The following is a 529985-nucleotide window of genomic DNA, read 5'->3' as shown; positions in this document are numbered from 1 at the left end:
CCAATCCAATCCACTATTCTTTAGTTTGTGTGAGTACTACTATTTTTTAAAAAGACCCACAAGACATCTGATGCCACCCAATCTCCATCATAGTCATGGAGAATTGGATAACATTGCTTGGCCTGGGCAAGTTAGTATCATCTCAAAACAAAGATCAATGCCAGCATTCACTTTCTGAAAAACCAGCTTTAAATTTTCGGGCAATTGTGATTTCCAAGTCTTCTTCACACTGAGGTGCTCACGAGCCAGATGTATGACAAAGCTCTGCAGGTTGATATCAGCCGCTCTGAAAAACCCTACAATAGCATGTACACATACGAACTTCCTCGTACTCCAATGGAGACCAGCCTAATGTCTCTTGCAAGTTGTAGCCCCCTCATTTAAGACGACTTACTTTGCCTGGAGGCTTCAATATTCTAGGGGGTAAGGAAGGTATAAGAGGACCGGGCAGTAAGTCCAATTGTGTGACAGCGATTGAATTGACACCTCTCTGAAAAACTTTGTGCTGTGTTAACAGGGGAGGGCTCATTGTGCGTTCTGGGGAAAAATTGCAATGCATGGTGAGTGGCGAGAAATGGCGAGCATATCACCAGTGTGAGTAAACTTTAGGCATGAGATACAATGTCAGATGAACGCCAGCTCCACACTCAGTTTGATGGCACTATTTATGTCAGTGGTTCAGGTTGATGAAGTCCCTGATCCCAATCCGGTCCATTTCACAATAGAAGTGGTCACCTTAGATACAGACAGCAATATAGGGAGGTAAATAAATACAATGTGCAAGAGCGAACAACATAATCACACCCACAGAGTACAAGAGCACTGTATACAAGGAATACCAAAGAAGATGTGGCAATACAAGGAAGATATGGCAATGCGACAACTGTAGATATACATGAACAACAATCACATTGAAGATTGTTCAGTGCCAGCATTCACTACAAAATGGTGTCTGGAAGTGATTGGTTTCCTCCCTTCTGCATTGCAGGATAAGAGAGTAGCAAAACTAAGTTCCAACTCGAGCCACGAAATCTGCACATCAAAGGTACTAATGGCAGATGACGAAGATTTTGCCAGGGAAATCTTCAGGATAACCTTGGAAGACAAGGTAGCAGTAGAAAATGATGATTATGTGGATTCAGAAAGTGTTGCCTTGGGCATGTCATGGATGAGGCTTGCAGACAAGGCCATCAATGATAGAGAGCCTTCAGCTCAGCATGAAGATCAAGCTTGGTAAGACTATCGTACACTCTACCTCCTTGATCATGAAGCCGACTGTCATGTCTGCACAGTGACGGATGTCATAAACACACTGGATTCGATTGGGGATGAGCAAGCACTGGTGACACTCTCAGAAGAACATACATGGTTAGAGAAGTCATTGGAAAAAATTATGAATATGGATGTAGGAACTGACACTTGTAATGAGCAATTTCGCCATGTACAGCTCCAGTTGTTGCAGGACACTGAAGAGGCAGCAAAGAGTATTATGTGTGTAATTGCTCGCAGGACGAAACAGGATCCAAATCTGAAGAACAATGCATCAGAGGCTGTTGAAACAGGTGAGGAGGTACATATACCTATAACGAACACACTAAATCAGCATTCAGGCCACCACTTAAGAAGATTTAACAATGCCAAACCTGCCTTACTCCTGGCTATGTTCATTGTGCTAGTATTGAATATCTTGGACCATGTTACCTGGCCATGGTGTAACACAGCTCTTGGACTCTTAAATCTTCTCCTGAAGACTATGCTTGGTAACGCTCCAGAAGGACATGGGTCAGAGGGATGGATCCCTCATGATATCCATTCTGTGAGAAAGAAGTTCGACCTGGAAGCCATTACCAGGACATTTGCCACCTGTGCCAGATGCTTATCCACATACCCTCTGACCATAGGGAAGACATCACCAGCCCTAAGAAAGAAGTCATCTTACCCCAAACACTGTTCCTACAAGAAGTACCAAGGAAGCAAGCCATGTGGGCAATTACTGGTGAAATGTATGAAGGAGGGCGGTCAAATATCATACATACCTGTACAACCCTACATTGTGCAAGACTTCAACTCATTTCTGGCCAGTCTACTCAGCCGTCCTGGCATGGAAGAAGCCATGGACCAAGGAACGATGCTCAATGATGATCTACAAATATGGGACATTAAGGATGGCACAGAGATGGGAGAGATACTCGGTCCTGATGGGAAACCATTCATGGATGGTTTGAAGAGAACTGATCTCAGGTTAGCATGGAGTCTCTCGGTAGATTGGTTCAACCCCTATGGGAATAAAACCTCTGGCAAGAAAAAGTCCATTGGGTTGATCGGGGCTCCTGAATCTTCCTCCAAGCCTCCAGTACAAAGCAGAAAATATGTACCTGGTCAGCATCATCCCAGGGCCCAGAGAACGCACTCTTGAAGAGATTAATCACTTTCTTCAGCCGATAGTCGACTTCTTCCTACCATCCTGGAAAGATGGGATCTGGTTCACCAAGACAATAAACCATACAGCTGGTAGGCTCTGTTATTGCAGTTGCAGTCAATGATTTGCCGGCTGCACACAAACTGGCAGGCTGTGCAGGTCCAACCGCAAATAAGATGTGCGGGCTGTGTTGGCTCCCAAAGTCAGATATTGCAGACTTTGACTGGGAAAAATGGAGGCAACATACACTTAAGGAACATAATGCGCCGGCAGAAGAGTGGGTAAGTGCAGAATCAAAGGTGGAGCGCAACAAGATATTCAAACAACATGGGGTGAGATGGTCAGAGCTTTTGCGGCTGCCATACTGGGATCCAACAAGGTTCATTGTGATTGATGGCATGCACAACCTATTCTTGGGATTAGTTCAACACCACTTCAGAGGTTTAATTGTAATAGACAAGCAAGCAAGCAAGGAGTTAAGGAAGGGCCAGCAAAGACATGTTGAGTTGAAGGACTTACAGAAGGGCAGAGATACTTTGATTTCGAACCCTACTGTGTCCGCCATAACCTGGCTCCGTGTAGATGTGCTAGAAGCACTAGTTCAAGAATATGGGGTGGTCTTGCTGGATACACCACACCCTAGGAAAAAAGACATGGTTGAAGCGCTGCTAGTAAGTTTATACTTCAAGCGGTGAAAAAATTACTCACTGGAACTTTACAAAGTATGCACTCCCTGAATGTGCCCCTATAGATGTTAATTTTGGAGATGGTCGACTGGGTGGTCATGATCAGGCATTTATTGCCGATGAATTGGTACAGGAATATGCTGCACAAAGGAAATCAGCAAAAGATGGACCAAAGGGATTGGAAGTACTGTTGGACAATGAGATAAATGCTATCCAGGAAAAGTTGGGAAATGTTCAGAGGCCAACATGGCACTGTGGCCCGCCAAAAAACCTAGGGGATGCAGAACATGGCAAGCTCAAGGTAGAACAGTGGAAATCGTCAATTGAATTTGACTTACCAGTGGCCCTGATGCAATTGTGGGGATATGAACATACAGCCGATGTCACCAATGATGATCGCAAATCTCAGCTGCAGAAGTTGGTTCACAGCACAATGCTGCTGGCAATTGCAATCCATTGGGGAACATCACATGTAACATCATCACATCACGCTCAGCAATATACTAGATATATGAAGGTATACCTCGAGTGTATCAAAGGAATATTCCCGCATCATTCTTGGCAGCCCAAATCATAATGCTGCTCTTCACATCTGCGAGTTCCTCTTGAGATATGGTCCTATGCATGGCTGGTGGATGTTTCCATTTGAGAGAATCATCAGTGCACTCCAAAAAACAAACACCAACTACAAGATAGGTGAGCGAGCTATACACTAAAATACAAGAAGAGTATGAACAGTGTAACAGGAGAACTAGAGAAGACAATGCTGGAGACATTTTGCACAGCCACAAACATTAAAGCCATGGTACAGGATCCTACAGGACCTGCCATCCTCAATGAGGCTGCAACAATTTTGGGTCAATATTATGACCCATTCACAGGAGGCAATATCCATACCAAAATGGATATCCTGTCTGCAGGCAGGACACGATGGTGGTTCTCACTGGGATATCCATGTCCTCAAGACCCCCAGTTCCCGGGGATCTCCTAAAAGCATGGAAAGCAACTCAAGCTCACCTATGTGAAGATTGTCCTGACTCTAAAGGCACCTCCATTACACTCTACAAACGATTGGATATCTCAGGCAGGCAGTACTGCAGTTGCTCCTGGTCAAATTGTGACTCAGGTGTGTTCTTCTGGTGCAAGCCCCAAGAATTTGTGCCTGGAGTGATTGAGCATATTTTCTCCATAGAAGAAAATTAGGACCAGAAATATTACTTCGCAGTACGGCATAACTTACCTCTAGTGAGAGGACGCCAGGATCCTTTCCGATTGTACAGTGACTTCAGTGCTTCACTGTGGTGTTCTGCCTACCACCAGGATCTTGACATTTTCCCAGTGAGCACCAGTCACATTTGCCACTCTATCTCAATGAAGTGGGGGGAGGTTGACGTTGTTCTAAAACCTTTGAACCAGGTAAATATTAGGACACAGATTGAAACATTATGACTGACCAAGTTGTCAGAATTTCGGTGCAGTATTTCCATAGGATGGTACACAAGCGATGAGAAGGAAGTTCATGCAGACATTTGTGTAGAGAGGAATGGCGTCTAATAAAATCACATATTTACATGAATGTATCCCTGCAAACAGAATCAGATTTTTTTTAAAAGTGAAGGTAATTGTGAGTGTGCAAACCTCAGGGCATACTGTTATTTCATCTATCATTCATATGATATTGGTAGCAGCATGTAATATGATCGCCTCAGCAGTTTTCATAAGGAAGAAGCAGAATCAAAATTCTGTAGTAACACACTAGGGTACACTCTGCAGTAATAACATATACTATGGCTACTACATGGTGTGAGAAGGAAAGGAGCAATGTTTGATGATTTCGGGGTTTAAATAGTGAACTGAATATTCCTGCATACAGTGATCAGTAAGAATGCAAAGTGTGAAAACTGCGATTCTACAGTGAGATATTGTTGACTTGGTCGACAAAGAACAGGTACTTAGTTGGTAATCTATAGTTATAAGCAAGTTATCATGTTTCTGGCAGAATCATCTATCTCATTCTGGGCACTACAGGCATAATGTACATTTTGAGAGGGCGGTCAATCACAGCATATAATATAAAATCTTTGTCACAGCATTGAAACTAACACACTTAACCTTCAGTTACCTGCATTGCTTGGACATTGAACTCTTTGCCCACATTTTCCTGCTCATCGCCATCCGCAAAGTGATCTGGAATGTCCTGCACCAGGGAGAATCATGTCCTCTTTCCCTCTTTATATTTATGCCAGAAAGGTGTGTCATAGCTTCACAGAAATGTGTCGCAATGAGAGTAGCCTACAATGGTATACAGCCAATGGGCAAATGGGCAATTGACAACTGCGCAAACAAGACTTCATCATTCATCACTGGAAGTTCAGTGTGCCGGCTGAAGAAATGAGCTAAGATGACCACAGTAGCATCTTTCCTGGTATGGCAGGAAGCTTTGCGGGACACTAGAGTCAGTGCAATAGACCAAGGTAACTTGTGCAACGTGTTTTGAACAAACATTTCATTATACATGTATCATTGGGACTAGGGTCTAAGAATAGCATTGGGGGGTTGTGGGATTATTGTGTGATAAAACAGAAATCTGGTATGAGTGGGGTGGAATAATTGGTGATACAATCAGCAACAGTATGAATGCCAAACGGGCTAGAATGCGAAGCTATCATTACAACTTATCCACTGGGATCAATTGATGTCCATCTGACCGGAGTCAGCATCAATCTGCATCGCCTCTCCACTCTTCATATTTTCCTGGATAGATTGAAAGTCAAACAGAAAAACAGTACAAAGTGTATATACAGATCAAATAGAATTCATTCATGTCAATGTCCGCATTGACGCTTGCATCAACATCCATAAGATGTGTTCCCTGCACTTGATGAATTGCAAATAAAAAGGATTGAGATGCACGAACCGTGTGTGCTTCGTTTAATTTGATGTTGACGTCCATATGGTCTGGTTCCTGAAGTGTTCCCTGTAACAATTTCAGTGTTCCTGAGTGACTTGTAAATAATATGAATTAAGAAATACATACTGGGTGTGTTTCTTCTAAGTTGATGTCGACCTCCATAGGATCTGGTCCTTGAAGTGTTCCCTGCATCAACTTCAGTGTTTTCCTTAGTGAGTTGCAAATAAATTGTTAAGATACACATACTGGGTACACTTCGTGTAAGTCGATGACAATGTCCATAGTGTTTGGTTCGTGAAGTGTTCCCTGCATCAACTTGAGCATTTCCCTCAGTGAGTTGCAAAAGAAACAGATTGAGATGCACGTACAGGGTATGTTCCATCTAAGTTGGTATCAACATCCATAGGGTCTGGTTCATAAAGCATTCCCTGCGTCAACATTCATTAGTGATTTGCAGAAAAAAATAGCTGAGATGACATACCGGGTATGCGTGTTTTAAGCTAATGTCAACGTCCATGTGGTCTGGTTCTCGAAGCATTCCCTGCGTCAACTTCAGTGTTCCTGAGTGAGTTGCAAAAAGAAACAAATTGAGATGCACATACCGGATACATTTCATCTACACTTACATCCGAGTGGACCTTCATTGTTACGACACAAGGTTGTGTGCGACTTGGATAGTTCTAACAGCAACAACCACGACAGTGGTACTGAGTGCTGAGAGTTGTCGGCCTTTACAGACAAGCAAAGGTTGCGTACTCAAACGTAGCTCATGTAGGAATGAGGGGTTATGCAGAGATAATAGTGAGGTTACAGACAGAGAAAGGCGTCTCTGAAGGTATGAGTCGATGTTGAGCAGGTAGCTTTAGCAGGACAAGGAGTTCAAGGGAAAACCAAGTAAGATTAAAGTAAGGAACATCTACTTTAATCTTCGACCTTATATAAGGCTACTCTATCGTATCTAAGCTCAGCCTGAAGCTGGGTTCTAATCTGCTTATCTATGAGTCAGAGATAGTGTCCATGAGGTAGGCTTCTATCTTAAGATAGGATCCATGAGGCATCCTTCTATCAGTACATGAGGCAACATGAGGCTTGCCTTCTATCTTGATAACATAAATAGGTCTTCTAGACCTATGTCGTCATATGCGGTCCAGACCGCTTATCTAAGCCAGCAGTTGCCGCTTCTCTTCTTCTATCATCTTCTATGGCCTAAAGGCCTGGGTGTCGTCTATTGTCTATAACCGTGTGCGGTGGCAGAGGGGACTCATGTAATGTGTTGTAACATTCATCACATCAGCCCCTTGTTCTTGTTGTAAGTCTGAGAGCTCATTAAAGCAAGGTGATGATGACAAAAAATTAGAACATACACATATTAATGTTGCGTCTTGTATGTGATGTGAGACGACAGAATTGTATTGCGATAGCTGGACTGTATGAACTTGTATATGTCATATGTTTTGCGCCCATTCAACTTATGCCTCCACAAATATATAAGTACAAATAATAATATTAGTTCTATCATACCGATGTAAAGAGTTGGTTCTATGTGGGCGCTACAAAAGTGTTACCTTAAGACTCAGAGTGCGAGTGAGATGTTCATCCCAAAGAGACTGCCTATAGAAATGCTCCTTGATAAAAAGCAAGGGATATCTTGTTAAGATCGAAGTGAGAGAAGGAAAGTTACCAAGAATGCACTCGGTGTTCCGAGGATATGTCCGAAGTACTGAAGTACTCGTCTGAAGTGGTCTGAAGGTGGTCTGACATCAAGAAATGAAGGTCTGAGGTTGCGCAAAGCGTCCGAAGAGCTTTCGATGAACAGCGAAGGTTCTGAGAGAAGTACGGCGGGTGTGTCGAAGTATAAGACTCGCGAAGTATAACTAAGCAAAGTCTATCGAAAGAACTCAGAGACAGTGAGATGCGAAATGGCAGCGGTCAGGCCAAACAATCATTCCGAATGAACAAAAGATCGATTGTGTGAAGTACAACTATCCGAAAGTGACTCTACTAACTATGACTCATAGCAGGGAAAGTGAAGTGAAGTGCAAGTAGCTAGCGAGGCAGATTATATCCTACAGCGTGAATGTCCGGAAACTGCATAGGCAAAAACAGTAGCGAGATAAGCCATTTGAAATGTAATAAGACTCAAGGTGAGCCACTACAGAGATATGCATGTAATAATGCACAAGGTGTGTTGTTATACATATAACCGACGGGCTGACAACATATGTGCCCCTAGACATAATCAATAATAGATAACCAAGTGAAAAATGCACCAGCAAAGTCAAACGGATATGGACGGGACATGGTACGGAGGATCAGAACTGTATACATGCCTCGGAAATGGACAGACGACCTTTGGATGACTTGGATGAGCGCATGGAACTCTCGGAAGGTAAATGGAGTGTCGAGGAATATGTGTGTGGGATACCTATGGAATTGGCAGGATACGAGCCCAATGCCGATCCGAGTGCTACACCGATGTTTTCTGATCTGCACTTGCTACTTAGAACAAATGCTAGCCAATCAGATTTATTTGTGCAAGATGTAAAAGTATGGCCTTGAGGAAGGACATGCAAGAGCATTGCACTGATATCATAAAAACCACGAAACTATAAACACATAGTGAGTTCACATTTGATAAACAACTAGACCATGATACTCACCTTTCAGACTCTGAGTATGGGCTGAATTAGTTGATCATTGATCTGGATCAGATCAACATGATTGCCAAGCATCATTCCAGTGCTTTGCATCAGTGTTGAGACACTTGACTACCTTGTGCTGTACAAGATTTGACGTACATTATTGTTATTTGTTACTTCGTCAAATATATATATAATTCTACATCAATAGTACATATGTATGATAGGATTTGGGAAAGAAAACACAAATGTGCTCATGGCCCAGTGAAGTAGTGAATGAAACTCCATTGGAAATTCCTGGTTCACTACTTAGGGCCAGTGAGGACAAACCACCCTTTCACAATTGGTTTATAATGTTGCTTACTCTAAATTTTGCCAACTACTTGATATCCATTTGAACACCCTGTCTCTGGTGATGAGTTGCTGCAATCAAAAATGGAAACCGGTGCCAAAAGCTTCCCCAACTTCGCCCTGCTCCACCCTACAAGTGTCATTTGGGGAGTTATGGGCTCATGGGCACTGTAAAATACAAGGGATAATGAGGATCTCATGAATACCACATAAAGAAATGGCTCAGACTGGCAGTGACTTGCCATGAACTAAATAAATGAGAGGTATTGCAAGTTGGTGTGTGGATCAATCCAAACCTAGATCCGCTCGCACTGGCACTCCTCAATGGGTATGAGGATGCAGATCCAGCACTGTATCCAGAAGATAGAGTGCAAGAGAAATAGACGTGCCTTGGCCATCCATCTCCCTTGGTTTCCATTTTCATCACTGCGACATATAAACCACTCCAGTTCATCACCACATGTATCGCATGCTACTGTCCAATCCGGCAGAGGACCATCACCCACTAAGTCGCCTGAAATTGACATAACTAGAAAGATATGGTGGACCAGAGGCGGGTATCAATCAGTTAAGATAGAAACCTGTATAGGTTTACTGAGTGTGCATCAAAGATGGAAAGGCAAATGACATACTTGAACAACCATACAGGCAAACATACCGCTGTAGGTCACAAAGAACAGGTAGTAATGTTGACAAAGAATGAGGCAGGTAAGCCAGCGGGCACCTCACTGGTGAGGACGATGGCAGTTAGAGCAAGAAGGCAGCAACCTGGTGCTGCATCTAGTATCTGTCCTAATTGTGTTGTTTGGTTGCGTTGTCAAAATGCAAGACCCGACGGACGGACAGACAGACGGACAGGCGGACCTGGCGGACTTTCGAGAATTCCGGTTTCTTGGGTCATGTAAGCCTTGTTTTGTTTGCACTGAACATTTAAAACTTACCATCTGATGCATGCAGTCCGAGACTTTCACCAGGGAAGATGCCCGCATAAGCCTCGCTTTGCACAGAACTTTTCAAGCTTACCATATGATGCATGCAGGCCGAACCTACCACAAAGTAAACAGGCCACGCGTGAACCTTGTTGTACGCAGGGACTCTCTGGAACCAAGCCCCAATGGTTAGTGAGACTTGTTCCGCATCTAATCTCATCGTGTTGACTCACAGCGCATGGTACATAGGGCAACTGCTATGCGAAATCAGACCTATATGCAAAACCTGTTTATAAGACATGTCAAATACCATAGATGTAGCGCTCACGAAGATACAGAAGAATTTGTCAGATGTACTGTCGATTGTGTGTCTGAGCCTACGCGTCTATGAATCTTGTGTGAAGCTCCGAAGTCCAGGGACAAGTACTTACATCTTATGATGATTTAAAGCGGGAGTAAGCCCCCTGCAAATAAGGCTGTGTCCTACATAGGGTCTTCGACCCAAATGGACAATAATGTTTTTTAAAAGTACTTACATGTATAAAAATAAGTGCTCAAATGCTGCAGGGAGTATAAGTGGAACTAACGTGGAGTGAAACTCACCTTGTCCATTTGAATCGTGGTAATCCACATACACTCATAGGATACAAGCTGCTGTCCTTGAATACATCACAGAATGATTTGGATGGTCGAAGCATCTTAAATGAATAGAAGTTAGCGGAAGGGAAAATGCTGGGTTGGGCCATACATGGACTGTAGAGCATGATTTGAACAAGCTGGGCCAGAAGAGCATTGATAGCATCAATCGGATTCGACTGCATTGCAATGATGAACGCAGCATTGATGGCAACATCTACTATCAGTTTCTCATGTCAACAGAAAAATGCGCACGATTTCACATAAAAAGATCATTGTTATATACATATTATTGTTGTACTCGCACCTTTCTAACATCTTGTCGTCATATTTACCGGTCGCTTTTTGTATGCCAAACAAAATCTAGAATGGGTAGTATTTCCTCTCAGCAATTGTTGGATATCGAGAAGGTCAACCTGCTGGAGAAGACCATTGAGCTAACCATAATTAAACCAACACATTCCATTCCTACGCGCAATTACACCATTGGCTAAGAACTCACTTCAAGTTAGACTTGTCTTTGCTTGCTGTGTGTTTCTTTGCGTTGGGATCACCCAAATCCATGTTGAAGACCTTGAACTTTGAGGTGGCGTAATAAGGTAGCAGTGACGGAATATGGGCGCAGAAAATAGCGCTGGTAGTACTATAGTACTAGTATGAGATCTTCACAGGTTAGTACTAGCTGGTCGGGGCCACATACCTAGTAGTTACCTAAGTAACTGCAAGTCCGTGACAACACCAACACACACGAAGTCTGGAAACTCCGAGGTCGACCACCACAACATCACAATTGCTACCAGCTATGCTCTAGTTACTCTAGTCAATGAAACTTCCAGTTAGGCATATGACAAGTTGCGAGTGAATCCTCAGGCTTGATGAGGGTGGTAAGTGCAATCGTCGGAATGAAGACTGCAGATTATCGCCTAAATACCTGGTATGGTCACCACGTTGACACCCAAGAAGTTTTGGCCAGATAGTGGGTGACTATCCGTAGGCTGAAATAATGCGGAATAAAATAAGATAGAATAAAAAAGACCATTTAAGGAAGTTGTGCCGCAATGCCGCTGTTCATTTGCATCAAATTTGCAAAACATTATTTTTTGACCCCCTTACAGATTATTCTGGATTATAAACGACGGATTAAATCCATTTTGGGCCACTACGCCTAAGCTATCTGCTGACTAATCCATGACTTGAGGTCTGCCTGACACATGTTCAGCATGGCGATGGTCACCACCTGGTCCAAACATTTTCCAATATACGGAGTCCCATCCCTGAGCTCCCTGGCGAAGTTTTTAGCTGAAATTTTAAGATTGCTATCAGCAGACAACACCAACATGTACCACTGCGACTGGCCAGGGTACAAGGTGAGCAGTGCTGACAACATTCTCTCCCTATAAGTCTAGAATTGCGAAAACAACTCGTTCCCCAAGCTACTGCGACTGTTTCTTTTTCATTAAAGACTTGATTTCATGTGTGTACTAACGTATTCCTGCGACCACCGCTGGGCACGACAAAGGTACAGCCGCTTAGGGTTCCGGGTTTCAACACGATCAAGTCGAGCTAGCTCTATTCCAGCAACGAGTGTAGCTGCTAACATCCTCGTGTCTTCTTCGTCGTCAAGAAATGCTGTCTCTTCTCTGTCATTCACCAGATTGTGGTACTGTACTAGTAGTAGATCGTCCATTGCAGTTTTGACCAAATTATTTTATTCCAGATGCGTTACGGTTGTGTTTTCTGTACAGATTATCTTTTGCAAATGTCTTTCAAAGTCCGTCATAATCTATTCCGCATTATTTTGCCTACGGATAGTCACCCAGTGCCTTGCAGTATCGATTAGGCTACTGATTACATATCAACGTTAACCGTTGCGCCACACGAGCAACGGGCCAAACAAAGTTCAACAACTTATACTGCAGTATTAGTGGCAACATATATATTTCTCTTCTTCATGGACACCTGGCGTGTACAATGCTCACAGACGACTCGGATTCACGTCTGGCCATTGAAACTGTTTCTGCTCATAACTTATCATATGGGCACGACACATTAGATAGCCTAGTTGGTGGTGACGTATGACACCACTTTCTTGGTGGTTTATCACGATGGGTTTTATACCCTTCATGGCATGTTGTGCGTCCCTCCCAGATTGGCCGGGGCCACCGTCGCATGCGACGCCTTGGCACTCTCCTCACGCACCCGACACAGTTCCTGCCACCTCATCAATAGAGACACACAGTCCACACGCCGTGCTCATGGCATCCTGGTGGTAAGCACCGCATTTACTGAAGGTCATCATCGTGTGAGCTCAATGACCCCCAGATGACATGATCATTCTGTTGCAATTGGTGAGATTTCGCTGTCATATTCGCATGATGCTGACCTTTTGCAGGTCGGGCTATAACAGATGGAAACGTAGTCAAATTTCCTCTCCTCTCGCCTAAGTTCAACCTCCCACCGACTTCGCTCATACCCCTCATTTAAGTTCTAAGGTCATACTTAGTATCACTTTGTCCGTCGTCTTCTTTTCGGCGCGGCATACCGAGGTGGTTTTGAAGGCGAGGTATCGCGCATACGCCACTCATCAAGAGTGTGTTGCTATGTTCGTGTTTCTGCTTACCCCCGCAGCGCTACTGAGACATCAAGGAAGCCAAGAGGCTATTGAGGCGCCGGTTGGTACTGGATCGAGCTCCGAAGGAGAGAGGACGCAAGGTGTCTTTGTAAATGGACGAGACGAAGATTCCGGTATTCCACCAGCAATTTCGGGAGTGAGCAGAGCTGAGTAAGATTTTGCAACACATTCATGTCGTATTCGATTTCTTGGTCCATCTCCTTCTCTCGCCCTCACCATTGTGATATCTTGTTACTGGCTTGAAGTTATTGTTTTGAATCTCTTGATGCACGCGGTCTGTAATGGTGCCGCACAGTGAGTCGACCTTGTATCACCGTGTAAAATTATTATCAGCGCTGATGTCTCAGCTGCTGCCAGTAAGTGCTGGATGGATGGTATCAATGAACTCGAGAAATGCATCGGTGTCAAAATATATTCATTGTGATTCACTGCCTGCACGCTTATATTTGCAAGTCACGTATCAAGATGCACATGGTATACATGTAATATTCAGAGGGAGTTACAGCAAAAAATGAGGGCTCGAATATGTACAACAGAAAGTTAACGAAGGTGTAGCTGAGTCGAAGATATGCAAATCCAGTGTTGTGATCCCTAGCAGCCTTGGCATACCGGATGTAAGTACCACTGTCTACCAAAACGATAGATAAAAAAATACATAATATCCGTCAACTGTGACAGAATGTGGCGAATTTTGCGAACGAAGACCGGTTAAATGAACCGTACAATGAGAGTGATAATGTACAGTGATAATGACGCGGTTGCGAGAGATGAGCTGTAGTGGTCAAAGAGATACAGACTCAGTCGTGGGCAGCAAGGAAGAGAGAAAAGAAACATACCGGTGTGATGCTGATCATGCGATGACGCAGTAGCAGTTGGCATTGCCGTAGTGCTCCTGGTCAACTGGTACTTGCGCTTGTGTCTCTTCAGAAGAGACAGGCGCTGAGGAGAAGGCAGAAAGTGTGAAGAACGAATCCATGGCTTAATACAGGAAGACTCAGGAGATAAGTCGAAGTTGTAGAGTTTGTAGTACAGTAGAGCTCAGGAAGCCCTGATATTGTTAAAGGGGAGTCGCAAGTATTGGTGGGGAGTCCTCCTCTTAACTCTCATATATTTATCCGCTTCGACCAGGCATCGCCACCGGTGAATTCGAAGGAACCAGAATGCTAACAATTAGCGCGGTATGCCATGTTCGTCGCCAAACATGGATTTACCCGCGGATATGAAACCGGTGAAAGAAACGCACTATTGTCTATGAAACACGATTGGCCCAGGTGCCGTGAGCAGAGTAAGCCATATTAATGCGCCTCGTTGGTCAATCGTTGGTCTGCAACTTTGCACCATGTCAACCCGGGAAGACAAAAGACTAGCACCCGATTATGTAAGCTACAAAGTTTTCAGCCAATCAAAGTTGATTTACTATTTATCTCATGCAGGGTATTTTCTATTCTTATTGTTCGGTAGCTCCGGGTTTCCTTGGAATCGACGAGTAGTCGGCGAAGTTCGTTGGCAAAACGGTTGACAATAAAACGACTAGTATGAATCGGGATTGGTTCTGAGAGAAATGAGGATCAGAAGCAACCCGTGGTATGCTGGTTCTTTTGTCTCTGGTTATCTAGACTTTGGAGTGCAGACACTAATTGTTTCGTGGCCAAATAGGTGGGTGCAATCACTGTTGGAATAGCAAGTGCGCACGCAGTTTCGTCATTGTCCAGCGACATGTATCTTTCTGCTATTTGTTCCCTCATTGATTATGTTATGATACTACCTACCATTGTATACTGAATTCTTTGATTGCTTTGGCCAATGCCTTTTGCTATGGTCCCACACACTTACAAGATCACTCGATGTATTCAAGCTACTACTGATACGAGCCGTTACCTCAGACGTTTGCCTTCGCGTGCACGATATGAGAGTCTACTTGATTTAGGCCCACGTGAATTGTTTAGATCCTTCAATCACCGGAACGCATGCTATCCCGATAGTCATTTAGTAAATCGAGCTCCCTCCAATGTCCTGAATGAAGTCAGTGTAGGAAGAAAAGCAATCCTCGGGTACATATATGTAGTCAGTCTCGTCCTTTAAAAGAGACGTTGTCACGGGGTTGGTGGTCACTTTGGAAACAATAGAGGGAATTAGTGCGATAGCTGATATGACGTACAATAAGATAGGAGCACAGTGCACCATCCATCTTTTAATCACTAGTGGCTAATCGGCAACTACGTGGGTAGAACGGGCCATATGCCCGTAATGAATTAGCGAAATGAAGTTTACTGTACATGAGTCACGAATCACCTTAGAACTAGTAAATTCGTCCTCATTTGGAGACCCGACAAACGTCGCACACGAAGGCGAGTAAAAACCACCGCCAATAGGTCGTAACTGCACTAAAGACTCTTTCCACTTCACGAAAACGCAGACGAGCTCGAGAAAGCGTGACAGACTTAGTTCTGTCCTAAATCTCTGACCAGCAATTCTTGGCATGCGACAGGAAAATGCCTGCGGCAAGTCAAGGTTCTCGCTGTGATGTAAAAGCCGACACCAGATCACAAGTGACATGCCAGTAGTGACACACGTCAGGATAAAAGTAGTAAAAGATCTAGAAGGCACACACATCTCGTTCGTTTCCCATCGTCCATCCCCGAAAACCTTGCCCACAAAGTAGTCCTCCAACGCTGCGTTCAGATTGTTGCATTGTCATCAAATGCACCGTAGTACTAGCGTTCCTTGGGATAGGACTGATTCGGGGAGCAAAGGTTGTCATCCTCATATCATTCTCGATGTTAGTCAATGCATCACTGCTAACCCACCGACACTGGTTAATGAGGTTTGATGTCATCTTCAGCTTCGCATATAACGTGCCATCGCAATCCACATATTTGGTTTTGCTACAACAATACAGTTAGTTTAAGTCTCTAGAGGACGAGGGTTGCGATGTTTGTCGAATGGGTAAAACGGACAGTGCAAATGCATCCACGGTGTGACACTGGATGGAGCTGAGAAAACGAAAAGAGCACAATTTACTGGCCCATCCAGTTGGTCATCACCCTTATATCTTCAGTGTTTCAGGAAATAATGGTCCTATAGGAATCGTTTACGTCATGGCCGTGAATGAGTCGGGACAGATTTAAACCTGCCCGTCAGGAACAAGTGTGTATGAACTTTTGTTGCCATTGTAGAATTACAGTCCTTGAGATGAGGGATGGACGGCTATATTGGCCTCGGAATTGGGCCCACTGGATGCACTAGAAGGCTGAACTCCGAACTGCAGACCTGTCAGGAAGTAAAGGAAAATCAGGGCTCGCTATCGATAGCCAAGAGTGCCTTGCCTTTCCCTGCACCCGGCTGCCCTTGTCCGATTGTTGCGAAGGATGGAGTGACGCGCTTTTTCATCATTTGTCTAGACCTGACCAGAGCCTAGAGTGTCGGCGTGTAGGAGCAGATGTAGAGATCCTCCAGGCATGGCTCCTTAGAGCGATCTGCGTTCGTTCGAAACGGGTGAGCTGCGTGGAGAGGAATAGATGTGAAAGCTGCAGTTGGACACAGCCAGATTCGAGAGTGGAATTTTAGTTTCAGATCATGCTGGAGGACGTTGACGATGGGTAGTATTATTTCGTCCCATACTGTCCGCAAGAGGACTATTAAATCGTTCCGCGGCAATTTTGGGTCCATGATACATGCGTGTCGTATTGCCCTGGCGAAGCTATCCTTGAGATTAGTCAGCTCTGTGAGAGTGACAGACAGCAAGGGAACATGACGGGGGTCCCCTGATGTCGGCACGATGACGGCGCTGCATAAGTATTGACTGGCAATCAGGATGATGACCGGGCCCTGCCGAGCTGCCGCTTGTAGGTCTTCATACGAAGGTGGAAGCAGGAACCGCGAGTACTCCTGAAGATCACGTATCTCAACTACCACAGCTTCCCATTGCCTTGTAAGTCTCCTATAGTCTGTTACTGCCCGATCAGAAGTAGCTCTGTCAGTACCAACCGCGGAACCCTGAGCATCGATAGATGTTTGCTAAGCTGTGAGAACTTGCGAGCCAGTTCGGGACTGATAGACTCGAGGTCTTCGAGTGGTGTCCTGAGTCGCGATGCCAGTGACCACTGCTGGCCACGGCCCTGCTCCACGAGCTCGACTGCCCGTCGTAGATTGTCACGACGTATGGCACATGAGGCTGCATCTACAGGAAGTGATCGTGCATCACTGAAAGCGGTTGCAGCCTCGCGCCGTGAGATGATGGACGATCGCGTCATCACATGGCTGTCGAAAAGCTCAAAGCACGTTTGGTATGCTTCTAGGGCAGATTCATGTTGATGAACCTCTGCTTCGCGAGCCCAGTCAACAGCCTCTATGATACGCCGAGGAAATCCTTGAGTAGAATGTCTTGATGCAAGTCTGAAGTTCTCCATAGCGAGCGACAAATCACCAGGGTCGTGTAGAATCTCATAACGAGACAAATGAGCCTCCTCCAGTCGCATGTAGCTGAAAAACCTGTCCGGGTGCAGTGAAGACAGAGCTGCCAATGATTCTTGACCAAGAGTGATAGCCTCCTCGATGTCTTCATTCTCCTCAGTTTGTGTGAAACGAGAGCAGAGCGCCGAGCTCAAATTGTGTAGAGTTACGTGGCGCTCTAGATCGTCAGGCCGCACTAACCGAAGGGATTCGCGATACCAATCAATGGCCTCGTTAAGGTCCTCGCTGATATCCAATTTGTCGTATCATGTGTCGAGCGCGAGGGCAAGGTTGTTAAGCGTGGTGTCACGATGTGGATGCCCAGGTGGGCGCAACGTCAGTGCCTCCCGATAGAGGCTGACAGCTCGGGTAACGTCATCAATGTCGTCGCGTTTGTTGAAACGGGCAACGAGGGCGAGTCCTAGGTTGTCCAATGAGATATCACGATATTCGTACCCAACAGGGCGTAGGCGTAACACTTCTTCATACAAAGAGATGGCATCATCAAGGTCATTAGGGCTGCCTTGATGATGGAAGTGGGACACGAGTGAGATAGCCAAGCTGTTCAGGTAGTAACCGTGGTCATCATGTCCCTCGGGGCATAAAGATACGGCTTCACGACCAAGTTGTATGCTCATGTCAAGATCATCGATGCTACCGTGTTGATCAAAACGTGCCTCAACTGCTCGCGCAAGCTCGTCAAGGGCTCTGAGACGAAGTTGATGGCCCAGAGGACAGAACTCAAGGACAACTCTTCGAAGCTGGATACCTTCATCGGATGCGTCTACCGGAAGATCATTGCATTCGTCGATTACATATTCGACACCATCTGGCCCTCCTGCAATACTACGAAGGTAGGTGCCTTCTGGACAGAGAGGCAGTAGCTCATGATAGAGTTGGGCGGCTTCGCGGATGTCGGTAGCAGTATCGTTCTTGTCGTGGCGCCAAGTCAGCCATTCAGCGAGATTGAATAGAGATAAGTGATGATCGGGGTGGCGCTGCGGACGCAATGCAAGGGCGTCGCGGAAGAGGGAAATAGTGGCATCGATGTCTTGGAGATCATTTCGGATGTAGCCCTTGAGGCGGGCCCACGCGAGGTTGGTGAGAGCTGTTGCGTGGTCTGGATGGCTGACCGGACACTGGTCCAGAACCAACTGAAAATGCTCTACAGCATCGTGCAGGTGAGAGACATTCTCGCTTGTCACATATGCGTAAAATTGTGCGTGGCCCGCATCTGTGTCTCGAACAATATCGCGGTCTACGAGGGACTACAGTTGGCATTCTGTCAGCAAAAGCTAACAGGACAGAAACTAGTGCACTCACATCAACCAGAATGCAGTCGTCATCTTCGCAAGCCTGTACAACAGCGGCCTTCAACGTGAGGGAAGGGTGGACATTGCAGACGGGTGGGAAGGATAGATCTACGAGATATCAGTATATGCATAGATGAGAAGTAAGTTACTCACCGAATGGCTCATCTCCATGATCGAGTAGCTCATCCCACGACATTTCAAGTTTCCCGAAGACTTCTCCACCGCCTAGCATTCGACCAAGCTCAAAGGCCGCCCTGATCTCCAATGACAACGTAGGTGAGGCATGTGATGATCTATAAACCCAAGGTCAGTTCTCGCATCGCGTCAGAAAGTCTCCATGGATTTTACAGAGTTACAGTATTTCCCCACGCTACAGATTCATCAGATGATAAGACACTGATGCTTGATTTCCAGCATCTCTTCAAGTCGACATTGATGAATATGTAGATACCAGCGGGAATGCGCCCGGAAGCGACCCGAAGATTCTTTCCGTTGATGACTGTAGTCAGAGTGTTGAGAATCATGAAACAAATACGAAGGTAATATGGAGGACTGGCCTTCAAGTCTGATATATCGGCTTTCTGAGTTACCAGTCATGATGGTGCGATGGAGCAAAATAATGAGGTTCGAGGATGGGCTGAGTGGTGGACGAAATGAGTGGGAGGGGAAGATGGAGAGTAAGGATATGGAGACTGAATGGAGTTCGGCTGAGAGTCCAGATCGTGCTGCGGATGTATTTCCAATGTTCGACACGATAGACACTGGTATACATGATTGCAACAAGCGCTGGGAATCGAGCCAGATATCACCAACCAGGTTTAGCGGAAGAATCTGCCTGTGTGCAAAAGAAGTAGATGATGTCATGAACGATCTTCAGCGAAAGTGGCCCAGTAAGGTTGAAGGGGACGTGTGCGCCTCGGAGTGATTGCTACTCCTGGACTCGTATCGTACACTCAGTTGGCACACAAAGAGAATGAAATGTATTTCACAATGTAATCAAACGATTGAAGATGGTGCGCAAGAAAGAGTTATTCCATACGATTGTGTAGGGCAGATGAGAGCATATTTTCAAAGGATGCAGTCACGGTCGACTGAGCAAGTAGACTTGATTAGCGCCATGTTCAATTATTGCAAAGGCATTACATAAGCAGACTGTTTTGATTTTGAATTCTTCTGTTCTGCTGGTCATGCAGCCTTCGCTCATTCTACGGTCTGGGCGGTCTGCTTGGAAAGGTCTGTCTTGTATTCACTGCGCGGTCGATCTCATATTCACGCGTGATATTGTCCAGGCCCATATTTCGTAGCCTTTCCAAACCTGAAGGAGGCACTAATTAACAATGTTGCTATAAGAACGCAGGCTCGTGCTTGCACTATCCTCCCAAATTTTGTTGGGTGAGACTCTCAAGCTTCGTCTGTGCTTATTCTAATTTAGATATGTCAGTATCCGTTTCATGGTGCACAATGGTAAAGACTATGCTCCTGTGATGATCACGCAGGATATGGTCGGCCATAAGCTCGGTGAATTCGCGCACACCAAAAAGCGCTTTACTTACAAGTGAGTTTCAGACTAGACAATTTTCATTTACTAACAATCCTACAGGATGACAAAGAACAAGTAGCTGGTCACGTCGAGTTCATCTTATTTGAACACCTTCGGCTCGAGAGTCAATTATAGGCGGTCTCTTAATAGATATCGAACTGCCTCAGAAAACAGGATTGTAGATGTGATGTGAATCTTAGAACCAAAATCATGTAAGGACCGTAGTTAGTACCTTTTCAAGGACCAGTGCTACCAGGTGTTACCGTGGTGATGATATGCCATATCCCCCTTGGCGGACAGATCCGGACAGTTGTTGTTGTCCGTTTTGGGGGTATCAACTTGAATTCGAAAGCCTCCGTTCAATCAGAAGAAGACCAACTCTTGCTCGACGTTGTGTATAGTCCCGCCATCATTACGAACGGCCACAAAGCTCTCAATCTCGCCGTTCTCGCTAGCGAGGAACTCCCACTCCATTCCTTGTCTCACTCCATCACTCTTCTCACCCACCATGGCCTTCAATCAAGTAACAGCAACGAATCTGACGCCTTCTCGACCTGCACCCCAAGCACCTGTCCGAAGAGGAACGGAAGGTCCCATATTTCCCCATAGTGCTCTCCAAAGTTCAGGCTACAACACATCCTTTTCTTCTGGCTCGTCATACTCAACTGATTACACTGGGATAGGCGGATCGCCCAATCGCAACTCCCAGGCAGCGTTCAACACCCATGTCGTAAGAACTGGGATGGTTAGCATGAAGGAAGAGGGGTTTGCAAGTTTCATCTTTCTCCGAAAATGGCTCGTATTGAAGGAACAAACGCTTTCCATACACAAAACCGAGGTAAGTCCATGGCAAATTGGCTGATTGCCTTATGCTTCGAGGAACGAGGCACTACTATAGCGTACTACTAGATGCACGATATCTTCATTGGTTTTCTTCTTAATATCCTACTGGGTAGGCCATACATACTGACGGATCATCTCGTAGACGTCACCACAGCAAAGCGTTATCCCTCTCAAGGATATCACGAATATCGAACGTGTCGATCTCAAGCCTTATTGTCTACTTCTTGAGACCAAGGACAAACGATATCATCTCGCCCTCAAAAACGACGAAGAACTTTACGGATGGCAAGATGATGTATACTCTCGCAGTCCATTGATGGGCTTCAGCAACCCGACCAACTTTGTGCACAAGGTCCATGTCGGATTTGACCCTGTATCAGGTGCTTTCACTGTGCGTGGATACCAAACCCAAATTTTTGTCTCGCTCACGTCTATGTTCCAGGGCATGCCCGAGCAATGGAGCAAGCTTCTTACAAAGTCTGCAATTACTCGTGAAGATTACGCTAAAGACCCTCAAGCCGTCCTAGACGTCCTCGAATTTTATACCGATCACCAGAAGCGTGAGTTGGAAGAGATGGGTATGAACTCGATATCACGGTCCGTCTCCGGGCCATCTGCAGCTTCCACCCTCGTCGGCTCTACCATAACCAGCAACACCCTTTCGCCATATGGTGTAGATGCGCCTGCTCGATTCGGCGGCACAGGTCTCGGCGGATCTAATCTTCCAAAGATCACATCCCCGCTCGACACAGCCCGCAAGCGACAGGACTCCGCTCCGGCAGAGACAGGGACAAACGGGCTCTCTACAACTGCCCTCGCCGCTGCGCGCGTTGCTGAGCTCGTCAATGGCTCACACGCTCAGCACGCCAACACTATTTCCACCGCCTCGCCCTCTGCACCTCCGCGACCCCCAATGCCTCAGATACTGCAAGCTTCAACCTCCTTGCAGCCTTCCCGACCTGCCCCTCCACGACCATTATTGGCAGCCACACGACCCGCACCTGCCGCTCCCAAACCCCCTGTACCAGATCATACACCTTCGACCGCAGACCTTCGTGCGCGAGCGCAAGCTCGTGATCAAGTGGCCGGGAAACCTTCGCTAGACCAGGGCCCCAAGCGAAAGGAGAGTATGGATGCTATTGGACAACAAGAACGGGAGCGGAAGGACAGGGAGTTGCGGGAAAGGGACCGTCAGCGGCGCGAAGAACGTGAACGTGAACGCCAGCAATTGAAAGAGCAACAGGCTGCCGCTGCGGTCGAACGACCTCCCTTGGTACCTTCTAAATCCTCCCCGGCTACTTCTGAACCTGCGACTGAGCCTGTGGCAGGCGCCGCAGCAGCTGTTGCTGGTCCTCCACCTGTAAAACCTCTGCAGACGATGAAGAAGAAGGAGCCGCCGACACCTGATGTTACTGTCACTGCACCCGAGGGCGAAGATCCAGGTGTTGCAGCTGCTGCAGAGGCTCTGCAGAAGAAAACCAAGGAAAAGGAAAAAGATAAAGAGAAGCGGATTAGTGCGATGACCGAAGCGCAGATCATGGAGAAACTCCGGAGTGTTGTGTCTGACGATGATCCGAAGACCTTGTATAGTAAGATTAAGAAAGTCGGACAGGGGTGAGGCTTTCATTGCATTGGCCGCTGGCAAATATTGATAAGCTATCCACAGCGCATCTGGACATGTGTATGTCGCAAAAACGCTTGCCACAGGCAAGAAGGTTGCTATCAAAGAAATGGACCTCTCACACCAACCACGCAAGGAACTGATCGTGAACGAGATCCTCGTCATGAAGGAATCCCAACATCCCAACATAGTCAACTTCCTCGAGTCATACCTCGTGAAGAACAATGAACTCTGGGTCGTCATGGAATACATGGAGGGCGGTGCCCTTACAGATATCATAGAGAACAATACGCTGGAAGAAGATCAGATCTCGAGCATAAGTTTGGAAGTGTGTACCTTTTCGATTTGTCATGATTCATGGGTGATACTCACGCACTGCTAGACATGCAAGGGCCTGTGTCATTTACACAGCCAATCTATCATTCACCGTGATATCAAATCCGATAATGTCCTCCTCGATGCGCAGGGTCGCGTTAAAATTAGTGCGCATCTTTTTATGCAATCCTGCACTGGTTTCTGATGTGTTGCACAGCCGACTTCGGTTTCTGTGCTAAACTCACTGATCAGAAGTCCAAGCGTGCGACAATGGTTGGTACTCCATACTGGATGGCACCGGAGGTCGTGAAGCAGAAGGAATACGGTGCCAAAGTCGACATCTGGTCACTCGGCATCATGGCGATTGAGATGATTGAGAACGAGCCTCCTTATCTTGATGAGGAGCCGTTAAAGGCACTGTACCTGATTGCGACGAACGGAACGCCGACGCTCAAAAAGCCCGAAGCCCTCAGCAAGGAGTTGAAGAGCTTCCTGAGCGTGTGCTTATGTGTCGATGTCAAAAGTCGCGCCAATTCAAGCGAGCTCCTACAGGTACGTAAGGTTGTCCCTCCCACGTCTCATTCCTTATGTTTCTGTGCAGCACGAGTTCTTGAAGAAGGCTTGTGCGCCATCCGGTCTTGCCCCTCTCCTGAGATTCAAGACCAAACCATCATCATGAGCTTTCGTGCTGCCAGTCTCGTCAAGGTTTTTGGACTTACTCAGCTTCATTCGTCGGCTTGTCTCTGCACCACCTTCCTTTTGTTTGTTCCACGTCCACGATCTATGTATAATCCGATACTACCCCCACTTTCACTCGTCTCGGTATTTGCTGTTCATAATGTTTTGATGCGTACCAAAATGCAATGGAAGCCTGTTGTAAACTTTGTAAACTCGCTGGCTGCTGGCGTTGTGCGTCTTGCGTCATGCGACATTCACCATTTGTTAATGCTACGAGCAGGGTATTTCACTTGTATGTTTTCCTGCTCAGTGGTCCACGTTGGAATCGGTTGGAGGGCGCTAATTCTGAAGATGCCTGGGGCACGTACGTAGCATTTGTCCCTGCCGACCGTACGATCATTACTGACATTTCCTCATAACACGAGTTTTTGATGAAGGCTGATGGGCCATTTACTCTCATCCCTCCTGTGAGACGCAAGACCAAATCATTATCATGAGGTTCAATCTCGGTCTTCATAAGTCGGTGTCTTTACACCCACTCAGCCAGATGCTGCCCCCACTTTGACGTATTTCCGAGTCGGTTTTGTTGATCACCAAACTTCAACGATACGATCGACACCACCGAGTCCACGTATGGTCTTTCCAGCATATGTGCCCTAATCGGTGCAATCTTCGGTGTCGAGAGTAGGTGAACATGAAACAATGTCTTATATACGGAGGTGTCGAAATCTCAACTGAATACTCTACATGGTCAATCAATGTCCCATGACCACGCAAGCAAGCTTCTCTAAATAAGCCTAGCGCTCTACAATATCTATCATACCCATTTTCTCCTTGGCTTCAGGCTCGATCGCAAGCAACCCTATCACCTGACCCTCACTTGGTTCGCCGGTTTTAACTTTCTCATCCTTGAATACATCCTTATGTGTCACAACGTACTAGGATAGCAGATAATATCCGAAGTTCTGGATCAGTTCAAGGTACTATTTGAGAACATCATGGTACCATACGATGTTCTCGACTGATTTACGCAGGCTTGCGCAGCTGGCTCATAAACTTGGATAGTCGAGCTATTATGGGATATAACATTAAATCTTGTGACAAGTATCACCAGATTGACCCTGAGTATACAAGCTTCATCCTTATTTCAAGCGTACGCCTGTTAAATGAAAAGCACATTGCAGTATTGAAGCTTTGAAGACTGCTCAATTTGCACGAAGTACTTTATCTTCAGATCAGGTTGAGCTTTAAACCGTTGGATTTCATCTTCCCTAAACATACCTGCATCTGGATTACGACACTATGCAAACAGCTAAATGAGTCATGGCATGAACCGGGATCATATGAGTGCAGGACATATAGCTAATTGTAAAGGCATATGGTAAGTAATGACGTGCGACCATGGAACGAGATGAAAACATGCGTAGGATAAAACAAAAATTGCTATATCATAGCGGTGTAGAAAGGGTCAAATCTACCTGATGCAAGGATACAATACAGAGCGTTTGCTTCTTCGAAGCGTGAGTGGCGCAAGGTGAAGTGCGACATTTCAGCTGAGTCTGTATCGGAAGCGGCGTCCACGATCGAGAGCTTGAGCAAAGAGGAATAGAAACGACAAAGCTGCAAAAAAGTAAGGTGATGTGCTTCGAAGATAACGTGAAACCAACATTTTGAACTCCCTTCGCAAATCGGTCATCACTGACGAGCCCCTCGCGTTCGTCTCTCTCAGCATTATCAAGCCACTTGATGCTTTCATGAATAAAGCGTCCCAGCACTTCAGAGCGTACGATGTCCGCTATCGTAGTTTTACCACCAGTTGAATAATCTGGAATAGTCGATGTATCACGAAGGAGACGGCCAAGGAGGTCAAATGATGGGAGCGTTGGGGGGAGTATTGTCAGGGCGTCCAAATATACAGAGATATCTTGTGCAAGGTTATTAGGAAGTGCCATCAGTAAAGCGATGACAATCTGGTAAGCTATGTTAGGATTATACGAGACAATGGGGGGTAGGTCCACGGAAGTTATCATCGTGGGAGAGGTCAGGCGGGGTATTAAAGGCGTCAAGGTCTGCAATGAATCGTCACAGCGGATATCAAATTCATTCATTCACAATACTTACCCGTTGTTCTGTGAGTGTGAGTGCTCGATCACGAGCTGCGAGTACAAGTTTCATTGCTTGGGCGATGCGTTCATTCTCTCGATCTGCTTCTCGTGTAATCTTGGTCTCCGTGGCCGGCGGGAGTGATGGTAGCAAATTCTTGGAAGCACCTTGCTCGGCAAATTGCTTCGGTTCTCCTGCCGTGATCGTGGATTTGGCAACAGAATGGTCACTGACGAATTAGGGTATAGAAAGATCGACAGGAGTGAAGTTACTGCTTACGGGTCATTCTCCAAGAAAGTTTCTTCACCCAAAAACAGACATGAAGCCCTCAACTCCGGAGGCAGGGGTGATTTTGTCAAGGTACTAGGAGAATAGGGACCAATCTGGGCGACTGTGAGAGAAATAAAAGGTAGGACAATATCGGATTTACATCATTACCATCCCCCTTCAGGATCTTCCAGAGAACCCAAACCAATTGCTCCCTCTCGCTGAACCCGCCCTCGGTTGAAATTTCTATGGCGAGTTCTCTCTCCTTAACGAATGTAGCGTACAAGACAGACTTGAAGGGATTGAGAGAAATCGGATAAGGAGCATACATGGAATAAAGAATAAATGAAACCGGGATGCGTTGTGCGAGCTGCCACATCGCAGCAGAATAGTTAGAGGTCAGTGAGAACCTTAATTACTGTCAACAGAACTCAACTGACATCAGCGGATGAAGTAAGGAGGGGCAGTAGCAGATCAAGAGCTAACTGAAACCTTGCAGTAGGCTGCACGAGCTGCATGAATGCCTGAAAAGCTGCCGAACATGGAAGAGAATGAGCCCTAGCCAAGAGGTGAACTACAGACGCCCGAGTTGGATCCCCTGAACCTTTCTGAGTGGTAAAAGTTTGAGAGGATGTGAAGGATTTTGGGAAGAAACGCGAGCCAGCCATTGTAATGACCGGGCTGGCCCTGGAGGTCGACATGAGCGGCAACGACGAGCTCATCCAAGTCAATTTATTGTTCCTGCCTATTAGACTTCGTTGAGTTTCCCATTGCCGGTAGAAGCACTCACGTGCGTGGCATATTATATTGTGGTAGCTTTGGTTTCTGTGGCGTGTGCTGCTACACTAGGACTAAGTTAGACTTAACTCTGGTCACCAGTCACCGACCAAAATAAACGTCGTTCACATGGCACATGCAGCAGTTAGTGATTGTAGGAAAATGCTGCGCAACCGAGTGTGAAGTCGACTAGCAGCCTCTCCAAATGACTTTTATCCCCTTGAGTGCTTCCATGGCGCTCATGGGTCGCTCGGAACTTTTAGCAACCGAGGGCTCCACTGAGAATCTGAGTAACAAGGTCAGCTATCATCAACTTATCACTTTCCGACGAGCCGCTGACCATCATGTGAATCTTCGAAATTTGTTTCTATAGTCCATTCTTCAACACCTCTACTTTATCATTGCTGTCACTGCATTGATGCTCTTGGTGGCAGCAAGGTGCGGGATTTCACGTGAAGCGCATACAAGATATTTACTAATCTTTGTCAAGGATATGTGTCTTGCGAAGGAGAAACCGACCTCTCACAGAATTCTTCTCTATCAAGACATCAAATTTTTACGACAACTCTCAAGCTCCTGGAGAAGACTATACATTCAGTTCTTCATATCAGCCCTCTCGTCGGATGCACCACCATCTTACTCCTCTCCCATCGGCTCATCGCCCCGATCGCAGAATCCGCCCCGATCGTAGAGTCAATGCTGCGGATATTGATTCTGCTGGGCGCAGAACTGGAGGGCCTGATGATCCAGATTGGGATGGGAAAGATATACTTCCTGCCTACAATATATATGATCGCCCTCCCAAGTACGAGTTCGGTGGATCAGTGCCTCCCGTTCAAGAATGTACACCACCCGCTGTCAGTCACCCACCCGACGACGCAGTTGTGGAAAGCACTGGAGCCATTCCTGCTGTAGAAGATTAATCCTTGGTTTCTGTAAGGACTGGTGGTCGCTCTGATGGGAATGATTTCGTGTTGCACCATGAATATCCACAGGCACCTGGCTAATGTTATGATTTGTAATCGTTACAGTGCCGCACAGACTCTGTACTTTAGCTTTAGCTATACTTAACTACCAGATGCCCTTTCCGGTTTCTCTAACACGATTCTGCGGGTTGTAATACATCACTGACTTCTTCTGTTCTGAACCTTGGCCATATTATTACACCTGATGCTTGAAGGAGTGCCAGTTAGATTCAGCTTGAGCTAACCCCCACCCTTGTTTCAAACCAACAGTCACGGTGCTCCGATCTCTCTCACCACTTACACATAGAACCCTTCGAAACTCCAAATTCTCGCCTCTTCCCCTTCTCTAGCCCATCCCACATAATCTGCAGTCAACGCCGCTGCTCGCACGAACAACGAGCCGTCAAGTTTCCCTGTCCCATCTAGTTCAGTTTGAGCAAATATCCTCGGCCGGATCCCGTAGATGGTGGAAAAGTGTGCGAAAGCTCATTGGATCTTGGGGTGATGCTCACTGGGATGCATCATGGATGATTGAACGAGAGGAAGTAATGAGTTAGATGTCTCTGTTGGAATACCTTCCACTGATGGGACAGCGAGGCTGTTGGGGGGTTCGGTATCGTGGGTGTCGACTCAAAGAAGGACTCGAAATTCAGGAGGGGGGTCGGCTGCGTGCCACGAACCAAGCAACAACACTTGAAAGGTATGTGCGGAGAAGTAGGGCTTGTGCTTTGCACCAACGTGTGACTTACCCTCAGCAAGTGCGCTCTATAAACCAAATTCGACGCCATGTCCACAATAAATCAATGGATGCATGACTGCATCTACGAATCGGCACAACATCTCCGGCTGGCTTTTCGCGTCTCTTCCAGGCTGGAAGTTATACTTCTCGGAAGAAATGATTCATCCAAAGTTGCAGAGGCGCCCTTCTCTTCGATGGCCTTAGCGAAGAAAGTGATATATGCTTCGTAGTAGCTGTCGATTCCGAATATAAGAACATGAAGGTCAGGGAATGTGGGGCAAGTACTTGCTCACTTTTCATCAGCGAGATGGTCAACAAAATTTTGCGCTATGATTGAGTGGGGTGATACAAAGGCATCTCTGAATCATGCGCTTGTACAATGCTTGAATTACGGGGCCGCTCTCTCCTAACGTGTATATCGCAAGCGCTCGATGAGTAATGTGGCTAGGATATCCCGCGAATCATCGCATAGTGTAGTTTTTCCATTGCTCACTTGTGAAACTTAATGTAATTCCTGAAGATGTGATATCGAGTGTGGTTGTCGAACAATGCGTGCCGCACCGCAGTCAATGATTCGAGGTTGCATCCTGGCCACCTCTGTGAACAAAGTACCGTCGGTGGAGGAGACGGAGTTGGGAAGAGTCTTTCTGCTTTCTCAGGCTCGTCGTAATCCTTTTCGTTCATCATTTTATTGTGAGTTGACTGATAATGACGTAGGTTGTTCGCTTCTTGGAACACTCCCTTGTGTAATTAGCCCAGAATCTCAACGATGGTTTATTAATATCGCACCTTCGCCTTCCAGTTGAGAAGCTTCAGCAGCCATGCCTGTCGCATAAATGACTCGGGGTGAAACACACCCACCCAATGAAGCAGGCCAAGGGCCATCTTTGGTTATGTAAGTAGATGCGCCTCGTCCTTTAATATTATACATCTCCGTGTAGTATGCGGGAGGTTTACATACCTGCGTAGCCAAACCACGGAAAAGGCAGACATTCATTCCTTCTATTGTGTAAAGCGGGAATCGAGCGCACTACGCGATATCGACAGCGCCGAAATATGTAGACTTACCGAGTTGTATGTAAACAGTGAACACTGCCAAGTGGTTCAATTTCAGACACCGTGACTTGTCGTTAACAACTTGAAAGTTTGCATATTGCCGCAGTATTTCGGGAATCGGCAAGCACTCTACTAGTACCACTCGGAAGTTCGAGTCGGAAAGCGCCCCTTGCTTTGTCCCCATTGAAAACGTGCTCCTAATGCTAATTCGCTCGTTGCCATTGTCGACAGCGTGTCCTAGAACTAAGAAGATGCTGGATTTGTCTGAATTTCGTACATATTTCCAGCCTGGTGGCGGCGAGTCGTGAGCAAAACTGACATAACCCGCGGACGTTTCCGTTCACCGTCCATTGAATGCATCTTTATTAGAAGAAACGACCACCCTCCTTCGTCTCATGATATCGATAAACCTACTGATAAGAGAGATCATCCTCTTCATACTATAATATCGATTGTTCCGTTTTGCAGATAGTTGGGTCCGGAAAACGCCCCACTTGCAGTAAGCTACCATTTTCTTTCCCCGATGAGCTGGCGAAATTCTCACTATGCACATGTAGTATCTGAGAATGCCCACTGATAGTTAGCATGTGCAGCGCAATCAACATGATTCATCATTCTTCGACTTGAGACTTACAAGCACCATGGCCCCCGAAGCGCCGCGTACGTTTGTGTGATCAACCTGATTCATCTATTGCAACATCTCCACGGGACCCGAGTATCATTCATGTGCCGGTGCAATCTGTAGTCTGTCTTCACTTGGCTGATGAATTATCCTGGTGAGGTTCTTGCAGCAATATGCGGAACCTCGCTTCACTGATCATTCGTGTTCGATATTCTTCAGGCGTGTGGTACTTGACTTTGTTTTATAAGCAAGGGTGGTATCTGCATGTCCACAGTGCTTGCGTTCCTGGACAGTCATCACCTGAAACCTATCGAAGCCTGGCCTGGCTGGTTCCTCACCAGTTCACTGATGGACCGACGGCTCTGGGCCGTCCGGTCTCTTGAATAATCAGCACGTTCTCAACCCTGAAGGGGAGCCCACCGCTATCGTCGACTCCTGTTTGGGTCGGCCAAGCCTTGCCCTCGATCACTGTTTTTGTTCAAGGTCCTGTTATGTTACTTTGGCTATTTGATTACAAACAATGTTCTACCGTCGACAGACGGCGTTCAGTCATCTGCCTTCCGGGAAACATTTAATACCGATGACATCGCTGATTGAAAGGAACTTTCTTTATCTTTCGAAATTAGTTCGTTCAAGTATGATCTGATATTCTATCGTGTGTTTCGAGCTTGCGTTTATTTGCACACTAACCAGTACTAGGGGTATGCGGACAGACTTACGTGGATGAGACATCGCCGGCATGATGGCAGCTGGACTGTTGAGGGACAGCGTCCACCACGGCATCTAATGCCCTTCTGACGTTATGGCCAAGATCAAGGCCATCACATCATTGTCTTGATGTCATGCAGGTGTCACACACTTTTGGTCTACAGTATGCAGACTGCCCTAGTAAGTAGGAGACCTTCGTTCCTGTATTTCATCGTGTGACTATTACGCAGGTTTTTGGGTCGGAAGGGTTTATGAGCCGCGACATCCATTGTCCTCCATATAGATTAGATCATCCGTTCAATCCACATGCTATTCAAATTCGATTTTATGGGCGCTGCGCAGCAGATCCGACCAGTGTTTTCTACCCCATTCTCTATCAATTACCACATCATCTATCTGTGCTAATCAGTCACCTATGAGAGTCGCCGATCGGCTCCGCGCAAGGCGGCTTTTTCTGCGCGCCTGTTGTGTGTATATAAATGCAGCTGGTCAAACCCGATTTGTTACCGCTCTCTGACCCACTCCAACAATGAGCTCCGTTGAATACCACTATCCCGTGATCGGCCGCAAGGGCACTGGAGGCATATTTGATCGCTTGCCTATCCAGACGCTGGAGAAGGACCATCCCTATCAATTTGCATTGTTCATCCTTGCTTTCAGTGCAATCCAGCAGCGTTCCGATGCTCCCCAAGTTGTAGAAGAGCCTGCAGCCACCTTCATGGAAATTGCGTCAATTCACGGCAAGCCCTATGTTGAATGGGCTGGTGACCGCAACAAGGATATCTCAGCCGACTATAGCGCCAATGACAAGAAAGATACCAATCCCGTCCCTTCCAGATTTGGAGGTATGGCCATCGTTTCCGCTGTTGTTCTCTATAGCCTGACAATATTGTGTGACAGGTTATTGCAAGTAAGTTGATATACCTCCTCTCGCTCTGTTGATTTGAAACCTTTCTTCAGCCATGGCGCTGTTGTGTTTCCCACCTGGCACCGCCCATATGTTATGCTTATTGAGGTATGTTTAATGCACGATCATACCTGACGCGCTATTCAATTCAGTTCTATTGGGTTCCAGCAATCGATCGGAAACATTGCTGAAAAATTGGCCCAAGACATTGAAGCTAATAACCCGGATGAAAGTGGAGTGTGGATCAAAGCTGCAAAGGAACTACGTTTTCCGTGCGTGATAAATCATTCCCGACACTGATACAGCCATTTATATTATGCGCAGATACTGGGACTGGGCCGGTAAGGATGTGCCCGAGAATGGCCTTCCTCCTGTTCTGTACGAAGAAAAAGTCGAAATTATGGCTGTTGGTGGTCAAAAACAAATCGTCAATAATCCACTCTCATATTTCTCGTATGTCGGTGGAGTCCCATCCGACTTTAGCGATGAGAAAGATGACTCGGTAATGTCACCTTCTCCTTTCCAGATCACTGAACTTGCTCAAATGTAGTCTGTAGACAGGACAAGTGGCGTATTTCTCCAAGTGGCAGAGGACATACCGCTACGCTTCTAGCACCCCGGACCCTGAAGGCAGTCATACAGACTTGTTGCAGAAGTGAGAATCTACGGGGACATGTTGCGCGAAACTGGTGCTGATTTTGTATTTGTAAGGACATTCAAAGCCGGGGCAAACGATCTAAGACGCAGAGTCGCTCAACTCTTCACGTTCAATGATGATGAAAATTCTGCGATAGCGTACGTTTTAGTTTCTGCCTGTATCATGAATGTATTGACAAATATGCTGAAAGCTGGGATGACTTCTCTAATCATACCGCGGAATCAAAGAGAGATATAGACTTCGTCAACCGTGGGTCGCTTGAAGGCGTGCACGACACTGTTCATATATTACTTGTAGGTGGAATACATTTGTTCCAACTTTAAAGTATGCTTACTCCAGCGATGAGTTAGGGCGGGAATGGACAAATGGTTAGTTGCTTGCGTGCGAATGAAGCTTGTTGATCTATATTAACCAAATTTGCAGAGTTACCCAGACTACGTGAGTAATTCCTTTTGACCCTCTGCGATGATTTTGGCGCTCATCTTCACATAGGCCGGTTTTGATCCTATCTTTTTCCGTACGTGAATAGGTGCAAATTACCCGTCTGCATTACTTACGTGGTTTCCTTCAGTTCACCATTCGAATGTGGACAGACTATGTATGATTTCGTTCAAGGGTGTTATCTTGTTATTGAATTTTTTTAAGTCGCTCTGTGGGAGTGGTGCTACACCGAATATTGGATGGGAAGCGGGTATGAACAGGATGGGGAGCAATACCCTTGGACACAGGTATGGGTTGGACGATGTTCTCGCACAGATACTCAATAATTGTCGTTAAGGCACGTGGCACGTACGCGCAAGTTTACAACGAACAACTCCTTCCAGACGGGGCGCTCCAACCATTCCGAACGCAACAAAGAGACTACTGGACCTCTTCTCAGACCCGATTTTTGCACGAACAAAGCTACCCCAAGTGTGCGTAGTGATCTTATCTATTGGATGACACAAGTTTACGTTAAATAGATTACTCGTTTCCCGAGTTTGAGGGAATTAAGGTGGATCAAGCAGCCATGTCATCCCAAGAGCGTGCCGAGGCGCGCAAAAGGGTGCAAGCTTACTATGATTTTGATCCGCAAACCAAGGCGAAACAGGTGACCTCGCAGGCTTGGAAACACTTACCTGTTCCAAACAAGGAAGATCCTGCCGTGCCAAGTGATCATACCGTTATTCCTCACTACCGCACATTTGGTGTGCATGTGAAACTTCTGGAGCATGCATACAACCGCTCCTACTCATTCCAGCTTCACCATAAAGGGAATGCTCATTCGAGTCCGCAGCTCGTAGGTACCATTACAGTCTTTGCAAGGCCAGATCATTCTCCTTGTAAAGCATGTGCTATACGCCGTGAGGCAGGATCCATAGTTCGCGGGCTGATTCCCATTCCTCCCGAATTGATCGACAGTATCATCAGATCCAACGGAGGCGGAGACTCAGGGGTTTCGTTCGACCAGACTCTCGCTCACATCAAGGGCGAGTTCGTTGGAAGGCTTGTGGATGCTACTGGCTCAGAGCTTGCTGGGGCTGAGGGAGGGCTAGAGGTGACACAGGTACCACAACACCGTGCCGCTTCTCGTAGAGTCACACCCGTGGAAATTTCTCTGGTGTCGGCTGCTGTTGCTGAGCACGTAGAGGACAAGAATCGTCCTGTCTACCTATGTGACTGGCAGCACCATAACAGCATCTTTAACGTGAGCTTGTTTTTCTTTATTCTGGCAATTCGCTGAATATGACTTTTGGCAGGGTGGATGGCTGGCGACTCACAAAGATTCAGAGTGATACAACGCGCTTGGCTGAGTTAACTTGTGAAATACTTGGATTCAATTGGCCAAATTCACCACAATGTCGAAGTAGTTTATCCGTGTACAATACGTAGTATGCTTTCGATTATTTATTAGGGTTCTTCCCTTGATTTGGTCTTGGACGGGGATGTCAAATTCTGACGCATGTCGAAGAAAGTGTAGGAGGCAGGTCAAAGGATAGGAAGATCCAAGGAATGGCTAATACATAGAGCACAGAAAGGAAACGCAAGGGTAGAATGGTAAGAGACAGCTGCGGTCACTCACTGAAAGTCCAGGGGTTGTCGGACTTCCTCTCCAACCCTATCAACACGTGTCAACTTGTCCCTTCGACAGTTTTGTCTATGTCAGCAGTCGTTGATATAACAAAAAATGTTGCGAGAGGGCCAACATCATTCTAGAATGTAGCGGAGCCGATTCTTCACCGACGTTGTCGGCTTGTCATTGGTTCGTGCAGCGGGTCGGTTGATTACTCAGTTATTCAGTGTAGACTTGAGGTGACGAGATGCAAGCTTAACGTCCTAACATTCATTAGTTTGCTCGCAGATAGCCGCATCGGCGTTACTTACCGTAAGAAGTCTGCTATGAAGCCTTGGTGTTTTCCCCATCTACGAGTAGAGTAGAGGATGGCGTTGGTCTGAATGCGTATTCCGTATTGCGTTCGATTTCACCTGGCTGTGACAAGTCGATTGCGTTCACCGTAGCGCCATATATCAGCATCTTACTCCAACAGGTTACAACAGGCCGTTATATACATACCATTGCTTCCTCATTGTAAATTCTGAATACATGAGCTTTTCACGAGAATAGAGAGAGGGTACAACACTTGATAGATACCGATGTATTGAGGGAAAGCGAGGCGAGCCTAGTTGTTACCTCTACTGCACTCGTGCCACCAGACCTGAATAGGAAAGGGGGAAAGGGTCTCTCTGATTAACGTTCAAGTTGTTAATGCACGCAGTACTTTCGAGAACCTCTAATTAAGGATCTGTTTGCGATAGTTTGTTGCGACACCTCCAGCAGCAGAATGTCAGTGGCCATCTGGGCCAAAAGTACAAGCTAAAGTGTGGGACACGATGGCAGCCAATGGCTGTGTTTAAACCACGCTCACTGTTTCAACGGCCATGTCAATCGATCCCGCCCAAGCGCCCGCCGCTGTCGCCTAGTAACATCCCGTTGGCTTCTCCTTGCCCGCCCATCTCCTTGCCACCACGTCAAAGAGAAAGTCAGTTATTGAGGGTGCAGTACATCAGGAAAGGCGGGCTCGTTGTGTCGCTGCATGGCAGCAAAAAGGCTCCCAACATCTATGGAGGTAAGTCCTTGGCGCTGTTGCAGACAGAACAGCAGCAACATTCATACTCCGCTTGGAGGTGCCGAATCTGCCGACCGATTATGGGCCTGTGTTCCAGACGTTGTCCGGAGATGCCCTCTTCAGCAGCCAGGATTCCGAGTCCAAATGATTTCTGTCACGCGTCACACATAAATTACTCGGGGTGGACATCCCCCACTGGCAACATCTTTGGCTAAGTGAATGCATGATGCATCTCGTCCTTCAATGTTGTACACCTCCGTGTACACGGAAAGCTTACTTGTATAGTCAAACCACATAGAAGAAAGACAATCATTCCAGGAATCGAGTGTATTACACGATCGAGATTCGATGGCGCCAAAATATGCAGACCTACCAAATCGTATGTATAGTTGTTCAATTGCAACTGAGACGCCTGTCGTTAGCAGAAAGTCTGCATTGCAGCATCTCGACAAACACTCTAGTGCCACTCGGAAGTCGGAAAGTGCTTCTTGCTTTGTCTCCATCAAAAACGTGCTTCAGGCAAACCCCGATGTGATTCGCTTGTTCGTCCACATTCCACAACATCACATTTGATGTCCTAGACGACGCTTGATTCGCATACACTCTCAGCCGGACGAGGCCGGAGTCTTAAATCTATACACAATGCAGAAGAATTGTGTCCACAGAGATTTGTCCACAGCTGCAGTGAGTGGAGATCACAGAATAAATGGAGAGGCTTCAATATGCGTGCATTTTTCATCCGCCCAACTTCTACCTGCTCGACTTGCCTCGTATATCTCTCCATCTGCATCCCCAGCAGAGGGGTTTCTATCTATTACACAACCCTCGTCGCTCTTGTCGCCTCTACTTGATCACTGATCCATATTCCGCTTGCGCACAGCTCACTTTCCAGCGGTCGAGTTTATCTTGGAGTTTTTGGTGTCACCATGAAGCCCTTTTCATCCCCGAAAGCGTCCTCCCGCCCCGTGCTTAGAATTACTATTCCAAAGGTTAAAAATACAACTCCATGGCGCTCCGTGGCACTAGTATTTCAATCTTCGAGAATTTCTGCGGTTTCGTGGAGACGATTGCTTCGTCCCTCACGAAAGAACAAGTCCTGTGATGGCGAAACACATCTCACCGAAGATCTTACCTCACCGTCTGAGACACTTGTCGGGTCTCCGATCCAGGAGAAGTTGACTAGTCCAAAAGTGATTATTACTCTTGTATTATAACTGATAGTTTTCTAATTCGTTCTGCACAGCTGGTCCGTTTCGATGAGTCGCCGACGTACTTCCGCACCAGGCGCCGAATCAAACCTCACAGGTCTCCCACTCCAAAGGGGGCATTGCGATCCTGTCTTATCATAAATGTTTGTGTACTATTCGACATTGTTTCTTACATCAATTGACGTCACTGCTTCCAGAATACCGACCCCTTCAGAGAGTTTCTTTCGGATGATGATGACGACCATTCCGTATATGAAGACTGCCTCACATCCTACCCTGGCTTCTTCAGGGACATGGAGGATCTTCTAGAGCGCGAACATCTCGAGCAGATGGAACTTGAAAAGTCTCGCTCTCCTTCCTGGGAGCTCACTGAATTTGGCTGCACGAAGATGGATCCGCAAGATTATTTAAGCTTCTGCTTGGCTAAGCAAGCAGAGAGAAAATTACGACAAGACATGGAAGGGTGTAGGAAGGTCGTCTACGACCATCCGATGACGTTACGCTGGCCTAGCCGGGAGATTACTGAGCGACCAGTTCAGGAACCTTCAGTCATTCTGATGACACCCCCACGACTTTCCGTTCCAGAGCCCACACCCGTAACTCTCAGTTGGCATGAGCAGACTGCATGCGATGTCACTGATATGCTGATTTCGCTATGCATTGGACTTACCATTTACATGTGCATTTATATTTGGGGCATCTATTGTTTCTTTAGTGGCGTTTGTCTGGATGAAGAGTAGCTGCCATCTGTATTCAGGGGATCGAGAAGTCTATTATCTAGCGCTTAGCACCTTCCTATTGCTATGTATTATTGTGTAAATCAATACTTGTTATGCCCGGTCGGTTGCCAGTTGTTTGTTTGTACCTATTGAAATCACAAGGTGCTGCCTTCCTTATTCGATACATAGATTTCTATTTAGTTACCGTAGTGTACTTACCTGTATGATGACAGCCCATATCAGTCTACCCGTGTAACATGTCAGAAACAAATTCCCCATCAACCTCCGAAGCATCGCGCGCTCGCGGCAGGGGTCGTGGAAAGTCCCGTGGTGGGCTAGGAAAGTACCTCCGCGCACGAGGCCGTGGTCGAGGTGGCCGTCCAGCAGAATTCCACCAGCGCCTAGTGCTGGAAGGCGAAGAAGTGGTCGATCTAGACCCTGATTCGGAAGAGGCGAAAGAGTTTCAAAAGAAGTACTCACGGCGGCAAGTTGGATCCAATGCCGATCGTTATGTAGAGCTCGAGCCTGAGTTGGATTCTGACGGTTAGTGATCAGTGAATGATGTGTTGAGCTTATGTTTAACACTGTGTAGGAGAGGAGATTTGTGAGCCGGAAGTAGACCTATCGTCATTTCTTGCGAGACAACGGTTATCGGACGTGTCGGAGACGACTGTGGTTGCGGTGCCTCAAGTCGATGATGATGATATCGACCATGAACTCGCACATATCTCATCTCATCGTATCCCACCTCCAACGTCTCAGAAGGGACGCGTACAGGTCATTGAATGGGATTCAGAACTTGAAGAAATGAATCGTGAAAAGGCCGCTGCAGATGCAAGTCGAGGTGACTTCAATCAACGATAGCCGGTGTGTAGAAAATTGATTATAGTCCATAGATCTGAGAACACGATTCCGTGCAAAGTCGGAGAAGCTCAAAGCAAAACCTCCATTTGCACGTGATAGAAAACAAGGTAGGGTCTTCTCGTCACACTGCACTGAAATTCATCGACACTCCGGCCAGATGACAACTACGCTGAGGCACCAGCCCTTCCCACCGATGCACCAAAGGCACCCAAAGTGGAAATGGAAAATTTTCTTGATGAGTTGCTTGGCTGATGATCTTACACTCCAAAAACGCATTACTTTGGGGAATGTGCCTCAAGGCGCCTTTTTTACTGCGACCAACTATCACAACATAGGAAGATCGTCATCCCTCTCTATGGCTCTCAGCCAAATATTATGCAGGGTCCACGAAGATTGGCGAAAGGTGATAGTTCTCAATGCTGGCGTATCTTTGTAGTTTATTAGCCAGTGGTGGGTTGGCGTCCATCCCATCTCAAAATATTTGTCTTGTGATCTTGAAAATTCATAGCGAGTGTACACCAATCCTGACCATCAACGTTCTGACCACCGAAGACTCATCAGGTAGAAATAATAGGAAGTATGAATGTTCGATATTCAATTGGGTGAGCAGTGAGCGTGCGAGACATGGATGTTAAACGTCCAGGGGTACTGGTAGTAATTTGATGTTCTACATATGTAAGGACAGTGCGATGATGTAACGAGCTATGAAATATGTAAGGACAGTGCGAAATTATGTAACGAGCTATGAAATATGTAAGGACAGTGTGATTATATGAAATATGTACATGAATGCGAAATAGAATGTTAAGGAGCGTGACAAAAGGGTTACATGAAGACACAGACGAGAATATCCTCTTGTGACCAGTAGGCTCGGGTTGATCTATAACGTCAGCGCCCAAGCGCTCGTGACGCTGATCTATCACTGCGAAGAGGCAACATAATTGGCGGGCTCCAAGGCCTGACATAAGGATATGAAGGCTTAGGACCAGCCCCAACAATGGTTGATGTAGTCAAGGCACGTGAATGAGGGCTGCTGAGATGACTGCGATGGGATGAGCGTTCCAAGGGTATGAGACAGTCAGGTATTTCCGAAAGGCCAGCCAGCTTCAATGTCGGGAGTGTATTTGGAGGGAGGAATATAAGATGCATTCGGGAAAGTGACCTTGTAGGGTCTAGACGGAATTGTGGTAGAGCGTGACATCCCGTTGTCGGCAAGAGGCACCAAGGGAATAGGTGCAATTTTTGGACCACGATGCCTGGAACAGATGTTAGCAAATGAGATTCTGAGCATGATATGAGAACCTACCTGGCGCTTGGCAGATTTGATCCATGAAAGCTAACATCCTTGTTCGACTGTCTTAGGACATGTTTTCGGAAAGCTTTGATGATCTTGCCGTACTCCTTCCTCGCATCCTCGCTGAAGCCAAAGAACAAAAAGAATATGTATGCACTGGCAGGCATCGCCCACCACAACAAGAACATGCTTCTAATGAACGAAGGCGACAGTTCAATGAACGCAAAGAGGTCGACGCGGAGCCAATCAGAGTGGACGTTCTGCCAGCTGATCCAAGGTCGCAAGCCCACATGAATGTTGTTGTAGAGGTTGAAGGCCGTCAAACTAGTCCCCCACACGATTTCTGTAACAGCCATGGCCATAAGGCGAAGATAACGGTGTGTTGTGAGGACTGAGTTGGCATTCTGTAAATGTGCTGCAAAATCCATGCGTCTACAAGCAAAGTTATACAGCGCGAGAGCTGAACAGTGGAATTGACATCAATAACATTGTACACCGATGCGCTGCCAAAAAAAACTGACCTGCGTACATAAGCGTAGCCGTTGCCAAAACCAGGGGCGGCAACAAAACAATTATGATACCTTCGGTGGAAAAGTATGTTGCAGGTTGGCAGCCAAAGTTCTCAACGATGTCATACCGGTGACCTTGCACAATATAGTCTGTGGTTCCATGAGTTGTGAGTTTAATCGCGCAAAAATACTACCAAGAGACTTACGCAAGGCCATAAAAATCAAAGGAATTCCAAAGCATATCACTGCGTCGAAGATCATGCGACGCCGTTTATCATCGCGATCGAGGCGTGCTACACGTTTTGACGACACGAGTGCAAGATGTTTACAAACACACATAGTCGCCAAAGGCAGCGCGGTGTTTGCACCGATAATGAGCTTGGTGGCTAGATATACGTCAGTTTGTTGGCTCAGCATGAGCAGTAAATTTTGCAGCTCACTGATATCGCACCAAAGTGGAGCGGGGTTGTTGACATTTGCATCCCATACAATGGTATTAATGGCATAGATAATGTTCACAATAAATAACCATGCTATGATGGACAGGGTCCCGATGTTACGAGCCTGCCAATGCCAAGGCAAAGGAACAAGGACCAGAGCGGCGGCAAGGAAGGCGCCTGCAGGAAGTGACGGATATTGCATTCGAATCAGAATCTTTGAAGAGGATTATAGGCAGGGGGGTGCGAGATTCCATTGTAAAAGGCCTTTGGTTTTAAGATTTTAAAGACAAAGGAAAACTACCGTGGACTGTGGATCGCTTACGTTATAATGGACAATGACTTATCAACTCCGCGGCAGTGTGGGCGACCCCACTGTCCCACTGAATATTATTATGTAATAAACAATGACTTATCAACTCCGCGGCAGTACTATGTGGGCGACCACTGAATATTATTATGTAATGGGCATACATGTACAGGCAGTTATGACCCTCAATCTGCAGGCCTCATCCAGCATAAATTATGTTCGAACATGCGATCGTAGTTCAGCAAGACAATTGTTGCTTCTCGAGACAAGATTTATAGTACTATTGCAGCTACAGCTTCACACAAAGTTGCTCAAAGAACATGAAAGAGGCTGGAATTGGCGCAGACGTACGTACTAGTAAATTGTTAAGAGGACAGAGTATACAACGGTCAGCAGTAAGGTATTGTGCAACACGGATCAGAACTGGACTACGTATACAACAGTAGAACGAAAGTGGTGACGAAAGAGTGGACAGCATATGAGCCGGGGTTTGGTAACGATAGATGAAATGTGAAGTAGCTTTGGGTGTTTAATGACTGCCATAAAGCTCTTCAGCGTTGAACGAAGGCAACAAACGAAAGCAGCAGACTTGCATTGTTGCATAGGCAACGCCATGACGATAATCGACATCAAACGATGACACAAAATCCACCCGCTAAGAATTGGGAACTTTCATGGTCGACGGGTAGCCCGTCATAATCTTCTGGATGATTGTCATTCTCCAGACTTGTCATTAGATGAAATTGCTCGACGATGGATAGAAAAGTGTCCATAGCATGAATAAAGCAAGTGGGTTGTTTGAGGAGCGAAGTTAGGAGTCAATGACGGTGGGTTCAAGGCCTTGTAGAGGTTATCAGCTGACGAAGGAATTGGAATAAAATGACCATGCGCACTGGTAGTTGCGACTTTTAAAGGCCTTAGGAATAAAACTATAATGGAGTTGTGTTTTGCCATTGTTTAATAGAACATAGCTTATTAATTAAGCTTATGTAAATTAAGGTTTAGTATTGTTATTTTGATAGTGGCTATCAGATTCAGATAGCGGAGCCGAATCAACACCGTGTCGACACCTGCCGAAGGAAATCATCTCGCATTAATATCATGACCGTGATGTGTGGACGCGTTATGTTATAATCGTAGGGCCCTCATGCGGCGACAGAACCTCTACATTCATGATACACCTCTGCGCATTCTGCTGTTGTCCGCTCGATTGTTCGTGCCCCAGGAATAGCGCCTAAAACTGAAAAATTAATGTGCACGGGATGTACTACTAGTGAAGAGGATCGCAACGGTGTGAATCACCCAATTGTAGCATGATGAGCACATTGGCTTGGTCTCGTTCCTCGGCCAGCCGAATGCTCGCCACGACGAGAACCAGTAAGTCCGGTTTTCGATGCGGGTAACAATTCTACACGAAACTGGTATCATGCAATCTGGTACAGTTCAGAAGAAGTTGCTAATTCTTATGCCACGTCACTTAGAAATAGCAAAAATCTGCATTGATACCTGGAGCGAGCTCTTGACATCCATTTTGTCGTTGCAAGTCCGTTTAAGTCATTGCGCAAATGTGCTAATGTATATAGAACGGGCTTTGCCTCGATCAGGTGGATTTGCCTCATGGAAGACACGGCAACTGAAGCTGAGCGTCGAGTGGTCACGCGCGTCATACCAAATGACGAATAGTCCAATACTCCATCAGCCCAAGTCCCCGACTCTCAGGGTATGTTTAAACCGGGAGGCAACCCGCACCAACAGACAGGAAGGATCCAAAAGAACACTAACAACTTTAATGAACGAAAACACATACATAGCATAGAGCGAGAACAGTACTTACTGGTATTGAATGAGTCAGTTAGCAGGCAAGCATGCGATACTGCGCCACTTCGGGAGGATAATTCATACAAAACTGACTGACAAAGGGACAACCAGAGACATACGAGGCTGAGTTTGGCACTATTTAAATGTCATCATACGAAGGAAGGCCAAGCAAAGGCCACTACTCGAAGCCTGAAAGACCTCAGGTGGCGGGAAAATTGGCGGAGTGAAACTAGTCTCGAGCCAGGCGTTCTCAGAAAGTCTGTTTTTCGACAGGAAACGAGACGTCCTCGACGTTCTGGCAAGTCTAATCCAGATTGAAAACAACGCCGCTAACGCTCCGTGACTCGATACGGACCGGACGTATTCCCCCAAGGTGATCCTAGACGGTTTGGTTCGAGACTAGGCGAAGACGAAACTTGAAAGCTTCACGAACCAATATATTCTCAGACAAAGAACGAGCACTTCGTGACAGACGAGGGAGGTGGGAGAAACAAGGCTACTTTTGAATCGTGATTCAGTGAATCAATCAGGATGCAGAAATGGCAGAAATGAGTCGTTTGATGGACAAACCGAACACAGGGATTATTAACGGTTCTAACATAGTGGATTGTAACGCTTGAGGACTCTTGCAGTAATCCTTCGTTGCATATACTCCCCAAAGGAAAAGAACAAAAGCAACAAAAAAGCGGCATGCATTAATATTAACACTGGGGGGCAGATGCATGCGTGAGAATCTCTAATAAAGGTCCGCCATTTAAATATTTATGATTTGACTCCAGGCTTGTAACTCCAAAGTTACTCCAAATTGTATATTGTTCTGTGCTGAAGGAGCCCACCTGCAACCAATCTGATGTTTCACTTGTGAAGTAATGTTCAGTTACCGATCTTAACTAAATTGCTGGCTTCATTTCGCTCCTCCAGGGGCTGTACGAAACTGTCTCCCTGCACTTAATACGCTTCAGGACTCGGTCTTTACTTAGAATAGGTCTTAATTATTGAGTCCTCAAGGTCACACTGGCTACCCACACAGCAGGAGTATTATTTGCATTCTGCATACCCGCTACAAGACGTTTGAACCGAAAAATGAAAGTCTTTCAAGTTCCCACATCACTCAACGAGTACAAATATCTCACAACACCAATCAGGCAGTTCAGATTCTTGTCCACTAATTAGTGGATGATTTAGTCCCATCGCGAGAACAATGGACAATACAGCTGTGCCACTTTAGGGTGATAATGGAGCTGGCTGGTCTCATAAAAGAAAGCTCTACCGGTCAGTGGACTCGGTAACCGTAACCAACCTCAGACCTTTGTTTTGCGTACGCAACAGTCCTGACCATACTATCATCATGGACATATTGGCCTCAATATCTGATTTTATTGACACTGTATCCCTGGACGGCGATACCTCAAGTTTCACTGTGGCTAACAACGACCCCATACTCGTAGACGCCGAATATTATCAGGGAAGTTTTTCGCAGGGTGGTTTCTGTACAATTATTTAGTGGTAAGCAGCCGTTACCTTTCACCTGAACTGGTCTGACTATGCGTAGTTATAATTTTTCGTCTCAGCTTGAAGCTCGAGACCTTTTTTCTTCGTTTGCGCAAGGCGCGACGGGTAGGGTGAGTTTCCGTACGCAACTCCACAAGCAAACCGGATTGATTGTTTTCACAGATCCATCTCTTGACCACACCCTGGTCGCCATTATACCCCATTTGACCTTCGTCATGTTCGTTGTTTATTTACGCCCTTCTCCTGTCTCACTTGAAGCGGGAGACCCTTTATTCGTTTGCACATGACGCGATGGGCCAGGTGGGCAGTCATTCGTGACTACACAAACAAGTAGGATTGATTGATTTCCAGACCTGTCTCTTGACCATACTTCCAGTGGTCGCCAATATACCCCATTCTCCATCGCCATCGTTCGTTCTTTGATTGAGCTTTTCTCTCATGTCAGCTTGCAGCGTGGGACCCTTATTTCGTCTCCACACGACGCGATGGTGATTTGCCATTTGTAATTTCATAAGCAAGTAGGACCGATGGTTTTCCCAGACCCTCTTCTGGCCCTACTCTGGTCGTCGATACATTTATTTGACCTTTATTTTTGTTCATTGGTTTACTCAACCACCACCTTTGTTCGTTAATCATTCGAATTCTGATCATTCTGTGCTTTAGTCTAGACCCTGAACACCGCTTTATTATTTTGTGGTTGATTGATACTCACTGTGTCCCGCTTGATCGCAGAATACGGTGGTTTGATTGATCCTACTACTTTGTCCCACGTGGGTGCGAATTACGAGTGCTGAATTTTAAACTAGCTAGTGCCAGCTGGAGCTCCCACCCTCGGGGGCTCATTCTTCCAGTAGTGTAGTTGAGTTCAGAGGCTCTTTAGTTTAATTACGTAGTATTCATCAGGAAAACCTTCCCGAGGCAAATTCACATAATTTACATAGATTTGCTAAGTTTACATAAAGTTGTGACATTTGCATAATTACAGGTGTTTATGAATAAAGTTGCTAAGGATGATCATGTTAGATAACTGAATCAATCTATGCTTAGGAATGGTCTCATGTTTAGGGCATACAGAGACCCCCAGCTCCACGCTCGGCACAGAATACAAGTACAGACAGTTACAGTCAAGGACTTCGAAATAGAGGCCCAAGAGACTTGGGGAGAGACAGATGGTGAGTCAGGCTCGACCATGGGATGGTGGGTGGGAAGCTTAAAAACGCAGTTGAGCAGATAGTGCTTTGCAAAAGCAAGAATGACAATGGGAAATCTTAGCTCATCAGTAGGTATATATGTTTTGATAGAGGGGCCTCATGTGTAAGCCGTGGAGGCTGAGTCATGAATAAGATTTGACCGGTGTTGCAAATTGATTCAACTTGGTCAAATGAGTTAAACCACGATGAATCAATCTACACTTAAGAATGGTCTCATGTTTAGGGCATACAGAGACCCCCAACTCCACGCTCAGGGGTCCCGGTCACATTTATATTGGAGTCAAGGTCATGGAATACAAGTACAGACAGTTACAGTCAAGGACTTCAAAATAGAGGCTCGAGAGAGACAGACAGAGATGCAGAGGCTTGAGAGACTCAGGGAGAGATGAATGGTGAGTCAGGCTCGACCATGATGCTAAAGGGCTATTTTTATTTTTTATTTTTATTTTTATTTGGCTTTTGTAGAGAGTCAATTGGAGCGAAGATTGGAGCGAAGATAAAGACCATGACTGGTGAACAATGACCGATGCCGAACAGAGGAGAGTCGATGATGAGAGCTGAAACGAGGTGGCTTCAAGGCACATGAGCTGTGCCATGCATGAGAGTGTGCAACAAGAATGGATGGTGCTGTATATATTTGTCAAATTCGTCGGATGACCAGCATCCTGCCGCACGAATGAGGTCTCCAGACATTCCAGCACTCGCGAGAGCAGTTGCACCTCCTGCCCTCAATGAATGACCGCTAAATTCCTGGAGTCTGGCCAAGCAAGCTCGCCCAGACGTTGTAAACTCTTGAAGCCAGTAATCAGCATAGCAATGAACAGGGAGTTGTCATAATCGGGATGCAAACCAACAGCTTCAATGATACAAGTGATGTCATGTTCTCCAATGGGCATCTTCTGACATATGGGTTTAGATAGTTGCCGCTTGTGTCCTTGTAGAGTACGAGTGACAAGAGGTGAACACTGAGTGGCACACACATCTGGCAACATGAATTTGAGTTTGTTTGTGATACCTGAAAGATATGTATCGACTGAGTGAGGTTCTATATGGTGTGAGAGCCACACCACATAATAAGACAAAGTGTCTGGTGTAGGATCGGTGAGGCGATGGTGTAACTGGCAGAAATTGATAAAGGAATTGAGATGTGAGTTGTATGTGGATGATGTGGAGGATTCAATGGCCAGTCCAAGAGCAATTGAGTGTTGGAGGAACAAACACTCATCTGTCCAGGCTTCCCTCACAGATTGCCTGGACCTTCATCAGTAAACTCCTATGTACTGTACAGTGTCCAAGGGTGACAGCTTGGTCCCTTTTGGACAGAGACTCAAAGAAGCACATGGCTCTGTTGCACTCTGCACAGACGCTCACAGATGCCCACAGATGGTCCAGCAACTCGCTCGTGCACAGGACTCATGCTAAAATATGTCACTACTACTAGTATACTAGATATTATTGATCACACACTGATACAAGAATAAGATGCAAATTAGATCATATTGATAACACGTTAGTAAAAGATCAACATAATAAAACACGGTAACAGATGTATGCAGATATACACGAATAGGAGGTATGATGGATAAAGCAGCATCAGAGCGGGAATACATGGAATGTTCAATCAAGAATAATCTGGAGGTGGTTGTGTCCCGACTCTATGGCGCCATTGATCTTCGAAATTTCGGCCCTGTATGAATGAAATTAATATCATAATGTTTGAACAAAATCAATTCCTTACCACCCCACTTGGGCCCATTCCCGGAGCTGCACTAACAGGATAGGGCCGTGATAACGATCCTTCAGAATATCCTTCAGCAACTGGAGCATTTTGCGGTAAATAGGGCCATATTCCTTCGCGGTAAATTTTGGGTAGTATTTCCCGTTACCGTTTTTTTCTGAGACCGTCGAGGATACAATTGAACTGTGATAAAAAACGAAATGAAAGTCAATATGTCATAATGTTAGTTACTAGTAGAGGAAAAGTACTGCGGTGCCAACCAGAGCCAAGCATGATAAGGGTAGCTGGTTTCGGAAAATGTCTGGTTGCCTCTGTGCAATTCAATACGGTCCAGTATAAAAGAAAGCGGTAACACCTTCCCGAAGCACTGGATGTGCAAAGTTTCTTGTTTTTCCCTAGCATTCTTCCTTAGTATAGTCCAGGTTGGGGATCGTCCACTCACCATATTGTCAACTCCATGACGTAAGAAGAGTGAATTCGCAAGTAATGCAGCAGCGGCTTTTTCAATCCACTCTGCACACAGTTGAGTGGGAACCAAAGGCAGGGGAATGAGTGAGTATTGTACAGGTGCAATGCTCATAACAGACTTCTTCAAGTCAGATCGCCAAGTGGCGAGGTCGTCGTATAACTAGTATAGATCCCAATGAATCAGCGAGGCCTTGATGTGATGAATAAAAACGTACCAGCCGAGCCATGTTAGGCTTTTGCTGTGGCCAAATTCCTGTATCGCAGTATCAAAATGTATCAGTTCAAAAAATGAATGAGTGCTTACCAGCCTTGAATTGTTTACCTTCCTGATCCCATGCGACCAAAACTGCAACCAGAACTTCGGTGACAGACGCTGGTAGATCTTTGATGAGGGTCGGAAACGGATTCTGCAATGCATGTTCCGTGCGACATTCTCCTTTAGCATCCTCAAGAAAACTTGTCCAGTGCGGCCCGTACCAGGTGAGTTGAGTGGGCTTTGGTCCATCATTGGGTTCCTTCGATCTTTTGATTCTAGAATTCTGAGTAGGCTTGTCGGACTCCGTTACTTGATGCAGGAGCTCCAGGGTGTTGGGGTCAGGTAGTCGGGGCTGCCCATTTTTATTGTGGTGGCGCTTCAAGGCATCCTGGGGCTTTGAGGTGACGGCCGATAAAAAAACCATGAGCTTCATTTGTTTCAATAGAAATACCGTCTCCTCACCTCAGCATCTTGTAGCTGTTGCCTTCCTTGCATGCTATCCAGAAGGCCCTTGAAAGAAATTAAAGACACTGAGCACAGTACAAATAAATCTAGTCATCACATACCTGGGAAGCATTGTACCACTGGACATCTGAGGGATCTCGAGACTCCATTCCAGGTTGCCTTGCAGAGTTAGCCACCCCACCAAGGCTCGCTTGGGTTGCCATGTCATCCTCATCGCGGGAGAATGTAAAGTCAAAATCAGGCGTAAGACAACAACTTGGAGGGAGGCGGGTATGCAAAGGGGGCTCTTCCCTGGAAAATCCTGTGATTTCGTATCAGTCAAGTAGTTTCAACAATGAGAGTAAAGGCGATCAATTCTCCTTCATGCAGGAGAGTTGGTACCATATGGCATCAATGCCACAGTAGAATGAGAGTCATAAGTGCAAGAATGTTACCTGGATGGTCACTGTGACGTCTACCAACCTCCCCCCAACCAATCTCCTGCTCTCTCATCTCTCCCTCTGGGCCCGCATTCTGCTCATCTCCATTGTCTGGGTTGTCTCCATCGTTTTCATTATGCAGCACTGGGTCCAGGGTCCATTCTAAAAAGCCAGTAGTTGGTGGTGCTACCAAATGGGCTGCAGTATGACCAGTACCAGTATTCTTGGCAAACTTTTTGGGAATGTTCCTGCCGACAGCATCATACGGATGGTTTAGACTTGGCTTGGGAGGAATGATAAGCGAGTTGTCAGCGAATCCAAACCTAGCTCCTTGTTGACGCAATGAGAAACCCGGCAGCTGTAAAGGCTCCACAATACTGCATGGCTTGGAGGTGTCTGGAACACTGGTGTAAGGTGGTGGAGCTGCCTGAATGCGAACTATCAGCACAAGTAATAAGGTCCCTATGCGACAAACCTTTGAACGAATTTTTTGGCCTTTGCAACTGCGAGTCAGTTCTGGAGCCTGAGGGTTGATGGGGATGTTGGGACCAAGTGATGTTGAGCCCTTGCGTTGGTTGGTTCAAGATGGAGCCTCGAGCAAAGCACCTATCTTTTCCAACTGTGCAGCCCTACCTCCTGTTCCTGCTTTGGACCGCACAGGATGCCAAGGAGCGTCAGTACCTGCCATGTTTGCATGGACCAGACCAAGAGATACAAGGGGCATACTGGATGCTTCGACACTGGTCTCTTGTGCCTGTGACTTCTTCGCTATGTTCTTGGTACTAGCATCTGAACCTTTACACTTCATTGGCCTTCTCTTTTTAGGGCTAGCAAAGGCGCGAGGAGGCATGACTGCAACAAAGAAGCAGAAAGAAAAAACGGGTAAAGAAACAATCCAAGACTCACCAGTATTTATATGATGCCTGCCCTCTTGAGATTTATCAGAAAATTTTCTAAGCAAGTGACTTGAGGCATATCGAGAGTAATATTCAGACATGTGTCTTATTTGACAAGATGACGGTGTAAGGAAAGGATAATATCATGTCCTAAGTGATGTGAGGCAGGTAGTATCAGGCGCGTGTTGACCTTAAAGTGTTAAGCACATGTTCAGGTACAAAGACATATTAATGATTACCACTACTACTAGTAAGACAAAACCTTGAGTGCAAATGATGCTACTAGTACCAAGAAAACATGGAGAGTACAACTACCACGCTAACACAAGATCGAGAAAAAAGTAACTTATGAAGGTCAAGGTTCCTTCAACCATCTGAGTCCACCATGAGTATCAGCCGCTTTCGTCTTCTGCTTCTGCTCTCTTCTGCTTTAAGTTAGCCGAATGCATGGAGATAGGTGACTCTGTTCCGATAGATGACTCCCGCTCGGCAACATGCTTCGAGTGTTTGACAAGATCATCAAGACCAACAGCAAATTTCTTGAGGTTCTCCTTGGTGGATGAGAACAAAGAGATGTCTTCAAAAGAGTGGCAAGATGATGCTCTAGCATATCAAGAACACTGTCAAAAGTCACCTGTATCTCCATGTTGTCTTTTAGCAATGTATGCCACTCTTTCGCCAGGGGGATCAGGTCGGCAAAATATGGGTGAAATTGATTGACAATACAGGCTTCCTCAGATGAAACCGCCAGAAAATATACTTTTTTTTAACTTGCAGGCATTTAGGTCGAGGGTCATCCAGCTATCTGGTAATATCTCGTGTGGCGGGTCCTTTGCAGGCTCTTGACGCTCCTCACCATGAGGGCCGCTGTATTTGATGCAAATGTAAATGAACACGTAAAAGAGGGACTCAAGGTCGTCCGCATAGCTTTGTGAGACGCGAGATATCGGCAGCGTGGGTGTGTTGGAGGATGATTTTCTAGATTGTTGCTTTGTAGCTTGCACCTGCAGATCTGCAACCTGGGCGAGAAGCCTGTGTGACATAAAAGGAATTGTGCCCTGATAAACAAGTCAACAGAGCTCTATGCAGTTAAGGGATGTATTTACTGTGCCACCTATAGAGTATTCACCATTTTCGGAAATGAACACTGCGAACTCCCAGTCAATCAACATCCCTTTGCTGTCATCCAGTTCATCTACAATCATCGCATTGTAGAGACTACAATTGCGATGCAAAACATTGCGCTCTAATACTGCCGTACGTTGGACTATGATCCAAGACATTTAACCTAAGACTTGTGCTCAACAAATTAAAGACTCACCAATAACAATGTCCCTAAGTGCTTTCACAAACTCCCTGAGTGTTTGGAACTCAGTAAGGGGGCGGGTGCATGGCTCCATGATGAGGCAAACATGGGTACGATAGGTACCGAGGATGCTCGTGGCATCCGCAACATCTGGATGACAATATTCTTTCATTCTATCGACCTTTCCATCTGACCTTTCAACTATCCAGTAATCCACGAGTTTTGGAACACCAGGAACACCGTGCATTACCTCTAACATCTTGATCTCGTTCATGACCTTGTCCTGGTCGCCCTGAACCCAGTGATCTTTGATTATAAACTCTCGCTTGTCCAAACTGACAAGATAACAAACGGTCCCATGACCAACAAGGCCCTTTGTTGTAAAAAGAATCTTCTGGATGGTGTATATCTTATTGTTGATGCAGATCTTGCCACAGGGTTCCGCAGGCGATTGAGGGGTATGGGGATACTGGGAAGGATGAGGTGTAGCGCTAAAACTAGAATCATCTCCCCCCACAGGAGCTCGAGACACGAGGTTCAACAAGGAAGCGCTAGTGGCTTCAAGGGGTGGAAGTGGAAGTGGAAGATGGGGGGATGGGGAGAAAGGGGAGGAAGGGGAGGAAGGGGAGGAAGGGGAGGAAGGGGAGGGAGAGATGGAATATTCTTCTCTCGAGTTGTGAGAAGAGTCGCGAAGAGGCATTGGTTTGTGCTTGAGGGCGCCACTAGAGGGTCCTTCCTGGAGATCCTCAGGGAACACATCAAGAGATGGTGTGATCGACATGTCACAAGTAGTATTGGCTCGAGCAGGAAGGTTTTTGAATGGATGGCAGCCAGGCATATGTGCACCCGGGGGTGGAGGAAGCGGAACATTTTTCCAGAAAGTAATTGTGGCATCATACCCGATACATTCTGGACTACCAAAGATGACAGTAGCAATGATTTGGGCAAATATGTTAGGCTGGTGGTTGATGTTACAGTAGGGAGACACGATGCCACCGGAATGGTCATACAATAAGACTCTGAGGTCATTATAGCCACTGGTGAAGGATAAAATGAGTGTGAAGCATCTCCAGGGCTGATTGCTCAGCAATAGATATGCTTGAGTGTCTGCAGCTCTCACAAGCCGCTGTGCAGGCTTGTAGCTGCTGACTGTCAACTCAGCACAGACCCTGATGTTGCCCCACTTCGGCTTTATATCGTCAGACAAGACGAGATCCGGTTTGCACCTGATTTCGGTGCCTTCCACGGGAGTCGTTGAATGAGCTGCACTCCATATTCGAGTTGCAGATGGTGTGAGCAGTTTCAGCTGTGATTCAGCCATGGAGGTAGCAAAAGCATTGATGAATGTAGCAAATATTTCTTCGTGGGTGCTTTTCTCAACACCTGGCAAAGGGATGCAGTCTTCTGCTACACCACCACCGTTAGGATACGATAGCGGAAGCCCCCAGTTCCAAAGCCCTGCATTGGTATCATACAATGGCACCATATTATCTGGGCTGTTTAGGCGAAATGTGTTGTTAATGTGTTTGTTGCGATATATGATTTTACTGAGTTTGATTGTGAGTTTGGCTACTAATGGAATAGGGACTGTGAAAGGTTTAAAAATGAGGGGGAGTAGGTAGCCTAGCGAGTCCTCCTCAGGTTGAGGTTCGGTTGTAACTGATCGATCAAGTTCAACGGAGGTCAATTTGTTCATAGTAGGGACGTCATTGAGTTCGGGGAGCAATATCAGTGATGCTAGTTTGATTCCGTCACCAACCATTCTATAAAAGTATGCCATATTGACAGGTAGGCACTCAGTGCTTCAGCAAGAGGAAAAGTGAGACAGCAGAGGGCTTATCACCGCCACATAGCAACTAAAGATATCCTAGACTGATACAAAAGTAGAAAGAAAAGTGCATAAAAGGCATAGAACAGAACATTGGGCCTATTGTGCTACATCGAAAGAGGGAAAATGTGTTTTTGTCCCAGTACCTATTGAGCCAGAATTTTGATGAGTGTTTGGTGCTGTTATATGGGGTGAGATGATTGTCTGCACTTGCACCAAAGTGAGGGACAATATTAACGGGCGCCCTGAACTGAGTGACTGGAATGATATCACCAATCCGAGTCCCGTTCGACCGTTTTGCCCTCTTGAGCAAATGTAACCTCATAGCTGGTTCACGATCCACCAATGTCAAATCATTGCACATAAGTGAGGAAGCGATCCTTCCACAACCATTCTGCACCTCTCTTTCCAATTGGACACATAATAAGCCTGATTTGGGCAATGCTATGACCTAGATATTCAATGAGATAAGGTTCAGCATGACAGCAAGACATAATGACTCACCGTGAAGACCATCAGCAGGCCATGAGTACCCCTCCTCATGATTGACAATGACTGTGTTGTACCGGCCAGAGGTCCAGAGGTGCACAGTTCAGGGTCTGTGCAGGCCGCACAATGCTGGCGTTGTGAATGTCCATGTCCTGGAGCCGAACTTTGAACCAAATTTGCATTTTATCAAAAGGAAGCGAAGCATCGGGCCCGGCTCTCCTAGCCCCACCAATTGTGTGAATGTGATCATTTCCGTAGGTATCTTCGCGACGAAGGAAGTCAGCAAGAGCTGGTTGTAAGTCGGGAAGGTTAAATTTGAGAGCAGTGTCATCGATGGAGAGGGCTCTGATTGATGGGTCATAGGCAAGATGAACGGCTATACACTGTACAACAATGAAAGTGCGTAATGGCTGAGGGATTGTCCCCACCTCCTTGTGCAGAAGGGTCTGTGCGATTGTGAAGTAGTCAGTAATTGGCCATGAATAACCGAGGTGATTGACTGTTGCCAGGATGTCACGATCATCATCGACGTCAATATTGATATCGTCGTCATCTTCATCTAGGTATGTGTGTTGGTTCGACAAGTCTAGTAGATTCACAGCGAGCTCAAAATGATGGCACTTGTCAGCACAGTCAAGGTGGCGACAAATCTGCGCATCGTAGTTGTTGTTGTTACTGGCTCGTGCGGGGTCCTTGATCTCAGTGACATGCGCATGCTCTGTTACGCACTCAAATAGATCTGTTAGGCGGAGCCCTAAGAGGGGCGTCGTCCGCTAACGTTCGTGACGTAACCGGAAGGATCCGGTATGGCAAGTGAGACTGGCGACGACGAGTCAGCAGCGATCACAGTACGCGCATGTCACGTGACTTCGTAGACGGATGTCGTGAGAAGTCACTCAAAGTAAGGACAGTCTTGTCCGAACGATGAGGTTGATCAAGGTAGACTTAGTCGCGGTGAGCGGCTAAGAAAAGATACTAGAGACTGAAGCTGAGGGGGCTTCAGAGGGAAGTATGTTCCAGGGAAGATTGAGTAGATTCAAGTTAGGGAATCTAGTACAGTGTGACCGACTACTTATACTAAGTGGAGAGGGTTAAGGGCAAGGCTACCGCACAGTAGGTAAGGGTAAAGGGGAAGCGAGAATGGTATAGGTGCGCTGGCATCAGAGCCGGATTAGTGGTGGATGGTCGAATGTGGAATGAGACCGAGAAACGTTGGAACGGACCAACGGTAAGAATACAACGTGCGGGAATCCGCAGTCAGGGGAAACAGAAAGAGGAAAGCCACATTGGTGGCATGAGTCAGACCGAGTCATAGGTGCGGGACCACATTGGTGGTCGAATCAAAGGAGGAACGTGCGTGCATGTGCATAGAGGCGGGCGATGCGAGGGATGGGAATGGTCCCGAGGATCCGATCAACAGAAAGGCGGTAAAGGAGGACGAGCCGGTAGATGGTGAGGGCGAGGATGAAGGGAAAATGATAGGGGGGCCACGTGACCGATGTTACTTGTAACATGCTCCATAGTGTCTGCAGTGCACTGCATGGCAACGCCAGTATTGCGAATACTGGGAGTGATACTCTGCATGAGTTCTAATTTTGGGATGTACCAATTATCGATGACTTTGCCACTCTTGCCTCGACGGAACCCAGCGTCTAAGATTGCCTGCGTGTTGGCATGAAATTCAACCAACACTGTCGAAATGCACTGAAGATCACAATCGTCAATCCATGTCAACTGTACAAGATAATGGAAATCCATCAATGCTCGTATGGCAGTGATCACGATGCTAGGTACTGCATCTGCAGCGGCCGCAATGATTGAGCATTGGATGTCACGTTGAGCATGCCCTGTAACTTGCTTCAGCTTTGAGATCCCGCTATGGAAATGGTAAAAGCCCATCACAGGCTGCAATACAGAGAAACAGAAATCAATTTCCGCTTCCCCAACTGCACATATGATCCATTTGGCGTCGTGGTCGTAAAACGCTCAGTGAGGATGGTGAAGAATTTCCAGAGTGAGGAAATGCGATGGTTCAGCCATGACCCAATCCAACCAGAAAGGTTTATTGACTCCATTCAAGCGAAACTTCTGTGCTTCACGAAAGAACACTTCAATATTGTTGGGGGCAACCCTTTCCCGGACAACAGCTAGTTGCACAAGGGTAGTTGACCAAGTTCGAGGTTTGTGGAGGAAATTATCTCCAAATTGCTTGTATGAGGCCATGGTGACTGGAGATGTTTTCCCACCAACAGTGGCAAGCATCATGGCCTCCAGGGTATCAATGACATAACTCGCAAGTGGGGTGAAACAATAACGACTATGCCCAACTGGATCTGATAGCATTACCCCCTCGTGAGCAGCCTGCTTACGAGGCGCCAGAACAATATCCAAGCATTGATGAATTAGATGATCCTCCAGCACACCTCGCAAGTGTTTCTTCTTATGAGTGAATTTGGGCATGGGGAGTAGGGCAGTGAGCAAGAAAGCACCCGACAATGCCTTGAGTCGAGTAGACATGCGTATGTTTGCGAGGCTGATGAGGAGCGGGTGGGCAACTCTGTCACCTGTCATCATAGATATATTGGTCTTGTCCAATGACAAAATAGTGCCTAGCAGGGTCGCACCACTTTGTAGATTCGACTGTTGGAAGCAATAAGTACTTAGAGCGGCTTGAACGACGAGACTACGCACCTGCATCTTCCAGGCATCATCGGCTGTCATCCACTCGGAGTACACACAATACAGCTGCTGTGCAGTGGTATACACCCTGCGAGGCATAAAGTCTAACTCTCTGTGAAATGTAGGATGCTTGAGTATGCTTGAGATACAGTCCAAGGGGTCACACCAGTATAATACGACAGGTGATTTTGTGGGATGAGCCGTAGGAATTACTTGAGACATCCAGCACGGACCGCTGGGCAACATTTCAGCCCTACCTCATAGCTTTTTAGCAGAAGAGAACAATAATGAAAGATCCTTAATCTAAACGGGCACTCTGTCAGACTTCACCAATGAAAATGATTGAGCACTGACCATCTCGAGTGACAAAAAACTATTAATCTTCCCCATGCTCAATCTCGAATGCAATAGCCATGACACAACTTCCCACTCCTTCTGACCACTGAACAGGTAGTAAAGATTCTTTGTGCGATATACACTATTTTCATCGGAGTGAAATAAATCAAGAAATGTATGACCCTTGCCATATGTCTGAGAGGCATTGGGAAACAAGTCGGTGGTCGGTAGCGTGCCTGCCTCATTGATGTGACCAGTAAAAATGCCTTCGTCTGAATTGGCAACTCTGAGGCCCTCAGGTTGATTGTGATAGTAGTCTTGATGTGACTCCGAGTCAGAGTCGTGCGGCATGTGTGGGTCGTCGACGTTCATAGAGTAGTCGGTCTGAAGCTGTATTATATCCTGTAGCCATGTGCTACATCCCGAGCGGGGTTGGTTCATATGACGGGCAACAGCAATATCATCTTTGAATCCTCCTTTGCCACATGAAGGACACTGAAACATACTATCGAGATTCGAGACATTAAGTTAGAAGCGCGTGAAATCAATGTATACTTAGCACATCTTCGAATTCTGAGAAGTTGGCATGAATTTCACTGAATGCTATACAGTCTAGTCAACAGTGGCAATGTTCGATCAACAAGAAACTGAGTAACCAAATGTCAAACCCACTCGTTAGTCTTAATCTTACAAACAATATCCCCTCTACCTCAACTAAAACATTCCCTCGCTACCGGCGTCATGGTTTGTATCACCATACTACCTCAAATTCAGGTGGTTGCGGTCTCCCAGATCTGTATGACATTGCTGACGGTATTGGCACAATAGTAAGTGCTCCCATTTCAAAATTATATTAATAACATCATACATTGTATTTATGTAGACGATCAATGATGCCGACAAACTCGAAGCCAACCTAGTCATGGAGCTTGTGAGGGCCAGACGAGACCTCTTCAGGGCTGAACAGTCGCTCACTGATTGCGTGGTCCGCGAGTGTGAACTGATGGCCAGTCTGTTGAAGTTCAAGTCCAACATTTCTGCACAGAAGCTCAACAAGGCAGACCTCGGATTGGGATGTATGCGGATTACCTTCAAAAAACACAGTCTTTCTCATCATGTGCCTGCACATGACACCAGCAAGTCCGCCAACAGTATCATAGTGTATTAAGGTGCTAGTATGCGATACAAGCTACAGGCTCTTCCATCCATTTGGGGCCCAACCATAACATTACTATTCAGCTCAATTGATGTACTGATGATGCAAGATTTGGACTCAGCGTTGTGCAATTTTTGTCTTAGTAGTCTTACATATATTCGAGTACGTTTATAACTCTGTTTGTATTGTAACTTCACAAGAAACTAGTTGTAAAGTCTCAAGTGTTTTTTGTCTCGTTACTATTAGTATTTGAACATTCTGCGTGGTGACTATACTACTAGTAGTAGTACTTAGTAACTTGAAAGCATGTAATGTCTGTTAGCTTTGGGCAAAGTTTGGGAATTGTGTGAATAGGCCTCTGTGCACGTATGTAGGTCTGTGAGCCTCTGTTCGCACTGTGAGGTACTGTGGGAAACTGTCCAGTAGCCCATGTCTGTGGGAAAATTTGTGGTTTACTGATGTTACAGACTGTGTCATCATTTTTCTGCTCCCCCCAGTGCATTTTGAGGGGGTTCAAAATTGTAAATCTGCATGTTTGGTGTGAATCTGTATACACGTTCATTCTGGAAACACGACAAAGCATCAGCAACATTGTTTTCTACACCACTGACATGTTCCACCCACAAATCCACATCATGCTTCAGAAGCACATCCGTTGCTGACATCAGGATTGAGTTATATGGAGGATGCACGTGCAGGGAGTTAAACATGCAGACCACATTGGTGTTGTCTATGTAAATGAGCATGCATTGTGGTGTTTTGGGCATAGTCTCAATGGCGTGAATGGCTGAACAGACTGCCAAAGCCTCTGCAAAGAAAATGGTGTCCTTGGGGCTGTCACCCGGCAATAAGCATTGGCAGGCAAAGTCTTCATCAGGGAACCAAAGTCCCAAGCCTACTCCAGATGCATCTGTATAGGCCACAATGATGTCGTCCGAAGCCAGGCTAAAGTCCAGAGATTTGTACAAGAGCAAACTCTGCGAGTGATCCACATGATCGGCCATCCAGAGAAGCTCATGAATGATGCTTTTATTGACGTGCAGACGTGCAAAGGGTTCTGTCTTGCCACATATTTTCTCATATATGGCAGACAGTCCTGGTTTGAGCAAAGGGAATATGTTAGAACTCCACTCACACAAACCTCCCAACTGTTGATATTCCCGGAGCAACCATCTGAACCCTTTTCCTGCAAAGCGACGCAAGTGCGCAACTAACTCTCTCTTCTTATCCTTGGGCAGCATAGCTGACATTGCATTTGAGTCCACATCGAACCCGATCACAGTCAGCAGCAAACTGAATATTTGTTTGGGACACTCATGGGGTAACCCGATGTTGTCCCATAGCCAAAGCAAACATGTTTGCTTTGCTGGAAAGTAGCAGGCGTAGGGAGCATAGTAGAGCTGGCATGATGCAAGGTCGTAGGAGAAAGAATCATCCATGTATGTCTTTAGTGCATCAATCAGGATTCGATGTATCACAATCCAGGACATGAGGGACATAAAGGAGATCCATGGCCTCCAAAGTTATTATTCCGATCAACATGTTGTTCCCCGTTGATGGTCAGAATCTGCTTAGTCTGCCACAGCAGATGCATAGGTAGCCTATGAAAGGCTTGCGAGACATCAGATTTGAACATGACAAGTTCATCTTTAGGATGTGTCTTGTGAAAACGAAGGAGTGATGCGCCAAGTGAGTGCAAACCATCCAGTTTCATGCTTTTGATGGCATCCAAATCAATCATAGAGTTCAGTGAATAATCACCAGCTGTGTGATCAACGACAAGGCACAGCTTGTCCGAGTTTGGCTTTGGAACTGTGTGCATTGGTACACTATACATTCCGGGGAGTAAGTCTCGCCCGAAACTTTCTGAGACCTGTCCTAAGCATATCTCCTTGAGCTGCATTTCTATAAAAGCCAGTTATTCTTCAGACTTGTGACAGGTATGCATGGAGTTGTCATTAATGGATGGGTAGGAATAGTCAGGTACTCCAGCCCATGGCCAAAATCCTTCTTGTAAGGCATGACACATGGACAAAACAAAAGGCTGATTTGGGTGGTTGGATCATAGTTACTGAAAATGGTCAACATTGATAGGGCAGATGATTTTGAACAAGTCTGATTGGCTTGTGACTGCATGTTCCGAGTCACTCCCAGCAAGACCACTGGGAGCATCAGGTACAGGGTCAGCATATTCAGTTGAACGTGCGGTGTCTTACTAGGATGTGATTGGCAATAAAATCACCAGTTCTCACTATCCTCCATGGTCAATGGTTCAGACAAATACCAACAGTTGTTAATGTGGTTGTTCATGGGAGGAGGCACAAATAGCAGTGTCGATCTAAGCAAACTTCTAATGACTTTAGGTGGGTTGAGACAGTGACTGTTAACTGGCTTGATGCAGTGCTTAGGTACTTGAAGGTCGATGATCCGTTAACTGGCTTGATCCAGTACTTAGGACGCTAAAGACAAAGATCGTAAATGGTGTAGCCGAATTGATAACTGGCTTGATGCAGTACTACGATGCTACTAGAAGAGGATTGCAAAGGTGTGCAATATGAAGATAAATATATGGATTACAACAGTACACAATGAATCAGAGTAATATCTTGTAAAACACTCCCTATTCTCAAAAATTAGAGGAGATCAAACTAAGCCTCTAACACAATTGAATCAACCGAAATATGTGGCTTTGAAACTAACTTCTCTGCTGCTCAGGCACTCACGATGAGTATGATGCAGAATCAGAACAGAGTACACCCTCTTGATGTAGTCTTAAAGCAGCCAAGCTCTTAATATTGTTGAATAAAGCGCTAGTTCTATTTGTCGTCCTTCTAATCGTTAAAAATACATAAATTCTCCCAACAGAAAAGGTATCCTGTGTTTGTAAAGAGAATGTGACAAAACTACAACTAGACAACTGATAACTGTGTACCAGCTAGTGTAATTCAAGGATTGTCTCAAAGTAGGCCTCAGAAGATCAGTATGTTGTGGGAAATGATGACAAAAGAATGGAGGGAATAAACTAATATTCACTCAGATGTTCACACAAATATAGGGTGAGAAATTCAGGAAGATACTCAAATCCTCCTCTCTCTCTCTAAAAGGGGGATGTCTGTCCTCTCAAAGGAAGCTTATTTCAAAGGAGAGATTGTCATTATTCAGAGGGGAAACTGGGCCCCTTATATGCTACTCTAAATGTGGCTGTGTAACTATCTAATTAAGGAAATATGACTCATCCTGACTCATACTGAGTCATATTAAAGATGACTCATAGTGACTCAGACAGAAAAATGACTCATAATGACTCACACTGAGTCATAGTTGAAATGTCCCATGATGACTTGTTCACTTCTCAAATATTCCCATCTATTAACTTTCTTCCTTCAGTTTCCTGACTAATCCATCTCATCTTACTGATCCATTTCATCTGACTAAGCCATTGATCACACATGAACTGTTGAAATGTTGGAATGCTACCGTAAATATGTTTCAGAACATACAGAAAAAATGTGAAGAATTGTAAAAAAACAATCATAAGATTGTGAGAGAATGCTGAATAATGTGTTGTGGTATGTTTGGAACTTATCTTTAAATTGGATAAGTGTTAATTGAATTATTATGTAGTATTATGGGTTTGTTATGTCTGAAAATTACTCAAATCAAATCATAATGTGTTATAGAAAATTCTTAGTAATTTCATAAAGTATAGTAGAGAACGTCACAGCTCAAAAGTAGCCATGACCATGCACAAAACAAGTTTGGTGCGTTGAAGGTACAACAATTCAGATGGTGAGTCTGAATAATGTTGGGTCTTGCAGAACCTAGCTGCTATTCGACCCTAAAGGGTTTCTGGACCAGGCTCAAGGCTCAGAGGAGAGGAAATGTCATAAAAACTGCTCAAGACTCAGACTCATACTGGTAACTGGTGAAAAGATAACTTCCTTATGTAAGCTACAAAGTGCCAACATAAGGTAAGGTAAAGACAGTCTCTACAAGCCTAGCCAGAAATGAATCCCTACAGCATGTCAGTGGTTGGACTAAAACTGGTGTTCAAGGAAATGAGGCCATGACGGTGATATGGATGCTTCAAAGGTCTCTCAATTTGACCTGGACTTTGAATCCTCAAGATGTTTTGCTTTAACGTGGCACTGCCTCCAGCAGTGTCCATCTTGTTCATATGAACAGACATGTGCATAGCAACAGGAGCCTGCACTGCGAGTGCATTCTCTGGAATTCCATTTACGGCAAGGGTCATGTTTGTTATTGGGAGCTGAGGTTCTGGTGATGGGTTTGGAGTTGTTGGGATCAGTGTGTTGTCTTCCATCGGAGTTGAAATGCGAGAAAATAAGGTCCTCGAACTCATGGAAGTCTGTGAGCTCAAGTCTCCTTGAGCATCCGACCCTGTTCCTAACAGCTTTATCAAAATGAATGGCTCTTACATGAGCCAATGTGTTTGCTTGCGAGAAGTATTTGGAGATGAAGGTGAAGTATCCATTAAGTGGACAACATCAAGGTTGATACACTCACCTGCAACGATCTCAGTCCATCCACTTTTGTGGAACTCTGGTGTGAATTTGTGATACATGAGGTATTGGTGTACTTCCTTTTGGTCTTGCAACCAGTTTTTGAGTATTTCATTTGTTTGTTCAAGGTTAGGAGAGAGCAGTTCATACTTCCTGCTTTTAATCACTGCCTCAATAGATGAGTAGTTGAGCTTTGAACCTTTGCGAGTAGGTTCTCCTGGCTCGACTGTCCCTGCTCTGCTCCTATTCTCAAGTAAAGGGGCTTCTTCGTCAACAAGCGCTGGTTCATCCAAGCACGCTCTTTGATTCCCTGCTGATATGTCGCTGGCTTGTGTGAATTCTGCTTTGACTTCATCGAGCATGGCAATATACGGTCCTGCAACTGCTGAGACCCGTTGACCGGGTAACAGTTCTTCTGAAATGGTCTCAATGAGTCCAACATTGGCATCAAGCTTGCTGATGTGTGAGCATCTGTAGCCATCAATCTAGGCGAGACAGGCTGTTGCCAAGATTTGTTGGGGTGTATGCGCTGTGATAACATTGGTCTGAGATGTATTCCCAGATGTTGCTGGTCCTGTGGCTGTAGATGATCCAGCAGTTTCTGCCATTTTTGACAATGCACTGGCATTGTTGGACATGAGTGTGAATGATCAAATCAAGGATTTATTTTTATAAGCTTAAAAACACAGTTGAGCAGATAGTGCTTTGTGAAAGCAAGAATGATGATGGGAAATCTTAGCTCATCAGTAGGTATATACATTTTGATGGAGGGGCCTCATGTGTAAGCCACAGAGGCTGAGTCATGAATAAGATTTGACTGGTGTCGCAAATTGATTCAACTTGGTCAAATGAGTTAAACAACGAGTTAGATGTGATTATTTGAACAAAAACAAATAATTAGCAAGAATTATCTAAATGTTGAAAAAGTATGTCTATCTACAATCTATCTATCTATGTATCACTAGCCACTGTGTTACCACTGCGCAGTGACCTTGAAAGTTTATCAAGTCCACTATTTCACTCAGGAGCAGATGGGAAAAATTTCAGCTGAGACTAGAACATTAAAATTTTGTTGAAGTTCATCATTTGCACATATTTGTTTTGCTCATGTGACTGTAAAAATTGATTGATATCAAAATCAAACCATTTGCGTGTATTTGTTTGACTCACATAACTTTGGTTTGAAAACTTTTGAACTTCTGATGTCGATCCCACATTCCTCAACATTGTCAGCCTCAACCATCAAGCTGATAGGTATGTCTTAGGGTTTTTTTTAAAAAGTTCTATTTAACATTTATAACTACAACTAGGTATTGAGCTCATATCAACTTTGCCATTCATGCCCACCGTTCGCAGGATGTGAGTGTGTTGATCATTTTGTTCAAGCAAGAGCCATGCTGATCCAAATCATTGCCCACTGTCTGCAGGATGTGAGTGTGTTGGTCCTCGTTCCAGCAAGAGCCACACTGATCCAAGCCATTGCCGGTTGTTCGCAGGATGTGAGTGTGTCAGTCCTTGTTCCAGCAAGAGCCACACTGATCCAAGTCGTTGCCCATCATTCACAGGATGTGAGTGTATTGGTCCTCATTCCAGCAAGAGCCACACTGATCCAAGTCATTGCCCGCTGTTTGCAGCGGGTGAGTGTGTTGATCATCATTTGAGCAACAGCCATGTTGATCCAAGTTGTTGCCTGTCATTCGCAGGATGTGAGTGTCAGTCCTTATTCCAGTAAGAGCCATGCTGATCCAAGTTGTTGCCCGCCATTCGCAGCAGGTGAGTGTGTCGATCCTCCTCCGAGCTCGAGCCATACTGATAGAAGTCGTTGTCTGCTGTTCACAGCAGGTGAGAGTGTCAATCCTTCTTCGAGCTCGAGCCATGCTGTTTGAAGTCATTGTCTGCCATTCTCAGCGTGTCAATCCTCCTTCGAGGGGTCACAGTACATCTTTTCTATAAATCCACTCATGTATTTCACTAATGTAGCTTTATTAGCTCATGCTCATCCACACATGTTCACACTTGTATGTGCTTGTCCGCACTTGTTCTTAGTATTTGTGGTCAATTGTAGCTATACAGTAATTACTTTTGTGTGTATATATTCTATGTAATCAAATATCAGTTGTTTTTTCTTGTAACATTGTCTGACCATTGTGGGTGATTTGCAATGCAAAGTTCAAAATGAACTTTCTGCAATTCACAATAATTGTGTCTAATATTAACTAATTTTTGATAATTATAAATCATGGAGAAGGGAGTAAAAAAGTCTTCCTAGAAAACATAATTTGAAATAATTTGAAATAATGTGAAATAATACTCCAGATTTATTGAAAATTATCATGATTTATTGGAATTTCAGGAGGGACAGATTCCCTGATGTTTTCCTCTGCCAAAGATATGATTCAAATCAAACATTTCGTTCCATGTCTCCCATGATTTATGTCATAGTGGTTCTCAAAGTTAAATTTACGAACCATTAGAAACATCCAACCAAAACTAGGGTTCGGGGAATTAGGGTTCCCTCTCTAATTGACTGGCAAATTTGCATGACCCTCTATGAAGGCCTAATTTACAGGTGTAAATTACACCTAATTGACTCAAATTGACCCATGGCTTTTTGACACTGATTTGTGCTAATTTGCAGGTAAATTTGCTCTAATTGACTGTAATTTACACTGCCTATCACCATTTCTCCCACTTATCATCCTTCGGCATTGAGGACAAAGATGTACTTTGATCAGCCGCCACCTTTGCTGTCAATGGACCTCCACAAGTAGGGATCCACACGGGTAAACCTGCAGGTGTCCCGAGGTCAACCCGTACCCATACCTGCCACAGGTATGAATGTGGGTACATACCTGTGGTGGGTGTACTCGCCCCCACCCAATCCCAACAGCCACCAGTGCTTAGCACACACGCCTGGTGCATGTCAGCGAATGCTGACATGGCTCAAACATATGCAGAGGACACTGGAGAGCACCAGAAGAGTGGAAGGAGGGATGAGACAGGAAAAACAAGATGGAGGGTAGGATGCAGTGTAGGGCATGAGTGGTGGTAGTAGCACACTGCAAGGTTAAAGATGGTATTAGTAGTAAATGAGAAAAAAACATGCGCACCTGGAACAAGCAGCGAACAACTGAGAGCAATGAGCAAATGCGCGAGCAGTGAATGACTGAGATCAGAAAGCAAGAGAGTGAGAGCAGCGAGAAATGCACCTTTACCACTTAGAGCCTTAACTGCACCTGTAAGAGTTAGCTTAAAGGCTGGGAATCGGTGTAGGTGAGGAATGTAGAATGCTATGTAGTGGGTAGTATGAATATACTCAGATGGTCCTCTGTGCGCAAATCTAATGTCGGCCCAAGGGGATTGCTACTGAGAAGGTTCCTCTATATATAATAGTGGAGGGAAACACTGAACTGGGCTGTTGGATAAGCCTGGTGAGGCACACGACGATGAGCGAAGTACGATGAGCGAAAGTGCTATGAAGCGCTACTGAGCGACGAGTACAATGGTGCACGCTGAGTGTGAGCGAAGCACGCGTGCGGGTGGTGGAGTGCAGCGACTCTTAAGTGAGTTGGGAGACAGGTAAGATGATGTTTTTATATAAAGAATATGAGAACTGGCGCTTAGTGTCGGTCGGCAGATATGACAGAGATTTTAGACTTAGAGTCCAACATTTTGTGCGGGAAGAAGAAGATAATCATTATACATCGAGGCATGAGTATATATATTGTAAGTAGTGTTAAGCGCTGTCAAGCACTAAAGCGAGCCGGAAAGCGAAGTGAGTACGTGATGATATGTAAAATAAGGGTCCGTGACGAAACATACAGAATATGTGCGCAAGCGCCGGAGATATGTCAGAATACATGAGAATAAATTAGGAACACGCACCGACGAACCGAACGGACATGGAATGGATAAACGGAGGATGAGCGATGGAACCAAAGGTGCATGCGCCGATGCGTGACTGAGACGCCTGTGCACACTGTCTTGTTACTTAAGGGTCTTATATGAAAGTTGTGTATAATGACAACACAATTATACATGGTGAAGACTTCTTGCCAGTCCTTAAGTCCACGGTCTCCGACTTTTCTACTTCGTGGGAGGTAACGTGGTGAGTTCTTGGGAGGATTTAATTTGTTGTCCTCTTCCTGAAATCTCAAACAAATATGTTCTGTGTTCTGGATAATTTGTTAGGTTTGTTTCAGCCTAGTAGGTCATGTTTCAACCTATGAAAGTCTGTTTCAACTTTGTTGTCCTTAGATTTGTGTCTCACTTTCCATTGAAAGAGAGAGTCTTATATATACATGTAAAGCTTAGAATGAGAGCTGTTCAGTAGTTATATAGTCAACCCCTGTAAGGTATATATATAACCTAGAGTAAAATAACGATAATGAAAGTTATATAGTCAAACCCCTGTAAGGTAGTATATAACTTAGAGTAGATAATGATATCTTAGATGTTACCTCAAGGCACTTATATTGGCCTGCACTTTATGTCTTAGTGATCTCACACAGTTTGAGACAAGAGTCAAGTGGGAGGATTGTTATTTCATGGAGAAAATGGGGTCCTTTTATACCTTTTAGGAACCCCCTTACTAAGCATGATTTATCAGATGGGATTGGTAAGAATGTGGCTTACAAACCAGGTGATGAATCAGCTTATTACTAAGTACATTACAAATACAGTGTAATCTTACAAAGAATTTACAAAGCATGATGAATCATGACAAAACATGATGAGTCATGTGAATGTTGTTACAAATCAGATTATTTTCCAGTCACATGATGTGCTGACAAACAAATCTGGTGGCTGAAAGAAGCCAAATAAAAATAAACAGTCAGAAATAAATAGAGAGACACAAAACTTTAACAAACAAATCTGTGGCTGAAAGAGGCCAAATAAAAATAAACAATGAGAAATAAACAGAAGGTCACATGTTCATAAAAATACAAGGTAAAACAAGTCTGAAAAGTGAGAAATAAAATATAAGACAATGAATCAAAGGAAAAACAGAGAGGTAACTCAGTGATAGAGGGCTAGACAGTCTCTCATACCTTCCTTAGCACTCTCTATATATAACTGACATGGTATGAATCACATACCATGCATGACATCACGAGCAGCCGACGAAGCGCCAAGTGCGCAGAAATGAGATACGGGTCATGCTATGTTTGGGAGGTGATTGGGACATTGGAGAATTAGACCTCTACGAGGCCACAGAGATGTTAGTCTCTACATCTCATAGGAACTTAGCTTCTGACTGTCCCCAGTCAGCGTACATAGGGGTGGATGGACTTAGCGAATTCTCGACGAGGAAAGTCACGTGATCATGGGCGAAACATGCCAAATCGGATGTGGAGCAGATCCACTGTGGTCGTGAGGATTGTGGTGAGCGGGTGGAATTGTGCTGACATAATGTGGTTCATTTCCGGCATAAAAGCTGGCCACGCATCGCGCTTCTCTTCTTTCATTCAATACTCCATCGCATCTTCGCGATTATCTTTTATCACCTGCTATCATGTCCTCTGCTATTTTTGATCCTGCCATGCTTACTGCTTCTCCCTCACCCTCTCCTGAGCCTGAGGAGTGTGTCCAGAACAATGGCGACACATCTTTGGATGACGCCACTCTCGACACTGCGCCTCCGAAGGAGCCACAGGAATCCGTTGCTGATCGGATTGAACAGTCCTGGGCTGCGGTGCTCACTACCATGCGCGTTTGCGTGAAGACGTTGCCTCCTCCAAAACCGGAGCTCCTGGAGGAGCAAGAATCGTGGTTCCATGATTGGAATACCGCTATGGTAAGTTTCTCCTCATTTTCCACTTACTTTTTATCTCATTGCTCTTGTTCTAGGCTGATATGACTTCCGTCTTTGAACAGGCGTGTGCCGTGCAGTTGCACCTTTCGATCGGCGATGCGGATTCCATAGAGCTGAACGAAGGCAAACTTGCCGCCAAGACTTTGGCGAAGGCCGTCAAGGCATGGAAGGAGAAAGCGGAGGAGTCGGCTTTGACTGCGCGCACGGCGCATGCTGAGAAGGTGAAGGCGGTAGAGAAATTTTCAGAGAAGGGGAAGGGGAAGGAGAAGGAGACCAAGAAGGAGAAGGAACCTTCTCCTGTTGTGACTGATATGGGGCGACCAGTGAGTTTGCTTCTTACTTTTTCTACTCTTTTCGGCCGTACTGACGCGCTCTTTAGCGTTTTGGCGGGCGCATGACCGCTTCTTCAGTCACACAACCGGCGGAGGCGTGTATGCGGTGTGCCGCATCTGGCGCTAAATGTGTCCTTGAAGATTCGAACACAAGGTGCAACCCTTGCATCAAGGCCAGGAAGGGATGTTCCTTTGGTATGTAACTTTCTTCTTTCATTCTTCTTTATCGGGTCGCTGATTCTTTTGAGTAGTCATGGCCAAGAACAAAGAGCGTGCGCCTGTCCTGACCAAGGACAAGGTTGTGCCTCCTTCAAAATCGACCGTGCCGACTGTCACCACTGACACTGGCACTGTGCCTGATGCTGGCGAGTCAGAGGTGGAGATAGTCAGCGAGACTACCGCCGATGAGGACGTCACTGGTACTGGTAAGACTATCATGGTGCAGCGTGCCAAGCGTCCGGCTGCTGCTCATTCTGGGCCTGCGCCACAGCGCCCTCGCCTCGACCTTGAGGCTCAACTCGAGGAGGCGTGGATTGAGTCTGTGCAGCTTCGGCTTTGAAACGCCGAGTTGGAGACAGAGGTTGCCAAGTATCAGGAGATGCTCGTCGACTTGCGACAGCACACTTGCATGCAAGAGTTGGAATTGCTCCACATGAGCAACCGATTGTATTCTTTTGCGTGCGACTGGGGTTCTTGGGAGAAGGAGATGGGCGAGATGCTAGAGAAGTAGAAAGCCGCTGGTCCCTTCTTAGATACTTTCTTTAGTTTAGAACTGCTTGTCGGTGCCAAAGTGCCTTGTACTATAGTTGCTCCTGGTTCCGCACGGCGCTTGTGCGCCTAATAATATCTCGTTTGTTGCATCCGTCTGTGTCCATATCCATTTCCAGTGTCCGTATCGATTCGCCGGCCTGATTAATTAAGAAGAAGTTTGTGAGTCACTGCATGTAGGATTATAGAGTCGTATGGAAATATGGCGGTCACGCAAGTTGCGCACTTGTCTTGTCTTCTTCGGGCGTCCTTTTGCATCTATTCCTTCGCATGTCCCTGTGTGTCGCTGTTATTAGATGGTGTCGGTGTATAGTCTATGAGTAAAAGGGGCGCGGCGCGGCTGCGCGTGTTAGAAATGGAAAGTCTATGGGGTAGTCATGCGCGTGCTTCTAGGTAACTTATCTTCAGTATGTACTTGACGGTTTTATTATCGCCCGATCGGCAGTATAGAATAGAGTCTGCTGGATGTATGTTCAATGCAATGCGCGCGTTATGAAACATGATAAAAGGAAACTGAGGTCACCAGTTGAAACCCGGGGTCAAATGGAGAGAATGGAAATTGACGGTATGTTTTTGTGATTGTTTTGTTGTTATATTTTGTTTGTGTTTTTGTATGTGATGCGGAAAGCGGGAATATGTGGTTAGGATGTCGGGTGATATGCGGGAAGTGTTTGCGCCCTACACGTCGGGTGTGCGCTCTGGTTCGTCTTCATCGGGTTCTTCAATATCCTTGTTGGCTGAATGATCAAGAGTCTCGTCGTCTTTACCAGTGACGCTTGTCACCATAATGCGCTCATCGCTGCGCGGATGATAAGGGATGATGCGGAACGCTGCGTAGCGTAATTTAGAGATAGCGCCGTCCAACTTGGCCAGCAGATATGAGCCTCCTTTCGTGCGGCGCACTATAATCATAGGTCCCAAGTATCATAACTTTGTCTTCTTGCTCAACTCGTATTCAACCTTTGAATTGCGCACCAGTACTAAGGTACCGGGTGCATGGTTGTAATCGCGGATCGTCGTGCGAAAGCACTTCTCAAAATCGCAGATAGACACGTAGCGTGCCTTCATTACCTTGTCCCTGATGGCGCTGAGATCCTCTATGTGCTTCTGTAACTGCTGTGCGTGCCAAGCAATGAGTTCTGCAGTGGTAAATGGCGCGCGCGCTGGCGTCGGCACTAAGAACGTAGCTTCTGCGAGGTCAAAGGGGAAGATCGGCTCAACGCCGTGCACCATAAAATAAGGCAATAAGCCCGTTGACTTGTGCACGGTGATGCGCTCAGCCCAAAATACGGAATGAACAACTTGATACCAATAAGTATCATCTCCATCGCAAGTTTTAATGATGGCCTCCCGGACATCACGGTGCCGGTGCTCTACTATACCGTTCACTTGCGAGTTATAGGGTGATATGCGGATCAGATGGATATCATATCTTTCCGCGAGCATGTCCGCAGCGAGTCTATAAGCGGGCGCATTGTCAGTAATGATCTTGGTGATAGGACCCCATCTGCATAGGAGCTCTTCGTATATGAAGGCCATGAGCGACTTGGTATTCTCCTTGCGTAACATGCACCATTCGGGATATGACGTGAGCGCGCAGTGCACCTGTACTAGATACTCGTATCCGCCTGCTCTGGGCATCTTCATCGTATTGATGTGTACTCTGCGAAACAAGCCTCCAGGCGTCGGTACCATCGGTGGTACTTGGAGCTTTAGTGTCTGCCTGATTTGACATTCATGGCATGTGCGCATATACCATTTGATATTGTCATCAATGTGCGGCCACCAAAGGCGCAACAGCAGCCGCGAGCGAACGGCATATACACCCTTATGACCTAGGTCATTGTGCGCTTGTTTTAGCAATTGATACAAGCTCACGCCTGTTGTGCCTTTGGCACAAATCGAAGAAGCGCGTAGCGCTCCTTCAGGGGAGGAAAATGAGTGTTGTTCCTTCGTCACAGGAACCCTCCTTTGGCTTCCTGGCCTCAGGCTGCATCCTAATAAATTGTGCATTTTGAATAATTTTGAAAATACATTTATGAGCAGTTCAAAAAAACTAAAAATACAATCTACCACCACATAAAGTACATAGTAAGATCAGTCAGTTCTACATTCTTTGAGCAGGATTCTGACAAAATTACAAAATATATAACAGTATCATTGAATGTATTTATTTTCCCATCTTTGCCTGTCGGAAAAAAGTTCCCAGGGTTTTAAGGCCTTGCAAGACATTTTAATGCTCTATTTGGAGGGTGTCCTTATAAGGGCTTTTAAACAGGTAAGATAATATTTTAATGCCCATTAAAAGGCACTTATAAGGGCCCTTTTGATGACCTTACATTGAGTTTTGCCTCGCTGTGCCTCAGAATGGCCCGTTAAAATGCCTTGTAAGGCCCTCTTAAGGTGCCAAGCCAAACTTGTAATCCAGCAGTATTACAATGGTACCTAACTTTTTTCTGACACCTACCCATCTCCCAATTGTCTCCTACATCCTCCCGTCTCCCGTCTCCCGTCTCCCGTCTCCCGTCTCCCGTCTCCCGTCTCCCGTCTCCCGTCTCCCGTCTCCCGTCTCCCGTCTCCCGTCTCCCGTCTCCCGTCTCCCGTCTCCCGTCTCCCGTCTCCCGTCTCCCGTCTCCCGTCTCCCGTCTCCCGTCTCCCGTCTCCCGTCTCCCGTCTCCCGTCTCCCGTCTCCCGTCTCCCGTCTCCCGTCTCCCGTCTCCCATCTCAGTTTCCCAGTTTCTCATTTTCCAGTCCTTCTGTCTCCCGTTCTCCCGTTCTCCCACTTTCCTGTCTTCCCATTCTCCAGCTTTTGAGTCCACATTGTCTTTGTCTCCTTTGATTTTTGATTTTTCACAGCCTTCTGTCATTCATCTCCTGTCACCATATATTTGTTTTCCCTCTGTCTGTAATTGTATTATATGTTGTTTCATTATTTGCTGTGTGTATACAGATACTACTATAACAATTACAGTAGGGAAAAAACTCATATCTGCCTTCCCTGCTCAAACACATCTTTTATTGTTATTTAATGCCATGTACATATACAGTTACCAACGTCGTGCTAAGTTCCCAATGGGCGACGTTATTCGAGTCGCCGCTCGCAACATAAATGAAAACCACGCGAGTTGCCAAAAAGAGGTCTAAGCGAGCTAAGCGCTCCCATGTGGCCTTTAGCGAAATACGCGAAATACATGAAAGCCACGCGAGCGCCCGTGCGTTTCCGAAAACCGTCGTACTTTACTTCTTAGATTGCTTATGCGGTTTCACCACGAGCTGGTGTTTACCGTTCGCTTCGCAGCGCCAAAGATTGCCTTCGAGAACGAAGAAGCGCGCCACGTGATTGACGAACGTGGCGAATGTATCATTTGTAATGTCAGTGGGTCTTTTGTGGTTGAGAAGGAATTGCTCTATTATGGTCATACGCTCATCTATCGCTTGTGCTTTCTCAGAGTGCGGGACTTGCGGATCATCTGGTATCGGTTCTGCAACATCAAGAAAAGTGCATAAGACTGGTAAGCGCCTCGGCGGCTGCGTGAACAGCACTAAGTGCGTGGAAAGAGCATATTTGGCACCAGCTGCCTCTACTTGGAGTGTCCTTTCGTTTAGGATTGCAACTCCAAATGAGTACACGCGGTCAATCCAATCCTCGTGATCATCGGCTTCCTCTGGATCCTCATCTACGCGCGGTCTCTTTGAGAGACCATCAACGCCTGCATGCTTTGCGGCGGGTACGTGAACCAGATTGAATTGGAATAGAAGAATACCCGCGATCCATCGATTGATGGTCGCATTGGGTTGCAAATCGGGATTATTGATCATACCTTTGATATACTTCGCGTCCACTTCGACCGTCAAATTGACGATGCCAAATATGTAGACGCATATGGCGCGTAGCGCGCAATACAGGCTGTAGAGCTCGAGTTTCACTTGTGAGTAGCGGCTCTCCACTTCATTGAGCGCGATTGATCTGAAGCGATTGGGGTAGCGCTTTCCGTCTTCGCCTACTTGCAGCAGAATATATCCGATTGCGATGCACGATGTGTCTACCGCTAGGATGACTTCGCGGCTGCTTTCGTAGTCTATCCGCCGAAGCATGGGAGAATCTAGTACTGAATCCTTGAGTGTTTGCATCGCTTGACGCTGTTCTTCGCCGAACTCGAATGGAACATCTTTCTTGGTCAAATTGATTAGCGGGCGCGTGATGCGCGAGAAGTTACGAATGAAAATGTGCAAAACGCTGCATGTGCCTAGGAACCCGCGCACATGCAACTGGTTTCTCGGCTCAGGCCAATCCCTAATTTTTTGTACCTTAAATTCATCGGGCATGCGCCCTTCAAAAGTACACTTGTGACCGACGATGGTCACGGATGGTGCGGCTAGCACGAACTTGGTTGCGGATACCATTGCGCCTACGTTTTCTAAGCGCTGCAAGATGCGATTGACGACAATGCAGTGTTCCCATATAAAGTGCTGTATGCCTGGATTATCCGGTATGGTCTCGTAAGAGCCATCCTTGTTCTGGTATCGGGTTTTTACTGATTTGATCGGCACATCGTCTATGAACGGCGACGTGAATTCCGGGATTTCATGCTGTAATATGAATGCGGTGTCGCCTTGGTAAACCTGTACAGCGTTAGCGTGTCCTTGCGGAAGCATCGTTAAACGATGCGGCCCTAGGGGCATTCTGAACATAGTCATATCGCGCGAATCAACGTGAAGCACGCGCTGATCTTAACCGGCATACAAATCCAACATAGCATACACCACGTATCCGGCGAACATTTCCGCTAAAAAGTCGGGAAAGGGCGGAACCGATGTGTCGCAAATAGTGACATCGTTGAGCGGTTGTAGGTCGTGGACTAAGCACAAGGAATGGCCGTCCTTCTTGATGACACAGAACCAGCGCGAACGATAGGCGGCTGTCGACAGCTCATATATGCTGGATGAAATCTTTTCCTTGATAATGCGAACAACTTCACCGGTTATTGCAGGTGGGATCGGAATATTGTGCTGTGACCATGGGGTGTGCAGTACTGTCGGGATCTTGTACAGTGGAAAATATGTTTCATTGAGGCGGCCCAAGCGAACGTGAGTTTGTGAACCCTAATGAGCCAGTGTACTAGCTTGAGCTCTTCGGGCCATAGCCAATTGGCTGGATCTAAATCTAACTTTTCAGCATGTTCGCGCATGAAGCGGGTTCCTGGTTCAAATTCTGGGGGGTGAGTCGGTAAGTCTGGTAACCCGGCGAGCGGGTTTTCGGGTAACTGGCGCACTATCCTATACTCTGGCGGCATAGTGGTAGGCACCGTGCGCACTTTCTTCGCGACTGGTTTATACACCAGTGCGTGAAGCATGCGATCATAATAATAATAAGAATTAAAAGTGTTTATAGACACCTGATCGATAACGGAACGGGTTGACGATAAATGCGCATAATGCGCCGATGGTTGCGATGCGATATGAGAAACGGAAGAAACGGTACTTTGTGCGAATGCAGAAAATGATGTGGGGATGCTCCTTAAGAGCGATAATTGGGCGCTTGAAGCGCACACACTTTGCGGCACTTCAGGAAGCATGCGAGAATGATTGAGACAAGACAAAGGAAAATACTGGTATTGGAATGTATGCGGGGTATTGTCTCCCCATGGATAATGCAGATCATTGATGATTAAAAACCCTTTTCTTCCTTGACCTTCGACGGGTGTTCCTGACATGGGAGACCACTGGTGCAGTGCTTGCAGCGCTTTACCCATGTAAGCGTCGGGATGCGCAGTTCTTTGCACATATTAGGATCTGTAACCAAAATGTCCTGCTCCCTGTCAGGGAGGTCAAACATGTGACATGTTGTTAGTTTGAAAAACGGGCGCCCGAGAGGGATCTCGAAGCTCGCGTGGGGTATGACTTGTACTTGAAAGTACAGCGGTCCTCCTCCGAAATCGAGCGGTACATTCTCGATAACACCTAACGTTGCGTCCTTGTTGGTGTTAACTGATTCCATGTTTAAGCGATGGCCTGACTGCAGACCCACGCCGAGCGATTTCCATACAGCGGCTGGCATTATGACGACCTCGGCACCTTGATCTAGGACGCAGGTGACTACCCGCCCTCCGATCATGGTCGCGCGGATGCAGCGCAATGGTGCGAAATGGTCTGTGACTACTCGGCCGTCATCGCTTCACAAGCGCTTAGCGTCGTAGTCGTGTATCCATTCATCTGAGACTGGGTGTCCTATTAGCTCATTGACCAATACTGTGCTGACCATGATGCGCTTGGTAGTGGTAAGATCATGGAATTGTTTGCGGACATCGGGCGGTATTGCAAATAATTCCCTTGTCGAAATGCTGATGCTGCTATCCAGGAGGTGCTCAAGGATGCACTTGTCGGCGTCTTTGTCTTCCAGTCCATGCGAGTATCGATATGATGCCGTTTTTGATGCCGAAGGTGCTGATGACGAGGGTGTTGAGTCTGCGGGGTCAGTATGTGTTAAACCGGGTGAGGATGAAGATGAAGTTGCAGGAGCGGCAGTTGCTTTCTCCGCATCCTTTGTCTGGGGCGCAGTTGTCGTGGGCGCGGTTATTGCCTTCATGACTTCTGGCGCCTTGCCCTTGCTCGACGAAGCTTGAATGGCAGGAGAGACGATCTCCTCTGTTTCGGCAGCTTGCCTAGATGCGGGCGCTGGTTTTGCGTGATACTCGCTGACGAGTTCTATGCCATCAAACTGGACGTTCTTTCTCTTACCTTCGCCTTTTGCAGTACCTCGCTTGGTATCGCATCTGGCGGTTGCTAGTGCAAGCGCTTGTGCTGCGCGTAACACGTCTACTTCCTCCTCGTCTATGTCAGATTTGGAATCCGCAATGGTGTGAATAAATGTGGATGGGTCGACGTCTAGTACGACGTCGACTTCGGATGATGCACGGACATATAGCACCGTGGTTACACTGGCGCTAGGGAGCGCCTCGTTCGCCTGCTTGTTAGTATGGTATCTGTTGAGGCGATCTTTCAAGGTACCATCGCTTGCGCGACCGTGGATCCAATCTCCGCTTGTCAATATGAGCTTCATAGAAGTCTCGTGTACCTTACACTTGCCGGCGCTGATATATGCGTCCTTTTCCTGGCAGCGGCTCAAGAAATGGTCGTTCTTTCTGCAGAACATGCAACCATGCGGTGGTGAATTGCCAGGACGTCTCGCTTGATACTCCTGTTTTACAACTGTACCTTGCGCCGGTTGCTGCGGCGCTCGAGCCATTGTCGCAGAAGCGCTCGGGTACAGGCGTTAATACCGGCGTACCAACGGTTTCTGGGGCCGATGCTCCCATTCCTGGAATCAAGAATTTGGCGGCCTGTCTACATCTGCGAAGGGATAAGGGTCGCGCGGGTGATGATCCGGAACTTGATCATTAAGCGCATGCAAATAAGCGCTTGGATGTCGCTGGGAAAACCTTGTAACCACATGCGATTCCTCTCGGACGTCCCTATGTGATCTTTTGTGATCAGCGAGTCAGCAATTTCTCGGAAGGCGCGACAATAATTGCCGAGCTCCGTGAGCGAAGACATAGGCAACCTCGCATATTTGTGCGTTACTGCTTGGAGGTCAGATACTGCGTATCGCTTTTCGCCTTCGCACCTGGGGTACATTTCCATTACCTCTTTAATGAATGTGTCATAGTCGCTTAGCTTTGCTTCGGGCATACCGGCCCAAAGCGCGCACTCGCTATTTGGCAAGTAGCGGATGATACCTTTGATGTGGTTGTTCCCTATTAGGTTTGCATCATCGGCGCATGCTTCATAATCCTCGATGAAGGCGAGGAGGTTCTCTGTGGCGCCATCAAACTTTGGCGCTTTGACTGAGCCGCGGACCGGCATTCTAACGGTTGTTGACATCTTTACTGGTTGGGGAGTGTTGATAATGGGTGCGAGTTGTGTGGTTCTTATCGGAGGTGTTTGCGGGGCTGGGGGAATATATATAGCGGTGCGGTTCTGAATTGAGTTTGGCACAATAAGGGATTCCTTTTCTTCTTTCTTAATAGTTGGCGCTTCGATTGATATGGGCGCGCGTGACCGCAATAAGGGTTCTTCTTTGATGGTTGCACTAGAAATGGTTAGCAGGGTAAGCGGAGAGAGGGGAGCAAAATTAGGATCTGATGGGTTCCTTGGCGTCTCTACAAAGGCGCCCAGCGGTAAGTTGCGGGGGTGGTCGTGTGATTCAAAGTCGTCCGAGGATTCGCCGTGTACTGATTCTTTAGGGGACAGCATGACTGGCGATGCAGGCGCGAATGGGTTCGGCGAAAATGGAGATAGATCTGGGCGTGCGGGCTCTGAGAAGTTCCGAGGGTGATTGCGCTTAACTGGAGTCAAAATTTCCTGAATGGTTGATAAACATGAAGAGGCAACTGCTCTTCTAAATTCTTCTAAGGCTTCGTTTCTTGCTATGCAGTCTTTGGTAGGCCTGAGTACCCTACCGGCTTTCTCAGATGATTCCCTCGCGATGGGCTCCAGTTGTAGGTGAGGAATGTAGAATGCTATGTAGTGGGTAGTATGAATATACTCAGATGGTCCTCTGTGCGCAAATCTAATGTCGGCCCAAGGGGATTGCTACTGAGAAGGTTCCTCTGTATATAATAGTGGAGGGAAACACTGAACCAGGCTGTCGGATAAGCCTGGTGAGGCACGCGACGATGAGCGAAGCACGATGAGCGAAAGTGCTATGAAGCGCTACTGAGCGACGAGTACAATGGCGCACGCTGAGTGTGAGCGAAGCACACGTGCGGGTGGTGGAGCGCAGCGACTCTTAAGTGAGTTGGGAGACAGGTAAGATGATGTTTTTATATAAAGAATATGAGAACTGGCGCTCGTGTCAGCTCTGGCGCTTAGTGTCGGTCGGCAGATACGACAGAGATTTTAGACTTAGAGTCCAACATTTTGTGCAGGGAAGATAATCATTATACATCGAGGCATGAGTATATATATTGTAAGTAGCGTTAAGCACTGTCAAGCGCTAAAGTGAGCCGGAAAGCGAAGCGAGTATGTGATGATATGTAAAATAAGGGTCCATGACGAAACATACAGAATATGTGCGCAAGTGCCAGAGATATGTCAGAATACATGAGAACAAATTAGGAACACGCACCGATGAACCGAATGGACATAGAATGGATAAACGGAGGATGAGCGACGGAACCGAAGGTGCGTGCGCCAATGCGTGACCGAGATGCCTGTGCGCGCGAGCGGCCGATGAAGCGCCAAGTGTGCAGAAATGAGATACGGGTCGTGCTGTGTTTGGGAGGTGATTGGGACATTGGAGAATTAGACCTCTATGAGGCCACAGAGATGTTAGTCTCTACATCGGGTGTGGTTATCATGAGATGAGAGTCAAGCGGTGGTAAAAGTGTGAACACAAATATTTGTAAGCACACTCAGCAGTACCTGCACAGGTAACAGGTACTCAAGACTCTGACCCGTACCCATACCCGTGACCCACACAGGTTACCCATATCCATGCAGATCCATCTCTATCCACAAGTAGCCATGGGTTGTATGGGGTGGTCTGACAGAGGAGGTACATGGATGATATATCAATATGTTTACCCACATCGAACTCATTATTAGCTGGGCAAATTTGCACACCCCAAATTCCCTGAACCCTAACTGAAAGAAAACTCAAAAGGTATTCAAGCTCCACCAGAATACAATAGGTATCAGTTCTATTGCCAAGTACAATCGATGATCACAATAATAAACATCATGCCTCGCACATGCACTCGACAACAGATCTTGCAGGCACTGCATGCTGACTTACTAAGCAACTTGATCTCCAATATGCTTGCTACTTTGAACTTGTCAAACTCACTATGGAAGGACTCGAAGACTCAGATGATAGTGATCATTCTGATTCTGATTGCCAGTCCACATTGTCAGAATCCTCACTTAGCAAGTCAAATTTCTCCTTTGCGACATCCACAGATGGAACAGAGATACTAACATACTCATGTCTCTTCATCAAATTCAGTAACACAATGTGGAAACAAAAATCTTGCTGGGTGGCAAGAAAAGGTTGGGTCAAGCTAATGCCTAGCTGCTATGTCTAAACAACACGTTCAATCCTAAAGGAAATTGCTACTAGAACAATGATGGATGTGTGTGACCCGAGAGTGTGCTAAGCGTGGGAAAATAGCGGGCAAGGTATGTGCAAGGTGCGGGAATGTATCCGAGGCTATTCAAGGTGTAGGAACACACAGCTGAAGGTGCAGAAAGTGCAGGAAAGTGTGGACAAGGTATAGGGAGGTTAAGGAACAAGGTTTGGAGAGAGTGAGGGCAAAGGTATATTGCGAGGTGAGGAAAGTCTAGGTATAGAGAGGTATAAGGAACCTAATAGGGGTTGAAAAGTGTTGATGTACATTCACGCATTCCCAATATGTAACTCTTCTTGCCTTTTGTTATGTACTGTACAGCACCTTCACCACTCAGCCACAGATCCTCTATAGACCCATATGTACCTGCTTCACATCTCTTCCCATCTCAGCATTGTTCTATTAACATCTGCTGAGTCTTTGTTAGCTTTGTACAAAAAGCACACACTACAAGGGACTACTTCAAAGGTAAACCTATAGAGAGAGGTATCCAGTATGAGGGAAGTAAGTCAGTAATACTTAGAAGTAGTCAACTTATACTATCAAGACTCTCACTCAGAGAAGGAAGGGATAGGAAATATAGGAAATATGTAAGGACATGTAATAAGGCTGCAACACATTTTACAAGCCTTGAGGTAAGGAAATTCACATACCAATGGGGTTTGGATAAACTATGGATAGACGAGGGACCTTCCTAATGCATTTCTGAGGTATCCAAAGCGCAGGAATGTGTGTCTGATGTGGCTGATGCATGGGAAAGTGCGGGTTCGGCTTTGCACAGGGGTTACTCGTTGTATGAGGGATGAATAAGGATAGAGAAACTGATAGTGATCTATACTCCTTGACATTAATATGAAAATAGGCTCTTTCCTGCCCAGCATGGGTCCAAGTGTCACAACAGTCCAAGCCTTAGCTGATGGAGTGGAAAAGTCTTGGATCCTCTTCACTTGTCCAAAATTTAGCTGTGCTCCACAGCTACATCTGCTTAAGGAGTGGGCGCTGGATAAACCTGAGAAGTTCTGTCATAAGCTTCATGTTGATCCCCCAGTCTGTTACAGTAACATGAGTCCCTGCTCTACGATTCATTTCCTAGACCTCCAATTTACCAGAGCAGTGCAGCTGCCCTCCCACCTAGATCTATCTGCTCATATAGATTGATTGAAGATATCCTGAGCAGCAGAGATATGCTGGCTCTGTTATGCAAGCAGTCTGGACCGCTATGACCTCACCACAGCCCAGAAGGCCAGTTCCTGATACTGGAGGCTGTCCACCTCATGTCCTACCTAGAGGGATTGCCTCATGTACCATTATCTCTGACTCACCATGACTTAGACAGATTCCCAGTGTAGAGACTCATGCCTCTCCTTGTGCAATATTGCAGTTTTCACCAAGGAGTATACAGCACGAACTTGTAGCATCACTCTGTATGCTTCCTACAGCTATTCCTACATGAGGCGCAGCTTTCCTGCGCTTCACGATGTATATGCGTGCGAGCTTTCCCACGCTTGAGCGCCCTATAGCGCCAGCCATCCGGAAGCATCCATCCACTGTCCACCAAGTTCCCTAGTGCGTATATTTCCATTTCTCACATTTGCATATCATTCCATCTTTATTTTTATCATGGACCCTTACTTACATATATTCTTACATACCTTACTTGGTAGCACTTCGGCTCCGCATGACAGCGCTTAGGCGCCATACTTAAGCGCCAGCAGTACATACTATTACTCACTTACTCACCCACGAGAACGACGGAGGACTGAACCAGAACAATACCCATTTACTACCCAGCAGAGCATAGTTGAAATCTATTCCTCGGCACCTCACATATAACATCTCTCAGCTTACATCTCTCACCTCTTGTCAAGTGTCTAATCATCACTTAAGCAAACTCACTCTTACTCTCTCTTGTTTCCGCATACACGCACACACATTCCTGCGCTTCGCGCATTCTTGTGCCGCGCGCACCTGCGCTTTCCCGCGCTTCACATTCACCAACCAGTAGTGCCTTCGGCGCCTACTACTAGATCCTTGCTGCACTCACTTCCCCTTTAGGGTCGAACACACTTGTCGTCTCAAGTATAGCAGACTAGGCAATGCGCGACCTTACAACATTTATAGATACAGTCAGGAGCATTGTTTGTGCCTCACTGTATCATTGAACCTTCACCAGATATGACTCATATGAGCTCAGCTTGAACACTTATGTACAGACGTATAAGTAGAACTAGATTACTGTTGTATTCTTTACTTTGATCTACTTGGTAGTATCCCAGAACTAGTCTGATCAACTAGGATTTCCCTTGAACCATTGCACAACTAAAGTTTCCAACTTAGTCATCTTTGACTGCACTTCTAAGGCACACTCTTGCCTTAGCCATATACTGTACCTCCATTAGCCCTGTATCTTGATGAGCTACTATGCTTACTAATATAGCTGGAGGAGAACCTCTACTTCATTGAGGCACTATACAAACCTCCATCCACAGAACATCTATTCCAGACCTTGATGGCTTGACCTATCTAAGTCATAATAGTCTTTGCAGAGACTATCAATAAAATTGACAATCATCTTATATTCCATAACAACTCATGCAACCCTCAATTGCCAGTCCCAGTACAGCTTGCTATATTCTTGAATAGCACCAGCCACTATGGAAATGCTCCAACAACAGAAGATATTGTGGATTGGGCCAGTGAGATGGTATACAATTATCACTGTTGTGTCGTGGTTGCTATCCTTCAGCACCGTGACAATGTAATCTACTTTGATCTGCTTGATTATGATGATCAAAACGAGCGAGAGAGAGCAAAGGACTGGGTTGAAGAACAGACTTGTCCAGAGTGGAGAGGTGGATTTCTTAGTGTTAATGGCACACCATTCAATCTGTTTCAGAAGTCTGGGTGGCATGGTGAGGGATTTTATGACCATAAATTGAATTATTCATTGTCAGCCCAAGTGCATCATAAGTTAGAGCAGAGAAAATCAAACTAACATTTTCAGAAGGTCATAATTATGCCCCACAACCTGCGCATTGTTGATTATAAGACTGGAGTCCCCAGGAGTGTCCACAACTCAAATGTGTTTGCAAAAGCTTGAATTGTATGTCATTTATAAACATTTTTTTTGGGAAAATGAGTGGATCTGGGCAGATTCAGCCTATGGTGCTCACCCATGGTGTGTTGTACCTTTTAAGCAACCAGCAGCTGGTAGATTGATGTATGATCAAATTATCACCTGTTGAAGGTAGTACAAACTGTTCTCTGAGTCACAACTGTCAACTCAACATCTGTAGGTCCATGTTTGCTCTAAGCATTGCTATGGTTATTTGAAAGGGCAATTTATGAACTTTGAGTTCAAATATAGGCACAAAAAGACCTTTATGAAGTAAATATGTGGACATGTTGCTGCTTTATTCTGCATAATATGATTGTCGATATTGAGGAACAGCTTAGCAGTACTGGTACGTTCAATCATTTTCCCCAGGAAGCAAGGCAGTGGGGTCATGGAGTATAGGGCAGTGAACAGGAGGATGAGGATGATGCTGAACAAGAAGGAGCTGGATCTGAAGGTTTTATTGGGTCTGAAGGACGGATTTTTTGAAACATGCTGATGGGCCAGTTACTATGATATCAACAGTGACAGGTAGTAGATATATACTTTAGTAAATTTACCTAAGGACCTAGAATAAGTGATGTGAGGAAAGTGTGGTAGACAGGATAATAAGGATAATAAGGACAAAAAAGCCAAGCCACCAAAGAAGAAATGAGAACTGCCTCTGCTGACTCATGTTAGCAAGAAGAAAAGATGAGGACCAGCTATTACCTTAAAGCTTCAAACTCAAGGAAAATACAGTGGCCAGAGTGACTTCAACTAACACACATTATATTCTTCTAGCATACATCATAATTTTTGAACCTACGATAATGAAGAATAAGCCTAGAACACAGTAAAGAATTTGTGAGCTAAAATGTTAACAGTGAGGAAAGGGAAGCAAAAGCAAAACAAACATTAGGCAATTAGTTGTAATTTTTAGCACTGGGATCCTGATGAGCCAAATCTCTTTCCATAATCAAACATTCCAATCTTACTTGCTCAAGCTTGATCTCCAATTCCAGCTGCTTTATCCATTTATCTGCCGTTGCATGCTCATGGTTTTGAATAGCTATTGTGCTCTGGAGTCCATGTTCATGCTGTAAAGAGTTGATTCTGTGTAGGCGCTACAAAAGTTGTTACCTTAGAACTCAAGGTGCAAGTGTAATGTTCATCTCAAAGAGACTGCCTATAGAGCTATCTCTTGATATACAATGCAAAGGATTATCTTGTTAAGATCAAAGGAGAAAGAACAGAAAGGTCACTCATAGTGCATTTGATGTTCTGAAGATATGTCTGAAGTACTGAAGTACTTGTCCAATGTGTCTAAAGGTGGTCCGAAGTCAAGAAATGAAGGTCCGAGGTTGCGTGAAGTGTCCAAAGAGCTTCTGCTGAACAGTGAAGGTTCCAAGAGAGAAATACGATAGGTATGTCAAAGTATAAGACTTGCAAAGTACGACTAAGCAAAGTCTATCGGAAGAACTTAGAGACAGCGAGATGCAAAATGGTAGCAGTCAAGCCAAAAAATCGTTCTGAATGAACAAAAGGATTGATTGTCCGAAGTACAACTATCCAAAAGTGACTCTACTAACTATGACTTGTAGCAAGGGAAGTGAAGTGAAGTGCAAGTAGCTAGTGAGCCAGATTATATCCTATAGCATGAAAGTCTGGAAACTATGTAGGTGAAAGTAGTAGTGAGATAAGCTATCCAAAATGTAATAAGACTTGAGGCGAGCCACTACAGAGATATGCATGTAATAATACACAAGGTGTGCTACCATATGTACTATTCAAATAAACGAGGCTTTAAATGGGCCAATGATATGTGTGCCCCTAAGACATAATCAATAATAGACAGACAAAGTGAAAATGCGCCAGCAAAGTCAAACAGATATGGACAGGACATGGTATGGAGGATCGGAAGTGTAAACAGGCCTTGCAAAGGGATGGACAACCTTCAGACAACTCAGGAGAATGCACGGAACCTTCGGAAGGTAAAAGGAATGTTGAGGAGTGCAATGTGAGATACCTGTAAGATTGGCAGGATATGTGCCCAGCACCAATCCAAGTGCTACAACACTCAACATGAGATTCGCGCATCTTCAGCTCTTTGCTTGCCAATTGGGTCTCTAGCTTGAGGAATTTGTGGTCAGCCTTGACTATGGATGCCTCATGTATGTACTGAACGAGTGTATCTAATGCTTCATTCAGCTTCATAGTGAGCTCAGCTATTGGGTCTCATGGCCGTTTGTGAGATACTGATCAGTTATGAGATGTAGTCAGTGATTGATCTAAGTCTTGATCAGATGATACATGACCACCAGAAGTACAAGAAGTATGAACACTAAGGCTGGCCTTGTGTGAATGCATAGTAAGTGATTTCATCATGTAGCTTGCAATAGTGTCAGAGTCCTCAGAGGTATCCATCTGCATAGACACAGCTCTGGCTTTGCTACCAGTGGTATTAGTGGATGGCAAGGGGTATTTGGGCCTATTCTCTGATTTGAGAGAGTTGAGGGAGATCTCATTGGATTCTAGTGGTGAAATGCTTTGCTGCATTGTGTCGAGATGGGTGATAAATGGGCATTGGTAGTGGTAAAGGTTAAATAGTTGAAAATGAATTGAAGAAGCAGATGTCAGTGCCTGGGGAAGTTGAGGGCAAAGGAAGCATGAAGATGGAGAGCTAGAGGTATCATCTGGACTATCCCAGCCTAAATCTTCATCATCACAGAATATATATAACTTAGAATTATCAACTCATACAGGAGGATCATCATCTTTATAGGCCTTGCCATCCAAAATTTCACCTGGCTCAAGGTTCCTATTGAGAGCATCTGCATCTCCTCCCTCATTATCCTCACGATCTGCATCATCCAGAGTCTCTTTTCCTTTTCCTTTGCCAAAGACATCCATTGCCTCAGCCTTGAAATCCTGACCCGGTTGGCAGTCGAAAATAATATATTATAGGCAGGATTGGTTCTCCACCACCTGTGGAGGTCAACCCACCATGTAAATGTTTGTAAGAGGCAGTCTACAAAATTGTTAGAGTGTATGCCTGCAGAAAAAGAGTGTACTAACCAAGAAGCCTCCTCGTTTTCTCATTCTCATTGAGCTTCTCAAATGAAAGCCTAGCACCTGTTTGACTGAGTTGTAGATTGATGTCATTATACTTTTTGCATAGCCTAAAACATCTTGTTAGTAGCCAGGTCGACACTGAAGGACATAGGAACACTGGAAGCAACTCATGATGTAAATCAGCCTTGAATAGGCTTCATAAAAGTGAGAGGGTGTGCTTGAAAGTATTCCCTAACCTTCGGATCTTTATTGCTTGCAAAAACAGATGCTATGAGCTACTGCATATAGGTGTTCTTCTGAATGGTCATTTGCTGACATATGTGCCCTTCCTCCTTTGCATCCTTAGCAGAATTGGAGAATATTTTTAATCGAGCATCTTGGTTGATTTTGCACCACTTGATAAGGCAAGCAGTACATGGACTGTTCTTCTTCTTCCAGTATATAGTAGGCATCTTAAGTGCTGAAGCTGATCCAGTGCTGGCAGGTGGGCTGGCACTGGGAAGAGCAGAGGAATCAGCTATCAGTTCATGACTACTACACTTCATTGAGTGACTTCAAGATCAACATCTATGACCAGTCACAACTCCTGCCATGATGCGCCATGGGACACAGTGAGGAGCCACATCTAGTGTAGATGATTCTACTGGTAAGTCTAATCATTGTGATACGTCGGAGTTCAAAGCTCCTGAAATTGCCATGTAGTGCCAAAGTTTTTTTCACAGTTGGTATTTCATGTAGTTACTCTAAGACTCATTATGGGTTCATGAGTTATACAAACTACTTTGTTCCATGTGGGTGCAAATTATGAGTGCTGGATTTTAAACTAGCTAGTGCTAGCTGGAGCTCCCACCCTTAGGGGCTCATTCTTCCAGTAGTGTAGTTAAGTTCAGAGGCTCTTTAGTTTAATTATATAGTATTTTCCTCTGCCAAAGGCATGATTCAAATCAAATGTTTTGTTCTATGTCTCCCATGACTTATGGGTTCATGAGTCATACAAAAAATTACTAATATATCAGTGAATCAGTGAACAGATAAGAAAGATATATATAAGGCAATATAATGTCAAACATTACAACAATCCAGGCTATACTATCCATATTATATATAATTGAGTCTGATAAGAAATTATATGGTTATGTATGGTGCTCTCTAGTCCTTGATGAGTGACTCCTGATGTATAATGAATTCCCACCATACATAATGCTATCCGCTCCATCATTTCTCAATCCAGCTACCTATTTTGGGTATTTCCTAGCCTAATTCAGTCATTCTCCTTTTTGCATACTCTCGGCAGGATCTGCCATATATCTCATGGTTCTCCACATCCTGAATTAGCAAAAGATTGAGATTTTGTGTTGTAAGGCAGGCTTCTCTATAGTTTGCTGTACCTTTGATGGGCTAGGCCTTGTTAATTTCTGTGTTAAGACTGGTTGCTCTTGTGCCTGAATATGTCAAATTTCACACTATGTCCTGTCTGCCTTGAAATCAGCCTTTCACTCTCACAAATTACAATGTCTCAACCAGAAATATGCTAAAATTCAATAATACAAGACATGTAAACATTACTAGACAAACTTGGTATTACCAGTGGTACTGGTACATGAAACTAACAGAACACACTGCAGGCATGTTCACATTTCCCTTCACCAAATATCCAAAAAACATTGATTGAGAAGATAGAATTTTACTCTCATTTTATCTATCAAAACATTGAAAAAATTTAATCATGTTCCTTCAAGGATAATGCTGTATTTTCCATCTACTGCCCTGTAAATAGCAGCTTACAATAATGTTCATTTTCTTGTCTGTGTTTTCAAATATACACAGAACATTCAAAGAATATAGTATATTTGAAAAAACACAGAGAATAAATTTAATATTATTGTAAGCTGCTATTTAAAGAACAATAGATGGAAAATACAGCACTATCCTTGGAGGAACATAATTAATTTTTGCATTATGTCCCACACACAGAAAATCATTGAAACATAAATTACTTTTTTCAATATTTTAACAGACAAAATGAGGGGAAAATTCTATTTTCTCAATCAATGTTTTTTGGATGTTTGGTGAAGGAAAATAGGAAAATACCTGCAGTGACATGAAACCAACAAAACATGAAATATATGTAGTATAGTCTCACATAGCCTTTTTCTTCCTAGAAATTGAGTTAGTGCTTGCAAATACTAAGGACTCTCAAAAATAACAAATCTCTTTGGAACATCTGAGTCACCTATGTTATCAGCCTGTGCCAAACATATCATCTACTGGTGCATACACTTCGTCTTCCTAACGGCAGGAACAACTGCATCATCGACTTTAGCAATGCAATGACCAGGCGCAAGTCTAACACTACCAGAACCACTAGCAGAAGATACTATGAGTGCCAGCTATTCTACAACCTGGGTAACCTCAATGATAGATGACATAAGAGAAAAATCCAAGTTCCTAACATTAGAGGCACTAGCAGAGGATACTGCTGGTGGAACCAAAACCAGAGTGCCTCTAGTGTTGGGTAGATATATAGAAGAAAAGTCATCAGAAAGGAGACACAGAATAGTGATAAAATAGCAATAGTGGGTGTAGTATGGAAGTGAAGGTAAGGAGGTGTTTCAAAGGCAGGTAGAATATACATACCTTTCCTCCATGATGTGATTGGAGTGTCTGGCAGCAAGTGTCCCATAGTGGATGCTAGTGTAGTTGCACCAGATAACATAGAGTGGTCAGGTAAATTAAAATCAAAGTTGGATGCTAGCATGCTGGTTACACTGGTGTTGTATGAATAAAGAGATATAGATGTTGGTGCTGAAGTCAGTGGACATTTGGTTGTCGAAAATAAGGCAAGCACTTAGGTCATCAAGGTTATGAGAGAAATTGTCAAAGATGTCATCAACACTTGGTTGGATGTCATCCTAAGACAGGGTGCCTGAAAACATGATAGGAGCATGCAGGACAGCTTCATATGATGCTGAAGTTGGTGAGATATCTTCTGGTGACCTAGGTTCCTCATCCGAGAGAGATGGAGTCATAGGTGGGGTATCATTTGTGAGTGGGGCAACAAAGTTAATGACACAAGACTTTTGAATATGTTCTGTTATTGAATCCAATTAGTATGCATGACCAGTCATCAAGGAAAACATCACTCACAGAACAGTGTTTCAACAAATTCTAAGTATGGATTGAGATGCTTCTCGACAAACTTTGGAGTCACTTGCTTCCAATTGAGTCCATCTTTATTCACTCCTGTATGGTAACTAAGAATTCCAATTTGAGCTTTTGAGTGTTCTGAAAACAAGCAAGTGAATATGAAATGCATCTCATTGCATTTAGCTGACCATCAAGATGAGGGTCAGGCCCAACACCAATAACAGTCCATTTCCACCCTGTTATGTCCTTGATGACTTATAAGAACTATGTGATGAGAGCAGTATACTTCTGGAGAGTCCTGGTAATAATGCATAAGCAATGTGAAATTAGTTTTACAGGCAAAAGCCAAACTGATATTGCATACTATTTATTGGTAGGTATGAATTTGTCATCTTACACATTACAGGTGACTTTTGCTTGATGCTCTTTTTGTACTTTCTCCTCACATTGTTACAGTAACATGGCATGAGTCCCCTGCCAGCAGACAGCCCTCTGCCACCGCACGGCTACAGACGATACCGGAGTCTCACCAGCTCTATGACAATAGATGATGATAGATGATAAGCGGCAACTGCCGGCTTAGATAAGCGGTCTGGACCGCACGTGACGACACATGACGACATAGGTCTAGAAGACCTATTTATGTTATCAAGATAGAAGGCAAGCCTCGTGCTGCCTCATGTACTGATAGAAGGTACCTCATGGATCCTATCTACGATAGAAGCCCGCCTCATGGACACTATCTCTGACTCATGTAGATAAGCAGATTAGAACCCAGCTTTAGGCTGAGCTTAGATACGAAGAGTAGCCTTATATAAGGTTGAAGATTAACAGTAGACGTTCCTTACTTTAATCTTACTAGGTTTACCCTTGAACTCCTTGTCCCGCTAAAGCTACCTGCTCGACATCGACTCGTACCTTCAGTGACGCCTCTCACTGTCTGTAAACCACTATCATCTCAGTGTAACCCCTCGTTAACCACCACGAGCTACGTTCGAGTACGCAACCTTTGCTTGTCTGTAAAGGCCGACGACTCTCAGCACTCGGTACCACTGTCGTGGTTGTCGCTGTTAGATTATCCTAGTCGCACACGACCGTTTGTCGTAACACACATAAGGCTTGGATATCTGCTGATGCAGCTTTATATGCTTCATGTGTAAGTCTGTGAACAGTAGACAACTTTTCATGTTTAGTCACAAGTTCATCAGACTTAATAGCATCTTAAACCTGCTCTTATACTTCCTCCTTATAGGCAATAGTTGAAAAAATCTTAGCAGAGGTATGAACTTGAGTTCCTTTTGCTTTATTCATCAATGTCTTCTGAATGACTTTAGTCATTGAGTTCACAGCCAAACAACCACTCTGTTGCAACCTATAATTGAACCAAGTTCTTATTTGCTGTTTCAGGTGCATTAGTATGTACATTATGATTGATGAGGTCCCTGTCATGAGGATATTCTAACTTGTTTCTACTTCTGAAGTGCTTCCTGCAGAACTTTATTCTCATTGGTATGAGGATCGCCAACAGGATTATTTTGAACACTACATCCTCTTCTGGCTACTTTTTGAACCATTCAAGGTATATTGGATCCTAGTACTGTGAAACCTTAGCCTGTAGTTGTGCTAACAGAAACCCGCTGTAGTATGTCTCTAGGAATTCCTTTTGCTCAGGCACAGTCCAGGTTGCTCCTGCCATCTTATTCCACTATCTAAGCTAAATTAATCGTGACTTGGTGACATGTCACACTTACTTTGTGGAGGTATGTTTTTTTTTGAATAACAGGCTAATCACATTTTGTATATGCCTACTACTATTACCATGAGCCAGTCTGAAAATTTTATATTGACCATGTGGAGTTGCCTGCTACTATTACTATGAGCCAACCTAAAATTTTTATAGTTGATGACACATCTTTAACCAATCAGCAAGCATGCACTCTGAAGTGGAGTTAAAATCACTCAGTAACTACTGTCATCTGCTTGTTCTCTATTGTCTTTTACTCACACTCCACCTATTCTGTTTCAGATGCAGAGCTTAAGGAGTGACAGTGTAACTCATTCATTGACATTCACCATACTATCTTTTGCCCAGAGTTGCAAAATGTTCCAACCAGTTTTTGAGAACACAACAACAACACAACATTAAAATAAGAAAACAACAGGAGCATACAGGGTTTGGTATATATTCTCATGCTATGTAAAAAAAATACAGAAATCTGACAAGGCTATGTTGCCAGAGAGAAGCCAGTATGAAACAGTGTTTGAGCCCAGAGTTGCAAAGTTTCTCCACCTAGTTAGTCCAATTAGTAAGCCTTATTAGGCTTAATGATCTTGTGCCTCACCAACTATACTTAGGCTTGGATGTAGTAATATCCTAACACCAGCATTAAACCTCGCCCCAAATCATCTCATACTGTTAAGAACGTGCTCAATGGTTCGGATCCAAAGGGCTTGGCTTTAGCTCGTGTGCTGCACCCCTTACCTGAGTACATGCCCCTAACTTCTGAGGGCTAAAGGAAAATGTCTGGAGTCCGGAGTCCGATGCGCAGGAATTCCAGTGAACATTCGGGAACAAGTGATAAGACTAATCCAGACAATGTCCAAACTAGAAAGGAAACAGCAGATGACTACCTAAGATAGAGGCGGAGGTGGTAAGTCAATAGGAGTCGATCCTAAGACTGTTGGAGATGACAAGAAGAGACTCAAGTCGAATGGAGGAGGGAATGAGCAGAATCTAAGATAATATTTGAACTGAAGAAATACAGAGAATTTACAGGGTTTATATACTATGAAGGACATAATAGAGAATCAGTCAGTGCAGTGCGAGGCTATGGATGGAGCATGTGAAACACCTAACACTAGTCTATTGGAACTCAGTAAAATGAAGACGGAAATGAATAGGGGACAGAAAATAAAGCATACTAACTGATAAAGGAAATACTAAAGGGAAAAGGCACAGAAGATAAAAGCTAACCAGATCCGGAAGTCTGGAGATGATTGTGTGATTGGTCCGGGTCCGGAATGCGGGATATGACACATACCTTCTCTATACCACTACAATAGCTAGTACCTATCCTGCCCCGCCTTTGATTCTGGCACTTTCCGCAGGTGCGCCTGCCTTTGTTATAGCTGTTGATCTGGCAGGTTCTCACACCTCCTTCCTCACTGCTGCTCACTGCAGACAATCGCTCCCACCTCTACAACCTAGTAGCCACTATCCTGGCTCTCACTGTGCTCTATAATGACCACTCCCTTCAAAACTCTGGCACTCAAGTGGTCTGTATGTCCTTGCAAGTTGCCCCCAGGCACTGCCTGCCTCCATCATCGTTCTCACCTCTGCCTCCTTGTCCCACCAGTTCCATTGCTCAATTGGTCTGTGCGCCCTCACAAGTTGCCCCTAAGCACTGCCTCCCTCCCTCCATCATCGTGCTCATCTCTGCCTCCTTGTGTTACGCTGACCGTCGGTCAGCGTGTGCGAACTTGGATAGGTCTTCTCAGTGTCGGCTCGAGTGAGCCCACCAACGTTGAGGGTGTTCGGCGACTTGACGGAACGTCAAGGGTTCCTCCGGTTATCTCGGTAAGACGGCGCTCGTCAAGATACAGGGCTAGTGGATATGGCTAAGGCGCGGGGAGTGACTTAGAAGTGCAGTTTCAAAGTAGAACCAAGTGGATTAGACAAGGCTAACTCTAGGGATGACCAAGTAGATTAAAGTAAAGTCTAAGTACAATAATCTGTCTACTTATAGGGTCTAACTATAAGTGTTCAAGCTCAGTCTGTAATCTATAGTATATCTAGAATCTATGATAACAAGACATGAGGGTCAGATAAGGTACATGAGGCTTTACCTCTGATCAAGCATGCAGCGCCAAGTGCGACTGCACATAAGTACATGAGGCGCCAAGGGCGCTCCGGATCTTCATGAAGCGACATGCAGTATGCATGCACTGATCTAGGGTGACCATGAGGTGTACAGCCTCCATGGATCAGGTACAAGGCTGTCTAGGCCAGGGGTGGTGTCACAGCGGTCCAGACCGCTGTCTTTCTAAGTGCTGGCAGTGTGCCGCCGCGTCGGGAGTCTAGCAGAGCGGGGGCTGGTGTAAGTGGAGTGGGGGCTCCTGTAGGTGTTACAGATGCCTGTAACACCTTATCCCATCAGTTCCTCATGTCTTGTGGGTGAAGTTACTTCAAGCTCAAGGGCCTCTCCCATTCAGTCATCGCACACAACTTTCAAGGGTGACAGTGCCCATTTTAAGGTAAGTCCTATATATTTTACTATCTATCACTTCCAATGATATACAGACACCATATGACGATGCTGATCAATGCACCATTCTACTTAGGTTTCTATTGGGATATGCTGGGGGGGTGGGGGGCGGAATATTGAATCAGCATTTGAGTATGCAGAGCAACCATATATTTTCACTGGGTACTTAAGAACTATGTATGCACAAGTCTATTAACATGCTACCTTCATACTACCTTTGCAAACTGAATGACACATAACTCCAAATTGAAACTATGGAAGTGAGGGAGATCTTACTCCAACAGTGTACTAGGTGCAGGGCCGAACAATCTTTCTAAGTTGGCCAAAATGGCATTGCAGTCAAGGGTGTTGAGGCTTATATACTGATCAAAGGACCCAGAAGCACTGAAATTTCTGTCCAAAGGCTGAGGAGATGTGGTATCTGGAGAGGCAGAAGCAGTAGCAACCACAGATGGCACTGCTGACTCGTGAATGGCCTCATCAGATGGCACTGCTGACTCACGAATGGCCTCATCAGATGGTGCTGCTGACTCCTGAACGGCCTTATCAAATGGTGCTGCTGGCTCGCGAATGACCTCATCTCCCTCCGCATCACTGTTGTCATCACCAATGGTCTCTGTGTGTTTCTTTCCTTTGTCTGATTGAGGTCGATGATAATGGTCAGCTAGCTCACCGCTCTTGAGCTTCTCTTTGCACTCCTTACAGAGTTCCTCAAATTCTTCATCACTCAAGGACTTCCAGTACATTGCACCAGACTCCCACTTGTGCAAAAGCATTTGAAGGTCTAGAAGTGTGCTCGATACCTGACTAAGGTTCGTAAAAGGAATCTTCTCAGGCCACCCTTCCACGACGACCTGGTAGTGTTGGATAACATTGTGGAAATAGTAGACCCATTGCATCTTTGCACAATTATCACCAGTGATCTCTTCTATAGAAAAAAAATTATTTAAACCATTGTCGAGAAGCCCCAAAAAAACTACTCATGAAGCTTGCGGTTGATGATGTCGCAGATTTCTGAATGTGTGTTGGAGACACATTGCTTGTGGTTTTTCGCAGCACCTGAATGAAATTAGACTGAGAACACAATAGTATGCAGGACACTAACCTTTCATCCCTTGGACCGCAAAACCTTCTATTTTGCTTACTAAATCTTGATTATCAACCCCCATGACAGTACCCATGAAGTTTTCGATGCCTTCAGTAGCAAATGCAATACCATGGAGAGGATAGTCTCTGCATCTGTATGACAATGTAAACTGTTGAGCTAGTATTCATGGGGCTGTGTCAGAGAAACAGAAAGAAAAACGAACAGAGTCAGAACACACCTCATTTTCCACCGCCTTTAAAGTGTGTGTGATATCATTAATCTTTGATTTCATCGAGGTACAAACACCAATAGTCTTTGTCTCCTTGAATTCAACAAACTCAGTAAGCAGTTTGTCTTGTTCCTCCTTTGAGAGGGTGAAGTATTCATCCTTGTTATCGTGTACGAGCGATTGGAGCGCAGCTGTACCTAGGCTATCTGAAAAAAATCATCTGTGAGCACGATGAAGCATGACAGTGTGATAATAAAATAAACTCACAGTTCTCTTTGTCCTTGTTCTTCTTCCAACAGAATGTGTTCCATAGATTGAGCTTTGAGTGTTTTGACCGAATAGGTCCACGACTTATGTATAGATCATTTTGAACATGGTGGAAAGAGCGGTGCGAGCTTCCTTCCTAAGCACAACCTTGGGACATTGACGAACAGGGTGGCTGAACATGCCTTGTGCTTGAACTGCGTTTCTGAGAATAAAAGGACTGGGTAATCATTGGCTACGAGGGAAGCAGTAGATACTAATCAGCAATGAATGGTCAAGTTTTGATTTAGCTATTTAATGCACCAAGGATATGATTTTTTGAAGACCAGCATTCTCAAGTGTAAGGCAAAATGACTCATTATTCTATACTAAGCAAGGGCAAAACATTTGATATCTACAGTAATAACAAACCAAAAAGGTAAAGCGCACACAGCAATATGAGAATGCCGAGAAGCTTGAAGATGGAGGTAAGCCATGATGATTAGTGCTTTGCGGACATTAATACAATTTGCTTCAGAAATTGAGAATGGAAGATACCTAACTTTCAAGCTGGTGGCGACCTCAGGGTTAATGGACCATATATCCACTTGTAGGTCTGCAAGAAGGGCACTGGACAAAATAGCTGCTTTTTCGTACTTAAGGTCCCATGCCAGTGACCTTAATATGGCCTCCCAATGGCTACTGCATATGGTTCCAATCAAAGTTTGGAGCTTCAACACATTTTTGTCACCCAAGTTCAGCTGATCAAGTGTGGCATCTGTGTGAGGCCCAATGCTAATAAGCAGCATCCCAAAAGTTGTGGGATCACTAGTGACTTGACTCTGTGTGTGTCACCACCAGTGGGCTAGACTTGGCAAACATATCGGCTGGACAGCATTGACAGATCTCAGAGCATGGGGTCAATGGTGTAGTTTTTTTCGCACATCCAGCAGCCAATTCTCCTCCATAACAAATGGCTGCAGAGCTCAAAGAATCCAGAGAGGACTGCATACTGGTGAAAAAGACCTTGGGGGCTTGCACAGAGCACTGGATGCGAGTTCCTGTGGCAACCATAGGCGCAGGAAGGTGTTGTGGCCCATTAATACTAATATGAGCTGCAGGGACTTCAGAGCCACATTAGCAATGAAACAATGAGATAAATGATGAATTACTTACAGTTCCTACTGGGTTTCATATTTTTAACAATGCAGCGTACAGCAAAGCACTTGAGGTGAGGTACCGCAAACTCCTGCACAAATGCCTGCACCAAGACAGTGACATCTTCGCCAATTCTCTGTGGTGTTTCTTGTAGCTCATGGGGTGTGATATAGATGTCGATAGGAATTTGTTCAGGTGAGATATTTGGGGTTGCTTTACCACCAGCGCATCGAATGATGAGGGATATCCCACCATCCAGGCGGTCTTGCAAAGTGATCTGAAACATATTGTGAGGTTTAAGAAAAGAAATATGGGAACAACTGACTACATCAAAAACATCTTGGAGGGCTGCTTCAACTAGCTCGCTGTGAGTAAGGGTCTGCTCCATCTCATTCCCATCGATTGACTGATTGAAACCAATGTATGATGGGTGAAGACCCCCTGTGGTCCTCATCTGGTAATGTGTGCCGTCAATATGAGCATCATTCCTAAGTAGAGCCTATGCGGCAGCTTGCTGCTTATTATTGCTGAAACCTAGTGCAAAGGTAGGAGTACACAAAGCGGCAAGACCTGATATAGTGAAGCAGCTGAATTCTACCAGTTTGGCACCTGGAGGTTTGAAGGGCAGTGGAGGGGAGGTTGGTTTCATGGGCACAAATTTCTTGATGCTAGGTGCAGCAGAAAAAGGAAGTGCAGGTAAGTTGCAGTCAAAGGGTCTATTAATGCATAATGACTACTAGTCATGGTATTATTATGTACACCGATCAGCGACATTATATCACTATATCTACAAGTGTATGCGCATTTCTATATCTACAAGTGTATGTTACATTACCACCAGTTCTATATCTACAAGTGTATGTTACATTACCACCATTTCTGTATACACAAGTGTATGCGCAGTTCCGTCCGTGTCAACAGTTGTACACTACATTATCACATTTCTGCTAAGTTTCCCACATCGTTCATGGAACAATCAATTAATTACAACCAGACATACAAAAATACAACACTAATGATCTAAAGGTAAGTAAGAGGTGTCCAAGTGCGGTAGTAGGTTGTGCCCAAGTGCAGTAGTAAGTGGTGCTCCAGTTAGTCGATAATCAACTGTAAATAATCAGCCATGTCCTCCGTCAATGTCTCTTGTTCTTCATGATCAATGGTGTCAACATCAGTATACTCGGGATTAACAATGGCCTGGAGATTCACAAGATTGTCAGGTCACCCTGTGAGATACATCAGTATTGAATCCATGTGCTCCAACAAAATGTACCACTGTGGGCAACATCAGCATCATGCGCAAGGCGTATACCAACACCCCTCACTCCAGAAAAACCTGCAAGTTTCTCAATGCAATCCAATTGGTAGTGATGCACTGCATTAATAGCTGCACATGAACGGTATTGGTGCTGGAGCTTGCGGGCAAGCTGTGGATCTGAAATAAGAATGTCCTGTACAATGGCAGACATTCTGAGCTCTTCATCATGCATGGAGGTGTGCAGGTATTGAACTTCAATATTCAGATAAGTGGTTTCCTCATGGGCTCGGCAAAGCTTGAAGAATTTGGTAGTTGCTTCTCGATGACCCAGCTTCGACCAATCACTGGTTCAAATATCATTGCAAGAATATCGCAGAAGATCGAATTCACCTAGAAAACCATAGTCAGCAATATCTTTCCATGAAATCTTCGGTTGTGGTGGCTTGAGTGCTACAGCTTGAGTGTTGTAGCGATTAATTGCATTATGGATTGCATCCGGACAATGTTGTAGAGCCTTTCCAATCTGCTGCCGTAGCTTGTACCCTATCAAAAAATTAATTTTAGTGTACATATTTTGACATAAACAAACTTGCCTGTTTCCAATAATGATAGTTTCGAGAGTTCAAACAGCCTCATCACAACGAGGCACTCTAGCTCATCCAGGGCAGTGCAATACTTGCCCAGGGTTGCTTTCTCCTTGAAATGCTGGTACTCCGGTCTGCCAATCTCCCACTGCTGATCAACAGCCAATTCAACCTCAATGTGTGCAACAAGCACCTCGGCATTCTGTAACTTAGTGTAGGCAGTGTCAACTTGAATGGAAGCTTGTGTGAGGGCACTATTTATCTGCTCCAAGCTACCAGTGGGAATACTAGTAAGGGCATTGTTGTCAACTTCGTGGGCTGCATCCCAATCGGTTCTAGATCAATCAAATTATCAAAGCCTTAATTACAGTATGAAAGCTTTACTTACCGTCGTTCTGCAAGCTTGTCGAGGACCTCAACATAGTGTATGCAGAGTTGGTCTCTAACTGGTGGCAGCTTCAAACTGTCTAAGTGATCATATTCTTCTTTGTAAAATCAATGGAAGTCTTCATCAGTCAGAGATAACTCAGCCTTGATGGTCGTGAGCTTGGCAGTGAGTGTCTGAATCGCTTTCAACACTTCTTGATAATGATTCCAAATAAAATTGCCTGAACAAATCATTATTTGCATAATTGAAAGACTTGAGAAAAAAATACACACTGAGTGTGGCATACTTATCAGCATCCCAGAATGAAAAATGCTCACACTCTTTGCCCTCAGTGTCTGATTCCTGGAATGTACATAGGATGCCAGTCAAGCTGGCATCTACGATTATGAGCATGTCCATGAAATGCACCCACCATGAGCTGAAAGTCCAATTCGTGTGCTTGTGTACCCAAGGAACTATTACTTAGCATCTTCGAAAATGTGCATCTGATGTCATAGGCACATCCTCCATTCTTCCCATATACTGTAAGGAGCTTTTCGATTATGGCTAGCAGATATTTTGCCCTGTTAAATTAGCTCAGTAGTAGCAAAGATGAATTGAGAAATGACTTAACAATTCCCTGCTCCGGATCATGTCGCAGGCTAGAAGAATGCACCAATGATGACATGCTGCAATAAAAATGCCTGATTCGTCAAATACTGAAATTGTGTTTTTACGAGTTTTGGGTCCAGCATTGCGCCAGCGGTTGACGCACATGAATGTCCCACCGGCTTTAGTTCCGACTGTGTCGTCCATCCAGTTATCATTATTTGACTCCCTCTGCAGGGCATTGTCAGACTGTAGTTGCACGAAGAGAAACATCTTACTTCTCGTGTCCTTACTTCATCCTTGAACCTGTCTACATCACAGGCATCAAACCAGTAGTCAGACCGTGCCTTATGAGAATCTGGGCACCTTTTTGAGCCATAAATTGTCGAGTCCCACTGTTTCAAACTGTTATTGCTGTCGATAGATACCAGCCAATCAAATTCTAGTGCTGGCTCATCCTCCAGCTTATAGAAGCAAGCTGGGCATGAATTGAGCATGCACCAATGCAGCATGTCATGTTTGAGCACCATGCAAAGCCACTGATCCACATGGTGAAGGATGTCTAAATAAATGTCATAAGCAACTGACAGTTGTACACTGAGGTATGGTCTGTAGGGAATCTGATGACAACATTGTTAGCTAAGCTAAAAAGAGTTGTGTGGACATATATCATGAAGGAAACATAGAGATTTGACTTGGGCTTGAATGCTGAACCTAGGACAAGAGCGATGGATTTGACAGTAGGTGGCAAGAGTGCACAGTGATACAGCAACTGTTGGATAGATTGGTGTGCACCTGATGTAGCCATGATATATCAATGTCTCATTGGGGTATTTGTGGAAGGGCTGCGATCGAAGTGAGAAGTAGCTTTGTTCTGCAAATAAATTAGGGCATATAGAAGTAAAAAATTCATTTTACATACTGAAGAGATCAACAAGTTCTATGTTAGTCAGTGAAACACTGGGAGAATTGTCTAAAAGTGGTTCCAGAAGCTCATTGTCCAAGGTTGGCATGCTGTCTCCAGAATCATGAGAACAGTAATTGAGGTAAGATAGGCCTCACTCAAACACCACCAACGTCATGTGATGTATTTAGTCATGCTACTGCAATTTTGAGGGAGAAAAGGGTGACATTTGCTTATTTCAGAGGCTACACTACATTAAATAGTAATTGGCTTTCAGGTGTGACAGCCCATATGACCCTCCAACTATTCATAGGAAGCAGATTTGCGATTAGTGCCTGTAAATTGATGTAATAACACGATTTGTGCTCTGTCTTGCCTGACTAAGTTAAATACTTACTTGCTAGCCATGGGCAAATGGACTCACGCAGACTCAGCAAGGAATGCCAATCTTGCAAAGGCACTCCTCAAGAAGAATAAAATCAATGACGAGAACAAGGAGAATGTGAATACTCACATTAATTACAGCCAAAATTAGCTTTCTGATGTGAAGTTTCACAGGTTAATGATTCAGCGCAAATTTTGATGCCCAACGCGTCTGATGTGTCAAACGCGCCACTTCATGTGTTGAACATGTCAAACACGCCTGCCACATCCATCTGTGACCTATGGCAAGTGTTGGTCAATGAATCTGAGCAGCAGTCTCTCCAGTTAGACTCTGTGCCAGGGGTTGAGCAATACTTACCATTGGCTCAAGAGGAGGAGATATCTGAGCTCATACATAGTACAGAGACCAACTCGGAAGAGGATTTTGATGCCTCAGATGATGTGGCTGTGGGAGAAGAGACACAAGACTCTGTGCAAGATAATGAGCTGCAAGAAGGCCATGGTCGCACTTTACCCACCATTCCTGCCTGTCAATCAAGTATCATGGTCACTGCACTCTCCCATTGTCCATTTTCAATGATCTTGCTGAGCTCAATTAAAGCACCTAATATACCTACATACAAGCAGCTACTAAGTTACTATATACCTTTACATTAGGCATCTGTAGATTCTGTACCCTCAGCTTTTACTTAGTACACGCTGCAATATTTGAGTAGAGGGTCACACCATTGTCACATCACGTGATGTTGGTGGTGTTTGAGTGAGGCCTATCTTAAGTGTTCACAAGTAAGTCCAGCTGAAGATGCCAGTGTTTGGTTTGATTTTCTGTTCAGTCCTGTCGAGTGCGGAGATCAACATAGCGACTGGTGGATGGCATGAGCAAGAAGGTGTAGAGATAGGAAAATGATACATACTAGCCACTGACATCCGCTATTTTCTCAGCGAGTCCTTTAAAGGCTTCATATTCTCCACCTGCATGACTCATGTCCATCCCTTCCTCTACTGGAGGTGCAGTGCATGGTAGTCTGTCGACATCCATTCCACAGTTGGCCATCATATCCTCCACCAACTGATGATCCTTGTTTGGCATCTCTAACATGAGTAATATATGGTTGGTTAGAAGTGAGCAAAGTTAGAATATGAAGAAATACCTAGGATTTCAGCCTGATGGTGTGCATCCACAGCTTCTTTGCATTAAAACTGCCGGCTAGCTGCTAAGAAACAGGATTGGCGCTGTAGAGATACAACAATTGCTGGGCACTACACGAAGTAAGTAACCAGCAATATAAAAATATGTTGTGATTGTGCACAGCCTAGTCTGCTATACTTGCAAGACAAGTGCATTCGACCCAAGGGGCTTGCTGTTTGGTATTAGAATAATCAGTTATATGAAAAGGAAGATAGTCCGAGGCACAGGAAACAAAGTCCGAAGGTATAATTTTGAGTCCAATGTCAAAAACATCAGGTCCGATGTTTTCAGGTTTCGGGTTAGCAGGTTTCATCGTGTTTGCATCAGGAATATAGTGAATGTCGGGGATAGCAAATGTCAGATGTTTTGGAGTGTTTTGGATAAAGAATGGATGATATTACGGAATTCAGCTAAGAACTACTAAATATTGAATGACCTCCTCCTACTTGGAGGTAGAAAGGTAAGTCAAATAGGTAGGAGGTATGCGAAATATATAGTGTCTATGTAGAATTTCGGAGTGCTATAGGTGAAAGTAGTACCACTGATTTTCGGGTCCAATGTCCTATGTAATAAGTCACAATGTACTGTGGACATGTAATAACATGTTCTACAATGTTTAGTGATGTGAAAACAAGTAACTGTGCACCTAGTGGGGATAGATATGACAGGACAGGACATAGGGAGGACAAGTGCACGGGAAAATATCAGGTCCGATGCGACCAAAACATCAGGTTCATCAGGTTTCGTCGGATTAGCGGATTAGTATTGGGTTTAGCAGATAAACATTGGATTGAGCGGGTAAGTGTCGGATAACATTGAAAGTGATTCATGTGCAATGGATATTTGATATGCATGGGAAAATAGCTGAATACAAGCCTAGTGCGAGCTCAAGTGCTACAGTGCTGTTGCCCTCGAAAGTTGTATGTGATGACTGAATGGGAGAGGCCCTTGAGCTTGAAGTAACTTCACCCACAAGACATGAGGAACTGGTGGGACAAGGAGGTAGAGATGAGCATGATGATGGAGGGAGGGAGGCAGTGCTTGGGGGCAACTTGTGAGGGTGCACAGACCAATTGAGCAATGGAACTGGTGGGACAAGGAGGCAGAGGTGAGAACGATGATGGAGGCAGGCAGGCAGTGCCTGGGGGCAACTTGCAAGGACATACAGACCACTTGAGTGCCAGAGTTTTGAAGGGAGTGGTCATTATAGAGCACAGTGAGGACCAGAATAGTGGCTACTAGGTTGTAGAGGTGGGAGCGATTGTCTGCAGTGAGTAGCAGTGAGGAAGGAGGTGTGAGAACCTGCCAGATCAACAGCTATAACAAAGGCAGGCGCACCTGCGGAAAGTGCCAGAATCAAAGGTGGAGGTGGGATAGGCACTAGCTATTGTAGTGGTGTAGAGAAGGTATAAGATGATTTGAGGCAAGGTTGCTATGCATTGATCCTCCTTTAGAATCATTATTTAAAGAAAATGAGTGAAAGACAAGTGTGCTACATTATGATTTGTAACTTAAGGCCATTTTGCAACTCTAGGCAAAAGATAGTAAGTTAGTTAGCTGCAGCATTGACATTGATTAGGAATCAAAATGGTGAATTTTATTTTCTCAACAATTCATCTGACTGCTCATCAGACTTTTTGCTGCAGACCAGCACCAGGGATATTGTGAGAACCCTCCAGCATTCACACTGCACAAGCTAGGAGGAGCATTGTCATTAATTACTGACTAAAATTGTGAGTTTCATTGTTTTAATTCATCTGAATCTTGAAGCTAATTGCTTATTATACTCTCATTCAATAGAAATATTTACTGTGCACAAGGGTCATGATTTGGAGGAGTTGCTAAGTCCACTGACTGAACAATACCCAGCATGCATTTTATGTGCACACTACTGCCAATGCTATGTCTGTGGGATACCAATTGCATCAAGCCACATCACAATAGGCTTGGATGAAAGCAAAGGTGAAGCTATGCAGGAGAGAGGGAGCCAAAATTGTGATGTACTTATATGATGTACTTATAGGGACTTGTAAACATAGAATTCCGCCACATATTCTATATTATATTCCTTCTGAGCCATCTCTGCAGTATGATGATCATAGTGAAGGTCTGAGTTCCATGTTAACCTCAAAACAAGTTACATCCCAACTTCCTACACTACCTCAATTCCTGCTGGACCATTTCTGCAGTATAGCAATCATAGTGATAGCCTGAGTTCCATATGGGATGCTGTATGTTTTGAGATTGATTTCATCATTAACCTCAAAACAAGCTGCATCCCAACTTCCCACCCCACATCGCATATTCAAGCCCGAAACTCCCTGAAAGTTCTCATTCTGTTATTGTTCAGGAGTATATCAATGACTTAGAGTGATGACATGTACAAAACCTGTTTTGTACATGAACATGGCAAATATCTGGCTTATAATACCTTTCACAATAGCCTATGGTTCTACCCAGAATTTTCTATGCATTGTCCATATTTTATTTGAGTATTTTTGGGCTCAAATTGACTTAGTACTACTTAACTGTTTAAAATAAAACTTATTCTTCTGAAAGATTGCCTTCAAACATGTGAATTTTCAATTAGTCAGCAGTTTCTCACACCTCCTAGAATTTTCTCACACATTTTCACATATTCTAGGGTATGTTTTGTATTATGTTCTGACATATTCACATACATAGGTTTTTCATTTTTTACAGTAATGAGAAGAAAGATTGAAAGACTTCAAACTTCATTACATAATCAGTCACATGTGACTTGGTGGCACATTATGACACCCATGCAAAGCTTCTTCATAGCAAATATATAAGACCAACACTATAGTATTTAACAAGTTAATATCAGACTGTGAGAATCTCAATAAAGTTTGAATACAACTTTGGAGTATAGCATTTAGGCAGTGCAGAGGCAGTGTACATAGCTTTGTAGCACAGGTTAGCATAGCCACAGAGCACAGCCACTAATGTTAATTTGAAAGGTTTAGGAATATTCTATTAGACAACACCGGAGTTTGGTGGAATAGTCTGGAAAATTCTATGGTATTCTTTGAAACTTTAATAGTAGATTAGTAATCAGTAGCACAGCCACCTCTAGTAGTATATAAGGAGCCCAATTTTCCCTCTAATAAAGAGAGCTCCAAGCCAAGTTACAGAGAGCCCATTTCTATATTATCTAAGCTTGAGTGTGAATAAGTGAGTGAAAAATAAAAAGTGTTCATAAAGCTCTTTTTAAATTCTCACCCCTAAGATACTAAGTGACACACTAAGTGAAATATTAAGTTATTTCATTCCATTTTTTGACACTATTTCCCATAACATACAGAAGCATATTTGAGGCCACCATTGAGCCATACTTTTTACACTAGCTGGTACATGGTTATCAGTCATCTAGTGCAGATATATTCCAGTTCTCTTTTAGACACAGAAAATCTATTCTGTGGGGAGAATATACATATTTTCATCAGCAAGAGAAGACAAATAAGACTAACAGTCAGTCACTAATGAACTCATGCCTGTTGTGCTTTCAGCACAAATTGAAGGAGCGCTATGTGCTCCTTCAGGGGAGGAAAATGAGTGTTGTTCCTTCATCACAGGAAGCCAAGGAGGGCTACGCCCTCCTTTGGCTTCCTGGCCTCAGGCTGCATCCTAATAATCACAGCAGATAGAGATCACAAATTTCAAGATAAGTTACATTCTTTGAGCAAGATTTTGACAAAAAGTAAAAGTACAATCTACTACATAACATAAAAGTACAGAACATGTAAATCAATCATCAATAGGATCAGTCAGCCCTCTAAGTACTTCTGTATATACTACATTGGTTGTATTTGAGCCTTCTTCATGCTCAGGAAAGATAGCAAACACCCTGTCTGGGTGGGTGCAGTGAGATAAAGCCACATAGAGTTGTCCATGGCTGAAGACAGGAGTCCGCAAATTAAGGCCAACCCACTTGACGCTTTGACCTTGCGCCTTGTTGATTGTCATAGCGAATGCAAGACGAACAGGAAATTGGCGATGCTTGAGGGGGATTGGGTTCTCTTCAGAACTGGATTCCATAGTGATGTGAGGGATTAGGACTGTGTTCCCATCGACCTGCTGATCTTCATCGTCTCCATCCCTAAGAACACAGCACCTAAGGACATGGGTGGTCCAAGACAGGAGGATCATGCGAGTGCCATTATAGAGTCCCTGCAAGGGGTTCAAATTGTGCAAAAGCATCAGAGAAACACCTGCTTTGACCTCCAATTTGTGCAAAGGGAAGCCTGATGGGGCGAGGGTATGAAGGAACTCTGGTGGAATGTAATTGTATTCTCTCTCCGTGACTGAGTCCGCGCTGGTGAAGACTGCTTTTCCTTCAGGGAATGATTCCAGGATAGTGGCATTGATTTCATCCACATTAGTGTTTTTTGCAGAAAGAATGGTGCGATCCAGGAAGTATGAATCATTTAAGGGAGGATGATCAGGGAGCAGAATTCTTGAGTATAGGGCATTGATGAGAGACTGGAGATCATTGTTGGGACACCGCATTTGGGCAGGGAAAGTCACAGTTCCATCTTCATTTGTGCCCCTACCAGCTCCAATCTCAAGAAGCCACCTTGCAAAATCATCAGAAGTGGGATCTTGACCAAGATACATATTTCTCTTGAGATGGAATATATGAAGCCTTGACCAAATGCAAGATCTGCAAAAGGTAGCACCCACTATCTGCTCCCTGGATCCATGAGGCACCACCGGCAGGGGTCTGTCTGAAGTCTTCTCCAAAGAGCATTGTTTTTCCTCCAAAATCAGCATCAACATTCAGAAGATCACATAATGTGCGGTCAAGGCATTCCAGGATGTGGTGGTGTAACATCAGAATTTCATCACAAATGATTAGGGAGGTGGCCTCGAGAAGCTCATGAAGAATGTCTTCTTTCTTTATGTTGCAAGAGCTGTCTTCGTGAATGGGAATAGGGATCTTGAATCACGAATGAGCTGTACATCCACCTGGCAGGAGGAGAGAAGCGATTCTGGAGGAAGCCACACATAGGACAATCTTGCCTTCAGCACAGAGTTTTGAAGCGATGAGCTTGCAGAGATATGTCTTGCCACATCCACCTGCACTGTAGACAAAGTATAAATGTCCTGGTCTGCGCTCATCCCAATGCATTGCATCATTGACCACCGCATCAAAGACCGCCCTCTGCTCTTCATTGAGAGAAGGAACTCCTCTATCCACCACTTGCTGAAGCTCTTCTTGGTTGTACTGGAGCTGCTCAGCAATCAACTGGTTACCCTCCATGGCCCCCCCCATCTTGCTGCCATTTGAGAGACAGGCATGTGGGGAATGGCATCCAAAGACTTTCCATTTTTGTGAAGCACTCCATTGATGATATGGAGACCATAGTCATAGACCTCCTCCTCAGTAGCATCTGGCATGTTAAATGGTGTGTGAGTGAGACGACGGCACAGATCATCACAGAGATTGTCCTTGAAGCAGTTCCAAAGGTCGTCAGGGCTTGTAGGGTTGCAGAAGAGGAGGATGATGGCAAATAGATTTCATGTATGGTATCCAGTGCACATATGAGAGGCATCCTGCAAGCACTAAATCCATCCATTATCATTATCTAGCAGACCCCTGAGCTGACATGCGTCCTTGAAAGTCTCACAGACAACATCATTGACAGTCCGCAGGTGTTCATAGGAGGTAGCGCCTTTGAAAAAACACATTAAGTTTGATTCATACAAATCATCGCAGAAATCATATCTTTCACTACGGTCAAAAGCAATCTCAGATAAAATTTCTCTCCAGAGCTGGGGGCAGCAGAATACATCCTTCCAATTGCAACTCCACACTGACATATCTTCCAAGCAACTTTTTGCCACACAAACTTTGAGGGGAAATCCTGGTAGAGGAGATCATGGTGTAGCACTCGGATCGGTTTTGGGCTCGTATCCTGCCAATTTCATAGGTATCCCACACACATATTCCTCGACACTCCATTTACCTTCCGAGAGTTCCCCGTGCTCATTCGAGTCATCTGAAGGTCGTCCGTCCATTTCCAAGGCCTGTATACAGTTCCGATCCTCCGTACCATGTCCTGTCCATGTCCGTTTGACTTTGCTGGTGTGTTCTTCACTTGGTTATCTGTTATTGATTATGTCTAGGGGCACATATGTTGTCGGCCCGTCGGTTATACGTATAACAACACACCTTGCACCTTATTACATGCATATCTCTGTAGCAGCTCGCCTTGAGTCTTATTACATTTCAGATGTCTTATCTTGCTACTGGTTTCGCCTATGCAGTTTCCGGACTTTCATGCTGTAGGATATAATCTGCCTCACTAGCTACTCGCACTTCACTTCACTTTCCCTGCTACGAGTTGTAGTTAGTAGAGTCACTTTTGGATAGTCGTACTTCATGTAATCGATCTTTGTTCATTCAGAACAATTGTTTTGGCCTGACCGCTGCCATTTCGCTCTTTGCTGTCTCTAAGTTTCCCTGATAGACATTGCTTAGTTATACTTCGATACACCCGCCGTACTTCTCTCAGAACCTTCACTGTTCATCGGAAGCTCTTTGGACGCTTCGTGCAACCTCGGACCTTCGTTTCTAGACATCAGACCACCTTCAGACCACTTCGGACGAGTACTTCGGTACTTTGGACATATCCTCAGAACACTAAGTGCATTCTTGGTAACTTTCCTTCTCTCACTTCGATCTTAACAAGATATCCCTTGCTTTTTATCAAGGAGCATTTCTATAGGCAGTCTCTTTGGGGACGAACATCTCACTCGCACTCTGAGTCTTAAGGTAACACTTTTGTAATGCCCACATAGAATCAACTCTTTACAACAGGCTCCAGCTGCCACCATGTTTTCATCAGCATTAGCTTTGAACCATCCAGTGAGGTGAGTCTCCTTTGCTGCTGCATGCTCAACAACATCCTCGAGATTATCCTCAGCATCATAGACAACCATGTGTTCACCTGGGAGGTGGACTGGCAAGCGGTAGACAGCAGGCCATTCAAGGTGCATCTCATTTTCCATGATGTGCCATGCAGCCTGAATTGAGCTAATATACCTGGAGTCAAGATATGATTTGACCTCATCCACTGGTCCTTCCATCTCCAAAGTCGCACGGTCATGTCCTTTGTAGATGTACTTATGAATATACTTGACAGATTTGATTGAAGTACAGACTTCCAAATTGATGTGGCAGTTGAATTCAACCAGCAGTTCCAGAGGGTGAGGAACGACATCTTTATTGGTGAAGACATTGTTATTCTTTTGGATCATGCGAGCATTATCTGATCTTGCATACTCTGGGTAGCCATCATCCTTCAAGGATGTCTGATCATAGAAAGACTTTGGAAAGTGCTTTTTGCACTGTCCATTCTCCAAGCAACACTCTGGATTGCATGGGCCATGAAGCATGTATTTTGATACAGCTTCATAGAGTTGCAGGTGCACATTTCTATCTGGTATCTGAGTGGAGATGAAGGAGTTGATTTGCTCCACAGTCCTTATCTTATGATCTGAGTTGAGGAAGATAAGCAGATGCATGTGAGGGAGACCACACTTCTGATATTTGATGGTGTACACCAATCCTGCAACTTTTCCATAGTAGCCCTTGCAAACCTTCTTCAAGAGCGCTGTCTTCTTAGATAGATGATCTATAGATAAACACCTACAAAATCAAAAATCTCCACGGTCAGTGATTCAGACAAATACCAATGACTGATAATGTAGTTGTTCGTGGGTGGCTGTTTACACTTCCCCAAGCTATGTTCAGACAAAAGTACTTCCTGTGAGGTCGGTAGCAATACCAGTCAATCCAACAGTATGGATGCAATAGAAAATAAAATAAACAGAATGTAGTCAGCCCAACGGTATGGTGATGACAAGAAGAAAATGATTCACTCCAATGGTATGGCAGTGATTGGAGAACAGAGAAAAGTCAGCCCAACAGTATGGTACTGATAAAAAATAGATTGATAAGAGAAACCCTTCCTTCAGTAACAATGCTTCTCATAATAAATTTACTACAGAACGTTGTGCGAAATTATAACAATCACCCCCTCAGCACAAACAGGTAGAATCAAAGGTCAGGACTAATCAGTGATCAGTAGAACTCTTAGTTCACTATTGAACCTGCTGCCAAGGAACTCACGATGAGTATTTAAACAGAATCAGGAACGGACGTCCTTGGATTTCAGTACCAAGTCCCCTATTCAACAACTAAAGTCTAGCAGACAAATAAAACCCTGGCTCAGTATCACTACTCAGATGAGTGAGGTCAAGCATCACTATCAACTTCTGAAGTCTTCCCACTAAGCCAGTGCTTAGATGGACGTAAAGACAACACAAAGATCTTGAAACAAATTCAGACAATAACACTAAGACGTGAACAAACTGAACAGAAAAAGAGACAAATGAAAAGAAACAAACAAACAAAGAAACAGAAAAAGAAAGAGAGAAAGAAGAAAGAAAAGAAAAGAAAGAGACTAGAGGTTCACCAGTAGAAAATCAAAGAAAAAGTTTTGCTCACTGTTGAGCACAGTGAGCTCAAGATATTTGACAGTTGTTGACAATGAGCTAAAGGTATTGCTGGATGTTGCTTACAATGACCTCTCAGTTAGTTGCTTAACAGCTCTTGTCACTGTTGTTGATACTGATCACACTTCACACTCAAATTTATTTTGTGGGGCTTAAAAGTTCCCTCTATACCTATTTTTATTGGCAAAAAGTGGGGTCTTATATAGATAAATTAGGGTGGCTGTGCTACTATTTCCCACATTCTAAGGGAAATAGGCTTAGTCAGATTGTACCAATACTATTGTACTGTTAGTCATGTGCTTTATAATTTGTGTCATCAAGCTTTAGTCATCTCAAAAGGTTGCTTTGTCATGATTTGGTTTAGGATCATAGGTCACCTGAATGTTAGAGTCATATGACTTAGTATCATGTGACAAATATTAAGTAACAGACTGATTATGTTATTTGTTGGTGTCTTGTTATGATGTTACTTTATTGACCGTAGAAATGACGCGAGCCGTGTATTTAGGGTTTTAAGAAAGTTCCCACAAGGCAACTTATGCAAGAACTATTTTTCACTGTTACTTGACATGTGTGGGATTCAGTCTGAGTCATTTTTGCTGCTGACTAAGCAGAATTTACTGCAAAATTAAATATACAAAAATATTCAGCCTATCTGAGTCTATCTGAGAAATGAAATGAAAATACTATCTGAACTGCAGTCTGAACCATAAAGTAAAGGAAGATTGTTCATAATGATTTCTAGGGTATCGGGCTCGTGGGAGAGCATTAGTCATCCATGCACCGAACCGGTTTGGTGCAGGTCAGCGCTTGTTGCCTTTGGTAGAAGATGCGAGCCACCAAGTCTGGACGATCCACAGCGCTCTGACCTACATAAGCAATATTAGCAACAACATCATAAATCAATTATTAAAATTTACCTGGAAGGAGGTTTTCAGTGATCTCAGGCCAACTCCCATTTGCAGTCATTGTTAGGAAGAGGTCGGGCTTCTTGCAGGCACGGCAAATGGCCAAGGAATCCTGAAGCAACTGGTGCATGTAGCGGGGGCTTCCAGTATGTGATGATGGAAGAATGATTGAGCGACCTGTCTGAGCCAGATCATCTGTGCCATAATTAAGGATGTTGTCTGCCAGGCCTCGGTAGCAGTCCGCCCTAAGTTTTTTTTTGATTTTTGGTGACCCAATTCAGATTGCTCTGTTCGACGGAAGCCCAAGCATCAATGACATACTGCTGAAACAGTCTTCCACCACAAAAGATGTTGTTATCAATATGGATGGGGCGGGGTTGAAGATGGAAGGTGTAGTATAACAGCTGGGTCACTTCTTTTGAACATGTACGTCCGCCTTGAGGAATGTTGAGAGGTATTCCAAGGTGCCAGCCTTCCTCGCCAGAAGGAAAGAGAAGTACATAGTGAAGGGTCAAGTATGCATGGCTGAGCTGACTGATGCGTCGCAGCTGACCACCTTGAAGTCGCAAGACAATATCTCATTTGTCGGATACCTCCTCAGATCCATCTCCAGGAATGATCACAGCAATTTCATCAGCAGTGGGAAGATTATATCTTCAACCATCTGTGCCCTGCTGAAAGTGAATGTGTGCACAAACTTCTGTGTGCTGCTCTGGAGGCTTCTCACTCATAACTTGATAGGCCTGCTTATAAAGAGCCGCATAGGGATGATTTCGATAGATCATATCATGGAGGTCTCTGAGAATACAACAATCAAGGCCTTTGTTTCCTGGTCAGTTGGTGTGGATGTCAGTGGCACATTCAGGATCATAAATGTAGATTTGAGCATATGAAGGCCGAATACCTTCAGGGGGAATTAGGCTGCCCATAAGGTGGTGAAGAGATCCATAGATACGAAAAGCATTTGGGCCAGAGCCTTGAAGGGCCCTATCCTTAATGGTGACGCCTACAGATGTGAATGCAAGAGCACTGTTGTACTGGCGAATCTTGGAGACAAATGTTCTGTCTCCATATGCCTGTTGCAGCTCAAGTGGCCATGCTGGAAAGGGAGGAAGGTTGACTTTTCCCTCCAAGCAGCACGTACCAAACTGTGGATTTTGTGCAGATGATTTGGTGAGTCTTTCACATGCAAAATGCATGGCATGGCAGTTGGGGCACTCCACATTAAGAGGACCAAGAGTGTGGCGATCAATGAGCTCTGTGTATGGTTGAGCTCCATCTGGGATAGGGATATTTCGGACAGGCGCCTGGTTGATATTTTCATCATCCTCTGCATCGTGCTGCTGGTGATGTTCTTGCTCCTGAGTTCTTCTTCTTTCCTCGTCATCTTTATGCTGGTGCTGAGAAGCAAGATTATCATATTCGCGCAATGCCTCTTCAAGATGCTCCTATTGCTCACAATCCTTCTGCTCCTGGCGGTGTTGGTGCTCTTCTGCCTGTTGACCTGCTTGCTGAATATCCTGAGCCTGTCTATTAGCCCACTCAGCTTCCTCTTGCTGTAGGCGATGAGCCTCCTGAGCTTGTCTATTAGCCTGCTCAGCTTCTTCCTGCTATAGGCAATGAGCCTCCTGAGCTTGTCTATTAGCCCACTCAGCCTCCTCCTGCTGTAGGCGATGAGCCTCCTGAGCTTGTCTATTAGCCCGCTCAGCCTCCTCTTGCTGTATGCGATGAGCCTCCTGAGCTTGTCTATTGCGCCACTCAACTTCCTGCTGCTGTATTTCAAAAGCATACTGAGCCTCTCTATTTCTCCACCTAGCTTCCTGCTGCTGCAATTCCAGCTGAATCTGCTGTTGATGAAATGCCTCTTGTGCTTGTCTCTGAAGAAAGTCATTTCTAATCTGTTCATTTTCCATCTCTTCTTGCTGGAAATAGTGATGAAACTGGATGTTAAACTGATGGTAATCAGGTTGAGGCAGAGCATGCAAAGGTGGTGCAGGATTAGGTGCAAAGTAGCAGAGGGGATCATTAAAGTTCTGAGGTCCAACTGCATCCTCATAATGAATAGGGCCATATGCAGGAGCAGGAGGCACGGGAGCAGGTGGAGCAGGTTTATTAGGAATGTGAGGTACCTGTGGAGGCTGTATTCTAGCTGCCATAACCTCTGCCTGTGCCTGCTGTCTTATTTCATCTCTGTCCTGTTGCCAACGGAGATTCCACTGATGGCGCCTATCATTTTGAGCAGTATTCATTTGCTCATTTAAGTGAGCATTATAATCAACAGGAGGAAACTGATGAGCACGCTCCACATGCGCAATCACATTTCTTGGCAAGCCAGGATATCGCTCAACTGGTAGTGGTTGATGTGGGAAGTGTGTGGGAGGTTGTCATGCAAAAGGTCGTAGAACAGGGCCTGCTTGTGGCTCATTGGCTGGCACAAAATTTGGCTGTGGTACAGCAGGCGGAGGTCTGTCCTGATTATCCTGGGCAGCCCGACGGTGATTGCATCTGGTGGGAGATGTCATTTGAAGTCTGTTAATTCTATCTTGTTCACGTTGTGACTGGCAGTCACGTTCTGGTGTAATCTGTGGTTGTTGTCTAAATGTGCAGACATCAGCATCATGCACCTTGCAATGTAGCAATTTTATAGTCAACAACTCATGGAATAGGAAAATTTTGATCCATCTTTGTTATATTATAATATTCAAACTGTTGTTTGGCAAGTGTGAAAATTGCCTGAACTCATTGATAAGTCACTTCTATTCATTGTTGATAAGAAATGAAACCCACAAAAAGTGTATTACACTTTATTACACTTGGCTGCAGGGAAAGGCAATTTAACTCGAGAATTCTATTCAAAAGCAGCAGCCAAGTTGTGTAATGATTTGTGTAACCAAAAGTGTAATCAAATTTCTATTATTGCTTGTGTTATTCTCGATGCCTTTCCCATATAGTAGGAAAAGTCTGTTGTTTGTCCATTGCATTCCCACGGCACAGTAGGCGTGAGGATTACTGTCCACTATATCGTGTTTGGCAGTATTTTCGGACTTGTAGAAATTTCTCTCAGATTTTTCGTTCACACTCTTCTTACTTAGTCTTAGTCTTAGTCTTAGTCTTAGTCTTAGCGAGTCCACGTGAGAATTCCAAATTGAGGTTAAGCGAGCTAAGTGCAAACCACATGGCCTTTGGCGAAATACACAAGATAAATGAAATAAACGAAATACTTGAAATAGGCGCAAACCACGTGAGTGCCCGAACGTTCCCACAACCGTCGCACTTTACTTCTTAGATATTAAGAACTTGGCCCACTTAAGACTACATCAAGAGGGTGTACTCTGTTCTGTCCTGCATCATACTCATCATGTAGTGCCTGAGCAGCAGAGAGTAGGTTTTGAAGCCACATATTAGTTTGGGCTGATCCATGTTAGAGGCTTAGTTTGATCTCCAATTGGTTTGTGAAGATAGGGAGTATCATTATAGCTCTAAGAATCATCGCATAGACATATATCTGTATTTGTTGAAGTCATAGCACTGCATCAAGCCAGTTATTGATTCTGTTCCTCCTTTAGTCACTGTGTACTTCCTTTGAGAACTCAACATACTTTTCCCATGAACAACCACATTATCGACCATTGGTATTTGTCTGAACCGTTGACTGTGGTAGGATACTGAAAATCAGTGATTTTACTGTTTTCACATCCTAGTAAGACACTGATAGTAGCATTGCAAACTGAATACAAACTGAATACAGCAACTTGAAAGCTTATCTATACCTTTTCACTTGGAACATCTCTACATGACTAAGTACAACACAACTGAGCAGTGTCATCAAGCTCATTTAAGTTCTAAGAGAAAACATTATGCCAGGCAAGCTGGTCCATTCTTTGTATGCAACACTGAACACACATCAACAGGCATCGGTACCAAGAACATATCAAATCCTGCACTCACTGGCATCACTGAGGTGGAGCCTCAGATGTGGGCCAATCTTTTTTGAATGATTTATCAAAATTCAATCCATTATTTGTAGGAGACACTTGAACTCCTGAAAGATCTAGATGATATCTGGTTCAACACTAGTTATGAACCAGGCTCAAATCTGTATCAGTGATTGGAGTCTTAAGGATCAAACACCATCTGTGCTACTGACCGCTATGAAGAGTTGATTCTATATAGGCACTACAAAAGTTGTTACCTTAGAACTCAGAGGTGCAAGTGTAATTCATCCCAAAGAGACTGCCTGCAGAACTATCTCTTGATATACAAATGCAAGGGATGTCTTGTTAAGATCAAAGGAGAGAGAAAGGAAAAGTCACCTAAGGTGCATCCGATGTTCCGAGGATGTGTCTGATGTACTGAAGTACTTGTCTGATGCGAGTGAAGGTGGTCCAAAGTTGATAAATGAAGGTCTGAGGTTGCATGAAGCGTCCAATGAACAGCAAGGGTTCCAAGAGTGAAATATGGCAGGTACATCGAAGTATGTTGAAGTGTAAGACTTGTGAGAGTACCAAAGTACAACTGTGCAAAGTCTATTGAAAGAACTCAAAGCCAGCAAGATGCAAGATGTGAAATGGCAGTGGTCAAGCCAAACAATTGTTCCAAATGAACAAAAAGGATTGATTGCACAAAGCATGACTATCCAAAAGTGGCTCTACTAACTATAACTCATAGCAAGGGAAGTGAAGTGAAGTGTGAGTAGCTAGCAAGCCAGATTATATCCTACAGTGTGAAAGTCCAGAATTGTGTAGGCAAGAACAGTAGCGAGATAAGCTATCCAAAATATAATAAAACTTGAGGCAAGCCACTACACAGATATGCATGTAATAACGTGTGAGGTGTGCTGCTATACATACTATTCCAGTAAATGGGGATACCGACATAATAGGTCCTATGATATGTTCAATAACAAATGAACAAAGTGGAAAACACACCAGTGAAGTCAAATGGACATGGACGGGACATGGTATGGTGGATTGCAAGTGAAAACAGGCTTTGGAACAGATGGACAACCTTCAGATGACTCAGAAGAACACATGGAGCTTTCAGAAGGTAAAAGGAGTGTCGAGAAGTGCAATGTGAGATATCTGTGAGATTGGCAGGATACGTGCCCAGTGCCAACCTGAGTGCTACACCAATGTAGTGATACAACTTTGGCTGAGCACAACACACAGTAAGCACTCAGCCAAATATAATAGTTGTGGTCTTGCACAGCCTAGTCTGCTATACTTGTGAGACAAGTGTATTTGACCTGAGGGATTTGCTGTTTGATATTTTTAGAATAATTAGTTATATGAAAAGGAAGATAGTCCAAGCATGGGAAACAAAGTCCGAAGGTATAATTATGAGTCCAATGTCAAAATGTCGGATCCGATGTTTTCAGGTTAGTGGGCTACCTTGGGTTGCATTGGGTTAGTGTCGGGAATGTAGTGGGTGTCAGAGATAGTGAATGTCAGATGTTTCAAAGTATTTCAGATAAAGAAAGGATAATATTGCAGAATTCAGCTCAGAACCACTAAGTATCAGATGACCTCCTCCTACTTGGAGGTAGAAAGGTAAGTAAAGTAATAGGTAGGAGGTATGAGAAATATATAGTGTCTATGTAGAATTTCAGAGTGCTATAGGCAAAGGTAGTAGCGATCATTTTCGTGTCTAATGTCCTATGTAATAAGACATGTGGTACTGCAGACATGTAATCACGTGGTCTACAATGTTAGCGACATGAAAATGAATAACTGTGCACCTAGTGGGGATAGATATGACAGGACATGACATAGGGAGGATGTTTTCATCGGGTTAGCATCGGGTTAGTTTCGGATTACATTGGATTAGCATTGGATTACATCAGATTAGTGTCAGGTTAGCGGATAAACATCGGATTGAGTGGGTAAGTGTCGTATAACATTGGAAAGTAATTCGTGTGCGATGGGTGTTTGACATGCATTAGAAAATAGCAAAGTATGAGCCTAGCATAAGCTTGAGTGCTGCACTGCAAAGGATGGAATTCACTGAAGCCAGAATATAAGAATGATGTTCATGAAGCACGCAAACTCTTGGAGAAAGCACACAACTTATCTGTGTTGGCTGGGAGCTTAGAGGGACCTTATACTGAGAAACTACAAGTGGGGGTATGCTCAGTGACTTGCATCTTACAGTTTCACATCCAGGCATATGAGGAAATGATCCATAAAATGGACTTATGTATGGATTCATACTTTGAAGCTCTTCATAAGGGGACACTCAATTGGCAATTAGCATTGGCAGGTGCTTAGTCTATTGCACTAGTACTTTGTATCTAGGTTGTTGAACATCACATGATCTCAGCACTGTATGCTTAATGTCAATATTATGTCTTCAACATTGTAGTCCTTATGAGAAAAAGACACTGGGAAATCGACAAGTTTATGTGTGACTGGCATGTTCTTAATTCAAAACAAAACATCAAGCATCTCAGTCACAAATGCAATACATGACTCCTACCACTGGAACTGAGGATACCAAAAAGTCAACTCACAAACATCAATCTTACACTGTGAAAGGACCAGCATAGGTCTCAACTCAGATGGAGTACTTTGGTGCTACAAGAGGTTCTCTTACTATATATGACATCACAATCAACTACTTTTAATACTTCTAACACTATCACCTTTAATTATGAAGATCTCCTGAACTCTAATGTGGACCACAATTTAGCTGTCTACAATAAACACCTGGCTAAAACATCATTCGAAGTCAATCTTTCATGATGCAATTGACATTTAGGAGTGAGTGAAGAAGATTAGTCTCAGATGAACTTACTCACATGTTCTTTGAAGGATCACCCTTTGTTGACTTGGATGGAGGAATAGGATTATTTTCTTTTAGAACTCCTTTATCTAGAGGGTCATGGGGATTTCATACTTCAGTAAACATGCCAAGGTTCTGCAGGATGCATGAATGCCCCTGAATTTTGATGTGAGGATTGTCTTGGTACTGAGCTCTACTGTAAGGCCTGCATGGTTGGAAGGCATGTAGAAAATTTAACTCACAGAGTTGAGGTAACAAAAGGCCCTTGAACTTGTACCACCACCTGCTACAGTTCTCCCATGCTAGAAAAAAGCACCAAGAACGAGTCAAAAAAAACTTTTAGGGTCTCCTCCCTAGCCTCCTGATGAAAGTAAAAAAGAAAAAGACAACAAAACAAATGTCAATCACACAAATGCGTACTACGCTGTCAAAAGACAAAACATCCAAGTTACAAACCATACTGATCACAAAAATGAGAAAACAGACACACACCGCCCACCCATCAAACAACCAGAAAATATGTCAGGAAAACTTGGGAATACGCCTTAAAGATGTAAAGATAAGCAACCTAAAATGAAAAACACCCTATACACATAATAAAAAACGAGTACTAACACCTAAAAGACTCAGAACCACACCCTCTGAGATCCCCGCACATAGTATTAAGACCAGAAATTGAAGACATGACACCATAATACATCCAACACAGCTGCTCCAATAACAATAACAACTGTCTACCTTGGCCATGAAAAACATGCCTCCGTCCCCCCCCCATGCTTCGCTTCATCATAACTTGTGCAAAGAAACCACAGTATAAAACCCTCCCATCCACAGAAAAGATAAACTTGTCCTCCTCTACAGACATGAAAGAACCTTCCAGCATCAAAAGCGCTAGCATCGCTGCTTGTCCCTCACCATTAGGTTCTCACCATACCTCTACTAGAGTGTCCTGCTCAGGACCACAATTCTTCCCCAAAAATATCCTGGAAAACAAAGGAGACTCAGACATAAATGCAGAGACCACCCAACCACCTGCCATGCCCACAACCTCTCCCTCACAACCTCCATCCATCTCGCCGCCTCTCCCCAACCCGAGGGCCATCTGCAAACCCTCTACCAATAACTCTGGGACTGCCCCAGACACCTTTCCTATTCTAGGTGCTGCTGAACCAATCCATGCACCGGAGAACAACGAGGACTCACAAATGGAAACCCCACCACCGAACTCCCCACTAGACCAACAGCCCTTGGTACCCTCGCAATCGAGGAAATGAACTTGTGTGCCCATATTGCTATGACAGAATATAACCGCTCTATAATTAAGAGCAGCACCCTGAACGCAACCATCCTCTTGCCCTAATTCACCCCAATCCCAAATGGAAGTTTCCCTAGCATCCATCTTGCACATGCTGCCCAACTCTTTGACTACCAAGCGCCCAAAGTCATCAACACTTGGCTTAAAGTCCCAAACCCTAAGATCCTCTTCCGAATCTTTGATTATGATGGAAAAAACCCAAGCATTGTCACACTCATCCTAGTCAAACACACCCGCAAAGCCTTTATACAGATCAGAGAGTCCCTCAGCCAGGACCTCCAAGATGTTAAAATCTCCCTGCCCTGCCCAGAAGCAGGGAAGGAGGAAAAGGGCTACCTCCTGAGTTTCCTAGCATATAACATCATTTCAGATGTCTTATCTCACTACTGGTTTCGCCTATGCAGTTTCCAGACTTTCATGCTGTAGGATATAATCTGCCTCACTAGCTACTCGCACTTCACTTCACTTTCCCTGCTACGAGTCATAGTTAGTAGAGTCACTTTCGGATAGTCGTACTTCGTGCAATCGATCTTTGTTCATTTGGAATGATTGCTTGGCCTGACCGCTGCCATTTCGCTACTCACTGTCTCTAAGTTCTTTCTGATAGACTTTGCTTAGTTTTACTTCACGAGTCTTGTACTTCAATACACCCGCCATACTTCTCTCAGAACACTCGCTGTTCATCGGAAGCTCTTCGGGAGCTCTGCGCGACCTCAGACCTTCATTTCTTGATGTTGGACCACTTTCGGACCACTTCAGACGCATCCTCAGAACATCGAGCGTGCTCTTGGTAACTTTCCTCTCTCTCATCCTCGATCTTAACAAGATATCCCTTGCATTATATCAAGGAGTATTTCTATAGGCAGTCTCTTTGGGATGAGCATATCACTCGCACATTGAGTTCTGAAGGTAACACTTTGTAGAGCCCACACAGAATCAACTCTTTACACTGAGCACCAGCTCGACTCGAAAATGCTCAAGCAATAGAAGCCCTAAGAAACATGAGATCAGCGCTCAACGTACAAGACTCGTGGAGACACTCCTACCCAAACAACAGACTGTTCACATACCACAGCCATAACAATAAGCTAGCCCGCCTGGATAGAATATACATGAACTCATCAATATACGAAAGCCTATCCTCATGGGAAGCAGGACCAACATCAATAATAACCGACCATAAGTTAGTTGCAGTCCGTTACGCACCCCCAAACACACCTTTCACAGGGAAAGGAAGATGGACCTGGCCACTAGACCTTTTACATGACAAAGAACTACAAAAGAAAATACATGAGTCCGGAATAAAAACACAAGAAAAGATAAAAGAAATACGCACAAACCGAAACGAAACAATCAACCCTCAGACAACATGGGAAGACTTCAAGACACATATAACACAACTAACAAAACAAGAAGCAAAAAAAACACCTAGTCAAAATCAACACAAGAATCAACCAACTAAATAAAAACTTATGACGATTCAACAAAAACCCAAATGAACTAGACACAAATGAAGACCAAAGAAGACATACAATCTTCCTGGAAAGCGAGATAAACCACCTAGAAAAGAAGAAATATAAAAACAACCAAATCAAAGCACAAGCACAATGGTCAAAAAACAGAGAAAGAATAGGAAAATACTGGTCTAAGATAAACAAACCAAAAAAACCAAGGGACATAATACATGCACTAAGAGACCCAAACACAAACAAACTCATAAACAGATCAGACCAGATGGCGGAGATCGCGAAAACACACCATGAAAACTTGCAAAAAGACCCTATCCCACCAATAATAAGAAGAATGGCGAGACATGAAATACTTCAAAACATACCATCAGAACAGAAACAACCAAAAAACTCTCCACTCAACACCCATATTAATGAATCCCACATCCTCGATGCTCTATACTCTTCAAAAAGCAGAAGCATGACCGGAATAGACAGAATTTCATACGAATTCTGGAAAACAATGCATGAAAAAAATCTGGAAGACATAAGAAATGACGAACCTAACTTCGACATAATAAAAACACTCACGAAAGTTATAAACAATATCCAAGAACACGGAATTGACACTAAAACAAAATTCTCGTTAGGATGGATGTGTCCAATCTTTAAAAAAAAGAACACACCAAGATAGAAAACTACTGCCCAATAACATTACTTAACACTGACTACAAACTCCTAACCAAAGCGTTAGCAATGCAAATAGCCAAAGAAATATCAAAAATGATCCACACGGATTCATTCCAAAAAGATCTATCTTCAACCCAATAAGATTAGCACAAACAATGATAGAATATGCCGACATAATGGAAGAAGACGGAGCCATCATAGCTCTAGACCAAGAAAAAGTATATGACAAGATAAACCATGAATACCTATTAAAAACCCTAGAAAAATTCAACATTCCCCCAATCTTCATCAACACGGTAAAAGCACTATACAAAAATGCCCAAACCCAAGTAGTAATAAACGGAGTTTTCAGCTCACCTTTCAATGTAACATGAGGCATCCAACAAGGTGACCCACTATCCTGCCTCCTTTTCGATCTAGCAATAGAACCATTAGTGTGTGCACTAAGAAACAACAAAAACATACAAGGTTTCAAAATTCCAGGGTAATCAACCAACTAATAGTAAACTTATATGTGGATGACACAACAATATTCCTAAAGAAAGAAGATCGATTTGCCGACCTAGAAAACACCCTGAAAAAATGGTGTAACACCTCAGGAGCTAAATTCAATACCGAAAAACTGAAATAATCCCAATAGGCTCAAAAGAACATAGAAACAGAGTACTCACATCGAGAAAACTTCACCCAGATGATACCCCAATAAACGAAGATATCAAAATAACAAAAGATGGATGCCCAATAAGATCACTAGGTGCCTGGATAGGTAATGGAGTAAATAATGCGACTCCATGGGAACCAATACTCAACAAGATAAAACTTACATTAGACCACTGGAACAAAGGACACCTGACACTTGATGGGAAACAACTCATAACACAAATGGTAGCTGGAGGAATGTCGCAATTCCTAACCAAAGCCCAAGGGATGCCAAAAGAAATCAAAAAAGCTTTAATCAACATAATTAAAAACTTTATATGGGAAAATGCACGCTCACCACCAATAAGCCTAGAACATCTATATCACCCAAAAAAAGAAGGAGGAATAGACTTATTAGACATAAAAACCAGAAACATAGTGATCAAAGTTACCTGGCTAAAATCGTTCCTCGACCTCTCACCCAGTAGACCAGCATGGGCATTTGTCACAGATGCACTAATAAACAACCAATGACAGGATCAAATCAAATGATGATATAAACACATTCTTACAAACCTGGAACCCACCTACACAAGGTCCCAAATCAAAAGGAATCCCACAAAACATAAGAAGAATGCTAAAGACAGCGAAAACACTCAATCTTAGCTTTGTGCCTCCAAAACTATCAAGAAACCTTAAATTACAACTACCCACCTGGTTTCATCTCGGAGCTCCCCCAAAAATATACAACAAATCAAAGGATAAATGCCTTCAAACAAACCATGAAAAAAACACAATCAAAGACTTGCTAATAACAAGTAAAAGAATACACACCAACATGACAACACCAAAACACTCGCCCAGGAAAAACTGCACATGCCAGACATGCAAACAGACAGGAATAACAGCTGCATGAACCTGCACAAATGTGCAACATTAGCAAACATGATACTAAACAAACTATCCCCAAAACTAAACCCACTAACAAAAACAAATGTAGATGATCTAACATTAACTCACCATCAAAAAGAAAAAAACAATCAAACCCTCATAACGATGAAAGGCAAAATAACCTTTGACCCATCCCTAACAATAAGAACATATCTGTCGGACTGCTTCAGAATCTTCAGAAACGACAAAAACACAAACACAACACCCGCCCTTAGGTTAGAAAAACCAACTAGAGGACTAAACCTCGTTGAAGATAAAATAATGATTTTCACAGATGGATCGTGCCTAAACAACGGTAAAGCTGACGCAAAATGCAGAAGTGGAATATGGATAGCAGAAAACCACAAGAAAAACAAAGCAATAAGAGTACCAGGTCAATCACAATCAAACCAAATAGGAGAACTCACCACAATACTAGTAGCCTTACAAAACACAGACCCCTTCATCCCAATTAATTTTAAAACAGACTCAAAATATGACATCAAAGGACTCACAAAGAACCTAAAAACCTGGGAAGACAACAGCTGGACAAACATTGAAAATGCAGACACCTTTAAAGCCACCGCATATCAACTAAGAAAAAGATCAGCGCAAACGACATTCAAATGGATAAAAGGACACTCAGGCAACAAAGGAAATGAAGCCACAGACTCCCTGGCAAAGAAAGGAGCTGAAAAAGAAACATACGACCAAATTGACCTAAAAATACCAATCGAATTCGACATACAAGGAGCAAAACTCTCTAAAATGACACAAACATTAGTATACCAAAACCTCAAAACTATTCAAAAATGGAACAGCAAAGAACAACAAAAAGAAACCTCGAAATAAAAAGATACACTATACAAGAAATTTCAATGAACCTAGAATCAGATAAAACAATCTGGAAAGATTGCAGAAGAAAAGACATACAACGGCCAATACAGCAATTCCTGTTCAAAGCATTACACAGTGTAGAGATACAACAATTGCTGGACACTACACAAAGTAAGTAGCCAGCAATATAAAAAGTGTTGTGGTCATGTACAGCCTAGTCTGCTATACTTGCAAGACAAGTGTGTTCAACCCAAGGGGTTTGCTGTATGGTATTAGAATAATCAGTTATAACAAAAGGAAGATAGTCCAAAGTGCAGGAAACCAAGTCCGAAGGTATAATTACGAGTCCAATGTCAAAAACGTCGGGTCCGATGTTTTAGGGTTTCGGGATAGCGGGTTTGCCTTGGGTTGCATCGGGTTAGTGTCGGGTTTGCCTCGGGAATATAGAGAATGTCGGAGATAGCGAATGGTGGGTTACTGTCAGATGTTTCGGATAAAGAAAGGATGATATTGCGGAATCCAACTAAGAACTATGAATATCGGATGACCTCCTCCTACTTGGAGGTAGAAAGGTAAGTAAATAGGTAGGAGGTATGCAAAATATATAGTATCTATGTAGAATTTCGGAGTGCTATAGGCGAAAGTAGTAGCACTGATTTTTGGGTCCAATGGCCTATGTAATAAGACACAATGTACTGCGGACATGTAATAACATGTTCTACAGTGTTAGCGACGTGAAAACTGATAACTGTGCACCTAGTGGGGATAGATATGACAGGACAAGACATAGGGAGGACAAGTGCATGGGAAAATATCGGGTCCGTTGAGTCTGATGCACGGGAAACGTCAGGTTCGTCGGATAAGCGTCGGGTTTAGCAGATAATCATCAGATTGAGCGGGTGAGTGTCGGATAACATCGGGAAGTGATTCGTGTGCAATTGGTGTTTGACATGTATTGGGAATTAGCTAAATACGAGCCTAGCGCGAGCTTGAGTGCTACAACAGCACACATAAAATAGGTGACTTCTGGTCAAACATACCTCAATATGAACAAAGAGCAAAATGCGCCATCTGTCACGATGAAATAGAATCTATGGCATATATATTAACAACATGCCACTCAAATGAAAGAAGAAAAATCTGGAAACTAACAAAAGATATATGGCCAAGAAATACGGCCCATGGCCAAGAATAACAATTGGCACAATACTGGGATGCGGATCAATCCATATCAAAAAACAAAACAACAATAACAATGAAAACATCACACCAACAAACAACAACGTACCAAACTTAAAACACATACCAGGCACCTCAAGACTCTTCTGAATTTTAATATCAGAATCTGCACATCTAATATGGGCCATTAGATGCGAAAGAGTAATAGGAAATAAAAACATCTCGAATAAAACAATCGAAACAAGATGGGCAAACAAATTAAACATGAGAATAACAATTGATAGAATGATCGCTAACAAAATAGACAAAAACACATGTAAACTAGTCAAAACAACATGGTCAGAAGTAATATCACCAACAACGCATATTCCTGAAAATTGGGTAACAAACCAAGAGGTTTTAGTGGGTATTAAACCACCCAGGCCCTCCACCGAACGAGGTCACCAGGTGTATTAAAGTCCCACACATCCCATACAACACAAAGAGTGTGTAAAGGCATTTTTCCTCAGACCAGTGTTTTCTAAATGGTCACCGATATAGTGTGTTTAGTAGAACTAGATTAGTCAGTGGCTACTAAACTAAGTGCTTGTCTAGAAAAAAAAGAATTGAGGTAAATGTGAATGAGCAGTGTGCACTACTTTGCCCTGATTATCATGCACAGTACTGGAATGGCCAACATTTTGAAGACACTAACCTGTGAGATCTTGGACTGTGACTTCAGCTTGGACACCCCCTTGAAGAATGTTGCTCTAATCCATTATTAATTCATAATGACTTTGCCATCCTCAATATTAATGGAGTACACAATGTTATACTCTGCTTCTGTGAATGTCAAACAGCTCAATCTCATACTACACAAGTCCTTTACATGCATTGGTTCCCAGCTACTACACTGGAACCAAAGACTGCCACAACATTTCAACTTTTCCACAACTTCCATATACTTTCCTTTGAATTGAAAGCCTCCACTTTTGAGTACTGGCAAACACTTGCACACTTGACTAATAACACAGGCCTTAACCCACCAAAAGTAAGTTCTCAATTTAATCTAATTTATTCATTCCTAATAGTTGCTTAAAGGATCGCTATAATGCTCCCTTATGGATGGTGAAGGAATGGTGAAACCTTACTCTACTCAAATATTTAGGATGAGGCTATGATTCTGGTAGGGTTGATGTAATGCAACTTGGTGCATGTGCGGTACTATATCCTGCTTGCCCTCAGCTGGACAAGAATCTTCCAGATGGCTGAGAAGATACACCATCTGAGGATAGGTATATCATATGTTGGTCCATTCTGTATACCTTATTCACACATGAAATAATCTAGATGGAAATATTCCTTGTTCTTGCAATAGATGCTAACTTCTGCCTTACACACAAAAATAGATCATCTAACAAGGCTGACCCTAGTCTTAATAAAGGCTGGGCATACTTTGTCAAAGAGAACACATTCAAAAAATTTCTCCATGACACTGGCAAGCAGCCACAAGAGGTATGGAACATTTATCTGTACCCTCCACCCTTACTGCACCCTCAATTACCTAGTCCTGCTAGTGCATGCCTGCAAAACATGCCAGAGATAAAACTACAATAACAAAACCCACTCATGGATCCAGTTTAAACCTTTTGCATATCCTAGCAGACACTCAGATGCACCTCAATAATGAACAACCTCATGAGCTAATGGCAAATGCTTTTAATCTACATGAGGGGTTCAGTTCATAATATGTGTCTCTCTCAACATTCATCAAACACTTATGCTAGTCCATCAAGCACACATGCTAGTTATGCACTCTTTAATCCTGCTCATGATATTCTCTACACTCACACTGGTCCATCAAATGTTTATGCCAGTCCATCAAGTGCTGTCTTGTTACTTAAGGGTCTTATATAAAAGTTGTATATAATAACAACATAATTATACATGGTGAAAACTTCTTGCCAGTCCTTAAGTTCACAGTCTCTGACTTTTCTACTTTATAGGAGGTAATATGACGAGTTCTTGAGAGGATTTAGTTTGTTGTTCTCTTCTTGTATAGTCTTATGCAAAGTATAGTGGAATGTTCTGTATTCTGAATAATTTCATTAGATTTGTTTTAGCCTAGTAGGCCATGTTTCAACCTATAAAAGTCTGTTTCAAATTTGACATCCTTAGATTTGTGTCTCACTTTCCATTAAAAGAGAGAGTCTCATGTATATATAGTCAACCCCTGTAAGGTAGTATATAACTTTTAGAATAGAATAATGATGTGTTCTAGTCTTACTTCAAGGCACATTGTCTGCACTTTTATTCTTACATACTCTCACACAGTTTGAGAGAAGAATGAAAAATAGGAAGCTATATTTCATAGGTGAAAATGAGGTCCTTTTATACCTTTTGGAATCTTCTTACTAAACATGATTCTGTCAGATGAATTGATAAAAATGTGGCTTACAAACCAAGTGATAAATCAGCTTTTACTAATATACATTATAAATACTATGTAATTTTATAAAGAAATTACAAAGCATGACAGAAAGGTGCTAACTCTTCTCAGGGATTGGTCATGCAGAAGCTGACAAACCAAGCCTTTAGGTGAGCTAAATCATCCTTCTTACTAACTATATTATAAACAAAGTTTAGTGTCTTACAAAGAACTTACAAAGCATGACTAACTATGACTGAACATGTTGAGTCATATTTAGATATTGTTACAAAGCATGATGAATTATAACTAAACATGTTGAGTCAGCTTAAATAATGTTATAAACCAGAATATTTTCCAGTCACATAATGTGCTGAAAATAAAATCTGGTAGCTGAAAGAAGCCAAATAAAAATAAATAGTCAGAAATAAATAAAGATACAAAACTTGGTGACTGAAAGAAGCCAAATAGAAATAAACAATTAGAAATAAACAGAAGGTCACATGCTTAATACAAATACAAGACAATGAATTAAAGGAAAAATAGAGAGTTAGACAGTCTCTTATATTTTCCTTATCACTCTTTATATATAACTAATATAGACATACCATGCATGACAGCATGCAGGCTGATTATGCACCCTTCACCTCTGCTTACCTCAACACTCACATTAGTCGAACATTATTGAGTACTCACACTGATCTATCAAATGCTCTCACTGACTTATCAAGCACTTATATTTATCTATTGAGCACTGCTGATACATTCTTCAACCCTCAATATAATTCACCTCATGGGCTTTTAGGCTTTAATTATGAAGACTATGGTGAGTTGTTTGAACATCAATATAACATTGTAGCTAATGAATCACACAGAATCATATAGTCCCAGGCATCTTAATGATCTGTCCTATTCCAGTAGTATACAGGCCCCCAATCTGCATCACATATAACTTCCACAATTGTTTGACAACAATGAGGATGAACCGATAAAGCCTCAATATGGTCCTCTCTCCATCATGATGGGTGAAATATCACAATTGCATATCATACATGTAAGTAGTTTTAATTATCTTTCACATCCTTCACTGAAATTCTATATTATGGATAGCAGGATCCACTCATTATCTAACACATGACAACATACTTGAAAATTACCTGTAACCCTATATATTGCTCATGAGACCATTATTTCTGCAACAACACAGACAACTGTAAGCCTTGCAGGAGCACTGGACGACAACAACTATTATTTCTAGCTACAAAACCAATGCACAAACAGATTTTCAAGTGTTCAAAAAAACTTGTAATAGACATTGTGTTTATGGAAGATGTGATAGCTTTGTACTGCCAACAAAAAATAAATCATTAAGTCTATCATTTAAAATACCACACCCAAGATTCCAGGCCTTTGTGATATATTGACTTAGAGTCTGTTAATTGTTTTTTAACTAATTGACTAATAGGAATATCCTGCTGGAAGAATTAAAACAATAATCCTATAAAAATCTGGTGGGCAGTTGTTGTTATGTGTACAGTACTTATGATACTTACTTGAGAAGACATGTCAGTAATGGCCTGTAAATTTTTCCCTCTGTAGAGTAGCCTGATTTCCTCTAAGGCCTTTTGTACTGATCATGTGAGACATCTGGCTCAAGAGAACAAGTTTATGCACAAATATTCATTCAATGTGGTACTTTTTTTCTCACTTCAAATCACATACTGACTTGTCAATAGGATGGAACACTGTCAATTCACTTGAAGTTCAAAAACTCATTCATTCTTTACCTTGTCCAAAAACTGGTATAGAACATATACTTCCAACTGAACAATTTGCTCCTCTTGCCACATAAAAAGTTGCACTTCATAATAGGAGCAGCTGGTATAATTACAAAACATGTACTGTTGAAACAGGGACACATGATACTTACTGCATCTAAGTTATCCTCAGATGCAAATTCTTCTACCTTTCAGATGATCTGCTTGGACATAGATAGTCTTACTAATGAGAAGAAAGCTGATTTGGACAAGTAGAAGGATCATATGGTCATTTATAGGATTTTTCAACAGCACATTAGGAATGAGCTCTTATATTTTGACTTGAGCTCCACAAACTTAGACCATGGCTCAGATGCTGATGCATGACATGTATATTATAAACTATAATACTTGTATTATCCAGTATATTTCTTTTTCATATATATATATTTTGAAAATGCAATTCTTTTTCCTTTGCAAAGTTAATTATATTTGACTATCCCACTTACTTAAGCACATCTGGTTGAACATCTGTCTCAATTAAACTAAGATGAGTACTTATGAACACTGTCCTAAGCTACACCTAATGTAGCATATTCAGAACATGTTTTAAAGCTTGTATCAACTGACTTGAGTTTTTTAAATATAGTGCAGGCTTTTTTCCTGCCACCTCCAGCCATGTCATCTGTCCCATATAATACAATCTATCCTGACCCTGGCCCCATACCTATTTCTATCACAGAGTCCCAGCTTTCTAGAAGTATTGCAAAACTAAGTCCCTATAAGGCTCCCAGACCAGATAGAATCTGTAACATCATATTCATCTGTTGTGCTGCTTTACTTGAATCATATCTGCTTCACCTTCTTAGGGCCACATTCACACTCAAGACTTTTTTGAAAGAAAACAAATTAATTTTATTGTCCTTTAAGGTCGAAGACCCTATGTAGAACATAGCCCTGTTCATGGAGAGCTTACTCCTGCTTGAACTATTGTATGTATAGGTGCTGGCATGATATCAATGGAAATAAAGTACTTTGCCAGCATAATATTTGGCAATCACTCAAGCCTTACTACCCTCCTTAGCATGATTTTACAACAGTTGTCCTGCAGAAGTCAAGCAAGCTCAACTATACTGTCACAAAAGCTTATCAATCAATCACCCTTCTAAATACAACTTGCTAATGGCAGTAGTCACCTATCAAATGACTTACCTCCTCAAATATCCTAACCTGCTCTTTAGTACCTACTTTGTGGAATGCCCTAGAAAGCAACTATCAAGGACACATGGCAGCAAGAGAAAGTAGTTTTAGCTTTGTTCTTAGATATTGAGGGTGCATTCCTGAATGCAGTTACTAACCTGCTTCTGTACAACATGAGATTATGGTGCATACCTAAATCTCCTGTAGGCTTCACTGAACATTTACTGATAGGTCAACACACACAGCTCAAGTTCAATGGTTATCTCTTGGAATGAATCTGACTCTGACCTCATAGATATAGCATTAGGGTGTGGCAAGAAAGAATAAACCCTGGCCTTTGTTGATGACACCCATGTGTGTGAGGAATAATAGCTAGATGAGAAGGGGTGAAAGGAGAAGAAATAGTAAAGTGGGGTAAAAACTCAAATAGACCTCTGGATGCGAGTGTAGATTTGGCCCAAGGGGATTGCTACTGAGAACAATTCCTCTAAGTAAAAATATGAGGGGAAACTTAGTGATTAGTAAGAGTAACTGAGAGTAGAGGGAATGCAAACATTAGCACCAATGCAAAGTGAGCGTGAGCAAACTGCTGAAAGGCATAATGTGCTGCAAGTGCGAGTGAGCTGCCAAAAGTGTGATGCAACATGAAGCCATGCGGCCAAAATACAACCAAGCACAGAAGCGCACAATTGGGCTGAAGAGTTAATATGAAAAGTCATGAATGCTAAGGTGAGACAGTGCAATGATAACAGAGAGGACATCTGACGATATGCAGGTGTATGAGGGTGAATGTTAGGGCCGCCAATGAAGATGTGCACACAGAAGTATGCTGAAGGTTTTAGATTTTAAATTGAATTTATTAATGCATGAAAACAGATGATAGATTCCTTCCTGGGAGATAGATGATACATAAAAATTGTAAGTACAAGTATATATGAGAGCATGCCAAAGTGCTATTCAGAGCCAAGTAGGTAGCAATAATATGTAAGTGGGGTCCATAACGCAAGTAATGAGAATATAAAGGAAATAGCTTCGGGAATATGATCAGTCTAATATGAATTGAGTAAAAATATGCACCAATGAATGAGCAGAGGAAGGACATGCAATGGTGTAGCACTCAAGCTTGCGCTAGGCTCGTATTCAGCTATTTTCCCATGCATGTCACACACATGAATCACTTCCCAATGTTATCCGACACTCATCTGCCTAATCCGATGTTTATCCACCAAACCCAATGCTAGTCTGACGAACCCGACGCTAGTCCAATGAACCCGATGTTTCCCGCGCATCGGACCTGATATTTTCCCATGCACTTGTCCTCCCTATGTCTTGTCCTGTCATATCTATCCCCACTAGGTGCGCAGTTACTTGTTTTCACATTGCTAACATTGTAGAACATGTTATTACATGTCCGCAGTACATTGTGTCTTATTACATAGGACATCGAACCCGAAAATCAGCGCTACTACTTTCACTTATAGCACTCTGAAATTCTACATAGACACTATATATTTTGCATACCTCCTACCTATTTTACTTACCTTTCTACCTCTGAGTAGGAGGAGGTCATGTGATATTTAGTAGTTCTTAGCTGAATTCCGCAATATCATCCTTTCTTTATCCGAAACATCTGACAGTAACCCGCTGTTCGCTATCCCTGACACTATATTCCCGAGGCAAACCCAACACTAACCCGATGCAACCCAAGGCAAACCCACTAACCCAAAACCCAAAAACATCGGACCCGATATTTTTGACATTGGACTCATAATTATACCTTCAGACTTTGTTTCCCACACTTCGGACTATCTTCCTTTTCATATAACTAATCATTCTAATACCTTACAGCTAACCCCTCGGGTTGAACACACTTGTCTTGCAAGTATAGCAGACTAGGCTGTACACGACCACAACATTTTTATATTGCTGGCTACTTACTTTGTGTAGTGCCCAGCAATTGTTGTATCTCTACAATGAAGCTGAAGAAAAGTCGACATGCATGCATGAGCCATGGCCATCAGCTGATAACAGAATGATTGCATGCCACATTAGCAATAGCACATGCAATGCAAGGACCTAAGGGACACTGCAAAAATAGCCTCTACAAGGTCACAAGGACTCCAAGTCCTACACCACATTCATCACTATAGGGACATCTTTCCAGGAAATCCACACTATCCTCAAACACATGCTAGAAAGGCTAGGGAAGCATATGAATGGGCTAGCAACCACAACTTAAAGTTCGAAACCTTCAAATTTGTATTAGTACACTTTTCCATGAACACTACTAAGAAACACCTATTTCTCATTACTTGTAGCACCACAATCACCCCCACTGCGACTCACTACTTCTTGGGAGTCATCATAGATTAGGCACTATGTTGACAAGAGCACATTTCTTATGCAGTGGCAAAAGAGACTGCCTATATTCTCCAGCTACACTACCTTTCTTCTACTTCAACCAGAATTCTACTTTCACTCATGCATCAATTGTATCTAGCAGTAGCTCTCCCAAAAATGTTGTATGCTATGAACATATAGTTCTGCCCTCTGTTTGTGAAAATTCATAACAGACCTCAATGTGGATTGATTGGTATAGTCAACTGCTTGTACAGAGTTCAACACATTGCAGCCCTTAGCATCATAGGAGCCATGTATACAACAGTGACCAACATATTAGAAACACATGCAAAAATGCTCCCTCTCAAATACTATGCACAGAACCTATGCTACCAGGCTACCATCTGCCTGGCTGTACATCTCATCCCACCTCCTACATAGACCAGTGTGTAGGGCAGCCAGGAAGTTCATCAAACATCACATATCCTTGCTTCATTATCTATACCATGTCACTGAGCTTAACATCAGATATGTAGAGATCATCACGCATAGTAGACACTCACTAAGCTCATCAATCCCTTACCAAATTGTCATTGCCACCTTACAAGAACAAGTCATTCAAGACCACAACAACATTAATGACAAAATCAAGATCTATTGCAATGGATCTGAGATTGATAGTAATATTAGTACAGCAGCAGTACTCCTTCAAACTGGACAACTTCAGCCAAAGACCCTGAGATATCACTTGGACATGGCAGTGGCTTCATATTAGATATATCTCTCTGAATCAGCATATATTTCATATCAGAAAGAGCTTTACACTTGATTGCCTATACTGCAAATGAACAAAAGAAACTGTGCTCCATTACCTGCTTTCTTGTCTCCAATATGCTTGGACATGACATATCCTCATGAGAACCTTTGGCCATCACACTTTCTTGCTATCTCATCTGCTCTCAAATTTTTTTTGAATCCTTGTTTATTGTTCATTAGAGTGAAGCCCTATGATAAACAGTACATGTGGATATTGGTAGTTGCATATTTGTAATCATGGTATGTAACTTGTAATATTGGTCCAAGTGTGAATGAGAATGGTAATGCCTACTTAAGGTAGAAGCTTTTCATAGTGGTAACTTCCCAATATATCTATACACACCTTTCTTTTTTCTCATACAACCTGCCAGCATATTTTTTTCAAGGATAGTAAATGGTAAATCATGTGACCCCTCAACCCCCATGTGACCTCTAAACCCTTTTCACCACCTGACTAACAATAGCACTGATGTGGCCTCAGTGCAGGGGCAAAGTTGGTATTTAGATAGCTCTCAGATTAACCACTTCTGGACATGTGGGCTCTTCACTCTATATTCTACCATCAGATCCTGGTAGCAGTGGCTGCTGATTTATCCACCCATACTCATCAATGAAGGGAACAGTACTCATATAGTGGTTCAACTGGTAGCTCAGGATGGTATTAACTTAGTTAAATAGAAAGGAGTTTCACTTTTGATGCAAGATGAGATACACAGAGAATTAGTATGTCAGACCCAGATACTATAGAGGCGCCCACTCACTCACTCAGCCTACCTATATGTGCCCACAAAACAATCCTCCTACTCTCTTTTTATTTAGCATTGCACTCCATTATTTCCATGGTATCCAATCACATAGTGATTCAAGTACTTGTATCATCCTTAACACATGCCAGGTACCCTCACAAACACAAACTGTACATAGTGATGTTCTGGCTCAGCTTCAGATGGCCAAGGCTTTGAGAAATCACAAGCCAGGCCCAAGCCCTCAACAACAGCTTGGTCCTGGCCTGGCCTGGCCCAAGCCACAGCCTGAGTACATAAAAGGGTAAGTGTCATATCCCACGTTCCAGACCCGGACCTATCACACACATTATTTCCGGACTTCTGGATCCGGCCAACTTCTATCTATTGTCCAGATCCAACCTGTGTCTATCTTCCGTGCCTTATCCCTTTGTACGTTCCTTCTCCAGTTAGACTATACTCATTTTCTGTACCTCGTTTCATTTCCGCCTTTATTTTCCTATGTTCTCATCTCCGTCTTCATTTACTATTTTCCAATAGACTAGTGTTTGACTTTTCTATACACTCCGTCCACAGCCTCACATAGCTTCGGACTGTGCAGACTGATTCTCTGTTAAGTCCTCAGTAGTATATAAACCCTATAGAATCTTTGTACTTCCTCAGTTTGAATATTATCTTAGACTCTGCTCATTCCCTTCTCCGTCCGACTTGAGTTTCTCCTCTTGTCGTCCTCCGCTAGTCTTAGGATCGACTCCTATAGACTTCTCACCTCCGCCTCTACCTCTGGTAGTCCTCCACTGTTTCCTTTCTAGTTCAGACATCGTCTGGATTAGTCTTATCCCTCGTTCCTGAACGTCCGCTGGAATTCCCGCACATCAGACATCGGACTCCGGACTCATCCGACAACCTTTGGACATTGTCCAACAGCCCTCAGAAGTTAGGGGCACGTACTCGGGTAAGGAGTGCAGCACATGAGCTGAAGCCAAGCCCTTCAGATCCGACCCTTGAGCACGTTCTTAACAGTAGGTAAATGAATTCAATGATTCACAGGTAAATAAAACAAAATCAATTAATATCTACGTCATCCTCATCATCCTCCAGCAGCGAGACATCCTAACCATCTTTGCCATTACCTTTACTCATTATGCTACCATGAGCATCCAGTTCAACATCAACCTTGTCAGCTTCTTCAGTGGATGATGATGGACTGGGCAAGTGGAAAAGGAGGTCATGATGGATGGCGCACTTGACACATTGCAGTACCTCAACAATGTTGCATTTGAGGCAATTATGAGGCTTGCTAATAGTGATACCCCCCTGGGAGAATGCACATTCATTTGAAATGGATGTTGCCATAGTAGAGAGATAATCTTGAGTGATGGAGGACCATACTGGTCGATATCTGTATGTGTTCATCTACCAAAAAGTAAACATCAGTAATGAGGAATGTACTTAATATTATATATGTACTCCCCACTATTTAACTGTGCTCATTCCAGATGGTGGTTTTGCCTCGACAGTATTGAGATAGTGTCTGAAATCAATGTACCAGTGTCTAGAAGGATCAATGTTGGCTGCTGATGCACAAAAACTAAGGTTATCATCTTCATCTGAGCTCTGAGCCTTGCAAATGAGTTTCTTGAGGTCATGGGCTTTGCCTTTCTTCACAGGTAGTTGCACAGCCATCGCTGACTTTCCCATTGCAAGATAGTGAGTCTTGAACTAAGTTCCAGATTAGTAATGCAAAATGAGCAACCACATAATCAAACATACCTCTAGTTCTGCACAAGCAAGGTCCTCATCTTGCAGGTTCTCTGGCCAATGCTTCTTAAAGTACGCCATCTTACCCATCGGATTAAGTACTGTATACAAATATCAGTAACATGTAGTGATCCATGAACAGAACATCAATATGAGCCTATTTACTGCTACTAGTAGGTGTAGATATTGTGGGCTATGCCATGGAAGGCTCTAGTGATGGACCTGGGGTGGCAGCCTATGGGTTTTTGGTAGTAGACTTAGTAGCAGCCTCTGCAGCCTGGAAGTCATTGATAGCCTTTGTTTGTGATGGGAGGTCTGCCTTTTCTGAGTGCTCAAGAAGGGCAGCTGTCGGTTTTGTCCAACATATCAGACATGCTGCACGAAGCTCATTGGCATTAGTAGAGGTTGCGGTGTCTGAGCTAATCATTTGAAGGTAGTCAGTAGTAGATGGATAAGGATGCACGTACAATAAGAGGTTAGCAAGAAATATAAGTTAAAGTCTTGATGGACTGTTAGGCCTCTGAACAAATGATAGAGTAAATTGAAGGATCTATTTTGATATTGGAGTGAGAAATGTCAAAAGAAACATGGTGACTCACTCATATATCAACAGAAACATAAAGATCCACATGTCTGGAGGATGCAAAAGTACCTCAGTGATTGATTCTGACATGTGGTGATGGTGGTGCAAAGCAGAAAACAAAGGTAAAAATAAAATATGTCTGAGGTAGTACTGTACCTAGAAGCCCTGGCTTGGGCCAGCAGCTTGGGCTTTGCAAAATGATGGGCCAGGCCCAAGCCCTATGCAAGCCATGAATTTGGCTTAGCTTGGCCTGGCTCAATGAAGGCTGGCTTTGGCTGGCCTACAGCCCAAAGCCGGGCCATACATATTACTAACTGTACAGTAACAGTCCCGTGAATTGGAAGACTTGTACATCTAAAATGGCCAGCAGGAACAGCAGACTGGTGGAGGTCACTCCTCCACTAGGGCATTTGCAAGTCAGAGATGTGGTGGGGAATACAGGTGTCCCCTATTCCTAGTTAGTAATGTCCTACATATGGTACTTCACCCCAAATGAACAGAATTTTTTTTTTAAATCATAAATAGTTTTGTTATTGAAAAATTGAATTACAGCAGATGAGCATGTTTAACAACCTGGACACAATCACCCCATGATCCCTTGCTGGTGGTGATGATGTCCCAATGTCCCAATTAGTGATGTGCGGGCCCGGCTTGGCCTGAATGCCCCGGCTTAGGCCCAGCTTTGGAGGGGCTTGGGCTCAATGATGGCTTTCAAGAACAAAATGATCTAAAATTCAATCTAAGCATATTTGTAATGGTGAGCGATCAACGACATGTGCATACCAATGCCACTGCCAATTACTACATAAATCAGTACTCCAAGTCGCGCGTGAATTCACCCAGGTTGAGAAGCTCCACCACACCATTTCCAACACCACAAACACCATGCACAAATGCCCAGTGCACGTCAGCAACTGCTGACATGGCTCAAACAAGTGCAGATGACAGATGCGAGTAGGAGGAGGGAAGAAGATGAGGAGATCTCATGAAGGGTAAGTAGGCATTGAGAACATGGCAGTGTCAGGATGGTGCTCTAGGGGACTTGATCCGATCTTCTTGCTGAGATGTCAGATTATTTAAATATCGTCAACAAAAATTTGTCACGGGCGGCAGATAAACACACATATGGTTTGCATGAGACTGCACAGTGCATGAAGATTCTTGGTGTTCTCTAAGTCCTCTGCCAGCGTGAAGACAATCTTTGCAATATATGCCTGCTAAAAGCTTAGCGGTCCATCATGAGGAATTTGATGATCTGATGAGACCTCGTGCAGAATATACTCATATATTCTCTCCCTAATCAGACCCTTGCAAATATATATATCAAACAGACCTTGGTGACAAGCTTGAGGCTCTTGAATGGAAATGATGGTGCCAGCAGTGTTGTGTGGATGTTGATTCACCTGCCAGAGATGGTGGTGCATGCGCATGGCGAGGATTGCAAGAATCAAGACCTGAAAACTATGGTTAAAGGTCTAACGAGACATATGAGAAAAGTGAGGTTGCTCACAATTGGTGGGCGCACAACTCTTGGTTGGGCTGGATGAGTGGCAGTACACGTCAAATTAAGATGTCATTGAGTCCATGGAGGTCTGTAAAATTGATATCAATGAGGGACAAAAAGCTGTGGCCTGAGCCGCCAGCTCAGGCTTTTCAACACCTCAAGCTGGGCCCTGGGCTGTGGTCAGGCCCTGACTTGGGCCAGGCTTGGCTTGGCCTAATCAGGCTCAGCTTTGGCCAGCCCACGGCCTGAAGCCAGGCCGCACACATCACTAGTCCCAATGTTTTCACCAATTCCTCATCATACTAGCATAGATTTGCATTCATTCATGGATATGTATTAGCAAGTCAAATTTACTGTATAAATAGCTATATTTAGCAGAAGCAAAATTATATATGTCTGTAGTTATCATGGCTACAATATCATGAACTCATGAATTCACTGATGTAGCAGGCACGCAGTAGCCATCACAAGAACTAAGTGATGGAAAGCAAACTGACAGTTTGTCTGAATCGACTAGATTGGGCTGCCTTAAGTGAAAGCCTGGACTTAATCACAGTGCTTCATATACAAGGTGGCTAGTGGACATTAGACAATCATCGGTGGGTCTATATTTTCTAAGACAAATATTGACCCTTGTCTCACAAGATGGACCAGCTCCACAACAAATAAGGGAATAGAAGATAAATAATGCGTCAAATGAGGTACATATACAGTGAAGGGACTTGGAAAATGTAGGGACAGTGATTGTATCGTCAGATGTGAAGTTCGAACGAATGGAGAGAAGTTTGATATACAAATGATAGTAAAGCCAATGAACGAATGCAAAGTCCTCGTCAAATGAGGCACATCATACGGGTACAGTGAAGGAACTTGGAAAATGTAGGGACAGTGATTGTATCGTCAGATGCGAAGTTCGAACGAATGGAGAGAAGTTTGATATACAAATGATAGTAAAGCCAATGAACGAATGCAAGGTCCTCATCAAATGAGGTACATCATACAGGTACAGTGAAGGAACTTGGAAAATGTAGGGACAGTGATTGTATCGTCCGATGCGAAGTTCGAACGAATGGAGAGAAGCTTGATATACAAATGATAGTAAAGTCAATGAACGAATGCAAAGTCCTCGTCAAATGAGGCACATCATACGGGTACAGTGAGGGAACTTGGAAAATGTAGGGACAGTGATTGTATCGTCAGATACGAGGTTCGAACGAATGGAGAGAAGGCTGATATATAAATGATAGTAAAGCCAATGAATGAATGCAAAGTCCTTATACTGCATGCATACCCGAAGGGCGACCATCACGGTCACTTCCGCGAGAATATTGCTCTTGGTATTTGAAATAATTTGATGCTGGAGGGCTGGTATACGGGAGAGCCGGCGTACAGTCCGACTTGAGCGGGAGGCCAATGCCTCTGGCTAGGTCGATATGGCAGGGAGACGTGGAATAAGGCATTCCGATGGGGGTTTCCTTTTTCTTGTTGCGCAAATCGATGTTCGAGGACTGAGGCATGTTACTTGGTCTGATCAAATATGTCAACAGACTGGGAGGAGCTATGACAAAAAAAAATAGATACCTCGCCACCGTAATTAGTGGGTAGAGACCTGGAGATGGTCGATCTTGAACCCGGAGGACATGACGCCGAATCCATCTAAAAGTAGCACCGTACTCTTTTACTGCGTCTCGGCCGAACGCAAAGAAAAGGAAGAAGAAAACGGACGCAATCGGTATCGTGAACCAAAGAGCGAATGTCCAGGCTAATTCCGAAGGAGGGATGATGGCAAGGGGGAAATAAGCGACTTCTAGCCAGTTAGAATGCACATTCTCCCAACTAATCCAAGGACGAAGGCCTGGTCGCATGGTCCACCACATGTTGAGTATAGTCACCAGCAAGCCAAAGAACATCTCGACGATTGCCATACTCATAAGGCGAAAATAGCGACTAGGGGTGAGTGCTGAACCAGTATTTTTGAGATGCTTGGAAAATAATGCGCGACGTTTCCAGAAGTGCGAGAAGGCGGTTGCTGGGCATTTGTGAGGTCAGAATGGATAGTGCTTTGAGGCAGAAAAATATTCACCTGCGAATATGCCAGCGCCAAGAGAGAAAACCAATGGCGGAACCCAAATCAAGAAAATAGAAGCAATAGACACATAGATTGTTGGACGACAACCAAAACCTTCGACGATATCAAATCTGTGTCCCTGGACAATGTAGTCTGGGATATGTTAGTTAAGACAATGATATGAAAGGCACGAGACGCACGCAAGGCCATGTATATGAGAGGAACTCCGAAGCATAAAGCAGACTCCACTATCTGGCGACAACGCTTTTTAGAGTGCGTCAGGCTGAGGTCTCGAATGGCGGCCACACGTTCAAGATGCATGCAAAGGCTGAACATGGCAGCAGGTAGCGCTACCGTGCTGCCAACTTCAAGCTTGGTCGCTGTAGAAGGATGAGCAAAAAACAATACAGGCGGCGAGCGGCTTACTGATATCACACCATACAGGAGCAATGTTTTGAACAGTATTTCCCCAGATGATAGCATTTATACCGTAGATGATGTTGCCGACGAAGAGCCACAAACTGATGGCAATGGTTGAGATGTTACCAGCGCGCCAATGCCATGGAATGGGAACAAGTACAAGGGTGGCACAGACAAAAGCAGTTGCTGGCAATTGGACGAACATGATGTGAGGGATGCAAGGTGAATTTTTGGCGTAGAGACATACTTTTATATAAGATTGTGGTTTTCCACTTAAGGCGAACAGTGGACTGTGGGCCTGTGGAGTCTCGACATTGTGCATTCACAATGGCGATATTTGACTCCGCGAATATTATATAAGTAATACTACTGTCCGAGTTTGTCTTTGAGATCGACCACTCTTTCGATATTCGCGTGCCTGACTAATTTCCTAGTAGTACTAGTATGATAGCCTTAATTACTGATTTTTGTCTTATATGGTCTTCTCTGCAGACTGAAGATCGTGGTTCTAACTGTCATCGATATCATTCTTACGTATACAGACGTCATAGCTATCATTCAATGCTCTTACCTTCATACTGCTGTCATTTGACACCACGTTACGATACCCCAAACCTCATCATGATTCTTGATGCATCTCAAACGTAACCCAATTCGAGGTCTGTTCACTCTCAAATATGACAGAAATACATATAAAAACCGAAAGTCTTTGGCGTGGGGGCTCGAAATTTGACCCTCACACCCGTTGCAAGCAAGTCACGACTGTCGGAAAATGTGATCGTGTTGTTGCATAGTCAAGGACAGCATATAATTGTCATATTGAATGTATATACGCGTAACGTAGTATGTCTGGACGAATACCCAACAGATGTACATGACTAGACTCGTGACTAGTTCTCACTATGCGGCCCGCTTGCTTCGTAGCAAGGACTCGTCACGAGTCTAGTACATGACATAACTTAGAGGATGAATTGGAATCTCACCCACAGCTATTTGGTACATGTAAAGTGACCGTGATGATTAAGGAGTGTAAATGACTACGAAATGAGTCGAGTCGTCTGTATGTATGTCAACATACGTGCAAGACGGATAAAAAGTGCCAGGACTTGTGAAAAGTCGACGAAGATAAGAGGGAATGTTGGGTGCAGACAAAGGAAGCCACGAGAGAAGATCGAAATTGGGATAATAGTGGCCACGAAGCAGTGTCTGTGAACGAAGGACAAACGAAGCAAATAAAGCAAAGCCTCGAAAAGTAAATAGACAGATCCCATTCGTCTCTTGCGAACGAAGCATGACTTAAAGTCATAAGCTGTACGTCGATTCTGTCAGCCTGATGAACGAGTGAAAATGAAGGCGAGCGTACATCGCAGATAGTTTTCGAAACAGTAACAGGCGCCGATACCTGCGACACATGCTTCATGCAATGGTACAATAGAAGCTAGAGTTGCTGCTTGCGTAGGCGTGTTCGAATTCCAAAGGAACTGATTCAGCGGGATGGGAGGTGAGAGATTCAGGAAAGGATAAGGACTCGAGAACGTCGAATGAGTCTGTTACCGGGTTTGATGGTAGACCCGATGGCGGGATTGTCTGTGAGCGCATAAATGGGTGGCGCGAGAAGGCTTGCAAGGCCAACGTCGATATTAATGTCGGTGAGGTGGCGCTGAGTAGCGCGATAGAGGTTACTGGCCTGGGTGCTAGGCGCAATGTTATTACAAAGGACAGAAAATTGGCAGTCATGGTAACCAAGCTTTGTCTTCCTTTATACCATGTTGAGAACAATGATATTTATTCTGCATTAACCGGCATCCATTGTGGAGTAGAAGATGTCGCGGGAGTAACAAACAATGAGCGTACTGTGGTCACTTGTGGTCAGCTCAGCGGCTGGGTATGAGAATTACCATAGTCGGTCATCAATTTGCAATCCGTTGAACTCTTGCTTGTTCGCCCTTTAATATGATGAGCTCATAGACGTTCTTAGTGTCTCCTTTGGTGGGATATTGTCATCACACCTTTTACTCACACGAGTTTCGCCAGTTGCGTTCCTCGCAGTTATGTTGCTGCTGCTGCTCCCTCGAGCTGCTATGGCATTGACGAACCCAAAATATCGTAACTCTCCTTGTCATGGCATTACTTTTCTAAAGTTGTCCTGAATGTTGTGCACGATATCGATGTTACTGTGTTTGGCTAACAATGTGAACATTGCCATCTTGGTGTGGTGCAATATCAGTGAGTTCAATCTCGAAATGGCCTTGCGGCTGATGACCCTCGAACCAGCAGCGCCATTGCAGGGTCTGCATTGGCACTCACTCAAGTGTATCAGTCCAATTCGATAGATTACTGCGTAGCACGACCAACGCAACCGCCAGCTCTTCGAACTATCAATACACCTTGGAGTCTTGGACTATGGTTTTCATGGGACTTTGTATGGGCAGTATTATGAAACGTAATGCTATGCCTGCTACATTTTCCATGGTCCCTTCGCGATCCCCTGGACTATCGTTACGGTCCTATATGTTCACATTGGTGCTACATCGTCCCTCATAGGCACCCCTCAACGTTAACCTTGTGGTTCTCTTGCAAATTTTCTGGATTTCTATTTCGTATTCATCATTAACATTTTCCTTGAAAAGAATGCCTATGAGCGACAATATAACAATATGAATGGGACCGCACGAAAGCGGACGGATCACACTGCTTCGATTAGATACAATCGATTTCAAGGCGCTCAGTGAGAGAGGAGCAATCTCAACATATTCATGTCCGGAGAGTGGTAGAGTAATGTGTTATGCAATGATGGAGTGCTATCCTGTACTAGTAGGTACCTGCGCTTGCTGCACCAGACAATCGGATCAAATGATAAGTCCGTCTCCTCGAGAGACTGTTGAACAGACGATGTCAATCATCTGGTTAGTTGGCAGGAGAAGCGATAATTCGCTTAGTTGTACTGCATCTTCCTTTTGTCGATGGATAATATTTATTCGTCTGCTGTGATTTGAGACGCTGCATTCAGCAGCTGAGTGTGCAAATCCGAGCGGTGTTTCAAATTGTTACTTACATTGAGCGCGACCTTTCAAGCCAACAATGTGATCCATTGTCCCTAATGTCCGGCTACCGGAGTGATCCACAACTGAACCACAACTGATGCTCTATTTAAACCGGTCCTATTTTCCATGTGCGTTCAATCAACACCCACCATATTATACATTACGTTAAGAATATACCCAACTTTGTACGCTCTTTGACTCGGAGCGTTGCGACACTCAATTGCTAGCCTATACACCTCCATTGCGAATCCGATACTCAGTCCCACTCACACTCATCACCCTTCGTTTAGCACTTGGCACCCTTCAACTCGCATTCACTGCCTTCCACTTCACATACCTCCGAGTTCTCCTACCTTGCTCTCACTACCTGCTCGTCTACCATGGACTCATTCGTCACGATTCTGGACATATCTGAGCTCTTCGATCCAGATCCGCTACTATTCACAGATGAGGGTTATTGTAGTGGTGACGAGTCCAGTCACTCCAGTGATGATGAACAATGTTTAGTTAACACAGATGCAAAATGGACTTATACAGGATATTGCGTCATAATATAACTGGCGATGCCATCTGTCGCGTCCATCGTAAAGTAAGTGACGGTCTCTATTGTCTGATCATTGATTCACCTTCTTTCCATAGACATCATCTGGGTTACGATATTGAAGCATGTTGGCTTAAGGCTGGCCAAGCAAGGCGACGCCGCAACGGCCAGCTTAACTATTACGCGGTGCGAGTGAAAATCTCGTACCCCGAATGGGCCGACTCAGTAGGGCCGACTACGTCAGTTGCTTGAAGTCTTCTGAAGCCATAAGGTTTCACCTCAAAGATCAACAAAAAAAAGTTGCGCAGTCGTGACGAGAAACTTCTGTCTCATCTGGTGGACACAAATGTTCGAACTTTCGGTTCTTTCGATTTCATTTTGGCCACTTTTCTTTTTCCCACTTGTGGGTTTTTCTCTCGAACTATACTGTACCACATAGTATATCGAAGATGCAGCAATGTATTTCCTTGCGGCTGTAGAATCAGCGCACACCCATGCGATTTGAACTTTGAAGTAATCAGAATTACATAAATGCAAATTCAATGACATTCTTGATTATATAATCCCATAGGCCCCACAAACACCACCCCCCGCTCACTCACTCGCGGCGCACCACCGCGACCGTACCACTTCTCTTGCGTTCGGCATCAGGCGACGACAAACTCATCTGCATATCTCACGGCTGGGACGTTTCATTTTCTCTGGCGCGATCAAGCTTATTGCCTAACTTCAGTCACGAAACCATGGACCACTATCCGGAGGTCAAACGATCATTTCTTGACACAAGAGTTTTATCTTCCCCGCTTGATCAGGAGTCAGAGAGTGAGTCTAGTCAGGTCTCCGGCTCCGACACGCCCTCTCCATCGATTAGAACTTCTGCCCGATTCCCTTCGGCCACTCCTCCGCATGAGGAGAATGGGAGCTCGGAAAGGTCCTCAGGTGTTGAACCCGAGAGTAGTAAGGGGTGGTATGAATTTGACCTTTCGGTCATACTTGCGCTAGTTTCGCCCATCGGAAATTGGTTGACAGGAGGAGATCACGTCAAGAATTTCCTTCTCATACTTCTCTTGATATTCTATTTGCACCAAATTATCGAAGGTAAGTGTCTTGTTTTCATTCTGAAACAGAAAATATAAGTAAGTATACACAGTACCGTGGAGCCTCTATCATCTCTCGAGACCCAGACGTCGTTCCCCTGATGTCCCACCCCGTCAAACGTCTGAGCAAGATCCATATCATGAAGTTGCTTCATCAGAGTTACGCAAGCTCGAATTTTTCTACCTGTTCCTCACTGTATTATCGCCGTTAATCGGAGTCGTAATCCTTCGTATCGTCATCATATCTGTGGCCGGTCCGGAGACTATATCATGGTTCAGTACCTCCCTCTTCATTCTCGCCACCGGTATTCGACCTTGGAAACACGCGGTAGAACGTCTCCATCAACGCACACAAGATTTACATACTGTCGTTCATTACCCTCCAGCCAGCTCACCAGACACGCACTCGCAGATTGAAGTTCTGAATTGCGCGCGTCACCGAATTAGAGACTCAGCTGAATAAATGCAATGACACCGTGAAAGTTCTCACTGAAGACGTTTTTGACCACGTGGAGGGAGCCGTCGAGGGGATAGAGAAATCCTTACGGAAACAGGAGAGGAAGAATGATGCTGTCTACTCGGCGCAAGAATCAAGAATCGCGACGCTTGGAACAGAACATGCAAGCCTTACTGGAAAGGAAGGAGATTTCAGTGCACGGTTCGGCTTTATCTTATAATCTTGCTTCTGCATTCCACACAACCTTGGTTGAACCACTTGGACTTGTCTTTCCTGAGTGGGCACGCAGCTCTCGCCGAGACAAACACCCACCATCTCCTCGTCCTTCCCCAAAAATCGGTCGTTCCCGTACTGCCACTAAGCTTGAGACGATACCAGAAGGCGCCACTTTCACACCCAAGGGAGCTCCATACCGCTTTCCCTACCTCCGTATTCCTGGTTTAAAATTCGCCCTGCGCATCGGTGATCTTGCAACCCTACCCTGTCCGTCGGGTAGTGGGGTATCTTCTCATGGGACGCATCTATGCGCCCAACGCGCCCAATTCCTCTCTTTAAACAGTGTTACCGCTCAAGCTTCAAGGTTCATTTCTCACGACCATTGTTCTATTAGCATTGCATAGGACTTGTTCCCACGTCTCCTCGCATTTTATCCCCGCATTGGCATGCCGATGATGATCCGTTTTGCCTCATAATTATTATAGTATCCAGGAATAACCGTATTGTACGCTCGTGCGTCGAATTTTGTATCAATATTCCATTGTAAGCAGACTTTTGTCGTATCTCCCATGAAGTTTAGGCTGCTCTATAATTTACCACAGACGTCTGTACCAGGTGAGATTCATTTTCTTATTCTTCTATACCGTTACCTGTACAGCTTCCTTCGTACAAAAATCACACGGTCTTCTAAGCCTAAAGCTTTAGAACATGCCTTATTGGGGCATTTGCTTGATGCTTACTGATTGTAATTATCCCCTATCATGTGGGTGTTCTTCGATCAAGTATGCCATGGTATGTGTCCTTGTACTTTCTTCGGCCGAGAGCTTATCAAATCTAGAAAAGTCAAGTATACAGATTTTGTGGCATCGCGTCCTTGTACTTAATTCCATACTGCTGTCAAAGGCGCAGCTCAGTGATTAAAAGAAATGCAGGAGGCCTTCACAGAGATCTGCATGCCCTTTTTGTCTCCCCAGATTTCTTTCATTATTGAAATGCAAACAGAGATACCAGTACTTTCGTTCATTTCCGCAGCACTGGTTCTCTTTCCATTGCCTTGGTATTGTCGGGCTGGCAACATCGCTGCAATGTCTATTGGAACTTGGCTCTTTGTTGTAAACACGATCAATGCTATAGATGCCCTCCAATGGACTGGGGCCTACCAAATACCATTCTTATTCTGGTGTGACATCAGTGAGTGTTTTGATATCGATTCTATACTAGAACTCACAATTTCTGTAGCTTCAGCGCTGGTAACAGCCTGTAAATGTAGCGATACCCGCAGCGTGCCTCTGCATTTGTATTCACCTGGAACGGATGGCGTCTTTCTGTCAAACGCCCGCCTCTGTAACAAAGCGACGCCGTATCTTACTTGAATGTTTAATGTGTTTCGGAGTTCCATTAGTATATGCAGCATTGCGTGCGTACCTGCTACGGGCTTCCCCCACGACGTTTATTGATATTATCAATAGATATAATTGTTCAACCTCGACGTTTTGATGTGTATGAAAATTTTGGATGTCGCTCGGCGATATATCCCACTGCGGTGGCTTTGTTCGTGGTCTGGATACCGCCGCTTGTACTTTCTCTTCTTACTATAATCTTTTGTGGCAAGTCACTTCATGGTTTGTATCCTTACGAGGCTGAGTTTTGCTAGGCATTACTTGGCGTCACTTTCTCCTTCATGGCGTTCAATTTTCGAGGACACGTCCATCTTCCTCGCTTACTTCCGGAGCCTACATTCGGCTCGTCAGTATGGCCGTTTCAGAAGTCATCTGCACTATTGCCGCGACCGTAGTAGCCATGTCATTTAATCTAAGCTCAGGGCTGGCTCCATGGGCGGACTTCACCCGAGATTTGACGGAGGTCTCGTCGTTCAGCTCCGCTGCGAACACCTAAATCAATCACCGCGATGCTCATCACTGAATGGGCGATCATTGTCGCAGCAATCGTTCTTCTTTATCGGATTGTTTTTACTTGGAGGGGAGGGGCGCAGTCGATTGCGTGAGGCTGTACAGGTGATGCGCAAGGCTCTCAGCTTTTTTGAGAGACGATCTACCTGTATTGCTGAACTCAAAGGTACATCTGTAGCAGAATGGTATGTTCCTTTGTATCAGCTAGCAGATTTCTCCTGAATGCATCTCATTAGCGACTTGACACCAGTTCCGTCTCTGACTGTCCCCGAGTTCAAGACTACTACCTCTCAATCTAGTACAGCATACACTTATCAGTGGGTATCCATGTGATAAACCTCTTCCGCCTTCGCCTGCCCCCTCGCGGCCCCCATCACTCGACCTTACAGATGCGAAACGATTGGAAAGAAGTCTGAATTTCTTGATCCCGCGCTCCTCCCTCTAGATTCACCCTCCAACTACTCTACTGTCTCATCGTCACACAATTCTCTCCAATCAAATTTTGACCCGCAACAACTTTTTTTACCTTCGACGCAGTGGCCTGAACCCCCATCGACAGTCATTGTTCGACCACGCCCAGCGAGGCCCCACAGCATGAACTTTCTTCACATCGAAGCTTTGCCGTTTTATGGGTGCGCAGTGCCACACAATTACTCGAGGGATCCGAAGAATCGTAACGCTGTCTATATGACAGTGGTCAGGGAAGTCCAAGGAGCATATTGAGCTGTTTATTTTCTTTTCTCGTATATCCCTTCCATCGTCCTTCGCGGTCATTGACCTCGTGTCGGACAGAATATGTCGTTGACTTTTTGCTTGCATGTTCCCGAGTCCTGAAGCATGTGTTGTTCTTTTCTTCGCCTTCAAATATTTGTATGACTTTCTCTGTTGTGTTGATGTGCTTCAGGTTTACTAACAGTCTGTATCAATAACCAACGTGTATTGCATGTTTTTTCCGGAATGTTGACTAGCCGTTTTTTTCTTACATATCTATTATCCCGGCGAGGTCATTGCCCCTATGTCGGGCAGTATCAGACGCAATATGTTGCCGACTTTTTATGAAGTATTTGTCGTTACTTTCCCTGCTTTCAATTGTATGGATTCTTTGTTGTGATGTACCTTAGGTCTTAGTAACTTGAATCAGGGCCCGTTTCAATGTAACCAACGCGGTGCAGCGTGCTTATGACAGCTTTGTCATCGAAATATCAAAGATTTTAAACTAAGTATCCATTTTCAAGTAACGCCGGGATGCTGACCAGTCGTCATAGTAAACTGTCTTCATTCGTCCACATAGCAATATGGACCATGAACGTTTGAACCTGCATAGGGGAAGCATGGCTGATCGGGAAACGCAGAAAACATACTGAGAAAGGCAATTCTCCGAGTCTCTCGATTACGGCAACTACCGCTCTTATTGTCCAGTCGCTTTTAGATTATCGCTATTGTTTCAGAGACTCTCTTATAGCAGTTCATGAGGGCCGTCGTCGAGGAATCCTTTTGCTTGCGAACCCACACCATCCGTGCTGTATAATTGCTATCAGTCCTTGAAGTTGCTGCGGCGGGCTTGATTGTCCGAAGTTCAGTGCAACTCAACCCTACTCCTTGGTAACACTTTGTATTCTACATTTCAGATGTAGAATGGCAAAGTTCCCGCAAAGTTCAAGCCTCACGGTACCACTTATTTTTGAATGAGAACAAGGATGTCGAAGTGAGTGCAGAATTCGCCAGTGGATCCGAATATCATTGACCAGTCCTAGATTTTAAATTTAATCGATAATCCCTTACAGTCAGATGTATGTAAGTGCTAAGTGGACCACGACTTGCCCCATGTGTATCAACTTCCATTCCGGGACGCTCTGACTATGTTATTGGACGATTTTCTTGAATGCAGGAATTTTCTGATATCTGATGATCATGGGACGTCGGATCATGTGGCCGCGGTGTGTCATCGAAGCCCTTCGGTGCGCCATTTGGGCGCACTTCCCTCGCGCTTCCTCGCTTTACCATTTTGGTAAACAAACATACGTCCATATATAGACATCAGTTTGTGGGTAAAAAAGGCAATGCCGATATTTGCAAAGTGTTCAAAGTTTGAACAAATTTTATTACACCCGGACACAATGGGATGTCCAAATTAGACGACAAGGTGGATTGTGCTCTCGAAGGCTTTAATAGCATTGGCTTCCCAAGGCTATGAGTACTAGCTTCACGTTCCCTCTGCTCAGCCCCATCACAGGATAGCTAGTCTTCCGAGCAAAGTCGCCCCTGTCTTCACGTCGCGCGTCAGCAACTGCGTTGTTAAGATGTTCAATTCACCAGACTGGGTGTTCTCTATGTTTGCTTTCCTGGGTTTCTTGTGCTGCATGATTCCGCTTCCCTGGCATTTGGAAGGTCGGTTTATCTTACACTATCTTTGAGGCGTCCAAGATCTGACCAATACTTTAGCATGGAACACTGGAACTTGTCTTTACATGACCTGGACCGGCCTATCGTGTCTAATCCAGTTCATTAACTCCATCGTTTGGAGGTAGAATGTGATTAACTGGGCTCCCGTGTGGTGTGATATCTGTCAGAATTTTCCTCCTTGTTCTTGTTGCCAAGACTCAATGTTTATTTCGTAGCTGCGAAATTCATAATCGGGAGCTCCGTTGCTATCCCCGCCTGTTCGCTTTGCATCAACCGTCGTCTCTACCACATCGCATCAGTCTCCTCGGTCACAAAGACAAGGGCGCAGAAGAGACGCGACATCATGACCGATCTGGCTATTGGTGCTGGTATCCCCATCTTGGAGATGATTCTGCGTACGTCCGTTTGTCGAATGAAATCAGACTGTGGTTGACGTGATACCCCAGAGTTTATCGTACAAGGACATCGGTTCAATATTTTTGAGGAAATTGGCTGTTATCCCGCCACTTTTAACACCCCTCCTGCATTTGTATTGGTATTCGCATGGCCCTTGGTCCTTGGATGCATCTCTGCTTACTATTGTGGTACGTTTATTCTGATATTTGCTTAGCCCGACGTTGATCATTTTGTAATGCAGTCCGCACTATTGTCGAACTAGCTCAGCGTAGGGCCCAGTTCATGGAGTTCCTTTCTGTGAACAAGAACCTGAGTTCCAGTCGTTACTTCCGCCTCATGGGTCTTGCTGGTATTGAGATGTTATGCACGGTTCCTATGGGTGCCTATGTCATCTACCTCAATGCTACTGCCCAGCCAGTCTACCCCTGGATCAGCTGGGCCAATGCGCACTACGACTTCTCTCGCGTCGAACAGATTCCATCAGTATTATGGCGCCTGAACGATTCTCTCGTGTTGTCGCTCGAGCTCAGCCGATGGCTCCTCATTGTCTGCGCATTCGTATTCTTTGGTTTCTTCGGGTTCGCCGATGAGGCCAGGAAGAACTACCGCCTCGCCTACGTTTCAGTTGCGAAGCGCGTGGGTCTTTCGACCGCTGGTACTGTGTCGCAAGGGTCTTGGACTGTTGGGTATGTTGTCACAGTTTAACACTCAATCATGCGATCTGACCAGCGCATGTTCATTTCAGTGGAAAATCGGAGATGGCGTACAACAGCCGCACCGGCACTTTGCCCGTGTTTGTCGTTCAACGTACCGAAAAGAAGCGCGATTCCGTTAATTCATTCTCCACCAGCATTTCCATTGGCGAGTTTAACATGACATTCGATGATGTCAAGGAGGTTCCGTACATACCAACAGAAACCGCCGCGGGTTCGGTATCAAAGGAGTCGCTCCCGACCACACCTGTCGATGGTGAGACAGTTCCACTACCAGACGGACCTGCTCTTGCAGGCCCCGCGCTTGACATCAATTCAGTTCCCCGGCTTGTCGCCGACTCACCTGAATCGGCGCGCAATTCAATAGATATCATATGATTCATATTCACACAACAGATCGGCTTTCTTACGTTGTCCTATCATTCATTGTATCATCGTTTCATTGTATTGTTAGCTTTCCGGAATCTGGACGTAACCACTCGGTTATTATCGGTTTGATACCCACTACTATCAAGTACCTTATGAATATTTGTACGGATTGGGACAGATTTAGACGATGTAGCATTCTTCATAGTCGAATCAAACATTTTCAAACGAGGCGAGGACTCCGTGAGTACGTACGCTGGGATTTCATACCCGACGGCGATCAAAACAATCGCCCACACATCGTCAACACAGGATGGAGATACGGTTTGATTTGCAGGGTGTTGCCTAGGCCTGACTATGTAGCAGTGCACTTCGTCAACGCCTCGTGCGCAGTCCTCTTGGCGTGATGATCGATAATTTATTAGTTCTCTTGTTGTGCCATCTAAGGGATCCAGAAGGCTTCTTCGATCCGGTTCGTCTTGGTTCATCTGATGAATCCTTTGTGTGCTGGTTTGGACGAGGCTTATTGGAAATGGTTTCTGGTGACAGCGTGAGTGTGGTGAACATGCGACCAGGCCCAACTTTGTGATTCCCGACTAGGGTCATGAGTTCTGATAAAGGCGTCACAGTGATACGTGGGAAGTGCCAGAAAGTAGGCCGTCGTGCTCAGTTAGTGTTACGGGCACATGAGGTGTGGAATGGGAATGGGAGTTGTACTTGCAGGTGAAGAACGAGTGTTTACCCTTGTTTTCAATACAGCGGAGACATCGTGGAAAGACACGTGGAGACTTCACGACTCGATGTGCCCCCAAGTGACAGTATCGAGGCTATGTAACTTGTGTCTTTATCCCTTGGTTCAGTGACAGTATGGTTGCGGCCAAGATCTGCCTCCTTGTCTGTGCCACAGGAGCGCAGTATTATGCCATAACACCCCCAACTACTAGACCTTCTGCAAAGGAACGTTTGAATCCCACCGGTTTGGAAGTCATCATCCCTTGGATACACACTTTAGTGAAGGTACTTTCCTGAGCGAATTCCAGAATATATTGCCAATGTTTAACTGAACGTTTACCCCCCAAGAGCATCATCGGCGTTTGCGCTTTGTCAGACATCGTCCTTGCATATGCAACAAGTAAGGAATCGACCGCCATCCCGCAATCGCTCGCTGCCCTTCTAGTCCGCAGTGACTTGTGTTCGCTATCGAGCTCGGACCATACAATACCGTCGACCGCACTTGTAGCTGGGTGTTGTCTGAGCGTCATCGGCAGCGCCATTCGTTTCCAGTGCTATTCCACGCTAGGCAAGTTCTTCACTTTCGAACTCAGTATCCGCCAGGATCACAAGCTGGTCACGTCTGGCCCTTATTCCATCGTTCGACACCCCAGCTACACCGGTGGACTGTGTGTTTTTCTGGGCGTCTTGCTTTGTCATTTTCACACTCTGTCATGGATGGTTTCTTGTTCGGGCGTGTTTCCTTCGTCAGACCAGGGGGTCAGGTTGACTTTGGGATGCATGTGGACAGGTCTGCTTGGTTTGCTTTATTCTGGACTGCGCGGGCGAATTCAGAAGGAGGAGGCGATGTTGCAGGGAAAATTCGGAGACCAGTGGAAAAGTTATATGAATAGCGTGCCTTATAGACTAGTTCCATGGTTGTTCTAGATCACGGTCATCTATTTAAGACACTATCAAAGCATTAAAATACAACAAGAGCAACTTCTTTATTACTGGATTGTGAGGAGATGATGAAAGGAGAAATGGAATCTTGACCAGACGCTCCGCGAGGCAAGAAATAATCATCAGGGATACGGGATATGTAGATGTGTCAGTAATTGTGAGTGAGAATGGAAGAAGACAAGACACGCTACTAAAAGGGTGTAGTGCGCGCAATGAATAGCTGAGGGTCAACATCACATCAACCCGTCGGCTTTGCCTTCATCAGGTGTAGCTGCAATCCACCCTCCACATACTGATTCAGACGTTCCCTCAGCTCAATAATTGTTTTGTCTCGTGAATCCTGCCCATAGTCAAATGCTGCGATTTGCAGACAAAATCCTCCCAGCTTCGGACTAGCACTGCACCTCGACCTTACAAGCTCTGTCACCCCGTCCGTGGAAACACGCTTTGAGCATTTGAGACTCAATGATTGGAGTCGAGGACAGATGGAGGTGCCTTGAGGCGCTCCGGATAAAATGAGGCTGTCCACGAGGTTGTGATTGAGTTGAAGAGGGCCAGGTAGGAAACGTAGGTGTTTCAAGTGATGAAGCTGGGAGAGGCACGAGAGCATGTCGATATCTGGAATGTTGATTGTGTCAAAGGATAGGTTCTCGAGAGTCTCTGCACTTCGGGAGATAAAGGGAAGGGGTTCCGTCTGGCTGGCGAACGAACCCATAGAAAGACTGACGTTCTGAAATTCAAATGTGTGTAGTTTTGGTGCATGGAGCGCATCGAAGAACTGGCGAGTGTAGAGCGTTTGGCAGAAGAGGCGTACTTTCATTGATTCGAGGTTTGGAAGTGTGACAGGTACAATCGCCTCTGTATCAGCGTCGAGTATTGTCATTCCTATTCCGATAGAGCAGCATTTGAGATTAGGACATTCACGAAGTACATTGAGGTAGTCGTTGTGGACGGGATTCCAGTAGGGGCTGGCGTCATACTGAAGAGACAACTGTGTCAGTTTGCTCCAAGGGACGCAGAACTGGGCGGTGTCGAGACTACCCCACGCAATCGAGAGGCTGCGGAGGTTGGGTGCATCATGAAGAAACAATGGAGGTGGGTTGTCGCTACTACTAGGAAGGGGGTTGCTGTTATGAAGCTCAAGGCGCCGTAGGTGTGGGAGTGAACTTTGGGTGAATGTCAACAAGGAGCTGAGTGCCAATGGAGAGAATCTGAGAGAAAGCTCTTCAATGCGGCATCCGAGAGTCAAAATCTCCTTGTCAAGTGACATAAGAGCACCCGGTGTGATCGGAGAGCTGCTTGGATGCTGGAGGATTAAGGAAATTGGAAGAGCTTTCGCGCGCGATATCCACACGTGCATGGACATGATTCTCGACTGCATGACGTTCTCCCAATTTGGCGTTGCGGATGGAAACCCAACCTTGAGTCTCCTCCACAAACAAGGTAGGGAGAACATGAGGTCTCTCCAAGCGCCGCAAACTTGACACAATAACAAGGGAGCCCGAAGAGGATCAGGCTCCTGGCTTTCTTCGTCCTGAACGCATTGTTCGAAGACTTTTGTCATGATCTCTATCGGCATGCGGCGGACGGGGGACCTTAGCGCTTCCAATTTTTGGACCACTTCCATAGTTCCAAGATGTTTAGCCTCGAGGCGCAAAACCTCTGCACGAGCGCGATCTAGTTCCTTCTTAATGAGCTCAAGTTCAAGCTTCTGTTCTGCGAGGAGGCGGCTAATACGCTGCGTATCCATTGGAGAGGGAACACAGTTCGTCTGGAAAAGTCGTACGATGGATGTCTGGAGGAAGTAGTTGAGTCAAGTTCATATGTGCCATAGATCCGTGCCACATACCGGTATTTTTGGATCCATGGCAGCAGAGAGAGAAAAGCCTTGATGGTGTTTTAGGCTGTTGGCTGAGACAGTTTTGCGCTATCGCAGTCCCGTTTTTTGAAGGAGTCGCTGTTTGAGGGGGAGAAGAAAAGAAATGCACGAGGCTCATGGGGCACTTTGCAATGCGGCTTTCCATCTAGGTGCAATTCGCCTCCACCTTTACGTGTTAAACCCTTGCATGGGATAACTTCGAAGATCTCTTGTCATTGGCTCCTTGTCGTACCCACTCCATGCCAAGAGGATGGGTTTTTGAAGGACAGCTCGCGCGCATGACCCAGGCTTGCATTTGAATATACATGGCGCCCCCAGCCTAACACCTCAACCGGTCATTGGTCAATCTTGGCACGTCACATCATAGGTGCCGTTGTGAAGTATTTGGTGATGTTATTTCTGAAGGCTCTTGCCAAACAAGATGAACCTACCTGGATAATTCTACACTTGCTAGCAGGAAGTGATTTACAATGTGAATCACTTTGTGAGGCACGAAGAATCGCTCCCTGATTTCTGTGAATTCATTGTGTCAGAAAAAACGAACAAGAAGGGTCATTATAATGCTGCCGGATTACAAGTTTAGTTCTTCAAGGTACCTTACAAGCGAGATATTTATATACCGCAAGAAACAAGGGAAGCTGTGCACAAGATGACGCTGTATGAGCTGCCCTTAGACTGTGGGGTAGTATGCGAGACAAGGGAAGTCGATAAAATCTGTTTTAGCGCCTTGCAAGATCTTGCATGTACTACAAAGCATCGAAAGACTACAGATTTGATGCCGCGGCAGGCTACGTTCAACGTAAGATTAATTATCGTGATGGTATCGTAAGGCTAGAGCCTTTTTTCGACATGCATTAGGCACTATAAATAGGTTCAGCACACAAGTTTAATTCAGGCTTATTCAATACATCCACGCGCTGGAGAGTCATATGTCTGCCAGGCACGATGTTCCACTTTTGACGTTGTTCACTACGCAACGATGCTCTATAAACATCGATCGACGGGATTTCGGGCGCTTCATAATTGGGAAAAGTCTTGACTACATCTGCTCGTACCGTAGTGTGAATCCTTTGCAGCTTTATACAACTATCTTCACGATTACTACATCAAAACAAGGTTTACAGTAACGTGCATCTTCTGCTGAGAGACATATTCGTAAGACTGACAACGTGAGAACAGTTTAGGAGCACTCACAGCTAACATCACAGATCAAACCAGAGTGGTACAACTACCTATCGGATGAAGCGCTTCACCTTGTCGAGGACTGGATGGTGTGATCAATAATCGCGACCTGGTAATTAACATAGGTGAGACGGACCAGTTTCATATGCAACCTCCGTCGGGTCCGTTCCCTGAATCTCTACACTAATCCCCTGTAGCGACCTCCGCAGTGCATCCTTTGAGGATGCGTGGACCATCTTTGCCCGAATGGGTGCATTGTCTGGTGACCTGTGGTTACGAGTTAAGCACATAAAGTAGTTAAACGGGTGCCTCAAAATAATGAATCATCGGCCAGATGAACTGCGGACCTACCAGGAGAAGAAGCAGAGCTTGTTCCTCTGCGACCCATCTTCCAACGTATAGTGGAAGTCGTAGACGGCCCATTTGCAACCATCGGCAGGCAAGTGGTCCAGAAATTCTTCGTAGTTAGAACTTTCCGAAGTCTTATCGACGACGATCTCCGTCCGGGTATCGTTCAATTTGAACAAAATGTACTTCAGCGTTTTGGACATCTTCAGTTGTTCAAATCTCTGGAGGCATTCGGCAGCTGGTGTCACACCGGAAGACTATCGAGAGCCTATCAGGATAAGCCCTGTTATTGCGTGTGTCGCTCACCATATTGAATAAGATAATGAGAGAGAGATGCAGTATGCTGGAAACAATCGCGATCAAGATAAGTGCGGTGTGGATACTGGAACGGCAGTTGCCAGCTCCGATCTAACAATCACATCACGTGACACTGCGCTCGCGGACCGCAGTCATGGCAGTCAAGCTGCAGCGCAGGTTGCGCAGCCAAGTACACGACGCCAGGAGGGACATGTAAGTTGGAAGAGTGCTATCTGTTATTGGTGATGGCGAGTATATATTGATGGTCAAAGTTACCGCATTTTGACACTGATTGATGTTCCACCATCACAAGTATTGGTACCAATTCACAAAACATAAGTTACTATGTATAGTTCATGCCACAGGAACTACCATTGACCTGACCTTCTTTCCAAAGGCCTGACGTACCGAAACCACGTGGGTCTGTTGACAGTGGGTACAATCTTATTATGGCTGGCACAGGCGATGTGCTGTAGATGCTTAGTCTATGAGAAGACTTTGAAATCTAAGTTTATGGAATTCCTTCCTGACCTTTAACTTTCTTTTCGTCTAGTCATCATGACTGACTCGCAATCACCATCATCTGGATCGCAGCAGTCCGTGACAAGGTGGCAAACACTGTACTATTTGACGGTGTTATTTCTGAAAGCTCTTGTCAAACATGGCCAAATTATCGCTACCACGCTTCTCCGCCTTGCGTGGCACAGAACGTACGCGTCACGCCTATTTCACCGCAACACTCGATTCTCATAAATTACAAGGACATTAACCTCAGGCCACGTTGCTTGTAGTGAGGAAACCATGCCGTCATCTACATCAGTACCAGTAGAGCTACCCAAACCGCCGAAACTGGATCTGGATAAGTTCGTTGCGACTGCCCTGTCAGCTACGCCAGCGGAACTCCATCCATTTTTTGAATCTTTCGGCAAACTCCACACGAGAAAGTAAGAGGGTGATTGATACAGTATACTCATTACTCATCGATCACACAGACTATGGCACCAACTGACGCTCAAGCTATATGAGTTTTTTGACCACCCGTTGTCACGACCCTTCCGTGTGAACGTGTTTGAGCAATTCGTGCGCGACTTTGAGTCCAAACTGAACCAACTCAAACTCGTGGAGATGGGAACTAAAGTATCGAAGGAGATCGACAGTAGGTTTGACCCCCAATTCCTAGATGATCCAACCTGACGTTCCGTTAAGACCCGCAAAGCCAGCTTCTGTTCCTCAACTCCTTACTTTCACGGATTGATGCCGAAACATCACAGGAGGCATACGTGCTGCTCCTTGCGAATATTGCATATGCAAAGCTGGTGTACGGTGATTTAGAGGGTACCAAGACGGATATGGATACTGCCTGGAAAACACTCGATCGACTGGAAGGGGTCGACACTGCCGTCAATGCTTCGTATTACAAAGTTGCCGCTGACTATTATAAGGCAAGAATTTTCGAGAATGTTGCGATTCGCCCCGTTGACTTGCCGGAAACAGGCCAAAGCAGAATATGCGCCGTATTATAAACATTCGCTGCTGTATCTGGCATGTGTCGATGTAGCAACAGATCTTACTTCAGAAGAACGTTTACTGCGCGCGCACGACCTTGGCATTTCGGCATTCCTCGGCGACACTATCTATAATTTTGGGGAGCTGGTAAGCAGATACGTGAATTTGAAACACCTACTTTCATCGGTCACAGCCTGAGGATGATCGTTGACTGACTTCATCGGTGTTAGTTGATGCACCCAATACTCGACGCGCTGGACAACACGCAGTATGATTGGATCAAGAAGCTGTTGTTCACATTCAACGAAGGCAATATTGGCAAATTCGAAGCATTGGCACCACTATTTCCGCAGGAGGTACGTGCATGTTGTTGCGGAGACTCGTACCGAGTCGAGCCGACAATCTGACAAATGAGCTCTGCCACAGCCGATTCTGGAAGAGAACTACCCCTTCCTTCGACAGAAGATATGTTTGATGGCGCTGATCGAATCAGTGTTCAAACGGAACGCGAATGACCGAACGATGTCTTTCCAGACTATCGCCGAGGAGACGCGACTTCCGGTGGACGAAGTGGAACACCTCATCATGAAAGCACTGAGGTCAGTGCATTCTTCGTTGAATTGAAATATGGGCGTTACATGTGCTGATAATCTAATTGACATCGGTACTTGCCGCTAGCCTCAAGTTGATTCGAGGTTCCTTGGACCAGGTGGATCAAAAAGCGCGTATCACGTGGGTTCAGCCTCGTGTTCTGTCGCGCGCACAAATAGGCGAGCTCGCGACACGGCTTGGAGCGTGGATAGATAAGTTGGGGAGTGTGGAGCAGAGGATGGCACCACATGTGTCTGCGGCGGCATGAGTATATTTCACCATGCCTGTAAGGTAGAAATGAGTGCCAAGGAGATTGTCCCGGAGCAAGAATGATCGATGTGACATGCTGCATACATTCATTGTATGAATTTTTAGAAGGAACACGTTTACGGTTCCGGATCAGATACGAAGGTTATAACGGTGGTTTGCGAGCACGTTGAGGCACGATGCAGATTGTTCATGACATAGAGGGAACTGATGAGTGGGATATGGAATTGATATGAGTATGTTTGAACCGTAGGGAAGGAGGGTTTAAGCCGTAGTAGGGGAAGAGGCACTGCTATCGAATGCAGGCTTCCTCATTTAGGGTGTGAAGTACTAACAGCATGCTCATTGCTGTCCAGCAACAACCTAAACTAGTTTCAAAGAATCTGTTAGTCAAATCTGGTACTTCATCCTCTCCGAATTTCTTCTGTCCTCATTGCAATCCACGACCCAACGTTTCGAACTATCTGAGCAGGCTGTACGGTACAGTGACAACGCCCGTCTATCAACGTGTCCGGTGATACCCTCACGCGAGGTCTGCCTCCTGCAATTCATATCCGATTCTACTTCTCCCGGTTTTCATTATAACTCTTCAAAAGATTATCATTTTCATCCAGGACTTGTCTTTGTCGAACATCTGCAATGTCAGAATCAGCAGACCTGACTTGTAAACCTCCAACTGCTGTCACTTTTTCTTTCACAGCCCCCTTTCCTGCAGTATCTTCTTCCATTTCCTCAGCGTCATCAACCTCTTCCGCGCTAAAGCAGAGACGCGTGTCGCTTGCGCTTCCGTCCTCCCCCAGGCTTGTACCAGCGTGGAATTTCCGTGACGACACCGGCCTCACTTCGCATGTTGCTGAAACCTCTGCACCAATGCCAGAACGTAAGGGAAAGATGCGCAAGATCGCTGGTGATGGCGACTACCGTGAATCAGTCGGCTCTTTCATAATCCAGCAGAAGAAACCACGCAAGAAATGGTCCGAAGAAGAGACCCAAATGCTCGTCGAGGGATGCAACACGGTACATACGGCTTTCAAATAATCTCTCACAATATTAATCCTGTTCCCTCAGTGGGGCGTCGGCAATTGGAAGGCCATATTGAAAGATCCGAAACTGACTTTTGACAACCGCTCGCCTGTTGACCTCAAGGACCGGTTAGTACTCCTTAATCTCCGCTTGTTCATATTTATACCTGACCTCTGTCAGATTTCGCACCTACTTTCCTGACGCGTACAAGGAACACTACCCCAATGCGAAGACGCATCTCTCCAGTAAGATTCGGTCAACTCTCCCAGATGGACGCTCCATCTTCGAGAAAACGCGTAGTAAGAAGCGTCGTCCATTCACTGAAGAAGAGGACCGCGCTCTTAAGGCTGGCTATGAAAAGCACGGCACCGTATGGGCAACGATAGTCAAAGACCCTGTCTTCCAGGAGCAGAATCGACGCTCGACTGACCTCCGTGACCGTTTCCGCAACGCGTTTCCTGAGCTGTATCAAGCAGCGGGCTATAAGCCACGGAATGCGCCTAAAAAGCGGAGAGAGTGTGTCCAGCCACTTCCCATTCGCTCAGCAACTGATGATCAGTTGACTGCGCACAGCAGCCACATAGGTCCTGCCCGCAAGAAGCGCATGCAGTCGAGGCAGGGTATGTTCAGAGGTGGGACGAAGAGCGTCCCCGAGAGCGCAACGTGCTCTGAAGACGACGATAGCTCGGGCGGTGAGGAGGAAGGCGTCACCAGGCTGTTCAGATGCCCACCAATTATGCACGACACCTCTCAGCCTGATGATATGTCTTCGCCAGACGGACTTGCGGAGATGGACATGGAGACGATAGACCCCTTGTCCGAGCCACTATCTATTCCTGATTTTATGCCCAGTGCATCGCACTCTCTCTCAGAGCTCACGGACTCCTCTCAATCACAGACTTGGTCCAGCATAGATACACCTCTCAACTCCGCGACATGGTCCGCGACCACCGCTTCTCCGACATCATCACATATTTCTTCTGATTATCTGCTTGGTCACTCTCTGTTTGATCGTCGCTTGAACACTATTGGCAAGTCGGCTTGGGGTCCGCAGGACTGGTTTTCTGCCAACCCCCGACTCGACACGTCTGCTTTCTCCAGTAGCGGATCATCATTTGCCGACGGGTTGTCTCCTGCACCATCATCTCCATTTTCCTTTCATAACCTCAACCACGGCGTCGTCGATCGTTACGACCTCTTTCCGAGCTCCTTTCCAAATGACTTCACCTCTGATGTCGGCGTTGGGGACTCACATTCTACATTTTCGGACCATGAGATGTTTGCGTCGAGCAGTTTCAGGGGGTTCACACATCATTCCAACTATGCCGGTGACCTCATCTTCGGTGCACGGACACATCAACCCCAGCAGCCATACTACAGTCCCGGATTCGGGTTTGGTACATCTGGCCTTGGACTCTCAGGGATGCAGCAAGCCACCGGTCTACATCCTCTCCAGATCCACACCCCTGCACTGCCAGGTATTGATGAGATCGAACTGGCGTCGATCACACTCAATGACCAAGCGGAGATCTCGGGTGATGCCCCTCAGACCACTGGTGAGATTGGAGTGCAGAAAGATGATTCAGAGGCGTCTTTGAGCCTCTCTGCCCTGGAAATATATACCATGTCGCAGCAGAACATGGATGATATCGTCGACTTGACGCATTCCACTCCCCCTGCAACACCCATCACCTCGACTCGCCCTCTACGGGGTCATGCCCACATGCACGCATCGTCTCATCATGGTCGGTCTATCTCAGTTCCCCCATCTGAACACCGGTATATGTCTACCCACCTGTCGCAGAGTCATGGTGCATCACAACCACAGATCACGAGCACTCGCTCACTCCCTTTCTTCGACACCGTCCCACTCACGCATCCTTCTGATCTGGCATCTATGCATGCACCGTCTTCGTCACCATCAGGGCCAGACTTGTGGCGACCCTCAAACCCTACTGATTTCCACGGCGTCCCCTACCTTGATTTGCACTACTTCAGCAGCCATGCTACTGACGGACATGATGTTAACCCCATGACCATTGATACTTCACGTCAGGGGCAAGCGTTAGACCTCGCTCGTTCACATCCTTCTCAGAAATCGGCTCCTCCGGTACCGTACTCCACAGTCTCCCAGGAACTTCAGCAGGCGCAGGCGCTTCTGACAGGCACCACCGTACGTCAGTCGCACACGATGCACCATCGCGGGACGAGCTTTGTCTCCCCACAGGATCTACATTTCCGCAAAGCAAGCGATAATAAGCGGAAGAGAGCGAGCTGGGATGGCGGAGTCTTCTAGTCCATTGATTCTTTTGCTCTGATTCGTGAACTCGGGAATTCTTCGTCGAGAGACATATCTATCTCTCTCTAGTTTCTTATCTCATCGTTCCATGATTCGTCATCATAGCATTGCATGTCCCGGTCGCATCGCATCCCATAATCTATGTTTAGCTCCAGTAGCAAGCATCATGTTTCAATACTATTGTGAATTTTATGAATTTATGTAATTATCCCATTACATGTGCAAGCTGGGAGGCTCAAAATGGGTGTCTCGAAGGTCCGGCTTCTGCGTTTAGTTGTTCGCGCCGCCCGGTTGGTTCTACTTCCATGGCGATCTCATCACTGGGTTCTTCCGGGGGAAGAAGGTACTGGATCTCCTCGAACATATGAGGAAACAAGATGGCAAGCATGTCGTTGACTCTGGCGCCCGCACGTGGTAAGCATATGAAAATAGCACATTGGGGTGAATCTTACTTGAAGATAAAGTCGCCTTTTTGTGCCTGGTTCTTCTTCCCTGAAGATTCGACGGTCTTCTTTCCGGCATCCATGGCGAAGGGTGTTAAGTTGAGTGTTCCGGCGGAATTGTCCTTGGTGTAGAGTGAGAGGCCTTGGCGAGCCGCTAGGTCGAGAATATTCTTCTCCACGGTGTCTATCGGAAAGAAATTAGCAATGAAAGGTGAAATGGCATCTTGCACTAGAAGGTAATACCCTCGGCGTAATAGCAGAAGACTAGAAGGCAATGAATTGAGAAGCAAGTACACAAAACAGGGTGTTTGACGCATACCTTCCGTCGGCTGAGTCTGTCCCATACGATCGATTCGTGCAATAGCTAATGTGGATCGATGAAGTGGTTGTAGAATTCAAAACCAAAAGCGAGCCAACCTTGAACTTCGAAACCATGGTTGACTACGCTTTCGACGAGGAACACGCGGGAGGCACAAGTCACATTCAAGCCAGCATTGTCTTTCTCCCTGAAAAAGTGTGAAGATAGAGTATGAGCAAGTATGCGCTGAGGGCGTACCCGTGTAGTAATAATACTTGTAGGGCAGGATCTGTGCGGAATTTTTTAGCACCGCTGTCTTTGCCTCTGCCCTTTGCGCGGTCGAGTCTTAAGTATGGGATACCTGCGATTCTGTCAGAATGCTAGCCAAGACAGCTGAGAAAAACCCTAGCCATTGCAATTAAGGGCATGTTCTATGACTGCGAAAGAAGTTAGATCATTACAGAGGAGTAAAGCTTCGGAAAACTGACTCTGCAATGAATCGGCCCACGCCGAGAATACAATACTCTTTGCGCCCGGGTCGGTGAACTGGATATACAACAAATGTCTGACCAGCGCCTGTATTTTGCTGCCGTAACTTCCATTTGATTCCATAGTCTGTATCTCCTGAAAAATTGTATGGTCTAGTGGGGTATATCAGATAAGCTACAAACCGAGTGACTAGACGTGTGCTTACTTATCATGTTGTATTGGATTTCTCTTCGAGACACTGGAGCGGGCTCTTTGTTCCCCATGACGAGTTTAGCAGGGGCAGGCTTGTCTACTTTGACTGTGAAGCGTTGCAATTGATCGACATTGATAATGACGCTAGAAACGCAGTTTATCGTGGTGTCTTGTTAGCAGACAAGGGACGCACCGGCAAACCGGGCAAGCTCTTCCGTTTTTGCGATTGACCCAAGCCTTTATACATCCCTAGATGTGCGTCAGGAATGTTCATGACGAGAAAAATGATGAACTAACTTCACAGAAAACATGCGCGCTGTATAAGTAGTGCATGGGTCTGCATTCCTGAAACTCCAAGAAACAGTCGACTTACCATTGGGTAATAAATCCTCGCTTAAAGTCGCATCTACAAAGAATACAAGCCTCGTCATCATCATCAGTGATGCCCTCTTCTTTGTTTTTTGCTAAATGGTTCAGGTACCGCTGACGCGCGCGGGATGTGTTGATTTTGCCTTCCAATTCCATTCGCTCAGCTGCGCATTCCTCCATAGCCAATACAACGGTATCCTCCCACAGGACTTCTGTGACTGTATCAGAAATTTCCTGCAGTTGACGGAAATAGCTGTGGGTGTGTTTGACTAGTGTTAGTATGCATCAGCGTCGATCGTGAACTTACGTACAGGATACGTTCGTTGAAGATCTTCCGCAGTTGACTCAAGTCAGCATCAAGCTTATCCATGAGCGCCACTACATTCGTAGTGAGTATGAAGTAGCTACAACATCAGGGTGACAAACCTTGTTGCGCGATCAAGGTTCGTAATGAGTTTGCGCCATCCTTGGCGATGACCTTCTCAGGGTCCTTCTCAGATGCGATGCGAGCGGCCACAGCACTCAGATCGACCATGATAGATCGGAGTGCTCTCCCAGAAAACTGGTCATGGAGATCTTTACGCTGCTCTGTGAGGTCTCTGTGCAGGACTTCATGTTGAGGTTGAACTTCAACATTCTCAGGAATCTCGAAATCCTCCGACATTGCCCGAGCAGCTGCTTTCGCGGCTGCTTTGGTTCGTCGGACTTTGTGTTCCCGTGCATCATGCGCAGCAAGGAGCGTTCGTTCTGAAGAAATTGCCTCTCTACGATCCGCAAGAAGTGCGGCATATGCCTGCATATATATTTCGGCCTCACCCTGAGTATCCAATGCACGAGAATACTCCTCCCCATCGGCTTGGTCATTATTTGCTGCCAACTTCTGAGTTAACAAAGCATAGATGCGAGTGCGCCACTCCCACATAAGAGCAGTCTGTTCATTCAATGCGAGCTCTATGATGTCATTGGCTTCGTCAAACTGCCCAGACTAGTGTCAGTATCGACAAAAAGCTGAACATTCCTGGGAAGGGAGCTCACGAGAAGCGTTGATTTGATTCCGCCTTTATCAAGGAGAGGAAGTGGGATTTGTAAGGACTCCTCGGTAACGCCTCGTCCAGTAGCGTCGGCACGCAGGGGGTTCATCGCTTTGTTGGTACTCTCCTCCGTCGCTACGTGCCTTGTCAATGGAAAAACGTAAGGAAAGTTGTTGAGAATACGTACATTTCAGTAAATTTTTTCGCAGCGTCTCAGCTGCAGCATATGCGGCATCTTCCTTATCTGACTGCGATGCACCTAGAACATGATACACATCTCCCTGTAAAAATTTGACACGGTGCAAGACCATCAGACATTCTCGTAAGCGCTGCTGCAGGGCCCGCCGCTTGATACTGTGCTCTTCGCCCGCGGGGGTCTTTGGAAGACCTCGGTCTTCAACGTCTTCAACGTCATCAATGTCCTCATCTACATCGGTGAGAGGTGACATTGCTCGTTTTCCTTTGCCCTTGTTGGTCTTTGAATGGTCCGGGAGGTCTTTCTGACGAGACTCTCGGAGAGTTCGCGCTTCGTTTTTCAGCGCCTCTCCTTTGACTTGGTGTTCTGCTATGATGGTTTTAATGTCGTCGATTATTCCATTTGCTTCTTGCTCTGCCGTTATGAGGTAATCCAAAGCACGTTGGTATCGATCAAAGTTCTGCTCGTTGTGTTGTTGGAGCTGGGCAAAGCGAACAAGGGTTTGAACCTGAAGGGATGACTCAATTCTTGCAAGCACGGATACCAAGAATGATGACGCTTGCCTTCGCCTTACGATCATCCATGAGATTACGCCAGTTCTGGTCTCTCATAGCCTGACATCAATGAGCCCAACGGATTAAGAAAAGAGGAAAAACACATGCCTCGAGAACGTCGCCGATGCTCTTGAGGGCACCTGGCTTATCACCTGGCCGCTGCAACTGTCCGACTTGAGGATGAGTACAGATACCACGAAGCTTTCTCAACACATTCCGCAGCAGAGTAGCGTCAATCTGCCATCCTTCAGAAGCAGCAACTCCACGCGCGTCCAAACCAATTTCAACTAAAGCTGCCTCGAGATGATGATCATAAACCTTTGATACCATCATATTTTGTCTCTCAGCAAGGGTGTCATGACTTACGTGGCGTTCAACTCTTCCCAGCTCGATACTAACGAGATATCTCCGCTGCTGCGGGATGGTTAATTCGTCCTTGACTGCGGACTTGAGTGTTCTAGCATGCATTGAATAAGGACACGGAGGATTCCTTCGTCAAATCACTCGCCGGATAGCATATCGTTTAAATAGGTCAGCGAATTGTTGTTTGAATGTGTGCTTCATCAAACGATTCCACATGCGAGCTGGACCGACAACGTCGTCGACACGTAAGAACCTGTCAATGGTATCAGTGTATCGTCAGAAAATGCGTCAGTCTATCTAACCGTAAAACGCGAATGAGATCAGAAACCTGAGTACGGGCTGGTGTTCCAGATACCGCAAACGAAGATAACCGAGGGACCAAAGACACCATCTCTCTGAAGGCCAGAATCATCCAGTCAATTAATCACCAATAGAACAAGAGATCTTACTCGGATTTGCCGGTCCCCATCATTTGTACTTCATCCATAATCACTCTATACCATTCGCACATGACAAGTGGACTTCTAGGACGGTCAAGGTTTGAGTACTCCACCTGTGCACGATGAGAACGTTTGGGTGGTGCGCGGGCAACAGTCAAGTCTTGACGAAGCACGTTGTATGTCGTGATGCAAACATCAAATGTGTTCACATAGGAGCACCAATCAAGTATGTCGTCATCCTTGTCGTGAATCGCCTTTGCCTTTGCCTTCCCTTTCTTGATTGTTTGAACCAATCCGTTTTTTCCAGTTTTATGCTTCTGGGCACTGCACCGTCGCTCTCGTTCATCTTCGACATCATCCAGGGTGATGGGCACACCGACTTTGGACCAACCATCGTAGATGAGAACCTTGAGCCCTGGGGCATGAACAGCAAACTCGTCTGCCCATTGAGGTGCGAGCGCAGGGGGAGTGACGATGAGAGTAGTCTGTTGCACGTCTATATCAACTGGTATTCCAGATGGCACGTAGGCACACTACCTTGATCTCCTTCACTTCAAGCTTAGCTTCGGCATCCCACCGTTTGTTGCTAGGATTGCGATCGGGTGCTGGGTTCAGTAAAATGAGAGAAATACATTCGATTGTCTTCCCGAGCCCTGCACTTCATTAATATAACGCGAGTGAGATCAATAGTATTGCGAGGTACCTGGCTCTTCTGCAAGTATGCCCCCTAGTGCAACGTTGTCTTCTACAGGAGAAGAGCTTACGACGCCGACGAGCGTGTTGAAGAAGTGCTCCCGGCCCCCGAGAGAAATTTTCTCCCAAAACGGAGGCATGAAGAACCGGGACTGGGGAGAAGTGTAGAGAATGACACCGCCTTCTTGAGTTACTGTCTTCCCTTCGCGTAGGAGCATCCACTGGACACTACGCCGTTGGAAGGGTAAGAGTACTGGCAATAAGCCTTCAGGCTGAAGGGACTCGTATGTCACGCCTTGCGAAAGAGCGGGTGCTGGGCGAAGAATGCTGTAGAAGAATGGAATACTTGCGTCCCCTCTTGTATCATGTTCACTGCCGGATAGCTGCTGGTCTGCCGATGAAGTTAGGGTAAACAGAGAAATCAAGCGTCTCTGTAATCCTTCGAGTTCGGAAACGCGATTCTGGGAAATCTTCTTGATGTCAAATGGTTCATACAATCTGGGCACGATGATGGATACGTTGAAATTTGCGCATAGCCGAAAAGGCAACTCCTCTACAGGGTCGTAGCCACCCTCAGGAAGGGTGATCACCTGAACGGTTGTGTCGATTTTTGCACGACCTAACGACTGAAAGATGAAGAGTGCCTTCAGAAGATCATCATGCTGTGGCGTGGCATCCTCTCCCTCTTCGGGTGCATTCGGCCATGCAACTTGAGGAAGGAGGAAGAACCACCGCTCACTTTTCTCCTTGATTTCCTCAGGATAGCGGTTTATGAGACAGTCTGGCTCGCCCGAAAGAGCTAACAAGCGACTTTTGTAGTTCTGAACCCTGAACCTGCCAAGTTCAAATGTTTGAGGTTGAGAACGGTCAGGGCATAGTGCGCTAAACAGAGATAAGAGATCATGTTCCTCCTTAAGCCACCCAAGTTTCTTTGCTTCTTGGTCAGGCACGTAAGAGTTTTCATCACCACCTCGAGCTGATTTCGTGTAATGCATTTCGAAAGAGTATTTGAAGACCGGTAGAAACTGGCTTTCGGGATCAACTTTTGGTTCCTCATAACGACGTTCTTCCCATATGCAAGGGTACACCTGCTTGTGAACCGGGTCTCGCCAGTCGTCATTGCATCCTTCCAAGGACATTTCCGACTGATCGTCAGCATCCAATTCATCGTCACCCTCAGAAACCCTCCGTCTCTTTCTCTTCACAGGTGATGCAGAGGCAGAGCGTCGCCGCTTGTTCCCCACGTGTTGTTCGACTCCGACATCAGCTCCTCGTACGCCTTCATCAACTTTAAGTGCTTCATCACGTACGGCATAATCTCCTTCGCATTCGCCTGAATTCTCTTCCTCGAGAGGTTTCAAAAGGGTGATTATGGTGTTCAAGTTGATTGCAGGACGAAAGTTGTCAAAATCTGATGGTCTGAGCTGCTGCGAATTCCAGAAGTACGAATGTTTGTGGCGAGCAGACTCCGTATATCTTCCGTTGATGATACGGATATCCATCTCAGACAATTACTTGCATGCGCGGGTCCGCAGTGAATGGTGGTGGTTAGAAATAATGGCGCGGCATGCGGATGATAGGGCCGTTTGATACGCGACGGCTGTCACATGATCCTGAACTTAGGTTGATGTGAGCGCCTCGTTTTGCTAATACTTTGCTATCATAATATTGCGTGGCTTTTCATCATCAAGTCTTTTCAGAATCCACTTGTACTTTTTGTACGCGTTGCAGAAACACAAGCCTTAGGTTTTGGTCATCTTTGTGAGACACTACAAACTTCAAAGTACGTCGATATATATCCTCAACTTGAAAATACAACTTCGCCCACACTATCCGCAGCACTTCATTTTCACGCGAGGTTCATCTTCGAGTGGATACGATACACTCGATATTTGGTGAATCTCTCCTTGTATGTATCTTTACCATGTTACTTTTACAATGACGATCACTCCAGTACCCTGTTCCGCCGTCCCTACCTCTCAACCCCTCCCCCTCGTCGAAGCCCACACTTCTGGAACGTACAGATTTTTACTGCAACAGTCCGCTCCTGCAACCCCTGCCATTTTTCAGTCTCAAACCACACCAGTGCCAATACTGTAACCATACCCTCGGCCAAAATATGTTCCCATTATCCTCGACACTTCTCTAGACGATAGACCTGCTGGCTTGTTCATGCGGTACCACCCATAGTGGATATTCCTCTCCTGCAGGGTTCGGTTTGATATCTCTCGGCGGTATTAGGTGAATCCGGCAGCGGTCACAACTTCTTCAATACTTCGGTCGTCGATCATCCTCCACCGAACGAGCATACAGTTTTATTGCGTCCCCGCTATCGAAGTTACTGATTGATTCTTATTCCTCAATGCAGGGAAGATCATCCCTTCCCCATGGCACTGTCAGCTCAATCGCACAAGTTGTATGGAATCAGTCTGCTTTGCTATGCGCACCACATTCAACAGTTTTAACATGGTTGATATTTGCCATTAACTTACAAAATACACGCGCTTTTATATTTTGCCTTTGTGTGCTAACTGAGCAGTACGATACAAGTCCAGGAGCAATCATCACTCCGAGACTCGTATATCCCCTCCAATCTTGGCGAGTCACTTGTGCTGAAAACTGATCATCACATTGTCTGCTTCTTTAGCACACTGACAGTTTCTTGTGCTAATTCTGGCTGATGATCTTGATTCACAGCCCTTGTTAGAATCATACCAGCGTCTATTTTGCCGAACAACAACCTTCGACAATATGGAAAATACACGTACAACATAACCTGAACTCTCCCTCTCAGCCGAACTCCATCCGCACTCTCCATATCATTAGCCCCGTCTTCCTCTCCCACTCATTCCGTCCACCACTCAGCCCACCACCTAGCTCATCCCCGATCCTTATCATTTGCTGCATCGCACCACCATGCCCGGCAGCTCAGAAAGCCAATATATCAGACTTGAAGGCGAGTCCTCCATATCACCTTCGTATCTGTTTCATGATCCTCACACTCTGCCTACAGTTCTCAACGGAAAGAATCTTCAACTTCCCTCCTGGCGCATTCCCGCTGGCATTTACGTGTCCATCAATCTCGACTCCCGGAGACGCTAGAAATCGGCCATCAGTATCTTATCATCTGATGAATCTGTGGCCTGGGCCCGGGGGAATATTGTAATTCTGTAAAGTTCGTGGAGACTTTCCAACGCGATGCTGAACTGATCATCGGTTTATAGATCACCACATGCCTTACCTGCATTATCAATGGAGACCAGGGCGTCCTTTGAGCTTCATCGAATGTTGGGCAGCGGAGAGGTCATTGAGAAACTTGAAATGTCGTGGGATGAGCTGGTCCATCACGGAGATGAGCCATTCGGTGAGCGACTCGCTCCTCATTCGTGCACATATATTAACACTTCCTAGATCTATACTTCCCCCCTGTGCGCGGTGTCCACCCCTTCTTCACACTGAAAGTTGCTTTAGTACATACTTGCAACAACAAAAATGACGTACCGTTCAACGTCAGTGACCCCAGAATCTGACCTGTTAGTTTTTGCCGACACAACACCAACTGTAGTCCCTTGTAAACTACGGCATTGCTCGAGACACAGATGCGGGTCATGCACAATTTGCCGCATACATAACAAGCGAGAATATTTCTCACCTGAACGATGCTGTAGAGCATTTTCGGTTGGTTCTGGACCAGTGTCCGGTCGGCTATCCAGATTACGCGGCAGCTCTCACCAACCTCGCGTCTGCCCGTCTTGATGGCTACATACAAAATGATATCGATACTACCACTTCCCTCCTCCGCAACGCCCTTGCATTGCGCCCGCAGCGCCATTCCCATCATCCCTCATCTCTATATAATCTTGCTCTAGCGCTGAGTTTGTGCTACAATGAGAAAGGTACTATTGCCGACATCTGCGAAGCCGGCCAACTATGTCATGATCTACTCCCTCTCTGCAAAGGGTACCCACCTTTGTACGAAGACCTGCAAGCGGCAGCGCGCCAGGGCCCGGCCATCATCCTCAATGCTAGTAAATACTCGTGCAGCGCCATCATCGTCCCGACGTCAGGAGACCCCCATCATGTTCCCTTGCCGTCTGTCGCCCTTGCAGATCTAACCAATCTCAAGGATCGCTTCGCCAGGGCAATACGAGATTCATCTCGGATGAACCCAGGGGAGTCGAGGACGGATCTCATAGTGCTCTTGCGCATAATATGGGACCAGATTATGCTACCAATCGTCCACGTACTCGAGCACGTCCTCAAACTAAAGCGCCGTTCTCGAATCTGGTTGTGTCCTACTGCAGCTTTCACCTCCATTGCTCTCCATGCCGCTCACCCCTTTCAAACAAAGGCAGATCGTTCTGTGAAGGAGCAATGCCTGGAGGATCTCTACATCTGTTCTTACACCCCGACACTTTCTGCTCTAGTCAGATCTAGACAGTCGATGAAGAAGCGTGTGCCTCCGTCCTTCGTAGTAATCGGACAAGGTCAACCGGGTTCAGGGACAGGCAAGGCACTTTTGGCTGTCGACAGCGAGCTCGAGCTTGTCCATTATTTCTGGCGACACAGCCACACGAACAGGTGCACTCGAAGCTTTGCAGCAAAATACCTGGGTGCACCTAGCTTGTCATGGCAAGCAGGACCCTATGCAGCCTTACAGTTCGCATCTCGTCATGAGAGACGAACATTTGACGCTACTCGATATCATAGAGAGAGATATTCCGCGCGCCTAGTTCGTGTTCTTATCAGCGTGTCATACTGCCGTCGGCGATGAGGAAACGCCCGACGAAGTGATCCATCTCGCAGCTGGTCTCCGGTTTTCAGGATTCAAGAGCGTTATTGGCACGCTGTGGGAGGTGGACAATGCTGTCGCAAAACACATCGTCGAAGCTTTCTACACGTATATGTTCAGAGATTCGAAGGATGGTGGTGTCGTGGACTGTACGAAGGCGGCCTGAGCACTCAACTGTGCTACACATGTGGTGAAGACGAAAGTGCCGCTCGAGCAGAGAATGGTTTTCATTCATATCGGTGTGTAGTTCTATGTATCATATGTCGTATTGCTGTCGTCTGGTGCATATTGATCTGCGATCCTCTTTCATCCTGCTGTATAAATAACCCCTGATGTATTCTTGCGCTCCTGCTTTCTCGTTTTTGTACACCCTGTTGTGTTTTTGTCGACTAGAATGTTCATCAAAGTTATTGTGTACTCGACTCGCGCCTCATCTTCAACTGCTAAGTGAGTGCTTAGATAGTAGGAGCCGAGCCAGTCAAGCCGACTCATGCCTTCCAGTCATACCATGGATCCTATGCCCGTCCAAGTTTCATCAATCCTGGATGGCTGCTTTGACTTATGGCCATGGCCCACATGTGTACTGCTTGCTACATCTGCGACATCAGTGTTAATCTGCCAACTTAATATATGTCAACATTCAACATTCAATGCCTATGGCCATACTCATAATTTAATACTGATTACTCCCAGTACTCCTCGATCGACTCATCCTCAAGCCTACCCGTTGACATTATAACGAAGTTGTGATTTTTCTCAGCGATGAATGCATTTACTGATGAGCCTGTCGCTGTTGTCAGGCTGTCTGGCACGATGATATCATGATTGATACATGCACGAATCGCAGCTGGATATAGGAATGGGTGTCATTCCGGACGGATAGATTTGAGGCAGTGAGTATGGTTCTGCACATTTGAGATAAGCTTAGGAGATCCCCTGGCAACAGGCACGAGGGTACATACGTAAGTCATGCTAGACGCAGTTGCGGAAGTGGGCCCTGGGGATCCTTACCAACGTGTGAGTAACATTTTATTCGCTAGAGTTTGAACCAAACTGTCCAAGTTCTAAACACGAAGGAGATTAAATGGTTCGTTGAGTACCCTTCAAGTTGACGCGCAATGTGTCATCTATGCTCGGCGCTCGCGGTGTCAAGACAAGTCCGCCAGTGCACCGGTGAACATTGAAATTGATGAAATCCTAAGGATGAATGACTTGAAATGGATCTTATCTCGCAATCGTGATTGAGGTGGTGTGGCTATGAATGGAGTATTTGAATACTAACTAGAACTTGACTAGCACTACTCGTTTCTTCTGCACGTGCCAGCGCCCTCATGACCAGGAGTCTAGGTGGAAAGTCACGTTCTATGCGTTTCGAAGCTTGAGTGACTGAAGAGAGAGTACGACGGTAAGGTTTATTGCTAGGAACAATGTACAAGGTGAAGCTAAGGAGTACGAGAGTCTTGGGTGAAAACCCGCAGGGTTTTCCGATCCGAAACGCCGGCCTGAATCTGGGTGCAAGCGTGAGCTGTGAGTCCCAAAGTGCTAGGAGTGCAACGACGCATACAGCGCAGCTTGTGGCCCCAGGGAAAAAGGAGGTGTACTCACTCTAAAGGTTAACGCACTGGTGGCATTGTTATGTGCGTGAAAGGCTCGAGAGCTGATGATGCTTGTATGTACAGCGCTATCACTATAGCGTGGTCACGAAGATAAGTGGTGAAGGCATCGCTCGACCACCTGCCCATTGCTTTTACGACGTCGAATGGAACTCCCCGCAGGAGGTATTCTAATGTACCACCAATGCGAAGGCCGTGGCCTTTGAGATTGGGTAAGTTCGTCAGAGAGGAGATCTGATTGATGCGCTTAGTCAACTCTTTCTTTGAGAGTGGGCGGAGGCCGCTGGGGTGCTTCCAGGCGAAAAGATGAGCTGAATTTTCGGCTGGATTGAGTCTCAAGTGGTTCTCTAGAGCCGCTTTGGGGTCTGAAAGACCTTCTTGAGCGGACCAGTAGGCTTCTTCACCTTTCAGAGGAGAAGATTTTGTACTCGGCAGGAAGAATGATGTGACGGGTAGGTTGTTGCGATCTGTTTTCTGCGTGACATGAGCGCGGGTGATGTGCTTCAGAGGGTCGAAAAGTTTAAGAGATGGTACAGTGAATTCTCCTAGGCGCGCGATTGCATGAAAGGATGTTGTGATGCACGCGAAGATTGCAGCGTCCTTGGGATTATTAGAGTCTGTTCGGCCACCATTATTTGCGCAAGTTAGAATTTGGTTCTGGCTTTGCTAATCGTCGGAGCTTGAACAAGATGTCACGCTCCGATAACGCTTACCGTATGCCTTATCCTACTATCAATACAATGCCTCTTGATCCTGATTACGACGAGGACGCTAACGAGGACGAATACGACCTTGTGGAGGCAGAGGATATGGACAACGATGCAGAGGAGAGTGATAAGAAGTATCTGGCATGCATCATGCAGATGGCCATGCATGCTATGCGCACGGTCATTACAGTCCTCAACGCAACAACTACCGCGCTCGAAGCTTACTCAAACACCTACTACGACAAAGAGCCGTATCATACCTCCGCTTTGTCGGGGACTGCATGGGTCACCGAACTTCTCACTGGACACCCTGAACGCATCAGATGCGAGCTCGGGGTCCACAAGCATGTTTTCTATGTGCTCATCAATCTCCTTCGGCAAGCAGGATGCAGAGATTCCAGGCATGTACTGCTAGAAGAGCAGCTTGCTATATTTCTCTATGCGTCTGTCACGGGTCTCTCGATTCGCCATCTTGGTGAACACTTTCAGCGGTCCAATGAAACAATATCAAAGTACGTATATTGTTGCTGTCCTGGTATCAAGCTTATGTTCTTTCAGGTATTTTAAATGGGTTCTTTTTGCATTCTCCTCGCCACCGATATATACGACATACGTCCGCCTGCCCGACGTAGATAGCCCTCCTCCCCCCGAAATCACGAAAAACCCGAAGTTCTTCCCGTTCTTTGTTGACGCTATCGGAGCCATTGACGGTACACACATCGCATGCCATCCTTTTGGTGAAGATCGGCATGCCACTCGGGATCGCAAGGGGAACTTCTCTCAAAACTGCCTCGCGGCATGTTCATTCAACCTTTTGTTTACCTACATGTTGAGCGGTTGGGAGGGGTCAGCTGCAGATGCTCGTGTCTATCACGATGCTCGTACTACCAATTTCAATATCCCTGAGGGAAAGTATTATCTTGTGGACACTGGATTTGGCTCGTGCGATGAGCTTCTGGTCCCGTTTCGGGGTGTGCGTTATCATCTTGCAGAGTGGGGTCGTGCTAATACTTTGTATGATGCGTTCTGCTAGTATCATTCATACTTATGTTCACATCATTACATAGGCCTCGTAATCGCAAAGAACTTTTCAATTTGCGTCATGCAATGCTTCGAAATGCTGTTGAGCGCATTTTTGGTGTCATCAAGTGCCGATTTCGTATCCTTCTCCTCCCGCCCGAGTACAAAATGGACATTCAAGCGCGCATTCCTCCTGCCTTGTGTCTCGTGCACAACATTATTCGAGTTCACGATCCAAACGACATGATGGACTATCATAATGTGTTAGATGCGCACATTCTCACTGACACTGGAAACCTTGCTAACGGTCCTCCTACTGAGCATGCACGCACTCGTGCGAGCCTCTGTCGTGACCAGATTGCTAGTGAGATGTGGGAGGCCTACAACAGGGAAAGGATTCGGAGGGGGGAGCAGGCAATCATAGAACCACTAGTACTGTAGTCGCGTTAATACCATAGCCGTTCGGACCCTCATCGATGACTATGATCCAAAGTATCTCCGTCAAATGATGACATTGTTGTCAGATTAAGACCGGACCCTCATCGATGACTATGATCCAAAGTATCTCCGTCAAATGATGACATTGTTGTCAGATCAAGACCGGACCCTTATCGATGACTATGATCCATAGAAATAGTGATATTGCTTTGCTACTACAAGTACAATACAAGAGAACACAACACGACAAGAATACATGTAACACTACTTTGAATGCTGCTCTAAAAACAACCGCCGAAGACTATCTACCTCAATAGCGAGATAAATATCAATGATAGCGATGTCGGCCTGAAATTTATTCAAGATATTGAGTAGTTGTACGTCCTCTAGACCCTCACTCTGCAACTTTTTCACCGCCTTCTGCCTGCACAAAGGGATGGGATCTACTGATCGCGCCAAGGTGTTGGAGGTGTTGGCCTCAAGAGCATTGGCCGCGCGCTCTAACGTCGTGTTAAGACCGCCAATATTAGTCCCCATATGCTGGATGGCCACAGGCATCGTCAGGCGTGCAGACTTTGCCGAGTCTCCCGATTTCGTTGAATGTGGGGGGCGGGTAACGATATCAAGCGTACTTTCGTTATCATCAATCAGCTTCCGTTTACCGGAAGCTGTTGATGATGGCGCACTAACACGGACCGACTCAAGGGAGGGTTGCTGTGTAGCGTCGAATGGAGGGAGGCTCTCTGGGGTGAGGGGGGTTGCACGCTGGCCGCCTGAAATAGAGCTGGGGAACTCGATCCCATCGAGCGCATCTCCAAGGTCCATCATATGGACCTCGTCAAAGGAAAGGGGGGTGACTGCGCTGCTAGAAGAAGGCGAAGGAATGATGGGAGGTGGTGTCGCGATGGTGGCAAAGAACGAGTTGTTGTTACCTGGCTTGACAGGTATGAGACCTTTCAGCGCCTCATAGTGCTTCCAACCCTTGTCCCGGAGGCCTTTGGCCTTTGGATTTTTCTATTGATTCATAGTAATTAGCATTGTCGTAGTAGTTTGATGCGAATTAAAATCACTTTACCTTCACAAAGTCGGTCCACATGTTTTCGGACTCTGGAGTGATCGAAGCTCCGTGTTCCATGCTGTAAGATAGTCTGGAAGCGTTGGCCACTTTGTCGACGACGTTGAATGTACCACGGAGCTGAAACTCGATCATTAGTGAGGGTACCAAGGCTGATATAGTAGTAGTACATACCCGCCCCCATTTTGATTGACATGCTACCGCTGTTTTGCTTGCACCCGAGCAGGGGTGTTTTTCCATTTCAGCAGCAGCAGCAACCCAAAACGTGTGATCAAAGTTCATACCATCACCACCTTGTGAGCAGTTGGTGGTGACATACTGGATGAGGATGGTTTCGTCTGCTTCCGTCCACACACACCGATCTCTCGCTTCCGTTAGCTCTGCACCACCACGGGCACTTTTTCTGCCCCGAGACATCCTGTAAGAGTTGCGATGATGGATAGATTGTAGACGGGTAACAGGCATGCCTACTACTTAGTATTGATTGATTAATAAGGTTGGTCACACTGTGACCAGCACGGTCCTATGATTATGAAAGCAAAATATAGATTCTAAACCTGCGTAAACTGGCGCAAATATTGGTGGCCGAACAGACTCTTAAGGTCTAAGTGTTCTCGAATACTGATGATGATATTAGGAGTGAAAGGATTGCGCTTGTCTCGTTTAGATGACGAGGGAGCGAGAGCCGTGGCGCCATCTAACGTGGCTTTGAGTTCTTTAGCGTTTATGATCCATGGTTGGCCATGCAGCAAGTGCCATGCTTTAAGACCTGCAGCATAGTTAGATAAGGCCGAGCCCGAATATGCACCTGCGCAGCTTGATAGAAATGTTAAGAGCAGGTTGGAGGAGATGGGACATCTCTGTTCTTCGGGAATCTTATGTGAGTCGCAGAAAACTTGAAATACTAGCAGCCCTGCTCCATAGGTTTCCTTGGTAGATAGAGCCCAGGATGAGCCTAACACGTCAAGGATGCGATCGAGTTGGCTGTCGGAGATGTTGACGCTGTTTTCGTTGCCTGACGAAATGGTCTGGCGTAAGCTCTCCCCCGGTGGTAACCAGAGGCGCAGTCTGTCACGGGCTAGACAGTGAGGATGGAGAGGAGATGGCATGGGTGTGAGGTTGGGTTTGTAGCATTGGGGGGAGGAGGAAGATTGAGACATGCTGCTAGGGAGGGTGGACTCGAAGCGGGAATGAGTGTTATTGCGAGGAGTTATGGAGGGTTTCGAGGAGGAGATTGTCTTCCTCTTCTTGGCGAGTTCTATTACATTCAGCTCCTTGTGCTCGGAGAAGTGCTCTATTAATGACTTTTGCAGCGGCGACGGGGTACTTCCCATTGCGCAAGAGTTCGCGTTCAATATGGGTGGGGGGAAGGGTGGCATCGACGATGAACTGCTGAATGGCAGGGGGAATATCGATTGGAGGGAGTAAAAGTTCGAGTGGGGGGTAGACGCCTCGTGATGGATTGTCTGCTGGATTGAGTTTGCTGGCAATGTAAGTAGTTCTGATCTCGAAATGCTTGGGTATGAGACGGATGTGTTCATGAATTTGTCTGAATACGAGGTTGACTTCTCTGTTGCGACTCCTCCCTTTCCACCAGCCCTCAATGACTCCTGTGTTATCTCCAAAGACGGTGAATGCGCTGCCAAGTTCTGGGAGAGTAGCAAGGGATCAAACGAGAAGTTCAAAGCCAATGGCTTCTGCCCAGCCGATGTCTCTCTTACCATTCTGCATTTGCCAGCCTGGGATAAGTCTCCACGCTCTCCAGCGGTGTCCGATTACGATGGCAATTCCTATGGAGGAGCTTGCGTCAGAGAAAGTGAGAGGGTTGGAGTAGGGTGCGGGCAGATAAATAGGCTTTGTGGCACCGCCGTTTTGTAAGAGCTCTGACCACCATAATAGGTCGATCTCGATGTCCTTAATGGGGCGGTGCGGGAGGTAGGGTTCTTAGCGCAGATACCTAACATGCTTTCTAGGGACGTGAGATAAGCTCGGCCATGCTTTACTACCTCACACGCATGTAGAAGCTTGCCATATAGTTCACGTACGTCTTGTAGCACGTGGGAATTGCGCTTGCGCCAATTGTGAATAGCTAGAAGGTATTTGTTAACTTTGGCGGTGCTGAGTGAGACGGCACAATTCTTTACGTCCCATTGGAAGCCAATACAAATAGTTGATGATGCGAAGGGTTGGTCTTTCTGGATTTCCCAGACGATTCCTAGTTCTGCCAAGAGATCGTCGACATCTTTTAGACAGTAACCGAAGCACTTATCGTGGTTTGATCTAGGGGAAACATTTGATAGATCTTTCAAGGGCCACGCGCAGTCCTCGTTGAACTCTTCTGTTGATCCGTCATCAAACACGTGTCCGCCGAACCAAAGTCTTCCGCCTGACTGCTGCATGCCTTTCTTGGCAAGGTCTATGTGCCAGGTTTTGCGCTGACGGTTGTATTCAGCTAAATGTTCTCACGGGATGCGAATGAAAAGGTGGTCATCCACCCATTTGTCTAAGGGGCCGATGCCATGATGCCTAAAAAGTTCTGCGCCTGCGTCTGCTACATGACCATAAGCTCCTGCAGACAGAGCAGCTCCGAACACCATGCAGGTATCTATGCAAAATTCAGAGTCTGATACTCGAACGATGTTTGCAGGCCATTGAGATGCGTGGAGGGGAATTGTCCTGTAAGCCTCTGAAACATCTCGTGTTGCGACTTCCGAACCTAAGGGAAGCCTCGCAATTAAAAGGTAAATAATAGAGAATTTCGCCCAAGTAGTGGGGAAGCGGTTAGAGTCGATGAACAAGTTGATTGAAGGATTGGGATGGGTACTAGAGAGGGTGTGTGGAAAGGAGAAATTCTGAACTATTCTATATTTGCCCGGCTTGCCGGGCTTAGGTATGATGGATAACGGAGAGGATTGGAAAGGACCTATGAGGCATTCGAGAGAATCGCAGGAGAAAAGACCTAGGTATCTGTTTTTGCGGAATTCTTTCTGTATAACGGAATTAAATTCGGATTGATATTCGATGACGGAGTCTTTGTTCGGAGGAGTTTGTATGTGGCTAATTAAGGGAAAATCTAAGATAAAACCTGAACGAAAACCTTCTGGGACTTTTGCGAAGCGGTCTAGAGCGTGCGCGTTACGGAGTGCCTGTTCCCAAGCCTTAGCGTGGTAGGGAGTGAGTGGGTTCAGCCTTCTGTGCGCGAGAACAACGTTGAGCTCCATGTTCGAAGGATCCACATCCTGAACAAAGGTGTTTGTAACTATGGTGCGAGTCTCTACAACCTTCTTCGCGTTGCCAAGATGTGCACAGCTGGTGCCCGTCTTTGGACCATAGAGCTTTCTTGATGCGCTCGGAGTAGACATAAAAGAGATTGTCCCATGTGCAGGAGGCGGAGCACTCGACTGTGCGATGTGGGTTGCGGCCGAGGCATACGGCGCAACAAGGCAAGGAGGAGGATGATGAGTTAGAGTTGCGAAAGGAGCGTGACTTTTTCTTTGGGTCATTGTAAGCTGCGCTGGGTGATAGCGGTCTCTTCTGCCCACTGAAAGTACGAGAACCTGCATTATGATTCATAGCAGGGACCGCCTAGCGTTTGGGAGAATTTGGGAGACGTGTGATGGTACAGCGAAGGTGTAAATTGTGGAAGCACACATTGGCCAAAGTGACACAGGTTGGTCAGGGTGACGCGTGTTGGTCAAGGGGGGTGACGCGTGTTGGTCGGAGGGGTGACATGTGTTGGTCGGGGTGACGCATGTTGGTCGAGGCGACGCATGTTGGTCAATGGTTGAACGAAGCCAGACGATCATGATGTCGAACGGCGATGTTAAGTGGGGAGGTATCAAACACGCGATGTGGATGTGGATTGGGAGTTTGTATGGTGATGTGAGAATGGTTAGTTGTCTGTCTAAAGCCTATTGTGAGAGGATTCTTGTACCTGTCTGAGTGTCACGAGGGCTTGATCGCGGTCTATGTTAAAAATCTCCTCTCTCGCTTCAAGGATGAGCTCTTGATTGAGCTCCGCTATAGACCATCCATGCGGACCGCCAGCTGTGAGATGCCACATTCTGCGCTGCTGACTCTGGTAGAGCAAGAGTGCACGTTGCTTCAGAAGGTCCATAGCATGACGCCAATGATGATTCTGAAGAGCTGTCCAAAAACTTATGTGCATGTTAATGCGATCTTCTGGCCATTCTTGTTGCTTCATGGCCGTGATCATGCCCAGTGTGGCTTCGTTGAATTCTTCCCAAGATAGATTCTCATCCTTCATGATGACAGTCTTGGAGTCGCAAGTTTCGTCCGCGTTAACCCACGTCTGTTGGCCATCTGCTCCCAGGATCAAGATTAAGCCTTGCGGTTCTGTTGAGAGAAGATTCTTCTTGGCTTTGGACAGGCCTTTATTGGTGAAGTAAAAGAGTTCGCAGTAATCCCCAGTTTTGAGTTTGCGTACAGCATAGTGAGAAGGGATGACGGTGGGAATGGTTGGTATCTTAGCTGTAGAGACGGGGACGAATTTAGCTTTATTCTTCTTGTGTTCTTCCTTGCGCACTGCAATAAGTTCGTCTTCGAGCGCTTGCTGCCGCTCTTGCTCTTGCTCGGCTGCGACCCACCGAGCTTCTTGAGCCTGCCTTAGTTCTATTTCTGCTTGCTCTGCCCAAGCGTCTTTGGCAGTGTCGTTGTTGAAGGTCCAGATAGTTTCAAGCGCTTCCGCAGCTGCTTCTTCATTCACGACACCTCTAGCGATTAGACGAGCCCTGGCCGTGGCGTACTCGACAGTCGTGAAGTCTGGCAAGATTGCCTCATTGGGATTATCTAACATAGATACCAGTATTAATTATTGAGCAGAGAAATAAAGTTATGTCTGGGATCGTCTACGCTGGTGGGTGATGGATGTGGATGAGAATGAGGAGTGTTACTGTCACACCACTAACTCACACGTAGACTAACTTCTGCATTAGCCTCGTTCCTCGGCTAACTCAGAAAACCCAACGTTGGAGTCCTGAAAAACAGCAATTGCCATTTCACACCACTACTGACTCCGAAAGTGACTTACCGTCCACTGTGAGGACGAATTGATCTACTCTTGAAGAGTCCAAATGCAATCCAGATCAGTGCAAAACTTCTTTTTTTTGAAAAATATCTCTCCACCCACTTTGTGTTCTTTTGACATGTCTTAGTTGATGATAATGCCTGCTATATGTATAAGATTTGGATTTGTTATTGACCGTCAGAAGGTATCTCACTTAACCAAATTTCTGGTCCTGCATCACACAATTTGCTTAACTAAGATGTTACCTGATTTAGACTGTTATGCGCCATGGCACTTGACAAGTCACTGTCAGGTCATGTCGGCGACATCCCGACCTGATATAGATACATCACAATGATGTGCGTCTGGGATGCATTTGTATCTACATGATATATCCAATACATTGTTGACGAGATCTATGCACGCTCGATTTTCTCTAAGTCCTTTGTTTGGTACCCTTTGCCACGTTGCCACTTTTGCACAAACTGTTGGGGTTGCCCAACAAGTTGAACTCGAGCAGCTCCCCAACAAGTACTTACCCACTGCTCTTCCCACCACCACCATCCTTGCGGCTATTGGTCATAGTTTATGACCTGAGTTTCTGTTCAAGGTAATGGCACTTAGTAGCTCAGTCCACCGCTTCTCGTGCAGCATACTTACTATCTCTCCACATAGTGTATCCGCATTTGTTACCTAAAGGTGAGTATATGCGCGCTGCTTCTATTCCAACGCATCACTGTGGCCTCAGTAACGTCTTATCTTCATGAAGTGCACGATTTCATTGTGATGGTGCCATGGGGATGCCGGGAGTCTTTGGTAGGTGCATGTGTTTACCCGATACTGGTGCCACTGAATATCCCACTCCCAGACAGTGTGTGATATTGGATTATGGGCTGGGTCTTGATGGTACACTGGGCATGATCTGTTCCAAAGCGGTATGTGATTCGTCTCTTGCATTACTTCACCACCGCTGATGGTATCATGGCCATGGCCCGCTCTCAGTTGTGCATCCTCTTGTCTTTCGAGCTGCAAAAACCACATCCAGACATTGTCAAGCCTTAATAGCCTTGCTGTGATGCATGCGCATACGGCGCACATCGTCATTATTTTGGTCAACGTCATCGAACGTTGTTCCTACTTCCTCTTCGGAACATGTTGCTTCCCTTCTCCCGCATCTCTTTCTTGCACACCCACTGTGCCTCACCCATTCAATGGCAGGTCCAGATCGTACTGTCAGGTGTTACAGGCATCTGTAACACCTACTGGAGCCCCAGCTCTGCCTACACCTGCCCCCGCTCTGCTAGACTCCCCGCGCGGCGGTGCGCCGCCTGCGCCTAGAAAGACAGCGGTCTGGACCGCTGTGACTCCGCCCCTGGCGCTATGACCCGCCCCTGGCCTAGATGGCCTTGTACCTGATCCATGGAGGCTGTACGCCTCATGGTCACCGTAGATCAGCGCATGCATACCGCATGTCGCTTCATGAAGATCCGGAGCGCGCTTTGCGCTTCCTGTACCTATGCGCAGCTGCCCTTGGCGCAGCATGCTTGATCAGAGGTTAAGCCTCATGTATCTTACCTGAACCTCATGTCTGGCTATCATAGATTTACAATATACTATTGATTACAGACTGAGCTAGAATACTTGTAGTACTTCCCTATAAGTAGACACAGATTATTGTACTTAGACTTTACTTTAATCTACTAGGTTCATCCCCAGAACTTGCTCATCTAAGCTTACCAGCTTCCTTGTGTGAGACCGCACTTCTAAGTCGCCCCCATATGACTTAGCACATATCCGCTAGCCCTGCATCTCGACGAGCGCTGCCTTACCGAGATCGCCGGAGGAATCCTTGACGTTCCGTCAAGGCTAGAACAACGCTCAGCTTCAGTAGGCTCACTCGAGCCGTCGCTGAGAAGACCTATCCTAGTTCGCACACGCCGACCGACGGTCAGCGTAACATCAGGTATGTTTGTTAACTTGTTACAAGTCTAATTTTAACATGTTTGAAACTTTGAAATGTTTCATGATACTATCGCAGACCTCACTTCATTCGTGCGCCCCATCGATCTCCCACAACCTGACTCCACCATCATCGCTCCCACTGACCACCTTCCCATTCGGAGACAACGCTATGGTCCACACTATGGTCCACACTTTAATTTCTCCGTCCCACCAGTCGTCTCCTATTTGTTTCCCACTCTTCAAGTTCCATACCTGCAGCAAGCTGTCTCATGAACAAGTCATTATCCGTTCTCTGCCTGGCAGATGTATAGCTTCCTCGACCGAATGGGTGTGTCCCTCAAATTTATGGTGGGGTGTGATCGCTGGTCCCTCCTTCCTTCTAACGATGGCACTTACAACAGTACATCCTTCAGCTGCTCAGGATGTATTGGCAGCAAGACACAAAGGCCATTTAGGTCAAGAGTGCACTGCAAGTTTGAGTGGTACGGCTCAAATGTGTTCAATTCATCATCGAAATCTGACATTCATGAAACATACGCGCAGGTCGAAACTGTGTTCTGACGTGCGCAGGTGAGTCATGTGGTTGAATCCTGGTTTCACAGCGACCTGCTCATGCTTACTTTGTCAGAATCGCAAATTCCTTACTCGAGCCGCGGCTCAGGCCAGAGCCATCTGAAGCCAGGCCAAAGCCGCGACTTTTGGGCCAAGCCACGACTTTTGGGCCAAGCCAGGCCGGAACATCACTACCAGGCTGAGGCTCTTACCATCAAAATACGGGCTCAAGTTCCTATTCTCGCACTGGGACTCGTGGTATTGTGCTCTCATTTTGCTTTTAATGCTATCTCAGTATTCTCTCATTCAGTGATATCCTGCTAGTGCAGCAGGTTCCTTACATTGTAGCGCCTTACAATACATTGTACTCTCATGATGATAATCAATATCTGACTTTAACTGGATATCTGTGTGATTTACAATGTCTGAATAATCTAATTGAGATAATAATATATTTGCCTGAAACATGTCGTACACGCTCTGTCCATTGGACATTTCAGGTTCCAAGTCTGCTCAGACATACTAGACCCTAACCCTGATATTGTTGACAGTGTTGACACCGTATATATCTATGTATTGTTATGTCTAGTACATCAGTAAATTCACGAATTGCTTAATTTCCTTTTAAGCTCTTATTTTTCTCACCCAAGAGCGGACAAGAACCAGAACACCTCCTTGTCACAAGGAGCAACAAGCTGCCAAGAAGATTTCTTCCTCTTGATTTGAGCATTTTCACACTTTTTTTCATTTGTCCTACACTTTTTGCACTTATTTTTAGAATGAGCTACATTACAATCCCCTTATGTCGCACTTATTTTTAGCTTGTTCACACTATATACACTTTTTCACACTTGTTCACACTTGTTACCAGGAAAAAGAATTGCATTTCAACCGGACAAGAGGATTAAGTAGATAAAAGGTTAAACAAGGAGAAAAATAAGGACTAGCAAGTAGATTAATAACGAGCGCGACAAAGCAAACGGAGGCGGCAATGAGACATAACAAGCGCGACAAATGGAGGCGGCAACGAGACATAACAAGCGCGACAAAGGAAATGGAGGCGGCAACGAGACAGCATGTAAAAAAGACCAGGGAACATAGCATGAATAACCTTGAAGGTACTAGCAGCGTCGAAGCTCCTAGTCAGTTGCAAAATAAACTACAAGAGTGAAGGACATTACCTCTAGAAAATGAACGCTCGCTCATCCCCAGATTCTTCGTCCACATCCATCCGTGCGCCGCCACGCCTCTTCGTGGCGAGGCTCTGCGCAAGCTCAGAGTTTCGGATAAGGACCGAGTCTGGCAAGCGTGTGATAGACGCCATGTAAGCCCTCGTGTGCACACCCCAATTGGCTTCTGAAAATGCCAAGGGGACGCTGCTCTGGTTGCCTGTGGACGGATTGACGTCGAGCGGGGTCTTGTTGCCTCGACCATTGCCAGAGGTGTCGATGTCTCCTAGGAGCATGTGTCCATTGACGAAAAGCCTGATGGCGCGTTCCATCTGAAATACAGGGTAAGTTAAGTCAGCTGTATGAGAGGGTAGAAAACACGTGCTGCTGCCGTGGCAAGACTAAGAGCGCCCTTTGAGTGCCACGGCACTGTATCGTTCGTTCCCGGCAGGTTGACAGCGCTGGACGTGGCACACTTGTGCTGCACGAGAACCTGTACAATAAGGTCAGACTGGAACGGGTTGGAGACCTCTCCGTCCTCCGCGATGTCCCCAAATAAAAAGGTGAACTTGTCGAGTAAGGCTGATGCAAAATCTTTGCGGTCCTCGTCAGTCTTGAGGTCATCTTGTGAGGTCATGAAGTTGGCGAGCACGGCGAGAGCCACATTGCTAAAGGTATTGCGCCACTCTGACAGCCGCTGGAGGGTCTAGAAAAATAAATGACAGATTTAAATCACATTTGAAAACAAAACGTACAACGGCAAGGACAGGCCCATCAGCTTCAACCGTGTGTGGAATCCAAAAGAAGCATCATCATAGTTACTGATAGATAAACAAACTCACACATCAGACGTCTTCTGAACTTCTCCATCACGTGCCTTTGTTGAGTCGATAACGATGCCAGCGTTTAATACTGCTTGAATTGCTTCTCTCACCGCCAGTTTCTTCTTCTTTTTGGTTTGGACCGGCTCCCCATCCTCATCCTCACTTGCAGGATTTTCGACGCTAGCATCAGCTGCTAACCTTTTAGCTCCACCCACGCGACCCCTGCCTTTGGTGACAAGAGGCTTATCGGCGACGATTTTTGCTCCTGCCTGCCTATCATCCATAGTCGAGTCGGAGGTCTTCAAGTCCTTTGCAGCCTTTCCCACCGGGCGTGCACGAGGACGCTTAGGCTTAGGTGTGTCAACACGCATAGCATCTTGGTCAGCCTGCATCTGTGCCTGCAAAGTAGCAATACGCTGATAACTTTCTTGTACAGCTTTTTCACTTGCCTCCTTTGCCTCCCTTTCACATTGGTCGTCAGCGGCCTTCTCAGCAGTGGTACGCTTCTTTCCACGACTATTGATTAAAATGCGCCCGGGATGCTGAGTTGCATTCTTAGGTCGAGTCCCCATGTGCGTTGTAACTGCGTCAGGTTGAGACATTCTATCGATAGACGGTTTTGTAGGCTGACGAAAATTGAAGGCAGTGGGTTACCAAGTTGAAGGTGAGTTTCGTCACTCTAATATTTGTAGCCAAAGCTGACTCTGAATAATATTTCTTAACATATTGAATTGAGGGTCGATTGCAACATCCGGAGCATCAATATTCGCCAGCGCTTTTCGGCACAATGTGCTCAACAAAATGACATGTCCCAGATTGAAATACCTTAAGTACGGTGAGTATCAATGTTTACCAGAACCTTTCCGGTGATATAATGACGTCTAATAGCCTAGGGAATGTTCACCAGAACCTTTCCTGTGGTGGGGTGACCGTCATCAATGTTCACCAGAACTTTTCCGGTGGTGCGATGACATAACTGTCCATTTTAACAAACCCTTTCTGGGGTAGTGCACATTTTCGTTCCAACGGCACCTTTGCAATGTTACGCTGACTGTTGGTCGGCGTGTGCAAACTAGGATAGGTCTTCTCAGCGACGACTCGAGTGAGTCTACTGAAGCTGAGCGTGGTCTGGCCTTGACGGAACATCAAGGATTCCTCCGACGATCTCGGTAAGACGGCGCTCGTCGAGATGTAGGGCTAGCAGATACGTGCTAAGTCGTATGGGGGCGACTTAGAAGTGCGGTTTCACACAAGGAAGCTGGTAGGCTTAGATGAGCAAGTTCTGGGGATGAACCTAGTAGATTAAAGTAAAGTCTAAGTACGATAATCTGTGTCTACTTATAGGGAAGTACTACAAGTATTCTAGCTCAGTCTGTAATCAATAGTATATTGTAAATCTATGATAGTAAGACATGAGGTTCAGATAAGATACATGAGGCTTAACCTCTGATCAAGCATGCTGCGCCAAGGGCAGCTGCGCATAGGTACAGGAAGCGCCAGGCGCGCTCCGGATCTTCATGAGGCGACATGTGGTATACATGTGCTGATCTAGGGTGTCCATGAGGCGTACAGCCTCCATGGATCAGGTACAAGGCCGTCTAGGCCAGGGGCGGGGTCATAGCGCCAGGGGCGGGGTCACAGCGGTCCAGACCACTGTCTTTCTAGGCACGGGCGGCGCACCACTGTGCGGGGATCTAGTAGAGCGGGGGCAGGCGTAGGGAGAGCTGGGGCTCTAGTAGGTGTTACAGATCCCTGTAACATGCAAGGGTAATTTTTTCTTCAATATTAGCGGCTGGTTTTAAACCTTCACTAGGTCCATACGTTGCATCAACACTACTCATATGATGCGCAGAAACCGGCCTACGCACCGTGCCCTTCAGTTTCCATGCCTATCTCCAGGTTGTATGCGCTGGTTTCTAAACATCTCTGGCCGCACTCAACACATGCACGCGTCCCATCCTGTTGCACCTGCTCTGGATCTTCCCCAACCGCAACAGCTTCCATCTCCACCTCAGTCGCCTCCTCCTGATTTCCTGCCACCCCCCCCTGATTTCTCGCCACCCCCTCCTGATTTCTCGCCACCCCCTCCTGATTTCTCGCCTCCCCGACCACCACCTGGTCCAATGGCTGACGATGAGGATCCAGACTCAGAATTCACTGATGCGAGCAAGCGTTACTATCGTACGTATCACTCGCTCCTCAATGGTAAGTACCTTTCAATCTGCGCTTTTCACGTGTTCTGATTCTGACACGCTCTTAGGACGACCATGCACAGCTGACGGCGTGTTTCTGCCCCCTGGCACACCACCAACTCCTGTCCCACCGAAGTCTCCTCACGACTGGAGCCCGTATCGTAACGATATTGAATTTGCAACGGCAGAGTTTGTTTTCAAACAAAGCCATATGTCTAACAAAGCTACAGACTTATTACTTGACTTAATGGCTGCGCAGCTGTTGAAACACGACGACCACCCTCCATTCGCGGATCACAAGGATTTGCACAAGGTCATCGACACCACACAACTTGGCAATGTCACTTGGCAATGTCTCTCGATTCAATACACAGGGGAACGCCCTGAACATGATGCTCCTCCGTGGATGGACAGAGAATACGAGGTCTGGTACAGAGACCATTCGCAAATGTTCGAGGAGTAGTTATTCATAGTAAAATTTTATCTACTTGTAATCTACGACACACTTTAGTCTTCCTTGCTTTTGGCGCTTGTTGCACTTGTGGGCACTTGTGAATCACACATTTACTTGTGAGTGCTTGTGAAAGAAAAATGACAAGTGCATAAGAATAATAAGCGGCAACATGTTGAAGATTTTCGTGACAAGTGGCGAAAAAGGACGCTAAGGAGTTTGTGAATTTACTGATGTATGAGCAATTTTTGTGATGTGACTTACTGTATATGCCTAGCCTAAGATGTCTCATCCACATCAGCCAAAAAAGCTTAGCGCAGATCAATGCACGAGGGCACGAGGCATTCCGTTTGCGTTCCCTTGTGCTTCTTATAATCTACCTCCTGCTTTCAATCCCCACCACAGACCGTCCAACTTCAGAGTTCTTACTAAACTTGCACCATATATCGCGAATCAAGCTCAAGGCTACTTCACATGTCTGTCGCCTCAGAATCCTCCCAGACTGATGTCTTGGAATATATCATCACCCACATCTGTTGTCCCATCAAATTACCGCAGCACAGCGATTATACTGTCGATAATGATCGCGCCCTCCTTGATCTCGTGCTAGGGTCGGCTCGCAACTTTGTGAGTTCGTTGCCCAACCATGATAAGGAGCAGTGGGCTCCTTTATTGAAGATGCTGGAGAGTCTTACCATCACGACTTCTTCTTCCCTGATCGGGGAAGTTGTCGAGTCACAAGTAAAATCCATGGAAGCAGGAGGTATACACATAGTAGTGTTGGCGCTGGCAAAAATTGACACATTACAAAATTTCTTTGTAGATGTTCTCGCATATCTGATTCGGGAGCAAAATGCTGCTGTAGTGCTTCGCAGGCTGGACATGAAAACCATCTTTGAATCCTTCGAAGTTTCGCCACCGGCATATGCTGTCATGGAGGCAAAAGGGAAGCTCTTGTGTTCGTATCCGGGACCTGCGATCGCTATATCAAACTTAGTGGTGGATAACCCTACCTTTCCCCCCGAGCTGGTGAACTTTCTTTCGCACATGAGTTCTGACGGATTAGATCCTGCAGTCCTCAAAGGAGAGACTGCAAATCCTCACTATATCACCCGACTTCTTACTGATATCCTTTGCGCATTTGGCGAGCCGGCCAACATCCCTCGTATTCGAAAACGTATAGGCGATGATGTGTTACAGTCTAACGCCAAGCTCCCTTGGCGAAGGTCATCCCTCTGGCTTGTCATAAGGGTTGTATTGCAGACATCTCTCGAGCGCACAAGCCTTGGACGAAACAGTTACAAGGCTTTCATGGCTTCTCTCCTGACCGACCTTGTGTCCAGAGCGCTTGAGGAGGATATCTCGAGTGATCTACTTTACTCCATGTCCAATAAAGTTAGTCGTCGCTTGGTCAAGCTTCAGGCCGAAGACGAATTCTTAGCAATCGCGATGCACAAAGCTACGGAAGATATCAAAGACCGACTGGAGCTGCGCTGGAAGAATGTTCAGGCGGCTCAGTCGGTTTCTTCTCAGTGGGATGCCTCGGAGATACATAAAATCAGAGACACCAGACTCTCTTTGACCGAAAGCAAGGAATACATCATCTCTATCCTCCATGCTGCCCATGCTACCCCGGATGCTACCCATGACCAACTTCCTGCGCCAGAATTTCAGCCTCATCATCACCCACGAGGCACTATTAAGGACTTCCTTGGTCCTGACGCCAATTTCTTCGAGAGCGCTTATACCGACGACCCCTTTGTAACACTTTCGGATTTCGAATGTGCCATTGAGCAGGACATTGATGGCTGGGTGAACCATGTCATGAACATGGATGCTGCTGACATCGATGCCGCTTGCATGGCCATTCAAGCGCGCGCTAAAGGTTATTCCACCAGAGCACAACAGTGCTATTCCGGAAATCCTGAGAATATATCCACCATGCTGCTCACACTGTTCGAACTCTGGGTCGCACTTGATAAACTGGTTGTCAAGTCAATCCCTCTCCTCCTGGAGTACTCTCCGGAGGTTCCAGTTGCCACATTCAATCGCCTTCTCCTTCAAAAAGCTGCCGCCATAGAGCGACTCAGAGTTCTTCAATGCTATGTTGCCAGGCGTCACACCCCCAATGCGCTCTCGGTCTTCTCAGATGGTGCAGAAATGCACACGTTCGCAGTTCGTTACTATCACCAATCCAAGGAGCTGCAGTCATACAAGCAGCGCATTACAGATGATGCAGATGCAGAGCGTAAAAAACGAATCGCAGACCTTCATAACAAAAGCGACAGATTCCAGCGTCTCACAGATGAAATTGACGCCCTATCGTGCGACTACTTCATGTACTCGGGAGGTTTGGTCCAACATGAACATAATTGCCGTCGGTGCAAGAAGCAAAGTGAGAGGGATAACCTTGCTGTTGAAGTCCATGAATGGCCGCTTCCTGAGTCTGTTTACGATGCAGCGGTAGTGGTATTCGAGCTTGCTTCCCCGGTCGCTTTCAAGATGTGGCGATCTTTCACCTTCCACTTTCTTTACCACATATGCACCCCAACTTCACAACAGACTCAAAGTGCGAGGCAGTACATTCTGCTCGCACATTATGCGCCGCTCTCGGGTTATTACACAGAGCATCCCGGTCAACGTATCACACTAGCCTCCATGAACGAGCCCCTCCGGACCTCTCCCAAATCCCTTCCATGTACTGAAAGCGACATCTTCGTCAACAATGTTAACCAGCTGCGTTTCATTCTTTACGATACGACTAGTGGTGTTTGGGCCTCCAATTCTTTTCGACAGACTGACATATCCAACATTTGCACCCACGTGCTGCCGAACGGTCCGTATCATGGACTGCAATATTACCTGTCGGGTACCCAGCACACCTCCAATGAGGTCTTGGCCAACCAGGCCTCATGTCATGCTGAGTTGACGCTTCATGAATTCATCGCTTTTGGGGGCCTTCGTAGTGGCAGCCTTTTGCAATGGATCAACATTCTTCGTGAATTGCGAGCACGCACCCTCACATTTCGCGATCCTGCGGTCCACTTGCTACTGCTCCAGGCTAGTTGGCAGGTAGGAAAGCTTTCAGCCGACGGGTCTAGGGCATGGCACAACGAACTGAAAACCTCAGAGTTCGGATACGCCCTTATTGATGAGCTCCAAAGCTTGAAAGTCAGCGTGGAAGCAAATTGGCTGGAGGGCACAACAATGTCGACAATCTCCGTGCTGGCATCCCGCCTTCTTTCATCAGCAAAAGATTCCAGGGTCATCGATAAATTACACGAGTTACTGCGAGCTGTCCGAAATACAACTTTCAAATGGGTACAAGAGCTATCCGAATCTGATGATGAAGACAAAACGTCTATCTCCAAACATCGAGCCCGTGTTTGTGACATGGCAGCAATTTGTCTCAGCACCTATGATGTTGGCCCGGACAACATCGCAGCACTCCTCGAATCACCACAGGACTTGGAGATCCTGGTGTACTGCTCTGTTACAGTGAGGGATAACGTGCCACTGGATCTTCGCACTCTCCCGATAATTTCAAGGTTACTTCTTGAACGCAACCGCCGGCTGTCACACTTCTTAGAGGCCTATTTCCGACAATATGTGGAAGACGACCAAGAAGGTCTTGATAGGGCAATGGAGCATATTTGGCCTGCATACCAGCGCCACACGCGCTGGGAAGTACTTGAATCTCCAAACTCTCGGTGGCTTAGATGTGAAACAGCGCCTCTTGACGATTCATCCCGCCAAATCATTCATCTTGATATGTTGACGGCAAACCTATTGGTTGACGGCAAGCCATTAGCCAGGCTGCCAGATTACTTTTTGCGGCATCCTAGCTACATCACCCTCTTCGGTCGTGTGAGTTTTCTGCCTTGCTAGTTTTCCAGACGTCTCATATTACCGAGTAGCAAGTGTTTGATGTTTTTCCCACAAAGATCTCCGGCATGGAATTTATTGCCAAGGCCGTTGTGCATCGCTTCAAAGTGAGTTGGTATTGTCCAACTTGAAGGACAAGAGCCAAGCTTAGGCGTCCTTTTGCAGATATTTTTTGGGATGCGCAACGGGGACATTGTCATTCAGTCGCAATGTGAGAATGAAGACCTCCTTGAGCTGGTACCTCCGGGGAAACTTACGCTGGACATCCCCGTACTACTGGTCAAAGATCACGTGCATTGGCTCAACCTACGCACTCGTGTAATCGAATTTCGTCCAATGGAGAGCCTGTGGGAGCCTTCTGACGACAACTGGGTGTTAGAATTCACAGAGGATGGGCAGTCAGTCGCTCGGCAGGGGCCGCAGGGCCAAACAATTCTGTTTGACATTCGGAGTCACACTTTCAGCATGATAGCACACACGCTGAGCCCACTTGAAAACTTCCAATACCTCATTGTCACTTGCAGCATGGATGTAGTCAAGGTCGATCTCCCTCGGTTTGGACTCTCTTTCTTTATAGACAAGGATGGAGAATTGCATTCACGGAACCAGAGAGGCATGGTTGTCGATAAAAATCAATCCACTGGTACAATGCTTGGACTTGTGAACCAGCTCGTTTTACGCCCAAAAGATCGACAAACTTACAGCGATCGCCGTGTCATCATTCCCCAAGGGGATGTAGTAGTGGAGCCCAGCGGTCACCATATCCAGGTCACCATCCATATTGATCCTGATCATGCTCGCCTTCCCTACCACTGTTACACCATTGACACGGAACTCTGCCGCCTGACGGGAAATGTTGGTCTCACGAATAAACTTTACAAGGTGTACTTGCACGCCGTGTGCAGTGCCCATGTTCCAGATCCGTTGACTCGACGCACTGGTTTGGAGGAAGCCATGTATTTGCTGCAATCTGCTGCATGTTTTTCCTTCATGAAGCTGGACCCATTCGAATGCAAGCTTCTAGCTTGGATAGGTTCCTTGACCGTTGATCGGACATGGTCCATTGCCAGCGGGAGGTCACAGAACGTCCACTGGCAAAGTGGCTTATCATCTTATGTCCAAAGTTGCGCATTCTACCATGCTGCCAGGGACATAGTCCAATATGCACGGAAGCTGCAGGTGCTCAGCGAAACACCGGTTCCAGTTTGTCCAAAATTTCCAGCACGCGATGAGTCCCTCCTGGAACGCGCTTCTCAGCGGTCCACTTTCCTTTACTCCCATGATTCAGTCAATTCTTTCTATCCCAGAAAATCGTCGAGCAGTGAATATACTTCCAGGGATGTTTATTGGTGTTCAACCAATGATCAAAATGCGTTTGATTGTGCACGCATGGTGCGCGACTGGAGGATCACGCTTGAGCCGTGCCAAGCGCTCTATGACATATTCGTTCAATGGAAAGAAATTTCTGGGAGAACAAACAATTTACTATCCCTTCGATACGACGGAGAGTGGTTGAAGCCTGACTTGGCCGAGATATGGATGACCGTCTACCAACTTTGCTGTGACGCAGACCGAGAGACTCACACATTCCAACTCGCTTTCACGTTACCAGCCATGGCTTATTCCTCTCCGGACAATATGAAATTTGCCACAACCATGCTCGCGTTTGCGGTTATTCCCGAGTTCCGTGCAATCCACTCCCCCACATATAACATATACGACCTTTCTTTTGGGATCAAACCCCTTGAACAGGATCTCTGCTACCATATCTCTTCCCATACCACCTTCCCCAACAGTCCCGAGGCGTTGTGGTCTAGTTACAACGGCGAGTCATCCCACGACTTTAATATTCGGCGACAAAAACACTTCCAATCTGAGTGTCTACGTGAACAGAAGTTGGCGGTCAGTATCCTTCTTGATTCTTGGCCTTGCGATTCCGTCCCTGCAAATGCTCTGCAGTGTCTAAGCCACTCCCGATACAACAAGCTTGCCCTTAGCGCCGTCCTTGCAAAGCAATACTCGAACTGCTATCGCAACCGGTGTCTGAAGGTATATCTAAATCGTGTGCGGACTGTGCTTGTTGACGTGGGGCTGAATTCCATGCCCTCCATCAAGCAATCGTACACATTCACCCCGAGCAATTCAGATGTTATATCAGTCACCACCGCCGTTCCCACTGAAGACTTATTCAGAAAGCCTGCGCCAGTCATCAAATTACTACCTGACCCTCTCAAACAGAGTGACGCTTTACTAAGCAACAGATCCTCTGGCAGCGGGCTCGATTCATCTCCATTAGAGGATGTCATCTCCAGGTTTTCACGACGTCGATTGGACCAGTTCGGTGTCCGCTATGCCGAAGATCTAGAAGACAGCAGAATCGATCTAGAGAACGAACAATCACTCGTTGTACCGGATCCAACCCGCTGGACAGTCAACATGTTGCAATATCATCATGTGTGGTGCAATAGGCTCTATAATAATGCTTTTCGCAGATTGGAAGAGCATCTAGCTCCCGTGGGTTTGGCGGAGGAGAGTTTATTCAATTCTGGGCAATGGCCGCGCATTACCATTACATTTCTTCTCGGTCTCCTCGCCTCTACGTCAAAAACACCTCTCTGTGACTCATGGAAAGCCCCTTTGACCAGTTTCGTCCATATTCTTCTTCGACTACAAAAATCACAACGACTTCTGAAGTTAAAGCTAGCAGCTGGTGTGGACAATGGAGAATTTCTGAAGGAGCTGATGAACGACGGTCACCTAGTAGTGGATGATACACAGACATATTTGGACTGGCTTCTAATTCAGGTATTCGATGGTTGACAACGATTGATATGATTGATCACTAACGGTACTAGGCAGATAATCGATTTCTTATCCGTCCCATTCAAGCTAGCGTTGCGATGGAGATGATTTCCCCAAGCTCAGGCAACAATACCGCCCTGCAGCTTCATATGGGGGAAGGAAAATCTTCCGTAATCGTACCTGTTTGTTGTGCTGCACTAGCAGATCGCAGCAATCTGGTACGGGTCGTCGTGCTAAAGCCTTTGGTTGTTCAGATGTTCCGGTTGCTCGTGGAACGGATCGGCGGCCTTACCAACAGGCGAATTTTCTACCTGCCATTCTCGCGTTCGTTGCACATTACTTCCAATCATGCAAGCATCATCCAGTCACTATTTGAAGAGTGCAAAGCCATTGGCGGTATTCTTGTCACGCAACCAGACCATATCCTCTCTTTCAAGTTGATGACTGTGGAGCAACAGCTTCCGCCCACAAATGCGGTTGGGCAATCCTCAGCAGAGCTGGCCGTGCCCCTGCTGAATACTCAGCGGTGGCTTGATAAGCACGCTCGTGACATACTGGACGAGAGTGATGAACTACTGCATGTCCGCTTCCAACTCGTCTACACTATGGGCGACCAACAGCACTTGGAAGGTTATCCTGATCGATGGACCACAACCCAACAGGTGATGACCCTTGTGGCAAAACATGCTCGCCTCCTTCACCAAGAATTTCCTCTTGGAGTAGAGTTCCAGCCAGGCGTTACCGGCACCTTCCCCCTCAGAGTCCTGGACGCTTGCGCAGCCGAAAGATTGATCAAGCTGGTTTGTGACGACATTCTTGACAGTAACCTTCCAAATTTCGCATTCGGACATGTGCCACGTCATATGAAAGACTCCATCCGTGAGTATTTTACCCTCTCGACTATTGGCCCACAGCTTCTTCACAATGTCCGGAACTACTGCGCTGGGTCCAATCTGTGGAATGGACTACTGCTCATTCGAGGACTTCTCGCACACGGTATACTGATATACACGCTGAAGGACCGGCGATGGCGCGTAGATTACGGCCTGGATCCTCAGCGCACAATGCTTGCCGTGCCTTACCGTGCTAAGGATGTTCCCTCATCTCGGGCAGAATTTGGACATCCAGATATTGCAGTCGCACTCACATGTCTTTCATACTACTACGAAGGCCTCACTGAGAAACAGGTCGCCCTCTGCTTCCGCCAGCTACTCAAGCAAGACAATCCCGCATTGGAATATGAGACGTGGACAAAGGGGTTACCTTCAGATTTGCTTCCAGACAACCTGAAAACCCTCAATGGAATCAATGTGGAGTCCACTGAACAGTTTACCAGTTGTTTGGTACCTCTCTTCGAGCGAAAAAAGGCCGTCGTAGACTTCTTCTTGGCTCAGTTCGTCTTTCCAAAGGAAGCCAAGGAGTTTCCACACAAGTTATCTTGCTCTGCCTGGGATCTCGCAGAGCGAAAGTTTTCCGGGTTGCCTACCACAGGCTTCAGTGGAACAAACGACCTTCGCTACTTGCTACCCACCACCATAGCGCAGCATTCACTAGACCACCAGCGCGGTACGAACGCTAGAGTCCTGAGTCACCTTTTGCAGCAAGAGAATGATCATTATGATCGGCTTGCTTCTGGTGGAAGCGCTAGAGAGCTTCTTAATATCATCACGAAGAAGTCGCCTGAAATCCGTGTCTTGCTCGACGTGGGTGCGCAAGTACTTGACCTGCAGAATGACGAGGTGGCGAAGTTGTGGCTGGAGATCAATCAAGATGCCCAAGCGGCAATCTATTTCAACAGGCACGATGAGCTTGTGGTGCGCACTCGGGATCATGTTGTAGAACTATTCTCCGCATCTTCCTTTGCTCAGCAAGTGGATCAGTGTGTATTGTATCTGGACGATGAACACACCAGAGGAACAGACGTGAAGTTGCCTAGCGGATTTCGCGCAGCTGTTACATTAGGGCCAAAGGTCACCAAGGATCGCCTTGTCCAAGGTGAGGACCCAATGTATCCGTTCATTATGACGTTCAATAACATATTACCAGGTTGCATGCGTATGAGAAAGCTTGGCTACCGTGACGGTCACTCAGTCATGTTCTTCGCACCTCCAGACATAGATCGCAGCATACGAGCTGTGAATAACAAGAGTAATGGAGATATTCATGTGTCGGATATCCTCGTGTGGGCGATGACTGAAACGTGCTCGGACATCGAACATCGCGCTTCACAATGGCTTCAGCATGGAGTAGATTTCCAATCTCGCCACAGTGCATGGTCATCGTTCTTATCCGGCGATATTGAACCCGCCAAACTCACCCGTTCGTGGCTACAGCCAGAGGCCAAGCAATTGGAAGAGCTATACGCTCCAGCTCTTACGGACGCATCTTCACAGGCGTCACAAGACGAAGATCTTCTGGAGAGATGCAGGAGCCTCGGATTAGGCATTTCGCCTGACAACCGCCTAGACGAAGAGCAAGAGAGAGAAGTGTTACATGAGATTGAGCGCGAGAGCGAGGTGGAGAGACCACCACCAGTGTCGGCTGCTACCCATAGCATTGACGAGGATGTCAGGTCCTTCATCCGAACAGGCTCCATTCCGGATGGATCGCATGTGTTCACTGCTGTTTTCGACACCCTCGCTACAACTTCTGCTGCTTTCTCAGGGCGCCAGCCGTGGTCACGGGACGTGTTTGCCTCGAGGGATTTTACCACAACCGTTCTGACGGAAGAAAAAACGGACAACTACACACGCCCAGTCAACTGGATTCTTTCAAGTACAGCATCCCGCGCGCAGGTGCTAGTCATTGTCAGCCCCTTCGAGGCTAACGTTTTATTACCTGACATTCGAGCAAGTAAGCAAGTTCGTTTGCACATCTATACACCTCGCGTCACCAAGATGATGAAGTCATGCGACGACTTGCGCCTTTACATCACCCCATCAAATCCCGCGCGATGGAATCCAGATGACACCCTTATCCGTCAGCTCAACGTCTTTGCTGGACAACTATACTTTCCTCAACAGCGCGCATACCTGAAATTGTGTCGCCTCTTGGGGCTTTACACTGGAGATCTCAAATATCAGGGTGTCACTGAGATTCAAAGTGATGGATTTATCAAACTGGAGCATCGGCCTCGTGCTGAGGATTCCCTCAACACCTTCCAACAATCGCCTGTCCCCATGTTGAAAGCACTTTTTGGTATCCGCCGCAAGGGAATGGGGTACTTGCCTACGCACATCGGAAAGCTATTGAATGCTCGATATTTGACGAGCGAGGACTTCCAAGAGACAGCTTGATCGGTAAGTTACAGTTCTTTTGTATGCAAATGCTCATTGACGCACGTGCAGCCACCCCATAGTAGTACTCAGCATGAACTTTTTTCGTATCCATTATCTTGCAGGTCTTCCAAACTACATGACTTTCATCACTGCATCATATTTCCTTCAGATTTTGTATAGTATTTGGCTGAAAAGTTAACATTGATCCAAGTACGAGCACACCAATATTATGTCAAGCTGTATTATCAGGGAGTAGCCCTCCATCTTTATCACGAATACTTTGGTGCCATGGAGAGATTGCACAAGACGAGACTGGCGAGAATCTGTTTGAGCTGCTTCAACTAAAAAGGCGTCGGCAATCCTAGAACAAACCTACCTGAGGCCTCCTTTCGCATCACACTTCCCACCCTCGCTTTCGATCCCCTTCATCATCTTTTGCTCCCGCCTCACTTTTTAATCACAGGTGAAGTATCTTTGCGTTGCAGTACGGGTGGACAAAATGCTCACCACGTCTCCTTTGAAGTTATCGGGAGCCTGCTGCCTGCCACATATTGTGGATCTATCTCCAGAATCTTCACTTCCATGTTTGCCTGCGCCAGAGTTAAATGAGGTAAGGAAGGACACGACGACCACTCCGTTCCATCCAAATTATGCCCTTCTTCTTTCACCGTCGATGGATTTGGAATTTTGGATAGCAAAAGGTTTGCAGATGCTGTCACGTTAGAAATTAAAATAGTTCTGATTGAAGAATGCGAACATACAATTTGGTCCTCATGAAGGGACTGTTTGTTGATATTGGAAGATAATGAGATTGACTTGCGATGGTAGGATGTAGTACAGGCTTATAACATGGAAGTTCAAGACTTATTCCAGACAGAGGCACGAGTTTAAATTAGTCACGTGATGCTGCGCACTGCTAAGCAATGCTCCGTGGCGGTACAGGGCGGTACTCGGAGGTTAGGCCTTTAAGCATAAGGAAGGTCACGGTATGATAGGCCCATGCTGTTCTTTGACTATCCATCGCCTCTTCAACCAAATCAGCCTAAATTTGATCAACCTTCTTCTGCCTAGGCTACACTTTAAATCACCGCACACTGCTCTCACAGCAGACTGCACTGCTTCCGGAGACCAGAATAACTCCATTTGTGTATAAAACCAGAGGCGCATCCGCAGACATCATTATGGTCATTGTCGAGGAGAAGTGCATGGAATCTGTTCCACCCCCTCCTTATTTCCCTAATGCCAGCACTCTACCCCCACCCCCTTTCCCTGGTGAACATCGTGGAGCAGCGAAGCCATCTGACCTACCTCCCCACCTATTATTGAAGATCGTGTATATGACGTTTCCGCAAACGCCTGGGGTTGATGAGGGAAAGATCGAACGGCAGAGAAAGACACTTTGTTGGCTCTCCACACAACTTCGGTCGGTTAATCGCTCATTTTACATTGGTATGTGCTGTTCAAGTCCTTTGACCATGACGGCCGGAACTCACCTTGCCAGCGAAGCGTGTGAGCATGTGCTGCGCTCCACATATTTACCCGCATACAATTCGATGATACGCCCTCCCTACTCATCCGATCCATTCCCATTTTCTTCCTCGGCTTCTACTTCCTCTTGTGATACTATGCAACGAGAGACCAAAGTTCTTGACCTTTTCATCGCACTCAAGGTCCACGAAGATGTTATGGTCGATGACTCATCGCTTCACCTCGAGCGAGAGGATTCGTTCAAAGACCTTTTCGACCTTATGCAACCACGCAGCCGGCTAGAAGACCTCGTTCGACACTACGGTGTCCGCGAGGGAGTTGTCCATACAAACCCATATGGAGTGAACGCCTCGTCTTCATCATCCAGCGTGTTCAGGGTGAATAATAGCGGAATTGGATCTGCGAGCACGAGCAAATGGACATCAGACCTTGCGCCAGTACCATTCAGCGCGCTGTCTATTTCGTTCTCGCCAAGGCGGGTTGGCCTCGTTCTAACAGCTTCAGGTAGGAAACGGACAATTGTGGATGTAGCACGGACGAGAGATGAGAAGCTAGAGGTTACCGCAAAGAAACTTGCGGGGCAACTAAAGGTTTGGCTCAGCGATGGTTCGAGATAATCTAGTGGTGTCATTTAGTTTCAGAGTCCTTTCTTTCAGTGCTTGTTGATAGCACGTGGACTTTTTAAAGTGCACTGCAGTTCTCCAAGAATGAAGTTGTGCGTTTCAGGCATGCAACGTTCTAAAAGTACCTGACATGATAAGGCCGAGGGGTACTTTTGCTGAGTTCTGACACACCTATAGGGATCAGTAGGGGTCCACACGATATTGAACCTTCCGAGACTGCGAGACTATCCAAGTTTCAAATTTCAGACCCTGAGGTTGATAAAACACAGTGGCAGTGGCTGAGTGGCCACACCCTGAAGCTTCATTTGGGTGCCCGGTTCCTCCGAGCCGGCTTGAGGAACTCAGTTATCAAATCAAGCGCTTTATGAATTCTGCACATACGATGGTTGTCGAGTCGGTCCAACTTGCCGACGTCAGCTGATCTGTCTAGAAATGTCCAAACTGGTCCCGCTTTGGTTCTAAGCTTATTGCACCTACTAGTAGTCTAGTAGCAGTGTAGCACGCACGTCTCGTGTCTGTATATGCACAGTAATACTCAAGAGTCAATTGATCGTCTAAAAAAATGCCCCGACGCGCAAAGGTGCATTTTGTATCACTGAAATCATCCCTAGTCAATCTCCCAATATCAGTTTACGGTCCCCTTCTCGAGAGACAAATTGTATGTTCACATTGTTTCTTCGTCTCATACTTTGACTCTGACTTCGGTTGGAACTATCCTGGTTACTATTGCAGCGTCCGCAAACCCTTGCTGTCCACTTGAAGCCCACCGATGGCGAGGGAAGAGAGGTGTATGTTGGCTGGACCGGCATGGCTTCTGCATCATCCCTCGCCTCATTCAACTCTACCGCAGGCGAACGTGGAATAGAAACCCTAGAGATAGATCCTCAGTACGCAGCAGGCTTGGGCTTCAAAGAAGGAGATGTGGTGCGTTCTTTATTCTCGCGCACAGTTATTCCTTCCTCCGGCTGATGGTGTAGCTTGAATCGGCAGGTGGAATTAGGATTGTTATATGACCTCCCATACGCAAAGACAGTGAGCACTGAGCCCCTCAGTGCAGATGACTGGGACGTAGTGGTAGGTCTTGACATCCCGGCCGACTAGCTGGCCTGACCCCACCTATGCCAGGAACTACATGCAGCACACGTTGAAGGTACTCTTCTCTCCCAAGTGCGAGTCGCGAATGTCGGACAAGAGATCAATGTTTGGGTGCTCGGGCGGACGAGAGTACGACTAAGAATCGGTGTGTGCCATCATAATATCTTGGTATCCCCTACTGATCTTCCCTTAATCGCAAGTCTCGCTCGACACGTCTGTGACCGCGGCGCTGCTCACAACCGATACTGAGGTCAGCATTGCCCCTAAGTCGCACAGGAAATCCAAAGCAGAAACAAAATCATCATCTCCAACGAGCTTAGAGCGCGGAACCGTTGTGTCGACGCAGGACAAACCCTCGTATCCATCCGAAATCCTCCGAGTGCTCCCTGCGCGCCTTGTCAACTTTCCCGAAACGACCAATCTACGCGACGCCAAAACGCGCGCATACATTCATCCTTACACTCTATCGCTGCTTACAGGGACTCAGTACATCCCGTTCGACCCAAATCCTAATCCTCCACGTTCGGGATGGTGGTGTGCGCATGCACGTTGGCTGGAGCCGCCCAAGGATCCGACGGATATCATAAACTCCGGTACTAGAAAAAATGCCAGCATCAAACCAAGTGCTGAAGCTGAGCAGGAGGATGGCGAAGCAAAGATACTGCACCCAGGGTCGAACAGAGTGCTGGGAGCAAAGGATGATGAAGGGAACGGAAAGGACGGGTGGGAAGTGTGGCTGGGAATCTCTGATTCCGTTATGGAGACCCATGTGATGTTTGTCGGTGAAGTGAAGGGTGGGGTCGGGGACTGGGATCTCGTTCGGTGCGTTGCTTTCTTTTCTTGTATGTAATTCCACCACCATCACTAATATAGTGACTTTGTAGGATATCGCTCACAGGTGCCCGTGAGCAAGGGCCCACAATCAATGGAAAACTCGATGAGTACGTTCGTACATTCCCTTCGGTGCGATCTCAGTTGATTATTCCGTTAGTCCTGCGTCCGCATCATCCTCGCCTTCAGCTTCGGTAGCGATCTCACCAGAACTAGTGACATCATCGCTTCGTCTATCAGGTGTCTCTAATATTCTCGAAGACATGACAAAGACTTGCGTCGCGACCTACGCCGTACATGCGCGCAAAGATGTTGTTCAGGGAGGTATGTGTGAAGGATTTTGTTTGCAGCGCATTCTGATGGATTTTCGAATCTCGCGTGTTCACATGTATCGCAGTCCCTGGTATTTTAATAACAGGCCGTCAGGGAATGGGCAAGACATCAGTTGCGAAGGAGATCGCGCGCAGACTGGAAGCAGATGAGCGCGTATATGCTTGTGAGTGTGATATCTTGTGCTCTAATACTTTTTTGGTCTAACCATTTTTGTTGCTACTCGAAACCGTCGATATCAATCAGCCGTACATTATATCGACTTCTCCCCGCTCGCATCCAAGCCCGCTCAGACCCTCGGTGCACTCTTTCGCCACCTCTTTGTGCTAGCACGATGGCACAGCCCCTCCGTCCTTGTCTTCGACAACCTCGACAAAGTCTGTGCTGCAGAGGTCGAGCACGCGGATTCTTTCCGCCAGCGACATATAACGGAGCTCTTCCTCATGCAATATAGCTCCAACGCACGTCTTGCACCATCCAATTTCCGTGGTATCGTGCTCCTCGCCACAGCAGAAAGCCAGACTAGCGTGCACTCGCTACTACACACGCTGCATGTCTTTAAGGATGTCGCTTCCATTCCTCCGCCGGGAAGGGAGGCACGGAAGGAGGTGGGTTCCTCTTTCATTATTGGTACCTTTTGAGTAGAAACGACTTGAACAGATTCTCGCTAGTCTTGTGTCACGTCGGCTTTCCATGGCCAAGGAGCCACTATCATTTGTTGTCGATGAATCCGACCCACCTGAGTACACTCGACTCGCAGTAGGGACGGAGGGCTATTCTCCTGTAGACCTGCGCGACCTTGTCACACGGACGATACAGGTCGCCGTTGGGCGGGCAGTGTCAGAAGTGGGCGTAGGCGTTGAGAAGGTGAGCATCACCTAATGCGCGTGTTTCACTATTTGACAATGGTTCGGTAAGGTCACACTTTCGGCGAACGATTTTGTAGAGGCCCAAGAGGGATTTGTGCCTCTCTCACTGAGGGATGTGCCCTTACAAAAGTCGGACGTTGAGTGGGCTGACATTGGCGGTGCGTGTTTCCCTTTGAGAATATCTATAGTTGGTCCATTAATTGTGGCGGTGCAGGCTTAAAGGACACCAAGCTCGCATTGAGAGAAACCCTAGAATGGCCGACGAAGTATGCTCAATTGTTCAAGCAGTCTCCGCTGCGGTTGAGATCTGGGTGCGTTTATAATACTCTCTGTTGTGGATGCGATTTACGGAGGGAATGCAGGCTACTATTGTACGGCTATCCTGGCTGTGGAAAAACACTACTTGCGTCAGCCGTCGCGAAAGAGTGTGGGCTGAACTTCATCAGCATCAAGGGCCCAGAGCTGTTGAATAAATATATCGGACAGAGTGAAAAATCAGTGCGTATATATGATCTTTCTCAAGAAAACACTCACTCTGTTTAGGTGAGAGATATTTTCGATCGTGCATCGGCTGCAAAACCCTGTGTACTCTTTTTCGACGAGTTTGACTCCATTGCACCAAAGAGGCAAGTTTATGTTTATGTACTCTATCTGCTATATCCATAAATGTTGTCTGCAGAGGACACGACAGCACGGGCGTGACGGACCGTGTGGTGAATCAGATGCTAACCCAGATGGATGGTGCCGAGGGGCTCGATGGAGTCTATGTTCTCGCTGCAACGAGGTGGGTTATGTCCATTACCACATTGTCCGATTGTTGATCTTCCGCAAGTCGACCAGACCTCATCGACTCCGCACTACTTCGTCCCGGTCGGCTTGATAAATCGTTGCTATGCGACCTGCCTGGTATCGAGGACCGAAAAGATGTCAGTGCCCCACCGTGTTTCATATACCACAATCTTGACATTGTCTTGTGCACCTGTTCAGATTTTGGTTGCAGTATCCCGGAAGCTAACGCTCGCACCCTCTGTGGACTTTGATCAACTTGCAAGTATCACTGAGGGCTTCTCGGGTGCGGATTTACAGGCCCTCGTGTACAACGCGCATCTAGAAGTAGTGCATGCTGCTATAGATGCTGAGAAGGCGGATGGTGATGGTGGAGGTGATGTCGAGGCGGGTCGGAGGAGGGTAGGCGTGGGGCTGACTGATGATGTCCCGGTGAAGTATGTGGTGCTGGGCGCTGGGAAGGATGCAGCAAAAGCTGCGTCTAAGGAAGACGAAACAAAAATGCAACGACGAGTAAGAAACTCGTGCTGGCACAGATGGATCTTTACGACTGATATATTTCTAGCTGCAACAAATTAAGGCTTCGAAGTCTGGGGGGACGGAGGAGGACAGTAGGGCTGTTGTGACGCCCAAGAAGGTCTGTATTTTTTCTCTTCTCGTATATATCCTTCTAATGACTGCTGTTTTCTGTAGCACGAGATCTCTCAAGAGCATCTATTGAAAGTACTTAAAACGACCAGGCCGTCTGTTTCGCGTGAGGAACAGGTAAGGCTGGGGAGAATGTGAGCGTCTTCTTTTCCACCAAGTGTCAATATTTATTCATCATGGGCAAACTAGATATCGAGAGTTCGTGTCAGATCGAGGTGGCGGCGAGAAGACATTCCCAACACCGGGCGGTGATAGCCGAGTGGGGAGTCGAGCGTCACTGGGATGATGGGCACTGTACTCAGATGCTGCATGTTGAGTCCTGAGTCTTATGGGTATCCAACACAGGATCCGAACCTTGAGTGCAGCTCGAGATCGTCCTGACTTCTTTCACGGTCACATGAAAAGCATTATTTATTGCCTCAAAACTTCAACCGAGTCTTTCGTAGACCTTATGATAGAAACGGTCATTTCCTTTTACATCAGGACTCAGGCCCAGGAGTAGGCTAAAGTACACTAAATGTTAAACGTGGGTAATACCTAGGACCCAGTTTATAAATGTGCTCGTGCGTGTCACTCTACAATTTGTTTTGTCTAGATAAGACATTAAGGATTCCCGGGCCTGCTGTAACTGCAAGCCCGAGTGCCGGCACAGCCCCTGGTTTCCGGGTCTCGGGACCCCGAAACGCGGCAGCTGTGCTTTATTCACAACCAACACGATCTCACATACAGAACTCGTTGAATTTTTTTACAAGTAGAATGGGCCCAGCGAAGAAATCCCAGAGACGTGCTAAAGCGCCATTACCATGTACGTCGATCTTGATAACAACAATTGATGATGATTTGTTAATATTGCTAACCCTAGTGAGGTCCCGCACAACAAGATCCAAGGGTAGAGTGAGTGTTACGCATGTCATCCATGCATGCTACTCACGTTTTATCTCCTCATTTCATTCTTATATTCCACACAGCCTATAACAGATCCAGAACAGAACACTCAGCTTCTTACGGAGCAACTTCGCTCGCAGGGTCTCTACGCTGCACAAACAGTGGGCGATGGCAATTGCCTATTTCGGGCTCTCTGCGATCAATTCTATGGCTCGCCGTCGCAGCACCTCCAGCTGCGCCAAGATATATGTGACTGGATCGAGGGCCATGCCCAGCGCTATCAACCCTTTTGTGAGGATGAACGTGGACTAAGCGCCCATTTGCGGTGCATGCGAGAACAAGGTGTGCCAGGGCTTGCCCTCCCGATTTCTTCCTGTGCAGCGTTGTGACGCGCTATAGGCACTTATGGCGCGCACCTTGAACTTTCTGCATTCGCGCACTTTGCGCGAAGGAATGTCAAGGTTATCCAGCCTGGATTGGTATACGTCATCGAGTGGAAGGCGGGTGCCGAGAGCGAGGACCAGTCCTCATCTCAAGATAACGAACGAGATGCGCGGAGGAAAAAGAGGCAGCAGCAGCGCGACGAGATGAACGATTCGCAGGAGTCGGAGGGGACGATATACGTGGCGTCAGTCATCATTTCCCCTGGCATGTCTATTGGCTACGCGCTAACCTGCCTTTCTAGATATCATGACTGGGAACATTTTTCTTCGATACGAAACTTGAGAGGGCCGCACGCTGGTCTTCCCGAGGTTTGCGAGCTACCCGCCGATGCAGTACCGCCTGCCGCTTCGCCCGCCAAGAAGAAAGCAGTTCCCCGGAGCAAAGCCAAATCTGATCTCAAGAGTTTTCCCAAGAATAATCCAATCGACAATGTTAAATCGAATCGTGAAAATACACCACCAACACCTGCACATGTCCCACTCCCCATATCCCGCTCACCCTCACCCCTTTCTTCCACTGGTTCCTTGAACATCGAGGTGGACTCACTACTTCCCGTACCCGGTCAGCCGACCGGTCCCCATCAGTCTTTTACATCGAGTATCAGAACTCATCGGTCACCTAAGCGTTCTTTCGACGAATCGTCTGGATCGTCGACATCTGACGCGATTTCTAAGCGGACGCGAACACGAACCTCACGACGCTCGCCCTCTCGCACACCCTTGAGTCAAGTCAGGGCAGATGATGACATGGATGACTCAACACCTGACCTCTCCACCCCCGGCTCCTCCGCAGAATCCAGCCGTTCATCATCTGCCGCTTCATCTCCGCTTCCTAGCACCCCTCCCGCATGCAATACGCCGCCTCCCGAAACCCAGAAACCCCTTACTCGACGCCAGCGCAAGGCACTCGGTCTTCCAAAGTCACGTACTGCATATATGAGCGCAGGAAAGATTGTCATTCCTGGCGGGAAATTCAAGAAAGCTTCCAAAGCGGCTGACGATGAGGAATGGCAGAAGAATGGCACCGGGCGGCTTGATGTGCGCGGGTTTCGCGAGCTCAAGATCTAGCCTTCATGCATCATCAAACTCTTCGCCACGAATCTGCACGCATATTTTTACGCCCCTTCATCTAGAACATTGGTCATATCCACGCAGTGATACCCAACACATCATAATTTGCATTCCATCATATCACTCTCCCATTCACGAATATGTTTACGACAGTCCTGGTGACCTGGTGCGGTGTTATTTCTATGTTAGTGTGCCATGTACGAGCACTTGGAGACTTCATAGAAGTTCGGACTCCATCTGCACGACTGTATTTTAGCGAGTTGCATACGTAAGCTGAATGTTATTATTACGCTTACAGTCATTTGCGTATTGGTGTACTCTAGAGAAAGATAACCCGCGCGAGAAGCATTTTGGCAACTGTATTAAAACGAAATCTAAGCGCATGGCATGATCGGCAACAGATTCGCCATCCGCTACATCAGCTATTTAAATGTGTCTAGCGCGAGGACACAGCACTCATTCCTCAATAAGCACTCCTTGGTTGGTATTGTAATGTGACTGGCGCTCAGACATTGTCTATTGTTAGCGACTGAAACAACATCCTCAGATGTAGTCGATGAGTCGGGCGATGATCGATGACATCGATGAGGAGTCATCAGGTGCATAACTTATCAGGGCGTTCCTGGCGGACGCCGGGAGCAATGAAGGGCGATGTTTGCAGCAGTGTACACGTATTGGATACAGATAATGAATCCATGATGCGTCTAAATAGATGCCTGAAGATTAGGAGCGTGAGTGAACCAGTATGTGGTGTGAATGAAGATATGAATACACCAATGTTCAAACCACACGTGTTATACTGTACCCATGACCTATGCATCAACTCATCAGAAGATAACCCTCGTGGTCCTCGATGCGGAATATAATACGAGTGCTATCAGCGAGTTCACCCTGCAACAGATCCCGAGAGTTCTCCCGTAAATCTTCCACAGCGTCCGCGTGCAGCAATCGGACAGTCTTGAGCTTCGAACCTGATATGGTACGAAGAGCGGCAAATAGTTGCATAAAATGGAATGTGGGTGCCTTGCGTAGCTTGGAATATAATCCCAGATATGAAACGGAAGGAGGGAGGATGAGATTTGGGTTGACCTCCGTCCATGAACGGATGTAAACGACGAGGTCGTTCAAAGACAAACAGCATTCACTGAGCAGATCCAGCTCTTTTTGAAGACGGTCGGCTTGAAGGGAATAGTCGAGGTGCACGGTAGTGACATTCGCGCAGCTCAGCCTCACAAAATGTTTCCAAGTATTGTCAAGGAATGGAGGAGGGATGCAGTCGTAAGTAAGTTTTCTGAGAGCGGGGAAGTGATTGGCGTCTCTATCGTCTGGCAGATAATCCCGCAAAAAGACCGACATAAGTGACAAGGACTGCAGCTTGGTCATAACGGGCACGTCGAGTCTAGCAGAAGGAGACTTGTCCCTTGTGCTGGGCGAGCAAATTGGGCAGTGGAGCACACTCAAATTTGGTGCTGCAATTATCAACTTCATCAGATCCTCTCTGAAAAGTAATCAGCAAGTGCCGTATGCACGAGAAGGCTGAGCTCATACCTGGAGGGGCGCAAAATGGACTCAGAACAATCAAATACGCGCAATGATGGACCGCAAGATTCAGCTAGCGCCATCACGACTGATTCGGGTAGCTGCCGAAGCCAGGAATCATTATAGGGAAGCATGGGCATAGATAGATTGACGATCGACAAGTTTGGGAACCGTCGAATTATGTTGGCGAGGAGGGCGTAATCAGATGCCTCACAATGGTCATCCTGTATCAAGACATCAAGTCGTCTCGTCCACCACCCTACGTGAACGGAGCGGGCTGCTCCAGAGGATCTCCCACCGAGGGAGACAAACAAAGAAGACAGGGTAGCTGGGCGAGTGACCAGAACACTCTGATAGAGAAAATTGGTGGCAAGAGCGTTCCATGTCTTACAGACAAGGATAATATTCCTCTTTGTGATAAGAGACTCTTTCAACAGTTTGTGCTCGTGGTCTTTGACGAGGGGACGCGGAAGATCATATAGGTTTGAGCCATCATAACTCAGCAGACCAGGGATATCTGTTGCGAGGCTAAATATTGTAATCCAAAGTTCAGGAGGAAAAGGGGGCAGATTGCACACAGTGGAATCGTGGGAGATTGCTAAAGTCATGGTCCAGACTCCAGTGAAGTTCTGTGCTGTAGATTTTGTTCAATCACGTAAGACCGACTTGGATGCAAGATGGGCGTACCAGTAAGAAGAGCCACAGTCCACTAAGGGAGGTGTTGGCGAGGAAGATAAAATGATTGTTTAAGGGTTTATATAGATGTCCCTCAGTCCCTGAGACTCGGAGTTTAAGATATGCCCCTTGGGAAATCAGCGACACAAGTCACCTCGCTTACAGCCTTCTGTAATTATCGGCTATTACAAATCCATAATATCAATATACCTGATCATGATTGTACGCAAGGTACTGGTGGAGCGGTATGCATTTTCAAAGAACCTTCGCCAGCTCAACCCGCCCCCGACACATCACGTGACATTGTTAGCGCGCTGGTGCCTGCATCTTGAAAAGGCATATTATTCACACACCTTATATATTAGGGCCGAGGCAACCTGCAGATCGGTGGCTTCTGTTCAAGCATACAAATGACAGTATCATCACATAGAAATGTTTTCAATTTGCTAACACTGGGACTCATATTCCATGTCGTATTCATTGCTTCTGTTTTTGACTGCTACTTCACTAGCCCAGTCGTCCACGGCATGCTTCCTCGCAGAGCTGGCTCGGGGGAAGCAAAACGGGTCGTTCTCATTGTAGGCAAGTATAGCTTCACCTGCTGTAACACCAACTGCTCAACCAACAATTCCTATTAGGAGACGGTCTACGCGCAGACCTTCTATTTGGTGTGAACGCGTTCTCTTTCATTCCTTCCTCACCAAAGATTGTAGCGCCTTATTTGCGTGATATTATTCAAACACGAGGGGCGTTTGGATTGTCGCACACTCGAGTACCAACGGAGAGTCGACCTGGGCATGTCGCAATCATCGGTATGCCACTGCTCGATACGTCAATAATATTGGGCTGACTTGAGAAAATTCAAGGGGGAATGTATGAGGATGTCTCTGCTGTGACCAAGGTAAAGAGCCGATTTCTTGTTTCTTCTTGTCATTATATACTGATGAGAATCGTGAGATAGGGTTGGAAAACGAATCCAGTCAGTATTGTAGCAACAGACACCGCGAGCGATATCTCATCCCTTCTCCAGGTTCACTTTGACTCCATATTCAATCAATCTAGTCACACCTTCTCCTTCGGTTCCCCAGACATATTACCAATGTTTGCCCAAGGTGCAACTCCCGGAAAAGTTGACACTTGGAGCTATGATGAGGAGGACGAAGACTTTACGAAAGGCACGAATGTCCAGAACTACTGCAGTCATGTTATTAAATCAGACCGACCGGATAGATGCCACCGCTCTAGATACCTGGGTTTTGGATCAACTTCAGACGTTATTTAAGAACGCATCATCGAACGACTTGCTTAATTCAGAATTACGTGCTGACAAAGTGGTATTCTTCCTGCACCTCCTTGGGCTGGATACCACTGGTCACTCGTATAGGCCACACTCCGAGGTGAGCATCTCCATAAGTGCGCTTTTATTGATTTACTCCGTTACAGGAATACATGAACAACATCCAAGTCGTCGATCGCATCGTCCAACAAACAGAAGAACTTTTCTCCAACTTCTACCACGATGAAGAGACAAGCTTCGTATTTACAGCTGACCACGGCATGTCTAAGATCGGTAACCATGGCGATGGCGGTGAGGTCCGCGCTGTATCGGTTTTAACAATGAGGTACTGAATGAGTTCGCAGACCCGGATAACACGCGTACCCCACTAATTGCATGGGGGCGAGGCATCAGGGGCCCACTTCCTGACATTATTCCTTCTTCGCATGATGAGTACTCTCGGCTCTGGCAACTTGACGACTTTCTGCGACGAGACGTGGAACAAGCGGACCTTGCACCCCTGATGGCTGCGCTGCTTGGTATTAACTACCCTGTAAATTCAGTGGGAATTCTCCCTGATGCAGACCCTACGCGACCTGGCTACTTGCTACCGCGAGAAGGAGAGTCAGCCTTGGCCCAGCTTGCATTGGCAAACGCAGAAAGTATTTTAGAACACTACCGAGTAAAACACGGTGCGTCCCAAATGCGCTATCTGGCTTCTCTGTCCATAACTAGCTGGCTGGTAGAATCGAAGGCCGTACAAACCATTCTATACAAAGCTTTCGAACCTTTAGAAGAAGTCACTCGAGACGGGAAGCCTTCAAGAGTATCCTGGTTGTCCAAAATAGAACGTTTGATCAGTGATGGAAGATGGTTCGAAGCCCGTCGAGAGACAGCTGAACTCATCAAGGTCACTCTACAAGGTCTCCGATATCTCGAAACGTAAGCTGCTTGACTACTACTAGGAACAATTACTGAGAGAATGCAGCTATAATCGAGGACTTATACGGATCATCGTCATAATAGCATATCTGGGATGGTCTGCTTATGCATCGTTGTCAATTTTCCCCCCGTCAGCTTCATTGGTTTCAGACAGGCAGCGTGCCGTGGTCAGACTTGCCACCGCAACCATACCAGCAATATTTTGGGCACTGTTTGCTGCAGAGAGAGCTCCATGGACGTTTTATGTCTATGTAACTTTCCCCTGCTATTTCTGGCAGCAATTCGCACTGCATGGAGCTCCAATCGTTGTGCAACAATTCAAGTCGAACGACAGACGCGGACCTTTTATAGTTAGAGTGTTCCTTCACTTGGTTATTGTGGTGGTTGTGCTCCAGTGTATGGTCGTGCGTCGACCCTTGTTCATTTTATGAAGCTCGTTTGACTTACAAATGATTCAGGCTGCCTACACTCACCGGTCGCTGTGGGGCATTGGTTTTGTGGTTATGGGCATTTTATGGCCATATGTGTCATGGCCAGGTCACGTTCGGTCGCAACACCCGAGACTCTTACTTTCCTGGATGAGTAGCTGTCTTGTAACTGGTATATTCCCCCTACTCAGCGTTAACAAGAGAGAGGATTTGTACATGATGTGAGCGCAGTCTGACAGATTTGTGCATATTGCCCATGCTCACCTATGTGTTAGCATGTGCGGAGGGGCAATGATTCTTGCAGTTGCCGCAGGTTGTACGCGTTTTGCGCCGAACGGTGCTCCGAAAGCCGTAAAACTATCTGAGATCACCCAGGTAGGTAGTTGTAAATGGCGCTATGTAGTTAACTTATTCGTATCCAAGGTGTTGTTTATCTTGCTCGCCATGACAATTACTGCAAGCTCAGTGAAGAGTTTACAAGCAAAGCAGGGATTGTCCATCATTAACCAAACTTCAGCATGGCTCATACTCGGTACCCTTGCTAATCAACTGACATCAGTCATTCATCTGACTTTTATAATTCTCAGCTGTATCGTCGATATATCCATTCACCTCTAAAGCTCAGCACAGCACTCCAACCTCCAGAATCATATCGCTTTTCCTGGGCTTCGGCGTCTGTTTCGTGATTCTTTCGATCAGCGTTGAAGGCCTATTCTATGCCGCTTTCACATGCAATTTACTCTTGTGGATAGAAGTCGAAGCGATCGTCCAGTCGAATCGAGCTGGGGCCGCATTGCATAATCAAGGATACGAGTTTCACACTGACCACATCAGAATAGCACTCTTTTTCTTGTTTTTCGTTCAGGTGGCTTTCTTTGGAACCGGCAAGTGAGTGATGGACAGGACTGACCTTCGTGGCGCTGATGTTGATGATTGACCATGTCCAGCGTTGCTTCAATTTCGTGAGTTTCCCCGACGAGTTGATCCAGCTCTGCTGCTCACCTCTCGTAGATCGTTCTACTTGGAACCTGTGTATCGTCTGGTACCGATTTTCAACCCATTCTTGATGGCAGCGCTATTGGTGGGTTCTTCAAACATTGCTTCGCATACCGGAAGTTTGAATGGATTACCACAGATATTCAAAATTGTCGCTCCATATGTGATCTTATCGGCTGTTTTTGCCACTTTGAATGCAAGACTCCACCTACCACCCTTCTCGCTATTCCTCGTTGCTCTGACGCTCACTGATGGTGGGTTGTTCCTTTTGACCTGCACTGATCACTAATATCTAGATCAGGAATGACAATGACGTTTTTCCTGAACGTCACGGATACCGGTGAGTAGGCTAGCTAGTGGTCAGATCGTATCGAATTGACGTATGACACAGGATCGTGGTTGGAGATTGGGCAATCGATTAGTTTCTTTTGCATCACTTCTCTATTATTGGTTTGGTCAGCTGGTATCTGCACCGCTGGGGAGTATCTCATGGTAGACACGTTGGTGTTTCACAAGTCCACGGACAGTCACAAGCTAGAATGAGGATGCACTTGGCCCACTACTCGTAAAATAGATTAACTATTTACGACTACAGAACAAATACGTGTTTTCGGGATTAGGGACGGGTAAATGCTGGGCACTATTAGTATTTGAGAGGATCACAGGATGCCCTTCTCTACAAACCCGCCAACGAAGATTTTCCTCATGTCGACAGTGTGGTCGTCTAACTATTCACTTTTCGCATAGCTGGGATTTGATTCATCTCATCGGGCAGCAAATTAGGCTCGGCGCCTACTGCAATTGTGGGTACTCTCAAAAAAAACAGGGATGATCAACTAACGCACCGCCGTCATGGTAGCTTTACAACCTGGGCCAAAGATCACTTGGACTGCGGTGCCAGGTTATTAGCAGGGTGGGCGAACCTTGCTTTTATGGGGCCAATGGCAGAGGACGGTGTGGTTGGTGTTACCAGTGTGCATGGATTGAGGTTGAAAAAAGTGGATGACACCGCCACAGTGCTTAGAGGTGGACATACCTACGTACTTTCGGGGATCCATACGAATGCTCCTCAGTGACTGCCCGCGCGGAGGGAGAAATAGTGAAATGATACAATTATGATTGGCTCGTCCTGGCTTCTGCATAGATACATCAATGTGTGGATTATCGTCCGTCTTATTATGCGAAAACAGTATCTGCGCGTATGGTTCATTGTAAATTTGAAAGAGAGTAACTTCATTGATGAAAATGAGATCTGCATACCTTATGTCTGAGTCGTCTCGATCAAAGCGGAGGTTGAACGTTGCTGCACGGAGCTCCACTCGATCTTGATGGCATCTGCCCCACTGTGATCGTTCGCTTTTGGTATGCTCCAAGCTTCTCCAGCTGCGGTGATGCTGTACCTGAGTCTTCACCTTCGTAGAATCGTATCTGCGCCTCGATAACCACCAGTTAATAAACATCCTGTTGATCAGTCTGCTCGACCAACGACCGCGGCGACGACCATGACAAGGAACAGATCATGACATTTTGCAATATATTCTGTCAAGGTTTCCACGATGGTTAAAAGTACTAGTAGTAGTATGTGACATGAGGTCAAGACATGTCTGGGAGACATACCAATGGTCTGAACTTACCTGAAGTGCATCATACTGATAACGACCTTTCACACTCGCGGATTGGCTGCCGTGCGTTTCATGAACTTCGCAAGCCTGTGCACCATCAATTCGAAATCACCGTGATCAGCTCAGAGCTGTACTTGGTATTATCAACTAGGCTCGGGACCAGCCTGGCTTATATAACCACGGACAAGTCGAGTGGCGTAGCCAGGCTGGTCGATCTCGGAGAGATTTGGCAGGCGAAGCACGGAGTTTCAATTTAGCAGGTGCCGGTCGTGCCGGTCGAAGTAATAGTGCTACATAGTTACTGTCGACTATCAATCACTGAGAAACTTTCGTTCGCGCACTGCATAGAGTACCGCATCTTTCTCGCTTTTGCGCTGCATCACTAAAATTGAAATAGGATACTTCAAATGATACCATTTGCTCCATATTACACTCCCCCACTGCAGTATGCCCTGCCACCGGAATCTTTAGCATGGACAGTGGACCCTCGCAGCCTCAGCAAGGAGGAAAATATTATATCCTTGCTAAAAATACTCCGTAGCATGCGGATGACAGTCGTGGACCTCCTGTTACACATTGTGCTAGTTACTGACGAGGTTAGCACCGAGATGGAGAACCAATGTTGAACGTTGAAACTCATGGTCATAACATAGAGATGTAGCAAAACAGTATAGTGTCTGTACAATGACGACACCCGGCACAACCGGCACCTGCTAAAATTCGAACTCCGTGCTTCGCCTGCCAAATTTCTCCGAGATCGACCAGTCTGACTACACTACTTGCTGCCGAAAATCTATTATACAGTCCCAAAAATAGTAAGCTGTAGCGCATATTTCCACGACCTTAGTCACATAACTTTCGCACCACTTATTGGAGATAAATATATTATAGTCCTAGTGAAGAGAGAATGTGCCGGGCTTGAGAAATATACTAACTGTTACAGGGATCTGTAACACCTACTAGAGCCCCAGCTCTCCCTACGCCTGCCCCCGCTCTGCTAGACTCCCCGTGCGGCGGTGCGCCGCCTGCGCCTAGAAAGACAGCGGTCTGGACCGCTATGACCCCGCCCCCTGGCGCTATGACCTCGCCCCCTGGCGCTATGACCCCGCCCCTGGCCTAGACGGCCTTGTACTTGATCCATGGAGGCTGTACGCCTCATGGACACCCTAGATCAGCGCATGTATACCACATGTCGCTTCATGAAGATCCGGAGCGCGCTTGGCGCTTCCTGTACCTATGCGCAGCTGCCCTTGGCGCAGCATGCTTGATCAGAGGTTAAGCCTCATGTATGCTATCTGAACCTCATGTCTTGTTATCATAGATTTACGATATACTATTGATTACAGACTGAGCTAGAATACTTGTAGTACTTCCCTATAAGTAGACACAGATTATTGTACTTAGACTTTACTTTAATCTACTAGGTTCATCCCCAGAACTTGCTCATCTAAGCCTACCAGCTTCCTTGTGTGAGACCGCACTTCTAAGTCGCCCCCATACGACTTAGCACGTATCCGCTAGCCCTGCATCTCGACGAGCGCCATCTTACCGAGATCGCCGGAGGAATCCTTGATGTTCCGTCAAGGCCAGACCACGCTCAGCTTCAGTAGACTCACTCGAGTCGTCGCTGAGAAGACCTATCCTAGTTCGCACACGCCGACCAACAGTCGACGTAACACTAATGACCACTGAGACACATCACCAAGACACTCAAAATATATTAGTTACCCGAGCTTTAGTCTATATAGGAAATGACAAGTGCTGAATATATCTTATACCACATCTAGCACAGACATCTCGTTCGTACCTGTCACACAGGGTAGCTTTCATATGTTGTATATAGATATGCTCAATACCTTGATATGATTGAATTCTCAGATATAATATACTTAGATGACACCCACACACCATCCTCACACTGAAAGAGTGCACAATAAATGGAACGAGCCACACAAAATATTAGATTACTGGTAGATAGTAGGTACAGGCATGATTACTATGGTGTCAAGGCAGAGTATAAACGAGCGTTACGTGTGGCTCCAAAGGAGTTGGTTCTGAATGGTCAATTGCCACTGGGGGCGGTTGGTGGAGAGGAGCGTTGGGACTTTGGTATTTCCAGGAAAATCAGAAAGATCCTGCTGTAGGTACTGCACAAGGATGCTTTGTGATAATCAGCAACAAGGCACAACACCCGGTAACAAGAAACTTACTTGCTATATGCTTTCTCATATGCTAGACCCTTGTCTTCCATCGCTTGTTCCTTCGCAGCCTTGCGCGTGCCTGCGAGCGAGGAGTCTACAAAATTCCAAAACCTTCCCGCCATGTAGAGGTCTTTCTCTGTGACGACCGATCCGTCCACATTAATGTCCGCCGCGTCGTTCACATCAGCCTCGAAGTCTGCGTCGTCCTTATTGTGGTCCGCATCTGCATCAACGTTCTCATTCCCATCATGGCCATCGTCGCCATCAACATTCCTGGGGGCTGCATTTTCATGAGCGATATCATCTTGAAAGGCATCAGTGTCATTGTTGTCCTCTTCGGTGTCACTGTCGAGCATGTTGTGCTCTATCTCATCGATGTCGATGCCAAGCTGTGGTCCGATTTTTTGGCGGACTTCTTTCAGAAGAGAAGGTACAAGCAGGGGGGAGTAAAGAGTACGCAGAGGCACGGTTTTGTAGTTACCAGTGCTGAGTAAGTAGACACGCAAGCAGCGTCGCTAGTCTCAAGAGGTTACTATCTATATAATATTCGTTGTGATAAAAACATACCAAAAATGCGAGCCTGTTCCAATGAGCTGCGTCAACTTCAATACAACCATGGGCGAGGGATCTGGCCACGTCTGTGATACTGGTGCGTTTAGCAATAGATGCAGTCAACTGAAAAAATATTATTTCAGAAAAATTTGCGATTGTTATTAGCGCTACACACCTTAGATTTCATATTGCCACGGATTGTAGAGAGAGACTCGCTGATGACCTTAGCAAAAAGTGCGGTGAGTTCCACGTCTTCGAACAGCAATGCTGGAACTTTGAATACATCTTGGTGTTTCTTGATGAATTTCTGTCACGGTGTCAGTTTGCTTCAATTTCCATTCATAGCATCGGAAAGAATCTACCAAGATCTGCGGGTGTGTATCTGTCACGTATGCAGTGATATTGGGCGAAAGCATGCATGTGGTCAGACGGTTTTGAAGTGCAGACTCATTAAATGATAAGTCAGACTTGTGATGTGTGCAGACACGGCAAATAATACCTTGAAATCTTTAGAGCCCAGTAACTCTTTCAGATTGGCGAGCAATCTAAGTTTTTTGTCACCGTCGTTCTTGAGCACAAGGGCTACGATCCTGACAAGCATCTGGTATATGCCTCCACACTGAAGGAACATTAAATCATGTACATTTACAGCAAGTTAAAAAAAATACATACATCGATAAACTCGTGAAGACTGGTGATTGGAACACCAACTTCCTCCGCAATTTGATTTGCATAGACTTTAAGCCGTTTCGTGCTGCGGGGCGTAAGGGTAACAGGGCAACCCAGACTCACACCGGAATCCACCCTTTGGCGACACACACCGATAGTTATAGGTTCGTCGAGGGAGCCATCGGATGATGGTGTACATGGAATGCTGATGGGAGCTATGGCAGCAATCTGAGCTATCTCAGTTGAGGCCAATGGTGGATGGGCTGCTAGAGGTGAGCGTGCGCGACTGATATTACCACGCGGTTGTGAACCACATGCTGAAGGCGGTCGAGATCCTCTGCTGCTGGCTGACATGCTCCTGCCTCGGCCAAGCAGGGCATCACCAGGTGTGAGTAGACCATTTGCTGTCGTTTGCCTAGCTTGTGGTTTCCTGCGAGCACGCACAGGATGCTGTGAGATCATGATGTCGCAGACAGTGAGGGAGCAGGACAACCAGTGCTGCGAGTTGGTTCAAAAGTCTAAAACACACTTAATTGAGTTTAAATTAATTCAATTCAATTCACCCAACCGAGATTCGTCAATTCTCACACATCAAGACAAATCAGACAGGAGGGAGATGGGGTCCAAATTCATATTATAAGTACATATGATAATACTTTCTTGAGGCTGCAAAGCAAAGTCCCTCCATCTACAGGACAGGTTGGCACGACAGATACCAGAGAACCTTGATACCGCTGGGAGCAGCAAGTATTGCTTTTCCTCCACCTGGTGCTGTGGGTGAGAAGTGGATTAAGGCTTGTTGCGGTAGCGGAAGCAGGCACTGTCGCAGTTAGGTGAGAAGTGGATTAAGGTTTGTTGCGGTAGCGGAAGCAGGCACTGTCGCAGTTGGGTGAGAAGTGGATTAAGGCTTGTTGCGGTAGTGGAAGCAGGCATCGTCGCAGTCAGGTGAGAAGTGGATTAAGGCTTGTTGCGGTAGTGGAAGCAGGCACTGTTGCAGTTGCAGTATGCCACCACCACTAACTAATGTTGCGGGTGGGGGTGGGGGTGCGAATGGAATTGCAGGTGCTGTTGCTGCTGTTGATGTGGCTGTGGCTGTAGATGCGGCAGTTCGGGTTGATTTGGGTACATGTTATAGCCTGAGTGTAGTTAGATTTTTTATGCTATAATAACGGCGAAGAACTCACCGGTATATGACCTTTCTAAAACCTCATGACGTTGTTGTGAACCTCTGGAGTAAAGATACAGAGCTGGTGGCGGCGGACCATATAGCTGTGGTGGAGGAAGTTGTGAATGGTGAGGAGGGTAGTAGTACTGGGGAGGAGGGAATCCTGGTGGCGGCGCAAAGTAGGCTTGATTTTGGTGATCTCCGATATGAATCGTTGAGTCTTGCTGAGCAGGCGGAAGCTGGCTAGAGGGTCCGGCAGTTGCTTGACCAGTCTTCAATGTTGCTGCCTTCCTTCATGTGCCGGAAGTGGTTGCCTTTGCCTTTGATTTTGCAGCAGTCCTTGACTTGGGAGGGGCCCGATCGAAGGAGGGAACTGCCACCAGAGGGATCTGGGTATCATGTTCCATATTAGCATCTAGTTGAGGTACGTCATCAGATTTCTTCAAAGTCTTCTTCTGCTTCATTTGTCGTACGGCCATTTCCCGAACCTCTGCGACATTCGTAACCTTCAGCGGTGATTCACGAAGCGTCTCAGGAATTACAGAATTGATGTGATCGTAGTTATGAATAGAGTAGGCATTGATGAAGTAGTGTGGTGTTGACTTGTGCTGAATGATAGGTTTTGTACGAGAAGTTTCGAGCCGTTCTTGGCGCACAGGTTCCTCGATGGTGTCTGTACACTGTGAATCAACACAGTTGTGCTGGAGATTAATGACACATATGATATCCTATAGCCTCGCAAGGGTCAGAAATAGCGCACACGATCAATGGGATATCAAATTTACCACCACCGGTGTGACAACCTCGTCATCAATCAGGTTCAGACAGGGTAGATGGACAGAAGCGTGTAAAGTGTTTGCGAATGAAAAGAGCTGGAGTCCAACATGAACAATGGTGTTCAGATTCTCGGATGATACAAGGATCTCGCGAACACATCCGATGCATGTCTAACAATTAATCAAGAACCATACAGTGAGGAATTCACTCACCTGACCATCAGTCGTTCAGTGGAAAATAACATGACTATTCAGATATGCGATATCCCCTTCCCTCGCTACGACTGATTTGCCTTGATAGTAAGCGATGTCAGGCTGGGCAGTTTTCAGGATCTTCGAGCAATGAGTTTCTTTCCAGGCTACTATATCATTTCTTGCCGTTTTTCCATTGGCACCAAGAGAAGTCTGAACTTTCCCGGAACCTGTGTGAAAAGAATCAGTAGCGATAGAGTGAAATAATAAGCTAGGACTACCAGGTACTGGAGTATTACGATTGAAGACCGATAATCCGAGCAATCGTGCTTGCTCTGGGTGTTCATCGAGATACCCTAGAACTTGCGCTCCTCCCCGGACCCATTTTGAGGCTTTGTTATCGTACCAATACCCACCCATGACAATGTGCTTGACGATATCTTGATGAGCGAATGTTCGGCAGGAGTCGCGGCTTGGTGCTTGGCGATTACTGTATACACACGACAAACGAAATACATGGTTGAAGGACTCGTATCGTTCGGTCGAAAATATCACTGCTGGTCCGAAACATTGAATATACGCCGGGAGATGAACTAAGAAATGAAATTTGGGCTTGCTTATAATGATGCTAGGCGCTGACCTGCACCAAACCGGTTCGGTGCATGGATGACTAATGCTCTCTCACGAGCCCGATACCCTAGAAATCATTATGAACAATCTTCCTTTACTTTATGGTTCAGACTGCAGTTCAGATAGTATTTTCATTTCTCAGACAGACTCAGATAGGCTGAATATTCTTGTATATTTAATTTTGCGGTAAATTCTGCTTAGTCAGCAATAACAATGGCTCAGACTGAATCCCACACATGTCAAGTAACAGTGTAAAATAGTTCTTGCATAATTTGCCTTGTGGGAACTTTCTTAACACTCTAAATACATGGCTCGTGTCATTTCTACGGTCAATAAAGTAACATCATAACAAGACACCAACAAATAACATAATCAGTCTGTTACTTAATATTTGTCACACGATACTAAGTTATATGACTCTAACAGTCAGGTGACCTATGACCCTAAACCAAATCATGACAAAGCAACCTTTTGAGATGACTAAAGCTTGATGACACAAATTATAAAGCACATGACTACGGTAAATAGTATTGGTACAATCTGACTAAGCCTATTCCCCTTAGAACGTGGGAAATAGTAACACAGCCACCATAATTTATCTATATAAGACCCCACTTTTTGCCAATAAAAAGAGGCATATAGGGAACTTTTAAGCCCCACAAAATAAATTTGAGTGTGAAGTGTGATCAGTATCAACAACAGTGACAAGAGCTGTTAAGCAACTAACTGAGAGGTCATTGTAAGCAACATCCAGCAATACCTTTAGCTCATCGTCAACAACTGTGAAATATCTTGAGCTCACTGTGCTCAACAGTGAGCAAACTTTTTCTTTGATTTTCTACTGGTGAACCTCTAGTCTCTTTCTTTTTTTTTTCTTTTCTTTTCTTTCTTCTTTCTCTCTTTCTTTTTCTTTTTCTGTTTCTTTGTTTGTTTGTTTCTTTTCATTTGTCTCTTTTTCTGTTCAGTTCGTTCACGTCTCAGTGTTATTGTCTGAATTTGTTTCAAGATCTTTGTGTTGTCTTTACGTCCATCTAAGCACCGGCTTAGTGGGAAGACTTCAGAAGTTGATAGTGACGCTTGACCTCACTCATCTGAGTAGTGATACTGAGCCAGGGTTTTCTTTGTCTGCTAGACTTTAGTTGTTGAATAGGGGACTTGGTACTGAAATCCAAGGACGTCCGTTCCTGATTCTGTTTAATACTCATCGTGAGTTCCTTGGCAGCAGGTTCAATAGTGAACTAAGAGTTCTACTGATCACTGATTAGTCCTGACCTTTGATTCTACCTGTTTGTGCTGAGGGGGTGATTGCTATAATTTTGCACGACTTTCTGTAGTAAATTTATTACAAGAAGCATTGTTACTGAAGGAAGGGTTTCTCTTATCAATCTATTTCTTTTTTTTATCAGTGCCATACTGTTGGGCTGACTTTTCTCTGTTCTCTAAACACTGCCATACCGTTGGAGTGAATCAATTTCTTTTTGTCATCACCATACCGTTGGGCTGACTACATTCTGTTTATTTTATTTTCTATTGTGTCCATACTGTTGGATTGACTGGTATTGCTACTGACCTCACAGGAAGTACTTTTGTCTGAACATAGCTTGGGGAAGTGTAAACAGCCACCCACGAACAACCACGTTATCAGTCATTGGTATTTGTCTGAATCACTGACCGTGGAGATTTTTGATTTTGTAGGTGTTTATCTATAGATCATCTATCTAAGAAGACAGCGCGCACTGTGCTGTAACATTAAGAAAATCTTGAATTGTTCGAGACAGCTTTGCCTAGAAAAGAATGAACTAAAGTTATCGCATATTTCTGCATAAACCTACAAGATAAGCTTCCGTATCCACAATCTTCGTGTGCCAGACGAGTACGACAAGCTCTCCTATCACGGTCCATGCATTGAGAACAATTGAAGGGACGAGATCATAAATCAAAAACGGCATCACTTGTGCCAAGCTTTTGAAATGTTTCCCTATGAGACTGCCTTTGTAATGACAGACGTAGTCTGCATTCAAGCATGGAGCGTTGAGTCCATCCTTATCAACAGACTCAAGACAGACCTGAAAGATGCCCATGAGCTTTGCCTTGTCGAGCAAAAACACGGTTTGCCCTCAAAAATACTTGACGATACCGAGCAGTATTGTGTGCAGAATTTCCGTTGGAGTGTCCATGTGTATATCGAGGCCTGCTAAGAGCGTGAACAAGAGTTCAAAATCACTAGAGTACTCAACTAACCTTCCATTCCCAACAATGGGTTAATAGCGTCATCGAGCTTGTGACCTTGCAAAAGTTCTACGAACTCTTTCTCCAGGACAGCTGTAACTTCGGCTTCTGGCATTGCTTGGGTACCAGCGGCACGCTTTCGAAGTTTCTTTCCAAGCTCTACTAACGCATTGAGGATCGAACTAGAAGTGGAATCACGAATACCAGTCGATGATACCGAATTCTTGATCTTCTCCGACGCTCCTGACTTCAACACGATCTCAAACTGTTTTCGGACTTCTGCCATTGTATTTTCAGGTGTTCGTAGGTTGCCTGACTGTAAGCACAATATTAGCTATTAGAATGTAGTTCAAATATATTCCTACCGTGAAAAGACTGCTGTACCCATCACCAGACGCCTTATATTCTTTCGTCCCACCAGTATCGCAAGTCCTGCAATAGTAATTGCAGTTTAAGCCGGCGTGGCTACATTCTTCTGCTTGCATGGGGTTGTCTCCAGCGAGGAAGAGCGCGTATGGAATCAACAAAACCTCTTTGTTATACTTGCAATCACAGGCAATTATACCTGATTCGGCAGCGTTACTGCAGATTGAGTCAGAACTTCGACTTCAGCAGATAAAGGAAACAACATACCATATAGACTCTTTCATGACCCTCATAAGCTCCATGGGAGCAGCATGCGGTGACGATGTGACAAATCGTACGAAAAATTCTTTTTCGAGCATCTCGCGCGGTAGGTTGGCATTTGACATATAGATTGCGTGGTGCTTGTTCCATTGTTTGGAGACATTGCCAGAAACATTGTCCATAAAAATGATGAGAGGAACCGTATGAACCATCCGGCCATTAGACTTAGCATGCAGTGGATTCGGAGATAGTGATGCATATTTTCCTGACGAAGCTGTTGTTTTGTGAGTAGCGAGTCACTGGTGTGATGAATGTAAATCAACACACGTGTAAGGCCACAGTCGAGCTCGCCTGGAGTTGCAGCAATCTCTTCAAACGATCGCACAAACATGGACGTTGAGATGATCTCGCGTTGCTCATTAACGATGAATCCAGCCTAATATAGTGAGGACTTTGTATATCCAGATACCTTCGCAACAAGGAGATGTACCTCCATTCGTTCAACCACCCGACCAAGCGCATATAAGGCCTTGCCATCTGACTGCTCGCATGGGTCAGAGACATCGTCACTCAAATCTACAGGTAGCGAGGCATGAAAAAAGCGCTCTGGTATAAAATACCCTCCAGAATCATCCTGTAATAGTTCACCTGTGAAATAGATCATTCCGTCCACACGAGCCGCGGGTGGTGAGGGCAGGTCAAGCAACATCTTCTTGCCGTTGAACACTTGCGACATCCCCTCCCTGCCATCTTCCAGATAATCTTCCATCGCAAAACGAGTGAGGGGATTTGCATAGTCCTAAATCATGGCGTCATAGTTACTGTTGCGTACAAACACACCGAACATACCTTCGCAATTGATTTCGCAACATCATTAATATAGAATACACTCCCAGAGCGAGCTGTCACCTTCCCGTTAAACCGCCAACAATGTTATCCAGATACATATGGGATTTTTTGATGGCGCCAAGTGAAGGGACATCTCGAGCGCCGAGCTCTTGCGCCCAACTGAGAATGGCCCTCTTCTGGGCATCAGAAAATGGGAGACGCGGAGAGCTGAAAAGGAGTGAGGTCACGAAATGCTTAATGTAGATTTAAGTACAATGATATTGCTAACACAAAGAGAGACAAACCGCTTTTGACGGCCAAGGATATGTTGGACTATCCAGTGGGACAGTGTCCTTGATGTTCGTTCTTTCGTAGATATCATCTAGTAGTGTAATGTAGGCTTGCCAAACTAATCATAATGTCACTCACCAGGAAGCTCTATCCCGAAATCAGCGCTGTCATCAGAAAGTTCTTGCTCGTTGTTGATTGGGGCAAGTGGCATTGAGAACAGTACTTCACCCGAAGTAATAATTGCCTTGAGTTCTGCAAACAAGTCCAAAGGTCCCTTGTCAAATCCGAACGTCCAGTCACCAATTTCGTGCAAAAGCTCAGATAATCCAGGTTCAGATTCGGAGGGCCCATTATCTTCCACTGACACAGGCACCATAGATGATGGCGCGTCATAGAAATTCATGTCCATCGGAGAGTCAGTATTCATATCGAAGGGGTCATTGGTGTCAACATCATTAGTATGGGCAGCGGCCTGAACGACTTTTCGGCGCTGCTTGGAACATTTTATTTGAGTGTGACGGACATGGACTCCTTGTATGATGTGTTTGGATATATGTTGAAACTCCATCAAACGATACTTGCCATGCTTGAGAGGGCAGACCGTGCATTGGATGCGCTTTCGGGTGTTATCGGAATATCGAAGGACTGCAGTATCAATTCATTAAAACATTCATACTACGAGACGAAAGACGCACCAATACCATCAACCAAGTCTGCATTATTTAGTGTCATGCCGAACTGAAGTCTGGACTTGGCGACTTGATCAGCGTCGAAAGTCGCTGATGATCACATGAGCTTTTGTCTTTGAAATCAACAAGTCCGAAGTCCCACGGCGTGATGTCTCCAATCACAACTTGATCTTCATCAACTCTGCACAATGAGCAACAAAGTCACCCATTTTTTGACCGTTATCAATCCAGAAAGTCGGTCAGATAGTTCTGACGGTGCACCGTTGCAGCGCATCCTCCTTATGGTGTGTTTTTCGGGCCGGCTCCCAAAGCAGACAGTTTGACGGAAAAATATTGTGAGTACTTGTTGTCGCTATAAACATGCTTGCTCTTTATTATGCATGATAGCCTGTCCACATTTCGGTCTCTGTTGCCGAAGAATATGGACCGTTTACCTCCCCAGTTATGGAGGCCATATCAGTAGATCTTTGCTCTACTTGTTCGAATTCACCATTAATGGATGATGTGAGTTCTAAATTCTGCACTGAATATTTGTAGATCTTACCTCGTGCAGTCAACTCCCAGTCAAGCCAACAACGATCTTTCCTCCCAAGCGGATGACATTATTCCATTCCTCCCACTCCGACGAACCTTCAACTATATTAATCCGATGGAATGGGCCACACTATCGAAGGAGATCGAAGAATGGTTGGTGAACGATGTAGACACTAGGTCTCAATTATGGACATGGGGATGCAATGCTTTCTGGCTCACGTTCGTCGCAGCATACCCTTTATTTCCCAGAGGCAAATGGCCAATGTGGGACCCTCACATTCCTGTGGAGGGGACATTTATTCAGGAGTGGTTGGGACGGTCGAATGATATTGATGCCATGAAACTTGAGGGCGAACATTCTCTCGTGGCCCTACTCAATGACATATGGGCCGAATTCAACAGACATACTGCGCTCTTTCACCCCTTGCCTCTTCTTGCTGTCGACTAACCTATGACACTTTTGTTTGTGCGCCGATATGTATTTGTTAATTAGATTTTAGTCTGCATCATATGTATACTACCTACTGTGCCAATGGTACCATTAACGCCCAAGATTGTGATTTAGATCGTCCGTTTGTCGGTGCTTTCGTGGATGCAGCGGTTGTAGCGTATAATATGCACACAGATGTGAGACAGGCCACTCAGATATTAGCACTAGCTGGGTCACAGGTCTATCACAGGGTCTAATTTTCGACTGTTCTATATGACTGACCTCGATGCGTCCAATATATGCACCGCAAAGGGTGTATACTAGCCCTGATTTGGACGAATTTCCAGCTGTAACCAAGTCATCATCCAGGATTGGGATAAAACCTTTCATAGATACCGCATATGTACCCTGTGCAGGTTAAATTTATTACTTATGTGGCAAGGCTCCAATCGAACTAGTACCTAGCATGTTGCTATGTGTGTTATATAACTTTCGCACTACCTCGGTTCGGGCCAAAGCGGCGCTTAGCGGTGTACGTCAAAAATTCCCCACTCTCATGTGACGTACGTCAGACTGGTCACGAGTCTAATTATCAACACAAATTACACAATGCCCAATACCCTATGGCGTGGGAAACATCCCAATAAGAAAGTGTCGGATATCAATGTCATGCACTGTGGGAAGTAAAAACGCTGAAAATCAGTGTATAGAATACTGAAAGTCAGCGTCCAAAACACTGACTTTCAGAGTTTCTGTATTATGACCACAGTCCATGCTCGAACAAGAAGATAGGTTGCGCGAGAATTCAGTACCTGGAACCCTGAAAGTGACATTTTTCAGTGTCGAAGACACTGAGATTGGATTGACGGCACACTGAATAGCACTGAGTAAAACACTGACATTGTGATGTTCGTGGTACTGAAAATAACGACTCGAGACGCTGAAAATCATGCAAGATCTCACTGTAAATTCACCATTTGTGACGCTGAATCTTCATGAGTATCATTACAATATACACTGGATGAGTGCGAGAACAAGACATATACATTATGAATAAAAATTGACATAACAATAACAAGTCTGTGCGTGAAATTCCGAAAGGCGTGCGAGGAGTCCAAGTTGACAGTGTTCGTGAGGTGAGTCCAACAATCGAGTCCACAACGAAGAGTCCAGTGCGAGATGAAGTCAGGTGTGCTTGAAAAAAGAGGTTAGTGGTGCCGGGTGCGTTTTCTTTTGAAGGTGGGACCCTGTAGTAGAATCGACCGGCAAGGTGAGCATACTCAGCCAGCATTGGAAGAAATACGCACTGGAATAGGCTCTTCCTCAATGGGCATGACCGCTGCCTTGGTTTTGCTGCGTGTCCGTTTTCGAGCAGGGGACTGAGACATGAGTGGAGATGACAGGGTAATCAAATATACATGAGCATAAAAGCACTCACTGGCGGTAGTGGAGTCAGTTGAGAGAGTGCACTGTCTGGTGGACGGGAGGCCGTAGTTGAGCAGTCAGAAGAGGACTGCATGGTATTGGGGTGTTGAGATGGTCCAGGTTGTGGAAGTGTAGCCTGTTCATTGTGATGGATAGACGGTCAGTGAATGTCTGAAAATACAAATGAAAGCACCTCTATGAGCTGAAGTGTTGCCCGGCGCAACCTTGGCGGACCACCTTTACTAGACTGGTTGTCATGAATAGCGACTCTGGTGTTGGACTTTGAGCGCTGGATGTTGGTCCTGTAGATCTGGTCTAGTTCCTCGTCCGAGTCAAGAGCAGGATGCAAGTCGATTCCAGCTGATCTACTATCCAGCCGAATGGTGTGAGCTTCTGCGATGGTGATGCCGAACCTGTGTGCAATTGCACTGGTAGCGACGTATGGGACAAGAATAAAGTCTGTGAACTTTTTGACGTCGAGTGGGCGAATGGCGTTGAGTGGGAGAGTTGATGTCCGAAACATTCCTTCAAGCGCATGAGCAATGATGTGCTCTCCTTTTGGACCATAGCTGCAAGAATGAAAGTTATCAGCAATTGTCAAAAGCCAAGTACGACACTCACAAGCCGGCTGTTGAAAAAATGTAGATTGAAGAAGAGACACCTTTCCTGTCCCTTGTGAACGCATGAAGACACGCCTCCTCGGTATTTTCTTTGTAATACTGGGAAAGACAGTCGAGAAATGACTTCCAGACGATATGTTCAGCTCGAACACCTCGATCTGAAATGAGTGCAGCGATGTCAGCTTCCAATGACCATGTAAAATCATTTAGTGCAACAAAATCAGGTGATACCGGCCAACCACGCAGAGTGATATCTCGACGTCGCTGCGCCAGACGGTTCTCAGATTTGATGGCAGAACAAATGTAGAGCGTAGTACGAAGGACGTTGCGAGTGTCATCACCATCCCGCTGAATGAAGGCAGCGCGGTCATGGAACAACTTGACAAGCTCGGCTGACAGGACAGTAGGGACATGGTCTTCACAATCGTCATCTGGGCAGAACTTTGGGATGTCTTTGCTGTGCTGGGATCCAGAATGTGGTGCTGGTGTGTCTTCATGGACATCACGACATGCTGGCTCGGATGAGGTCTTTGCTTTGGGTTTGATAGGCCGGGGGCGTGGCTAGGGGCAGGTTACATACTATTTGAGATTAAAAAATGCACGAACGGGCATACCTTTGGAGGAATCTTCGACACTGTCTTCGATGATGATGTCGAAGGAGCCTGGACTTGTGGCTGACCAACACCAGATCATGGAGGTAAGTTACACATGGGTTTGTCGAGGTCACTTACTGGTGTTGTTGCCATGGCAGTCTCACCGCTACTACGAGGCTGTGGAGCCATGGTCTTGGCCTTCTTACTGGTTCTTGTGACTTTGGATGTACCGCTAATACGAGTCTTGGCTGCTGTCGTGGGCCTTTTGTTTACCTGAGGGTCAGTGTGAGGTGCTTGGAGTGCCTCCTTTGCCCGTTTGGCTTCTGAAGGGCCGTAAGTGCAGCCAAGCAACATAATATGAGTGCAGCTCACTCAAAAAATCCTCGACTCGTTTCTTGAAGAGCTCTGCAATATCAGCAGGCAGACCTCCCTCACTTCCTGGCCCAATCTCCTCGGAGTCCAATTCTTCATCTGATCCAGGGTCCGTCTCGCTACTATCATCTGAGTCAGAGTGAGCTGCAGGAGCTGGCAACTTCGCACGGCCGGTGGATGTATGCGTCCGAGTCGACTTGTTATGGCTTGAGAGTGTGATCTATATAAAATGAACAGTCAATGGTCAAATGACAGGCCATTGTTACATACCTTGTTTGAGCTGGGCGCGTCATAACCCATCCTTCTCCTATAGTTGGCGTGATTTCGTAAGAATTGTTGCAAAAAATCTTTGACGGGCCAGCCGTCCTTAAAGTGTGTGAGGTATGGGATTTCGAGCATGGCCTATTAGTATCATTAGCGCATATATGCATGTAGGAGGACAAAAAATATGTACCAATGTGATTATGGTGCCTAGTAGCATTGGCGGCTGGTATCTAATGGTGGTCTCGAGGCGTAGACCATTGTCCTTGGCGATTTCGATGATCTTGTACTTCAGAATGTCTGTGAGAATCCACACAGATAGAAAAAAAATGCTTACTCGAATTTTCTTATACACGGTATCCCTATCATCCAGATTCATAGCGTGCTGTAAATTGAAATGTCGTCCGGCAGTGCCATCAGGACGCATAATTGCACCCTTCTTCTGACACGCCTTGAGTTTCTTGCGGGCCTCTTTCTCACCTAGATTTTTCGCAGTTAGGACATTTGACTAGTGCTAACATAGGACTTACGCATCACATGTTGTACCTCCCGCTCATTGGCATCAACTTGCCTCTGTAGTGCTCGGAATTTCTTCTTGGTTCCTAGAGAAGGCTTGTTAATAGTCCGTGTGCGAGGCATGGTTAGTGGTAAGTGGTAGGGGTTATTTACGTGTTGTTTGCATCAACCGAAGCCAATGTTTGGTTGTGTTAATGGTCACGTGATCATTACAACCGAAATTTTCACCAAGACTGGTTGAATTCTAAGTATGTACACACGTACGAATACGACTTGTTCAGCTCCAAACTGGAGGCGATACATACAGTGCGGCTTGGAAGCTGGCACGGACGCCAATGGTTCGGGTGTAGCAAGTTGTACTAGTACTGTGAGATGTACAAGTTCTCCGACTTGCCCCCCCAAACTCGCTTTGCGCAGGTGCGAACTCCTAACCCTAACCCTAAGCTTGCTCAATGGCTGCAGCCCGTGGAAGGGAGTTCCTCCTCACCCTCCTCAGTGAACTCTCCTTACTCGTCTTACAAGAGTTCGGTTGCCAAATCCGCCTATTCATTCATGGTGGTGCAGTGACCCTATGCTGGCCCATGGGCTACAACACCTACAAACCCCAGCAAGCGCAGGAACTACGAAACCGTATCCACGACGCAGTGCACCATCTGCAAAAGTTATCTGACACTTTGCCAGAGGAGTCATCCCACATGGCGCTGAGCCAATCAGCCGCGCAGTCGCCTCCTGTGGCATCAACCACACGCTCTCCTGCTGCACTCTGCTCGTTGCATACGATGTCAAGCATCTTAGCCCCACACTCGTTTTCACAGCTGGCGTCGGCGTCCTCGTTGCATTCTCTTTACATGTCGTCCCTATTCCTCCTTCGTCGGCGTCCTTGTATATTGCGTACGTGCACGCTACTTTGGATAATTGCGGCGCTAAATTTACTCGTAGTTCTTTGCGACTTCGAAAGATGTTTCTATCGGACCAGTGGCAGTTATGTCGCAAACCGTGGCTCAAATCATCATTGCTGTAGACGCACAGTACCCTGGTAAATGGGCTAGCCCACTGATAGCCACCACGTTGGCCTTTGTTTGTGGATTTATCGTACTCGGGATTGGCCTCTTGCGCATCGGTTGGATTGTCGAGTTCATACCCGTACCAGCAGTCAGCGGGTATATGACTGGATCTGCGATAAATATAGTTGCAGGTCAGGTTCCCGCCCTCTTGGGCATTACCGGGTTCAGGCAAGGGTGTCAGTCATTTCGAACGAAACGCAATTTATGACATTTCATAGTACTCGAGCTGCCACGTACGAAGTTATCATCAATACTCTCAAGGGACTTCCCGGTACGAAAGTGCGCCTGTCATCGATAGCGAGCTCGTCAAAGCTCTCGGGCCACAGATCCCTGTCGCCACCATAATTCTCCTTCTTGAGCACATCGCCATTGCCAGATGTAAGTCACCAATCATCTGACCGTTATGCCCTTTTGACACACTACTTGCAGCATTTGGACGGGTCAATGGATACAAGATCAATCCCAACCAGGAGCTCATCGCCATAGGCGTGACGAACACGCTCGGCACTATATTCCATGCGTATCCCGCTACAGGATCGTTCTCCCGTTCTGCCTTGAAGTTGAAGTCGGGCGTGCGGACTCCTCTGGCTGGTATCTTCACTGCGATGGTTGTCATCGTTGCTCTCTATGGCCTTACCCCAGCCTTTTACTGGATCCCTAGCGCTGGTCTTTCGGCCGTCATCATCCACGCGGTCGCTGATCTTGTCGCGTCACCTTCCCAAGCATTCTCTTACTGGCGCGTATCCCCCCTCGAGTTTCTTATTTGGTTGGCTGCAGTCCTGGTCACCGTCTTTTCGTCTATTGAGAACGGCATCTACATCTCCATCTCGGCATCGTTTGCCTTACTTCTGGTTCGCGTCGCACACCCTAGGGGATATTTCCTTGGGAAGGTTACCCTGACACGCAACTCAACTGAATCACGAGAAGTCTTTGTTCCGTTGCGCAAGGATGGCGTAACCAACCAATATGTCAAGGTATAAATCGATAGATATCACGCACCCAGCCGCAGGCGAGCACAACGGCATGCTCATCCTCGCGCACGTCAAGTACTTCCATGTACCTTCCTGCGTTCGGAGGAGGCATTCGGCCGCGTTTTGACTCCAGTGCAACGATGAGTATCCAGTCGATCCCGAGCCATCAACCAGTGAGCCTTCTCAGCATTCATTCGGTTCTGCGCCTGATGGTGTGCTCGTATTATCCTTTCTTACTTACTTGAAATTGACACTTCACGCGACATGCGTTGTATGAACATCCAGAATAGAAATTGTTTACCTAAAATGTGATGCTAGAACAACGATAGGACGCCATTCCTGGATGTACAATGGTTTCATCACTGATCACACTTTCACCACTTCCTCACCACGATTACTTGCTTGAACATTACTTGATACTGTCATTTATTTTCCACAATGTCCAACAAAAAAAGAAAGTATTGCCATTGCTCTCTTGAATGCAGACGCCTTCTCAGTTATCGCCAGCGACTCCGTCACTACAAAAAAGCAAAACTTATCAATCTATCACCTTCCGTTTCCCCCACGGAATCATCGGAAGATCCACAGACAATAAATCTAGAGCCTGAGATTCACGCATCCAATGCACCTGGTGATGTGAGCATGAGCGAGCATGATGAAGACTCAAGCCCAAACTATTCAGATCAGGAGTCTGATGAAGATGCTGCGAGTAATCTGAGTCACGCAGACGAAATTGTTCCATATGATGAAGAAGAAGAAAATGATGGTGTAGACGAGTTAGATGTGAGAGGTGGCCATATAGATGCTGAGATTGAGGCACTGCATCATTCACTTCGTAAGTTTAATCGCTACTGGAAAGTATTTACTAGTAACAAATGAGATTAAATATAGGCAATACCTTGTTGACAGAGCAGGATAGAGATAACCTCCGTGCTCACAGTCTCCGCATCAAGAGTCATATGCCGCGTGCGACATTCAATGAACTGCGGGAGAAGTTTAGTCACAAGATGGACATCGACTCCGAATATAAGATGCTCAAGCGTTTCGAAGGACTCACTACTATCACGCCCATGAAAATAGATTGCTGCATCAATTCCTGCATTGCATATGCTGCAAGATACAGTCACAGTGATTTATGTGACTTCTGCGGAGAAAGACGTTTTGATGTTCAAGGGAAGCCTAGACGTCAATTTTCCTACATGCCGCTGGTCCCTCAATTGCAGGGTCTGTTTGCCCGAGAAGATACAGTGGAAAAACTCTTATACCGCCATCAATATGACAGCAGCCCCCATACCATCAATGATGTCTTTGATGGTGAGATCTATCAGTCTCTCCGGGACAAGTTCGTGCTGGTGGATGGCGTTCAGAAAAACTATAAGTACTTCTCTGGAAAAAATGACATCGCATTTTCCTTAGCAACTGATGGATATCTACTGTTTGGACGATATCGCAAGGGGCCTTCTGCGACACCAATCCTTATCCAGATCTACAACTTTCCCCCCACTATACGCACCCACCACGAACATCTGATTTGCCTTGGAGTCATTCCAGGACCAAAATCTCCAAAAGATATTGCATCCTTCCTCGTCCCATTTGAGAACGAGTGTGCCAAACTCGCCAATGGCGCACTCACCTTTGATAGCCTTGGGAAGCAAATGTTCTGGCTCCATGCCTACAACATTTTCAAGCTTGGTGATATCCTTGCGATAGAAAAACTACTGGAAATCCGTGGCCATAATGGCTTTGCACCATGTCGGTCATGTCTGATCACTGGTGTTCGAAATAAGTCTGCAAATAAGACTAATTACTATGTCCCATTAACTCCCCCTACTCAACCTAATACTCCGAACCTACACTGGGACCCCCTTCAGCTCCCCCTTCGCAGCCATGCTCATTTCGAAGAGGTACTGCAAGAGATGGACGATGCAGACACTGCTGCGGAGAAGGAGAGGATTGGCAAGAAAAATGGTCTCCGTGCAGGCCACCTTCACCTTTCTGACAGGCGGCGAGTAGGGTCAATTGACTTTGCCAAGTCCTTTCCTTGGGAATGGATGCACGTCTTCCTTGAGAATATTGTCCCAATGCTTGTCAAGCACTGGACTGGAAAATTCAAGGGTATGGACGCTGGAAAAGAAGATTATGAGATAGTTGATCATATATGGACTGAAATCGGAGCAGAAACTGCTGCTGCAATCGCAAACATTCCTGCTACATTTGTTCGAGTCCTCAGCAATATCGCGGATGATCACTCAAACTTCACAGCAGAATCATGGTCATTCTGGATCATTTACCTTGCCCCAACACTCCTGCGTAATCGTTTTCCGAACACAAAATACCACAAGCACCTTTGCGAGTTAGTTTGGATCATGAAAAAAACACTACAGTTCTCAATCACGCATGCGGAGATCGATGAATTGGAACAGCGAATTGCAAGCTGGGTAGTCAAGTATGAAAAGTAAGCAGTCTATTGCAGGACGTGGTAGAACATGGCTGATATCATTATAAGGTACTACTATCAGCATGACGAGTCAAGATTACCAGCCTGCACTCTTCCAATTCACGGAATGCTTCATATTGCTGATGACATTCGTCGATGCGGACCTGTGTGGACCACATGGTCATTTTTCCTGGAGCGCTATTGTCAAAAATTCAAAATAGCACTAAAGTCAAGAGTTCAGCCTTGGGGAAACCTTAACAAAGAAGTTCTATATACGACGTACCTTCAGCAAGTGGTCCTTCGGTATGACGTCCAGGAGGAAGTGTCACTAAGTATTCGGAGGGATTGGTCCCAGCTAACAACGCATGAGACTGTTTTCGAAGATTGTAAGTCACCATCCAATGACTCGAGATAACAACATAAACAGTCCTACCAGATGATGCTTATGTTCTTTGTCCCCCTCGAGTGACTTCATATGAACCTGACCGTGATGAGCGGGTTAAAGTTGCATTGTATTTCAAGCAACTCATTGGCGGAAGGCGAGCGGTGATTGTTGCACGTCTTCCAGCTGTGATGGCACTCTGGAAAAAAGTTCGTATCCAAAATGGCGGAGACAGTATTCGGACGCACAGTGCCACCAGGTCATCCAAAAAGCAAAGGAACTCGTCATACGTTCGAGTGAGTCTACTATATCACACATTAGTTCCAAACTTGACAAGGTTACTTAGTACGAACTTGAATATGAAGACCGTGTAAATGGAGCTCTTCACGTGGTTCAGTTGGTGCAATATGGTCGTCTCGAGAAAATACTGGTTTGCTCGTTGTCAAACGACACTCAGTGGCTAGGGCTTGCTGGCAAAACTCTTCTGCTCGCGCTCATTCGACCATGTCAGACCGAGGGTAGAGATGCTACCAAGGAGGAAGCGCGTTATTCAAGGAACCTTGCCAGCATCATCACCGACCTACGGAATGTAAAAGGAGTTGTAGGGAGGGTCAAGAGTCGCGGGGAATGGACTATCATTGACCGCAGAAGCAGTTTTGCGAAACCAGCCTTTGATGGTGCTGGGTATAATACAGATGAAAGTGAGGCGGAGTAAATGTTGATATATATACATACGAGGAGCTGGAACGTGTACAGTGTATTTAATTGCCGCTTGTCCTGAAAACAGAAGCCTACTTCTTGACAATAGAAACGGCAAACATATGGAGACTGCAGGTCGTGTGCCGAAATGCAGGGAACTGAGCAAACGACATCAACGAATAAGTGATAATCACCGGAAGTGCGGGCAACTCACGCGTCCTCATTATAGTCATTCCCATGAGCATAGTCGTCGCCGTTCTTAGAGGTTGCGATATGGTCTTCTGGCTCTTCTTGGACAGGCAGCGACTTGTCGGGAGTTCGGGTCTTCATGGCCTGCAGGGGAGGTGTATTGCTTGCAAATTTGCTGACCGCAGGCGGCGTGACACGAGCATCGTCGGTGACAATGGCTTTCCGCACAGTGGGCGGCGGACTGGGAACCCTAAGGGAGGAGCTTCCATTAGATTGATATGAGTCCCGCTTATACGAAACGTAGTCCACGTCCACTGCAGTCACACTCTCACCGCCTGACGAGCCAGTAGGCGTGTGGTAAGGGGGAGAATGAGAGGGCTGATTGAGTGGAGATAGGAGTTTCGTCACGTTTAGTGCTGCCGTGGTCCGGTTCGGTCCGGTTCAGAGGGCCCTGGACGAGAACCGAGAACTGGACCATGGTCCGGTTCTACAAAATTGTCGAACCCAGAACCGGACCATCAAGAACAGTTCTTAACAGTCCGGTTCGGTTTTTTTGCGGTCCGAACGTGAACCGAACCGCAAATTTTTCAAGCAGCAAGGAAAAACATTCACAATACATCTACATGACATTGGGTAGCTAGGCTAATGACACACCAGCTGCGTACTCTTCTGCCTCTACTGCCACTGACACATGACCATTCTTATAGGCTGCCTTCATTAATTGTAGCGCGGAGAATGTGGATGGTGCGAGGGCGTTGCGGCGCAGAGTCGATGTGATCCCCGCACTGGAGAAAGCGCGTTCCGATGGGACTGCACTGCCTTGAATGGGCAGGTAATCACGCGCAACACGAGCTAGCGTTGGATATTGCATTGAATGTAACTGATCAAGGATGTAAGCGGGGAACAATGAATTTGAGGGCTGACTTACACCCCACCACGCGACAACGTCATCCGTCTCCTCCAATGGTGAAGTAAGGTATGCGGAGAGCTCTTGATGAGGATCGCGCGTGCGATGGTCTGTAGCTTGACGTTCCATGATAGCGTCGCGCATCCAGGAAGCACCATAACAAATTGAAGCTTTCGTTGTTGACATGGCCAATGGCTCCTTGGGTTGCAGTCCTGGGGCTGGAGGCGCTTGATAATATTTGTCAAACTAAGCATCCATCTGAAGTTAGAGACCGCCAGGATACTTAAGGTTGAATAGTACTCACCACCGCCTGAAGACGAGCCCTCCCATCCGCGACCTTCATCTCAGTCCATCGCCGTTCAACATATGCTAACTTGTAGTTGGGGTCAAGAACTGTAACAAAATGAGACATGGACTTGAGCGAAAACTCGATACTTACCTAGACAGATAAAGAGGATGGTTGGGGCAATGGTACTTCATCGTCAGGATCGTTAAAGAAGGTAATTTCAGAAGCATCCTTAAGGGTGCCGTCAGCGTTCAGAGCGCAGCAGTCTTCAGACATCATGAGGCAAATAACTCACAAGTTTTTTGTTAGCACCTCGTTTTATGTGTGGAGGAGACCCTAACACCACAGAGCAACAATATCCAAGGAGATCTGTTAGAGATGACAACCGGTGGAGGATCATGCTTATCCAGGAAGCATATAGACTAGAACATGTAGATATCTGTGATATAGGTGAACATATGTCAGTCAGTAAGAGTTCTTGAGAGTAGATTGATTAGTACTTACCTTCAAAAAGGCTAACAGTAGCCCGATTAACAAATAATGCAAATCTCGAAGACGATGCTTTGATGTCGACATGGACACCGACGTCGTCGTTATTGAAGTCGAAGTTGAGGGAATTCGAAGTCAAGGAACGGTTCGGGAAGGTTCGGGAAAGTCGAACCAGAACCGGACCATTAGTGAAGGTCCAGAACCCAGAACCGTTTTCCGGTCCGGTTCTGGCTGGTGAGGGAACCATGGACCGAACCACAGAGAACCGGACCAAAAGTCCGGTTCGAACCGTGGTTCTGGACCGGACCGCGGCAGCACTAGTCACGTTGGGTGCGGCTTGCGTCAAGGCCGGTGGAGAGGAGGTTCGTTTTGACTGCGGGGGGATGTTTGCAGTGGTGGGACTCGCTTGTTGTGCCTGACGCTGATTCGCAGACTGAGTTGCTGTTCAAAAATATTCAGTACTTGCGGCACTGACGAAGTGAACGCTGAAAAATATTCAGTACTTGCGGCACTGACAAAGTGAACGCTGAAAATTAGTCAGTGTCACAAGTACTGACAGACGTGACTCTCACGTCAACACTGAAAATAATGGGTTCTTTTTTCAGTATCTACGTCACTGGAATATGTCACTCAGGGTTTCTCACGTTTATTTTCAGGGTATTTACTTCCCACAGTGCATGTCGGTGACTGGCAAGACATTCGAACGGTATTTGGAAGAGAAGGACAACAGTGTACGCGCAGATATCTGTTATTGTTATTCATTGTAGTTATTCGAAGGTGAATGAACGGATGCGTATGATATAAAATGTATGTAGGAGATTTCCGAACAATATTTGATCATATTGCGCTCGTCTGCTTCTATTACAACACGCTCTGTAGGTCCAGCTTGATACTTGCAGCCTTATTTCCAAGAAAGATTGGTCTAGACACACCATTTTTGACTCAGATGAGTGTAAGGTGACCTGTTACATAACGATAGAGAGCCGATTTATCCCGGAATGCACATCTTACACTGTTCCACACCTACGTAAGGGTCGTATTCTTGTCACAATCTAGGATCATTTGAGGATCCAAGTTTACCGCTATGTACGACTTCAGGTTGCCTGCAGGTGTCGATTTTGGGTGTACTATTTGCGCCTCAACCTGTTTGGAAATTCAGACAGAGCGCCGGCTCGACGATATAAGGACAACCTCGTTGCAGACTCGCACTCGGACTTCCTCCAAGCTCTTTGTACCATTGACATAGCTCAAGTCTAAGTTCCCCAGCCTTTCATATAACCACTTCATCATCACAAGCTTCTCTTGTTCAACAGACCATGTTGGACTTACTCTCCAAAGATCGAATAGTCAACGAGGCAGGCCTCAGAACCGCCTTGCGCCACCTAGACACAATTTCAAGTTCAGGAGCAACCGCATTACAAGCTACGGTCAAACATATGTCGTCATCACCCCATGTTTTTGCATATATTATTTCTGGTATCTCACGAACTTCCTTCGAGCGTCATCAGCTCTGACTCTGTAACAGTTTGGGATCGCCGTGAGGCAATGATCTCGCGGATCATGACAGACTTTCCAAGAATATCTCAAGAATATCCAACATCCGTTGCGAGAACGATGCTAGACAATCTATCTATGTACTTTTCAAACTTTCCAGCTGAGCCTCTAGCGATGGATGTCTCTAGGGACATCAGCCGCCACAGAGGCTTCATCGAGGACGCTTTACCCGTACTCTGCGCGTTGAACACTATGGAATTTTCTGGTGCAGGGTCGTTTGAAGACGAGATCGATCTCTTCAACCAATCTGATGATGGATTCGTCAAGAAGAAAGTCCCTCAGAAAATGTACAAGCGTAATCGCCCGAAAGCTCATACGTCTATCGATGCATCTCTCTTCCTGAGGCTTGATGTGGTTGTGCCTCTCACGAGCGAGGCTGCCGCATCATTGTCTACTCACATTCTTACGAAGCTGAAAAATACTCTCTCGGTGAGTATATTCTCTGCTTTTTGACGTTTCCCCTGACAACTCTCCATAAGTTCTATCTCTCGCTTCTGCGGAGGACGGAATTGGCAGGCGACATTCAAGCCTTACTCCTCCCAAACGTGGGCGAGTCTGCCATAAATGTTGCGCCTGAAGTTTCGTCAACCGAGGATGTCGAGAGCCCAACAACCCGACCCAAAGCGTACCAAATGGTGCAACCTATGAAGGCTGCGCTTTACTTTGAGAACGCGGACGGGTTCGGAGAGTGGCGAATCCTCATGTCTACGGAAGCCTACAAAAATTTGCGTGAATTACGTAAATCAGAAAAGAAGATATTCAAGATCATCGTCGGGAAGATCAAGTCTGTTTTCTGATGAAATTTACTGTAATGATCTCATCGTTATCACAGACAACTATCGAATGGTTATTTCTCAGATGATAATCACAAGCGACTTAACGGACCAGATGCAGGCATACCCATCTACGATGCCAAGATGACAAAGGACCTACGATTAGTTGTAAGTGTAATTTCACATACATCGATTAGAGCAGGGAGACGACTGATCTTTTCTCACAGTACCAGATTGATTGTGTCCCTGACCAGGATGGAAAGGTACGTCGTTCTTACATCAACATCGAGCATGATATTGAGACTGGAGTCTTGACAGTCCGAAAGACAAGGTGAACTGTCAAGAGCAATTACATCCGTCCGTCATTAGCACTCATATGAACTCCAGTAATCAAGGTATACGGCATTTATACGCATGCACAACTTGACAATATATGGGATGCCTTGGGTAGCCATCTCGCAAGCAAGGGCAGAGAATATCGTAGAAGGTGAGGACCTTTTTTGGCTCTTGATGCCTTTCAGTGAATCATTGCTTGCACAGGTGTATCTTTCGGAATAGACCTGTCCTTTCTAAAGACAGCGTGATTCTGCTGCCTGCATCATTCCCATCAGCTGAACCCGAGCCAGAATGCTCAGGAAGCCCACTTAATCTTAGTAATAAGGACATGGACCGAGTTGAGTACTTTCAGTTGTCATTTGTACAGTCATTGATCCATGGTATAGCTTCACTCTTTACTTGTGTATGAATTTTCGCCATCCTTGCTTAAAGTGGTTTCCATCTAACGATTTTCTAGTTTGGAGAAATATGTCACATTCTCGCAAGTAAGCTTATAAATACGATTCATAGGCACGCAAATATTGACTCGGTAACCTCTTGTTTTAGGCGTTCCTGCATAGTGAGTGATCATGTAGTTGGCTCGCCACCTCCTCTTATCTTTCCAAAAGGTCTTATCGCAAACCAAGACGTACAACACGTCTTTATACTCAAGTAAGTTCTACTCCAATGTGACGCGTTTACTGATCAATGTTTGTTCAGACCTCAAGAACAAGAGATTGTCGAGTGTACCACGTCATGTTATGTCTTGGGTCGCAGCGGCACGGGGTAAGTGTCCTGCCCCTAATATAAATAGCTTATTTATCACACTCAACTAGAAAAACCACGACGATGCTGTTCAAGATCCTCGGTATTCAGCGAGCTTGGGAGATGAGTGCCGCCGACATGCCGAAGCCACGCCAAATCTTCGTCACCAAATCCAGAGTACTCGCTAAGAAAGTGGAAGAGTATTTTACGAAGCTTCTCGAATCTCTGGCATTGGCAGGCTATACCCTGGAGGAACTTGCAAAAATGAAGGCACGAAGTGTCCAGGAGGGCCTTGTTGATCCCGACGACCTGCCCGAATCACAGATGAATATACCGATGAGATACAGCGGACTTAAGGATAAGCACTTTCCTCTTTTTCTAACTTTCGATCGAGTGCGTCCCAATCCGTCGTCTGGACAGTTCCCGAGCTAATCGTTTATGTAGCTGGCGAAAATGATCGCGGCAGATATCTTGGACAAGAAAGATAGCGCAGGAGCTTTCTTCAATGTTGACAATGCCGATGCGCATGACTGCTTCGTCACCTATAACGTATTCGCAAATCAATACTGGCCTCATTTTCCACAGAATCTCAGCAAGAATCTTAGTAGTGTCCTTTTCTCTTATGATGACAATAGAGTACTGACACTACCCCGTCAGATCCGTGGTTGGTTTTTAGCGAATTCATGGGTGAGTGCTATTTGTATTACATTGACACTGACAGTTTCTGAATACACATACAGGGATCATCAAAGGCTCCGAACACGCACTGACCTGTCCTGAAGGAATTCTCGATCGCCCAACCTACCTCCTTCTTCCTCATCGTTCTAACCCAAATTTTGCGAATAAGAGGGGAATTCTGTACGACATGTTCGAATTTTATACGAAAATGAAGAGGCAGCGACGTCATCATGACGTTGCAGACCGGTACGACCTACTCCCCTTCTTATCCAAGTAATGTCACGATATATTCCCAAACAGCACGCATGCAATACTCAAGGCCTTCCGCAGCAAGAAGTTACCTGTCCAACAGATCGATTATCTGTATGTGTTATCACCACCAATGCATCTTGCCCCTCACCACCTGCACTAGGTATGTTGACGAAGCACAAGACAACCTTCTGATCGACGCACTCCGTAAGTGGCTACTCCATCCTTTGTTGACATAATTCTTTGAAAGCTTTCTGTTATAGTTCTGAGGCAATTATGCAAGAATCCAGACGGATTGTTCTGGGCTGGGGACACCGCACAGACAATCTCTGCAGGGAGTTCCTTCAGGTTTGATGATCTGAAAGCGTTTCTCTACCGTGTTGAGGTCAGCAGACAACGACTTAGCTCGGGCCTGAATTGATACCTTGGAGCAGCAGCAAAATATTTCGGTCAATTCCGTTGGAGCATGTCTTCGTCAGCCTGCGATGTTTCAATTGGCGATCAACTACAGATCGCACGGTGGAATCGTCAACTGCGCAAGTTCTGTGATCGAACTCATCACAAAATTTTGGCCCAACACAATCGATAACCTTCAGCCAGAAAGGGGGGTGGTTGACGGGCTAAAGCCTGTATTTTTAACTGGTTGGGATAAAGACACTGTTCGTTATGAACAGTTCTTGTTCGGGGAGAGGTAAGCAAACCTGGACTATACCCCTCTTTTCCTCCTGAGAATTCTTCCAGCGGTAGCCATATTGAGTTCGGAGCCCAGCAATGTAAAATAATTGGTTGGAGGTTTCGTTCACACACTGACAAGGTATCTAGGCATTCTCGTGCGTGACGATGCTGCACGTCAGAAGTTACAAGACCAAGTTGGTGAAATTGCACTAATTATGTGAGTCGTATTGAGACTACCACCTTTGCTCTGTGTTTTCATGTTGACATATATATGCAGGACGCTTTATGAGAGCAAAGGCCTAGAATTCAATGACGTGAGAAAGTCAAGTTTACTATCTGATGGGTGTCTGACTTCGGTCAGGTGCTGTTGTACAACTTTTTCGAGGATTCTGCTGTAGATTTATCACGATGGAGCATAGTTCTCAATGGGGTAGACGGTCAAGGATATGCACCGAACTTTGAACGAGACGAGGCGCGATACGCTGGGGTTTGTAGCGAGGTGGGCACACCGATCCTTGAAATAAACTTTGGCTTACTTTATTAGCTCAAACTTCTGTATGTGGGAATCACTCGAGCAAGGAAGAACATATGGATCGTTGACAGATCTGACAAATCAGAGCCGATGCGTGTACGTTGAGAGCAGCATGTTGGCGTAACTCGATCTGATAACTATCTTCCTTCAGGTATTCTGGACGTCTCGTAACCAGATCGATAATTGTACCCCCGGCACCGATGTCCCTCATCTAGCCGTCTCATCGACTCCGGAAGAATGGGCATCCTTCGGGCACTCGCTATTCTTGGACAAGCACTACTCGCAGGCTATCTACTGCTTCAAACGTGCTAATCTTCGTCATGAAGTGAAGGTTTGTGAAGCACATCAACTGCGAGAAGTCGCACGTTCCAGCGTCGACCAAAAAAAGGCTTTTAACGTGGCTGCCGATTCCTTTACTGATTGCGCGGCGACCGCGCCAGAAAATCAGAAGCTCCAATACTATCGTAACTCGGCAGATTGCTACGTTCGAGCAGGAGATGATCTTAAAGCTGCTAAGGCCTATCTCAATGCTCAAGAGTTTGAGCAAGCAGCGAAGAGATTTCGCAAGGCTGGACGGTTTAACAAGACCCTCCATGTCCTCAATGACCATGGCACGGATATACCTGAAGAGACCAAGGCGGAGTTATGGACTGTGTGCAGGCTGTATTACTGCAGCAGGAACACTCGGTAAATCTTCCACTCTCCACAATATCTTTATTTAATAGCAATTGCGCAGGGCTCCCTTGCCCCTCTTCCCAACATTTGAAGAGCAACTCGAATTTCTGGAGGACTATGATCTCGATTACGCTCGTGCCTCGCTGCTTGAATCTCACTCGAGGTACTATGAGGCCGCAGAGCTTCATTTGTCAGAGAACAGGCCCTTGGAAGCTGTTCGGGCATTCATCAAGGACGACAGCAAGGACGATTCTACTAGCCGTGCGGCCGATACTATATTGGAATACTTTTGGCGCAAATGCTCCTTTAGAACCACTGCAAAATCCGTTGCTGATGAGCCAATGCAACATTTCATTGCTCTTGCTGATGAGCTGGAGACGAGCATACTAACGCCGGCCACGCGTGATCTAGTACGTGTCAACAGTCTCAAAGTGACCAGCTGAATAAAACTGATCGACATCCAGATGTCGATGTTTCAGAACATCTTGCGCGGAAATCATGAGCCGTTGAGAAATCTTGCGCTTAACTTCTATAAACAGGATAACAAGCCAGCAGCTCTCCTTTGCCTGGACCATATATTCTCTCGAACCACAGATATTCGAGCTTTCACGGTCGATGAAATGCAACGGTTTCTTCAACAATTTCACGCCTATGCGCGGCTGCTCTATCTTATTTTGACCTTCCCTGACCCCATGGAGCATAGGGGTATTCAGAGACTATTCTCCATCGTGCGGTTGTCCGGTGACCAGTTTCTCATACCAGATGGAACGTTCCTCCACAACAACTTAATGGAAATCCGCCAGGGGATCACTTGGGTATCGGAACACTCGTCCGGGTACACAGCTTCTCGTAGAGTCGTCACCCAGCTGCTGCAACAATCCATTCGAACCATCTTGAAAGAGAAAATATTGGAGATCGATGATATGTGCTGCAAATCTCCCGTTTTCTCGCAATGCCTGCAATTCTTGATATCCGGAGTATGTCGAAGAGATAACTGTCCCCAAGAGCATGTCACAGTATCGAAATTGGATCACCAGTATTACAACAACCGTGTTGCCATCCACATCTGGCAGATCCTGATCTTGCAATTCATGTATTCCGCTCACCCATACATTGAGCGACGCAAAAGGTACGCCTGGAGGTAGCTTATGATCGAGTACTCATACTGATCACTTTATCAGCATGCGGAATTGGCTCAAGCATCTTTACGAGGCTATCAATCCACCCTTCTTCATTCAAGGTTCCCCCGCGGAACTTGATATGAACATGATGCCTCTTCGTCCAGATAGCATGAAGGTGGTGAAGCTCTGGATCCGCGAATCCTTCTACTCGCTCGACCCATTCCATACCCAGGCTGAATTTTTGACGGCATTGATGAGAATAACCAGTCTAAGTTTTGCTTTTGACAGGAATGACGCACCTGTCTACATCCGTCAAGCAAAGTGTACGATCTCCGGACCGTTGGAACTCTTTCGCAAGGGGGACAATCGCTATATGGTTCAGGACCTGCTTAGTTCTTACCAAGGAGCGACCCGCAGCAGCATCTCATCGGGGATTCTGTATCTTTTGTAAGCGTTCTTATTGTCTCTACGTGCAATGAACTGAGTGCAATTCAGGCATGTTCTCGACAATCGTGTATGTGTCAACCTCTCCGTGTTGTGCGACTGTATCGAGGACGTCTGCGGCGCTTTTGTAATCAAGTACCGAATGGACCCCGACTATAACAGGTTTCCCCTTCATGACACCGTCCTTCCATGTAGCTGGCTACTGTTTCCCCACAAATTCACTACGGAGAAAGAAACTAAGCTGCCGTTGATGGACAAGCTTCTGGATGGGATAGCGAGGGTAGTGGAAGCATTGCGCGTAGAAGCCGGCATGGGTGAGTCTCTCAATCTTTTCGAAGATCCGAGACTACAAATAGGCAGATTTCCTTTGGCTGAACCATACGAGATTTACACCCATTCTCCGCAATATTTTCATTTCCCGGATGTGAGTCCGGTTTAGCATCTGTTCGTCAGCGATGTACTCATTGATCATATGTATTACAGCTGCAGGGTTCTCTGCCTTAGTACGTTTATTGTCTCTTTTCAAAAACCCATTCGCTGCTGAGTTGTATTCATTAGTTGCTCATAACATCAGGAAACCCTTCATCAGAGTCAAAATATACAGTATCATTCTTTCTCTGCACAAAAACAACCCGCCTTCGAATTGGCGTTCAGCGAACTATCGGAAACTGGTGGATGACGTGGTCAGGTACATGACACCCTTGCCAGGACGGGTGCCACTCTCAGACGCTTACCTGCGAGCTCTGCTGGCTTTCGACGATAATACAGGAGTGGGAAACCTGGTGCATCTCGTCCACAGAATGATGAACCAGCGTACCCGAGTCTATACTAGTATAGGCCGAAGGCTCGTATACGAGAAGACAATGGAGATCCCCCATCTCCTTTCATCGTACGCAGTGATCGCACAGTCTACCCTGAGAGTAGAGGCCCCTGCCTTCGTACCTGGCGTAGGACATTGCAAGGACCGACCAGAGGTTATGCAGCGTGATGAGCAAGAGATAACGGAACCACAACCCCAAGATTTCGAAGGAGAAGAAGAAGGGGAAGAGGATGTCACGGCGAATGCTGATACCGAGACCCGTGATGCGTCGGAGACTTTGGATGAGGCGGTGACGTTGCTTGCACCTGATCTTGATGAGTCGCTACGCACTAACGGACCATCGGTGGAGGAGGAAGAGGCGGCTCGCAAAATTCAGAACGCATATCGTTGTTACGCCAGACACCGCTCGAGTCGTGCAGTCAACGCCGAAATTGATGCGATGTTCATGACATGCCTGAAGGAGACGCAATCCCCTGAATGGCTTCGGGGTTATTACGGCTTCCTTTTCCTTGGACCGTTGCCTCACCTTCTGGTGTGCTTGGAACGAGGCATTGCTCTGACTCGCGCTGCCAAAGCGAAGACGAAAGGCCTTTTCAACAAGGAGTCTCATGAAAAGCTTGAGGAGTTGGGCAAGCAGAGAAGCGAGCTAGCGTCCGTCCTCCCTTACTCAGTGACATACAATAACTAACACCGTCCTGTTCACAGAGCGCTCCTCAGGAAGGGATTGAGATTACGCAGACAACTAGAACCTTCCTCACCCGCTCATCGTGACCATGGCATTGACGCACTGAAATCTGGTGTTCTAGAGGTCGATGAATTCATGCAGGGGGTTCCAGGCAATATGAAAGACATGCAATTCGACTTTCAAATGGCCTATAAAGGCATTGTCGCAAAGAAGGTCCCTCTGAAAAAGGAGAAAGAGAAACCTGCTCTCAATGTCGAGGATATGAACGACTGTTGATTTCGTTTATGTTGTGGAGTCCATTTTGTCGGTGTATCATATATCATATTGTACAGTGCGTATCTCCGTAAACCAATGCCTGCGCGCGCGCGAGAACAATAAACGAGCTTTCATCATGATCACTTTCACATGCAATTTACTTCAACTAATGCACCGCCGTCATGGCGACTTTACAACTTGGGCTAAAGATCACTTGGACTTGGATGCTAGGCTACTAGCTTGATAAGGGCGGGCGAACTTTACTTTTGATGGGGCCAATGGCAGAGGACGGTGTGGTTGGTGTTACCAGTGTGCGGATGACAGTGCTTAGAGGTGGACATACCTACGTGCTTTCGGGGATCCATATGAATGCTCCTCAGTGACTGCCCGCGTGGACTCGGAGAGCAATCGTCTAGTAGGATTTATTCTGTAGTGAGAAAGATAAAGGATGAGATGGTTTAGGTTCATGACCATAGATAAACGAGGAAAGAAGGAAGGCAGTCGTACCTTATAATGGAGGCGAACAAGTCCACAAGCGATTTGGTAGAAACAGGAAGGCTATTGGTGCATTGCAACACTTGACTAGTGACTGATAATACACTTTTCACTCTCAAGATCCACGATGGAAGGCGGTTACAATAGTAGTAAATATATTACAAGCATTATGAATTGCACTTAAGTGTTGTCCTTAAGCCTAATACGAAGGCATTGAGGCTGGAAGACGGGGCAAGTAAACTTTCTGTGACTGTTCATGATGTTTGCCACTTCCATCGCCTTTGCGCGTGCATCGAGCAGCCCTATAACATGACGTGGTCGTGCCCAATTGTCGGGCAGACGTTCTTCCCCGTACCACTGTGAAAGTACGCTTGAAGGGATGCGACCAGTATCTTGCTTAAGAAGCAACCAACACAAGGCTGCCTCAGCAGCCCCGATCTTGGAATGGATGAGGTCGAGTGGATGAGCCAGCTGGGCCTCGCGAGATATGCGCACTTGCGCGAGGTCATACAGACTCATGCCTCTTTGAGGATCTGCATGGCTTAAAAATGACTTGAGAAGATTTGGGTCGACCTCAGTAGGTGCACGCTGCTGACCCGATGCAGTCTGCATGAACGAGGGATGCGTCGTGTTCAATTTTGTTGTGGATAGCCAGTGCGTCAAGGTCCAAACGAAAGGCGTGACCACAAAGCAGGATTCCTGCCAAGGCGAGTAAGGCTGCCAATATAAAGGACAGGTTGTACACTTCTTGGACCTGCGTGTATCAGATGCCAGAGTCCAATGTTCTGTCCATTGCGGGGCCTGGTAATGGAGAATTTTAAGTTTGGAACAGCTGGAAGAGACGAAGAAAAACATACAAGTACCCATGATTTGCTAGTGCATTGAGTGCTGGACAAGGAGAACGTCGATCGCCCGGAGTAGCGGGGATGAAAGGATGTGAAGTCCGATTTGAAGTCGACATTTTGATACTCGGATTGATCCGGTGGCGTAGCCCCTGTGGCGTTAGCCTTTTTATACCATGATCCCCTATTTAAAATGCGGGTCTCATGAGTGCGTCATGTAATTCCAGTTGCAACGAGTCTGAGACATCCGCGCAACACAAAACTCCGCGGACATTCATTGTATTTGGTTTTATTTATCAAGATCTTTGAAGTCCGACATCTGCTAGTCGCCTAAGCCTGGTCCTCCTCGTTGCCCTGACCTCGAAGTATCTGGGCATGCGTATGCTTGTATGCATGGTTAGAGCAGTGGGGTTCAATTCAAGCCTTGTCCAGAGCGTATGAATATTGTGATATCCAAAATCTCATGACAAGGCTTAAATTGTCATATGCAGATCAACAGCCTTTGTATGACAGCGTAAAGGTGGAGCGAAAGAAAAGATTGAACGCGTAGAAGAGAGGATGTGGTCCATCTTTGGGGGTACGAAGTTAGAGAGTGGAGACTTTTGGTCGTGTAGCAAAGTCAGACGTTTAGCTAAATGGTGAAATCGAAATTCTGAAGAAGACATAAAACAAATCTTCGTGTACTCGAATAAAGAGTTGGAGGATTTGGTTGGTAGTCTAAAGCGTAAAGCGTCGCACAGAAGGGGAATGCGAAGAGGAAGAGAGCAAAATAAAAATGCGAATCTTCGAAGCGGAAGAGATACTTGAGTGTACGCGCACGGATCTGTCCCATTCTCGTCGAGAAGCACGAGAATGAGGATCTCCACATGGGCGCATACAAAGGCCCTTTTCACGTCCGTCAACGTTCGCAGGCTCACGATCCGTCCAGCAACCATCATGAGGTCTAGATGTTGTCACTCATCTTTTGTTACTAACTCATCCTTCCAGACTTTTGTTAGCACGGCTCGTTGTTATCTTGGTCTGCCAAATTTAAATGGCCTTGGCCACATGTATACGACCGCACCTGAGCTGCGCCCTCCCCGTTGCCGGGATGGGCCAGGATGAGTCTCGTTAGAAGGCTTCCACTCAGAGACACCGTTCCATTTGGAAGTAATTGGTGACTTTCGACACTGTACTGGCAGCGGAGGGAAAAACAGCAACCGTTTTGTCAATTTCGTTTGCTTATTGTGCTTGCTAGTGACCATTGATGCTGTCTGGATGGAGCCTGCAGTGGTGCGAACATTATGCGGTTGAGACAATGAATCATGGCGACTACAATCGTTATGCCATATGGGCTATTTGGCCCGTTGATCATCAACTACCTCAGAATCAGAATCATCCGTTTTCACATCAAGATTTGTTCCGATCGGTGCTACAGCTTCTTAGAGAAGAAGTGATCCGGTGGGGTTTGATTATTAGCTACGTTGCTGTTTCAGCCTTTCCGCGTCTAAGCGCTAATTTCAAATTCTATATGTAAGGTGGACCAAGGGCTTGAAACAGAGTTAATGATGGCAAAGAAAGTGGATGAGTAGAGACTCACCCTGCCGGAATACTCCAAGCGTAAACTCCACCACTAGAAGTAAAACACCACCTCCAGGCGCTAACCGGAGGACCTTTGGCAAGAAGCCCTTGTAAAGAGCTGCAGGACCCTCCTCACGCATAATGGTCATTAGTCTGTTACTTTGTTTAGTATCTCCCTCGATAGCGTAGGAAGAAACGTACGCAGGATATGTCCAATTATACTTTGGGGCAACTCCGGGGACTTTAGCAGCACCTTGGATGCGAGATTTCACGACCTAAATTTACATGTAGCGGTGTCATTGGCCAAACTGGGGTACTACAATGAAGAGCATACATCAAAGCTGACAGGCACATCAGTCACATTCACTAAATTTGCCGAATTGCAACTCACGGGGTATTCACGGCAGTTCCGACGAAGCCACCCACACTGCCAGAAACAAAATTATTGAACAGCTGCCCTTGCTGCGTCTAAACTAGGCGATGAGAAAAATACTACGAGACATTGCTGAAGACTTACCTCAGCTGGTGGCAGCATACCACGGACTTGATGAATACATCCAAAATATCCACCATTCCACCAGAAGTGCCTAGTCTCTTGGATCAATAATCAGGACGCTAGATTGTGAATCCATTCACCTCCAGAAAGTTGCCTCCATGCCGGCATAGAGACCAAGAGGACCTTCCTTCTTGATAACCTGCTTGACTACATCAATGGGACCAGCGAATGTACTACTTTTATCTTGCAGCCTATTGACATCGGTTAGAAGTAAAAATAGAACGTATGATAACGATGATCGCACTTAATCTTGACAAGCTCAAATGGGACAACAACAAAACTCTCTGTTGCACCAGCACTACACCCTGTTAAAATAGAGAGTTCTTGTGTCATCTTAGACTCTCCAGAGAGGCCCATGTAAGTCTTCCCCCAGAAGTCGTTGGAAGCACTGCAAGGCAATGAGACAATACATCGGAATACCTGCGAGAACCTAACTCACAACTTAACCGCGCGCTTTGGCGCCTCGAGAAGAAGAGGTGGGACCAAACCTGTAAACAAAGTTCAAGGCTCCGTAACGAGAACTGTAAGCGTATTCTTGACCTCGGTAAAGTCGGCCGAAACTGACGAGGATATCAGCAGCGTGGTCGCGTGAGCATCGTGATGTCACGACTTTACCCTTCTTCCCGCACTATAGATGATAGAGTGCCAACCATGCCATGCTTGGCCTTTCCGGTCTCAAGCTGCATACGAGTTTTCACCTGAGTCACGGTCCGTCATCGGCCCAAGCGTCATATGCACAGGTATACTTACGACATCTAAATTATGAGTGAGCGGGCGTCTTATGAGATGAATACGACTCACCTAGAGGGTAAAATGTCAAAATCTCGGAGACACCAGCAATTGCACCGGCGGCGAAATTCGCAACGAAAGGGAGTGCTATAGTTTATTCTGTCAGCAAGGTCTCAAGTACGGCGCCTAGTATGGTGCAAGTTGCCTAACTCACGTTTCCGCTGATCCGTAGCCATTATACTTGGTTTTGGTCGATAAGGCTGAAGTCAAGAAGGAAAAGGGAACCGTTCAAGAGTTCGGAACACAATCGGACGAGAATCGGACGTAGAACGCGAATACGGCACGCGAACCGTTGAAAATTCAGGAATCAGAATTGCCTCTCTGCTCGTGACCATTGATGTGTGACAGCGTGACATCCTGTGACCAAACCTTGCCTTACTGATGGACTTCATCAACTTACGAGCACGCGCGTTACTCATGCGAGGATGGTATACATCGCCTCCTGGCAAGAGTTTCAGGAAGCAGCTGAAAACCTTTACACAAAATCTCCCAACAAAGTTTTTCTTTTCAACATCTATCGCTGTCTGACGCTGATGATGTCCCCACAGGCTCGATATTGTGTGAAATGGAGATCATCAGAGGGCAAGCTCGTCCTGAAGATTACAGATGATACGACAGTGTGTCGTGATCTCATTTCATTATGAATCTACATCTTACTTATCATATCTCATACATCTCTAGTGCATAAAGTTCAAAACTTACTCCTCAATCTTCCTCAATCGATTCGAGGCTCTGAACCTATCGCTAATGCAGAAAATGCAGAATAAACGCCCTACACCAATCGTACATGCCCTAGGTGCACCTGATACCACCAAGGACGCAGACCAGACACGCTCGTCGTCTCCGTTCGTTGCACAACCCGCAGGTCCTGCATCTGGAGGCGTCAAGAAGAAAAAGCCAAAGAAGAAGAAGTAGGAGCAACATTGCTATGCGGCTTCTGGTAAGTCCGCCGCAATGGCCTAGCTATTACATATTTGTCTGATGACGTCTCTCAGCTTAGTGGTTTTATGGGAGCGTAATCTCCTGAGGTGGAGCGAACATGCACAGTTATTATCAGAGCGAGACCATCGTTTATAGATCTGATTTGTCAATAAGCCGTTGGTCGTTTGAACGGCGCAAGGTCCCAACGCCCGATCGATCATGAAATGTTCATCACCGCTACCTTGTTCTGATGCAAGAGGCAAAATAGGTCAGCCATCCGTATGGGAACAATGGAAATAGACACACAACGTCTAGCTTCGGCGTTGCACAGGCTTGCTATAGCACTAAACTATAGAACTTACGGATCAAACGACGGTGCCTTGGAGCACCCAGTGCTGATCCACTAGATTGTTAATAGTGCTTGATGAGATGGTGATATGGTTGATCAGCACACGCAGTCGTGCGCACCCACGATAATGGCGTTCGCCAATGGAGGGTACAAGATGATAGCCTAAATGATAACGGTTAATGTAGAGCCGGGGCACAGGCGTTCATCATAAACCCCAATGTCCACTGGAGGCGGAAGACTCGCAACCGGAAGCTTGACATGGTCAACATGTGGATGTGATGTAAATTAGCCTCACGGCGCATCATCCGATCTTAAAGGCGGTACAGAGGGAACTATTCCGAGGGTGATCTGCGAAAACCCCGGGGTGGGTCTCCGGGGACACCATGCCAGTACCAGGTACAATCTATAAGAGAAGCGCGGTGCAACACCAAATCTTTTTAGGGCCTAAAGAGGGGTTACCGTACTCGACTGATGTGTCACAGATCCATGAACTAGTGAATACGCCGTTAAGACTTGAAGTGAGTTCTATTCACAGGGTCCGGCTTAAAAGTAATTATCCGATATGATGTGGATCCGGCTCTTTGTCGTTAGTAGAAAAAGTACTAGTGAAATGACTCAAGATACGCACCAGTACGAAAACAAATTGCGTATTTAAAGGAAACATGGAGCTTGGTTGAGACCCTAGTCACAACTTGTGGAGGTCGCTATTTGCCGACTCCCTGAGACGACAGCTTTCTCATGGACGCACAGAACAAGGCATCTCGTGACATAGGATTCCGCAGATTGTTCATCAAAAATAGAGACTGGTTGATAGTGGATGATAACGGCGAAAAGCGAAAAAAAAAAAAAGTGCATGACAGCATATATCAGGGTGCTTGATGAGCCACAATTTTACCAAGTAATTTGGTACATACCGATTGCAGCGGGGAGATTACTCCGAGGATCCCATCATATATAGTCAGCGGAGTTCTAGCTGATGCAATTTTAGATGGCACAACAGTGGTAAAAGTCTGTAAAGAGTGAGAACGGAATCGAACCACAAGCGAGATGTGAACATGTGAACGTTCATCGATGCAAATTGGTATTTCTGTGAACTCGACCTAATTGGCAGCAGTAACTGGTGCGACGCCGGGCAAGGACAAGCTGGACCCTGGTGCGAAGTAGCAAGATAGCCTGCGAAAGTGAGCAAAAAAAAGATTGTAACACAGGAGTAACAGGACTCAGTATTCAGATCTGATACCATCGCAAGGTGACAATATTTAGCTTCTCCTGGAACCGGTTCTGGATGCCAGTGGGCTGAAATTAATCAACTGGGAATGAAGGAGGGAAGTGGGGAGCTTTTCAAACAGTCCTCAGAGAAGAGGCTTTGGAACCAATGTCTCATATGTACATGTCACTTGACATGAAGTTACTGTCCCCAACAACACTCCCTTATTGATGTCAATGGGGCGTCGTTTGCAGAATAAGTCTAAGCATGGTGCAGGATGTTAGAAATGATACAATGATCGCGCAAAGAAAGACAATTGAGTCCGCAGTTTGTTATATGTTTTTGAAGGGCCGACACGGCGTTGGTCCAGCTTGGGCAACTGGCCATGGCACAGCTGGTTTCCATAAATACGTGTACATAAATAATGTCCGGTCACTGTCATTGGCATCGTCAACACCCTTCAGCTTCCGATTCCAGGTACTAAGCACTCGACGCTGCATATTCTACGCGCATTGCGGGCGCCTCAAGTTATCGGGAACACCTCATATACCCAAGTTCAATAACTAGTCGAATGCATTGCATTGAGAGGACATCGAGCTCATTCATAAAGGGCACTGATTTCTTCTACCTTTAGTGCGAGAGGTAAGCCGTGTGGTTATATTCCTATTCTGATATGCCTTCATCTCCATACCCGCCAACAGTCATTCTTCCGCTACTTGGTCTTCTGATACGTACTTTCTTCAAATCGCATTGCTCATGGCGCTTCGACGGTATACAGCATCAATCGATGGTACCATTCCAGTTCCTGCACTCCTCTATGACGATGAAGAACATCTGGCATCCCAGGATGGCGTAGGTATATATGATGGGTGCGTGTACTTTCTGGCTTTGACCTGGTGCATTGGTTTCCGTGTTCATGTTACCAATTAACAGTCTGCAGAAAGCTCCCGACTATCAGACAGGTTCTGTTCACGTCTCTACGCATCGCCTATTTTTCGTTCATTCGCAGAACCCTACATCATATTCTTTTACTATGGATCTACTTCATGTGACACGGACGAATTATTATGCCGGTTTGTTCAAATCTTCGCCGAAGGTCTCACTCTTCCTCGACGCCAGCACTGCCTTACCTTTGGCTACAACGTCCGGGCAGCGAACAGAAATATTCGAGAGCTGGGAATGCGAAGTTTGCAGCCATCGCAATCCTCCAGGTTTGAGTCCAGCCGCGGCTCGAATATGTGCTCTATGTGGCGTTCCGCGCAGCGCATCTGCGGTGTCAACAGCGTCGGAGGCATCATCTCAAATTCAATCATTGTTCTCCTCCATTCCCGAGTCTCCATACACCTCTCTATCTTCTTCAAGTTCTCCAGGACCTCCATCTCCTCCATCAACGAATGATGATTCTGATGGAATTGCATGTCCTGCATGTACCTTCCTTAATCACCCGTCTTTGCGTGTCTGCGAAATATGCACAACGCTGCTTCCCAATATTGAACATGCCGGGAATGTGAGGGCGAAATCTGCCCCCTCCACTCGACCAGTATCACCCATAAGTGACAGCATCGATCCCGCGAATCTCCTCATCAAATTAAGTTTCCGCAAAGGTGGTGACAAACCATTTTACAACGTACTCAGGCGTGCACTTAGATCTCGGGCTTGGGAGGCAAGCATGGTGCCATGATTTCAACAGAAATATAACTAATTGCATATCCATATCCTGGCAATTAGGGCAAACGAATTGGTCATAATGCGAGAAGCGGGCCTTCTAGCCTTGCCATTACAAATCCTAATTACGGACCGACACCCGTTGCCATGCGTCCTTCTGGAATAGGTGGGGAATTTGATTTTTGTTGGTACCGCCGGCGCTCACATTGATGGTCGGTTCTCAAGATGGAATTATGCGTAACGTAGAAGCTTCGGCTTATGTTACACAAACGGATCTAAACGATGCCCTGAAAGACTTGGAGGGCTTAATGATGAAAGCCAAGGATCTCGTTCACCTCGCGGGGGAGCTGAATGAGAAACTTACTGCATCCTCTACAATAACTACGACATCAACACTTGCTTCTCCATTTCCGACGACCTCATCCCCATCAACTCCAGGCACCCAATTGTCAAGTCCATTTTCGGCGACCACGCTTGTTCCCTCTACGGAGCCCGAAGAAGCCAAATTTATACGTTCTTCACTTGCGCAGCTTGGCTTACAGATGTCTAATGCCCCCGTCACGCTGGACATGATCAGGGACGAAAGGAGATGGATAGAAGAGTTGGCGCGGGAACTGGCAGGGGTGTTGCAAGGATTTCCGGATGATATTCCCGGTCAGAAATCGGTCGGAATTATGAGAGATCGAGGGATTGTTGGATTAGATGAGGTCTGGGGCGGATGGAATCGTGCGAGAGGCGTAGGTAAGGGAACCCTTTTGACACTGCCCAAGTGAGCTACTGAACACACATTTTACGCAGCTTTAATTCCGCCATCCACCTTTTTGCAAGTACTCCCTCACCTCCCGGCATACACGTCACCGCCTGTCCGCAGCAGAGTGTTTAATTCAGGCTTATCCGTGCTCCATATTCCGCCTTACACCCACGCTTCGTTCACGGCTCGCATAGTGGGTTATCTCGCCATGTCTGGTGTAATGACGACAAGTCAGATTGCCCGCGAGGAGAATATCACGATCGGACTTGCAGATGAAATGATCGCTGCTATTGAAGCTGATGGTGTGATTTGCCGGGATGATGAAAGATCGGCAATCAAGGGGGGCGGAAGTGGGACTACATCAGAAGTCAGGTGGTCGAGGAACCTCTTTCTGGAATATATTTGGGATGGCCAATTGTGAAGATGCTTACATTAAAGTTTGCAGCTACTGCCGTATAGACCGCAGGCGAGTTGTTGACGAGTGTTGGTTGGTAGATGCTGCGGACCATTATAAGAAACGACTCGGGCAACTCGGGAGAGGTGGAAAAACAGGGTGACCCTACAAGCTCCGTCAGCAAATAATTGTCAATGGAAGCCATAACGTTGCTTTGATTTGCGAGCGAAGAACTCGACCTCTGGTCCTAACGTTTTTCTGGCTTGCAAACGATTAATGAATTTCATCAGTTCTAGCATGTTTGGCAAAGGCTTTAGAACCAAACAAACGCCCGATCGATCGACCGATTACCTATTTTGGGCGCTTCAATATCGCAGCGCTAGCTCGGTAAAGAACCGTCATTACCACGTGCACTACAGTAAGGCGGGACCTATTCTGCTCAGCACCGATTATCCCGCAGCTTATGTGTATGTGATGTCTGAGGCCCTGAGCTTGCTTCCGAATTGATACTGTCCCGTAAGTCAAGGACTCAACTATCTCAACCGCCGGTATCATGAACCGAGAAACAGCTACTAGAGTCTAGACTGTCGGCGCGCCGACTGGTTACTTCATCGGTACGGTTTTCATTCCGACAATATCGGTCTGAATTGATTCTATTACCGATCGGCGACATGTCTTTCCCGCTGCTTTGGAGCTGTCAAAATGATATACTGCTCACTTGCAGAATTAATCGAGCTGGAGTGCTGCAGGAATGCTTACTTGAAATGTATCCGTCATAGTCTGCATACCAGACCGCTGGTAGGAACAACACGTGTAGGCTTTTTGTGCGCAGACTTACGAGGTGATTACAGGAGGTAGCATCCCTGAAAAAATAGCTCCTTTTGCTCCTCATGTTCGTCGAGCAACGTAAGTGTGTGTACGACTGCTGGAAGCGGTGTCTTCTAGCGATTTCCATTCTTCAATCAGCCGGCGGAACGAATATTAACGAAATGCGTATCCACACTGTCGGCGTGGGGGATACTTCAGGTTCACTTTTCCCCAGTGATATCGGCATATGTGTGGTTCTCCATTGCTCAAACGTTCTCCTGGGACGTCGAGATCGTTACGACTGTTAGTCCCTTTCAGGTTTGTAGCAACCGACTGAATTTCAGTTATGAACTCACGCTCGTTAACAAAAGGGCGCAGTGCCGCAACTATCACCAGTGGCGTAAGTCGGCTGATGCATCTTTAGTTCAGCTGGCCGAAGGCGGCCCCCGCGGGTTGAGGTAAAGTGTCAGTTCGAAAATAATTCATTTCGGTGTTTACTCTATTCAGCCACTGTGGGTCAACGTCCGTTCTCGGGGTTAGGAACAATAATGAGTACTTACTGCGTTGCCTAATGATTGTGATCGACAAGCTAGGCAATTTGATCATCGAGTACATATTTGTTGTACTCAAAGTTTCCCATACAAAGACGATGTGTTTGAGGACTAAGTTTCCCGATAAAAGTCCCGTAAAACGCAGCACGGCATCCGGGATGCACATGATAGCGGCGTCGGAGTGATTTCTATTCTGGACCGAGAGTCAGAGTTCAGAATGGCGCGATGATCATGGTGATCGGACTGCAAGGTCGGAATCAAGCGTTGATAGGTGTTATTCGATCCGGGACCTGCAAGGTGTCCGGATTGCATGTTGTGAATTAATTTGCGGTGTCAAAGGATCAGTGGGTACATGTGGGTAATAGCTTGTGGGTGTGAGGTGGTAGATCGCATCACAGCATGATGAACGTCATCATCCCGCGAAGGCTGCAGGGATGGAGAATAGCAGTGAAGGAGATAGGGTTCGACATCGCATCCGTATCAACTTAGCTCGTAGTAGATGAACCACATCAACTGAGCTTATCAAAGTAACACGACAAGTTCGGGGGGTTACGCGATATTGGAATTAGGATAACTTCGTGATCTTGAGATTTCGAGCACAGCCATGCTAACGTTGTACCAAGTGAGAGTAGACGCCTTTTCAAAGGAGGTGTTAAGCTTGAACTTTAGGTATAATTTTTGTTGTGCTGTGCTGAACCTTGGGCTATGCTAAGATCGGATGAGGCTGTGAAAGATAACTAAAAATGGAAGAGCAGATTAGGTAAGCCATGCCTTGCTTGAACCCCGGTAACTTGACCAAGTAAAGATGGCATCAGCATACCGTACACTGTCAACAACACCCTTTCCAATGGTGGATGCGGCCCAAACTATTGCATCCAATGATTCCATGATCATTTCTGGGTCATCCCGGCCCATCCCATCTCCATATTTTTATATCAACCATGATATAATATAATTCTTCCGGCGCACACGCAAATGGATCACCCTCTCCCATTATAACTATATATCATCCTACTCTTCATCTAATTGGTTATCGCATTCATCTTCCCTCCTCTGACTCTTTAAATCCCTTCTATTGATTCAAGTACGTCCTATCATCACTTTGAATTCGAACCTTTGTAGCTCACCATCATACCAGGTTGGCCCTGCGTAGTATCACTCTTCTCTACAGCTCACGACAACTTCGCTGAAACAAGTGATCTCATGAACCCTTATCTACCAACGTTTGATTCTTCACTCGACGCAGGCGCTGCAGGGCTAACTCCACCATCCAACTCCGGATCTTCTTCCCCTTCTCTACTGAACGACTATCCCAATGCCCATCAAACGCAGGCGCCTGATCGTCGCGTAACCAATTTTATCGCTCGGACATCGGGAGGATCACCGACAATGCATTGCCATCGCTCCCCCCAACGAACACCAACGTCATTCCAATCCCACCAGCCTCACATAACTGATCGCAGTCAATCTGCCTTTGTCCCTCGCTTTAACCCATCGGCCACTGGGTTAAGTGCATGTAAAAATCTGACAAGGCCTTTGAACGTGCAGGAGAAAGAAAATCTCTTTCATCTAGACAATCTCAAGTATTTTCTCGCTACTGCGCCGTCCCGATGGTCGTCGAACGCTTCTGGTTTAACACAAAATGATTCGTTTCCCATGGACTCCTCTGGTCACCCAGCCTCTTCACATCCCTCCATGAACCGCTTCCTTCTTCCTTCTTCGGAATATATCACATGTGTCTCGTGGAATAATCACTACCACATAACGGGCACAGACATTGTCCGCGCGCTTGTTTTCCGCTTTGAAGCATTTGGAAGACCTGTCAAAAACATGAAAAAATTCGAGGAAGGTATTTTCAGCGATCTGCGCAATCTCAAGCCTGGTGTCGACGCTTGCTTGGAGGAACCCAAAGTTAGTATCGTCCAGGTTTTCTCATGATGCTCCATCTCATGTACAACAGTCACCATTTCTGGATCTTCTTTTCAAATATCAGTGCATACGCACTCAGAAAAAGCAAAAGGTGTTCTACTGGTATGTATCTTCTCCATTATCCTGAAATTTGTGGCTCACTTTCCTCGAAAGGTACTCGGTCCCTCATGATCGCCTTTTCCTAGATGCCCTCGAGCGCGATCTCAAACGCGAGAAGATGGACTTGGAACCAACTACTATCGTCATCGGTGAACCTGCTCTCTCGTTTACATACGAGCCGCAGCGCAGCCTTTATGAACAGTTTAGCAAGAGCATGGAGGCCGATGGCGACGTCATCAGCAATTTTGACGTCACCCAAATGAATGGGAAACGTGACACAAGCGGATCAGCACCGACGGTTTCACGTGCGGGGGCGATGCACAACTCTAACTCGGGGGAGTTGCATCTTAGTAACTGTCGCATTGATGGCGGAGGTCCACATCTTCCCTCAGCACTGCATGGTCCCAATATGGCGTACCTTCCCCTTTCTATTTTCGAAGGTTCTCCCACCTATAAGCAACGTCGTAAAAAGCCAGCCAGCAGGCTGGATGCGATCGCGCGCAGTGACTCGGAAGAGACACCCATTCACACATACGAGGTTGGCGTTGGCTATGGACCTAGTGATTCCAGCATGACAGCTGCCGATATGTTCACATCTCAAGCGAGAGGTGAACAGGATCCCAGCGTGAGACAAGTCAAGGCTGTGCTACAAGCCCATGATAGCACGATTTGGTCAACTACACCGCAACTCGCTCCAGGGCAGACTTCTGCCACCCTTCCAAATGGTCCAGTCTTCGGACAACGGTCATCAATCAAGCAGCCTTCATCGCAATCTCATCTTCACCCCTTTGCGGAGGATTCTTCGTTCCCTTCGGATGTTGACGGCCATCACGCCACCAGCGGAATGACGCTCACTTCGAAGGTGTTTGTTTGTCCTCTCTATTCCTGTGGCCGCTTGTTTAAGCGCATGGAGCACCTAAAGAGGCACGTGCGGACGCACACCATGGAACGCCCATTTGCTTGTAACTTTTGCAAGAAGCGGTTCTCTCGGTCGGACAACCTCAACCAGCATCTTCGCATACACACACGGACAGAAAGGGCTGACTCAGCTTCCACCGATCTAAATGCGTGCGATGCTGATATGGAAAACGAGGAAGGAGATGAAGATGACGTTGCCTTTGCTGCCGCTCTCTCTTTTGCAGAGGGTGGCTTACAAGACATGGGGACGTGTGTTTTGGAACTGCAAGGCCAGGTGCAAGACGTGCAAGGCGACGAAGAGGGTTTAGTTGCGTTGTCCGGCATCTCCCCTGTTATGGATACCGACGCTACCTCGGACGGTGGGCTTGGTAGCAGCTATTTCTTGCAAAGTGGCACCGGGGACCACACCGGGTACGTTGAGCCAGCGGAGATGACCTGGGCCAGTCCCTTTACGAGCTCTCCGTCGTTGAGTTCGACTTGCAACGGGGAACCGACTATGACGTCTTTTTCGGCTCCATCCCATAGACAGGATTTTACCCTGAACAATATGGCTCTCCATGTAGCACCCTCAGAGGTCGGACCTCACAGACGTCACAGAAGCGCCACTCCATCTCTCATACGCTCGCATTCTGTGTCCAGCCGACACTACCACCCCTATGCATCATCCTCTCATTCGTGCCCCAGTTCAAGTCACTCCAGCCCAAGCGCTCTCTCTCATTCTCCTGATAATTCCGCGGTTTCATTAAACGCTATGTCTCGTGAGACCTCCAGGGCGTCACAGCCGCGTTCATTCTCAACACCTTCCTTCAGTGCCAATCAAGGCTTGGATAGAGCGCTCGACATCAGCGGCCTTAATTTCGACGGTATCTTCTCGAATTCCATGACGCTATTCTCAGAACCTGGTGCATTCGACCTTTCACAGGCATACCCACACCCCGCCTACGAATCAACTTCGCTGTCAATCTAGATCGTTCGAGGAATACAGTATACTTCTCTTTTGTCATCATAATTCTTTTCGTTCATCTTGCTAGCTATAAATGTATCGATAATCTATTTATCCCTCACGACCTAGTACATACTATACCACCAGTGATTGTTTTGGGGCATCGTGCAGGTCACTTTTGTGTTCTCCCCCATTTACGACACCGAGCCTCACGTGTGCCATTTTCTTGTATTACATATCACATATTGTTTTGGTCACGAATTGTTACTTCACTATCGCTCAAGCTCGGTGACTCATCGATCTTGCCTGCAAGGTTCGATATGCATGGAGCTGCGCACACTAGTTTTTCTTGTATTATGTATCGGAATTTCGTCACTATGTCAGCGCAATTGACAATGCCTACGGCTCGGAACTCAATATGTGGTACGAAGTGTATATGCCGCAATCTATCGCCAATTGGCAAGCTCATTTGATTGAAATGTGATGGTGATGCTGGAAGAGGTGGCCGGCGGTACACACAGCTGACTAATGTCAAACCTACATACGCCACCAACGTACTACTACGGAGCTTCTTGATTACGAACGTCGACCAGACAACAAATATTCCGATATGTTTTCTGGATTCAAAAGATCATTGGTGAGCGCCCGGAATCGCTTGAAGCTACCCGACATGAGCTGAACATCAATCAACTACAGCCCCAAATATCCATCTTGTGTGCATCATCTATCATCCGTAAGGAAACCTTATAGGAGCTGAATCTTTTCTCTATACAGTCACCACCCATCATCGCCACCATCAATTCAGGCCCTTGCACTGCTGCGGAACGCCCTCTCCTCACCTTATCCCCCTGGAAAGCCATCGGCGCCCCCACTTGAGTTTGATCTAGAAGTCGTTGAAACGAAACCCCCGACCGCCGATCAATTGAGGACCATTCTTACGTACATCACCCCGCCGAGGTCTCCTGCACCCCCTGCGTTGTCTGCCTTTTTATCTGCGCATCCTGCATCGCCTGGCCCGGGAGAACAGCCTCAAAGTGTGAAAGGTATCGTGAGTCTTGCGGAGCAAAATCCGAATGTTTTCAAATGGCCCGTTGTCGTGGACTGGATTGGTGGCCGTGCTAGTGTAGGGGACGTTGAGGGCGTCAAAGGAATATTGGAGGCCATCAGGCAACAGAGAGATGGGGAGATGAAACGAGATGAAGTGGATCAGCCTAAAGGCTGGTTCTCATGAACGTTCGGGCAGGAAACTGTACATCCGAGTCGTCGTAAGGACTATACTTCAGATTCTCCAACTGCACACTGGAAGGAACGTACAGCGTGTCATTTGGTATATATTCTGTCCATATGGTAAAAAGGTAGTAACGCATACATATGTATTATAATTATCCAACGAAAAAGTGATCCGCAAGAGAAATTACTGGTCAAAGTCGACAGTGCGCCGCGATCATCACTCCCTGCATCCTCTGCCAAACTGTGGCGTCCCTTGTTCCCCTGTTCCCTGACTCATGTAGTGGATGCTGCTGGCGGGCTGCGTGTCGGTGTCGCTGGATTACTTGACACTGGCTGCTGGGTGGATGTGTCTGGTGCTACTCCCGCGTCGGTATTTGTCGCCGACGTGGAAGTGGCAGGTGTCTCACCAGACGAGGGAGGGGCGTTGTTATTTGAGCTGATTTTCCCGACAGTCCCACCGACGGCACCACCAACTATAGCACCGATCACGACAATGGCAATAACAAAGATGGTGATTTTGCCATTGCGAGTCCGCCAAAAAGATTGGGGGGGATGCGAGGCATGTGTAGCAGCTCCAGGAACATCCTTTTCCTGTACCAACGAGCTGCTTTCGACATCGGTGTCGCTAGGAATTGGTTGTGGAAGTGTGAGTGGTTGTGTGGATGTAGGGCGGGTAGGACGTTCATCGAGTAAATCGACGTTGTAACCTTCCTAGAAATCGGATATGTTTTAGTGACAAATCGGGACAGGTGAGCTAAGAGGTACTACACACCTGCCTCTGAGCCCTCGTCGCTGCGGGAGCTGCATCAAGTAGGTTCTGGTCATATGCTCCGTTTGGAGACGACATGATGCTTCTCGAAGATATTGGTGATAGCGAGAGGTCGCATAGGCAGGCGCCTGCAGCTCGCTTGCAATTACTTGCTGGACAGCCTCACCAACAGTGCCTGTCTGCCAGGTGCCTGACAAGCGGAGTTGCCCTAAGTAGCTACATTCCGGATCTTGGCTTGAGCGTTCAAAACATTCGACCAGCAGTTCACTCGAGCAGACGAACGACACAAATACTTGAGATGAGTGGCGATAATGATGTAGATAATACAATACAATGAGCCTGTGAGGTATCCTTCGCGACTGGCCACAAGCCTCATGGTTACATCAGAGTCCCTTTGCCATCGGACTCGCCAAGAAGTGACTAAAATTTCAAGGGTTTGGGACTCTGTGCTTACGGTACACCGGCCTCAATGCAGCAGCATGGTTAGCTTCTCCTCGGCTTTGTCCTTACTGAATGACCTACTAGTTGAACGTTGTTGCACGATAAGTTTGGGTATATATTTATATAACCGGCCGTAATTGCTCACGCAAAGAATTAGGCAAGACGCGGTCTCATTTGAGTTAGTACATCATTGATATACCTGAACGGCGCACGTCTGACAAGGTTTGCACCCAGGCAAAGTGCCACTGGACCGTCATGATGCCGTATATGGCTAACGTCGAGGCCTGATGTATCGCTCATGAAGTAGTCCAGGCAGTTTACGAAACGATTTGGCTCCCCACTAGTGTGCGATGTAAATTGTCGAACGTTCCATGGTCACCTGTATTTGCGATATCCATGATAGTGCAATCTTGGACCTACGAATTGATATATAAGTGTGCGAAGAGCAAGCAGGGTTGTGCTTCAGCACGAACTCGGTAAGTATCGCTCTAACAAGTCAGGAATTTCTGAATGGAAGATAATATACCATAGAGCCACCGGCCTTCTTGACGAAAGCGCACATCTATTATAGATCATGTGAGTGCCGGAGAGATCGACACTGCGAAATGAAGGAAAGCCTCCGGTCTTCGCGCATATAAAGTTTGACGGAAACCCCTAAAGTCATTTAACAGTTGGGGTGAGAGTCCGTGAGACGGTGTAAAGGGGACCACACAACTGTGGGGTAGCAGCAGTGTAAATTAATGAGGTGCCCGAGGTTGTCGCTGTAGGCAAAGATCGGTAAACGCATCTAAAAGTCAAGTACTGAATCCGGTTGCAGGGAACAGGTGACATTCAGGAGCGCGACGACAGGGATTCTCTTCCATTTCCAACACCCAATGACAATTCGCCGAGGTTTCCAACATATTAGGACAGAGCTGCGATTCTGCCTGTTCCAGGACCGTGCACCGAGCTGAGTTAATAAGTGACCGTAATGCTACCTATATCGAGCTCTATAACTTACCTGCTGATGAACATAATCAACGCTTTGAGGACTGGCAGAACAAGAAATCACCTTTCAAAAGCCCACCCAAGCGCTGATAATTCAAAAATGTAGCAGGTTCAGGGCCATGAGTCTGCTGACCAGCATGTAGAAGTCCCGTTAATTTACTGAAATGCCAGACTGAGTCACCATGGCTCTTTCAGCAGCGATGAGTTGCCCGGTTATTAACAGGCCAAGATAGATGAATCTCCGCAGAAGGTGGAAGTTGACTGTGGGATGCGAACCGTAGTCATCCAGACTCTAGGAGGCTACGTGGTTTGTACGTGGTAGCTGTCAACGTCTCAAAATATTTAGAAGTCATTTCTTCTAGCCAGGACTGTCGGTGATAACGCCATCACTTCGTAAGATAGGGTGCACGCTGCTTGGTTCAGTCTTGTACTCAATCATATCTTTAAGAAAAAAACATACCTGTCGACTTGCAAGACATGTGCCATGGGTCATGATTTTCTCCTCGAGTTGGTTGGTACATAAGTATCAACGTCAGGACTCAGGAAATATTGCGGAGCCGACTCGGAAATAACGCGGGGGTCCTGATAACACACTCGGCTCGGCCCCGCTAAGCGGTTGTTCGGTTGTAGATCGGCACGCGCACGTGGTTTCGCGGTTTGAATGGCACAGTTTGCGTTTTAGCGCAGAGATCACCGAGGAGCTACTATACGCGCTGTCCAGTATCACAAGCGTACATAGCTCTCGCGCCACCCAGAAACGCGAATTTTGTGAGTTCTCATTCTTGCGTTCATTACCACACTTGAAGTTCCTAACCATTATGCTTCGCTTTTACTACAACCAATCCAGCTCATTCGGTTCCGTTGAGAATCAAGCGTTCGATCAACCATGCCCTCGTTCTTGAACAAGGTCTTTGGCCGAAGGACAAGCAATGACAGGATTCAAGCAAGTCATTTTCAGGACTCTAACGACAATAGAACTCTACTGGACGGAAAATACGAGGCTGTTTCTCCTTTGAACTTCACCGCTCCCACTCTTACCACCTTGTCAAAGGCTCAGACGGCTAAAGATCATGCTGGATTCTCGTTGTTTCGGCCTAAATCTCGGTATACTCCCCCTAACTCTTCCTACAAACGCACGGAGAATCTTCCCCAATTGTCGCTCCGCCTTCCCGGTCTGAAAGACGACGCAGAGTCTCTCCAACTTGGCGTTTTCGAAGTTGATCTCGAGTCTCAAAGGATTTTCGATGAATCCGTTATTGGTGCAAAGCTCCTGACTCCTTTGGAAGCTCTTATACTCGTTCGAGCCTGTGCGCAGAGTATCACTGAGCGGGGTAAGTTATTGCCAATCAATCATTATGCAACCATCTAACGTCCAATAATCGTCTTAGGCTTGGAAACCCTTGGAATTATGCACCCTCACTGGCACTCCGCATCACCCGATATTCAACGAAAGCTAATCTCGCTCTTCATTCATTCATTGGCTCCCAAAAGCCGTATAACCGTTATGTCTCCAACGCCTGCCGCGCCAACATCCGCCTTTGAAGCTGAGCTCGAGTACACCCGCTCTCCTCACGACGTTGCAGCTATTCTCCGTTGGGGCCTTCGTCATCTTGTGCTTGAAAATAACACTTTCGGCAAGGATGTCTCTGCACCTGAGTGGGCGTGGTACAAGTCCTTTTTCGACGCTGAAAAAGGGGCGTCGTACCCACCCAAGAGTTTCACGGAGTTGCTTCTCCCCAAGCTTCCTCCAGTGCACATCGAGTTACTTCTTGCGACCATTGACATCATATCCGCATTAGCCTCGCATGCTGAAGCGAACAGCATATCTGGTAGCAAACTTTCCAAGTTTTTGGGCTTATGGTTGCTCACCGCGACGAGGACTGAGCAAACCGATAACTGGACCACCTTTTATGCTCGATGGGAACGTGCTGGTCGGATTTTGGAGCATCTCTTCCTTGCACGAATTAGGTATGTACCCCGCATGAACCTGAGGGTGTGTCTGACCATAACACAGGGAGGAGAGTTTCAAATCTCGACTGCCTACCCGACTTCAGGAACTTGTCAAACATTATCCATATTCGAGGGGCGTGTCCGGCGTTGAAGAGGACCTTCTTCCTCATCCTCGCTTCTCTACGCGGAGTTGTAGTGTCCTCTTCGTGCGCATTGAAGTCCTTCTGTCAGAGTCTGCGCCACAGCCTAAACCATCGCCCGTTCGCCTGCTCTTAGATGCATTCAAGCTATCTTCCGAAGGTGAAACCTTTGAGCATGTTGAGCTGTGGAACTCGCTCAAGACTGCCGCCAACGAAGTTGCCTCTACATCCTCGGTGAATGGTGCTCAAGATGGCCCACAGTTCGGTCGGGTATTCGTGGATGAAACAATCCACCTCCTCGCGTCCACATCTCGTAACGCCTCTTCTCCAATCATGTCCCCGACAATTGAAGTTGCATCGCCCATGCCTAGACGCTCTTCGCCCTTCAGTAAGATTCTCGATCGTAGCAAGGACAAACCTGCTTCTGGAAACGGAAATGGGAACGGCTCAACGTCCCCCGTCTCGTCTGTTTCCTCGCCAATCATCAGCGACTGGGCACAGTTCTCCACTAGCGGTTTCGGTGAAGCAAGTGCAGTCACGCCGCTCGCTGCAACACTCCTTGATACAGACAAGGATGTTGAGACTACAGAGCCGCTTGCGTCCCCTAAGTCGGCTAAGAAATGGGGGATGTCACGCTCGGGACAGCGCTCTGCTGACTCCCCATACGAGACGAGCCTCAAAGAGCCTGCAGTCCTCAGCACCAAGCTCGCGAGTGTTCACATGACGCAGGTTGACGAGGCCTTCATCGATTTCTGGTCCGACGCCATTGCAGACCCCATCACGGCGAATTGGCCCTCGTTTGTCATCTGTGGGCTGAAGCCGCTGCCTGCGAAAGAAGCTGTCAACTGGCTCATCGTCGAGCAGACGTATGTACGCCAGCAGCCCCCGCAGCCTCGCCAGCCCCGCACGACATCTCCCGAGCGCCGTGGTCGCACGTCGCCCCGCCCTTCGCTCCGTTCGGAAATTTCTGGCACGTTCGCTGCTACGAAGAAGCGATTCAGCTTTTTAGGTGGGATGAGTAAGACGGGTTTGACAAGCAAGAAGAGTGCAATAGGAAAGTCGCCCAAGGTCGGGGAGCTTGGTGAGATCTTACCTGGGGAGGAAAGATCGGAGACGCCGACAACTGTGACGAATACAAACAAGGGACTTGGCATCGCTGGCACTGCCGCAGATGCTGCTCAATCGCCTGTCCCTGAGGAAATTGTTGAGTCACCGGCCGTGGCTGCACCCGCAGAATCTGTCCTGCAATCTCAGCAAGACAGTGAACAAGCCCTGGTCCAAGACGCCATCGTCGCGCTCGCAGCCATACCCGATGAATCTGTTCCAGAGTCAGAGGGTACGCTTGTCGAGGAATCTGTAATGCAGTCTGAGCCTACACATGGTAGCGAGACCCCCGCTTTTGGAACTCCCGAAAACGCTTCGCTTGCTGAAACTGCTCAGGCCGACCTTCCAGAAGAACCCCCTGTTCAACCCACTCAGGGAGTTGAGCCCGCACCACCCGCTACTGATTCAAAGCCCGTTGAACACACCAATGGTGCAGCATCCGTGGAACCGCCATCATCTGCCGACGCGTAGGACAATATGGACGTCTCGGTGGAGCATCTATTAAATTGAGGACATTGTTGAAGATTACCCTGTTGATTTCTTTTTGGTTTATTTCATGTTTGATCATTGGTTGCGAAACCCTCCTACTGTCCTTTACCATTTACTGGACCTGAACTAATCTACATTTACTGTCACATGCAGGATTCCAGATATCGCGTTGCCTCACTTTATTCATACAACCATCATTTGGACCGTTATTCGCCCGGACACGGCCCCACAATTCTTCCTTTATATCCCATATGCCCTTTCCTCGGATACTTACTCAACCTTGGTGCTTTCAATGTTCCAGTATTCCTGTGCGTAATCTTGGATCGCACGATCAGAGCTGAACTTGCCCATCTGTTCCAAATTGGATTATTCGGTGTTCATCCTTGTTACGTTTGTTATGAAATTGATAGTCCATACCTTTGCAGTGGTCCTGATACTCTTCTTAATCCACTCCGTTCGATCATTATAGGCTTCGTCTACCATCCGAAGAGCCTCGATGTCTGAAAAGGGTTCATCAGGGACGCTATCGTCCGCGCGGCAAGTTGCTCACAAGAATCAAAATCTTCAGTGATAAGGTAGTAATCTCCCTGACGAATCGTGTTGAGCAGGCTGTTCAAAGAAATGAGTAACTTCATATACACTTGCTGGAGAATTACTTACGGCTCGTACACGCCCCTGTCGCCAAACAACCCAGAGGAGACCGCGTTGAGAACTTGTGCAAGAGCAGGGGACTTCTGCTCGACAGGAACGGGGTGGTATACGTGTTGATAACGAAGGTCTTCCACCGCGGGCGTCAGATGACCGAAGAAGACTACAACGAGAGAACAGTAAGTCTAACGCAGGCAATAAATGCGAAACTACGTACAAACATTGCTAGGGCCGACTTCCTCCGCGATTTCGATGTTCGCACCATCTATCCGAACAGTCAGATCTTTATGGCACTGAATAATGGTACAGTACATACCAACAGTGCCAAGTAAAAGCCCACCGTTCAAGCAGAACTTCATGTTGGACGTGCCCGAAGCTTCTGTACCCGCGGTGGAAATGTGCTGACTGATGTCCGAAGCTGGGATAAGGACTTCTGCTAAGGTGACTGAGTAGTCTGGTAAGAAAAAGACGTTCAAGTAATCCTTCGTGTCGGGATCAGAATTGACCACGCGAGCGACGTTGACGATCAAGCGGATGGTCTAGAAGCTCGTCAGTATCACAAGATTGTGCATCTCGCTCGTCGAACGAACCAGCTTGGCGATATAATCTAAACGCCGATCAGTTCGACAGGATTGTTGACGTGCGCAAACACTTACACCCTGGGGCAGCTTTGCCTGCGAAGAAGACATTCCGCGGGATCACCGTCTTCCTCTCCTTGGGAGTCATAGATTTCAGCTTGAGGTAGCGCTAGAAAAGGTTGAGCGCATAATTCAATGATTGCGCTATGGATCATGCTCACATGAATGACACCAAGAATATTGAGAGTTTGACGCTAACAAGACTGATGGGTCGGATTTCGAGAGGACATGCATTGGTGTCTACGTACCTTATACTCGTGCAATCGCTGGAACACTGATCAGCCCTCGAGTTCCGCAATTATATATATGTTTGACTAACCTTGATTTGGACATCGAACAAGGCTTTAGTATTGACGTTAAGACCTAAAGTAACCTGCATGTGATGAGCAAGCTTCTCCTTGTTAGCTTGCTTCACAGCTGCCCAGTCTTCTCTGAAGTCTTCGTCCTCGACATAATCGAGAAGACCCTCAAGTTTGGTAAGGTCCTTGAGCCATATGCTCTTCTCTATGTCCAGAGTCAGGGTGATGAGCCTGCTGAGTTCAGGATTGCACTGGTATGTTTGACTTAGCCTCGATGTCACACTTATTTCAAAATAGCCACACACCTGGTCCAACCACCGACGAGGAGTGACTTGGCAAGATGATAAGAGGCAGAAATGCATCGAAGATATGGTACTCACTGCCGTTGGTCACGTTTCCAAATCTTGCGCGCAAAACCTCAGTCAGGATACGCTAATTCAGCGTTGAAATTGGACCTACTTGCTAACTCCATAGAAATCTACGAAATCCTTCAAAATAGTCGTCTGAACCAGTTCGCTGTGCAGCTAGACGATCGATGGTGTTACTTATTCAGACAGATTGCAGATACTCAGCGAAGACTTACCTCAGCCACGCCGTTGACTTTGCGACTACCTGCACACATGCACATTAGTGGGAATACGAAATGAGTCCTGCGATGCTCACCGATGCATGCCAGGTGGGCCATGCGAACGTTCTGAGGAATGCTCTCTGAGAAAACCTTTTAGTCGTGATTCATTGGTTGTAACATCACAATACCTTCGATTAATGACATCCGTGCAAGCCGTTCCTTGTCTCCAGGGAACTTCCGTTCTACAGCTGTTGGAAAGATCAGTCGAACACTCAATTGGAATCAAGTCTGTCTTTCTTACACTGCAAGAACGACCTGCGGTTCGATGTTTAGGTCAGCGTACAAGACAATATTTTCCACTACTTACAAATTCTGAAATTTAACATGATTCAGTAGAGGTTTGGTAATATAATACAAGACTCACGATATCAAATATGATCTGCATGTGCCTACAAAAGAGTGCTTTAACGTCAGTGTATCGTTGCAATGCATGATGCTCACCTAGGCAAGAGATGTTGCATAAGGGGTACGGGCCACGTCTCAAGCGCTTCCTATCATCAATGTCTTGCGTCAACATCCATATCACGAGAACTGGCATTGTCTCGACTTACTGGGAGGACAGTATGATTGGTGAAGAAGAAAGTCTCTGTGACGATGTCCCAAGCAGCATTCCATGGAACTTCTTCTTCATCAACGAGGACTCGCATGAGCTCCGGAACGGCGAGTGTTGGGTGTGTCTTCAGTAAAGTAAAGTTAGCCCCTGGTACGTGCACACGCATATATCGGCCTTACATCGTTCAGCTGAATCGAGACATCTAGAAGAAATGTGAGCATTTGAAATTGAGAACCAATTAGGTTCGCGTACATTGAGGGAACTCTGTGATGGGCTTTCCGATGTTCTTGAACCGACGAATGATGTCCGCGAGACTGGCTGCAGTCCAGAAGTACTGCTGCTTCAAGCGAAGTTCCTTTCCAACTTGAAATGGGCCTCTTAAGCACAGCGTACTTTTGAAATTGTCGGGAATACTTACAAGTAGTATGGTCGTTTGGATACAAGACGGATGTGATCGCTGCTGCGCTATTTGAAGACTCGACGGCACGTTCGTAATCCCCCGCTACAATCAAAAGTCATCAGTCGAGTAAAAGGCGTAATGATTTGGCTGTAAACGCACCATTAAAACTGTTTAGATCAAAGCCCCTCTTCGGTTTACTCTCCCACAAACGGAGATTGTTCGTGTTGCGCGTGTTACAGCCAGGAATGGGCACATCATAAGCGACAGCAAGAACCTCCTGGCCACCTTCCCAAATGGCACGGCCGCTTCCATCGGGCAAGCGCTCTGCAAAGCCGTGAAACCGCACCTCGTAGCTAACATCAATGCGAGGGAGTTCCCATGGGTTAGAATTCTCCAGCCAGGGATCCGGCGCTTCCAGCTGCTGTCCGTCGGGAGAGATGAGCTGCTGGAAGATGCCATACCTGTAGCGCAGGCCGTAACCCCACACAGGAAGCTCCTGGGATGCGGAAGAGTCAAGGTAGCATGCTGCAAGACGTCCGAGGCCACCATTGCCAAGGCCGGCGTCACGCTCCTGGGCAAGGAGATCTTCCATGTTGAAGCCAAGCTTGTCGACCCCCTGCGTATATTGTTGCTTGAGGCCTAGATTAAGGAGGGCATTGTCGAGCGCACGACCCATGAGAAATTCGAGAGATAAGTAATATGCCCGCTTTCCTGCGGTGCGAGAGTAATGCAGTTGTGTGTCATTCCAGTTGATCTGTGCATCGACGATGAGTTAGATGGGTGAAATGATATGAGATAAGGGGACATACGATCAGATTATCACGGACGGAGAGAGCTGCGGCCTGGTAAGCTCCAAAATTGTCGATCTCGTGTGGTTGGCGAGCCAGAGACGTTTGGACATGGTTGACGATCGACTTGGTGATGGATGGTACGCCTGTGGAGGTGATTGAGCGATACACGAATTGATTATTCCGATTAGCTACCTGTGTCGAGGCCTCTCAATCCATCCTTCCAGACTTTCTCTTCGCCTCTAGGCCACTTTTCCTTGCCTTCGGAATCTTTTTCTGGCAGATATCCTGTTTGAAATGTATCACGTATCTCATCGAGGAAACACACGAATTGGGCATACCGGTAAGTGTCCTGACATGTCTGCGGCGACGTTGAACCTTTCCAATGGCAGTAGTATCAAGCACGGATGTCATGTCTAGTCCCAACGATGCTGGAGATCGTGGTTGATAGGGAAGAGAGAAGCGCTTTGAGTGGAGTATAGACTCTAGAATGGAAGGACGTCATATCAAATCTACTACGGCGGAAAAGAGGGGCAATCTGGATGGATCTGGACCCAGAGACGGAAAACATTTTCACATTGGACTTGTTTGTAGTAGGCATCTAACGTCACAAGCGATGGTCTAGATCGGCCATAGGTGATCGTAACGGCGCTCGGCCGCGCCAGTCCCCGACACCTTTGATGATTTGTCAATTTCCCATAATTTACGCTGTCACATGACCGAGTAAAACGTGGCACTTTTTCCTTGAGTGACGTCAGCACTCAAGGAAAAAGTGCCATGTGGCTTGTATCATGTGACGAGTATACCCCCTACCTGCCGAGTCCCTCACTCTTTTTCAGTCAATGAGATGCTTTTGCCGCCTTTTGTGGCATATCATATTCATATCAATGTCACCAGATTACACCAACGCTAACCGTTCACCATGATCAAAATTCAGAAATACATTCCACAACCCCTTTGAGGTTTTCGAGTCCATCAGTCAAACATCACAAATGCATCTTTCTCAAATGCATTTTTCTTCGCTGGAGATTGGTCTTCAGCGTCCTCTGATGCTTTCCTTTTACCTTTGGGATCCAATATCTTTGGCTTCAAGTAAGCCTCGCATGGGAGCAGCTGCATACGACGCAGGATCATTTGGTAGTTGCGGGAACCAAACCTATCCCTGTCACTCATGTTAACATCCTTTTTCAACTTTGCGGGGATGCTCCATCTATTACATTCCATGTTAGTCGATGCAGGTGTGTAGAAACAGGGCCCCAAGATGACGCACAACTTGATGTACACCTCAACTTCAACAAAATGGGCTCCAGCGAGCTTCTCAGCATAGTCACGTGGGTGGATGAGTACACCATGTCCATTGCGCACCTCGGGGACCTCTACTTTAGTCTCCCGCAGTGGGCCCAGCCCTGCATACCGGGCAAGTGGGTCATGGAGATCGCGAATACGCAGTACATCTGGAGCTGAATGGGAAGCCACCACAGTCATTTCACAACATCTGTTAAGTGTTCCGCTTCTTACCTCCAGGATTTCCAGAGCTTTGTCCCCCATTCCTGCCATTCCCACCGCTTCCAGATGGGCCCTGTTCCATCATTGCCAACCGCTTTGCAGCCTTTGCTTTGCCTGCAAATCAAGACGTCAATGTAAGTCATAATCAGACAGCTAGTATTCCTTACTGGGGCTAATCAACACCCCAGACTCTTCACACATTGCAGGTTCACATCAGCAGGTGTCGTGATTGGCAAGCAGAGAGACTCACTTCCAATGTCCTCCCGCTTCACACGGGGCACAATGCTTGATGCCTGTTGCTCGGAGGGCAAGTCACGAAATAGCAGGTCAGACTGCACAAGCAAGACATAGAAGTCCTCTTCGGTGCGGGAGTATGCACGCATGAATGGAGAGACAATGGCCCGTGCAGAATCAGGCACACCTTTCTAATCATCAGACATGTCATATGGCCTGCGACAATTCATTTCCATACCTGCATTGCGTGCATCCTCTACATCCGTGATCAATGCCGAGAGCAGGTCAAAGAACCTTGCTGACATAGTGAGCACCTCCTCTGGGTACTGATCACTCTCCTCATCTTCAGGCGACAGAAAGTGGAGTTCAAAGTGAGCTCGTGCCTTTCTTATGACTCCGACATCAAGCTGTGTCCTCGCATCAGCGACAGTGCTGCAGATTTGTATCCAAACTTAGCACTCACCCCTGAGTCTGGCATCCCAAAATAAGGACCGATGCGAGTGTACATGCCATTCACATTGAGGATGGCTGGAAACTTGAAGACCAGTAGGTCGCCATCTTTGTCAGCCCAATACTCCGCTTTGTCCCCCATTTGGATGGACATAGGACGTGGATTATTGGCGAATGGGACAGAGTCACAGACTTCTGCTGTCAGTGCACCGGGGGAGCTCACATACGCCTGGAGGCAATGATAAAGTGGTGTCTTGGTGGGACCTGTCTCATCGTCGACAGGGGTGGGGTCACGGGAAGTGAGGGGTGAAAGTGGAGAATTTGTCTCTGCTGGTGGCGTGTATGCGGGCATGGCAGGCACTTAATACTTAGTTGTGGAGGGGCAAGGATATGGGCTGGCATGACTCGGCAGGAGGTGTGTGCTATTTAATACCAATGAAGCTCATGCAAAAATTTTCAGATCTCTTTGCGAGATCTCAGCTGTTGCTGTCAATGTGTACGATCAGGAGTCATGACTGTACATTCACGTTGCCGCACGATCCAAACTTACCGGCGAAACCCAATAACCTGCCCAGAACATGCTGATAAGGAGTTATCTCTCCAATCTCAGATTTCATTATTGAATAAATTGGAGCACGAGCACATTATGTCTCAGTAATCAATATCATTGGGCTGTTGTGACTTGCTAGTAGGCAAAGCGTCTGCTATCTAGGTGTGACCCTGAGCAACATCTGATAACACTAGGCTCATTCTCCTTGCCTCTGAAGCAAGCTGTTCGGCCAACTCCACACTCTGTGCATACACAGTGATCACTGAACAATCATTGACAATTGTTTCCACAGTGCCTGTGTGGGATAAGTGAGTGCAACACGGCACAAGATGGGACACGCACGCCTGCGTTGAGCCTCATTGGTAAGGAGGTCATCCATGACAAACAACACCTCAGCATCTGGACATCTTCTGTAAGGAATGCCAGCTGTGATGATATTGTGGCCGCTTGCAATGTCGAATTCAGGTATGGGGTGTCCTTGCCTGTGCACTTCCACAATCAAGTCAGTTTGCACATCTGTCAGTTATCATCCCTGGCTTCATACCGAAAATGAAAGCCCCATTGCCATCAAATATCTCAAGAAGCTCCATGATGGAGGAGGACATCGTGCTGTAGGTTAAAGAACTATTTTGCAGCCGCAGGCAAAACTTCACTGGTGAGGACAGACGTGGCACTTGAGGCATTTCAGTGAAGCACTATCCAAGGGGAACAGACCCATTCCAAATGGCATTCAGGTGGTTAGATAGCTACCGGTGTCTCAGCCAGAAAAATTCTGATCCTCTGCACGTATATGTCATTGTGGTGTTCAAGCAGTTGGACAGCTGCCACGGACTATGCAAATTCAATAGATCATTAACCGATGCCACGCACCCCCAACATAGAACAGAACCGGCTCACATTGGTTCACCTCCAGTTGGTTTGGCCCTGGCCTGCTCAGAAAATGAGATGTGCGAGAGACACAGACCCATAAGAGTTAAATCCACACACCTGATTGTGCTGTGAACCGCAGGTCAACAATAACTCACTATCAGTCATGCATTACAGGCCCCAGGTCCCTCTGGATGTTGAAATCCTTGAGATGCACCGTCTCAGTCTCTCAGACTACCTTCGAGCAGACGGTGAAGTGATAGTTTCCCACGATTTGCCATTGCTCTCTGACAATAATGTTGATGAGCCACTGTGCACCTTGTGCCGTTCTTTACCCTGCCCTCACTGCCCAGGCTTGGATGACCCAGTCGCTCTCACACACTCTGCAGATGGATTCAATGAAGACTTGCAGACGCTGAATACCACACCCATACTGTTTACCGCTGAGACTGAGGAAGCTCCATGTGGTGCCAGTCATACTCACCATCTACTTGGACCCACAGAGGCTGTCAGTCTGCTTGTTCTTTATGTTCCAATACTGCCTCTGATATCATGCTACAGTGTCATGATTGCGTCTCTCTCACCACCTTACAGCTCGCCATCATGCGTTCAGTAAGAAGCTTCCAGGGCACCGCACCCTATGGTGCGCCACCAGATATTGTGCTTGAACACCTTGTCGAGCTTACACATACAACTTCAAGTGAACTGCTGTAAGTGAGAAGGCTCAATCCTTCCATCCTAGTGATCCCTTGCTCATATTCTGTATATTATCTATTGGCAGGTCCAACATGGCATGGCTTCTTGAACAAGCATACTTATTTTCACCTTTGGATGACGGACATCTGGCAGCTACTCTCCCTCTTGTTTGCACTGAGCATTGGATATTCAATGGTATGTGTAACTTGCACTCTCTGTTGGTCAACCGCAGTGCTGACTCAAACATACCTCCGCCAGCCACTGAAAGAGCGTACTAACTGGAATGTCAAAAAGGAACCCTGCATGGCTTGAGTTATCGGGCATGCTGGTACCTGGTTGTTACCTGAAATAACATACTTTAATCATTATGAACTGTGTCCCTCTATTTTGATTGCTGCTGAGTTTTGTGGATGAATCTTCTTCCCTCACAACAACATGCTATCCGATGAACTGTAATGGGCGATTGAAGTGTCGAGTGAATTTTTCTGCTAATGTCAGACAGTCCAATTCAATATTTATTTTCTTTGATTGTGTTTCATTGTATGTCAAGAGGCGGCATCCGTATCCAGCCAAACTACATGAGAGGTTGGGCAGGAAGCAGTGAAATTGACAGTCAAGGTAGATACATGTGTCATCCAGAAGTTTACATCCTTCACCATATAGCGCATCCTTATGCAGATACCATACTTTCCTCGACCTTTCAACGCCTGCAGTCCTCATTCACGAACTCAGCCAAAGCTAGCACTAAGGCTTCATCATCAATGAACAGGATTTCATGCCCATGATACACGACTATCTCCACAAACACTAAGAGAGGAGTAAGCACCAAGCAGTGATGTATGAGGGAGGCAGCAGGTGATGTACTGGCCAGCCTCCACATACTCAGACTCGGAAGGCTTCTGACTCCTGCAGACAGGTCCAAAAACCCACGGTCCATCATATGTTCCCAGTGGCATTCACAGTTTGGGTGGACACCCACAATGCGGTAGGACTGTCGACCGTATTTCTCGGCTGTCAAGCAGTTAGCATGGCAGCATCAGGTGAACCATCATCCAATTTACCTGTGAAGAAGAGACCTGGGCGGGCACAACTTGAATGTAATTCGGACATAACCTGGAGTGGCTGCAGTTTGAAGCTACGGGTGAGAGATACGTCTCTCATGCATGAACATATCATATGAAATACATTGCCTCGAATGACTGATAGCAGACTGGCACATGCCTTGCTGTCCATGGCTGGACATCGGCCTGTTGCCATGCCTCAACCACATCACTCCGAGTCAGTTCCTGAGCCAGCAAAGTCAGAAGACTCACATTTGACAGCCGCGTCTCTAGGTGCAAGTGTTCAGTCAGATCAGCACTCCTATCTGACTATGGATATGATCCGAGAGCTGGAACCGGCACTTTTCAGTTTTTTTTTAATCTGCCATCCCAAACCGATCCAGTGACGCCACATTGTCGATTACCTACCAAATTGCCAGTTTGCACATCCATTCAAATGCTTAGTGCAGCAGTGTGCCGAACCACAACTTTCACCCCACCACGATCATTACAATGTCAGCAGCTGTGATGGACCTCGTCGAGATTTTCAATGGAGAGGGAGCATTTGTGTTTGGTGCGTGGCATCTTCCTGCACATGTGGATGGTATCAAACTGTAATCATATAGTCGACCGTCCTGCAGGAGGACCTCCCATTTTTCATGTCCAACGCAGTGCAGATTTACAAGCCGGTAGCCCACAGTTGGCTGGATGTTCTGGCTCCGGTGTCATGTTAGCGACAGAAGAATTGCGCAAGTACCCCACTCAGCTCATCGGTAAGACTAACCTCTTCTCTAATGATATCTAACTCACACAACCAGCCATGGTGCACAGGCTCGCCAATGACACCACAGTCACGGCAGCATATGCAGACACCATTGAAATGGCAGAGTATTTGGTGGCAGAGGCGAGGAAGGTGCCATATGCACCATACATCTTGGGAGCAGGCCAGCTTTTGCGGGAGTTTATGCGCAATGACAATTAGTATACCAGACATATACATGTTAACTTTCACAGAAGAACATGAGCATGTGGCCCTCCCACACGAGGTCATGCATAAATATGTGACTTATCTGATCGAGACCCATTTCAATGCACATAATAAAATCAAGTACAAGTAAATCATGGTATATCAAGGTGTGCGTAAAGTCCTGCATCACGTCCAAAACTCATGATCTTCGATTGAGCTTGAGAGAATTTGTGTTAGATGTGGAAATGGTGCCAGGCAGGATGACGCACTTTTTGATGATGGCATCAATTTGTTCCACATCCTCCATTGTGACGTCAACCAAGTTGTGCCTGTCTCCTCTGTTGTGCTTCACCACAAGGATGTTTCCAGAGATGACCTCGACATTACTTGACAGTGATGCAACTCGACGAATCAACCTGTTCAGTGGTGCATGTACTGTAGGCTCTTCCCGAAAGAAAGTGTATCCATATCCAGTAAGTAGTAGGGATGATCCTGTGGCTAGGTTGAACGTCTTACGCATGCGCGATGTAGCCACAACAAATCTGTCACGACAACCAAGGCAGTCCACCCAGTGCTGGACTTCAAGTTGGCTTAGATGCATGAGAGTTGGGACTCCCACTCGGAGGGGTACAGATACAAGGTGAGGCACCATGGCATGGGTGGCATACAGGATACCTGTATATCTCACACTGTAATGCTGCGCAAAGCCAATGTCAACTATTGGCACTGAAACTGCGGGAACATACGCACTGGCACACGGTTCTTGATCCGCTCCTCCTCAACTTGTATACTAGCCAGGTCTGATGGCATGCATGCAGGTGGCAGTCGGGTGAGAGCCTTGTTAATGGTAGGGTTGAATGGACACTTGATATTCTGGCAATGGATTGCCAGGCGCCACATGGTGCGTGACTGAGCAAGTGACCCTCTGATGCCGTATTTTTCATCCCATTCCAGCACGAGTGAATCTGCACCAACTTTAGCCACATAGTGCCACACAGCAGGACAGAGAACTCCACAAGGCCCGTTGATGAAGCAGCTGCAGTCACGGATGTCAAATCTGTGGCGTACAAAGGAGCCTACATTTCGTTGAAGTTGACGGTCAGTCAGTGTATGGTTCACGAATGCGATCCCAGAGAGAGTCCAAGAAGAGTAGAATGTTGCAAGTCCATTTGGTGTCATTATCGTCATGTCTGCTGTGGTGGGTGAACATGCTACAACTTTGAACACACCCTCTGCCGATGCCTGGGAGACGGTGATGATTTTCCCCTCGCGTCGATACTTTGCAAACTGGCGCACAGCACCATTGAATGCATAATTGTGACGGGCGTTCTGTTGGACACCGCAATATTGAAGGGTGCCCAGAATGAACTCCTCCAACAGATCAAAACCTGCCTCTGCCACGATGAAGTTCAAGTTGGCAGGTTGATAGCCCGGGTCCAGCAACATCGCAAGTGCACATGAGCCTGTAATCACAGCACGTGCTGCATGCATGATCTCACTCATCTCCGGAATGTGGTGGTCGACAAAGGGACGCAGTATCCGTGCAAACCGACTGCTGATGACAGATTGACCAATGGCCAGTGTTTGATGGCTGGTACATCTCCACACCATGACATCACTAAGCAATGGGAGCTGTTGAAAGATGCCTCTGATGAGCGAAGCAGTACGTAAGACTACAGATGGATATCCACTGTCAGCACGTCGTGCATCAACCACATTCACAACTCACACATTGTCACTGCTTGGTAGGTGGGTATACGCACAGAAGGTGCCACAACAAGGCTAGTGCCCAAGGACACTTGGCTGGGTTGCATCGCACTGAAGACAGTATCATCACAGAGAGGTGTACCTGAAACCAAGAGTGAGATGTGACAGGTGATTCACAGCTCCGCATTGCAACTCACAAGATGCCATCTCGCTAGTTATGAAGGTTGGAGGGTGCAAGACAGAAGGAGAGGTGAGCGCAGTCTTAAAGTCAAAATCTATCGGGCGACACCGCAATCACATGTAAGAGATGCAGACATGCCAACCCTGTCAAGCCGAATCTAAGTTGTCATATGTGCTGGCAAATCGGCACCTTTGGAGAATAGATAAGGGGCCTATAAATTATGAGGAACCATAGGAATTTGCTGATGACGAGGACTGGTCGAACAGGCCTGGTTCCTGACAGTGGGATAAGTCTGACACTTGCCAAGGTAGAAATGAGAATCACCTTTGTCCCTATTTGAAGGATCAAAATCTACAAGCCGTGAGGTGTGTAAACCTGGAGGTGGCGATATCTGAGATGGCACATCAGTGGGACGTAGATCATTGTGACTGGTGTGATACTTACCCATGCTTTCACTGAGTTGTCTTGGTAAAAACTGTTGGGAAACAGAGATCTGCATCATTGCAATGCATACACATATAAATGGGCAGTACGCCCATGGAGGTGACACCAGCCAAATCCAGGAGAAGTAGACAGCGCTTCCAACAGTGGCCGCCCACCACTCACCCGCCCATCATAAGTCCAAACATGGGCATCATTGAACAGCCGAGCCGAAAAATGGTAATCACCCAGATATATGATACCCTTCAAGACATAGACACTGCTGCCCCCGCTGACAGGGAGCCTGAGAGATACACAGGGTTGGATGGATGGCACTGAAAGCTGCTCAAAGAATAGGATGGTGGGTGGCTCCACCAAATGGATAATCCAATCTACCGTGCCTGCACATGTAGCACATTTATCATGCCGGAGCTCCTTCTCGAGCCAGAGGTCGAGCCAATGTTGCAGGGTAAGACTATGGGACATGTCCCCATGGCGGATATGAGAACATTCAACTGGCATGGAAACCACAGAGGTTGTGGGGGCTGATGAGCATGAAACTAAAGTGTGTCGGTCATCTAGATTTGAACAGACCCCAGTCTTCATGAAGACACGGGACGGCAAGAGGTGCTCCATAATCGCGATGACAGAGCAACCCACTGTGCCATATCGTGGGAATTTTAGGCTATCCATGGCATGCAACACATCTCTAAACCCGTCCCGATGATGGTTGAAGAGCGCCTGTGCTCTAAGATTGGACTCTGTCGAGGACAATTCATCAAATGCATCTGCAAGTGATGCTCTTGTGGGCTGAACTCTCCAACTCTCCTTCCAATATGTGGGGGCAGATATATATATGTGGAAGAGAACCATAAACACAGTGTCATATGCACATGACCAATCAACTGAAGACCAGCTGCATCCACCAATGAGACCGAGTGAGTCAAAGTCTGGCCTCAAATCAGGGGTCAACCAGGACACGTCCAGTGCAGAATTCAACTTCATGCGCTTCACTTGGTGATGACTTGGGGCAGATGCGGTTGTTGTGGTCCGTGCTGTAAGTCCCTCCTCGTTCATGTCTTGCAATGCAGGACTCAATGGACGCTTTCTTACCATGGTGGAGGAGCAACCATCAGGATCATGTGTAGGGTCATCAGCAACAGAAATCATCTGTCGATGCTCCATTGTATGCTTAGGGATGGTTGTTAGGGTATCAGATGTGCCCTGGCCTCGTTTCTTGTGGGTAGTACGTGTGGAGTTGCCATGATCAAACAAAACTGACGGTGAAGCGCATGCCAATTGAGATTCGCCTTCTGCATTGGGAACCAGCTTCAATTGTCCTTCACGTAAACCAAGTTTCACCAGTGTGTTGTGCTCTATGGCCTCAAAACGACTTACTTCCATGAACAGATCAGTGGGCACACACTTGTTCAGCTGGTCAATCGAAACAGCCTGTGTGATGCTTAATCCATTCCGGGATCGAGCACGGGATGCAGCCACATAGGCAGCAAAACCGCCCTCATGAAGATTTACCAGGACTTGTGGAAGTGTCTTCCCTTGTGAAGAATGTCCTGTGACAGCGAATGCAGGTTGTATGGGCAGCTGACGGCATGTGACACGGATTTTTCGTTGGGGGCGGTCACCTTCTGCTTGGATCAAGGTAGTGAATGTCCATGTGGAGGGCACAATTGGGAATATGGTTTTGGGCAAATTGCTAAGTTTCACTCTGCTATGAGGAAACTCCACAAGAACACAAGTTGCATATGTGAATCCTGCAGGGCAGATGGTACTGAAAATTTTCTTGACTATTCCTTGCGACCCATTGGTAATGCCAAGGTCTGTTGATAGGTTTCGCACACGCAGAATGACTGGCATTCCCTCGGCCAACACCACAAAACCTGGCAGTGCTTGTGTGGATTTGAGTGCGCTTATATTTAAATTCAGCAGCTGTTGGCGCTCTGCAAGCGACACGTCTTCCAAGGCACTGTCCTGAGCTGCACAGACAACCAAGTCTCCTTGGGACACACTCTCCGCTTTCCTTGCATTGAGGACCTCGCGGACTTCATTTGTGGCCACTATAGCTGTGGCATTCATGGTGTCCATATCATCCATGTTGATGCCACCTGGATTAGATGCAGACCTAATCACCCTGAAGTTGAATAGGTCCACATCCTCATGCGTACATTTTCGTTCTCTGAGGCGATTGACAGCATCACCATACGCAGGGTCTTCTTTCATTCTTTGCTGTTCAGACAATGAGATGACAGTGTTCACTGTCTTCCATGCCATGCGGCCAAGTCTTTTTTTGATTTCTGCCTCGCTTTGACCAGCATAGACAGAAATAGGTGCGTACAGCGGACTCCCACCAACAGGTGGGAATTGATAGAAGTCTCCAGCAAAAATCACATTGATACCCCCAAACCAGGCCTCTGGCTTTTCTTTCGCGAGGCGTAGTGCATGATCTATCTCTGCAAGAAGCTGCAGACTGACCAGGGATATCTCGTCAATCAGCAAGTATTCCACATTTTTCCACTCATCTCGCAGCAAGCATCAGTAAATTCACAAACTCCTTAGCATCCTTTTTCGCCACTTGTCACGAAAATCTTCAACATGTTGCCACTTATTATTCTTATGCACTTGTCATTTTTCTTTCACAAGCACTCACAAGTAAATGTGTGATTCACAAGTGCCCACAAGTGCAACAAGTGCCAAAAGCAAGGAAGACTAAAGTGTGTCGTAGATTACAAGTAGATAAAATTTTACTATGAATAACTACTCCTCGAACATTTGCGAATGGTCTCTGTACCAGACCTCGTATTCTCTGTCCATCCACGGAGGAGCATCATGTTCAGGGCGTTCCCCTGTGTATTGAATCGAGAGACATTGCCAAGTGACATTGCCAAGTTGTGTGGCGTCGATGACCTTGTGCAAATCCTTGTGATCCGCGAATGGAGGGTGGTCGTCGTGTTTCAACAGCTGCGCAGCCATTAAGTCGAGTAATAAGTCTGTAGCTTTGTTAGACATATGGCTTTGTTTGAAAACAAACTCTGCCGTTGCAAATTCAATATCGTTACGATACGGGCTCCAGTCGTGAGGAGACTTCGGTGGGACAGGAGTTGGTGGTGTGCCAGGGGGCAGAAACACGCCGTCAGCTGTGCATGGTCGTCCTAAGAGCGTGTCAGAATCAGAACACGTGAAAAGCGCAGATTGAAAGGTACTTACCATTGAGGAGCGAGTGATACGTACGATAGTAACGCTTGCTCGCATCAGTGAATTCTGAGTCTGGATCCTCATCGTCAGCCATTGGACCAGGTGGTGATCGGGGAGGCAAGAAATCAGGAGGGGGTGGCGAGAAATCAGGAGGGGGTGGCGAGAAATCAGGGGGGGGTGGCAGGAAATCAGGAGGAGGCGACTGAGGTGGAGATGGAAGCTGTTGCGGTTGGGGAAGATCCAGAGCAGGTGCAACGGGATGGGATGCGTGCATGTGTTGAGTGCGGCCAGAGATGTTTCGAAACCAGCGCATACAACCTGGAGATAGGCATGGAAACTGAAGGGCACGGTGAGTAGGCCGGTTTCTGCGCATCATATGAGTAGTGTTGATGCAACGTATGGACCTAGTGAAGGTTTAAAACCAGCCGCTAATATTGAAGAAAAAATTACCCTTGCAAAGGTGCCGTTGGAACGAAAATGTGCACTACTCCAGAAAGGGTTTGTTAAAATGGACAGTTATGTCATCGCACCACCGGAAAAGTTCTGGTGAACATTGATGACGGTCACCCCACCACAGGAAAGGTTCTGGTGAACATTCCCTAGGCTATTAGACGTCATTATATCACCGGAAAGGTTTTGGTAAACATTGATACTCACCGTACTTAAGGTATTTCAATCCGGGACATGTCATTTTGTTGAGCACATTGTGCCGAAAAGCGCTGGCGAATATTGATGCTCCGGATGTTGCAATCGACCCTCAATTCAATACGTTAAGAAATATTATTCAGAGTCAGCTTTGGCTACAAATTTTAGAGTGACAAAACTCACCTTCAACTTGGTAACCCACTGCCTTCAATTTTCGTCAGCCTACAAAACCGTCTATCGATAGAATGTCTCAACCTGACGCAGTTACAACGCGCATGGGGACTCGACCTAAGAATGCAACTCAGCATCCCAGGCGCATTTTAATCAATAGTCGTGGAAAGAAGCGTACCACTGCTGAGAAGGCCGCTGACGACCAACGTGAAAGGGAGGCAAAGGAGGCAAGTGAAAAAGCTGTACAAGAAAGTTATCAGCGTATTGCTACTTTGCAGGCACAGATGCAGGCTGACCAAGATGCTATGCGTGTTGACGCACCTAAGCCTAAGCGTCCTCGTGCACGCCCGGTGGGGAAGGCTGCAAAGGACTTGAAGACCTCCGACTCGACTATGGATGATAGGCAGGCAGGAGCAAAAATCGTCGCTGATAAGCCTCTTGTCACCAAAGGCAGGGGTCGCGTGGGTGGAGCTAAAAGGTTAGCAGCTGATGCTAGCGTCGAAAATCCTGCAAGTGAGGATGAGGATGGGGAGCCGGTCCAAACCAAAAAGAAGAAGAAACTGGCGGTGAGAGAAGCAATTCAAGCAGTATTAAACGCTGGCATCGTTATTGACTCAACAAAGGCACGTGATGGAGAAGTTCAGAAGACGTCTGATGTGTGAGTTTGTTTATCTATCAGTAACTATGATGATGCTTCTTTTGGATTCCACACACGGTTGAAGCTGATGGGCCTGTCCTTGCCGTTGTACGTTTTGTTTTCAAACGTGATTTAAATCTGTCATTTATTTTTCTAGACCCTCCAGCGGCTGTCAGAGTGGCGCAATACCTTTAGCAATGTGGCTCTCGCCGTGCTCGCCAACTTCATGACCTCACAAGATGACCTCAAGACTGACGAGGACCGCAAAGATTTTGCATCGGCCTTACTCGACAAGTTCACCTTTTTATTTGGGGACATCGCGGAGGACGGAGAGGTCTCCAACCCGTTCCAGTCTGACCTTATTGTACAGGTTCTCGTGCAGCACAAGTGTGCCACGTCCGGCGCTGTCAACCTGCCGGGAACGAACGATACAGTGCCGGGGCACTCGAAGGGCGCTCTTAGTCTTGCCACGGCAGCAGCACGTGTTTTCTACCCTCTCATACAGCTGACTTAACTTACCCTGTATTTCAGATGGAACGCGCCATCAGGCTTTTCATCAATGGACACATGCTCCTAGGAGACATCGACACCTCTGGCAATGGTCGAGGCAACAAGACCCCGCTCGACGTCAATCCGTCCACAGGCAACCAGAGCAGCGTCCCCTTGGCATTTTCAGAAGCCAATTGGGGTGCGCACACGAGGGCTTACATGGCGTCTATCACACGCTTGCCAGACTCGGTCCTTATCCGAAACTCTGAGCTTGCGCAGAGCCTCGCCACGAAGAGGCGTGGCGGCGCGCGGATGGATGTGGACGAAGAATCTGGGGATGAGCGAGCGTTCATTTTCTAGAGGTAATGTCCTTCACTCTTGTAGTTTATTTTGCAACTGACTAGGAGCTTCGACGCTGCTAGTACCTTCAAGGTTATTCATGCTATGTTCCCTGGTCTTTTTTACATGCTGTCTCGTTGCCGCCTCCATTTCCTTTGTCACGCTCGTTATGTCTCGTTGCCGCCTCCATTTGTCGCGCTCGTTATGTCTCATTGCCGCCTCCATTTGTCGCGCTCGTTATGTCTCGTTGCCGCCTCCGTTTGCTTTGTCGCGCTCGTTATTAATCTACTTGCTAGTCCTTATTTTTCTCCTTGTTTAACCTTTTATCTACTTAATCCTCTTGTCCGGTTGAAATGCAATTCTTTTTCCTGGTAACAAGTGTGAACAAGTGTGAAAAAGTGTATATAGTGTGAACAAGCTAAAAATAAGTGCGACATAAGGGGATTGTAATGTAGCTCGTTCTAAAAATAAGTGCAAAAAGTGTAGGACAAATGAAAAAAAGTGCGAAAATGCTCAAATCAAGAGGAAGGGATCTTCTTGGCAGCTTGTTGCTCCTTGTGACAAGGAGGTGTTCTGGTTCTTGTCCGCTCTTGGGTGAGAAAAATAAGAGCTTAAAAGGAAATTAAGCAATTCGTGAATTTACTGATGCCCAATGTGCGGTTTTGGACACTGATCAAGACGGAATAGTCTTCAGAAGAACTTCCAGCTTCCCGGTTCACTTTCCCCTTGATGTTTGATTGGATTTTCAGTCCGAGGCCCTTATGTACGGTCATGCCCTCGATTAGAGCGGCCGCAGATCCTGTAGGTGCTAAGGATCGTATGAGATGTGCGCATCCATACCACTGCATGACAGCTTGCAGTGCCTTGACAACATGTGTTTTTCCAGTACCACCTGGACCTGTCATGAGCATGGTAAGTTGAGCATTGTCAGTGACATTTGTTCTCTGAACAAATCTGGCCACAAAGTGACCAGCCATGATACGGAACGCTGTCCACTGCTTCTCATTAAGACAGAACCGTGCACCTATTCTGTCAATCACACTGTTTGCTGGCTCGACACCAGAACCTGGGGATGCTGATGAAGTTGCTTCGGTTGATGGGCAGGGTGTGCCTAATGAAGGACCCCAGACTTTGTCACTTGATGGATTGGACGTGTTATCAACGACGGGACAGCCAGAGTCAGTCTCATGTGCAGTCATGCTCATGCACTGTTCATCAGGGTTGAGTGCATTACGACGAGCCATGGCAATTCCATTTTCCTGTTGTTTGATCTCATCCTTCCAGCTTTTCAAGAGCTTGCTGACGTCATTCAATTCATCGAGCACACTAGCAGGGTTCACACACGCATGAGGCTTTAGATCAGCAGCTGGGCGGTGTTTAAGCCATCCAGACTGTTGCAACATAAGGACCAGTTGAGTCACACGAAAGTCTGCTTCTGAACGACGAGAAGATGTTTCAGCCAAGGAAAATTCACACTCTTCATCAATATCTCCAGCAGCCACTGTCAAGGCTTTCGTAAGTGCCTTGCTTTCTTCAGTAAGTTGTGCACGTTTTCTAAGTCTATCAGCATCCCGCTCATCCTCACATTCATGGACTGCCTCCCAGTTCCGCATGATTTGCTGACTTCTCGGACTGAATTCAAACTCCTTGTAACACTGGACAATGTCTTCATTTGAGCGCAACAGATCTGTAGAAATACCAAAAGGTTTGAAATGTACCAATGTGAACAGGGCCCACAGCTTTAAGTCAGAGGCACGTGGAATAGACATACCCACAACACGAGGAATGAACTCAGATCGACCATCACCTCGTTCCTCATTTGTATGCTCCACCAACTCGTGTGTATCACTCGAGGGATGCCCTGACTTCAAAGGGTGTCTTCTAAGAACACCAAGCCTCGTCTCGTAAGTGTTCTTGGTCTTTGCACCCTTAGCAATGCTGTCGATACGGACACAGCGGCAGAAGTCATAAAAGTTCATGTCAGAGAGAGAATCTGCACGATAGATGTAATGGTGCACCTGAGAGGCTTCGATCAGTTGTCCATCAATATTTGTTGTAATGCGCAAGCGTACATCCTCAGGAGCATCTGCGTCATTTTCCCTGCCCAAACCAAGGTCTGCACCATTCAGCAGTCGTCTTGGCAACCACGGATAACGCTCCTTTACATATCCAATCAGTAGCGAGGACAGCATGGGAGCTGTTTTGTGTGATGCAATGCCATCTCCAAAACCTTGCAGGTACCGTGCTGCTTGTTGTGCATGTATTTGCTGTTGTCGGTTGAACTGAGACAGACATTTGTGTAGGAGCGTCTTGGCACTTTCAGCAACAGGAGTCCCAGGTGTTGAATCAGGCATGCGAGCAACAGCACGGGACAACAGCGATAGCATTTCATAAGTCTTGAGATCCATCTTGGTGATATAGTCCGAAATATAGAACATGGCGGCCTTTGCACCCTTGCCAGACAATATACACTTCATGTCGTGATTGTGCCTGCAAAAAACCAAGACATACGGGTTGAAATAATTCACAGTCGGATCACGGCACTTCAGCACGACCGAATTGGTCTCTGAATCAAAGGAGGAAGCCTCTACAATTTCATGAGGGAATAGGAAGCGACAACGTTCATCGTTGTGATACTTGTGGCACACGGCTCGACATGTATGTCGCTGCAGTGCCTCCCCACAACGTTTTATCTCAGTTGTATAAATAGTGTCCCATGTAGTCATCTCTTCTAAAGGCGCACCAGGGAATGGTGGTTTGGGAGGGCGCTGTACACGGGGCTCAAATTTGGGGTCAATTTGGTCTTCAATGTCAGGTAAATGGTGATGAATGATATTCTCAAAAAATGCAAAAAACCTGGTCTGGTAGGCTGCATCATTACGAAGGCGCTCATGAAGATCAGAAGGGTTAACGCCCCCTTCAAGCCAGATCAAGAAATGCCCATGAAGGGCACCACGCTCAGTGAACTCTGTCGTTCCATAAAACGCTCGTATGCGGCCAAGAATGCCACCTGACTCACTGGATCGCTCATGATCAAAATCCCAACCAAAAAGGTCACGAAACAGGCATTTAAACGAGAACTCGAAAAAATCTGCAGCTGCAACAGGATCTCGTGCTAGACGAGCAGCACGTTCAGGACCTGTGGGCATAGTTGGAAAGCGCGAGGACAGATCAACAGATTTGTCACCATATATGACCTGAAATATTGGGCTGTGAGCAGCACATGGATTGAAAGTGAAAAAAATATGCGGTAGGCCAAAATATCCAAAATAGTTGCGTATTTCATTCCTGACGAATATCTTAGAGGCCTGTGAGCCCGGAATCCGAGCAGATAACGTATTGACCTGCTGCAGGAGGGCGAGGGCAGTCTTCTCTTCGGACGTGAGGTTGGACAGCTTGCACTCCCGTTCGAGTTGAGATGCAAGGCGCTGCAGAGTGGAAGCAGAGACACTGGTCAGACTACGAGCAACACTGTCAAAATTAGATTTACTAACAGAGAAATGCGTCTGGAGATGTGCTTGGCGTCGTTGTAAGATGTTTAACACCACAAAGAGGAAGGAATTGTGATACCGAAAACTGCGATCTGATATAGACAGACAGTACTGTGCCTGCCGATGGAATGCAAGTGCGGTGGGTCGTGATTTGATCTCAAATCCTCCGATGCCATAAGGGAAGAGTGTAGGGTACATGCCTGGAAAATATGAGGGATTCTTGTACTCGGGAACTGCATTACCACTATGGTGGATAATAAGGTCAGGGACAGTCTCAGAACTTGCGGCAGGGAGCAAGTTACGAAGGGCAGAGGCAGTGAAACTTCTCCCACTGACTTTATCACATTCGGGGTCGGACACGCCCATTTTCTCCACCATGATGGAGACATCCGCACCATCGGCCAGAGTTCCAGCACCAGAGCTAAGGAGCAATTCAGCAGGATGCTCACTGAAGCCTGCTGTTTCCGAGGTGAAAGTGTGGCGTGCATTGAGCTCGTGGTCTTGAACAACACGATCACTCAGACCGGGAATGGGGCCGTCGGTGGGATACAAATCCATTATTGACGCATCCAACGGAACGCTGGCATAAAGAGCGTTGTTGTGCTTGAGCCAAACAAGGAAACTCCATATCTTATGCTTGCGGACACGGAAGAAAGAAGCAAAACGCATAGGATCAAACGGTTCTGGGCCAATAAATATCACACTCAGGAAGCCGTTTACATCAGAAGGCGTCCGAGGTAGAACAGATGCAGTAGACACGGTGTTCATCTCATGTGCACATGTGTTACCATGGAATACTCTGGGTTGGGTGGGATCAGATGATTGAAAGAGCCGAGTGACATGCGCAGTAATTGAATACAAAGCACATACTTTTTCCTCAACCCACGTCAAGTCACTAAAGCGGTCAGGAAGGCTGCCCCGATACAACTGATTTGCCAAAGCCAACTGGGGCATCTTATTTTTGGACAAAGAAGACTGACACTCGGGACATAGATTGATGGTGATGGCCTTCGAATCTTGAAACGTGATACCAGACTTTTCTAACATCAGACCGTCGATGATGTCGTTTCCGAAAACAAAGCATGAAGACACACTCTGAACGACACAGTTCTGTATGATAAATCTATCAGTGACACGAAGGAGTTCTAGATTATAAGAGGCTAAATCCTCAGAGAGTGGGATTGATACAGCAGCAGAAACACACCGTGAGCAAACCGCACATACAGGAGGTTCCATCCACTGGGAACCAGACATATAATTGCCGAGACAGCGAAACACAACATCGTCTGGAACAATGGCCGGCCATTCACGCTCACGATCATTTCGAGCTTTGTTTTCCTGAAGTATAGCATCTTGTTTTCGATGCAGACGGGCTGCCTTTGCTTTTTGGGCAGGGGAGATGATATCCATCGACAACTTCTCCAGTACATATGCCCCGAACTCATAGTCCAGAATGCACTGAAGGGCTTGACTGTCTGAAAGTGTGTACGACTCTAAGAAGGGCATGTGTGCAAGGAGAATGTTGCACAACACGATTCCACTCCCACAATTGAGGTGGAAGGCCCGTTGCCGCACAAGGTTTGCAAGCGCATTGCATGACTTTCTGTGAGAGCGTCTGTCGTACAAGCTACGGAGGTGGGGTGCCTGCCGAAGGAGACTAGACTGAATATCAGATCGGGACAGTCTCTCAAGTCTCGGAGTAAGATCTTCAACAGCAAGAGACATCCACGGCAATTGTAAGTGTATCGATGGGCGAGGATGGCCAAGGGCGACCGTAAGTGGTGGAGGAATACGCAAGGCATCAGCAACCTCCACTCCATACACGCGGCGAAAGTCAGCTGCAACCAATGTGCAACGATTCCTGGCACAAGAAGGTGGAAGTGGTTGGTGTGCAAAGTGTTCAAACAGAGTCGCATCTGACATGAGTGCAATCTCAGTGCGCCACATGGAAAAATGAGACAAGATGATACGGACATAGTCACGTTTGTTGCGTGCATCCGTCTTCCTAAACACAAGGGTTCGAGCCAGACTACACAGTACAGATGCAGACAATGTGTTCAAGTTGTCCTCATAGCACTCATCCGCATAATTGAACCAAGGTGGGTCATGGTGTACACCAGATCTGAGGCACATCGCAGCCGTGGCCACACTTTGGCCTGTGAGTGAATTGAGTCGGAAAAACACTTGGCAATGGGAATACATGCGATTTTCAAATTGTGCGCGTCCGAATGTCATGTGAACATTATCAATGCAGACAGACAACGAAACACCATCAAAGAGAACAGAAACTGAATGGGACCGTCCAACATTAGCAGGTAACTTCAAACGACACTTTGGACATGCATCACAATGTGTACTGAGAGAAGCACGCAACCAGATGCAGAAGTTTTCAGAGGTTGCGAAGACAGAAGGATGATATTGAGGATAGTAGAGAGGATCATAATACAGCGGGTACAATTCAATCAGATGACAGAGGTTATACGGCGGGCATGCCGCTACCTCGAGCACTCGAGGCACTCGAGAAGGATGTTTGGAAATAAATGGTGACACAGCCTGCCTGATGGAAAAATCAGAAATAGTACAGGATCGAGCAAACATAACTCACAATCGGAGAAGCACACACAAATGAGCACGCGCAAGAGCATACGATGAGCGGCGCATCTTTCACAATGGCTCGGAACCTACCATAACGATGTCGCATACGAAATAATAGAGACGCTAATAAACGGCAAGAGGTGGGAGACCTAAGAGAAAATGCTATCAGGTGCTCACGTAATCATTTCCCGCGGGTCGGCGTACAGGTGCCTGGACGATTTCAAACGACAAAACCCTCCTCCCACTAAAGTGGGTGTCGGGGATTGGTTTGAACAGCTCACCTATGTTGATATTCCGTCCCAATCCGAGTCTGCTATCAGGTCAGTACTAGCAGTCATCTGTCCACATGCCCTAGTTGCTCTTTCGACAATGATCCTATTTCTCTTTGACTTCCCATACTTTTGTCGTCACATCCCAGGATTCACTCACTACTCGGGGGTCATTCGGACCATCCGTACACCAGCAGACAGATAACAAACCGTGTGCGCCTCATCCTTGTTATGTCACGACGACCTTTCCGTGTCGATATCCCACAATCTCGCTGCGCCATCCAAACTCCCGTTTGCTATCGTCTTACCCGACAAACTGGTTGACCACTTCTTCACTTCCTTCGTCCTTTCAGGCCTCCCCAACTTGAAATTGGAAGCGAGCTATCCCCATGAACAAGTGATAATCAGTTGTCCACCGGGTAGGCACAAGAACCTAGACCGAATCGGTATGTTCTTCCATCTTTCGGTGAGGCACTCTTGCTGATGTTTTTTTTTGCTTCGCAGAGGCGGGGATGAATGATTTTGGTTCAGGAACCTCACCTATCGGACGCGGCAAAATTCCAGTTCTTACCTTCAAACCCATACAAATGGCATCACTAGTGACTCAGCATAGCTTCACCCTCACACAGGAGTGCGATAGAGTGAGTGTTTTGTCTCGTGCATGGTCGAGTCAGGAGGGAGATCGCTGTTTACTAAGTCCTTTGCAGTCATTCATGCTGCATTCACCCACGGCTTCAGCACAGGCTTAGGTGCGCAAATCTTGATCAATTGCCCAAGTCTCTTTTTCTTACTGCACACTTTCTTAAAATCTCTATTTACGTGTAGCCTTGGCATCTTACAGAGTTTATAGTCCCAGCAGAATTAGATCAGATTCGAACACAATAGCTGAACAAAGCATGATTTGACATGAATATGAATGACACGCATCAAAATCAACGAAATACCGAGGGAACATAAATACTGGCACTATCCCAATGTCATCTCCAACTTCGCATGCAGGGTGCCATTGCAGTCTGCATACATAGTATTTCTGCACATTGTGTTGTCAGTCCAATTGATTTGAATGGAAGAACAGCCACAAAGTATGTCCCCGCTCTGTGGCATGGGAAGACTTACTCGTACATCAGCCAATGTTCTAGGGTCCATGTGAAGATGATAAGCTCCGTATCCGTGTACGTTCGAGCGGGCGACCTGCGTAACCGATGGGGGATTGAGGAATCGTGAAATCATCAGGATGATTTGGCTTCTAACGAATCAAGAAAGCTCACCAGCGAGGCGTGAGGACCACAGGCTCGCTGTTACACCGTACTCGCAGATCCTGAGGTGGGATTTCACATCCAGGTTTCCCCGAGTGAGCCTCGATGACCAGGACAGCATCTAGACGCGTTGGCAAGCTTTCATCAGAAAGTTTCAAGTGGATGCGGCAAAACCCGTCGGGTGCCACTGATGACATTCGGAGCGACCAAATGCGCCCTACGAGGATTGAAATATCAGCGTGAGGAACACAGAGAGTCGAGACATGGACCGTACCCGCCGCAACAAATTCTTTGCCAAATTTTCGTTTCGTGAGCAGTCGCTTCCGAAACATTCCAATGCGGAAACAGACGTTAAATTGGATCTTGCACATGCCGTCCCCTGTGTCATGGATCTGAACCTCATCCGGTGGACAACCCAAAAATTTTCTGAAAGACTCGTCCTTGGCTGATCAGTGCACAAAAATTGATCAGTCGATTAATACTCTCAGGTAAACAGTAATATGCACTTACAGCTGCCAATAACGCGTGCTAAGTTCCGCTTTGCAAACAATGCGTGGTCACTGGTCAACATGCAAGCGAGCCGCAAGTCGGAGACGCAAGCAGACGAGAATCGGGTGATGAATGAAACAAATGCCCACAAGGCTTCTCGTCGGTGATTCACAATCGCCCAATACATTGCCGTGTGACCTTCGATATTGCGTTTTTGCAGGAGTTTGGAGAATTCTGCAGGTGAGATAGCAGCAGCACATGTATTAACGGTTGGGACGATAGAGGAAGATGAAAAATTGGGAGCGGAAACGATGTCACGGATGCGAGATAAAACAATTGCTCGTTTCTCCCTCTTCTGCATGAAGGAGAATATTGATGGTTTGCCAGTACATTGGATGGAATCTACCGATGGCGATTCGAATTCGTACCGGGGAGGCAAGGTAGCAACTGAATTGGTAGCCATTATGGAGGGAAAGTGATGCAAAGGCAAGAAAATAGGGGCTTGTCGAGTAAGGGGCGGTGGCGATGCTGTAGGACTATACGGTTAGTGAGCAACCTTTCACTAAACAGCTCGAAAGCGATTGATATTGATGATCGGCGTCTCACGAGAAAGTTTAAGTACTTGGCTTGGTGCAACCAAATGTAGTTTCCGCAGTTGTGTGGACTGATGAGGTCAACCGCGTGACAGTTCATCATCAAAAACCATACTAGTCGTTTAGTTTGTCGTCATAAATTCTGACGATTACCACTTTGTGACCATAAACCAAGGGGGACGACCTCCTACAAGCACTTCGACAGCAGGTGCCACGTGCTTTTGGTTTTCCAGCTCCACAAGTAGATGGGTGGAGTGAAAGACACGAGGGTGGCCGTGGGGCTACGTTACCATGGATCCTCCTTTAAAATAAAGTTGTGATATGTAAAGCGGTGATATTTCTGCTGGCAGCAGGTAAGAGTCGCTGCTAGTAGCTCAGTTTCTGTGGCACGTAATGACTGGAAGGGTCAGGTTCTGCTTAGACCATGATGCCAAACAGAAGCTGGCTAAGATAACTACATAAGCGTTATTTTTCGTGAGTATAAGAGCAAGTCATCTTCCTACCGCCCACCTCACACAAACAATGCGCTTCTCCTTCCTCACCGTTGCTGCGCTGGCGATATCTATAATTTCTGCCAGTGCGTGCCAGAAAGACGGCGCCATTTGTACCCATGACAGTGACTGCTGCAGAAAAAGTAGTTGCGTTTTCTTTGTCAGTAGTAATAGTAGTTCAAGTTTTTGCCTGATGACTCACCCTTTGCACCTTGTAATAGGATCCGACTATTCCTAAAGTCTGCCATAATCCTAAGGATGGGCCCCTTGCAGCCTGAGGCAGGAACATACCATCGGTGTGTTGTGTTTCAGCTTTCCCATTGATGCTGTTGCTGATCGAATAATATGCAGTTCGCTGCTGATTGAAAAATAGATAAAATGTAATATTTGCAGCAAAGTGAATGAAGTATATGCGCACTTTTACTAGTCTTGGTGTAAAGAGAACGGAGTCCAGTTTAATCCAAAGTGGTTTGACCACATGTTACACCATCTTCGATCAGCTACGGCTAGAATAAGGACGGTTAACGGCTACAAAACCATCTTGCCACACGGACAAATTGAGGAAAAGTATGGTGCAAATATAGGGCTTAATTGTCTGCTTTTGTAGTGGTATGACATGAGCGTGCTAATAAAACGCAACGACCGAAGGTCACCGCTTGTCAAGTAAATGCTATGATCGCGCCTAGACTGGTACACCGTACGCAAATGTAAACAAACTTTCCAATCATGGGACGTCAGCGCCTGGGTTGAGAGTGCACGTCTGATATCGGTCTCCTCTGCGTTGTGAGCGGCTGAATCTCCTGCCTGTCGGTCGTTGTTGTGTGAACATAAGAAAGATATCGACTCGGATGATGGGCAGTGTGATATACCCTTCTCCTTGAGATAATTGAAGATGTCATCTGCAAGGTTGGCAACACCGTTACTGTGGGAGGCGCGAAGGTCGTCCCATGTCTTATGGCCGAGGTGTCCCAGAACTTTTTTGCGCGCAAGGTCGAGTAGGACGTGAAGATGTAAAGGGACTATTAACATTGTAACCTGTGGAGATTGTTGTCAGGGTTTGTGGCCGGAAAGACGGGCGACTTACTTTTCTCAGTTCTTTTCTCAGTGCTTCAAAGTCCTCGGCGTGTGTTTTTCTCCTGGTCTCATTCTCTCCCTGAATCTCCGCAATCTGGTTCTGCAGCGAGGCTAGTATCTCCCTGAACTCAGTCATCGATGCGGGATTGGACAACGATGCGGGATCGGACGTTGATGCATCAGGAGTAAATAGTGCTGTGAAACCACTGGAGCGGCGGACGCTGAGCGAATGTGAAAGCCTAACGTCTTTAAGATGAGTAGATCAATGAGTAGGTCTCAGGAAAAAACGAAAGGCATAGGTTGAAGCTTACCTGGAGAGTATTTCCGCATGGCGAGTGGGTCCAATGGAGGTTCGAGAATCGAGACGGTAACATGTTTGCTTGGCATGTGATTCCGTAGAATTCCCACCATTGGTCATTGCCACTCCTTTCAGGTCGCCTTGATCGTCTGTCCAAATGCGGCTGTTGTACCTTCCGATGACGTGGTGGATGAACTTGATGAAGCGGTATGACAGTGATACCTAAAAGTATGTTCCAACTTGCCGCGAAGCTGCAAGTCTGATTCTCAACGTTCGATCTTTTTATCCAAGTGACCCCCGTAGGTAGCAATTGCCATCATCTTGCCATCGGGTGAGTAGCAAACCGCCAAGACGTAATCCCCTGCCTTGATCGATATTTTCTCCACTCTAGACATCCCACACTCTGAATGTTCCATCGTCAGATCCGCTCACCACTTGCCCTGAACTCCAGCATACACATTTCACTTCTTGTGCGTGTCCCGTCCAGGTTTTAATGACCTTGCCCGTGTCGACGTCCCACAGTTTCACTGCGCCATCCTCAATCCCGCTTGCTATGGTCTTGCCGTCCGGCGATAATGCTATGGCCTCGACTCCAAAATCTTTTCCTCCCATTCATTCACAACCTGACGCCCTTATCCAAGCCCCAGATTCGAAACTCATCCGACGAATAAGAGATGATCCGCTGTCCACCGGGCAGGTGTAGGATATGCCTGATACCTTGATCTTTCGGCAAGGTTCTGTCTCTGAGTTCTTGTGCTTCGCGGAGGCCGGATGCTCCATGATTTTGGTTTCAGGATTCACTTCATGGGTGCGTCATAATATCAGCTTTTGCCATCACATGCCACATGAATTCATTACTCACTCAGGATCCAGACGTATACAGAAAGACGAATGCAGCACGAAAGCTGCGACGAAGTGAGTGTTTCGTCGAGACTCAAGTTAGGAGGGAGATTCTTGTTAAAGTTCTCTACTGGCGCATCTTCCTCGTTTGACATTCATGTTCACTTCACAGCCTCAGCACTGACTGCAATTTAAGCGCCCACAGCATAGACCAGATAGAACTGTCCGACATTGGATAGATTACCTCAAATGGACATGTACATGTGTTTCTCCACTCGCTGTTTCTGCATATTTTCGTTGAACTTGCTTCTCTCTCCGCCCTTGATCGACTGATCCTCAACGTCCTCCGTGAGGTTTTCTTCACTAATCGTCTGCGTTCTGAATAGGCATGCGGCATATCCACCCCACGAAACGAGCGCGCCATTCAGCACCGATGTTATGAGAACGCGAGAGCGTTCTTGATGCCCCAGTGGTACTAGTGACGGCGAAAAGTGTCGAAGCAGTGGCAGTTGGAGGTGGTAGCTGTGATGATGATGCGCTAGGTGTTTGCGTGGTATGGATTTTGGGAGCTCGAGACGAACTGGCATTGAATTGGCTTCTTTCTAGCGTGATAATCTCTGCGTGAGAACAAGTCAGCAATCAAGCTCAAGAAGAACCGTGAAAGAGTAAAAAAAACGCAAACTTTCCCGCTGTGCGTCGGACCGGCCAGGTTTTGCCTAAACCATGATGCTAAATAAATACTGGCTAAAACACTCAGCACTATTGTTCGCGATTATAAGAGCAAGTCATTTTCCTACCGTCCACTTCACCCCAAAGAAAAATTTTGAGGACTTCAGCAGATCACACCACATCGCAAAAACAATGCACTTATCCTTCCTCGCCGTTATTGTTGCTGCGCTGGCAACATCTATAGTGTCTGTCAGCGCGTGTACGGCGGACGGCTATACTTGTACCAAGAGCAATGAATGCTGCAATAAAAAGAGTACCTGCGATGTCATTGTAAGCAGCAGTTTGCGTTGCATCAAGTTTTCACATGACTCACCCCTTGCGCCTTGTAATAGACTGCGGCTGGTGATAAAATCTGCGAACATTTTGATCCTAATAATCCCCCTTGCGGACGAGAAGATACCGTTGGTGCGTAATGTTTCAGATTAGCATTGTTGTTGATTAAATGATATGCAGTTCGCTGCTGATTGAGAAATGATAATGGTAATGTTTGCCGCAAAGTGAATGAAGTATTTGCGCACTTTTTAGTCTTGGTGTAAAGAGAACTCAGGCTTAATTCGAATTTGTTTTGACCACATGGGTACACTATCTTCGAAGCCATAAGCATGAAAGGCTAGAATAAGGTCGATCAACAGTTACAAACTCATTTTGTCGTAACACTGCCAGCGATGAGTTCGGGGAACAATGATCGAGCAAGAAAACAGGGACCCTCCGGTGGTGGGGGATGCTGGCACGACAGAGCATTTCATGGAGTACGGTCAGTAAATCGTAACACTGCCTGTTATCCTGGTCACACCTTCCTGGCCTCCATCCGTACTATGCAATGACAACAGAAGAGTCCTAGTCAATGGTCATGATGAATGAACTATGGATAAGATAGCAAAACACGAATGAGACACACAAGTCACTTCACTAATAGTCCACGTTCTGAATAGGCATGCAGCATATCCACCCCACGAAACGAGCGCGCCATCCAGCACCGGTGATATGAGTACGTGAGGGCGTTCCCGATACCCCAGTGGTACTAGCGACAGCGGAAAGTGTCGAGGCAGTGGCAGTTAGAGGTAGTTGTGATGATGTGCTAGGGTTTTGCGTTGTATGGATTTTGGGAGCTCGAGACGAGCTGGCAGTTGGCTTCTTTCTAGCATGATAATTTCTCTGCACGAAACCAAGTCAGCGACAGAGGAGAATCGTGAAACAAAAAAACGCACGGGCTTTCCCGCTGTGCAAGGGACCTCGACCTCTCGCAACTCGATGTCCGATCTATCTCATCCGCGTAGCATACCAGATACTAGGTTTCGAGTCCAGCTGAGAGAGTGAGACAGAGGCCGAGTATGGTGCTCAGTTTCCCCGTGAGACCTTGAGTGATGCCAGGAGGAGGAAAAGGAACTGAAGGTGCGTTGACTCGGACGTGGTACAGGAGTGGAGTGGTCATGTGGCCCATAGGCTTGGGATAGATGAATGCGCAACTGAGAATATGAGTCAAAAAATTGAATGATAGGTGGAGATCATATACATTGGCCTCTCGCAGTGCATCGTCAAAGAACCCTGGAGGTATTCGAGGAGCATCTTTCATCTTTGGAGCTGGTCGCGGTACAGCATCGACCTGAGGAAGCCGTTGTCAGCGTCATTTTGAATGAAATGTATGTAAGATTACAATATCTGAAAGGCCAGCTTCTTTTACAATAGCAGAAACATCCCACATATATATGTGATTGTCCTGGCAGTTAGTGAAGAGGAACTTTCCATCTGCAGAGAATTTGCCAGAGTACATGGTGTGTTCATGGTGAAGTGTTCCGATGGGTTGATTGGTTTCGATATTCCATAGTTGCACTGTCCTGCTGAGGTATGATGTAGTTGCAAAGAAGCGCCCATTGGGAGATAGGGAAATCCAATCGAGAAAGGAACTGACCAAGTTTTTGTACACGTGAAGAATAGTCCAAGTGGCTGTGTTGAATTTTATCATCTGGAATCCCTCCGAGTCTGGCAGCGCGCCCCAAGTGGTAAGTATTTTTCCATTCGAGATCCATGCCAGGCACCTAAAATAACCCTCGAATGTTTTGAGCAATTCGCCTGTGTTGGCATCCCAGATTTTCAGCCAATCTCCCGCTGTGGCAATCACCTTTCCATCTGGCGAGTAACGAACCCTGAGCGCTGAGCATGTGTCCTCCTGCCTTGATTGGTCCAAGGATAGTTTCTCCGCTCTTTACATCCCACACTCTGAATGTCCCATCTGTGGATCCGCCCAGCACTTGTCCTCCATCTGGACTCCAGCACATAGGAACTGTATCTGTGTGCCCCATCAATGTTTTGGTAACCTTGCCCGTGTCAATGCTCCACAACTTCATTGCGCCATTCCAACTCCCGCTTGCTAGTGTCTTGCCGTCCGGCGACAATACTATAGCAGAAAATTCGCCCTCCAATTCCTTGACCTGTGTGCCCGTCTCCATGTCCCAGATTTTAAGTAACCCACCCCGTGAATAGGTGATGAGCTGCTGTCCACTGGGCAGGTGTAGGATGCCGGTGATGGGAGTGGCTTGCTTTACGTCGATCTTTCGGTAAGGCATTGTCCCCGAATTCTCGTGCTTCGCAGGAGCTGGATACATTATTTTGGTTTCAGGGTATGTCATAATTTCAACTCTTACCATATGAATCCATCACTTACTCTGAATCTAGATGTACTCGACTTGTTCACAGAAAGATGAATACGGAACAAAATCTGCGACGGAGTGGGTGTTTCATTCGATGGAGATTCAAGTTAGGAGGGAGGGCCTCATTATTTAAAGCCTTCTACTAGCCCATCTTCTTCGTTTTACCCTCGTGTTCACTTCACAGCCTCGGCACTGGCTATACAATATAAACGCCCACAGCCTCACGGTCCTCCCATCCCACCGTGACAAACCTGCATCCCTGTGTTTCTCCACTCACTCAATGCGATTCTGTGATCGCTGTATCTATCTTTTCTCTCCATATTTTTCGTTCAACGTCTATCTTGCTCCTCTCCCCGCCCTTGATCCTCAACGTCCTCTGTGAGCTTTTCTACTACTAGTCTAGTTGAGTTGCAATCTAGCGGCCATAACTTACGACTACTATTTTCGTGGACAGGACTATCCATCCTGATCAGTACCATATGCTCGCACTCATGTCTTTGATACTCGAAGAGCCTTCCAAAGGATTTCGAATGTGGCAGGGCAAAGGCTGTCAACAACACCATCAAGCGTGATACGACAACCCACATCTTGGCACCTATCTTGTAAATGATCAGCGATTGGGCACAATTCTCCACAAGCGGATTCGGTAAGATGAGCACAGCTACCTCGTCACTGCAATGCTCCCTGACACCGACAAGGACAGTGAAATCCATACAAGTCGCACACAATTTGGCGAAGGTCAAGAGGAATTCAAGCTCCCAGGTATACACATGACGCGGGTCAACGAGGCTTTTGTTTGTGGCTGGTCTGATGCCAATGCTGGCCCAGTTTCGAGACCTGGTCTGTCATATTTGGGCTGGATGCGCTGCCCGCGAACGATGCTATTGATTGGCTCATCGTCAAGTAGACGCATGCACAGTGCTGCGCGACGTATTCCAGTGACCATATATTGTCGTGTCCTTCATTTCTTACGAACATTTATTGCATTTTTGCAAGATCAGACCACATCTGTGCGCCCGGGGGATACTATGTGATGGACTTTCTGGTTGGTTGGTTGATACCGGCTGCAATTTAGACGTACATGTGTTTAGATTACTATCCAGGGTTGCTAAATCCATCATGCTTTCTTGTATCGTTGCTGAACAGTGTACACAATGCGCAGTCACCAAGCACCATATTATACCTCAGGCAGGGGGCAACCATTGTGCAGAGTATTTGAACGACAGATGATAGAGCTAGCGAGATATAGCAAGGCGAAGCGAGAGGCATAGTGGATGTACACAGCCAGATACTTGTGAGAGCGCTTGCGCAGGAGCGAGAACACGCTCAGTGCGGTATTCATTTATGTGAGTCGCAAGTAGCGACACAAGAACTGAGGCCTGAGGCACTGAGTGCAGAATTCCAAGCACATGAACGTACCATGCGATGTGTACCTATGTCTGATACCATAAGGCGTGCTGCAGGGGTCTGCGTAGGACAACAATCAAGATTCCGTCAAAAAAGAAAACAGTAGTGGAAGACGCAGGAAACACAGTATGGTGATGCAGGATGGCCATGGGAAACTTGAGCAGGGAACAGAAAATGCCAATGAAGAATAAGAACCATGAAGATTTTCCCTAAGGTTCGTTGTATGTACTCAAGAGATGCACAGCCGATACAGAGCAGAAAACGAATCACGGCCTGTGTAAGTGATATTACGTCGCGATGTCGTTCCAGGAGCAAGTACCGTGGTGACTGCGCCTCTAATGGTAACTGTCTACGTTCTGAATAGGTATGCAGCAAACCCAGCCCACGAAGCGAACGCGCCATCCAGCACTAGTGATATGCGGACGTGAATTTGTTTCCCCTGCCCCAGAAGTACCAGGGACAGCAGAAAGTGTCGAGGTAGTAGTTGAAGGTGGTAGCTGTGATGATGATGTGATTTGTGCTGCTCCGCTAGGCTTTTGCGTAGTACAAGCATTGGAAGGTCGAGATGAGCTGGCAGGTGACTTCTTCTTTCTTGCGTGATAGTTCCTCTGCGCAAAGACTCAACAATAAAGAACTGGGAAAGAGAAAAAACGCACAGGCTTGCCCGCTGTGTAAGGGACCTCGACCTCTCGCAACTGAACGTCCGATCCATCTCGTCTGCGTAGTATACCGGATACTCGGTTTCGATTCCAGCTGAGAGATCGGGGGCGGGATTGCGTGTCTGATTCAGTTGCCCCGTGTGGCTTAAAGCGACGCCAAAAGGTGGATAAGCGACTGAGGGTGCTTTGACTCGGTGCTAGAGTGGCCCCATGGGATTGAGATAGACCAGTGCGCAACTGCCAACATATTTGTCAAAGAATTCAATCACGGATGGAGATCACGTACATTAGCCTCTCGCAGTGCATCATCAAAAAAACCTATGGGTATTCGAGCAGCACCTTTCATCGTTGGAGCTGGTTGTAGTGTAGCATCAGCCTGGGAGCAGATCCGTTGTCAGTGTCATCGAAAATGAAGTGTATCTAAGCTTACAATATCTAACAGACGTGTAGATTTGTCGACGATAGCGGTGAGGTCCCATGTGTAGATGTGACCGTCGGAGCAGCTAGTGATGAGGAACTTTCCATCTGAAGAAAAGCTTGCAGAGTTCACATAGTCTTCATGGTGAAGTAGTGTTCCGATGGGTTGATCGGTTTCGAGGTTCCATAGTTGCACTGTCTTGTCCAAGGGTGCTCCGCTTGCGCATGCAAGGATGTAGCCGCCGTGCTCATTGGGAAATAGTGAAATGGTATTGATGAAGTTTTTGCGCACATAAACTGGAAGAATCGTCCATGTCGCTGTGTTGAATTTCATGGCATTAAGTAATCCCCCGGCGATAAGCGTTTTTCCATCCGAGGTCCATGCCAGGCACGTGATTCCGGATCCAGCGTTGAGTGTTTTGAGCAATTCGCCGGTGTTGGCATCCCAAATTTTCAGTACTGTGAACCCGCCTGTGGCAATCATATTGGCCTCAGGTGAGTAGCAAATCGCATTCGAATTCATGCCTTCCATTGCCTTGATTGGTCCGAGGATAGTTTTTCCGCTCTCGACATCCCATACTCTGAATGTCTCATCCCAGGACCCGCTCACCACTCGCCCTCCGCCTGAACTCCAGCACACAGAACACACTCTGTTTGTATGCCCCATTAATTTTTTGATGACCTTTCCCGTGTCGATGTTCCGCAATTTCACTGTGCCATCGCTACTCCCAGTTGCTACTGTCTTGCCGTCCGGCGACAATGCTATGGCATGCACTCCTTTTTGTTTGTCCTCCCATTCCTCCCCAAATTGCGTGTTCCTCTCCAAATCCCAGACTCGAAATGACCCATCCAACGAATAAGTGATACACCGCTGTCTATCGAGTAGGTGTATGATGTAGCGGATGTTGTTCTTTATATTGATCTTTCGGCAAGGCGTTATCGCTAAATTCTCCTGCTTCGCAGAGGCTGGATGCCCCATCATTAATTTGATTTCGGGATTCACTTGATGCGTGCATGATAATTTCAGCTCTTGCCTTCAACCGCCGTACGAATCTATCACTTACTGAGAATGCAGATGTACTTGACTTGTACACGCAAAGGCGAATGCGGAAACGAAAGATGCGACGGAGCGGGCGTTTCAATGGATATTCAAGTCAAGAAGAAGATTGTTGAAGTCTTCTGCAGGTGCGTTTTCCTCGCTTCATCCTCGTGTTTGCTCCACAGCTTCAGCGCAGGCTGTGCAATTTAAGCGCCCAATGACAATATGGCTCGGCATCACGGTCCTACTACCCCGCAAACCTGCGTCTTTGTGTTTTTCCACTCGCTAAATGCGATTCTGCAAATTTCGTGTCTATCTTTTTCCTCCGTATCTTCGTCAAGAGTCCAAACTGCTCCTCTCTCCGATCTTTGTTCTCAACGTCTTACGTGATCTTTCTATCATCCTCGTCTCCCTACTAACTAAATTGCGATCTGGCCATAGTCACGATACAATTTTCGTGGATCAGACTATTCAGCCTTCTCGGTACGTTGTCTGCACTCGTGTCTTTGATACTCGAAGTTGCATTGCCTGTGCACAAACGCTCCTTGCCTTTCAGCAGAATTCTTGAACGTAGATATGTAGTGGTCGGAGCAGCTGGTGATGAGGAACCTCCCATCTGTAGAAAAGGCCGGAGGGTTCACGTAGTCTTCATGATGAAGCGATGTTTTGATGGATCGATTGGTTTCGAGGTTCCGTATAGTTTTGCTGTTTTGCTTGCGTATGATACTGATATAAAAGTACCTGAGACTTCTAAACAAGTCGAGCGCATCTCATTTGATGGTCCGAGCGAAGGGCGGACTGTCTGGCCATGTTCTACATGCCCAGCGGGGTGGCAAAACTCTAGATTTGCGAAGTTATGAATTCAACAGAACATAAAAACCAATGTCCCTAAAGCGAGATGGTGCACGGTGGAGGACATCAGTGATTGACGACAATCTCGAGCACCTGGAACAAGTCCCGAACAGCTCAACATCATCACTACTAGGATATGCAAACATTGCGGAGACACTGACAACTCATCAGGTGCTTAAATCCAGGGTCGTGACAATGACCTACCGAACCATTTTATCAAGCCTGCAGGCCTACAATCAGTCAGTAGCTCCATCTGCTGGCGGCCAAGCGGATGGCCTTTCTTGATAGCAAAACGTTCTAATGAATTCCGAAAGTCACTCACTTAAAGCCTTTGTTGTGACGATTCTCTCAATTGTGGGGCATGCAGGCAAAGGAGAGCGCACATTTCCTGATCTCGGCACAATACAATCTATGCAACGGTGTAATCTCTCAGTTGAGATATTTGAGACACCTCGTAAAATTCTTGCAAACTTTGATACCAAACCGCCATATAAGCCGCAGAGGCTGGGATTCGAGAAGTCCACCCGCCATCGACACGCATGAGTTCTTCGTCGCCCCATAGCGAAATCACACTGCCTGCTATCCTGATCACACCTTGCTGGTCTCCATCCGTACTATGCAATGACGACAGAAGAGTCAACGGTCATGATTAATCAAATATAGATGAGACAAAAATACGAATGAGGCACACAAGTCACTTCACTAATAGTCTGCGTTCTGAATGGGCATGCAGCATATCCACCCCACGAAACGAGCGCGCCATCCAGCACCGGTAATATGAGTACGCAAGTGCGTTCCCGGTGCCCCAGCAGTGCCAGTGACGGCGGAAAGCGTCGAGGCGATGGTAGTTGGAGGTAGCTGTGATGATGATGCATTAGGTTTTTGCGTGGTAGGGATGTTGGGAGGTCGAGACGAGCTGGCAGTCGGCTTCTTTCTAGCATGATAATTTCTCTGCGTGAAAACGAGTCAGCGATAAAGGAAATCATGGAACAGAAAAAACGCACAGGCTTTCCCGCTGTGCAAGGGACCTCGACCTCTCGCAGCTCAATGTCCGATCCATCTCGTCTGCGTAGCATACCAGATACATTTCGAGTCCAGCTGAGAGGATGGGACCGAGGTCGAGTATGATGCCCAGTTTCCCCATGTGGCTTCGAGCGACGCCAGAATGAATGAAAGCGACTGAGGGTGTGTTGGCATGGTGAAGGAATGGGGTGGTCGTGTGGCCCATGGGATTGGGATAGACGAATGCGCAACTGAGAACATAAGAGTCAAAAAATTGAATAATAGATGGAGATCACGTACATTAGCCTCTCGCAGTGCATCGTCAAAGAACCCTGGAGGAATTCGAGGAGCACCTTTCATCTTTGGAGCTGGTCGCAGTGTAGCATCGACCTGAGGAAGCCATTGCCAGCGTCATTTAGAATGAAATGTATGTAAGATTACAATATCTGAAAGGCCAGCTTCTTTGACAATAGCAGAAACATCCCAAATATATATCTGACCATCCTGGCAGCTAGTGAAGAGGAACTTTCCATCTGCAGAAAATGACCCATCGTGCATCCAGTGTTCAGAACGTTCATGGTGAAGTGGTGTTCCGATGGGTTGATTGGTTTCGGCATTCCATAGTTGCACTTTCCTGGTCATGCATGATGTGGTTGCAAGGAAGCGCGCATCGGGAGATAGGAAAATGCGATGGATGAAGGAATAGACCAAGATTTCGCGCACGTCAAGAACAGTCCAAGTGACTGTCGAATTTCATAATCTGGAATCCTGTTGGAACCAGACTCCAGGCGATAAGTGTTTTTCCATTCGAGGTCCATGCCAGGCACACAAAATAACCGTCGAGTGTTTTGAGCAATTTGCCTGTCTTGCCATCCCAGATCTTCAGCCAATCCCCCGCTGTGGCAATCATCTTGCCATCTGGCGAGTAGCAAACCGTGCGCAGGTATCCTCCTGCCTTAATTGGTTCAAGTATAGTTTCTCCGCTCTTTACATCCCACGCTCTGAATGTCCCAAGATCTGCGGACCGGCCCCACACTTGCCCTCCATCCGGACTCCAACACACAGAAATTATCTCTGTGTACCAATCCAGCTCCATCAATATTAATGTTCTGGTAATGTTGCCCGTGTCAATGCTCCACAACGTCACTGCGCCATCGCAACTCATGCTTGCTAATGTCTTGCCGTCCGGCGATAATGCTATGGAAAAAAATTTGTCCTCCCATTCCGTGACCTGTATGCCCGTCTCCAAGTCCCAGGCTCGAAGTGACCCACCCAATGAACGGGTGATGATCCGCTGTTCATCGGGCAAGTACTGAATGTTGTCAATGATGTCACCATTGTGCTCTACTTTGATTTTTCGGTAAAGCATTGTCCCCGAATTCTCGTGCTTCGCAGGAGCTGGACGCAACATGATTTTAGTCTCGGGATTCACTTGATGGATACGTCATAATTTCAGCCGTTACCATCAAATACCATATGAATCAATCACTTACTCTGAATCTAGGTGTACTTGACTTATGCACAGAAAGATGAATCCGGAATGAAAGTTGCGGTGGTGTGGGTGTCTCGCTCGATGGGAGGTCGGTTTCTACTGGTGCGTTTGCCTCGTTTTATCCTCGCTCTACAGCATCAACACTGGCTGTGCAGATTAAGCGCCCAACGCTATAATTTCGGAACAAATACCCGCTTCCTTCATCTGCATTGCACTCGACATCGCAACCATACTATCCCCACCGGCCTGCAGCTGCATCCTTGTGTTTCTCCACAGGTCCAATGCGTATGGTTCTGCAGTCTCCTCACCTATCCCTTGCGCCACATTTCCGTTGAGAGTCCAACTAGGCACATTGCGTCTCTCTCACTGGCCTTTGTTCTCGTGTCCAACCTGAGTTTTTCACCTTCGTCGTCATTCTATTACTAGCTAATTCGCAATCTGGCCATCCTGGTCGCAATTTCCTACTCTTCCAGATCTACCTCTACGTACCTCTACGTAGTAGTACTCGTATCTGTGCAGTAGCAAACAAATAGTCCTCCTCTATCACCACGAAGACCTTATCCACTAGTCAGGCATCTATTGCCTTGTCTGCTGAGATATTTTCATTGTGCGTTTTTTTACAGAATACCTCAAGAGAGACAGCGTGCAACATGAAAGAGATAATGGAATATGGCGGGAATACTGATGAAAGTAGAGAAACACCCTTGGCACTCAACAGAACATTCGAGTCTGTGAGGTCTATCTTTGATCCAGTCACGAACACGAAAGGCTAGAACGAGGACGATCAGCGGTTACAAAATCATCTTGTCATAAGGCTGGCAATGAGTTTGACGGCCAATACAAGTGGAACAAGAAGATAGGGACCTGCCGGCGGTGGACAAGTAGTACAGCATTTCATGGAGCATAGTCAGTAAGCGCTAGTAAGCAACCTTTACAACTTGAGGCTAGACAGAAACTCATCGAAAGTGATTGATCCCTCACCAACAACTTGAAGGTTCAAGTCCTTGGTTCTCAGACGTAACTGCCCCCAATGCTGACCGACTTATCGAGGCTTCAGCTGTAGATACATATGTTACTGATTCGACCAAAATTTGTGCTCGATATCAAGTACGATGCAAGTTCATCATACAACGTCAATATCTAAGAGTATACACTAAGCAACACGATGAGATACGATAGCTGCGTCCAGCGTGCGATAATGGTTATACAATAAACATATAGAGGATACGCCAAGCGATAATGAGGAGAGGAAACACACTAAAGAGGGAACATTCGATGCAAAAGGAGTGTCGATGATATGGGCCAAGTGATTCGGCCAAATATATGTATACAAGCGAAAGAAACGAGTGTTGTAATCATAGAGTTCGTGAAGAATCGGAGAAATTACTAGATGACGACAACAGGAAGTCAGCAGCAGCAGCGATAGATAAAGGTATAGAAGGACGTACAGTTGTATGCTGGACTATGTTGCATTACGAGCAGGAACGATATATCCATAGACCAATTTCTTCGGGTCTTGAAGGCCAAACTCGCGACGTCCCTTCTTAGCACGGGCCTTGCTATCAAGGAGCGGTCTGCATGTCACTTGATGCCGGTCCAAAGAATCGGACCTGGACCACCGCTTGCCGCAATAAGGGCATTCGTAGGACGTAGTATAGTGGATGCCCTCGATGTGACGGCCCAAATTGAGCATCGCCTTTGATTTCGAGCAACCCTCGAATTTGCAGAGAGTCGTGCCTTTGGATTCGACACCATGCCAATGCAACAGGTGATCTGCGACGAGGACTTTGTTCATTTCTACAAACAGCCCGCAGGGCTGGTCCGTCCACTCGCATGGTCGTACGCAAGTCATCCCTGCGGGTAGTTCATTCGTAATCTTGACGGACCGCTTGGAGTAGGAATCATCGAGTTCCATCGCCCCAAATCTCCTCGTTCGAAGAAGATTACCTTGGGCATCGTGGGTCCTGCGACTGCTGATATCCACCAGCTTCGGGTCGTGAACAGGCACAGCCATGACTACGGCAGTGGCGTCCGCTAGTCTGTAAAAACCAAACTTTCCCTCTCTCACTTCGTCTTCGTCGTCGTCCAAGCATCTGCGCTTGCGAGTGGTTGGTGCGGGAGACAAGCTCGAGCTGTCTTCCTCGTATGTAACGGTATGACGAGTTTTACGCTTGGGACGTTTGGCGCACGTCTGCCCAATGGGAGCTGAGGAAGATGGCTCCAAGTTGCTGTCATCACTGAGATACATTGTCGCGTCAGAGTCAGACGCGGACGGCAAAAAGGTTTCGATATCCGACATCGTGTCCATGATGGCACCAGCGTGTGCGTTGCCATACGTGCGGGGATCTTCCGGTACCCAACGCTCTAGATCGACGACGGTAAGAAGGTGATTTTGAGTAAAATTAGGTCCATTCGCATACGAACCGTCATTATAGCCAGCTTGGGACCATGCGTAGCCCTCCAGAGATAGTTGAGGGACGACAGTGGGCTGCTGAAAATGGTATTGGTTCTGGTCCATTGGGGGAAACTGGGGGAGACCAGCCACCGGAGCGGTGAACTGGTTCAACGTCGGAAATGACGCCTGATTGTCTCTGACGACCTGCAAAGCCGCTGAAGACCTGGAAAAAATAAATGAGAAATAGTTGGCACTCGGTTGATGACACGTACCACTGATTCGCCTTTAGGTATTCATGTTCAGCCCAGGCCTGAGCCCATCTGCCAAAGGCCGTTAGTTCGGGTGAATGTTTTGAAGCAGAAATACATACTCAGCCTGCATGGCAACTACATCGTTGGGGTGAGCAAACTCTTGGACGTTTTCCAAGACCATGTTGGCATTGGCCTCGGGTTCGATTCTAGGTTCAGGAAGGATAGACTGGCTAAGAAAATCATGAGGTGAACTGCGTCATCCAACTCGAGGGTGAACACCAACCTATCCAACGACATCTGAAAACTGTTGTATGAGGCACTAAATGCGGAAGGGATCATCAGCATATGGATATACCGAGTCGACATGTGAGTAGACTTACCTAGACATATCAATGATTTGGACAAGTAATATCAAATGGCTGAGATGAAGTGGCAAAGGAAAGAGGACGAGAGATAGAGAAGTGAAGGAGAGAACGCCAGGTTTTTAACCTCACAACATGTGGATAAGCGCGTCTGTGGACGAGCATTATGCCCCGACAACATGTCGTAAAAGGGCAAGCGTGTGTGGTCATTCCACCATAGGAAACATATCTGTGGCGTCTATTCAACTGCTTTGAAGCACCATGCGTGCATCAATCCACAAAAACACAAACCTTTCACCACACACCGCTCATCCTTTGTCAGACCTAGACGTGCGTGGGGCGATGAAGTAAGTACTGGCGCTTCTCCACTAAAGGATATGACATTACTAGTGCGTGCAACAGTACAACTCCATCAAGGGTCGAAGTATCGCAACAATGAGACTTTCGTGAGGGATGGTCACGGCACACTCAACTACAACCGAGAGCTTTGACAATGGTACCAGCTTGAGACAGCAACAAGCGACCTCCAGTACAAGCGGACAGCTGATATATTAAAGCTGAATATTGCGCGGTAGAGGAACATGAGATGTGAAGTTGCGTAGCACCCCAGGCCTGAAACTTCTGACATATGTAATGTCAGTTGCATGTTTAGTTGTAAACGTGCAAAGACACTCACCTTTGCTGTTCATTGCGTTGTGATCCAGCCTAGTCCTTGCCGTTGAGGTGAGAATTGGAGGGCTTGATATCATCTAACCACTTAATGGACACCGAAATACTTTTTTCAGATCGAAACCATGATTTGATATTAGCGTTTATGTGAAGATATTAGGAGCTAGGTGGCAATGCAACAGAGAGAACGCAGCCCGTAATACCTTCATTATCATGATATGAGGGTAGCATTCTCTGGACTATGACTAGATGTCAACAGCTTCATGCTAAATTGAAAATACATCACATATCTGTTCAGCCTGAGATAGGCATATCGTCACGTGCGACTTTGGTTGTCACAATTCGGTTAGAGGCATGAAGCTGCACGCATAATACAATGTTTGTGTTGATATCAGAATTCACCGTGGTAAATCGGTTGTGCTAGACGACTCAGAGTGACGCGTACGCGTTGTTTTGGTCTGTTGTCCAAAGGCTTCCGAGAGTTTCCTTGTGTGGAAGCTGCACCGTCATCGCAAATCACTAGGTTCTCGACAAGTTCTTGATCATGTTTCAATGTGCAACCTCGTGCAGGTTTCTTCAGCAGGCCAAAGGACTAGCAGCCACAGGTGAACGAGCATTATTTTTCTCTCCCACTCCCGGCTCATACCCATGAATTGTCAACTCCGGACAGCATGGACTCTCTAATTTATTTCGAACTTCCTTGTGTTTCAGCGCTTCATCACTATTCAAGCGTAAGGTACGGGTGCTCATAATCCCAATCGCACCATGTCGAATGTTCCGCCGTTGTCGAAGTCTGGCGTGCTCCCAAATAGCATCTGGAACAGGCGAGGATGGACTGTCCAGGAGTTTCTCGCTCCTAAAATTGTTCTCTTACCAAGCAGACTGGACTCTCTCGATACCGGTTCTTCCAACCACAAGGAGTCTGTCACTATCATGCACGAGTTGGAGGGTTTGACTAGCATAGATGCACAGGCGCTCGTTGCCTTCTGCTCGAGAATGAGAGGCGCACGAGAGAAATATAATGGTCATTTAGCAGTATCACCACGTCACAGGTACTAATTATTGGGCATTTTCGGTGTCCATTTATCTGCCATCTACGGAGAGAAGATACGGAACGTGCTCGGACGTCTCTTGCAGGAGCTCATTCAGGTGATCACTGCACTGGACTAAGTGAAAGAATTATCTAACTTCAACTGTTGTCTGCCAGCTGACATTGCCTCCGTACAAAGCTCAGCCATGCTCGTCGTCAGCTCTATCCGAACACAATATCTCCCAGCTGCGACATACTGTGGCTGTGGAGTGCACTTCGAAACTGTATAGCATACCGGGCAAACATTAGTGCTTTTCGTTTCGCAAACTCCAGATTGCAACTCCATTGCATCCCTAATTGTAATATTACCTGCTATCCTGATCACATCTTCCTAGCTTCCACCCACACTATGTGACGACGCCAGAAGAGCCAGTAGTCATGATGAATTAATGATAGTTGAAACAACGAAATACGAACGAAACACGAGTCAAAAATCGCTTCGCTAATGGTGACCATCTGTGTTCTGAATAGGCATGCAGCAAATCCAGCCCACGAAACGAACACGCCATCCAGTACCGGTGATGTGAGGACGCGAGGGTGTTCCTGATGCCTCAGCGGTACCAGCGACACCGGAAAGCGTCGAGGCAGTGGCAGTTGGAGGTAGTTGTGATGATGCGCTAGGGGTTTGCGTTGTATGGATTTTGGGAGGTCGAGACGAGCTGGCAGTTGGCTTCTTTCTAGCATGATAATTTCTCTACACGAAAACGAGTCAGCGACAAAGGATAATCATGAAACAGAAAAAACGCACAGGCTTTCCCGCTGTGTAAGGGACCTCGACCTCTTGCAACTGGATGTCCGATCCATCTCGTCTACGTAGTATTCTGGATACCAGGTTCCAAGTCCAACTGAGAGGGTGGGACCGAGGTCGAGTATGGTGCCCAGTTTCCCCGTGCGACTTTGAGCGACGCCAAAATGAGTGAAAGCGACTGAGGGTGCGTTGGCATGGTACAGGAGTGGGATGATCATGTGGCCCATGGGATTGGGATAGACGAATGCGCGACTAAGAGCATATGAGTCAAAATATTGAATAATAGTATATGAAGATCACGTACATTAGCCTCTCGCAGTGCATCATCGAAAAACCCTGGAGGTATTCGAGGAGCACCTTTCATCTTTGGAGCTGGTCGCGGTGTAGCATGGACCTGAGGAAGCCGTTGTCAGCGTCATTTAGAATGAAATGTATGTAAGATTACAGTATCTGAAAGACCATCTTCTTTGACAATAGCAGAAACATCCCACATATATATGTGATTGTCCTGGCAGGTAGTGAAGAGGAACTTTCCATCTGCAGAAAATGTCCCAGAGTGCACCCTGTGCTTATGATGAAGTGGTGTTCCGATGGTTTGATTGGTTTCGGTATTCCATAGTCGCGCTGTCCTGTTGAGGACTGATATAGTTGCAAAGAGGCGCCCATCGGGAGATGGTGAAATGGTATTGACAAAGGAACCGACCAAGTCTTCGGGCACGTCAAGAACTTGAACAGCCCAAGTGGCTGTGTCAAATTTCATTATCTGGAATCCCCCACTTGTCGGAAGCACAGGCTGCCTGCCCCAGGTGGTAAGTGTTTTTCCATTAGAGGTCCATGCCAGGCACCAAAAATGACACTGGAGTGTTTTGAGCAATTTGCCTGTGTTGGCATCCCAGATTTTCAGCCCGATGTGGCAATCACCTTTCCATCTGGCGAGTAGCAAACCGTGTGCAGGAATCCTCCTGCCTTAATTGGTCCAACGATAGTTTCTCCGCTCTTTACATCCCACACTCTGAATGTCTGCGAGCCTTCTGCGGTTCTTGAAGTTCTTGCGGATATGCCCAGCACTTGCCCTCCATCTGGACTCCAGCACATAGGAACTGTATCTGTGTGCCCCGTCAATGTTTTGATAACCTTGCCCGTGTCGATGCTCCACAACTTCACTGCAGTGACTGCACCATCCAAACTCCTGCTTACTAATGTCTTGCCGTCCGGCGACAATGCTATGAAAGTAAACTTGTCCTCCCATTCCTCGACCTGTGTGCCCGTTTCCATGTCCCAGATTCGAAATGACCCATCCTGTGAAAGGATGATAATTCGCTGTCCCCCGGGCAGGTGTAGGATGTTGGTGATGGGGGTGGCTTGCTTTACTTCGATCTTTCGGTAAGGCATTGTCCCCGAATTCTCATGCTTCGCAGGAGCTGGATGCGACATTATCTTGGTTTTGGGATTCACTCAATGGGTACGTAGCTCTTACCATAGGAATCCATCACTTACTACTCCGAATCTAGATGTACTTGACTTGTGCACAGAAAGATTCATACAGAACGAAATCTGCGACGGAGTGGGTGTTTCGTTCGATGGAGATTTAAGTTAGGAGGGAGGTCATTGTCAAAGTCTTCTACTGGCGCGTTTGCCTCTTGTATCCTCATGTTTGCTCTACAGCATCAACACTGGCTGTGCAGATTAAGCGCCCAACGCTATATTTTTGGAACAAATACCCGCTTCCTTCATCTGCATTGCCATCGACATCGCAACCATACTATCCCACCGGCCTGCATCTTTGTGTTTCTCTACAGGTCCAATGCACATGGTTCTACAGTCTCCGTATCTATCCCCTTGCGCCACATTTCCGTTGAAAGTCCAACTAGACACAACATCGTGTTCTTCTCACTAGCGGCCTTTGTTTTCACGTCCAACCGGAGTTTTTCACCTCTGTCGCCGTACTATTACTAGCTAATTCGCAATCTGGCCATCCTGGTCGCAATTTCCTACTCTTACAGATCTACGTCTACGTACTCGTATCTATGCAGTGCCAAACGAACACAATGAACAGTCTTCTTCCATCATCGCCTTAACCACTAATTGGGATGTTGTCATCGTACTTTTTGCGAGGAGTTTCTCAAGAGAGACGGTGGCAACAAACGCGGTCTGTGCAATTCGGTCACATTTGATTCACATTCACTGCACCGGCAGCAGCACGCAACCGTCAACACGATAACTGACTACCAGCTATATACCGAGTTGCAGTCAATGTACCACGAAGCATGCCACATAGGAATGTCTGAGATATACCAAATCAGCCATATTTAGTACTTACTGTTGACCGTCTGAGTGTTGAAAAGTGACCCAGCCAATCCAGAGTAAGAACCGAGTCCAGCATCCGGCCTGAGTTATGTCAATCTCAGGATGTGACAACGTGGCAATCGCCATCTCAGTAGTGATTCCCTCGTAATGGTAAGTGATTGTGCCGGTGATGATGCTGTCCCCTGTGATGGTCCAGTGGCCAAAACATAAGTATTGGGAGGTCGTGAGGAGCCGACAGTCATCTTCTTTCTTGCATGATAGTTCCTCTGTAAAAATAAAGTCAAGAACAAAAAGAAAATGAGAAGGACAGAAAGCACAGGCTGGCATCTACTGCTGCTGAACCGAGAAAATTGCCTGGTGACTGTTACGATTGTATTCGCGCGTGAAAGTCTTGTTGCAGGTGTCGCAAGGATATGCGACCTTGAGGTGCGTTCCCTTCACATGCCTGGAGAGGTTCTCTTTATTAAGCTCCTGGGTGCAATCTTCCCAAGAGCAACAGACGTGGAACTTGTCTCCACCACGAATTCCATGGTATTCACGGAGGTGAGCAGAAAGTTCGTGGTCAAGAAATGGGTAGCTGCAGTGCGAGCCATCTGGTCTTCTCCATCGGCACTCATTCATCTGCTCAAAAGTATAGCCCGACTGCGAAAGTCAGTTTGATGGCTATGATGCCTTGTCTGGGGAGTTGAAACTTACAGGCTCAGGCTCTAAGAAAGCAAAGTCGTTGCTTGCGAGGTTGTGCGACATCAGTGTCGGAGACGATGGTTGTGGCGAGTGTATCTGCTCCAGATTGAAGCGTTTGAGAGGGGGTTTTATAGATGAGCTTTCCGGGAGGGCATCGTTTTCAAAAAGCCCCGTGCCTCATGGGTTGGCAGCCTGGTGGGGTGGCAGGAAGTTATCTCTCGGGCTGAAAACTTTTCCGATTGGTTAGAAGACAAACCATAACCATCAAATAAGCGTCAGTTGCCAATGGCCTTGGCATTCGGCGAAGCGCGTCATACACGAGTATCAATGTCGCTGGCGAGTACGCGTGCATGATTATAGAAAGCCAGAGAAGTAAGTTCCATCCGCGAAAAAGTGTGACTTGGTTGAGGAAAGGCCGACGTGCCATACCGAAACTAGAAGTACTTCTATGCCACCCATCGACCGGCCAACGACTGGCTGCGGACCGACCAGAAGCTAAAGGAGATGTATAGATATCATATTTCAAACCAGGAAGGAAATGAAAATAAATAAAAGACTTCAGACTGTATACAACGCGCGTGGTAAAATTAGTCCTTGACGTTATGGTGGCGTCAATACTTAGCTTACGCGTCAATGCTAGGTTCTTGAGGCAATCCTGCTGTTATCATATCCTTCCTGGTTAAAAAAACCATCAGATGCAGCATCGACGGAACTGTGGCGGTTCAATCAGCTCTGTTCTTTTCGAGAGAAAAACCCCACCGCCATGCCACCGCGACTACATGCTCCAAACGATGCAAGATGCTCTCCATAAATGCCTGTTAATACATTAAAGCAGCACTATCTCGGAGTGGTCTATGAGGGACGTACAAAAGACCTAATTTGCAGGTGAGCATTACTGATTCCCCAGCCGATTTCAGTTGAGAATAGGCCGGGCTTCTCCCTACAATATTGACCGTGAATTCGCATCCCCGCAGACAGACCCTTAACCCGAGTCTGCGCCTCGTGAGGCAAGTAACTCTCCCGCCCTACGAAGTTAGAACGAGCAGAAGCTTTTCTAGAGGCTACCGTATCGCCGGCGCCAAAAGTTGTAAGCGTGTATACAAGGTTGCATTGGACTTGAGAGAGAAGGAACTTATACATGGTGAAAGGGATCATCAGCTCATGAATGTGCGCAATTGTCCCAGCAGTCTCATATGCCCGTGTTAACTGACTTCTGGAAAAATGGTACTGAGATCGTCATAGACCGTTCTCGAACCTACATCGAGATCCATCGAAACAGGGGAAAATATTGACGAATAAAGATTGGAAACCTGGGAAATACTCCTGCCAGCTCCACGAGTACTTGTGGATCCTAATCGTTACTGGGGTTATAGTTTTTGCTAAAGGGTCTATGGCCTTGCAAAAAATTACTAGCAAAAGGGTCACCATCAGCGCTCGTGTACATTCCAAAAGTAACCCAAAAGGGCTCTACAGATGCCTGCTACTTACTGCTCCGAGAGTATCATAATAAATGCAGGAAATCTGACATCATCCATTGCGATCCATCCGCGAAATCGAACGTTTTGCGACTCCGAACCTCTTCCCAAGAAGAACTAGAAACTTGAAGAGGACAAGTAACGAGTCCATCTTCAGCTCAACACCGGTCGTCGACGGGTTTCAATATCCATCAATCGTCCTTCGTAGTCTTGCAATGGCATGTCAGCAAAGTGGCGTTGCTCTCGATCGACCTTGAGGTTGCAACTTGAACTCGTGCTAGGAATGCGCAAGGATCGCGGGCTCATTCATGGATGTATGGCCGCCCAACGGTATTGATGACTTTTATCATCACTCCCTTGGAAGAAAGCAACTTCAGTCTCCGAGCGTCGAATCATACAGTAATGGAGTGAGGTGAAGAGAGTTGGCGATCTCCACTGAACTTGCAGTTCCTAGTGTCCACCGATTATGTCACATTCGACAAGCGACTACCTCGTCCATTAGAATGGGAATTAGGTGGATGTGCCTCGTTGGATACGAACATCTTCATTCCCAAACCAGTGTTGGAGCAATAATTGAACATGGGCCACAAGTCATCAGCAAAAGTGGCGCAGCCTGGTAAGCCCTTTCCAGGCATGGCAAGATACCCCCAGTCTGACGAACTTCGCCAAGACTGAACACGGCTTGCAGACAACCTCTCCGTCATGCCAGATGGGCACCAGGCTGGTCAAAAGCCATCAGAATTGTGTATTTTCAAAAGTCTTGAGGCGCCTTGCAATGTTGATCCAGCCTTGCCAGTTCCAAGCAGGCTGTTCATAGCTAGCGCTTATGACTCGTACCAGACAGATAGCACACCGCAATGCAATAAATGGAATCCAGTGAATTTCATGATCATACAATACAAAGCAGTGCAAGTAGCAAAACTACACAGGTGTCTATGCGAGTCCGACGCCATCCGAAAGCAGGATCAAGGGTGTGATGAGATCATACAAGAGACATCAAGTGCGAGACATTGTAAGCGCAAATGGAGTCGTGAGTGCAAGAGCAATATACAGCACGGGCACAAATTGAATGTAATGCAGTGAGTGACAGCATTGAAATCTGTGTGACTAAAACCAATAGTCAGAATAGGCAAACAGACCAGGATTTAAAATACCTAGGCAGCCTTTTTACCCCGACAAGGCACAGGAGCATCCACATCTGGGATACCAGCACCACCTGCTTCGTTAGTAGATTCTTCAACCAGGATATCACCAGCAGAGAGACGTGCAGAACCGCGAGTGTTGGATGGCTTACATGATGACTTTGGTATGGGAGGTTGCAGTTCGTCGAAATGTACTTGAGCATTGGGTGTTTGAGGGATGCGAAGTCATCAGATTGTTGTGACCTGCTAATCTGGTTGTTTGTAGTCATCAGTTTGGTGCAAATACATGAATATATGCGCATATATGCAGAAACTTACCGCTGTGATATAAGGTTTTAAGTCCATCCTACGACATCTCATCAAGAGTTGCATGGAAACCGGGCATCCCATAACAAAATGCAAGTGACACGTTGGCCAATGGATTCCATGTGAGGACCGCTTTGCGCCCGGCCGCTGATAACACATCACTCAACATTGAGTCACGTGATAGGGGTGAACCTATGAGTATGAAACTTACCTTATCTTCTTCTGCCTGCCGGTGGCGGTAAGATTATCAAGGATGTGCATATATCAGAGCGCGTTTTTTGGAGCTGGAGGGACAACAATGCGTTAGATATCGGAGATGACACTATGGTACAGGGATAAAAGGGAACACGATGAAATCTCCACATAAGCCGGACTTTGAAATGCCTTCTGACGGAGTTCGAATGCACAACGTGTGAATGTAATCAAAGTATGAGACAATCGATTATCATATATGGACTGAAAAATAACATGAGAGCAATGCGAGAGCAAAAAGGAACAAGTGTGTAAAAGAAAAGAAAATCAAGCTTTGCAAACCTCTCCTGGAGTTCCAGCTCTTTGATGGATTTGACTTCCCAGGCCATATGATGTTCATGCCTGACGAAAAGAGCTGGTACATAGCGAGGAACAAATTCCACAACTGTCCAAAATTCAACCCAATCGAGCCATTCATTGACCCAAAAATCGAAAATTTTGCTACAGACACTACCAAATTTCGCTCCACTTGGTGTCCATGCCTTCTAGGTCCTCTGCAGAATCGTCTTGAGCGCTACCAAAGCTGTTGATAAGCAGCTGATTCTTTGGGTGAGGAAATAATGGAGTCGAGATCGCCGAATGAGATGTCTGGGTGCCGTCTTTCAGCCATTTTCTAAGGGACGTGAGTTGTTGATACAGGCCACTGAGTAGGACACTAACCTTTGCATCATACATATGCCATTGTCGAATCTGAGGTTCCTTGGCCACAGATGAGGGCTTGATTGAATACAGTTTTTCTGCAATACACTGGAGATAAAGCTTGAGTGATGAGTAGTCAGGACTCACTGAAACTTACACCAAGTATGCAACCTTCAGGTATCTTCGTCAAGTGAGTCTCACATAGCGCTCGAACTGGCGCATGAAAGCTTCATGAACATCGGCAGCTGTTTTTCCTTTGCACCTGTTGCTGGCAGTATTATGGATAACCAACTCTAATTAGAGACCACTGGTTATGCTTCCTTGTCACAGAGCCTCGAGGATATCCTTCGTTATCCGTTATACATAACCTCGCTCCTGCTGCTCCATAGTACTCGCTGTCCACTTATATACATCTCAATTGTGGGATCTGACCATAGTACTCGCTGTCTGCATATATATATCGATCACAAGATCTGAGTATGCCAGGGCCCAGGGCCTTTGTTGAAGCTTCTTGAGAACACTATGTCGATCACATGAGTAAAGATGCTAAAAAGTCTGTATTCGGCATGAAGAGAAGGTATGTCAAAATGTACCGACAGTACTAAATGGGAGCTGCAGTTGCCTCAGGATGAAGGAGAGCAGGCACAATACTCCACTTGGTGAGGAATACATCTCTCATAGACCTGCACAGGGCCGCTTGACGTTTGGCATAGCCTCGGATGCCTTCCAATGAAGCATCATCTAGGCCTACCATTCATGTGGCCTGCTCTTCCCACCATGCTGTTGACGTCCGAGAGATCCGAGACGAAGAAAGCCGAAGGATCCGAGATAGACAAGGAGGGAGAGTGATAAATCCGAGCCCAAGCCAAAAGGAGTGCAGGCGAGCGACGTGTTGACGTTGGCTCGCGCGCTGCAATAAGATACTCGCTAGCCTAGGTTCAGGTTCAGCTGTTGGCCAAACTCTGGACCGAACACCGCTGAACGTGTTCGGGAGGTCTGGTTCGCGTTTGAACCGGGTTCAACCACAATCTCGAGGTGTTGCATTGACAATGCCCACCATGTCCACCACGCTGTTCCATACACCATGTCCACCATGCGCAAACGCCCAGTGCACGTCAGCAACTGCTGACGTGGCTCAGACAAGTGTGGACAATGGACAACAGCAGGAGGAGCCTTGAGGGAAGCAGACGAGGAGGAGAACGAGGGATAGAGACAAGCAGGAAGAAGGAAGAAGCTAGAAGGGATGGTGGACGCACAATGATAGTGAGTACTCACTCACTCTGGTACTCGTCCCAGCACACCCCTGCAACACCAACCGAGAGACAATAACACCCACCGCCTCCAGCAACAACAATACAATGCCCACTACACCATCCAGCCCAGCAAGAGGATCGATGGAGGTATGAGAGGGTGCAATGCGGGTGCAAGAGAAACTGGCACTGATGAGCGGGCCGCTGTGATCGAGGAGGGCTGTTGATTCCAATGGGATGAGAGCAGGAGGAGGAAAGTTGAAAATGAGGAGGAGAACAAGGGAGCAGGAACAAGGAAGAAGCGAGAAGGGAGGTGGATGTGCAAGAGAAACCAGCTCTGACGAGCGACTCGTCAGGATAACAGTAGTGTACAGAACTTGGGGGTGATGTGGTCAGAAAACAGCACCAACTAGATCTCTACTTACTGTTTATCCTCATAGTCTATGCCGGAGGAAATCAATGTACTTGGAGAGATATCGCAGTGAAGCTATGAATGGAAGGACGAGGCATAATTCTGAGAGGTTGTAGTGTTGCGGTGGTTGGTAGAAAAGGTTTGGAAAGAAGCAGTGCCATAGAGTCAGACTTTTGATAGTAGTCGGACCGAAACTAATAACATTGTATCTATAGTAGCTACCTATCAAAACAAATACAAGGTCTATGCAATGCAGTTAAGCCTTGAATAAGCTTAAATCAAGGTCCTGATATACATTATCTGTATTCACATTGCCGACATCGACAGTACGAGAAATCTGTTCAGTAGTCAGACCAAAACTGTACTAGAAACAGCCACTCGACAGTAGTCATACCAAAACTGATAACTACCGCTGGCTCCTCACTGGAATTTCAAGAAGCACAAAAAATGGTTCATTTGACATCTATGTAGGTAGCATACATGACTATAGTAAGATACATTGTCCAGGCAATATAAGCTCTACACAGTACTCACGCGGTGATGTTCTAGCGAGATTGCATGTATTTCTGAGTAAAAAAAAAACTCAATTTGGGAGGAAGGGCAATGATAACACAGGCATTGGAAAACGGCCAACTGCATTCCAGACCACCGTGTTTAAGCCAGGCTTTTCTGTAGTAAACGAGTGAAAAACCATACATGTTAGGCACAAGATTCAAGGGCATAGTAAAAACTGGGCACTTACTACATGTTTCACAGCATTAAAATGATATCCGAGGCAATTATTGAAATGAGGGTCCAAGAAATTGTGATGGTGAGGGTGTGTGGGTACCTGTGCACATTAAACCAAGGAGAAAAATAGTCAAGGGGGCGGCATTTTGCAGGAATCAAAGGCACAGAGGGAACCAATAGACGCACAAGGTGTGGAAACATCATTTCGGAGTATTCTTTTGATGGGATGATCAGATCCAGATCACAGAGAAGCAGGGAGAGGGGTGGGATAAATCTGAAGCTGAAGCAAGACGGTTAATGCAGCTTGGAAAGGGTAGGAACACACCAAAAGTATCTGCAGCCAACCCATTATCAATAATTATACATCACGGACAGCCCCAGAATGAGCAGGAACGCACCAAATTGAGCTGTCTGGCAAGTTTTCCATCGTGGGAGCGGTAATGGATAATCTGTCAAAGCATCAGCAGTCCGTGACAAGGAAGGATAACCAGCTGTCTCTAATGAGACTTAGTTATCCATAATAATGACACTATAGCCTGTCCTTTGAGAGCAGGGTTGTGTTGGGACTTGAACTCGGCTTCAATCACAATCTCGAGGTACTTGAGAACTCAGACGTAAGTTGGCGATGTGAGGATATCGGGCACAGCTGTTGAAAGAATGCGAGGGATCTTGATTTTGAGAGAGAGCAGGTTATGCAGGATTGCACCACGAACATAACCTGTCCCATGTGTGATAAGAATAAGCATTCATCAAAGGTGAAGAGTGAGTAAACATACGTGGATCTAAGCATAAAGCTGCAAGATAGCAGTCGGCTGGTCTGTCTTCGAGCTGTTTATGCAAGTGATCTGTGAGGAACAGCGGAAGATTAGAATGCGACCCACCAGGACCATGGGGGTCGACAGACTTATTAGCACCATGTCACCACCTCATGGCCGTTGTCTTCTTAGATAGATGATCTATAGATAAACACCTACAAAATCAAAAATCTCCACGGTCAGTGATTCAGACAAATACCAATGACTGATAATGTGGTTGTTCATGGGTGGCTGTTTACACTTCCCCAAGCTATGTTCAGACAAAAAGTACTTCCTGTGAGGTCAGTAGCAATACCAGTCAATCCAACAGTATGGACACAATAGAAAATAAAATAAACAGAATGTAGTCAGCCCAACGGTATGGTGATGACAAAAAGAAAATGATTCACTCCAACGGTATGGCAGTGATTAGAGAACAGAGAAAAGTCAGCCCAACAGTATGGTACTGATAAAAAAAAGAAATAGACTGATAAGAGAAACCCTTCCTTCAGTAACAATGCTTCTCGTAATAAATTTACTACAGAAAAATTGTGCAAAGTTATAACAATCACCCCCTCAGCACAAACAGGTAGAATCAAAGGTCAGGACTAATCAGTGATCAGTAGAACTCTTAGTTCACTATTGAACCTGCTGCCAAGGAACTCACGATGAGTATTAAACAGAATCAGGAACGGACGTCCTTGGATTTCAGTACCAAGTCCCCTATTCAACAACTAAAGTCTAGCAGACAAAGAAAACCCTGGCTCAGTATCACTACTCAGATGAGTGAGGTCAAGCGTCACTATCAACTTCTGAAGTCTTCCCACTAAGCCGGTGCTTAGATGGACATAAAGACAACACAAAGATCTTGAAACAAAAACACTAAGACGTGAACGAACTGAACAGAAAAAGAGACAAATGAAAAAAAAAAGACAGAAAGAAACAGGAAACGAAAGAGAAAAAGAAGAAAGAAAAGAAAAGAAAAGAAAGAGACTAGAGGTTCACCAGTAGAAAATCAAAGAAAAAGTTTTGCTCGCTGTTGAGCACAGTGAGCTCAAGATATTTGATGGTTGTTGACGATGAGCTAAAGGTATTGCTGGATGTTGCTTACAATGACCTCTCAGTTAGTTGCTTAACAGCTCTTGTCACTGTTGTTGATATTGATCACACTTCACACTCAAATTTATTTTGTGGGGCTTAAAAGTTCCCTCTCTGCATATTTTTATTGGCAAAAAGTGGGGTCTTATATAGATAAATTAGGGTGGCTGTGCTACTATTTCCCACGTTCTAAGGGAAATAGGCTTAGTCAGATTGTACCAATACTATTGTACTGTTAGTCATGTGCTTTATAATTTGTGTCATCAAGCTTTAGTCATCTCAAAAGGTTGCTTTGTCATGATTTGGTTTAGGATCATAGGTCACCTGACTGTTAGAGTCATATGACTTAGTATCATGTGACAAATATTAAGTAACAGACTGATTATGTTATTTGTTGGTGTCTTGTTATGATGTTACTTTATTGACCGTAGAAATGACGCGAGCCGTGTATTTAGGGTTTTGAGAAAGTTCCCACAAGGCAACTTATGCAGGAACTATTTTTCACTGTTGCTTGACATGTGTGGGATTCAGTCTGAGTCATTGTTGCTGCTGACTAAGCAGAATTTACTGCAAAATTAAATATACAAAAATATTCAGCCTATCTGAGTCTATCTGAGAGATGAAATGAAAATACTATCTGAACTGCAGTCTGAACCATAAAGTAAAGGAAGATTGTTCATAATGATTTCCAGGGTATCGGGCTCGTGGGAGAGCATTAGTCATCCATGCACTGAACCAGTTTGGTGCAGGTCACCGTGTGCCTGTTAATAACATACCTTTTTTAGCAGTGTTATTAACAACCGACTTTTTGTCCGTACCCTACCATTCATATCACCGCACCGCGAATGGGCTCCACACAGACCAACACGGCAAGGAGGTTGACAAGCACTTGTACCATGAGCGATGCGAGAGCCAGAAACACCCAACACCAGCGCGTATGGGTGTAGAATTCCTTGAGCGAGTTGCTCTGAGAAATGTGTTTCCCGTCTGACTAACCCTCTTCTTGCTCTTCGACGACAAGTCCTAGTCTGTAATTGGAACAACATTAGCGTTAGCACATGGAAAAGTCAAGAAACACACGGTGCAACACCAAAGGCACTCTTCTGTGTATCTGTATGTATGGCAGAGAACGAGTTCATTATCACAGCAACGAATAGATTGATAAGCCAGATGTTCAACACGAGGATGCAGACAATGAAATAGAAGCAGGAGACAAAAAATTTGGTGTCGATGATCGAGTACATGATTGGGGACCACTGAGAGGAAATTAGCGCAACAGAAATATGAATAAAAAAACACATACTCCATCGGCTGAAGTCACGACGACAACTTGAAGCACAGCATAATAAATATTGTCGAAGCTCTGGATGCCACTGTTTGGATTGTCTCCCTCCTGATCCGAAATTATGATATCATCATCTGTCGAAGAAACTCCAAGCGACGAAACTGACAAACCCGCTCCAAAGGGCAGATATAACCCTTGACTGTGGAGCCTGATGTACCATCCAATCGTAAATACGGAGTGGCTTTTAGCCCGTTCGTTTGAGAGGGGAAGGTGAGGAACTGTAATGCAGCGTCCTCCGCCTGGTGGGGCCTGCAGCACCTCCTGTGCACTCAGAGTCACTGATGGTCAAATCATTAGCACTAGCCCAACTTCCATCTGCAGATTTACATTGAGAGTTGGTGCCAGTGAGATGGACATCGTCTCTGTCCTTGGATGAGTCAAGGTCAGACTCCAGAGTCGAAATTAACGAGGCGGAGGATGGATCAGCTTGTGCAGCAGTGTAGGGTAATTCGTTGTAAATCAAACTCCCATTGTAAGCTAATGCATTTGCAAAGAATCTGTTGTCTGGAAAATAAACCGGGTCCTCATCTGCAGTAAATGGCCGGGGCGATATTCTTGAAGGACCCGCCTCCATAGTTACTGAGAGATTCGGGCATAAGGGATCCTGCCCTGCATCTAACTTTGCCCAGCTGGCTCGTCTGCGAGCGACGGAACGACCACCATCCACTGAAGGATGAAGTGTTGGAGACAGACTCGGACTCAGAGGAGCTGAAGTACCAGCAAGGCCCGTGATAGTGACAGTTAAGTCGATAGCAGAAGAGGAACTTTGGGTTGAATGACTGAGAGATGAATGATGTTGGCTGTCCAGATGCTGGCCATCCATAACATATGTGTCACGGTAGCCTCCGTAGCGTTAATGCAATGTCGAGAGAAAGTCTGTACAAACATTGGAAGGACTTGTCTTTCAGCAGTGTAAGAGAAGAAATATGTTGCATTAATTGGATTGATAATTTTCGCATGCAATCCTGTGACATGGGCAAGCCGCGAGTGACAATGTTAAGTGCTAAAGTGGTTATAAGACGGAGTCTTGCAATGCCTGGCATGGCGCCTGTAAGGCATGTAGCCATATTGGAACTCTACGCCAGGCTTACGGTATTTGCCGAGACCTTGTCAGCTTCTGCCACTTTTGCTGATGAAGGTTGCCGCCACCCTGCGCCAGCAAGACTTCGTTACAGCTGGACGTTACGACTCATCCAAGTGCAAGAACGCGTCCATAAGGTTCGCAAAATATTTTGCATGTCGTCGTAAGGCATTTGTATTTGTTGACACTGTTTGAAACAACGCTGGCTATACCATCATGATTATGTGTTGGTGAAGCTGTCACAGTTGCCGGAAGTCTATGAGTCGTCCGTGAATGAGTGTCCGAATATTGGTATCATCTTCCAGTAGTAATATTTGGTGAGGCTTGAACGGGCGGCCGAAAGTATCGCAGTCTGACGTGCTAAACTTGAGCGCTTCAAGAAGCTTGATCCCGAGGTTCGGTTATACTACTTCTAACTAGTCCACACCCGTTCTGCCTTCGGCACAGGAAGCAAAAAAGAGTGCTTTGCACTCTTTTTTTAGCTTCCTGGCCTCAGCTTCATCCCAATAATTCTGAAGGCTCCTGATGAGCGTTGTTCCTTCATCACAGGAAGCCAAGGAGGGCGCAGCCCTCCTTTGGCTTCCTGGCCTCAGGCTGCATCCTAATAAATTGTGCATTTTGTTTTGAATAAGAAGTACATTTATAAATTATGAGCAGCAGTTCAAAAAAACTAAAAGTACATAGTACATAAAATCAGTCACATTCTTTGAGCAGGATTCTGACAAAAGTAAAAAAAAATACAATCTACTACACAACATAAAATTACAAAATATGTAACAGTATCAAATGTATTTATTTTCCCATTTTTCCCTGCCACCCATCTCCCATTGTCTCCTCCTGTCTCCCGTCTCCTGTCTCCCGTCCTCTCAGTTTCTCATTTCCCAGTCCTCCTGTTCTCCCAGTTTCTCATTTTTGTCCTCCCATTCTCCAGTTTTTGACTCCACATTGTCTTTGTCTCCTTTGATTTTTATTTTTTCACAACCTTCTGTCATTCATTTCCTGTCACCATATATGTGTTTTCCCCCTGTCTGTAATCTGTAATTATATTATATGTTGTTTCATTATTTGCTGTATGTATACAGATACTACTATAACAATTACAGTAGGGAAAAAACTCATATCTGCCTTCCCTCAAACACATCTTTTATATTATTATTTAATGCCATGTACATATACAGTTACCAATGTCGTGCTAAGTTCCCAATGGGCGACGTTATTTGAGTCGCCGCTCGCAACATAAATGAAAACCACGCGAGTTTCCAAAAAGAGGTTTAAGCGAGCTAAGCGCTCCCATGTGGCCTTTAGTGAAAGCCACGCGAGCGCCCGTGCGTTTCCGAAAACCGTCGTACAATACTTCTCACGAAAAGAACACCGTCCGCTGGCGGGCATGACGCTCGGCTTTCTCCGTTTTCTTTGATGACATGAGCGAGGAACGTCATCCGCTTCAGTCACGCTTCGACCGTGCTTTCATTCATTTAGGCCCCCGGAACCGTTCGACATAGAGTACTGACCCCCCCATTTCCTTGCTCTAGATCGCAGCGAACACACCCAGCGCCACCTCCGACTCGCAAGGAGGTTTCTCCGTGGGGGGTGCCGTTGCCCTGACATTGTTCGTCGTGTCCCTCGGTCTCTTCGTCACCTATCATTGGTGGAGGCCGCACATCCCACTCAAGTCGTTTTTCGGCTGGTGCCCTTGTTTTGTCCCGATCCGCACCAACCATCGCAACACCCACTTCGTGAACTGCCACTCCACCATCATCACGATGACCCCGATCGTCAGCCATGCAGCCACCAGGGGCACATGCACCACTGCTGCAGCAGACTCGTTCTGCAGCGCTGATGCACGTGCATTCGAGCAGAGAGCTGAGCTCTCTGTCTCGTCTGATGCCGGGACATCGCAGCCGTCTCAGGCTGCTGGTCCAGGAGATGCCAACCAGTCACTCCCTTTCCCGCTTCGTTTCAAACCGGACGGTGAGCCGGAGATCCACTACCTTCCTGTGTGAGTTTCAGTTCCCTCTTTCCCCCTTTCGCTGAATTTAATGGGTGCGGGTAGCTACACGATGACCGTCAAAGCAATGAGGCAGCAATGCCTCCAGCTCAACCTACCTTTGTCAGGCACCAAGGCCATTCTTTGTGAGCGCCTCGAAGGCTTCAGTCGCGACCGAAACTTGTGGGATAGGTATGTGAAACTGTCATCCGTTTCAGCATGCTCACAAGTCATCTCATCTTCAAGCCTCAGGCCTGGGGCCCGCAAAGCTCACAAAGGCCCACGGACAGGTCCAGCAAGCAAGGCCAAGGCACGCCGCACGAAGCAGTCAACACAGCGTCGTGCTGAGTTGCTTGGTGACTGCGAAATGGCCTCTGACCCCACTGCCACCACCCGCTCCAAAGACACTCGCACGATGGCTGAAGTCGCAGCACTGTTGCCTTGGGTGAGTAACTGCTTCTTCCTGCCCCCCTCCTTTCACAATACTGATGCGCTGCATGGGCAGGCTGATGCTATCAATCGTGCATTCCCATATGCGCTGACAGATGGTCAGCTTGCACCAGCTGCGAGCACCCTGCCCTGCCCCACTCCTGCGAGCGCTGGTGCTGATGCGAGCTTGCAAGATGCAATTGTCCAGAGTGTGGGCACAAGGCTCGTCAACATTGTCCAAGGTGCCCTCCTCCAGCCGAGTACAGTTCAGGTTGGGCTACCCGAGGCCGAGCCCCAGGATGCGGGCACCTCTGCTGGGTGTACACCAGAAGAACCTGCACCAGCCACGGAGACGAGCACCAAGAGGATGCGAGTTCTCAAGCTTGGGAATGGCACATTGCTGCAAGTGGCTGACGACGAAATCCCAGACCCACCTGCCATCAGTTTTGTCAACGACATCCCTCGGCTCAATGGAATGTGGGATGATCGCACGGAGCACTGGCAGGGCACGTCCATCATCAACATACAAGGCCACCCGATTGCAATCGAGTACTGGCCTTTGCTCTATCGCTATGGCCATGATCAGCAATGGAAAGGTACGAAAAACAAGTGGACTGACTGGCGTGTATGTGCAAGCTTCTCCTAGCTGGCCTTGACTGATCTGATTTGTTGTTTCACAGGACATCGTTGAGCGGTACCGACGAGGCACCCCAGAACAGTTCTGGGCCAGGTTCAGGGCTGCCAATGGTGAGCCTCTGAAGTTCACTGCCATTGTTCACAGGCTTCGCGAAGAGCGCAAGGAAGCAAACTTTGCACTTGTGGAGCGTGCTCGCGAGGAATATCGCTCAGACTTTTTCTTTACTTACCGAAAAGGAGGTGAGGAGCACACCATGACGAGGCCATCTGCGATTGCAAAGAAATACAAGGAACTCATGGTTAGCAACTCGAAGGAGGTCTGTGATTGATTTGTAGTAGGCTCTACTTGTCGTTACAATGTAAATTTTATCTCGCTTATGGACTGTGATATTCATAAACACATTTCCTCAATCAAAGTGTGATCAAAATGTAATCAACACCGTTTTTAGCCCCTAGCTGCCAGCCCTACATGCACCAATTTCTCGACTTCTGCTGCAAAAACATGATCAAAAACTTGAGTTGACTTTCATTGTGAATCATTGGCATCAGTCACACATTTCCAATCACAAAGCCTCCATTCTTCGAATGGAGGCTGATTGGAAATGTGCGACTGATGCCAATGATTCACAATGAAAGTCAACTCAAGTTTTTGATCATGTTTTTGCAGCAGAAGTCGGGAAATTGGTGCATGTAGGGCTGGCAGCTAGGGGCTAAAAACGGTGTTGATTACATTAGGGGCCCTCCCAAAACTTGAACTTAAACCACTTCGACATCACTCACACTTGTAACTTGGGAATCCATCACACTTACAGTATCTAACTACTAGGTACCACTCAAATTTCATCTCCACTGAACAAAGACCTGCACTGACAGCATTACTACTGCAGTCCAACCTACTATACTAGCTGCCATGTCGACACCGTTCAACGAATACACCAGAGACACAGGCAGCAGCAGTCCTGAGAACTTGAATGTTGAGATTCATGCCGTTGATATCCTCCATTTTGCCCGTCTTGGTTTTGCAGCATCCATCAAACTACTCTCAGAGCAACATGGGTTTACCGAAGGTGTCATTCAGAAGGTGTACAGACAACTAGAAAACTATGCGGAGGCCATGGACATCATTGAGATGATGCGAGACGATGCAGAGGAGCGGGCAGTAACTGAGATTTTGAAAAGACATGAGGGTGACAGTGATGAAGACTTAGAGGAGGATGAGGGTGTCAATGGCCCTAAGGAGAGTAAGGATGCAAAACGAGATCAGGATCAGGACGAAGTCAAAGAAGAGGAGGAGTAAACGAGCATGTTGCACAGTTGCTGTCAATATACATGGAGTGCTGTATACTATCTAGGCTAGAGTCCTTGCTGAAAATTGCTTCATCGTTGCCTCGAACATATAAAATTCAGCCACAAGGGCAGCATCTCCCGCAGTGGGGGCACTTGACAGTGGGAGGTCTATCAGGATTGAAGAAATGCTCCCTTGGCTCAACAGGGTCGTCGTTCGATGAGATGAGATATTTGACTATGGTCAGATTCGAAAATTCGGCACTCCAGCCTCCCCACTCACAGATCTTCCTTAGCGCCCAACGTCTTTCGACATGTAGGTACTGGCAGCCTCCTCGTCGGAATGAGTGGGTGCCATATGGGGCCGGATCGATGCCTATGTCCAGCAAGTTGTTGTGGAAAAGCTCTAAGAATTGTTCGGAGGTCTGTAAGTTCATCAGCAATGTTTCTGGCTACCAGAGCATCACCAAAACTCACCATTGGGGTGTTGGCCTCCGCTATGCGGTCACCTGAGGCTATTTTTTGAAAAACATACCCAGACTTGATCCTCGACTCGGACAGCCAGGCTGCGAGGGCTCTGACAGGGCAGATGTGGGCCTCGTGTGGTGGGAAGGCCCACAAGTGGAAGGGTTTGATATCTGGGTGATAGTTAGTAGATATGAAAACAAAAATCAACCTTGGCACATCACACACCTCCATTCTGATGCGTCTTGCGGAAAGGAAGGTGTAGTGTCACTCCCTTCTCGAACACTCCAAAGTCGTGCACCTGGATCTTGAGGACTTCGTCGAAGCGCAGCATGCACACAAATGCTATGGTGTATGCGGCCTGCAGCAGCCTCCGAGCACGGCCGCCGCCCCAGTGGTGTGAGTTGAGGCGCTCGCCAGGCTGGTAAGGCTGAATAGCCCAGTTTTCATCGAGGTGGTTGTGGTGGTAAAGTTTGAACAGAATGTCCTGTGAGGGGTTGACTATCATTATCCATGACTCGGGAGGCCAGACATTGCTCACCGTTGTTATGGCACGGGCACTAGTTGCCACTTCGCCAGCCTTGACCTACCCAGATGTTCAGTAACTGAGGCTCGTCAGGATCAGCATGAAAAAAAAGGTCACCTTGCGACGTCGGAGCGAGCACATGAAGGAGGACACCTCCGTTGATATGGAGGGATTGCCAACCATGACACCACCTCCAACATCCGACTCGTGCCACCACATATTTCCAAGCCCCTGGAGCCTACCAAACGCATATGTCATAGAGGCACGCATCTTTTGGGCATGCCCATATGTCCCTCGCTCTTCGTTCAATGGCTTCTGCATGCCATCAAAGTTGATCGAGTCACACCTTCGAATCATCATCAGCCTGTCCAAGCCAGAGAGTGTGTCACTCACGAGTTCATGATCCAGGCCACTATCAGCCATGGTGTGTCAGCGCGTGGTCTCTTGCAAAAAAAAACCTCATTTTTGCGCAGCAAGTGCAAGCTAGTGAGGAAAGCAACTGCCTGATTCATTAGCCTGCCATAAGTAGTAGTCCACCTTCAGTAATCGTGAGGGTCAAAGAAAATACGAACACGAACCTCCTGTATTCCGAGTCTGTGCCTTCAGTAACACCTTTGGACGCATCCATGAGCGTGGACTGGAGCTTTGCGAAGTCAATGGTGCTGTCTGTTGGCCTCGAGAGCACTGATTGAAGGGGCGCATCAACGAGAGTCTCCTGCTCAGCAGTGACATCCTCTGCAATGTCATCCATTTCGAGGCTGCTGGCTGATGTGGATGGAAGGAGACCGCATAGACCTGGAAAGTGTTGAATGGACTCGGGTAGTACGGTAGACATGATGGTTTGAAGGTACAAGGGAGCGCTCACCACGAAACCCCTCTCGAAGATGAATTTGAAATCAAGCCACTTGCCTGGCAGTGCTGGCACGCGGTTGGGTTCGAGAACCTGGGGTTGCGAAGGGGGAAGGGACAAAAAAATAAGTGAGAGCCAAGCCAAGTCTGGACGGTCTGGTGACACACCTGGGACCGTCTTAGCGCTCGCTCGGACAGTCATTTTTGTTGGTGGGCATGCCCTGCTATACCTAGCCTCCCTTGGCTTTGCAGGGAGGCGCACTCGTCCACCAGAGGTTTCTCTGCTGAAAAATGACGGTCTCAGTTGTGTGACATCGTGAAACAAAGCATTCACGAGAAAAGTGACTCACCCAGAAGAGTCCGAACACGCTCGATCGTCGCCGTCATGCAAAGCTGTCCATCAGAGAGTCCCTGGAAGTTCTTACTTAGTGCTGGCGAGATACTTGTATTCAGCAGTGAGCGGAGGAGCCTAAAATCGAAGCACACACCTTTTGTTTTGAAATCGATTGCTAAAACAGCGCGATGAAGGTTCAACGATACAGCGAGGCACGAACAATGCTCCTGACTGTATCTATAAATGTTGTAAGGTCACGCGTTGCCTAGTCTGCTATACTTGAGACGACAAGTGCGTTCGACCCTAAAGGGGAAGCGAGTGCAGCAAGGATCTAGAGGTATGCGCTGAAAGCGCTACTGGTTGGCCAATGTGAAGCGCGAGAAAGCGCAGGTGCGCGCAAGGCGCGGGAATGCGCGAAGCGCGGGAATGCGCGCGCGTGTATGCGGAATCAAGAGAGAGTAAGAGTGAGTTTGCTTAGGTGATGATATGATGTAAGACAAGAGAAGAGAGATGCGAGGTGTAAACAAATAGATTTCTACTATGTTCTGCTAGGTAAATAGTGGGTAGTAACCAGTAAGTCCTCCGTCGTTCTGGTGGGAGAGTAAGTTTTGTAAGTAAGTATGTACTGCTGGCGCTTAAGTATGGCGCCTAAGCGCTGTCATGCGGAGCTGAAGCGCTACCGAGTAAGGTATGTAAAGATATATGTAAGTAAGGGTCCATGATAAAAATAAAGATGGAACGATATGCAAATGTGAGAAATGGAAATATACGCACTAGGGAACTTGGTGGACAGTGGATGGATGCTTCCGGATGGCTGGCGCTATAGGGCGCTACAGCGCGGGAAAGCGCGCGCGCATATACATCGTGAAGCGCGGGAAAGGTACGCGCGCATGGCGCGCGTTGCGCGGGAAAGCTGCGCCTCATATAGAGATAGCTGCAGGTAGCACACAGAGTGATGCTACAAGTTCGTGCCATGTACTCCCCAGTGAAAACTGCCATATTGCACAATGAGAGGCATGAGTCTCTACAGCGATCCGCCGCGGATCCGATTCTCGAGATCCTTGCAGGGGCAGAAGAAGAGGGAAGGCAGGAGATGACGGCACGAGCCACGAGCATACTCGTGCCACCATATAAAAATGGTGGTACTGGTAGCAGTCACCCTCTTCAAAGTGCCGTTCTCTTCCCAACCAACATCCCTTCCCGTCCCTTCTCCAAGAAAACCAGGCTGGCCAGAAAGCACGATGCCTTCGGTGAGTTGCTCGATTTGTTGTGCCTTCGCCTCCGTGATGTCCGGATACCCCCGTGTCATCCGAGTTTCTAGTACGAGAGGTTAGCATTAGCATCAGCGCTGAATGCTCTTAGCGTTCGCAACCAGTGGCAGGCTCACCTTCGTTCTTGATTCTCCCCTTTGTTCCTCCTCCCCGTTGCATGCCGGTGGTCGTGAAGATTCGATTCGAGGGGCAGAGATCCGGTGCCGGAACCAGGGGGGGTGGGTCCTCCGCATCGATCGAGCTGACGGCTCGTGTTGGTATCGGTTCAATCAATAGCTTGATGAGGGCATCGGTCACGAACGGTCACGACGTGACCGTTCGTGACTCGACCGTCGTTTTTCGCGTTTGAAACGATACTTCTTAGATTTGATGCCACGTTCTTCGCGGTAATCACAAAAGGCTAGATCCAAAGTTTAAGTTGAAATGAGACATTTTCCGTAAAACATTTACATCCTGCTTCAATCCATTTGAAAGAGACCGAGCGTGGTCAGAGGACAATTGACAGATGCCGCATGAGTTTTGGTCGAGTATTTTATCTATTAGCTAGTACTCTAATGATCCTCTTCTACTTGGTTTCTGTTTAACCTATTTATAGGCATACAGATATGAGGTTGATGCCATACCGCCATTGCTAAAGTACTTAGAAGTTAGAATGACGATCATGTCATAGTACTACTCAGACTATGGGGGCCTGCAACGCTGTCAGACACAATTACACAATAGTGCACATAGTAAGAGAAGCCGCCCGGCCATCACACATCATGTCTAACTCGCAAAATTGACAAACTGCTACCAATTTGTTATAGGGTTTCGTACTTCAACTAGAATATAATACCGCCAGGGTAAACAGAGCTAGTAAGTACGTCGGAAGCAACATAGACAACAGATACTTAAACTGAAGTCATGGGATAGAAGATAGATAGAACGGGATGTCTTGTCAAAAGACTCCCTATTTAATGCTGCTGTTCTCTCCTGTGTCTGTTGAGAGTATCTCCGCGCGAGAATACTTTGCCGCACCCGCACACGTGCACAATCTTCAGATGTTTTTGCTCGATATGTCTCGTGAGCTTATCCTTATTGACCTCCATATTACAAGAGTTCCATTGGCAGAAAACGAGGGTATTGTCCGACTCTGGCCCGTAAAGATCATGTCTCTCACGTAAATGACGAGAGAGATTGTAGCCGTAAAAGAGGTCGATGCAAGGCAATCCTGGTGCGTAACAATCCCAGAAACACTGAAACGTCTCATTGATTAAATGTCCCTGCAATCGTGGATTTAATCGCAATGATATCATGTAAGATTTTACAACTCACAGGTTCCGAGTCAGATACTCCGTTGGTCTGGTAGTGTTGAGAGCCCCCCGACATGATAGTAATGACTCGGCGATTGTGATAGTTATGCTTGCAGACTAGAGTATCTGAGGGAGCGGTGAAAGATTGCGAAGCCCGCTGTAGTATATAAGTGTTCTGGACGACCTGCCAGGAGGGCCATCGTTCCAGCTGTCCCAATATCAGTTGGTGAAGACTCTGGCCTCGTGGGCTGTCGAGGTGCCAGCGCTTGGACGGTGAAATTTTCGTTGGTTGGTAAACAGAACCATGTCTATCGAATATGAGTCAGTTGCCAGTGGCCTTGGCCTTCAACAAAGCGTGCCGTCCATGACATTGAGTATCAATATCCCCTGCCGAGTACACGTGCAGAATAACAAGACCATCTGCCAAAGGTGTGACTGAGTCAAGAGGACGATGGCCAAACGTGCCAATAAAATTGGGTACGTAGCTTCTATGACGACCTCCACCCGGTCAAGGGCCAGCTGCGGAACACACCCGAAAGCCAAAGGACGCCAGCTTGAGATGAGATGAAGTCCAAGAGTTAAATGCAATGCAACGTTAACTGATCCAGGGCGTGGTAAAATTGACGTCCAATGCTAATACTACAGCTTCCATGCAACGGCATTTTCTGTTCTTGAGGTGTACGACTCGTTTCGAAATCCTTGTTTGGCCATCAGGACAATTAAAAAAAAGTATCAACGGGACTCTGTATAGTCTAGAACGTTCAGCTCAAGTGTCATCGGAAAGAAAGACACACTCTGAATCTCTTCTCAAGAAGATTGGAACTAGCATTTGAAAGAGGACAAGTAACGAGTCCATCTTCAGCTCAACACCGGTCGTCGACGGGCATTCAAATATTCATCCATCGTCCTTCGTAGCCTTGCAATGGCATGTCAGCAAAGTGGCGTTGCTCTCGATCGACCTTGAAGTTGCAACTTGAACTCGTGTTGGGAATGCGCAAGGATCGCGCGACGCGCGCTCATTCATGGATGCATAGCCGGGCACCCTGCGGCCTGGCATGGGACATCAACTATTAATGGCTCTCACAACCAATGTCGTCTGCGTAGCATGTCAGACACCAAATTTCGAGTCCAATGAGAAGATGCTGTAAGTGGCTTGAAGCGGCGACAGCGCAAAAAGGAAGGTAAGCGACCAAAGAGAATGCGTTGATCGCGTGACGTAGATTCTAGAAGACTGACAACATATCGGTCAAATGCACTGTTCCCTGAAAGACAGTGATCGCGTGGCATCAAGGGGACGTAGTACATTTTCAAAAAAACGCTTGAGGAATTTGGCAAAGTTTGAGCTTCGACGATCTAGGGGGAAGCTTCTCACCATTGACGTGGTGGAGTATCAGAGTAGCCAGAAGCGATGTATTTGTCAATAAACTGAACACTGGTGTGTTGGCAGATGAACGAATATCAGCATCCGAAGAGACCACCTGGGAGGATGAACGAGCTCGTTGTAAGCGTGATCATGACGCCATTGAAGATGAAATGTATCTAAGCTTACAATATCTGACAGAAGGCCAGCTCCTTTGACGATAGTGGAAATGTCCCATGTGTATAGATGGCGGTTGCGGCAGCTTCAAAGTTCCATAGTCGCGTTATCTTCCAAGTGTGCTTGCGAGAATTGAAGATATTGAAAATTTGAAATGGTATTGATTTCGCGCACAGCCCACGTGGCTGTGTCGAACTTTGTGAGTCTCAAATTCCCAGCGATTGTCCATGCCAGCTGCACCACACTCTGAAATTCTGAATGTTTCAGCTCTGTTATCCGCCTGAACTCTAACACACAGACCGCACTTCCTTTGCGTGCCCCATCAATGTTTCGATAACCCTGCTCATGTCGACGTTCCATAATCACTGTCACTCCCGCCTTACCGGTGCGGAGCAACCTCAGAGTTTACCCAAAGTCGCTGACTTTTCACGCGATCCATTAAGTTAGCTTATTTATTCCTTACTGATTACCTGATGGCATTAGAGCTAAAATTGGGCTAAAATATGTATTCTTTAAACCTTCGGAACCATACCTCCTTCATCATTCAGTTTGTTAGCCTGATCACATCACTGGCACCCGCCTCGAACTTGAAGCACGCCATCCTTATCCACCAACTCACCATCGTCTTATCTGTGATGACAAGACCATGGCATCACCTTTATCCAAAATTCGAGGATCGGTGACTAACTTAATATCTGAGATATCACCAGTCTTCTTAGTGGTGCGCCCTAGTACTGTGTCCCTCCCGGATTGGATAAGAACTCGTCACAGATGGACTACCTAGAATGTGAACGTACGCAAATTTCTGCCGTTCACCTACCGTGACAGGCTAGTCAAAACAATGTCAACTGAAAGTATGCATATCAGCAGATGCCACTGATCAACATGTATGTGAATTCAATCCGCATGTGGCAAGCGGATGACCTTCCCGATGACATACATGTTGTGTCGGCCCCTTGCCGGAATACGATAAGACAAGGAAGCATTTCATACTGTGAACCCAAGGGCCAACAACCGGTGAGATTTACCTGTAACTCACCTATCAGTCGTTCACGCTAGGGCTGCAGGCACGGGTCGCTTTTGTCAAGTGCGGATAACTAGTCACCAATATTAATGTAGTAGGTGCACTAACTGCCTCGCAGGCAGTGGTAGCGACCTTCTTCCGGTTTCGTGGCATTTGACTAGAATGAATATCAAAAAGTGAAAGTTGCAAACGCACAAGTAACTCGCACCCGTTGGCTCAGTTGTATCGTCCGTTAAACGCGCTGTTTTCGCTGTTTGTCATGTATTGATAGGATGAGTCGGGGAACGGCCGTTATTGAAGACAAGTTCTATTACCCCGACGGTCTATCGGCAAGTCACGGCGGGCTATCATTGGTGCCAGGACATGATAGGAACACGATAGTTTGCTACAATGCTCTCCTCCCCACCAACTTGGAAATCAGGGACTGATGGAAAAAAGCACACGGACCGTAATACTAAGTATGTATCTGCCTTTGTCACACATCTTGCAATCCTGCAGCTGGCTAAATAGCATTCGATTCCATCGTCTCGGGCCAGTTGACTCCTTTAGGTGAATACCATGAACGATTTGATTTCAATTTTACCAGTATGTCCAAAACACGACTCGACGCCCTCTTCTGTCGAGTATAAAAAACAGCACCAAAAATCAAGTTGCCAACAACCTGGTCTCTACAAGTGAAGTAAACTTATCATGTTTATCCGCCTTTCTACTGCTTTCATTGTGCTCCTTGGCCTGACGACCATCGTCAGCGCTGGAGCGCCGGTAAGCCTCTCCTCGTGTCAAATCTGATCATATTTTGATACGGCATCCGCAGATTCCTCGTTACAAAATTAAGCCCGACGACACTGAAAGGACGACGCCCGTAAGCCTCTCCTCGCGTGAAATCTGATCATATTTTGATACAGCATGTGCAGGTTCCTCGTCGCACTGAACGTTAAGCCCTCGGACGACTAGAACTCATAAGCCTCAGGCCTGAAGCCCTTATCATCGTGTTGACGGCATATTGTACACGGGGCAACTGCTGTGCGGGATCGGGCCTTTAAGCAGAACCAATTACAAAGAATATTGAATATAAGTAGTGCTGGCAAAGATACGAGACAATTCCAGATGTCAGGCGCAATGCCGATTGTGTGTTTGAATCCGCGTATCTATCGAACTTGTGTAAAGTCCAACACTGGGGACAAGTACTTGTAGGTATAAAAAAGCTCATGCTCAAACGCTGCAGACATGATCGTTGAGTACAGGCGGAATTGACATAGAGTGAAACTCACCCTGTCCTCGTGGTAATTACTATTAATACTAATAGAAGACAAGTGACATGCCTTTTTGCATCCGTGTTTGATTTTGTCACGTCCGGTCGTTCAGGTAAGTGACTGATAGATTATTTATTGTGTACTATTTGTTCTCAAGAGACAGCCAATCTAGAATCCAGATTGTATGATCACATGAATCACTTTCCGACGGTCTGAGCCAAAAGGGCCCACTGATACAGAACAGAGCATCCATCACTGCCCACGCTAACTTAGATATCAAACAGGTGACTTTAAGATACCCATGCTGATTTATTCTAGCTCTGGGATAGTTGGCCTGATGGAAGTTTGTGCTCGCCTGTTTTCTCGGAAGGAAACCTATCAGACAGATTTCTTAATGAATCGGAGCACGTAAAGGTATAAGTACTACTGCTCCATAGTTTGGATGTCTTCATCAACTCCACATTGACAGTATGACGATATCCACACTTACTCTCAACGACGGCAATCAAGTTCCCTGGATCGCCTTTGGCACCGGCACAGCGCTTCGCGATCAAGATGTACAGAACCCTGTAGAAAGCGCCATCGTCAACGGTTTCACGCATCTCGACGGTGCCCAGATGTACAATAATGAAGAGAGCTTGGGCATGGCAATCAGGGCCTGTGGAACCCCGCGATCCGCGCTCTTCATTACTACTAAACTCAATGGACTGCAGCCTGACCAGACTGCCAAAACCGCACTACAGGTGTCATTGAAGAAATTAGGCTTAAAGTACGTGGATCTATACCTTGTGCACGCGCCCGGACATCATGCAGGCCGACTGAAGGAGGTGTGGAAGATGATGGAGGAGTGTAAGAGGGAAGGACTGGCGGAGTCCATTGGGGTATCGAATTTCGAAGTTGCACATTTGCAAGAGATCTTGGAGGGTGCCGAGTTTCCGCCTTCGGTTAACCAGGTGAGTTAAATCACCTCAGCGTCAGTATCAGTCTTGAATGACTCCCATGATAGGTAGAGCTCCACCCGTATGTGTGGAAATCTTTACAGCCTGTGATAGCCTTGCACAAAGAGCACGGCATCGTCACGTCCTCTTATGGTGGCCTGTCGCCCCTCTTTCGCGTACCCGGGGGACCCCTTGATCCCATCATTGAGAAAATACGGGAACGCCTTGAGTCCACGCGAGGGCAATCTGTGTCGGTCGGCCAGGTACTGATCAAGTGGTTGCAACAGAACGGTATCCTGGTTGTCACGTAAGTTCCATCTGTTCTGGATATGCTATATCGTTGTGGATGCTTACATATTATCGATCAGCACTTCGAGTAAGGCGGATAGGATGAGAGAGTATCTCGATACAGCCAATGTTCCAGAATTGACGGCTGAGGAGATTGAGTCGATTGAGAATGCTGGGGCGCAGCATTACTATAAATTCTTGGTATTGTCCGATTGATCAGAGGAGCAGTTATAATCAAAATAGAGGAGACTGCGAATGAGTCAGATGTACAAGCATATCTTTGCAAGTTTCTGATACCGTCATGATCTCGCTTCCTGAGCGCTCCACGTACATACTGACTCGAAGTCCTCAGAATCATTAATCAGGTGGAGGTGTGATGAACCTAAAGCATCGTGAGGTCAGCAAGAGGTCGGAGGAACAAGGCAGAGAAAAACGGCAGAATTGAGCGTGCTATAATTAACGTTCGGTCTAACGTTATTCAGTTACTTCAACTTGAACAAAGTAGCCCAACACTGCTAGTAACTAGAAGTTGTCGAACCTAATTATCTAGTTGACTCGTCAACCAAACTTGCCAGCTAATCGTTTCCTGCCTTCAAATTCAAGCTAGTCTATACAGGTGACATGTATTTTTTCATCAAACTCGTCCATAAATTTATATGAAAGAACAGTGCGCGCGTCCAAGTCACGCTTCAGATAAAGTCCAATCACGTCCATCTCCAGTCATTTTCCATCCTCCTCAGGCAACGTGTATGAGAGTCGCTGAACAATACACAACAGATGATGAATATGACATTGATTCGAAAGCTCTTGAAACGTCTGTTCCAAGTGTTGGCGACGCTCGCAACTTCATCTGCACGGCGACTGCTCATTCTCGTGTCATGCTTTCGACACTTCGTGGCCAAGGTTCATGTTCCAATCTCGCATGATACTAACTCCAAGTTTTCCACTGTAGACTCGCGTTGTACTGTCTTGACTGGGACTTCTGGTGCACAATGTTCCCAGTCCACCTTGCCATTACCGCTTCACACTACTCCGTCGAGTGCAGCAAGCTCCATGACTTCAACACCTCTGTACACCATGCCTGTTCCAAGCGTTCCACAGCTTGCTAATTCACCACAGACTCAGACGCCTTTGCCTCCAGCAGTCGGTAATGCAATCTCTCCCAATAGTCTTCCTATCACTCTCCATTTTCTGCCATCCGCTGTAGATCATAAATCACGTTACGAGAATCGTCCTTTTGTGTACGTGCATGCAATCAATCACAGTGAATGACCTTAAGAAGCCGCCCTCCAGAGATGCATCTCACTCCATCGGAATTTCAGCATTCATGAGGTCCTTCCCCAACCAGTGAGTGCACTAGCCAGGCATTTATGGGAAAGCGGATCACGAATAGTACAGATCATGTCCTTGGTTGAACGGCGAATGGCAGCCATGTATACATCCAGAAGGCGCGCTCTATCTGTACAATGGCCGCAAAGTAAGTAAGTCCGTATCTGTTATCGACCATCGATCACAATCCCTACAGAGAACTTCACTGAAGGACACATCAATGAATATTCGTTCCACTTGATGGACAGATGTGCGGATGAGCTATACGACTTGGCACGCACACAATCACCAAACTTTGACGCTGGTGATATCGAGCTCGTCGTGCAGGTAGTGCCGAATCAGACAGATTCTTGCCAGTACTACTTTGTCGATCATGAAACCCGAACTCTCTTTTGGCTACACGTTTATGACCAAGCGACAGAGACTGTCTTTGACGGTCTCCAAGGTGTCTGTGATCCGAGTCACATTCGTACGTTATGTGAACTTATGGCGCTCGTGATATGAACTAGTCAACAGGATATGCCTTGGAGTCTCAATACTGGTTTGTCACTTGTAATCGTGAGTCTCACCTACTTCTAGCTTACTTCTATTCGGACCGATTCCAACTTGATTGTTAATGTGTTTTTCAGATACAATCCGACCATCTTCGACTGAAACGAGTAGGATGCATTGCGAACGCTACCCGAAACACGAACTGAATCGAGACAAGCTCCTGAAAGAACTGAGGGAGGTTGTTGTCCATGCGAGTGCAGGTAATCGATCTCCTGTCATCATCTCTTTCTCCCTTTTTGAACTCAAAACTCAGAGATCATCACTTCGGATGCTTCTTTATCGCCCTTTGGTGCGGATGAGCTTTCCAAAATCCTGGAGCTGGTAAACCATCTTCAAGGTGCAACAAGTCTTGTTGGAACCGTTTACCTTGTAAAGTCTAAAATATTACATATTTCCAGAGAATGTTCAGGAAACCGAGTTCCCTCATTCCACTTGTGTCATTGGTACGTGAAGCTATTGCACAGTGCAATATACCCCTGAGATTCACTGTCTCGACAATAGCGAGATTCATGCATTACTTCTGTATGTTCTTAATTTTGACGTTTCGGCGGGCAGCTCATCTGTTTTAAAGGCAAAGCCAAATATTACAACTTCTGCGGTCTACCTTGCGCTCGTCTCGATGCCGACAAAGCTGTGTACGACGAAATTGCTAACTTTCATCCACTGATCAGTAGTCTTTCTTTGGCCCTTGACGCTATACTTTTTTGGGCACCACAAGCACACTTGTATGATCTTCGAAGGGTGTGGGTAGATAGGTGTATTAACTCACCGCGGTGGAAAGATTACAATGCAAAGCTCATGGCAGAGTGGACTGGAATCACCATCTACGTGCGTATCATCAACTTAACATCGCACGTCATGATTGTATCCTGAGTTTTTTTCCACCAGTCCACCGTCATGTTGGCTGTAGATTTGAGTTTTCTCGCAGTACCGAATGTGAACATTTCCACGTCAGAGTCGGTTGGGATCATTACCATATATCTCTCGATCATCTCGATCACCGGCTCCTTGGTCGTCTCAGTCCTGCTGGTCCGTCAAAACCAGAGATATGGTTGTGAATCAGCGGACAAAGCAGTGAGTCGTTGCCTTGGCGCGTATCTATCTCGTGCTAACCAGTCTGTACAGGGAGACTTCCTGTACAATATGACTGACACGTTTTTTGGGGATAAAGGCCTTGCGACGATCAATAGTCTCCCTTACGCGATGCTCATGTGGGGGTAAGTAGGATCGATATTCTCTGACTGGGGCTAATGACAATAACGTTTCCCCTCACTAGGATGATTTACTTCTCAATCGCCCTGCTGTACAACGTGTTCAAGTCTACGACAACGGCCATGTTGGCGTCAGTCATCAGTGTATGCGTGGTTGTTACCATGTTTATATTGTGGTTCGTCTGGGCAGCGAGAGAGCTACATATCTTCAGGCGACTGATTGAGCTCATTTTATCTGCTAGAAGGCGCGTCTTAGCACACATTGGGGTTCCTTGAACTTCATGAGACGATAAGACAATTTTGACTTTTTTTTGTACATCACAATTTGACTCATCCGATAACCCCCCCCCCCCCCCCCCCCAAATAGCCCACGGATTATTATACGCTGATGTAGCCAAGAAATACTCTATAATGATAAAAGCCATGGAGATGAGATAAAAATCATAAACGCGAAGAACATGGGAGCCAAGACGTTGCAACAAACTCCGAGCATGCCTGCTTTATAGTAGTGAATTCATGCTCGTAGCATGAAATATCTAGGAATCGCTTCGTGAAGGTCTTGAACGAACCCGCTGATTCGTAGACGAAAGTTCACATCACAGCGGCTGTGATGTAAACTCAAGCCTGGACAGCCGTTCGCAGCAAAAATTTGCAAGCTACGAAGAAGCCACACTGCATACGGAGAGGAAGCATCCGGCTTCAACGATGAGCTGAGCCACGTCCGAGATGCGTTCTCGCAACCAGCGCAAATAGCTGTGGTGTGTCCACCTGGCCGCTCGTCTTTACCAGTCAAGATTGCGTATAGATGATCTTGAAGGTGTTCGCGTCCGACTATGAAGCACCGGAGGTCGGATGAGGACAATTGGAGGTGGCTTTGACCGCCCTCGGATAGATGGCTCCAACGGAGAATCGAAAGCGCGTAGAATGAGGCGGGGAGGATCTCAGGAACATTACATTCTCGTGCAAGGCATATGGCCTCTAGGATACATTTTAGACCGATCTACAGGAGAAAAGGGAAGCTCACCAGCAGCATGAGGGAATGCGGCATAGGTCATTTTGGTGAGGTCTTGGGGCCAGCGCAGAAATAGCTGACGCATGCTCCATTGACGGAGGTCTGGGATATCATATTTGTTGGATAGTCGTAGGGCGCCGGCTATGGTATCAAAGACAACCGTTTGGCTATTGAACTTCCTAGAGATGTGGTCGTATACAATCATAGTTCTATGGATGAGGAGATGGCTTACTCGCGTTGGTACATCCACGTCAAGACGACTAGCCAGTCATTCGCGGAATCTTGCGATAAACTAACCAGAGGACACCCATCCATTCTCTCGATGTTGGCCGGCTGTGGAAGTTCGAGCATGTCCGCAAAAATTACAGAACACATGAGCTTGCTCCGGTGAATCTTCCATGATTGTCCTTCAACACCAATCACAATGTCCCCGTCCGCAAACCAAAACTGCGACTGTTCAATTAATGATTCAGATTTTCTGCAGTGGCTCGTGCGTTGTCGTTTTGCTGAAGGAGGCGATGTCTGCATATCCTCGTCTGCACCGTGCATTGTTAAAGGTTTGGAGTTGTAGTTGACATTATAGTTCAAGTTATGCGTGATGCCATTGACCTAATGTCGGTGGCGTGGAAATAGACGCGTCGCGTCGCGTCTAATCGTGGTACCAAAATGTCCTGGTAAATGAAGTGAGGTTGTTCTATACGTCATCATTCTACGTCGCCACCAGTATCATCTCCCGCAATTTCAAGCTTCCGTTTACGCCCAGGCAGTTCAGCACCATCACCATATCCCACACCCGCCTTCTTCCGTAGCACCTCTATATCCTGTTCAGCCTCTTCCGCCCACTGAAGTACAAGATGTCTCCCAAGTAAATGCGTGTGCCGTAGTGCAGCGTACGCATTCTCCGCTTCATGCCGGGTGAGGAAGTCCAAGAACGCGAAACCACGCGAACGCGAGTCGAACTTCTTCGGAAGACGTACAGATTTGAGATGACCATGGGCACTGTATAGGTCCAGGTTGAGTGAGATGTTAGGAACATAGACGGTAGATTGTACTGACCCAAACAGCTCTCTGATATCCTTCTTCGTAGCTTCGAATGGAACGTTTTTCACTATCATCTTCGTCGTTGTGCTCTTGGCGACTGTATTGTCCTTAGGCTCGTCTTCTGTTCCGCGCCCAGCGAACTTGACGTGCAATGAATGACCGTCAAGTGTAAAGCCTTGCATACTCTTCATAGCCTTCTTCGCATCTTCGGCCGTCTTGAACCCTACGAAGCCATATCCCATACTCAGCCGGGGGGCTTCAGCACCAGGAACAGTAGGTCGTTTGGGATCAGGCTTGGTCTGTACTCGCGCGAACGAGAATCCAGGAAGACCCCGGAAGACTTGTATCAGACGCTCTGGAGTGGTACTGAAAGCCAGATTCTTGACGAACAAAGTCGACCCAGCAGACAAAGCAGGCTCGTCCGCATCAGCACTTCCGCCAGCTTCCTGCTCGGCGATAGTGATCGGCTTGAATGCAGTTAGCGTACGGCCAGAGTTTCCTGGTGCATCTGCAGTCTCCTGGAACATGCCCATCGGACCCTTCTCCAAGTAGACGACACTACTCCCGAGACGCCGATAAGCTACAGCTCGAAAAGCCTTGGCAGCTTCATCTGCCTGTCCGAATTCTACCACCGCCATGGTACCTGCCGGTGGTACGATAACGCGGCTGAGTTCTCCGTGCGACTCAAACATCTCACGTATCTGTTCTGCAGTGGTACCATAGGGAATGTTCTTCACGAGTATCGTAGTATCGGATCGCGCTCGGGAAGAAAATGACGATAAGATGACCCCCTGGGACTCTAGGTACGACTTCGTCTCTTGGATAACGTGCGTCTCTGCAAGCGCAAGCTTGACTGCCGCGTTATCTGACTCAGGATTCAAAATATCTGCCTTGGCAATTCCCATCCGATCGGCAATAGACGATGCCACTGCATCACTCTGCACATGCATTGCATGAGATCTCGATATATAGTGCATAACATGACAAGGGCTTGACGAACATTCATGTACAACATACTCCAATTGAAATCGCGCCCAGCCGTGGCTTTACGCCGAGAACTCTTCTCATCTTTTAACGTTTGTTTTTTACCCTCGCCTTCTACTACTTCAAACTTGCCTTTTTGGTCAACAGCAGGAATGATGTGGAGAAGACGACCTTGGAAGGACGTCTTGTCTAGCGCCTCGTACGCCGAGAGGGCAGACGTTGGTTGCTTGAAGGTCACGTACGCTAAACCCTTCGACTTCTTAGACAAGGAGTCGATGAGCATATGGACCTGGTAGGATAGGAATGAGTCAGCGATGTGATCGGCGACACAAATTGTAAAATGGAAATAGAAGTCAGATAATTTTTCTACTATTGGTTCCCGGGGATCAGCACATCCCTGGAGGATCAGATGTCCCTAAGTGTTTATCATCAAGAGAAGAGAAGGATGTGGAGAATATACGACAAGGCTACGAGATGCTCACCTGTACAATTTCTCCGAACGGTTGAACTAGCTCCATAATCTCGGCTTCCGTGCATGAGAAAGCAAGATTTCGAAGGAATAATCGAGACGTCTGCATAATCGTTTTCGTTGTCGAGTCCTGGTGTTCTTCAGGAATGGGGCTCTGATTGACCTCGTCCTCGTCATCCGACTGCTCAAAGACTTTATCGGGTGGTGAATCTGACTCCAGGTTCATACGTCGTCGCATCCATTCGAGGTCCGAGACAGCCTCGTTATTATCTGGTTCATCAGATGTCGTCGTTGTGTCGGGAGGGCCGGCCGGTAGCGCTGGATGAGATTCCTTAGCTTCATTTGCCCACGACGGGCCCTTTTTTGTGCGGGGTTGCATGACATCCATGAACTCATCTAGCGCTGATGTTGAAGGGGCTGGTGCGCTCGTCTTACCATTCTTATCCGACTTGTGAACATGGGGTCGCGATGACGGCCCTGGGTCTGTATCAGTATCTTCCAGGCGCCTTCTTTTATTTGGCCGAGGAGCAGGAGCATCTTTTGCGCCCTGCAAGCAAATTTTTAGAAATAAAATACCAACACCTGGCAAGGGAGAAAAAAACTCACTGTGACAACCGTAACATTGATTCGCGTCGAGTCGATGAAAGTGCGGTCGAACCAGTCCCTTGCAGCACTTGCTTCTTGATCTGTCTTGAAGCCAACGAAACCGAATCGACGCGATGTACCATCTTGCTTGAGTGAAATTTTCACATCTGTAATAGTTCCAGAGGGGGCACCTTGCTGTGTGAAGTGGTTTCTGAGGCGATCTGGCGTCAGGTATGCGGGTAGATTTTTTACAATCAAACGGGACATCGTTGCAAAAACTTGTGAGGACGACAAGAAAAATAACACCAATTCTAACTCCGACCGGATATACCCGTCTTCATTCAACCCGACACGCTTGACAGTTGACACCGACACACTATGTTAGGGATAACCGTGAGTTTCCCGTATAAGGCGGATATCGTACAGGTTGTCAGAAGCTGCGTCGCCCCTGCGAGGATCTTGTAAAAGCCAGGTTAAAAGCTACGATCGAAGACAGCAGCTGACGGTGATGGAAGTCAACACTAGCTAGGGTATCCAATGGAAAGAAGGGATGCATATAGTTTAAGAAGCCGGGGTGATCGACTTACCATTGGCTGACTAGGCACTCGCACCGGATGAATTTCATAATGACTCCGTCACGAGAAACTCGGATCCGGAGACTCTGGCCCGAGCATCAAGCTTGCAAGTCCATTGGTTCGTTGCCACCATGATTTCAAATCCCTTGAAGCGCGATTCCGCGCACATAGACTTAATACAGGACCAGGAGATATATATAACCTGTCACTCCCACCACTCACGAGCTCGTTCCTTGGCTTCTTCCAACATGTCTGTGAACATGACAAATGCTCAAATCCACCCCAAATCCGCCCCTCCTACTTCTTCCCCATTGTCCGACACACTTCCACATATCAACCCAATCACAGGTCCTGCAATGGATCTTTACGAGGACGGTTACAGCGATCCAGTCTATCAGGCGAAAGCTCGCATCTTGAATCATGCAATACAAGACATCGGCATGGGTAGATATCAGGTCTGTCGCATTCCGTAATGAACGTCTATCTCATTCATGAGAACTCAAAATAATAGTGGTATCTCTTTGTGGTCACTGGCTTTGGCTGGTTTGCGTGAGTCATATTGTGACCACTTCATGCATGATTCCTGATGCGAACGTGAAAAGTGACTCTGTCTGGCCCGTGTGTTTATCCATCTCTGCCGTATTTTCACTGGACTGAGGTTATCTGTAGCTTTTGAGCGGGCTCATCCTTACCCCTGTCGTCAATGAATTCCACTTCGACGGCCCTTTCCTGTCGTTAGCTTCAAATATAGGCCTTCTTGTCGGTGCCGTGTTTTGGGGTCTTGGGTGTGACATCTGGGGACGCAGGTACGTATAGAATACCGCCATATTTCGTTCTCTTCACGCTTCATGCGATGCTTAGGTGGTCTTTCAACGCCACATTGTTTATCGCTGGAATATTCGGCTTAGTATCGGGTGGAGCTCCTACTTTCGTTGCACTAGCATCCTTGATCGCTATGGTCGGTGTCGGCGTGGGAGGTCTGCCCTCTTCATTTCTCTTCAAAAAGGACGTTTTATGACCATCTCACAGGCAACATGCCAGTGGATTCTGCCGTTTTTCTTGGTGATAAGCAGTTTGCATCTGGACGTGGCAGATAACTCATTGTAATCCTACCAGACTTCGTCCCAGGTTCCCACCAGTACTTGCTCACCATCCTTTCCATTTGGTGGTGTCTCGGACAGTTACTGTCCAGTCTCGTGCGTATCACACGTCTCTTCATCCGCGCGATCGCTAATGAGACTTCAAGATCGCATGGCCTCTGATCGCTAATTATTCTTGTGCGAGTGCCTCACACTGCACCAGATCCGACAATATGGGATGGCGTTACCTGTTATTCACCCTTGGCGGAATTACCCTCTCACTGTGGGCCGTTCGGTTTTTCATCTTCACGTTGTTGGAGAGCCCGCGGTTCCTCTCTGGCATCGGTCGTGACGCTGATGCTATCGAGGTCATCCACAAATTAGCGGAATTCAACGGAAAGACATCTTCCCTCACATTGGAAGAGCTTGAGGCTCCCGACAGAGCAATGCCAGGCAAACGTTCATCCTCCGGGGAAAGGCGCAACATAATCAGCAAAAGTTCCAAGTACGACACTGGTCATATTAAAGCTCTCTTTGCTACTCCCAAAATGGCTTGGTCGACTAGTCTATTGATTGCCATCTGGGGTAAAGGTGTAGTCATCATTGTGCGTGCAATGACTAATGAAACACAGGTCTCATCGGACTTGCCTCTACGCTGTATAACAATTTCCTGCCATATCTGTAAGTCTTCAAATTGGGTATATACTGTTTGTTTGTCTCATGCATCGTAGACTTTCCAGCCGTGGTGCTGTCTTCGGGGATGGATCCCTGTACATTACTTATCGCAACGTACGTATAATACTTCGTTCCATGTTCTATAGCTGAAGCTGCTGTACAGCAAGTCATTTTGAGTGTCATGGGTATTCCTGCCGCCTTACTCGCAGGTTGGGCAGTAGAACTCCCATACATTGGGCGCAAGGGTACTCTTGCTATTGCCTCAGGCAAGTAAAAAGATAGTACCAGGCGCGTCCTTTACTCAACGACCTCCCGCAAAATAAAGGGCTCACTGGCGCGTTTTTGTTCGCGACCACCACTGCCCGGACATCTAACCAACTCCTGGGGTGGAATTGCGGATACGTGTTCTTCAGCAACGTAAGTAAATTAGTGTGTCGGACTGGGAGACTAGATTAAATGTGGTTAGATGATGTATGGCGTCTTGTATGCTATTTCTCCCGAAATCTTTCCTGCGAAAGATCGCGGAACAGGGAATGGTCTGACGTCCACAGCCTCGAGGGTGTTTGGTGTTTTGGTGCGCTCACTTACCATCTCGCACTACTTGTCCTTATTGTGTCCTGAATCTTAGGCCCCCATCATTGCGCTATATGCCAACCTCACGACGGCGGCACCTGTATATATCGCTGGAGCTCTGGTTATTTTTGCTGGTAACCTGGCTCTCTTGTTGCCCTATGAGCCCAGAGGTAAGGTTTCTATCTAGAGTTTTTCACTTGCGATATCATGCTTCGGTTGCTCGTGGAACTTGGATTGTAGGTCATGTATTAGATGTATTAGATGATCCAAGAGATTGCTCTTGTACTTTCTCCAATGTAGCGTGCGAACCCTTAGAAAATAATGTCTATGCAGAGAAGACTGTACCTATGTGACTTTGGAGCGGAAGAAGGTTGCAGAATAAATCTTCGGCAACGCGTGAACAACAGTTATATTCTCCATCCGCATTTGGATATCAACATATATGTTCATACAGCCAAATACTCCCGACTCCGCTAACAAATTTAAGAGGAAACAGCCGAGACTTGACTTGCAAGTGTTTGATCTTTCTCCGAATTTCTAGTTGTCTCTGTATTTCCCCCTCTATTCTATGCGAAGACGATTCCGTGGTGTGATTCGTGATTGTGTAGTCACCTTGATTGATGCGGTGGTTGCTCGAGCTCAGAGATCTGTGGTGAAATTCATACTGTTGTGGTTTGTGGACGCGTTATTTTATATTGTTGTACACGCGTTTCCACACATTTACGTCCCAGTTTAGAAACTCTTCCCCGCCCCGAGCATTCAAATATTCAATATTCATAGGAGGGCACGAGCTGCCATTCAAGTAACTGGGCTAGAATGCGGAGAAATAAATTTTCAAGATGACCCAGAGTTTCTTGTGGAATTCCACCGTTCTGGTAATGAGCACAACCACTGTGCTTGTTTTTATATTTGTTTTTTTTCGATGCCATAGTGGCCTGCACTACTAGCCAGCACCCTGCCATATTTGTGGATCGTGCCACAGCACATAGTATTATATATTCTGCTTTTTCTCTCCTCAACTTCATCCATCTCGTCTTCCGCTTACTGTACTTTCCATCAGTCATGAGTAACATCATGATCCCCCCTGCACTCGATAGTCGAAGAGTTACTCTTGAACTAACTACACATCTTTGCTCCCAAGACCATATTCTGCACGGCATCAATGAAATCATAAAATTCCAGCATTCAGAAGACGCCGAATTACAACGCCACGGTCGAAAGGTATTGTCTCTGCCATCAAACGTCTCCTCCAGTAATCAACTGACGATCATTCCTGCAGATCATCTCCCTGGCCGAGGTAAAAATAATGCTCATCATCGAAAGATCTTTAATAACACTGTCGGTAATCCAGGTCGCCCGCAGCACTCTTAGACGTTTAAAAGTAGGATTGTACCTGTTCATCGCTTGTTCAGAGGATTTGCTGCCGTTCAAGTCTGCGTACTTTAAATTGCTTCTTTTTATCGAACGCCGGAGGCACGCCTTTGATACTGACCTGAATGGTAAATTTCTGTTGTTTTTTTGTTTTATTCCTTCTGACCATCCGTACAGAGAGAATATCTAGGCTCTTGGATCCTCTGTATACTCGGTTTGTCGTATGTGGCGCAGGTGTCGACCCCCGTGACCAGTTGGGCATCGAGGGATTACCACCCCCTCCTGACATACCAGCTGCTTGGAAAATCCCTATACTGCCTGCACTGCCTGCGACTGAGGTGGCGTCACCAGAAAAACAAGACGTGGCGTCCGATACCATGCTACGTATGTGAACCTTTTTCGATATCCCGGAGACATATATTAATGGACGATTTCTAGCACCTGATGCCTTCGAGAAAAAAATGAAGAGACTCGCCCGACTTGGGGAGTTTATAAAAGACCAGGCTATGAAGAAGTTCCTGTTCCGTCGTGCACGAAAACAGCTCAAGCAGAAGGCATACCTGACTGGCAACCCGGGGGAAAAACGTCTAGTACCTAAGCAGTATGCAACAGGCAACCCGGAGACGGGACGTCTCGTACCTCAGCAATGCGCAACGGGCAACAAGGACGCAGGACGTCCCGTGCCTAAGCAATGCGCAACGGGCAACAAGGACACAGGCCGTCCCGTGCCTAAGCAACACGCAACAGGTAACCCGGAGGAAAGGCGTCTTGCACCTAAACAATACGGAATTGGCAAACCTGGAGCAAAACGTATGATACCTCAACAATACCCAGCAGGCAGGCCGAAGAAACACCGGGTTATAGTGCCTAAGCCAGCGGGCGACGCTAAACTGGGCACCGACGTGAAGCCTGCGTGTCCTGGAAGGATGTTGACTCGAACGTATGCCCAATTCTTTGACTGACAATGTTTGATCGGACACGTAACTAAACTGTCACCCGCATCCCTGACACCTGTCATATCATGATATCTACGTACTGTATCGCATCTAGTGGAAAGAACATCATTATTAGAACATTATTATCACCTTCTGTATCGTGGTTGTCCTTCGAAGTTTCAATTGTGTAATAATATATCCGTTGTCGCATTATCCTCTTAGTGGACGAACAACTGACCATTCTCAGCGGCTGCACAACAAAGCTCGGAGAGAAAGTCATGTATGATTGTCAGGCCATCCTGCTGGATTCTCGACAGAAGTACAACGTGAGAGGATAGATCCAGTACCGCAGAATCGTATCGAACCAATGGAGAAACACATGAATGTTGACTCGTAAGACAGAACTACCGGACGCGATACTATAACGCTGCTAAGTGAGTTCGAAGGGGAAAGTGAACGAAGTTAGGTTTGATACGAGACGAGAGAAAATGACAGTGTTAGACGAGTATATAGATGAGACGTTGGATACGTTCTAAACGGCTTCTGAGGTGCTTTGCCAGAGCGGGAAACTGGGTATAATTCACTGCTAGGTATAAGAGTACATGGCTGTATATAACCGCGAAACAGTAAAGGTCCTCGGGCATGGCTACGCCGAATGATTAGGTGAAACGGAGGCAGAAAGTAAGTGGCGTTGAGCCTGACAGGGTGGAGTAGTAAGGGAGTACGAGAAACTGAATGAGTGACGGTATGAAAGGGTTAGGTTTGGACAGAGTGACGAGAGAAGTCGTGGTCGGGGCGTAGAGGATATACGATCCTTACAACACGGAAGGGCTAGATTAACATAGATGAAGATACTAGCCAGGCATAAAGAGAATCAGGCGCTTGCACAGCTTGGGCACTGGCTGCGGCACTGCCCAAGCTGTGCAACGAACGAATAGAGGATCCTCAGATATAACACTGTGAAAGGATTAAACAACAACATTGTTCCCAAATTGAACAAAAGCCACTCCATCGCAATTTTCGTCCCCATTTGTGCGAACATCTGCATTCTGATCAAGTAGGTGATTGATTCGTGGGGCACATGATGTTAAGAGCTGACATTACCCTTTGCTCCTTATGGAAGTCACCGAACCAACAATATGTCGTACCCAGCCCCTGCGGATCAAGAGGCTCCAGGGAACACACCTTACCGGAAGATTGAAACAGTTAGATTCAGATCAGAAGAAGCGACAGGGGATGATAGGGTCAGACATATCCTACACCTACCCGAAGGCCAGCGAATCATCAAGGTGTCAGGCTCGATTTCAATCTGGGACTTGGAGCAGGGTACACAGGTTGGGGAGGAATGGGAGGACAAACACGTGAGAGTGCGCGCCATAGCATTGTCGCCGTGCGGTAAGACAGTAGCGACCGGGTGTGAGGACGGCGCAGTAAAACTATGGGACATCGACACGGGAAAGGTCATCAAAACCTGTACGGGACACACGCAAGAAGTGAAATCTGTGTGCTGGAGTCCAGACGGAGGGCGAGTGGTGAGCAGGGCCTTCAAAGAGATCAGAGTTTGGGATGTCGAGAGTGGAAAAACTATCGTTGGACCAATCGACGCGGGGGTTAACGTGTCCGCGGTTTGCTACTCGCCAGATGGAAAGATGATTACCACGGGCGGAGTTAACCTGAAAATCTGGGATGCCAACTCGGGCAAATTGCTCAAAACACTCGAAGGTTTTTTTACGTGCCTGGCATGGACCTCGAATGGGAAAACACTTATCGCCGGGCCCAAGATCACGAAATTCGACACAGCCACATGGACCGTTCTTCAAGTTGATGTGCGCAAAAACGTCGTCGATACCATTTCAATATCTCCCGATGAACGCGTCCTCGCAAGTACAACGCACTTGGACAAGACAGTGCAGCTGTGGAACCTTGAAACCAATGAGCCCATCGCAACACAACTCCACCATGAAGACCCGGTGAACTGCGCGACCTTTTCAGCGGATGGGAAGCTGCTCGTCACTGGCTGCGACAGCGGCCACATATACACATGGGACGTTTCCGCTATCGTTGAAGAAGCTGGCCTTCCGTCAAATATTGTAAGCTTAGATGCATTCTTGATGATACTGACGATCGATCTTCTCTTCCAGGCTGATGCTACACGACCAGCCCCAAAGATCAAAGATGCTCGTCAAATACCCCAAGGGTTTTTCGATGGTGTACGTGATCCACATTTATCATTGAATGTTAGTGTGTAACCGAATGATACGGTTACCAGTTCAAGTCTAGCTCGCGTACTCATCCATCCCAATCTCATGGGCACCATGACAGCCCCACTCCAGCACCGCGTCAACGCATCTTCAGCCGTTTTTCCTCTTTCTGGCGCCGCTCCAAGTCCCACATGGGAGCTGAACGTGAGACCCAGCCTCGATCTCACCCTCTCAGTTGGACTCGAAACATGGTCTCTGACATGCTACGCAGACGAGATGGATCAGATATAGTTGATGTCCCATACACAGGTCTCCAGCCTGTATGCGTTTTATCTTTATCGTCCGTTTTTATTACCGATTTTTTTCCCGCAGAAAAACTATCACGCGAAAAAGAAGTCAGCTGCTGGCTCGTCTCAACCTCCAAATCCTCCTACCATGCAACAACAGACTGGCGCAGCAATACAGAGCACACCATCATCGTCTCAGACACCACCTCCCACTGCCACTTCGACACTTTCCGCTGTCACTGCTGCCCCGGGGATAACAGGAACGATATCGCGTCCTGACGTCACCATCAGACAGGCCGGATGGGGGATTCGTCTTATGCTCTGGGCTACTTGCGCGTCTGTTGAGTATACAATCAATCAACCTTAGGGAAGCACTTTTCTTTGGTGTTTCATTCGCACTTGGAATAATTAGTCAATATTCTCATGTTATTATTGTATAGTATTTCATTCGTTAGTTCATCAGCATTCAGTTACTGAGTTCATATAAGTCGACTATTTCCTTGTCACCATGGGCTGGACGAATGTTGCCGACGATTTCTTCACAGTAGAACATACAATGTTGGGTACGACAACACAGGACCCAGTAAACCTCATCTGATATCTTACAGATCAAACGTTGCCCGACCATCTACCGAAAATTGTTTCCCTTCGAATTCTATTTACACGCTATCTCGATTTCAATGCTGTGCCTCGTCGCTCTTTTTTCCAACTCCTGCGATATTTCGCTACCGATGAGCTCGAACGCGAAAAACTTGATGAATTTGTATCGATAGAAGGAGCGGTACGTCAGGTATCCTCAGTTTTCTTTCTTTTATTGAAGACGTGCAGGACGAAATGTATGATTATTGTCAACGCGTGAAACGTACGACCTGGGAAGTATTGTCCGAGTTCCGGTCCGCAAGGATACCAAGAGAGTATGTCTTTGACTTGTTCCCTCCACTGAGACCGAGAGAGTTCTCAATTGCTAGTTCCGTCGAGGTGAGCTACTTAAAATGCGTTCACTGCAGTTCAATTCACCTCTGGGTTTCGTCAGTTCCATCCCCGTGAAATCCATCTCTGTGTTGCTATAGTACGCTATCGCACAAAGTTGAAAATGCATCGGAAAGGCGTCTGCACTAGTTATCTATCAGGGCTCAAATTAGGTCCGCACGGCGTTGTAGCGTAGTACCTGAACTCATATCATCTCCAGGAGATACCCTTCGTATCGGTCTCAGAAAGGGCTTCATTTCACTTCCTACGGATCCAAACACACCAGTGGTGTGTGTGGGTCCAGGGACAGGCATCGCACCTATGCGTGCCGTCATTGAACAACGCATACACGAGGGACACACTAGTATGTTTGGTTGTCTTTGTATATCAGTTGATCCTTGATGACCCCAGATACTACCTTATACTTCGGTTGCCGTTCTGCACACAAGGATCAGCATTATCACGCGGAATGGGAATCTCATGCGGAAGAACGAAAACTGCGGTACCGCGTTGCGTGTTCTCGTGATGGACCAGAGGGCGTCAAACGGACGTATGTGCAAGATCTGATGAAAGAGGATGCACAGTATATTTGGACAATGCTGGGGCAGCAACGAGGCATCCTTATCATTTCAGGGTGGGTCCAGATTACATGTAACACGTAATGAACCCTAAGCCTTTCTGATAGTTCTTCGAACAAAATGCCTACTGCCGTCCGTGAAGCTGTGCGAGGTGCAGTAGAGAGGTTCGGAGGAAGGTCGAATGCTGAGGCTGTGGAGTATGTTGCTGCGATGGAGAGGGAGGGAAGGTTAATTGAGGAATGTTGGAGCTGAGAATATTCGGAACTAGTGAGCATCAAATCGTGAAGAAGACGATACACTTTGATAAGCAGATTTCGCAATTTCCGTTGGTCGCATCAAACCTTTGGGCTCAACCCTAGGCCTGTGATCATTGTTTGAGTTGTTCTTCGAGTAAATGCCCATGTACAGCCTTGATAATTATTCAATGGCAGCCCTCAATTCTCGTGTAAAAGCTATAAGCTACAGCAAGTGATATTGTGATTTGGAGACCTAGCATTGGGCGTAAGCACTTCGGAACTTCCGACCGGTATACAGCTGCGTGACCTCACTAGGAGCAACTCGAGAGCATCACTAATGTTTCTGGCATCCACAAGCGCATCGGAGATGCATGTAGTAGCACTGAGTCAGCACAAGATCGCCGTGGATGCAGTCTCTACTTCGGTTTGTCATTCTGGTTCCCTTACAGACTCGGATGACTCTGGAGCGCAAAGGCTCAATGCTCTCAGACGAACAACGTGCACGCTCACATTACCCCAGCCTGACACTCCACACCCTTCCTTGTTAAATTCGTTGTATTTTTTCCTCAGTCTGAGACATCTGATCAGTGATTCCAGTGGGAAGATGGATGACGCAGGAACTAGATACTTACGTGCCGAAACGGGTTGAAACTGGTTTTATGAATGCCTTGGGGTCCTCCTTGAAGAGTCGTTGAACCTCCAGATCCTCGTCGTTCGAAAATACAGCTTGTGCGACCTGTGAATACACAACATCTCTCGAAGTACCACTCTGCTTCTTCTTCCGACCTTGCTCCTTGGCATCCTTTACAGAATCAGAGAAAAGCTTGATGCGTGCGTCTTCATTTTCCTTGCACCAGGCAAGTAGGCGTTCAGTACGAGCACTACGGACCCCCTCCCAATGGATAGTACACTTCTTTGAGGTGTCCGTACCAGCAGATGTATTGGTTCGACCTCTTTGATTGGATCGTGACATGATCCAGGATATTCCTACTGACAGCGATTAAGAATCAGATTAAAGCTTTAGCAGCGTCGACACCAGCAGCAACGATGTTGAGCACGCTGGCAGGGCAGGTCGGAGTTCAAAACCTGCCGTATCGGCAGCATCCGAATTCACCATGATTTTTTTCAAGGTTCGACTTTGAGAACCGCTATTGAGTGCAAAAACGATCAGGTTGACCTCAGGCTTAACTAACTTCTTGGGGTGTAGTCTCCTTTACAGTATTTTGTTATTTACATATCATGAAACTTTAATTATGAACCAACTTAATTTTTCGTGTCTGCTTGACTGAGGGAGAAGATGCAATATACAAATTATGACTACCAATATTCGACAGGAACAATGAGCATGTATATAGACAGTAGGGTAGTATGCACGATGCAGTGGAAATCACCGAAGAAAAATATGAAGGCGCCTGCCGCCGCGAGGTAGCGATAAGAGTCAACTGGTGGAGAAAGACAACAAGGGAAAAGATGTCGACGACGAACGCAAAGGGGATCCGACGCTAGATCTTGACGCGGACGTGCTGCCTGGTCGTGATGCGCTGTTCCGAAAAATTTGAGCGGCGGCGATAGCATATTTCATGGCGACGCGGTCGCAGAATTGGCGTTACGGGTTATAGGGAGGACGCAGGGAGGTGGCGCCATTCATGAGCACTAGGTTGGAAAAACAGGCAGAGAATGCTGTTCGCAGAGACCGCGAGCTCGACGAGTAGAACAACGAAGACATGTAATTAGGACAATGAAGACGACAATACATAAAAAAGATTCGTACCTTTCTCCGGCACGGTTTGCGGGGTCCAACCTTTACTAAATAACGTCAGTCGAATGCTAACATGGTTTCTGAAACATAGAGAGCCGATCTATTTCGGAATGCTAACAGGTCACACATCACTCAAGTTGATCATCACTAGCTGCGAGGACAGCCACATTTATATTTGGGATGTTTCTGCTATCCTTAAAGAAGCTGGCCTTCCCGGCCCAGCTCCAAAGATGAAAGGTGCTCCTCGAATACCTCCAGGGTTTTTTGACGATGCACTGCGAGAGGCTAATGTACGTGGTCTCCATCTATTATTCAATGTTTTGACTCATATGTTCTCAGTTGCGCATTCGTCTATCCCAATCCCATGGGCCACATGATCACCCCATTCCTGTACCACGCCAACGCACCCTCAGTCGCTTTCACTCATTCTGGCGTCGCTCAAAGTCACACGGCGAAACTGGGCACCATACTCGACCTCGGTCCCACCCTCTCAGCGGCTGGACTCAGAACTTAGTATCCGGTATACTGCGTAGACGAGATGGATCGGACATGGAGCTACGAGAGGTCGAGGTCCCTTGCACAGCGGGAAAGCCTGTGCGTTGTTTTCTGTTTCACCACTCTCCTTTATCGCTGACTCGTTTTTGCGCAGAGAAACTATCACGCTAGAAGGAAGCCAATTGTCAGCTCGTCTCAACCTCCAAAAATCCATGCCACGCAATTATCGCAACTACCTTCAACTGCCACTGCCTCGACGCTTTCTGCTGTCGCTGGTACCACTGTGGCATCGGGAACGCCCTCGCGTGCTCATATCAGCGGTGCTGGATGGCACGCTCGTTTCGTGGGGTGGATATGCTGCATGCCTATTCAGAACGCGGACTATTAGTGAAGTGACTTGTGTGTCTTATTCGTATTTTGCTATCTCATCTATAGTTAATTCATCATGACCATTGATTCTTCTGTCGTCATTCCATAGTACGAATGGAGGCCAGAAGGGTGTGACCAGGATAGCAGGTAGTGTCACGATTACTGACCGTACTCCATGAAATGTTGTGTCCTGGCAGCATCCCCCACCACTGGAAATCCCTATTTTATTGCTCGATCATCGTTCCCCGAACTCATCGCTGGCAGCGTTACGACAAAATGAGTCTGTAACTGTTGATCGACCTTATTCTAGCCTTTCATGCTTATGGCTTCGAAGATGGTGTACCCATGTGGTCAAACAAATTCGAATTAAGCCTGAGTTCTCTTTACACCAAGACTAAAAAGTGCGCAAATACTTCATTCACTTTGCGGCAAACATCACCATTATCATTTCTCAATCAGCAGCGAACTGCATATCATTCAATCAACAACAATCCTAATGGGAAAGCTGAAACATTACACACCAACGGTATCTTCTCGTCCGCAAGGGGGATCATTAGGATCATAATGATAACAGATTTTAGCACCAGCCGTACTCTATTACAAGGCGCAAGGGGTGAGTCATGTGAAAACTTGATGCAACGCAAACTGCTGCTTACAATGACATCGCAGGTACTCTTTTTATTGCAGCAGTCACTGCTCTTGGCACAAGTATCGCCGTCCGCCGTACACGCGCTGACAGACACTATAGATGTTGCCAGCGCAGCAACAATAATGGCGAGGAAGGAGAAGCGCATTGTTTTTGCGATGTGGTGTGAACTGCTGAAGTCCTCGTTGGGGTATGGACGGTAGGAAGATGACTTGCTCTTATAATCGCAAACAATAGTGCTAAGTGTTTTAGCCAGCATTTTATTTGGCATCATGGTTTAGGCAAAACCTGGCCGGTCCGACGCACAGCGGGAAAGTTTGCGTTTTTTTTACTCTTTCACGGTTCTTCTTGAGCTTGATTGCTGACTTGTTCTCACGCAGAGACTATCACGCTAGAAAGAAGCCAATTGCCGGTTCGTCTCGAGCTCCCAAACTCCATACCACACAAACACCTAGCGCATCATCATCATAGCTACCACCTCCAACTGCCACTGCCTCGACACTTTCCGCCGTCACTAGTACCACTGGGGCATCAGGAACGCTCTCGCGTTCTCATAACATCAGTGCTGGATGGCGTGCTCGTTTCGTGGGGTGGATATGCCGCATGCCTATTCAGAACGCAGATTAGTGAAGAAAACCTCATGGAGGACGTTGAGGATCAGTCGATCAAGGGCGAAGAGAGAAGCAAGTTCAACGAAAATATGCAGATACAAGACAGATACAACAATCACAGAACCGCAATATTGAGCGAGTGGAGAAACACATGTCCATTTGGGGTAATCTACCCTATGTCGGACAGTTCTATCTAGTCTACTATGCTGTGGACGCTTAAATTGCACAGCCAGTGCTGAGGCTGTGAAGTGAACATGAGAGGAAGATGCGCCAGTAGAGGACTGGAAAAGAACTTCCCTCCTAACTTGAATATTGAATCTCCATCGGACAAAACACTCACTTATTCATCGGATGAGTTTCAAATCTGGGACTTGGAGAAGGGCGTACAGGTTGGGAAGAAATGGGAGGACAAAGATTTTGGAGTCGAGGCCATATCATTATTGCCGGACGGAAAGACCATAGCAAGCGGGAGTGAGGATGGCGCAGTGAAATTGTGGGACGTCGACACGCCGGGCAAGGTCATTAAAACCTGGACGGGACACACACAAGAAGTTCATGTGTATGCTGGAGTTCAGACGGAGGGCAAGTAGTGAGCGGATCCGACGATGGAACATTCAGAGTGTGGGGTGTCCAGAGTGGAGAAACCAATCAAGGCAGGGGATTACATCTTGGCGGTTTGCTACTCACCCGATGGCAAGATGATTGCTAGTACTACCTACGGGGGTCACTTGGGTATAAAAAGATCGAACATTGAGAATCAGACTTGCAGCTTCGCGGTAAGTTGGAACATACTTTTAGGTATTACTGTCATACCGCTTCATCAACTTCATCCATCACGTCATCGGAAGGTACAACAGCCGCATCTGGACAGACGATCGAAATACAATTCAAGGCGACCTAGGCCTGAAACTTTGAAAGGAATGGCAATGACCATGGGAATTTTATGGAATCACATGCCAAGCAAACATGTTACCGTCTCGATTCTCGAACCTCCATTGGACCCACTCGCCATGCGGAAATACTCTCCAGGTAAGCTTCAACCTATGTCTTTCGTTTTTCCTGAGACCTACTCATTGATCCACTTGTCTTAAAGACGTCAGGCTTTCACATTCGCTCAGCGTCCGCCGCTCCAGTGGTTTCACAGCACTATTTACTCCTGATGACGAAACGAATCGTCGTATCGAGACCCAGTCAGCCCAGAAGGCACAGGCGTCTGTGGAAGCGTTGGCCCCTAGCACTGCCACAACCTCTACGTCAGGTATGTTGTAACATTCGGATAGTCTACAGATCGGTGCTGATTAATTTTCACAGCCAAAAAAAGAAAAGTCTCACCCAATCCCGCATCGATGACTGAGTTCAGAGAGATCCTAGCCTCGCTGCAGAACCAGATTGCGGAGATTCGGGGAGAGAATGAGACCACGAGAAAAACACACGCCGAGGACATTGAAGCACTGAGAAAAGAACTGAGAAAAGTAAGTCGCCCGTCTTTCCGGCCACAAACCCTGACAACAATCTCCACAGGTTACAATGTTAATAGTCCCTTTACATCTTCGCGTCCTACTCGACCTTGCGCGCAAAAAAGTTCTGGGACACCTCGGCCACAAGACATGGGACGACCTTCGCGCCTCCCACAGTAACGGTGTTGCCAACCTTGCAGATGACATCTTCGATTATCTCAAGGAGAAGGGTATATCACACTGCCCATCATCCGAGTCGATATCTTTCTTATGTTCACACAACAACGACCGACAGGCAGGAAATTCAGCCGCTCACAACGCAGAGGAGACCGATATCAGACGTGCACTCTCAATCCAGGCGCTGACGTCCCATGATCGAAGATGCTTGGAAAGTTTGTTTACATTGCGTACGGTGTACCAGTCTAAGCGTGATCATGGCATTTACTTGACAAGCGGTGACCTTCGGTCGTTGCGTTTTATTAGCACGCTCATGTCATTCCACTACAAAAGCAGACAATTGAACCCTATATTTGCACTAGACTTTACCTCATTTTGTCCGTGTGGCAAGATGGTTTTGTAACCGTTGATCGTCCTTGTTCTAGCCTTAGCTGATCGAAAATGATGTGACATGTGGTCAAACCACTTGGGATTAAACCCGAGTTCTCTTTACACCGAGACTACAAAGTGCGCATATACTCAGTGCCTCTATCTATTTCTCTATCACCAGCGACTGCACGTTATTCAATCAACAATAGCACTAATAGAAAAGCAGAAACATATAAGTCTTACCGCTTTTCAAAGGGGTTTTTTTTTGGCTAAAGATGTTTTTTTCCATTCATTAGTATGGTAACCCTAAAGTCGGTCAGAAGCTTCGCTTTTCTGAGGTCTTTTTGACTTCTGGCATCAACCTACAGTGAAGATGAAAGGGAATTCGAAATGTTCTGCAGGCTTCCATTCTGACTTACCATGATCGCAATCTTTTTCCGATTCTTGCTATGTTTACATTGTATGACTCGTGCTTATGTTTTCCATTTTCTTCGCATTCAATCCGACTCGAATATTTTTTGAGACTGTTCGTTGCACTTACACACAAATAGCAAAGTTTGATTGACCCTCGCCACTCGTTGTTTCGATCGATATGGGTACATTCTAATCAATCACGTTCTTGACTCGGAGGTCAAGACCTCAAAGGAAGTACCTTACTCGGTCACCTCGGGCTCCGATCCGACGAATATGCAAGTATCTGATAGGAATGTCTGCAAACCAGAGCTGTTCACGTGCTGATCGCTGTGCCAGAGATGGAGGTGCATGCGTGTAGCGAGGATCGCAAGGACACAGACTTCCAAACTGTATTTTGGAGGTTTCGTCAGTATTAGGAACTCGTAGCAGGAGTTGGAGGTCCGTACTCTTCAAAAGAGTGAAATAAGGACTGGGTGCAAGTAACGTCAATGGCTTGATCATATTGGAGGATATTTACGCACATCGGAAAACAGCAACGGTATGAGCACATTCATGGCTGAGAGAACTTTGGGAACAACAATTATCACTGATGGGCATGGAAAGATATGAGGTCCTGACTCACGGAGACCGCATGTATAGTAGAATATGTTATGCTTTACCAGGATAGAGTACAGATGCCCCTTGGCTGTACGCCAGCTCTGTATGATATGTATGAGTGTGAGGGAGAACAGTCCTGAGGAGAGCATCAGTCAGTGCGTATAGTTTCCAGTTCCCGGCGACATACCCAATTGAGATATAATCAAGAGCACGAACGACATGGAATACCAGACACCGCCTAAGATCCAGTAACAGCCTGTGATGCCTGGTATCACGCTGGTCACGACTATGCCAGACGACTAAATATGTGCGAATAGTAGTGGGGAAAGCCCATGAGAGCACAGACCATATGAGAGGGCTAGTGCCGTAAAACGAAGGCCGGCGGATATTGTAATAACAGCCTGGCTGATGAATCAACATTGTTCAGGTGTGGTCAGGGTATGAAACTCACGGAAACGGCGGTCAACATGACTACGCGTACGATCCGACTGTTGTTCCAAAGCGCACATGTTCTGAGCACAAAAATGCCTGAAGGAATAGGATCAGGAGCATGTACATGTCGTAGGAGAAGGACAGATACATTCGGAGCAAATGAGTGATATCAGTCCAAAACCTGCGAGAGGAAAGAGCGGCGCTTAGCCAGGAAGTGCATCCATTGGACAAGTACCGTGCACGTACATGAGTAAATATTGATTAGCACCCTGCATTTCTGGCGAAGTCATACAGTTATTGAGCATCACTCATCAGTGGGTCAATCCAACTGCGGGCTCACACACATTGGGGTTCTCGTCCGGTGCGAAGGTCACTGAAGTATAGCATTTTAGTTCATCATCGGGGGCATGTGTGTTCGTTTGGAATGAACGCACTATATAGGTCCATAGTCATGGAGAAAAAGGGGACATATCGTGCAAATATATAAATGACTTTTACCCTAGTCCAGCGCGACTGACGCAGGAATGTCCACTTTGAACAAGATATTATCAATGAACCAAGTGAGGCGTGTCTCGAAACAACTGCATTACTCACCTCTTCGTGAAGAAAACAAACATAATCATAGGTCTGGATAAACAGGTTTAACTCGACGGACAGGAATAGATTGGGACCTACCCAGAATGTAGCCTGGGCCACTGAGTTGTCAAGTTAGAACGAGGGAGAAGTAAATAAGACTACACGCACTGCGTATGTACTGGTAGCCGCACATGATATCGGTATCTGTTATCAACGGTTTTGCCCTCATATTAAGAAAGCGACGCACCGCTAAGTATTGCAGATCCCAGGCAGCTGCAATTTGGACATCGTCAGCCAAAGGCTCCATCTGCTTTGGATTGAGGGGTAGTAGAATAAACGAAACATCACGCTACTGATTTGTCTCTTATGAATGAGCTAGACTCTTGCCAAGATGCGGGCGGGCGGCGCCCGCCCCCGCCGCACTGACAGGTGTAAATGACAAAGACTGAGAACACAGTTCCGATTAGCTCAATGATGATGGCAATGCAGCGTTTCATTGGCTGATTTGTGTAAAGTCAACTGCGCAAGACCGGTACTAAGTTGATAAAAAGTTACGGTTGTCATCAGTGGCCCATAAGGTTGAAACGTGTGCTCATTATTGTGTGGGTCCTTCATTCTTGCTTTCGAAAGGCTTGAAGTTTGAAACACCCCGGCCATCGGTATACTCAGTCCTTGAAACACTTAGATCCAGGGACTTACGTTTCTACAAAGAAGTTTTGATGATCAACCCGGCCACTTCCGACGTTGGAGCGGGGCGTCCCATCAAACCTAGGCAGGTCCAGGCACAGTAGCAGGTGTCCTGGCGCGGTGGCAGGAGTCTGGCTCGTAGTCGCGCGTTGTCGCACTAGCTGTCCTCGATAGATAGAGCCGTAGTCTCCTGCTCTGTCAAAAGACTCCTGCTAATGTGGAGCTCTCCATAATGGCGTATGCTTCAACCATGATTATAACGCTACAAAAAAGGCAAGATTCCGCTCTTATCGCGAATGTCGACCTGCTCAGGGGAGCATGCTACCATCCGATGACATTTCCAGAGCCAAAATCCCTGTGGACGCAGAGAAATCGACGCTCATCAAGCGACTTCGAAGTTCCGTCGTGTGGTATCGAACAGTACTTCGAATCTTACAAAGTGAAATGATCAGCCAGCGTCAAGTCTGCGCAGACCTCAAAGACTCGGATATCCTCGGGAGGTTCCGTCGAGTGCCAAAGGTGTTTCTGTACCCTCATCGGTATCCCCTGCCATATTCCATCATCTCTTTCATGTTGTGTTGTACACCGTCTCTCTTGAGGTATTCTGTACAAAACGAGCGATGAAAACGTCCCAGCAGAAAAGGCGATAGATGTCTGACTAGTGGGTAAGGTCTTCGCGGCGATGGAGGAAAATTATTCATTGTGTTTGTTTGGGCACTGCGCAGATATGAGTACGTAGAAGTAGATCTGGATGAATAGGAACTTGCGACCAGGATGGCCATATTGCGAATTAGTCAGTAAAAGTATGGTGACGAAGGTGAAAAACTCAGGTTGGACGTGAGAGCAACTTGAAAGGCCGGTGAGAAGAACACGATGTAAGTGTAACGAAAATGTAGCACGAGGGGATAGATGTGGAGACTGCAGAATCATACGCATTGAACCGGTGGAGAAACACAGAGATGCAGGCTGGGGGGATAGTATGGTCACGATGTCTAGGGCAATGCAGATGAAGGGAAGCGGGTATTTGGTCCAAAATTAGCATTGGGCGCTTAACCTGCACAGCCAGTGCTGATGCGGACACGAGGATAAAACGAGGAAGACGCGCCAGTCGAAGACTTTAACGACGACCTCCCTCCTGATTTGAATCTCGATTGAACAAAACACCCACTCCGTCGCAGCTTGCGTTCCAAATTCATCTTTCTGTGCACAAGTCAAGTACATCTAAATTCAGAGTAAGTGATGGAGTCATATGGTAAGGGCTGGAATTATGACGTACCCATCAAGTGGATCCCGAAACCAAAAGAATATCGCATCCAGCTCCTGCGAAGCACGAGAATTCAGCGACAATGCCTTACCGAAAGATCAAAGTAAAGGGCAGAATCGGCAGCATCCTACACCTGCTCAGTGGACAGCGGGTCATCACCGATTCATCGAGTGAGTCACTTGGAGTTTGGGACTTGGAGACGGGCACACAGGTCGAGGAATGGGAGGTCCCTGTCAAATTGGATTCCACAGCATTGTCACCGGACGGCAAGACATTAGCAATCTGGAGTTGGGATGATGGCGCGGTGAAGTTGTGGAGCATCGACACGGGCAAGGTTACCAAAACATTGACAGGGCACGCAGCCCTATGGATAGATTTTGTGTGCTGGAGTCCAGATGGAGGGCGAGTGCTGGTCAGATCCATAGATGAGATCGATGATATCTGCGATGGGACATTCAGAGTGTGGGATGTCAAGAGCGGAGAAACTATCCTTGGACCAATCAAGATATCCGCTGGCTCGACGTATACCAGGCCCATGTCGGCTCACTACTCACCAGATGGAAAGATGATTGCCACGTTAACGAGGGATTGGCTGAAAATCTGGGATGGCAACACAGGCAAATTGCTCAAAACACACCAGTATCAAGGTTTTATTACGCACCTGGCATGGACCTCAAATGGAAAAACACTTTCCACCTGGCGCGCGCTGCGTCGGGGATTCCAGATCATGAAATTGGACACAGCCACTTGGACTGTTCTTGACTTGACCGAACATTCCTTTGTCGATTCCTTTTCTTCATCTCCCGATGGGCACTCCTTTGCAGCCACATCATTATCAAGCGGGACAGTGCAACTATGGAATATCGAAACCAATCAACCAATCTGCACACCACTTCACCATGAACTCGGGGTGCACTCTGGGACATTTTCGGCAGATGGAAAGTTCCTCATCACTAGCTGCGAGGACCGCCACATTTATATTTGGGATGTTTCTGCTATCCTTAAAGAAGTTGCCCTTCATAGCCCAGCTCCAAAAATGACAGGTACTCCTCGAATACCTCCAGGGTTTTTTGACGATGCACTGCGAGAGGCTAATGTACGTGATCTCCATCTATTATTCAATGTTTTGACTCATATGTTCTCAGTTGCGCGTTCGTCTATCCCAATCCCATGGGCCACATAACCAATCCACTCCAACACCACGTCAACACACTCTCAGTCCATTCTGGCGTCGCTTAAAGTCGCACGGGGAAATTGAGCATCATACTCGACCTCTATCCCACTCTCTCCACTGGACTAGAAACCTAGTATCTGGTATGCTGCGCAGGCGAGATGGATCGGACAATGAGTTGCGAGAGATCGAGGTTCCTTGCACAGCGGGAAAGCCTGTGCGTTTTTTCTCTTTCACGATTCTCCTTTATCACTGACTCGTCTTCGCGCAGAGAAATTATCATGCTAGAAAGAGGCCAACTGCCAGGTCATCTCGACCTCCCAAAATGCATACCACGCAAAAACCTAACGCATCATCATCACAGCTACCTCCAACTGCCACCGCCTCGACGCTTTCCGCTGTCACTGGTACCGCAGAGGCATCAGGAACACCCTCGCGTCCTCATATAATCGGTGCTGCATGGCGTGCTCGTTTCGTGGGCTGGATTTGCTGCATGCCTATTCAGAACGCAGACGGTCACCATTAGCGAAGCGACATTTTTTTGATTGATATTTTGCTGTGTCATCTATAGTTAATTCATCGTGACCATTGACTCTTCTGCCGTCATTGCATAGTACAGCGGAAGCTACATAGGAAGGTGTGACCAGATAGCAGGTAATTGGGACAACGAAGAGCTTCTGCAGGACGCTGAGCACGAACTTGGGTTGGAGGGAAAACGAAGCATTTCTCAACAATAACATATCTACAGTTCAAGCATGGGCAAGTTGTTTAGTATCAAAGGTCGTCTGACAACTAAAGACTTGAAGTCGTTGACTCGCGATCAATCGCTTTCGAGCTTGAATGCTTGCCCTCAGGCTGGTCTAGCGATATGAAAGTAGTCGTGGCGTGCTGTGTATATCGTTGTGCTCAGCGTGGTCTTGATAGGGCAAGCAATATTATACTTCAACTCAGGTAGTATCTGATAGAAAAGAACATCGGAATGTGTACCATCGCACGATAGAAAGACTATCAGACGTGATGTAATTCTGACGTGGATACCTGAAATCCGCTATGAATAGGGTGATGGTCAGAACTCTTGGGAAAAGGTGATTAATAAACGTACGTTCGGTACGGCAACGACTCCCAACAACGGCCCAACTTGCCAAGTGTTACGTCCCGAAACCACACAACAGACAGTGGGGAACGACAATGAAGCGAATCAGATTTTGAATACTAGCGAATCGTAAAGATCATGCAAGTTCGAAGTGCTTGCCTGAGGAGACATTCAAGATCCTGGCAGCGATGAAAAACTAATAGGCATCCTCACTACTATTTGCCATACTAGAAGTTATTCAACGACGTCACCTTGACTGGGGCATGCATTCCGGCAGCAGCTTAATGGCGTCCATGACGAACCTGCTGTATCCGTACCACCGAACCCCAAAGTTCACCAACTTTGTAATTTCAAGTTTGGACTCAATCTTGAAATTACAAAGCAAGTGTTTAATGGACGTGACAGGCGCCGTGGAAAAGATTCGTCAGCTGCTCAGTCTTCTCAGCATCCTCGCCTCTGCTCGATACGTTCCTCCGAGTGTGGGCGCGTGAGTGAGGATGGCGCAGTAAGATTGTGGAACATCGAAGGCACTGTGCGGATACGAGTACGCAGAAGTAGATCTGAATGAGTAGGAATTTGTTATTAAGATTGCCAGATTGCGAATTAGTCAAAAGTATGGCGACGAAGGTGAAAAACTCAGGTTGGATGCGAGAGCAAAGGTCGGTGAGAAGAACACAATGTAACGAAAATGTAGCGCGAGTGGATGGATGCGGAGACTGCGGAATCATACGCATTGAAGCGGTGGAGAAACACAGGAATGCAGGCTGGCGGGATAATTGCCGAGATGTCGAGGGCAATGCAGATCAGTGAAGGAAGCGGGTATTGCAGATCAGTGAAGGAAGCGGGTATTGATCCGAAATAATAGCGTTGGGCGCTTAATCTGCACAACCAGTGCTGATGCTGTAGAGCGGACACGAGGATAAAAGGAGGAAGACGCGCCAGTAGAAGACTTTAACGACGACCTCCCTCCTGACTTTAATCTCCATCGAACGAAACACCCACTCCGTCGCAGCTTTCATTCCGCATTCATCTTTCTGTGCACAAGTCAAGTACATTTAAATTCAGAGTAAGTGATAGATTCATATGGTAAGAGTTGGAGTTATGATGTACCCATCAAGTGAAACCCGAAACCAAAATAATGTCGCATCCAGCTCCTGCGAAGCACGAGAATTCAGCGACAAAGCCTTACCGAAAGATCAAAATAACAAACGACATCTGCGACACCATACACATGCTCGGTGGACAGCGGATCATCATCAATTCATGGGATGGGTCATTTCGAATCTGGGACTTGGAGACGGGCACACAGGTCGAGGAATGGGAGGAAAATTTGTCTTTCATAGCATTGTCGCCAGACGGCAAGACATTAGCAAGCTGGAGTTGGGATGATAGCGCAGTGAAGTTGTGGAGCATCGACACGGGCAAGGTTATAAAAATATTGACGGGGCATAGAGGGCATGTTCAGGTGTGCTGGAATCCAGATGGAGGGCGAGTGGTGGGCATATCCCAAGATGAGACATTCAGAGTGTGGGATGTCAAGAGCGGAGAAACCATCCTTGGACCAATCAAGGCAGAAGGAATATTCCTGAGCAATGCTGGCTACTCACCAGATGGAAAGATGATTGTCGCCGTGACACTGGGGGGTCGGCTGAAGATCTGGGATGCCAACACAGGCGAATTGCTCAAAACACTCCAAGGTTCTTTTAGGTGGCTGGCATGGACCTCGAATGGAAAAACACTTACCACCTGGGACAAGGGATTACTTGGGGATTACAGATGATGAAATTTGACACAGCCACCTGGACTGTTCTTGAGGTGCGCGAAAACTTGGTCGATTCCTTCATCGATTGGCACAATATTGACCCATCTCCCGATGGGCGCTTCTTTGCAACCACATCAATCAGCAGCACGACAGCGCAACTATGGAATATCGAAACCAATCAACCCATCGGAACACCACTTCACCATGAACACGGCCCGGGGGTGCACTTTGGGAAATTTTCTACAGATGGAAAGTTCCTCATCACTAGCTGCCAGGACAGTCACATATATATGTGGGATGTTTCTGCTATCCTCAAAGAAGCTGGCCTTCCCGGCCCAGCTCCAAAGATGAAAGGTGCTCCTCGAATACCTCCAGGGTTTTTTGACGATGCACTGCGAGAGGCCAATGTACGTGGTCTCCATCTGTTATTCAATGTTTTGACTCATGTTCTCAGTTGCGCATTCGTCTATCCCAATCCCATGGGCCACATGATCACCCCATTCCTGTACCACGTCAACACACCTTTAGTCGCTTTCGCTCATTCTGGCGTCGCTCAAAGTCACAAGGGGAAACTGGGCACCATACTCGACCTCAGTCCCACCCTCTCAGCTGGACTCGGAACTTAGTATCCGGTATACTACGTAGACGAGATGGATCGGACATCGAGCTACGAGAGGTCGAGGTCGTCCTTTGCACAGCGGGAAAGCCTGTGCGTTGTTTTCTGTTTCACGATTTTCCTTTGTCGCTGACTCGTTTTTGCGCAGAGAAATTATCACGCTAGAAAGAAGCCAACTGCCAGGTCGTCTCGACCTCCCAAAATCCATGCCACGCAATCATCACAGCTACTTCCAGATACCACTACATCGACGCATTCCGCCGTCATTGGTACCGTTGAGGCATCAGGAACACCCTCGCGTCCTCATATCACCTGTACTGGATGGCGCGCTCGTTTCGTGGGCTGGCTTTGCTGTATGCCTATTCAGAACGCAGACGGTCACCATTAGCGAAGCGACTTTTTTTTCCATTCGTACTTTGCTGTCTCATATATATTTAATTCATCGTGACCATTGACTCTTCTGCCGTCATCGCATAGCACGGGCGGAAGCTAGGAAGGTGTGACCAGATAGCAGGTAATTTTACGATTTGGCTCTGGGACAACGAAGAACTTGTGCAGGATGCTGAGTATGCACTTCGATCGGAGAGAAATGAAGCATTTCTCAACAATAACATTTCTGAAGTTCAAGCCTGGACAAGTTGATTGATTAGACGAAGACTCGGAAAATGTAGCCAGGATAGTAAGAATGCAAGTCCGCCGGTAGACAAACGAAGCAGAAGAGAAGCTCACCAAGGTCGGAGAGACGACCAAGATGAGTCCAATTTGACTCAACGAAAATAGCTAGATAGAAATGGCAATCGCACTTGACGATTGGAGAAACATAGATAAGCACAGCAGGAGAACCATAGGATGGGAAGATTGTCAAAATGGTGCAGAATTCTGTCTTCCTTAATGTCACCGGCTCTAGCTACGTGGGTTCGGAGCTGGTTGATGAGTTGTTTTGGGAGAGTTTGAGGGTTTGGGCACCAGCTTCGGCTTCGATTCGGGCTTCGGTTTGGGCTTCGGTTTGGGTCCCGCATGATAGTTCCTCTGTAAAAATGAGACACGGAAGAGAAGCTATCAAGGATAAAAGCACACAGGCTTCATTTGGGGGCCCATACTAGACAAATTATTAGTTTTGGTTTCGACTTTGCACCAACGGGTCTCGGGTGACTTACCTGTCGATCTGAGTTTGGTTTTTGATGACTAGGGTTCGGCGTTGCGGATTTTCACCTTGCTCTGCGGCTGTGTTTGAATTTGGCGGGAGCACAAATACATACAGGTCACATCCTCGTTTACTCAACGTCAACAATGACACAAAACACAAGTCTCAAATTGTTCAGAATACATGAAGATCCTGTAGGCTTTGTCTGAAACTATTCTTGGACCAATCGACGCAGGGATCGACACCTCCGCGGTTTGCTACTCGCCAGATGGAAAGATGATTATCACGGGCGGGCTATCGGGGCTGAAAATCTGAATGCTAACACAGGCAAATTGCTCATTTCAAACACTCCAGGGTGTTTTTAGGTGTCTGGCTCAGCCATTCTCAGAACAGTGGGTTTTCACTGGGGATGATCGCCGGCGGGGCAAGAAATTCAGCACAACCACATGTTCATGAATAGCTGTCAATGATCCTGGGTCAGTCGATACCATCTCACTCTCTCCAGATGAACGCATCCTCGCAGGTAAATCACTCCTGGGCAAGACAGTGCGATTATGGAACCTCGAAATCGATCAACCTATCGAATTAACAACACTACCATGAATATGACGTGATCTCTGCTATCTTTTCAGCAGATAGCAAGTTCCTTGTCACTAACTGGCTCTACGGCCAAACTTACATATGGGATGTTTCTGCTATCCTCAACAAAGCTGACCTTCTATCAGATATTGTAAGCTTATATATATTTCAATCCAAATGACGCTGACAACGGCTCTCTCAGGTTGATGCTACGCCGCGACCAGCTCCAAAGTTGAAAGGTACTCCTCCAGGGTTCTTTGACGATGCATTGCCAGATGCTAATGTATGTGATCTCCATTTATGATTCAATGTCTTGACCGATATGTTGTCAGTTGCGCATCAGTCTATCCCAATCCCATGGGCTACATGACCGCCCCGCTCCAGTACCACATCAACGTACCCTCAGTCACTTTTCCTTCTCCTGGCGCCGCCCGAGCTACATGGGGTAACTGAGCCTGACGCCCAATTCCGATCCTATCCTCTCGGCTGGACTCGAAACATAGTCTCTGGCATGGTGCGCAGGCGAGATACCAGGCATCGAGTGGCGAGAGTCACCTGTTGTCAAGGTCCCATGGACAGCAGGCAAGCCTGCATGTGTTTCCCCTCAATTGTTCTTATTTATTACTGACCACTTTTCCCGCAGAGGAAGTATCACGCAAGTAAGAAGAAGCCAGCTGCCAGTTTTGCTCGACCTCCCAAGACTCGTACTACCCAGCAACACGATGGAGCAATGCAGAGCACTCCATCATCGTCACAACTACCACCCCCCACTGCCAGTCCTTATATCGCTATAAGAGTTGCCAGATGGCGTGCTCGTTCCATGGTCTGGGTTTGCTGTATGCCCATTCAGAATGCAGACGGTCAATATCAGGGAACTAGTATTTTCATTGTGTTTTATCCGTATCTTCTGTTGTCTTATTCAATTCTTCGCAACTCTCCTCTTCCTTTCGGCATCTTGCAATATTTCATAGTCGATTTATCATCGTGTAGTGTGTTGGGGGACCAATACAGTGTGCGCGCAAATTACTACAATTAAACTATGTTTTGCACCAATGTTTCGTCGGTTTGGCCAACGCATGAAGTCATAAATGGGATGTGCGGCTTATTTACCTTCAAGCTTCAAGACTCGAGACTACGTAGATGATAAGCCATGTGCCACGAATTTCCACAATGCGTGTCATATTGATGCTGAAGTAAATTGATGCGTGTGTTCTAGCTATGAATCATCGAGCTCGTCTTCTTCCTCGCTGCCCCCCATCAAATCCTCGTTTACCATGTCTACGACTGCATTGATGGTCGCCTTAGACATCTTAGGCATAGCGCCAGGTCGCAAGAGAGGATGATGTGCTTCTTGGAGCTCTTCCTCAGATTCCTCACCACTCTCTTCGCCGCCGTTAACATCGCTTCCACGGTTGTCTTCCTCCTCCGAACCGTCATCAGGTTGGCTACCACTCCCGACATCGCTCGCTTCTGAATCTGATGAGCTGCTATTGTCAATGTCTTCCGATGATGCAATCTCATAGTCGTCATCGTCCGAGTCTGAGTCATCCCATGCGGGACCACTGGTAGCAGTGTTGCCGCCAACAGATGGTTCCTCCTCAGTCATTGCCTTCTTACCACTTGTGGCTTTGGAGGGAGGTGGAGCAGAACCTTTACCGAACAAGTGTTTCCGCTGCCTCGCCCACGCATTGATGGGGTCTTGCTCTCTGCCGTCCACCATGGAAAACTCTGTCTCGATAATGTCTCCCTCTGCATCCTCTTTATCTCCTCCGCCGTTGTGATCTTCAGCAGACGACGATGCCTTTCTCCCTAGAATGACTGAACACGTGCGACCCGTGGCGCTGATCAAGCGAATACCATCTTTTGGGATGAGATCACCAACGGCCCAGAACTCGCATGGTTTACTTTCTCCCCAGAGAATTCCTGAATCGAAAAACCATAGAGTTCCAGGTTTGGCGGCAAAATAGGCATCGATGCCCGCTGCGCAGTGTCCTGATTTAGGAGTGGCACACGCGCTGCGAAATACAGTTGCTGAGGCCTCGAGAAGAGAAATAGGAAGATGTGTCAGAAACTCGCGCAGGACGAAGAGCGTCTCTTCTCCTTTCGCAACCGTTGATGTGGATGGAGTGGAGGGGTCAGAGTAGGAGGTAGCATCGAATTTAGAGGCGCTTATAGCGTCAAGTCCAAATATTATTTGGTGTGGGTTAGAAGTTGTGGCCTTACCCTTTTCAGGCATGTCGCTGGATAGCATGACGACTGTCCAGTGCTGCTTTGCTTTTCCGCGTGTTGGTACCAGGAATGCTCGTGAAATACTAGAAAGAGGTATTGAAGCTTCCACCGCACGAGATGAAGGATTTAAAAAGCGTATCGTTTTCTCATGAATCGTGATGTCAACTTTTTTTCGAACAGGCGAGGTTGTAGATATCGAAGGCAGTGTAAAAATGGGCCGATCGTCCTCAAGTACATCAGTAGTTTTTTGACGCTTGGAATTTGACCCAACGCCTTCTTCATCAGTGCTGGCTGCTCGCCCGCGTTTTGTGCCTTTTTGTGCAGCCAGGTCTTGAATCGCCCTGATGGCGGCAGGTTGATCTCTCGCCCACCCTAGTTGGCCGAGGGCCGACATGTCTGTGGGACAATCACCACCTGATGCAAATGCAAGTAGCGTGTCTACAGCAGAGCGGGCCTGCTCGGAACTCAGGGAGTTTATGATGGACGAACATTCCGCTGGAAAGTGTTTGGACAATGCGTCCAAGTATGGAGTGCTCGAACTCATCACGAGATCTTTATCGAGCTAGATAGATAATACAGATTAGCGATCATACCTGCTAGATGTTAATTCCTACCTGTGATGTACTACAAAGTGACGAAGCTGCTATGCAGACTCCAAGTCACAAGTTGTTCAAGACTTTCACTCAGCGGCTCCTCATCGTGGGCTCCCGTCACGTGACTGCACGCGTCAACCAGGCCAAAAATAGAATTCACGTTCTCGTTCAACAACACCGAACTACCTACCCTAAACAAAGACGCGACTCTACCTCTTACTGCCATCATAACACCCTTCGCGTCCTTGTTGACTTCATTTCTCACATTTGCTGATCACTGCTTACTCGTTTTTCACCTCAAATAGTCTGAGTGATCACACCCCTCAAATTCTCCGTGCTACACCAACGTGTTTGTACTTTTCGGTAAGTTGTCTATCTTTCGTTGCAGCCCTGCCGTAATCCTGGTTGACTCCCCGTAGTGTATATAAGACCTTTCTTGAGTCAAACATCACACTCTATCACTCATGGCACCCAAATCTACCGGAGGGAAGTCGAAGTCTGGCGTTACTCAAGGAGGAGGAGGAGTTGCAGGATCCGGTGCTACCACAACACCAAGAACGATACAGACTCGTAGTCAGAAAGCTGGTCTCCAGGTCCGTCTTGAGTGTATCTTCCGTTGATCGATTTTCCTGATATAGCCCCTTTTTCTCTATCCTCCTTTTAGTTCCCCGTTGGTCGTATCCACCGTTACTTGAAACAGCGCACGCAGCACAATGTGCGTATTGGAGCAAAGGCCGCTGTGTATACCAGTGCAATATTAGAGTATCTCACTGCTGAAGTACTTGAACTTGCTGGTAAGTATCTCAGTCCGGAGTGAAGATGCTTGTTCTTACACCTGTTGCCAGGAAATGCATCAAAGGACTTGCGCGTCAAACGTATAACACCCCGGCATTTGCAACTTGCCATCCGAGGGGATGAAGAACTCGATATCCTTGTTCGCGCAACAATCGCCGGAGGAGGCGTGTTACCATTTATCCACAAGAGTTTGACAGCTGCTTCGGGCAAGAAGAAGCTTGAGGGACAACAGCAGTAGTGGTTGTTAGGATTTTACAGCAGGTGCTGACATTATCTATTCGCGTGAGCGCAGTGATCAGCTGCACTAACTTTATTTTACTTCTGGCTGTTGTTACTTGCATCTGTAGTTTTGTATCAAATGCATGAGAATTTGGTTGTTCGGTAGTGTCAGTGACTTGATTACGCAAATTGGTGTTGGTTGCGACTCTATTATACTACAACTTGATTGTACATATCCAGGATAGTGTCCAGCTATTCTACGCGTCATGCAATATTGTTACTCTTTGCTTAATCATGAGCTGCTCGCGCGTTCCCCAAGACAGCCGCTTTCCCACCCGTCTCTCTCAGCTCCCCTTTCTCATGCAGTTCCTCGTTTTTGGTATACTTGCCGATGACCTATAAAGGAAATCAGCTCATTGTCGACGGCACATGAAAGGCACAAGACCTGCCTTTTGCGTTTTTCTGATGACCTTGTCACCAAACCCAGCATGACCCTCGGACAGGTTGGGCTGCCCACCAATTGAGACTCCACCTGCAAGCACATTTTAGTGGCTGGCTATCGCGATGATTAAATGGCTAATACCTTCTGGCGTAGGCTGAACGCCGAGCGGGCGCTCGTTGGTAGAGGCAGTGTTACTACGAGCGCTCTCGCTCTCACTCTCACACGGGTCTGGACCTGTGCGCCCGGCAGACGGTATACCCGTGGTGGCACGAGTGGAGTCGGCATCATCCGATTCCGTAGATGCATTTTTGCCATGAATCACAGAGGAAGACATACGTTCAATATTCGCGGGGGAGTAGTCCTGAGTCTGTACGGCGTCACGCGACCCGGAACCTGGTAGCGGCTGAGAAGAGTCATGAAGCTGATGCTGCGGGCGAGAAGTGTTCAATGCAGCGTTGTTGGTATTGTTTTGGAAGCCAGACATGTTGACTGTTAACTAGAACTGATGTATAGATTTTGATTGCGTGGTTGGTTGTAATTGGGCAACGATTGTTGACTTTGACAGAGGAATTCAACTTTGTCTTATATGCATATCCAGACCGCTGGAGAGAATGACGTCATGTGTGTCAGTTCATGGGGCTCGAGTGGAGACAACTCCAGACAACTACGTATATTCGAGGGTGCCGGAGAATGTTGTGGGTAGTATTTTGATCATTCATGGCTATTCATCAAATATTACAGATCTATGGACGTCAACCTGTTCATTCATACTACTAATAGTGCTGTACCGCCTCCTCTGTCTTCCTCCCTGGTAACTTCACGGCCACTGGATTTCTTCCGAGTCGGCAAGTGGTTCATGTCAGCCACAGACGACAACCATCCTGCTATTCAATCTCCAAGCGGTTATGCTAATTGGTTTGCATGTCAACAGCTATGTCTCATCCAGTGTCCTGGAAATCTCATTTGAAAAAGCTTCCAGGAAATACACTCAATGGATCATCCTCTGCTGGCACATGTTACATGTTGCATGTCATACTACTCTCGGTCCGACTATACCTACGCCACTCGACTTGTCCGTGATTATATATAAGCCAGGTTGGTCCCGAGCCTAGTACCTGTGCCATTGCCTAGTTTGAACAGGTCACTTTTACATATCGGCCGCCCCTGACATAGTACTCACTGCTAAGTTCTTCTCCCAATCAGTAGTTCCCATGTCGTTGTCAAAATGCGATGCCAGGCACGTTCTTTTTAGATATATAAATGTCGACTTGTTCATTCATACTACTAATAGTATGTACCACCTCTGTCTTCCTCCCTGGTAACGTCACGGTTACTGGATCCCTTCGCCAGGTGGTTCATGTCAGCCAACCATCCTTCTATTCAGTCGCCAATGACTTGGTTCGGTATGTTGTTGCGTTAATCGGTGTTGCATGCCAACAGTTATATCTCCTCCAGTGTCCTGGAAGTCTCACTTGAAAAAGCTTCCAGGAAATACACACAATGAATCATCCTCCGCTGGCACATGTTACATATTGCATGCCATACTGGTCCTGATACATGTCGTCCTTGTTATCTTTTATATCTTTCATTGGGAACATCGCGTGACCCTCCCATTCACACAAATGAACACCGATTTTTGGCCTGTGGTACTGAGTGCTTCACTGCAAGCATTTTACACGGTAGGTGACCTCCTTTACCTGCAAATAGGTATACCAATCAAAGGACTTCATCTAGATCTATATGGCTATTCTACTCTTCCTCACCCAACGGCTTGCGATGTCAAGGATGCTAGTACGCCGTCAGAAATTGACTACCATTCACGATATATGTGGTGCATGGGCGGGCCTTGGCTCTGCACTCAGTAGTATCTGGGGACAAATTGAAATCCCTACTTCATGGTGGGCGATTTCTGCCGTGACTGCCTACCTTGCAAGCATTTCTGTGCTGCATATCACCTCTTCCACTCTGCTGCAATTTCAAACATTCAATACTTCCATGGCAACTTTGGTGCCAACAATACGAGGATGGCCAAATGATTGGACGAATATCAATATTAATTATTTTGACTGGGTATCCATCAGTGCATCTTTGCCAGTTGTCAGTAAATTGCCGGGACTGGTCTCTGTAGGATTATCCAACAATACAATCTATGACACCCCACAAACAAACTCTATCGCAGCAAACGCAACTGTGAGTGCAATGACGATAAGCTTGTCTTGTGGATTACTTCCTAATATCACATACTCTATGGGTGGTGGCATGATCAGTGTAAATTCCTCAATCACACAAGGACTTCTTCTTTCCACCAGCGTGGCAAGCTACCCCTGTATGTCATCATAGCTCCAAATGAGGTTTCATCGTTATTTAGGAATGTTTACAGGGTCAGACCAAGTACAAGTGCTTGGATGGGGCTGGATGTCTCCAAGTGTCAATGTAAAATTCTTCAAGACAGTTCGCGGGTGCTGTGGAATCTGACTGACAGCTGTTTTACACTAGTACACCTTTTCTCAGGCTCCTAGCCCTGGTGTCGTCCTTATGGTTTCTACGTTATTAAACATCAAGTCTTCTGTACAACGAGAGGTTGCCGTGCCGGTAACATGGGAAATTCTTGATCCTAGTGAGTTGTGCTTCTTTGTAAATCCGCTATGTCAACAAAAAAATTGCAGCAAACGTTTCCGCTGTCAATCAATATGTTGTTGAAGTCTATTTTGTGCAATGCTCGCTTTCGTCCATGACCGCAGAAGCTGTGCTTGACATGTAAACTAACAGTCTGCTGACTCCCATTTCTATGTCACAACCATCAATGCAGTGGGAAATTACACAATGGCCCCAGTGGACATCTGGGGTGTGTGTTCAAGTTCATGAGTTATGAAAATCCAATGATCCACTGTTTTCACAAGATTGGTGTGGCTTTGGGATACCCAGTCAGCAGCGGGTATTTATTTTTCACTCGCACTTCGAATTCCCCTAGCATACCCTCAACTGTGGATGAGTTAAAACCTTCCCTTCGCTGCCATGCTACAATTCCTCACCTAAGATTTGATCTCTAGGTATATCATGACATCGATAGGCTTAAATCTTTCTGCCGAGTACTTTGTATTTGAATCCGGGGGTTATCCCCTGTCCACTTTCATGTTGAGCCCAGATAAACTAGAGGCTGCCATTGCGCAGGTGACTGCACAACTCATTTGGACAGGTAAGTAAGGCTATGACTTTCGCAAGCACTGTATTCACCGTGTCACATGCTTAGCGAACCAAATTGGCACATCTAATGGAGGACTTCAATTTGGGAGTGGGGCAGCCTATGTTAACGAGCAGATTATATCTCTACGTCTCAATGTCAGTGTGAACTTCACTGCACTTCTCTTCATTGCTGATCCATGCCATAGATCAACATTCTTCCTGTGAGTTCTCGACGATATCTACGCTATAGCAGTTTATCGATGAGTCACTAGCTATTGTTTGTGATATCTGCATCGGTGATCATGATAACATTGGCTCTATGCATGACAAGAGCATTTGATGTATCCAGTGATAATCAAGCTGTCATCCCAAGTACAGGTGCACTGCAACTCTTGTGGCTGGGTTGTCATTCAGCCCATGTCAACGAAGTCCTGGATGATGTGGAACATCCAATGGAGGACAACCTGCGCCGTGCAGGCATGATAGACGTTTCTTTTGCAAAGATGATATCTGATGAAATGGAAGAGTTGAGGGGTTTGACTGATAGTCTCTCTCAGCGATAGTTGTTATGATACTAGTAAGATATGTGGTTTGGTTTAGTGCTGCCGCGGTCCGGTCCAGAACCATGGTTCGAACCGGACTTTTGGTCCGGTTCTCCGCGGTTCGGTCCATGGTTCTCGCGCCAGCCAGAACCGGACTGGAAAACGGTTCTCGGTTCTAGATCTTCCCAAATGGTCCAGTTCTGGTTCGACCTTCCCGAACCATTCCGAACCCCGAACCCATTGTCAACTTCGACTTCGACTTCGACTTCAACTACGACGACGTCAGTCTCTATGTCGACGTCAAAGTGTCGTCTTCAGGAGTTGCACTATTGGTTAATTAGGCTACTTTTAGCCTTTTTGAAGATTAGTACTAATCAATCAACTCTCAAGACTCTGTCCTCAAGGTAGTTATTTGTATATCTGTTTTCATTTTATTTACTGATTGAGTCAACCGTGCCGCCACCACCACCACCACTTGCTGCAACCACTACCCCACTCCAGCAACAACCAGTGTCTAGCGCATGCGCCCAGCACACGCCAGCAAATGCTGGCGTGGCTAAGGCGAATGCGGATGACACTTTGGTGAAGGAGAAAGGAAGACACCGGGGGAAAGAGAAAGGAGAAGAGGAATGGGAGAAAGAAAGTTGTCGAGGAGACGAACAAGGTGCGCTGCCCACTCCCAACATACCTCAATGACCTCTCACGTCTGGCTCGTGATATTCTCGCTATTCCGGGCTCAGCTGTTGCTGTCGAACGCATTTTTTCCGGTGGCCGTGATACTATCTCTCTTCGGCGTGCTAGCTGTATCTCACCCACTGTCTCTCACCCCGCTGTCTCTCACCCGCCACCTCTCACTCGAGACGTGCAGGTGTTTTCTCCCTGTTCTGTGTATAAAAAAAGGTGACAGCAACATCTGAGAATGGAGGCGCAACTCAAACCGCACGTACCTCTCTCATTGTCCTGAATGTCTTCCTTCGCTGACGACGGAGGTAAAATGATTTCAATTCTGGCAAACACTCTCACTGATGCGTGCCTTACAAGGCAGCTTACTTCAAATTGCTTGTCTGGATCAGACGCCACAGGTTCACATTACCCACTAACATCGACGGTAAGCATTGGTTGTTATTGTGTTTTATTTCATTCTCACCATTTGTATAGATCGAATCAGTTAGCTCTTGGATCAGCGGCTACAGTCATATGTAGCCATGTCATTGGAGTAGCTACTTGATGTGTAAACTAGTCTTTCAATGATTTTTTTTTCACGCTCACCACTGAAAATTTTCGGGTTCGGTTCGAGTTCGGACCAGAAAAAAACCGGACCGAACCGGACCACGGCAGCACTAGTTTGGTTTGATAGTGGTACTAGTGATATTGGCTCTGAAGTACTTGAACAGCAACGGAACGGTTGCCTCTGCATGCACGTTCTGTGCTAGTGCCTGGTTTCCTGTATTCAGACCTCGATAGAATGAAGACAGCCGTTCCTTCTAGTAGTAGTCTTTGACTGTTTATCAATAGACAGCTAATACTACTAATTAGCGAGGCATGAAACCAGTGTCTTCTGTTATAAAGATTGACCTCGAGCTTTAGAAGATACCGAACTGTTTAATGTTGTATATAAAATTCTAGCCAGTCAATGTCTAAGCTTAAGTATGACTTTTAACTTCGAAGTTCGAACCTGATCGAACGGCCTTCAATTGAATTCATTGACTGACTTTTTCAACTCCGCGGCCGCCGGCAAGGTGCCTGGCTGATGAGAAAATTATCAATAGCCGGGGCAACCTCAATGCTGATGCGTGTTCGCCTAAGACTGTCCAGTGGAAACCGAAGTCGAACCGAAGTACGGTGTATACCATTCTTGATCAATCGTAACTGGTTTTCCTCCCTTGGTCCGAACCTTCAATTCCTATAAAATGAACTCCAAGAAGGAGAAGCCCGTCCACTCTCTCATCGCGGGTACGACTGCTGGAGCGATAGAGGCGTAAGTGAAGTGATTCCTATTGCTCATTGCTCATCTTCAGAAGATAGATTCGTGACATACCCCACCGAGTTCGTAAAGACCCGGACACAGTTTGGTGGGCAGGTGGGTGGTTATTTTCTTCCGTTATGAAAACTGACTGGTGTGTTGCTTCTTTTGATCAGCGAGAGTCACCCTTGACTATCATCCGCTCGACTGTACGCGAAAAGGGTGTAGCGGGTCTGTATTCGGGTTGTTCGGCACTTGTGATAGGCAATTCAGTTAAGGCTGGTGTTCGATTCGTGAGCTATGACCACTTCAAGAGTATGCTCGCAGACGCAGAGGTAATCTTTGTCGGACACTGGGAGGAAGGAATTGGCTGAGTATATTTGAAGGGCAATGTCAGTGCACCTAGAAGTTTACTTGGTATGTGGGCTATATGTCGGGGACTGCATTTATCTGATGATGAAAACAGCTGGTCTCGGCGCTGGTATGACGGAGGCCATCATCGCTGTCACCCCTTCAGAGACTATCAAGTATGCCTATGCATATCTTGACTTTGTTATGCTAATTTTTTCTTGTCCCTTATTTCAGGACCAAAATGATCGATGACGCCAAACGTCCCAACCCGCAATATCGCGGTCTTGTTCATGGAACGATGTCTATAATTCAACAGGAAGGCATACTCGGCATATATCGAGGGCTCTTTCCTGTGGTGAGTATTTCCGACGCGTATATTATATGTATTTCTCAATAGTGAATCCTAGATGATGCGTCAAGGAGCCAACTCTGCAGTACGTTTTACGACATACACGACTCTCAAACAGTTCGTTCAGGGAACTACGCGACCAGGCCGGCAGTTGCCTCCGGGGATCACGTTTGGCATTGGTGCAGTAGCTGGTCTGGTGACAGTCTATGCGACACAGCCGCTAGAGTGAGCACTACCCCTGTATGCGCTGATGAGAGCTCATCATTTTCATAATCACAGCGTGATTAAGACGCGGATGCAGTCACTATCAGCGCGCCAGCAGTACCGTAACTCTTTCCACTGTGGATATAGGATCTTGACTGAGGAGGGTATCTTCCGGTTTTGGACTGGTACAACGCCGCGACTGGCCAGATTAGTTGTGCGTTTTTTTCATTATGCAACGTTGAAGCCATTTAAACTTTATTTCTGCAGGCGAGTGGAGGTATCGTCTTCACAGTCTATGAGAAGATTATTAGTATCATCGGTGGTCGGGAGCAGGACTAGCAGTCCATACAGGATGTTCCCGAACCAAATATGACATCACCCAACGTACTCTTTGAGAACACGATATAGATAATCCTGAACCTCAGGCTGTGGGTGGCCTTTCACGCAATATCAGCCTCATACTTCAGAGCCTGGCAGTGGTTCATGAATGGATATTACAGGATTACAGTTTCGGCGAGTGCTGGCAGACTACAATCCTCAGTACCGATGCTTCTGCGCACAATCGCAAGTCTCGATTTCAAAGTCAAAGTTCTTATTCCAAGTTAATCAGGATTCTCGCGAGCATCGTCATTTCCTCCCACTGCCTCTTCTCATGGTCCGGGACCCCCTCTCCGGAAGTCTCGACAGTTTGTACAGCATCTACAAACTTTTCCATTTCCTGTTTGGCCTGAGTAATGGTACCGCCAGGCGAGTATATCTCCGGCAAGTGCTCATGAGAGAATCTCTCAATCCAATACCTGAGGCAAAACCGGTCAGCCGCGCATAGGATATCTCAGATAAGCTCACTTGGAGTTCCAGTAGTCGGGCTCACGCCTATGGGCGATCGAGTGCAAGTGGTCAGAATAGGGATTACCTTCTTGGGTTTGTACAAGCTCGTGACAACCATTGAAATCGTCATTGAGCAGGTGGAGGACTCGTATCGGCAATAAGCAGAGGCTTCTAAAGTACCTTAACAAGTTGATTACATACCAGCTATGACGTTGAGATTAGCTGATAGCTGGTTGATCTGAGTTGTTAGATCCTGACACCATACGACTTTTGGCGAGAGCGGAGCAGGAGGTGAACGAACAAAGAGGGCCTGCACCACAGGCGACGACCAGAGTTCTGCATTGGCCATTGTAGTTTACCCAGGAATTCTGAATCATTGAAGACTATAAGGTCACGTAAATTATTTGGGGTGGTGCAGGGGCGGCCTGGGAAGACTCGAGTCTCCATGCTGATCTCGTGACTTTCCTTCTCATGATGATGATTGATCGATCAGTCCAGTGATTTACCCGTGATCAGCCTAGATCCCACACATCACAAACACCCGTGACATCAACATATACTGGCACGGTCAATGTCGAATGTCCTGCTTCTGAGAGCTGCCAATCAAGACAGCCCAGATCGATACGAAGATGCTTTCAGGTCTCGCAGATACCATCCAATATCAGTTCCGGTACTAGAAACTGTCATAGTTGGCTGCGAGGAGCTAGCACGCAGATTGAGCATCAGTCCAGAGAAGCAGAACCTGTCTGGAGTTATAGTCACGAGCCAGCGAGCCGTCGAGGCATGGTCCGAGGCGGCTCAAGCATTGATCATTGCTAATAACAACACGCCTCTCAAGCCCGAATCTGGTATGGTCTATTGGCTGAATGCATCGTATCGGACCTCACAACCAAACAGACTGGTGGTCTGTGCCGTTCTATACAGTTGGAGAAGCTACATCGGTCGCGCTTCGTGATCTTTCTGAGAAGATACCTCTGTATACACCCAGAGATATTCGAGGTGGCTCAGAGACGGGGACTGCGGAACGCCTTGCAGGATTCATACTCAAAGATCTTCCCTCGGATGGGACAAGCAAAAAACTTCTCTACCTCACTGGAGATAAAAATCGCGACACATTACCGAAGATTCTGGAGTCAGCTGGTGTCACTTTAGACTCACTCCAGGTCTATGCCACACAAGGCTCATCCATGTTCCCTCACGATTTATCGCTTGCCTTGGAACATGTCAAAGGAAAGTATTTTGCAGCCTTATATTTGCAGCACTTTGAAATCTATAACAGAGGAGGGATTATCCTGGGGATGGATCGTCTACTTCGCCCCTTCAGTAGCTGAATTTGTGACGCCAATCCTACGGAATCACTTCGCCCTACCTGCGGCCAATTCGAGCATAGAAGATTGTGCCCGACCTTCAGAATATCATCACGTCAAAGTTGCTGCAATAGGACCTACTACGGAGTCCTTTCTCCAACAAACTTTGAAGTTGTCGGTGGCAGTAACCGCGAGAAATCCCAAGCCGGATGATCTTGCTGATGGAGTCCTTCAACACGATGAAGCACAATAAAATGCAGTCACTCCATGTATACCTTTTATCACCTGTCATTACTGCAGAACAACTGCAGAACGTGCTAAGTACATATGCCACTACCCGAGCCTCGTTCACTTTTCACACAATCACACGGAACTGACAGGCATTACGGAATGGAAAACTTTACGGAAACCTTACGATTCCCAAGTGTCGGGCACAATTTCAATGCAATTTGCCCAGTTTGTCAACACGCTGACAATCTTCTAACTACACGTTCTTTCGCATCACGTTCTTTACTCTACATACTCCTGAGGCAACCTGAACGGCAGCGTAAAGCTGGCTCTTTCACTGTTACGACATGAACTCTCCGCTGTTGCGACAGGAATATGGCGACTCGTCGACTAGCTTGCTACCTCCAAGGGCACAAGGTCGCTCCAGGTCGCCAACAGTGAGCGAGTATGACACGGGATTCGCAGGACCAAGCAGATCTCCCAGTCCTTCAACGTATGAAGTAAGTTTCAGAAGTAATACCCCATGTTCTCGGTTGATTAAAACGGGCGGATAGAATTCGCTCGCCGACAAAGTATGCCAACACTCGTCTCTATAATCTGTGCTATTTGTGACATTTGTCTTCAGTATGCCTTACAACTCAATCCCGAAGACTGGGGCACGAGCGCTCTGCACGTCGACACACCTGAACCAGATGATTACCTTCACACTCCAGACCCAAAGCGTGATCTTAAGAGTGACAAGGGAGGTCACATTTTCACTGCGCGAGGGATTGCAAACCTGGGATGCCTATTTCTCTTAGTCGCATCGATGCTTATGTTATTGTAAGTTTGCGCAACTGCACAAATATGCTTGTACTAACATTCCTCCAATAGCCTCGGTAAGTTAGTGCATCTCACTATCAGACGCATGCAGGATTCGGCAGCTGATGTTCTCGGGTAAAGTGTTTCCAATCGTTAGTCACCTGTCCAGGAAGAAGCCAACTCCTCAGAGCGGATTCAATCTCGGTGGTACCAATGCAACGGGACAGATTCCATCGATGCCTGGCAACCGCGGCGTCATAGATGTGGACACTCCGAAGGAAGCCTACACGAAGGCATCGTACATGAACCAAAACGACATGTGGGACCTTGTTTTCTCTGACGAGTTTCAAGTTGATGGACGGTCATTTTATCCGGGAGACGATCCATACTGGGAGGCTCCAAACCTGCACTACTGGGGCACGGTCAGTGGAGGCTTGTGCATAGATTGTATGAGACTAACAAAGCGGACAGAATGATTTGGAATGGTACGATCCAAGCCAAGTAACAACGAAAGGAGGCGCATTGCAAATCACATTGGAAAAAGCTGATCCTGCCTCAAACCACAATCTTACATACAGATCAGGCATGGTAAGCCAAGATCATCTCGTTGTGGCATACTGAGGCATTTAGTATCTTGTAGGTCCAAACATGGTAACGAGTTCGGCTCTATGTTACCTTCGACACTAATGATATCCAAAGGAATAAATTCTGTTTCACAGGTGGCCTCATTGAAGGTGAGCTACATATGCGTTGTTTACTGCCGATATCTACTGATTACTGAGTTGTAGCTTCCGTTATCCTGCCGGGATCTAACAATGTCCAGTAAGTAGGCTGCTGTAAGATCATTGCGCTCTGCTGAACACCTGCTATCAAAGTGGTCTTTGGCCTGCTGTGTGAGTCTGGTCTTTTTTTATGAGAACGTGATTAATCCTTTTGTTTTATATCAAGCTGGACAATGGGAAATCTAGGTTAGTGCATTGTTCTCTCGTCCCTTCGAGTATTCAAACCAACCATCGCCAAAGGTCGTGCAGGCTTTGGTGCTAGTTTAGAAGGATTGGTATGTGAACCTCTATCGAAGAGGTCGTATTAATCAGACTATTTCAGTGGCCATACTCATACGACAGTTGTGACGTTGGCACGTTGCCAAATCAAACTTTTCCTGGGACATCCAAGCCGCTTGCTGCTGTACAGAACGGCGATCCTGAGAATGGTGGCGTCTTGGTCAGTTCTCTGCACGAATTACCGTTCTGGATCTTCATTCATCTTTTGCAGTCATATTTGCCTGGTCAACGACTGTCTGCTTGTACCTGCCCTGGTGAATCACATCCTGGTCCAGTCCGTACAAATGGCAATTACGTTGGCCGTTCTGCACCGGAGATCGATATCTTCGAGGCGACAGTTGATGGTGGGATTGGCAAGGTTCGCTTACTCCAAGTTTCAATCAGCGTTGACTCATAAATACATGAAGGTTTCACAATCAGCACAATGGGCTCCTTTCAATGTAGGTCTGGATTATGACCAATTGGGCTGTTCTTGACACACTCAGGCGGGATACCAATGGTTGAACACTTCCGACAATCTGCAGATTTATCATCCAAACATGACTATCCTCAATCCTTACCATGGAGGTACGTGCTTATTTTTCATGCCAAATTCGTACCCAACAGTTGCGTTGCAGGAGCGTTTCAACAAACTACTAGTGGTCTCTCACTCACGGACCAAGATTGCTATGAGTTTGATATGGGTTGCTATAGCGTCTACGGGTTTGAATACCAACCGGGGTTTGCAGAAGTCAGATCACAATCTATGCTCTGTGCTCACATATCTCCAGGTTTGACGCTGGATACATCACTTGGATCAGTGGCGGCGAGGCCGTCTGGACAGTCTATTCTAGTGGACTAGGGCCTGATACTGAGACCGAGATTGGTGCCCGTATCGTCTCTCAGGAGCCCATGGTATATCATAACAACTTTTTTCGTAAGCGAGCATGAAAATATTGACCACGCTATGTAGTATATCATTGCCAACCTTGGATTCTCACTCAATTTCGGAGGAATTGATTTCGGGGACCTCCAGTTACCTGCGACCATGTCGATTGACTATATTCGCGTCTATCAGCCTTCAAATGCGCACAACATTGGGTGCGATCCCCCCGACTTCCCGACTGCCACTTACATCGAAACGTAAGCCCCTATCCCAACCAAGACGTTCGAAGTTTGCTAAATATTCTCAGGTACAAGGAAGCTTATACTAACTTTAATCTCACTGGGTGGAGCTCCCCAAGTTATAATCAGACAGTACCTAAGAACAGATTGAACGGAGGGTGTTGAGCACTTATTCATTCGTACATTCACGACTTGCAGGATCATTGCTTATTGGGACTTGGGTTGTTTCATTGCATATCATTCTTGCATCACACGCATTTTACTGATGGTTCTTGCACATATCCGCATCACATTCACTACTGTTACTTAATACTTACCTTGGGTATATACTACAGATGCTTATTCAATAAATTGTTGATTTCTGATCACGTGAGTAGTCGCGTCATGGTCAGCCGCTAGCTTATTTATCACCACCTGTGTCATCTTTACCACCATCCCCTCACAGCTACTTCACGTTCTTTGAACCCACAACACCAATCATTTTTGTAATGCCTGCTGTCTCACGGAAGCGAAAATCTCGTGCTCGTTCCGGATCAAAGCCATACGAGCGGCGAGCTACTGTCACTGTGCATTCTTCCAGTCCTGAACTGTCCGATGACGGTAATGAATGCCCTCCCTCACCAATCTTAGATATGGCGGACAAACCTGGATTTCCTACATACACTCAATACAAACGCATAGAGACGGCATACCTGCAGTCACTGTCCCCGCGGAAGCGTGACAAGGCCCTCATATCTCAGTGCATGTTCGACAAGATCTGGGATGTGCTACACCTACCGGACGCATGCTCTATCGGGACACCACAGTTTCGTTTCTGGGTTCGCAAGATGTTCACGCTCAGCACGTCCGACACAGAAGACGATGGTAACGAAGCACCAGTCGTCATCCTCCATGAGAACAGACCGGTTGCCGTTCAGGAGCAGCTATATGAACTTTTTTGTTACTGCCATCAAGAGTCCAACCACGGCGGTCGGGACAAAACCTGCACTGTTATCCGCCAGCACTACTCGTGGGTCCCAAAAGAGCTTACTGCGCAGTTCGTCAAAGCTTGTCCGACGTGTACTTTCAAACGAAGCGGGAACCCAGAGCTTATTGCACTAGTCCAGGGGAATATATCCTCGCACGAGCTGAAGGAGGAGGAAGTTGAGGAATCCCAAGGTTCGCTGTGTCGGTCGGGTTCCGCTGAAACAGGCTGGCAGTTTTCCGGAGGTCCACTCGATCAAACTGGAGATATTGCCCGTCCCATTGACTCCCCGTCCACTCCTTCGCCATCCTTGTGCTCGCGAAGCTCTAAGCTGCTCTTGCGTCCCCGACCACCCTTGCTTGATTCAGCGCTACAAGACCTCAGTGACATACATTTGAAACAAATTCGCGTCGGCTTGGACCCATTGGGCTTGGACCTCGCGGGCCTGTGCAGTCATCCTAATGCAAAGCCAGGTGACTTGCCATCTCTAGCAGAAGCCTACCAAGACAGCACGAAGGATGACCAGTACAGGTTGACCGCTCTGTGGCCCGAAAACATTTCAGACTCGCTCCCCCCTGAACTACAGCGTCTTCAACTGTCGAGCCCAGTACGAATTAATCAGATCGATCCTGCTTTGCTGACCAGGGAGGAGAAAACGGACAGAGAAAGAGAAGGCTGCATGGAAGTATCTCCCCTGCTATCTTATCCACCATCGGGCTTCAGCGTGTCGTCAAACTTCGGATTCCCGTCGTCTCCCGTGACTCCCGAGGAGCAACAGCGTCACAGCCTGTATGAAGATTGGACGCCTTCAAATCTGGGGATCAATCCAGTGTCTTCTCGATTGCCGTTTGACAACATGTCAACCTACCTAACCCCAGCGTTCGACTCTACGATGGGCAGCAGGTCAATGACAGACTCCGAATACCATATATTGCCCATTGCTCTTTCGCCACCATTGTCACCCCTGACGCCATTCATTGGTGATTCACCTGAGGAAGGAGTATTCGGAGACGAACCGCTGAGAAGAATTTGATGATGATGTAGATGAGATCTCAATGATTATGCTGCCAGAATTATGTACATTGTTCATTCCTTCAAGGAGACTGGTTCGGATCAATGTTGCATGCGCGTAAGTATCTTGGCCCCCTTTATCGACGAGTTGGGCCCACCAGAATGCATCAACTCGCAGTGGAGACGAAGGACTGCACTATGTTGTGAATGAATATATCCTTTGTGCTATCGTACTTGCAGAGACGCAACGGTTGAGGTGTACGCTACTAACCCTTCGGTTCGTGCGACGTGAACAGCTTGCAGGGAAGAAGTCCATCGATTGAAAGCGCCTATACACGGCGATGCACCTTCGGGTACCAAAAAATGAATACAGAAGCCGTATTTAGATACATTGTCGCTCCAATAAAGACCATCTGAAACGAGGGTGTTCTCAAGTACCACCTACTGAGGATAGTATTAAAAAAATTTGGTGGTGGTAGCATAGAGTGCCTTCCAAAGAGTCCAACGTGTGAATGCATCTTGGAATAGGTGACCTGGGGATCTGTGGTGCAGACCCTGACAGGAAGGTCTCTGCACATGAAGAAGGAAGGGGGATTCTCTTCAGTGCCATGTCGGCACTTCGAATATGGATGTTTGACAAGCTGCACTGCTGCACTGCTGAAGTCGGGTGGTTGAAGCTAAAACGGCGATTTTATCCACAAGACATCCTTTGAAAAGCACACGTCCCAACAGATCATCTGGTGAACGTTTCACTGGTAGATAAGGCGTTAGTGGTGATGAAGGAAAAAAAGTATTCGATTTGTTCGTTCGATGCTGCACGGACACGTTCCTCCGAGTATGGGTTTGTAGATGTGGAAGAAACAGGAATGAATAATTGGACGACAGGATAGCCATGTTACAATTTGGCTAGTGGGGTGATGAAGAAGAAAAAGACCAGCAACTCATCGAGAACGATGAGAAATGTTAGGGGGGGAAGGAGGATATGATAACCTGTTGAGTTGTCAACGTAAATGCAGCGCGAGGGGCGTATATAGATCTCAAGGCTGCACAATCATATGGTGCCAGTGAAGATAAAAACACATCAGAATATTGGGAAGAAAAGATAGCTGGGCGCTTGATTATCTGGATTCTGCACAGCAAGTGCTCAAGCTGTACAGTGAACGAACGAAAGAAGACACACCTATAATTACTAGGATATGCATCACACAGATCTGTTGACAGAACTTTTCCGTCTGTGTACCTACTACCTAGCATGGAGCCACTGCAGGCTGGGGAATGCACTGCTTGGTTGTAATTATGCCGCGTGTATTTCAGGCGGAGTTCCTTCCGAGTCCTTTTATCCGAACTTCAGTGGCTGGGTGCTTCTCGAGAGTCGAAACCCGTCGAATCTGAGAGTTTCTGTCCAAAATCTCATTTCGTCCTGTGTGTTAGGCTCGTGAAGTAAAGACTGGTTACGAGTCTACCTGTGTGTCGCAAGCACGTGTTCTTAGATTGACATTGACCCGCCATAACTTTTAATTTATAGATAACGGTTGGACAACTTGGTCTCAAACCTCCTTGGATCTCCTTATTATCGATCTCTCGGATGAGGCTGAAAGTAAGAATTCTCATTGATATCAGAGACATGTACTTACACAAGTTGTCGCTTAGCGGCCGCAGTATGTGGCACCCATAAAACCCAAGACAGCGTGCACGGCTTCGAAGTGCGCAAAATGCATGCAAGGCAGCCAACTTCGTCAACGTAAGCGTTGCACTACAGTAAGTAAACATTTAAACAGTTGATGATCAGTCCTGATGCGACTCTGTGAAGGAGGGTTGCAAATGTCCATGCCCGCGATATATTGATATAGCTCGAGCTACTAGTAGTAGTAAACCTCCCGCGATCCCTGCAAATACTCAAGCCCCACTCTTTGCCGCGATTCCTGTATCTGCTCGAGCTGAACCCTCTTCCACTGCAGCTGCGCACAGTGCTCCACTCCGCGTGACTCGCAGTCGCAGAACACGCCCTACTACACCAGACGCCACGTGATTCGGAGCACATGTAAACCGCATGGGTCAAGTCACTAAATCACCTTGCCAAGCAAGGTCGATGACAGGTATATTTCTTCGTCCTAGGAATAGATACCTACAATTTTTCCCTTCATAGTTTTTTCACGTCCTCTGCATACTATGACAATCTTCAACTTTCGGCTGATGGACTGCTCGAGTACTTACAAAGTTACAGAGACCTTGGATATTGTCGGTCAGATTCTCTGAGTCTGGTCTTTGGAGACTGTTTCAGAACTGTCTATTTATACAAGTTGATGTACACGATTTATTGAAATCGCAAGCTCGGTTCAGGTGTCGGATTGCATTATGGAGATCTCGGACATGATAAAGCGGAGCAGTAAGAGTATCACCGATACAATGTTAATATTTGCTCGCCGTGTAATCCAAGTGCGACGTTGACACAATGATGGCAGCCACTGTCAGCATCATATGTTCAATGCAAATTGTCGACTTGCCAACCCAGGTAGGTGCCCAGGAATGAAATAAAAATTCCGGACTTTCCGGGTTTGCAAGGACATAGATTTCAATGGACTCGATGAAAAGCAGCTGGTAAAGCTTGAAGTGTAGATTTGAAATGCTAGTATCGATTTCAGACTGCAAGAACACACTGCAGCTAGTGGCAAGCTACAATCAAATCAATTTGGAACCCGCAGACGAGCTAGTAGCAATGCCATTGACAATGTCTCTCACTAGGCTTCATTTGTAGTCTCTACTGCTGTCATGTTTTCACTTCCCATCCACAAAGAGGACATCCACTGTCCAATCGGTGGTGTTTTAGCTGCCCACACTGGCCAGCCAATAAACCCGACTACGAGTAACCAAGCTGGCCCCACAGTGCACCAAGTTGTGACATCAGCAGATAGGAAAATCACCAGCGACAGCGCTAGGAAAAAGAAAACCATACTGTATAATGTTAATTTGTCCATGAGAAACACCCACGCAGCGCTGTGTGAATTTGAAGGTACTCACCCCCAAATAACAAGGGCATATGGTAAGCTGAAGATGATGGCAAGGTTCTCTTTGCCATGAAGTGACTGAGTCATGCGCGTCATGAATGCCGTCTTGAACAGCTAAGTCAGTCGTGCAATAAGGGAGTAGAACGTTAGATGTACTGCTCTGTTTATGCTGTCTTTATTCCCACCGCTTTGCGCAAGAAGAGCGGAGACGACCAGCGAAGCTACCGAGCAGAGCGACGAGATGTATAATGCGATTTGTGCCGAAGTTTGTTGACCGATCACTGGCACTGCGAGGAAGCTGATGTCCACAGCTAACATGACGGTTGACTGTCCATTTTCAATGCTTACAATGGAAATACTATTTAGCTTCGGCAACTTACATAGATTGCTAGTCCACTCCACTCGCCCGTCAACCTATTCATGAACATTTTCCACCGCGGACGGTTGACAGATTGGTCAACCCAGACGCTGTCAATTTGTTTGACATGCGTGGACGGAGAGCCAAAAAGGACGACGAAGTTGAAAAGCTTGACTATCGGTCTTCTTTCCATCGAGTTTTCGTTGTCACAAATGTGATCTGTACCTAGCCTCGTTCCTATTTCACCGTAAAAATTAGAAAGCCTAGCTCGAGCTGGTAAGAAAAGTTAGCTGCATCTGGATGAGAGCGTGCATGAGACCACCATACTGAACATTCGCATTAAGCGAGCTATGGAGGCTTATTGTAAGAAGAAAAAGCATTGAGAAAGCAATATCCGCACCGTACGCCCATATGTATTGATCATTTGTAGTTGAATCAGATTCATCGTTTGTTGTCGAATCAGATTTGTTAACGATGCCTCAACTTGGAATCAAAAAACATGCCCAGTGCAATGTATGAACAGATATCACCGTTTAAATAATCGACAATATTCAGAGCTCGCTGGAGCTCATCTGTGTCAAAAGGAGCTAATGATATTTCTGAAAAGATAGTATCTACTCGACAAATTTGTGAGCAAATATGGTTAAAACGTCGCGAGAGACGCACCGGTATAGGCATGGAGGATCATTGCCTGCAGTTCGCGGTGAAGTTCAGTAGTTATCTTGCAGTCGCTTGGATACAGCTCCCGGTGCATCCTGAACCTCATAAGTGGGAGGAATGCGTATGATCTGAGGACAAATAATTTAGGGCTGTTATTTGCGGCTGGTGAAAATATTACCTCAATCGCATAGCTCACCAATACTCAGCCTCCATGGCATATTCTATACAACGGTTGTGTAGTGCCACTAGAACAAAAGGAAAAAAAAACGCACTGATATGACCGCTCGTAATGCCTTTGACCCCGCCAAACAAATGCTTCGCCTCAAAATGGTCTTCCCAAAACAGAATCCGCCGATCAGGTGCGACAAAATAGTACCTGCATTCTAGTTCCCCACTATCCTTTGTGTATAAATCAACGGTGAGCTCCATGAGGATGCCTTCAAGGTGACCTGCGAGTTGCGCTTGCTCAAGGAGCGTTCTTACACAAGAAGCAACTGCATCAGAGTTCGACTGCTCGCGTACGTCGGCATCTGTGTACACCGTAATTTCAACTTCGGTTGTCTCCATATCCGCGTCTTTCCACATCAACTGAGGGAGTGAATAAGTGAACAGATATGTTGGAGACAAACTAACCAATTCGCTGGAGAAGTACAGAGTGCCATGCGGATGAATCTGACAATTCCAAGTGATATCGCCTGCTGTGAACTTGTCGGGACTGCCGGAAGCAAGTTGGCATTCATGTCGCGCATTTAGACAGTATGTGAATTGACGTACAATACCGAAAAATCCTTTTGGCCTGGTGAGATCTGGAAACCTGTATCTATCCTCTGCCGATGATCTGCGGGATGAAGTTCTGGATGAGATTTGAACGAATGTTAATACTCGAAACCTAAATTTGAGAATGAATTTTTACTATAACGTTGAACATCACTTGCAGTCATCGGCTTGATAATTAGAGAAGTACCGTTGTCCTGCAACGAAGTGGTGATGGACACAGAAACATGGTAAGATTCGGCTTCTTCGGTAAGCGAGTCATCCGCGCGAGTGTGTACCGAGTTCTGGCCTGCTGAGTGCCTGGACTCGGAGGAGTGGCAGAGGCTTGGGAGGATGGCTACTGATGAAGTATCAGCGTCACTGCATTGATGCCTATGACGACCAGTGCTGCTACTCGCGTGTGTATCACTTGAATGCATAAATCTGGAAGTCAAAATGCCAATTATACGCTGCAAAACATAATATGGGTGTAGAGTTTGTCTGGAAAGCCTGATCACCATGGTTCGAAACAATGCCAGCAGTTTGTGCAGAACACAGCATACATGGCGCATGTTTATAGTTCACTGTGAGTGTCGCCTACGTAGCTTATCTTGCTGAAGAGGAGTATTGGTGACAATTGAGGCCTGAGGCTTGAACGAGATTCGGCACAAAATGCGGATTTGTTGAAAAGTCGCTCGCAAAATGCTTGCGAGCGTTTTAAAATTGGTTAGCTCAGGTCTGGCGTCCGTAACTGTTCGTTTTGGTAATGTTGAACCCTGAAGTTGGGTTACGTTGGACCCTGACGCGACTTTTACGCAAGCCAATCTCGTCCGCATCAGTCAGGCCCAGTGACTGCATGTCATTTTGATGCATCAAAACAGGCTAAGTAGCTTACACAACCAACTTGCCCGTGGAATTACGATCATGGTGAACGTAGCGATTCGTAGTGAAGCAGAAGAAAGTGCCAAGTCACCCGTGCATGTGACGGAGACCTTATGAAATAACAACATTGCGTGCCCGTTTTCTAGTACTGACTTATCGATTTGTCATATTTTTCGTGTCATCTAAATCGTCTACTTACGAGCACAGCAAGTCAGTCCTCTCGCAAGCAATTGGACTAGATATGATTTGTTCGAGGTCGCTTGGTGTCTTGATGTTCTAGTCTTGTTATTATTTGGTGATTGTATCGATTGAATGCATGGCGCAAACGTCCATATATGTCTTTAATGTTCCTCTGACGCACTTCCGATTCCAGCGCATGTACGCGCACTCGAAGAACGAAATCTAGATGCAATTGAATTTTGATTCAAGACTGTAAGTAAATACGTGACTCGGAACCTTGACATCATCATATGATAGTCGATGCTACACTTGGCTAAAGACATATGAAACTCGTCAAGATCTTGTTGAGGGATTTCCAACCAGCCAAACATCGTCGACTTATGGATATTGTGATTGAATCATACAAGGATCATCGATGACGCTTCATTGTCGATGCTAAAACCTCTTGAATTACTGGGCTGTCAGTAGATGATCGCTATTGTGTTTGAGCCACGACATAGTTGCGCAAATGTCTCACTCTGAGGCGTAGCGAAACATTGCAGCGAACAATGAATTAAAAACAATGCATTCACACCTGCGATACGTATATAAGGTCGCCACCAGCATAACTTGTGAACCCATCCACCTCCAACCCTTCAACACCGCTCTTGCTTTATTCGACCTACCATTTGGCTTATGGGAGTAGTTGAGGATGATTGGCCGTGGGGAAGCTTGTGAAATGGAACTATCGCAAGCCCCCTCAAAGAAGCTTCCGGTACTCAGACATCGCCACAAATAACAAGCCGACGCGGGAGTGATCAAGCTTTAGGCGTCCCTCGGGCGGTGTGTCTTAAACTTGATCAACTTCGTGCTGGCCGCAAACTTGCATCCCAGAATGTAGTTGCTCTATGGTTTTCCGAAGGTAAATGTTATATATCATGTTAGTGAAATATAATCACTGACTTACTGTGTGCTGCAGGATATAAATTCAACGAAGGTCGGCCTTGTGCTGTAGTGGGTAGATCTGGAAGGTTCATATTTACTCACTTCAGAACAAGGCCGGTCCAGTCAGGCTTCATTATCCTCGTTGTTGATCTGCGGATCGAGTCAAGATTCGAAGATCTAGAACGAGGGTAGGTGGAGGTGGAGGGTGCCGTGATCCTTAACGTTCTAATGGGTTACCTGCAGGTAAATATTGTAGTTTGTCATATCGTATGACAATAGCTTACCATGTGATGCAGGACATTGTGTACGTCCTATAACGGCGACCTTACACTGACATATGTGAACATTGGGTTAATGTTCGCATTTGTCAGCGCAAGCCCGCCCCGTCAGGCGCAACTTGGACGTGCGAAACAAGGCATCGCACATAGCATGCACAACAATGTCTGTGCAATAACTGCGACATAGGACTTAGGTAACATGACAGCGCAAAGCTAGTCCTGTCCGTAGCCCCGGCGGTTCATCGTTTGTTGAACATTCCTATAGTGATTGATAATGATGGAATTTAAGAGGAGTCAACTGCCTGGGTGAACAACGGTCATAGGACTAGAATATATCCGAAGCACGATCATGTCATCCACAGCAGATGCGACGATAGACGTCTGAGAGATGATTCTTTTGGTGGCGGAGGGGGAAAATGCCTTAAGCACCACACGGTTAGGAGACACCTTCCCCGGATTATGGGGAGCTAGAGCCAGGAAATCAGGGAAAAGGTTGGAAAGGTGTGAACAGGATTGCCATCTGGCTAGCGCGGTGACGATGTCTAAAAGCATATGTGGGGCATTTGGGGACAAGGATTGCATAATGTGATCCACTTGAACAGTGCCAGGGGATACACACCAAGAATCGAATTGCACCAGTCACAATATACCGGAGACTTGGTTGAGAGCAAGACTATGAAACGCAATACTGAGAGGTCAGTGGAGAATCTGGAGATCAAGAACTTACTACGCAGGAATGCAAGCTTGCGGGATAATATGACCGTGATGCCGAAGGATGAATTGTCATGGTTATGTGCTTGATCTGCACAGCCAGTGCTGAAGCTGTGAAACGAAAGCAACAAAGACGCACCAATAGAAGACTTGAACAACGACCTCCTAACTTGGATCTTCATCAAACGAAACGCCCACTCCGTAGTAGCTTTTGTCTTTCTGTGTATGAGTCGAGTAGCATCTGGATTCTGAGTAAGTGATCGATTTGTACGGTAATTGACGGCAAGAGCTAAAATTGTGACTCACACATTAAGTGAATCCCGAAACCAAAACCGTGGGGCATCCAGCTCCTGCGAAGCACAAGAATTCAGCAACAACGCCTTACCGAAATATCACAGTAGATACCAGCATCGAACACATCCTACACTTGCCCGGTGGACAGCGCGTCGTCACCTATTCCTTGGATGGGTCATTTCAAATCTGGGACTTGAAGGGGGGCACGCAGGTTGGGGAGGAATGGGAGGACAAAGAAATAGGAGTGCATGCCATAGCACTATCGCCGGATGGCAAAATCGTGGCAAGCGGGAGTTGGGATGGCGCAGTGAGATTGTGGAACATCGACACGGGCACGGTTATCAAAAAGTGGACGGGGCATACAGAGTTGGTGCATCACACGTGCTGGAGTTCAGATGGACGGCGAATAGTGAGCGGATCCGAAGATGGAACATTCAGAGTATGGGATGTCGAGAGCGGAAAAACTATCATTGGACCAATGAAAGCAGGGGAATTGCACACGGTTTGCTACTCACCTGATGCTAAGGTGATTGCCACAGGCGGGGATGAGCTGAAAATCTGGAATGCCAACACAGGCGAATTGCTCAAAACACTCCAGGGTTGTTTTTCATGCCTGGAATGGACCTCAGATGGCAAAACGCTTTTTGCCGGAGGATCCAAATTCAACACAGCCACCTGGACTGTCATTGACGTGCGCGAACACTTCGTCTATATCATTTCAATATCTCCCAATGAGTGCATCCTCGCACGCACATCAAATTTCTGGGACAACACAGTACAACTGTGGAACTTTGGAACCAATCAACCCATAGGAATACCACTTCACCATAAACACAGGGTGAACTCTGCGACCTTTTCTGCAGATGGAAAGTTCCTCGTCACTAGCTGCCCCGACGGCCACATTTACACATGGGATGTTTCCGCTATCATCAAAGAAGCTGGTCTTCTGTCAGAAATTGTAGGCTTAAACACATTTCATTCTCAATGACACTGATGGCGGATCTGCTCCCTCAGGTTGATGTCACACCGCGACCAGTTCCAAATATGAAAGGTGCTCCTCGAATACATCCAGGGTTCTTTGACGATGCACTGCGAGAGGCCAATGTATGCAATCTCCATATATCATCAAATGCTCTGACCGATATGTTGTCAGCTGCGCATTCGTCTATCCCAATCCCATGAGCTACATGACCGCCGCGCTCCGGCACCACGTCAACACACCCTCAGTCCCTTTTCATCATTCTGGCGCTCCAAGTCACATGGGGAAACTGAGCGCGACACTCAATCCCGATCCCGACCTCTCAGCTGGACTCGAAACCTAGTATCTCGTATACGCAGACGGGATGGATCAGACATCCAGTTGCGAGAGGTCGAGGTCCCTTACACAGCGGGAAAGCCTGTGCGTTTTGTTTCCATTCTCGTTCATCTTCTCCACTGACCAACCACTGACTCTTTTTCCCACAGAGGAACCATCACGCGAGGAAGAAGCTAGCCACCAGCTCGTCTCGACCTTCCAATACTCATATCACGCAGCAACACAGCGCGGCAACAAAGAGTACACCATCATCGTCACAGCAACTACCACCCATTGCGACTGCCCCGACACCGTCCATTGTCTCCGGTACCGCTGAGGCAACGGGAACAACCTCACGTCCTCATATCACCGTTACTGGATGGCGTGCTCGTTTTGTTGGCTGGTTGTGTTGTATGCCTATTCAGAACACAAGCGGTCAACATTAATATTAGTGACGCAGTCCAACTACTGCATTGGCTAACAGAACGACATCGCGACGCAATATCACTGTCGTACAGGCCGGATCCTGGACACGTCTCTTACTCCTCGCTGATATTTTCTATTGTCTCATATCGTTCCCGTAGACCTTCTCCACTAAGTCGTTTTTTTGTGATCCATTTCTGTCTGTTGAGATATAGACTCTAGTCATCACTTGCTACTCTAATCGGACCCACTTCATCATTGTACTGTATTTCCTACTATAATGTTTTGTTCTTGACATGGTAATTCTTATTTACATGTAGACCTTTGGTATCATACACAACACACTACTAGGAATTCCGCACTCAGTCCTTGTCGATGCTGGCGACATTCTTGCAATTGAACGAATGCTGCAGTGAGCGTATTTTCACTCTTGCTCAAGTGCTCTTGTGGTTGGTCATGTGCGTATTATCCGTCTTGCTAGATCTCTCACGCAACGACCTGGAAATGGACTGGGTTCAAGGCTCCCTTCATATGTTACCGAAATCATTGTCCTCGCGACGCTCTAGTTCTTGATGTATTGAGATGCGAAGTGTCTGACCAGAAAATACTTCCTCGGTTGCTATAGTATAATCCGCAAAATAGTGTTAGTGCTGTGCGACGCCGCTAACATCACGATCAACTTCCTGTGAAGAGCAAGAGATCGACCTTTTCTTTGAGACACATATGGGCAGCGCAATATGTTGCTCACCCAGGACGGTCGCCGCCGGGAGTGCTCGGATGTGGCATTGTTAGAGTACTGCCACAACTGAGTGTTGAGAGGGACGAGCGGATACCAGCAACTATTCGAGCAGAAATACTAGGGATTGGCTAGAGCGCATGTGAGAGTTCGCCGGGGAAGCTAGGATGGTGTTGGGTTTGTAGTACCGTCTGCGGCATTGTTAAAAACTGCTACATTGCATTTCAACAACCACCCAGACGGTAGTACCACGATAAAACTTAGCCACAGCACTCGGGCTACGTCGTCCGTCATAACGTGGTGGTTTTGAGTCGCCGTTCGTTATTTGTGCCAGTACTGTAGCGAGTGGTTGATATAATGTCCAAATGATCCCAAAATTACTAATGCTCTTGCCACTCGCCCCTCGCGGGGGTTCAGGGTTATTTCGAAGATGAGATGTACACGAAAGGAATTGATGAATGCATATATGCGAGAACCTTCCACTGAAAAGAGGAGCGAGATGGGGACGGTGAGAGTAACGAAAACACTCAGACATACGCCTTTTATGCGCCACTCGATTGGTAAGCCATTTCCTCACTCTCAGGCGCTCGTGCACTGTTGTTTGAATACATCGTTCGTGTGTCTGAACATCTGTCTCTTTCAGTGAACTTGGATACCTGTGAAAGATAAATACGGACCAGGAGGGGAGTTTTATCCTGAGTAGTAAGATGTCTTCACCATTAACTTGCGTCGTTCCCATATTCTTTGATAGGAGACCATAGGCTCGTGACCAGCCTGGCCTAATACTACCACGGTTGCACAAGTGGTGTAGCCAGGCTGGTCGATCTCGGAGTGGCGTGGCAGGGCGGAGCGAGGAGTTTGAAATTTGATAGGTGCCGGTCGTGCCGGAGGTAGTTACGATCATATAGCACAAGTTATGCGTCTGCTCTCGCTCAGACTGTATGCTATGTTAAGTTTCAATTTACGAGGGCCCTCTCAACGACACAACACCAGCAAGTTCTCGAGGCTTTCTCGCGACTCGATATTCTTTCCCACTGGCAAGGATCACAACGTCCGATTCGCGAAATTGTTCCAGCTCAGATGCCTCATATCATTACTTTCTGCGAGACACGTTGTACTTCGAGCTGCGACAAGCTCTGGAAAGTTTGAGCAGTTTATCCTAATCAAATATTATGTAGTGCTCCAGCGCGATGTACTGTTAACGTATTTGAGAGGATACTGTACTTTTCACGGTACAAACGAAAGAGTTTGCGGTAATGTTACCCAAAGCGGCATACCGGCATCTGTCAAATTTCAAACTCCTCGCTTCGCCTGCCAAATCACTCCGAGTTCGACCAGTCTGACTACGTCAATAAATTCTCACCATCTCAAATTGACGCATAGTCAGACTGGTTACGAGTCTAAGGAGACCACCGATGCCTAGCCCTAGTGCGCCTGATCCACCGCTACCGCTCGAGGTGCCTCCCCCGCCTCCTGATGAACCTGGGCCTCCTTTTCCATCATGGCGCACACTCCGCAACACGAACCGCTTTCGCAAGCCACGTCCCGACCAGCCACCGCCCCCTGAACTTGGTCCTGCACCTATGGGGCAGCCTGAGCACTCCTGGGTTACCTGCATTGAGTTTTCATAGCATCATTTAAGAAGGTGAATTGACGCCATGAATACTAGCAGACCCTGCACTGGCGCCTACGCCGCCGTCGATTGGGCCTCACCTGATTTTACTTGACGATGGCAGTCCTGGTCTCTTCGGACCTCGCTCGCCACGCAGCTACCGGTAAAGACTCATTGCCTCGTCACAAAATATAGCCCAGGAGCCATATTCTATGCATCATATCTTATGACAGTCTTGATGACATCTACCCAGTATATTTTCCCTTACCTCTTCATTTATCCTCCCCGTATCTACTACTCGCACCTGCTTTGATTTCTGTGTCCGTGCTCTGCTCTTGGCTGTGCTGTATATTTTGTGATCTCATCGTATAGCTTCTCTGGAGCTGGACTCATGTTCTAAATGGATGCACATTTTTCACTTTCGAACTGCAAGTCATGAGGGTTTTGGCTGATGAGTCGTGGCTATGCGAAGATGTAAGTATGAATGTAGTACTGTTGCTCAGTGAAAAATGCAAGTAATACGTACTAGTTGTCCACGATTGACCGGCAATCATCGGGCGAACATGAGGGTACTCCCGGTAATGAGGACGACGGTGCGACCACAGGGGGCATCACTATGCCGCTTCTCGGGCGATGGCGCCCTCTAGCACCAACTTCAACTTAGCTGCAAGTTCCTCTGTGAGAAGAGTCGGGCCATCAGAAGTGCAAAGGCGATAAGATGGCATGGACTAGTACGTGTCGGGAAGGATCTTCCAAGGAGCTGATGAGTAATAATAAGCAGAACGCATCAAAGCTTACTTTGCTATCTTGCACTAATACAGAGGCGATGATATCATCTGGGTCGCCTATTCTGCCTAGGGCTGGAAGGTTGTGGCTGTCTGAGACAATGTTCTTGATTCTAACCGAACGTAAGCAGAGTGGGAGCATCACATACCGTGTATATGCATCCAGCCTTGTTGTAATTGCAGTACAGCGTTGATCCAAATATCTACCACGTTTTCCTGTAACCCGGTTTGGATTGTCGTGCATGATTACGCGAAACTTGGCTATGCAAACAGTCAGTTCAGTGGGTATGTGATTCAATAGGAACAATTTACTGCAAATAACATGCGGTTCTCTACGAAATCATTTAACTCTGCTTCCGCGTCCGCTTCCCCTGCAGTCTCTGCGGGCAACCATCCCATGACAGAGCACGAATAGGGATTCGGTGGTGGTTGAGTACTGAGTGAGGAAGGAAACTGCATAGGCTGAGCCTACTATTGGAAGCGAAACGGGGTGGTAGAAGAGGTCGTGCCGAGATTAGTCCGATATTACTGAATTGGAGGTTAAGTAGCGCGCGAAGAGTGCGACTGGTTGGAGACGCAACTCGGGAAGCCGCGTGCGCTGAGGGGAGATGGACGGAAGTGAAAAGGCTGAAGGACCTCCGACACAGCAGTGAGCTGGATGGTCGTATCATGTACATAGTGGGCCGCGTCGTTGCGTTAGTCGATGTCCGTAGCATGTTAGCAGAGCCGCGAGGATATAAGCACCAACTTGAAGTTTAATCGCCGATTTTGATTTGCGTCACGTCATCCGCAACCGGACACGACGTTGTCAAGGAAGTTCCCGCTTGGACTTGGGGAAGTCCGAAGGGCTCATATCTAAATCCCATCCTACTACTAGGCTACCATGACGGACAAGATCCCGGATCTGCCAAGCGCATTCAAGTTGGGCCACGAGGTGGTTTTACTTCTAGCAGATCCCCAAGATATTCACGCTAAGTTGAACCTAGCGGCAGGCCCGACACAGAACACGACGAAAGCGAAGTCACACCAGCAGTCTGAGTCACCTCGAGAACAGGCTGGTCGATATGCAAGAGCAGCGTATGCCAAACTCTTTTGCCATTAGTGTCACGGCTCGGAGAAAACTGTAACTTGGGTGGGTGGCCCCTGAGGGTGGGACTGTCGGGGGAATATTTACGACATTTTCTTTGCAGTTGGTCGATGTCCGTCGTGTTAATACAACCTGTTGTACTGCCACCAAAACCAACTCCACCGAAATGAAGACCCTGTACGAGCTGAAGGCAAAGAAAATCAAGGTTCACCACTTTCTCTTTTCAAAGTCTCGACAATGAAAACCCCGCCATCAGTCCACATTACACAATATGAGCCGCTCGATCAAGTTGTCGATGGGGATATTTCCCGGTATCCTTCATTAGGCTCCCACCTGCATCTTAATCTTCAAGACTCTCAAGTCATTTTGCATCCCAGCCTTCCTTGCTCAATCTCTTGCTGTAACACGTCATTCAGTCACAAATGCCTACCAGTGTGGACAGTACCCTGACCTTGGATCCCACGAGCACTTCCACACCCTCGCCTTTCAGTGCAGACCTGCACTCTGTGCCATACTACGCGACCTGGTGCGATTTAGTGGACGACTATTACAGGATGACTCCTTTGTCGCCTGAGGACAGCTCGGACTTGCTCCTCCCTGCACTCCAAGAATCTCAATTGTCACATGCAGTTCGTATGCAGCTTCTACATGACAGTCAGATCGCTCTAGATATGCTGTTTGAGGGCGCTGAGACAGACAACTGCATGAGCAAAGGGATTTCCAAACCACCCTATTCGCCGCGGGGCTACCTCGTGCCCCTGCCGGAATATGTCCCCTTTTCGCCGGAGGGCTACATCAATGAATCCCTCATCTACTTCTTGCCGCAGGACTTGATGCCGACCTACCACTGCCTCCCACACACGCCGAGCTACGCCTTTACGCCTCAGTTCTACCACAGTAGCTTCGGGTTGTCGTGTTCCATGACTTCTGAACCTTATTTATCTCGCACGCCCTAACCCCAAGCACGTCATCCATCGGTCGTTCATGCGCACTACTAAGGATGGAGAAGTGGAATAAGCGTCGAGAAGCAGTTGAAGAATGGAAGGATGGTGTATGACGTAGATAAGATCTCAATATTTGTGTCGCGTGAATTATGTACATTATCCATTCCTTGAGGGTAAATAAGAGTGGTCCGAGTGACACATCGTATATACGGTACAGCATAAACTTGAATTGAGATTCGCCAAATTATAACTAAGGAACGAAGACAAGGATGAATAAAGGGAAAAAAGATGAAATTTTATGACGCTGACTGAAGGCTCAGAAGGTGCGATGATGGACTTTATGCAGAAACCAAGGAGCTACGATAGCAATGAACACAAGTGGAATGAAAACTAGACCAGACAGCGACGCAAGGGAGACATAAGGCAGTACGTCTTGAGGCAGAAGAGAGAGATTACAGCACGAGTAGGGTATCGGTGGCGAGCAGTGGGCATGGATGCGTGTCGATGGCTTAGGGTTCCAGCCCTGAAATTATCGCTGTAGATCGGCACGCCTATAAACTAGATCAGTGAATGTTCAAAAGACAGCCGAAGCGGCGGGACGCACTCTCTGATGGTGTCATACAAGAACTTGTAGCTCCTAAGATTGCCTTTCAGGCGACGAATGTCAAGGCTGTACGTGTCTTTCAAACGATCTATGCGTGTCAATTCGATTGAGAAGCGAACTTCATCCCCTGCATCTTGGCTTGTATCACCATAAATTGCCTCACGAGTGCCCGATTGTGAGTCAACTGGCGATGAAGCCATGGCGCCAGTGTCATCGTCCATTGAAGCTTGGGATGGCGCCACGCCTGATACCTGGGAAGACTGCCTGCGCATAAGCAAGCCTTTGAGCATCCCTCCCGCAGACGATGAAGTCGATGGCACAGGCAATCCACGCTTGTCAACCTGGCCATCAAAATTAGAGCAATCCGCAACATCGACCGGTTGAACTCACCCCATTCGATGCTGCAGACCCAACCATCGTGAACGCAGCCAACCCATTACCACTTCCAGTGAATCCCAAGCCAATAGCACTGCTCTTCTTCCTCTTCGCACGGATACAGCGGTACTTGTATTCACTCTCCGCTTTGAGCTCGATACCCATCCCCTCCAGTACCTGGCATACGTGTTTGATAACTTCGGGGGGAGGCCTGGTCGTGATAGTGGTCTGGTCGACAGCGCCATGATGGATACGCAAAACATCTTTTGGCGACGACGAAGACGAGAACATGCGTCCGGCTTTGCTGAACGAGAAGGATGCGTCCTGTGCAGGATGTGTTCTAGATAGATCCGCATTTCTGATCTCCATCCTCGAGGTAGGACTGGGAGAAGGATACTCAGTCCTACGATAGGCAGACATTTCAGGGGAATCGTCTGGCACGTCCCTGCCAGCCTTGGCGGTACTCTTCCTCCGGAACCATTGCATGACGTTCCGTGCCTTCGTCGTTGAAGCTGCCATATCGCCAGTGGGTCCGTCCTGCACTTTGCCCAGGGTGGGGAACACAGCAGTTTGCTTTTGAGGTGAGGTAACAGCAGAAGGGGGAACGCTCTTCTCGTTGTCCTTAACCGGCGTGTCACCAGCAGGCGTCTTCTTTGAGAGTGATTTGATTGAGCGGCTGAAGGGCTCGACGATAACGGTGAGGGTGTTGCGCCGGTTCTTTTTGCTTGCCTCAGCATCAGTGATGCTGTTGGATCCCCCTGGGCTGAGGAGCGAAGACTTGGACTGAGAGGTTGGGACATCGCTGACACTGTTCTGCGCTGAACCTCTCCTCTCCTCTACGATGGAGGATGCCCCAGCAGCAGAGCTCTCCGACGGCACACGGGATGTGGATCCATTAGCTGCAGCTTGCTCGCCATTTGTGCCAAATATCTTGCCCAAACCGAACTTGTCGATGGAGAGACCTTTCCGATGGCGGCTAGAGGCAGAGCCCGTTGAATTGGTTCCGTTGCCTGTGTTGACAGACCGAAACGACTTGTCCTCCGTAGACATGGGGGGACTTGCTGGAGAAACTGAGACGGTGGGTGTCCGATTTTGCGCAGCGCGTAAGGTCGATGAAGACAATTGAGATGGTTGGTTTCGTGAGGAAGGTGTACTGGCTGGAGGAGGGGCAGGAAGCGGTCTTGGGTTTGTATTGAAGGAAGAGTCGTGACTGGACTTCTGCTTTGCAGGAGTACTGATGTTTGGGGTGGGAAGGATGCGATCTGAGGTACCCGTCTGTGAGCTGTCCTTCTTGGTGATAGACTGACTGAAATGTGGAGCAAGCTCCGGCACCGGAGCACTGTGGTCGGCATACTCGACCTGGATCGTGTGTCTATCAATTGTGCCTTTCTTCTTTGCGGGATCTGGTTGAACAGAGGACGGAGGACCGTTACGAGAAGACAGGGCTCCTTGAGAGCTACCTTCTCTACTGCTCGTTCCAACCGACAGCGAGTCATCAGGCTTGGAGATGGTGACGGGGATATGAACAGCATGCGGAGATGGTGCGAAGGGATCATCATCATTGGACGATTGTACTGTCTTCGGCATAACGACGGCAGAAACTGCGCCTTTCCGGGAAGCGGGAACAGTATTGGCGGGAGAAGACGAGTAAATGGACTGGTCTACTGAACTGTCATAGATCAGCTCCGGCTGGCCAGAAGGTTGGTCTCTGTATGAGTGGCTCCTTGGCGGTGGTGCGGAGGTCACGGCACTGTTTAATATGCCTTCAACCCGTGCGCTCTGCGTCCGTGACACCTTGGCAGGATCTTTGGCTGCAGCGGCTGCCGCCGCCTGCCTCATTTGCCTTTGGTATGCCAGTCTCCTCTGCTGGTGTTGTTCCATTGCGACGTGTTCCAGGTCATCCACGGTCTTCTCAAAGAGATAGGAGTACGTTGATAGCCATGGATGTGCCATGATGGACCGCAGATCAGCACGCCGTGTGGGATCGGGGACCAGCATCATAGAGAGGAGATCTCTGGCTTCCGCGGAGACATAGTCGGGAAAAGAGAGGGGTGTGTTGACAATGTATTTATATAACAGATTAATGTTATCACCGTCAGGGTTAGCAGGGTCATCGTCGAAAGGAAGATATCCCGCGAGCATGGCATACAATATGACACCACAGGACCAGATGTCGACGGCAGAACCGACATAAAGCCCTTCCGAGATCACTAACTCTGGAGCGGCATAACAAGGTGAACCACAGCTCGTCTGCATGAGGTCATCTGCACGATGCTCGAAGCGATTGGCGAATCCGAAGTCAGTGATAATGACATTACGGTGGCGATCGAGAAGCAAATTTTCAAGCTTGAGGTCGCGGTGAACAATCTTCTTTTGGTGGATGTACCAGACGCCCGAAACTAGCTGAGAGAAGAGCTTGGCAGCATCTTTCTCTTTTAAATACCGATGAGCCAGGATGTGATCAAAGAGCTCGCCGCCGGAGGCATACTCGAGAATTATGCCGATATATTTGTCCGTTTCGATTACGTCGTATAACCGAACGATATTAGGATGCTTGAGGGTCTATGAATGGACGGTTATCGGCATCATGGACTCGATTCTAGAACGTATGGAGTTCTTACCCGAAGAACCTCGATCTCACGCTCCACCTTGGACATCCGCACAGAAGTGTCTATGTTGCCTCGCCGTATAAGCTTGACAGCAACTTCTTCTCCCCATTGACTGTGTAACCCCAGCTTCACTTTCCCAAACTCTCCTTCGCCAACAGTTTGAAGTAAAATATAAGGCCCAAACTTGGGAATGGTACGCCTTGGGTGTGCTGCAGTATATGCCACAGCAGCTGGGTGCGAGTAAACATCACGATAAGCGGGCTGATCTTCGGCTTGCTGCTGCAGTTGCTGCTGCGAAGAGACCACTTGGTGTGATGCTCTTTGTCTCCGTGACGTGGACTGTGACGTGGTTACAGGTGATGGCTGCACAGACACAGACACAGTACGCGAAGCGCCATGGTGTCGAGAAGGACCTGCATAAGAATTGTCTGGGATTTGAAGACTGTCCATACGAGCGAAGAGAAACTGGTGAAGCTCGCAGTTAGATTTTGTATATAGTTCGACCCGAAAGCTGGCCACTCTTTACATATACATATAAAAACAACACAGCCGCGTGGGGATTGCTGGACTGCCCGAACATAACTAAAAGAGACAAGGAGGAGGACTCACAGCTTCTTCTTATACCCGCTTCTGATAGTATGTACCGCAGCTCAGATCTTTAGTTTTAGCCAGCAGTTACGAAGGATGACAGGATGGGTGATAGATGCAAAGAATGTTGATATTCGAAGGCTTGAAATGAGAAGACCACACGCGACGGCGTGGGAGATGATGGCACACCTGGCATTCCGTTGATCGTCAATTCACCATCCTAAGACAAAAAATTGATTCGAACAAATTGCTTACCGTCCGCTAGGATCCGGGGTATTCTGTTACTACCTTGCGCTTTATGAAAGCAACGGAAAGACGGACAACTGACAAAGAACCGTGAGCCCCGTTACAGCTTACTGCGAACAGACCTGCGGTTAGCGGTTGTTGAACTTTTCCAACACCGCACCGGGATCTCGGCATCTTGTCATGAGAGTAAGAACATCCTTAAATTTAGTGATATGTATGAATTTCGCTTTTTTGACTTCTTGTAGGTGGCTACCCCTCCCCGTATGAAACTTCTCAAGAGCTTCGTCAAACGCTCAATTCCACTTTAACACCGTCCGCAACTGCCACTTTCAGCTCCTCCTCATCTAATGCTGGTTGAACCCACTCCTTCAGGAACTTGTCCACCTGCTCTGGTGCCCGCCCGATAAAGGTTTGCGGTTCCAGCAGTTGCTCTAATTCCTCGTGGATAGGACTAAAATATGGGTCGTTTCGCACACGTGCGATAAGATCATTCTCGAGGCCGAGATTCTTCACTTGGTGTGCTGCTTCGTGGGAGAGGACCTAGTATGATGAAAGTATCAGTATGGTGCCACAACAGTGATATGTATAGAGGGTCATTTACTCTGATCTTCTCATGAGCTTCTTGCCTATCGCCCCCCTTCTTGACGATAGACATAATAATATTTTCAGTCGCCATGAACGGAAGTTCCTGGCCAATCCGGCGTGCGATAACCCTCGGGTACACCACGAGGCCCTCGCAGACATTTTGTAGCGTCGAAAGAACTATATCGGCCGTCAAGAATGCCTCAGGAAGAGTTATCCTTCGGTTTGCACTTGACATCGTCATGTCAGCATGCAACCCACAAATCCTTGATTAATCGGAAATTATTACCTGTCATCGAGTGTCCGCTCAAACCACTGTACACTAGAAGTCATAAGTGCATTTTGATGGAGGACCATCAAGTGCCTCGAAAGACTGCACACACGCTCCGAGCGCATGGGGTTCCGCTTGTACGCCATTGCGGAGGACCCTATTTGCGTCGACTCGAAGGGCTCTTCCACTTCCTAATAGATAACCGTCAATAACGGTAAAATCGAATCAGTAGGCTATAAGATGACCTTGAGGTTCGCTAGCAACCGCAGATCTGTCGCGATCTTGTGCGCTGTGGCGCCGAGGGACGCGAGAGGGGCAAGGACGTCAATATCTATCTTCCTCGAATATGTCTGCGAGGTAACAGGGTATGCGTAGTCGAACCCGCTGAGTTTTGTCACAAGTTTGTCCAGCTCTTCGACCTTGTCATGGTCGCCGTCAAACAAGGTCAAGAAGCTCGCTTGTGTCCCCGTGGTGCCTTTGACGCCACGGAATCCGATGTCGTTGCGTGCCCGTTTAATGTTCCTCAAATCCCATAGAAGCTCCTGCGCGTGTAATACGTGTTAGGTTACATCCAGAACTTTAATATATTAGACATTGCACCTGGATCCACAGAGTAGCACGTTTGCCCACAGTTGTAAGCTGTGCTGGTTGGAAATGCGTGAATCCAAGCGTAGGTAGTGCTCTATATTGTGCAGCAAAAGCCGAGAGTCGTGATATTACAACAGCAAGCGATTTAAGGAGGAACGTCAAGCCGGTGCGAATGAAAATCAAGTCCGCATTACTACAATCGAGTGTCAGTCTAAGTCACAGCGGATATGAAATCCCGACTCTTACTCTGTCACATAGCACGACGTTGCACCGAGGCTGAAATGAGCACACGTTCAGTAAAGGACCGAAACAGACAGTGACATGACATGCTGAATGATACCCGCGGCAGCAGGTGCAACTTGTCCGAACGTATGAACATGCGCCATGACATCGTGGCGACGCTTCTTTTCCTCTTTTGCAGCAATATCGAATTGTTCTGCAGTAAGGTCCTGGCCACATTGAAAATGAGGTACGTAACATGCAATACCAATCTATTCACCCACCAAATTGCTCTTCATCTGTTCGAGTGCCTCATCCGGGATAGGAAGTCCGAGCTGCTTTTCAGCAATCGCAAGGTTGAGCCATAGCTCTCTCCATGTTTTGAACCGATGCTTGTCATAAAGTTAAGCAGGAGTTGCAATAGACGATGCGATCACATACTGCCGGGGAGAAGAGGTGAGCCATTTCCTTGCTGGCATATCGGCTATCACAGAGGTGAATCGAGATGGAAATTGACTTGGTGAAGAGTGAAATACCTGGAAAGAGGAGTCTGATACGTTTCGTACGCCTCCATAGCTTGAACAATAGCGTTTGAGTTGGCGGTTAGATTTCTGTGATGATCATCAAGATCAAGATCTTAAAGATTTTAGACACAGCCGCCACGTGGGATTGTTGATTTCAGAAGATTTTACAAACAAGCGATCTCCAGCGGAACTTATAAAAGCGATATCTCACATAATGATAATAACGACTTGTACAAGCTTTACATACGATGTAAGTGGTTATGAATCTTCCAGCCATGCAACAAGAGCAAAAGCAGCAGCAGCAGCGGTACCACCAACTAATAGAGTGCTGACTGCTCCCCATATGTAGCCTCCAACACCCTGCCCAGCACCCGTAACACGAGATTTCACAGCTCCAAATATCAACAGAACGATGCCTGTGACAATACAAGAGTATACGAGCGCTACATGCGCTTGCGGAACAAAGAAGTATGGAATGAGGGGAATGATTCCGCCAACCAAGTACCCTAAGCCAATTGTCAGCGCCGAAGAGTATACTCGACGAATCGAGATTTCCTCTAAAAATGAAACAATGAATATGAGCGGTATTGAAAAGTAAAACAATACACACCCATTCCCTCTCCAAATTTGAGTAAAAAGGGTGTCAAACCGACTTGGTCCTTCCATCTCAGCAACTGCGCTTCTTCATCTGACGATGAACCGTTCGCACTGACTTCGGGGTCAAATTCAGCATCTCTGAGACACTTGGTGACCGCCTGGCACGCCTTCTCGTCGACACCTACGGGGACAAGTACAGCACATACTTCCCTTTCCATTTCTCCAACGCAGCTCCGTTGCACCCGAGCCGATATGTGGCGTCGCATGTAGTGATAATGATCCCGCTCTGCCGAAGATGCTAAGAAGCCACCAATGCCCATAGAAATAGCACCAGCGATGAGTTCAGCTATTCCGCCAGCGACAACTAATCTTGAGGTGCCCAAAGATGAAAGACCTGCTGCTAGAGCAAAGGGGACTGTCAAGCCGTCTGAAAGTCCGATGACACTGCAAATTATCTCAACGTTCTGTCCGATATGGTGAAACCGAGACAATTACTAGTACTTACATATCACGAATGACATCAGGATCGATAAGCGTGCGGTCATCGTCAGTCTTTCAAGTCTTTGCAGCAGACGCCATCCAAGGCGATCGTGCCTGTCACATCTCGCCGGCAGTGGTGGGGTAAGTGTTCCACTGGCGTCCAAAGGCCATACTGGTGGCTCAGTGTTTGTGTTTCCTTCTCTACTTGGCAAGGAAACAGCAACTGCGCCATTTGTATTAGATTTTGAAGCCATTCTAAGAGATGAGATAGCGAGGCGGTTTTTTGCAAGATTATACAGCGAGACAAGAGTGGAGTCGACTTGGAGCCGAGTATTTGGAGACCTGTTATGAGTCAGCCTCCGAGCTAGCTCGGTTCCATCAATTGATAACACAAAGGTACTTTATAACGGGCCGAAAATTTCCAGGTCACGTGATTGTTGAAAGAGTGACGGCATGGGTGAAGCTTAGGCCCGTTTCAAGCACAGATGCTCAGATCTAGAGACGTCAATTTTCGTGGCGGAAAATCCTGGGTACGTTATGAGAACGTGTGGTATACTGCTCTGTGCAAGGGGTAATGTTTAGAAGCAAAATTCGAGTTTTTGAGCTGCTGCAGAGGTAATGACGGCACAAAATCACGTCATTTTGTGCTTCTCCCTTAACTTGAGCTGGAGTCTGGGTGGGTTTCGTACACCTCTTGGTCTTCGATGAATGCTGCCCATGTAACAATGTTACCGTAAGCATAAACTGGAAACGCATAGAGTCTTCATACCGGAACGACGTCTCGAGATCTCAATATTCAATTGCGTTGCCGCACTGGCTCGGTTTCCTGTCTGAGCGAGCCATTGAGGGTATCCATCTTGTGGCACGCCCGTCATAATGAGAGTTTGTGTTTCAGTGTTTCGTGTCTGGAACCTTATGTATAAAAGTTCAGCGCCCAGTTCAGGGTACTAGTGCACCCCGGGACGGATTGCTTTCTCGAACAGCCCTTTGGTCTAGATGGTCACTTTCATGGCTATTTTCATCTCTCCCGGTGCCCGCATCATCTCCGTGCTGTAGGACTCGCTCTCTTCGATAACATCAAGGTAAATATAGCTTCACAACATAGGCCAATCACATCTTGATCTCTTTCTTTAGAGCACCGTGCAGATATCAAGGCTAGATCATACCATGCCTGCTGGACATTTGCTAGGAAAGCGGTCGATGGACAGTGGCTCATGCTAACAAGCTTTTCGCTCGGCTAACCCGATCCACCGTATCATGTCCTCCAGGCCTTCTTTATAACCAGGTAATTTTGTGGGTATGGGTTTGCCTCTTTGGGAGTAGCAATCGCTGAAAACCTATGTCCATTTCAGCTTACGCCCTTCGTTAGACTCGAAACCCCCCGCCCCCTAGCCCCCTCACCACAAGACTCCGCATCGATGGGTCGGCTATAAGGGTCGGCGTTGTCACCAGTCCAAGCGAATGACGTTGTGAAACGCGTCTCTACTTACCATTCGACTGGGCAGCCTGCGGTAAGTATATCAAACCCGAACATATTAATGGGCGCGCCGCGAGGCAATGTCACTGCTACATACTGGCAGTCTTCCATATCCGACCTGCTCGGAAACCATGAACTGTAATTTGACGGAGGGGCGTCTACGACGATGGCTTGTCTTTGATTTTACCATTGCGAGACTGCGGAGTTGACTTTTATGTGCCCAGTAGCCCCAGTGTGAGTGAAAGTTGGACACTTTCTCCCAAGTAATTCGGCAGAAGTGGATAGTTATGCCGAAGGCTAATCAAAATAGCAGACTTGACAGGCATAGCCGATGCCACGCTTTTGACTGCCATTGTCGAACTGAACACGTTTCAATTGTGCGCACAAGGTACAGATAAATTGCAACTTGCAAGACAATCACCGTTGTGAATTGTCTTGGATGCGGCGTGGGGACTATAGCATAATTGAAAGTGCTTCAAGCTTGGCCTTGGTGTTTACAGAAATTTCAATTAAATCTCCGTCATCGATCATCGATCATATATAGAACGTAGTTTCCAGAAAAGTCGTTTAGAACACGAAATTCTTGGCACAACGGCAGTGGCACACCACAGTTAAAGGCTAGCTTCCAACGCAGCAGCAACAACGACTGCCCTCCTGCCGCCATTGCTGTGTACCATGGGTGCGTTTAGATTCTCCAAAAGCCATCACAACCATGGATCTTGCTCATCATCCTTGCCACCACGGACAGGTTCCTTACATGACGGGCCTTCAGAAATGGCTCATTTCACTGCAAGTAGCGTCCGTGCGCCCGATGCTGTAGAGGAAACATTCCCGCTTACCCAAATACCATCCGCATCTGCCAATCGACCACGCATAAGTACTTCAGGCAGCAAACGTCAAAAGCAGTCCCTCAATTGGCTGGCCAAGTTCAGAAGAGCTGTAACCTTAATGGCGCAACCAGAAAAACGGATAGCCAAAGCCCCCACCGTGTGGAAGAGCATTCAAGCGATTGTTTTTGCTTCATGTAAAATGATTTACTTGCAACCAATGCACTGCGTTGATATCGTCTTCTAGGGCTAAATGTCTTGTTGGTCTTTATCCCGATATCTGTATGTTTCTTTCTGTCTTAACATCGACCATCTAACGCATGGTGTCCAAAAGTGGGCTATAAACTTTGTTCTCCCCGATCATTACACTCTAATATTTGTTTGTAAGTACACGAATTGACTTTTACTGCAACCTAACTTACACATCGCTCCAGTTACATTTCTGGCTATCATACCGCTAGCCAAGGTAACATAGATTCATTTTTGCTCTTGTTCAGGTTTGATGTACTCGCAGCTTCTCGCCTTCGCGACCGACGAGCTGTCACTACGAGTCGGTCAAACTCTAGCTGGTCTTCTCAACGCTACATTAGTTAGTGACTCATGTTGTTTCGGTCTTTTATCTCGCTCAAATTTGACGGTTTATAGGGAAATGCGTCAGTAGGTTTTTTCTCAGTTGATCACTTTCTCACTTTTTTTTCACGCACAGCGTCGAACTCATCGTATCAGTACGTCGTGCTAGCCTCAAGCAGCTTGTGCAATGGTCAATTGACCCATTTTAGATCATCGCGCTCGCGAAGTGTCAGCTTACAATCGTTCAGTCGTCCTGTATGTGTCCCATATCTTTACTCTGTTGCAGCTTCCCTTAACCTGACATGTGTTTATTTTTCTATAGTGGTGGGCTCTATCCTGAGCAATCTCTGTAAGTGTTTAGGCTTACTACAACGAAATAAATTAATGTGCGTAGTACTGGTACTGGGCATGTGTTTCTTTGCCGGTGGTCTCCGTTTCTCGGAACAGGGATTTGGTCAAAGTATGCAGTTGCTTGTTTCAAGTTGGTCCAGACTATTGATGCTCGCGTCCATGGCTTAGGTGCTGTGCAACTTAATTCGTCATTACTGACCATCAGCGTGATTGCTGTTCTGTTACCTGGGGCTTTTCACATGGCTCTTCAGGGTCAACCAGAATATGACGAATTGTCGACCGATTACAACATATTGAAAACTAGCCATGGCGTACGTGGGTCATTTGTTTGTAATGTTTGGTCTTACGTTCTTCGTATAGGTTGCAATCATTCTCCTTTTCAGTAGGTCAACAAAATGTTTTTCTTAGCAATTGACTAAACCTATTCCAATCATCCAGTCTACGCCTCATATCTTGTTTTTCAGTTATTTTCGCACAAAGGCCTCTACGATGATGACACCGGAGATATGCAACCAACCAAGGCTTATGCAGGCCCCAACCCATTTCGGTTACACAGGACACGTAGGAATATCACGGACGGCGAAACAGTGCATTCTCCGAGTTCGACGCATGACAGAGAGGCAGCCACAACGTTGTCCCGCCCCGCAGATGCCAACCCTGATGTAGAACCTGGGACAAATTCCATAGCATCAGTGGAGACTGAGGCTCTTGAGCAACCATCGATGAACCTTGCTGTGTGCATTTGGCTTTTGGTTGTCGTAACTGTGGTACGTGCTTACCGTGATAGTCACACAAAGTTCTCAATTTTTTTCGCTTTAGTTGGTTGCTGTTACTGCAGAATTCCTCGTTGACTCAATTGATGGCCTGACTTCATCTGGGTTGATCAACAAGGAGTTTGTTGGTATTATTTTGCTCCCGATCGTCGGTAATGCAGCGGAGCACGTTACTGCAGTTACGGTATCCGTCAAGGATAAACTGACTTTGAGCTTGGGCGTTGCTGTGGGTTCGAGTATTGTGAGTTCGCCCCTATAGACATAGCTTCCATGGTGACTGACCGTTTTCAGCAAATTGCGCTCTTTGTGATTCCGTGCGTTGTGCTCTTGTCCATTTCTACATAGCATTTTACTCAGATGGTTTCAGATTCATCGTGACACTTGGTTGGATTATGGATAAGCCACTGACACTTCTCTTCGACCCGCTGGAATCCATTGTCCTGTTTCTTTCCGGTGCGTGAATGAATTGAAGCGGGAGAACGTGCTTATCGGAAGGGGAAAATAGTCCTTACTGTCAATTACGTCGTGCAGGACGGGAAGTCAAACTGGTTGGAAGGAATGATCCTCATGTGTAAGTTTCTGTGGTATTTTTTGGTGCGCTTCGTACTCAATGCACTCTCTAGGCTTGTACCTGATTTTGAGTGTAACGTTCTGGTATTATCCTGGTAAGCCCCTCGTCGATGTAACTGAAGGTTGCCCCACATTAAATGCTGTTTTTACTAGGTACCCAAGGAATCTTCCCAAATTGTTAGACCGAACCAGCATCTTCGATGAATTGAGGACTGCCACGGGCTTAGTAGTAAACTTCGACCTGGGCCACCTTGCTATCGATCATATTCGGTACCACATCTTCGGCACACTAGTCACCAGCCCCTTCTGTCCAGTGCCAACTCTCATTATCGTCGTGCTCTTTTCTTTCTTATATCTATGGATGGTTCGCAGTAGCAACCCATCCCTGTCCTCATCCTTATTGTTGCGCTGGTCGTCTTGTCAGAGAAACAGAGGATTCCACTTTATTCCTACTTGCTTTTTTAAACATAAGTTATATATTAACTTGCAGTGCATTATACTGTCGGTGACGGGAAACGTTAACCCCTCAGCACGTCAACTTGTGAGTAATATGAAGCGAGACGCTGGACGCAGCATAGCTTCAATTACAGCAGTTTCTGATATTTCGAAAAACAGATGAGCTTTTACTCCATTCTGTTGATTGTGACAGGACATGTCCGCAATATTACTACGTAGTACCAATGTAACTGAGTAGCCGTTTGACGCAGAAGGCTTCTGATCAATAGACATTGTCCTCGGTCACTTTGTATCACGTTGGTCACGTGTAGGAACTTGGGAACAGGCGCGTCAGGGGCGCTACGATGATGGGTATTCGAGATAAAAATAGATATTTGCCAGGGCACTTGTGTCATATGTATTGCAAAGGACCACTGGCAATCTGTACGAAAAGATTGCCCTGAAGGCAGATACATTCTTGCCGCATCTTGCGTGCTGGCGCAAGGTACTAATATCATTTGTCAGTACTTCAGTACTTGATGCAGCCTGTCGCGATATTAGCCGCTGCCTGCGGCAATTTTGCGCCGATGGCCGCTGAGCTTGATACTGCGTATCGTACTAGTAAGTTTCCTCTGCCCGCGACAATCTTGCGTAGTGCCGCTGATACTGCGCACCGTTGCATTATGGGACTAATACTGATACGTAAGTAATATGCAACTTAGCACCTATTGCTTATATATCAGTATTGGCCTTCGTATATTACGTTGTGATGCGTGGAGAACGAGGAGAGTGAGCTTCTTGCGGAGATGTAGTAAGGAATACAAATCTCCAGTGCTGAGAGGAATGACTTTTGCGCTGATAGCGCGAGGGAGACGAGAACGAATCGACAGCAGGTTGGGATGCTATAGATTCGGTTTTTGTGTGGGAAGGTCTGGCTTTGCCAGACCGACGCAAGACAGCGTCGGGTTTGTGCTCGAAGCGAGAATCCTGAGAAGATAATGATTGAAGATTAAAATTGAGAATCGGGATCCGAGAACAAAAGACAGACCTTCTGAGCGCGTTTTGATCTAGGACGTGAGCAGCCCTCGGGCGTGAAGGAGACACAAGTCCAAACCAAAAGGAACGCTAGAATGAAGATGGGATGGTGGGTGGGTCGAAAAAATTGAACGCGCGTCGCACAGGAAGATGGGATTGAGAGGAGAAAACGAGGCGAGTGAGAATCTTCGAAGTCCCGTCTTAAGAGGAGTGCACGGGCCACAGTGCTTCGCTAAGGAGGAAGCACTGTGAAGGAGAATCTCCACATGGCAACGCTACGAAGGCCTGGCTTCACCCGTCAGCGCTCGCAAGCTCGCGATCCGTTGTGGAGCGACTACCCCGTTTAGTATGGAATGGCAATGAGTTGTTCCAACAAGCGTTGACCAAACAGTTGAACAAGCTTGTCGAACGTACGTTCAACGTGTTCCCTACTGTTACTCTAGAATTCGACAGGTTTACTCACCACTGTCGACCACAATTACCACTACCACTTCAGAAAGTGCACGGGATAGCCCGCCCAACAGCTTCTCTGGAGAGCAATGATTCAATTATGCCTAGGCGTCAATGCACCTGATTTATCAGATGCCTGCGTACGCACCTCCCTTGTGGCGATTGTACCGCTGCGCTCGTCTTAGCGTTGTGTCTCTTCTCCATACCCCGGATTCCTGCATTCGCTCGTCCACTTGCTAGCGCTATTAAATCGCCCTTCCGCAGTTTCTTGACCTTGCGCGAGGCCGAAGCTCCAGATAGTCAAGGGAAAAACAGACGACCTTGTCATCGACAATACTGTTCCTTTATGGCGCACCGTACTACTCTCATTTGTCGCTTTGGTCGAGGCTCTCGTTTGATCTGCTGCCGGTGCATACAGCATTATCATGAATAAGGATTATATTTGGCCGGATACTATTGCGCAACTTCTCATTTCTGCCACTTGGATATTCACTGGGCTGGTGTCGCGTAGATCAAATTTCAGTGAAGCTGGTAGTGTAACAGCCGTGTCACGTCCACGACAGGCACAGCCGACAGAAATGAGGCAGCAGACGCATGGTCACAGACTGAAACGATTGTTCTTTACTGACAGCACACAGATAGCATAAGTAGAACAACCGAAACGCAGAGTGGAGAGCTGCGAAGAGACGGATTCAGAGACGGTTCAAATCAGTAATTCATGCGGGAGAACTTACATATCATGAAATATACCCCTGACTCCAGTTACGGCGAGTTGTCGTTGATTGAACACACTCGTCACTCCTGCAGGTTCTGCCGAAAATTCTGCGATCGGATGGCGGGGAATTTGCGAAGGTCGGATGTTCTGCCCTGACGCAAGAACGCGTGATGGAATTCAACTGTTACACTCCATGATACAAGGATACAGATACAGATTTGCATCAACAATATTCATTGAGAAAGTGACAGAGTGGCAGAATGGAGACAACTGTATTATAAGAAATCACGTTAAAGAACAAACGGAGGTGATCTGCAATTGGTCGCCAATGGTAAATAAGTGTCAACAACTATTGAACACTCGGAACCAGGCACATCCGAACCAATGAAATACAAACGCATTGGAGCTTCGGGAGAAAGCAGCTGACAGAATACAAACACGCCTGCCATGTGGTGATTTGAAAGTGTACAATAATATTTACATTCACATAAGTATCCCCGTCGATTTGCTCGCAATATAAATAACAAGGCAGCTGAGCTCGGGAGTGGTTCTCTTAAACGAGTGAGTGTTGGATGGGGGAAGAGGAACCCAGAAGAGCGTTGACGTTGATTGATAGTTACTAATTATGTCAATATTATTTCTTGTCTTCAAGTATAGGGTCATCGGGGCATGCCATGGAATAACTTGATATCGTCATGGGTGTCTAAAAAGGGAGCTGTGATGTCTCTGACCATGATTACGGTACCAGGAATGATTAATGTCCGACCAAGTGCATGCCAAGAATGAGAATGATATCAATTTCTGAACGATACCTCATTATCTCTGCGCAGCTACTGCAGGGTCACCGGCCTACTAATGCCATTGACGAGCAGGTGCTACATAGGAGGGAGCAACGAGTGAGTGAGACAAAAATGAAATGAGATATTGACCAAGTACATATTGGAAGTATCGACGAGAACGAGCATCAACTTCTCAGCTTTGTCACTGCACTGACAGGGTCACCGCAGGTTCAAATGATGAAGCGATGGGTGAGGGATTGGAAAAAAAGAGCGGGGATTCAAGCGAGCATCCTGTAGTTGCAATTTGCAAGGAAGAAGAAAATTGTTGGTACCTGCAGGCAGGCCATAATTCGATGCTCGCCATCAGGTGAATACGCTCCCGCAGGTTCTGCCTAAATTTCTGCCATCTGACAGCAATAACAATTCTGCCAAATCGATCAGAATCGTCCCTATCCTATACGTATACGCAGGATATAAAAGCTGGGTCATTGTCTTACAGTGTTTCCCCATCATCACAGATATCATTCGAGAACCTCCTCAGAAGATTCCATATCACTTCACACAGAAAATGCGTTTCTCCCTCCTCGCCGTTGTTGTCACTTTGATAGCATCTATGGAGTTTGTCAGTGCAAGTTGCAACCATTCGGGTAAAGGTTGCATATCAGATGGGGATTGCTGCAGTTTTATTTGTACTGTGAGTATGAGCAGGTTGCTGTGCAACCAGGACTCAACCACATGACTCACGCGCGCGCCTTAGAATTGGTCGTGCAACTAGTAGTCGGTTGGAAATTGAACCGGCAGCCCGAAGCGTACGCGACAGTGAGTCGTGTCTCTCCTTTTGCTTTGGTATCATGGTTGGTTAATGGTGCAATACCTTATAGTTCGGAGCCAATAAATACAGTTGCTTTTAGACAAATTTTTGTACCGCTTGAGCAATGTGAATGTTTAAATTCATCTGAAAATGATCGACCGTGCCTAGTTTTGCTCGTTGTCCACTAAGCTCGAGATCGAGTAGCGTAGGGAGCTCGAGAGCGATTCTCTTCATCGAGCGAGTTTTGGATAGGGTGTAAGGGCGGGCGGCACATCAGTGAACCTGTGAACAGATGAGTTTGGTATTTATAGCAATATCTTGTTGAGCATCACAATAGCCAACGTAAAACTGCCGACCACTTTCACATAGGAATGTGTTGCATTGTCGAGGAAATACAAAATTGCAAGCTCACGGGCCCGGTAACCAAATTAGCTCTGACCTTTTTCAGTTGAATGAATCTAAAGCACAGGCACTGTATGAAGCCAGATATGGACCAGCCTGAGACCGACGATGAAGGAGGTCGCATTGTGCGTAAGCTAAAGGCAATTCAGCACCATCGAAGAAGAACCAAGCTAAAAAGACCCCAGGGACTGGAAGTCATTGAACGAGTATGATCATACTCACCCACGCCACGGCCTTTTTCTTATATTCCTGATGCACTGTATTAGTGATGTATCTTAAGAGTGAATGGAAAGTACTGATCTCCTTGATGCTAGCTGACATATCGTTCCAACAATGGCCAAATGCACTTGCTGGTTCGCGCCGGTGAACCATCCGACAGTGAACGTGACATGAAGAATGGTAGGTGGATCACCAAGAGGGATTGGCAGGTGCTAACTGCGGACGATTCGTGGAGCTCACGACGAGAATTTGCCCTTGCAAAGGTAATAACCGGATGTTCCAAATAGGTTGTTCCTTCGTTTGAGAAATTTGGAGCAATCTTCAGAATCACAGCAAGAAAAAGAACTATACCAGTTGTGACTTCGCGCGCGCATTTAAAAGTGGACATGTATTATGAAACCATCACAAGTCAGTTACTTCATCACAATAATTTCGGGCATCGGAACGCCACGGACTCCACCAAGATAAACATTTCGAAGCTCTGAATCGCTGCGAATGCATCCGAGAAGTCGATGACGGGGTTGTAATGGAGCACATTGGTGCCAGAGTAAGAGCAAGAGAGAGCCAGAGAAATTAGGCGAGAAATCAAAGTCATGTTGAAGTTTCAACTTGAAGTTGCGCCGTGGCACGCGAGAATCATGCGACATGATGATGCGGGATGCACGTGAGTAGGACGCTGGTCCAAGGTCATCATGAAATTATGCTATTCCCCTTTTACTTGATTACCGTACATTGTCAGTGAACCATATGGCAAGCAGACGTCGTCCGAACGGTGTGGAAGATGCACCGTGTTTTGTGGCCGGTACTAGGTATCGATGCCGGCCGGTGGTAGGTACCGTGTGATCAAGTTCGACAGGCTTAGTAAGTTACTACTCGATGCCGTCCCGATAGCATCGGCCATGTCCAAGTTCCGTGTCCATTACTCTCAAGCCTTGAATATCACATTGTATTCACGCGACTAATACGGATAGAAACCATCAATTAAACCGCTCCCCATCCTCTTCCCAAAGAAAAGATACATCTATAACTTGCCAGCGTGTATAACATCATCCCTCGACATCAAATGCTCTTGTCATGCATGAAGACAATCGATGACGCAGAGGAGTCGCAAACAGTAAGTAAGAGGATCTTCGACAACTTGGCACAGTGCAACGGATACCACTACAAGACAAAGTGTAGCTAATGGGCCTTGCAATACACTTCGTAGCAGATTGCATAGCTATCCCAACCAGGTGAGAGTGATAAACTGGTATATCGAGGGGTGCGAGACGTCTGGAACGATGTCCATTAGAGCTCCAGTGACGTCAACTTAGACCCGAAAGGTGGGTAAGTAGCTGTTTCCACTCGCACACCACGAACACGTTGCGTCCCACATGTCATTCTCGTTGACATGTCGAATTCATCGGAAAAATGCGAAAAAGTAGACGCATCCCAAGGATGATCAATTGCTTCTCTTCATATATCGTCAGTAACTTGGTGGACTGACGATGAGGAGTCGCAAGAGACTCGAATTGAGAGAGATGGATGGAATACAACTTCCTCAGGAAAACTCGGAGCTAATTGTGATTCAGAGAGGTTAATTATTGATAGTAGATCAGTTCTTGCGAAGTGCTTTTTCTCTGCCTAACCGAGTTCACGATCGTATCTATTCGCTCACCTGTCAATTCGAGGGTCCAGAATATTTCCGAACACTCCTGCCACAATCACCTCCATGAAAAGTGGATGATCAGCAGATATGTCATTTGGTACAGTATCGATACAATTGATTGGTGGACGGACCTTACTGTGATAGCCACAACGTGCTGTTTCGAAGCACAAGCCTAACGTTCATCTCGTCACAGTTAGACTTAATTAACTATCAACGACCGCGGTGCAACGACTGGTACTCTTTGTCTCAAGTCGGCCGAGAATCGCTCGATCAATGAATGGATGCCCCACAGTGATAGAGGCGCTTCTCCATTCCCTGACAACGTTTGTGTCTTTTAGGCGGTTATCATCATCAGCTGTCTGAGTGATATGAAAAGCAGACATATTACAGTGGCAAAGGTCACCAAGTCACTTGCCTACTAGTAGCAATTGTACATTGCGACTCTTCGGGAACCTGGAATCGATCTCCTGTGAATTGGTTCGCTAATTCGAAGTTCCGGTCTTCTGCCCCTGATGATTTTCTACTTCACAACATCACTGATGCTACGTTAGTGATAAGCGCTGGATATTGAATAGCGAACCTTACGGGGAACATTGTTTCGGAGCTTCCAGAAGACTCGCATCGATACGGGGTCGACGGTTATAAAGTGTTACCCCAGCCGGTAGCACGACGTATGCCAACGCCGTGTCCGCATGAAGCGGATTTCTTCAAAGCATCAACGAGAGTTTCAAAATAGCGGCTGAATAGCACTGTCAATCAGGCCCCAGGGCAGAATGTACTTTGAGCGTCCGGCTACCACGCACGGGCGGTCCGACTCAGTCCCTGAACCTGAGTCTGAGAAGACTTCGCCTGATGTGCATGGTGTGGAGCTGTGATAACATTGAACCTATCAGTTAATCGGACCCTGAGTCTATGTCCTTACGTAAATGCTGTTCCAACATCCCTAACACCATGTTAGGCTTGATTGAACTAAAGTCTCTGGTGGCTCATTGGCAGAGACTTGGAGTGTGACGTTGGAAACTAGGTCTGCAGAATGGCCCAATGATATACTGATATTCTTGTAGAATGGGGTTCCATGACGATCTCGGGCTATGATCTTTTGACGGGATCCAAAACAGTTTGAGCTCGGACAAAGCTCGGATATAGAAAAGGTGAGTCCGGGTCTAATTCGGTCTCGACGCCAAAGTATGTGGATGTCAATGCATGTCGTATACTTCTGCACCACCTGGTAATCGGTTTTGTTCCCAGTTATAGCGGGGCTTGATACGAAATGCGACGTACTCACCAATATGATCATAGTGCAAGCCTCCGCGGTATCAAAACTATTCGCGGCAAATTTCGAGTCTCTACCGCGGACGTTGGTTGCTTCTGCAAACACAAGTTTGCAACCGCTGATGCGTCGACTATCAGCTGTACTTACTACTCATGCAACCACTGACTCAAGTCAACTTCAAGTTGAATCATTCGAGCAGTCATCACGTAAGATGATATTGCAAACAACATCAAATAACCAGTGCAAGAGTGTTTTTGCCAACGGCTTGCACGCTCGTCGTAAGCACGATATATATTGAATGTTGCAAGCTCTAAGACCCGCTCGCACGGGGATATCATACTGGGCAAGAAATGTCGTCTATGCCGATCGCAGTATCATCGTTTTGAACAAACCTGCAGGACTTATCTGCCAAGGCTCCGTCGAAGCTTCCTCCGAAAACGTACGTGAATTCATTCTTGGAAAGCAAAGGAGATTGTCACAACCTCTGGTATAATATTCAGAAACCTCGAGATGTTGACAAATTCAATGACCTACTTCGTGGTGCGTATTTCCTTCTCATGTTTGACGTGCATGACGCGAGGTATTTGTCTCGCTTGACAGACGTAAAAGATACTTTTGCCCTGGAGAGCCTGCCGTATCCTGTCCACCGCCTTGATAAGGCATGTTTCATTTCACGTTGTACGATGAGCACTGGCTAACCTAGCTGTCAGTCTACCACCGGAACACTACTGTTGGCGCGTAACTCTCCAGCTGCTCGTCAGTTTTCACAACAATTTCAGTCGCGGGTAGTAGGGAAAACATATTTAGCTCTTGTGCGTGGAGGAGAGAAGTCCTTCCCAACACGCAGTGGGGAGATTCGAGACGCCCTGGAATTCAGTGATGGGCGCGTGTCTATAGGCGAGAGCTGCGCTGCAAAGTTCGCCGCTACTGATTGGGAGCTTATTGCGTCCTCTGTGCGTGTCATCAACTGCCGTCTACTGCTGATGCATTAAAAATACACCGTAGCCTGTAGCACCACTGTCACTGCTCAGGCTAACTCTGCACACAGGGCTGAAACATCAACTTCGCATCCACCTGGCACATTCCTTACACAGTGCGTCATCACTTATCCCACATCTTCGAAGTGTTTTATGGGGGTTATAGCGCCTATACTTGGTGACAACTTGTATGCGAGGAGTAGTATCTCCGAGAAGATTGCTAAGATCACTCGACTGCCCGAGAAGAGGATATTCTTGCACGCGGCGCAGTTGACACTCTCAGTAAGTCCGCGGATAACAGTCGATATTTGATGAAGTCTCTCATGCGTATATGCTCAGAGGTACAGAAAGACAGGGCCCCAAAAACACTTCCGACTTGCGATCGGGGCTCCTATACCCAAGGACTTCATTACAATATGTAGAGATGCAGGAATCCCGTTGGACCACATATATGTCGACGGCGGCCTGTCCGTTGATGGCCAGCATGTTGATGATGTTCCAGATCTTGAAGGCAGATGGCTACGAAAACCTCCAGTACTGCGCCCATAATCACTGACAAAATAGAGTGTCATCTGTGCTGCGCGATATGCACCTAATTGGAAACTATGTGCTAGAGCGGTGACTAGGGCTACACGAGAGAGTGACCCTACCTTTCATCTTACCTTATTTGTTGCATTATGGGTCACTCAGCCTTTTGTTTTGGGCTCGCATAGAGTTAGACCACTTCGAGATGTCTACTTGATTTGTAGTGTTGTTCGCACAAAGGGCCTGCTTGTTGGTGGAGGAACTCGATGTTTGTGTGACATATATAGCTTGCTACGCTTAACCCAAGTTTAATATTAATGTCGTCGGAGAGCAATTCACCGATCATCAACCTTAAGATTGTGATGTTCTTACAGTACTTCGCCACGGATGTTCTATCGCAGTAGTCAACAATTGAGCAATATGGATTGCTTCCCCTTCATCTAGCTATTACATTGTCCTGTACATGATGCGTCGGCACGTAAAGCGCACAGATATAGCTATCGACTTCCCAAAAATTTGAAATCAGTAGAATGCAGTGTATGTATGCAAGGTGATGCAAGGGTATAGATAATATTGCAATTTATTTTCATATTGTCCACGAGCTCGTCCAGCGAGCTTGAATGCTGCGGAGCCCATAAGTACGAAAAACCTTACTGAATCGCCGCCTATCGGGATTAGAAGGTAGATGATCGTGCTGGGGGTGGTGGGTGCGGGCCATTTGCTTGTACTTGGCCTTCTTGCTGAGCCTTGAGTAGATTTCCGACGCCCACAGCTATGGCGCCCACTGCTTGAGCGACGCCAGAAGCGAGGACGGTCCCTCCGCTGATCGCAGGGATTGCAGGGAGGGTCCCTGCAGTGATAAGGACAGCACTCAGAGTCGTCATGGCTCGTGGATGCTCCGCACTCAAAAAATTGAGGGCGTTGCACGCATTGAGGAGCCATGTTGGTGCGTTTGATATAGCGGTGACAGCTAGATAACGAGTTTCAGCTGTAGACTTAGATGGACTAGCGCGTATCACTTACTGCCGTCAGCTGATGGAGGAGATAAGGCAGTTACCGCATTGTCGGAGGTCAACGTATGGTTGGAGGCTAACGCGTGGTTGGAGGTTACGGTATGGTTAGATGAAACCGTGCTGGAGGTCATCGCAGAAGCCATGGAATTCGCACGGGTTGGCATCTTGCGAGTCCTGATTACAGCCGAAGCGGCGAGGGCTGAATCAGAAAGCATCTTTATCGGGTTTGGCCGTCCCTGCTTAGGGGACGGCAGGGGTGGCAGGGGCGGCAGGGGCGGCGGAAGTTCTACGATTTCAGAAGAGGTCAACTCCTTGTGCGACCCATCCTTGTCTTTCAAGGATTTCCTTCTCGTAAGCCACAACATGCCTGACGGTTTAGAGTGGATCTGAACAGTCTCTGTGATGTCGGCTTCGATCTCCCCTGTAATAGCGTGAATCAATAACACGCGGGACAATGAAGATGTTTACGTACACCCCATGTTACGCATCGCAATCGTGAACTTCTTCCAGCTCCAGCGATACTTGCCCCCATTGACTTTCGCCATGACGCTTTTGAGTTCCTGGAGTCGGGCTTTCGCCTTTTCTCCCATGTAGTGTTGAGCGACTTTGTGCCAGTACTCCTCTGGCACCTTCCGCTCGGCGCAACCAGCTCTAATCTGTTGCAGAAAGTCATCGACGGGCATATCCTTCTTCGACTCGCCCAAGAATCTGGGAGGGTTCTGCCAAGTCTCGTAGATAGGTTCCAGGTTGAACTCCTTAATCTTGAATGCTTCCAACATAGTAAACGATGAAATGTGAGGTGGTTAGGTTGAGGATGTAGTTCCGGAAATCGGGCGCTCCGAGTATATATGCTGTGAGCCTCGTGTTGACGGTATGGTGGATATCTACCGGGGTACGGACTGAACGTGCAATACTAGTGTCTTTTGTAGTCAAATGACTAAAAATTTGATATGACCGATCGGATCTGATGTTCCAAGGTGAATTTGGAGCTCTGTCACAGTAGATCTAGAACAGACGGGACGTGCGGCGTGGTGAGACATGAGGCTGCTGCTGTTGCTTCGATTGCCGAGTGAATAGCGGAATGAATGCTCCATTGCGGCGTAGAAGAAGAATGGTGGCCGCCTGTTTGAGATAATCGCTTGTCGAGCGTAATAGAGAGTTAGGTTTAGGTAGCACTTCCATGTTGAGATGAGTCAGTCGCATATATCGCGGTAGAGTTCGGGCCAATGTCGGGTGCAACTTCCTCGAGGTCTATGTAGAAATTCGTAGAAATTCGAGGAATGCTGAGTACAGAAGATTGAGCCCGGGAATGGATCAAGATAGCTGCTGATAAGAGAGAGCCCTGCGTCAACGCAGTGTTCGGACGAAACAAATCCGGAAAACGTACCTCCGTTTGTTCGCTGCACAGGGTTCGGCAGCTATGATGAAATGAATGAGCTTACAGAGGGCGACATACACGGCATAAAACACTTTGGTCGGTAGCACGCCACGTTACCACCGGTCACCGCTCAATTGCCGCGTGAGTGTTTAACGCGTAAGTTTATTCATACTGTACCTCGCGAACGAAGTGTGGCCCGCAGTTTTGAATATCGAGCGCTCTCTTTCTCTATCCCTTTGACGTCATGTTGAACGCAAGCGAAATGACTGAATCCCTTGGAAAATATATTTAGAGAATCACTGATCATCGGAGGACGCGGGGTATGCTTATTTCAGGTCTAGTGACGTAGCCTTTTGTCGAGATAAATAGCGCCCTGTTCAATTGAGTGGAATCTGCGCAGGCTTAGGGTCTCTCACCGACATGGCAGTGATGCCGTCGATTCCATCCTCGGAAAGCGATAGTTCATCATCAGCTTATATGACCATGGAACATTGCTAGGGCAAAGGTTCAAAACAACTAAATGAGAGGAGCATGAAGGTTGTTTATAGAGTGTGATCAGGTCGATGTCCTGAATGACGTCGGATGTGGAGGTGTAGTTATGTAAGTGCAAGAGAGATGAGGTGAACGAGGTCCGGACAATGTTGTGAAGCCCTGCAGGAGGTAGAGGTTTGGGGCTCCTGGGATGCCTGATTTGCTCAACATAATAGAAATCCCTATCCTCCAGATGTCGGGAACTAGAAATTACTGCAAATTGGGGGCCCCGGGGGAAGTTTTCCCTGATCACGATGAATCTGTCAACGCAGCTGCGGAGTGTATTCAATGTCGTCAGGACATGCTTAGAACATGCTGGAAGAGGGTTACTCACTGAGGTGTGCCCGTGAGCACATTCCCCATATTACACAACCAGATGTGAAAGTTAAAAATGTGGGATATCACAGCCGGCGGCCCCAGATCTCTCGTGTGGCGCGCAGTAGGAAGAAACTATACATAGATTGTACAATCATATGTTCTGTGCTGGCACTTCATCTGAATCATAACAAGCACAAAGCCCAGTACACACAACTCAACTCAACTTGAATTCTCGAGGTGTGAAAACCCGTTTGCGTCAACGATCGGATCATCGTGTGTACGAAGGAGTGTATCACTCGTCGAGTGAGTCAACGTTCTGGACATCGCTCCGAAGCATCCTATCGCAATCCTATCGAAGTATCTTCAACCTTCAGTTGACGCCTCAAAGTTCATCTTTTGGGAGCTTCGCAAAAGAAGTCCAGAATTTAGGCATGGCCTTCGAAGTCCAAAAGACTTCTGATGAAAGCACTATCACATGAGACGAGTGGTCGCCTTGAAAATCGCGGGAAGAAGTCATCCGCCTTCATCGTGCATATCATCTGACAGCAAAGATGAAAGGTGACTATGAACAGTCCGGTTGAACGCACCGTCAAGATCTTTCAGATTCTCCACTTTCCGTCTATTTCTTCAGTGGGAATGTTCGTCGTGAGATTCAGCTATGACGGTGGAGTGAAAAGAAGACAAGGTTCAACTATGTTGTCGAGGCAATGTTATCTTCTCTTCAAAAAGAAAAACTTTAACTTCAAAGCTTTTTATAGGGATGGCACATCACGATGCAACTGCCTCTCCCGGAAGGTACATAAAAATATCTAATCAAGAACAGACATATTTGAGTCAACCGGTGTGAAGAAACGAGAGAATCATTACTTGCCCCAAAAGTAACACTCGTCGAATATTCTCCGCCAGGGGCTTTGGATGTTTAACATTCGAGAAAAGCGTGTATTGTGCTTATTAAGAATTGGCAACATGGTTCATTCTGAAAGAATTAGCCAACATTTCATGGGTTCCACTCACACGTCACTTGGCGGCGAATATACCACCAAGGTGGATTTGATTTCATTAATATGTCATAAATGAACACCAGCCCGTAATGACGACGAACAGATGTACGTGGCTTGAAGTACGAAATAATTGGGGGGTAGTGGCTAGGTGCTAGGTTTGAGAATCGAGGCGTTTGTTTTCGACTCCGGACCGTCTCGTTGGACAGAAGGTCACCCTGATCGACAGATTCTTTGTTGGCATTCTTCAGTCCACCTGTAGAAAAAATAGCGCTGTGGAAATAATGTAGTTCATATCTGGTCACTAAGGGGCGCCAGCAAGCCAAGCTTGAACTTCTGAAGCACATTTCAGACCCTTTTGATGATTTCCAGTACTGGAATACTTGGGCGTAGACCAATATAGGTTGTACTGGAACTGTAGCGCGGCGCACATGTCTTGTGGCAGGGATCAGGTCCAGGATTCAGGGAGCTGAGTACTGACGGGAGCTCCGAAGTGCCACGGCCTGCTGCCTGCTGCCTTGACAACCAAACATGCTTACATAATACAAAGTACGCATCAGTATCTTGTTTACTGTCTCTCTTGTTCGCTCAACGGTTCGGGTTTCTCATAGTGTCAAAATCATGAATCGCCGGGTGTCGCCAAAATACTTGACAACTTTCTAAGTTGTCATGACCTTCAGAAAGGGCGATAAGGAATTTGTTATGTAGGCTGATCTACCGCTTTCATGTACAGCAGGTCCCGTACGTGCGTAATTTATGCCACAGACACACGTCGGTTATGGTGGACGCAAGGGTCGCATCTGTAGGTCATTTGACACTTGTACCTGACCTTCGTCATTTGATGCCGCATCAGACCGCATCTCAGGCTCGTATCATTATCCGTCTATCAGCAATTCCGGCCGCAGTGGGATTTGCGTGCCACAGTGCAGCATGTTCACGCAAGCCGCCCTTTTTTGACTAGTTTTTCCAATGATGTTGCTTGTCACCCCAGACTTTATTCGGGCCGTCATCTCACCTTGGGTTGGGATTATTGGAGCTACCGGTAGGTATGAGTATAGGTCGACCCGGGTAATACCCGCATCAAATCCGCGGGTACAGATGTGTACCCAAATACTCACCCGGGTTAGAGTATCGTGGGTGTGAGTTAACCTGCAGGTTAAGCGAACATATTCTGCGTCAGTATGATTGATGTGATGGCACATGATGAGAGACATTCACCAGGTGGGGCTCCGAGTGCATGCTCGAGATGGTCTGGTGAATTGTTCTGGATTATCTGTGGGTAATGTTCCCAAGTCTCGTCAGACTTATAATTATGAGCAAGTTGTGCCATTGCACTGAGCACATGCATGAATCTGAGACGCGCGTGACGTCGCATAAAAATAATCCGGTAATGGATGGTCCGAGCATCTATGATTTAAACGCCAACATAGCACTGCCACAGAGACTGCAACCTGAGATTGAGCGCGGCACTACGTTCCACCAGGCCTAAGTGACATAACCAGGAGCTGACATTTTAATTTAAATCGTCATTTCGACTCCTGGAAGAGTTGCTCAGCGGCTTAAACCCTTCTACTTGCGAATTGCCATGCCATTCCTGATCCGAACTATTATCGTTCAAAATTTCAGATCCTTACTTAGCGGATTCGGTCCAGCGGCGTTGTACTAACCGTCCTCGAAAAAAACTACCGGCTCTCCGAGAATCTGCAGAACGCCTAGGGCCTAGACAGATCCAGGAACAGTGCTTCCAGGATCAGTAGTTTGTGACTTCCCGAACAGTCTGGTCATCATTACCATTACGACAATTGCCAAAGCACACGAAAGTATATTGAATCAAGAACGTGCCAAGTTAGACCTATGTGATAATATTGGTAGCGATATCTATAGGGAATGGCATAAATCCCGCAGCTTATGGCTGCGTGCACAGCAAAAAAAAATCAAAATAAACTCAAATCAAGAATTTCCATCCACAAGAGCGCTCAGATAAAAGACCAAGTGCGTCAATCTACTCCTGCTCAGCCTCGGTCGTGGTGCTAGCTTCTATACCATGAAAGACTCTCCCCGAAAGTCTTCTGAGCAAGAGAGAGCCCCAGGCTATGGAATTCAGATCAGGTGCGCAGTAGCCTAGAACGTGTTAGCCATCATTTTCACCCCCCATATAGCTATCGCACCCTTTCCATTCGCGTGGAAGAGAAGAACCTCCCCTCAAAGGCTAAGCAGTCCGCAGATCCGGCAGATGCTATAGCTAGCATCGACGTCCATCTCCTCGCAACAGATGAGGTCTACACTCGTTACTCTTGCCATCCTACAGTTGGCCTCGAACAGGCAGCAGTTCAACGAAGGTCCAAGGATGGTAGGAATGTCATCAGCCCGCCCCCAACCCAACACTGGAAGAAGATCCTTAACTACATCTTCGGAGGCTTCAATTTCCTCATGTGGATCGCTTTCATCGTCACAATAGTACGCCTTCATTACTTTTATTTTACTCAGTACTTCACACTCTCCCCCAGCTCTCGTACAAGCCTCTGGGAGAGCCTGACCCTGCCGCTGTCAATCTCGGCGTTGCAGTTCTGCTCGTGCGTTTCCGTACATATCTTGTTTCACTTCATTTATCTCCCCTCAGATGCTCGTCATCATCATCTCAGCAACGTTCTACGCCTGGGTGGACTGGAATGCTAGCCGAATCATGAAATCCATCAAGTCTCTGATTGCCCACGAAGCTGCCGTAATTCGTGATGGCAAGCAACAGCTTATTCTTGCAACCGACATCGTCGTCGGAGATATCGTGGTTCTCAGCACTGGTGATCGAGTTCCTGCAGACCTGAGGATCGTCGCGGCTTCATCTGACTTGCGCATTGACCGTTCGCTACTCACTGGAGAAAGGTGATCACATTCTAATAATTTAAAAGCTTGCCTCATACTTTGCCAGTGACATGATCCCCGGGTCTCTCGAAGCTACATCTGATAACGCCCTCGAGACACGCAATCTTGCACTGACATCGACCTTCGTCACGCAGGGTACCTGTAATGGTATCGTGTTCGCCACTGGTGACAGGACCGTCATGGGACGCCTTGTTAAAATGTCTGGCGAGACAAAATTCAAGCTTACAACAATCCAAAAAGAGGTCTGGTTTTTCACCAAGGTCATTTCCTCAATCGCCTTTACGATGTTTGGTCTATCTTTATTGCTCTTCGGCGTGTGGTTGAGGACGACCTATCCTGGATATGATGCATCCATCAGTGTCGCGATCATGAACTCAATTGGTTGTCTTACGGCATTTGTGCCTCAGGTAAACGATCTAACTTGTTATGCTTAATAGCTTCCCTAACATCATATCCTTTCCTCCAAGGGTCTACCCGTTTGCGTTGCCCTTTCGTTGACTATCATTGCCCGTCGCATGTCGAAACGGCACGTTCTTGTCAAGAATCTCGCAACGATTGAAACGCTTGGATGCATGTCCGTCTTGTGTTCAGACAAAACTGGTACTCTGACTGCCGGCAAGATGGTTCGTTTTACGTGAATATACGTAATACGGTTTCCTTGACTAACGTCTTCTAGGCGGTCGAATCACTTGCCTTTTTGGATCGCCATCTTTTGATTAGTGAAATTGACGAGAAGATTGGCGAAGCACCAGATCCTCGGTTCTTCGCTGGCTTGAGCGCTTTGCACCATACTGCACGGCTGTGTAACGGTGCAAAGTTCGACTCTACGACTGCTGACAAGCCTATCCAGGAGCGAAACGTCAAAGGAGATCCCACTGATACCGCCTTACTTCGCTTTTCAGAGGCGCTGTCTATCCCAGCTTTGAACATTGATACGCCAGCGCTTCTGTCATCCTGGAAAAAGCTCTTCGAAATTCCTTTCAATTCGAAAAATAAATGGATGCTTAGCGTCGTTCAGGAGACTAAAACGACCGAAGGGGATATTGCTGAAAGGAATTCGACAGCATGGATGCTCGTCAAAGGCGCTCCAGACATGCTGGTAAAATCCTGCACCTCGGTGATGAAATCCGATGGCACAGTTGTCCCGTTCGATGAAGCGGCAAGGCAGCAGATGAGCGATCTCCAAAGCAATTGGTCGAGTGAAGGACAGAGAGTGCTTGCCTTGTACGTATTGTATGTTTCTGTGGGGATAATTTACTGATACTCGTTCAGGTGTCGCAAGCCATTGGACGCCTTGAAACCGAACCTTTCTCCAAATGACATGGAGGAATTGATGTACTCGGAAATATGCAATCTCACTTTGGTCGGACTGGTCGGTATCCGCGATCCGCCCCGTCCTGACGTGCCCGCAAGTGTGGCTGTTATCCGTCGTGCTGGTGTCAGGGTTTTCATGGTGACCGGAGACTTCAAGCTCACTGCTGTTGCAATCGCCCGCCAGGTGAGTTGGATCGAGCAGCTGCCTCGTGGTACTTGGGATTAACGTGATTATAGGTCGGCATCATCACACAGCACATCGTAGATACCATCGATGATGTCAAGGCCGCAGCGTCCGAGAAGCACTTCGCCGATGTATCACTGCGTACCATTAAACCTTCGGACGAAGACCCTATCCGTGCATTGGTACTCACAGGCGAGGACGTCAGCACTCTTACTCCCATTGACTGGAACATAATCGTCGGGCAATACACTGAAATTGCGTTTGCCCGCACTACGCCTGATCAAAAGATGAAGATCGTCGAGGAAATCAAGGCCCGCGGCGACAATACTGTGGCTGTCACTGGTGACGGTGTCAACGACGCACCTGCTCTCAAGGCCGCTGACATTGGTGTTGCGATGGGGAGCGGTAGCGATGTCGCGAAAGAAGCTGGTAAGATTGTGACGTCTTGTTTAAGACGACGTTTAACCCTCAATTCCCTCAGCTGCATTGATCTTATTGAACAACGACTTTGCGTCTATCCCAGTGGCCATCGAGATGGGTCGTCTGGTATTCGATAACCTCAAGAAAGTGTCGCTTTACCTCATGCCTGTAAGCCAATGCATCATCAAAAATAAGCCACTTGCTTACCCAACTCAAGGTTGGAAGTTACACAGAGTTCATGGCAGTAGTCTCGAACGTCGTCTTTGGAATGCAGATTCCTTTGAGCTCCTATCTACAAGTTTGTTTCTCCATCACAAACGACGTGGTCATGTCAATCTCCTTGATGTACGAGAAAGCTGAAGCAGGTAAACTTTTCGTTCTTCACAGTTTTTCCCATTTCTCATTGCGCGACAGATCTCATGATGCGGAAACCTCGTAATGCTAGAACCGACCGTCTTACAGATTGGAAATTGTTCTTCCAGATCTATTTGGTAAGTTGTTCCGCACCAAGCGATGCTTTGAGTTCACAAGTCATTTATTACTAGTTCCTTGGGCTCATGTCCTGGCCGTGCGCGATGAGCATGTGGTTTGTATACATGCGTCAGCAAGGCCTCGGATTCAACGATGTCTTCTTAGCCTATAACAACTGGGCCGAAGGCTATCACGGTTACACATTGGAACAACTCAATCATTTTGTTTACGTCGGGCAGTGCATTTAGTGAGTGGTGATAACGCCTACTACTCCCAAGGCCTATATTTATCATCCTCATAAGCTACGTGACGATGGTCTTCATGCAATACGGAAATCTCCTCGCCATCCGAAACCGGAGAGTTTCCTTGCTCCAGTCCAACCCTCTATGGGGACCTCGCAAGAATTATGCAGTTCCGATTGGCATGGTCGCGACTGCTTTGATTGCGGTAATCAATCTGTACGGACCAGGGTTACAGAGCGTCTTCAACACTACCCCTATACCTGGGATGTTCTGGGGCCCTCCGTTCGCATTTGCCTTGGGAATTCTCTGCGTGGATGAAACCCGCAAGTTGATCGTGAGGACATATCCGAAGGTAAGCGTGCCAACCTTTTCTCGTTTTCTTGATACTGATGGAACGTTAAAGTCGATCATTGCTAAAATGGCCTGGTAAACCTTTGGTGTTGCTTGGTCTGTAATTATGTTAGAGTTGGTTGCCACTTATTTCACAGTTCTGTTAGTTTTTTGTGTGCGGCGTGGTAATGTGCGATATGTAGTGACCAGCCAGTGACTCGGGTGTGATAACTAGTGTAATAACTAGTATAATAGTCGGTTGCGAGTCGCACTGAGGTGGAGAGTTGACGCAGTTCGGTGTTCCCGGATTCTGCGAGTCACTTTTAGACTTTTTGGAGGAACTAGAGATGCTTGTATAGTATATGTATGTATATAAAGTGATGGTAATATAACTATAACTATGTTTACCTATTACTCGAAAATTTTAGGGTTACTGTAGACACATCGGCTGAGCCCATCTTTGCAGCTGTGCAATGAGTGAAGCCCCCTGGAGGGGAGGGGGGTGGCCACAATTAACCTGAAGATGACATTGCGGTATGAGTTTCAATAACTAATATTTAACGAGCTAGGAGAATTCCGATCTAAAGTCATGCATATGAAACGGGCTGGGCAACTTGCAAGGACTAACTTGAAGGACAGCTAACATGCTTACGTAAAGTATACTCGGGATTCGCCGACTGGCTTCAAGTGCTGTAGAGCCGACCAACGTCGTTCTTAGCACCTAGTCACCCGTCTCCTAGGATAAGAGCCCAAGAGGAACACTAGTAGGATGGCGGGGATGACAGCGGTTTTGAACCTGCGAAAGTTCTTGTCAGGGGGCTACCGCTACCCCAACAGCGGCCGCGCCGACCTTCTCGTTCTGTTCCGAATAATGCCAGCCATTGAACCTATCATATGATATGCATAGTGGGAGTACAGGCTCTGTCGCACGACTACAACCGCGAAACGACGACCGGCCAGCTGCGTCCAGTAACCATGGCCCACCGGCAGGGTAGTTCACGGTTGGGGGTGGTAGTGAGGGCTAGTGGGGGTAGGAAGCTTCAGACCTCGAGTCTCGCGGCCTTTAGCACATCGAGACCTTACCAAGAGACCCTTGTTCGGTCGTTTCCGAACCGGACAGAGAATTTGGCCCATCTCCGTGCAGAGACAATGCTGGACACCTCAGGCCTCAAGCTTGACTGCCAAGTTTGAATTTTGCACGTGGTTCTAACACGCCCTTGCTTGTCCACACTCGAAGCAGTGGCACACTACACATGGCATTTAGCAAAATGCGCGAAAGCCACGCGATCAAGGGAGATGTTCCCACATCATTCTGCCTACCTTTACGGTCATCCACATCTGCCAATCGACCAATCGACTACGCATGAGTGTTCCAGGCAGCGAACCCCAAGAGATGTCCCTCAATTGGCTGGCCGAGTTGAGAAGAGCTGCAACTTTAATGGTGCAGCCAGAAAAACCGATAGCTAAAGCCCCCACCGTGTGGAGAAGCATTCAAGCGATTGTTTTTGCTTCATGTGAAATGACTTACTTGCGACCAATGCACTGTGTTGATATTGTCCTCTAGGGCTGAATGCCTTGTTGATCTTTATTCCGATATCTGTATGTTTCTTGCTGTCTTAGCTCGGACTATCTAATACTACATGGTGTCTGAAAGTGGGCTATGAACTTTGCTCTACCCGATCAGCACACTCTCACATTTGTTTGTAAGTACACGACTTGACCTTCACTGCAACCTACCTTACGCAGTTCTGCAGTTGCATTTCTGGCTATCATACCGCTAACCAAGGTAACATAGGTTCATTTTCCGTTATTGTTGTTTGATGTGTTCGTAGCTTCTCGCCTTCGCGACCGATGAATTGTCATTACGAGTCGGTCAAACTCTAGCTGGTCTTCTCAACGCTACATTAGTCAGTGGTTCATATCCCAGTCTGTTATCCCGCTGAAATTTGATGGCTTATAGGGAAATGCGTCAGTAATATGCTGAGTTGATCACTTACTTACCTTGCTTCCTTTCACGCACAGTGTCGAACTCATCGTATCAGTACGTCGTGCTAGCCTCCAGCAGCTTGTGCGATGACCAAATTGACCCATTTTAGATCATCGCGCTCGCGAAGTGTCAGCTTACAATAGTTCAGTCGTCCTGTACGTGTCCCACAGCTTTGCTCTATTTTTAGCTCCCCTTTAACTGACACGTGTTATTTTCCTATAGTGGTTGGCTCTATCCTGAGCAATCTCTGTCAGTGTCTAGGCTTACTGCGACGAGATCAATTAATGTGTACTGTAGTGCTGGTACTGGGCATGTGTTTCTTTGCCGGTGGTCTCCGCTTCTCGGAACAGGGATTTGGTCAAAGTACGCAGTTGCTTGTTCCAAGTTGGTCCAAACTGTTGATGCTTGCGCCTATGGCTTAGGTGCTGTGCAACTTAATTTATCATTGCTGACCATTAGCGTGATTGCTGTTCTGTTACCTGGGGCTTTTCACATGGCTCTTCAGGGTCAACCAGGATATGACGAATTGTCGATCGATTACAACATATTGCAAACTAGCCGTGGCGTGCGTAGATTATTGTTCACAATATGCTTGGTCTTACGTTCTTCGTATAGGTTGCAATCATTCTCCTTTTCAGTAGGTCAACAAAATGATTTTCTTAGCAGTTGGCTAAACCCATTCCAACCATTCAGTCTACGCCTCATATTTGGTTTTCCAGTTATTTTCGCACAAAGCCCTCTACGATGATGATAACGAAAATATGCAACCAACCAAGGCGTACGCAGGCCAGAATCCATTTCGGTTGCACAGGAGACGTAGGATCATCACGGACGGCGAAAATGTATCTTCCCCAAGTTCGACACATGACAGAGAGGCAGCCGCAACGTTGTCCTGCCCCGCAGATGCCAACCCTGACGTGGAACCTGGGACTTATTCCATAGCATCCGTGGAGACTGAGATTCAACCACTGATGAACATCGCTGTGTGCTTTTGGCTTTTGGCTGTCGTAGCTGTGGTACGTGCTTAACGTGATAGTTACACGAAGTTCTCAATTTTTCGCTTCAGTTGACTACTGTTACTGCAGTGTTCCTCGTTGACTCGATTGATGGCTTGACTTCATCTGGGTCGATCAACAAGGAGTTCGTTGGTGTTATTTTGCTCCCGATCGTTGGTCACGCAGCGGACCACGTCATTGAAGTTACGGTATCCGTCAAGGATAAATTGACTTTAAGCTTGGGCGTTGCTGTGGGTTCGAGTATTGTGAGTTCATTCCTACAGACATGGCTTCTATGGCGACTCACCGTTTTCAGCAAATTGCGCTCTTTGTGATTCCGTGCGTTGTGCTCTTGTTCATTTCTGCATAGTATTTACTCAGATGGTCTCAGATTCATCGTGACACTTGGTTGGATTATGGATAAGCCACTGACACTTCTCTTTGACCCGCTGGAATCCATCGTTATGTTCCTTTCCGGTGCGTGAATGACATGATGCGGGAGAATGTGCTAATTGGAAGGAGAAAATAGTTCTTACTGTCAATTACGTCGTGCAGGATGGCAAGTCAAATTGGCTGGAAGGAATGATCCTCATGTGTAAGTTGCTGTAGCATTTTTGGGTGCGTTTCGCACTCAAGGCGCTCTCTAGGCGCCTACATGATTTTGGCTGTAACGTTTTGGTATTATCCTGGTGAGCCCCTCGTCGATGTAGCTGAAGACTCCCACATGTTAAATAATGGTCTCACTAGGCACCCAAGGGATCTTTCCAAATTGCTAGACCTCGGTATCTTCGATGAACGGAGGATTGCCACGGGCTCAGTACTACTCGGCTAGACCGCTTTCTTATCGAATCATATTCGGCACGATACACTATCATGCACTTTTCTTTCTGATGTTTATGGTTTGGACTAGGAACCCTTAGCTCTTATCTAATTCCAATTGCATGGGTCGTCTTGCTCCTACTTACCTTTTACAAGCAATCTGCTTACCTGTGGACAGATCAGTATCGTTTATCATCCTCTCAGATTTATTTACAATAGCAACAAAGAGCAGACTACATTTGCCGTTTGTCTTTCCTCATTCGTGGTTGAAAATAATGTCCAAACGTCGTGATATGATTCCGCCCTCTGAACAGAGCTGTGTCCATTTTACAGAATCACTCAACGTACCAACAGTACTGTGATAAGATCATAACGCTACAACAATATTGATGTTAAAAATTCTCAAGAGAAAATTGTTCAGGCGCTCGATCAATCGGGCACCTGAGACCGCAGCGAAATTGTTTCAGAGCACATTAGGTATGCATACACAGCATCAAAGACGCTCGATTACCAAGAGCGCGCACATGACGTCAACACGGACTAATTCCGCGGAATTAAACGCTCCGTTCTTACAGAATGAGCACGCGGCCACAATGTGATGCCGCATGCGGTACCACGAGTGCAGCTCGCGATGGTGAAGGACGAGCATGCACTGGCACTTCGCAGTGGGGACACAAGGCAGACAGCCCACGATGGTGACAAAGATCGCGTGGTTCAGGACAACGGCATAATAGATCTAGAGATAGATGTGGACGGGATCTGCGATGGTGATGACCAGTAGGCAGCTCACGGTACTTAGCACCGGTAGGAACAAATCAATGACAATGTTAGAGCACGGGTACCCGCGGGTCGCTGAAGCCGCACCCGTACCCACAAATTCACGGTACGGGTGTACACTGACCCGCCAGTTCTGCAGGTATGAACGGTGTTTTTTTGCGGCATGCCGCAGTTTTTTCACAGACCCGCGGGTCATATAGTATTTTGAGGTCGACTGCGGTTAAGGAAGCTGTTAGTGTCAAAGACACGAAACTTATTTTTTGAAAACAGACCTGGAGCGCTCGGGTAATCCAAAGCCATGCGGGACAGATTAGGATACTTCTTTTGTTGCACAGACCACCATTTCAAGGCGTCATCCACTTTTTCGAGAGGTTGCTGAAGGTAGTGTTCGTCCAACTCATCAATGGGCTAAGTAGTAGGGGTAGAGTCGCAACCCGAGAGAGTAGTCTTGGAATATAATTTCACTGGCAAATCAGTATAGCTGGTGCCGTCCATTATCGCTCTGGATCGACATTGCTACTCGATGAACCTGCGGTCGAAGTTCACATGGTGGCATCTCGGGAGGTTCTTTATGAGTAATGAAATTTTGACCCTTGCACCCTCGGACAATTCAGGGATTCACACCCGTCCAATACCATAAACCGCAACTGGTATGCACGGTGTACGTGCGGGTCTCCATAATCCACACCGTACCCGTACCCGTCACACCCGTCAGCGATGAACCGTGGGTTTACCCGTACATCATCAGGGAACTCGTGAGTCTCCTCAGCTGGGTGCTTTACGTTGAAGGCGGTGGTTTTCCCGACATTATACACGGCTTTATATGACTTTATATCAAAAACATTTTCTATATATGATCATAAGTATATCGGCATAAATAACAATATCTGCGGCTCACCAGTCCTCTGATGATAATAAGCGCTAAGCGCCCAGTACTTGCACGGGGACCGAGAACAATGTAAAGCTGTGAATTTGAATTCTTCATGTTGAGTCAATATGCGCAGCGGGAACTGAAGGTGATCATAGAGAAAGGAAACCCACTCGGTTGGTGTGGTACCGGTTCGTTCCGAGCGTTCAATGTTCAGGAACCGGCAGCAGCTTGCACATGGTGGTGCCTGGCAGTGGTGACCGGTGATCTACGAGCTGTCCCTCGAAGAAGTGTATGAGATGAGGAGAATATGTATAGTACGAATAGTCGATGCAGGTCTGTTCGACTAGTGTTGATGTTCTGATTCTGATTTGATATGAAACAGTGAGTTCTGGCCGTGGGGAGGGGTACCTACTACCTAGTACCAGGACAAGGTTCGTCATCAACGGCTTCTTCCGGCAAGCACCGAGGAACTTCCATGATTCCCTCACTGCCTGGACATAAAAGTAATACCCGCCGATCAGTATTTATGGATGATGCCCTCTGTATTAATTGAATGTCTTATGTATAGTTTGACGCTAATAATATTGTGAATCCGACTCGCTTCGGCCGCCTCCTCACTTGTTGTACTCTGTGACTAGTTACGTGCTAAATACGGCTCGCGAGCATCAGTTTCAACTCTAGATATGGTCCTCCACGTGCCACCAAGTACACACATTGCAATCCATCAACCACGTTAATGCGGTGGAAAAAAAAACCTGACCTGAAAATAACTTGGGTCTGCCTCACTTTGATCTTCAGTTTCAACGTTAGATCACTAACAATACCCGCATGATGAATCGCAAAAATACCTTTGGGGTAGATCCTAAAAAATCTCGGGTCTGGCAAGGCACAGTTGCATTGCCTTCAAGAACCGGATAAATAGGAGAGCGGGCAAAGACTTGGGTCTTGAAGCAGGTTCCTTCGATGGCAGCCACAACACCCTCTATTGAGCCAGCTGGCTCCGGGTCCGAGAAAGGCTACGGCATTCAAGTCGCGTTCGTTATTCGCATCTCTACCCCGCGCAGTATATCGTTGACCTAACAGTGAACAGATACCGTACATTATCGGTTCGCGTCGAAGATAATAAGGCCACCTCCAAGTCCCCGCCAGACCCAGCGGACGCAATTGCAAGCATAGATGCTCATCTACTCAGTGTTGACGAAGTATACACCCGGTATTCCAGTCATCCCACAGTCGGTTTGGAGCTTGCCGCTGTTCGTCGCAGGGAGCGTGATGGCAAGAATACCATCAGCCCTCCACCCACCGTCTACTGGAAGAAAACGCTTAATTATGTTTTTGGTGGCTTCAATTTTCTCATGTGGATCGCGTTCATCTTGACTATCGTGAGTGCCGTTGTTCACCTGCCATTGTGACTCTCTAATATACAGTTCAGCTGTCCTATAAACCACTCGGGCCTCCTCTACCTTTCGTTCTTGGTGTCGCAGTGCTCTTGGTTCGTGACTATCGATACTCATACTCAATTTCCCCCTTCTCATCAACTACAGATGCTTGTCATCATCATTTCTGCTGCATTTTATGCTTTGGTCGATTGGAACGCGAGCAGAATCATGAAGTCGATCAAATCCCTGATTGCACACGAGGCTGCGGTCATTAGGGACGGAAACCAGCAAATCATCTCAGCTGCTGACATTGTAGTTGGTGATGTTGCCGTGCTCAGCGCTGGCGACCGTGTCCCGGCCGACATGCGTGTCGTGCAGGCATCATCCGACCTTCGCTTTGATCGCTCTCTCCTGACGGGTGAAAGGTCTGTCCCTTGTCTTACGTGCTTGAACATTTGGCTAAAGTACAATTGCAGCGAAATGGTACCAGGAGCTCTTGATGCAACATCCGACAATGCTCTAGAGACTCGTAACCTCGCGCTGACTTCCACTTTTGTCGTACAAGGTACTTGCCATGGAGTCGTGTTCGCCATCGGAGATAGGACTGTCATGGGACGCCTTGTCAAGATGTCTGGAGAAACAAAGTTTAAGCTTACCACTATCCAAAAAGAGGTGTGGTTTTTCACCAAAATCATTTCCTGTCTCGCGCTCTTTTTCTTCTGCTTGTCGCTTCTTCTATATGGCGTTTGGTTACGGACAACATATCCTGGGTATGACACCACGTCTTCTGCCATCGTAAATTCAATCGGCTGCTTGACTGCCTTCGTTCCGCAAGTAGGTGGCCAGCAGTGACATTTTATGTTCCCTTCTTAGTTGACATCTTACAGGGCCTCCCGATTTGCGTGGCACTCTCGTTGACTGTTATCGCCCGTCGCATGGCTAAACGTCAGGTGTTGGTCAAGAATCTGGCAACAATCGAGACGTTAGGATGCATGTCTGTATTGTGTTCTGACAAGACAGGCACGCTGACTGCGGGAAAGATGGTAAGATAAATAGTGCATCTGCTCTTGTTACCAGCTTGCTGATGGACCCACAGATGGTGGAGAATATTGCCTTCCTTGATGACGTATTTGGTGTCGACGAAATTAACGAAAGGGTCAAGAAGGCCTCAAACCCTGCCGTTTTTTCTGCGTTCAAGGCGCTCCATCAGATCGCAAGGCTTTGCAACGGTGCGAAATTCGACGCAACGACCAACCACCTTCCTGTGCAGGATCGCACGATCAAGGGCGATCCGACTGATACTGCTCTTTTGCGTTTCTCCGAAGCCCTTTCAATACCAGAGCTTGACGTCGATTCCAGCACTCTTCAGCAAGAGTATGAGAAGAAGTTTGAGATCCCTTTCAATTCTCGCAATAAATGGATGCTTTCCGTGGTCTCTAAGGTCAACACTTCTGAAAAGGACGCAGAATCGACATGGATGTTCGTCAAGGGAGCTCCTGATGTTTTATTCCCTTCCTGCACCAGTGTGCTCCAAGGTGATGGGACGGTCGTGACATTAACAAGCAAGGCGAGGCAGACGTTCGCCACGCTTCAAGAGGATTGGTCAAGCCGGGGCCAACGAGTACTCGTGCTGTGAGTGAGCACTTTTGACTTGGTACCTGACATCTGATGGCGTTGCCGAGATAATAGATGTAGGAAACCCATAGAACAAATCAAGGCTAAACTTTCACCGAACGACGTGGAAGATCTGATGTACGCGGAGATGTGCGATCTAACCTTGGTTGGTCTGATTGGAATTTGCGATCCTCCTCGCCCGGATGTATTGCCATCGATTTCCGTCATTCGACGAGCTGGAGTTCGAGTCTTTATGGTCACCGGTGATTTTAAACTTACTGCTCTAGCTATTGCACGCCAGGTATTTTCTTTAATTTCGGCCGCCATAAGATCACTACTAACACCTTTTTCAGGTTGGTATCATTACTCAGCACGTCGTCGACACCATCCAGGACGTCCGAGCTGCTGCATCAGAGAAGGTCTCGCCGAAAGAGTATCATCTTATCAAGCCATCCGAAGATGATCCTATCCGTTCCCTGGTACTTACAGGAGAAGACGTCGCATCTCTCACCACGCCTGATTGGAATGTTATCGTTGGGACCTACGCAGAGATCGTATTTGCGCGCACTACCCCTGACCAGAAAATGCGGATTGTACAGGAAATAAAAGCTCGCGGAGACAATACAGTCGCAGTCACTGGAGATGGTGTCAACGATGCGCCAGCGCTAAAAGCCGCTGACATTGGTGTTGCGATGGGTAGTGGCAGTGATGTGGCCAAGGAAGCTGGTATGGATTTTCTTGACGCTCCTTTTGATGACGCTAATACCATCACTCTCAAGCCGCCTTGATCTTGTTGAAGAATGACTTTGCTTCTATCCCCGTCGCGATAGAGATGGGTCGACTAGTTTTTGATAACCTGAAGAAAGTCACATTGTACCTCATGCCTGTGAGTTGCATTTGTGGAAGCAGTATAATCTCAGCGGGTTTGATGCTCATGGTGTTGCAGGCTGGAAGTTATTCGGAATTCATGGCGGTCCTCGCAAATGTATTACTAGGCATGCAGATTCCTATGAACTCGTATCAACAAGTCTGCTATTGCATCACAAACGATGTTATCATGTCCATCTCGTTGATGTATGAGAAGCCGGAATGGGGTGGGTGCTTATGCATCGATGAGATTTCCAGTACTCACCTCCTGTTGTAGACTTGATGCAGCGCAAGCCACGCAACGCCAGGACTGATAGGCTTACAGATTGGCGCCTTTTCTTCCATGTCTATTTGGTACGTTTCATGACCTAGGTGACCCAAACATGCTCATGTATACTTGCTTAGTTCTATGGACTGATGCTGTGGCCCTGCGCGATGGCGATGTGGTTCTTGTACATGAGCCAGCAAGGCCTCGGTTTCTATGACGTTATGTTGACTTTCAGCCAATGGGAGGATGGCTGGCAAGGTTACACCATTGATCAACTAACCCAGTTCGTCGATGTTGGTCAATGCATTTAGTGCGTCGTCATTCTTTTTCTTCCCCCTCGCAACGCTGATCCTAAGACACACCAGCTATGTGACGGTGGCCATCGGACAGTACGGGACTCTTTTATCGGTTCGCAACCGCCGAGTATCGATACTACAGTCGAATCCTCTATGGGGCCCGCGTCGCAACCTGCTAGTACTTGTCGGCATGTCGGGCACGATATTGATCTGCATCGTGAACCTTTATGGAGCTGGCTTCCAGCAGGTGTTTTACACGAGGCCTATCCCTGGGATGTTCTGGGGTCTTCCGTTCACCTTTGCGTTAGGGATCTTGCTCATGGACGAAACTCGCAAAGCCATCGTGAGGAGATATCCGAAGGTATGTTTTAAGTTACATGACGGTGGTAGAATTTTAATTCACATCCTTCTGTAGTCTTTTATTGCGTGGCTGGCATGGTGAACTCGAAATTATATGAAGTTAGATTTTTTTTGTCGGTACTGGTAACTGCTCAGTGTAAATTATTCAAGATGTAATTTCACATGATCAGTTATGTAACATAGAGTTTCATAATCACATGATCTTCCTATTATCACTGTGGGACTGAGTCATTTTGATAGTCAACCTTCTCCTACCACATCGCACACGGACTCGGAGTCTTCTGCGGCCGCTACTAAAGACAGTCGAATCTCCTTGCTATTATATGCCCATAAGGTCTATAGACACATCCCGAAAAGACAAATTGACAGCCAAACCAACTTTAATCAGCTCTTATCAAGAATCCCAACATGGAATCGTTCAAAGCACCAGCCTTCTCGACATTCCCGCCGAGTCTCTTACTCATATCACTTCATTCCTCTTTCCCCCGTCGCTCCTCGCACTCTCTAGAACAAACCGACGACTCAATGAACACATAAATGATGATAATACCTGGTACCGGGCCTTTATCAACCAATTCCTTGGAATTGGTCCTGAGAATGATCTCGAGAACGAGAGGATTCTCTTACTAAGGAAGTCAGAAGGCACTTGGAGAAAGGAGTTCATCATGAGGCACAACTTGAGGAGGTTCGTGGATGCGTCGTATTCAGTTTCTGCTCTTATCTTTCATCCTCAGGCGCTGGGAACGTTCGCGGAATGGGACGATTACTCATTCTCCCCAAGATACTACCATCGACGGCGCCCATCTGATGTCCGAGTCTGGTCTCCTCACGTGTTCGATTCAATACGGAGTGGTGGCTCGTTCGCTTCCGCTCAGCGGCAAAGTTCTCAAGGGGTACCTTGACGCTGCCGGAACAGGATTGGGTATAGGAAATCCTAATGTTGAATTTACACCCAACGTCTCTACCTGCCGTCTCACTTCTGATGGCGGCACTGCCAGGGCCTTCTGGGGCAAGCGTAACGGGGAAGTGGCAGTCACTACGGCTGCTCGGGTCATGGATCCTAGGGGTGCATCTTCGAAGCTGGTTAGATGCAAAGTTGAAGATCACCACGACGGCGTTGTGAACGAGATTGCGTTGGATCCTGTTGTTAGCCGGTTCGTTTCCGGAGGTGCTGACGGGCAAGTCAAGTTGTGGGATACTAAGACGGTTGTGTGCTTGTGGTCTAGTGACAAGCAACTCCAATCGCTTGTGATTGACCCATTCCTTAAGGTGTCTTCCGCTCTTGCAGACGGCATCATCGCGGGTGCTTTGCATAGCGGAGACATTCTTTTGTGGACATCGTCCCGACAAGTCTATTCGGATGACTTTTGCAGCCCGGCATCGTTTGCACAACATCGCATCGTCTCGCCCATTCCAAAGGTACAACCGTCTCCCCAGGATATATTCATACCCAAACCTCGGCCAACTGTGCTTTGTGTTCGTCGTCACTCACAGACAACGGCAGCGCTACTCATCGGGTACTCTGATCACCCGTTCTTCTATCGCATCGTAGTTGACCTTACATCCGGTAAATACGAAATCACCGCATTTGGTGATCCTTCATTCGGATACAACTCCATCATCGAACCTTTCTTTGCAGCTCAGCCAGATGATTACAGTTTCATCATCACTGGCGATCTGCAAGGTTCCGTTGGCATTTACGATTGGGACACTCCGCAAACATCATCTCCCGTAGTACCTGCTCGCAGATTCGAGGCTCACGAAGATGGTGCCGTGACTGCGCTTGCTTGGAGCTCGCTTGTTCTTGCCACAGGCTCTGCACGCGGCACAACGACCGTATGGGACGCGCTCACCTTGGAGCCTCTTAGGCTCTTTTCGTCCCCAATCCCGCGTGCTGCACCGGGTCGCGAATTTGGAGGCGTCAGCAGGATTGTGATTGAACAGGAACTTTTGGTCATTATCGCTGACAATCGGGTGATGTCATGGAAGGTGGGACAAGTACACCACCGCGAAGCTTCGCACAAAAGCAAACAGCGTGCGAATAGGAACCCAATTTCCAAAGGACAACGTATGCACGTTCCATACTTTGTAGATTCTCGACTGATCAAATGTTGCAGAGCGATACGATTTGCACAGGGTCATCAAAGAATCCAAACGTGAACTGGAACAGGAGAATGCTTATGCGCGACGTACCATGGGGCGAGAACGCGAGCAACGTTCCACTCTGAACGTGCTTGGACTGTCGGAGTCGGAGGCAATAGAATATGTACTGATGCTCTCCCGCGAGGAAGAACAGCATCGCCGAGTTTCCCATACCATCGATGAAGGCGTCTTCGAGGGTGACTTTGAAGACGAAACGTTCTTGCCAGTCGCTTCAAGTTCTTCAACAAGCCATGGTCCTGCATTACCGGCTTCGAACCAGTCTTTCCCAAGTTTGCTTGACGATCACCATTCCCGCACCTATCCACGTGCCGCACGTCCCATGACGAATCAGAAAGTACAGGTGTCTCCTGTCTTCGTCCCGGAACCTATGGAAGCCGGCGTCACCATAAGCCCGCTCAGGATACCTGCATCCCTGCCAGGTTCTTCGACGAGGACAAGATCTTTACCGGACGTGGCTCGCAGCACGTCGTCCTCTTTCGAACACTTTCCCTCGATCAGTTCTAGCATTTCCTCATCGACCAGCAGCCTAGAACACAGTCGTTCGGCGTGGAGTACACCCTTACGGTCGCCGCCTTCATCCCCACATGTTGGCGCACCTCTCTTGCGCACGTCTTCTACAAGCACAGAAAATCATGATAGGCAATCTGAGGAAGAGCTCCGGGCTACCCCAGATTTAGATGAAATGGATGCAGATTTGAAATTTGCGATTGAGTTGAGTCTTGCGGAAGCGCGTAGTCGAGGCGAGGTTTGAAAGTGGGAAGGTAATCAAGCTGTTGTTGATACACGATAGATTGGATAGAGCACCGGAACAATCTTTATCATTAGGACTATATATTTTGAATGTAGCCGTGGCACGTCTTTGAGATGTGACTTAGCGTTCATTCTGCACCTAGATAAGCAACAAGAACTGAACGTTGAACACGGGTCGTTCTTTACTGCAGGAAGTAGACGTAGACATTGAACTGGAACAGATCATGAGATAGGGGACGGGATTCTAGTTCTGTTATCTAGGAAAACCAGATAAGTCCGTCCTCCACCTCCTTCCCCCTTGCTCTTGGGGTATACTGCTTCACAATACGATGGTTGGAAGACGATGGGTGTGTGCCTTCCTCAGCTCCCTGTTTCCTTCTTATTACCTTGTTACGATCCTTTTCACCAGTAATTTGGTGTCTTGAAAATAGGTGTGGGGGCTCAAACCAGACGACACTCTCCTGGCAGAGGCCACAATGTTGCGCTCTCTAGTGAATGCTAATATTATGAAAGCTAGAACATGGTCTTAGCAGCGGACGTTAAGGACAACATTGACGCAGAACGACGATGAAGACTTCGTTGAGTGTCAAACATAAGATGTACGAACAGGAAAGATGCTACCGGTAAAGAAAACATATGTGCGAAGGGTGCTGACTTGGTGGTATATGTCCGTCGGTCAACAAGTATTTGCAAGGGTCCATCGCCCATCGATGAGGTCTTGCAGAGCGGAGTTACTCGCTGTAGATCTTCTAGGTGAATGTCTTTAAGTCTCTTGTAATGAAAGTGCTTACCATCTGAATCAATCCGATATTCAGGATGAAGTTCGTCTTTCCCCACGTCTAACAACGTAGTGAGCGAAAAGACGTCTTCGACCGAGTTACCTAAATATTTGTTGTTGCACATGATGACTTACACGACAATTTCAGTGATTTCTTCAATGGGTAAATGATTCTCTGGTGAGTATTCCGTACCAGCGATGGCCATCTTACTAAGTTACTTGCAGCAGTCTATTCGGATATATCTGCCACCAGTTTTTATCAAAGTCACAAACGCCAGCAGTGTTCATGTGCTCAGCTTCGATGAGAGTTGGGAGTTGTAAAATTAACTGCACACCACCTCAGCTGCAAAGATTTCAGTTGTAAGTTGTGATAAATGTATTCTACTCACGTCTGCGGCGGGTGCAGTGACTCAGTACTCAATGCTGGCTGACATTTCGATTAGTAGAAGTCTGGCAACAGAAGCGTCCTATATGGAGAGGCGTATTCGGACTCGTGTCTTCATAGTCGGAGCTTAGCATAGAACTCGAAAACAACCACATGTGACATAAGGAAAATTCCTCGGAGCTTGTCGGGAGGAAATCGAATTGCAGAATTTGTAAGCAGACTTCACCGTCACCTCGTGGTGTTCGAACTTTCTTTTCTTCCGTAGGTAATAGAGGAAGAAGCTGCAAACAATTCAAATTTCTGATACGCCATCTATGTACAGCCTCGACGTTCAACTCGTATCGATGGCATACATCAGATCAATCTGATGTGAAACTGAAACTTCTGTGATGCATCAGCCTATTGAAGCTTCTCGTACTCAACCCTAGTGAGGCAGGATGAGCGCTTAGGGGTTCCATATTAGATTCGCGGCTTCACCGTGAGTCACCAATTCCTCTCTCTCTTATCCCACCAGTAACATGGATCAATCTAGTCTTGAATATATCATCAATCACGTATTTCTCCCCCTCAAGTTGCCACAAGGCAGTGACCAGTCCCTTGAGAACGACCTGGCCTTATCTGAAGAAGTATTCGATGCTGCTACCACGTTCAGCGACCAGCTACCGTCCGATAAGCTGCAGCTTTGGACGAACATCTTGAAAATGCTCAACAATCTTAAAGATTCAATCAGATTCAGCGTCATGTCTGCAGGAGAGGTCGAACATCAAATCAACACTATGGAAACTGAAAGTCTGTTGTTTTCATTTGCATTCTTTTTCTGTACTGAGTATCAATTTTTAGATGTACTTGTATATATGATTCGCGCGCAAAACGCTGCGGTTGTCATGAGAAAACTCGAATCCGAAACTATATTCGAGTCATTTGAGGTCTCTCCTGACCCCACCGCAGTGATGGGCGCAAAGGGAAGGCTGATATGTTCCTATCCTGGACCTGCTATCACGGTCCCAGATATGAACATTGACAATGCTACCTTTCCTGCCGAGCTGGCAAATTTTCTCGTCCACATGGATCAAGATGTCCTCGATGCAGCAGTGACGAGGAAAAAGGCTAAATCCACTGTTCTCGAAGAGAGGGGCACCACGCATCCACGGTATATCACAGAGCTCCTGACCGGTATATTGCGTGGCCTCGGGAGCATCGCTGATGTTCCTCGCATCCGCAAGCGCATCGGAGATGATGTGCTGTGGGACAGCGCGAAATTGCCGTGGAGGCGTTCTCCACTCTGGCTTGTGATTCGCGTTGCCTTACAGACAACTCTTGAGCGCAATGCTCTCGGACGAACGACGTATAAATCGTTCATGCTGTTCTTCATGTCGAGACTCACGACCCTCGCCCTCGACCGTGACTTATCGAACGACATTCTACACTTTATGTCAGCAAAGATTGCGCGCCGCCTTTTCAAGCTTGAATTTTCTTCATCCTCGGAGTTGTCGCAGATAGTCAGTAGGGTCACCGGTGATGTAAGGAGTGTCTTGGAGGAAAGATGGGGATCTGTTCAGAACGCACAACGGGCCTCGCCTCTTTGGGCTCCAGAGACCCTCCGAGTTTTGCAAGATACCCATCTTTCCTTGAACACGAGCCGAGAGTACATCTGCCAAGCGTTACAGAGCCAGCATTCCTCCACCAAAACAACCTTATCTAATCCCAACCATCACAAGCGTGGGACAATCGATGATTTCCTTGACGCCGGAGCTAGTTTTCTAGTAACCGCTCATACCGCAGAACCGTCTCTTGCACTCGCAGACTTCGAGACCGCCGTTAAGTTAGGGATCGACGACTGGGTGACACGCATTGCATTCCAGAGTACCGATTCCGCGTGCATCTCGATCGAGGCGTGCGCCACTGCGTACTCCTCGAGAGCGCTTACAGCTTACAATGGAAACCCGGAGAATTTGTCCATCATGCTTCTCACCCTTTTCGAGCTCTGGGTAGCGATGGATAAGATCGTCGTTGCACAAATCCCACTCCTGGCAGAATACTCCCCCGAAATCCCATTAACGCTTTGGGAGTGTCTTTTAATCCGCCAAGCTTCCGCCCTTGATCGTTTGAAGACATTGCACGCCTACCTGAAGGCTCGTCATTGTCAAGCTTCCAGCCGTCTGTCAGCATTGTCGTTTACCAATGATGACAAGTCGTTCGCGGCGCGATATTTTCATCAGTCATCCAAGCTGCAGAGTTTGAAGGTTGACATCGAGGCAGAAGCTCAGAAGAAGCGGGAGAATAAGTTGATCGAGCTCCAGACCATGAACCAGAGGTACACAGACAAGGAGAAAGCCGCAGAAAGTTTGTCGCACACGTACGAATTCTCCATACGCGGCAAGAAAATACATAAGCCAAGACGCTGTGACAAGTGTCGCCTGGAAAAGGAGATGCGATCGATGACTATTACGGTTCATGAGTGGCCACTACCAGCCTGTGGAAATGAGGCGATCGCGGTGGTGTTTGAGCTAGGATGCCCCATTGCGTTCGACATGTGGAGATCCATGACATTTCATGTCTACGTTGACATCTGCACTCCAGAAACGATTCCGTCCGCTCGTCCCTTCATGGTCCTACCAAAATATGACGCCTTGAAGCAATATCGCACGTGCCATTCAAGACAAAGGCTCACATTGGCGTCGGAAGCCAAGTCTTTCGCCCAGTCTCATTACAGCAACACTGACATTCCTGCGGTGGACACCAAAGTCTGTGTGAATAACGGGCTCCAATTTCGGCCTTTCGACACAACGACAGGCGCATGGGTGGCAGACGTACTGCTACGATGCGATGCCACCAGGTTGTGTACTTTCCTTCTTCCGAAGGGACCATATGATGGTATGCAGCAGTACCTTGCAGGGACATCCCACACGTCAAACGAGGTCGTGGCCAATCAGGCGGATTGTCACAAAGACGTGACCATCCACGAATTCATCGCGTTCGGAGCCTTGCGGAGTGGACCGCGTTTGCAATGGATGAATGTACTCCGTGAACTCCGTGCAAGGACGCTCAATTTTCGACGTGAGGAGGTCCATTTACTGTTGGCCCAAGCAGTTTCCCAGGTCGGTCCCTTTTCGTCTGACGGCAGCTTTATTTGGCATGAGGAGTTGAACAGCGTGCCCTTCCTTGGTGCACTACTCGGAGAGCTGGAGGATTTGATGGCGAGCGTTGAAAGAAATTGGCTGGAAGCTGTCACGATCGACACTATCATCATGCTTGTGTGTCACGTCTTGTCCTTGACTCAGGAACAGAGTGTCAAAAATCGTGGACATGCGCTCCTTCGAAGGATACGAACTGCGACTTTTACGTTGCTGACGCAACTATCAGAGAAAATGCAAGCCAGCAACGACGAGACGGTCAGCCGAGATTTTCAAGGGCGCGTTCGGGATATGGCAGTCACCTGTCGTAGCACTTTCGACGTCGACGGAGACGCATCGCTGCTCCTGAAGTCGAACGATGACATCAAAGTATTTGTATGTTGTGCGGTCATGATTCATGACAACACTCCAAGCCAACTCGACAGCCTTCCACAACATTCCAAGCTACTGCTAGAGCGAGACAGGAGATGTTGCCACACATTAGAATCCACTCTTCGCCAATATGCAGAGTTTCACAGGGAGGGTCTTGATTTGGCGATGGCCGAAATTTGGGGCAGCTACAGACCAGGAACTCCTTGGATGGCATTGACAGCTCCGAATTCTCGTTGGCTCGTGGCGCAGACTGCACCTTCGCATTCCCAATTACCACAGGACGTGCGCATCAATTTGATTAGCGGATGCTTGCTTGTCGACGGGAAGCAGCTGGGGAGACTTCCTTCAACGATAGTGCAACATCCCACATACCAATCGATTTTTGGCGATGTAAGTCTTTGAAAGTTATAGTTTTGTTTGCACATGCTCACCTATCGACTACAGCAAGTTCTGGACATCGTTCCAGCTGATATTCGTGGAATGGAATATGCAACACGCGGAAACTTCTGTGACCATCAGGTCAGTGGTTACTCTCGTTGTAATTACTCAGTAACTAAAGATTCACTCGCTTATTCCTGAAGGCGTCTTTCGCTCTCCGTGACTCGAACGATCTCATCATCTGTGCGAAGCATATCAAACACGACTCACCTCTCCTCCAGCTCATTCCGAGCCACAAATTCGTGGATGACCTACCGACAATCTTGGTAGCAGGCCATACTCATTGGCTCAACCTGCATACAAATGAAATCGAGATCCGCCCAGCAGAAAATACGTGGAAGTCATCGTCCCAAAACTGGGTCTTACGATTTTCTGTTTCGGGTTCCTCAACGGCGCAGAATTCTAGTGGTGCCACCCTTGTCGACATACGCAGCCAAACGTGGGACATGATTTCTAGAAGGTTGCGTCCTCTGGAGGATGCAAGCTGTATCATGGTCACATGTAACGAAGCATCCGGAGGTGCTCCCTCGTTGAGAGCTGATTTACCTCGATATGGCCTCGAGTTCTTCATCGACCAGGATGGAGAACTGCAGTCCCGTAACATGTGCAACATGGTCATTGATATCATTCAGTCCACTGGAACGATGTTGGGATTGGTCAATCAGCTTGTCCTGCGCCCGAAGTTGCAAATTGCAGATGAGCATTCACGCACCGTCATCATCCCAGAAGGTCGTATCTCATACTCTGCTAATGGTCACCATGTCCGCGTCACCATCGCTCCTGAAGGTACTCGAGTGACATACCACTTGTACAGAGTTGATACAGATCTATGCTGCCTCACTGGGAACGTGGGTCTCACAAGTAAGCTCTATCAGGCACTCCTTCACGCTGTGACCAGCGGCTGTCTCCCTGATCCCCTGACGGGTCGAACGGGGACAGAAGAGGCGTTGCATCTCTTGCACTCTGCAGCTTGCCGATCGTTCATGAAGCTTCGCTCTCGCGATGCAGATCTTTTGCGCGAGATCAGTTCGCTGTCAACCAAGCGCGTCTGGTATCCCACTCATCTTCAGAAGATGCAGACAATTTCGTGGTCTTGCCTTGCGCCCTTTGCACAGCACCATGGTTTTTATCCAGCCGCGAAATCTATCATGGATTACGGAATGAAGCTTTCGACTTTCTCAGAAGGGTTTGCAAACCTTCAGGTCACCTATGAGCTTCCGCGATTCACCGACCACCTTCTTGAGCGCGCGTCAGTTCATGCCTCGGCGATCTATCCTGAGCAGTTCTCTCTTCCACTTCCACTCGGTGATATAGATGTCATCTACGCTTCACGTCATATTCCCAACAAAGTCACAGAAGCGAGGGCATTTCAAACCGCCTTCATGGTGCATCAGTGGCCAAGCAGACTTCCAGTGCAACGGGACCTCCTTAGTTTGTTGACTGAGTGGCAAAATGTCCAGGGCATTGGCGAGGCGTTCAGTTTGCAGTACTCTAAAGACTGGCTTCAACCGACTTTTTCAGATGTCTTCCTTTCTGCGTACGACTACTGTCGCAAGGCTACAAAGAAGGACATATCTCGGCTGGTTTTCACCCTGGCTTCAGTAGCATACAGCTTGTTGGATGATGATGCGCTCGTGCCAACACTCCTAGCTTTTGCTACGGTTCCCGAAATTCGCAGCCTGGGAGGCCCTCCGAAGTTCACTTCTTATGATCTCTCGGATGGTTTCATGCCATCCGATACGAGATTGAACAATATCATCCATTCCTGTGTCGGAGATTATGAAGTCAGCGAGGAGAAAGAGCTAGCTGCAAGTCTTGATGAAGATGATGAGACTCTGGAGAAGCGTCGTCGTGCAGCTTTTAAGGAGAGGTGTCGCTCTGAAAAACAGGTTATTCTCAGTAAAGTTCAGGATGCCTGGCCATGCGAAAACCCTCCGGCACTTCGTACGCTGCAAGTGAAGTGTTATAATCTCACTGATTTGCCGGGGAAATTGTCCCCAGTATTTCGCAGCTGTTGGCAAAACCATTGTCTAAAGTTACACCTGGATGGCCTGCAGGGAGCTCTCAAACAGCTCTACACGCCCAACCCTCCTTTACATATACCCTCTCAATATTGTCTTGATTTCTGCCTCGAGAGCTTGGATGTTGCATCACCGGCCTCATCCGTTGATGCCCAGTACCTGTTCGATAGAGATCCGCCTGTGACAAGCATGTGCGGGTCTTCCCAAGTTCTGTCTAATGTCAATCGGAGAGATTTGGTATCCCCAGACTCCCAAGTCGCAGCAGGGTTGCGACAGCTGATCAACAACTTTCGCGCACAAGGCACTGACAAGTTTCACCGCAAATACGCCGACGATCTGGACCAGAGCAGGTCGATTTACTGTGACGAAAAGATCGTTTCCTCACCAGATTCTACGCCATACACGATGGAACTACTGCTCAAGAACCATTCTCTCCATAGCCGGCAATTTGAAGACTCACTCGCATCTATCTCACACGCCCTCTCCCCCGCCTCTGCTACTGAGAACGCGTTATACAATGGTGGATTATGGCCTCGAGTTACACCAAATTTCCTTTTCACACGCATGGCTTCTACAGCAGGAAGTCATCTGGGGAAGGCTTGGCGTGCTACTCTTGTCCAGCTGTCGCAGATACTTTTGCAACTGCAACGCTCGCGAAGGCTGTTGGTCTTTGCTGCTCACAAAAACTGGGTCGAGTTCTTCAAGCAGTTGGACAGCGAAGAATGCGAGGGATTTGATCCGGAGCTGTATCCTGATTGGTTCTTAATACAGGTACACTATAAAGAAATCGATCATGAACCGGTAACTGATAGTGTCATCCTCAGATTGAAAGTCAGTTCTTAGCACGGCCGGTCCAGGTCAAGGTCGCGCTGGAGATGATGTCACCATGCACAGGAGGAAATACCTCTCTCCAATTGAACATGGGTGAAGGCAAATCCTACGTTATCGTTCCCCTCGCAGCAGCCGCACTTTCTGATGGCCACAAATTAGTCCGAGTAATCGTACTGAAGTCGTTATCAGCTCAGATGTTTCAGCTTCTGGTCGAACGACTAAGCGGCCTCGCGCAAAGGCGCATTTTCTATATCCCATTCTTTCGCGCGTTCTCTATCGACTCATCAAAGGTGCAGATGTATCGTGGCTTGATGCAAGAATGCATGGATGCCAAGGGCATCCTAGTCGTCCAACCAGACCATATTCTGTCGTTCCAGCTTATGGCCGTCGACCGTCAGCTTTCCCCTCAGATTGAAGCTGCTGAAGATATGCTGCAGACTCAGCTATGGCTCGACAATCACACACGCGACATTCTAGATGAAAGCGATGAAATTCTGCACGTCCGCTACCAGATGGTATACACTGTGGGTCTCCAAAGGTCGCTTCAAGGTCATCCCGAAAGGTGGACGACAACACAACAAGTGTTGAGTCTTGTCGCGAAGCACGCCGCTCGGCTCATGAGCGAGTTTCCCTCCCATTCAGAAGTGTCCATTCGTGAGCACGGAGTGTTCCCCTTCATTCGTATTCTGCACCCGACAGCAGGTAACGCATTAGTCCAATGGATTGCAGGGGATATCATCAATGGCGCCCTTGAAAACATCGGCTTCGATCAAGCATCCCCCCATATGAAAGAAGCCGTTTGCTGTTTTATCGCAAATGATAACGTATCCAACACTTGTGTCAGCGTAGTGGAGGATCGCTATAGAGACACTATCGTTTGGCCCGGCCTTCTAGTCTTGCGAGGATTGCTGGCGTATGGTATCTTGGTGCACACCATTAAAGAACGCCGTTGGCGTGTGGACTATGGCCTTGCCCCAAAAAGAACAATGCTAGCTGTTCCATTTCGCGCAAAAGACATGCCTTCGTTGCGGGCAGAGTTTGGCCATCCGGACATTGCTGTCACCCTCACATGCCTATCATACTACTATGCAGGTCTAACGCCCCAGCAGCTGATGCTGTGTTTCGAGCTCCTGCTGAAGCAGGATGATCCTACCCTCGAGTATGAATCCTGGGTTGCTAGACTTCCGTCCGTCCCAGAAAGTCTGCGTCACCTTAGCGGAATCAATACGGAATCTGCAGAGCAGCTCCCTGAACTTCAACGACTGTTCGAATTCCACAAGGCGGTCATAGATTTCTACCTGTCCCGAGTAGTTTTTCCCAAGGAAGCGAAGGCATTCCCCAGCAAGCTCACCTGCTCCGGGTGGGATCTCGCTCAAGAGAAGAGACACCTCACCACCGGCTTTTCTGGTACCAACGACAACCGGTATCTTTTGCCAAGCTCAATAGTGCAGCATGACCTCGATTACCAACGCAGCACGAATGCCCGAGTACTGGCGTTCCTTTTGCGCCCAGAAAACAACTGCTACAGACCCATACCGCCTGGCCAGAAGGTACAACATTTCATCGAGACCTTGATAGCACAAACCCCCGAGGTCCGCGTGCTCCTGGATGTTGGTGCGCAGATGTTGGAATTGAAGAATCAGGAATTAGCCGAAGTATGGCTTCGAGCCAAGCACAATGCACAAGCTGCGGTCTTCGTGAATGACGACGACGAAATTGTTGTTGTTACTCGGGACGGGACAGTGGAGTCCCTTGTGTCGTCCCCCTTTGCCCAACAGCTCGACCAGTGTGTGATATATCTTGATGACGCGCACACCAGAGGAACGGATGTCAAGCTGCTTTCTGGCTTCCGAGCTGCTGTCACGCTTGGTCCGAAAGTCACGAAAGACCGCCTGATGCAAGGTTTGTGATTCCAGAGTTCATGCTACCGAGTTTGACAATAGCCAACGACACAGGATGCATGCGAATGCGGAAGTTGGGCAATGGCCACTCGGTGATGTTCTTCGCTCCGACAGAGGTTGACCGAAGCATTCGTTCGGCGACTAAGAAGGCTGATGCAGATCGTGTCGAAGTTGCGGATATTTTGCACTGGTCGATGCTCGAAACCTGTCTTGATATTCAGATGCGTGCATTCCACTGGGTTCAACAGGGATCAGATTTCAGCGCCCGGCATTCTGCATGGGCTCAATTCTCGCGCGCGCCTACCACTTCGATTTCCATCCTGAAAACAGCCTGGTTGCAGCCAGAGGAGCGTTCATTAGAGGATATGTACGCACCACGCAGTCCTTCGCAGGTATCCCATATTTGGGATGCAGACATTCAAAGCAAGTGCGAGGAGCTCGGAGTTCTAACAGGACCTGAAAGGAGCATGGATGAAGAACAAGAAAGGGAGGTAGTCCACGAGGTAGAGAGAGAACGTGAGGTGCAAAGGCCATCCAAAGTGCAACCCGCAGCTCAGGACTTGCATGCGCACGTCCGTCAATTTGTCAAGACTGGCCGAGTTCCAAAAGGGTCCCCCGTTTTCATTCCAGCGCTATCCAGCCTCATCAACACCACTGCCAAATTTCATGAAGATCATCACTGGGCACGCAACATTTTAGTAACCCGTGACTTTGCTCGTACGGTGGGGACTATCTTTACCACACAGAAAGTGGATGAATACCTGCGGCCCGTCAATTGGATCGTGCTTAGTGACGTTGGAGTGCTGGCAGTCATGAGTCCGCACGAAGTGGACACACTGCTGCCTGATATCCGCAACAGCAACGCAGTTCAATTATGTCTCTATACTCCTCGGACCACACGCACGATGAAGGCATGCGATGATCTCCGACTGTACCGTGTTCCCTCGACCCCACATCTGACGCCATCGGAACTGCAGATTTGCCAGCTCAACCTTTTTGCAGGTCAACTGTATTTCTCCAGTTATGAGATGTATCTCCGCACTTGCAATTTCTTAGGGCTCAACGCATTGGATTTGGGGGACGAGGACTTGATAGCCGACAGTGATGGATTCATCAGGGAGGAGAATCGCTCTTCTGCGAGAACATCGTGTTTGTTCAAGCGATCCCAGCTTCCTCCGCTGAAGGAGTTGTTCGGAATGAGAAGGAAAGGCATGGGGTATCTGCCAACTCACCTCGGAAAGATGTTCAATGGGCGCATTCTGACCGAGGGGGATTTTCTGGAATGAGCGCCCGCCGCCAGGTCTGTTTAGCGTAAGTTTTTGCCTTTCTGCCGAGGACCCTACTGACTGCAGTTCCGGTTAACAGCGATTGTGTCAACACGTCTTCACCATGATGTAATTTTGTGTTTTGTGAATGTATTTGTATGTAGTTGAAACGTTATACGTCTTGCTCCGAACTCTCGCGGCTCCTTGATCTGGGGTGAACCAGCTACAGCCTGGACAGGTTTTTGTACCTTCTTTTCGCCAGGTTTACGCGTCTTTCCACCTGCCCTTAGCTCATCAAAGCGAAGGGGACGTGGACACGAGTGGGTACGCTCACAAAGACCGCATTTATTACAGACGATCTTTCTAGGATTGCCAAGAGTGGAGTGGCGCCATGAAGGCAGCTCTGTGGTATAGCAATTAGAAAAATACCTTCTGAGGTACTGAGTCTCTTTGCTAGCAGCAGCATCTGTGTGTTGAATCGGAACTGAAGCACCAGCTCCAGAGGGGAGGAAACCAAGGAAATTTTGTGCGATCATTATCAGCGCGTCCCAAGCGCGACGGCGCGTCCCAGATTTTACATAATTCGTCACGGCAACCCAGCACCCTTCTTTCGTTTCCATCATTTCGCGATATCCGCCATCCACACTTTTCCCTTGTCGCATCCATGTTTTAAGTTTTCGTCCACCGCTATTCATATTCTTAAATCCACGCGCTCTTAGCACCAATTGCGCACTTTGGCTGCTGCGCCGCACCTCAGAGCTCTGCCCACTTTGTCGTGTAACTCCCTTTGGTGTGCCGGGGGGCGAAAAGCATAACAAGGCAGAGCTAGCGCACTGCGCTCACGTACCCCCAGAGCTCCACCCACCTTGCCGTGTAACTCCCTTTGGTGTGCCGGGGGGCGAAAAGCATAACAAGGCAGAGCTAGCGCACTGCGCTCACGTACCCCCAGAGCTCCACCCACCTTGCCGTGTAACTCCCTTTGGTGTGCCGGGGGGCGAAAAGCATAACAGGGTGGAGTTAGCGGACTGCACTTGCGCTTGCCAGGAGGTTGGGCCGCGCTGAGGCCATCTGAATAGAGCGCCAAGCACAATATTGTGCATTTTTGTTTTTGTGATTCGCAATCTTTCCCATCAGCTCTGTTCTCATCCTGTAATGACACCGCTTCCCCGTGCTCTGCGCAAACCTGTCTTCGTCAAGGTGAGGCGTGAGCAGCCTGCAGCCTGTACGCTACATTAATTCATGACCGTCCCTTTTAGGTTCTGGATAATGCGTATGAGCTCGGTTGTGGATACCTTCTTTGAAAATATGCTCAGTGATGCGTATGTAATACCGACAACTCGCTTGAATCAACTACTGACCGTATATTGTACAGCGCCTCCGACATGTACAAGATGTGGCAGAAAGTCGGCAAGGAGAGAAATTCTGACGAGTGGGAGATGACACCAGCAACTGTAAATGCATACTATAACCCCCCTGCCAATGAAGTGGATTCGTACTGTCAAGGCGCTAGACTGACAAAGAACAAGAACGTCTTCCCAGCTGGCATCTTACAACCTCCTTTCTTCTCCGAGAGCTGGTATGCGTATATGTCACTATTTCGCAGCCCCATCTCATACACACTTCTATATAGAGGCTTGGATACCTCTCCTACGGCTCCTTTGGAATGGTAGCCGCGCATGAATTAACTGTAAGTTCGTTGCATTGCATTTTCCATAAACATTGGTCTAAGTATTATTAGCACGCATTTGATTCCTCAGGTCGTCTTTCCAACCAACAAGGAAAACTCGAAGAGTGGTGGTCACGGCAGACTAGCGACGCGTACCAAATTCGCCAGGACTGCATCGTGGAGCAATACTCGTCATATACAGTAGAGGATGGCAAAGGAGGGATCATCCATGTCAATGTATGTCACATTATGCTCCCTGCGTATAATGGTTGACCAGTTGATCCACAGGGAAACCTGTATGTCTATGGTCGTGATGTTTAAGCTTGTTAACGTTACTAATTGATTACTTCCAAGTACCTCTGGCGAAAACATCGGAGACACGGGTCTGATTCAGGCGTATCGGGCTTGGAAGGCGCAATACGAAGATTCCTACGACGCCGGAACGGAATATCTGCTTTCCGGCCTTGGCTACACTCGGTTTGCGATACTAGATTTATGAGTGAACTATTCAGGCACTAATGCTAAGTTCAGGGAGCAGCTATCCTTCATCTCGTTTGCCCGTACATGGGCGATGAACACCAGTCCTGCTGACGCAGTATCTGGGACACTGCCGATGTCTATGGAGACAGCGAAGAGATCATTGGCAAATGGTACGTCATACTGTACTGTGGCAGTAAGTCGAACTCATCGTATCAGTACGTCGTACTAGCCTCCAGCAGCTTGTGCGATGACCAATTGTCCCCTCTTAGATCATCGCGCTCGCGAAGTGTCAGCTGACAATCGTTCAGTCGTCCTGTGTCCCACAGCTTTGCTCTATTTTTAGCTCCCCTTTACCTAACACGTGTTATTTTTCTATTGTGGTGGGCTCTATCCTGAGCAATCTCTGTCAGTGTTTAGGCTTACTGTGACGAAATCAATTAATGTGTACTGTAGTGCTGGTACTGGGCATGTGTTTCTTTGCCGGTGGTCTCCGCTTCTCGGAACAGGGGTTTGGTCAAAGTACGCAGTTGCCTGTCCCAAGTTGGTCCAGACTGTTGATGCTTGCGCCTATGGCTTAGGTGCTGTGCAACTTAATTTATCATTGCTGACCATTAGCGTGATTGCTGTTCTGTTACCTGGGGCTTTTCACATGGCTCTTCAGGGTCAACCAGAATATGACGAATTGTCAACCGATTCAAACATATTGAAAACTAGTCATGGCGTGCGTAGATTATTGTTCGTAGTATGTTTGGCCTTACGTTCTTCGTATAGGTTGCAATCATTCTCCTTCTCAGTAGGTCAACAAAATGATTTTCTTAGCAGTTGACTAAACCCATTCCAACCATCCAGTCTACGCCTCATATCTGGTTTTCCAGTTATTTTCGCACAAAGCCCTCTACGCTGATGATAACGAAAATATGCAACCAACCAAGGCGTACGCAGGCCAGAAACCATTTCGGTTGCACAGGAGACGTAGGATCATCACGGACGGCGAAAATGTGTCTTCCCCAAGTTCGACACATGACAGAGAGGCAGCCGCAACGTTTGCAGACGCCAACCCTGACGTGGAACCTGGGACTTATTCCATAGCATCAGTGGAGATTGAGATTCAACCACTGATGAACATCGCTGTGTGCATTTGGCTTTTGGCTGTCGTAGCTGTGGTACGTGCTTAATGTGATAGTCACACGAAGTTCTCAATTTTTCGCTTCAGTTGACTACTGTTACTGCAGTGTTCCTCATTGACTCGATTGATGGCTTGACTTCATCTGGGTCGATCAACAAGGAGTTCGTTGGTATTATTTTGCTCCCGATCGTTGGTCACGCAGCGGACCACGTCATTGAAGTTACGGTATCCGTCAAGGATAAATTGACTTTAAGTTTGGGCGTTGCTGTGGGTTCGAGTATTGTGGGTTCATTCCTACAGACATGGCTTCTATGGCGACTCACCGTTTTCAGCAAATCGCGCTCTTTGTGATTCCGTGCATTGTGCTCTTGTCCATCTCTACATAGTATTTACTCAGATGGTTTCAGATTCATCGTGACACTTGGTTGGATTATGAACAAGCCATTGACACTTCTCTTTGACCCTCTGGAATCCATTGTCATGTTTCTCTCCGGTGCGTGGATGGATGGATGCGGGAGAACGTGCTAATTGGAAGGAGAAAATAGTTCTTACTGTCAATTATGTCGTGCAGGATGGCAAGTCAAATTGGCTGGAAGGAATGATCCTCATGTGTAAGTTGCTGTAGCATTTTTGGATGCGTTTCGCACCCAAGGCGCTCTCTAGGCGCCTACATGATTTTGGCTATAACATTTTGGTATTATCCTGGTGAGCCCCTCGTCGATGTAACTGAAGACTCCCACATATTAGATGCTGGTCTCACTAGGTACCCAAGGGATCTTTCCAAATTGCTAGACCAGACCAGCATCGATATCTTCGATGAATGGAGGATTGCCACGGGCTCAGTACTACTCGGCTAGGCCGCTTTCTTATCGAATCATATTCGGCACCATACACTATCGTGCTATTTTCTTTATGGTTTGGGCTAGGAACCCTCAGCTCTTATCTAATTCCCATTGCATGTGGGTCGTCTTGTTCCTACTTATTTTTTACAAGCAATCTGCTTACCTGTGGACATATCAGTATCGTTTATCATCCTCTTAGATTTCTTTACAATGGCAACAAAGAGCAGACTATATTTGCCGTTTCTCTTTCCTCATTCGTGGTTGAAAATAATGTCCAAACGTCGTGATATGATTCCGCCCTCTGAACAGAGCTGTGTCCATTTTACAGAATCACTCAACGTACCAACAGTACTGCGATAAGATCATAACGCTACAACAATATTGATGTTAAAAATTCTCAATAGAAAATTGTTCAGGCGCTTGATCAATCGGTCACCTGAGACCGCAGCGAAATTGTTTCAGAGCAAGTTAGGTATGCATACACAGCATCAAAGGCGCTCGATTGCCAAGAGCGTGCACATGGCGTCAACACGGACTAATTCCGCGGAATTAAACGCTCCGTTCTTACAGAATGAGCACGCGGCCACAATGTGATGCCGCATGCGGTACCACGAGTGCAGCTCGTGATGGTGAAGGACGAGCATGCACTGGCAGTTGGGATCAAAGCCAGACAGCCCATCGTCGATGGTAACAAAGATCGCGTAGTTCAGGACAACGGCATAACAAATCTAGAGATAGATGCGGACGCGATCTGCGATAGTTATGGCAAGCAGGCAGCTCACGATAGTACCGGTAGGAACAAATCATGATAAGCGCTAAGCGCCCAGTACTTGCACAGGGACTGAAAACGACGTAAAGCTGTGAATTTGAATTCTCCATGTTGAGTCAATGTGCTTACTTTGCGCAGCGGGAACTGAAGGTGATTATAGAGAATGGAAACAGGATAGACTCAGCTGAACGTACTACCGGTTCCTTCTGAGCGTTCAATGTTCAGGAACCGGGCGGCAGCATGTGCATGTTGGTGCCTGGCAGCGGTGCCGGTGATCTACGAACTGTCCCTCGAAGAAGTGTATGAAATGAGGAGAATAGGTATAGTACGGATATTTGATGCAGGTCTGTTCGACTAGTGTTGATGTTCTGATTTGATGTGAAACAGTGAGTTCTCGCCGTGGGGACTCGAGGGGTACCTACTACCAAATCAATTTATACAGGATGTACAAGGTCGTCATCAGCGACTTCTTCCGGCAAGCACCGAGGATTTCCATGATTCCCAGTAATACCCATCAGTTTTTATGGATAATCCCTTGATATGATGACGGTACGGGCTGCTACCAGATATCCGAACCGTGGATGTTGCAACGAGCCCTCTGTATTAATTAATGTCTTATGTAACTCGAAGACTGGTTTGACGCTAATACTATTGTGAATCCGACTCGGACTTCCTTGCTTCGGCCGCCCTACTAGACCTCCTTGCTTGTTGTAGTAGTACTCTGTTCTCTGTTACGACCTAGTTACATGCTAAATACGGCTCATCGGAGACTATACCAAACAAGGATGGCGAGCATCAGTTTCAACTCTAGATATGGTGCTCCACGTGCCACCAAGTACAGGGATCACATTGCAATCCATCAACCACGTTGATGCGGTGGAAAAAAAAAACCTGACCTGAAAATAACTTGGGTCTGCTTCACTTTGATCTTCAACGTTATAGATCACTAACAATACCCGCATGTGTCCGTCGCATGAATCGCAAAAATACCTCTCGGTAAACCTAAAAAATCTTGGGTCTGGCAAGGCACAGTCGATGCATTGCCTTGAGCCGGATAAATAGGAGAGCAGGCAAAGACTCGGATCTTGAAGCAGCCTGGGTTCCTTCGATGGCGGACACGACACCCTCTGCTGAGCCTGCTGAGTCCGGGTCCGGGAAAGGTTATGGCATTCAAGTCGCGTTCGTTATTCGCATCTCTACCCCGCGCAGTATATCGCCCTAACAGTAAACAGATACCGTACATTATCGGTTCGCGTCGAAGATAATAAGGCCACCCCCAAATCCCCGCTAGACCCAGCGGATGCAATTGCAAGCATAGATGCTCATCTACTCAGTGTTGACGAAGTATACACCCGGTATTCCAGTCATCCCACAGTCGGTTTGGAGCTTGCCGCTGTTCGTCGCAGGGAGCGTGATGGCAAGAATACCATCAGCCCTCCACCCACCGTCTACTGGAAGAAAACACTTAATTATGTTTTTGGTGGCTTCAATTTTCTCATGTGGATCGCGTTCATCTTGACTATCGTGAGTGCCGTTGTTCACCTGCCAATGTGACTTTCTAATACACATTTCAGCTGTCCTATAAACCACTCGGGCCTCCTCTACCTTTCGTTCTTGGTGTTGCAGTGCTTTTGGTTCGTGACTATCGACTCTCATACTCATTTTCACCCTTCTCATCAACTACAGATGCTTGTCATCATCATTTCTGCTGCATTTTATGCTTTGGTCGATTGGAACGCGAACAGAATCATGAAGTCGATCAAATCCCTGATTGCACACGAGGCCGCGGTCATTAGGGACGGAAACCAGCAAATCATCTCAGCTGCTGACATTGTAGTTGGTGATGTTGCCGTGCTCAGCGCTGGCGACCGTGTCCCGGCCGACATGCGTGTCGTGCAGGCATCATCCGACCTTCGCTTTGATCGCTCTCTCCTGACGGGTGAAAGGTCTGTCCCTTGTCTTACGTGCTTGAACATTTGGCTAAAGTACAATTGCAGCGAAATGATACCAGGAGCTCTTGATGCAACATCCGACAATGCTTTGGAGACTCGTAACCTCGCGCTGACTTCCACTTTTGTCGTACAAGGGACTTGCCATGGAGTCGTGTTCGCCACCGGAGATAGGACTGTCATGGGACGCCTTGTCAAGATGTCTGGAGAAACAAAGTTCAAGCTTACCACTATCCAAAGAGAGGTGTGGTTTTTCACCAAAATCATATCCTGTCTCGCGCTCTTTTTCTTCTGCTTGTCGCTTCTTCTATATGGCGTTTGGTTACGGACAACATATCCTGGGTATGACACCACGTCTTCTGCCATCGTAAATTCAATCGGCTGCTTGACTGCCTTCGTTCCGCAAGTAGGTGGCTAGCAGTGACATCTCATATTCCTTTCTTAGTTGACATCTTGCAGGGCCTCCCGATTTGCGTGGCACTCTCGTTGACTGTTGTCGCCCGTCGCATGGCTAAACGTCAGGTGTTGGTCAGGAATCTGGCGACAATCGAGACATTAGGGTGCATGTCTGTGTTATGTTCTGATAAGACAGGCACGCTGACTGCGGGAAAGATGGTAAGATAATTGATGCATCTACTCTTGTTACCAGCTTGCTGATGGACCCACAGATGGTGGAGAATATCGCCTTCCTCGATGACGTATTTGGTGTCGATGAAATCAACGAGAGGGTCGCGAAGGCCTCAAACCCGGCCGTTTTTTCTGTGTTCAAGGCGCTCCATCAGATCGCGAGGCTTTGCAACGGCGCAAAATTCGACGCAACGACCAACCACCTTCCTGTGCAGGATCGCACGATCAAGGGCGATCCGACTGATACTGCTCTTTTGCGTTTCTCCGAAGCTCTTTCAATACCAGAGCTTGACGTCGATTCCAGCACTCTTCAGCAAGAGTATGAGAAGAAGTTTGAGATCCCTTTCAACTCTCGCAATAAATGGATGCTTTCCGTGGTCTCTAAGGTCAACACTTCTGAAAAGGACGCAGAATCGACATGGATGTTCGTCAAGGGAGCTCCTGATGTTTTATTCCCTTCCTGCACCAGTGTGCTGCAAGGTGATGGGACGGTCGTCACGTTAACAAGCAGGGCGAGACAGATGTTCGCCACACTTCAAGAGGATTGGTCAAGCCGGGGTCAACGAGTACTCGTGCTGTGAGTAAGCACTTTTGACTTGGTACCTGACATCTGATAGCGTTGCCGAGGTAATAGATGTAGGAAACCCATAGAACAAATCAAGGCTGGACTTCCGCCGAACGACGTGGAAGATCTGATGTACGCGGAGATGTGCGATCTAACCTTAGTTGGTCTGATTGGAATTTGCGATCCTCCTCGCCCGGATGTATTGCCATCGATTTCCATCATTCGACGAGCTGGAGTTCGAGTCTTTATGGTCACCGGTGATTTTAAACTTACTGCTCTAGCTATTGCACGCCAGGTAGTTTCTTTATTTTCGGCCGCCATAAGATCACTACTAACCCCATTTTCAGGTTGGTATCATTACTCAGCACGTCGTCGACACCATCCAGGACGTCCAAGCTGCTGCATCCGAGAAGGTCTCGCCGAAAGATTATCATCTTATCAAGCCATCCGATGATGATGATGATCCTATCCGCTCCCTGGTACTCACAGGGGAAGACGTCGCATCTCTCACCACGCCTGATTGGAATGTTATCGTTGGGACCTACGCAGAGATCGTATTTGCGCGCACTACCCCTGACCAGAAAATGCGAATTGTAGAGGAAATAAAAGCTCGCGGAGACAATACAGTCGCAGTCACTGGAGACGGTGTCAACGATGCGCCAGCGCTAAAAGCTGCTGACATTGGTGTTGCGATGGGTAGTGGCAGTGATGTGGCCAAGGAAGCTGGTATGGATTTTCTTGACGCTCCTTTTGATGACGCTAATACCATCACTCTCAAGCCGCCTTGATCTTGTTGAAGAATGATTTTGCTTCTATCCCCGTCGCGATAGAGATGGGTCGACTAGTCTTTGATAACCTGAAGAAAGTCACATTGTACCTCATGCCGGTGAGTTGCATTTGTGGAAGCAGTATAATCTCAGCGGATTGATACTCATGGTGTTGCAGGCTGGAAGTTATTCGGAATTCATGGCGGTCCTCGCAAATGTATTACTAGGCATGCAGATTCCCATGAACTCGTATCAACAAGTCTGCTATTGCATCACAAACGATGTTATTATGTCCATCTCGCTGATGTATGAGAAACCGGAATGGGGTAGGTGCTCACGCATTGATTGGGCTTTCCAGTGCTCACTTCCTATGTAGATTTGATGCAGCGCAAGCCACGCAACGCCAGGACCGATAGGCTTACGGATTGGCGCCTTTTCTTCCATGTCTATTTGGTACGTTTCATGACCTAGGTGACCCAAACATGCTCATGTATATTTGCCCAGTTCTATGGACTGATGCTGTGGCCCTGCGCGATGGCGATGTGGTTCTTGTACATGAGCCAGCAAGGCCTTGGTTTCTATGACGTTATCCTGACTTTCAGCCGATGGGAGGATGGCTGGCAAGGTTACACTATCGATCAACTAACCCAATTCGTCGATGTTGGTCAATGCATTTAGTGCGTCGTCATTCTTTTTTCTTTCTCCTCCCAACGCTGATTCTAAGACTCGCCAGCTATGTGACGGTGGCCATCGGACAGTACGGGACTCTTTTATCGGTTCGCAACCGCCGAGTATCAATACTGCAGTCGAATCCTCTATGGGGCCCGCGTCGCAACCTGCTAGTACTTTTCGGCATGTCGGGCACGGTGTTGATCTGCATTGTGAACCTTTACGGAGCTGGCTTCCAGCAGGTGTTTTACACGAGGCCTATCCCTGGGATGTTCTGGGGTCTCCCGTTCACCTTTGCGTTAGGGATATTGCTCATGGACGAAACTCGCAAAGCCATCGTGAGGAGATATCCGAAGGTATGTTTTAAGTTACATGACGGTGGTGGAATTTCAATTCACATTTTTCCGTAGTCTCTGATTGCGTGGCTGGCATGGTGAACTCGAAATTATATGAAGTTGGATTTTTTTTGTCGGTACAGACGGTACCGGTAACTGCGCAGGTAACTGCTCGGTGTAAATTATTCAATATGTAATTTTTCACACGATCAGTTATGTAATATAGGGTTTCATCATCACATGACCTCTTATCACCGGGATTGAGTCATTTTGATAGTCAACCTTCTCCTCGCCCATTCCAAAGGTACAACCATCTAGGATATATTCATACCCAAGCCTCGGCCAACTGTGCTGTGTGTTCGTCGCCACTCACACACAACGGCAGCGCTACTCATCGGGTACTCCGATCACCCGTTCTTCTATCGTGTCGTAGTTGACCTTACATCCGGTAAATACGACACTACCGCATTTGGTGATCCTTCATTCGGATACAACTCCATCATCGAGCCTTTCTTTGCAGCTCAGCCAGATGATTACAGTTTCATCATCACTGGTGATCTGCAAGGTTCCGTTGGCATTTACGATTGGGACACTCCGCAAACATCTTCTCCCATCGTACCTGCTCGCAGATTCGAGGCTCACGAAGATGGTGCCGTGACTGCGCTTGGTTGGAGCTCGGTTGTTCTTGCCACAGGCTCTACACGCGGCACAACGACCGTATGGGACGCGCTCACCTTGGAGCCTCTTAGGCTCTTTTCGTCCCCAGTCCTGCGTGCTGCACCAGGTCGCGAATTTGGAGGCGTCAGCAGGATTGTGATTAAACAGGAACTTTTGGTCATTATCGCTAACAATCGGGTAATGTCATGGAAGGTGGGACAAGTACACCACCGCGAAGCTCCGCACAAAGTGAAACATGCTCGTGCGAGGAACCCAATTCCCAAAGGACAACGCATGCACGTTCCATACTTTGTAGATTCTTGACTGATCAAATGTTGCAGAGCGATACGATTTGCACAGGGTTATCAAAGAATCCAAACGTGAACTGGAACAGGAGAATGCTTATGCGCGACGTACCATGGGGCGAGAACGCGAGCAACGTTCCACTCTGAACATGCTTGGACTGTCGGAGTCAGAGGCAATAGAATATGTACTGATGCTCTCCCGCGAGGAAGAAAAGCGTCGCCGAGTTTCCCATACCATCGATGAAGGTGTCTTCGAGGGTGACTTTGAAGACGAAATGTTCTTACCAGTCGCTTCAAGTTCTTTAACAAGCCATGGTCCTGCATTGCCGGCTTCGAACCAGTCTTTCCCAAGTTTGCTTGACGATCACCATTCCCGCACCTATCCACGTGCCGCACGTCCCATGACGGATGAGAAAGTACAGGTGTCTCCTGTCTTCGTCCCGGAACCTATGGAAGCCGGCATCACCATAAGCCCACTCAGGATACCTGCATCCCTGCCAGGTTCTTTGACGAGTACAAGGTCTTTACCGGACGTGGCTCGCAGCACGTCGTCCTCTTTCGAACACTTTGCCTCGATCAGTTCTAGCATTTCCTCATCGACCAGCAGCCTAGAACACAGTTGTTCGGCGTGGAGTACACCCTTACGGTCGCCGCCTTCATCCCCACATGTTGGCACACCTATCTTGCGCACGTCTTCTACAAGCACAGAAAATCATGATAGGCAGTGTGAGGAAGAGCTCCGGGCTACCCCAGATTTAGATGAAATGGACGCGGATTTGAAATTTGCGATTGAGTTGAGTCTTGCGGAAGCGCGTAGTCGAGGCGAGGTTTGAAAGTGGGAAGGTAATCAAACTGTCGTTGATACACCGTAGATTGGATAGAGCACCGGAACAATATTTCTAATTAAGACTACATATGTCTTTAACGTAGCCGTGGCACGTCTTCGAGATGTGACTTAGCGTCCATTTTGCACCATAGTAGCAAAAGATCAACAAGACCTTTTTGCCAAAAAAAAAAAAAAAAAGAGAAAACGGCCTGAACGCGAACATTGAGATCCGTTGCACAAACGATTTTGAATTGGCGAGGACATCTCGATCCTGGGATATCCGACCGCATCCGCGCCAGCATAATAATAATCATTCCCACGCATCAATCACAACACATAATATAGTAAAATATACTACATTCAATAATCATGCATTCATGTATTAAGCTCGCTGTTTCCCACACGTCCTCGCTGTCAGCCACCACCTTGCGCACAACGTCAGGGATATTACTACATTTAGCCAAGCCGCTACCTAACAGCGCCGCTACATGCTTACCTCCCTGCACCGCACTCAATGACTACGCCAATACCATCAGCCCTTGAGGTGCTGCAGTTGCTGCATCATCAGCTCCTACTGGCCCACCTCCAACATTCACCACGACACAAAGGGCGAGGGCGGGGAAAGAGACACAAAGGGCGGGGGCGGGGAAAGAGTGACGTAGTTCAAGGTGATGTGCTTGGTATTGTTTATTTGTAGATGTCACGCTGAGTCATATCCGGGGCGAATGCTGGATAGGGTCGGAGGATCTGGACTCCCACGATAATCGAACCAAACATTCCATAAGCAAAACTTTGCCAAATCATTACCGTACTACTGTGCTAGGCAAGCGTCGTAATAACGCCATGGACGGGAAAGTTGCTAAGTACGATGAAGTTCATGAATCCTTATGTTCAACATACTGAAAATATCCTCAGGAGACGCAAAATCACAGATAAATCCGTCCCAAATGCTCTTGCGCAGCTTCCAGAGTTCGCTGAGGACTCACACATGTACCAAAGCTTGCTAGAGATGGAAAAGAGGCTCGACTGGACAATGAACCGGAAAAAGGTGGAAGTGCAAGACGCATTGGCGCGCAATCCGACTGTAGGTTTTACATGCCTACAATATACGATTGGTACTAACAGATTATCAGACTGCGCGTACACTGCGGCTATTCTTGAGCCATACGGTCTCTGGGCAGATATGGCAAGCTGGCGAAGCTGGTGCCGAGGGCGTCAACTTCGAGACGGGGCAGGGAATCCCAGCCTGGTCCCTGAAGGTTGAAGGACGATTATTAGAGGTACGTTTATTTCAGTGGATGAACGCATTGCTTTCTAACGCCCATGAAGCTTCCCAATCAACGTGCGCGGGACCGGGTTTCTCCTCGAAAATTCTCCACTCTCATCAAACGAATGATCGTTGAGCTTGACCGTGACCCAACTTTGTATCCAGATGGGAATGTCATCGAGGTAAGCGAGCTCAGTTGAGATGAGGTGGTCATCTTATTTTAATTCGTTGTTTCAGTGGCCTCGAGGTCCGACTATTCAGCAGCCTCTCGATGGGTTTACCGTAAGGCGAACTGGGGACCAGCCGACGAAAGTGCGCCTCATAGTATATCTCGAGCAGACGCCAGAGCAGTATAAAGTGGCATCAGACCTGGGTACGTCTCGTGTATCTCGACTTGAATTCTCGACCTGATGATAGTCCCTAGGCAACGTCTTGGGAATCAAAGAGGAGAGTCGCATTGGCATAATTCAGGCCATGTGGAACTATATTAAAATACATGGCCTGCAAGACAAAACAGATCGCCGAAGAATACGCGCTGACGATTATCTGAGACCGGTACGCTGATTACATTGACTCTTTACTATCATATGAAGTTCATCATTGCAGATCTTTGGCGGAGAAGGCATTATGTTCCACCAACTGCCAGAGCTAGTCAATCGATATTTGATGCCTCCAGACCCTGTAATCATCTATTACACCATCAACCCAACACAGATACCCCCAGAGCGCCCTTCTGCGTGGGATATTGAAGTCAAGATGGAGGACGCGGGTTTGAAGAACCGCATCATGGTGACAGTGCAATCAAGTAAAGACAGCACGTCCGACCTCACCAAGTTGGATGATGAAGTAATATGTCCACTACCTCTGATCCGACCCCTTCTCTAATGCCTAAAAATGTAGATTGCGCTGCTATCACAATCACTACATAACTCGCACACGAAGCGGCAATTCCTTCAAAGCTTTGCCCGAGACCCAGCTAATTTCATACAAACGTGGCTGGCATCGCAGTCTCGCGACTTGGAAAGTGTGCTTGGGAGTGGACCGAGTGAAGGTGCCACTATTCGCGCGGAGGAGTTGCGTAGGAGTGATTTCTTCAGGCTACCTTGGGTTGAGGAAGCTGTTGCTGTTCATGAAGGATTGCGCCTGGCATCTCGAGGTATGCAATGAAAGCTATAGAACTACGGTTCCTTGCTATGTTGGCCTTGCTTTTGCAGTCTTATCTTATTCTAATCGTTGCATTGTTGTACTTACGTGTGTATTGCGCCAAGAGCTTTTGATGATCATTTCCCATTTTATGCTAGTACGCGACCTTAATTTTTTTGACTCCGAAGTCAGACCACCCAAAATGAAATATGCGATAAAGACTACAATAGCTCTAAGCGCCCACGTTGGGCATTACGACGGCACACCTTTCTCATTCTCACTGTCATGGCCAGTAAACAGGCAAGTCCTTTATTAATTGCTTTTGAGCTAGTCATGAAGGTGGTTCGTGTCACAGCTCGGGAAGTTGAGGCAGGTTAGTCGTCGATTTATACTAATACGTGGCTTCTCTACTCAAGTGCTGTTGGAATGAATAGTGGGCTGGTGAGAAAATATCCTCGCGAGATAAGACTATCGTCGCGGAGGAGTTCAAGGACATCGAGCAGGACATCGAGCTCCGAAAAGAAGGGATTCTGAAGTGCGTTTGTCTTTCACAGAACTGCATAGAATCAATTGACACTCTACGTGACAAGGCTGCAGGCAGCTGCGGAAGATTACCAGCATGTACTTTCCAAAAAGAAGGAATCGACCGTTATACAAGAGACAGAGAAACTCATGCCGCTGGATGCACTGGGAATCGTAATGATCTCACATGGGGAAGAATTTGGAGACGAATCTGCTTTCGGTACGCCACCACTCCTTTATCGATTTACTTCCCTTTAGCTGATATATTCAGGGACATCACTTGTGAAGTTGGGTAGAGCTCATTGCAAGGTTGCCACTCTGCAGGAGGCGTTCGCCCTTACTTTTCAGGATACCTTCATCACCTCCTGCCAGAACTTCGTTCAAGACATAAAGGACTACGAACACCAGCGGAAGAAGCTGGAGAGTAGGAGGTAAGATAAGCTAGTCCTCTCGCCGTCTTGAAGGTGCTCACTCTGGGTTCAACAGGCTGAGCTATGACGCCGCTATCACTAAATTTGATAAGATCAAAGGCAGCAAAAAGGAAAAAGAAAAGGAAAGGCGAGAAGCTGAGGATGAGCTACAACGCAGCCGTCTGCGCTAGTGAGTAACACGCCAGAACTAGTCATCTAACTTACCGACAAGGGCATAGCGAAGAAACTGCTGAAGATGTGCGCTCCCGAATGCAGGCTATTCAGGAAAACGAGATACAACAACTTCGAGAGTTAACTTCGTTTCTGGATCTCAAGCTTAATTTCGCCAAGCAGTACTATGAAGTGTTGCAGGATGTGAAAGCAAACTGGTGTGACGAGTATGTTCATCCCAGCTAACCTGGATCTAGCTTCTGATTCCCAATATGTTTAGGTCTACTCTGACAAAGTTCGAGACTCAACGGAAGAGCTTTCACCCTCCTGTCTTCTCACGCGCCACAGAGGATGGTAGATTTCATTCTGTATCCAAGGGGTCCACGATTTCCCAAGCGTCTGGTGCAGTAGCTTCCTCCAATGGTTCCGACGAGCATAATTCGTCCCCTATTTCTACCCGCCGGAAGTCAGACGCAGGGATCAGGACCATCTCACGACCGTCGTCGCGGGCATCTCGTAAACGCTCCGATAGCAGTGTTACACGGAAACGTTCTGATAGTGATGCTACATCTGGTGCCCCTGAGACTCCGAAAGCAGACATTTCGGGTAAGAAGATGAACATTACTGGTTGGGCATCGAGCGCCATGAGCTCGATGACGGGAAGAGGAAAGAAAGACAGAGATAACTTTGCAGCCCTCACAAACGGGGACGACCCTGAGACAGATATCACCGACTTTTCCCGTCCTCCAAGCTCTCGGTCCTTTTCTCGGAAATCACCCAGCTCCAAGGCGAAAGAGCTACTTAATGGGTCCCCAAAAACGACGACTCAAATCATGAAGCCGCCTTCCCAATATGCACAAAAGCTTGTTCGGGCGTTACACGACTTTACAGGTTCTTCAGATGAGCTCACCTTCAAAGCCGGTGACGAAATTATTGTTATCCAAGAAGTCCTGGATGAGTGGTGGCTTGGCGTTCTGTCAAACGGTCGGAAGGGGCTGTTCCCCTCTACGTATACGGAGACCATTTCATTGTCACCATCATCCTATCGAGTCTCGGCGCAGTCATCTGAAGACGACTTGCACTATACTGCTGCGAGCGAGGATAGCGAAGACGATGTCGGTTATCTTCTTGGAAGTCGTGTTATGGACACGAGCCATATATCTGCGAGGTTTGGACATGGTTTCGATACAGAGAGTGTCACTAGTACCGTTCCTGAGGATGAGGAAGAGTCAAGGTTGGTGACGGCGAAAATTGATGAAGAAGACGTGTACTATAACCCGCGTCACGCATCTCCGCAACTGCTTCCACCTTCCATCTCAAGCAGCCGACCTACCTCTCAGTCCAGCTTTGCAATCAAGCGCGCTCCCCCACCTCTTCCATCACGTCGACCGACTAACACAGCTGCTCCCCCGCTACCTAGCCGCACCTCTATCAAGCCCCAGTCGCAATCTAATAGTCCCCGTCCTCTGACATCGGCATATCTGACACCATCGCCTTCTGCGAGCAGTGTGCAAGGACCAAACGTCTCACCTTTTGATAGCCTCTTGGACGTGTCTTCCACTTAAAGCTTGCGATGCAGTTCTTCCGATTCTGGTCTTGGATTATCTGCATTTGGTGGATCGACAAGTAATTCAGCTGTCGTTTTGCTAAATCATTGATTGTTAATGTGACTACACTACGTCTACCGTGTCGAGGGGGATTCGTCGGATAGGCGAGCTCGGGGCCCTCTAGGTCAAGTTCGACTTTTATTTGTTTGTTGTATGCATTCTTCGACACGAGCTCTCGGACAGACATCTCCATCAGTATTAACTAGAACTACTATAATCATTCGGTGTGAACAATTCATGTTCGACTTGAAGTCAACAACCAGGATGCTCGACTACTGTAGTCTATTCAAATTGATTACCACTTTCGTTATAATCAAACATGTGACTTGCGACAAGCATTTCCTTGGTCCGAGACTCAGTCATTCCACTCCAACGACCATGTCTTTTAGAAAGATCGACATCGACGCATACGACGAGGATGTACTACTGGACGACGAGCTTTGTGAGCCAGATCCACGCGATCCCGCTCAGGTCTTGAGTGATGCGAAACAGAAGCAGGCCGCAGTCCGGAGCACATTAGCCAGGTACAGTACATGATCTGACTTAAGCACCACTCATTCGCGTAGAGGAGACATACCAGGGGCCCTGGGAATCGCGCTGGACAGCACACCTTATGGATCAAATGTCGAGGAAGCTAAGGTGATTGATTCTGTTGCCGACATCGCACCAATATGCTAACATTTGTGCAAGAACCTGACGTTGCAGACCGTGGTCTCGATACTGAACAGCACGAAATCGTCGGAGATAAACAGCGTCGTGAAAGCGCTCTCCCAAGATGCTCAGGACACTTTGATGAAGTACCTTTACAAAGGTATGGGGATGCCGGGCTGGGGTGATGTGAGTGGCAGTGTGCTCTTGGGCTGGCATGAGAAGGTGTGTCTAAAGCTCGCCTCCCATATAAATTTTCTGACCATTAATTTGCAGCTGACAGAAGTTGCCGGCACTGGCTGTATTGTACGAGTAATGACTGATCGACGAAGTGTATGAATGAGCATGCCCCCTCAGCTATTAATGGATCATGCATGATGCACATCTCCACCACGCAGCAGGATAAACATAAATACTTAAGCATTCTGATTGATATGGAGGTACATGACACTGCAGCAAGACGTATAACGTTTCAGACGAATTCAACTACAAATACATTCACAAAACACAAAATTACATCATGGTGAAAACCAGTGTTGACACAATCGCTGTTGACCGGAACTGCAGTCAGTTAAGGTCCTCGGCAGAAAGGCAAAAACTTACGCTAAACAGACCTGGCGGCGGGCGCTCATTCCAGAAAATCCCCCTCGGTCAGAATGCGCCCATTGAACATCTTTCCGAGGTGAGTTGGCAGAAACCCCGTGCCTTTCCTTCTCATTCCGAACAACTTCTTCAGCGGAGGAAGCTGGGATCCCTTGAACAAACACGATGCTCTCGCAGAAGAGCGGTTCTCCTCCCTGATGAATCCATCACTGTCGGCTATCAATTCCTCGTCCCCCAAATCTGGCGCGTTGAGCCCTAAGAAATTGCAAGTGCGAAGATACATCTCGTAACTGGAAAAATACAGTTGACCCGCAAAAAGGTTGAGCTGGCAAATCAGCGGTTCTGCTGGGATCGGATGTGGCGTCGAAGGAACACGATACAGTCGAAGATCATCGCATGCCTTCATCGTGTTTGTGGTCCGAGGGGTATAGACGCACAACTGAACTGCGTTGCTGTTACGGATATCAGGGAGCAGTGCGTCCACTTCGTTCGGGCTCATGACTACCAGCACTCCAACGTCACTGAGTATGATCCAATTGACGGGCCGCAGGTATTCATCCGCTTTCTGTGTGGTAAAGATAGTCCCCACTGTACGAGCGAAGTCACGGGTGACTAAAACGTTGTGTGACCACTGATGATCTTCATGAAATTCCGCAGTGGTGTTGACGAGGCTGGATAGCGCTGGAATGAAAGCGGGGGACCTTTTGGGAATTCGGCCGGTCTTGACAAATCGACGAACGTGCGCATGCAAGTCCTGGGCTGCGGGTTGCACTTTGGGCGGTCTTTGAACTTGACGTTCTCTCTCTACCTCGTGAATAACCTCCCTTTCTTGTTCCTCATCCATGCTCCTTTCGGGCCCTGTTAAAACTCCGAGCTCCTCGCACTTGCTTCGAATGTCTGCATCGCAAACATGGGATACCTGAGAAGGACTGCGTGGTGCATACATATCCTTCAACGAACGCTCCTCTGGCTGCAACCAGGCTGTTTTCAGGGTGGAACTCGAAATGGTAGGCGCGCGCGAGAATTGAGTCCATGCAGAATGCCGGGCGTTGAAATCTGATCCCTGTTGAACCCAGTGGAATGCACGCATCTGAATATCAAGACAGGTTTCGAGCATTGACCAGTGTAGAATATCCGCAACGTCGACACGGTCTGTATCAGCCTTCTGAATTGCCGAGCGAATGCTTCGGTCAACTTCCGTTGGAGCGAAGAACATCACAGAGTGACCATTTCCCAGCTTCCGCATTCGCATGCATCCTGTGTCGTTGGTTATTTTCAAACTCGGTACGCATGAACTCTGGAATCACAAACCTTGCATCAGGCGGTCTTTCGTGACTTTCGGACCAAGCGTGACAGCAGCTCGGAAGCCAGAAGGCAGCTTGACATCCGTTCCTCTTGTATGTGCGTCATCGAGATATATCACACACTGGTCGAGCTGTTGGGCGAAGGGAGACGACACAAGAGGCTCTACCATGCCATCCCGACTGATAACAACGATTTCGTCATCGTCGTTCACAAAAACTGCGGCTTGGGCATCGCACTTGGCTCGAAGCCATGCCTCGGCCAATTCCTGATTCTTCAATTCCAGCATCTGCGCACCCACATCCAGGAGCACGCGGACCTCGGGGGTTTGTGCTATCAAGGTGTCTATGAAACGTTGCACCTTCTGGCCTGACGGTATGGGTCTGTAGTAGTTGTTTTCTGGGCGCAAAAGGAACGCCAGGACTCGGGCATTCGTGCTGCGTTGGTAATCGAGGTCATGCTGCACTATTGAGCTTGGCAAAAGATACCGGTTGTCGTTGGTACCAGAAAAGCCGGTGGTGAGATGTCTCTTCTCTTGAGCAAGATCCCACCCGGAACGGGTGAGCTTGCTGGGGAATGCCTTCGCTTCCTTGGGAAAAACTACTCGGGACAGGTAAAAATCTATGACCGCCTTGTGGAATTCGAACAGTCGTTGAAGGTCAGGGAGCTGCTCTGCGGATTCCGTATTGATTCCACTGAGCTGACGCAGACTGTCTGGGACAGACTGAAGTCCAAGCACCCAGGATTCATACTCAAGGGTAGGATTATCCTGCTTGAGCAGGAGCTCGAAGCACAACATCAACTGCTGGAGCGTGAGACCCCCATAATAGTATGACAAACACGTGAGGGTAATAGCAACGTCTGGGTGGCCAAACTCTGCCCGCAACGATGGCATGTCTTTTGCGCGAAATGGAACAGCTAGCATCGTTCGTTTGGGGGTGAGGCCATAGTCTACGCGCCAGCGACGTTCTTTGAGGGCGTACACCAAGATCCCACATGCTAGCAATCCACGCAAGACTAGGAGGCCTGGCCAGACCGTAGTGTGTTTATAGTGATCCTCCACTACGCTGACACAAGTACTGGATATATTCTCGGTTGCGATAAAACGGCAAACAGCTTCTTTCACGTGGAAAGGTGCTTGATCGAAGCTGATGTTTTCAAGCGCGCCATTGATGACATCCTTGGCGATCCACTGGATTAATGCTTCACCTGCTGTCGGGTGCAGAACGCGAATGAAGGGTGATCCCCCGTGCTCACGAATAGATACTTCTGAACGAGAGGGAAACTCGGTCATGAGTCGAGGGGCGTGCTTCGCAACAAGACTCAACACTTGTTGTGTTGTCGTCCACCTTTCAGGATGACCTTCAAGCGACTTTTGGAGACCCACAGTGTATACCAGCTGGTAGCGAACGTGCAGAATTTCATCGCTTTCATCCAGGATGTCGCGTGTGTGATTGTCTAGCCATAGCTGAGTCCGCAGTATATGAGTCCGTAGCATATTATCAGCAGCTTCAGTCCGATTGGACAGCTGAAGGTCGACAGCCATCAGCTGGAACGACAGAATATGGTCCGGCTGCACGACCAATATTCCCTTGGTATCCATGCACTCTTGCATCAGGTCACGATACATTTGCACCTTCGACGAGTTGATAGAGAGCCCGCGGGAGAATGGGATATAGAAAATGCGCCTTTGTGCGAGGCCGCTTAGTCGTTCAACCAGAAGTTGGAACATCTGGGCTGACAACGATTTCAGCACGATTACTCGGATCAGTTTGTGGCCATCAGAAAGTGCGGCTGCTGCGAGGGGAACGATAACGTAGGATTTGCCTTCGCCCATGTTTAGTTGGAGAGAAGTATTTCTTCCTGTGCATGGTGACATCATCTCCAGCGCAACCTTGACCTGGACTGGCCGTGCCAAGAACTGACTTTCAATCTAAGAATGTCGATAATCAATAACCATCAACGATTGATTTCTTCATGGCCTACCTGTATTAAAAGCCAGTCAGGGTATAGCTCCGGATCAAATCCTTCACATTTTTCGCTCTCCAACTCCTTGAAGAACTCCACCCAGTTTTTGTTAGCACCAAAGACCAACAGCCTTCGCGAGTGTTGCAGTTGCAAAAGTATCTGCGACAGCTGGACAAGAGTAGCACGCCAAGTCTTCCCCAAAGGACTTCCTGCTGCAGAAGCCATGCGCGTGAAAAGGAAATTTGGTGTAACTCGAGGCCATAATCCAGCATTATATAACGTGTGCTCAGCAGCAGAGGCAGGGGAGAGGGCGTGTGAGATAGATGCGAGTGAATTTTGGAATTGCCGACTATGGAGAGAATGATTCTTGAGCAGTAGTTCTATCGTGTATGGCGTAGAATCTGGTAGGGCAACAATCTTTTCGTCACAGTATATCAACCTGCTCTGGTTCAGATCGTCGGCGTATTTGCAACGAAACTTGTCGGTTCCTTGTGCGCGAAAGTCGTTGATCAACTGTTGCAGCCTCACTGTAACTCGGGAGTCTGGGGATACCAAATCTCTTCGATTGGCAGTAGGTAGAACTTGGGAAGACCCGTACATGCTTGTCACAGGCGGATCTCTATTGAACAGGTACTGGGCATCAACAGATGAGGCCGGTGATGCAACATCCGAGCTCTCAAGGCGGGAATCAAGACGATATTGAGAGGGAAGTTTTGAAGGAGGTTTGGGCGTGTAGAACCGTTTGAGTGTTCCCTGCAGGCCATCCAGGTGTAGCTTCAGATGACGGTTTTGCCGACAGCTGCGAAATACTGGGGAAACTTTCCCTGCCAGCTCATTGAGATTGTAGCACTCCACTTGCAACGTACTAAGTGCCGGAGGATTTTCGCATGGCCAGGCACCCCGAACTTTGCTGAGAATTACTTGCTTTTCAGAGTGACACTTGTCTTCGAAAGCTGAATAACGACGCTGCCCCAGAGTCTTTTCATCTTCGCCAGGGCATTGCAGGTAGGTGTCTCTCCTGGCTGTTTTCGTAATCTATGGAGCATGAACCGATGATATTGTCCAATCTCGTATCGGATGGCATGAAGCCATCCGAGAGATCATAAGAAGTGAACTTCGGGGGGCCTCCCAGGACTGCGAATTTCGGGAAACCGTAGCGAAAGCTAGGAGTGTTGACACGAGCGCATCATCATCCAACAAGCTGTATGCTACCGAAGCCAGAGTGAACACCAGCCGAGATGTGTCCTTCTTTGTAGCCTTGCGACAGTGGTCATACGCAGAAAGGAAGACATCTGAAAAAGTCGGTTGAAGCCAGTCTTTGGAGTACTGCAAACTGAAGCGCCTCGCCAATGCCCTGGACATTTTGCCACCGAGTCAACAAACTAAGGAGGTTCTGTTGCACTGGAAGTCTGCTTGGCAGCTGATGCACCATGAAGGCGGTTTGAAATGCCCTCGCTTCCGCAACTTTGTTGGGAATATGACGTGAAGCGTAGATGACATCTGTATCACCGAGCGGAAGTGGAAGAGAAAACTGATCAGGATAGATCGCCGAGGCACGAACTGATGCGCGCTCAAGAAGGTGGTCGGTGAATCGCGGAAGCTCATAGGTGACCTGAAGGTTTGCAGACCCTTCTGAGAAAGTCAAAAGTTTCATTCCGTAATCCATGATAGATTTCGCGGCTGGATGGAAACCATGGTGCTGTGCAAGGGGCGCAAGGCATGACCACGAAATTGTCTGCATCTTCTGAAGATGAGTGGGATACCAGACGCGCTTCGTTGACAGCGAACTGATCTCGCGCAAAAGGTCTGCATCGCGAGGGCGAAGCTTCATAAACGATCGGCAAGCTGCGGAATGCAAGAGATGCAACGCCTCCTCTGTTCCCGTTCGACCCGTCAGGGGATCAGGGAGACAACCGCTGGTAACAGCGTGAAGGAGCGCCTGATAGAGCTTACTTGTGAGACCCACGTTCCCAGTGAGGCATTGCAGATCTGTATCAATCCTGTACAACTGGTATGTCATTCGAGTACCTTCAGGAGCGATGGTGATGCGGACATGGTGACCATCGGCGGAGTATGAGATACGACCGTCTGGGATTATGACTGTGCGTGGATCCTCATCCGCAACTTGCAACTTCGGGCGCAGGATGAGTTGATTGACCAATCCTAGCATCGTGCCACTAGACTGAATGATATCAACAACCATGTTGCGCATGTTACGGGACTGCAACTCTCCATCCTCATCGATGAAGAATTCGAGACCATATCGAGGCAAATTAGCCTTCAACGAGGGAGTGCTACATTCGCAGGATGCTTTGTTATATGTGACCATGATAAAGCATGCATCTTCCAGAGGACGCAGCCTCTTGGAGATCATGTCCCACGTTTGGCTGCGTATGTCGGCAAGGGTGGCACCACTGGAGTTCTGCGCCGTTGAGGAACCCGAAACAGCAAATTGTATGACCCAATTGTCAGATGAAGGTTTCCACGCATTGTCTGCTGGCCGAATCTCAATTTCGCTCGTGTGCAGGTTAAGCCAATGAGTATGTTCCGCGACCAAGGTGGTTGGTAAGTCCTTCATGAATTTATGGCTCGGAATGAGCTGGAGGATAGGTGAATCGTCTTCGATATGCTTCGCACGGATGATGAGATCATTCGAGTCACGGAGAGCGAAAGACACCTTCAGGAACAAGTGAGTACGTCTTTAGTTACTGAGTAATTACATCGAGAGTAACCACAGACCTGATGGTCACAGAAGTTTCCGCGTGTTGCATATTCCATTCCGAGAATATCAGCTGGAACGATGTCCAGAACTTGCTGTAGTTGATAGGTGAGCATGTGCGAACAAAACTACAACTTTCGAAGACTCACATCGCCGAAAATCGATTGGTAAGTGGGATGTTGCACTATACTTGAAGGGAGCCTCCCCAGCTGCTTCCCGTCGACAAGCAAGCATCCACTAATCAAATTGATGTGCACGTCCTGTGGTAATTGGGAATTTGAAGGTGCAGTCTGTGCCACGAGCCAACGAGAATTCGGAGCTGTCAATGCCCTCCAAGGAGTTCCTGGTCTGTAGCTGCCCCAAATCTTGGCCATCGCGCAATCAAGACCCTCCCTGTGAGACTCTGCATATTGGCGAATAATGGGTTCTAATGCGTGGCAACACCTCTTGTCTCGCTCTAGTAGTAGCTTGGAATGTTGTGGAAGGTTGTCGAGTTGACTCGGAGTGTTGTCATAAATCATGACCGCACAATATACAAATACTTTGATGTCATCGTTCGGCGTCAGGAGCAGCGAAGCGTCTCCATCAACATCGAAAGTGCTACGACAGGTGACTGCCATATCCAGAACGCGCCCTTGAAAATCTCTGCTGACGGTCTCGTCGTTGCTTGCTTGCATTTTCTCTGATAGTTGCGTCAGCAACGTAAAAGTCGCAGTTCGTATCCTTCGAAGGAGCGCATGTCCGCGATTTTTGACACTCTGTTCCTGAGTCGAGGACAAGACGCGGCACACAAGCATCACGATAGTGTCGATTGTGACAGCTTCCAGCCAATTTCTTTCAACGCTCGCCATCAAATCGTCCAGCTCTCCGAGTAGTGCAATAAGGAAGGGCACGCTGTTCAACTCCTCATGCCAAATAAGGCCATCATCGGACGAAAATGGGCCGACCTGTGAAACAGCTTGGGCCAACAGTAGATGGACCTCCTCACGTCGAAAATTGAGCGTCCTTGCACGAAGTTCACGAAGCACATTCATCCATTGTAAACGCGGTCCACTCCGCAAGGCTCCGAACGCGATGAATTCATGGATGGTCATGTCCTTGTGACAACCTACTTGATTGGACATGACTTCGTTTGACGTGTGGGAGGTCCCTGTAAGGTACTGCTGCATACCATCATATGGTCCCTTCGGAAGAAGGAAAGTGCACAGCTTGGTGGCGTCACATCGTAGCAGTACGTCTGCTGCCCATGCATCTGTCGATGCGTCGAAAAGCCGAAATTTGAGTCCGTTATTCACACAGACTTTGATGCTCAGCGTAGGAATGTGAGTGTTGCTGTAATGAGACTTGGAGAAAGGTTTGGCATCCGACGCCAAAGTGAGCCTTTGTCTTGCATGGCACGTACGATATTGCTTCAAGGCGTCATATTTTGGCAGTGTTATGAAGGGACGAGTAGGCGAAATCTTTGCTGGAGTGCAGATGTCCACGAAGACATGAAATGTCATGGATCTCCACATGTCGAACGTAATGGGGCATCCTAGCTCAAACACGACCAATATCGCCTCCTGTTCATGCTCTGGTAGCGGCCACTCGTGAACTGTAATTGTCATGGATTGCATCTCTTTCTCCACGCGACACTTTTCACACCACTTTTTCTTGTGCCACTCCAAGCCGCGGGAGTTGACAGCGTATTCGTGAGCTGAATTGCCTGCGCGTGTCTCTAGGTCACAGTACCTCTTGTTTAAGGTCCGAAGCTCGGTCAACTTCTTCTCCCGCTGTCTCTGACCATCCGCCTCAATGCGAACCTTCAAACTCTGTAGCTTGGACGACTGGTAGAAATATCGCGATGCGAATGACTTGTCATCGCTGGTAAATGAGAATGCTGACAGATGGCTGGAAGCCTGGCAATGACGAGCTTTCAAGTAGGCGTGCAATGTTTTGAAACGATCAAGGGCGGAAGCTTGGCGGATTAAAAGACACCCCCAAAGCGTTAGTGGGATTTCAGGGGAGTATTCTGCCAAAAGTGGGATTTGTCCAACGACGATCTTATCCATCGCTACCCAGAGCTCGAAAAGGGTGAGAAGCATGATAGACAAATTCTCCGGATTTCCTTTGTAATCTTTAAGCGCTCTCGAAGAGTATGCAGAGGCGCATGCCTCGATCGAGACGCATGCGGAATCGACACTTCGGGGTGGAACACGCGCCACCCAATCATCAATCCCTGATCTGATGGCGATCTCGAAGTCTGCTAGGGCAAGATATGGTTCTGCGGTATGAGCGGCTATCAGGAAGCTAGCTTCGGCGTCAAGGAAATTATCGATTGTCCCGCGTGTGTGGTGGCTGGGATTGAATGGGGTTGTTTTGGAAGAGGAATGCTGGTTCTGCAAAGCTTGGCAGATGTACTCTCGGCTCGTGTTCAAGGAAAGATGGGTATCTCGCAAAATTCGGAGGGTCTCCGGAGCCCAAAGAGGCGAGGCCCGTTGTGCGTTCTGAATAGATCCCCATCTTTCCTCCAGGACGCTCCTTACATTCGTGGTTACAACGGTAACCATCTGCGATAACTCTGGAGAAGTAGAGGATCCAAGCTTGAAAAGACGGCGTGCGATCTTTGCCGACATGAAGTGTAGAATGTCGTTCGATAAGTCATGGTCGAGGGCGAGGGTCGTGAGCCTCGCCATGAAGAACAGCATGAACGATTTATACGTCGTTCGTCCGAGAGCACTGCGCTCCAGAGTCGTCTGTAAGGCAACGCGAATCACAAGCCAGAGTGGAGACCGCCTCCATGGCAACTTCGCGCTGTCCCACAGCACATCATCTCCGATGCGCTTGCGGATGCGAGGGACATCAGCGATGCTCCCGAGGCCACGCAATATACCGGTCAGGAGCTCTGTGATATACCGTGGATGCGTGGTGTCCCTCTCTTCGAGAACAGTGAATTTAGCCTTTTTCCTTGTCGCTGCTGCATCAAGGACATCTTGATCCATGTGGACGAGAAAATTTGCCAGCTCGGCAGGAAAGGTAGCATTGTCAATGTTCATATCTGGGACCGTGATAGCAGGTCCAGGATAGGAACATATCAGCTTTCCCTTTGCGCCCATCACTGCGGTAGGGTCAGGAGAGACCTCAAATGACTCGAATATAGTTTCGGATTCGAGTTTTCTCATTACAACCGCAGCATTTTGAGCGCGAATCATATATACAAGGACATCTGAAAATAAACACTCAATACAGAAAAAGGATGCGAATGAGAAAACGACAAGACCTTTGGTGTCCATAGCATTGATTTGAGATTCGACTTCTTTGGCAGACATCACGCTGAATTTGATTGAATCTTTGAGATTACGAAGCATTTTCACACTGCTCGACCAAAGCGGTAGCTTATTGGACGGCAGCTGGTTACTGAAGGTAATAGCAGCATCAAATACTGCCCAAGATAAGGACAGATCGTTCTCCAGGGACTGGTCACTCCCTTGAGGCAACTTGAGGGGGAGAAATACGTGATTAATGATATATTTCAGACTAGGTTGATCTTTTGACTTGGAAAGATGATTCACTGTTGGATATTGAGACATGTTACCAACGGGATGAGAGAGAGGAATTGGCCACTGACGGTGAAACTTGGCCACTCTAATAAGGAGCCCCTAGGCGCCCATCTCACGCCTCAGTAGGGTTGAATCCGCACAAAGCGAGAACCTGTGTACAATGCATTAAAGAAGTTCTACATCAGATCTGAGGAGTGCCATCGATGTGAGCGTTGAACGTTGAGGCCTTACTAAGGCTAGACTCGTAAACCATTCTGCCTACATGCATTTCTGCAGTAGGCTAGGTAGGCACGCCACTCGAGCATCCGTAGTAGTAAACGCCAGACTACAGTGGTCACGAGCCTGCCTTGAGGTATGAGGCTGTGCATATGTGGGCGTGTACGAAGGTTTGATAAGCAACTTATTTCTTACCTCCCTCGGTTCGAACACAACTAGAGTCTGTATGAGTCATTTGCCTCAACTCGGGTAGCGACTTGGATACTAGTACCCCATCCGGAGTCCATGGCCTTAGCTTCACGAACCGCAGTAGGCATTTCGCCCGAAGAACCACCATCCTTGAAACTCAGGACTCGGATTAATCAGGCACCACACTTGGTTCTAGGCCTTCCACTCTAAGATGAATGCCTCATTGTTGCTGCAAAAATTTTGTGTACGTCCCTCTGCATCGAATCTTGCCTATATAAATACCCTCTTTTCGACCACGAGAAGTTTACGCAACGCGGTGGTGGAGTTGGGATCATGCGAAGTTCCCACTCAACCCAAAGTTCAGAACTTAAACCATGAATCTCGATTTGCAGGTTGGACCCCGGGCGGTCTGCGCACCCGACGCTCTCTCCTTACCTCCTGAAGTACCTCCCTTTCTTGTTCCTCATCCATGCCTCTTAGCGGTGCCGATAGGAATCCGAGTTCTTCCCCACTACATCATCTCCGATGCGCTTGCGGATGCCAGGAACATTAGTGATGCTTTTCAGTTGCTCCTGAGGTCACGCAGCTGTATACCGCTCGGGAGTTCGGACGTGCTTACGCCCAATGGTCTCAATCACGATATCACTTGCTGTGACTTATAGTCGCAGAGCTTTTACATGAGATTTGAGGGTTACCATCGGATGATTGTCAAGGCTGTACATGGGCATTTGTTCGAAGAACAACTTAAACAATGATCACAGGCGTTTGATGCGACCAACGGAAATTGCGAAATCTGCTTATCAAAGTGTATGTCTTCTTCACGATTTGATGCTTACTAGTTTCGAATGTTCTCAGCTCCAACATTCCTCAATCAACCTTCCCTCCCTCTCCATTGCAGCAACATACTCCACAGCCTCGGCATTTGACTTTCCTCCAAACCTCTCTACTGCACCTCGCACAGCTTCACGGACGGCAGTAGGCATTTTGTTCGAAGAACTATCAGAAAGGCTTAGGGTTCATTACGTGTTACATGTAATCTGGACCCACCCTGAAATGATAAGGATGCCTCGTTGCTGCCCCAGCATTGTCCAAATATACTGTGCATCCTCTTTCATCAGATCTTGCACATACGTCCGTTTGACGCCCTCTGGTCCATCACGAGAACACGCAACGCAGTACCGCAGTTTTCGTTCTTCCGCATGAGATTCCCATTCCGCGTGATAATGCTGATCCTTGTGTGCAAAACGGCAACCGAAGTATAAAAGTAGTATCTGGGGTCATCAAGGATCAGCTGATATACAAAGACTGCCAAACATACTAGTGTGTCCCTTGTGTATGCGTTGTTCAATGACGGCACGCATACTAGGTGAGGACACACCACTGGTGTGTTTGGATCCGTAGGAAGTGAAATGAAGCCCTTTCTGAGACCGATACGAAGGGTATCTCCTGGAGATGATATGAGTTCAGGAACTACGCTACAACGCCATGCGGACCTAATTCGAGCCCTGATAGATAACTAGTACAGACGCCTTTCCGATGAATTTTCAACTTTGTGCGATAGCGCACTATAGCAACACAAAGATGGATTTCACGGGGATGGAGCGGATGAAACTCAGAGGTGAATTGTTCTGCAGTGAACGCATTCTAACTCGAACTCACCTCGATGGAACTAGCAATTGAGAACTCTCTCGGTCTCAGCGGAGGGAACAAGTCAAAGACATACTCTCTCCGAGTCGGTATCTTTGCGGACCGAAACTCAGACAACACTTCCTAGGTCGTACGTTTCACGCGTTGACAATAACCATACATTTTGTCCTGCACATCCTCAATAAAAGAAAGAAAAATGAGGAAACCCGACGTACCGCTCCTTCTATCGATACAAATTCATCAAGTTTTTCGCGTTCGAACTCATCGGTAGCAAAATATCGCAGCAGTTGAAAAAAAAGAGCGACGGGGCACAGCATTGAAATCGAGATAGCGTGTAAATAGAATTCGAAGGGAAACAATTTTTGGTAAATGGTCGGGCAACGTTTGATCTGTAAGATATCAGATGGGGTTTACTGCATCCTGTTTTGTCGTCACTAACATTGTGTGTTCTGCTGTGAAAAAATCGTCGGCAACATTCGCTCAGCCCATGGTGACAAGGAAGGAATCGACTTCTGATGCAGCTGCAGATGGATCAGGTCTTGGGTGATGCGAAACAGAAGCAGGCCGCAGTCCGGAGCACATCATGATTAGCCAGGTACAGTCCCATCTTCATCTTGCTACTTTACGACATGAATCAACCTAAGCACCACCACTCATTCGCGTAGGGGAGACATACTAGGGGTCCTGCTAGGAATCGCGCTGGACAGCACACCTCATGGTCCAAATGTCGAGGAAGCTCAGGTGATTCTGTTGCCGACATCGCACCAATACGCTGGCATTCGCGCAGGGTTGAACCTGACATTGCAGACCGTTGTTTCGATACTGAATAGCACAAAATCGTCGGAGATAAACAGCGTTGTGCAAGCGCTCTCCCAAGATGCTTAGGACACTTTGATGAAGTACCTTTACAAGGTTATAGGGATGCCGATAGAAGTTGGCAGCACTTGCTGAGTAATGACTGATCGAAGAACTGTATGAATCAGCATGTCTCCGCAGGTACCTTGCAGGCTTGCAATGCATCAGGCATATCCGTCTTTCAACTACGCGGCAGAATAACCATAAATACCCAAGCATTCTAATATTTGACATAACGCACAACGTCTCAGATCCACTACAATTTTGACTAGAGATTACAAAACTACTCATCATGATGAAGACCAATGTTGACACAATCGCTGTTGACCAGAACTGCAGTCAGTAAGGTCCTTAGTAGAAAGGCGAAAACTCACGCTAAACAGACCCGGTGCTCAGTCCAGAAAATCCCCCTCAGTCAGAATGCGCCCATTGAACATCTTTCCGAGGTGAGTTGGCAGATACCCCATGCCTTTCCTTCTCATTCCGAACAACTTCTTCAGCGGAGGAAGCTGGGATCGCTTGAACGGACACAATGCTCTCGCAGAAGAGCGATTCTCCTCCCTGATGAATCCATCACTGTCGGCTATCAAGTCCTCGTCCTCCAAATCCGGCGCGTTGAGCCCTAAGAAATTGCAAGTGCGGAGATACATCTCGTAACTGGAGAAATACAGTTGACCTGCAAAAAGGTTGAGCTGGCAAATCAGCGGTTCCGCTGGGGTCGGATGTGGCGTCGAAGGAACACGGTACAGTCGAAGATCGTCGCATGCCTTCATCGTGTTTGTGGTCCGAGGAGTATAGACACACAACTGAACTGTGTTGCTATTGCGGATATCAGGGAGCAGTGCGTTCATTTCGTGCGGACTCATGACTACCAGCACTCCGATGTCACTAAGCACGATCCAATTGACGGGCCGCAGGTATTCATCCACTTTCTGTGTGGTAAGGATAGTCCCCACCGTACGAGCGAAGTCACGGGTTACTAAAACGTTGTGCGCCCACTGATCGCCTTCATGAAATTCAGCGGTGGTGTTGACGAGGCTGGATAGCGCTGGAATGAAAGCGGGGGACCCTATGGGAATTCGGCCGGTCTTGACAAATTGATGAACGTGCGCATGCAACTCCTGAGTTGCAGGTTGCACTTTGTGTGGTCTTTGAACTTGACGTTCTCTCTCTACCTCATGGACTACCTCCCTTTCTTGTTCCTCATCCATGCTCCTGTCGGGTCCCGTTAGAACTCCGAGTTCCTCGCACTTGCTTCGAATGTCTGCATCACAGATGTGGGATACCTGCAGAGGACTGCGTGGCGCATACATATCCTCTAATGAACGTTCCTCTGGCTGCAACCAGGCTGTTCTCAGGGTGAAACTTGAAGCGGTAGGAGCGCGCGAGAAATGAGTCCATGCAGAATACCGGGCGCTGAAATCCGATCCCTGTTCAACCCAGTGGAATGTACGCATTTGAATGTCACGACATGTTTCGAGCATCGACCAGTGCAGGATATCTGCAACATCGACATGGTCCGTATCAGTTTTCTGAGTCGCCGAGCGAATGCTTCGGTCAACTTCTGTTGGAGCGAAGAACATCACTGAGTGACCATTTCCCGGCTTCCGCATTCGCATGCATCCTGTGTCGTTGGTTATTGTCAAAATCGATCCGCATGAACTCTGGAATCACGAACCTTGCGTCAGCCGGTCTTTCGTGACTTTCGGACCAAGCGTGACAGCAGCTCGGAAGCCAGAAGGCAGCTTGACATCTGTTCCTCTGGTGTGCGCGTCATCGAGATATATCACACACTGATCGAGCTGTTGGGCAAAGGGGGACGATACAAGGGGCTCTACTGTCCCATCCCGACTAACGACAACAATTTCATCATCGTCATTCACAAAGACTGCAGCTTGGGCGTTATGCTTGGCTCGAAGCCATGTTTCGGCCAATTCCTGATTCTCCAATTCCAGCATCTGTGCACCCACGTCCAAGAGTACGCGGACCTCGGGAGTTTGTGCTATTAAGGTGTCGATGAAATGTTGCACCTTCTGGCCTGACGGTATGGGTCTGTAGCAATTGTTTTCTGGGCGCAAAAGGAACGCCAGGACCCGGGCGTTCGTGCTGCGTTGATAATCAAGGTCATGCTGTACCATCGAGCTTGGTAAAAGATAGCGATTGTCGTTTGTACCAGAAAAGCCGGTGGTGAGATGTCTCTTCTCTTGAGCAAGATCCCACCCGGAGCAGGTGAGCTTGCTGGGAAATGCCTTCGCTTCCTTGGGAAAAACTACTCGGGACAGGTAAAAATCTATGACCGCCTTGTTGAATTTGAACAGTCGTTGAAGTTCAGGGAGCTGCTCTGCGGATTCCATATTGATTCCACTAAGTTGACGCAGACTTTTTGGGACGCACGCAAGCCCAGCAACCCAAGATTCATACTCGAGGGTAGGATTGTCTTGCTTCAGCAGGAGCTCGAAGCACAGCATCAACTGCTGGAGCGTGAGACCCCCATAATAGTATGACAAGCATGTGAGGGTAACAGCAACGTCCGGGTGGCCAAACTCTGCCCGCAGCGAGGGCATATCTTTTGCGCGAAATGGAACAGCTAGCATAGTTCGTTTTGGGGCAAGGCCATAGTCCACGCGCCAGCGACGTTCCTTGAGAGCGTACGCCAAGATACCACATGCCAGCAGTCCACGCAGGACTAGGAGACCTGGCCAGACTGTAGTGTGTCTATAGCGATCCTCCACTACGCTGACACAAGTACTGGATATATTCTCAGTTACGATAAAGCGGCAAACAGCTTCTTTCACGTGGAGAGGTGCTTGATCGAAGCTGATGTTTTCAAGGGCGCCATTGATGATATCCTCTGCGATCCATTGAACCAATGCTTCACCTGCTGTCGGGTGCAGAACGCGAACGAAGGGGAACCCCCCGTGTTCATGAGTGGACACTTCTGATCGAGAGGGAAATTCGTTCATGAGCCGAGCGGCGTGCTTCGCGACAAGACTTAACACTTGTTGCGTTGTCGTCCACCTTTCTGGATGTCCTTGAAGCGACCTTTGGAGGCCCACAGTGTATACCAGTTGGTAGCGGACATGCAGAATTTCATCACTTTCATCCAGGATGTCACGTGTGTGATTGTCGAGCCATAGCTGAGTCCGCAGCATATCTTCAGCAGCTTCAGTCCGAAGGGACAGTTGACGGTCAACAGCCATCAGCTGGAACGACAGAATATGATCCGGTTGCACGACCAAGACCCCTCTGGCGTCTATGCATTCTTGCATTAGGTTACGATACATTTGCACCTTCGACGAGTTGATAGAGAGTGCGCGGGAGAATGGGATATAGAAAATACGCCTTTGCGCGAGACCACTTAGTCGTTCGACCAAGAGCTGGAACATCTGAGCCGACAATGACTTCAGCACGATCACTCGGACCAGTTTGTGGCCATCAGAGAGTGCGGCTGCTGCGAGGGGAACGATAACGTAGGATTTGCCTTCGCCCATGTTCAGTTGGAGGGAAGTATTTCTTCCTGTGCACGGTGACATCATCTCCAGTGCGACCTTGACCTGGACTGGCCGTGCCAAGAACTGACTTTCAATCTGAGAATGCCATTATCAGTTATCATTAATGATCGATTTCTGTATAGCGTACCTGTATCAAAAGCCAGTCAGGGTATAGCTCCGGATCAAATCCATCGCATTCTTCGCTGTCCAACTCCTTGAAGAACTCGACCCAATTTTTGTTGGCAGCAAAGACCAACAGCCTTCGCGAGCGTTGCAGTTGCAAAAGTATCTGCGACAGCTGGACAAGAGTAGCACGCCAAGCCTTCCCAGAAGAACTTCCTGCTGCAGAAGCCATGCGTGTGAAAAGGAAATTTGGTGTAACTCGAGGCCATAATCCGGCATTGTATAACGTGTTCTCAGTAGCAGAGGTAGGGGAGAGGGCGTGTGAGATAGATGCGAGTGAATATTGGAATTGCCGGCTATGGAGAGAATGGTTTTCGAGGAGTAGTTCCATCGTGTATGGCGTAGAATCTGGTGGGGCAACGATCTTTTCGTCACAGTAGATCAACCTACTCCGGTCTAGATCATTGGCGTATTTGTGATGAAACTTGTCACTTCCTCGTGCGCGAAAGTCGTTGATCAGCTGTTGCAACCTCGCTGTGACTTGGGAACTTGGAGATACCAAATCTCTCCAATTGGCATTGGGCAGAACTTGAGATGACCCGCACATGCCTGTCACAGGCGGATCTCTACCGAACAGGTACTGGGCATCAACCGATGAGGCCGGTGATACAACATCCGAGTCATGAAGGCGGGAATGGAGATCATATCGAGAGGGTAGTTTGGAAGGAGGTTTGGGCGTATAAAACTGTTCGAGTGTCCCCTGAAGGCTATCCAGGTGTAGCTTCAGACAACGATTTCGCCAACAGCTGCGAAATACTGGGGAAAGTTTCCCTGGCAGTTCATTGAGATTGTAGTACTCCACTTGCAGCGTATTGAGTGCCGGAGGATTTTCGCATGGACATGCATCCCGAACTTTGCTGAGAATGACTTGCTTTTCAGAGTAACACTTGCCTTCGAAAGCTGAACGACGACGCTTCTCCAGAACCTTTTTACCTTCGCCAGGCATTGCAGGTAGGTGTTTCTCCTGGCTCATTTCGTACTTTTTGGAGCACGAACTGATGATATCGTCCAATCTCTTATCGGATGGCATAAAACCATCCGAGAGATCATAGGAGGTGAGCTTTGGTGGGCCTCCCAGGCTGCGAATTTCGGGAACTGTGGCGAAGGCTAAGAGTGTTGGCACGAGCGCATGATCATCCAACAAGCTGTATGATACCGAAGCCAGGGTGAAAACCAGCCGAGATGTGTCTCTCTTTGTAGCCTTACAACAGTGGTCGTACGCAGAAAGGAAGATGTCAGGAAAAGCCGGTTGAAGCCAGTCTTTGGAGTACTGCAAGGTGAACGGCTCGCCAATGCCCTTGACATTTTTCCACTGAGTCAATAAACGAAGGAGATTCTGTTGCACTGGAAGTTTGCTTGGCCATTGATGTACCATGAAAGCAGTTTGAAATGCCCTCTCTTCCGCCACTTTGTCGGGAATATGACGTGAAGCATAGATAACATCTGTATCGCCAAGCGGAAGTGGAAGAGAGAACTCATCAGGATAGACAATCAAGGCACGAACTGAAGCGCGCTCAAGAAGGTGGTCGGTGAATCGCGGAAGCTCAAAGGCAACCCGAAGGTTTGCAGACCCTTCTGAGAAAGTCGAAAGCTTCATTCCGTAATCCATGATAGATTTCGCGGCTGGATGAAAACCATGGTGCTGTGCAAGGGGCGCAAGGCATGACCACGAAATTGTCTGCATCTTCTGAAGATGAGTGGGATACCAGACGCGCTTCGTTGACAGCGAACTGATCTCGCGCAAAAGATCTGCGTCGCGAGAGCGAAGCTTCATAAACGATCGGCAAGCCGCGGAATGCAAGAGATGCAATGCCTCCTCTGTCCCTGTTCGACCCGTCAGGGGATCAGGGAGACAGCCGCTGGTAACAGCGTGAAGGAGCGCCTGATAGAGCTTGCTTGTGAGACCCACATTCCCAGTGAGACAGCGTAGATCTGTATCAACCCTGTATAACTGGTATGTCACTCGAGTACCTTCAGGAGCGATGGTGACGCGGACATGATGACCATCAGCGGAATATGAGATATGGCCGTCTGGAATGATGACTGTGCGCGGATGTTCATCCGCAACTTGCAACTTCGGGCGCAAGATGAGCTGGTTAACCAATCCCAGCATCGTTCCAGTGGACTGAACGACATCAACGACCATATTGCGCATGTTACGGGACTGCAACTCTCCATCCTCATCGATGAAGAATTCGAGGCCATATCGAAGTAAATCAGCCTTCAACAAGGGAGTGCTGCCGGATGCTTTGTTCAATGTGACCATGATGAAGCCTGCATCTTCCAGAGGACGCAGCCTTTTGGAGATCATGTCCCACGTTTGGCTGCGTATGTCGACAAGGGTGGCACCACCGGAATTCTGTGCTGTCGAGGAACCCGAAACAGCAAATCGTAAGACCCAATTATCAGATGAAGATTTCCACGCATTTCCTGCTGGACGAATCTCGATTTCGTTCGTCTGCAGGTTAAGCCAATGAGTATGGCCCACGACTAAGGGGGTCGGCAGGTCTTCCACGAATTTGTGGCTCGGAATGAGTTGGAGGATAGGTGAGTCGTGTTCAACATGCTTCGCACGGATGATGAGATCATTCGAGTCACGGAGAGCAAAAGACACCTTCAGGGACAAGCGAGTGCATCATGAGTTACTGAGTGATGGCGACGAGAGCAACCACTAACCTGATGGTCACAGAAGTTCCCACGTGTCGTATATTCCATTCCACGAATATCAGCTAGAATGGTGTCCAGAACTTTCTGTAGTCGATAGGTGAGCGTGTATCAAAAAAGCTACAACTGACAAAGACTCACATCGCCAAAAATCGATTTGTAAGTGGGATGTTGCGCTATCTTTGAAGGGAGCCTGCCCAGCTGCTTCCCGTCAACAAGCAAGCATCCGCTAATCAAATTGATGTGCACATCCTGTGATGATTGGGAATACGAAGGCGCAGTCTGCGTCACGAGCCAACGAGAATTCGGAGCCGTCAGTGCCCTCCAAGGAGTTCCTGGTCTATAGCTGCTCCAAATCTTGGCCACCGCGTAATCAAGACCCTTCCTACGAAATCCTGCATATAGACGAATAACGGGTTCTAATGCATGGCAACATCTCTTGTCTCGCTCTAGTAGTAGCTTGGAATGTTGTGGGAGATTGCCCAGTTGGCTTGGAGTGTTGTCATAAATTATGACCGCACAATATGCAAATACCTTGATGTCATCGTCTGACGTCAGGAGCAGTGAAGCGTCTCCGTCGACATCAAAAGTGCTACGACAGGTGACTGCCATATCCAGAACGCGCCCTTGTAAATCTCGGCTGTCCGTCTCGTCGTTGCTGGCTTGCATTTTCTCTGATAGTTGCGTCAGTAACGTAAAAGTCGCAGTTCGTATCCTTCGAAGGAGTGAATGTCCGCGACTTTTGACACTCTCTTCCTGAGTCGCGGACAAGACACGGCACACAAGCATGATGATAGTGCTGATCGTGACAGCTTCCAGCCAATTTCCTTCGACGCTCGCCATCAAATCCTCCAGCTCTCCGAGTAGTGCACCAAGGAAGGGCACACTGGCCAACTCCTCGTGCCAAATAAGGTCGTCGTCGGATGAAAATGGACCGACTTGTGAAACAGCTTGGGCCAACAGTAAATGGATCTCCTCACGTCGAAAATTGAGCGTCCCTGCACAGAGTTCACGGAGTACATTCATCCATTGTAAACGCGGTCCACTCCGCAAGGCTCCGAAGGCGATGAATTCGTGGATGGTCACGTCTTTGTGACAATCCGCCTGATTGGCCACGACCTCGTTTGACGTGTGGGATGTCCCTGCAAGGTACTGCTGCATACCATCATATGGTCCCTTCGGAAGAAGGAAAGTGCACAGCTTAGTGGCGTCACATCGTAGCAGTACGTCTGTCACCCATGCACCTGTCGTTGTGTCGAAAGGCCGAAATTTGAGTCCGTTGTTTACACAAACTTTGGTGTCCACCGCAGGAATGTGAGTGTTGCTGTAATGAGACTTGGAGAAAGGTTTGGCATCTGACGCCAAAGTGAGTCTTTGTCTTGAATGGCACGTGCGATATTGCTTCAAGGCGTCATATTTTGGCAGGACCATGAAAGGATGAGCGGATGAAATCTTGTCTGGAGTGCAGATGTCAACGTAGACATGAAGTGTCAAGGATCTCCACATGTCAAACGCAATGGGGCACGCTAGCTCAAACACGACTACTATCGCCTCCAGTTCACGCTCTGGCAGCGGCCACTCGTGAACTGTAATCGTCAAGGATTTCATCTCCTTCTCCACATGACACTTTTGACAACGTTTTTGCTTGTGGCACTGCGAGCCGCGGGAGTTGATGGTGTATTCGTGCGCTAAACTTGCTGCGCGCGCCTGTAAGCCACCATACCTCTTGTTTAGGGTCTGAAGCTCAGCGAGCTTCTTCTCCCGGCGTTTCTGACCATCCGCTTCGATGCCGACCTTCAAACTCTGCAGCTTGGATGACTGGTAAAAATATTGCGCTGCGAACGACTTGTTGTTGGTAAACGAGAATGCCGACAGATGCCTGGAAGCTTGGCAATGACGAGCCTTCAGGTAGGCGTGCAATTTCTTCAAACGATCAAGGGCGGAAGCTTTGCGGATTAAAAGACACTCCCAAAGCATCAATGGGATTTCGGGGGAGTATTCAGCCAGGAGTGGGATTTGTCCAACGACGATCTTATCCATCGCTACCCAGAGCTCGAAAAGGGTGAGCAGCATGATAGACAAATTCTCCGGGTTTCCTTTATAAGCCGTAAGCGCTCTCGAGGAGTACACAGATGCGCACGCCTCGATCGAGACGCATGCAGAATCAACACTCTGGGGTGGAACGCGCGCTACCCAGTCGTCAATCCCAGAACTAATGGCGGTCTCGAAGTCTGTGAGGGCAAGAGACGGTTCTGCGGCATGAGCGGCTATCAAGAAGTTAACTTTGGCGTCAAGGAAATTATTGATTGTCCCGCGCGTGTGGTGGCTCGGATTAAATGGGGTTGTTTGAGGGGATAGATGTTGGTTCTGCAAAGCTTGATGTATGTACCGTCGGCTCGTGTTCAAGGAAAGACGAGTATCTCGCAACACTTCGAGGGTCTCGGGAGCCCAAAGGGGCGAGACGCGTTGTGCGTTCTGAACAGATCTCCATCTTTTCTCCAGGACACTCCTTACATTCGTGGTTACAATGGTGACCATCTGCGATAACTCTGGAGAAGTAGAGGATCCAAGCTTGAAAAGACGGCGTGCGATCTTTGCCGACATGAAGTGTAAGATGTCATTCGACAAGTTATGGTTGAGGGCGAGGGTCGCGAGCCCCACCATGAAGAACAGCATGAACGATTTATACGTCGTTCGTCCGAGAGCACTGCGCTCCAGAGTCGTCTGTAAGGCAACACGAATTACAAGCCAAAGTGGAGACCGCCTCCACGGCAACTTCACGCTGTCCCACAGCACATCATCTCCGATGCGCTTGCGAATGCGAGGAACATCAGCGATGCTCCCGAGGCCACGCAGTATACCGGTGAGGAGTTCCGTGATATACCGCGGATGCGTGGTGTCCCTCTCTTCGAGAACAGTGGATTTAGCCTTTGTCCTCGTCGCTGCTGCATCAAGGACATCTTGATCCATGTGAACAAGAAAATTTGCCAGCTCGGCGGGAAAGGTAGCGTTATCAATGTTCATGTCTGGGACTGTGATGGCAGGTCCAGGATAGGAACATATCAACTTTCCCTTTGCGCCCATCACTGCGGTAGGGTCAGGAGATACCTCAAATGACTCGAATATAGTTTCAGATTCGAGTTTTCTCATTACAACCGCAGCATTTTGAGCGCGAATCATATATACAAGGACATCTGAAAATAAATACTCAATACAGAAAAAGGATGTGAATGAGAAAACGACAAGACCTTTGGTGTCCATAGCATTGATTTGAGATTCGACTTCTTTGGCAGACATCACGCTGAATCTGATTGAATCTTTGAGATTGCGAAGCATTTTTAAGCTGCTCGTCCAAAGCAGCAGCTTATCGTGCGGTATCTGGTCAATGAAGGCGATAGCAGCTTCAAACACTACCTGAGATAAGACCAGGTCGTTCTCAGGGGATTGGTCACTCCCCTGCGGCAACTTGAGGGGAAGAAATACGTGATTGATGATATATTCCAGACTAGGTTGATCATTTGAAAGACGATTTACTGTTGAATATTGAGCCATGTTACCAATGGGATGAGAGAGAGGAATTGGCCACTGACGGTAAAGTTTGACCACTCTAATAAAGAACCCCTAGGCGCTCATCTTCACGCCTCACGGTCACCGTTACCGTTACTAGGGTTGGGTCCACACAAGCGAGAATCTTCGAGCCAATGTATCACAGAAGTCTCACATCAGATCTGAGGAGTGCCATCGATATGAGCGTTGTTTGAGGGCCCGAGGTTGTACATCATGCATCATGCACCATGGGGCGTGTACTGGAAATTGGATCGTGCATGCCTGAAGGTTTAATATTAATATTAATGCTGGATACGGAACTTCTATTTCAATCGTCTGCCTGGAGAGTCGAGACTAGGAAGTTCGAAGTTGCACGTGGCAAAACACTGCTTACAAATTATGTATAATGAACTTGGAATTTAGGGCAAGCGCCACACATATAGCTCCGTCAAATGAGGATGCCTCGTTGTTGCCCCAAAAAACTTTGTGCGTCCAAGTTCTGCATCGGATCTTGTATATATAAATACTGTAATATTTAGCTCTCTCTGCCGGTCAGCCACGAGAACGTGCAACGCGGTGTTGGCGCTGGGGTCGTGCGAGGTGCCCACTGAACTCAAATCATGAATCTTGATCTGCAGATTGGACCCTTCGCGGTCTTTGCACTCGATGCTTTCTCTCTACCTCGTGAAGTACCTTCCTTTCTTGTTCCTTATCTATGCCTCTCAGCGGCCCTGTCGATAGAAAGCTGACTTCTTCGCACTTTGTCTGGATCGAACCCAGGTAGTTTCAGGGACCTACTTGATGCATACATATCCTCCAACGCACGTTCTTCAAACTGCAACCAAGCAGTCTTCAGGGTGGAGATCGAAGTAAGGGTACATGGATGTTTGATAGACGTGAAGGCAAATTATCCCCGACTTCCTGAGGTGTTGTTTCGATGACAAGCTCAAACTTACTCGAACTCATTCTCACTCCCAACATTCTTTTCCACCCACCGGATTCTCTGTTCCGCGATCAATCGTGCATACGCATGTAGAATCATTTCAACGTTCGAGCAGAAATCGATTGCCTTTTTTTCCCTTTCCAAGTCTGACACAATCGAATTCGCGAACGGTTGTCCCGCCCACCCAGCAGCTCCATCTGCTCGCATCCCACCTCAAGTTATGCTCAGTAGCCCAGCGCAGACGAAGCTGAACTATGTCGATCTTTGAGATGATTGCGAGCATTGGCAACAATGTCTGTATATCTTTAGACATTAAAGTACTTGGCTTCTCCACTCCTCCCTCACTCGTTCCGCTCACGACCGAGGTGAGTACCATAATTGATTGGATAGAACCTTACTGACATGTACTAGTCTTCGCGTTATTAGACTCCGTATCTGTCAAAAAGGTGATGCTATCTTTTTCATTTCTGACATGCGAATCTTGCATGTTTGTTTCCAACCTTGTACCATCAAAAGTTATATCGAGATAACTTCTCGCATGTTTGGTCTTGCAAATGGGGCAGCCGCTCAAACACATCACGACGTTACTAATCTTAAATGGAACCTGTAATACTAATGTTTTGCCAAAGAAAGAAGGCGACTGGGCCCGAGGGTGGGCACTATTTAATGAAGTACCTTTTTAAGGGTGTGGAGTGTCAGGCTGGGGTAATGTGAGCGTGCACGTTGTTCGTCTGAGAGCATTGAGCCTTTGCGCTCCAGAGTCATCTGTAAGGGAACCAGAATGACAAACCGAAGTAGAGACTGCATCCACGGCGATCTTGTGCTGACTCAGTGCTACTACATGCATCTCCGATGCGCTTGTGGATGCCAGAAACATTAGTGATGCTCTCGAGTTGCTCCTGAGGTCACGCAGCTGTATACCGCTCGGGAGTTCGGACGTGCTTACGCCCAATGGTCTCAATCACGATATCACTTGCTGTGACTTATAGTCGCAGAGCTTTTACATGAGATTTGAGGGTTACCATCGGATGATTGTCAAGGCTGTACATGGGCATTTGTTCGAAGAACAACTTAAACAATGATCACAGGCGTTTGATGCGACCAACGGAAATTGCGAAATCTGCTTATCAAAGTGTATGTCTTCTTCACGATTTGATGCTTACTAGTTTCGAATGTTCTCAGCTCCAACATTCCTCAATCAACCTTCCCTCCCTCTCCATTGCAGCAACATACTCCACAGCCTCGGCATTTGACTTTCCTCCAAACCTCTCTACTGCACCTCGCACAGCTTCACGGACGGCAGTAGGCATTTTGTTCGAAGAACTATCAGAAAGGCTTAGGGTTCATTACGTGTTACATGTAATCTGGACCCACCCTGAAATGATAAGGATGCCTCGTTGCTGCCCCAGCATTGTCCAAATATACTGTGCATCCTCTTTCATCAGATCTTGCACATACGTCCGTTTGACGCCCTCTGGTCCATCACGAGAACACGCAACGCGGTACCGGAGTTTTCGTTCTTCCGCATGAGATTCCCATTCCGCGTGATAATGCTGATCCTTGTGTGCAGAACGGCAACCGAAGTATAAGGTAGTATCTGGGGTCATCAAGGATCAGCTGGTATACAAAGACTGCCAAACATACTATTGTGTCCCTCGTGTATGCGTTGTTCAATGACGGCACGCATAGGTGCGATGCCTGTCCCTGGACCCACACACACCACTGGTGTGTTTGGATCCGTAGGAAGTGAAATGAAGCCCTTTCTAAGACCGATACGAAGGGTATCTCCTGGAGATGATATGAGTTCAGGTACTACGCCAGAACACCGTGCGGACCTAATTTGAGCCCTGATAGATAACTAGTGCAGACGCCTTTCCGATGAATTTTCAACTTTGTGCGATAGCGTACTATAGCAACACAGAGATGGATTTCACGGGGATGGAACTGACGAAACCCAGAGGTAAATTGAACTGCAGTGAACGCATTCTAACTCGAGCTCACCTCGATGGAACTAGCAATTGAGAACTCTCTCGGTCTCAGTGGAGGGAACAAGTCAAAGACATACTCTCTCGGTATCCTTGCGGACCGGAACTCGGACAATACTTCCCAGGTCGTACGTTTCACGCGTTGACAATAATCATACATTTCATCCTGCATGTCTTCAATAAAAGAAAGAAAACCGAGGATACCTGACGTACCGCTCCTTCTATCGATACAAATTCATCAAGTTTTTCGCGTTCGAGCTCATCGGTAGCGAAATATTGCAGCAGTTGGAAAAAAGAGCGACGAGGCACAGCATTGAAATCGAGATAGCGTGTAAATAGAATTCGAAGGGAAACAATTTTCGGTAGATGGTTGGGCAACGTTTGATCTGTAAGATATCAGATGAGGTTTACTGGGTCCTGTGTTGTCGTACCTAACATTGTATGTTCTACTGTGAAGAAATCGTCGGCAACATTCGTCCAGCCCATGGTGGCAAGGAAAGAGTCGACTTCTGATGCAGCTGCAGACGGATGGATCACAGCAACATCTCCAGGATTATATCTGAGATTTCCCATCAGTAGCCGCGAATTCAAAAGACAAAGACTCGTACTTTATATCGTCTTCGAAGGAGAACTCGAAATGGCGCACGTCCTGAAACCAATCTTCCGCAGTGATCCGTCTGTTGCACTTCACCGAAGCTGTATGAAACTTCGTGTCTTCATCTAAAGGATCTGGATTCAGCGACGTATCAGATGCCACATTGCTGAAGGATATGCGAGGTGGTGGTCGACCAGCAGGAATATTATCTTGCTCGTGCGGTAGTGGGTAGAGCTGTGTGAGAACTTCTAGGAGACCTTCAATCCATGGGTCCAATGCACCGTCTACCCTGCACTTTGATCAGCCACGTGAAACGCAGTAAACAAAAGATACACACCCCATGCGATGCTGTTCGTCTCCTTCTCCTCGTGAACAAATTTCATACCCTCCCAAACTCTGCATCCTTCTCGATAGCTTCTTCGCTGGCCAACAGAATTTCTCATAGGCCGTGTCTCCGAGCCCAAACACGCAGAAATCCATGTCCTCGAATAGATCATTTGGGAGATCGGACCTCAACAACATGTTCCATAACGAACTCATGGCTCTGGGTTCAGCTCCCCAGCCAGTGGTCGAAACCACGAAGATGACCAAGTGTTCCGAAATCAATGTTTCCTGCACGGACAGGACCTGAATATTATGTTACAACGATTGGGAAGCCGCCTACCGGTGGATACGCATCCATGCTCTGCACACGACAGTGAAAATGGATCCTTCGACATTCCCTCGCAATGCGATCAGCAGTCTCTTGAGCTGTACCTGTTTCCGTAGCGTAGAGAATCAAAAGTTCGCGAGACGCAGATGAATGTTGATATTCTCCTGTTCCATGATCACCGTGTGTAGACATATGTTGAACGTTTAATGAACATGAAGCCAGATTCTCAGACAGCTGTGGAAAAAATAACGTTTGCCTTCGGTCAGAGTCCAGGTCCCATGCACCTGGATAGCCCGTTTGGGAAGCCTTATTAGGCTTAGCAATAGCGTGCCTCGTCAACTATATTTAGGCTCGGAAACGGTAATATCCAAACACCAGCATTAAATAACGCCCCAAATATTCTGATACCTTATATCTACTGTACTGTAGGCTATATAACCTAGCTGGCGCGTATCCTGCCTTGTCCCGCCCCACGCTTGATTCCAGCAGTTCCCGCAAATCAACCCGTCTTGGTCATAGCGGTTGATCTGGCAGGTTCTCACGCCTCCTTCCTCCTACCCCTTGCACTACTGCACACTGCGTGCTGCTGCCGTCCCCTCTATAGCTCAGCAGCCATCACCCGGGCCATCACTGCCCTCTACAACGTCTGCTTCACCCCAAAACCCAGCGCCTCAGTGGTCTGTGCGCCCCCAGCACGCTGCCTGCACCAACTGGCCTCCCACCTTATCATCCTTGCCCACCACTGCCCTCTACAACGCCCGCCCCAGCACTCAAGTGGTCTGTGCACCCCCCAGCACGCTGCCTGCACCAACTGGCCTCCCACCTTATCATCCTTGCCCACCACTGCCCTCTACAATGCCCGCCCCAGCACTCAAGTGGTCTGTGCACCCCCGGCACGCTATCTGCACCAACCAGCCTCCCAATTTATCATCCTTGCCGTTGTAAGAGGTGAGAGCTAGACACGAGCCTCAGTCACGGGGAAACAGACTCTATTAACGTATCACTACAAACCTAGACACGAGCCTATGTGTACATGTAGTGAGTACGATGATATAACAAATAGGAAACTAATGATACGCACCTCAGTCACGGGGAAACGGACTGAGGTGCGTTGATGGATATTCGATGTCTTAAGTAAGGTTGAGAAAAGGGGAAAAGGAGTCAGGTACTGCAAAATGTCTCTGATATATATATGCCACTTGTCGTCATGTCTGGGTGGTCCGACGGACGCTATCAACTGCTCTTGACACTCCCACTCGGTGGATTAACCGGTATAGTTGGACGACAAAGTCCCATCTCCTCTCGGTGACACGTTGAAGGTACAACTATTCAGATGGTGAGTCTGAACAATGTTGGGTCTTGCAGAACCTAGCTGCTATTCGACCCTAAAGGGTTTCTGGACCAGGCTCAAGGCTCAGAGAAGAGGAAATATCATGAAAACTTGCTGAGTACTCAGACTCATACTGGTAACTGGTGAAAAGATAACTTGATTATGTAAGCTACAAAGTGCCAACATAAGGTAAGGTAAAGACAGTCTCTCCAAGCCTAGCCAGAAATGAATCCCTACAGCATTACAGCCGGGCGAGGCAAGGCCTTCGTGAGGCTATCAGCCAACATTTCCGAGGTCGACTTGTACTCAAGCTTGATCTGATCAGTGTCGACGAGGCTGCGGATGAGGTGGTAGTGGACGCGGATGTGTTTAGCCTTCTCATGGAACTTGGGGTTCTTGGAGAGGGCAAGGCTAGCTTGGTTATCACCATAGAGGAGAGGGGGATCATATAGGTCAGGATCGACGCGGAAGTCGTGGAGTAATTGGATGAGGTATAGCGCCTCCCAGGAGGCATTCGAGAGACCAATGTACTCTGCTTCCGTCGTCGATGTTGCAACAACGGACTGCTTTTGTGCCTTCCAGCTTATGGGCCCACCAAACAGCTGATAGACGTACGCGCTGGTTGACTTGCTGTTGTCACGGTCTGCGGCATAGTCTGAGTCAGAGTGACCAATGAGGCCTTCATCGGATAAACCAAAGACGAGCATCAGGTCCGTTGTACCACGGATGTACCTAAGTAGGTGCTTGAGTTGACGGTGATGCTCAATGCCAGGGTTCTCCATGTAGCGAGAGAGACACGACACAGCGAACGTGATGTCGGGGCGAGTGGTCCTCATGGCATAGTTAAGCTCACCAATTGTGCGACAGTAGGGAATAGATGCGATGGTGGTTGCCTCGTCTTCAGTAGGAGCGTGAGTGGCCTTCTGGAGCACAATGCCGGGAGTCATAGGCGTGCCAACAGGGTTGCATTGAGACATCCTGGCGTTCTCTAGGATCTTCTCCAGGTAGGTCTTTTGGCTGATGGAGAGGAGGCGTTTCTTGCGATCACGAGTGATGTGCATGCCGAGGAAGTGTCTAGTGGGGCCGAGATCTGCACGATCAAAGCGCTGCTTGAGTCGTACTTTGAAGGAGTTCAGGTAGTCGCGAGAATTCGATGCGGTGAGCATGTCATCGACATATACGACAAGCCAAATAACCTTGTCTCCTTCATGGAGGACATACAGACTGTGATCAGCCTCGCTTCGAACGAATTTGAAACCTTCCCTCCGCAGATACTCGTCAAGCATCTGGTTCCACTCATAGCCGGCCTGCTTCAACCCATATAACGCCTTTTCCAGCTTCCAAACCCAGTCCGGATGTTCCAGATCCTCGAAACCAGCTGGCTGCTTGAGGTATATGTCCTCCTTGAGTTCAGCGTTAAGGAAAGCTGTACGTACATCCATCTGGTCTAACTCAAGGTCGAACTTCACTGCCAGTGCAAGGAGGATTTGAATGGTGTCGTACTTAGCGACTGCTGTGAAGGTCTCCGTGTAGTCGATCCCCTCAACCTGAGTATAACCCTGCACAACGAAACGAGCCTTGTGCTGAGTGACGTTGCCATCCTCGTCTGACTTCACAGAGAATACCCACCTGGATCCAATGGCCTTCCTCCCTTCTGGAAGTGGCATCAGGGGGTGAGTCTTCAAGTCTCGCATGGACTGCAGTTCTGACTTGCAGGCGTCTGACCATAGTGGCCACTCGGGTAGGGATCGTGCCTTGTTGATGGATTCTGGTATGATGGGTTTGGGAGGTGTAGGAGTGGAAGGTGAGGAGGGAGGTGTAGGAATGGAAGGTGTGTCTGTCGATGTGTGCATTGCGGACTCGTTCGGCTCTGGTACAGCCTCTGGGGGTACTGGGACGTAGGTCCAGCGCTCAGCTACTGGAACACGTTTGGTGGGTATGGCCATGGCGCTGGGTCCGCTTGGATCAGTCTGACGTGTCGGCTGATGTGGGCGTGTACTTCGGCGTAGAGCTGGTGGTGCTGGTGCGTCAGGAGGTGGTGCTGGTGGCATCGCGTCTGGTGGTGCTGGCGGCGCATTTGGTGGTGCAGCTAGTGGGTTGCCATCTCCTCCCACTGACACCTGCGGCACAGCCGTGACAGCAGGGGTCACAGGTGGCTCACCAGATGGAGGGGTACCTCCCACTGAAGCGCTGACAACAGGTACAGGGTCAGCATCACCCACGAGCAGGTGTAGGGGGGACAAGGCAGGGTCACCGTAGAATACAGACTCGTCAAAATGGACATGACGAGACCGAACGACGCGTTTGGCTGACGCATCCCATAGGACATAGCCAGCATTGCGCACATGGCCTAACAAGAAGCACCGGCGAGAGACAAACTCGTACTTGTGACGGGTGTCGTCAGGGATATGGGAGTAGGCGAGGCAGCCGAATGGGCGGAGATAGCTGATGTCGGGCTTGCGGCCATAGAAGGCCTCAAACGGAGAACGGCCATCAAGAGCTGAGGAGGGAAGGACATTCTTGATGTGTGCAGAATGCAGGATCGCCCAGCCCCAGAAGGAAACGAGGGAACCCGCTCTGGTGGTGGCAGCTGAGGGCATGGGTTACGACAGTCTGATGACTGCGTTCAGCGACACCATTCTGCTGCGGCGTGTAGGGCATGGTGACTTCATGCTCGATGCCGCGCTCCGTCAAGTACTGTAGGAACTCCTTCGATACATACTCTCTGCCATTGTCACTACGGTGACGCTTGATGCGACCTCCAGACTGAGTCTCCATCCATGGGACGAACTTCTTGAAAAGCTCAAAGACCTCAGACTTTGCACGCATGAGGTAGACAAGTGAGTAGCGTGTGTAGTTGTCAGTGAAGACGACGAAGTATGAGTCACCAGAGGAAGAGGTGATGTTCACAGGCCCCCAAACGTCTGAATGCACGAGCTCAGCAGGGGCAGAAGCGCATTGCGCAGCAGTAGGAAAGGGTGAGCGTTTGTGTTTGCCCATGAGGCATGACACACAGTGGATAGAGTCAGCACCATCACCGGCATCAAGTAGAGAGGCAGGGTCAATGGAGATCCCGTCAGCATGTTCACTAGCTTTCAGTACCGTTGAGAAACCAGCATGACCCAATCTCCGATGCCAAGTGTGCAAAGACAAGGCAACAGATGGTGACCTCACAAGCATCGCTGATGCAGCAGCATTCCCGTTGGCGTAGGTAGCGTCGAGCAGATACAATCCGTTGCGGGGGTGGACATGGGCAAGAGGAGGCCCATGGCCATCATTAGCACTAAGCATGCCCCCTTTCGAGGAAGAAATAAATGAGATACGCTCAGACGCGAGACACGACACGGAAACGAGGGTACACCGGAGGTCAGGGACATGGAGGAAGTCGAAGTCCCGGTCCGTCAAGGTTTTCTCGTACCGCAGGGAAAGTCTTACTGTACCCCAGCCGGGAGCTAAGACCACATGGTTGTCGGCAAGTTTCACATGGATTGGCTCATGGAGCTTCGTATAGTGAGCAAAGTGTGATATATCAGGCTCCATATGAGCCGTGGAAGCAGAGTCTACATGAAGAGAGCCCGTGGGCACAGTAAGAGAGGACGAGATATTGGCAGAGTGCTCTTTTAGGGAGAGAATGAATGGAGGGTGTGATATGGCATTCGTGTCAGGTTGGTCTGCCGTAGAGACTTCCATGTTAGTAGCAATAGCGGCAGAGGAAGAAAGAGGCTTGGCTGACTTCGGGTTCTTCTCGTCCTTTGAGAGGCGTGCACGACATTGCAACCATATATGACCGGCTTTAGCACAATGCCCACACTTCGGGCGCCATCCAACTATCCACCCATCTCCTTTCGACTCATCGAAACCCTTTGGGGGAATACAATCAGCTTTGGGAGGACCGCTCGCAGCTCCCTGATGTCCAGAGAACATTGCAGCATGTTCAGCGTTACCACCGTTTGCGGTGCGGTGAAGTTCCTGGGTCTTCAGATGGTTTACGATGTCGTTGAAGTCGAGGGATGTGCTACTGTTGATCAGGGTTTGACGGAATGGGTCATAGTAGTCGGGGAGTGCACGTAGCAGGATGTGGACAAATATGGCATCCAGAACTTTGTATTCGTTCGGAGCTGGGACAGCTGTGGCTGCTGCTGCAGCCGCTGGAGGGCTAATAGAGAGGGCTGTGAGGTCAGATTTTAGCACAACGAGGCTCTGGAGCACCTCGGCAATGGAGGTGCTATCGTGTGCCTTCGGGATGGTGAATAGCCGATCAAGGTACTGGTTGAAACAGATAGCCTTCTGGGGTAAGTACTTTCCGGCCAGAGCCTCCCAGCCTATGTTCGGGTCCTCTGTGTCACGAAGGTACATGAAGTCCTGGGTGTCTATGGCAGTGGACAACGCACTGAGGGCAAGTAGCCGGTGCTGCTTGTACAACCTCACACGTTCATCGTGCTTCTCCTTCCGAAGGATGTTCTGGTCTGGGTCAGTAAGTTGTGCAGGGGGTGAGGGCTCCTTCTCATCTCCGCTGATGTAGGGCCATAGTCCGAGCCCACCGGCCCACATTTTGAATCCAGTAGCCCATTGAGAATAGTTAGAGCCATCGAGGGTAAGCTTCTCGTGTGGGTACTTTTCAGTTTTCGGGAGAGTGTCCGAAGATGTCGTCATGGTAATATTAGAGGTGATATATAGTCAATGAGGGGTGACAGCTTCGATATTGGTCTGAACTGGTCAGGAACTGCGATGGAGAAACGGGTGTTTCGAGAAATGCCAGTTTGAGCAAGAGAGATGTAAGATAGTGCTGCTATCCTTTATGCAGGGCTCATAACCTGTAAGAGGTGAGAGCTAGACACGAGCCTCAGTCACGGGGAAACAGACTCTATTAACGTATCGCTACGAACCTAGACACGAGCCTATGTGTACATGTAGTGAGTACGATGATATAACAAAGAGGAAACTAACGATACGCACCTCAGTCACGGGGAAACGGACTGAGGTGCGTTGACGGATATTCGATGTCTTAAGTAAGGTTGAGAAAAGGGGAAAAGGAGTCAGGTACTGCAAAATGTCTCTGATATATATATGCCACTTGTCGTCATGTCCGGGTGGCCCGACGGACACTATCAACTGCTCTTGACAGCCGTCTCCAACCATATTCTACAACGCCCAACTCCGCCTGGTCTCAGCTACTCGCCTACACTCACTCATCACTTGGGGATCGCACTATTCATATTCTGGACGTCTCAGCTACTCACATACGCCCACAGAGTCGCCAACCATCCCACCGACTCCTCATGTCTTGCGCAGGGAGTCATTCTAAAATCAAGGGCCTCTCAAAATCTATCATCTCACATGACATTCGAGGGTGATATCGCCAGACTCGTATCCTGACAGCTAGCTGTCAGCTTCAATGCAAGGAGGCAGCAAATGTAAGCCGTCAGGCTCAAGTCCAAGGTATGTCTTCATGTTTTTATCACTTGCTTCTAACTAACACTGATTTCTCTTAGAGATGTCGAGCGAAGAACACCAGTTGGTGGAGAACATGATGACTGACTATGGAATGGATGTCGAAGCAATACCATACACCACACCTCCAGGAGAGGAAGGGATGGAATGGAGCCATGCGGGTGGGGAACATGAGGCATTTGAAGGACTGGCTGGTCAAATAGCGGACATTAGTGGCTAGTATGTATTTTTCATCTGTCTCTATCATTGCTCATGCCATCCACCAGCCGCTATATTGATCACCGCACTTGGGAGGACCGCACAGAAAGCCAAACAAATCACTGGCATCTCCAAATAGACTTGCTCGTGGACGCTTACCTGGACTACCATTTCCGTGATTCTGGAGACAGTTTACCAACCTTTGACGACATGCCTGCGGAGCCACTTCCAGATGAATCCTCTGGTGTTTCATTAACTAACATAGAACTTATTGACCTTTTCAGTATGTTTTATGAACATTCCAAATCTATGTGTGCTAATTCACTTTCAGAGTGAAGTCACTCTTCACTTCACTCGCAACCCTTCCACAGATACCCGAATGAGACCTTAATCTACCATGGTTACATCGGGTGCGCGCCACTATATCCTACGGCTGCTATCTCGCTGCGCACTCTTGCTGCATACCGTCAAATGCATCGATCATGTCCCTGATTCAGCATTCAAGCCCAAGTGAAAAGTCTCTGTTTCCTGCATGATGTACGTGTACATTACATTATTTGACTGATCTAAACATGCTGTAATAGACTCCCTATCGGCCATACCTCAACATACAGTTCTCGGCTGCTTACGATGTCTATCTAGAAATACTTCACCGTGTGAAACAACGTCTTTCGGCAGCACTCAATCATGACACGCTGGACTGGCACATGCTCAATTCATGCCCAGCTTGCTTCTATAAGCTAGAGGATGAGCCAGCGCTAGAATTTGATTGGCTGGTATCCATCGACAGCAATAACAGTTTGAAACGCTGGGACTCCACTATTTATGGCTCAAACCAACGCATTGATTCTCGTAAGGCACAGTCAGATTATTGGCTTGATCCCTGCGATGTAGACCTGTTTAAGGATGAAGTCAAAACACGAGAAGTAAGACGAGCCTCTCTTCGCGCAACTATAGTCTGACCATACCATGTGTTACAGGGATCTGTAACACCTACTAGAGCCCCAGCTCTCCCTACGCCTGCCCCCGCTCTGCTAGACTCCCCGCGCAGCGGTGCGCCACCTGCGCCTAGAAAAACAGCGGTCTGGACCGCTATGACCCCGCCTCAAGGCGCTATGACCCCGCCCCTGGCCTAGACGGCCTTGTACCTGTTCCATGGAGGCTGTACGCCTCATGGACACCCTAGATCAGCGCATGTATACAGCATGTCGCTTCATGAAGATCCGGAGCGCCCCTGGCGCCTCATGTATGAAGACCCGGAGCGCTTGGCACTTCCTGTACCTATGCGCAGCTGCACTTGGCGCTGCATGTATGATCAGAGGTTAAGCCTCATGTACTTTATCTAACCTCATGTCTGGTTATCTTAGATGTACGATATACTATAGATTACAGACTGAGCTTGAACACTTACATACACTATGTATAAGTACATACATTGTTGTAGATTATACTTCACTTTAATCTACTAGGTTCTACCAAGAACTTGCTCATCTAAGCCTACCAGCTTCCTTGTGTGAGACCGCACTTCATCGTTGTCCCCGTACGACTTTGCACGTATCCGCTAGCCCTGCATCTCGACGAGCGCCGTCTTACCGAGATCGCCGGAGGAATCCTTGACGTTCCGTCAAGGCCAGACCATGCTCAGCTTCAGTAGACTCACTCGAGTCGTCACTGAGAAGACCTATCCTAGTTCGCACACGCCGACCTACAGTCGACGTAACACCATGCAGAGGGACACAAATGATGATAACTGGGAGGATGAAATGATCGCAGCCGAAGGCACTATCCCAGCATTCAATTGTGTCAACCGATGGCGTAATGCTGGTCCAGAAACTCGCAAAAAAATGTTTGCGGTCTTCGATGAATCCAGGATCTTTATTGCAGCATGCTGTCATAGATTTGTTGTTCTAGCCTGCGACATGATACGGAGTGGAGAATTGTTAAGTTTTTTCTTAGCTCATCTTAACTAGCGCTGATTTACAGTAGAGCAAAATACCCGCTAGCTATAATTGAGAAGCTCCTCGCCATATACGGGAAAAATGGTGGCTGTGCATATGATATCAGATGCGCTTTTTCAAAGACGCTGACAAACAGTTCCTTGGGTATGCGAGCGCGCGAGTTAAACCTTCGTCTCATGGTGGGCGCGTTTCATGGACATGCCCATAATCGTAAGTGCCAGCTAGACTGGCATCCCATGTACATTCCGGGAACTGGACACACTGAGGGCGAAGGGTGCGAACATGTGTTCTCATCATCAAATGAGCTTGCTCGTAGTACAAGACATGCAAGTCCATTCCACCGGCGTCAGACTATCAAAGAACATTTTTCATTTTGGGATGCTGACAAGTACGCCACTCTCAGTGAGTAAATATTGTTACCTAAGTCTTCTGATTTCGCCACTGATTCTGTCAGGCAATTTCATTTGGAACCACTATCGCGAGGCACTAAACTCTATTCAGACGCTCACTGTTGAGCTAGCTACCATCAAAGCTGAGCTATGTCTCACTGATGAAGATCTTTCTCAATTTCTCAAAGACGAATGTGATTATCTTGATGGATTGAAGCTGCCGCCAGTCAGAGACCAACTCTGCATACGCTATGTCGAAGTTCTCGATGAGCTTGCTCAACAACGGTGAGTAATGTTTGTATACCGTCATCACAACCCATCCCTGATATTTAACTAATTTAGTGCTGATTGGGATGTAGCTCAGGAAGTCGGCAATAATGCCCTGACTAGTATTCCCACCAGTAGTTTAGAGGAGATCAACCATGCCCTCAGCCAAGCTTGGATTCGCGTGGACTCTTCCTATGCGAAGTTACAGCACGCTGAGGGGCTTGTCGCACATGTCGAGATTCAATTGGCTGTGGACCAGTGGTGGGAGATCGGTGGGCCAGAGTACCAACACTTTAAGGAGGAGGCGTCTCTGGGTAAGTACCGCACTGCCCTAGACGAGCTTGAGCGTCTCGTGGTGATGAGGCTATTTGAACTTTCCAAACTGTCGTTATCGGGCACAGGTAAGTTTATCTCTGCCGAAATACTGATACTAATGAGTTTTTTTTTAGGGTACAAACTACATCAGCAGATCGGCAAGGCTCTACAATGTCGTTCGGATGCCATCCGTAATGCTATTAATTGCTACAACACACAGGCCGCAGCCCTAAATCCACCACGTCCCAAGATCTCTTGGAAAGATATTGCTGATTATGGTTTTCTAGGCGAATTTGATCTTCTGCGATATTCTCGCAATGATATTCGAAGCAGTGATTGGTCAAAGCCAGGACATCGAGAAGCAACCACTAAATTCTTCAAACTTTGTCGAGCGTGTGAAGAAATCACTCGACTCAATGTTGAAGTCTGCCGGTTGCACACCTCCATTCATGATGAAGAACTTCACATGTTTACCGTCATACAAGAACTTCTGATTTCAGATCCACACCTAGGCCACAAGCTGCAATGCCAACACCATCCGCGTGCAGCTATTAATACAGTACATCACTACCGCTTGAATCGCATTGAGAGTCTCACAAGTTTTTCTGGAGTCAGGGGGGTTGGTACCCGCGCTGAGCATGCTGCTGATGTTGCTGACTGTGGTATGTTTTATTGGCAAACTCAGATGTTGTGCTAATGTTTTCACAGGTCAACCCAAAAATCTTGCGCATATCTCGCCAATCATTGATACTGAGGATACAGACGTGGATGCCATCGATCGCGAAGAGCAAGACACATTAACGGAGGACATGGCTGATTTTTTACAGTCGATCATCAACTAACTTAGGCACCATGTACATACCGCAGCTTGTACCTTTAGTTCTATATCTCTTTGCAATTCATAACTTTGCCCTAAACACTTGCAACGGATGTGTGATACTCAATAGATATTGTAATGTACAGCGTCGAATGCAATTCCCAGCGCTCTATAGTTGTATGCTACATTATGGCGCTGTACTTTACTACTGTACACTACATCTAAGTCCTATATAGAATATCTACTGAGTTGTAACCCTATGGCACTACAGATGAGATGTAATGTACAGTACAGCGGTAATCTATAGCACCATATACCGTTCGTAAATAATTTTGGATCAGTGTGGTTTTGAAGGCGCTCGAGGGTTCTTCGTATCTTCGAGCGCCTTCAAAACCACACCGATCCAAAATTGTTTACCCCCAAGGGTTCATAAATAATTTGGGATCGGTGTGGTTGTGTGGTTTTGAAGGCGCACAAGGATATGAAGAACCCTCGAGCGCCTTCAAAACCACACCAATCCAAAATTGTTTACCCCCAAGGGTTCGTAAATAATTTGGGATCGGTGTGGTTGTGTGGTTTTGAAGGCGCGCGAAGATATGAAGAACCCTTGAGCGCCTTCAAAACCACACCAATCCAAAATTGTTTACCCCCAAGGGTTCGTAAATAATTTGGGATCGGTGTGGTTGTGTGGTTTTGAAGGCGCATGAAGATATGAAGAACCCTTGAGCGCCTTCAAAACCACACTGACCCAAAATTGTTTACCCACTCCACAGTTGCCTACATTATATATACGCTATACTATAGATAATACACAGTTGTAGTATCCTACATTATGGGGCTATAGTATAGATTACCGCTGTACATTACATCTCATCTGTAGCGCCATAGCAGTAGATATTATATACAGGACTGAGATGTAGTGTACAGTACTAGTAAACTATAGCACCATAATGTAGCATACAACTATAGAGCGCTGGGCATTGCATTCTAGGATAGTACATGTAGCCACTAATCTATGTGTACATAATAATATAGCCGCCATTACTCTGAATTTCTACCATGCACTTGTTGAGCTAGCGAACACGACCGTTTCCACTGCATCTAGCAAGAATCCACCATCTCAACTGCCCTTCAAGCCATCGTACTCCATGGCATCTTTGCCATCTCCAGGTGATGAATGGATCGGCTGCTTCAATATGTCAGGTCTCACTGCGCTGTATCATACTTCTACATTTGCCACAGGTTTCAGCAACAATGAGCGTCAAGCAGCTGCATGGGCTTTGCTCAGGCATGATGCTCATATCAACGGCTCCCATTATCAGACTAAAACATTGGGGGGTCTTCACCCATCATACATCAGCTTCAATCGGTCAAGCAATGTGAACGAGGCAGAAGAGCGGTCCCTTACTCACAGTGAGCTGCTCGAGGCAGCCACCCAGGATGTCTTTGATGCAGTCAGTCATTCTCTTGTTTCTTTTCTCAAAACTCACAACATTTTTTCAGCTCACCATGCAAGACCGTCTTGATGGCGGGATATCCCTTCTCATTTGATGCACTGGCAGTGAAACTCCACCGAATCTCTCCCCTGAACAAGTTCTTATTGATGTCTACATCATGCCACACGAGTTGCAGGAAACGCAGCAGCGAATTTGCGGAGATATTGCTGTCTTAGTACAGGCATTCGCACAAGAGTTCGCAGTACCTCATTTGCAGCGTTTTTCTGCCCGCTGTGCCATTGAAAAGGTGAAACCCAGTAGACGCTGTAAGTAAACAAAGGTTTATTATATTCTTTGCATTGCTGACACAAGTTGAAGTCCCTGCAACTAATATCAATGCTACCGGTCCACGACACCTCCCTCCACCTATGGTTGCCACAGGAGCTCGAATCCAATGCTCTGCGCAACCCCCCAATACCTTTTCCACCAATCTGCAGTCCCCTCTCCATCATTCGGACTCTGCTGCCATTCGTCATGGTGTCGAATTGGCTGCCAGATCTGCAAACCGAACTACACCATCGACACCACGCTTGGAGATGCGTCGATGCCGGCCGGCTGATGCATTTTCCAAGGTGGTCCCACTTGTTGTAGCACCAACTCAGGGACAACAACTCGCTTGCAATCTGTCAATGGTTGGGTCGCCACTTATTCAGGCCACATACAGATGCTGTGCTTGATCGGTTGAAGTTAGGTGACGAGAATTTGCCGAAACTTCGAACATTAGTCGGAACAGTTCACAGCAGCCGATGGGAGGCAGTGTTTAGGTCCCCAACATGGGACTTAACTTACAAACAAGCTTCCATTTTGTCTAACGCCCTCCTCATAGACCTACAGGTAGGTATGAGGGATATCAACCCTGAAGTTGCCAAATCGAAGGTTAGTCGTATTCCATTCTTTGCATTTATTATTATTAATTTCCGTCCGTAGCACCAGTCATCAGTGCTTAGCACCATTTTTAAGGTCCTCAGCATCTTGGTGTGTTTGTGTGCGCTTTACCTTTTTTGTTTTATATTACTGTAGATCTCAAATGTTTCCGCCTTGCTTAGTATGGAATAGTGTGATATTTGACCCTAACCGCAATGGACTTGAAAAATACCTTTTCTCAGTGCGTTAAATAGTCAGATGAATATTTGTGGGTCATTGACTAATTCTCGGCTGCTTGCTTGTAGCCAATGGTTGCCCAGTTGTTTTTTGCCAACAAGCGCAGTTCAACTGCGAGACACACTCAGCCACCTGCCCGTCGACGTCCAAAGGTTGTCCTCAGTAAAGAAGCCCGTGCTGCTCTCAGGCTCGAGCAATGTGCCAAATCCCTTCGGTTCAAGGACGCGTTAGATGACACATGGAAGCAGCTTGACTATGCTACCAAAACAATTGCAACTTCACACCATAAAAGTATCCGCCAAGTTCAAAATGATTTATACATAGGTCGTGGACTTCTCCGCTCAAAGCGCTCTAAGGCCAATTTATGGAATGTGTTCTGCTGGAAGAAAAACCAAGATGAAGAGAATGGTAAGTTTTTATTTGTATTCATGTTGTCGTGCTCTATCATACTCATACATTTGTTTTTTGCAGATAGCCATGGTAAAGTGGTGCTCCAAACACTTGTCCGTGAACACAAGTCTGAATACCTCGCGCTCTCAAAGGAGGAACAAGATGACCTTCTCACTGAGTTTACTGCGTGGAAGGAGATGAAGAAGACTGGAGTCCGTACCACGGCAAAGTCAAAAATCAATGATATCACGCAAACCTTAAAGGCGGTGGAAAACGAGGTATGTTCTCTGTTGAATTTGTCTCTGACATCGCCTCACATGTTCTAGCTCAAGAGCCTCCATTGTCATACAGGCGCAGAATCTATTCTCTACACTACACGTGGATCTACCGATGTTCCCCTCCGAGGTATCGCGTTTGCCACTCAAGGCGTTGAGAACTTCATGGATACCGTCATGGGGATTGATAATCAAGATTTAGTGAGTAAAATGGAAGGCTTCGCCGTCCAGGGTATGAAAGGTCAGTGTCTTCGTTCTTATTGCTATATTTTTCTGATTATATTCAGGTTCTGCAAAAAACCACCAGAAACATGTCTCCGATAAACGTGCAGAAATCCGCGACACCATCAACCGAAAGCTTCGTAAGTATTTTTTCTGCCTTCATGACAATCAATTGATTTGAATTTTATTAATAGAAGAGTGTACTGGTGAGCCTGGTGCAAAGATGCAATGGGTGCATTACTTCCGCAACATTGTTCAGTGGTACCAGGTCGTTGTGGAAGGATGGCCCGATAAAATTCCATTTACAAATCTTAGTCAAGTATTGAGTGCGCTTCCAGACCTCCAGATGCTTTGCAATAGGTGGGATCAAGGTATGACGTTCTGGAGGTCCTTGAGTGACAAAGAATTCGAGAAACTCCGTCTTGAGCGCAAAGAGAAGCTCGAGAGTGGTGAGATAATTGATCGCCGTTGCCGCACTCGATCTGACAAAGGGACGAAGCGCCGCGGTGCAGCAATGTCTGCAACTACTCGTCGCAAACAGTACAAGAGCATGGAGACTGTTGAGGACAGTGACAGCAGTGATACAGAACCAGCCGAGCCTCACAACACAGCAGCCCCATCTGCTGGTGTTGCTGCTGCTGGTCCTGTGTCTCCTTCCATTCCGCAGCCTTCCAATTCTCCTGTGCAGCAGCCGTCAGACGAAAGTGACTTTATTATTCCCCCCTTCAACAGCAAGGCGATGTTGGCTGATTTAAACCGAGTGTTTGGCCCCGCACCTGCTTCGTGGAGCTCATTGGAGTGAGGGAGGTCCCTTATACTTAGCTAATGTTAAGCCATAGCCTGTTCTTAGTTTGATGTGTCGTCAGTTAGCTTGCATCACTCATTGACATCGGAATGGGGGTGGTGTGTCACGAACATGATGATATATTGTTATGTACATACTACACAGTTCTCAAGTGCCATGAATGATGTCCTCGTGCTACAGGTACTCGAAAGTCCTTTCAATGATATGTTGGCCCCCAATGGCATACATCTCTAAAAGATATCAGTGTTAGTTAGAAGCAAGCAACAAGGATGAGAAGACACACCTTGGACTTGAGCCTGACGGTTTGCATCCGCTGCCTCCTTGCATCCAAGCTGACAGCTGCAACTTCTTGTCGTTCTGCACGCTCGAGAAAGCAGCAAATTGACAGGATGGCAGAGGCGGTGTTGACATGTCCATGAAACTTGACATCTGAATGGTGCGATTCCCAAGCGATGACTCTGTGGGCGTATGCGAGTACCTGAGACGTCCAGAATATGAACAGTGCAATCCCCAAGTGATGAGTGTGTGTAGGCAAGTAGCTGAGACCAGGCAGAGTTGGGCATTGTGGAATATGGTTGGAGATGGCAAGGATGATAAATTGGGAGGCTGGTTGGTGCAGATAGCGTGCCGGGGGTGCACAGACCACTTGAGTGCTGGGGTGGGCATTGTAGAGGGCAGTGGTGGGCAAGGATGATAAGGTGGGAGGCCAGTTGGTGCAGATAGCGTGCCGGGGGTGCACAGACCACTTGAGTGCTGGGGTGGGCATTGTAGAGGGCAGTGGTGGGCAAGGATGATAAGGTGGGAGGCCAGTTGGTGCAGGTAGCGTGCTGGGGGGTGCACAGACCACTTGAGTGCTGGGGCGGGCGTTGTAGAGGGCAGTGGTGGGCAAGGATGATAAGGTGGGAGGCCGGTTGGTGCAGGCAGCGTGCTGGGGGTGCACAGACCACTGAGGCGCTGGGTTTTGGGGTGAAGCAGACATTGTAGAGGGCAGTGATGGCCCGGTGTAGGGATTCATTCTGGCTGGGCTTGCAGAGACTGTTTTTACCTTAGTGTTATGTTTGCACTTTTGTAGCTTACATAATCAAGTTACCTTTTCACCAGTTCTACTATGAGTCTGAGTATTCAGCAAGTTTCTATCATATTTCCTCTTCTCTGAGCCTTGAGCCTGGTCCAGAAACCCTTTAGGGTCGAATAGCAGCTAGGTTCTGCAAGACCCAACATTGTTCAGACTCACCATCTGAATTGTTGTACCTTCACCGGGTGATGGCTGCTGAGCTATAGAGGGGACGGCAGCAGCACGCAGTGTGCAGTAGTGCAGGGGGTAGGAGGAAGGAGGCGTGAGAACCTGCCAGATCAACCGCTATGACCAAGACGGGTGATTTGCGGGAACTGCTGGAATCAAGCGTGGGGCGGGACAAGGCAGGATACGCGCCAGCTAGGTTATATAGCCTACAGTACAGTAGATATAAGGTATCAGAATATTTGGGGCGTTATTTAATGCTGGTGTTTGGATATTACCGTTTCCGAGCCTAAATATAGTTGACGAGGCACGCTATTGCTAAGCCTAATAAGGCTTCCCAAACGGGCTATCCAGGTGGTCCCATGAGCTAGATAACTGTCACAGTGCACGTGATCTGATCACTGCTCGACTTTCTACAGCGCTAACTTGAATAGCAAGGCAGTTCGAATGTCAGATTCAGACCAGTTCATTTCTGTACGTCAGTGTTCCATGCAGCCTGTGTGTTTTTCTTCTTCATATTAGGTTGTTTCCATTGTTTCATTTTCACGCAGAGGAACTATCATGCGAGAAAAAAGAAGAGACCCTCACAGTCAGATTCTCGATCTCCCAATGCTTATATCACGCGCCAATCCAGCAAAACAACGCAGAGCATTCCACGATCATTATCGCAGCAACCACCTGCCACTACCGCATTGGCAGCTGGGACGTCATTGCACACTGATACCACCATAGAGCAGGCCAGATAGTGGATTCAGTTCTTATGATGGATGGTATGTCTATTCAGTACACGGAGGGTCGATATTAAGGAAGACGAATGGCAGATTTCGTGCATCATTTTGACATCTCCCATCCTCATGACATCTCCCATCCTCATCCTATGCCTATACCCCATCATTGTACTTATATATGTACAAGCACCGTGCTGACTGAACTTGAAGCTTGAAGTGTTCTCAAGATACTGTAAAAGATGTACAAGATTAGCCAATGCCTATTTTGTTTTCCTCCCTCTCTTTTGCGGCCCTTTTCAGATGGCTGTTGTTACGACTGGGGTATGTCGAGCTGTCTTAGTCCGAGTGGACTGAGATTCGGCGAGACAGACGTGGTTCTTCTCTCGAGTGAGAGGTCAAAGGTTTCTGGCTAAGGCAAGTATCGGCGACTTCCTTAGAATGGTGGTTCTTAGATAGCAAGGTTGGAGACCTTGCTAAAGGACTTGTTCCAGGTAAAACCCAGTAGATTAAAGTGAGGAACTACATGTGGTACGCTATGTATCTATATAGCGAGAGTTCAAGCGGAGCTTGTAAATGTGTATCAAGATAGAAGGCGGACAGCCCGCTTGGTAAGTGATAAGAGATAAGAGATAGGAGATAGTAACCATGGTGCGGACAGCCCGCTTTGATAAGAGATGGTCTAGACATAGTGATGGTTACTAGCACGGAAAGCTAGCTTGACGATGATATGAGTAAGAGTCTGAAAAGTATTGGTCGCTCGTTAAAGGCCGTGTCCATGTACCATTGTCCGGTAACAAAGGAGAAACGAAGAGAATGAATGTACCGTAACATTACCCCCGTGTTATGGTCGATGGCACCGGCATCGACGTCACTAGTCGTCCTGGTTTGCGTAGTAGATGGGGTCGGCGTCGGCATTGTGGAATTCCAATTCTTCTGGCTGTACCAAATACTCCCTATTGGCACGCTCAAGATCCTCTTCTTCTTTCTTATCTTTCTCCGCTTCCCACGCAGGCTAACGCGTCGTAGAAGCCTTCGTCGGTATAAACCAACGGGAATGCTATCTTGCTGGTGGTGAAGGGGCAATAGATGGAGAAGTGCCCAGGGTTTCGTGTCGCCGCAGACGCGACAATAGTACAGGGGCAGTTCTTGTGCTTGTGACCAAGCTTCTTGCAGACCCGGCAGATAAAGTTGGCGTCGGCGATAGTGCCGACTACCTGTTTCAACTGAGGGGGTTCTAATAGTGATGCTGGAGGACGGGATAGCGGGGGGTTCTGTGGTGAGGTCGATGACCTCGCGCTTCTTTCCTTTGGATGACTTTTTCTTGGTTACGCCGTGAATGGCGGCTCCGCCACGGAGGTTTCTTCTTATAGACCTCGTTGGGCGCTGGGATAGGTATTGGTGCAAGGTTCCCTCCAATCGAAGTTGGATCAGGTAGAACAGCGGGGGGATTGTGAGTAATAGGAGGCAACGGGCGGCCGACTTGGAAGGAGTTTCGATCAGCAACAGTCTGTATAATTTCCCTGCAGATAGTGCTAAAACCAAGAGGGAATAGCTGAAGCGTAAGCGAGCGTATGCGCCGCTGGACGTGGTTGCAGGAGAGTCGGAGGGCGTCGTTCTCGATCTGGGCGAAATTCTTCTTCGAGACGTTGGGTAGGCTCTGATGATATGGATATAGGTGGCAGGCGACTCCAGCTGGCACTGCTGGTTGGTTGTTGAGATAGGTTTCGATTTCGAGGGCGTGGGCAACGGAAAGGATGGTGGTCTCGACGATGACGTCGTCTTCAATGCTGACAACGTTGTCGGCAAAGGGGGATTCACAGAGGCTGATGGAGGAGACATTGGATTCAGTAGGGGAGGTAGTTTGTTGAGAAGACATGTTTTGTATGACGGTGGGGACTGGTCGATTCAGTTCAACTTAGTGCCTCTTCTTATAGGCGGAAAGTAGGTCCCCGGCGTTTTCCATGTTCTCCGCTGGAATCCATTCGTTGCTTCCAGAAGAGTATCCTTCCATGATACGAGATAGCGTCTTCGTTTACCCGTGCCCTTATGACTCAGGACGGCTTCAACTTCGTATTCCTCCAATTGATTGACTATATCTGGAGGTGGTTCTTCGTAGTTCGGTCCGTGAATCTCTGTCTCTTGATAGGAGGATAGCTCGGAAGCATGGAACGTGGGATGAACCTTCCATTGTTCAGGAAGTTTCAGGGTGAACGTGATGGGCGATAGGACTGCGGTTATAGGAGAACGGTCCGTGCTGTTTGGGCGCAAGTTTCCTGGATGGGAGAGTGGTCATGAGATTGGTTGCGGATAGCCAGACCTTATCTCCTATCTTCCACGGTTGGTACTTCTTTCCGTGCGTCCTTTCTGCCATTCGTTGCATGGCGATATTGTGGCAAGAGATGGCTTCTTCTCTGATCTTTTGGAGGGTGCGAACCCTTTCTTCTACGGCAGGGGTATCCGACGATGGTAGTACGTGGGGAATACCGCGAGGTTCGTATCCCATCATGAGGAAGAACGGTGATGCGTTCCTTGCTTCATGTCTTCGGTGGTTGTGCACAAATTCGGCGAGGGGTAAATGGTCTGACCATTCATAGGGGTTACTCCTACAGTATATTCGGAGGTATGTTCTCTATTTCTTGGTTGAGCCGTTCGGTTTGTCCGTCGGTCTGAGGGTGATATGCCGTGGAGGCAGCGATCTGGTATCCCAAGAGGCGTGCTAATTCTCTAGAGAACCTAGAAATGAACTGGGGGCCTCGATCAGAGATCACCTTTTCAGTGGAGTCCGAAGCGTTTGAATACGTTTTGAAGAATAAGTTTAGGCTACTCCCTCAGAAGATATGTTCTTGTTACAGGGAGAAATAATCACCCCCTTCGTAAGGCCATGGTCTACCACGACCATGAGGAGTCAAAACCATTGGACACTAGGGAGGTCGGTGACAAGGTCAACAGAGATCTGGGAGAAAGGGCGGGTAGCAGAGGAGGGAATAGGGGACAAGGGGTGGCGAAACGGGGTGAGTGTCAGTTTTCATCTGCTGACAGAGAGCGCAACCAGGCGACATAGGAGCGAATAAAAGTGCCCATTGCAGGCCACCAGTAGTCGACGCTTGACAAGTTCTTCAGTTTTGAACCGTCTGGGATGTCCCGGCAGTGGGATGGTCATGGTGACGGAGCAATATGGCCGCCCGGTGGGACGGTGGCACATAGGCGCGAGACTTATAATAAAGTACTCCGCCAGACATTGTCCAGTCGGAGAGGGCTGATTTCATAGGGGGTAGGCAGAGCCCATCTAGGGCGTCGCTGGCCGTGGAGAAAATGGGTCATCCAGGAATTCCGTGCGAGGGCAGCGGAAAGTTCGTCATCGATCAACCGTATAAACATGGAGTCTGGAAGGAGCACATGATCCTCATTGTCGTGTTCACCAAGACCATGATCTGGGCGGCGAGAAAGTGCGTCAGGCGCTGCAAGTTTGGTTCCGGGGACGTGATGTAATATCAGGTCATAATTAGATAAAACAAGGCTGCCAACGTGCTTGCCTCCGAGAGAGTTATCTTCGCCTTTCGAAAAGTAAAGAAGGTTCAAATGATCGGTGAAGACGAAATGGGATGGGGGTTTCCTTCTAGATAGTGACGCCATTCATTGAGGGCGCGAATAATAGCAAGAAGTTTGCGATCGAAGATTTCATAGTTTCGTTCAGCGGGGTGAAAGATTGGGAGATGTATTCACAGGGGTGGTAGATGCCATTTTTCGTCCGTCTGGAGGAGTACAGCCCGGTTGCTACCAGGGAGGCATCAGTGGCAAGGGCAAATTTGTCGGTAGGGTCAGGGTTTCGTAGCACCGGTTTCGTTGTAAACATGGCTTGAGTTTATCGAACGAGGGCCTGAGCGTCAGTCGTCCAAGCGAAGACTTGATCTTTCCGAGTGAGATTGATAAGTGGTCGGGCGATATCAGAGTAGTGGGATACAAACGCCCTGTAAAAGTT

General features: G+C 47.1%; 143 protein-coding genes across 143 annotated transcripts; 70 read left to right on the top strand and 73 right to left on the bottom strand.

The window, feature by feature from the left end:
• Positions 1-16361: 16361 nt before the first annotated feature.
• Positions 16362-19492, bottom strand: F5147DRAFT_791499 (uncharacterized protein; the record flags this gene model as incomplete). The annotated part of the gene is made up of 6 exons (XM_041443072.1): positions 16362-17143; positions 17191-17901; positions 17992-18923; positions 18979-19076; positions 19122-19261; positions 19317-19492. 6 exons carry the CDS (start codon positions 19490-19492, stop codon positions 16618-16620), a joined length of 2583 nt encoding a protein of 860 aa, XP_041295472.1. The 3' UTR covers positions 16362-16617.
• A 638-nt stretch (positions 19493-20130) lies between these two features.
• Positions 20131-20852, top strand: F5147DRAFT_632317 (uncharacterized protein). Its single transcript, XM_041432816.1, has 4 exons — positions 20131-20201; positions 20258-20360; positions 20410-20523; positions 20569-20852. Exons 1-4 carry the CDS (start codon positions 20156-20158, stop codon positions 20585-20587), a joined length of 282 nt encoding a protein of 93 aa, XP_041295471.1. The 5' UTR covers positions 20131-20155; the 3' UTR covers positions 20588-20852.
• A 9-nt stretch (positions 20853-20861) lies between these two features.
• On the top strand, positions 20862-24017 carry F5147DRAFT_74101 (Pkinase-domain-containing protein). The gene is made up of 7 exons (XM_041439467.1): positions 20862-21346; positions 21494-21742; positions 21794-22965; positions 23018-23300; positions 23355-23454; positions 23505-23839; positions 23889-24017. The coding sequence occupies exons 1-7, from the start codon at positions 21017-21019 to the stop codon at positions 23964-23966; spliced, it is 2547 nt and encodes an 848-aa protein (XP_041295470.1). The 5' UTR covers positions 20862-21016; the 3' UTR covers positions 23967-24017.
• Positions 24018-25210: 1193 nt separating this feature from the next.
• Positions 25211-27096, bottom strand: F5147DRAFT_683871 (uncharacterized protein). Its single transcript, XM_041436576.1, has 6 exons — positions 26776-27096; positions 26499-26705; positions 26348-26451; positions 26087-26297; positions 25633-26034; positions 25211-25585 (listed from the first exon to the last, which is right to left on the bottom strand). Exons 1-6 carry the CDS (start codon positions 27055-27057, stop codon positions 25409-25411), a joined length of 1383 nt encoding a protein of 460 aa, XP_041295469.1. The 5' UTR covers positions 27058-27096; the 3' UTR covers positions 25211-25408.
• Positions 27097-27125: 29 nt separating this feature from the next.
• On the top strand, positions 27126-28317 carry F5147DRAFT_74064 (uncharacterized protein). Its single transcript, XM_041439459.1, has 3 exons — positions 27126-27410; positions 27486-27550; positions 27603-28317. Exons 1-3 carry the CDS (start codon positions 27318-27320, stop codon positions 28033-28035), a joined length of 591 nt encoding a protein of 196 aa, XP_041295468.1. The 5' UTR covers positions 27126-27317; the 3' UTR covers positions 28036-28317.
• Positions 28318-28974: 657 nt separating this feature from the next.
• On the bottom strand, positions 28975-30115 carry F5147DRAFT_74081 (uncharacterized protein). Its single transcript, XM_041439466.1, has 5 exons — positions 29885-30115; positions 29606-29701; positions 29310-29557; positions 29110-29222; positions 28975-29049 (listed from the first exon to the last, which is right to left on the bottom strand). Exons 2-4 carry the CDS (start codon positions 29699-29701, stop codon positions 29144-29146), a joined length of 423 nt encoding a protein of 140 aa, XP_041295467.1. The 5' UTR covers positions 29885-30115; the 3' UTR covers positions 28975-29049; positions 29110-29143.
• Positions 30116-31718: 1603 nt separating this feature from the next.
• On the top strand, positions 31719-34858 carry F5147DRAFT_609020 (common central domain of tyrosinase-domain-containing protein). The gene is made up of 16 exons (XM_041432400.1): positions 31719-32047; positions 32103-32112; positions 32163-32217; positions 32278-32381; positions 32434-32611; positions 32667-32764; positions 32821-32904; positions 32958-33060; positions 33118-33135; positions 33191-33205; positions 33260-33284; positions 33339-33365; positions 33413-33495; positions 33546-33681; positions 33730-34454; positions 34507-34858. The coding sequence occupies exons 1-16, from the start codon at positions 31732-31734 to the stop codon at positions 34540-34542; spliced, it is 2013 nt and encodes a 670-aa protein (XP_041295466.1). The 5' UTR covers positions 31719-31731; the 3' UTR covers positions 34543-34858.
• A 1942-nt stretch (positions 34859-36800) lies between these two features.
• F5147DRAFT_771210 (uncharacterized protein) lies at positions 36801-37822 on the top strand (the record flags this gene model as incomplete). Its single annotated transcript, XM_041441209.1, has 3 exons — positions 36801-37064; positions 37118-37225; positions 37280-37822. 3 exons carry the CDS (start codon positions 36801-36803, stop codon positions 37820-37822), a joined length of 915 nt encoding a protein of 304 aa, XP_041295465.1.
• Positions 37823-38020: 198 nt separating this feature from the next.
• Positions 38021-39187, top strand: F5147DRAFT_683844 (uncharacterized protein). The gene is made up of 4 exons (XM_041436575.1): positions 38021-38344; positions 38394-38645; positions 38698-38772; positions 38823-39187. Exons 1-4 carry the CDS (start codon positions 38059-38061, stop codon positions 38915-38917), a joined length of 708 nt encoding a protein of 235 aa, XP_041295464.1. The 5' UTR covers positions 38021-38058; the 3' UTR covers positions 38918-39187.
• A 780-nt stretch (positions 39188-39967) lies between these two features.
• Positions 39968-41110, bottom strand: F5147DRAFT_572326 (GPCR fungal pheromone mating factor; the record flags this gene model as incomplete). Its single annotated transcript, XM_041431081.1, has 4 exons — positions 39968-40419; positions 40481-40618; positions 40675-40854; positions 40909-41110. 4 exons carry the CDS (start codon positions 41108-41110, stop codon positions 39968-39970), a joined length of 972 nt encoding a protein of 323 aa, XP_041295463.1.
• Positions 41111-41467: 357 nt separating this feature from the next.
• F5147DRAFT_683842 (uncharacterized protein) lies at positions 41468-42177 on the bottom strand. The gene is made up of 2 exons (XM_041436574.1): positions 41809-42177; positions 41468-41751 (listed from the first exon to the last, which is right to left on the bottom strand). Exon 1 carries the CDS (start codon positions 42167-42169, stop codon positions 41930-41932), a length of 240 nt encoding a protein of 79 aa, XP_041295462.1. The 5' UTR covers positions 42170-42177; the 3' UTR covers positions 41468-41751; positions 41809-41929.
• Positions 42178-46484: 4307 nt separating this feature from the next.
• On the bottom strand, positions 46485-46997 carry F5147DRAFT_572425 (uncharacterized protein; the record flags this gene model as incomplete). The annotated part of the gene is made up of 1 exon (XM_041431084.1): positions 46485-46997. A coding segment is annotated over one exon (513 nt), but the record flags the coding sequence as incomplete, so codon positions are not given.
• A 376-nt stretch (positions 46998-47373) lies between these two features.
• On the bottom strand, positions 47374-49952 carry F5147DRAFT_650814 (uncharacterized protein; the record flags this gene model as incomplete). The annotated part of the gene is made up of 11 exons (XM_041433469.1): positions 47374-47443; positions 47495-47677; positions 47726-47805; positions 47937-48122; positions 48178-48215; positions 48267-48645; positions 48681-48728; positions 48785-48984; positions 49118-49540; positions 49578-49667; positions 49709-49952. 11 exons carry the CDS (start codon positions 49950-49952, stop codon positions 47374-47376), a joined length of 1941 nt encoding a protein of 646 aa, XP_041295460.1.
• Positions 49953-50390: 438 nt separating this feature from the next.
• Positions 50391-53084, bottom strand: F5147DRAFT_771206 (uncharacterized protein; the record flags this gene model as incomplete). Its single annotated transcript, XM_041441208.1, has 4 exons — positions 50391-50575; positions 50759-51056; positions 51105-51265; positions 51320-53084. The coding sequence occupies 4 exons, from the start codon at positions 53082-53084 to the stop codon at positions 50391-50393; spliced, it is 2409 nt and encodes an 802-aa protein (XP_041295459.1).
• Positions 53085-53671: 587 nt separating this feature from the next.
• On the bottom strand, positions 53672-55520 carry F5147DRAFT_771205 (uncharacterized protein; the record flags this gene model as incomplete). Its single annotated transcript, XM_041441207.1, has 2 exons — positions 53672-54339; positions 55127-55520. The coding sequence occupies 2 exons, from the start codon at positions 55518-55520 to the stop codon at positions 53672-53674; spliced, it is 1062 nt and encodes a 353-aa protein (XP_041295458.1).
• An 87-nt stretch (positions 55521-55607) lies between these two features.
• Positions 55608-57140, bottom strand: F5147DRAFT_771204 (uncharacterized protein; the record flags this gene model as incomplete). The annotated part of the gene is made up of 4 exons (XM_041441206.1): positions 55608-56261; positions 56313-56535; positions 56584-56603; positions 56655-57140. 4 exons carry the CDS (start codon positions 57138-57140, stop codon positions 55608-55610), a joined length of 1383 nt encoding a protein of 460 aa, XP_041295457.1.
• Positions 57141-57295: 155 nt separating this feature from the next.
• F5147DRAFT_771203 (uncharacterized protein) lies at positions 57296-57804 on the top strand (the record flags this gene model as incomplete). Its single annotated transcript, XM_041441205.1, has 2 exons — positions 57296-57463; positions 57520-57804. The coding sequence occupies 2 exons, from the start codon at positions 57296-57298 to the stop codon at positions 57802-57804; spliced, it is 453 nt and encodes a 150-aa protein (XP_041295456.1).
• Positions 57805-58268: 464 nt separating this feature from the next.
• F5147DRAFT_572262 (uncharacterized protein) lies at positions 58269-59291 on the bottom strand (the record flags this gene model as incomplete). The annotated part of the gene is made up of 1 exon (XM_041431076.1): positions 58269-59291. The coding sequence occupies one exon, from the start codon at positions 59289-59291 to the stop codon at positions 58269-58271; it is 1023 nt and encodes a 340-aa protein (XP_041295455.1).
• A 2516-nt stretch (positions 59292-61807) lies between these two features.
• Positions 61808-62953, bottom strand: F5147DRAFT_650811 (uncharacterized protein; the record flags this gene model as incomplete). Its single annotated transcript, XM_041433468.1, has 3 exons — positions 61808-62070; positions 62320-62800; positions 62855-62953. 3 exons carry the CDS (start codon positions 62951-62953, stop codon positions 61808-61810), a joined length of 843 nt encoding a protein of 280 aa, XP_041295454.1.
• Positions 62954-67830: 4877 nt separating this feature from the next.
• Positions 67831-69021, top strand: F5147DRAFT_771200 (uncharacterized protein; the record flags this gene model as incomplete). Its single annotated transcript, XM_041441204.1, has 4 exons — positions 67831-68112; positions 68166-68453; positions 68510-68657; positions 68714-69021. 4 exons carry the CDS (start codon positions 67831-67833, stop codon positions 69019-69021), a joined length of 1026 nt encoding a protein of 341 aa, XP_041295453.1.
• A 2584-nt stretch (positions 69022-71605) lies between these two features.
• Positions 71606-72097, bottom strand: F5147DRAFT_791485 (uncharacterized protein; the record flags this gene model as incomplete). Its single annotated transcript, XM_041443071.1, has 2 exons — positions 71606-71646; positions 71698-72097. The coding sequence occupies 2 exons, from the start codon at positions 72095-72097 to the stop codon at positions 71606-71608; spliced, it is 441 nt and encodes a 146-aa protein (XP_041295452.1).
• Positions 72098-85087: 12990 nt separating this feature from the next.
• Positions 85088-85364, bottom strand: F5147DRAFT_771194 (uncharacterized protein; the record flags this gene model as incomplete). The annotated part of the gene is made up of 2 exons (XM_041441203.1): positions 85088-85162; positions 85215-85364. The coding sequence occupies 2 exons, from the start codon at positions 85362-85364 to the stop codon at positions 85088-85090; spliced, it is 225 nt and encodes a 74-aa protein (XP_041295451.1).
• Positions 85365-93210: 7846 nt separating this feature from the next.
• On the bottom strand, positions 93211-96109 carry F5147DRAFT_650807 (uncharacterized protein; the record flags this gene model as incomplete). Its single annotated transcript, XM_041433467.1, has 12 exons — positions 93211-93575; positions 93612-93866; positions 94044-94194; positions 94264-94460; positions 94522-94604; positions 94669-94774; positions 94950-95005; positions 95056-95275; positions 95334-95384; positions 95511-95612; positions 95674-95932; positions 95981-96109. The coding sequence occupies 12 exons, from the start codon at positions 96107-96109 to the stop codon at positions 93211-93213; spliced, it is 1974 nt and encodes a 657-aa protein (XP_041295450.1).
• An 868-nt stretch (positions 96110-96977) lies between these two features.
• Positions 96978-97253, bottom strand: F5147DRAFT_545172 (uncharacterized protein; the record flags this gene model as incomplete). The annotated part of the gene is made up of 1 exon (XM_041430310.1): positions 96978-97253. A coding segment is annotated over one exon (276 nt), but the record flags the coding sequence as incomplete, so codon positions are not given.
• A 9-nt stretch (positions 97254-97262) lies between these two features.
• On the bottom strand, positions 97263-97484 carry F5147DRAFT_572290 (uncharacterized protein; the record flags this gene model as incomplete). Its single annotated transcript, XM_041431077.1, has 1 exon — positions 97263-97484. The coding sequence occupies one exon, from the start codon at positions 97482-97484 to the stop codon at positions 97263-97265; it is 222 nt and encodes a 73-aa protein (XP_041295448.1).
• Positions 97485-98213: 729 nt separating this feature from the next.
• Positions 98214-99486, bottom strand: F5147DRAFT_572181 (uncharacterized protein; the record flags this gene model as incomplete). The annotated part of the gene is given in 6 exon segments (XM_041431071.1): positions 98214-98448; positions 98499-98698; positions 98752-99093; positions 99105-99112; positions 99138-99347; positions 99396-99486. The coding sequence occupies 6 exon segments, from the start codon at positions 99484-99486 to the stop codon at positions 98214-98216; spliced, it is 1086 nt and encodes a 361-aa protein (XP_041295447.1).
• A 1104-nt stretch (positions 99487-100590) lies between these two features.
• Positions 100591-100860, bottom strand: F5147DRAFT_771189 (uncharacterized protein; the record flags this gene model as incomplete). The annotated part of the gene is made up of 2 exons (XM_041441202.1): positions 100591-100624; positions 100676-100860. The coding sequence occupies 2 exons, from the start codon at positions 100858-100860 to the stop codon at positions 100591-100593; spliced, it is 219 nt and encodes a 72-aa protein (XP_041295446.1).
• A 16225-nt stretch (positions 100861-117085) lies between these two features.
• On the bottom strand, positions 117086-118590 carry F5147DRAFT_650804 (uncharacterized protein; the record flags this gene model as incomplete). Its single annotated transcript, XM_041433466.1, has 6 exons — positions 117086-117110; positions 117199-117271; positions 117425-117484; positions 117751-117767; positions 118112-118343; positions 118386-118590. 6 exons carry the CDS (start codon positions 118588-118590, stop codon positions 117086-117088), a joined length of 612 nt encoding a protein of 203 aa, XP_041295445.1.
• A 6369-nt stretch (positions 118591-124959) lies between these two features.
• Positions 124960-125298, top strand: F5147DRAFT_572194 (uncharacterized protein; the record flags this gene model as incomplete). The annotated part of the gene is made up of 1 exon (XM_041431073.1): positions 124960-125298. A coding segment is annotated over one exon (339 nt), but the record flags the coding sequence as incomplete, so codon positions are not given.
• Positions 125299-129029: 3731 nt separating this feature from the next.
• On the top strand, positions 129030-129332 carry F5147DRAFT_572403 (uncharacterized protein; the record flags this gene model as incomplete). Its single annotated transcript, XM_041431083.1, has 1 exon — positions 129030-129332. A coding segment is annotated over one exon (303 nt), but the record flags the coding sequence as incomplete, so codon positions are not given.
• Positions 129333-138509: 9177 nt separating this feature from the next.
• F5147DRAFT_609010 (pheromone A receptor-domain-containing protein) lies at positions 138510-140110 on the bottom strand. Its single transcript, XM_041432399.1, has 5 exons — positions 139826-140110; positions 139600-139779; positions 139415-139552; positions 138913-139360; positions 138510-138858 (listed from the first exon to the last, which is right to left on the bottom strand). The coding sequence occupies exons 1-5, from the start codon at positions 140022-140024 to the stop codon at positions 138606-138608; spliced, it is 1218 nt and encodes a 405-aa protein (XP_041295442.1). The 5' UTR covers positions 140025-140110; the 3' UTR covers positions 138510-138605.
• A 996-nt stretch (positions 140111-141106) lies between these two features.
• On the bottom strand, positions 141107-141665 carry F5147DRAFT_73849 (uncharacterized protein). The gene is made up of 2 exons (XM_041439449.1): positions 141183-141665; positions 141107-141128 (listed from the first exon to the last, which is right to left on the bottom strand). Exon 1 carries the CDS (start codon positions 141554-141556, stop codon positions 141236-141238), a length of 321 nt encoding a protein of 106 aa, XP_041295441.1. The 5' UTR covers positions 141557-141665; the 3' UTR covers positions 141107-141128; positions 141183-141235.
• A 2327-nt stretch (positions 141666-143992) lies between these two features.
• Positions 143993-145762, top strand: F5147DRAFT_683815 (uncharacterized protein). Its single transcript, XM_041436573.1, has 5 exons — positions 143993-144502; positions 144555-144919; positions 144951-145073; positions 145117-145420; positions 145455-145762. Exons 1-5 carry the CDS (start codon positions 144148-144150, stop codon positions 145511-145513), a joined length of 1206 nt encoding a protein of 401 aa, XP_041295440.1. The 5' UTR covers positions 143993-144147; the 3' UTR covers positions 145514-145762.
• A 137-nt stretch (positions 145763-145899) lies between these two features.
• F5147DRAFT_683810 (pheromone A receptor-domain-containing protein) lies at positions 145900-148304 on the top strand. The gene is made up of 8 exons (XM_041436572.1): positions 145900-145956; positions 146107-146365; positions 146445-146591; positions 146644-146781; positions 146829-147037; positions 147118-147269; positions 147321-147413; positions 147474-148304. Exons 1-8 carry the CDS (start codon positions 145936-145938, stop codon positions 147805-147807), a joined length of 1353 nt encoding a protein of 450 aa, XP_041295439.1. The 5' UTR covers positions 145900-145935; the 3' UTR covers positions 147808-148304.
• An 898-nt stretch (positions 148305-149202) lies between these two features.
• On the top strand, positions 149203-151193 carry F5147DRAFT_683803 (pheromone A receptor-domain-containing protein). Its single transcript, XM_041436571.1, has 6 exons — positions 149203-149472; positions 149527-149608; positions 149683-149882; positions 149934-150071; positions 150125-150569; positions 150629-151193. The coding sequence occupies exons 1-6, from the start codon at positions 149385-149387 to the stop codon at positions 150972-150974; spliced, it is 1299 nt and encodes a 432-aa protein (XP_041295438.1). The 5' UTR covers positions 149203-149384; the 3' UTR covers positions 150975-151193.
• Positions 151194-151718: 525 nt separating this feature from the next.
• F5147DRAFT_683791 (uncharacterized protein) lies at positions 151719-152678 on the top strand. Its single transcript, XM_041436570.1, has 2 exons — positions 151719-151979; positions 152043-152678. The coding sequence occupies exons 1-2, from the start codon at positions 151830-151832 to the stop codon at positions 152619-152621; spliced, it is 729 nt and encodes a 242-aa protein (XP_041295437.1). The 5' UTR covers positions 151719-151829; the 3' UTR covers positions 152622-152678.
• Positions 152679-152742: 64 nt separating this feature from the next.
• Positions 152743-154875, bottom strand: F5147DRAFT_73725 (uncharacterized protein). The gene is made up of 2 exons (XM_041439439.1): positions 154486-154875; positions 152743-154431 (listed from the first exon to the last, which is right to left on the bottom strand). The coding sequence occupies exons 1-2, from the start codon at positions 154501-154503 to the stop codon at positions 152875-152877; spliced, it is 1575 nt and encodes a 524-aa protein (XP_041295436.1). The 5' UTR covers positions 154504-154875; the 3' UTR covers positions 152743-152874.
• Positions 154876-155423: 548 nt separating this feature from the next.
• On the bottom strand, positions 155424-156424 carry F5147DRAFT_683787 (actin depolymerizing factor). Its single transcript, XM_041436569.1, has 5 exons — positions 156352-156424; positions 156049-156302; positions 155834-155964; positions 155710-155779; positions 155424-155655 (listed from the first exon to the last, which is right to left on the bottom strand). Exons 1-4 carry the CDS (start codon positions 156352-156354, stop codon positions 155748-155750), a joined length of 420 nt encoding a protein of 139 aa, XP_041295435.1. The 5' UTR covers positions 156355-156424; the 3' UTR covers positions 155424-155655; positions 155710-155747.
• Positions 156425-156990: 566 nt separating this feature from the next.
• F5147DRAFT_683784 (uncharacterized protein) lies at positions 156991-158974 on the top strand. The gene is made up of 7 exons (XM_041436568.1): positions 156991-157286; positions 157335-157498; positions 157549-157784; positions 157837-157995; positions 158079-158204; positions 158275-158447; positions 158527-158974. Exons 1-7 carry the CDS (start codon positions 157144-157146, stop codon positions 158705-158707), a joined length of 1182 nt encoding a protein of 393 aa, XP_041295434.1. The 5' UTR covers positions 156991-157143; the 3' UTR covers positions 158708-158974.
• Positions 158975-159084: 110 nt separating this feature from the next.
• Positions 159085-162242, top strand: F5147DRAFT_683782 (uncharacterized protein). Its single transcript, XM_041436567.1, has 3 exons — positions 159085-159723; positions 159775-159857; positions 159910-162242. The coding sequence occupies exons 1-3, from the start codon at positions 159346-159348 to the stop codon at positions 162023-162025; spliced, it is 2577 nt and encodes an 858-aa protein (XP_041295433.1). The 5' UTR covers positions 159085-159345; the 3' UTR covers positions 162026-162242.
• Positions 162243-168688, bottom strand: F5147DRAFT_752266 (SNF2 family N-terminal domain-containing protein). Its single transcript, XM_041440215.1, has 24 exons — positions 167107-168688; positions 166941-167056; positions 166413-166888; positions 166266-166358; positions 166109-166216; positions 165967-166057; positions 165709-165918; positions 165610-165660; positions 165038-165554; positions 164855-164985; positions 164246-164795; positions 164131-164197; positions 163824-164072; positions 163748-163766; positions 163644-163699; positions 163464-163594; positions 163258-163410; positions 163180-163206; positions 163028-163130; positions 162889-162977; positions 162791-162835; positions 162715-162735; positions 162481-162655; positions 162243-162426 (listed from the first exon to the last, which is right to left on the bottom strand). The coding sequence occupies exons 1-24, from the start codon at positions 168596-168598 to the stop codon at positions 162264-162266; spliced, it is 5133 nt and encodes a 1710-aa protein (XP_041295432.1). The 5' UTR covers positions 168599-168688; the 3' UTR covers positions 162243-162263.
• Positions 168689-170150: 1462 nt separating this feature from the next.
• On the top strand, positions 170151-172162 carry F5147DRAFT_835365 (uncharacterized protein). Its single transcript, XM_041443962.1, has 6 exons — positions 170151-170271; positions 170321-170460; positions 170508-170605; positions 170662-171642; positions 171698-171766; positions 171830-172162. The coding sequence occupies exons 2-6, from the start codon at positions 170349-170351 to the stop codon at positions 172052-172054; spliced, it is 1485 nt and encodes a 494-aa protein (XP_041295431.1). The 5' UTR covers positions 170151-170271; positions 170321-170348; the 3' UTR covers positions 172055-172162.
• An 8780-nt stretch (positions 172163-180942) lies between these two features.
• On the bottom strand, positions 180943-181557 carry F5147DRAFT_550374 (uncharacterized protein; the record flags this gene model as incomplete). The annotated part of the gene is made up of 1 exon (XM_041430395.1): positions 180943-181557. A coding segment is annotated over one exon (615 nt), but the record flags the coding sequence as incomplete, so codon positions are not given.
• A 3907-nt stretch (positions 181558-185464) lies between these two features.
• F5147DRAFT_572304 (uncharacterized protein) lies at positions 185465-185782 on the bottom strand (the record flags this gene model as incomplete). The annotated part of the gene is made up of 1 exon (XM_041431078.1): positions 185465-185782. The coding sequence occupies one exon, from the start codon at positions 185780-185782 to the stop codon at positions 185465-185467; it is 318 nt and encodes a 105-aa protein (XP_041295429.1).
• Positions 185783-188563: 2781 nt separating this feature from the next.
• On the top strand, positions 188564-188899 carry F5147DRAFT_545510 (uncharacterized protein; the record flags this gene model as incomplete). Its single annotated transcript, XM_041430320.1, has 1 exon — positions 188564-188899. A coding segment is annotated over one exon (336 nt), but the record flags the coding sequence as incomplete, so codon positions are not given.
• A 302-nt stretch (positions 188900-189201) lies between these two features.
• Positions 189202-199068, top strand: F5147DRAFT_608982 (uncharacterized protein). The gene is made up of 8 exons (XM_041432398.1): positions 189202-189680; positions 189741-192784; positions 192835-192909; positions 192968-193149; positions 193288-195607; positions 195658-197599; positions 197651-198903; positions 198952-199068. The coding sequence occupies exons 1-7, from the start codon at positions 189392-189394 to the stop codon at positions 198898-198900; spliced, it is 9102 nt and encodes a 3033-aa protein (XP_041295427.1). The 5' UTR covers positions 189202-189391; the 3' UTR covers positions 198901-198903; positions 198952-199068.
• Positions 199069-199807: 739 nt separating this feature from the next.
• On the top strand, positions 199808-201099 carry F5147DRAFT_683751 (uncharacterized protein). The gene is made up of 2 exons (XM_041436566.1): positions 199808-200331; positions 200389-201099. The coding sequence occupies exons 1-2, from the start codon at positions 200064-200066 to the stop codon at positions 200985-200987; spliced, it is 867 nt and encodes a 288-aa protein (XP_041295426.1). The 5' UTR covers positions 199808-200063; the 3' UTR covers positions 200988-201099.
• A 366-nt stretch (positions 201100-201465) lies between these two features.
• On the top strand, positions 201466-206130 carry F5147DRAFT_759531 (P-loop containing nucleoside triphosphate hydrolase protein). The gene is made up of 20 exons (XM_041440450.1): positions 201466-201651; positions 201726-201917; positions 201984-202067; positions 202119-202233; positions 202289-202910; positions 202973-203029; positions 203080-203243; positions 203317-203415; positions 203496-203857; positions 203910-204116; positions 204168-204276; positions 204333-204429; positions 204481-204616; positions 204662-204744; positions 204798-204902; positions 204951-205044; positions 205106-205417; positions 205470-205541; positions 205598-205686; positions 205742-206130. The coding sequence occupies exons 1-20, from the start codon at positions 201556-201558 to the stop codon at positions 205836-205838; spliced, it is 3192 nt and encodes a 1063-aa protein (XP_041295425.1). The 5' UTR covers positions 201466-201555; the 3' UTR covers positions 205839-206130.
• Positions 206131-206266: 136 nt separating this feature from the next.
• On the top strand, positions 206267-208306 carry F5147DRAFT_683746 (uncharacterized protein). Its single transcript, XM_041436565.1, has 5 exons — positions 206267-206357; positions 206415-206446; positions 206521-206779; positions 206837-207065; positions 207123-208306. The coding sequence occupies exons 1-5, from the start codon at positions 206309-206311 to the stop codon at positions 207946-207948; spliced, it is 1395 nt and encodes a 464-aa protein (XP_041295424.1). The 5' UTR covers positions 206267-206308; the 3' UTR covers positions 207949-208306.
• A 136-nt stretch (positions 208307-208442) lies between these two features.
• Positions 208443-210403, bottom strand: F5147DRAFT_683744 (uncharacterized protein). The gene is given in 4 exon segments (XM_041436564.1): positions 208443-208523; positions 208542-209449; positions 209500-210124; positions 210178-210403. The coding sequence occupies 2 exon segments, from the start codon at positions 210096-210098 to the stop codon at positions 208771-208773; spliced, it is 1278 nt and encodes a 425-aa protein (XP_041295423.1). The 5' UTR covers positions 210099-210124; positions 210178-210403; the 3' UTR covers positions 208443-208523; positions 208542-208770.
• Positions 210404-210537: 134 nt separating this feature from the next.
• Positions 210538-214445, top strand: F5147DRAFT_752260 (Phosphatidylinositolglycan class N-domain-containing protein). Its single transcript, XM_041440214.1, has 19 exons — positions 210538-210747; positions 210804-210977; positions 211032-211066; positions 211127-211144; positions 211196-211340; positions 211396-211562; positions 211609-211753; positions 211807-212133; positions 212188-212383; positions 212430-212787; positions 212842-213032; positions 213087-213186; positions 213235-213343; positions 213399-213699; positions 213759-213773; positions 213823-213892; positions 213947-214061; positions 214109-214147; positions 214199-214445. Exons 1-19 carry the CDS (start codon positions 210576-210578, stop codon positions 214348-214350), a joined length of 2829 nt encoding a protein of 942 aa, XP_041295422.1. The 5' UTR covers positions 210538-210575; the 3' UTR covers positions 214351-214445.
• Positions 214446-217456: 3011 nt separating this feature from the next.
• F5147DRAFT_771161 (uncharacterized protein) lies at positions 217457-219313 on the bottom strand (the record flags this gene model as incomplete). The annotated part of the gene is made up of 7 exons (XM_041441201.1): positions 217457-217589; positions 217640-218145; positions 218198-218305; positions 218358-218489; positions 218545-218628; positions 218682-218801; positions 218855-219313. 7 exons carry the CDS (start codon positions 219311-219313, stop codon positions 217457-217459), a joined length of 1542 nt encoding a protein of 513 aa, XP_041295421.1.
• A 1152-nt stretch (positions 219314-220465) lies between these two features.
• Positions 220466-220744, bottom strand: F5147DRAFT_527444 (uncharacterized protein; the record flags this gene model as incomplete). The annotated part of the gene is made up of 1 exon (XM_041430024.1): positions 220466-220744. A coding segment is annotated over one exon (279 nt), but the record flags the coding sequence as incomplete, so codon positions are not given.
• A 618-nt stretch (positions 220745-221362) lies between these two features.
• On the bottom strand, positions 221363-221605 carry F5147DRAFT_531484 (uncharacterized protein; the record flags this gene model as incomplete). The annotated part of the gene is made up of 1 exon (XM_041430089.1): positions 221363-221605. A coding segment is annotated over one exon (243 nt), but the record flags the coding sequence as incomplete, so codon positions are not given.
• Positions 221606-223419: 1814 nt separating this feature from the next.
• On the bottom strand, positions 223420-224682 carry F5147DRAFT_744485 (uncharacterized protein; the record flags this gene model as incomplete). The annotated part of the gene is made up of 5 exons (XM_041439675.1): positions 223420-223730; positions 223752-223805; positions 223856-224159; positions 224209-224425; positions 224477-224682. 5 exons carry the CDS (start codon positions 224680-224682, stop codon positions 223420-223422), a joined length of 1092 nt encoding a protein of 363 aa, XP_041295418.1.
• A 1784-nt stretch (positions 224683-226466) lies between these two features.
• F5147DRAFT_771158 (uncharacterized protein) lies at positions 226467-227260 on the top strand (the record flags this gene model as incomplete). The annotated part of the gene is made up of 3 exons (XM_041441200.1): positions 226467-226562; positions 226666-226782; positions 226832-227260. 3 exons carry the CDS (start codon positions 226467-226469, stop codon positions 227258-227260), a joined length of 642 nt encoding a protein of 213 aa, XP_041295417.1.
• Positions 227261-228968: 1708 nt separating this feature from the next.
• On the bottom strand, positions 228969-229235 carry F5147DRAFT_549007 (uncharacterized protein; the record flags this gene model as incomplete). Its single annotated transcript, XM_041430373.1, has 1 exon — positions 228969-229235. A coding segment is annotated over one exon (267 nt), but the record flags the coding sequence as incomplete, so codon positions are not given.
• A 2652-nt stretch (positions 229236-231887) lies between these two features.
• F5147DRAFT_572385 (uncharacterized protein) lies at positions 231888-232438 on the top strand (the record flags this gene model as incomplete). Its single annotated transcript, XM_041431082.1, has 3 exons — positions 231888-231920; positions 231969-232267; positions 232312-232438. Coding segments are annotated over 3 exons (459 nt in total), but the record flags the coding sequence as incomplete, so codon positions are not given.
• An 83-nt stretch (positions 232439-232521) lies between these two features.
• On the top strand, positions 232522-233073 carry F5147DRAFT_791387 (sulfate transporter; the record flags this gene model as incomplete). Its single annotated transcript, XM_041443070.1, has 1 exon — positions 232522-233073. A coding segment is annotated over one exon (552 nt), but the record flags the coding sequence as incomplete, so codon positions are not given.
• Positions 233074-239446: 6373 nt separating this feature from the next.
• Positions 239447-240594, top strand: F5147DRAFT_683711 (uncharacterized protein). The gene is made up of 2 exons (XM_041436563.1): positions 239447-239929; positions 239979-240594. Exons 1-2 carry the CDS (start codon positions 239770-239772, stop codon positions 240458-240460), a joined length of 642 nt encoding a protein of 213 aa, XP_041295413.1. The 5' UTR covers positions 239447-239769; the 3' UTR covers positions 240461-240594.
• F5147DRAFT_608973 (uncharacterized protein) lies at positions 240567-248124 on the top strand. The gene is made up of 29 exons (XM_041432397.1): positions 240567-240791; positions 240840-240948; positions 241008-241050; positions 241168-241267; positions 241321-241496; positions 241725-241767; positions 241816-241881; positions 241932-242253; positions 242305-242464; positions 242518-242547; positions 242601-242784; positions 242839-242901; positions 242951-242994; positions 243051-243172; positions 243219-243478; positions 243529-243560; positions 243610-243679; positions 243740-243776; positions 243824-243961; positions 244007-244090; positions 244146-244681; positions 244731-245079; positions 245134-245798; positions 245851-246237; positions 246286-246548; positions 246595-246658; positions 246718-246737; positions 246793-247705; positions 247760-248124. The coding sequence occupies exons 1-29, from the start codon at positions 240640-240642 to the stop codon at positions 248013-248015; spliced, it is 5688 nt and encodes a 1895-aa protein (XP_041295412.1). The 5' UTR covers positions 240567-240639; the 3' UTR covers positions 248016-248124.
• A 421-nt stretch (positions 248125-248545) lies between these two features.
• On the bottom strand, positions 248546-249553 carry F5147DRAFT_683700 (Chloroperoxidase). Its single transcript, XM_041436562.1, has 4 exons — positions 249347-249553; positions 249244-249290; positions 249106-249206; positions 248546-249080 (listed from the first exon to the last, which is right to left on the bottom strand). The coding sequence occupies exons 1-4, from the start codon at positions 249448-249450 to the stop codon at positions 248670-248672; spliced, it is 663 nt and encodes a 220-aa protein (XP_041295411.1). The 5' UTR covers positions 249451-249553; the 3' UTR covers positions 248546-248669.
• Positions 249554-250546: 993 nt separating this feature from the next.
• Positions 250547-252528, bottom strand: F5147DRAFT_683695 (mitochondrial carrier). Its single transcript, XM_041436561.1, has 14 exons — positions 252391-252528; positions 252249-252323; positions 252198-252202; positions 252063-252145; positions 251964-251968; positions 251887-251935; positions 251692-251835; positions 251528-251638; positions 251409-251478; positions 251283-251359; positions 251226-251232; positions 251093-251166; positions 250911-251044; positions 250547-250860 (listed from the first exon to the last, which is right to left on the bottom strand). The coding sequence occupies exons 1-14, from the start codon at positions 252410-252412 to the stop codon at positions 250838-250840; spliced, it is 879 nt and encodes a 292-aa protein (XP_041295410.1). The 5' UTR covers positions 252413-252528; the 3' UTR covers positions 250547-250837.
• Positions 252529-252569: 41 nt separating this feature from the next.
• F5147DRAFT_73129 (signal recognition particle SRP9 SRP14 subunit) lies at positions 252570-253157 on the top strand. Its single transcript, XM_041439397.1, has 3 exons — positions 252570-252733; positions 252785-252853; positions 252918-253157. The coding sequence occupies exons 1-3, from the start codon at positions 252662-252664 to the stop codon at positions 253149-253151; spliced, it is 375 nt and encodes a 124-aa protein (XP_041295409.1). The 5' UTR covers positions 252570-252661; the 3' UTR covers positions 253152-253157.
• Positions 253158-255132: 1975 nt separating this feature from the next.
• Positions 255133-257815, top strand: F5147DRAFT_683688 (EAP30/Vps36 family-domain-containing protein). The gene is made up of 6 exons (XM_041436560.1): positions 255133-255355; positions 255415-255582; positions 255647-256376; positions 256442-256544; positions 256604-257119; positions 257177-257815. The coding sequence occupies exons 2-6, from the start codon at positions 255470-255472 to the stop codon at positions 257548-257550; spliced, it is 1836 nt and encodes a 611-aa protein (XP_041295408.1). The 5' UTR covers positions 255133-255355; positions 255415-255469; the 3' UTR covers positions 257551-257815.
• Positions 257816-259695: 1880 nt separating this feature from the next.
• On the top strand, positions 259696-263148 carry F5147DRAFT_683684 (STE-12 alpha). The gene is made up of 4 exons (XM_041436559.1): positions 259696-259965; positions 260020-260792; positions 260842-260912; positions 260964-263148. Exons 2-4 carry the CDS (start codon positions 260085-260087, stop codon positions 262792-262794), a joined length of 2610 nt encoding a protein of 869 aa, XP_041295407.1. The 5' UTR covers positions 259696-259965; positions 260020-260084; the 3' UTR covers positions 262795-263148.
• Positions 263149-263380: 232 nt separating this feature from the next.
• On the top strand, positions 263381-264001 carry F5147DRAFT_744478 (thioredoxin-like protein; the record flags this gene model as incomplete). The annotated part of the gene is made up of 3 exons (XM_041439674.1): positions 263381-263407; positions 263467-263483; positions 263545-264001. The coding sequence occupies 3 exons, from the start codon at positions 263381-263383 to the stop codon at positions 263999-264001; spliced, it is 501 nt and encodes a 166-aa protein (XP_041295406.1).
• Positions 264002-264273: 272 nt separating this feature from the next.
• On the bottom strand, positions 264274-264847 carry F5147DRAFT_771147 (uncharacterized protein; the record flags this gene model as incomplete). Its single annotated transcript, XM_041441199.1, has 2 exons — positions 264274-264711; positions 264773-264847. The coding sequence occupies 2 exons, from the start codon at positions 264845-264847 to the stop codon at positions 264274-264276; spliced, it is 513 nt and encodes a 170-aa protein (XP_041295405.1).
• A 2168-nt stretch (positions 264848-267015) lies between these two features.
• Positions 267016-269862, top strand: F5147DRAFT_771146 (uncharacterized protein; the record flags this gene model as incomplete). Its single annotated transcript, XM_041441198.1, has 4 exons — positions 267016-267071; positions 267134-267528; positions 267586-268165; positions 268212-269862. The coding sequence occupies 4 exons, from the start codon at positions 267016-267018 to the stop codon at positions 269860-269862; spliced, it is 2682 nt and encodes an 893-aa protein (XP_041295404.1).
• Positions 269863-270006: 144 nt separating this feature from the next.
• Positions 270007-274455, bottom strand: F5147DRAFT_72828 (glycosyltransferase family 35 protein). The gene is made up of 29 exons (XM_041439312.1): positions 274176-274455; positions 274030-274122; positions 273856-273980; positions 273206-273800; positions 273065-273148; positions 272899-273009; positions 272826-272848; positions 272645-272770; positions 272535-272584; positions 272458-272482; positions 272401-272405; positions 272335-272348; positions 272222-272281; positions 272129-272173; positions 272049-272077; positions 271925-271989; positions 271846-271868; positions 271771-271796; positions 271486-271716; positions 271415-271432; positions 271328-271360; positions 271185-271275; positions 271119-271135; positions 270845-271067; positions 270746-270793; positions 270541-270691; positions 270431-270489; positions 270298-270380; positions 270007-270231 (listed from the first exon to the last, which is right to left on the bottom strand). Exons 1-29 carry the CDS (start codon positions 274246-274248, stop codon positions 270151-270153), a joined length of 2607 nt encoding a protein of 868 aa, XP_041295403.1. The 5' UTR covers positions 274249-274455; the 3' UTR covers positions 270007-270150.
• A 354-nt stretch (positions 274456-274809) lies between these two features.
• F5147DRAFT_771144 (uncharacterized protein) lies at positions 274810-276376 on the bottom strand (the record flags this gene model as incomplete). The annotated part of the gene is made up of 7 exons (XM_041441197.1): positions 274810-275044; positions 275105-275294; positions 275353-275454; positions 275508-275531; positions 275591-275761; positions 275813-275981; positions 276038-276376. 7 exons carry the CDS (start codon positions 276374-276376, stop codon positions 274810-274812), a joined length of 1230 nt encoding a protein of 409 aa, XP_041295402.1.
• A 356-nt stretch (positions 276377-276732) lies between these two features.
• On the bottom strand, positions 276733-277179 carry F5147DRAFT_771143 (uncharacterized protein; the record flags this gene model as incomplete). The annotated part of the gene is made up of 3 exons (XM_041441196.1): positions 276733-276869; positions 276917-277063; positions 277119-277179. The coding sequence occupies 3 exons, from the start codon at positions 277177-277179 to the stop codon at positions 276733-276735; spliced, it is 345 nt and encodes a 114-aa protein (XP_041295401.1).
• Positions 277180-277607: 428 nt separating this feature from the next.
• On the top strand, positions 277608-278449 carry F5147DRAFT_650772 (uncharacterized protein; the record flags this gene model as incomplete). Its single annotated transcript, XM_041433465.1, has 4 exons — positions 277608-277949; positions 278003-278151; positions 278223-278332; positions 278370-278449. 4 exons carry the CDS (start codon positions 277608-277610, stop codon positions 278447-278449), a joined length of 681 nt encoding a protein of 226 aa, XP_041295400.1.
• A 1241-nt stretch (positions 278450-279690) lies between these two features.
• F5147DRAFT_650771 (uncharacterized protein) lies at positions 279691-280159 on the top strand (the record flags this gene model as incomplete). The annotated part of the gene is made up of 3 exons (XM_041433464.1): positions 279691-279751; positions 279804-279950; positions 279996-280159. The coding sequence occupies 3 exons, from the start codon at positions 279691-279693 to the stop codon at positions 280157-280159; spliced, it is 372 nt and encodes a 123-aa protein (XP_041295399.1).
• Positions 280160-283979: 3820 nt separating this feature from the next.
• F5147DRAFT_527641 (uncharacterized protein) lies at positions 283980-284423 on the bottom strand (the record flags this gene model as incomplete). Its single annotated transcript, XM_041430030.1, has 1 exon — positions 283980-284423. A coding segment is annotated over one exon (444 nt), but the record flags the coding sequence as incomplete, so codon positions are not given.
• An 831-nt stretch (positions 284424-285254) lies between these two features.
• F5147DRAFT_548070 (uncharacterized protein) lies at positions 285255-285590 on the bottom strand (the record flags this gene model as incomplete). Its single annotated transcript, XM_041430356.1, has 1 exon — positions 285255-285590. A coding segment is annotated over one exon (336 nt), but the record flags the coding sequence as incomplete, so codon positions are not given.
• Positions 285591-287646: 2056 nt separating this feature from the next.
• Positions 287647-287964, top strand: F5147DRAFT_572319 (uncharacterized protein; the record flags this gene model as incomplete). Its single annotated transcript, XM_041431080.1, has 1 exon — positions 287647-287964. One exon carries the CDS (start codon positions 287647-287649, stop codon positions 287962-287964), a length of 318 nt encoding a protein of 105 aa, XP_041295396.1.
• A 2351-nt stretch (positions 287965-290315) lies between these two features.
• F5147DRAFT_572212 (uncharacterized protein) lies at positions 290316-290669 on the bottom strand (the record flags this gene model as incomplete). The annotated part of the gene is made up of 1 exon (XM_041431075.1): positions 290316-290669. A coding segment is annotated over one exon (354 nt), but the record flags the coding sequence as incomplete, so codon positions are not given.
• Positions 290670-290909: 240 nt separating this feature from the next.
• F5147DRAFT_572188 (uncharacterized protein) lies at positions 290910-291800 on the bottom strand (the record flags this gene model as incomplete). Its single annotated transcript, XM_041431072.1, has 1 exon — positions 290910-291800. A coding segment is annotated over one exon (891 nt), but the record flags the coding sequence as incomplete, so codon positions are not given.
• Positions 291801-291932: 132 nt separating this feature from the next.
• Positions 291933-292481, bottom strand: F5147DRAFT_532231 (uncharacterized protein; the record flags this gene model as incomplete). The annotated part of the gene is made up of 1 exon (XM_041430101.1): positions 291933-292481. A coding segment is annotated over one exon (549 nt), but the record flags the coding sequence as incomplete, so codon positions are not given.
• A 910-nt stretch (positions 292482-293391) lies between these two features.
• Positions 293392-294154, bottom strand: F5147DRAFT_683654 (uncharacterized protein). Its single transcript, XM_041436558.1, has 4 exons — positions 294040-294154; positions 293778-293991; positions 293639-293722; positions 293392-293590 (listed from the first exon to the last, which is right to left on the bottom strand). Exons 1-3 carry the CDS (start codon positions 294093-294095, stop codon positions 293666-293668), a joined length of 327 nt encoding a protein of 108 aa, XP_041295392.1. The 5' UTR covers positions 294096-294154; the 3' UTR covers positions 293392-293590; positions 293639-293665.
• A 1142-nt stretch (positions 294155-295296) lies between these two features.
• On the bottom strand, positions 295297-296506 carry F5147DRAFT_791288 (uncharacterized protein; the record flags this gene model as incomplete). The annotated part of the gene is made up of 4 exons (XM_041443069.1): positions 295297-295544; positions 295608-295771; positions 295829-295999; positions 296065-296506. 4 exons carry the CDS (start codon positions 296504-296506, stop codon positions 295434-295436), a joined length of 888 nt encoding a protein of 295 aa, XP_041295391.1. The 3' UTR covers positions 295297-295433.
• Positions 296507-299702: 3196 nt separating this feature from the next.
• F5147DRAFT_771135 (uncharacterized protein) lies at positions 299703-300430 on the bottom strand (the record flags this gene model as incomplete). Its single annotated transcript, XM_041441195.1, has 5 exons — positions 299703-299956; positions 300022-300055; positions 300137-300246; positions 300293-300325; positions 300382-300430. 5 exons carry the CDS (start codon positions 300428-300430, stop codon positions 299703-299705), a joined length of 480 nt encoding a protein of 159 aa, XP_041295390.1.
• Positions 300431-307378: 6948 nt separating this feature from the next.
• On the top strand, positions 307379-307633 carry F5147DRAFT_572173 (uncharacterized protein; the record flags this gene model as incomplete). Its single annotated transcript, XM_041431069.1, has 1 exon — positions 307379-307633. A coding segment is annotated over one exon (255 nt), but the record flags the coding sequence as incomplete, so codon positions are not given.
• Positions 307634-310679: 3046 nt separating this feature from the next.
• On the bottom strand, positions 310680-312298 carry F5147DRAFT_683603 (uncharacterized protein). Its single transcript, XM_041436557.1, has 2 exons — positions 311033-312298; positions 310680-310970 (listed from the first exon to the last, which is right to left on the bottom strand). Exon 1 carries the CDS (start codon positions 312100-312102, stop codon positions 311047-311049), a length of 1056 nt encoding a protein of 351 aa, XP_041295388.1. The 5' UTR covers positions 312103-312298; the 3' UTR covers positions 310680-310970; positions 311033-311046.
• Positions 312299-317264: 4966 nt separating this feature from the next.
• F5147DRAFT_683583 (uncharacterized protein) lies at positions 317265-317776 on the bottom strand. Its single transcript, XM_041436556.1, has one exon. It carries the CDS (start codon positions 317731-317733, stop codon positions 317416-317418), a length of 318 nt encoding a protein of 105 aa, XP_041295387.1. The 5' UTR covers positions 317734-317776; the 3' UTR covers positions 317265-317415.
• Positions 317734-318153, bottom strand: F5147DRAFT_771129 (uncharacterized protein; the record flags this gene model as incomplete). The annotated part of the gene is made up of 2 exons (XM_041441194.1): positions 317734-318048; positions 318103-318153. 2 exons carry the CDS (start codon positions 318151-318153, stop codon positions 317734-317736), a joined length of 366 nt encoding a protein of 121 aa, XP_041295386.1.
• Positions 318154-320437: 2284 nt separating this feature from the next.
• F5147DRAFT_683576 (uncharacterized protein) lies at positions 320438-321348 on the bottom strand. Its single transcript, XM_041436555.1, has 4 exons — positions 321225-321348; positions 321026-321160; positions 320720-320958; positions 320438-320672 (listed from the first exon to the last, which is right to left on the bottom strand). The coding sequence occupies exons 2-4, from the start codon at positions 321095-321097 to the stop codon at positions 320531-320533; spliced, it is 453 nt and encodes a 150-aa protein (XP_041295385.1). The 5' UTR covers positions 321098-321160; positions 321225-321348; the 3' UTR covers positions 320438-320530.
• A 1483-nt stretch (positions 321349-322831) lies between these two features.
• Positions 322832-323592, bottom strand: F5147DRAFT_771128 (uncharacterized protein; the record flags this gene model as incomplete). Its single annotated transcript, XM_041441193.1, has 3 exons — positions 322832-323138; positions 323206-323530; positions 323580-323592. The coding sequence occupies 3 exons, from the start codon at positions 323590-323592 to the stop codon at positions 322832-322834; spliced, it is 645 nt and encodes a 214-aa protein (XP_041295384.1).
• Positions 323593-327178: 3586 nt separating this feature from the next.
• Positions 327179-328355, bottom strand: F5147DRAFT_835341 (uncharacterized protein; the record flags this gene model as incomplete). The annotated part of the gene is made up of 4 exons (XM_041443961.1): positions 327179-327215; positions 327268-327443; positions 327491-327810; positions 327860-328355. 4 exons carry the CDS (start codon positions 328353-328355, stop codon positions 327179-327181), a joined length of 1029 nt encoding a protein of 342 aa, XP_041295383.1.
• Positions 328356-330099: 1744 nt separating this feature from the next.
• F5147DRAFT_791267 (uncharacterized protein) lies at positions 330100-331994 on the top strand (the record flags this gene model as incomplete). Its single annotated transcript, XM_041443068.1, has 5 exons — positions 330100-330612; positions 330667-330792; positions 330853-331045; positions 331106-331654; positions 331710-331994. Exons 1-5 carry the CDS (start codon positions 330377-330379, stop codon positions 331992-331994), a joined length of 1389 nt encoding a protein of 462 aa, XP_041295382.1. The 5' UTR covers positions 330100-330376.
• Positions 331995-332575: 581 nt separating this feature from the next.
• On the top strand, positions 332576-332962 carry F5147DRAFT_771125 (uncharacterized protein; the record flags this gene model as incomplete). The annotated part of the gene is made up of 1 exon (XM_041441192.1): positions 332576-332962. The coding sequence occupies one exon, from the start codon at positions 332576-332578 to the stop codon at positions 332960-332962; it is 387 nt and encodes a 128-aa protein (XP_041295381.1).
• A 672-nt stretch (positions 332963-333634) lies between these two features.
• On the bottom strand, positions 333635-334356 carry F5147DRAFT_632239 (uncharacterized protein; the record flags this gene model as incomplete). The annotated part of the gene is made up of 2 exons (XM_041432815.1): positions 334058-334356; positions 333635-334000 (listed from the first exon to the last, which is right to left on the bottom strand). Exons 1-2 carry the CDS (start codon positions 334298-334300, stop codon positions 333635-333637), a joined length of 609 nt encoding a protein of 202 aa, XP_041295380.1. The 5' UTR covers positions 334301-334356.
• A 7244-nt stretch (positions 334357-341600) lies between these two features.
• F5147DRAFT_752251 (NADP-dependent oxidoreductase domain-containing protein) lies at positions 341601-343199 on the top strand. Its single transcript, XM_041440213.1, has 4 exons — positions 341601-341612; positions 341664-342453; positions 342507-342745; positions 342807-343199. The coding sequence occupies exons 2-4, from the start codon at positions 341971-341973 to the stop codon at positions 342940-342942; spliced, it is 858 nt and encodes a 285-aa protein (XP_041295379.1). The 5' UTR covers positions 341601-341612; positions 341664-341970; the 3' UTR covers positions 342943-343199.
• Positions 343200-343223: 24 nt separating this feature from the next.
• On the top strand, positions 343224-346128 carry F5147DRAFT_683556 (uncharacterized protein). The gene is made up of 13 exons (XM_041436554.1): positions 343224-343342; positions 343395-343967; positions 344020-344073; positions 344125-344207; positions 344252-344524; positions 344572-344596; positions 344719-344807; positions 344861-344944; positions 345006-345050; positions 345179-345435; positions 345496-345681; positions 345733-345824; positions 345884-346128. Exons 2-13 carry the CDS (start codon positions 343504-343506, stop codon positions 346092-346094), a joined length of 1863 nt encoding a protein of 620 aa, XP_041295378.1. The 5' UTR covers positions 343224-343342; positions 343395-343503; the 3' UTR covers positions 346095-346128.
• A 164-nt stretch (positions 346129-346292) lies between these two features.
• F5147DRAFT_683549 (uncharacterized protein) lies at positions 346293-347421 on the bottom strand. The gene is made up of 3 exons (XM_041436553.1): positions 347063-347421; positions 346843-347009; positions 346293-346796 (listed from the first exon to the last, which is right to left on the bottom strand). Exons 1-3 carry the CDS (start codon positions 347377-347379, stop codon positions 346333-346335), a joined length of 948 nt encoding a protein of 315 aa, XP_041295377.1. The 5' UTR covers positions 347380-347421; the 3' UTR covers positions 346293-346332.
• F5147DRAFT_608933 (uncharacterized protein) lies at positions 347422-350176 on the bottom strand (the record flags this gene model as incomplete). The annotated part of the gene is made up of 5 exons (XM_041432396.1): positions 347422-347829; positions 347887-348809; positions 348872-349144; positions 349338-349871; positions 349931-350176. The coding sequence occupies 5 exons, from the start codon at positions 350174-350176 to the stop codon at positions 347535-347537; spliced, it is 2271 nt and encodes a 756-aa protein (XP_041295376.1). The 3' UTR covers positions 347422-347534.
• Positions 350177-350329: 153 nt separating this feature from the next.
• F5147DRAFT_683546 (MFS general substrate transporter) lies at positions 350330-353142 on the top strand. Its single transcript, XM_041436552.1, has 14 exons — positions 350330-350939; positions 350996-351033; positions 351087-351102; positions 351154-351290; positions 351346-351461; positions 351514-351546; positions 351601-351680; positions 351731-352148; positions 352196-352244; positions 352295-352352; positions 352402-352504; positions 352564-352655; positions 352705-352812; positions 352867-353142. The coding sequence occupies exons 1-14, from the start codon at positions 350616-350618 to the stop codon at positions 352996-352998; spliced, it is 1704 nt and encodes a 567-aa protein (XP_041295375.1). The 5' UTR covers positions 350330-350615; the 3' UTR covers positions 352999-353142.
• A 1153-nt stretch (positions 353143-354295) lies between these two features.
• On the top strand, positions 354296-355319 carry F5147DRAFT_759512 (uncharacterized protein). The gene is made up of 3 exons (XM_041440449.1): positions 354296-354310; positions 354360-354566; positions 354621-355319. Exons 2-3 carry the CDS (start codon positions 354560-354562, stop codon positions 355142-355144), a joined length of 531 nt encoding a protein of 176 aa, XP_041295374.1. The 5' UTR covers positions 354296-354310; positions 354360-354559; the 3' UTR covers positions 355145-355319.
• A 2794-nt stretch (positions 355320-358113) lies between these two features.
• Positions 358114-359404, top strand: F5147DRAFT_771116 (uncharacterized protein; the record flags this gene model as incomplete). Its single annotated transcript, XM_041441191.1, has 7 exons — positions 358114-358168; positions 358214-358386; positions 358434-358583; positions 358639-358747; positions 358795-358938; positions 358986-359208; positions 359260-359404. The coding sequence occupies 7 exons, from the start codon at positions 358114-358116 to the stop codon at positions 359402-359404; spliced, it is 999 nt and encodes a 332-aa protein (XP_041295373.1).
• Positions 359405-364242: 4838 nt separating this feature from the next.
• On the top strand, positions 364243-364936 carry F5147DRAFT_683508 (uncharacterized protein). The gene is made up of 3 exons (XM_041436551.1): positions 364243-364297; positions 364362-364526; positions 364580-364936. The coding sequence occupies exons 1-3, from the start codon at positions 364279-364281 to the stop codon at positions 364903-364905; spliced, it is 510 nt and encodes a 169-aa protein (XP_041295372.1). The 5' UTR covers positions 364243-364278; the 3' UTR covers positions 364906-364936.
• A 1049-nt stretch (positions 364937-365985) lies between these two features.
• Positions 365986-367629, bottom strand: F5147DRAFT_683494 (uncharacterized protein; the record flags this gene model as incomplete). Its single annotated transcript, XM_041436550.1, has 11 exons — positions 367538-367629; positions 367390-367401; positions 367309-367341; positions 367145-367245; positions 366961-366983; positions 366857-366895; positions 366583-366640; positions 366470-366558; positions 366308-366418; positions 366132-366154; positions 365986-366072 (listed from the first exon to the last, which is right to left on the bottom strand). Coding segments are annotated over exons 1-9 (526 nt in total), but the record flags the coding sequence as incomplete, so codon positions are not given.
• A 9044-nt stretch (positions 367630-376673) lies between these two features.
• F5147DRAFT_683460 (uncharacterized protein) lies at positions 376674-378540 on the bottom strand. Its single transcript, XM_041436549.1, has 2 exons — positions 378450-378540; positions 376674-378397 (listed from the first exon to the last, which is right to left on the bottom strand). Exon 2 carries the CDS (start codon positions 378377-378379, stop codon positions 376823-376825), a length of 1557 nt encoding a protein of 518 aa, XP_041295370.1. The 5' UTR covers positions 378380-378397; positions 378450-378540; the 3' UTR covers positions 376674-376822.
• Positions 378541-378601: 61 nt separating this feature from the next.
• F5147DRAFT_835327 (histone-fold-containing protein) lies at positions 378602-379607 on the top strand. Its single transcript, XM_041443960.1, has 4 exons — positions 378602-378791; positions 378848-379021; positions 379093-379222; positions 379274-379607. The coding sequence occupies exons 2-4, from the start codon at positions 378893-378895 to the stop codon at positions 379459-379461; spliced, it is 447 nt and encodes a 148-aa protein (XP_041295369.1). The 5' UTR covers positions 378602-378791; positions 378848-378892; the 3' UTR covers positions 379462-379607.
• Positions 379526-380431, bottom strand: F5147DRAFT_683456 (uncharacterized protein). Its single transcript, XM_041436548.1, has 3 exons — positions 380026-380431; positions 379892-379974; positions 379526-379838 (listed from the first exon to the last, which is right to left on the bottom strand). The coding sequence occupies exons 1-3, from the start codon at positions 380366-380368 to the stop codon at positions 379731-379733; spliced, it is 534 nt and encodes a 177-aa protein (XP_041295368.1). The 5' UTR covers positions 380369-380431; the 3' UTR covers positions 379526-379730.
• Positions 380432-381314: 883 nt separating this feature from the next.
• Positions 381315-382224, top strand: F5147DRAFT_572315 (uncharacterized protein; the record flags this gene model as incomplete). The annotated part of the gene is made up of 2 exons (XM_041431079.1): positions 381315-381563; positions 381619-382224. 2 exons carry the CDS (start codon positions 381315-381317, stop codon positions 382222-382224), a joined length of 855 nt encoding a protein of 284 aa, XP_041295367.1.
• Positions 382225-385519: 3295 nt separating this feature from the next.
• On the top strand, positions 385520-386815 carry F5147DRAFT_572171 (mitochondrial carrier domain-containing protein; the record flags this gene model as incomplete). Its single annotated transcript, XM_041431068.1, has 9 exons — positions 385520-385587; positions 385635-385689; positions 385749-385907; positions 385959-385989; positions 386039-386099; positions 386158-386278; positions 386331-386497; positions 386552-386690; positions 386744-386815. 9 exons carry the CDS (start codon positions 385520-385522, stop codon positions 386813-386815), a joined length of 873 nt encoding a protein of 290 aa, XP_041295366.1.
• F5147DRAFT_71992 (uncharacterized protein) lies at positions 386744-387748 on the bottom strand. The gene is made up of 3 exons (XM_041438793.1): positions 387506-387748; positions 387323-387449; positions 386744-387273 (listed from the first exon to the last, which is right to left on the bottom strand). Exons 1-3 carry the CDS (start codon positions 387651-387653, stop codon positions 387069-387071), a joined length of 480 nt encoding a protein of 159 aa, XP_041295365.1. The 5' UTR covers positions 387654-387748; the 3' UTR covers positions 386744-387068.
• Positions 387749-387875: 127 nt separating this feature from the next.
• Positions 387876-389087, top strand: F5147DRAFT_791193 (tetrapyrrole biosynthesis, uroporphyrinogen III synthase; the record flags this gene model as incomplete). Its single annotated transcript, XM_041443067.1, has 3 exons — positions 387876-388152; positions 388202-388527; positions 388586-389087. The coding sequence occupies 3 exons, from the start codon at positions 387876-387878 to the stop codon at positions 388862-388864; spliced, it is 882 nt and encodes a 293-aa protein (XP_041295364.1). The 3' UTR covers positions 388865-389087.
• Positions 389046-392174, top strand: F5147DRAFT_71973 (glycoside hydrolase family 16 protein). The gene is made up of 20 exons (XM_041438774.1): positions 389046-389339; positions 389394-389411; positions 389465-389661; positions 389713-389717; positions 389782-390062; positions 390112-390228; positions 390281-390291; positions 390340-390374; positions 390429-390462; positions 390516-390533; positions 390589-390608; positions 390663-390697; positions 390745-390861; positions 390913-391059; positions 391109-391141; positions 391187-391268; positions 391319-391421; positions 391472-391595; positions 391654-391823; positions 391874-392174. The coding sequence occupies exons 1-20, from the start codon at positions 389187-389189 to the stop codon at positions 391968-391970; spliced, it is 1797 nt and encodes a 598-aa protein (XP_041295363.1). The 5' UTR covers positions 389046-389186; the 3' UTR covers positions 391971-392174.
• A 119-nt stretch (positions 392175-392293) lies between these two features.
• On the top strand, positions 392294-393896 carry F5147DRAFT_835321 (uncharacterized protein; the record flags this gene model as incomplete). Its single annotated transcript, XM_041443959.1, has 1 exon — positions 392294-393896. One exon carries the CDS (start codon positions 392294-392296, stop codon positions 393800-393802), a length of 1509 nt encoding a protein of 502 aa, XP_041295362.1. The 3' UTR covers positions 393803-393896.
• A 2552-nt stretch (positions 393897-396448) lies between these two features.
• Positions 396449-399319, bottom strand: F5147DRAFT_683437 (uncharacterized protein). Its single transcript, XM_041436547.1, has 13 exons — positions 398717-399319; positions 398578-398656; positions 398437-398518; positions 398076-398391; positions 398000-398024; positions 397810-397898; positions 397674-397757; positions 397544-397621; positions 397471-397491; positions 397166-397416; positions 396942-397112; positions 396799-396890; positions 396449-396732 (listed from the first exon to the last, which is right to left on the bottom strand). The coding sequence occupies exons 1-13, from the start codon at positions 399126-399128 to the stop codon at positions 396519-396521; spliced, it is 1914 nt and encodes a 637-aa protein (XP_041295361.1). The 5' UTR covers positions 399129-399319; the 3' UTR covers positions 396449-396518.
• A 1956-nt stretch (positions 399320-401275) lies between these two features.
• On the bottom strand, positions 401276-401767 carry F5147DRAFT_683435 (uncharacterized protein). The gene is made up of 2 exons (XM_041436546.1): positions 401548-401767; positions 401276-401493 (listed from the first exon to the last, which is right to left on the bottom strand). Exons 1-2 carry the CDS (start codon positions 401711-401713, stop codon positions 401363-401365), a joined length of 297 nt encoding a protein of 98 aa, XP_041295360.1. The 5' UTR covers positions 401714-401767; the 3' UTR covers positions 401276-401362.
• Positions 401768-404298: 2531 nt separating this feature from the next.
• On the bottom strand, positions 404299-405216 carry F5147DRAFT_71844 (uncharacterized protein). The gene has a single exon (XM_041438710.1). The coding sequence runs from the start codon at positions 405180-405182 to the stop codon at positions 404481-404483; it is 702 nt and encodes a 233-aa protein (XP_041295359.1). The 5' UTR covers positions 405183-405216; the 3' UTR covers positions 404299-404480.
• A 355-nt stretch (positions 405217-405571) lies between these two features.
• Positions 405572-406554, top strand: F5147DRAFT_759499 (uncharacterized protein; the record flags this gene model as incomplete). The annotated part of the gene is made up of 3 exons (XM_041440448.1): positions 405572-405885; positions 406263-406364; positions 406420-406554. Exons 1-3 carry the CDS (start codon positions 405694-405696, stop codon positions 406552-406554), a joined length of 429 nt encoding a protein of 142 aa, XP_041295358.1. The 5' UTR covers positions 405572-405693.
• A 2239-nt stretch (positions 406555-408793) lies between these two features.
• On the bottom strand, positions 408794-412926 carry F5147DRAFT_683416 (Pkinase-domain-containing protein). The gene is made up of 4 exons (XM_041436545.1): positions 412307-412926; positions 409701-412247; positions 409311-409651; positions 408794-409257 (listed from the first exon to the last, which is right to left on the bottom strand). Exons 1-4 carry the CDS (start codon positions 412742-412744, stop codon positions 409236-409238), a joined length of 3348 nt encoding a protein of 1115 aa, XP_041295357.1. The 5' UTR covers positions 412745-412926; the 3' UTR covers positions 408794-409235.
• Positions 412927-413309: 383 nt separating this feature from the next.
• Positions 413310-415417, bottom strand: F5147DRAFT_683408 (L-Aspartase-like protein). Its single transcript, XM_041436544.1, has 10 exons — positions 415325-415417; positions 415230-415272; positions 415073-415180; positions 414900-415018; positions 414816-414845; positions 414582-414762; positions 414227-414523; positions 414000-414172; positions 413730-413940; positions 413310-413668 (listed from the first exon to the last, which is right to left on the bottom strand). The coding sequence occupies exons 1-10, from the start codon at positions 415360-415362 to the stop codon at positions 413414-413416; spliced, it is 1455 nt and encodes a 484-aa protein (XP_041295356.1). The 5' UTR covers positions 415363-415417; the 3' UTR covers positions 413310-413413.
• Positions 415418-415499: 82 nt separating this feature from the next.
• F5147DRAFT_683405 (Ccc1 family) lies at positions 415500-416811 on the bottom strand. The gene is made up of 4 exons (XM_041436543.1): positions 416563-416811; positions 416415-416461; positions 415923-416353; positions 415500-415869 (listed from the first exon to the last, which is right to left on the bottom strand). Exons 1-4 carry the CDS (start codon positions 416641-416643, stop codon positions 415571-415573), a joined length of 858 nt encoding a protein of 285 aa, XP_041295355.1. The 5' UTR covers positions 416644-416811; the 3' UTR covers positions 415500-415570.
• Positions 416812-418208: 1397 nt separating this feature from the next.
• F5147DRAFT_683384 (calcium proton exchanger) lies at positions 418209-421632 on the top strand. Its single transcript, XM_041436542.1, has 21 exons — positions 418209-418545; positions 418615-418890; positions 418941-418975; positions 419028-419076; positions 419128-419159; positions 419208-419282; positions 419339-419346; positions 419400-419418; positions 419473-419518; positions 419586-419612; positions 419658-419723; positions 419783-419925; positions 419975-419996; positions 420053-420381; positions 420434-420628; positions 420679-420701; positions 420755-420840; positions 420893-420958; positions 421011-421052; positions 421111-421498; positions 421573-421632. Exons 1-20 carry the CDS (start codon positions 418542-418544, stop codon positions 421137-421139), a joined length of 1572 nt encoding a protein of 523 aa, XP_041295354.1. The 5' UTR covers positions 418209-418541; the 3' UTR covers positions 421140-421498; positions 421573-421632.
• Positions 421633-425670: 4038 nt separating this feature from the next.
• F5147DRAFT_650739 (uncharacterized protein) lies at positions 425671-426765 on the top strand (the record flags this gene model as incomplete). Its single annotated transcript, XM_041433463.1, has 8 exons — positions 425671-425709; positions 425899-426066; positions 426091-426211; positions 426268-426350; positions 426406-426467; positions 426543-426575; positions 426636-426664; positions 426695-426765. 8 exons carry the CDS (start codon positions 425671-425673, stop codon positions 426763-426765), a joined length of 606 nt encoding a protein of 201 aa, XP_041295353.1.
• Positions 426766-428964: 2199 nt separating this feature from the next.
• F5147DRAFT_683368 (pseudouridine synthase) lies at positions 428965-430545 on the top strand. The gene is made up of 7 exons (XM_041436541.1): positions 428965-429163; positions 429225-429264; positions 429325-429383; positions 429435-429677; positions 429730-429817; positions 429868-429983; positions 430041-430545. Exons 1-7 carry the CDS (start codon positions 429023-429025, stop codon positions 430248-430250), a joined length of 897 nt encoding a protein of 298 aa, XP_041295352.1. The 5' UTR covers positions 428965-429022; the 3' UTR covers positions 430251-430545.
• Positions 430546-430629: 84 nt separating this feature from the next.
• Positions 430630-432073, bottom strand: F5147DRAFT_835310 (uncharacterized protein). Its single transcript, XM_041443958.1, has 3 exons — positions 431712-432073; positions 431250-431660; positions 430630-431196 (listed from the first exon to the last, which is right to left on the bottom strand). The coding sequence occupies exons 1-3, from the start codon at positions 432016-432018 to the stop codon at positions 430901-430903; spliced, it is 1014 nt and encodes a 337-aa protein (XP_041295351.1). The 5' UTR covers positions 432019-432073; the 3' UTR covers positions 430630-430900.
• A 4317-nt stretch (positions 432074-436390) lies between these two features.
• F5147DRAFT_683354 (uncharacterized protein) lies at positions 436391-440716 on the top strand. The gene is made up of 15 exons (XM_041436540.1): positions 436391-436573; positions 436624-436921; positions 436972-437037; positions 437085-437344; positions 437391-437751; positions 437812-437967; positions 438021-438568; positions 438617-438842; positions 438896-439271; positions 439324-439430; positions 439480-439627; positions 439677-439753; positions 439808-439980; positions 440036-440327; positions 440379-440716. The coding sequence occupies exons 1-15, from the start codon at positions 436509-436511 to the stop codon at positions 440403-440405; spliced, it is 3180 nt and encodes a 1059-aa protein (XP_041295350.1). The 5' UTR covers positions 436391-436508; the 3' UTR covers positions 440406-440716.
• A 982-nt stretch (positions 440717-441698) lies between these two features.
• On the top strand, positions 441699-444119 carry F5147DRAFT_572445 (calcium proton exchanger; the record flags this gene model as incomplete). Its single annotated transcript, XM_041431086.1, has 18 exons — positions 441699-441819; positions 441870-441904; positions 441960-442008; positions 442060-442091; positions 442138-442212; positions 442266-442273; positions 442328-442346; positions 442402-442447; positions 442515-442541; positions 442590-442655; positions 442715-442857; positions 442908-442929; positions 442986-443308; positions 443359-443553; positions 443604-443626; positions 443679-443764; positions 443817-443882; positions 443935-444119. The coding sequence occupies 18 exons, from the start codon at positions 441699-441701 to the stop codon at positions 444117-444119; spliced, it is 1521 nt and encodes a 506-aa protein (XP_041295349.1).
• Positions 444120-446678: 2559 nt separating this feature from the next.
• F5147DRAFT_71235 (uncharacterized protein) lies at positions 446679-450750 on the top strand. Its single transcript, XM_041438354.1, has 15 exons — positions 446679-446788; positions 446845-447136; positions 447187-447246; positions 447299-447558; positions 447610-447967; positions 448021-448176; positions 448230-448765; positions 448823-449048; positions 449101-449473; positions 449527-449633; positions 449694-449841; positions 449892-449968; positions 450020-450192; positions 450248-450539; positions 450594-450750. Exons 1-15 carry the CDS (start codon positions 446718-446720, stop codon positions 450618-450620), a joined length of 3156 nt encoding a protein of 1051 aa, XP_041295348.1. The 5' UTR covers positions 446679-446717; the 3' UTR covers positions 450621-450750.
• Positions 450751-450791: 41 nt separating this feature from the next.
• F5147DRAFT_71234 (WD40-repeat-containing domain protein) lies at positions 450792-453601 on the top strand. Its single transcript, XM_041438352.1, has 3 exons — positions 450792-451223; positions 451273-452606; positions 452656-453601. Exons 1-3 carry the CDS (start codon positions 450862-450864, stop codon positions 453450-453452), a joined length of 2493 nt encoding a protein of 830 aa, XP_041295347.1. The 5' UTR covers positions 450792-450861; the 3' UTR covers positions 453453-453601.
• Positions 453602-455132: 1531 nt separating this feature from the next.
• Positions 455133-464597, top strand: F5147DRAFT_791115 (uncharacterized protein; the record flags this gene model as incomplete). Its single annotated transcript, XM_041443066.1, has 6 exons — positions 455133-455403; positions 455455-458510; positions 458565-458639; positions 458702-461350; positions 461404-463312; positions 463366-464597. The coding sequence occupies 6 exons, from the start codon at positions 455133-455135 to the stop codon at positions 464595-464597; spliced, it is 9192 nt and encodes a 3063-aa protein (XP_041295346.1).
• Positions 464598-464857: 260 nt separating this feature from the next.
• Positions 464858-465076, bottom strand: F5147DRAFT_525869 (uncharacterized protein; the record flags this gene model as incomplete). The annotated part of the gene is made up of 1 exon (XM_041429985.1): positions 464858-465076. A coding segment is annotated over one exon (219 nt), but the record flags the coding sequence as incomplete, so codon positions are not given.
• Positions 465077-465681: 605 nt separating this feature from the next.
• On the top strand, positions 465682-466825 carry F5147DRAFT_71117 (uncharacterized protein). The gene is made up of 6 exons (XM_041438302.1): positions 465682-465773; positions 465833-465895; positions 465949-466152; positions 466209-466263; positions 466315-466479; positions 466531-466825. The coding sequence occupies exons 2-6, from the start codon at positions 465843-465845 to the stop codon at positions 466561-466563; spliced, it is 510 nt and encodes a 169-aa protein (XP_041295344.1). The 5' UTR covers positions 465682-465773; positions 465833-465842; the 3' UTR covers positions 466564-466825.
• Positions 466826-466919: 94 nt separating this feature from the next.
• F5147DRAFT_683310 (uncharacterized protein) lies at positions 466920-468482 on the top strand. Its single transcript, XM_041436539.1, has 10 exons — positions 466920-466937; positions 466992-467037; positions 467101-467127; positions 467176-467241; positions 467301-467443; positions 467494-467515; positions 467572-467885; positions 467936-468130; positions 468181-468203; positions 468256-468482. Exons 4-10 carry the CDS (start codon positions 467190-467192, stop codon positions 468374-468376), a joined length of 870 nt encoding a protein of 289 aa, XP_041295343.1. The 5' UTR covers positions 466920-466937; positions 466992-467037; positions 467101-467127; positions 467176-467189; the 3' UTR covers positions 468377-468482.
• Positions 468483-470522: 2040 nt separating this feature from the next.
• On the top strand, positions 470523-474654 carry F5147DRAFT_608880 (uncharacterized protein). The gene is made up of 15 exons (XM_041432395.1): positions 470523-470638; positions 470692-470983; positions 471034-471093; positions 471146-471405; positions 471457-471814; positions 471868-472023; positions 472077-472612; positions 472670-472895; positions 472948-473326; positions 473380-473486; positions 473546-473693; positions 473744-473820; positions 473872-474044; positions 474101-474392; positions 474447-474654. Exons 1-15 carry the CDS (start codon positions 470568-470570, stop codon positions 474471-474473), a joined length of 3162 nt encoding a protein of 1053 aa, XP_041295342.1. The 5' UTR covers positions 470523-470567; the 3' UTR covers positions 474474-474654.
• Positions 474655-474755: 101 nt separating this feature from the next.
• F5147DRAFT_572433 (uncharacterized protein) lies at positions 474756-476166 on the top strand (the record flags this gene model as incomplete). Its single annotated transcript, XM_041431085.1, has 2 exons — positions 474756-475328; positions 475372-476166. Coding segments are annotated over 2 exons (1368 nt in total), but the record flags the coding sequence as incomplete, so codon positions are not given.
• A 636-nt stretch (positions 476167-476802) lies between these two features.
• On the top strand, positions 476803-478859 carry F5147DRAFT_70862 (SWI/SNF complex 60 kDa subunit). Its single transcript, XM_041438141.1, has 8 exons — positions 476803-477022; positions 477075-477243; positions 477293-477439; positions 477489-477608; positions 477664-477799; positions 477851-477981; positions 478033-478272; positions 478327-478859. Exons 1-8 carry the CDS (start codon positions 477003-477005, stop codon positions 478591-478593), a joined length of 1230 nt encoding a protein of 409 aa, XP_041295340.1. The 5' UTR covers positions 476803-477002; the 3' UTR covers positions 478594-478859.
• On the top strand, positions 478795-481335 carry F5147DRAFT_70825 (uncharacterized protein). The gene is made up of 8 exons (XM_041438124.1): positions 478795-478869; positions 478925-478942; positions 479004-479104; positions 479160-479311; positions 479363-479522; positions 479578-479691; positions 479741-479899; positions 479953-481335. The coding sequence occupies exons 1-8, from the start codon at positions 478855-478857 to the stop codon at positions 481235-481237; spliced, it is 2004 nt and encodes a 667-aa protein (XP_041295339.1). The 5' UTR covers positions 478795-478854; the 3' UTR covers positions 481238-481335.
• A 322-nt stretch (positions 481336-481657) lies between these two features.
• Positions 481658-482266, top strand: F5147DRAFT_744456 (actin-related protein 2/3 complex subunit 5; the record flags this gene model as incomplete). The annotated part of the gene is made up of 4 exons (XM_041439673.1): positions 481658-481803; positions 481846-481918; positions 481970-482152; positions 482204-482266. The coding sequence occupies 4 exons, from the start codon at positions 481658-481660 to the stop codon at positions 482264-482266; spliced, it is 465 nt and encodes a 154-aa protein (XP_041295338.1).
• A 289-nt stretch (positions 482267-482555) lies between these two features.
• F5147DRAFT_791077 (uncharacterized protein) lies at positions 482556-492462 on the bottom strand (the record flags this gene model as incomplete). The annotated part of the gene is made up of 8 exons (XM_041443065.1): positions 491779-492462; positions 488669-491724; positions 488540-488614; positions 487184-488477; positions 486953-487092; positions 485819-486835; positions 483842-485765; positions 482556-483787 (listed from the first exon to the last, which is right to left on the bottom strand). Exons 1-8 carry the CDS (start codon positions 492086-492088, stop codon positions 482556-482558), a joined length of 9048 nt encoding a protein of 3015 aa, XP_041295337.1. The 5' UTR covers positions 492089-492462.
• Positions 492463-492972: 510 nt separating this feature from the next.
• On the bottom strand, positions 492973-495017 carry F5147DRAFT_759484 (uncharacterized protein). Its single transcript, XM_041440447.1, has 8 exons — positions 494787-495017; positions 494326-494370; positions 494123-494233; positions 494030-494091; positions 493842-493938; positions 493511-493734; positions 493300-493459; positions 492973-493256 (listed from the first exon to the last, which is right to left on the bottom strand). Exons 1-7 carry the CDS (start codon positions 494910-494912, stop codon positions 493315-493317), a joined length of 810 nt encoding a protein of 269 aa, XP_041295336.1. The 5' UTR covers positions 494913-495017; the 3' UTR covers positions 492973-493256; positions 493300-493314.
• A 346-nt stretch (positions 495018-495363) lies between these two features.
• On the bottom strand, positions 495364-504822 carry F5147DRAFT_791070 (uncharacterized protein; the record flags this gene model as incomplete). The annotated part of the gene is made up of 6 exons (XM_041443064.1): positions 495364-496589; positions 496644-498552; positions 498605-501253; positions 501316-501390; positions 501445-504497; positions 504552-504822. Coding segments are annotated over 6 exons (9183 nt in total), but the record flags the coding sequence as incomplete, so codon positions are not given.
• Positions 504823-506970: 2148 nt separating this feature from the next.
• Positions 506971-509216, bottom strand: F5147DRAFT_572178 (riboflavin synthase domain-like protein; the record flags this gene model as incomplete). Its single annotated transcript, XM_041431070.1, has 10 exons — positions 506971-507115; positions 507167-507389; positions 507437-507580; positions 507628-507736; positions 507794-507943; positions 507991-508163; positions 508209-508336; positions 508386-508661; positions 508710-508984; positions 509037-509216. 10 exons carry the CDS (start codon positions 509214-509216, stop codon positions 506971-506973), a joined length of 1803 nt encoding a protein of 600 aa, XP_041295334.1.
• A 7184-nt stretch (positions 509217-516400) lies between these two features.
• F5147DRAFT_744450 (uncharacterized protein) lies at positions 516401-519774 on the top strand (the record flags this gene model as incomplete). Its single annotated transcript, XM_041439672.1, has 8 exons — positions 516401-516487; positions 516588-516929; positions 517734-517942; positions 517990-518363; positions 518416-518635; positions 518753-519018; positions 519067-519555; positions 519641-519774. The coding sequence occupies 8 exons, from the start codon at positions 516401-516403 to the stop codon at positions 519772-519774; spliced, it is 2121 nt and encodes a 706-aa protein (XP_041295333.1).
• Positions 519775-520897: 1123 nt separating this feature from the next.
• Positions 520898-521300, top strand: F5147DRAFT_771076 (uncharacterized protein; the record flags this gene model as incomplete). Its single annotated transcript, XM_041441190.1, has 2 exons — positions 520898-521203; positions 521253-521300. The coding sequence occupies 2 exons, from the start codon at positions 520898-520900 to the stop codon at positions 521298-521300; spliced, it is 354 nt and encodes a 117-aa protein (XP_041295332.1).
• Positions 521301-522417: 1117 nt separating this feature from the next.
• On the top strand, positions 522418-524035 carry F5147DRAFT_744449 (uncharacterized protein; the record flags this gene model as incomplete). Its single annotated transcript, XM_041439671.1, has 5 exons — positions 522418-522754; positions 522818-523014; positions 523063-523252; positions 523299-523373; positions 523428-524035. The coding sequence occupies 5 exons, from the start codon at positions 522418-522420 to the stop codon at positions 524033-524035; spliced, it is 1407 nt and encodes a 468-aa protein (XP_041295331.1).
• Positions 524036-524288: 253 nt separating this feature from the next.
• F5147DRAFT_791050 (uncharacterized protein) lies at positions 524289-525017 on the bottom strand (the record flags this gene model as incomplete). Its single annotated transcript, XM_041443063.1, has 1 exon — positions 524289-525017. One exon carries the CDS (start codon positions 525015-525017, stop codon positions 524289-524291), a length of 729 nt encoding a protein of 242 aa, XP_041295330.1.
• Between the last annotated feature and the right edge of the window lie 4968 nt (positions 525018-529985).

Source organism: Suillus discolor (genome assembly GCF_016758755.1).
Source record: "Suillus discolor strain FC423 chromosome Unknown F5147scaffold_14, whole genome shotgun sequence".
Lineage (NCBI taxonomy): Eukaryota > Fungi > Basidiomycota > Agaricomycetes > Boletales > Suillaceae > Suillus > Suillus discolor.
This window is presented reverse-complemented; position numbering and strand designations above follow the sequence as displayed.

Bases quoted from the DNA above. Each gene is read 5' to 3' on its own strand.
- F5147DRAFT_73129 (XM_041439397.1), top strand. From the start codon at position 252,662: ATGGTATACATCGCCTCCTGGCAAGAGTTTCAGGAAGCAGCTGAAAAC. The intron at 252,734-252,784 runs GTTTTTCTTTTC...ATGTCCCCACAG, and splicing joins ACACAAAATCTCCCAACAAA to GCTCGATATTGTGTGAAATG. The intron at 252,854-252,917 runs GTGTGTCGTGAT...ATACATCTCTAG, and splicing joins AGATTACAGATGATACGACA to TGCATAAAGTTCAAAACTTA.
- F5147DRAFT_835310 (XM_041443958.1), bottom strand. From the start codon at position 432,018: ATGTTGGAAGCATTCAAGATTAAGGAGTTCAACCTGGAACCTATCTAC. The intron at 431,661-431,711 runs GTACGTAAACAT...ACGCTATTACAG, and splicing joins TGCGATGCGTAACATGGGGT to GGGAGATCGAAGCCGACATC. The intron at 431,197-431,249 runs GTAAGTGATACG...CTCGTTATCTAG, and splicing joins TCCTCCATCAGCTGACGGCA to CTGTCACCGCTATATCAAAC.
- F5147DRAFT_74064 (XM_041439459.1), top strand. From the start codon at position 27,318: ATGACTTTTATCCCCTTGAGTGCTTCCATGGCGCTCATGGGTCGCTCG. The intron at 27,411-27,485 runs GTCAGCTATCAT...TTGTTTCTATAG, and splicing joins CTGAGAATCTGAGTAACAAG to TCCATTCTTCAACACCTCTA. The intron at 27,551-27,602 runs GTGCGGGATTTC...ATCTTTGTCAAG, and splicing joins ATGCTCTTGGTGGCAGCAAG to GATATGTGTCTTGCGAAGGA.
- F5147DRAFT_683508 (XM_041436551.1), top strand. The intron at 364,527-364,579 runs GTATGTTGTAAC...TAATTTTCACAG, and splicing joins TGCCACAACCTCTACGTCAG to CCAAAAAAAGAAAAGTCTCA.
- F5147DRAFT_71117 (XM_041438302.1), top strand. From the start codon at position 465,843: ATGCGTATGAGCTCGGTTGTGGATACCTTCTTTGAAAATATGCTCAGT. The intron at 465,896-465,948 runs GTATGTAATACC...TATATTGTACAG, and splicing joins GAAAATATGCTCAGTGATGC to CGCCTCCGACATGTACAAGA. The intron at 466,264-466,314 runs GTAAGTTCGTTG...AAGTATTATTAG, and splicing joins TAGCCGCGCATGAATTAACT to CACGCATTTGATTCCTCAGG.
- F5147DRAFT_683751 (XM_041436566.1), top strand. From the start codon at position 200,064: ATGGTCATTGTCGAGGAGAAGTGCATGGAATCTGTTCCACCCCCTCCT. The intron at 200,332-200,388 runs GTATGTGCTGTT...TTGCCAGCGAAG, and splicing joins TAATCGCTCATTTTACATTG to CGTGTGAGCATGTGCTGCGC.
- F5147DRAFT_683815 (XM_041436573.1), top strand. From the start codon at position 144,148: ATGGACCACTATCCGGAGGTCAAACGATCATTTCTTGACACAAGAGTT. The intron at 144,503-144,554 runs GTAAGTGTCTTG...AAGTATACACAG, and splicing joins TTTGCACCAAATTATCGAAG to TACCGTGGAGCCTCTATCAT. The intron at 144,920-144,950 runs GTTCTGAATTGC...ACCGAATTAGAG, and splicing joins ACACGCACTCGCAGATTGAA to ACTCAGCTGAATAAATGCAA.
- F5147DRAFT_683711 (XM_041436563.1), top strand. From the start codon at position 239,770: ATGTTGGACTTACTCTCCAAAGATCGAATAGTCAACGAGGCAGGCCTC. The intron at 239,930-239,978 runs GTATCTCACGAA...ACTCTGTAACAG, and splicing joins TTTTGCATATATTATTTCTG to TTTGGGATCGCCGTGAGGCA.
- F5147DRAFT_683384 (XM_041436542.1), top strand. The intron at 419,160-419,207 runs GTAACATAGATT...ATGTACTCGCAG, and splicing joins CTATCATACCGCTAGCCAAG to CTTCTCGCCTTCGCGACCGA. The intron at 420,959-421,010 runs GTAAGTTTCTGT...TGCACTCTCTAG, and splicing joins GGAAGGAATGATCCTCATGT to GCTTGTACCTGATTTTGAGT.
- F5147DRAFT_683549 (XM_041436553.1), bottom strand. From the start codon at position 347,379: ATGCACGGTGCAGACGAGGATATGCAGACATCGCCTCCTTCAGCAAAA. The intron at 347,010-347,062 runs GTAAGCCATCTC...CCACATCTCTAG, and splicing joins ACGTGGATGTACCAACGCGA to GAAGTTCAATAGCCAAACGG. The intron at 346,797-346,842 runs GTGAGCTTCCCT...AATGTATCCTAG, and splicing joins CGCATTCCCTCATGCTGCTG to AGGCCATATGCCTTGCACGA.
- F5147DRAFT_74101 (XM_041439467.1), top strand. From the start codon at position 21,017: ATGGCCTTCAATCAAGTAACAGCAACGAATCTGACGCCTTCTCGACCT. The intron at 22,966-23,017 runs GTGAGGCTTTCA...AGCTATCCACAG, and splicing joins ATTAAGAAAGTCGGACAGGG to CGCATCTGGACATGTGTATG. The intron at 23,455-23,504 runs GTGCGCATCTTT...TGTGTTGCACAG, and splicing joins GCAGGGTCGCGTTAAAATTA to CCGACTTCGGTTTCTGTGCT.
- F5147DRAFT_609020 (XM_041432400.1), top strand. From the start codon at position 31,732: ATGAGCTCCGTTGAATACCACTATCCCGTGATCGGCCGCAAGGGCACT. The intron at 33,285-33,338 runs GTACGTGAATAG...GGTTTCCTTCAG, and splicing joins TTTTGATCCTATCTTTTTCC to TTCACCATTCGAATGTGGAC. The intron at 33,366-33,412 runs GTATGATTTCGT...AATTTTTTTAAG, and splicing joins TTCGAATGTGGACAGACTAT to TCGCTCTGTGGGAGTGGTGC.
- F5147DRAFT_73849 (XM_041439449.1), bottom strand. From the start codon at position 141,556: ATGACTGCCAATTTTCTGTCCTTTGTAATAACATTGCGCCTAGCACCC.
- F5147DRAFT_70825 (XM_041438124.1), top strand. The intron at 479,312-479,362 runs GTACGCCACCAC...TGATATATTCAG, and splicing joins TGGAGACGAATCTGCTTTCG to GGACATCACTTGTGAAGTTG. The intron at 479,523-479,577 runs GTAAGATAAGCT...TGGGTTCAACAG, and splicing joins AAGAAGCTGGAGAGTAGGAG to GCTGAGCTATGACGCCGCTA.
- F5147DRAFT_752266 (XM_041440215.1), bottom strand. From the start codon at position 168,598: ATGGATATCCGTATCATCAACGGAAGATATACGGAGTCTGCTCGCCAC. The intron at 167,057-167,106 runs GTACCTCGCAAT...AATGAAGTGCAG, and splicing joins CATACTTGCAGAAGAGCCAG to GGCTCGGGAAGACAATCGAA. The intron at 166,359-166,412 runs GTAAGATCTCTT...TCTGGCCTTCAG, and splicing joins ATGGGGACCGGCAAATCCGA to AGAGATGGTGTCTTTGGTCC.
- F5147DRAFT_71235 (XM_041438354.1), top strand. From the start codon at position 446,718: ATGGCAGCCACAACACCCTCTATTGAGCCAGCTGGCTCCGGGTCCGAG. The intron at 447,559-447,609 runs GTCTGTCCCTTG...GTACAATTGCAG, and splicing joins TCTCTCCTGACGGGTGAAAG to CGAAATGGTACCAGGAGCTC. The intron at 448,177-448,229 runs GTAAGATAAATA...ATGGACCCACAG, and splicing joins CGCTGACTGCGGGAAAGATG to ATGGTGGAGAATATTGCCTT.
- F5147DRAFT_683435 (XM_041436546.1), bottom strand. From the start codon at position 401,713: ATGAAGATCCAAGTTAGGAGGTCGTTGTTCAAGTCTTCTATTGGTGCG. The intron at 401,494-401,547 runs GTAAGTTCTTGA...TGCGTTTCATAG, and splicing joins CAAGCTTGCATTCCTGCGTA to TCTTGCTCTCAACCAAGTCT.
- F5147DRAFT_72828 (XM_041439312.1), bottom strand. From the start codon at position 274,248: ATGACATCCGTGCTTGATACTACTGCCATTGGAAAGGTTCAACGTCGC. The intron at 273,010-273,064 runs GTAAGTATTCCC...GCCCATTTCAAG, and splicing joins TCCAAACGACCATACTACTT to TTGGAAAGGAACTTCGCTTG. The intron at 270,692-270,745 runs GTACGTAGTTTC...CTCTCGTTGTAG, and splicing joins AGTCGGCCCTAGCAATGTTT to TCTTCTTCGGTCATCTGACG.
- F5147DRAFT_71844 (XM_041438710.1), bottom strand. From the start codon at position 405,182: ATGATCGTAACTACCTCCGGCACGACCGGCACCTATCAAATTTCAAAC.
- F5147DRAFT_683844 (XM_041436575.1), top strand. From the start codon at position 38,059: ATGTCAGAAACAAATTCCCCATCAACCTCCGAAGCATCGCGCGCTCGC. The intron at 38,345-38,393 runs GTTAGTGATCAG...AACACTGTGTAG, and splicing joins GCCTGAGTTGGATTCTGACG to GAGAGGAGATTTGTGAGCCG. The intron at 38,646-38,697 runs GTGACTTCAATC...TATAGTCCATAG, and splicing joins CGCTGCAGATGCAAGTCGAG to ATCTGAGAACACGATTCCGT.
- F5147DRAFT_835327 (XM_041443960.1), top strand. From the start codon at position 378,893: ATGGCACCCAAATCTACCGGAGGGAAGTCGAAGTCTGGCGTTACTCAA. The intron at 379,022-379,092 runs GTCCGTCTTGAG...TCCTCCTTTTAG, and splicing joins GTCAGAAAGCTGGTCTCCAG to TTCCCCGTTGGTCGTATCCA. The intron at 379,223-379,273 runs GTAAGTATCTCA...ACCTGTTGCCAG, and splicing joins TGAAGTACTTGAACTTGCTG to GAAATGCATCAAAGGACTTG.
- F5147DRAFT_759484 (XM_041440447.1), bottom strand. From the start codon at position 494,912: ATGTCAGGTTCAACCCTGCGCGAATGCCAGCGTATTGGTGCGATGTCG. The intron at 494,371-494,786 runs GTATGTCTCCCC...GCTACCGATGAG, and splicing joins GATTCCTAGCAGGACCCCTA to TTCGAACGCGAAAAACTTGA. The intron at 493,735-493,841 runs GTGTGTCCTCAC...TGATGACCCCAG, and splicing joins CGGATCCAAACACACCAGTG to ATACTACTTTTATACTTCGG.
- F5147DRAFT_683368 (XM_041436541.1), top strand. From the start codon at position 429,023: ATGTTGCAAGCTCTAAGACCCGCTCGCACGGGGATATCATACTGGGCA. The intron at 429,164-429,224 runs GTACGTGAATTC...TATAATATTCAG, and splicing joins TCGAAGCTTCCTCCGAAAAC to AAACCTCGAGATGTTGACAA. The intron at 429,265-429,324 runs GTGCGTATTTCC...CTCGCTTGACAG, and splicing joins ATTCAATGACCTACTTCGTG to ACGTAAAAGATACTTTTGCC.
- F5147DRAFT_683842 (XM_041436574.1), bottom strand. From the start codon at position 42,169: ATGGCAAAACACAACTCCATTATAGTTTTATTCCTAAGGCCTTTAAAA.
- F5147DRAFT_683354 (XM_041436540.1), top strand. From the start codon at position 436,509: ATGAAAGACTCTCCCCGAAAGTCTTCTGAGCAAGAGAGAGCCCCAGGC. The intron at 437,038-437,084 runs GTGCGTTTCCGT...ATCTCCCCTCAG, and splicing joins TCGGCGTTGCAGTTCTGCTC to ATGCTCGTCATCATCATCTC. The intron at 438,569-438,616 runs GTACGTATTGTA...ATACTCGTTCAG, and splicing joins GGACAGAGAGTGCTTGCCTT to GTGTCGCAAGCCATTGGACG.
- F5147DRAFT_683684 (XM_041436559.1), top strand. From the start codon at position 260,085: ATGAACCCTTATCTACCAACGTTTGATTCTTCACTCGACGCAGGCGCT. The intron at 260,793-260,841 runs GTTAGTATCGTC...CATGTACAACAG, and splicing joins CTTGCTTGGAGGAACCCAAA to TCACCATTTCTGGATCTTCT. The intron at 260,913-260,963 runs GTATGTATCTTC...TTTCCTCGAAAG, and splicing joins AAGCAAAAGGTGTTCTACTG to GTACTCGGTCCCTCATGATC.
- F5147DRAFT_683803 (XM_041436571.1), top strand. From the start codon at position 149,385: ATGTTCAATTCACCAGACTGGGTGTTCTCTATGTTTGCTTTCCTGGGT. The intron at 149,609-149,682 runs GTAGAATGTGAT...CTTGTTGCCAAG, and splicing joins ATTAACTCCATCGTTTGGAG to ACTCAATGTTTATTTCGTAG. The intron at 150,072-150,124 runs GTACGTTTATTC...TTTGTAATGCAG, and splicing joins CATCTCTGCTTACTATTGTG to TCCGCACTATTGTCGAACTA.
- F5147DRAFT_683310 (XM_041436539.1), top strand. From the start codon at position 467,190: ATGTGTTTCTTTGCCGGTGGTCTCCGCTTCTCGGAACAGGGGTTTGGT. The intron at 467,242-467,300 runs GTACGCAGTTGC...CCTATGGCTTAG, and splicing joins GGAACAGGGGTTTGGTCAAA to GTGCTGTGCAACTTAATTTA. The intron at 467,444-467,493 runs GTGCGTAGATTA...TTCTTCGTATAG, and splicing joins TATTGAAAACTAGTCATGGC to GTTGCAATCATTCTCCTTCT.
- F5147DRAFT_752251 (XM_041440213.1), top strand. From the start codon at position 341,971: ATGACGATATCCACACTTACTCTCAACGACGGCAATCAAGTTCCCTGG. The intron at 342,454-342,506 runs GTGAGTTAAATC...CTCCCATGATAG, and splicing joins TTCCGCCTTCGGTTAACCAG to GTAGAGCTCCACCCGTATGT. The intron at 342,746-342,806 runs GTAAGTTCCATC...ATTATCGATCAG, and splicing joins AACGGTATCCTGGTTGTCAC to CACTTCGAGTAAGGCGGATA.
- F5147DRAFT_683810 (XM_041436572.1), top strand. From the start codon at position 145,936: ATGTGGGTGTTCTTCGATCAA. The intron at 146,782-146,828 runs GCAAGTCACTTC...GAGTTTTGCTAG, and splicing joins TCTTACTATAATCTTTTGTG to GCATTACTTGGCGTCACTTT. The intron at 147,414-147,473 runs GTGATAAACCTC...TCGACCTTACAG, and splicing joins ACTTATCAGTGGGTATCCAT to ATGCGAAACGATTGGAAAGA.
- F5147DRAFT_70862 (XM_041438141.1), top strand. From the start codon at position 477,003: ATGGACGGGAAAGTTGCTAA. The intron at 477,023-477,074 runs GTACGATGAAGT...AAATATCCTCAG, and splicing joins ATGGACGGGAAAGTTGCTAA to GAGACGCAAAATCACAGATA. The intron at 478,273-478,326 runs GTAATATGTCCA...CTAAAAATGTAG, and splicing joins TCACCAAGTTGGATGATGAA to ATTGCGCTGCTATCACAATC.
- F5147DRAFT_683782 (XM_041436567.1), top strand. From the start codon at position 159,346: ATGTCAGAATCAGCAGACCTGACTTGTAAACCTCCAACTGCTGTCACT. The intron at 159,724-159,774 runs GTACATACGGCT...CTGTTCCCTCAG, and splicing joins TCGTCGAGGGATGCAACACG to TGGGGCGTCGGCAATTGGAA. The intron at 159,858-159,909 runs GTTAGTACTCCT...GACCTCTGTCAG, and splicing joins CCTGTTGACCTCAAGGACCG to ATTTCGCACCTACTTTCCTG.
- F5147DRAFT_683746 (XM_041436565.1), top strand. From the start codon at position 206,309: ATGGGCCCAGCGAAGAAATCCCAGAGACGTGCTAAAGCGCCATTACCA. The intron at 206,780-206,836 runs GTGTGCCAGGGC...GACGCGCTATAG, and splicing joins GCGGTGCATGCGAGAACAAG to GCACTTATGGCGCGCACCTT. The intron at 207,066-207,122 runs GTCAGTCATCAT...CTGCCTTTCTAG, and splicing joins GAGGGGACGATATACGTGGC to ATATCATGACTGGGAACATT.
- F5147DRAFT_683784 (XM_041436568.1), top strand. From the start codon at position 157,144: ATGCCGTCATCTACATCAGTACCAGTAGAGCTACCCAAACCGCCGAAA. The intron at 157,785-157,836 runs GCAAGAATTTTC...TGCCGGAAACAG, and splicing joins TTGCCGCTGACTATTATAAG to GCCAAAGCAGAATATGCGCC. The intron at 157,996-158,078 runs GTAAGCAGATAC...CATCGGTGTTAG, and splicing joins TCTATAATTTTGGGGAGCTG to TTGATGCACCCAATACTCGA.
- F5147DRAFT_609010 (XM_041432399.1), bottom strand. From the start codon at position 140,024: ATGTTCGTCCAATTGCCAGCAACTGCTTTTGTCTGTGCCACCCTTGTA. The intron at 139,780-139,825 runs GTAAGCCGCTCG...ATCCTTCTACAG, and splicing joins TCCTGTATGGTGTGATATCA to CGACCAAGCTTGAAGTTGGC. The intron at 138,859-138,912 runs GTATCTATTTTT...ATATTTGATCAG, and splicing joins CCACTAATTACGGTGGCGAG to ACCAAGTAACATGCCTCAGT.
- F5147DRAFT_71992 (XM_041438793.1), bottom strand. From the start codon at position 387,653: ATGGCCAATGCAGAACTCTGGTCGTCGCCTGTGGTGCAGGCCCTCTTT. The intron at 387,450-387,505 runs GTATGTAATCAA...TGCCGATACGAG, and splicing joins TAATCTCAACGTCATAGCTG to TCCTCCACCTGCTCAATGAC. The intron at 387,274-387,322 runs GTGAGCTTATCT...GTTTTGCCTCAG, and splicing joins CCCGACTACTGGAACTCCAA to GTATTGGATTGAGAGATTCT.
- F5147DRAFT_632317 (XM_041432816.1), top strand. From the start codon at position 20,156: ATGCAGCCTTCGCTCATTCTACGGTCTGGGCGGTCTGCTTGGAAAG. The intron at 20,202-20,257 runs GTCTGTCTTGTA...GATATTGTCCAG, and splicing joins TGGGCGGTCTGCTTGGAAAG to GCCCATATTTCGTAGCCTTT. The intron at 20,361-20,409 runs GTGAGACTCTCA...TAGATATGTCAG, and splicing joins ATCCTCCCAAATTTTGTTGG to TATCCGTTTCATGGTGCACA.
- F5147DRAFT_71973 (XM_041438774.1), top strand. From the start codon at position 389,187: ATGAACTCTCCGCTGTTGCGACAGGAATATGGCGACTCGTCGACTAGC. The intron at 390,063-390,111 runs GTCAGTGGAGGC...CAAAGCGGACAG, and splicing joins ACCTGCACTACTGGGGCACG to AATGATTTGGAATGGTACGA. The intron at 391,596-391,653 runs GTATATCATAAC...CACGCTATGTAG, and splicing joins TCGTCTCTCAGGAGCCCATG to TATATCATTGCCAACCTTGG.
- F5147DRAFT_752260 (XM_041440214.1), top strand. From the start codon at position 210,576: ATGACAGTATCATCACATAGAAATGTTTTCAATTTGCTAACACTGGGA. The intron at 212,134-212,187 runs GTGCGTCCCAAA...GCTGGCTGGTAG, and splicing joins ACACTACCGAGTAAAACACG to AATCGAAGGCCGTACAAACC. The intron at 214,148-214,198 runs GTGAGTAGGCTA...CGTATGACACAG, and splicing joins CCTGAACGTCACGGATACCG to GATCGTGGTTGGAGATTGGG.
- F5147DRAFT_683437 (XM_041436547.1), bottom strand. From the start codon at position 399,128: ATGCGCCATGTATGCTGTGTTCTGCACAAACTGCTGGCATTGTTTCGA. The intron at 398,519-398,577 runs GTACGTCAATTC...TGCTTCCGGCAG, and splicing joins CAAAAGGATTTTTCGGTATT to TCCCGACAAGTTCACAGCAG. The intron at 397,417-397,470 runs GTATGGTGGTCT...TTTTCTTACCAG, and splicing joins TCGCTTAATGCGAATGTTCA to CTCGAGCTAGGCTTTCTAAT.
- F5147DRAFT_683791 (XM_041436570.1), top strand. From the start codon at position 151,830: ATGGTTGCGGCCAAGATCTGCCTCCTTGTCTGTGCCACAGGAGCGCAG. The intron at 151,980-152,042 runs GTACTTTCCTGA...TTACCCCCCAAG, and splicing joins GGATACACACTTTAGTGAAG to AGCATCATCGGCGTTTGCGC.
- F5147DRAFT_683871 (XM_041436576.1), bottom strand. From the start codon at position 27,057: ATGAGCTCGTCGTTGCCGCTCATGTCGACCTCCAGGGCCAGCCCGGTC. The intron at 26,706-26,775 runs GTCAGTTGAGTT...GCGATGTGGCAG, and splicing joins TCCTTACTTCATCCGCTGAT to CTCGCACAACGCATCCCGGT. The intron at 26,452-26,498 runs GTAAATCCGATA...ACAGTCGCCCAG, and splicing joins TGAAGGGGGATGGTAATGAT to ATTGGTCCCTATTCTCCTAG.
- F5147DRAFT_683787 (XM_041436569.1), bottom strand. The intron at 155,965-156,048 runs GTAGGTCCGCAG...TCGTAACCACAG, and splicing joins AAGCTCTGCTTCTTCTCCTG to GTCACCAGACAATGCACCCA. The intron at 155,780-155,833 runs GTCCGTCTCACC...CACACCATCCAG, and splicing joins GGAGGTTGCATATGAAACTG to TCCTCGACAAGGTGAAGCGC.
- F5147DRAFT_759531 (XM_041440450.1), top strand. From the start codon at position 201,556: ATGCCCCGACGCGCAAAGGTGCATTTTGTATCACTGAAATCATCCCTA. The intron at 201,918-201,983 runs GTGCGTTCTTTA...TTGAATCGGCAG, and splicing joins GCTTCAAAGAAGGAGATGTG to GTGGAATTAGGATTGTTATA. The intron at 204,903-204,950 runs GTGGGTTATGTC...ATCTTCCGCAAG, and splicing joins TATGTTCTCGCTGCAACGAG to TCGACCAGACCTCATCGACT.
- F5147DRAFT_683416 (XM_041436545.1), bottom strand. From the start codon at position 412,744: ATGGACAGTCTTCAAATCCCAGACAATTCTTATGCAGGTCCTTCTCGA. The intron at 412,248-412,306 runs GTAAGAACTCCA...GTCCATTCATAG, and splicing joins GTGAGATCGAGGTTCTTCGG to ACCCTCAAGCATCCTAATAT. The intron at 409,652-409,700 runs GTGAGTTCAACC...TTTGATGGCCAG, and splicing joins GGTCTGCAGCATCGAATGGG to GTTGACAAGCGTGGATTGCC.
- F5147DRAFT_683576 (XM_041436555.1), bottom strand. From the start codon at position 321,097: ATGGGATGCCCGGTTTCCATGCAACTCTTGATGAGATGTCGTAGGATG. The intron at 320,959-321,025 runs GTAAGTTTCTGC...ACAAACAACCAG, and splicing joins TAAAACCTTATATCACAGCG to ATTAGCAGGTCACAACAATC. The intron at 320,673-320,719 runs GTATTTTAAATC...TATTGGTTTTAG, and splicing joins GGGGTAAAAAGGCTGCCTAG to TCACACAGATTTCAATGCTG.
- F5147DRAFT_683405 (XM_041436543.1), bottom strand. From the start codon at position 416,643: ATGGCTTCAAAATCTAATACAAATGGCGCAGTTGCTGTTTCCTTGCCA. The intron at 416,462-416,562 runs GTATGGCCTTTG...AAGACTTGAAAG, and splicing joins ACACAAACACTGAGCCACCA to ACTGACGATGACCGCACGCT. The intron at 415,870-415,922 runs GTGTGTATTGTT...TTTCATTTTTAG, and splicing joins CAAATTTGGAGAGGGAATGG to AGGAAATCTCGATTCGTCGA.
- F5147DRAFT_683654 (XM_041436558.1), bottom strand. From the start codon at position 294,095: ATGCGCCGCTCATCGTATGCTCTTGCGCGTGCTCATTTGTGTGTGCTT. The intron at 293,992-294,039 runs GTGAGTTATGTT...TTTTTCCATCAG, and splicing joins TTGTGTGTGCTTCTCCGATT to GCAGGCTGTGTCACCATTTA. The intron at 293,723-293,777 runs GCATGTCCAAAG...GGTCCCATTCAG, and splicing joins CTCTCAGTACACATTGTGAT to TTTCTGTTCTCTTTGATGGT.
- F5147DRAFT_683556 (XM_041436554.1), top strand. From the start codon at position 343,504: ATGATGAATATGACATTGATTCGAAAGCTCTTGAAACGTCTGTTCCAA. The intron at 345,436-345,495 runs GTGCGTATCATC...TTTTTCCACCAG, and splicing joins GGACTGGAATCACCATCTAC to TCCACCGTCATGTTGGCTGT. The intron at 345,825-345,883 runs GTAAGTAGGATC...TCCCCTCACTAG, and splicing joins TACGCGATGCTCATGTGGGG to GATGATTTACTTCTCAATCG.
- F5147DRAFT_71234 (XM_041438352.1), top strand. From the start codon at position 450,862: ATGCCCATAAGGTCTATAGACACATCCCGAAAAGACAAATTGACAGCC. The intron at 451,224-451,272 runs GTTCGTGGATGC...TTTCATCCTCAG, and splicing joins ATGAGGCACAACTTGAGGAG to GCGCTGGGAACGTTCGCGGA. The intron at 452,607-452,655 runs GTATGCACGTTC...CAAATGTTGCAG, and splicing joins CCCAATTTCCAAAGGACAAC to AGCGATACGATTTGCACAGG.
- F5147DRAFT_683408 (XM_041436544.1), bottom strand. From the start codon at position 415,362: ATGGAGGCGTACGAAACGTATCAGACTCCTCTTTCCAG. The intron at 414,524-414,581 runs GTGCAATGTCTA...TTACACGCGCAG, and splicing joins GTGCTACTCTGTGGATCCAG to GAGCTTCTATGGGATTTGAG. The intron at 414,173-414,226 runs GTCATCTTATAG...GTTATCTATTAG, and splicing joins GGTTGCTAGCGAACCTCAAG to GAAGTGGAAGAGCCCTTCGA.
- F5147DRAFT_683700 (XM_041436562.1), bottom strand. From the start codon at position 249,450: ATGTCGACTTCAAATCGGACTTCACATCCTTTCATCCCCGCTACTCCG. The intron at 249,207-249,243 runs GTCCAAGAAGTG...TTATATTGGCAG, and splicing joins CTGGCATCTGATACACGCAG to CCTTACTCGCCTTGGCAGGA. The intron at 249,081-249,105 runs GTTCATGCAGAC...GCATCGGGTCAG, and splicing joins TTGAACACGACGCATCCCTC to CAGCGTGCACCTACTGAGGT.
- F5147DRAFT_683456 (XM_041436548.1), bottom strand. From the start codon at position 380,368: ATGTCTGGCTTCCAAAACAATACCAACAACGCTGCATTGAACACTTCT. The intron at 379,975-380,025 runs GTATTAGCCATT...ATGTGCTTGCAG, and splicing joins CGTTCAGCCTACGCCAGAAG to GTGGAGTCTCAATTGGTGGG. The intron at 379,839-379,891 runs GCAGGTCTTGTG...TTTCCTTTATAG, and splicing joins TCATCAGAAAAACGCAAAAG to GTCATCGGCAAGTATACCAA.
- F5147DRAFT_835365 (XM_041443962.1), top strand. From the start codon at position 170,349: ATGGAGACCAGGGCGTCCTTTGAGCTTCATCGAATGTTGGGCAGCGGA. The intron at 170,606-170,661 runs GTCAGTGACCCC...CACCAACTGTAG, and splicing joins AAAATGACGTACCGTTCAAC to TCCCTTGTAAACTACGGCAT. The intron at 171,767-171,829 runs GTCATGAGAGAC...CCGCGCGCCTAG, and splicing joins AGCCTTACAGTTCGCATCTC to TTCGTGTTCTTATCAGCGTG.
- F5147DRAFT_683603 (XM_041436557.1), bottom strand. From the start codon at position 312,102: ATGGACCAGAACCAATACCATTTTCAGCAGCCCACTGTCGTCCCTCAA.
- F5147DRAFT_608973 (XM_041432397.1), top strand. From the start codon at position 240,640: ATGGTGCAACCTATGAAGGCTGCGCTTTACTTTGAGAACGCGGACGGG. The intron at 241,497-241,724 runs GTATAGCTTCAC...TCTTTCCAAAAG, and splicing joins TGTACAGTCATTGATCCATG to GTCTTATCGCAAACCAAGAC. The intron at 242,548-242,600 runs GTGAGTGCTATT...ATACACATACAG, and splicing joins GGTTTTTAGCGAATTCATGG to GGATCATCAAAGGCTCCGAA.
- F5147DRAFT_683583 (XM_041436556.1), bottom strand. From the start codon at position 317,733: ATGCCAGCCTGTGCTTTCTGTCCTTCTCATTTTCTTTTTGTTCTTGAC.
- F5147DRAFT_608982 (XM_041432398.1), top strand. From the start codon at position 189,392: ATGTCTGTCGCCTCAGAATCCTCCCAGACTGATGTCTTGGAATATATC. The intron at 192,910-192,967 runs GTGAGTTGGTAT...GTCCTTTTGCAG, and splicing joins CCGTTGTGCATCGCTTCAAA to ATATTTTTTGGGATGCGCAA. The intron at 195,608-195,657 runs GTATTCGATGGT...TAACGGTACTAG, and splicing joins TGGACTGGCTTCTAATTCAG to GCAGATAATCGATTTCTTAT.
- F5147DRAFT_683460 (XM_041436549.1), bottom strand. From the start codon at position 378,379: ATGAGTTCGAGCACTCCATACTTGGACGCATTGTCCAAACACTTTCCA.
- F5147DRAFT_683546 (XM_041436552.1), top strand. From the start codon at position 350,616: ATGATTTCAAATCCCTTGAAGCGCGATTCCGCGCACATAGACTTAATA. The intron at 351,547-351,600 runs GTGATAAGCAGT...TAATCCTACCAG, and splicing joins GGATTCTGCCGTTTTTCTTG to ACTTCGTCCCAGGTTCCCAC. The intron at 352,656-352,704 runs GTAAGTAAATTA...AAATGTGGTTAG, and splicing joins GATACGTGTTCTTCAGCAAC to ATGATGTATGGCGTCTTGTA.
- F5147DRAFT_683744 (XM_041436564.1), bottom strand. From the start codon at position 210,098: ATGACTTTAGCAATCTCCCACGATTCCACTGTGTGCAATCTGCCCCCT. The intron at 209,450-209,499 runs GTATGAGCTCAG...ATTACTTTTCAG, and splicing joins TCCATTTTGCGCCCCTCCAG to AGAGGATCTGATGAAGTTGA.
- F5147DRAFT_608880 (XM_041432395.1), top strand. From the start codon at position 470,568: ATGGCGGACACGACACCCTCTGCTGAGCCTGCTGAGTCCGGGTCCGGG. The intron at 473,694-473,743 runs GTAGGTGCTCAC...CTTCCTATGTAG, and splicing joins GTATGAGAAACCGGAATGGG to ATTTGATGCAGCGCAAGCCA. The intron at 474,045-474,100 runs GTGCGTCGTCAT...AAGACTCGCCAG, and splicing joins GATGTTGGTCAATGCATTTA to CTATGTGACGGTGGCCATCG.
- F5147DRAFT_683695 (XM_041436561.1), bottom strand. From the start codon at position 252,412: ATGGCTACGGATCAGCGGAAAC. The intron at 251,360-251,408 runs GTAAGTCTTCAG...CGCCTAGTTTAG, and splicing joins GTATGCTGCCACCAGCTGAG to ACGCAGCAAGGGCAGCTGTT. The intron at 251,045-251,092 runs GTACGTTTCTTC...ACAAAGTAACAG, and splicing joins TATAATTGGACATATCCTGC to ACTAATGACCATTATGCGTG.
- F5147DRAFT_74081 (XM_041439466.1), bottom strand. From the start codon at position 29,701: ATGGCCCTTGGCCTGCTTCATTGGGTGGGTGTGTTTCACCCCGAGTCA. The intron at 29,558-29,605 runs GTGCGATATTAA...TAATTACACAAG, and splicing joins TTCTCAACTGGAAGGCGAAG to GGAGTGTTCCAAGAAGCGAA. The intron at 29,223-29,309 runs GTGAGCAATGGA...TATACACGTTAG, and splicing joins AATTACATTAAGTTTCACAA to GAGAGAGCGGCCCCGTAATT.
- F5147DRAFT_683688 (XM_041436560.1), top strand. From the start codon at position 255,470: ATGGCGCTTCGACGGTATACAGCATCAATCGATGGTACCATTCCAGTT. The intron at 256,545-256,603 runs GTGGGGAATTTG...TCGGTTCTCAAG, and splicing joins CATGCGTCCTTCTGGAATAG to ATGGAATTATGCGTAACGTA. The intron at 257,120-257,176 runs GTAAGGGAACCC...CATTTTACGCAG, and splicing joins GAATCGTGCGAGAGGCGTAG to CTTTAATTCCGCCATCCACC.